The 443,624-nt window shown below is 37.6% G+C and overlaps 5 protein-coding genes, 1 long non-coding RNA gene, 1 other non-coding gene and 1 pseudogene across 19 annotated transcripts; 4 read left to right on the top strand and 4 right to left on the bottom strand.

Annotated features, from left to right (window-relative positions):
* Nucleotides 1–81,610: 81,610 nt before the first annotated feature.
* On the bottom strand, nt 81,611–84,848 carry LOC133245322 (uncharacterized). Its single transcript, XR_009735637.1, has 3 exons — nt 84,085–84,848; nt 83,790–83,838; nt 81,611–82,379 (listed from the first exon to the last, which is right to left on the bottom strand). It is a non-coding gene; the product is annotated as an uncharacterized LOC133245322 (long non-coding RNA).
* A 5,414-nt stretch (nt 84,849–90,262) lies between these two features.
* On the top strand, nt 90,263–163,906 carry MTF2 (metal response element binding transcription factor 2). 5 transcript variants are annotated; one of them, XM_061411172.1, is made up of 16 exons: nt 90,263–90,523; nt 132,118–132,141; nt 137,376–137,574; nt 137,694–137,775; nt 141,584–141,679; nt 141,916–142,016; nt 142,405–142,553; nt 144,923–145,018; nt 145,959–146,027; nt 146,828–146,951; nt 153,892–153,959; nt 155,438–155,608; nt 159,626–159,731; nt 159,851–159,903; nt 160,020–160,124; nt 161,499–163,906. In XM_061411172.1, exons 1-16 carry the CDS (start codon nt 90,519–90,521, stop codon nt 161,854–161,856), a joined length of 1,806 nt encoding a protein of 601 aa, XP_061267156.1. In that variant the 5' UTR covers nt 90,263–90,518; the 3' UTR covers nt 161,857–163,906. The 5 variants fall into 5 exon arrangements, with proteins under 5 accessions (XP_061267156.1, XP_061267157.1, XP_061267158.1 ...); XM_061411174.1 differs by lacking the exons at nt 90,263–90,523; nt 132,118–132,141; nt 161,499–163,906 and adding exons at nt 90,594–90,621; nt 91,660–91,687; nt 161,329–161,492; XM_061411173.1 differs by lacking the exon at nt 132,118–132,141.
* Nucleotides 163,907–183,325: 19,419 nt separating this feature from the next.
* On the bottom strand, nt 183,326–203,597 carry TMED5 (transmembrane p24 trafficking protein 5). 2 transcript variants are annotated; one of them, XM_061411179.1, is made up of 5 exons: nt 203,121–203,597; nt 194,746–194,843; nt 188,484–188,678; nt 186,516–186,565; nt 183,326–186,139 (listed from the first exon to the last, which is right to left on the bottom strand). In XM_061411179.1, the coding sequence occupies exons 1-5, from the start codon at nt 203,298–203,300 to the stop codon at nt 186,078–186,080; spliced, it is 585 nt and encodes a 194-aa protein (XP_061267163.1). In that variant the 5' UTR covers nt 203,301–203,597; the 3' UTR covers nt 183,326–186,077. The 2 variants fall into 2 exon arrangements, with proteins under 2 accessions (XP_061267163.1, XP_061267162.1); XM_061411178.1 differs by lacking the exon at nt 186,516–186,565 and having other exon boundaries at nt 188,495–188,678.
* Nucleotides 203,598–203,749: 152 nt separating this feature from the next.
* Nucleotides 203,750–385,432, top strand: CCDC18 (coiled-coil domain containing 18). Of its 8 annotated transcripts, XR_009735354.1 has the most exons (31): nt 203,751–203,969; nt 206,082–206,217; nt 206,721–206,895; nt 215,876–216,037; nt 220,055–220,161; nt 222,051–222,179; nt 235,374–235,470; nt 236,967–237,088; nt 238,525–238,816; nt 241,857–241,981; nt 245,690–245,847; nt 256,220–256,440; nt 257,537–257,647; nt 261,062–261,193; nt 266,140–266,274; nt 266,445–266,522; nt 269,437–269,553; nt 276,865–277,032; nt 279,203–279,345; nt 282,084–282,247; nt 282,463–282,676; nt 286,372–286,471; nt 289,949–290,065; nt 290,748–290,891; nt 292,727–292,930; nt 294,666–294,803; nt 301,485–301,685; nt 312,894–313,361; nt 317,098–317,152; nt 374,173–374,262; nt 376,983–385,432. XR_009735354.1 is itself a non-coding variant. In XM_061411166.1 (30 exons), the coding sequence occupies exons 2-29, from the start codon at nt 206,084–206,086 to the stop codon at nt 317,110–317,112; spliced, it is 4,371 nt and encodes a 1,456-aa protein (XP_061267150.1). In that variant the 5' UTR covers nt 203,751–203,969; nt 206,082–206,083; the 3' UTR covers nt 317,113–317,152; nt 374,173–385,432. The 8 variants fall into 8 exon arrangements, 7 of the variants coding, with proteins under 7 accessions (XP_061267154.1, XP_061267150.1, XP_061267151.1 ...); XM_061411166.1 differs by having other exon boundaries at nt 374,173–385,432; XM_061411167.1 differs by lacking the exons at nt 374,173–374,262; nt 376,983–385,432 and adding an exon at nt 328,182–328,348.
* LOC133244274 (myosin regulatory light polypeptide 9-like) lies at nt 335,190–371,709 on the top strand (annotated as a pseudogene).
* On the bottom strand, nt 382,465–386,982 carry LOC133244273 (uncharacterized). The gene is made up of 2 exons (XM_061411180.1): nt 386,448–386,982; nt 382,465–383,681 (listed from the first exon to the last, which is right to left on the bottom strand). The coding sequence occupies exons 1-2, from the start codon at nt 386,980–386,982 to the stop codon at nt 383,608–383,610; spliced, it is 609 nt and encodes a 202-aa protein (XP_061267164.1). The 3' UTR covers nt 382,465–383,607.
* Nucleotides 386,574–409,351, top strand: DR1 (down-regulator of transcription 1). The gene is made up of 3 exons (XM_061411181.1): nt 386,574–387,679; nt 398,352–398,515; nt 405,749–409,351. The coding sequence occupies exons 1-3, from the start codon at nt 387,460–387,462 to the stop codon at nt 405,893–405,895; spliced, it is 531 nt and encodes a 176-aa protein (XP_061267165.1). The 5' UTR covers nt 386,574–387,459; the 3' UTR covers nt 405,896–409,351.
* Nucleotides 409,352–422,503: 13,152 nt separating this feature from the next.
* Nucleotides 422,504–422,638, bottom strand: LOC133245443 (small nucleolar RNA SNORA16B/SNORA16A family). The gene has a single exon (XR_009735700.1). It is a non-coding gene; the product is annotated as a small nucleolar RNA SNORA16B/SNORA16A family (small nucleolar RNA).
* Nucleotides 422,639–443,624: the final 20,986 nt, after the last annotated feature.

Here is a 443,624-nt window from a genome sequence, read left to right as displayed (position 1 = left end):
GACAATATACAGCCTTGATGTACTCCTTTTCCTGTTTGGAACCAGTCTGTTGTTCCATGTCCAGTTCTAACTGTTGCTTCCTGACCTGCATACAGGTTTCTCAAGAGGCAGGTCAGGTGGTCTGGTATTCCCATCTCTTTCAGAATTTTCCACAGTTTGTTGTGATCCACACAGTCAAAGGCTTTGGCATAGTCAATAAAGCAGAAATAGATGTTTTTCTGGAACTCTCTTGCTTTTTCAGTGATCCAGCGGACTCCCAAAAGAATTTTGAAAAATTCTTCTATCTTTTCCTCATTTTTATACCAACATCCAAATCTTTTTCTCATAAAATCAAGCAATTGTAAAGGAAGTTATTTCCAGCATTATGTTGTAAATATTGGCATTTGAAAGTAAAATAGTTACACAACTTTAAGTATGTCCAGTTGAATTTAAATACCATCTCTATTTAATACAATTGAAAGAGTATCATTCATTTGATGAATAAATGAAACACTGTTTCTTTAGCTATCAGAAATGTAACACTGTTCCCTTTTCTTCTTGAACTTTAATAATTGCATTCCCTTATAACATTTTTTCCTGTTACATACTTTTACACATTTTAATCTATTTTTCAACCGGCCATACTTCTCTGCAATAGACATTTTAATGCCTTTTACTTTCATTGAAAACTTTAATTTTTGAATATGTATACACACTCTTGCCTTTCTACCTTGTCCATACCCACATAGAATTTTTATTGCATTCTTCCAGTGTCAGTGTTCCTTTACAGAGATCAAAATCAAATGTATTTTTAAACTTCAATATAATTTCATCCCCTTTTCTTACATAAAGATGGATTACTTAATTATATTTTTTAAAAACTGCAGCGTGACAATCTACTAATTAGTATTAATGAAAATACACTGATTAAACCAATATCAAATCATACTCTTGATAAGAAGTTTTTCTTCCCCTTTCCTCTTGATAATGGGGTTGGATCACAGAACTCGACTTATATTCTTCAAGGATTTTTTGGAAACCTAGGTGCTTTTAGTTCTTTGAACTCAGCACCAGTGAGAGCAGAGGTTGCAAATTGCAGCCCTGGGCAGATGTGTTTTGTTTGACAGATCCAACATGAACAGAATAAGACACTTTACATAAATGTCCAGATTTTTTACTTTTCTAAAAAATCAGATGATCAACTAGCCAAGTCTTTCATTCACTCAGCAACAATGAGCTGGCACTGAGTACCTCCTCCTTCTTTGAGGGGGCCAAGGCTCTGCAGTTTGCCACAGGTCCCTCACTCCTTAATTCTCCTGCCCTAGCCCCCCACATTTATTTATTTTTCCAGTCTGGTCCTTGTAGGCATTTGACATTATGACCTCTGAGTTAACCTCACAGTGATTTGGGCAAGTAGACCCAATCAGGAGCTTCTTTGAAGCTTCAAAATGGGAAGCAGGAAAGGGAACTAGTAAAGAGTACAGAAGGGAGGAGATTAGGCTCTGAATGAATACTGCAGTTAAAAAAGAACCCACGTTTTACCAGAACTTCCCTAGAGAAAAGAATAGACAAATTATCTATTTACACTGTTTAACCTGTATCCACTAGATGGCTTAGGGTATTGGTTAGCCAAGGTGGAGACTAAATTTGTACTCCAGAAAAAATGAGTCTGTTGTGTTTTAGGCATGAGATCATAGACTAAAAGGAGAGATAGGGCTCTCTTTTATCTTCTATGAAAAGGCAAATTGGATATTGAAGCAAAAAAAAAAAAAATACAATGGTTCTCTGATTTTCCACTAACACCACCACCTAATACTATGAACCTTTTACGTCCAAAATATTATAAAATGATGTTAAGAGTATGGAATACATAAACCTTATACGAAGAAGGGTAAGAATTTTGTGTATCTGGTTTTAAATGGAATGCTTCACAATAGAAAAAAGAGAATAATCAGAATTCTAGTTCATTGTTATGTTTCTAATACCTAGCACAGTACCTGGCATACATAGGGTAATTCACAAATATTTGCTGAAAGAATAAAATAAATAAATGAGGCTGTCAGGAGAATTAAAGGTATAAAAATAGAATAGATGTTAAAGATGTTTTTAACTTGAAAGCATCATTCAGAATCTGAAACAGAATCATTTATTCTATTCCTTAATATTATCAGTACATTCACTGAAGACATTTTTGGGGGAATAATTCCTCAAGAAAAGGAAAGGCCAATAATAATTTGATACTAGGATTTTTGTCTGACTTGAGGCATAATACTAAAACTCTGGATATTGAAATTCCCCTAATGAAAAGATTGCAATAAAAGACTTGTATGGAGAATTCACAAGGCTGTAACAAGTGTGACAGAGATGATCATATAAAACCTGTCACATGGGAATTATTGAAGGGATTACCTTTTTACTGTGAGTTATGGTCTTCAGCAGGATATGAACTTGTCCTGAGACAGAGTATTTTCAGTCTCTGGAACAGTCTTAAGGTTTCATATAGACAAACTGTTAAATTCATAGTGTTCAAACAGCATTCCACAATTGAGTTTAACTATCCTCTTAATTTTGTTTATTCTTTGGCATTGCCTTTCTTTGGGGTCACAAGGAGTCGGACAGGACTGAGCGACTGAACTGAACTGAATTTTGTTTATAGTGGCTCAGATGATAAAGAATCACCTGCAATGCAGGAGATTTTGATCCCTGGGTCAGAAAGATTCCCTGGAAAAGGAAATGGCAACTGACTCCAGTATTCTTGCCTGGAGAATCCCATGGACAGAGGAGTCTAGTAGGCTACAGTCCATGAAATCACAAAGAATCGAACAAGTCTGAGTGACTCAGCAGATAATTTGGTTTTTAAGGTATGCCATGCTGTTTATCAAAGAGGAAAATTGAGTAGAGACAAGAATAAGCAAGAGATGACCTGGTAGCACTGCCAGAGCACTATTCATTGGCTGATTTGTCGTGTTTCTTTTCTTCTGAAGGCCAGTCCTAGGTATTTCCCAGTTGTCCTGAACGCAAGAACAACCATCTTAATCCAGGAAACAGCTGATTCACTCAGATGATTGCGGAGGACCCATCTGTTTCCTTGCTGATTACCCCAAGTAAAATCCAATTACAAGAACCAATTCAGAAATGTCTTAAGAGGTCCAAATGTTGGGTGGAGGATAATCCTTATCTTTTCCTGAGCTTTTCCTCCCCCCTTATTCTTTATCTCTCTCTTTCTTTCTCTCTCTCCTTTTGTTGATTGTTTCTTGTTCCCATGTAATGATTAGGAACTATCTGGAGAGAGTTCAGTTGTTTGTCTGGTTCTGCCACTTTAAAGCAGAGAGACTTTAAGTAACTTGCCTGGAGTCACACAGCTAGAAAGCAACAGAACCAGACAAACAATTGAACTCTCTCCAGTTCAGTTCAGTTCAGTCTTTCAGTCGTGTCCAACTCTTTGCGACCCCATGAACCGTAGCATGCCAGGCCTCCCTGTCCATCACCAACTCCCAGAGTCCACCCAAACCCATGTCCATCAAGTCAGTGATGCCATCCAACCATCTCATCCTCTGTTGTCCCCTTCTCCTCCTGCCCCCAATCCCTCCCAGCATCAGGGTCTTTTCCATTGAGTTAGCTCTTCACATCAGGTGGCCAAAATACTGGAGTTTCAGCTTCAACATCAGTCCTTCCAATGAACACCCAAGACTGATCTTCTTTAGGATGGACTGGTTGGATCTCCTTGCTGTCCAAGGGATTCTCAGGAGTCTTCTCCAACACCACAGTTCAAAACCATCAATTCTTCGGCGCTCAGCTTTCTTTATAGTCCAACTCTCACATCCATACATGACTACTGGAAAAACCATAGCCTTGACTAGTCAGACCTTTGTTGACAAAGTAGTGTCTTTACTTTTTAATATGCTGTCTAGGTTGGTCATAAGTTTCCTTCCAAGGAGTAAGTGTCTTTTAATTTCATGGCTGCAATCACCATCTGCAGTGATTTTGGAGCCCCCAAAAATAAAGTCTGACACTGTTTCCACTGTTTCCCCATCTATTTCCCATGAAGTGATGGGACCGGATGCCATGATCTTCGTTTCCTGAATGTTGAGCTTTAAGCCAACTTTTTCACTCTCCTCTTTCACTTTCATCAAGAGGCTTTTTAGTTCCTCTTCACTTTCTGCCAAAAGGGTGGTGTCATCTGCATATCAGAGGTTATTGATATTTCTCCCAGCAATCTTGATTCCAGCTTGTGCTTCATCCAGCCCAGCATTTCTCATGATGTACTCTGCATATAAATTAAATAAGCAGGGTGACAATATACAGCCTTGATGTACTCCTTTTCCTATTTGGAACCAGTCTATTGTTCCATGTCCAGTTCTAACTGTTGCTTCCTGACCTGCATACAGGTTTCTCAAGAGGCAGGTCAGGTGGTCTGGTATTCCCGGCTCTTTCAGAATTTTCCATAATTTGTTGTGATCTACACAATCAAAGGCATAGTCAATAAGGCAGAAATAGATGTTCTTCTGGAACTCTCTTGCTTTTTCCATGATCCAGTGGATGTTGGCAATTTGATCTCTGGTTCCTCTGCCTTTTCTAAAACTAGCTTGAACATCAGGAAGTTCACAGTTCACATATTGCTGAAGCCTGACTTGGAGAATTTTGAGCATTACTTTACTAGCATGTGAGATGAGTGCAATTGTGCAGTAGTTTAAGCATTCTTTGACATTGCCTTTCTTTGGAAACTCTTTCCAGATAGCTCCTAATCATTACATGGGAACAAGAAACACTGAAAAGGAAAAAAAAAAGAGAGAGAGAGAGAAAGAAAGAAAAGGGGAGAAAGTTCAGGAGAAGATAAGAATTATGCTCCACATGAAGTACGGAAAATGCCCTAAGGGTTCCAGACTTCATGTTATGAGCTTTTAGCATGATACCTAGCATAGAGATGCACACATAGAGATGTCTAAAATACCATGCTGCTGGAAATTCCAGCTGTTAGGACTCAGCACTTTCACTGCAGGTTCAATCCCTGGTTGGGGAACTAAGATCCCACAAAGCATGTGGCAAGGCCAAAAATAAATAAAATAAAATTCTAGAAGGCCATTATTATTTTCTTGATGAAAAGAAACAATGAAAGGATTTTTTTTAATTCAAAGGTGTAACTGAATAGATTTATCATTCTTGTGTAATTTTTTATTGAACAACCTGAGTCAGCATCTTCAACAAACTTTCCCAAAAAGCTTTAGGTAAAAATTCATTTTTGAGTTTTAAGGGAATGAACTTTTCCATACAAATAAATTTTATTAGAAAACAAAACTCGTCTCTTTAAGTACCATCTCTCATAAAACTTTTGACCATTGTTACATTAATAGAGGTTGTTTTGAACTATGTCACCTAAATCCCTGTCTTATTAAACAAATTATAATGGACACAATTTAACAACTTCATGCTGTAGAACCGTGCAATACAGAATCACGCATCGGGCATATTACAAGTAGGCAGGGTATGACCCTGTAATACCGGAGAGGAGATCCAGTCTTGAACATAACCACTGGAAAAGAATTAGAAGCCAGACAGTGTTCAAAATATTTCTCGGTACCAGACATAGTTCACAAAAGCAGTTGTCAGTGAGAGGCCCAAGGCAGCAGTTGATCACTGAATCAAGTTGACAGAAAATCAAGCAGCTCAGGGAAAGACAGTACTCTGCAATTCAGAATAGCAGGTTGGAAATGATCTCTCTAAGCTTGTCAGGGTCTATATCCACCATCTTTGTGAAGGGGAGGGCTCTAAATTTTAGCAACTGTGCAGACAAGAAGCTGGGACATAAATTTTGGAAGAGAAGTCAAGGCAAAGTTTTAACTATTAGGATAGAGACACATGGAGAGATGTAAAGTTTAGAATCTTATCTAGATTAAACCAGTAGGATGACTTGAGTCCAGGTCATAGATTGTGAAGGTGGAATTGATTTTTTTTTTTTTAATCTTTCTCAAGTGAAGACACACTGAATAATCTGCCCTGGTCTTACTGAGAGGCTACACAGCTGGACTTGTATCACAGGCTGTTTGACTCCCAACATATTTCTTTTTTTTTTCCCCTAAATATTTCTGCTGTTTTTCTTTATTCCCTTTAAACTAAAACAAAGGAAAACATAGGCAAAACACTCTCCAACATAAATCACAGCAGAATCTCTATGACCCACCTCCCAGAGTATTGGAAATAAAAGCAAAAATAAAGAAATGGGACCTAATAAAACTTAAAAACTTTTGCACAACAAAGGAAAGTATAAGCAAGGTGAAAAGACAGCCTTCAGAATGGGAGAAAATACTAGCAAATGAAGCAACTGACAAAGAATTAATCTCAAAAATATGCAAGCAGCTCCTGCAGCTCAATTCCAGAAAAATAAACGACCCAATCAAAAATGGGCCAAAGAACTAAACAGACATTTCTCCAAAGAAGACATACAGATGGCTAACAAACACATGAAAAGATGCTCAACATCACTCATTATCAGAGAAATGCAAATCAAAACCACAATGAGGTACCATTTCATGCCAGTCAGAATGGTTGCTATCCAAAGTCTACAAGCAATAAATGCTGGAGAGGGTGTGGAAAAAAGGGAACCCTCTTACACTGTTGGTGGGAATGCAAACTAGTACAGCCACTACAGAGAACAGCATGGAGATTCCTTAAAAAACTGGAAATAGAACTGCCATATGACCCAGCAATCCCACTGCTGGGCATACACACCAAGGAAACCATAATTGAAAGAGACACGTGTACCCCAGTGTTCATCGCAGCACTGTTTACAATAGCCAGGACATGAAAGCAATCTAGATGTCCATCAGCAGATGAATGGATAAGAAAGCTGTGGTACGTATACACAATGGAACACTACTCAGCCATTAAAAAGAATACATTTGAATCAGTTCTAATGAGGTGGATGAGACTGGAGCCTATTATACAGAGTGAAGTAAGCCAGAAAGAAAAACACCAATTCAGTATACTAACGCATATATATGGAATCTAGAAAGATGGTAACGATAACCCTATATGTGAGATAGCAAAAGAGACACAGATGTAGTGAACAGTCTTTTGGACTCTGTGGGAGAGGGCGAGGGTGGGATGATTTGGGAGAATGGCATTGAAACATGTATATTATCATATGTGAAATGGATCACTAGTCCAGGTTTGATGCATGGGACAGGATGCTCGGGGCTGGTACACTGGGATGACCCAGAAGGATGGGATGGGGAGGGAGGTGGGAGGGGGGTTCAGGATGGGGAACACATGTACACCTGTGGTGGATCTATGTCAATGTATGGCAAAACCACTACAATATTGTAAAGTAATTAGCCTCCAATTAAAATAAATTTATATTAAAAAATATAAAACAGAGGTTATACAACTCTGGAAAATACAAAAATAACTGGATTTGGTTTTCTGATTCCAAGGAAAATTGCAACTGTACAATTCTAGAGTCGTGTCATTTATAAATTTTGAAGGGACAAGAGTGAATTGTGTATTTATAAGAAATATGTATTGTTGGTAAGGAATAGCTTGCTATGTATGTACCTTAAGAATTAACTCTCATAAATTCCTGCATTCTAAAAGTAAATCTTTCCATCTTCCTTGGTAGCTTAGTGGTAAAGAATCCACCTGACAGTGCAGGAGATGTGGGTTCAGTCCATGATCTGGGAAGATGCCACAGGCTGCAGAGCAACTAAGCCCCTGTGCCACAACCGTGAGCCACTGCTCTAGAGCCCAGGAGCCACAACTGTTGAGCCCATGTGCCACAACCCCTAGAACCTGTGCTCCACAGCAGGAGAAGCCACCACGATGAGAAGCCCTTGTCCCACAACCAGAGAGCAGCCCTTGCTCACCGACAACTGGAGAAAAGCCCACACAGCACTGAAGACCTGGCACAACCAAAAAATAAATTAAAAACATTTTTTTAAAGATTGCTAAAAAAAAGAATAAAAGTAAATCTTTCAAAAGGAGCCAGTGTATCCCTATGAAGATAGCACAATTCAGTTTTACCCATTTAAAAGAAATCTAAATTCTAAGAATTCTAAGTCTAAAAGAATCTAAATTCACATGTGCAAAATTTCATAATAAGCTAAAAGTATATAGTTCAAAGGAACAAAATTGTCTTGACATGAAAATAGAATATTATTAGAATCAATGATCTACCTGGTTCTTACTCTAAATTATTCTTAGATATTATTACATTATTACCAACAATAAATTCCTTTCTATTAGAATTCATTTTTTTTTAACTTTACAGTCTCTATTATTATTGCCTTTTGAGATTCAGATCTAAAGAAGACTGAACAAGAGGTATTTCCACTTGATTGTTTCACCTCAGGCTCTAAAAACGTCAGTTCTGGGGTTGTGAATAAAGATGGTGCTTTGCAAAAAAAGGTTAAGAAAATCAAACGGGTAAGGAAAGCTGAAAGTGGATGTTTGCTAGGCAGTGGGCCAGCAGGCATGAAAAAATAGTTTAAAAGTATGCAAGAACCATACATCAACATGAATCCGCCACAGGTATACACGTGTTCCCCATCCTGAACCCCCCTCCCACCTCCCTCCCCATACCATCCCTCTGGGTTGTCCCAGTGCACCAGCCTCAAGCATCCAGTATCATGCATCGAACCTGGACTGGCGATCGTTTCATATATGATACTATACATGTTTCAATGCCATTCTCCCAAAGGACCAAAAAAATAAAAAATAAAAATCAGTGATCCAGAAATGAAAGGCAGGCAAAATTTAGAGTGTGCTGGAAATTAGGCAAGCAGATAGCAACTAAGTTGAATAGAAATCCCAAAGGAATGCTTTAGGAGACCAAGAATACCCAAAGCCAGGCCCATGGTTAGGAACCCAGTAAGCAAAAAAGAGGCAAGAGTTCTGGACAGCAGAAGTCAAGCACCCAGGTAAAGATGTCTACAAAGGAAACTTGATTCTCAGGCCAAACTGGGTCCAGCTTGGAACCGTCAGGAGAAATGGAAACCCAGTGCCCAGGGAATATGGAATTGGTCCAACCAGAGGAGGTCCTCCTTTTTCCTTGTTAACAAAAGATTTGACTCTATGACTAGATAGGCCTTATTTCTATATCTTTCACTTTTGGACACTTTTATCCAGATAAGAGTTCACAGCACTTTGTAGCTGTCTTCCAAGGTAATGTGACATTCTTAATCATTTTCCACAGATGCTGCTCTGATTCAACTTGGCAAGAGGCTTATAGTCTCTCAGGACAAAGTCAAAAACTGAAAATAGATCCTACCCATTGATTCAGCAGGATTGGAGAGCTTGCTTCTTAATAATCCCACACCAAGTTAGTATTTGTTGTGTCTAGGAAATCCTATTCTATCCCAGCATGGGTCTGATTTTGTTCCAAAGGTGGTTTTCTTATTAAAACAGAAGTATCAACAGCTGGTACCATGTTATTTTCTCCCTCTTTACGGAATGCTAACAAAAGTTCTACAGATATGAGTCTGGTGACATTTCCCTTCTCTTTATAGAGCATAGGTCTCACACAACCCACCCCCTGTCGAGGCCATCTGGAGAAATAGAATCTTTTATCTCTATAGGCAGAGGGTTTATCTGTTTCACTTCCTTCTTTTAAGCTGGGAACCATCTCATGTAGTTACATACAGTTGGCCCTCCATATCTGTGGTTTCTGCATCCAATGATTGAACCAACAGCAGATCAAACATATATGAAAAAATTTCAGAAAGTCCCAAAAAGCAAAACTTATAGTCTGCAGACAACTATTTATATAACACTCACATTGTATTATGTATTCTAAATAACCTAGAGATTATTTAAGGTATATGGGAGGATGTGAGTAGCTTGTATGCAAATACTATGCCATTTTATATAAGGGACTTGAACTTCTGTGAATTTTGGTATCCTCGGGAGTCCTGGAATCACCCTGGCAGATATCAAGGGTCAACAATATGTAGATAAATGACTCTCTGCTCCTGCCTTACCTGACTAGGTTGATAGCAGAAGTTATCTTCCTTAGAAGATAAAATTCCTTTTATATTCAGTTCATGGAATGAGGACCATGGATTCAGTTTTCCCTTTCCCCCTCAATTTCAAGGTAACTACAAGTTCTGACAGGGAATTTCACCCACATTCATTCTTCTGTAGACCCCTACTATGACTGTTATTGATATGGATTTGGATTAGACCACCTGAGTTTGAGTCTCAGCTCTATTATTTTCTAGCAATATGACCTTGGGCAAGTTACCTGATTTCTCTGGTGTCTAGTTCTCTCATCACTGTAAGATTAAAAATGATGCTTAAGTCACAGACTTGTTGTGTGAATTAAACAAACTATTCAGAAGTGTTTTGTATATTGCAGGCTTTCTGTGGAGAGTAACATAAGGATTAGGTAAACAGCCTTTGTGGCTGAAGGTGAGAGGGCAGACACTGGCCCTAGTAGGCTATCCATTCATCCAGACCTATTTACATTTGAGGCTGTTCTTTCATGGTGCATAATTTTATTAAAAAAAAAAATCCCCAAAGACTTTTTTTCCTATAGATGGCCTTCTTTTTAACTGGATGGAAATTTCCAGTGTGCTGGTCCTGAGAAAAAGTTTAGCTTCAGTCCCCTTAGTCACTTTAACAGTGGCTGAATTGGTAACTCAACGTTACCATTCTCTTAAGGAGCATTTATCATAGCTCGGTCGTTATTTAAAATGCTTCAGTGGCTTCCCACCTGCCTGCTGGCATAGCTTCAGCTAGCACCACCGTCCCTCAGATGTCTGTGTTTCACCACAGGCCTCCTCTTTCAGTTCCCCTATTGCACTGTGCTTCCTCCTGCCATGTGGCTCTTGCACACACTTTTCCTACTTCCCAAAATGCTTCTTGCCTTTTCTTATCCTTGCTCCAAACTTCTGGGTATATCCTGCAGATCTCAATTCAAAGAAGTCTTCCCTAACTCCCAAGACAAGTCTGATTCCACATCATATGTTCCCAAAGCCTACTTATGGCCTGTAGTTACATTTGTGGGATCATTTGATTATTTGACTTCTAGGTTATAAACTCTATGAGGGCACAGGCCATGTCTATTTTTGCTTTACCACTGTATGTGCAGAACCTGTGTGCCCAGTCCATAGTAAACAAATATTTAAATAAATGAATTAACCTACTGGATCTAGAGTTCAAATCTTACGGCATTTTTCACTAACTCAAAACACAATAGCTTGCTCCGGACAGTATTGATTTAATAAGGTTCTGAGATTCTCAAGGTCATTCTAGAATTGTGACAATAGGGTCTGATGTTAATATTGAGGACACTAGGATTAATATGGTATAATCAGAACCACCATACAAGACTTTGAAATCTTGGTTTGAATCATGTGAGTTTTAGCAAATTATACACTACAAAAGTAAAGTGAATCCCTTAGTATATTTCATTTTTTAAAAGAAAAAAAAAGGATTTGGAGTCATTTATAATAAAATGTAACAATAAAAGTCTACTAACATAAATGAGGACAGGGAGCAAAGGGAAAGTAAAAAGGTATAAAAATATAATACCTAGAGTTGAAAATATAATATTCAGGCACTAAAAATTCATCCATGAACTTCTACATAGATACCGAGAAAAACTCAAATTTGGCTCAGTTTCCTAATGCCCAAGGGAAAGCAAAGCTATTAAAAGATTCACAGTATCCATAAGATAAAAGAAGACCAAATGCTCGGGGAAAATTTTTGCTTTTCCTATATATTGTGATGACCAGAAAATGTTCTTAATAACAATTCTACAGTATTATACCATGCTGACTATAGTGTGTGTGTTAGTCACTCAGTCATATCCGACTCTTTGTGGCTGTTTCTTAAAACAGCTCTCAGTGTAGATTCAAAGCAAAATGCAAAAATGTAGGTCAGAAAGGGCCATGTCACGAGGGAGAGAGGTGTTGAGTCAATGGCCCAAGAAATCTCTTTCAGGATTTGTCCCCAGCCTGACAGAATTTAGAATGACTAGAGAATTTTTGAGTCTGTTCCCATCAGGCTGTTCTCCTTGCATATAATTTTCACAACTAAACTTTTGTTAATAATTCAACACTAGAAATTTTAAAGTTGTCTTTTCCGAGAAGAGCCTAAAGTATAGAAGTTCTATGACATAATCAAGCATAATCAGCCTAGAATTGATACCCTTTATTAAAGAAAAGCATCTAACCAGTATGTATACTTAAATTGAGAGTGATTCAAGTTTTTCATGAAGGTGAACAGGAAAATTCAGGACAAGCTTTTCCTCAGATTATTTTTTGGGGGGTCCTTTTTTTTTGGCCACGGAGTCTTACCCATTGGACTGCCAGGGAAATCCCTTGTGCAGGGTAGGGGGTGGGGGACACACATTTTCACACGCACACACACACAGCAGGCATACAGCATGAATTCCTAGCAGGAAAGAAAAGAGTTTGACTACAAAGTAATGAACACTTGGGACTTCCTTGGGGGTCCAGTGGTTAAGACTGAGCTTCCAGTGCAGGGGGCACAGGTTCAGTCCCTTATTGGGGAATAAAGATCCCACATGCTGTGTGGGGTAGCCAAAAAACAAAGCAATAAACACTTGTGAGAATTCCATGGACAGAGGAGCCTGACAGGCTATAGTCCATGGGATCACAAAGAATCAGACACAACTGAGGGACTAACACAAAATATTCAGACCGCACAGAAAGCCTTCTTACTGCTGTCTTCTCACTGCCTCTGGCTACCCACTGGAGCTTCCCCAGTGGCTCAGTGGTAAAGAATTTGCCTGCAATGCAGGAGCTGCCGGAGATGTAAGAGACTCGTGTTTGGTCCCTGGATAGGGAAAATCTCCTGGAAGAGGCCATGGCAACCCATTCCAGTATTCTTGCCTGGAGAATCCCATGGGCAGAGGAGACTGGAGAGCTACAGTCCACAGTTATTACAAAGAGTTAGATATGCTGAAGGTAGCACGCGTGCACACTGGGTACCCATTAGGAGTGGTTTCTTGTGTTTCCTTCCAGACCTTTATCTACATGCTACCTTAAGGAAATCCCTGAGGAGGGGGGTCCTGATGCCCCTAACAGTATTATGATTTTCTCTTTCATGGAGAGCAGATGAGATGAACAGGCTGTAATTATAGTCTGTTATTCTTAAGCAAGGTACACCAAGACTATGTGATCCTTCCAAATTTGCAATAAAGGAGCATTTATGGAGCATCCATAAGTACCCTGCTTTACACTTCTTAATACAGAAAGTATTGCTTGTTTTTTATGTGTTTCTACAAAAGACTCAGGAGAAGCCTGTCGGTCTCTCCAGGCCTCGAGAAAGGGGTCAAGTTGGCCATCACCATTGGCTCACAATTTGTGCTCTGAGGAAAGTACTAGAAGGTATCAGAACATCTTCCTGCTTTGGAATATTTGCTCTCCTGGTTTGGAAAATGTTTGGCAGAGGAGGACATCTGTTTTGCTGTTGACGTTCGTTGCCTGGTGAGCAGACACAACTCTGGGGCCCAGGCCCATTCAGATCATTGAGCAAGCTCACCTTCAGGCAGAAGGGCAGGGGTAGTGTGATGGTATCGGGACACGCCTGGCCAGACTGGAGCTCAACATGCGCACACACCTCCCACAATAAAACAAAACAAACCTATTTTACAACCCTCTCTTGCTATTCTCTGATTTTTGTCTCACTGTAATTCTTTTTTAAAAAATGAAAATAAGGCTCTAGTAAGAGAGATAAGGAATCTCAAATTTTGACACACTCTCTATATATGTATTTTTAAAGTAAATGAGATTATATATTATATACTGTTGTGTAACTTGCTCTTTCCATTTAACAGTATATCACCTACATGCATGTGTGCATGCTAAGTCACTTCAGTTGTTGCAGCTCTTTGCGACCCTATGGATGGACTGTAGCTTCTCTGTCCCTGGGAGTCTCCAGGCAAGAATACTGGAGTTGGGTGCCATGCTCTCCCTCAGGGGATCTTCCTGACCAGGGATCAAACCTGTGTCTCTTATGTCTCCTGCACTGGCCCGCAGGTTCTTTGTCACTAGCACCACCTGGGAAGTTCATATCACCCTCTACCAATAGTTTTACACATATACCATAGGGCAAAGTTGTAAACAGCCTGGTTATAAATTGTTTAAAAATGTACCATCATATGAATGTACCATAATTTACTGAAACTGTGTTTATTAATAAATGTTTTACTTTGACTCCAACTTTCACCTGTTTAAATAACGCTGCAGTGAATATCCTTATGCATAGTTTTCTGGAGTGAAGTTTCCTAAAAGTAAATTTCTGATCAAAAGACACATTCATTTTAAATCATGGTCAGTACTAAAATTTTCTCAACAAATGTGGTAATAACTTACATTCTCATTATAGTATATTAAAATCTCTTATTTCCTCATTAAAAGGAATTGAATGTTATCCAGTTTGTGAAACTTTGTCAATCTGCTAAGCAAACAAAAAAGTATCCTTTTTGTTCTGATAATTATTTCCCTAACTAGAAGTGAATATTGTGCATTGTTTTATGTTTACTAGCCATTTATATTTCTTCTTATATGAACTGCCTCAAAGGTAGTGTTAATTCTTTAGTGAAACTGGCACCTTAGGAGGCTGCTCAAGAGAAAAAACTGTTCCCTTTGTGTTCTCTTTGGTTAACAATTGAGCTGTAGAAGGTATATCATCTTGGGTAACATAAACAAGGGTTGAGTAATGTAGTCAAGCAAGCCTCAAGTGTAGAGCAGAATTTGAACACCTTCAGGACTATTCTTTCAGTCTTCACTGCCCTCTGCACATTGACTTTCCTGAGAATGATCCCTTGACTTCCAAGGGCTCCCAAGTTTCCATCTCCCATCTTTATCACTCCCATTAGCCCAGCTTAGGTCATGCACCCATCTCAGTGACCAATGAGATATTAAGATGATTGGCAGACAGCCCTTACTAGAACCACATATAATACTTTGTAAGAGAGGAGGACACAAACATGGAGAATAAATGTATGGACACCAAGAGGGGAAAGGAGAATAACGATTTGGGAGACTGGGACTGACATATATACACTACTGATGATACATATAACATAAATAACTAATGAGAATCTACTGTGTAGCACAGGGAACTCTACTCAATGCTCTCTTCCTGAATGGGAAGGAAATCTAAAAAAGAGAGGTATGTGTATATGTATGGTGGATTCGCTTTGCTGTACAGTAGAAATTAACAACATTGTAAAGCAATTATACTCCAATAAAAATTAATTTAAATCTTGTTTAACTTAAAATTAATTTAAATCTTATTTAAAAATAAAAGAAAAGGAGTTGTCTTCAAAAAAGAAGAGGATATGGCAAAGACTGATTAAATGTCTCTTAATATCCTTATTCTCCCTTTTCCTCTTTGATCTGTGCACATTGTGGCTCAGAAGTTTCCTAGTTCTCCTTGCCTGCATGTGGTCATATGACAAAGTTCTAACCAATAGCAATAGTAAGCAGAAGAGCATATACACAGCTTCTAAGAAGTATCCTAATAGGAGGGGCATGCTTCCTTTCTCCTTCCTACTACCTGGAAGAGAAATGTTTTGGCTGGACCTGGAGTAGCTAGGATCAGAAAATGGAAGCCATAGCAACAAATTTAGGAGGAATCTGTGTCCCTGATCATCATGGAAACACACCAGCCCTGAAATGCCTAGATTTAGGAAAGAAAAATAAATTTCTAGCTTTTTTAGCTACTACCTTTCAAAATTTACCTTCACTTGCAGCCCAAACTAACCCTAACTGATGCAAAAGATAATATTATACTAGAAGGAAAAGCTACTGGCTTAAAAAGAAATGAATGTTTACTGCAAATATTTGGTTAATATATTTTTTTAATCTCTCATTAGTTATCCACAAGACTAACTTCCTTCCCTCAAGTCTTTGCTTAACTATCATTTTATTACAATTTTTAAATGTTGATTAAAGTATAATTTTAAAAGTTTTATTTATGTACGCATTTATTTGTTGCTGTGCTTGGTCTTCACTGCTCACATGGGCTCTTCTCTAGTTGCAGTGCCCAGGCTTCTTGTTGCAGTGGCTTCCCCTGCTGTGGAGGACAAGCTCTAGGGTGCGGGCTCAGCAGTTGCAGTGTGCGGGCTCAGTAGCCGTAGCACATGGGCTTACTTGCTCCACATCATATGGAATCTTTCTGGATCTGGATGGAACACATGTCCGCTGCATTGACAAGTAAACTCTTTACCACTGAGCCACTAGGGAAGCCCTGAAGTATAACTGTGTACAGTAAGCTGCATATATTTAAAGTATACAATTTCATAAGTTTTTATATATATATATACACACACCTGTGAAACAATCACCATAATCAAGGTAGGAAACATATTCATCACCCTCACAAGTTTTCATGTATCCCCGTACCCTCTCCTTAGTCACTCTCTACCCAGCTAAACACTGAACCATTTTCTGTCACTATAGTTTGATTTTCTAGAGTTTTATATAAATGGAACAATACAGTATGCACTTTTATTAGGGGATCTCAATTCTTCCAATCAGCATTATTATGTTGAGATATATTTGTATTATTGTGTGTATCAATAGTTTATTGACTAAAAGGAATCAAACACAGATATAGAGAACAAATTAGTGGATGCTAGTGGGGAAAAGGAAGAGGGGAGGGGTATGTAGAGGTGGAAGATTAAGAGGTATAAACTATCATGCATAAAATAAGCTACAAGGATATATTGTACAACACAAGGAAGGTAGCCATTATTTTATAACAATTATAAATGGAACATAACCTTTAAAATTGTGAATCTCTATATCGTACACCTATAACATATAATTTTGTTCATCAACTATTATTCAGTGGGAAATTTTTAAAAATACCATTGTTGGAACCCGAAGGACATAGCACTCCTGAAGCAGAACAGAACGCCCCAGGCTGATAAGAAGCCTTTCCAGATTCCAAGTTGCCCCCAAAGGATACAGTGGTTTGCACATTAAAAGGGTCATCTGTAACTCTAAGCCACTCAGGACTATTAATTACTGCTGGGGTAATTTATGAAAATTGAGATTTGATGACTTGAACAAATAAAGATATCCACAAATGCCTGATGTACTCTACTCGTGCATAAAAAAAAAAATCATAATTTTTTTATTCTGAGTAGCATGCCGTTGTAGACTTCCCTACTGACTCAGACGGTAAAGCGTCTGCCTACAATGCAGGAGACCCGGGTTCGATCCCTGGGTCAGGAGGATCTCCTGGAGAAGGAAATGGCAATCCATTCCAGTATTCTTGCCTGGAAAATCACATGGACGGAGGAGCCTGGTTGGCTACTGTCCATGGGGTCGCAAAGAGTCGGACACAACTGAGCGACTTCACTATCTATGCTCTTATATGGCTGTATCATAATTTGTTTATCTATTCACCCATCAGTAGACATTTGAGTTGCTTCTAGTTTTGGACTATTACAATTAAATCTGCTATGAACATTCATGTACAAGTATTTGTATAAACATATGCTTACTTTTCTTCTAAGGAAATGCTAGAGTTGATTAGATCATGGGATAGATGTATATTTACCTTTTTAAAAGATTTCCAACCTGATTGATATCATTTTAAATGCTTACCAGCAGTGTATGAAATTCGTTTCTCCATATGCTTGCCAAAACTTTATATTATCTGTTTTCTATTATGGTGCCTGCAGAGCAGTGTCTCACTGTGGTCTAACTTTTCATTTCCTTAGGGACTAATCATGAGCATATTTTCATGTGCTTATTTGCCATCCATATATCTTGTTTGGTGAAGATATTCAAACTTTTTGCCAATATCTTATAATAACCTATAATGAGAAGAACCTGAAAAAGAAAATACATATATACACACATACACACATACATGTATATATACACTGTGCTCAGTTGTGTCCGACTCTTTGCGACCTCATGGACTATAACCAGCCAGACTCCTCTGTCCATGGGGATTCTCCAGGTAAGAATAGAGGAATGGGTTGCCATGCCCTCCTCCAGGGGATCTTCCCAATCCAGGGATCGAATCCTGGTCTCCCTCATTGCAGGCAGATTCTTTACCAGCTGAGCTACGTGGGAAGCCCACATATACACACATATACACACATATACATATTCATATATATTCATATATATACTCATATGTATATATATTTGAATCACTTTGCTATACACCAGAAACTAACACAATATTGTAAATCAACTATACTTTCATTAAAAAAAAAAAAAAGAGAAAGAGAAATAAAGGCTCACACTTGCTGTCCCTATGACTATATGCAGGAAGTCAGCCATGGCAGGAGGTTGAGGGGTTTGAGGTGCACAAGCTTTAGGAGTACCCATGGGCCATTAGAGAGCAATTATCAGGTGAGTTGTTCCGAGGGGAACATGGGCAGATTTCCTGATGAAGTCCATAGAGTGGTTAGTAGGATCCATGCTCCTGTGAGGAGTTCTGAGAGGTGGTTGTTTTGACCTACCTTTCCCAACCCCTCAGTCATGAAGATCACCTCAGGATTCTGGGTGAGTGAGAAACAAGTTGGCCTCATGGGTAGCATTGTGCACTACTGGGGAAGCTGTGTGTTCACTCACATTCTCTCATTTTCTCCTGAGCTGTTCATTTCTATAGCTTGTAGTTATCTCACAAAATTTTTCTTGCTTTTTATCTCCATGAGCAGGACAACCAGATTTATTTTAGAATCAAAATCTACTAACTCCAATATCAAGCTTCTGTGAGTTTGTCTCTGTTGCTCACTGTTTCACAGGGTTTAGTTATTTTGTCATATATCCCTGTTTGCCCGCGTATTTTTTAGTGTGTGCCAGAATACTGTAATGAAAAATTTTTCATAGAAAAATAAAAAGTTTGGCACCTAGGAGGATCTTTCTTCAAAGAGAATTTTCACTTGTTTCTGTCAGATAACTGGGTACAAATGGTCCAGGTTCACTTTAATCCAGTTTAAAAATTGTGTTTTTCTGAGTTACTTGTATGACACAAAGCTAAGCTGCCATCCATATGAGAACTGGTTTACTTTTGGTCCTTCTTTACTTCTAGGGTCCAGGTTCTTGGGATCAACCCAAAGTGTGGACTGATAGCTTCTGGCCCCAAATAACCATGGAAATAACTGCTCAGCCTCTCAACTACCTTTCTGCATGAACAAATATTTTTATACAAAAATCCACAGAAGATTGGCTCACTTCTGTTTTCCCCAGAAGTTTGCCTCACCTCTGAATTTCTATCTTTTTCTCATCTTGGCCAGATTCTTCATTATCTTGTTAGCTCTTTAATGCCTTCAAGTATGTTTTTAAAAATATACATTTTGTCTCACTGTTCTTGTTATCATTAGTCTTTGGGTTTAATTGAATAACCAAATTACCAGAAGTGAAACACATGTGTTTCTGTATAATAAAAGAGGAGCATCAATGCTCAAAATTTAAAAATGAAATATTATTAAAAAAAAGGAAATTCTGAATGCATGGATCATTTGATGTTCCATAGTCAAAACATTCTGCCTTTACCAAAGTAACTAGCCCTCTGTAACTTGCCATGATCTGTTTTTCAAATTATATGTAATTCTCTGCTGTGTGGTATGACCTTTCTCCAGAATCTCAGGGGCCAGCTTTGTGGGATTTTCTTTTTCTAAAATCTCAGTCAAAATAAAAGTTTATTAACATTTGGAATTTAAAACACTTTTGTTACAAAAAGTATGAGAACTTCTGATTCTACTACTCCTTCTGGGATTCTCTATAGGCTCTTTCTATAGGCTTTTTTTTTTTTTTTGCCACCCCTGACACGTCCAATACTGTAGGTCCTGCTGTATCACATGACCCAAGTGGAACACCATAAGTCCTGCTGGATCACATGACCCTAGTGGCTGATTGCTCCACATTTTGCACCTGGGGGTGTATCCTTTCCTGCTCTGAGCCCCCTTGAGGCTGATATCCCTCCATGTTACCCAATATAGGAGCAGGAGCAATGTTAAGTCTGGAATATGTTGCCTCCAGAACTCAAACAGACTTCCAGTCTCTGTGGTTCTTTCTTTATGGTAAGGGTTAAAGATGTTATAATTTGTATCTTACTTCAAAAACTTTTTATTTGGCTGTGTCAGATCTTAGCTGCAGCATGTGGGATCTCTGTTGCTTCATGCGGATCTTGCGTTGTGGTGCAGGGGATGTCTAGTTGTGGTGCACAGGGTCTGGAGCACAAGGCACATAGGATCTTTGTTCCCTAACCAGGGATCAAACCCATCCCCTGCATTGCAAGGCAGATTCTTAATCACTGGACCACCAGGGAAGTCCCTGTATTTTACTTTAATGAGATTATTTTGGCAAGCTTCTGACCACTGGACTCCTAAAAACTACACTGAATTAACTGGTCTCTGTGTCTTCATGGAGTTTCTCTCCAAACTCTGGGATGCATGTGTCTTACCAAGGCAACCAATCACCTCTACCTGACCACAGAACACCCAATATGCAGTGAGTTGCCCATCTTTACTGGCAGTTGTCTGAGCCACAGAACCATGAATTTGGTAAGCCAAGCATTCCATTATCAAGGGGAAATAGCATATATAAGATCAGATTTAAGCAACTTCCAAGAACCCAAGTAAATTGCATTAACAGGTGTCTCTCACTCACAGTATGCCTACTCTTCTCACACTCACTCCACACCTATATCCTTATGAGAAATTACCTTAATCAATTAATGGAGGAAAAAGAAATTCAAGCCTGAATTACAAATGACTGTCCATAAGCTGATGTTACTAGTCAAAACTGAACTGCTGTGTCAGTTCACCTTGAGTGTATCCTGAAAAGACCATGGAGGAATGGAAATCCTTCCAGGGGGCAGGGGCATAACTTCAACCAGTACATCTTATGGTCCATTTGCCAAGAAAGAAAGATGGACTGAAAAGTACATCTATATAAATTCAAGGACAGAGGCTATGGGTTTGGTCACAAGTTCAGAAACTGGGAAGGAGGAACAGAATACCAAATTGCTATAGGTTTAGGGAAGATACATGTGAATGAATATTTTGGAAAGATTATCAATGTGAGAATTTTTCTGTCCTTTGTGAATGCTCATCAAATAGCTTTTGCAGTAGAAAATGCTCTGAATAGTCAGGTGAACAAAATTACCCACTTTGGAATTCAGATTCTTTCTCCTTAACACTTCAGTACTTGCACAGTGAAGTAAAGAAGTGAAGTGAAGTGGCTCAGTCGTGTCCGACTATTTGCGACCTCATGGTAGCCTACCCGGCTCCTCCGTCCATGGGATTTTCCAGGCAAGAATACTGGAGTGGGGTGTTAGTCTCCAGGGGAACTTCCCGATCCAGGGATCGAACCCGGGTCTCCCTCATTGTAGGCAGACTCTTTACCGTCTGAGCCACAAGGGAAGGCCTTGCCTACTTGCACAGTAGGCTCATGGAAAGACTAATGGTGTCACGGATAGAGATTATTCATGGGTATAATATAGGGTTCTCTTCAACAAAGCTGATCTGGCTACTACCACGTTAAACAACTACTTGTAGTTGTTTAATATCAACCTGATCTTGAGCCAGCTGTCAAGTCCACCTATCTTGAGCCCTCAATTCAGTGCTTTACGCAGCAGGAAAACACTGCCACCTGGTGGCACATTGATTACATTGCCCCCCTCTATTAATAGTATTCAGTTCAGTTCAGTTCAGTCCCTCTGTCGTGTCCGACTCTGCGACCCCATGAATCGCAGCAGGCCAGGCCTCCCTGTCCATCACCATCTCCCGGAGTTCACTCAGACTCACGTCCATCGAGTCGGTGATGCCATCCAGCCATCTCATCCTCTGTCGTCCCCTTCTCCTCCTGCCCCCAATCCCTCCCAGCATCAGAGTCTTTTCCAATGAATCAACTCTTCGCATGAGGTGGCCAAAGTACTGGAGTTTCAGCTTCAGCATCATTCCCTCCAAAGAAATCCCAGGGCTGATCTCCTTCAGAATGGACTGGTTGGATCTCCTTGCAGTCCAAGGGACTCTCAAGAGTCTTCTCCAACACCACAGCTCAAAAGCATCAATTCTTCGGCGCTCAGCCTTCTTCACAGTCCAACTCTCACATCCATACGTGACCACAGGAAAAACCATAGTCTTGACTAGATGGACCTTTGTTGGCAAAGTAATGTCTCTGCTTTTGAATATGCTGTCTAAGTTGGTCATAACTTTTCTTCCAAGGAGTAAGCATCTTTTAATTTCATGGCTGCAATGACCATCTGCAGTGATTTTTGAGCCCCCAAAAATAAAGTCTGACACTGTTTCCCCATCTATTTGCCATGAAGTGATGGGACCAGATGCCATGATCTTCATTTTCTGAATGTTGAGCTTTAAGCCAACTTTTTCACTCTCCTCTTTCACTTTCAACAAGAGGCTTTTTAGTTTCTCTCCACTTTCTGCCATAAGGCTGGTGTCATCTGCGTATCTGAGGTTATTGATATTTCTCCCGGCAATCTTGATTCCAGCTTGTGCTTCTTCCAGCCCAGCGTTTCTCATGATGTACTCTGCATATAAGTTAAATAAGCAGGGTGACAATATACAGCCTTGATGTACTCCTTTTCCTATTTGGAACCAGTCTGTTGTTCCATGTCCAGTTCTAACTGTTGCTTCCTGACCTGCATACAGATTTCTCAAGAGGCAGGTCAGGTGGTCTGGTATTCCCATCTCTTTCAGAATTTTCCACAGTTTATTGTGATCCACACAGTCAAAGGCTTTGGCATAGTCAATAAAGCAGAAATAGATGTTTTTCTGGAACTCTCTTGCTTTTCCCATGATCCAGCAGATATTGGCAATTTGATCTCTGGAATGGTAATTTAGTAATTTGTCATCATTGTAATTGCTATTTATTCTGTATAATCTTTCTTGCCAACTGTATGTGTCCTCCAGTAATATTATGTATGTACGTAACTAATGCTTCATTCACCAGAATGGTATACTATACAACATTGCTTCTGATCAAAGAATTTATTTTACAATAAAAAAAAGAAGGTAAGGCTGTGATTATGATCTTCACTGGTCTTAACATTTATCCCATCCTCAGAAATTCTCAGCAGAGTAGTGTCATTCAAGGTAACCTATTCAAAGCTAATGAGGAACACTAATGAGAACAGGACCCAGCTCCTGGGAAATAAGGTTGTAGGAGTGAAGCAGGAAAGCAGGACTCTGGCTTTTAACCCGGGCTCAGAGTATAGATCTCTTCTGCAGTGACAATATAAGGATGCAAAAGCCATGAGCCCCAGCAAGAAGAGATGCAGGAGGGTATCTGGCTTCTTTTCATCAGGGGTTTCTTGAGTGAAACCCAAGATTTCAGGATTGCTCTCAGTGGGCAAACACTTAAGCTCATTTTTAAACCTTAATGGGTCCATGAGAAAGAATGATGCAACCTATGAAACCTAGATGTTTGTGAAAACAGAACCTTACTTTTTCAGGAGGAATGGAGAAGGTGTTCTTAGAGGAGAGAGGTAAGGAGCAAAGGACTTCATAGTTAAAGCAACTCTCTTCTCAACTGCCTACAGCTGTGCTTCTCCCTTTAGAATCTCTATGGCTTCACTCTGCCTCACCATTAATATTGCCCAAGAAACAAGATGACTAGGCAAACAAATCACAGAATAGGCAGGAAAGTAAGTTTCATTTGTTACTGCCATGATAATGTGATCTTCCCAGCCTTTGGTCTTCAGTATCATGACAAAGCAAATACTTTGGTGGATGGTACCCAAACCCAGCAGTAGGTTTTAGGCCAGTCCTAAGGGTACAGGCTCAAACTGAATGATCTGTGTCCTCTGCCATCATCTGGAACAGACCAACTCTTACCCCTTCCTTAACCTTGTGGTATACTGGGAGGTTAGGCTGTCTGTCTAGAGACTTACCCTGTGGTTTAAAATTAGTTCAGGTAGAATGGAAGCTTGAAACAAACCAAAATCCTTGACCCCCGTATGAATCAATCATAGTTAGACACTAACTTTGCATATCTCTTGATTCAACTGTCTCAAGAGTTGGCTAGACTCCTGTGTTTGTTATTTGGTCAGCCACTTTTCATGTCCCAGATCTTGGGCAGGGTAAAGGGTTAAGAAGAGCTCTAGGATTTCTGTGGGAGGCAGGAGGTATATCTTGGCCTAGTTATTCCAAGTCTCACTTTGGAAGGATCTAGGGCAGCACAAGGATATTAGCAAGCTTAGCCAGATTCTGTGCCTGGAATAAAATCTTTGTATAGGAGAGTAGAGACATGCCAGGCTCTCAAGGTGTCTATTTTACAACACATACTTCCCTGTTCTCCCCAGGGGCCCACCATCCAGCAGATCTAACTATATATATATTGTGGGATAATCTCCCTAGTTTAAATCTTTGAGTGTTATTCTTGAGTCAGGACTCATTTATGATGGCCAACAATTTTCTTTAATGTCAGTCATTAATAATTTTTTATTGTGTGTCTGTGTGTGTGTGCATATGTGTGCTTCATGTCTAACTCTTTGTGACCCCATGGACTGCAGGCTTCTCTGTCTATGGAATTTTCCAGGCAAAAATACTGGAGAGAATTGCCATTTCCTCCTTCTGGGGATCTTCCCAACCTAAGGATCGAATCTGTGTTTCTTGCATCACCTGCCTTGGCAGGTGGATTCTTTACCACTAAGCCATCTGGGAAGCCCACAAATCACTTTGATTATTTATTACTAAATCTTTACCTGAGTTTCTCACACTGTCGGGTTTTTACTTTATGAAATAGTTTTTCTTAACCACATTTATTCTGATTAATTAGCTATGGTTTTTCTGCCATCACCTTTATTGCTCAAAAAAATTTACTTATTTTGAGGCATGTTATACCAAACCTTTTTTGTGTGTGACTTTTTAAGAATTCTTTTTTCTTTTATTAAAGAGGATTTTTAGTGGATTGATTTTATCAGGCAGTTTTAATTCTGTTTACCATTCATAAGTATGGGAAGTGATTAATGTTCAGAGTTCTCCTTTTCTTATCCACGTTCCTTTCTAAAGATTTGAGCAGGATAGTTTGCCAAGAAAAAGAAAAAGGTCTACTGCAAAAAAAAATCACTACTGAGATTTGACTGAAATAATCCAAGGGTGTTAAAAAATGCCACTGACTCTCCAGATCCCACTTTTCTTATAACCCTTAATCTTGAAATTGAGACATTATCTGTTGCCAAGAATTATACTGTTCATGAGCCCAGGGAATCCCATTTCTCTTCTTGGTGAGATATAAAAAGAACTAAGTTCTATATTCAATATCTTGTGATAAACCATCATGGAAATGAAAGAGTATGAAAAAGAATGTATATGCATGTATAACTGAGTCACTTTGTTGTACAGCAGTAACTAACACTACATTGTAATCCAAGTATACTTTAACAAAAAATGAATGGAAAGAACTTCAGACACCCAAACACCATAGTTTCTTCCCTCACTTTTTCCCCTACTGGATGGGTTGGAAAGAAAAGAGAATGAAAAGTATCTTATCTGCCACCTATTACACTATTTGTTTTACATATGAAGTCTCGAATAATCCTCACAATGACCTCATGCCCGTATTTGACAAACGAGATAATTTAAACTCAGCATTCAGTTCAGTTCAGTTCAATTCAGTCACTCAGTCATGTCCAACTCTTTGCGACCCCATGGACTGCAGCACGCCAGGCCTCTCTGTCTATCACCAACTCCCGGAGTTTACTCAAACTCATGTCCATTGAGTTGGTGATGCCATCCAACCATCTCATCCTCTGTCATCCCCTTCTCCTCCCGCCTTCAATCTTTCCCAGCATCAGGGTCTTTTCAAATGAGTCAGTTCTTTGCATCAGGTGGCCAAAGTATTGGAGTTTCAGCTTCAGCATCAGTCCTTCCAATGAATATTCAGGACCAATTTCCTTTAGGATGGACTGGTTGGATCTCCTTGCAGTCCAAGGGACTCTCAAGAGTCTTCTCCAACACTACAGTTCAAAAACATCAGTTCTTCGACACTCAGCTTTCTTTATAGTCCAACTCTGACATCCATACATGACTACTGGAAAATCCATAGCCTTGAGGAGATGGACCTTTGTCAGCAAAGTAATGTATCTGCTTTTTAATATGCTGTCTAGGTTGGTCATAACTTTTCTTCCAAGGAGTAAGCGTCTTTTAATTTCATGGCTGCAATCACCATCTGCAGTGATTTTGGAGCCCCCAAAAATAAAGTCAGCACTGTTTCCCCATCTATTTGCTATGAAGTGATGGGACCGGATGCCCTGATCTCAGTTTTCTGAATGTTGAGCTTTACGCCAGCTTTTTCACTGTACTCTTTCACTTTCATCAAGAGGCTCTTTAGTTCTTCTTCACTTTCTGCCATAAGGGTGGTGTCATCTGCATATCTGAGGTTATTGATATTTCTCCTGGCAATCTTGATTCCAGCTTGTGTTTCATCCAGCCCAGCATTTCTCATGATGTACTCTGCATAGAAGTTAAATAAGCAGGGTGACAATATACAGCCTTGACATACTTCTTTTCCTATTTGGAACCAGTCTGTTGTTCCATGTCCAGTTCTAACTGTTGCTTCCTGACCTGCATACAGATTTCTTAAGAGGCAGGTCAGGTAGTCTTTGTTAACCAAATTCACACAGCTGGTAATTTGGCAGTACGGAATCCAAACTCAGATCTGCCTGATTTTAAGGCCTGGGCTATTCTACTAGATCCATTACTCAGCAAGAGACAAGGATCACTTTATAACCTAGGCAATGAGTCAACAATAAACATTTTATCCAGATGCCTAGAAATTAAAGGCCAGTGCAAATCAGGGAATTATAAATTACAAACCAGGCCAACAGAAGTTAGGGAGATGTAGATTTCAGAGGTTAGGGTAGAGACTGGGCAGGCTCTGGGTGTGTGGAGATAGGTTTGGCTAGAGAAGGGTGTGTGGACAGAGAATGAGGTCCTACGAGGATAAACCTGGAGAATATTTTGCTAAATGAAATAAGCCAGACAAAGGAAAACAAAAAGTGCATGATCTCACTTATATGTGGAATCTAAAAAAAAAACAAAAAGGGAAAAAACTGAACTCATAGAAGCAGAGAATAGAATGGTGGTTATCAGGGGTTAGGGGGTAGTGAGGTGGAAGGAGGAGATGCTGGCAGATGCAAATGTTCAGTTGTGTAGCATGAAAAAAATCTAAAGATCTTATGTACAGGTAGGATAGCTAATCTTAATAATCCTCTGTTGAACAGTAGAAATATGCTAAAGAGCATAGATTTCAGGTATTCATCACCCCCCTAAAAAATGGTAACTGTGTGAGGAGATTACATGTTAATTAGTTTGACTTTGTTATCATTTCACTGCATAAATGTAGATCAAATCATCATGTTATACCTTAAATTCACACATTTTTATTAAAAATAAAAAACTAAAAAATTAATCCCCAAATTCTCAAATTTGTTAAAACTGTATGGCATATTTAACAAGTCATAAATTAAAAATTTTAATGGGAAAGATGGTATTAATATATTAGCACTAACATGAACACATTGAATCTGTACTTCTCAGGAGTTTGACAATTACTGAGATCATTTCTCTATTTCTTGCTCCACCTCTTCATTCTCCTGTTTTTCTCTATCATCTGCCTTTAAATGATTATACTTTAGAACTGTATTTTAAAATTTTTATTTTTATTAAATTGAATTTTCTGTTCTCTAATCTTTACTTTCAAAACAAAAAGGCAAAATTAATTTGCCTTTAATGCTTAAGGTTTTTAATTGAAACTCTTCTGCTGTTAACATTGATTGTTAAAGTGTTCAGAAACCAGGCTTTCCCAGGTTCTTCATACAGGCTCCCGTGCCCCATCCTCTTGCTGTTATTCTCTTCTTTCTCAAGGAGAGGACTGTTTCAGGTGAGGCCTGGGTGGCAGGGACAGAGCAGATGGAGCAGAGAGAGAAGGGACAGCCTTCCACTTTCTTTGCATGCAGCTCACAACCTGCTGTTGACTTGTCTACATTACTGATCTCAGGCTGCAGTTCTGCCCCAAGACAATATTTGATAACCAACTTTCTAGAGTAGAGAAAAAAAATACTTCATTTCTTTTAACTTGGAGACAAACATTCTACTTAAGAAAACAGATCGACATTTATACTGACTTGAAAATGCTGTGACATTTTTGGGAATTGCTGGGCTCAAATAGCTTTCCAAAGTAGGAAACCAAAGAAACTGTCAGATGGCATTTTCACTCAAGGGAGAGAAGGGGTACAGAAAAGAAGAAAATTTGGATTCACAGCTGAATGTCTGGCTTATATGTTAAACCTCCCAGACTAAGAATGTGCTTTCTTGCTCCTATTTTTGGTATAATGCCAAGGGAACTGTCAGACCACAAATAATCATTGTTAATGTGCAGTGGAAACCAGAGCCATTAAGAAAAATATTGACAGCTTGTTCCAAGATCATATAATTTTAGAGGGCAAAGAAATAAGATACCTGACTAACCTGTTTTACTAAGTCATAGATGAAAAATGTGCTGACCAGATGAATTTTAAGCAAGAATGATGATTTTTCCATGATTTGTCATGGATCTTAAAAAGACAATGTGCTTAGAAAACAAATTTGCTGTAACTTGGGAAACTGGGAAAACAAAGGCAGAAAGCCTAGGTAGCTCAGGTTCATGATGCAGAGAAATAATTTTGTAATCTGGCCAGATTGCTGGTTCTGATGCATTTAAGCTCCAAGGAGTTGCCTAGGGTGCAGGAAACAGCCCAAACTTGTGCAGGATGCAAATTCCTTTGAACTTCACAGTAAAAGTCTTCATTTCTCAAACTATATTTTAGAAGATTTTGCTATCGATTCCCCCAAGGGCAAAAGCTACAGATTCCTGAAGGTTGTTTTTGTCAGATGTTACAACTAAATATTCCAAGTAACACGTAGGAAGAGATGGAGGGACTTCCTCCAACAGTTGAGAAAATTTTCCTTCTTCCATTTTTGTTTCTCAGTTAAAGTGTTTGAAATCCTGTTCCAGTGTAGGCTAAGAGGTGAGAAGTTGAATTGTCAATTTAATTGGCTGAACTCCACCATGGACTTCTTTCTGGTTGCCCTTCCAGATCCACTCTCCACCCTTCATGAACTTTCCTAGTTCTCCTGGTTTACCAAACCATTACATCATTCATCTCCCTCCATGCCCACTGATACCCTGGTAGCTCAAACCACCTCTGTCTCCCACTGTGTACTTCACAAGCTCACCCACTAATCCTTCACACTTGCTCTTGCTCCCTGATTCATTTCCCATACTGCAATCAGAGTCCTCTTTCTAAACTATGAATCTGGTCATGGAGATGATGATCATCTAAATGATGTTTAATAAATATATATTCAATGAGGAAATAAGTAACATTCCCCTTAGGCTAAAAGTCCCTCTATGGCTTCCTAGTATTTTTAGGTTAAAACATAACAGTCTTACATGGCATGTAAGGCTGAGAAGATGCTATGATACCTGACTCCTGCTGACCCCACCAGCTTCATCTCACACAATGGCTCCTCTTGTTCTCTGCTGCAGCCACATGGACCTCCTTTTAGTTCCTGAATTGAGCTGTGCTCTTCCTGACCTCAAAGCCTTCCCACCTGCATCCTCTGTTCTAGAAATTTTTCTTCTCTTCTCCCTCTTTGCTCATCCTTCCAGTCCCTGCTTAAAGTCTATTTGCTCAAAGAAACCTCACCTGACTGCTCTTCCATCCACTAGTTGAGTTGCCTCATTCAACATTTTCATGACACCTGCCTCAGTTATGGGCTTCCCTGGTGGCTCAGATGGTAAAGAATCCACTTGCAGTTCGGGAAAACCAGGTTTGATACCTGGGTCAAGGAAGATCCCCTGGAGGAGGACCTGGAAAGCCACTCCAGTATTCTTGCCTGGAGAATCCCATGGACAGAGGAGCCTGGCCCACTACAGACCACAGGGTCGCAAAGAGTTGGACATGACTGACTGAGTGAGCGCACAACTCAGTTATAATTGCTGCTGCTGAGTCGCTTCAGTCGTGTCCGACTCTGTGCGACTCCAGAGACGGCACCAGGCTCCCCGGTCCCTGGGATTCTCCAGGCAAAAACACTGGAGTGGGTTGCCATTTCCTTCTCCAATGCATGAAAAGGAAAAGTGAAAGTGAAGTCACTCAGTCATGCCCGACTCTTAGCGACCCCATGGACTGCAGCCCACCAGGCTCCTCCGTCCATGGGATTTTCCAGGCAAGAGTACTGGAGTGGGGTGCCATTGCCTTCTCCGAAGTTATAATTAATTATTTGTTTAAATAGTCACTTAATGTCTGGTTCCTCCCTTTTCTACTGCCGCCCCAGTCCCCACCATCACCATCACTTGCCTGAACTACTAAAAGAAACCCTAGCTGGTTTCCAAACTTCCTCTCTTGCCACTTCTCAATGACCATTCTCCACATAGCTACCAGAGTGATCTATAAATGGGTCATGTCGTTTCCACACACTGAAAATAAAATTCTAGATTTGAACCCTGGCCTGCTGTACCGTCCTGCCAGTGTTCATGTCCATGCACTCTCTACCTCACTCATTCTGGCCTCCCTTCTGTTCCTCCAACCTCTCTCTGCTCCTCGCCATAATCCCTAACATTTTCTCCTTTCTCATTTTAAGTTTTCTTTCTGAAAAGTCTGATGTGACTGAACAGTTTATGATGAGTTCGTGAGCTACAAGGTGGACAGCTGTCGGTTTTAATTCCCAACACCCTATCTCCTCCCTTCCTTAGTAGAACCTCTCCCAACCCGGTCCTAATTCTACCCCACTACTCCCCCAGATGTGTGGGACTCTAGTCTGATCAGCTCAGTCTCCCATTTCCTGGTGTTTTATTACATAGTTGTTAGAAACTCTCACCTGAAGAGAATGTAAACCAAATCTTAAATTAATGTATCTTAAATGCTTCAAAGCCATTTATTTATTCAACAAACATTCACTGAGCACTTTCTATGCTAACTACCTACTGTGGTAAGAACTGGGTAAACACATAGCAATGAACAAAGCAGACATAAATCCCTTCCCTGGATAATTCTGTAACTCTGACAACAACAGCCATGTGATTACTAAAATTCCAAGTGCTAAAAAGGGATGCAGAGAATTTACTGGATCCAGCAAAGACCTTTATGATCAAATAAGTCTTACCATAGGCTTTATGGATTCTAAAACTAATCTACTCTACAAAGCATATTAAAAATGCAAGATATCAATAGAAAGAGATATTAAAATTCTCTCCTTTCACAGAACTGAATCACTCTGCTGGTTAGAGATAATTTGTAACCAGTTCTGAATGTAAAATGATTCTAGGAAGCAGAGACCTGACACAAGGTCACACATCTTTCCTCTCCCCAAATTTTCAGAACATCAGCATAGTATTTAAAAGAAAATGGTTTTCAAAAAGGGATAAATCCTTGGCCTAGGAGCTGAAAGTGCAAGAATAATACGAGTTTAGTGTTGCAGAAAAAAATGGTCAAATTACTCCATCAGTTTATTTCAGGAAGAGCTTTCTTAGCCATAGTTTAATTCTTCCATTTTTATGATTAATTCTGTTTTTATATTATCTTTTATTTAGTGAGGGTGAGTTGAAAAATAAATAAGAGAATAAAGAGGAAAACAATCAGCCATATTCCAACCATTCAAAATCAACTGCTCTTAATATTTTGGCCTATTTACTTCCAGTCTTTTGTCATGTTCATAGTTACTCTTAAAAATATTTCTTTCTATCTTTCTGTGCCTATCGCTGTATCTCTGTCTTTGTATCTTCATCTCTTTCTATCTCTCTCTATTCAAAATATTTAAAAATATTAGAACATTAAAATAACGTTAAAGTCCTTCTGAATGTTATTCTTCTTAGTTCTCAGAGGTAACCAGTATTCTGAATTTGATGAATATATATCTTCCTACCTACCCATCTACCTATCTTTCTATCAAATGGATCCTCAGCCCATTTATCCAATGCCTGTCTGGGATCCTGGTGAGGTGGTTGTAGAATCCCCATGCCTAGATCAGTGTCTGAATTATAGTTTAGGCCCAGTTGAAAGCCCCACCAAAATTATAAACCTACAGCCATTTTTTTCTGTAAGAAAATTGTTTCTATTCCATAAGATGAAATTAAATACATTATTTCCCAGCATGACATCATGATTTCCCAGTATTTCACCCTGAATGAGTATGAAGATCACTGCTCTATCAAAGGGGCTGACATGAAGCAAAATTTACTTATTATCTATCACGTGACAGGTGCTGCTCCTGTCTTGGCCCTCAGGTAGCCTTAATTCTATTGAGAGACACACAGTAAGCAAAGAGACTAATAGACATCAGGTAGTGATAAATGTGAATGAAGGGAAGTAGAATCAGGTAGGAGAATAGGAATGAAAATATCTGGATGGGTCAGGGAGGTCTTTCTGAAGAGGTGACCTTGATGTGAACATAGTGAGGAAAGGAGCCAGAAAATATCAAGGATTCAGCACAAATCAGTGTGATATGATATTTGATATAATTTGCTACTTCAGGACCCTGTGGTTTATTTTACAACTTAATCCTCAAGGGAAAAAATGCTAATGGGCAGAACTGGGTGCATTTCCTTCCCCAACTACCTAAATAGCAGAAGATCAAGGTCTCTGAGGAATCCAGCTCATTGTGCACTGGGTTTGTTACATTATCAGAAGCATAAGTCAGAGATGACTTGAGGGTGATGTAGGGCTGTTAGGACTTGCAGGGCTTTGAAAAAGTTTGCAAGTGATAGGAATCTGTTGTTCTGCCCAAAGCCTTGCCAAGCCACCTGGTGTGTTCCCCTAGGGACAGCTAGCATGTGTTTTGGTCCACAAGGCTCCTTTCCTCAGAAGGGCACCCCTTTTCTTCTGGGGTATATTATTCCCAACTCTTCTGTGACCCCATGTACTGTAGCCCACGGGGCTCCTCTGTCCATGGGATTTCCCAGGAGAGAATACTGGAGTGGGTTGTCATTTTCTACTCCAGGGGATCTTCCCAACCCAGGGATCTAAAGTGTTTCCTACTTGGCAGGAGGATTCCCACTACTACCATGTAATTGGACAGGAACTGCCAAGTTGTTACAAATCCTGCCCTTTGGTTACAATTGATGGGTCTGTGGGTGCAAATATGACCCAAACAGAGCCAACCAGAGTATTTTATAAACTTGTCAAAGCTAGGTCAAATCACAAGCCAAGTTAGTTAGCTTGTTTGGGGTTTTTTTGGCTTGGAGCTCAGGGGGGAAAGGTCAGGCATCCGGAGGCAAAGCTGTGAGAGCCCAAGGAGCTATAGGGAGCTGGAAGTCCTCTCCCTGCCATGAAGCTATACCGAGAGAATGAAGCCTCGTGCTGAGAGAAGCAAAGAAGTGAGAAACACATAATTATTTTAAAAAATGAATGAGACCAAACAGCCCTAAGTTGAGTGGATAAAAGATGCATATTGTGAAGTGGTTTTTGAACTTTGAGAATGGGGTGAGGAGGTGGTTATTTCAGGCAAAGGGAAAACTTTCAAATTGTTTCTCTTTTGTCTTATTTTCATTCTAGTGCCTTAAAATAGTTGTTTAAATGGAATACAATCTATAAAAATATCGAATCACTATGTAGTACACCTGAAACTAATATAATACTGTATTTCAATTATACTTCAATTAAAAAAAAAAACTCAATCTCAAGGCAAAGCCTCCAGGGAGGCTTTTTTTAAAAATAGACTTTGTTTTTTTTTTAGAGCAATCTTAGGTACACAGCAAAATTCAGAAGGTATAGATTTCTCATATATCCCCTGCTCCCACATAGACGTAGCCTCCTCCATTATCAACACGGGGAAGCTTTTAAATTGTCCCTATTTCAGTGTGAATTGCTTTCAATACCAAATCAGATTACTTCCTCCTAGCACTTTGGAGAGGAATTTTATTTAGGAAGCAGAAGTTGATAAGCATAATTTTAGAACTTAGAGTACTGGGGGGTGGGGAGGAAGACAGTATGCATACTAACTTGGCTTGTGATTTGACTTAGGTTTGACTAGGTAATAAAATACTCTGGTTGGCTCTGTTTGGGTCCAGTTTGTACCCACAGACCCATCAATTGTGACCAAAGAACAGGATGTGTAACAACTTGCAGTTCCTTTTGAATCACATGGTAGTGGGAATCGGCCTGCCAAGCAGGAGATAAAGGTTCGATCCCTGATCCCCAACACCCATAACACTTTATGTCTCTTCCATGGCATTATTGTAAGCAGATAGAGTCGGGGTTCCCCAGAGAAAGAGAACCAGGCATGGCTTTCTTGACATAAGAGAAGCCATTTTTGGTTTAAGCCATGTTTGGCTTAAGCCATTTTGTGATCTAAGCCTGGCCACAATGCTTGCCCGTAAACAGGTCTCACTAACTAATGATCTTGAGGGAACAAAAGAATGCAGAAAAAAATGTTATCAGGCCAGAGAAGTAACAATAGCAAAGATAATATATCTATTGTAAAGACTGCAGTTTTGTTTCAGTGGCAAAGATTTCCCTAGAGTGCTCAACCACCAGAGCTACTGGAATCTAAGGGGTGAGGACATTGACCTTTTTTGACCTTCATGACTTCAGTCAACTAAAGCTTGGACTCTGTTGACCAACAACAAATGCCCTTCACAAATAGGCATATGCGTGCATGCATACTAAGTCGCTTCAGTTGTGTCTGACTCTTTGCAACCCTATGGACTGTAGCCCACCAGGCTCCTCTGTCCGTGGGATTCTCTAGCCAAGATTACTGGAGTGAGTTGCCATGCCTTCCTCCAGGGAATCTTCCAGACCCAAGGATCATACCCGCTACTCTTAACATCTCCTGCATTGGCAGGCAGGTTCTTTACCACTAGTGACACCTGGGAAGCCCTAAAACAGTTCAAATTTTGCTGTTTGAGGAGATCGTGCTTTGCGAAAGATCCCTAGTATTCTTACTTGCTGCAAGTAATAGTAAATTCTTCTGTTGCCCAGTCTTTGGCTTGGTTTTGTCTTTTGGCTCAATAGCCACAAAGAGACATAGTTTTCAGTTAATATTATGGCTTGTAACAATTTATTTGTGTGTATGTCTGCTTTCCCACTGGAATGAAAGCCTTGTGTGGGCAGGAATCACATAACACCAAGCATAGTGCTTTCTTATAAGCATCCAATTAATATTTTCTTATAATTTATTTACTTATTTATTTTTGGTTGCACTGAGCCTTTGTTGCTACATGTGGGCTTTCTCTAGCTGCAGTGAGCAGGGGTGGGGAGGACGGGCTACTCTTCGTTGTGGTGCACCGGCTTCTCATTATGATGGTTTCTTCTGTGCTCTAGAGTATGGCCTCAACAGCTGTGATGCATGGGCTTTGGTTGCTCTATGGCATGTGGAATCTTCCCAGACCAGGGATCAAACCCAGGTTCCCCGCGTTGGCATGCAGATTCTTATCCACCGTACCACCAGGGAAATCCTCAATTAGTATTGAGGGCAGTTGGGCAAAAGTTTTTTAAGAAACAAAAGTAATTACTGTGATCTAATTAATATGAGAAACAATGTATGTTACAGGAATATAATTATAATATAAATAGGACTATGTTTCCACAGTGCTGTCATCCTAGAACCAAAGGGGACAGTCTGCGGTTGAAGTGAGTTGATTTATATACCTAGTGCTTAATAACCAGAGCAGCTCAATCAACTTGCTTTTCCTCTCTCTTTCCCTCAGGCCTTCCCTCCAGCTAATGATAGTTTTGACTTCCACACTGTAAGAAAATCTGGTACCTGGAAAAGGCAGAGGTTACTTCAGTTCAACCAGCAAGCCAACTGCAGCATTGAGAATAGATTTGCCCTCTCTGCCGCGCTGGCATGGGTCCTCTGCACAAGCTCTAGCCTTGGGGATGTGGAGATGGTTCCCATATCAGGATGCGGATGACACACACCAAAGGAGAGGCTGCTTGTCAAGTTAATTTCTCTCCCTCACGTTTGGAGAATGGAAGGGAGCTTCTCCATCTGAGATCTTAGGGCCCCAGTATATGCCTGTGTTATATCCCATACTCTTTTTAAGGGCTTGTGAGTATGTCACAGTCTCAGCCTTATACTTAAGCACAAGCATCTTTGTGTTGAGGGGGGAACTCGGAGGTATAAGCTATTTAATATGCTGGGAGCAATTTGCAGGGATGCAGCTTAGCCACGAAATCTGCTTAAGGATGCTGAACATCAAAGTCTGGATGATTGTCTGTTTCCAAGCTGCTTTCCAGGCTGGCTAAATAGTCCATTTTACCTCTGGCCTGACCTCCAAGAGTAGCTGGAGTTTGGGGTCCAATCTGCACAGTTACAGCCAGCTAAACCAGGGTTTCCGAATCTCAGCACTACTGACATTTTGGGCTAGATAATTCCTCATTATAGGAGCTGGGATGTGCATGGTAGGATATTTAGCAGCATCCATGGCCTCTGTGCACTAGAGACTCCCAGCATCACTCCTCTGCCAGCCAGCTATGGCAAATAAAAATGCCCCTAGGTATTGCCAATGTCCCCTGAGGAGGAAAATCACCCCCCAAGTGAGAACCTCTGACAGCTTCATGCTCACTGTCCTCCAGGCCAGACACAGATAATCCCAAACTCCTCTCCTCTCCAGGATCCCCAACCAAGTGATGTCTTCTTTCAATGAGCCTAGGTTTTGACTATTTCTTCCTTATTTGCCTGACAAGTGCTGGTCTCTTGAATGCTCCCACTCCTCGATCAATCATTTCCCTTCGACCTTGGGATGACCTCACTGTTTTCCTGTTTCAGCCCATGAATTTCTGGATCAACAAAAATAATGTACTCCCCCCAAATTTGCAACATTTATTCAATAAATTTTCAATATTATATATTCTGCATTGATGACATTAACATATGCTAGTGATTTTAAGGTTTAACAGTTAAAATTATTATCAGTTGCTAGTTATAGCAGCTTACGTTAAAAAGGCAGAAGTATATCTCACATAGAAGTCCAGATCAGGGACTTTCCTGGTGGGCCAGTGGTTAAGAATCTGCCTGCCGGTGCAGGGGACACAGGTTCCACCTCTGGTCTGGGAAGATTCTGCATGCCTCAGGGCAATTAAACCTGTGGACCACAACTGCTGAGCCCGTGCTCTAGAGCCCATGAACCACAACTAAGAAGCCCCAAGGGCCCTAGAGCCCATGCTCTGCAGCAAGGGAAGCAACTGCATTGAGAAGCCTGTGCATTGCATCTAGGGAGTAGCCCCTGCTCACTGCAACTAGACAAAGTCCGCGTGTAGCAACAAAAACCCAGCACAGCCTAAATTAATCAATAAATTTAAAAGTCCAGATCAAAGCAGGCCAGATTGGCATGTGATTTTTGCTCCATGAAGTTTCTCTGCCAGGCCTGGCCTCACTTCTTAGATTATTTTATGGTCAAAGCTGCTCCCTTCATGGTTAGCTGCTTTCCCTCTAGCCATAAGATCTGCCATCCAGCCAGCAGGATGAAGAAAAGAGTGGGAAAGAAAGTTAAATTAAGGAAGGTTCCTGGAGACTGTTTATACTTATGCTTGCATATCATTTGTTTGAACTTAGTTACCAGGCCATACCTACTGTTAAGGTAGCCTGAGGAAATGTGGTCTGTATTCTGAGTGACCATGTAACCCACTTAAAAACTGGGGAGTGTAGTGCTGTGAATATTGAAGGACATCTGGAAGCCTGTGCTGCGTGGAAGGTTCAGGAACATTTAAAACATAGGCACACCCTCAGGATGCTTCAGTCTAGTAGTGGAATTGGTTGTATACACAATGACCCCCCAGTCTAACTTGACTAAAATAACTTTTTGCCTAAAGGGAAAGATATGATTACAATATTGATAAAATTATAAGGACTGTAAGCTAAATACTAATTAGCCAATTGTGGATAAGGACACATGTTTGTATTTATGCAACTGTGACCTTCTATAAATGCCTGGATCCTGAAATTTTATTCTACAACACTTTTGAGTTTAGTTTTTGGAAACACTTGCATCTTAGGAAGTGAATGCAGGAAACTTAATTACCAGTATTTTAAATGTTGGAAATAATAATTATGAGTCACTTGTTAGGCTCCACTTCTGTCATCTAGCAGTGGGTGTCAAATTAACTGCTATTTTATATTTAGCTATGTACACATTCCCTGAAGGTTTGCAACAGCTGAAATGCGGAAAAGATTTATAGTTTCTTATATGGTTACCAAGTCTTTGTTAAAGACTATCCCAAACTGGTAATTTGTTTCTTCGTACAAACTGGCCTGTCATCTTCCAGCCAAAAGTCATTATTATCAAACAGCGTTGGAACTAGTGCAGCTCTTACTCTTTGTTCCCATATCTCTATAGCTTTTTTCCCTAGAGAACTCTGGTACAGAACAGTGCTGTTCTGATGGCCAGTAGGGGGTGTTGGCCCTGTCTTGAGCCTTCCCACATAATATAGAGTCAACATAAGGGAGAAAAGTTCAGTTCTGAACTCTGCAGTAGGAATCAGGCAGCCTAAATATAGATCAATAGATCAGCTTTGACTTTCTTTAGGAAACTTACATGGAACAGAGTCAAGAGAACATTGACCTCATTTCACTATTTTGTTAAAAGAAGAGTTTGTTGTCCTCTAATTCTGATCCAAGTTCCTATCATCGCTCATTTCTAGAATTGTTTGGGTATAGAATGGCAATGGCACCCCACTCCAATACTCTTGCCTGGAAAATCCCATTGACGGAGGAGCCTGGTAGTCTGCAGACCATGGGGTCGAGAAGAGTCAGACACGACTGAGCGACTTCACTTTCACTTTTCACTTTCATGCACTGGAGAAGGAAATGGCAACCCAGGCCAGTGTTCTTGCCTGGAGAATCCCAGGGACGGGGGAGCCTGGTGGGCCGCCCTCTATGGGGTTGCACAGAGTCGGACACGACTGAAGCGACTTAGCAGCAGCAGAATATTAGAGGCAGAAGAAAGTGAGGTGATCTTGAGACCTGATCCCTGGATAAGACAGAGGAGGTAGCCAGTTCCATGGAATACAGCAACTGGTAAAACAGTGTTTTTCTAAAATCTGGGGGCCTTGAGATGAGGTGCTGGGGTGAGGAAGGCCTGAAAGTGGTAGTGGTGGCTAGACAGCAAAAGTCAGACTTTCCTTACACGTATCAGACGGTGCCTCTTCAGTCACCCCACACAGCTGACTAGTGATCACCTTCAATAGTTATCTGTTTCCAAGAAGAAGAACGGTAGAGTCTTTCCATATCTTTGCATGCATGTGTGTTATACACACAAGTCCAGTTCTGTGAGGGAAAAACGTGCATACAGTGCCCCGCACTGTGCCTGGCATGCGGTAGTAGGTGCTTGATAAATGAGATCCACTGTTACTGCTATTATCCAAGTGACACCAGAAAGTGTGCTGCAAAGCCCCTTCTTCCCAGCCTTAGGAAAGTGCACTTGTTATGATCTGGGACCTGAGGCTGTCTCTCTCACCTTCTTGCAATACTCCTTGGCAGGCTCACTTTAACCAGTCACCTTACTGCTCCCTTCTCACCCTCAAATGCCTACTTTTTCTTCAAGGCCCAAGATGAATGCCAGCTTTTCTCTGTACTACACTGCATCACATTCCTGCATATTAATAGATATCCACTTCCTCCTATAGGTGCCTATAGAGCCTCATTTATACATGTAATATAGCTCTTATCAGGCTATAGTTTAAATATGTGCCACCAACTCCAGTGGCAGAAACCTTCTCCAGAATAAGGATGGCTTTTTCATCTCTGCATTTTAAATTATTAAAACATTGCCTGACTGGATAAATTGAACTTTCACTCAATGGGATATTATTCATAGATAAAAAGAAACAAGCTATCAAGCCACAAAAAGACATGGAGGGATTGCAAATGAATATTGCCAAGTGAACTAAGCCAGTCTGAAATGATTACACGCTGTGTGACTCCAATTATATAACATTCTGGGGAAGGCAAGACTATAGAGACAATAAAAACAGTGGTTTCCAGAGTTTCAGGGTGGAGGGATGGAGAGGTGAAACACAGGTGACATTTAGGGAGGCAAAATTATTCTGTATAATATGTAACACTTTAATCATGGATACATGACAGTCAAAAATGATCAAAACCTATAAAACTGTACAACACAAAGAGTGAACCTTAATGCATTGAGATTAAAATCATTGAGGAGGCCAGAAAATTCCAGAAAGGAAAGCATATCATGCATGATAGGAGAATCTACATTTTTAAAAAATATATGAAACATCACTGAAGAATGTAGGAGGGAAAGGTGATGAACTTAAGGGAAATTGAGAACAAGTGGAATCTGTAGGACTGAAGGCAAAAGAAATTGCCTAGAACTCTAGTTTAAAAAGTTGATTCACTTGGGGGTATGTGTTAGCAATTCTGATACTGGTACATGTGTATACTGGAACTAAATGTAACTGAGTGAATGGGCAGCAGGTGCAGCTCTTTGTTGAAGTGAGAACTTACAGACAGGCAAGCGGAGGGAGGCTGAAATGATCCATGTCACAATGGACTGAGTTGGAGACATCAGAGATATCAGGAAGAACTCATGTTGAGCTTAATACAGATATATATGGTTACAAATAGAAATATCAATAGATGTGTATGTATATGCTGCTGCTAAGTCGTTTCAGTCGTGTCCGACTCTGTGCAACCCCATAGACGGCAGCCCACCAGGCTCCCCTGTCCCTGGGATTCTCCAGGCAAGAACACTGGCCTGGGTTGCCATTTCCTTCTCCAATGCATGAAGGTGAAAAGTGAAAGTGAAGTCGCTCAGTCGTGTCCGACTCTTTGCGACCCCATGGACTGCAGCCTACCAGGCTCCGCCATCCATGGGATTTTCCAGGCAAGAGTACTGGAGTGGGTTGCCATTGCCTTCTCCGTGTATGTATGTACTGATTTGTATAAAACATATATTTCTTTGATCTGTTAACCGATCTGTTTACTGGTCCTAAAAGAAATGACAGCACCTAGCACAAACATATGTAGCATTCAACTTGGTTTCTAATATTATTCTCCAGTGAAAGGAACTAGGGCTTTTTGGAGAAATGATTCTAGGACTAGGGCATGAAATATACCAGATAAGCCTGGAGCATGTTGCAGTGACAGAAGTGACAGAAAGTAAGGATGAGATTTCTTTTTTTTTTAGGATATGATTTCTTTAAAAATCATATCGATGCAGATATGACAAAGGGCAGAAAAGCCAACTGAAAGAGTTCCCAAAGGCCAAAGTTGGAGCAATTTGGAAAAAAATAAATAAAATTAAAATTGGATAATAACCCAAAGCATAAAATAATTATCCATGAATTAATACAGATATAAATTATTGAATAAACTAATAAACAGAGAAGAGACAAATTACCTATACTGAAGAATTTCAAATACTTTACAAGGATGCTTTGTTCTCAAGGAGAGGGAGCATACATCCCTACTCCCTAAGTGTGGGCTGCATGTAGTAGCTAAAGAGACTGGAAGGAGAGGAAACAGAATAACTGTACTGTGGAGAAACCTACAAAAGCTTACTGTGGGCAAAAACTACATCAGTCCTGTGATAAAGGTCAAATCATGATAAAGGACTGGACTTCCCTGGTGGTCCAGTGGTTAAAAATCTGCCTTTCAATTCAGGGGACAAGGGTTTGATCCCTGGTCAGGGAACTAAGATCCCACAAGCTTCGGGACTAATCCTGTACACCACAACCAGAGAGCCCGAGTGCTTGATGAAAATGGCACTTTGCCTCTGACCTTCCTCCCCAACTCCCGTAATCCCAATCTAATCTAATCATGGGAAAAACATCAAATCCCAGCTGAAGGACATTCCACAAAATACCTGACCCCTTAAAACTGTCAAGGTCATCAAAAAAAGGAAATTCTGAAAAACTGTGATAGTCAAGGGGAGCCTGTGGAGACAAAATCTAAATGGAATTTGGTATCCTGGATGGAATCCTAGAATAGCAAAAAAAAGAACATTAGGTAGATACTAAGAGAATCTGAATTAACTGTGAACTTCAGTGAATAATAAAGTATCAATATTGGTTTATCAGTTCAGTCAGTTCGGTTGCTCAATCGTGTCCGACTCTTTGTGACCCCATGAATTGCAGCACGCCAGGCCTCCCTGTCCATCACCAACTCCCGGAGTTTACTCAGACTCACGTCAGTGATGACATCCAGCCATCTCATCCTCTGTCGTCCTCTTCTCCTCCTGCCCCAAATCCCTCCCAGCATCAGAGTCTTTTCCAATGAGTCAACTCTTCACATGAGGTGGCCAAAGTACTGGAGTTTCAGCTTCAGCATTATTCCTTCCAAAGAAATCCCAGGGCTGATCTCCTTTAGAATGGACTGGTTGGATCTCCTTGCAGTCCAAGGGACTCTCAAGAGTCTTCTCCAACACCACAGTTCAAAAGCATCAACTCTTCGGTGCTCAGCTTTCTTCACAGTCCAACTCTCACATCCATACATGACCACAGGAAAAACCATAGCCTTGACTAGATGGACCTTTGTTGGCAAAGTAATGTCTCTGCTTTTGAATATGCTATCTAGGTTGGTCATAACTTTCCTTCCAAGGAGTAAGTGTCTTTTAATTTCATGTCTGCAATGACCATCTGCAGTGATTTTGGAGCCCCCCAAAATTAAAGTCTGACACTGTTTCCACTGTTTCCCCATCTATTTCCCATGAAGTGATGGGACCAGATGCCATGATCTTCGTCTTCTGAATGTTGAGCTTTAAGCCAACTTTTCACTCTCCTCTTTCACTTTCATCAAGAGGCTTTTGAGTTCCTCTTCACTTTCTGCCATAAGGGTGGTGTCATCTGCATATCTGAGGTTATTGATATTTCTCCTGGCGATCTTGATTCCAGCTTATGCTTCTTCCAGCCCAGCATTTCTCATGATGTACTCTGCATATAAGTTAAATAAGCAGGGTGACAATATACAGCCTTGACATACTCCTTTTCCTATTTGGAACCAGTCTGTTGTTCCATGTCCAGTTCTAACTGTTGCTTCCTGACCTGCATATAGGTTTCTCAAGAGGCAGGTCAGGTGGTCTGGTATTCCCATCTCTTTCAGAATTTTCCACAGTTTATTGTGATCCATACAGACAAAGGCTTTGGCATAGTCAATAAAGCAGAAATAGATGTTTTTCTGGAACTCTCTTGCTTTTTCCATGATCCAGCAGATGTTGGCAATTTGATCTCTGGTTCCTCTGCCTTTTCTAAAACCAGCTTGAACATCTGGAAGTTCACGGTTCACGTATTGCTGAAGCCTGGCTTGGAGAATTTCAAGCGTCACTTTACTAGCATGTGAGATGAGTGCAATTGTGCGGTAGTTTGAGCATTCTTTGGCATTGCCAGGCTGCGATGGCACAGGAATGGCCGAGAGGAGCAACCCCACGTCCAAGGAGCGGTGGCTGTACTGGCGCAGGAGGGCCTAGAGGAGCTATTCCACATTCAAGGTCAGGAGGGGTGGCGGTGAGGAGATACCCCTCATCCAAGATAAGGAGCAGCAGCTGCGCTTTGCTGGAGCAGCCGTGAAGAGATACCCCACATCCAAGGTAAGAGAAACCCAAGTAAGACGGTAGGTGTTGCAAGAGGGCAGACACACTGAAACCATAATCACAGAAAACTAGTCAATCTAATCACACTAGGACCACAGCCTTGTCTAACTCAGTGAAACTAAGCCATGCCCGTGGGGCAACCCAAGACGGGTGGGTCATGATGAAGAGATCTGACAGAATGTGGTCTACTGGAGAAGGGAATGGCAAACCACTTTAGCATTCTTGCCTTGAGAACCCCGTGAACAGTATGAATATTGGTTTATAGATTGTTACAAATGTACCATACTAATGTAAGATGGTGATAATAAGAAAAACTCGATGTGGGTATATGGTAATTCTATGTACCGTCTTCTCAACTTTTCTGTATATACAAAACTTCTAAAAAATAAAGTCACACCTGAACAAAGATATACAGGTGTTCCAATGTTTCACATTATATATCATCAGAGAAATGCAAAGGAAAACAACAGATATAACTATACACCTATTAGAATGGCCAAAATTCAGAATACTGTCAATAACAAATGTTAGCAAGGATGCGGAATAGGAACTTCTCCTTCCTTGCTAGTGGGAATGCAAAAGGGAAGACACTTTGGTGGCTTCTTACAAATCTAAACATACTCCTATATGATCCAGCAGTCATGGTCCTTATATATACCCAAAGGAGTTAAAGACATATGTCCACACAGAAACACACACATGGATGGTTATAGCAGCTTTGTTCATAATTGATGTGGAAGCAATCACGATATTCTTCATAAGGTGGATAGATTAACAAACTGAGGTTTATTCTGACAATGGATATTATTCAGTGCTAAGAAAAAGAGCTATTAAGCCGTGAAAAGACGTGGAACAACCTTAAATTCATATTACCAAGTGAAAGAAGGCAATCTAAAGAGGCTACCTACTGTGAGTGCCAAAGAATTGATGCTTTTGAACTGTGGTGTTGGAAAAGACTTTTGAGAGTCCCTTGGACTTCAAGGAGATCCAACCAGTCCATTCTGAGGGAGATCAGCCCTGGGTGTTCTTTGGAAGGAATGATGCTAAAGCTGAAACTCCAGTACTTTGGCCACCTCATGCAAAGAGTTGACTCATTGGAAAAGACTCTGATCCTGGGAGGGATTGGGGGCAGGAGGAGAAAGGGACGACAGAGGATGAGATGGCTGGATGGCATCACCAACTCGATGGACGTGAGTCTGAGTGAACTCCGGGAGATGGTGATGGACATGGAGGCCTGGCGTGCTACGATTCATGGGGTCGCAAAGAGTCGGACGTGACTGAGTGACTGAACTGAACTGAACTGAACTGTGTAATTCCAATCATACGACATTCTAGAAAAGGCAAAACTAGGGAGGCTATAAGAAGATCAGAGGTTGTCAGGGATTTGGGGGGAGGGAGAGATGAATAATAGATGGAGCACAGAGGATTTTTAGGGCAGTGAAAATACTCTGTATGATACCATAATGATGGATATGGGTCATTACACATTTGTCCAAACCCACAGAATGTACAACACCAAGAGTGAACTGTAATGTAAACTATGGACCTTGGGTAATAATGGTGTATCAACAGTTTCAATAGTTTTAACAAGTGTTCTATCTGGTGGAGGATGTTGATAGTGGGGGAGGCTATGCATGTTTACTGTAGGAGGTATATGGGAAAGCTCTGTACATTCCCCTCAATTTTTCTGTGAACTTAGCACTGCTCTAAAGAGAACTCTTTTTTCAGCAAGAAAACCAATTTATTTATTCATTAAAATTTCTTATTTTATATTGGGCTATAGCTGATTAGGGCTTCCCACCTGGCACTAGCAGTAAAGAACTTGCCTGCCAATGCAGGTTCGACCCCTGTGTTGGAAGGATCCCCTGGAGAAGGAAATGGCAACCCACTCCTGTATTCTTGCCTGGAGAATCTCATGGACAGAGGATTCTGGCAGGCTACAGGGTCCCAAAGAGTTGGACACGGCTGAAGTGACTTAGCACGTGCACGCACATAGCTGATTAGCAATGTTGTGATAGTTTCAGGTGAACAGTGAAGGGACTCAGTGATACATATACCTGTAGCCATTCTTCCCCAGACTCCCTTCTCATCCAGGCTGCCATCAAAGAGAACTTAATAAAATAAAGTCTATTTTTTAAAATTTCCTGACACATAATCATTTATTATTAAAGAAACTTAAGCACAGAAAAGTTAAATAATTTTTCCAAGTTTAGAAAAATTATAAATATTGTCAGTATAACCTAAATATAAGAATGAACTTTAGGACTACCCTGGTGGTCCAGTGTTTATGAATCTGCCTGCCACTGTGAGGGTCACAGGTTTGATCCCTGGTCTGGGAAGATCCTACACGTCTTGAGTCAACTAAGTCCGTGTACCATAACTACTGAAGCCCACATGCTCTAGAGCCTGTGCTCTGCAACATGAGAAGTCACGACAGTGAGAAGCCTGTGTACCCCCACAAAGAGTAGACTCCACTTGCAGCAACTAGAGAAAGTCCATGCACAGCAATGAAGAACCAGCAGGGCCGAAAATAAATAAATAAATAATGTTCCTAAAAGAATCAGTAAATAATAAAATTTTTAAAAGAATGAGATTTGTTGTGATTTTGCTCTAATTTATTTAGCAAATATATATACTATGCTTACTATGTGATAGGAACAATTCTAAATGCTTTAAAAATATTAGTTCAGTTTATTCTTGTAAAAATGTCATGAAGAGGGACTTCCCTTGTAGTCCAGTGGCTAAGACTCCATGCTCCCAATGCAGGGGGCCCAGGTTCAATCCCTGGTCAGGGAACTAGATCCCACATGCTGTAACTAAGAGTTCTCATGCTGCAACTAAAGATCTCACGTGCCACAACAAAGATCTAAGATCCTGGGTGCCACAACTAAGACCCGACACAGCCAAATAAATAGATATAAATACATATATATATATATATATATATATATATATATATATATAAAACTGTCATAAAGAGGGTACTATTATTATTCCCATTTTACAGACAGGGAACTGAGACATGGAATGATTAAGCATGACTTACCCAGACTCAAACCGCTACTAAGTGCCAAGGTTGGCGTTTGGACTGAGACAGGCTACCTCTGGAGATTGTGTGTTAGCCACTATGCTATGTAGCTTCTATTATTCAAAGAAAACTTTGAAAGTAGTTTTTTTTTTTTACTTTTAAATTTTATTTTATTTTTAAACTTTACATAATTGTATTAGTTTTAAATCAGTCTTTCCCATTGCTTTTGGCTTCAAAAGTTGTTGGAGAACTTCAAGTATGACAGACAATACTATTATAACTGACCACTAGAGGGCGTCAAAACTCTTACAAACTCGCTAAATTATTTTGAAAGGGGAAGAGGACTTGGTTTTGCCTTTGCTTTGCTTTCAGCCTGTTTTTATTAGCAAACCCAAGAATAAGCAGAAAATCACACAAGTAAAATTAGTACAGAGATGTTTAAGTCTCACAAAGTTTTTCATGTGTCTTTTTTCTTTATTATTCATGTCCTACAAATTTTCCACGTGGTACAATTTAATGCTTCATTATATACTGCTTTATTTTCAAGTTGTTTCATCTGTTTTGTCTAGTGCCCACAACTAAGATACAAGCTTCTTGTCAATAGGGAACATGACTTATATTGTACTTATTATTTTAAAAAAATTGCATAGCACCTGACACAGTGTTAGGTACAGTTGGCACTCCATAGCCTCAGGTTTCAGATCTACGCAATCAACCAACCACAGATTGAAAATATTTGGAAAAAAATTCCCAAAAAGCAAAACTTCAATTCACGCAGAGGCAATGATTTTCATATCGTTTCACTGTCTTAGGGCTTTCCAGGTGGCGCTAGAGGTAAGGAATCCGCCTGCCAATGCGGGAGACAATAGAGGTGCGAATTTGATCCCTGGGTCAGAAAGATCCTTGGAGGAGGAAATGGTAACCGGTTCCAGTATTTTTGCCTGGGAAATCCTATGGACAGAGGAGCCTGGTGGCCTACAGTCCATGGGGTTGGAAAAGAGTTGGGACATGATTTAGCGACTAAAGGACAACAACAAGGATGATTTAAAGTATACAGGAGGATGTGCATAAGTTATATGCAAATACTACACCATTTTGTGTAAGTGACTTGATTTGGTATTGGTGAATACGAAGGGACAACTATACTTTATAAACACTTGCTAATTGGTTTGGATGCACAAATACTTTAATTTACATAATAGATGTGTTCTTGAGGCTAGCATAATCAAACTTTAAAATTCAGTAGGGGAGCTGGATGTTTACAACAATCTAATAGAGAATCCTTGTAAATTAAGTCAGAAGCACTCTATGTTCATACGCGGTTTGGCTTAAAGCCGAAAGCACCTTGGTATCAGTCGTTGAAGATAACCCATTTCTGTGTCTTGTGCAAGGTTTAAAACAGGTTAACTCCCCTTCTTCTTGCTGCAGTTGACTGCAACAAACTGGGGGACAAGATAGGTCGGGTGGTCAAATGGCCAAAAGGTTGCCCATAGAGGCAATTACTCTGGTCCTGCTCTCCATCACTCATTTATCTGGGCAAATCGCTTAAACTTTATGTCTTAAGCCATAAAATGATGACATTGAATGAGACAAGCTCTTTCAAAATCAGAGTTCAATTTCCCAGCTAAAGGGGGGAGTAGACAGAAAAGCCTTCAGACACTCCCACCAGACTATAATACTGACAGCACCTTATTCTTTACCTTTGTTAGATGCCATTGACATGGGACAGTTTGTAATTATACAGTCATTGTTCACAGTGTTTTTAATATTTCCTTGATTCTCCCTGGTCATCTTGGACACTGTATGCATATAAAGGCAGGTATCATCCTTGTGTTCCAGTTTCAAAGAGAAAGGATGTTAATGAACTAGTAGGAGATTTGGCAGTCATTGAACCTAACCTCTCCTCTCTAAAATTAATTTAGAAAAAATGCTCAGATGTTATTTTTTTCTAATAAATAATTACAAACATTTAAAGAGCATAACATTATTCAGATATTTTATTTTCCTATCAAGGGACACTATGGTTCATTTAGCTTTGAATCTATCATAGGCGAAGAGATTTGAGGGCCATTGGGAGGGATTTATGAGCTGTAAATTGAGTGCTCTGAGAGCAATTAAGCATTTAAATTAGAGCGATGTGTAAATTTAACAGCTGGTAAGTGTTGTCAGTCTCGTGCTACAGACCACCTGCTTGGCATAATCTGCATACAAACTGAAGAAAATAAATTGAACAGTGGAGAGTAGAATCTGGATTTGGTAATTTGGAGAATAAATTCTGATTACACATACTGCTGGAGTGTCTTTAAAATTAATCCAGAAGTACAGCATGTCCTCTAGGAATGTTTGACTGGACAAAGATCTGCTCAGCTATTTAAAATGTGCTTAAATTACAGTTTAATTACTCTCATAGTTAATAGCTTGGGATTGTTTCAAGAAAATCTGACCTTGAAGACTGACATCTATTTATATTATAATCATTTTTTGGTGTTAAAAAGAATGGTTCTTAATGAAGACCTAGACATTTCTATTTACACACATGGTATTTATAAAATTTATGAGACTGGTTCTTACCATCATCCCAGGGTCCTCCCTCAGGACTTGCCAAGGGGAAAGAAAGGGAGTTTCTGAGACATTGGTCTACCTTTCTTTTTTTTTTTTATCTTCTTCTTCCAGTATGTTTTTAAATTTTTATTCCTTTATTTCTCATGTGTTCCCCATCCTGAACCCTCCTCCCTCCTCCCTCCCTATACCATCCCTCTGGGTCGTCCCAGTGCACCAGCCCCAAGCATCCAGCATCGTGCATTGAACCTGGACTGGCATCTCGTTTCATACATGACATTTCACATGTTTCAATGCCATTCTCCCAAGTCTTCCCACCCTCTCCCTCTAATTGACCAATTTCTCAATTAAAAATGTTTTAAATCCTCTGTAATAAAGTATTGTCAATTGTTGAAGGGAAAAACGTCATGGGATTTGAATTCATACTTGGTCTAACCTTCATTTATTACTCCTCCTTTTCATATACAAATCAACTCACCCTAGATGGATGGCTTTTTTAAGGTGGTAGGTTGGTAATTTCTGGATAAATCAGGAGACATAAATCACAGAAGGAAGCTCTGCTTTTCTATTAATTGAAAAGGGAAAAGTTTTGAAAAGTTTGAAGGGTCTTTAGAGTTTCAGTAGTTTTTTTGGTTCCTTCTTATCTTTATTTTGGAGTAGATGAGTTTCTGAAGCACATGCTCAGTCCTTAGTCCTTCATGCATTCATGAGCTTATTCAACAAATACACCTCACTACATGCCAGGCGCAGTGTCAGAAGATTAGGATACAAAGATAAATAAGGCTGTTCCTGGCCCTTTAGGAAACCCCATGTAGGAGAAGACAGAAGTAGGAGAGACAGAAACAGTTATAACCACAACACAATAATATTAATAATATGTCGATAATGAGAGCACTCACTCAATATCAGACACTTTATTAGATGATTTACATATGATATGTCAAAAATTTAATCCTACCATCAACCATAAGAGATAGGGGTATATCTCCTCATTTGCTTATAGAGGGTTGCCTTTGCTATTCTCTCACTCTCATTTGTACATTTAATTCCTCTGCCTGAAACTTTCTACCCACTTTAATTTATTAATAATAGTTCCTGTTTGTCCTTCAGAAAGCCTTCCTTGACCCTGGGAAGTGTCAATGCCTTGCCTAGTGCTCCCTGCATGTATCTCTAGCAGTGCACTTGTCTCTCTAAGTTTTAATTTACTGTCTGAATCCTCAAGTAGATTGCATTACGATTGAATTTCTTTCAGGGAGAACACAGTTTTGTCATCTTTGTATTCCTGGAACATGGCTCTGCATGTTTCATATAATTCATTCTTGATAAAAGCCACTTGATTGAATGAAACATGGCAGAGTCAGGATTTGAGGCTGTGTCTGCTTAGCTCCAAAGCTCTGGCGCCTTTTCACTCTGTTCATTTGCTTCCCGATCTCATGAAATAGGTGCAGTTGTAGAGATATATACAAAATATGGGAGCACAGAGAAGAGAAAGTCACAGCGGGGTTCACAGAGAAGGCAATATCTGAGCTGGGTTTTGGAGACTGTGCCATAATTTGTCAAGTTGAGAAAGCAGCAAAAGCAATCCCAGCTGGAGAAACAGTTCATATGATGGCATGAGAGAGCAAGGTAAATTTGATTTTGTTTATCAAGAGTGGTGGGTAAATCTGTATTGATAAAGCATAGGCTGAAAGGGGTTGAGCGGTAGTAGACAGGACAGGAAAGCTGGTCCCTTACACCAGAATGAGAGGGACCTTGTATGCCAGTCTAAGTAAAGACCACCTGGCTACTGATGGTTTTTAAATAGAGAAGGTCCTGGCTGATAGAGGGCTTCCCTGATGGCTCAGTGGTAAAGAATCTGCTTGCAATGTAAGAGGCGCAAGGGACTCGAATTAGATCCCTGGGTCCGGAAGATCCCCTGGAGGGGGAAATGGCAACCCACTCTAGTATTCATGCCTGGGAAACCCCATGGACAAAGGAGTCTGGCAGATTGCAGTACATGAGGTCTCAAAGACTGACACACACATTTGATAGAAGGAGCTGGAGTCAGAATACTTGGATTCAGGATCTAATTTTATCCCTCACTATGGAGAAGGCAATGGCAACCCACTCCAGTACTCTTGCCTGGAAAATCCCATGGACGGAGGAGCCTGGTAGGCTGCAGTCCATGGGGTCGAGAAGAGTCGGAATCAACTAAGCGACATAACTTTCACTTTTCACTTTCATGCATTGGAGAAGAAAATGGCAACCCACTCCAGTATTGTTGCCTGGAGAATCCCAGGGACGGGAGCCTGGTGGGCCGCCGTCTATGGGGTCGCACAGAGTTGGACACGACTGACATGACTTAGCAGCAGCAGCATGTGATCTTAGGGATTTCCATGTCCTCATTCTCCTGACTGAAAATTATAACATCCTACCAGCAACCTCACAGAGTTGTTATGAGATTCGATTAAGATGCATACCCAAAAGTGCTTTGTAAAGTGTAAAGCTAGCCTCTACAAATGTTAGTTTAGTTTTGGTTTTGGCTGCACTGTGTAGCTTGCAGGATCTTGGTTCTTCTGCAGGGAAAGTGTGGAGTCCTAACCACTGGACCACCAGGGAATTCCCTAAATGTTAGTTATTATTAATTTAGCATATGTATTAGTTTGTTAGGTCTGCCATAATGAATACCACAGAATTTGGAGGCTAGAAGTCTCAGATCAAGGAGCTGGCAGGGTTTATTTCATTCTGAGATCTCTCTCTTGGCATGTAGATGGCCATCTTCTTCTGTCTTCAGGGTCTTTTCTCTGTGCATGTCTATGTCTTAATCTCTTTTCATAAGGACACCAGTCATTTGGACTAGGGCAACCCTAATGACCTCATTTTACCTTATCTTACACTTTACCTCTTTAAAGGCCCTATCTCCAAATGCAATTACATTCTAAGGCACTGAGGGGTTAGGACTTCAATGTCTGAATTTTGCAGATGACGCTATTCAGTCCATAACAGCATATAATAGAAACAAAATGTAACAACGACACAATATCTGCTCGGGTAATACTGAATGAAAATTGGAAAACCTAAGTTATTTTCTGAACATACCATTCAGACAAGAAATGGAGTCATGAACCCATTCCCACACCTTCTTCCCTATGATTTGGATCCTATGGTCAGACATTATGTTGAGTGGGATTTCATGCCTGTGGATCAAGCTTCTCAGAAGCCCCAGAAAATGGTCCAGGCTGTGGATCTGTGAGCAGAAAAGGGAAACCCACACCTGGAATAGGTATCTATCCTTGTGAAGATGAAACACTAGCTCTTCAATGATGGAAGGGACATTGAAATTGGTTTCTTTGAGGAACGGTTCCATATGAGGACCCCAGTATTGCTGGACCCATGCTGCTGAAAGTTTGAACATTCAGAGGCAGCAATAGCTAGATTGGCCTTGGAAAGTAGCCTCCTAAGCTACATTGCCTCCCTCACTTCCACCCTAGCCGGTCTGTTCATGTGCCCATCACGCCCTGACAGTGGCAATGGCTGGCTAACATCAACTAGCTGAGACATTTTGTCTACTTTGTTCAGCACTTCTGTGGTGGATGCTTCTGGCAGGCATTAATGCTTGATACAAAAATCTTCATACTTGGTGCCTACTTTCTGTATCCTTCCACAAGCCTGTGTTCCTGGTCTCTGATCTTCTAGTCCTTTTCTTTCCACATCCCTGACCAGATGTCAGACTATTGACCACTGCCAGGAGTCTCCACATATTTGTTCCTCAGGTCATTTCTCCTTCCACACCATGGAAGGCAGTGTTAATTATCTGTTACGTAAATTTTAAAGATGGACATGCCTCTTTGGAATTTACCCTTCTAAAAAGAACACACCTTCTGGGGTGTTGCTCTAGGCTGTGGGTTTTACAGGGATGGGTCTAGCATTGCCCAGTGCTGCCTGTGAGTGTGTGGGTCTGTCTGTCCAATCTTGTTGCTAAACTACATTCTCTGAACTAGCCTGTCTCAGTAATGAAGGTGATACTTTGATGTCCAGCTGCCTGACTCCCGCATCTTTCTCAGGAATAGTTCCCAGCTCTGGAAATATTACTGATTATGCAACTGAAACCCCAATGGAAAGAGCAGTGCTTCCCTACTCTAAAATTTCTCCAGAGAGGCAGGCACTTCCCTGGGCCTGGGGAATTATAAGAATATTTGAGGTTATGGTGGACCTAGGAGCTGAAGCAGCTTGAAAGAACATTATCCCTTGATGGAAAGTTAGAGATGATAGACGGACCCACATGACACAGAGGCAGGTGCAGTCTTGTCACTTCATCTCCGTGGCACTCTGCAGGGTTGCTTTGTAGGAGGCTGATGTAATGAGACCCAAGGCCAGGCTCCTGCAGCAACCCAAATTCTTTGAACTCATAGATCTTTTGGACTATATCATGGAGAGAACTTTGAAAGAATTATAGTGAAAATACTTTTTCTAATTCTCTCTTTTTTTAAGATTTTTTTTACATGGACCATTTTTTTTAATATAGCATTTAAAAAAATTATTTTTAATTGGAGGATAATTGCTTTACAATGTTGTTTTGGTTTCTGCTGTAAAATGTGAATCAGCTGTAAGTACACATATAATACCCTCCCCCTTGAGCCTCCCCACTATCCTACCCCTCTAGGTCATCACAGAGCATGGAGCTGAGCTTCCTGTGTTATACAGCACGTTCTGTGGACCATTTATAAAGTCTTTATTGAAGTTTTTAAAGTATTGCTTCTGTTTTATGTTTTGGTTTTTTGGCTGCGAGGCATGTGGGATTTTAGCTCCCCAACCAGGAATTGAACCCATATCCCCCACATTGGAAGGTGAAGTCTTAACCACTGGACTGTCAGGGAAATCCCTCTAATTCTCTTTCAAAGACTAAATATTTTGATGTGCGTTTTTGTTGATCATTATAGTCTTTCTATACATTCTGCTACTGCTGCTAAGTTGCTTCAGTTGTGTCCAACTCTGTGTGACCCCATAGACGGTAGCCCACCAGGCTCCCCTGGCCCTGGGATTCAATTCTATACAAATATTAACTTCCTACTGCATTTGTGGTGTTTACTATCTTGTATATTCATACATATATATTTATAAATGATATGAGATGGAAAAAAAGCAGTTGAGCTTCTCACATTTCTTACAAGTATTTCTTTAGTGACTACATGACAATATTAACAACTTTTTCTTTTCAAAGCAATGTTAAAATACTTTGCCTCAAGCTAGTGGATTATTAGGAACGAAGTTCACATATAAATGTGGAATCTAGAGCACTCAATTTCACCTCAAAATGTTTCTCGGGTTTTTGTGTAAAAAAACAGAATGCATTTGATGTTTACTCTTTTAATTTTCACAGTACCAACAGTTGCCCCCCCATCTGGCATTTTGGTGGCCACACCTGGGTCATCACAAAACTGAAAACAGATGTGTGGGCTCCTGGAAAGCGGAAGTACCTGTCAGATTCAATCAGAGAAGCAATGGGAACATTATAGGGTGAAGCCTGTGTTTAACCACAAGGTGCCAAATTTGATTGGGGTTGACACAAAGAGAAGCCACAGATGAGTAGCTGGGAAAGGAAGAGAGGCAGAAAGAGAAAGGAGATAAAGATAAGACATGGGAAGGCAGATGCGGATCCATCCAGTGTGTGTGTTGGGGTTTGGGGTGCTTTGAATGAGCTCAGCATACTATCATTCATCTCAGCTCCCTGCACTGTCCAGCAGTTGGCACCTGTAACAGGCACATTTTCGCAGAAGGCCAAATAACGTGACAGTTAAGAGCCTGGGCTTTGGAGTCAGGAAATCTGGTCCCCTTGCCCACTGTGTACCACTGTGCAATCATTAATTAACTAAATAATGAACAGCTCTGATTTTTAATTTCTTTTTCTGTAAAATGGAGTCAATAAGGAATTCTTCCTCATGGAAAGGTGTGGTGATGATTATATGAGGTAATATAGAGTTTGTAACACAATGTCTGGCACTCAGGGAGTCCCAATGAAAGTTAGCTAGTTTTATTAACCTGGGTCAATAGTACTCTGAGCTCTGGAAAGACCTAGAGGTGTGTGGACATCTTTGCTTATTCCCCACTTCACCAAAGCCATACCGCTGTTATCTATTTTATATATGTGTCTTCTGTGAAGATTAAACTTGAGTCAAGTTTTGCTTTTTAAAAACCCTTCAAAACCATGATATAAATCACCAGTATAAATCCTGAATTGGCAGGCCCAAGAATGCTGCAGTCTGTGGGGTCACAGAGTCAGACACAACTTAGCAACTGAACAACAGCAACAATAAGAACTTACCCAGGACACTTTACTAGAAAGTTCTCTCCAGACTGTTAGGGAATACCCTTTGGCTTACAATGTCCCGTCAACTATGAAGACACTTGTAATGCCTTTATCCTGCCTATATGTCAATATTTAAAGGAAACGATGAAAACTTTTTGCTAACTGACCTGCTTTAATCTGGAAACCTTGCAGCCATAGCATTTCCTCAATCTGTCAGTCTGGTTGATTAAAAAAGAAGCAATATTGTTCCTCTTTGACTTCACTGTTTCCAGTGCAGCTTCACAGTTCACAGATGATAACTACTGGCAAAGATCATTATAGGTTCTCTGATGAAGCTTTTCCCCAGATACAGAGTCCAATACCACGGGAATTCATTTAAGTCCAATAAAGGGACTGGGAGAGTAGGCATAGGAAAAGCTTTCTATGACAAAACCAATACAATATTGTAAAGTAATTAGCCTCCAATTAAAATAAATAAATTTAAATTTTAAAAAAAGGAACTTTAAATGAGAATGAAGTTTCAAAAATTCCTTTCTGGCATTAGTTATATACTTAGCTTTCTTTAAAAAGTAAACAAAGCTAGATGTATCATCATTTTAAAAAGTTAAGTTGATGCATCTTTTCATGCACTAACTACTCATAACATATTGGGCTGGCCAAGAAATTCATTCAGGGTTTTCTGTAACAGTGTATGTTAAAACTCAAGTTAACTCTTTGGCCAACTCAATAGCAGAAGTTCCAAGGTGGTCTCTCTGTTCTACGGCTGAACCATGTTTTGAAAATTAGTCTGCGATTGTATTTCCCATGCCTCCACCTCCCTTTACCAAAATGAAGCATATCAACCAGCTGCACAGGGATAAAATTTACACTTTATTCATGCAGTTTTTAAGAGTATATTGTTTTAATAGAAGGGCTGACACAAGAAGGCAACAAAAGTGTATTTTATGACTTTAAAGGGCAAGGGTTAGGAAAATAAATAAATCATTACATTTGGTGATAATGAAAACACTTTTTTAAAAAGGCAGAAATATGTTTTTTGCTGCTATAGAGAGAGGATTGTAAATCTTACTCTAAAAACTAAATAAATAAAATCTTTACTATAAGTAGAGTACATTTGGTCAGAAAATAGGATATATTGATAATCAAACACCACAGGCACACTATAATGTTCTGGAAAAATTGAATGTAATGTCACCATTTAAAATTTTTGAATTACTACATGGGTTCCAGGGTCAAACATTTGTTGTTGTTCAGTCACTCAGTCGTGTCCTATTCCTTGTGACCCCTTGGATTGAAGCACTCCAGGCCTTCACCATCTCCCGGAGTTTGCTCAAACTCATGTCCATCAAGTCAGTGATGCCATCCAACTGTCTCATCCTCTGTCATCCCCTTCTCCTCCTGCCTTCAATCTTTCCCAGCATCAGAGTCTTTTCCAATGAGTTGGCCCTACACATCAGGTGGCCAGAGTATTAGAGCTTCAGCTTCAGCATTAGTCCTTCCAATGAATATTCAGGATTGATTTCTTTTAGGACTGACTGGTTTGATCTTCTTGCTGTCCAAGGGACTCTCAAGAGTCTTCTCTAGCACCACAGTTCAAAGGCATCAATCTCCGGTATTCAGCCTTTTTTATTGCCAGCTCTCACATCCATACATGACTAATGGAAAAGCCATAGCTTTGACTAGACGGATCTTTGTAGCCTCTGCTTTTTAATACACTAAGTTTGTCATAGCTTTTCTTCCAAGAAGCATCTTCTAATTTCATGGCTGCAGTCACAATCTGCAGTGATTTTGGGACAGCCAAAAATAAAGTCTGCCACTGTTTCCATTGTTTTTCCATCTATTTGCCATGAAGTGATGGGACCAGATGCCATGATCTCTGTGTTTTGAATGTTGAGTTTTTAAGCCAGTTTTTTTCACTCTCCTCTTTCACTTTCATCAGGAGGCTCTTCGGTTCTTCTTTGCTTTCTGCCATAAGGATGGTGTCACCTACATATCTGAGGTTATTGATATTTCTCCCAGCAATCTTGATTCCAGCTTGTGCTTCATCCAGCCCAGCATTTAGCATGATGTACTCTGCATATAAGTTAAAAAAGCAGGGTGACAATATAAAGCCTTGATGTACTCCTTTCCCAATTTTGAACCAGTCCATTGTTCCATTTCCCAGTATGAAAAGGCAGAGGGTCATACATGAAACCCTGTAATCAATATGTTGTTGTTATTTAGTTGCTAAGTCGTGTCCGACTCTTGCCAACCCATAGACTGTAGCCTGCCAGCTCCTCTGCCCATGGGATTTCCCAAGCAAGAATACTGGAGTGGGTTGCCATTTCCTTCTCCAGAGGAGCTTGCTGACCCAGGGATGGAACCTGAGTGTCCTGCATTGGCAGGCGGATTCTTTACCACTGAGTCATCAGGGAAGCCCTCATAATCATTACGTAGTACTGGGTTAAAAAGACAAGTGTCAGTTAACACTGGTGTTTCTCACTAAGAATAAATGATAGTAAAATTTCTGCATTCAACAGCATTTAGTGGCCCATTGCCTCAGCTTAAAAAGTTTTCTTTTTTTAACTAGATTCTTTCATCTAATTCTATATTCAATAAGGATTTTTGAGCTCATAATATTAGAAGTGCTATGTGCTTTTAGCTACATAAACCCTTATTGAATATTTCTCTTAAGCAATCAGCTTAGAAGACCTTTATTTATTAAGGCTGTAAATTGTGCTTGTGTGCTCAGTCATGTCCCACTCTTAGTGACACAATGGACTGCAGCCTGTCAGGCGCCTCTGTCCATGAAATTTTCCAGGCAAGAATACTAGAGTGGGTTGCCATTTCCTACTCCAGGGGATCTTACTGACCTTGGGATCGAACTCTTGTCTCCTGCCTTGGCAGGCAGAATCTTCACCACTGTGCCATCTTGGGAAGCCCAAGGCCATAAATTAATTGCAGGTAAAAGCTGCAGTCCATGGGGTAGCTAAGAGTCGGACACGACTGAGTGACTTCACTTTCACTTTCCACTTTCATGCACTGGAGGAGGAAATGGCAACCCAATCCAGTGTTCTTGTCTGGAGAATCCCAGGGATGGGGGAGCCTGGTGGGCTGCCGTCTACAGAGTCACACAGAGTCGGACATGACTGGAGCGATTTAGCAGCAAAAAGCTATTAAATATTATTATTGAGCACCTACAATTTTAATTTTCAAACACCTTTCTACTCATTTGCTCTGGGGAGGGCTGGGAGGCTGATGAGCTTTTTTCAGACCCCTCCTAGCTTATGACCAGATGCATGCCCCAACTAACCACAACCATGCTCCCCACATTATCCACTGCTCAACCCCTTCCTATTCCCTCAGTCAACCACAGACCCTCTTGGGGTTAAAATCTCTTATTCAGGGCAATCTGTATTGCCCACTTAGACTCATTCTTATATATCCAAGTGATCATGGCATATATTTTCACTGAACTTTTCTTTGAACCTGAAAGAGTTAAGAAAAATGACTCAATAATTCACTCTTCTAGGTTTTTAGGTCAGGACAGTATAGGATTAAATGCACCAACCAAAAGACAAAGACTGAGCAAATGAAACATGGGCATGTATGCACTTCCACTTACCACATCATTCTGCTTGACCCCCCCAATTATATGTAATTATTTTATATTGTCAGGTTAACCATGTTCCACTATGGTTTGCAACTGTAATTTATTTTTTGTCTGGCTATTGATTGTGAAAATTGATAAACATCTTTTACTATTGTGATTATGTTACTCAGTACATTGTATATCATGATTGGTCAATAGATCAGGACAGTATAATGGAGAGATGAAATCATCCAATTAGATTTTAAGAGCCTTCAGAATAGAACATCACTTGCTCAAAGTCACTCAGTTAGAAAAACATTAAACTCAGAAACATTTATGCCCTCAGATCCATTGATCCAAAACTATATCTAAAATCATTTAGAAATCAAATATTTTCACTGTGTTGGTTTCATGAGCATGCAACCTATGCAATTCACACAGGATCCTTATTCAAAAGTGCCTGACACTTGGCCTAATGTTCTACTGTTTTCATCTTGAAATTCTTAATAATTTAGTCTTTGAACTTAAATATTGCAAGTGAAGTCTGATGGGACAATGTGGCCTGTGCAAGAACAGAAGAGATAAAATTGCTGTGGAAATTGCATGTAACTTTTTAGATTTGCCCCATGAATGCAGAATTTTGGTAGAGATCCACAATGCCTGAGTGTTCAGCAAAATTCATAACAAGTTCAAGGTAGGCATGTCATGTCCAAAACTAAGTGGGGCCCTGACAGAACTTGCTTTTTGATTTCCTAACACAAATGACTGAAAAATAGTATCATATCCTTTCTTACTTGTGTTACTTCCTTATATTAACCAACCATTTACACTAAAAATGACACAGAAGGAAAGGGAAAGATAATGACGCATAGTTCTTTTCTTTCAGTTCTTCCTTACTCATCAGCAAGCTGAAGATAGTTCTTGTAGGATATATATGTATCAAGAAGTGAAATAAAAACAGTTGAGTTACTTCTGTGCAGTGTTTCCACTGTTCTGATACGGACAAAATATATTAATATGTGCATATATGAGCTACAGTATATGAACTCTGTAATTTTGGTAATTCTGAATGAACCGCATGCTTTTATATTTGCGCTTAAAACTGGCATTGCACAATACAAATATGAACATTGAAATTCATGCTAATAATTTAAAATTTTACTTTTCTCTTTATTTAGAATGACATTAAATATCAAATAAAAAAACACTATTGAGGGACTTCCTGGGTGGTTCAGCGGTTAAGAATCTGCCTTCTAATGCAGAGGACTTAGGTTTGATCCCTAGTCTGGCAACTAAGATCCCATGTGCCACAGGGTAACTAAGCCCATGTGCTGCAACTAAGACCCAATACCGCCAAAAAAAAAAAAACCCACCATTACAAATCCAGAAACAGACCTTAGAATAAAGAAAAAACTTTATATTTGAGTACCTTTAAAACGAAACAAAACAGCTTTTACTAAGATATAGTTCACAAAAGTGAGATCTTGCCGTTTGTGACAACATGGATGATTCTGGAGGATATTACAGTAAAGTGAAATAAGACTGAGAAAGATAAACAGCAACTTTTTGTGACCACACGGACTGCAGCCTGCCAGGCTCCTCTGTCCATGGAATTTTCCAGGCAAGAATACTGGAGTGGATTGCTATTTCCTTCTCCAACTTGGATTATTAACTTGAAATAAATCATAATATTTTAAAATGTGCTTAATATCAAAACATTTCAATACATAGAGTACAGTTAGATCTGGACAGGGACTTCTCTATGGAAGTGTGCTCCAACTTCTGGGATCAGCATGGTCAATTTCATGAGCATACTGGCTCCCTGAGGGCTGTTAAACAGACAGCCTTTTCCCTAAATTAAGCAGGCCAAAGCAGACATGCTGATAAGGATTAGGGAAACCCAGCCTCTGAAGCTGCCAGGTGCCTCTGCCCACTGATGATAGGAGAGAAGGGATTTGATATTTGGTAAAAGCCAGTATAGTTACTTTATTTGATTTTGTCTTTCTGTTGTGACTAATGTTTGCCATTAAAATAAATCACAGTTGACTGATGAATCACTCAGATGAAAAGAGGGCTAGGACACCAGTCTGAATCAAAAAGTACCTCCATGACTTAAGAGTGGGACAAGCCAGAAGGTGCCTGTAATACTCCAGAACTGAATAAACTGGGTAGGGACAGAGGAAGGATGATCTTTAGGACACCCTTGAATAAGATTCCTGGGTTCTCTGCCATATAGAAGTGGGAAGGGAAAAAAAATCTTATGAGAAAGAAAAATATAATGCAAACATGTGAAACAATCCACATTGGGATTTTGTTTTTACTCTTCTATGGGTATATGTAGACTAATTAGTTAGCATAGGCAAAAAAGAAACGCTGTTTAAAAAATGAGAAAAAGGAATGCTATTCACTAAATTGTTGATTCATCACCTATTTATATTGTGAACCTGCTCCATGGTAGAATATATAGAGAAAATACATAGTTCTTTCTTTCAAAGAGCCCAGACTAAAAGGAGGAAACTTTCAGAAATTATTTATATATAAGTAAATTATAAATTATACAGTGAGCAACTGAAACATAGAAATATGAAATATGGAAGGAGCTTTCAATTCTGGCACTAATGGGACTAATATCTAGAACATCTGAATTGGTCTTTGAAGGATGAAGAGGAGCTCAGTATGTAAAAAACCAAGTTCCTTCTAGCAGGGCAGAAGAACCAGAGCTCTGAGAGAGCATATTCTGTTTGGGGAATGTGACTGTACTAATGGGCTAGAGAGTGGGGTGTATATCAGGGAGATGAAGAAAAGGAAGGTTCTGACCTCAAGCTGGTCACTCCTGTGGAATTAAGAGTATTTTAAGAACTGGAATGATATGATAAGATGCATATTTTAGGTGGACAAATCTGGGCTTCAAGAGAGGAAGAATCTTTGAAGGGAGAAGAAAATGGAGGCTCAGAGATTGGTTAAGAGACAAAAGGAAGAAATGATGTGTGTGTGGTAGCACTAGCAATGGAAGGGGAAAAAAGAAAAGAAAGATCTGCAGAGAATTTCAAGGAAGAATCAAAAAAATTAAGGGACCAGCTGAATGTTTAAGTCAAGCGCAAGCTGAAAGCTATATTGTAGAGCCTACGCAAAAGTCCTCATCCATAAGAAGTTTACAAGCAAGTTGAGAATGCAAGACAATTGCATGCACACACACATGTGACCCCCCACACACACACATATCTACAATTCAGAAACAAACAAGAGCCTAAGCAGTAAATGACAAGAGTCGTTTGGAATGAATGAGTGAGAAGTATAGTCAACAGTCGCTATGAGAATCACAGGAGCACAATAGTAGACCATTAGACACAATGTTTAAGAGTACAGGCTTTGGAATCAGGCCTTTTTTCAAATTTCCATTAAACCATTTAGCATAAGGAAAACTTGGGAAAGTCATTTAATCTTTTTACGCTTCATTTACCTCATTGGTAAAGTAAGACATAATCATCACGCACACAAAGGGTTGATGTGAAAATAAGGTATTGCATGTATAGGGCCTAGTACATGGGATATGATCAGTAAATGATAAATATCACATTTGTGATGTCTTGGAGATGGTCCAGGAAGATTTCTCCAAGGAGGTGGAATTTCGTAGAACCTAAACTGAATTGTATGGAAAAGGTAGATTTTACACAGGCAATGAGTGAGCAAGGCAATTGCTACAGTCATGAGGAATGAAATAAGCATTATATGAGTTTCATTCTAAACAAGGCAAAACCACAAACCAGTTCCTTTGTGCTTTTTCTTCATACTCCCATTCTGTACACACGGTGTTTTTAGGTCTGACTCCTTCACTCCTTAAAAGCAAGAAACGTGTCATTTATGACTGTCACTATATTCTCATTACCTAACGTAACGTCTGGTGCACAGTAGGCACTCAAACATGATGTTCAATGAGTGGAGAAATACATAAGTCTCCATGGAGCTGCAAGATTAACCAGGGATAGATTTCGTGGAACAATGTCACTGATATACATCTTATCTACAGGCTATTTTTTTCTTCTATGCCATAGCTATTTTTATTTGAGTCACACCTGGAGGATGGTTTTACATCCTTGGTAGCATAAAGGCAGCAGCTTGCTTTTTTTCTGGCTTAGAACTTTAAAGAATAAAGCACCTTTAAAAGGAAGTTAAAGTCTGTTGGAAAAATATAACTGTACAACTTCCATCACTAGATTTGTTCAGTAGATTCTTGAACAAATCTCTAAGCAATTCCTTGTAGTAGCACAATATCCTAAGTTAAAAGCAAGTGCAATCAACCTTCTAACAGTTTCTTTTCATATCTTTTTAAAACACTTTTTGTAAATGAGAAATATTGTTATAACTTATAAAATGATATTTTTCTCTGTAGCCTCACTATTTATCTTGAACACAGTCAATAAAAATTATAGCCTTACTTTTCATGGAAATAACATTTAAGTTATCCAAAATAAACTTTAAAAAAAGTATTATGGATAATGGAGATACATGCTCCCCTCTGTCTCTCCTTGGCACACCCTGTAGTAATCAAAATAGCAACTTCCTTTTTTCTTTTGTTTCTATTTTTTTTTTATTATCCAATCAGTTTTCTATATAGTACATTGAGCTCTCCTCATTATTATTACAGCTGCATAGTATTCCATTTATGGATATACCACTGTTTATTTAACCAGGTTTTATAGATCAGTGGTTTTCATCAGAAGAATGGGAAAGATCTGTCCCCAGGAGACACATGGCAATGTCTGCAGTCATTTCGGTTTGAACGGATGAATGCTACTGGTGTCTAGTGGGTAGAAGGCAGGGATACTGCTAAACATCCTACAGTGCAGAGGACAGTCCCCACAACAAAGAATTTATCTGGTCCAAAAATATCAATTAGTACTGAGGTTGAGAAACCATGATACAGATGGACACTTGGGCTCTTTCCAATCTTGGCTAGTACAAAATTATTCAACAAACCACTTTGTAAACATCTTGCTTTATATAAATGCAAATATATTTTTAGGATAAACTTCCAGAAGTGAAATTGTTGGGTCAAAGAATAAATGCAACTGAAATGCCTTCCATGTGCCCTCTATGGGGTCCTGGATTTTATACTCCCAACAGCACTTTATTTATTTCCATAACCTTGTCAGCAAAATGTGTAGTTACACTTTGCTTTTTAACAGTCTGAAAGGTGCAAAACGTTATTTCAGTTAGTTTTAATTTGCAGTTATGATAGTATCTTTTTATATGTTTAAGAGCCATTTTTTGGTTGTTCATTTGTTTTGGCTGTGCTGCACAGCTTGCAGAATCTTAGCTTTCTAACCAGGGATTGAACCCAGGCCCCAGCAATGAAAGTGCTGAGTCTTAACCACTAGACTGCTAGAGAATTCCAAGGGTGATTTGAATTTTGTTTCCTGTCGCTTGAGTGTGAGATTCAGACAGTTGTCTATGGGATGGAGTTTTCAGAAGAAGGGACTTGGACAATAACTCCCTCTACACTTCGCAGGTAGCGCTAATGCTAAGGAACCTGCCTGCCAGTGCAGGAGACATAACAGACGTGGGCTCCATCTCTGGGTTGGGGAAATTCCCCTGGAGAAGGAAATGGCAACCCACTTGAGTATTCTTGCCTGGGAAATCCCATGAACAGACGAGCCTGGTGGGCTACAGTCCATGAGGTTGCAAGGAGTTGAACATGACTGAGCACATGAATATCACACCGTCTCAGTGTCCTGCAAGAAACCACCACAAATAGAGGGTAGAGCCGGAGACCTTTGCTCTCTTATCTGGGCAAGAGTCAAACTTCTATTTTACTTGATCAAGATGGGATAATCACCAAAGACTGATGACTTAGGACACTTCCAGTTGTTGGGTTATTGCATCTAAAGACCTACTCATTGATAATAGAATTTCTGGAAAGTCAGTTCCATGAGAATGCAAAATTCCATAAAGATGGGGTATCCAATGTTTTTGTTCATTAATGTATCTCCAGAATCTAGAATAGTGCTTAGTGAATAGTTGGCTCAATAAATAGTTGCTGGAACGAATGGATACTCTGCAAATTGTATTATAGGGATATTAGAATGGAAAGAAAAGGCTAAGAAAGAGGCCTTACAAAAAAAGAAATTTGTTGATTGGGACTGGGGTGTCAAGGGTAAGGAAGGAGTTAAGAGGACTTAAAGGATTAGCCAGCTGGTGACTTTGGGAATTGTAGCCCCTCTGACATAAGCAGGCAGTTAGAGGAGTTAGTTTGTGGTCATACTGAGTCAGAGGAAATGATAAGATATTTGAGTGGAAATACTCAAAAGGCAGAGAAGGGAGAGAGTTAAAGGTATTGATTTGGAAGACATTTGTTAAGAGGGTTGATATTTCAATGGTGCCTGACTTATTTGAAGGACAGAATATTGAAATAAACATTTTCAAGGAAAAAATATTATTTTAAAAACTTTTTTGAGAAATAGATGAACTCAACTAATCAATAAAATAAGCCCATGCTCTTTCAGCTATCCTTCCTTCCTTGTATTTTCAAGTTCTCTCTCTCAAATGGCAACTTTCTCTAATCAATAAATGTGCTCAAATTTCTAAGTATCTCTGGTACTAATAATGTTCTCCCTCACTCCTCTGGTGACCTACCTATCTCCTTTTGAAGCCCACAGGATCTCACCTTTCCAAAGTGATTAAAGGTTTTCCCAGACGAAGAGGAGTTTAGATGCTATTTAACCTTTTAAGCAAAACTGCAAATATTTACAAATGTAGAATAGAATAAAGAATTCCTGTCACCAGATTAAATAATTACCAACTCATGGGCAATGTTGTTCAATCTGTTAGCCCTCTTGCCCTCATTAGTTCATAGGAGCAAATCCCAGGCTTTACATGGCTTCATCTATAAATATCTCAATGTGTATTTCTAAAAGTTATGGACACTTTTTTGCTGTTCACCTGAAACTACCACAACACTGTTAATCGGCTATACTCCAATACAAAATAAAAAGTTAAAAAAAAAAGTTATGGACTCTAAACAAAGTAATCACAAAACTGTTGTCACATCTAAAATATGAACAGTTTCTTAATATCATCAAATATTCAGTGTTCAAATACCCTTGATTGTCTCACAAAATTTGTTTTTTACAGTATTAGTTTGAATCAGGATACAAATAATGTCCATACATTGTAATTGGTTGTTATGTCTTTTAAACCTTTTTTAATCTATAGATTCCCCTGCATGCTGCACCCCTTAACTTGAAATTTGTTGAAAAAACCATGTTTTTTGTCCTATACTGTTTCCACAGTACATATATGCTGAATTATCCCCAATGATATTTTTTTACTATATTCCTCTGTTCTTTGTATTTCCTATAAATTGATAGTTTAGATCTAAACAAGATTTGCTTAGATTTTTGCTAGTTTGGGGGTGCAGGACTACTTCATATGTTGAATCAGACACTTAACAAAAGGCACACAGTGTCTGATTATCTTTTTTTAATGTTAGCTAACGTGCTGCGATTCATGGGGTCGCAAAGAGTCGGACACGACTGAGCAACTGAACTGAACTGAACTGAACATAATTAATCAGAGAAGGCAATGGCACCCCACTCCAGTACTCTTGCCTGGAAAACCCCACGGACGGAGGAGCCTGGTAGGCTGCAGTCCATGGGGTCGCTAAGAGTCGGATACAACTGAGCGACTTCCCTTTCACTTTTCACTTTCATGCATTGGAGAAGGAAATGGCAACCCAGGCCAGTGTTCTTGCCTGGAGAATCCCAGGGACGGAGGAGCCTGGTGGGCTGCCGTCTATAGGGTCACACAGAGTCAGACACGACTGAAGCGACTTAGCAGCAGCAGCAGCAACATAATTAATGCATGTATTAATTCAATAGAAGTTGTAAAAAGGTGATATTCTAATTACATAAGGCCTGCATTTTTAACTAGAATACTTCTATAATGAGAAATTTTTTCTCATGAACTATTTGGTTATTTGGTAGAGTTCACATAGGAAAGGTAGAATAAAGATTTGCTTTTTTTTTTCCTTTCCTTACTGGTTTTCAAGATACAATGTTGGTTCCTCCTGCTGCTGCTGCTGCTGCTGCTGCTAAGTCGCTTCAGTCGTGTCCGACTCTGTGCGACCCCATAGACGGCAGCCCACCAGGCTGCCCCGTCCCTGGGATTCTCCAGGCAAGAGTACTGGCGTGGGTTGCCATTTCCTTCTCCAATGTTGGTTCCTAGAACCTTCTAAATGTGACTAATTAGTTTCTCCTAATCACTACAAATTCATGGACTTAAATAAGATTTATGTTTTTAAACCCGTTGAAATTATTTTCTCTTTTTAATAACTTAATACTCAAATTATCCTATCTTAGGTCAGTTGGCTTCTGAGTTCTTTGATTTGCCAATGGTCTTTGATTTGCCTTCTTGCTTTGAGGTATTACAAAATATTCCAACCTTTTCTCTTATATTTTCTGCCCTAGACAGAGTCAGCCATTTCTCCTAGGATCCTTGATTTTTCTTTTAGAACAAAATGCTACATACAACCTACAAACTGGGCATCAGGGTTGCTCATTACTTCTGGTTTGTCATTGTTTTTAGACCATTTTTGTGGGCAGAGATAGGAAATGCATACTATATATTTAAAGATAAAAGACACTATGAGATCATATTGATGTTTTCAGTTCAAATTCAGGTTCCCTCCCCCCTTATTCTCTTTTGCATTTATATCTTTTTTGTCACATGGCAAAAATACAAGTTCTTGATGGTACCAATATTAATTGCTAATTCGCTTTATACAACACACAGTTATCTCAGGACAGCACCAACACTTCCATCAACAATATGAATACTGCAACTGAAAACAGTTGAACAGTCTTTTTTTTTGTTTGTTTTCTTTTGTTTTTGCAATTCTTTTTTTCTTAAGGTATATTCCAATAGGAACCTACAGTCAAATTACTGAGTTTTAAAGTCACTTGGAGGACTTCCCTTGTGGTCCAGTGGTTAAGAATCTGCCTGTCAATGCAGGGGACACGGGGTGGTTAAGAATCTGCCTGTCAATGCAGGGGACACGGGTTCGATTCCATGGTTGGGAAGATCCCACAAGCCTCGAGGGAGCTATGCCTGTGTGCTGCAACTACTGAGCCCTTGTTCTAGTGCGTGAGAGCCGCAACTATTGAGCCCATGCACCGCAACTACATAAGCTCCAGTGACCTAGAGCCTGCGCTCTGCAATAAGAGAAGCCACCACAATGAGAAGCCTGTGCATCACAACTAGAGAGTGGCCCCCACTCTCCTCAACTAGGGAAAGCCCTCTTGTAGCAACAAAGACCAATGCGGCCAATAAATAAATTTTAAAAAGCCATTTGGAATAGTCCCTCTCTGTGTAGTTATGCCACCAACTGGATACGTGGTTAAGTTGAATTGGATCTTTGCTTTAAATTTTTTTAAATTTAATTTTGTTTTATAACTGTATTAAATATTTACATCGTTCCAGAGTCTAAACTGAAAGAAGATGTGATTAAACACATATATTTTCTATCCTTGTTCCCTCAAGTCTATCCTTCTTTCTCCCATAGGTAACTGTTTTTAAAATTGTGTGATTTATCATTCTGCTTAACGACATATAAAGGCAAATGTATGTATACATTCAGTTTTCTCTACCTATGCATAAATCATAGCATAGGAAAACACTTTTGTCTACCTTGCTTTTTTCACTTAATCCTGATGATCATGCCATTTTAATATATAAAGATGTTTCTCATTTTTTTTTACAATTTTATATTTCTACCATGTGTAAATGTGTCACAATTTAGTCAATGTTTCCCTTTTTAATGAACTATTGGGTTGTTTCTAGTATTTCAATAATACAAAGAATGTAGTTGTGAATAGTCCCATACAAACTTTTTTCTTACTTGTGCCAGTAAATGTTTGTAATAGATTCTTGGAAGTAGGATTTCTGGGTCAAATGCACAGGTAATTTTGCCAGATACTGCCAAATTTTCTGCCATTAGCAGTTGTCATGTTTTGTACTCTCATGAGCATACAGGAAAGTATACATGTGCCAAACAGCTTCACTAAAAGAGTATTGTCAAACTTTGGAATGTTTGCCAATCTTATAGGTGAGAAATGATATTGTAGTACTGATTTGTATTATTTTTCTTATGAATGAGATTGAAATCTTTTCATATAGTTGACAGACAGCATTACTTTTTTTGTGATATCTCAAATCCACTTGATATATTGGATTTTGGTCTTTTGTATTTTATAAGCTTTTTATATTCCAGATATAGTAATCTTTTCTCTATGATAAATATTGCAAAATTTTTCCCAATTAGGGATTTTTTTATTTTCTTCATTGTAATTTTTAAAATGTTTTTGTTTACTTTATTTTGGGGATATGCTGGATCATTGTTGCTGCATGTGAGCTTTTTTCTAGTTGCAGCAAATGCAGGCTACCCTCTAGATGTCATGCTCAGCTTCTCATTGTGGTGGCTTCTCTTATCAGAGCTGGGCTGTAGGGTGTGTGGGTTTCAGGAGTTGCCACACATGGGCTCAGCAGCTGTGGTTCCTAGGCTCTGGAGCACTGGCTCAATAGTTGTGGTGCAGGGGCTTAATTTCTCTGCTGCATGAGGAATCTTTCTGCAACAGGGTTCAAACCCATGTCTCCTGTATTAGCACTGTATTACCACTGAGCCACCAGGGAAGCCTTTATTGTAATTTTTATCACGTAATTTAAAATTTGTTGTTGTTGTTCGGTCACTAAACCTTGTTTGACTCTCTGTGACCACCTGGACTATAGCCCACTAGACTTCTCTGTTCATGAGATTTTCCAGGCAAGAATACTGGAGTGGGTTGCCACAGCCTTCCCCAGGAGATCTTCCTGATCCAGGGATCAAACCAGTGTCTCCTGTATTGGCAGGCAGATTCTTTACCACTGAGCCACCAGAGAAGCCCATTTTGAAATTACTTTGTGAAATATTTATTAATCTTTTTCTTATGTTTCTGAATAGGAAGTTTTCTCTACTCCCATGAAGAAATTAATTATTTTCCTCTTTTTACATTAAAACTGTTATCCTATTAGAATGTCTCTGGTATACCTTGTATATGGTATGAGGGTTGAGTTCAGTTGTGTCTTTTACCATATGATTATCTTCTTCTAGTCTAAATTAATAAATATACATGGCTGATTATCAGTGTAGCACCTTCAGTTTTATTTGCGTGTGTGTAAACGACCAGAAACTTAGAGTATGATAAAGTCCTGCTGTGGAAACAATAAAAACAAAAACCAAGATATGATATCCCTCTTTCATGTTTTTTGTGAATATTTGATGTTTCATGTAAGACTATGCTCTCATGCCAAATGAAATACTCATATTGTGGAAACTTCCCTGGTGATCCAGTGGCTGAGACTCTACACTCCGAAGGCAGGCGGCCCAGGTTTACCCCTGGTCAGGGAACTAGATCCCACAAGCTACAACTAAGAGACTGCATGCTGCAACTAAAGATCCTGTAAGCCACATTTAAGACCCAGTGCAAGCAAATAAATAAATAAAAATTAAAAAAAAAGAAATACTCATATTGAGTTATCTAGGTACCCTTCCCTTGAAAAGTTCTAGAGAAACACTAAGGAAATTATAGTTACCAACTTTACTTTTTCTGGGTTATTTGAGATTCAATTTCTTTTGGTAGTATTTTAAAAAATTTTATTACCAGTCTTTCTTCACTTCAATAGACTTTATTAATTCTTTATTCTAGAAATTATTTTTATTATATTTTAAATTGAATGCTTGTTAATGACTTAGCATCAATATTACTCTCACCACTAAATGCCTACAAACACTAAATTGTAGAATTTAATATTTCAGGAATGTTTCAAGAACCTACCCCATCAAAATTTCCACTTAGTTCAAAAGTTATCTTATGAAAGCAGAGTAATAAATTAGAGTTTTGCTCAAAGACTGATTATCATGAATCAAAATACTTATTATCTTTTATGCTTATGGTACCGTATTTGGCAACAGGGCAATGTAAAGTGTAGCAATATATTTTCTACCTCCTAGGATGTCAAAGATTAGTGAAGGAGGTAAGCAAACCATAAAACTAATTACAATATAAATCAGATTGTGTGGTGTTTTTTTTCTCTTTTTTAAAGCCCTAATTGTGGTTATTGTTGTTGTTCAGTCCCTCAGTTGTGTCCAACTCTTTGCAACCCCATGGACTGCAGCATGCCAGTCTTCCCTGTCCTTCACCATCTCCCAAAGCTTGCTCAAACTCATGTTCATTGAGTTGGTGATGCCATGCAACATGGCTTGCTTATATTGTGGTTATAAGCAGTTGCAAAATTAATATAAGGGTTGAATCAGGAGTGGTTTCACAAAACTAGTAACATTTGTTCTAGGCATTAAAAGATGAATACAATACAGGAAGATGAGATGGAGGGCAAGGGCATTCCAGGCAGGGGGCACAGGATGAAAAAAGGCAGAGAAATAAGTGTAAACGTAGCACAAGTGGAAGTGGGATAGAAAGTGGTAGATGTATAGCCAAAAGAGGAACACAGGGATAGTGGATGTTTTTAGTGGAAGATGGGGAGGAAATAAATGATACGTAACAAGTGACAGTTGAATATGGAAGTGGATCAACTGGTTTATGAAATGTAGACTAGAGAATAAAAATGCAAAGGACTGAGGAAGAGGTATCATAGTTATTATTTAAGGGCTAAGCAGAAGAAGAATAATTAACAAACAGTTAGAAAATCCATTGGGAAAGTATTGAGTTTTGAAGACTCACATTATTTTAATTTGCTTATTTCTTTAACTTAAAAATTGCTGGACTTCATTGTTGAGTAATTTTAGGCTTACAGAAAAATTGAGAAGCCAATACAAAGTTCCCATATACTCCCTTCCCTAATCCTTCAGTTTCCCCTCTTATGTATTAGAATCTTGCATTGGTGGGGTATGTTAGTTAAAATTGATGAACCAGTATCAATACATTAGTATTTACTAAAGTCCATAGTTTATAATAAGGTTCAGTCTTTGTGCGTATTACTCTGGTTTTTTTTTAAATTTATTTATTTACATATTTACTTTTTGTGCTGGGTCTTCATTGCTTTGATCAGCTTCCTCTAGTTGCAGTTAACAGGGGCTACTCTTTCTTATGGTGTAAAAGAAATGTGGCGGCTTTCTCAATGTGGTGGCTTCTATTGTGGAACACAGGCTTCAGGTGCTCCGGTTTCAGTAGCTGCAGTGCGTGGGCTCTAGTGTGTGGGCTTCGGTAGCTGTGGCGCATGGACTTTAGTTGCTCAAGGCATATGGAATCTTCCCAGACCAGGGGTCAAACCTGTGTCCCCTGCATTGACAGGCAGATTCTTATCCACCATACCGGGGATGTCCTCTGTATTCCTTTTTTATTGTATTCTTGATGTTCTTTCTCACTTTAGACATATATCTTGATAATGAGTTTATTCATCTCTTGCTCTTCCTTATGGTGATATTCTATGTCATATTTTAAAATAAATTTTGAAATTAATATATCTTTTCTTGAGAATGGGAATTACAAATCTGTCTCCTCTGTCTTCACTTCTGGTTTCATGGAGCTATTCATCATTCGTCCTCAGTAGGTATCAAAAAAGGGAATATTCACAAATATTTCTAATCACACTTCTAGTATTTTCTACTTCCAATTTATTTATTTATTTTTTTACTTCCAATTTAAATAAACTATGAGTGTCACATTTTTTTCTTCCTTTGAAAAGAAGTATTTTATATGGGACACAGACACCAAATGTTAATAGTGTTCATTTCCATGTAGATTATGAGTAGTTTTTATTTTATGCTTTAAACTTTTCTGTATTTTTCCAGAAATAACATCAACATTTTATAATTGGAAAAATATGTGTTAGAGATAATTATTGGTTTGTACAAACATTTTGTTTGCTTTATTTTTAAATTTTTTTGTGGTAAGAACACTTAACATGAAACCCACTCTAAGATATTTTTGTTTACAATATATTATCTTGACTACAGGTACAATGTTGTACAGTAGAACTGATTCATTTTGTTTGAAAATTTATGATCATTCTTTGATTCTATGAATCTATTTTAGAAACTTCATATTAAGTGTACTCATGGCAATACTTTTCTTTCTGTGACTGACTTATTTCACTTAGCATAATGCTTTCAAGGTTCATTCATGTTGTTGCACATGAGGCAGTTTGTTCCACAGAAGTTTGTGGCAATAGGTTTGCAGGATATAAGAAACATATCTGACACAGATCGAAAAATTTTTTGCTTTTGTGAAAATATGGAGGAAAAATCTAACGTTATATTACAATGAAAATACATTATATGTTAACAAAGGAATCTTTTTATGGAAGCCCTTAGAAATAAAAGGAAAATTAAGGCCAAAGCAAAAGTCATATCATGACTTAAGAGCACTTAACTTCTATAGATACAAAATCTATTAACTTAAACAATGGGACTTCTGTCCATAAGAGTATGAAATATTCTGAATGGGTAGAAGACTCCAACTGTAAACTGATGGACTTATGTGGTCTAAGAGCAGTTGAGAGTTTCTACCCTTAAGAAAAGAGTTCTCATGTTACAGCAATTGAGGCTGTGAAAAATGTATAGAACAGATTGTGTTTCACTGTTTTTATGAGGGAAACAGACTGTATGACTTGTTGAAGGTGGGTTAATACTGTTGGAATTCCATTCACAACTCTGAATATGTACTTATGATATTTATACATCTAGAGCTTAAGTGTCACCATCTGTATATGGATAATTTTTACCTATGAATTACTGGTTTTAATGTATTGTTTTGACATTGTACACTATAATTGACTTAAACAGAAATAAATACCACAACAGTTGGTGCACCAAAAAAAAATTCAGCCCAATAATTTCCATATTATTGTGAAATCTAGTATATTCATCACCCAACTTAGTTCGCTACATAGTCAAAGTAAAACCTTGGGAAAGTAAGAATGAAATCTATTTAGACAGTATCATCACTCACTTGACAGAAATCCTAAGTAAAATCAATTGATACTCTGGAGTTTAAGAAAGCTACATAGACCTAGAATGCCCAAAATTCATCAAGTATGGTTGCTGGATCATATTTATGACCTCCCTTTGCATTTCTATTCTACTCTTTTCTTCTAACCATGGTACAGCATAACTTGTTTAAAATTTTTTCAAGAACTGAAGATTCAAGAAAAAAAAAAAGAACTGAAGATTCAAATTAAAAGCAAAACTTCTTGGGATTATAAATGCAATCTAAAAAATATAAGCATAAGATATGGGAAATTTTTTATAATTTTTTAGACATTTTACTAGCAATCAAGAATAATAGGTACCAAATAATCAAATTCCAGCTGCAAAGGACTGTTCGACCCAGAGGGATGGTATGGGGAGGGAGGAGGGAGGAGGGTTCAGGATGGGGAACACATGTATACCTGGCGGATTCATTTTGATATTTGGCAAAACTAATACAATTATGTAAAGTTTAAAAATAAAATAAAATTAAAAAAAAATAAAATGCAAGTGTGAAAAAAAATCAAGTTTGTTTTTATTCGCACCATGAAATTTCTTAAGGATTAAATCGATTTTGATTCACCAAAAAAAAAAAAAAAGTTTTATAAACAGCTTCTCATAATCTTAACACTTTCCACCAGTTAAAAAAAGGAGAGAGGGATATACAAACAGCTCATGCAGCTCAATATCAAAAAACAAAAAACCCAATAAAAAATAGGAGGAAGCTCTAAATAGACATTTCTCCAAAGAAGATACACAGATGGCCAAAAAGTACATTAAAATGATCAACATCACTAATTATTAGAGAAACGCAAATCAAAATTACAATGAGGTATCACTTCACACCGGTCAGAAGGGCCATAATAAAAAAAAGTCTACAAACAATAGACGGATGATGAAGAGGGTGTGGAGAAAAGGGAACCTTCATACACTTGGTTGGAGTGTAAGTTTGTATAGCTACTATGGAGTACATATGGAAGTTCCTTAAAAAATTAAAAATAGAACAACCATGTGACCCAGCAGTCTCATTCCTGGACAAACACCTGGAGAAAACCATAATTCAAAAAGATACAAGCACCCCAGTGTTCACTGCAACACTATTTACAATAGCCAGGACATGGAAGCAGGAATGGATAAAGCCTATGTGGTACATATATACAATAGAATATTACTCAGCCTTAAAGGAAAGCAAAATAATGCCATTCGCAGCAACAAGGATAGACCTAGAGATCGTCATACTGAGTGAAGCAAGTCAGACACAGAAAGACAAATATCATATGATATCTCTTACATATTGCATCCAAAAAAAGAGTACAAACGAACCTACTTACAAAACAGAAATAGAATCACAGATGTAGAAAACAAATTTATGGCTACCAAGGGATAAGGGAAGGGATAATGAAAAAGAGAGATAAATTGGGAGATTGAAACTGACATATACACACTACTATATATAAAATAGATAACCAATAAGAACCTACTGTATAGCACAAGGAACTCTACTCGATACTCTGTATTGCTCTAAATGGGAAAAGAATCTTAAAAGGAGTGAATATGTGTATTTATTGTTGTTGCTTAGTCACTAAATCATTTCTGACTCTTTTGGGACCCCATGGACTGTAGCCGGCCAGACTCCTCTGTCCGCAGGATTTCTCAGGCAAAAATACTGGAGCGGGCTGCCATTTCCTACTCCAGAGGATCTTTCTGACTCAGAGATCAAACCTGCATCTCCTGCTTGTGAGATGGATTCTTTACTGCTGAGTTACCTGGGGAGCCCCAGATATATGTCTATGTATATGTATAACTGATTCACTTTGTTATACACCTGAAACTAACACAACACTGTAAATCAACTATATTCTAATAAAAATTTAAAAAACAAAATTAATTAAAAAAACTTTTGCCCAGTAGTGGAGAGAAAGCAGGTTAGGGTTTGCTTGTAGTGCTTGTTGTCAAAAGGCATATGCAGGGAGCTGATAGTTGTTCAGTGCCAGAATGAGATGAATATTTGGGGTTTTCTCAGTCTTTCTTTTCTGGTCAAGGTGAGGATCAAGAATTTTGACTTAATAGAATACATCTTCTGTTATCTCTGGAGGGTTTATTTTCCCATGGAGGAGGCTGATTTTCATGTTGAGGGTTTCCCTTTTTTATCTTCCCCCCCTGCCTCCCAGCAATTGTGCATTAGGATATGCAGCTCCACGTCTTTATATGATGAAACTCATTAAAATATGATGATGAAAGTGGAAAAAGGGGTGAGGGAAAGCTTATGCATTATATGAGAGGATTATTTTTCGACATAATTGATGTTGTTTATTTACAAGTTCTGGCACCCCACTCCAGTACTCTTGCCTGGAGAATCCCATGGATGGAGGAGCCTGGTGGGCTACAGTCCGTGGGGTCGCTGGGAGTCGGACACAACTGAGCGACTTCACTTTCACTTTTCACTTTTCGCTTTCATGCATTGGAGAAGGAAATGGCAACCCACTCCAGTGTTCTTGCCTTGAGAATCCTGGGGATGGGGGAGCCTGGTGGGCTGCCATCTATGGGGTTGCACAGAGTCGGACACGACTGAAGTGACTTAGCAATAGCAGCAGCATTTACAAGTTCAGTTTATATTTCTAAATATCAGTATAATTGAGTCTGGAGACTTTGGTTGTCTCAACTCCATGTGTGGATATACCTAGTGTGGAGATGCCAAGGATGCTGCTGAACTTCCTATAATGCACAGTACAGCCCCCCACAGCAAAGAATTACCCACCTCAAAATATCAATAGTTCCAAGGTTGAGAAACACTGCTATCTTTTCTTCACCAAATAGCCAGAGACCTTTTTCAATTATAGTCTTGTCAACACTCAGCTGAAAATCTTTGAAGGTCTTCCTACTGATTTTAGGTTAAGAATGTAAATCCTTTTTTCTGGCCCATAGGGTCCTCTGTAGGGTCGCCCCTACCAACCTCTATCTTCAGCTTGTGCACTTACCTCTTTGCTTTCTGTGCTCTAGCCACATGGGCCTTCCTTCTGTGCTGTATATACTGTGTCTCACTACGGGACCTTACCCTCCCTCTGTCAGAATGCTCTCCTTCCTAACAACCCCCACGCTGACCCCAATTCTAACAGAAGAACAAGTGTAAGTGTTGGGGGGAGCTGGCAGCTGGGAGAGATACAGAGGCCCCATATTGATGATTCTGGAGTACTGAATGAGGCCGCTAAATATACCTGTCTGCTCTCCATTCATTATACAGAATCTTTAAAAAAAAAAAAAAGGCATGATGGGACCCAGTAGGGAGGGGTGCAGCTGAATGTAGCAATGAGGTCAGAGCCTGGCTTTGCTGCCCTGAGGGATGCACTGACCACTGAAGGCCCTGGTGTCTCCCAGGCTTCTGGGGCTCCCTGCATGGGAAAATAGTGATTTTGTCAGAAGGAGATTCCTGGGATCTTTGTTAACATTACCCGGCCTTCCAACCCTAGGCCTGGCTGCCTAAAAAGGAAGAGTATGACCCTTAACTGGGTTGTTGAGGACTTTACCTCAGAAGTGGTGAGAGATGGGCCAGTAGAGGCGGTGGCTGTCTGAATTCTCCTGGCTGTAGTAAGCTTGGGTGGCGCCTGCTGCTTGGTGCAGTTGGTGGGCATGTTCATGTTCTGAGTCCTGTTTGGTGATGGGGTCCTGGTATCTTTAATGTGATCATCAAAACAGCCTGCAAGCAGAGACCTGTCCAGAAGTCCAGTGGTTAAGACTGTGCCTCCTCAGCAGAGGACATAGGTTCAATTCCTGCTTAGGGAACTAAGATCCCACATGTTGTGTAGTGTGGCCAAAAAGGAGACATTTTCATTAAAAAGAAAAGTTGGGGGTATGACAGGGCTGGGGAGGGCCAGCCAGCATGCCTAGTGACTCCCCAAACATGTCACTAAAGAAGTCAGACCCCAAACATCAAAAATAATGCAGCAAGTAAAGGGGTGTTGGCCAGTTTCTTCAGTAGTCTGTTGAGTTAAAAAAAAAAAAAAAAGCAGGCTCTCCTGGATATCCTTGGTGCTGGTGGGGTGCAGAGCACAGCCAAGAAGTCAGAACAAAAGACTGTGTTGACAAATATTCAGGAAGAACTGGATAGAATGACTCAAAAGCCAGATTCCATGGTAACAAACTCTTCAACAGAAAATGAAGCTTAATTCTTCTTAAGAAGTGCATATGTAAAATGACCAAATAACTATGGATATTAATTTTCTCTTAGACCAAAATTTTTCTAAGAAAATAAATAAAAGGGATAAACCCCTGTGCTGTGAACAAAAACAAGCAAAATCACAAATCTAATTAACTCCTATTAATCCATTTTAAAAATTTTATTGATTTACCTATTTGGGTGTGCTGTGTCTTAGCTGTGGCACATGGGATCTTTGATCTTTGTTGTGGCATGGGAGATCTTTCTAGTTGTGGCAGGCAAACTCTTAGTTGCAATGTGTGGAATCTAGTTCCCTGACCAGGGATCAAACCCAGGACCTGCCTTTGGAGTGCTGAATCTTAGCCACTGCACCATCAGGGAAGTCCCTCTTATTCATCTTTGAGATCTCAGTTCTAACATCTCTTCCTTAGAGAAGACTTCTCTAGACCTCCAGACTAGGTAAAAAGTTCTCATAGTCCTATGAAACTTTCATTCATAGTAGTGTGTAAATACATACTAGTGTCAATATTTCAATAGTATCTGTCTTCTTATACCCAACATGCCACATTGAAATGTGAAGAAGGTCAATAATCCCAGTTTCGCGTGCAATGGCTGACTTATAGTAGACATTAGATAATACTTTTAATAATGGACTTCAAATTTTAGAAGTTTTAGGTTTACAAAATAAATGAGCAGATAGTACAGAGTTAGCATATAATACCCTCTCCCCTGGGCCTCCCAGGTGTCACAGTGGTACAGAATCTGCCTGCCAGTGCAGGAGACGTGAGAGGTGTGGGTTCGATCCCTGTGTCAGGAAGATTCCAAGGAGGAGGGATGGCAACCTGCTCCAGCATTCTTGTCTGGAAAATTCCCTGGATAGAGGAGCCTGGTGGGCTACAATCCATGGGGTCACAAAGAGTCGGATATGACTGAGCAACTGAGTGTACACACACACACACACACACACACTCCCTTATCCCAATTTCCTATATTATGTCTTTAGTGTGGTACATTTGTTATAATTAATGAAACAATATTGAACCATTGACTGAACTCCATAGGTGACATAAAGGTTTATTCTTTGTATTGTATAATTCTATGAGTTTTGACAACTACACAATGTCATGATCCACCATTATAGTATAATACATAATACTTTCATGACACTAAAGATTCTCTGTGCTCTTCCTATTCATTCCTCTCTCTCTTGCCTCCCTAACCTCTGGCAACTATTGATCTTTTTACTATCTCTATAGTTTTGCCTTTTCTGGAATATCATAGTGTTGAACTCATACTCATAATTTTCAGACTGACTTCTTTCACTTAGCAATATGCATTTATCCTCCATATCTGGCTTCTTAGCTCATTTCTTTTTATCACTGAATAATATTCCACTGTATAGATGTGCCATAGTTTGTCCATTCACCAGTTGAAGCAATGTTGGTTAATTATAGTTTTGCAACAAACATCTGTAAACATTCATGTGCAAGTTTTTGTGTGGACATATTTATATTTCTTTGGGTAAATACCTAAGATTGTGTTCCTAGATCATATGGTAAGACTATATCTAGTTTTGTAAGAAACTTCCAAACTGTCTTCCGAAGTGCCTATTTCATTCTCCAGCAATGAAAAGAGTTCCTGTTGCTCTACATATTCATCAGCACTCAATGTTGAATCTATTCAATACTATCAATTATTTTACCAATACTATTCTGATAGTAGTATCTCATTATTTTAATTCACAATTCCCTAGTGACATATGATGCTGAGCATCTTTTCATATGCTTTATTTGTCATCTGTATATTTTCTTTGGTAAGTTGTCTGTTTAGGTTTTTTGCCCATTTTTAATTGGGTTCTTTGTATTTTTTGGATGTGTTTTTTACTGGATATGTGTTTTGCAAATATATTCTCCCAATCCTTAATTTCCTTTTCATTCTTTTAAAGGGTGTCTTTTGCAGAGTGAAATTAATTTTCATAAAGTTAAACTTCTCAGTTTTTAAATTCATGGATTATGGTTTTGGTGTCAAACCACATAGATTCGCTCCTATATTATCTTCCTGAAGTTTTATAGTTTTGCACTTTACATTTCTGTTTACAGTCAAGAGTATTTGTTAGACAAATTAAGGAAGGTTAATGGCAACCTAAATGGAAGAGATGAGTTTGTGTGGGAAGAAAGTTACTGGTTTTATAGATTCTGGAGGCATCAGCAAGAAATTAACAGCTAAAACCTGTTGGAAACTGATCCAGAGAACTAAGTTGCTAGTTAAGACATAGTTGAGACAGCCAGTTGATCAGAGGGTAGGATTCAGGGTAGAGCAATGACAAGTAAGTCAGAAGAGACATAAAGGTCTGGCTCACTGATCAGAATTTCAAGGGAGGCAGTCCAGTACCCTGGAGAGCTCCCCAAAGAGCTCCTGTTTTGAGAGCCTGGGAGTTTCAAATACTCATAGCTGACTGCATCTACATAGTCTCATGGGTTACAAGACCTGAAACTTATATCACGGCATTGTATGTGTTTTAAATACACTTTTAAATATTACAAGAGTGGAAAAATTAGGAAATAGAGAGGAACTTAAAGAGAAACAATCTTATCACAGAGATGATGACTAACTAATAATAATGGTGAAGCAAGATCCACAAATAGACCCTATTTATTAATATTCATGCCTGTTTTCTTTTGTTAGCAACTCTTCAAATATTCCAGTTTAATGTGTACATTTTGTGAAATTAAATTTGAATACCTAAGATTATGTAATTAAATATATTCTGATTCAGTTACTATTTTTGCCAAACCCTTGTTCCTGTATTAGAAGAGACAGGGAAGAATGCTAGGGAGCAAACTGGATTGGAGTACCACGGCTTGATTAAGTGTGCAGTTTCCCAGGTGGTATCAGCCTTCTCCTTTATTGAGCTCCAGATGCACTTCCTGCTGCATACTTGACATCTCATTTTAATATCCCTTGGGCACCTTAAACTCAACTTGTTCAGAACTTAATTAGTTTTTCCCTCAAATTATTCCATATCTTTTATTATCTATCTTTGTTAATTTTAACATCAACCACCTTATCCAATCTTCGCAAAAATGAAGATGGGAAAAAGAAAGGGAAGAGGGAAGAAGAAACAAACAAAAAGTCATCCTCTCTCCTCTCACTCAAGCCACAAACCTCAAAGATTATCATGAAATCAATTCATTCTTTCACCTATCTCTTCCAGTGACTGCCAAGTTTTGTTAGTATCTCTTTCTGTCTTTTCTATCTCTTCTTTCCTCTCTATTCAGATCTTCAGCCATCACTCACTTATACAGTTGCAGTGGCCTCTTAATTTGGAGTATTTCCTGCATTGAATCCAATTTCCACACTACTACCAGAGAGATATTTCTAAAGGATCTATTTATTTAATATCCTCTGATGATCCTCCTATTTCTGTATAGGAGAGTGATGAAAGAGATGCAAGAGACTCAGGTTCAATCCCTGGGTGGGGAAGATCCCCTGAAGTAGGAAATGGCAATCCATTCCAACATTCTTGCCTGGAAAATTCCATGGACAGAGGAGCCTGGTGGGCTACAGTCCTTGGGGTTGTAAAGAGTTGGACACAACTGAGCACACACACACACACACACACGCACACACACACACACACACATACACTCCACCTACAGAGTGTCATACTGAGTGAAGTCAGACAGAGAAGAAAAATATCGTATGACATCCCGTATATGTGGAATCTAAAAAGAAATGATACATACGAACTTACTTACAAAACAGAAAGAGACTCACAGAAAATTAACTTACGGCTGCCAGGGGAAAGGGACAGTTAGGAGATATTGGAAAGGTCATGTACACACTGCTATATTTAAAATGGATAACCAACAAGGACTTATAGTATAGCACATGGAACTCTGCTCAATGTTATGTGCCAGCCTGGATGGGAAGGGTTTCTGGGGGAGAATTGATGTATGCATGTATATGGCTGAGTCCCTTCGCTGTTTACCTGAAACTGCCACAACATTGTTAATTGGCTATACACCAATACAAAATAAAAACTTTAAAGTTTGAAAAAAACAGAAAAAAGTAAAGAGTGGTCTCCGGAGTCAAACAAAACTGGATTCAGGGATTTCCCCGGTGTTTCATTGTGGTGGCCCTGGTTCAATCGCTGGTGTGAGAACTAAGATTCTGCAAATGGTGTGGTGTGGCCAAAAAAAAAAAAAAAGAGAGAGAGAAAAGAATTCAAATCTTCACTTACTATTGTACAACCCTGGACAATTTGCTTATCTTCTCTGTACTTCAGTTGCTTCATCTATAAAATAGGAATTGATAATAACTGCTTCATAGGGTTGTTGAGAATATTAAACAAAATAGCATACGTAAAGTACTTTTTCACATGTCTTAGCAGAGGGTAAACATTCAATAATTATTATTATTACTATTATTATAATAATGGAAGTTCAAACTTCATTGCATGTTAGTAGATTCAAAATATTTTGATAGCTCAAAATAGCAACTTCTCTTTGGGAAAACATCTTATCTCCCAGGCCAATTATCTGCCTTTTGTGATGGCAGCTAATAAGACTACACTTTTTTGGCTACAGGGATGGGCACTGATCCAATTTATGTTGAATATCTCATCTTCTTGCCTATGACACACCGTTGAGATTGGGCATGTGACCCAAGACTAGTCCAACAGAATCCTTCCCTGGGATTTTTATGGCTGGAACTCTAAAGGTGGGGAGTAGGAGTGGGGAAAGGAGGCAGAAGGAGAAAATTCCCTTTTCTTAACTGGTTGCTACAGAAAATGTAACCTTCCTAAAAGACCTCTTTCCCACTAAACAGTGAAGGCCATTTGTAGAAGCAAATGAAACATCATTTAGAGAGGAGAAGAAAGGAGAGAGAGAGATAGCAGGGGTGGGGTGGGGTGGGGGGATTGAGAGAGATAGTCTGAGAGAGACACTGAGAGAGAGGTAGAGATTCCTTCTATCTTTTTAGTTTCTGTTTCCAGACAATACCAAGGCAAGGGTTTCCACCCTTCCAAGGCTTATCCTGGTTACAATTGTGACCCTTGCAATCAAAAAAGTCTTGACTGATATTACTTGTCATATGAGGTCTCTCACAATAAGACCCAATCATCTTTCAATCTTTCACACTGCTGCTGCTGCTAAGTTGCTTGAGTCGTGTCCGACTCTGTGCGACCCCATAGACAGCAGCCCAACAGGCTCCCCCGTCCCTGGGATTCTCCAGGCAAGAACACTGGAGTGGGTTGCCATCTCCTTCTCCAATGCTTGAAAGTGAAAAGTGAAAGTGAAATTGCTCAGTCGTGTCTGACTCCTAGCAACCCCATGGACTGTAGCCCACCAGGCTCCTCCATCCATGGGATTTTCCAGGCAAGAGTACTGGAGTGGGGTGCCATTGCCTTCTGGTTTCACTAAATTTGTTCTCATTCCTAGCGTACATCACACCCTTTCACACTTTTGTACATTTGTATTGTATCTCAATTGCTTATTAATGGCACTACCTCCAGATTCTAAGCCCTCCAGCTTTGTAGGTATATATTATCAATGCTTGACCCTGTCCTGAACACTGTATGGCATAGTTTTTCTATTATTTATTGTTAAATAAATAACCATTTATAATTTTATTTATATAAAGATAGATCTATGGTCCAGATGTATTTCCAGGGATAGGAATATAAAGAATAGTAATGCCTGCCTACCCTCAAGAAGCTCGCAGTTGAATCAGGGGAGTCAGACATGTAATAATTGCTGTAAGAGAAAAAAATAAAATACTTTTACACATATTTTCATTTAATCCAAATGATAAAGCTTTAATGTTGATAGTCTTATCCTCCCCATTGAACAGACAAAGAAGCTCAGGTTGTGAGAATTTAGGAACCTGGCCCAAGATCATTCAGCTAATAAAGTGAGAAGCTAGCCAGTGACTGAGGTCCTTTGTCTTCCAGGGTTCTCGCTTTTGTTATTCCACCTTTCACATTATGCTTTCTCTCTTACCTTGTCCACATTTTTGAACACTCAGTGGAAAAGTAGCAGAGCAAAGCAGATAAAGACAGATAATTCTTTCTCTCTCTCTCTCTTATCCCCTTCCTCCTAGCTTTCAGTGATTTCATTTTCAGAAGCTTGTGTCATAACCAAGGTGTGTCACAAGCATGAGTTGGAACCTAGTTCTTATGACTCTTTTTTTGGGGGGGCGGGGCAGGGTGCTATACCATGCAGCATATATGACCTTAGTTCCCCTAGGAATCCAGTCCATGCCCGCAGCAACAGAAGCGTGGAGTCTGAACCACTGGTCTATCTGTGGTTCCCTTATGACTCTGAATTGAGTGATTTGTTTTGACTGCACACACAGTTTTCACTTACCTTAAATTTTGATTGCCAGGACAGCACAAGTATCACTTTAAAGAAGCACAATAAATTCTTCTGGGATTAGGGTAGGGGAATGAGTGAGTGAAGGTTGGTCAGTTGTGTTCGACTCTTTGTGACCCTATGGACTATACAGTACATGGAATCCTCTAGGCCAGAATACTGGAGTGGGTAGCCTTTCTCTTCTCCAGGGGATCTTCCCAACCCAGGGATGGAACCAAGGTCTCCCGCATTGCAGGTGGATTCTTTACCAGTTGAGCCACAAAGAAAGCCCAAGAATACTGGAGTGGGTAGCCTATCCCTTCTCCAGTGGATCGTCCCAACCCAGGAATCGAACCAGGGTCTCCTGTATTGCAGGTGGATTCTTTACCAATTGAGCTATAAGGGTAGGGGAAAGGTAATTTGAAAAGCTTGAGGAAGGTGCATGTGCTGCTGGTGAGGGAAAAATATTTAAAGGATCCACACCCATTTTCACAAAGCATGTAATAAAGGGTGAATTTTGAAATGGTAGGCAATAAACTGATAAGGGGCACACTATATTTTAAGATGTATTATATGAAGGATCTAAATTTTCTATATATACTGTTACAACAGATAAATGAGTTTAAAAGTAATGTTTACATTATATTCATCATCGTTTAAGTGTTAGTTGCTCAGTCGTGTCTGACTCTTTGTGATCCCATGGACTATAGCCCATCAGGCTCCTCCTTGGAGTGAGTTGCCATGTTTAAGCTTTGGATAAGAAGGAAGGGAATTTTAACACATCTTTTTTTATATGATTATTATGAAAACATTCTTTTTTTATGTATTCAGTATATATAAAGACTTCTTATAACTTAATAAAAGAAGACTAATAGTACAGTTTCAGATCCATTTTGCTTTTCAGATCAGTGAAAGCAAACTCTATAAGGGTATGTTTCTTTGTCTTCTCTGGTTATTTGCATTTCTATCTCTGCACAATGAACAATGCAAAAGGTCTTCTAGCTTTTCCCCACAAAGAGTAATAGCTAATAATTGACAGCTCTTAAGTTTATACATTCCTTGTGATTTTTCAATTATAAATTTTTACAAAATTTGAGAATTACCTCATATTTTAATTTTTGCATTTTTCATTTTTGGCTTTGAATACAGTAGAGAGCTAAATGCTATTATTGAGTTGTGTTACATATTAAGATATCTGGACTGTTTCAGTCAGAGTAAACTAAAATATTCTGGGTGGCAAACAATTCCAAATTACAGTGGCTTAATATAACAATAGTTTATATCTCTAAATATCTACATGCAAAAAGATGAATACAGGCCTATATCTCACAGTGTACACAAAAATTAACTCAGATGGGTCACAGATTTAAACATAAGAACTAAACCTATACAATTTTCAGAATAGAAGATCTTTGTGATCTTGGGTCAGGCAAAGAGTTCTTATAAATAACATCAAAAGCATACGGCATGGAATATTACTCATCCATAATAAGGAATGCATTTGAGTCAGTTTTAATGAGGTGAATGAATCCAGAGCCTATTATACAGAGTGAAGTAAGTCAGAAAGGGAAAGATAAATATCATATACTATGCATATATATGGAATCCAGAAAGATGGTACTAATGAAATTTTCTTCAGGGCAACAATAGAGACACAAACACATAAAACAGACTTATGGACATGGGGGCGGGAAGGAGGATGTAGAGGTGAGATGTATGGAGAGAATAACATGGAAACTTATATTACCCTATGTAAAACAGATAGCCAATGGGAATTTGCTGTATGATTCAGAGAATTCAAACAGAGGCTCTGTAACAACCTAGATGGGTGGGATGGAGAGGAAGATGGGAGGGAGGTTCAAGATGGGGTGGGCATATTTATACCTATGGCTGATTTATGTTGATGTTTGGCAGAAACCAACAAAATTCTGTAAAGCAATTATACTTCAACTAAAGAAATAAATAAAAAATTTAAAGAAAGCATATGGCACCGAAAAAAGGTACACTGGACTTCATCAAAATTAAGAAACTTTAGTGCTTCAAAAGATACCACTAAGAAAATGAAAAGACAAACCATAGACTGGGAAAAAATTTGCTAATCACGTATCTGATAAAGGATTTGTATTCAGGATACATAGAGACTTTTTATAACTTGAAAAAAGACAAACAATACAGTTAAAAAGTGGGTAAAAGATTTGAATACATGCTTCACCAAAAAAGATGTAAGAAGGGCTAATAAGCACATGAAAAGATGCTCAACATCATTAGCCATTAGGGAAAATCAGATTGAAATCATGAGAAACTACTTCATTCCCACTGGAAGAGTAAAATAAAAAAGATAAACAATAACAAATACTGGTGAGGATGTGAAGAAATCAGAACCCTCCCACATACTTCTCCTGTTCACATTTTGGAAAACAGTTTGGCAGCATCTTAAAAGGTTTAATATAAACTGACTATACAATGCAGCAATTCCACTTGTAGGAATCTATCAAAGAAAAACAAAAACAAGTATCTACACAAGAGTTGTACACAAATATTCATAGCAGATTATTCATAGTAGCCACAAACTGGTGAATGGATAACAAAATAGAATACACTGATACAGCGGAGTACTATTCAACAATAGAAAGGAAAGAACTAGGGACGCATGGTACAATGTGAATGAACCTCAAAAACATTGTGCTGAGTGAAAGAGGTCAGACCAAAAGACTACACATTGTATGAGTCCATTCATATGAAATGGCCAGAAAAGGCAAATCTACAGCAACAGATAACAGATTGCCTGGGGTTAGGAGTCGGAGAAGGCAATGGCACCCCACTCCAGTACTCTTGCTTGGAAAATCCCATGGATGGAGGAGCCTGGTGGGCTGCAGTCCATGGGGTCGCTAAGAGTCGGACACGACTGGGCGACTTCACTTTCACTTTTCACTTTTATGCATTGGAGAAGGAAATGCCAACCCACTCCAGTGTTCTTGCCTGGAGAATCCCAGGGGTGGCAGACCCTGGTGGGCTGCCGTCTCTGGGGTTGCACAGAGTCGGACACGACTCAAGTGACTTAGCAGCAGCAGCAGTAGCAGCAGGAGTTGGAACAAGGATCGATTATAAATGTGCATAATGACTTTTTTTAAGGTGGTGAAAATCTTCTAAAACTGGATTGTGGTGATGGTTGCACAATGTTAGTCTCTGCTGTTTTCATTTAGGGACCCAAAATGAAAGATATTCCATCATAACACATGCTTCCAGGATCAACACAGCAAGCAGAAGAGGGGCTGTGCAATTGCCTCTTAAAGATTTTCCTAGAAACTGATTGATTTTCTCTTCCATTTTATTGGCAAAAATGAGTTACACAGCCATACCTAACTCTAGGTGCAATAAAATGCAATTTTACTCTGTGTCTGGAAGAAAGGAGAATCAGAATTTTTGTGAGCAACCCGTATGACCATCAGAGAAATACATAACAATAAAGAGTACAGTTTTACTTGGATTGGAGTTGTGTTTTGCTTTGTACATCTGAGAGGTTCCACATTTGTTTCTTCAAAATCACTGCAGATGGTGACTGCAGCCATGAAATTAAAAGACGCTTACTCCTTGGAAGGAAAGTTATGACCAACCTAGATAGCATATTCAAAAGCAGAGACATTACTTTGCCAACAAAGGTCCATCTGATCAAGGCTATGGTTTTTCCAGTGGTCATGTATGGATGTGAGAGTTGGACTGTGAAGAAGGCTGAGCGCCGAAGAATTGATGCTTTTGAACTGTGGTGTTGGAGAAGACTCTTGAGAGTCCCTTGGACTGCAAGGAGATCCAACCAGTCCATTCTGAAGGAGATCAGCCCTGGGATTTCTTTGGAAGGAATGATGCTGAAGCTGAAACTCCAGTAGTTTGGCCACCTCATGCGAAGAGTTGACTCATTGGAAAAGACTCTGATGCTGGGAGGGATTGGGGGCAGGAGGAGAAGGGGATGACAGAGGATGAGATGGCTGGATGGCATTACTGACTCGATGGACTTGAGTCTGGGTGAACTCCCGGAGTCGGTGATGGACAGGGAGGCCTGGCGTGCTGCGTGCGATTCATGGGGTCGCAAAGAGTCGGACCAGAGAAGGCAATGGCACCCCACTCCAGTACTCTTGCCTGGAAAATCCATGGACGGAGGAGCCTGGTAGGCTGCAGTCCATGGGGTCGCTAGGAGTCAGACACGACTGAGCAAGTTCACTTTCACTTTTCACTTTAATGCATTGGAGAAGGAAATGGCAACCCACTCCAGTGTTCTTGCCTGGAGAATCTCAGGGACCGGGGGAGCCTGGTGGGCTGCCGTCGATGGGGTCGCACAGAGTCGGACACGATTGAAGCGACTAAGCAGCAGCAAAGAGTCGGACGCGACTGAGCGACTGAACTAAAGTTCTAATCCATGGCACATTGCTTACTTAGCAGTAATTTCTGAGACCACAGTTACAGAAATTCTTTGCATTTTACTGTGACTCCCTCACTGCCCTCGATTCCCTGAGCACCTGGCTTCCTAAAATGAAATGATTGCACTTCTGTACTCATATGTTTACATAGGGAAAAAGTAAACTTTTTTTTCCCCCAAAGACAGGCATCATTGACTTCTCTAATGTATAAAAGATCAGAACACTTTTGTGTGGCTAAAGAAGCTAAAAGTTAGACCAGTAAGTGGAAATTACAGGAAGGCAGATTGTACATTTATAAAAGGTCGGACTTTCTAATTAATAGCGTTTGTGAAATCGGCAAGACTGCCTCCAAGGTACCGAACCACTAAAGATGTTGAAGCTGAGGCTTGATGACCACTTGAGAGAATTGTTGAGGGGAATTTAGACCAAATGTTCTCTAAAACTGATGTTCTGTGATTAGGTTTAGCTGCACAGCAAGTATACCTTTTTAAAAATAAGTTAAACTCTACTCAACCAAAAGTGTGAAGGGGATTGAAGACAAATTTATGAGAAAATAGGTTATTATAAAAGTGAAACTTGAAAGGTAGCAGATTGAGGCTGTCTTCTTAGACGGGAAAACATAGTACTAATTATACCTGTGAAGTAATGAGACAAAAATTAAAAATTATTTTTAGAGTATTTTGACAGGTATAAACAAAGGTACCATATGTGGCTATTAAGAGGAGTTGGGTTTTATCTAAGTAGAAGTCACAGAGACAAGCATTCACTCTCTGTCACTTAGGCCATCTGCAGCAGAATATTCGTAGGCTAAGGGTCTGCTCTAGTACAAAAAAGTTTTATATTCCCAAAATAAACCACTTAGGACGAAATTATTCTCAGATTTCATCACAATTAGTAAGGATCTGCAAAGCAGATAAGCACAGAAATCTTTCATCGTCAGGGAAAAAAGTGAGAAAATCTCCTGATAGGAAGGAATTTGGAGCTGGACAATAATCGCCGAACAAAATGTGATTCTGACGTCCCGGGCCTCTTCCCCGCTGAATGAAATTCGAACAGGCCTCAGGATGAAGGTAAGAGATTTTCTCCATAGAAAGAAAATTGGCAGGGCAAGACGTAAGGGTTACCGTCCCATTTGTCAGGAAAAGAACATGCAACATGAAAGTTAAACACAAGCCTTCCTCTGTAACAGAAACAGCCGCAGGACAGCAGATAGACCAGAGAACACGATTCACTATTGTGTTAGCGCCGGCGGCGGAAGGACTTAGTCTACCACAAAGTCAAAGAGTCCTTCTTTGTTCAGCTTTAGCCGCGGACGCAGAGCGCGGTGTTCTTCCGCGCTAGCTCCGCAGTCCCCGCCCCCTCGCGGCTCTGGAGAGCTGCCATTCGGCACCGGAGGCGCTCCGCTTTCCCAGAATGCACCGGCAGTCCGCGGGAAACCAAAATGGCGAAGGGTTGTAGCGAAGTGGGCTGTGTTTGAGGCCGGTGTAAGAACGCTCACTCTACCCCTCCCCAACCCTCGTCCCCACGACCTCGGTTTGTGCGTGTGTCTGTGCCGGGTGCCCGGTGGGGCGGGTGCCTAGTAAGTGCTCGGACTCGCAAGGGAAGCGCCCACGGGGTCGTGATTGGTTGTTTTTTCCTGTATGAAGCGGTTGGCACCACTGAAGTGACCGAATGAGGTGAGAGACCTTGGCCTGGGAACCAGGCTCTTCCGGAGGAGGTGGAGGGGGTGGGGAGAAGGAAGAAAGGAAGCAAAAGGGAAAGATGGAGGCTCAAGGTGGGGGTGGGGGCTCCAGTATGTGTATGGGGGTGCCTTGAAAAGAATGGATGGAAAGGAGTAGTCAGTTGGGTACTGCAGAAAATAGGGACTAAAGGAGCGAGCAGGGCATTGGGGGATGTCGGTTGCAGGAACAAGATGAAACGTTGAGACGGGGAAGCTGTGTTTGGAGGGGCAGGAAGGAACCTGGGGGCGGGAGACGGTTGGAGGGGCAGGATGAACCTGGTGATGAGGGGGTGGGGAACCGAGGGGAGGAGCCGTTAGGAAATGGGGACTGAGGGAGATGTGGGGACCTGAGTGAAGGGGTTGTCTGGGACCTTAGAGGGCGCAAAGGGAAGTAGCCGCTTGAAACGGGAGGGTGGTGAAATTGCATGGAATTGGAGTATGGGGATAGAGTAGAAGGACAGGATGTGTGAGGTCAAGGGGAACACTAAGTAGAGCCTGAGAGCAAACCCTGCAAACTTAAAGGGAAGAAGTGGAAGGAAAAGTGTGAGATGGGCGAGAGGTACCTTATATTCGGAGCCCACCAAAAATCTGAGGCAATTCTTCTGTTTAATTAAGTCTAACTGTTAATGCCTGCTCGGATGTAGATTTGTATTATTGTATTCACTTTACAACTGAGGTAATTACGGCTTAAGAGATTTTAACTAATTTGCCAAGATTTCTTAACATGTTTTAGTAGTGCCAGAACTCTTAACTGTGTGTTTTACAATCTGGCGTCCTTGGTTGTTAGAATTTTTCTTGGGAAGCAACTAGAGGGAACAGATGAGATGGATTTATCGGGGTGATTTGACGAACTGTAAGGGTTCGAGAACAATGGGAAAAGGGGTATGAAATGCTATTCTATTCTTTAAAACATTTAACTTTGGTTGAAGATAGAGTCCATTTACTAATTCAAATATATAAACCTAGGTAGGCCTGTGTATAATGTAGGAAAGCACCATGTGAGGTCAGTATAGAACTAGAAGTATGTATATAGGGCTGATTTGACTCCAGATGCTCCGGTAGTAGTAACTTTCTCCTTCGGATTGATTCCAGGTGACCCTTCTGTACACCCTGGCTGTAGGTTGGTTTCAGTTTCATGTTTTCATTCTCGAGAATTTCTTTGGCAGTGGATTGCAAAGACAGTGCATTTAAAAGTATTTAGTGTGGATAAAATACAGTGTGCGTCAATTAATGAGTGACCTTTTCGGACGTTTGAAATGCTTTAAATGGAACTGATTTGACTAAGCTTTAAGTGCCCAGTAGTTTTAGCAAGGAAAGAGCTGATTTTAAATTTCTGTTATATTCTTGGGGCTTCCCTGGGAGCTCAGCTGGTAAAGAATCCGCCTGCAATGCGGGAGCCCCAGGTTCGATCCCTTGATATTTGGAATGTTGTTCACCCTCCAAGCAAACGTTTGAAGTGATAACTTGGGATGGGAATATGAGGTGAAGCTTTTTGTTTCTGTTTTTTTAGGTTTCCAAATATAAAAATCTATTTGAATTCACATTTTAAATTTGTTCACCTCCATTTTTTTTTAAGTGCTAAAAATATTTTAAAATATTTGAATTAAGAGTGCACCTGTTTCCTGATACTGCACATTCATGTCAGAGGGCATTAACGAAATCTATACCTACCGGGAAGAAGCGCACTCACAGTTTTAGAAGTAGAAGTATAGAAATCATCTGGCTAAACATTATATCTAGGCAAAACAATGTATTTAATTATGCTTTTAATTATGCCTGTTACCTCAGAACTCAATTAGGAAATTAATTTTATTCTGTGTATTTTGCTATGGGTCATAAACTCTTTGATGTCATGGATTATAAATAGACCTTTTCATTACATCTTTGACTGAAAGGATACTTTGCTTTATATTTCAGCATAATCTTTACATCTGACTTTAGGAAACTGGCAGTATAGTGAAATCTAGTTTAACAGATGGGGAAATTTGCCTCTGAGCATTTGCCAAGGCCAACATCTGTAGCTTAGTCGTTCTGAAAGTAAAATTTAACTCTAGCTTTAGTCAGTCTAAACTTCCATGAATGATATTTCTTTGTAGATATATTATGCTTTGTTTTCCCTGTTCTTCAAGATTTGTTTCTTGTAGCAAAATACAGTATATGTATGTGTGTGTTAAGTTGTTTCAGTCCTGTCCTAATCTTTGCAACCATATGGACTGGAGCCTGCCAGGCTCCTCTGTCCATGGGATTCTCCAGGCAAGAGTACTGGAGTGAATTGCCACGTTCTTCCTGACCCAGGAATCTGACCCAGGGATCTAACCCGCGTGTTTTACATCTTCTGCATTGGCAGGCGGGTTCTTTACCACTAGTGCCACCTGGGAAGCCCAAAATACAGTATAACAACCCTGAATTGGACTATGATGGTTTCTCTGTGGATGTTTTTTAATGTGTTCGAGTAGTGTTCTCCAATGGAACTTTCTGCAGTGATGGCAGCTGTCTATATCTGCTGTACCCAGTATGGTAGCCATAGGCCCATGTGGTGTTAAACACTAGAAATGTAACTAGTGAGGCTGATAATTGAATTTATAATTTAATATACTTCATTTAAACTAAAATTAAAATGGCCATATGTGACTGCTGTATGGGACAGCACAGTATTGCATCCATTTATTAGGAATTGTCAAACCCATTAACCATGGAAACCACACGAACCCGAGGGTAAGGAACTATCTTTGAACTGAAGGGATTCACATTCTCTTTGTACCTTTTTAAGGTGAAGTAATCTTCATTTTTGCACACACCATGTCTTCTGTCATGTATCTGTTTTCACATAACATTGCAAAAGAATAATGAAGGTAGCAATGTCTCTTGTTTTTTTTTAAGATACAAGATTCTTTTTCTTTCGTCAAAAACAACAGAAATGGATTTTAAGAAAATTAGTTTACTTTGCTATTTAAAATAATTTGTTATTTTTACACATAAAATTTCAACACATACAAAATGAACAGAAAGAAGTATCAAGAGCTTTTTGATGGAAAATTTATACATATTGAAATGCAGATATTAACTCTACACTTTAATAGCTTGAGATATAATGCATGTTTTATATTTATATATACATATACTTGGAAGCTTCCCAGGTCGGGTAGCAGTAGAGAACCCGCTTACTCATGTAGGAGACATAAGAGACATGGGTTCATCCCTGGGTTGGGAAGATTACCTGGAGGAGGGCACGGCAACAAGAATCCATGGGATTCTGCCTGGAGAATCCCATGGACAGAGAGACCTGCCGGGCTACAGTCTATAGAGTTGCAAAGAATCTGATATGACTGAAGCATCTTAGCGGGCAGGCACACAGTCATAAGGGAGAGGCAGCATTTTGGGCTTCTCTGGTGGCTCGGTGGTAAAAAGTCCACCTGCAGTGCAGGAACCTCAGGAGATGCAGGTTCGATACTTGGGTTGGAAAGATCCCCTGGAGGAAGAAAAGGCAACCCACTTCAGTATTCTTGCCTGGGAAATCCCATGGACAGAGGAGCTTGGGGGGGACTACGTCCATGGGGTTGCAAAGAGTTGGACACGACTGAAGTGACTTAGCATGCATACATACATAATTCACATGTATGTACCCTTTTAATTTACAATTCAGTGATTTTTAGTATATTCAGAGTTGTGCAGCCATCATCATTATCTAATTTCAGAACATTTTCTTTACCCCAAAACGAAAGTCTGTATTCATTAGTCAGATCAGATCAGATCAGTCGCTCAGTCGTGTCCAACTCTTTGCGACCCCATGAATCACAGCACGCCAGGCCTCCCTGTCCATCACCAACTCCCGGAGTTCACTCAGACTCACGTCCATCGAGTCAGTAATGTCATACAGCCATCTCATCCTCTGTCGTCCCCTTCTCCTCCTGCCCCCAATCCCTCCCAGCATCAGAGTCTTTTCCAGTGAGTCAACTCTTCACATGAGGTGGCCAAAGTACTGGAGTTTCAGCCTTAGCATCATTCCGTCCAAAGAAATCCCAGGGCTGATCTCCTTCAGAATGGACTGGTTGGATCTCCTTGCAGTCCAAGGGACTCTCAAGAGTCTTCTCTAACACCACAGTTCAAAAGCATCAATTCTTCGGTGCTCAGCCTTCTTCACAGTCCAACTCTCACATCCATACATGACCACAGGAAAAACCATAGCCTTGACTAGACGAACCTTTGTTGGCAAAGTAATGTCTCTGCTTTTGAATATGCTATCTAGGTTGGTCATAACTTTCCTTCCAAGGAGTAAGCGTCTTTTAATTTCATGGCTGCACTCTTTATTCTTCCCTACCCCTACCCTGGACAACCACTAATCTACTTTCTATGTTTGTATTTTGCCTATCTTGAACATTTCATACGAATGGAATCATACATTTTTGAGGCCTTTTGTGTTCGGCTACTTTAACCTGTTGTAATGTTTTCAAGGTACATCCATGTTGTAGCACTTGTAGTAAGTACTTCCTTTTTATGGTTAAAATATATTTCATTGTATGGACATACTACAGTTTGTTTATTCATTCATCAGTTCATTGACGTTTTATCCCCACTTTTTGGCTATTAATGAATAATGCTACTGTACACATACATATGCAGGGTTTGTATGGACATGTACTGCCATTTCTTTTAGTTACATAGCTATGAGTGGAATTACTGGGTCAGATGATACCTCTGTATTTAAAGTTTTGAGGAGCTGCCAAACCATTTTCCAAAGGCCCTGGACCCTTTTATAGCCTCACCAGCAACTACAGGGGTTCCATTTTCTCCATATTCTTGCTTATGCTGCTGCTAAGTCGCTTCAGTCTTGTCTGACTCTGTGCGACCCCCATAGATGGCAGCCACCAGGCTCCCCCGTGCCTGGGATTCTCCAGGCAAGAACACTGGAGCGGGTTGCCATTTCCTTCTTCAGTGCATGAAAGTGAAAAGTGAAAGTGAAGTCGCTGAGTCGTGTCCGACTCTTAGCGACCCCATGGACTGCAGCCTTCCAGGCTCCTGCGTCCACGGGATTTTCCAGGCAAGAGTACTGGAGTGGGTTGCCATTGCCTTCTCCAAATCCTTGCTTATACTTGTCTTTTTGATTATAACCATCCTACTGGATGTGCAGTGGTATCTCATTGTGGTTTTGATTTGCATTACCCTGATGGCTAATGCTGTTACGTGTTTTAAACCCTGTGGTTATTTGGGTTGTGGTATATCTTGTTTGAATAACTGCCTATTCAGGTCCTTTGCCTCTTTAAAAAAATTGGATTCTCTTTTTAGTGAGAGTTGTAAGCATTTTTGTGTATTTTGAATCCAAGTCCCTTATCAAATGTATGATGTACAGTTATCACCTGTGGGTTGTCTTTTCACTTAATGATGTCCATTGAAACACAGAAGTTTTCAATTTTGAAGATGTTTGATTTATCCCCTTTTTCTTTTTTGCTTGTGGTTTTTTTTGTATTTACTATCATTTTTCAGCTGTGCCGAGTCTTCATTGTTGCTGAGGCTTTTCTCTAGATAGGTGTATCAGTTTCTCATTGCGGTGGCCTCTCTTGTGGAGCATAGGCTCTAGGGCGCCTGGGCTTCAGTAGTTGCAGCATGTGGGCTAGGTATGTAAGGTACTTGGCCTCTGGAGTGCTGGCTCAGTAGCTGTGGAGCTTGGGCTTAGTTGCTCCGCAGCATGTGGAATCTTCCGGGATGGGGGATCGAACGCATGCCTCCTGCATTGTATTCTTGACCACTGAGCTATCAGGGAAATCCCTTGCTTGTGCGTTTGATGTCATACCTAAGAAACCATTCCCTAATTCCAGTACAGTTTTGACAAATGGATATAATTATATATATTCTATCATGGTATCATAGAATATTTTTTTCTTCCTAGGAAGCTCACATGTAGCTTTTCTCAGGCTCCTCCGTCTCCCTAATTACAATTCACTTTAATTTATATAATTCACCTAATATAAATACTGGAATCTTGGCAGTATGCATATCTGTTAAATTTTTTGTTTCATAAAATTGTAACTGCAGTCTTAGCTTGAAAAATTCTATTCTACAGGGGATATTATAGTAGTGGCTTAAGAATCTTAACATTATGTGGTGACAGTCCTAACCAACACTTTAAGGGTGTAACATAAAGGTTTTTTTAATGGCTTGTGAAGTCAGTTCTGTTACTTTGAATGGATAAAACCGAGTAGGGACTTAATGAGTTGTTGTTCAGTCACTCAGTCTTTGTGGCCCTGTGAACTCTAGCACGTTTACTTCCAAATGTTCCCTAAGATGAGGATATAAAAATTAGGGGAACAAGGTAATGTGAGGGATTCTTGTGATGATGGAAATATTAGTATCTTGACTGTATTGATGTTAATATTTTTGCTTGTGATATTATTATGCAGTTTTCAAAGATGCTACCATTGGATAAGAGTTACACAGAATCTATTATTTCTTACAGCTGCTTATAAAATACAATTATCTCAAACTAAAATGTTTGATTAAAAAATAAAAATTAGGGGGACAAAAATGGACCAAAGCAGGCATAGCAAGACGAGGGCAAATTTGGTTTGGTTTCAGTTGGTCAGGTTCTAAAAATAGTCAACTTTTGTTTTTCTCTACTCTTACTAATGAAGTTTATATTGCAGATAAAGCTCCCACAATTTTTTTAGGTTGTAGTGGGGGGTTGAAGTGGAAAGACACAGTTATCTACTGGAAAGTACTGAATGTTCACTCAGAAGATTTGGGTTTTTGTTTAATCTACTAACTCTGCAGCAGTTTTAGTTTCTTTACTTATGAAACAGGGATGTTACCCACATATGTTATTCACAGGATTGCTGGGAGGGTCAAGAAGGAAAATAAAGGAGAAAGCGCTTTAAAAACTCTAGGTCCAATGTAATTGTTTAGTATTATTTTCCAAAATCTTTTTCCTGAAGAGTTGTATAGAACAAGAGAAGTACCTATGATGAAACCTATACATTAAAAACACCCTCTGCAACTTCCCTCTCCAGATGACGAGTAGGTCAAATAATGAATAATTTATTTTTCCCTATTCATAAGTATGACTTCAGACATGTTAGCTAAATTGCCATGTATCCTGTTGAGTATACTATTTTTAGAAGTGTTACTGAACTGCATGTTGAATTTTTAAAAACCATATTAAAATTTGAAAAATACCAGCTCTTGGTATTTTGGGTTGACCAGTGCTGCTAACTCACCTTAGATAAGCACCCGTAGAACTGAAAAACCAAACCAAAACAAAGACCAGTTTCCTAGAACTCACACCCTAGAGATTCTGATTTGAGAAATTTGGTGCAAGCTTTTGTATATTTTTGTGTTTAAAAATTCTTCCCAGTTGATTTTGTTTCGCAGCCAGGGTTAAGAAGTACTGAATTTTGTTCTGGGATCAAGTTTAGGAACTTAGCAGTTCTTACTAAAACATTACTAAGAGCTTACAAAAGGAAGACTAATAATAGACATGTTTTTCATACTTGAAAATTATTTTAGTACTGTTTTCATCATACTCATTTAAAATACTTTAAATAAGAGGTTAATAAAGGAGTTAATGGAACTTTGTAGACTGGGGACTTTGCGAACTGTTAAAGGTTTTGTAAAATTGAATTTGCTGCTGCTGAGCTGCTGCTGAGTCACTTCAGTCATGTCCGACTCTGTGCGACCCCATAGACGGCAGCCCACCAGGCTCCCCCGTCCCTGGGATTCTCCAGGCAAGAACACTGGAGTGGGTTGCCATTTCCTTCTCCAATGCATGGAAGTGAAAAGTGAAAGTGAAGTCGTTCAGTCATGTCCGACCCTCAGCGACCCCACGGACTGCAGCCTTCCAGGTTCCTCCATCCATGGGATTTTCCAGGCAAGAGTACTGGAGTGGGCTGCCATTGCATTTAGGAGCTATGAATTAGAGAATTCTCTTTTCAGGGAAACATTTAAACAGAGGCTAGATCATCGACTTATTTAGGGATATTATAAGGAGGGTTTTTTTTTTTTTTTCTTTCATTAGCTAGGAAGTTCTTAATTAAGGTTCTAGATTATAATGAAAACAGTGGGCACTGGCTTTCCTTTAGGTTGATGGGAATTGTCAAGGGGAATTGAATTATTCCCCAAATCAAGTTTTTCCTGAGTGTCCTCTTTTATGTTTTTTCTAGGTCTTACAGTATTTTCCACTTCATGTCTAAATCTGTCTCTTAGATTTTTCTTTTTCAAAAACAGGCTTCAGAATATAATCTTTTTCCTTTTTTTTATTTCAAGAGTTTTTGCTATTCATTTAGAGAGGAACAAACAAAAGTGGTCATTTGCAAAGATTAAAAATTTAGAATATTCTTGTAGTATTCACTGGTGCAGTGATTCTCAAATTTTTTGGTCTCAGGAACCCTTTACAATACCCCCCGCCTTTAAAAAATATTTGTTTGTTTTTGGCAGCATGGGATCTAAGTTGAGGCATGGCTCAGGGGCTCTCTAGTTGCAGTGCGTGGGCTTAGTTGCCCTCAGTCATGTGGAATCCTAGCTCCCCAACCGGGGATGGAACCCGAGTTCCTGCATTGGAAGGTGGATTCTTGACCACGGAACCACCAGGGAAATGTCCCTGCTTTACACTCTTAATTATTGAGAATCACAAAAAATTTTTCAAGAGTCATCTCTTAATATTTACTGATTATAAATTAAAACTAAGAAAATTAAAAAATGAGAATACTTATGTATATACCCCATTAATCTTAAGAGTGAAATCATCACATAGCATTTGGCCTCTGGAAAATTCCACCCTACAGTTGTGAGAGAATGAATGAAAAAGGCAGATATGTCTTAATATTTAGAAACTAGCTATGACTTTGTAGACCCTGTAGATCCCTAGGGACCATACCTTGAGACTTTCTGCTCCAGTCTCCTGTTTCTTTAGGGAGTTAGGGTGGTTTTATGCATTGCATGGTGATTAACATTCCTAACCACCTCTCCTTAGGCAGATTTTTGTCAATTCCTGGAAAAAACTTGAGGCTCTCAAACATGACCTCCTTCAACTTCTGCCTTTCATATCTACCAGCTTAACTGTAGGTGTACCCATCCTCACATCAGAAGAAATGTATCTTTTTTGATTCAAGGCTATTCTTTCCCTTAAAGATTCAATTTCTCTGACTTGTGTTTTCAGTTATCTTCTAGTATCTTCCTTTCATATTAGAAAAATGGTCAAGACTCTTCATACTTAAATACAGAAAAAGGCATTCAGCTTAACCTTGTATCCTCATGCAGATGTTTGTAGGCTTCTCTTTTCTATGTAGTCAAGCTCTTTGAAAACATAGTTTCAACTTCAGCTCTCATTTAGTTTTATTATTAGATATTTTATATATATATATCTCCTTGTAGAAAATTTAAATATGAAAAAACTTTAAAAATTAATCTGTCACCCTGACAGCTACCAAAAATGCTTTTTTAAGTCTCATTGCCTTATTTCTAAGTTTATTTTTCATTTATGCTAAACACTTTAAAATTTCCTTTAGTTGGGTAATGCATGTAGTTGACTAAAAGTATCAGAGTACAGAAACAGAAGGATTTAAAATCAAAAGCTACAGTCTTCAGGCCTTCTGAGTCCTGTTTTGTGAGGGAATTGCTTTCTTTTTAAGTGTTACATTTCTTTGTTCTGCTCATTATTTCCATAATGCTAAATGATACTTTTTATACTATTTGATTTTTCACTTTAGACATTTTGCTGGATAAAGACATTCCTGTTGTGGTAAAGATTCAGTTCACTTAGGCCCTACATCTCTTTTCTCCTTTCCAGTTTTGGGTTTTCTGTTGGTTAGTTCTTTAAACTTAAACCTTCTTTCATATTCTGTCAGCTTTAGACTTTATTCCTCTACTGTAAGGCAAGTTAAAAAGTCCCTTCCTTTGCTTTGATTTCTCTTCCTCCTTCCACTGCTTAATTTTTATCTTTACATTCCTTTTCAGTCTTAATTTTTTTTTTCCTTTTTGTAATCCAGACTGGTTGCTCTCTAGATTTTTTTCATGGCTGCCATTATGGGAATTCTCTATGTTGCTCTCTTGGGTTGGGTGTTGTATTTCTTGCATCCCATGATTTTTCTTTCTTGGAGGATATTTCCTCACTTTACTAGAGCCAAATCCTCAAATCTTGGTTTAAGATCTTAACATTTATTTTATATACCTTCAGTTTTTCAAATTTAGTTTGGTTGATTGGGATTCTAGTTTGAACATTATTTTTCTGCACAATTTTGAGGCAATCCATTGTCTTAGAGAATCTAGTGTTTCTCTTAAGTCTAATTCTGATTCTCATTCTTTTGTAAGTAACTTGATTTTTCTCTTCGGAAGTTTATTGAGTCTCCTGTTTTCATTGTTATGCAGTTTCATGTGAATTTAGGGTTTTTGAAAATCAGTACCTTGAAGTCTTATCATTTTGAAGATTTCTGTTGTCTTTCCACCTTGGGAAATTTCCTTTCGGTTCAATTCAGTCTCAGTCGTGTTCGACTCTTTTCGACCCCATGGACTGCAGCATGCCAGGCCTTCCTGTCCCTCACCAACTCCCGGAGTTTACCCAAACTCGTGTCCATTGAGTCGGTGATGCGATCCATCCTCTGTCATCCCCTTCTCCTGCCTTCAATCTTTCCCAGCATCAGGGTCTTTTCAGATTTCCTTTTATTATTATTTAAAAAATAATCCCTCACATCTGTTAGATTGACTGTTACCAAAAAGGCGAATAACAAGTATTGGTGAGGGTGTAGAGAAAGGGAATCCTTGTGCACTGTTGGTGGGAATGTAAATTGGTGCAGCCACTACGAAAAACAGTATGAAAGTTCCTCAAAAAATTAAAAACAGAACTACCGTATGATCTAGCAATCCCATTTCTGGGTATTTATTTCAAGAAAATGGGAGCAGGAACTCGAAATGGTACACAGTTGACCTAAAAGGACACAGGTTTGAAGTGTGTGGATTCCACCTAATGTGGATTTTTTTCAATAAGAGTACCTGTATTTTCACTTCATAGATCTTTAAATTAACTAAGCGTTGGGGGAAAGTTTGTTTGATTAGAGATCACAAAATGTGGAACCAAATGAACTAGAATTTGATTATAATTCTATCCAAGACTATTTCAGCTTATTGACTTTGAGTTATCAGTTCCTTTGTTTTTGAGTCAGAAATAGGAGCACTCAGCTTTTTGACTGTGCATTGGTGTGGGGGTTGATTGGTGGCTCTAACCTCCAGCTTGTTCAGGGGTCAACTGCATATACTTCCTATGTTCATTGCAGCATTGTGTTTATAATAGCAAAGATTTGGAAACAACCTGAGTGCCTATCAATGGATGAATGGATAAAGAAAATGAGGTAGGGTTTTGTAGGTGTGTGTATAATGAAATATTCAGCCATTAAAAAGAATGAGATCTTGCAATTTGTGGCAACATAATGTTTGGATCTTGAGGGCATTATGCTTAGTGAAATGAGTCAGAGAAAGATATTGTATGATCTAAAACAACAATAGCAACCAAAAAACCTAAGCTCATAGATACAGAGAACAGATTGGTGATTGCCAGAGTTGTGGGCTATGGGTGTGGGTTGGACAAAATGGGTGAAGGAGGTCAAAAGGTACAAACTTCCAGTTTGTAAATAAAATAACAAAATTATATCCCCAAAATAAGGTTTGGGGATATAATGTACAGCATGCTGCTGCTGCTGCTAAGTCACTTCAGTGATGTCCAACTCTGTGTGACCCCAGAGACAGCAGCCCATTAGGCTCCGTCGTCCCTGGGATTCTCCAGGCAAGAACACTGGAGTGGGTTGGCATTTCCTTCTCCAGTGCATGAAAGTGGAAAGTGAAAGTGAAGTCGCTCAGTCGTGTCCCACTCTTAGCGACCCCATAGACTTCAGCCTACCAGGCTCCTCCGTCCATGGGATTTTCCAGGCAACAGTACTGGAGTGGGGTGCCATTGCCTTCTCCAATGTACAGCATAGTGACCTATAATTAATATGCTGTATTGCATATTTGAAAGTTGCTAAGAGAGTAGAACTTAAAAGTTCTCATACAAGAAAAAAGATTGTGACTGATGTTAACTAGATTATTGCTAACTGATGTTAAACTAAACTTTTATTGTCATTTCAAAATATATACAAATATCAAATCATATTGTATACCTGAAACTAGTATAGCATATGTCAGTTGTATCTCAATGAAAGAAATGTTAACTAACAAAAATAAATTAAGTGCTGTGGAAATGTATTTCTAGATAGGAAAAGGTGTTTCAAACTACTGTTAAATGTCTTTTTTTAAAGGCTTATTACAGAGCAGTATATAGAGGAGACCTGATTTTTGGGGTGGAGGGCTATGTAATTCTTAAAATTTACTGACTTTAATTGGAGGATAATTACTTTATAATATTGTGATGGTTTTTGCTCTACATCGACATGAAAGTAGAACATATTTTTAGAGATGATAATATATATCCACATGGGTCAAAAAAATTTTTTTTTGTCCTGTGCTATCTCTTGGTTGATGGCCTCTTTTCTTTTATATTGTCCATTTTCTTGATGATTTACTCTGTTCCCCACCCTCACTCCCCAATATTCCGGGATATTGACTTATTTTTCCTGTTCAATTAAACTTTTTCTTAAATCTTATTTTTAATTTCTAGGGGCTTGTTTGTGGATTCTGATTGTTCCTTTTTTACATCGTCATGTTTTCAGTTTTTGGATGCAACATATTTTTTATTTTTTTCTATGTGTATTTTTAGACTCTATTTATTTGCTAGCTAGCTGCACTGAGTCTTAGTTGCCACACATGGAATCTTTGATCTTTGTTGCAGCTTGTGGGATCTTTAGTTGTGGCATGCAAACACTTAGTTGTGGCTAGTTTCCTGACCAGGAATCAGTCCGGGGTCCCCTGCATCAGAAGTGCAGAGTCTTAGGCAGTGGACCACCAGGGAAGTCCCTGGACATTGTCCCCCCCCACCCCACTTTTTGGCTATTACGAATAATGCTACTATAAACATACATATGCAGGGTTTGTATGGACACGTGCTTCCATTTCTCTTTTAGGTATGTAGCTATGAGTGGAATTATTGGGTCAGATGATACCTCTGTTTAAAGTTTTGAGGAACTGCCAAACCATTTTCCAAAGGCCCTGCACCTTTATAGCCTCAGCAGCAACAATGAGGGTTCAGTTTCTCCACATCCTTGCTTGTACTTGTCTGTCTTCTTGACTATAACCATCCTTGTGGGGAACTTACCTGTTGGTCCGGTGGTTAAGAATCCTCCCTCCATTGCAGGGGACGTGGGTTCAATCCTTGGTCTAGGAATTAAGATCCCACATGCTGTGGAGCAACTAAAGCTGCACACCACAACCATAGTCCCCATGTGCTATAAATACTGAGCCTGTGCTCTGCAACTGGCCAGTCCCATGCACTGCAACAAGAGAAGCCTGAGCACCACGACTAGAGAGCCCAAGTGCTGCAGCTGCTGAGTCTGCGAGCTCTAGAGCCCTTGCTCAGCAGCTAGAGAAAGTGTGCGTTCTGCAACAGACCCAGCACAGCCAAAAAATACAAAAAACCAAACCATGCTAGTGGATGTGCAGTGGTATCTCTTTGTGGTTTTGATTTGCATTACCCTGATGGTTGATGTTGTTGAGCATGTTTTAAACCTTATAGTTATTGGCCTGTTGTATACCTTCTTTGAAGAACTGTCTATTTAGGGCCTTTGCCTATTTGAAAAATTGGATTCTTTCTTTTTTTTTCCACTGAGAGTTGCAAACATTCTTTGTGCATTTGGGGTACAAGTCCCCTATCAAATGTATGATGGGTAATTATTTTCTTCTGTGGGTTGTCTTTTCACTTGATGGTGTCCTTTGAAGCACAAAAGTTTTTGATTTTTGATGAAGTTTAATTTATCCCTTTTTCCTTTTTCACTTGTGCTTTTGATGTTATCTGAGAAACTGTTTTCTAACACAGAGTCACAAAAGATTTACATTCTTTTTTTCTAAGAATAGTTTTAGGTCTTATATTTGATCTGTGATCCATTTTGTGTCAATTTTTGTGTACCGTGTGAAGTAAGTATCCAGCTTTATTCTTTTTTTTTTTTTAAATTTTATTATTTGTCAGCTCTGCTGGGTCTTTGTAGCTGTGTGGGCTTTTCTTTAGTTGTGGGAAGCAGAGGCTATCTACTTGCCATCCACAGGCTTCTTATCGCAGTGGCTTCTCTTGCTGCTGAGCTTAGGCTCTAGGGATTTGGGCTTCAGTAGTTATGGTGCACAAGCTCAATAGTTGTGGTGCACGGGCTTAGTTGCTCCGTGGCATATGGGATCTTCCTGAATCAGGGATCAAACTCCTGTTCCCCCCATTGGCAGACGTTTCTTTGTCACTGAGCCACAAGGGAAGCCCCGGCTTTATTCTTTTTACATTTACCTATTCCCTAGAACCGTTTGTTAAAAAAAATTCTTCTTTCTCCATGAAATTGTTTTGGCAGTCTTTTCAAAGATCAATTGATCATAAATGTAATAGTTTGTTTCTGGATTCTTAATTTCATCCCACTCATTTACTTTTGTGTGCTTATGCCTGTATCATAATGTCTTCATTACCATTGTTTTTAAGTTCTGAAATTGGGAAGTACTCACGGTAGTTTTGTCATTCTTTTTCAAGGTTATTTGGGTATTCTTTGTTCCTCGCTTCATGTGAATTTTAGGATCTGTCAGTTTCTGCAAAAAAAAAGGCAGCTGGGATATTCATTAGGTACTGCTTCAGATCAGTTTGGGAAATATTGCCATCTTAACAGTGTTAACATCTGTGAACTTAAATGAGTTGACTTTCCATTCATGTAGGTCTTATTTAATTCCTGTCTCTGTTGTTGTGTAGTTGCCATTGTACAAGCTTTCCACTTTTTGGTTAGATTTATTCCATAAATATTTTGTCCTTTATGGTGCTATTGCAAATTAAATTTTTTCTTAATTTCATTTTCTGATTGTTCATTGCTAGTTTATAGAAACAGTTGATTTTTGTATGTTAATCTTGTATTCTGCAACCTTGCTGAACTGATTTATTAGTTTTAGTAGTTTGTGTATGTGTATATGTGTGTGTATTCTGAATCACTACTTGAGTTTTATAGCATACTTTTCTCTCATAGAATCAGTTTTGGTGACATCATGAATATTGATGACATTATTTCTTAGAGCTAATCTATGAAATAATTAAAATAATTATATAAAGGTTATATACACACACACACACACACACACCCCTGAATGGCCTAGTGGTTTCCCTACTTTTTTCAGTTTAAGTCTGAATTTGGCAATAAGTGGTTCATGATCTGAGCCACAGTCAGCTCCTGGTCTTGTTTTTGCTGACTGTATAGAGCTTTTCCCATCTTTGGCTGCAAAGAAAATAATCAGTCTGATTTTGGCATTGACCATCTGGTGATGTCCGTGTGTAGAGTCATCGCACGTGTTGTTGGAAGAAGGTATTTGTTATGACCAGTGCGTTCTTTTGGCAAAACTCTGTTAGCCTTTGCCCTTCTTCATTTTGTACTCCAAAGCCAGGCTTGCCTGTTACTCCAGGTATCTCTTGACTTCTGCCTTTTGCATTCCAATCCCCTATGATGAAAAGGACATCTGTTTTTGGTGTTAGTTCTAGAAGGTCTTGTAGGTCTTAATAGAACCATTCTACTTCAGCTTCTTTGGCATTTGTGGTTGGGCATAGACTTGGATTACTGTGATATTGACTGGTTTGCCTTGGAAACAAACAGAGATCATTCTGTCATTTTTGAATTTGCACCCAAGTACTGCATTTAGGACTCTTCTGTTGACTGTGAGGGCTACTTTGTTTCTTCTAAGGGATTCTTGCTGACAGTAGTAGATATAATGGTCATTGGAATTAAATTCGCCCATTCTAGTCCATTTTAGTTCACTGATTCCAAAACATTGATGTTCAGTTTTGCCATCTCCTGTTTGACCACTCCCAATTCCCGTTTGACCTAACATTCTAGGTTCCTATACAATATTGTTCTTTACAGCTTTGGACTTTACTTCCATCACCGGTCACATCCACAGCTGGGTGTTATTTTTGCTTTGGCTCCGTCTCGTCATTCTTTCTGGAGTTATTTCTCCACTCTTCTTCAGTAGCATATTGGGCACCTCCCGACCTGGGGAGTTCATCTTTCAGTGTCGTATCTTTTTGCCTTTTCGTACTGTTCATGGGGTTCTCAAGGCAAGAATACTGAAGTGGTTTGCTATTCTCTTCTCCAGTGGACCACATTTTGTCAGAACTCCCCTCCATGACCTGAAAGTTCTAGGATCCACAACAGATTTCCCAACCTGGGGATCTGGCAAAGGGACTGAAAATCCCCAGGGAATTTGCCTTTGAAGTTACTAATAGACATCAAAAAAAAGAATTTTCAGCTTTTTGAGGAGTGTCTGGCACAAATACCACTTTACTATTGCTAGGTGAGGTTTTTTTTTTCTTTTTTAGAATTATAGTTTTATACTATTAAGATGTTTTAAACATATAGAAACAAAATAAACCAGTTTTCAACAAGAGAGATGATAATTTCCTTCTCACAGTTTAAGGTTTCCTTACGGATACTTGAACCTCTCTACTGACAGTCTAAGGACTTTTCTATAGCAGTTCATGAATTCTATTAGACAGAAGAGTGGTTTATGCAGCTCTGGTTAAGTGTACTTATCTATTACTAAAAATGTATTTATACTGAATTTCAGAGCATTCTCATGTAGTTTTGGGTTCTAATGACATTACCTTTTTTTTCCCTGTTTTTTTAAATTTGTGAATTTCTTTTATTGAAGTGTAGTTGATTTACAGTGTTGTATTTGTTTCAAGTGTACAGCAAAGTGATTGTTACATATTTTTTTTGCAGATTCTTTTGCCTTGTAGTTACTATAAAATATTGAGTATAGTTCCCTGTGCTGTACAGTAGGTCCTTGCTGGTTATCTGTTTTTATACATAGTGTGTTTATGTTAGTTCCAAACTCCTCTAATTTCTCCCTCTCCCCTCTTTTCCCCCTTGATAACCCACAAGTTTGTTTTCTTGTTCATTTTTATTTTTCAAGATTACACGTAAAGCGATATCTAATATTTGTTTCTCTCTATCTGGCTTACTTCACTTAGCAGGATAATCTCTTGGTCCATCCATATTGCTGCAGATGGCATTGTTTCTTTTTTTATGGCTGAGTTATTTTGCATTTTGGGCTCCTCAGGTGGCTCAGTGGTAAAGAATCTGCCTGTCAGTGCGGGAAATGGGGTTCAATCCCCAGGTCAAGAGAAGGAAATGGAAACCCACTCCAGTATGCTTCCCTGGGAAATCCCATGGACAGAGGACCTGGCATGCTATTCAGTCCTTGGTTTCACAAAAGAGTTGGACACGCCTTAGCAGTTAAACAACAACATTAGCGTTGTCGGTTTTGTTGTTTTAAATCTGTGGTTACCTGCTATCTACTGAATGCAGTATAGCTAATTATTGCATGTAAGATAACTGTTCATCTCATAACTAATATATCATCAGGGATATGCAAACTGATATTACTAGCTAAATAATAAAATGTCACTGTGGAGACATTCTGTTTTCTATTTGCACAGTTTAGATGACTGGATATTATGATGAAAAGGCACCAACTATCCTTTTAAAAAATCCAATATAGTCTTGAAATGTTATACTGTCTCTAATTTGGTATTTCTTTGCCATTCAAAAAACACTTATGTTATATTTAAGTGTCATTTACAAATTTTAAAAAGGTAGTGATCTTTTATTAATAGTTTATAAAAATCTTTTTGTGATCACAAAATATTATACTTGTTGCAAAAGCCTGAACATATGAAAGTGTTCTATAGAACTGATATTTTTTCCTAAATATGAAGGTTTTAAAGTATAATTTCACGAAGAGAGCCAAAGCCACACTCAACTGAATTGTAAACACCTCTGTCATTGCCTGACCTGTTAGGTGGCTAAGCTATTTTTAATTCTAGAGGATATAGGCTGAAACTGAGATTGGGGTGGAGAATTGCCTTTCTGCTTTTGGTTTCAGTCTTCAAGTGAGGTGAAATTAAGGCAATTTAAAAGTTTTTGGCTTTTTCTATAGTAAAATATGTGCATTCATAGGATAGTGATATTTGCTTGATAGGTGAATTTTTTTTTTTTACTTATATATGTGTATTGGTGAATATAAGCTTTGATTAATTTTTTAGGAGATTATTATTAAGTACCTGTTGTTTTCTGCCAGACACTATGTAAAGTTTTAGAGAACAATATATTTCCTTTCACTTGTAATTTGAAATGCAAATTCCATTTGTTAGAAGTTGTTAGGTGATACATTCCTAGAAAATTCTTTGATTATGTTTTTAATATATGTTTTACACAGAAGATTTAGACTTAATCATCAGTTTATGAAAGAGTAGGTTTGTTAGACTATTAATATTTATGGTTAGTAAATAACCTAGTTTCAACAATCTCTTCATTCTTTAACCAGTAACTTGTATTAATGGTTAGGTTTGCCCATCCCAAAACATCTTTTGATCTCTGAGGAGCTTAGAAAGTGTAAGCTAAACTCAGCCTGTTTGTCTTTACTTTTAAGCCCCATGTAGTCTGGCATTGGCACCCCACTCAATACTCTTGCCTGGAAAATCCCAAGGACGGAGGAGCCTGGTAGGCTTCAGTCCATGGGGTTGCTAAGAGTTGGGCACAACTGAGCGACTTCACTTTGACTTTTCACTTTCATGCATTGGAGAAGGAAATGGCAACCCACTCCAGTGTTCTTGCCTGGAGAATCCCAGGGATGGGGGAGCCTAGTGGGCTGCCGTCTATGGGGTCACACAGAGTCCGACACGACTAAAGTGACTTAGCAGCAGTAGCAGCAGTCTGGCATTTAATTAAGCCCAGTGATCATAGGTGACTTTGGAATGGTTAACTTCAATAAACAGTTTTTATTGCTTATTTTCCCTAACCTACTTTATTAGGTACATCTGATACGTTACTATCTCCTTTTTCTCAGTTGTCTTTTTTTTTTTTTAATGCTATTTCTCTCTCTGGGTTATCTTTCCATTTCTGTGGTGACTCTTTTCCTTAGAGGATTGTTTTGATCATCTTTTAAAAGAGTTTTCATGAGATTCCCAGATTTGACTTCATAAACTTTTCGCTTTTCTTAGTAGGCTGGAGGTAGGTGCTGACATAAGGTTGTCAGCTTTTTATTTTGGAAAGTAAAAATGTTTAAAAAAACTGCCACTTATCACCATTATTTTGTAAAAGAAGATATATTTCAGCTCCAAGAACGTGAAAAGGATATGCCCTCAAAATACAGAATGGTCTATAAGGTGATTAACTTAAAGCTCAGTATAATTTTAACTTGATTAAAGCTCAGTATATCCTTGCTTTTCTTACTTTGTTATATATAGATTGACCCTGGTCTGTGGACTTAATTACATTTGATAACTGCTGACTTAAAACAGTAAGATTTTTGAGCTGAAATCAAGGGGAAGAGAGTGTGGGTAGTTCTGTGAAAAAACTGTGAAGTATATCTTAACATATGAAGGGCTTCAGAATAAACCTTCATGAAAAAGCCCCCTACTTTTACTTCATATGACTTTTCATATAGCGGCTCTTAATGTTCTGTAGAACTGTTATTCCAGAACTGTTACTTCCTTTGGGAAACACTGCTGTGGATGTTGATGTTACCAAGAGTATTTCTTAACTTTAATAATTTTCTAATATTCATAAAATATTACTTGCTGAGAGTATAAAACATCAAATAGTTGTAAAATTAAAAAATTTTTAACGAAAATACGCAGTTTGTCTGTTCCCACTACCCTTCTTAGAGGCAACTGTTTTTAACTTTTAGCTATTTCTTCTTTTTATTCTTTTCCCTAAAGGTACAGTTTATTAGTTTCAACAGGAGAACAAAAATAAAGTCACAGAGCAAACCGGACAGACAGGGTGAGGTAGGTTTTTAATGTGGATTAGATGGCAGGTTCCTTGCTCTCATCAGGGCACAGGTGTTACAGGTCTCCATTTTTGATGGAAGGTTTGAAACAGGATAGACAAATGGTCACATCTGCCTTTGCACAGACAAGTTTAGGAAAACTAGTAAGAGCAGCTAGTTTTAAAGTTTAATAATTATCTGCCAAGGTGGAAGTGTCTAGTTTAACTCAAATTCTTTTCGCACTATATAGTAGACTTTTCGGCAATGTGGGCTTTCCGGGTGATGCTGGTAGTAAAGAACCTGTCTGCCAGTGCAGGAGACATGGTTTCATCCCTGGGTAGCGAAGATCCCCTGGAATAGGAAATGGCAGGCTGCCCCAGGAGCGACTGAGCACAAACACATCTGCAGTAAAGAGATACGTTTTTTAATTTTCATCCTAAATTTAACAATCAACCTCCATGCATTCAAAACTGATAAACAGAGTTTTTTGATGTGAGAATTATTCAGAAGCGTCATTATCTGAACCTCTCGATGTATTTTCTCCAGATGGCTTGAATCTAATCATGTTTTGTCAATTATTTTTATTGCAACCTGTGTTTTGGTGACTCGATGCCCAACTAGCTTCACCACCAAGAAATTGCCCTTGCCTAGGGTCCGCTGATGTTGTAGAAACCCACCTGGAAGGGCTTCTGCTGGCCTTGGCCCCAAGCCCGTGGGGTCTGTGCCTCACCTCCATTACGGCTCTGGGCCATACTAATGGTGGTGGCTGGGATACCTCTCGCCCCATGACCCGCCTCTGCTGCCCGCATGCTGCTTGTTAGCTCTCCTGTTTCTTCTTTATATTGCTAAAGAAAACATATCATCAGTTTGAAGTATTTTCTTCCTGTGATGTTAAATGAGAAATTTTCCTCATTTAGTCTCTTCCAACATTCTTTCAATATGGTTATACAAAAAATTTCAAACTCCATTTTCCTTTGTAGGATTTTATAAAAATAGTTTACATATGACCCACATAGAGTATGATGTTGGAAAGTAATCATGAGGCTTCAGTCAGTTAATACATGCATAGATCTTAGAACAATGTCAGAAATTTGTTAGATATTTTTAGCTTTTATCTCTAGAATTCTTTTCTTAAACAACTGTATTTCAAAGTTGTCTCACTAAAAATTAAAATTTGCTTAGTTTTCTTTGAACATTGAAATATTCACTCATCTTTCCACAGTTTGTAAAAGGTCTTGGAGTATACTTTTTGACATCTGTTTTATAACTTAATCAGTCAGTTTATTTTTCTTGAAATACTCTTCTGGAGCTCTTCTGGAGTTCTTCTCTAATCTGTACTCGTAGCTCTCTAAAAGATGTCTTGGGGCTTGCCTGCACCATCATTCCTTTGCCTGTCTGCTGTGTTGACTCCCTTGTCTCCTAGGTCTGCCTTTTATTTGGTTTACTCCCACTCTTTGGGATCTTCTGTAAGGGTCAGAGAAAGTGTGTTTGGAGATAAGTCTTTACAGATTTCATAGGCCTGAAAATACTCTTGCACTACCTTCATTCTTTTTTTGGTTGAAGACAAGAGGCAACCAGGGATTCAGCCCACAGGCCCTGCAGTGGAAGGGCAGAGTCTTAATCACTACACCACCAGGGAAGTCTGACCTTCACTCTTGATCCATAATTTGGCTCGTTATAAAGTTGATTTTCACCCTATTTATTTTTCACTTAGAATTTTAAATGAGTACTTTCACTGTCTTTTAGTGTTTCATGTTGCTCTAATGATACCCAGGTGGCTCAGTGGTTAAGAATCCAACTGCCAGTGATAGTTTTATTTTTTGTTTTTTTTAAGAAACCTACATTCTGTTTTCCGTAGTAGTAGTTATCAATTTACATTCCCACCAGTAGTGCAAGAGGGTTCTCTTTTCTCCATACCCTCTCCAGCATTTATTGTTTGTAGAGTTTTTGATGATGGCCATTCTGACAAGTGTGAGGTAATGTCTCATTGTAGTTTTTATTTGCATTTCTGTAATAATGATTGATGTTGAGTATCTTCTCACATGTTTGTTGGTAATCTGTATGTCATCTTTGGAAGAACGTTAGGTCTTTCACCTGTTTTTTGCGTGTATTGTTTGTTTTTTGATACTGAGCCTGCTTGAGCTGCTTGTGTATTTTGAAAATTGACCCTTTATTAGTTGCTTCATTTGCATGTATATTCTCCCATTCTGAGTGTTGTCTTTTCATCTTATTTATGATTTCCTTTGCTGTGTAAAAGCTTTTAAGTTTAATTAGGTCCCATTTGTTTATTTTTGTTTTATTTTCATTACTCTGAGAAGTGGGTCAAAGAGGTTAGCGTTTGTCAGATGCTTTTTCTGCATCTGTTGAAGTGATCATGTGGTTTTTATTCTTCATTTTGTTAATGTTGTATATCAGATTGACTGACTTAGGATCTTGCATCTCTGGATGATCCCACTTGATTATGGTGTGTGATTTTTTAATATTTTGTTGAATTCAGTTTGCTACTATTTTGTTGAGTATTTTTTGCATCTGTGTTTATCAGGGATATTGATTTGTGGTTTTCTTTTCTTGTGAATCTTTGGTTTTGGTCTCAGGCTAATGCTGGTTTCATAAAATGAATTTGGAATTGTTCTCTTGCCTCCTGTTTTTTTGAAGGAGTTGGAGATGGATTGGTATTAATTCTTCATCGAATGTTCTGTAGAATTTAGCAATGAAGCCATTTGATTCTGGATTTTTGTTTGTTAGGAGTTTGTTTAAAAATTAATGGTTCCATCTCCTTACTTCAGTCTGTTCAGATTTTCTCTTTCTTCATCATTCATTCTTGGGAGATTGTATGTTTCTAGGAATTTATTTGTTTTCTTCTGTGTTGTCCTTGTTGGTGTATAATTGTTCATTGTAGTCTCATGATTCTTTGTGTTTCTGTTTTATCAGTTGTTAACATCTCCACTTTCATTTCTGATCTTATTGATTTCTCTTTTTCTTGGTAACTAGCTAAAGATTTGTCTATTTTGTTTATCTTTTCAAAGAACCATGTCTTAGGTTTCATAGACCATATCTATTGTCTTTTAGTCTCTATTTTATTTATTTCTGCTCTGATCTTTGTTATTTCCTTCTTTCCGCTAACTCTGGCCCTTGTTCTTCTTTTTCTAGTTCCTTGGGGTGTAAAGTTAGGTTGTTTACTATAGATTTTTCTTGTTTCCTGACATAGAGCTGTATTACTATGGAATTCCTTCTTAGAATTGCTTTTGCTCCATCCTGTATGTTTTGGTATGTTCTTTTTCCATCTTTATTTGTCTTAAGATATTTTTTAATATCTCTTTTGATTTTTCTTTGAATTGTTGGTTGTTCAGTAGTATGTTGTTTAATTACGTATTTGTGAATTTTTCAGTTTTTTTCCTTAGAATCTGTTTCTATTTTCATACCATTGTAGTGGGGAAAGACTGTAATAAAAGACACAAAAGGGCATTACATAACGGTAAAGGGGTCAATACAACAAGAGGATTTAATATTTGTAAATACTTATGCACCCAAATAGGATCACTTAAATGTTTAAAAAATACTAACAGACCCAAAGGGAGAAATACACAGCAGTACAATAATAATAGGGGACTTTAATACTCCCTTTTTATCAGTGGGTAGATCATGCTACAGAACCTCAAAAAGGAAACATTGACCTTAAATGATCCAAGTGGATTTTCACAGATATATACAGAACATTCCATTCAAAAGGAACAGAATTATACTTTCTTCTGTTCCATCATGTGTTTCATGTGTACATGGAATATTCTCCAAGATACATTATATGTTAGGCTACAAAATAAGTCTTAACGTTTTTCTTTTCTATTATAGATATTTTAAAAAATGACTTATCTAAGTACTGCATTAGCCAAATCTGAAAAGTTTTAATATATGATATTTTTATAATTGTTCAACTCAAAATACTTGATGATTTCCATTATGGTTGCTTCTTTGGCCCGTGGGTTATTTTAGAAGTATATGACTAAGTTTTTAAAATTTTAATTTACATTCTTACTGCCTTTTAGTTTTATACCATTGCAGTCAGAGAACATAAGCCATATGATTTTTATGGCTTGACATTTGTTGAGGCTTGTTTTATGTCTTAGTATGTGGTCAGTGTTTATAAATATTTTGTCTAATAGACAGCTGTTCTTTGATGAAACAGATAGTTTAACATTGCTGCTGTTTTCCTCCTAATTTCCCTTGCTTCCCTGGTATTATCCTCCCATTCTCTCAAGTTGAAAACCTGGGAATTATTCTGAATTTCTTGTTTGCTTTTAATACCACATGGAGTTAATTCTTGATATCTGTCCAGTATACTTTTAAAATTATTTAATATCATTACTAAAATAAAAACCTTGGAAAGCCTAAAGTATATAAACTAAGTTACTCAAAGCCCTGCTATACATGACTCTAATTCATGTTGTTATTTTCTTGTTCATAGATTATTGTGGATTTATTACAGTTCCCATCTTTTCTCTCCTTTGATAGCATATATTTATTTGTATGTTTATTCATTCAGCCAGTATTGAGAACCTATTTTGTGCTAGATACCGGGTATATGTAGGCTTCCCAAGTGGCTCAGTGGTAAAGAATCCACCTACCAATACAGGAGACATAGGTTCAATTCCTGCGTCAGGAAGATTCCCTGGAGAAGGAAATGGCAACCCATTCCAGTATTCTTGCTTGAAAAATCCCATTGACAGAGGAGCCTGGCAGGTTACTGTCCATGGGGTTGCAAAGAGTCCAACATGACTGAGCACACACACATGCCTTATATGTATTTTTCATTTGGCCAGTGTTATTTTTTGCGACTTTTTCTCTGAAGTTTTGTACCTAAAAAAGTGTGTATTGTTGTGGAACTTTATGCCTTTGCATATGTTCTCTAGGCTTACAAAGCCCTTTCTAAAGTTCATCTGGGAAACTACTGCTCATGTTTCAGGTTAATTAGCTGAGTGTTGATGAAGTCTTGACTGACCTTGTCTTGCTCCTTGATAGATTAGAAATTCTTTTTGAGTGTGTTCATTATAGGAAATGTTTTTTCATGCTCTTTTGTTTCCCCATTTAGTCTGTGGTTCCTTGGTATTATGTTATATATTTGTTTCTCTTACCACCTAGCATAGTACCTGGGATGTAGCAGATATTTAACAGGTAGAATCATCATATTTGCCTTAACTTCCATTTGGCCTCTTCTTCATAATGGTTTGGGGAATGGTTTGTTGCTTAAATTGTCTGGTTAATTAAAAAGTATATTTGTTCTGAGATACCAGTTTTCAGCTATTAATAGCTTAAGAGACAAAAGTGTATGAGTTAGTTGTTTATAGTAAAGGTGTATTCTGGGACTACACTGGCATTCAAATGGTTAAGACTCTATGCTTCCAATGTAGGAAGTGCAGGTTTGATCCTTGGTCGGGGAACTAAGATCTCATATGCCGTGCAGTGTGCCTCCTCCCCACTAAAGAAAGCCATATACATATTTAATATGTAAAATATGTATTATTTTATACATAATCCACTGTGAATGGGAATTAGGATTCCAAGTTGCCTAGTCTATAATTTGTCATTTAACTTATTTGCAGTGTTCCTAATACTTACTATCCACTGTAATGGTTTCAAAATTTAAACCTGTGCTCTAATTGAGTGTGTTTCTTCTCAGCATTACCCAGCTGTAGGACTGAGGTATCTGCTGATTCTGAGCCTCTAGTAGTAACCCTGACCAGGTGTCCCAGCAAAGGGAGGGTTGAGAGGATACCATCTACAGTTATTAGAAGTAAGAGGTTCGTATCTTAAACAGGTGGACACTGCCCCCCCACCCACACCCAGTTGTCTGGCTCTTCAGGTAAATAATGTGGAGAGGGGTTTTGAAGAAAGACCTTCACTCATACTTTGGCTTTTCAACCTAAGTTTTGCCTTCCCAGCTAATAACTCTTTAAGTTCTGTATCAGAAGGAAAAATTCACATGCAAATTCTTATAACCTCAGTCTTAAATATCAGTGAACAAGGAAAAGTTCACTGAAAGCCTGTTGCATGAAAGGAGAGCCGAAGATAAACAGAAGAAATGACTCCTGAATAAGAAGATAATAGAAAGGGTTTACTGAGAAGTCAGCAAGTATGATGAAAAGAAGAGCCTCCATCTAGACACATCCTTATGAATTTTGAAGACATCAATGATAAAGGAAGATCCTAAAAACTTCCTGAGGGGAAAAAAGCACTAGCCTACCAGGGAGGAAAAACCAGAGTGGCATCAGTCTGATTTTCATTGTCAGTGCTGAGTGCTGAATGTAGTTTAGGAGTTCTATCAGACTTCTGAGAGAATTATTTTCAACATAAAATTCTGTATCTAGGACTGAATAGTTTTAGATATATAAAGATTCAGAAAATGTACATGCACACATCCTTTTATTGCAAGCCACTGGTTCAACAAAAGAATATGTGATCCAGAAAATAGTGATAAGGGAAACTTCAAAGATGATGGGGCCTAGAAGATTATTAATGCAGATTGGTTCAGGAATGAGGAGAATTCTAGTAGTAAGACTTACATGTGGGGAAAAAAAAAAATTGACAGTCTGACAATTTGAAATAAGGAGACATTAAACTAGCATATTAATAAGCAATTTTAGGAAAAATAAAAAGTGAATAAGAAAGGATATGTAATAAATGTATGCCATTTAGCTTTATACCATTTTAATTAAGTAAAACACTTCATTGATTTCTTGAAAATATTCTAGTAAGATTTGTAGAGGAAGGGGTTTGGTGATTATTGTTTTTATAATAGTTAAGATCTGAAATTGATCAATTAAAAAAGAGAAATATAAGCACATTATTTAGAAATATGGTGACATCTCCCAAGAGAAATGGCTGAAAGCATCAGCCTCTGGAGAGCAGGACTGAAATATGGGAAGGGATTGGCGGGGAACTACTGCATTTCATTTTAATCCTTTCTGTAATACTTGATTTTTAAAATGTAATCATTATTTTGTCTTCATTGTTTCTAAAACTAAGCACTTGAGTAGAGCAGCCATAAAGCTGCCTGCTTATGTTGTCTGTCCTCTAGGTCCAAACCTGGTTCCCTTAGATGTTTGACATTCAGTGAAACCATAGCCAGTCAGAAGGCAGCCAACCTCAAGCTTCATTTTACTATATTTGCCTCAAAAGAGAATTTCTTCCCTGTTGCTTTAATGCAGGGTGAAGGTTCTGTAGATTGTCTTCTACTTCCCTTTTATCTGGGCTCTGCTTTGGCCCTGCTTGACCTCATGAATTTGACTGTATCTTTGTGAAAGGTCCCATCAAAAGTGGTATCGTTGTTAGGTTACATTATATTCTTCACATGTGATTATATCCCAAACACATGCTACTTTTCGCAGGGAAGGGAAGAAATTGTAGGAAAGAGCCTGGGCAAGATGGCAACTTTTACTCTTTAAGATGAGATGGGATTGATCGGGACCTGAGATGCTTGGGGTTTAGGTAGCAGCAGAATAGGTTTTTTTCTTCCCTTTCTCCTTTAGCAGTGCTAGTCATTTCTTGCTGTTGCATACCCTTTTGAGTTTCTGGATTGAGGTGAGTAAGAGGTGGTATGTGCTCCAGTGGGAGGTCGCAGTAGTGAATTGGGACTAGGTTTTTCTTCCCTGCTTTCTTTGCTGTCAAATGATACTTCACAGGTTGAAGGTTAGTGGCAGGGGTACTTGAGACATGGTTGTAATGAATTTGTCTTGGCTTATTGGGTTTATTACAGAAGAGTAGGGAAACCTTAAGCAGCACAGTAGAGGGACAGAAGTTCCTACTAGCGAGGTGAGTCTTTTGTTTGGCTCTTAGACTGTTTTTAATTAAATTAACAGTTCCTGCTGATAATTAATTGATTACTGTGTTTTTACTGCATTCTGAGCACTGTGCTGTGTACCTGGGAAGTAATGGTAAACAAAACTGAGACAGTCTTTTGCCCTCTCAGAGAAGGGTTGAGAAGTAAAGGCAAATTAAGTGCTCTCCTGTGCAAATGGAGCACAGTGTGGAAAGTACAGTGATTGGAGAGCTATATATAGTATACTAAGAAAGGATGTAACCTGAACCTCTTCCAGCAACACAAGAGAAGAATCTACATGTGGACATCACCAGATGGTCAACACTGAAATGAGATTGATTATATTCTTTGCAGCCAAAGATGGAGAATCTCTATACAGTCAGCACAAACAAGACCGGGAGCTGACTGTGGCTCAGATCATGAGCTCCTTATGCCAAATTCAGACTTAAATTGAAGAAAGTAGGGAAAACCACTAGACCATTCAGGTATGACCTAAATCAAATCCCTTATGCTTATACAGTGGAAGTGTGACCTAAATCAAATCCCTTATGCTTATACAGTGGAAGTATGACCTAAATCAAATCCCTTATGCTTATACAGTGGAAGTGAGAAATAGATTTAAGGGACAAGATCTGATAGATAGAGTGCCTGATGAACTATGGACAGAGGTTCATGACATTGTACAGGAGACAGGGATCAAGACCATCCCCATGGAAAAGAAATGCAAAAAAGCAAAATGGCTGTCTGGGGAGGCCTTACAAATAGCTGTGAAAAGAAGACAAGCGAAAAGCAAAGGAGAAAAGGAAAGATATAAACATCTGAATGCAGAGTTCCAAAGAATAGCAAGGAGAGATAAAAAAGCCTTCCTCAGCGATCAGTGCAAAGAAATAGAGGAAAACAACAGACTGGGAAAGACTAGAGATCTCTTCAAGAAAATTAGAGATACCAAGGGAACATTTCCTGCAAAGATGGGCTCGATAAAGGACAGAAATGGTATGGACCTAACAGAAGCAAAAGATATTAAGAAGAGGTAGCAAGAATACACAGAAGAACTGTACAAAAAAGATCTTCATGACCAAGATAATCATGATGCTATGATCACTCACCTAGAGCCAGACATCCTGGAATGTGAAGTCAAGTGGGCTTTAGAAAGCGTCACTATGAACAAAGCTGGTGGAGGTGATGGAATTCCAGTTGAGCTCTTTGAAATCTTGAAAGATGATGCTGTGAAAGTGCTGCACTCAATATGCCAGCAAATTTGGAAAACTCAGCAGTGGCCACAGGACTGGAAAAGGTCAGTTTTCGTTCCAGTCCCAAAGAAAGGCAGTGCCAAAGAATGCTCACACTACTGCATCCAGGCTTCAGCAATACATGAACCATGAACTTCCAGATGTTCAAGCTGGTTTTAGAAAAGGCAGAGGCACCAGAGATCAAATTGCCAACATCCGCTGGATCATCGAAAAAGCAAGAGAGTTGCAGAAAAACATCTATTTCTGCTTTATTGACTATGCCAAAGCCTTTGACTGTGTGGATCTCAATAAACTGGAAAATTCTGAAAGAGATGGGAACACCAGACCACCTGACCTGCCTCTTGAGAAACCTATATGCAGGTCAGGAAGCAACAGTTAGAACTGGACATGGAACAACAGACTGGTTCCAAATAGGAAAAGGAGTACGTCAAGGCTGTATATTGTCACCCTGCTTATTTAACTTATATGCAGAGAACATCATGAGAAATGCTGTGCTGGAAGAAGCACAAGCTGGAATCAAGATTGCCGGGAGAAATATCAGTAACCTCAGATATGCAGGTGACACCACCCTTATGGCAGAAAGTGAAGAGGAACTCAAAAGCCTCTTGATGACAGTGAAAGAGGAGAGTGAAAAAGTTGGCTTAAAGCCCAACATTCAGAAAATGAAGATCATGGCATCTGGTTCCATCCCTTCATGGGAAATAGATGGGGAAACAGTGGAAACAGTGTCAGACTTTAATTTTTTGGGGCTCCAAAATCACTGCAGATGGTCATTGCAGACATGAAATTAAAAGACGCTTACTCCTTGGAAGAAAAGTTATGACCAACCTAGATAGCATATTCAAAAGCAGAGACATTACTTTGCCAACAAAGGTCTGTCTAGTCAAAGCTATGGTTATTCCAGTGGTCGTGTATGGATGTGAGAGTTGGACTGTGAAGAAAGCTGAGCACAGAAGAATTGATGCCTTTGAACTGTGGTGTTGGAGAAGACTCTTGAGAGTCCCTTGGACTGCAAGGAGATCCAACTAGTCCATTCTAAAGGAGATCAGCCCTGGGATTTCTCTGGAAGGAATGATGCTAAAGCTGAAACTCCAGTACTTTGGCCACCTCATGTGAAGAGTTGACTCATTGGAAAAGACTCTGATGCTGGGAGGGATTGGGCGCAGGAGGAAGAGGGGACGACAGGATGAGATGGCTGGATGGCATCACAGATTCGATGAACGTGAGTTTGAGTGACCTCCGGGAGTTGGTGATGGACAGGGAGGCCAGGTGTGCTGCAATTCATGGGGTTGCAAAGAGTCGGACACAACTGAGTGACTGAACTGAACTGAACTGAACCTGAACTTGGTGGCTGGGCTTGAATCAGCACTAAGAACTTAAGTTTTCATTCCAATCCCAAGGAAGGGCAATGCCAAAGAATGTTCAGACTGCTGCACAATTGGACTCATCTCACATGCTAGCCAAGTAGTGCTGAAAATTCTTCAAGCCAGTCTTCAACAGTCCATGAACCGTGAACTTCCAGATGTCAAGCTGGATTTAGAAAAGGCAGAGGAACCAGAGATCAAGTTGATGACATCCGTTTGATCATAGAAAAATAAGGAGAATTCCAGAAAAACATCTGCTTTATTATTGATTACGTCAAAGCCTTTGACTGTGTAGAACACAACAAACTGTGGAAAATTCTTCAAGAGATCGGAATACCAGACCTGCTTCCTGAGAAATCTGTATGCAGGTCAGGAAGCAACAGTTAGAACTGGACATGGAACAACAGACTGGTTCCAAATTGCAAAAGGAGTACGTCAAGGCTGTGTACTGTCACCTTGCTTATTTAACTTATATGCAGAGTACATCATGTGAAATGCCTGGCTGGATGAAGCACAAGCTGAAATCAAGATTGCTGGGAGAAACATCAATAACTTCAGATAGGCAGATGAGACCACCCTTATGGCAGAAAGTGAAGAGGAACTGATGAGCCTCTTGATGAAAATGAAAGAGAAGAGTGAAAAAACTGGCTTAAATCTCAACATTGAAAAAAACTAAGATCATGGCATCTGGTCCCATCACTTCATGGCACATAGATGGGGAAACAATGGAAACAGTGACCGACTTTCTTTTCTTGGGCTGGAACATCACTGCAGATGGTGACTGTAGCCATGAAATTAAAAGACGCTTGGTCCTTGAAAGAAATGGTATGACCAACCTAGACAGCATATTAAAAAGCAGAGACATTACTTTGCCAGCAAAGGTCTGTTTAGTCAAAGCTATGGTTTTTCCAGTAGTCATGTATGGATGTGAGAGTTGGACTATAAAGAAAGCTGAGTGCTGAAGAATTGATGCTTCTGAGCTGTGGTGTTGGAGAAGACTCTTGAGAGTCCCTTGGACTGCAAGGAGATCCAACCAGTCCATCCTAAAGGAAATCAGTCCTGAATATTCATTGGAAGGACTGATGCTGAAGCTGAAACTCCAAAATTTTGGCTACTTGATGTGAAGAACTGACTCATTTGAAAAACCTTAATGCTGGGAAAGATTGAAGGCAGGAGGAGAAGGAGACCACAGAGGATGAGATGCTTGAATGGCATCACCGACTGAATGGGCATGAGTTTAAGTAAGATCTGGTAGTTGCTGATGGACAGGGAAGCCTGGCATGCTGCAGTCCATGGGGTTGCAGAGTCAGACATGACTGAGTGATTGAACTGAACTGAAGAATTAAGAAGGAAGGTCTCTTTGAGTCTTTCGTACCAAGATCTTGAGCTTCAAAGATAGGAACCTTGACTGTCTTGTTCACCAGGCCTAGAATAGGTACTTATTCAATATTTATTGAAGGAAAAATAATTAACCTGAAAAGACATTGAGTTTCTAATATTTCTTCTACCATTTTTGAGAAATTATACTGTCAAGTGCATAACTCATGTATTTTGTTTTTTTTTAACTTCATTTTGTTATGGAGCATAGTTGATTGAGGGTTTCCCTAGTGGCTCAGACAGTTAAGAATCTGCCTGTAATGCGGGAGACCTAGGTTGGTTAACAATGTGTTAATTTCATGTGTACAGCAAAGTGATTCAGTTATATATATACAATAATTTTTCTTTCTTTCTTTCTTTTTATTTGGACAGCGCTGTGCATCATGTGGGATACTAGTTCCTTGACAAGGGCTTGAACTGTGCCCTCTTCTCTAGGAGTGTCTTAACCACTGGTCTCCCAGGGAAATCCCTCATGTATTTTAATATTAGCCTTGTAGTAGTCCTCAGAGATTATATCAGATGTGAAATACACTGTCTGCGATGTCGCAAGTAATATTCAGATAATTTCCTAGTTAGCTGGGGGGATAAATTGGGAAATGGGTTGGAGGGGGGCGGAGAAGACACACTTTGAATTATACATCTAGTTCTCAAGTTCTTGAGTCAAGGGTCTTATTATTGTATGAGTAGTAGTAAACCAAGAACAAAGGAGTGGGTAGAATCCTTGGCCTCCACTTGATTTCTTTTTTTTCCTGCTTGATTTCAAGGAAAGAAACTTTTTGTCAAGGCAGTTTCTTTCAAGATGGATATTAATAGTAGTGATGAAATGCTTCTCTAATAATAGTAACATTACAGGTACAGATATAGATACAGTCTTTATGTATGCATTGTCAAATAGTAAAATGTGTGTTCGTGCTCAGTCATGTCTGACTTTTTTGACACTGTGGAATGAGCCCAGTGGGATCCTCTGTCCATAGAATTTTCCATGCAAGAGTACTGGAGCAGATTGCCATTTCCTACTCCAGGGGATCTTCCCGACCCAGGGATTGAACCCATGTCTTTTGCATGTCTTGCCTTGGCAGGTGGATTCTTTACCACTGCGCCAAAAGCAAATAGGAAATAGTGATAGTCATAATGAATATTTTTGAGATATGATTTGAGTCCTGCTACTCAGTTACCTATAATGTATGTCACCAGAATACAATGTCATCCCAAGTCTATGGCCAGTATATGTCTAGTTTCCCCAATCCTCAGTCAAATCCCTGCTCTCATTTACCAATTGTCTTAACATACTCACTTGAATATAATTAATATGTTATTAAATATATTCTTATGTATGTATGTGTTCTTATGTATGGTGTTACATGTGCATTTTTAAGTTTGTATAAATGATAATTGTGCTATAAATTTTGTTCTGTTTTCATCTGTGCTTTGGCAGAATCTTTCCATGTTTTTGAATCTATGCTTCACTTCCAAGATCAAAACAGTATTCTACGTTTTCTAATTAGATTTCATGTTTTGTATTTTACCTTTTATGTCTGTGCTCCATCTGGAGTTCACCTTTTTGTGTATTGTGAACTAGGGATACAACTTTTTTTCCTTTTAAGTGAGCCAGTTTCTGTAACACATGTTTAATGAATAATATATCCTGTCTGTATGGATTTGTAGTATCATTTTTATCATTAACAGTTTCCTGTAAATAGATCTGTTTTGGAAATACCTGTTCTGTTGCATTGCTGTTATAGATTCTTACCAGTACAGAACAGTTTTCTCTGGAGTATGTCACAGTGTCTGGTAGGACAAGTCTTCCCCTCTTTGTTCTTCCTGTTGAAGGTTGATCTAGCAATTCTATTGGTTTTTCCATTAATTTTCTGAAGTATTTTACCTTTAAAAATCCTGCTGGGATTTTAACTGGAATTGCATTGAACTTAATATGCTAAAGATTAGCTGCCTAATATTGTGAAGTTTAGCCTGCATCAACTCCATTTGGGAGAAGCTGTATTCTCTACACCTTTAACATCCTGTAAAAAGGAAGGTATGGACTGGACGTTTAATGAGTGTTGAGCATTCATTACCCAGGAGCAAAGGTAGGGACTACAGAGCTTAAAGAAAGGGTAGATGGACCAGCCTCTTCTATTTGTTTTGGTTTTCTGTGTAAATTTAACTTAAATATGAGAGGCAGCCTAGCATTGATGCAAGATGAGCGATACAGCTTTGTAGTTATTGACCAGGGTCAACTGAGCATCCAGAAGTAATACTTCCTGATCAAAAAGTATTTATCAAGGCACTTTTACATGATATGAACTTGGGAAAATATTTCCAACTGTATAATAGCAAAGTATTCGAAATGTATAAGGTGCTCTTGAAAATCATTATGGGAGGGATTAACATTTCAGCTTTAAAAACAGGCTGAGAACATCAGCTGGAGTTTCAAGAAACACAAATTGTTAACAAATTTATGGGGGGAAAAAAAAGCTTCTCAGTAGTAGAAATGTAAATAGAAACTTACGCTTGTATGTGTGTGTGTGTTGTCAAATAGCAAAAGGATGATACTCCTTTTCTGAGAAGGTGTGGGCCATCAAGTAACTTCTCTGATCTGGTCAGAGTGTTGATTGGTACCATTTTGGAGATTCATTTGACAAAATAAGTATTACATTAAAATATATACATAATGCGGTTTTGGGCAAAATGGGGTGTTTAAATGAAACACCCATCACAAGATGATAATTGAAACTGGATGGTGAATATCTGATGGTTCATTGTGCTTGTTTTGTTTATTGTTGTTCAAAGAGTTATGTCCAACTCTTTGTGACTCCATGACTGCAGCATGCCAGGCTCCCCTTTCCTCCATTATCTCCTGGAGTTTGCTCAAATTCATGTCCATTGAGCCAATATTATTATTTAACCATCTCAACATCTGTTACCCCCTTCTCTTTTCTAATGAGTTGGCTCTTTGCTTAGGGGCCAAAGTATTGGAGCTTCAGCATCAGTCCTTCCAGTGAATATTCAGGGTTGATATTCTTTAGGATTGACTGGTTTGCTCTTCTTGCAGTCCAAGGGACTCTCCAGGAGTGTTTTCCAGCACCACAGTTCAAAAGCATCAATTCTTTGGCACTCAGCCTTCTTTATGGTCCAACTCTTATATCCGTACATGACTACTGGAAAAGCCATAGCTTTGACTAGATGGACCTTTGTCAGCAAAATGATGTCTCTGCTTTTTAATGTGCTTTCTAGGTTTGTTATAGCTTTCCTTTCAAGGAGCAAGCGTCATTTGATTTCATGGCTACAGTCATCGTCCGCAATGATTTTGGAGCCCAAGATAATAGAATCTGCCACTGTTTCACTTTTTCTGTTTCTGTTTGCCATGAAGTGATGGGACTGGATGCCATGATCTTAGTTTTTAGAATGTTGTATTTCAAGCCAGCTTTTTCAGTCTCCTCTTTCACCCTCATCAAGAGGTTCTTTAGTCTCTCTTCACTTTATGCCATTAGAGTGGTATCATCTGCATATCTGAGGTTGTTATTTCTCCTGGCAGTCTTTATTCCAGCTTGTAATTCATCCAGCCTGGCATTTTGTATGAGGTACACTGCATATAAGCTAAATAAGCAGAGTGACAAAATAGAGCCTTGTTGTACTCCTTCCCCAATTTTGAACCAGTCTATTGTTCCATGTGCTTTTCTTATTTTTATTTATTTTTAATGGAAGGATTATTGCTTTATAGAATTTTGTTGTTTTCTGTCAAACCTCAACATGAAACAGCCATAGGTATACGTATATCCCCACTCTTTTGGACCTCCCTCCCCATCCCATCCTTCTAGGTTGATACAGAGCACCTGTTTGAGTTTCTTGAGTCATACAGCAAATTCCCATTGGCTATCTATTTTACATATGGTAATGTAAGTTTCCATGTTACTCTTTCCATACATCTCACCCTCTTGTCCCCTCTCCACGTGTCCATAAGTCTGTTCTCTATGTCTGTTTCTCCATTGCTGCCCTGTAAATAAATTCCTCAGTACCATTTTTCTAGATTCTGTATACATGCGTTAGAATATGATATTTATCTTTCTCTTTCTGACTCACTTCACTCTGTATAATAGATTCTAGGTTCATCCACCTCATTAGAACCGACTCAAAAGTGTTCCTTTTTATGGCTGAGTAATATTCCATTGTGTATATGTACCACAACTTCTTCCATTCATCTGTCGATGGACATCTAGGTTGCTTCCATGTTCTAGCTATTGTAAATAGTGCTGCAGTGAACAATGGGATACATGTGTCTTTTTCAATTTTGGTTTCCTCAGGGTATATGCCTAGGAGTGGGATTGCTGGGTCATATGGTAGTTTTATTCCTAGTTTTTTAAGGACTCTCCATACCATCTTCCATAATGGCTGTATCAGTTTGTATTCCCCCCAACCGTGCAAGAGCATTCCCTTTTCTCCACACCCTCTCCAGCATTTATTGTTTGTAGACTTTTGATGATGGCCATTCTGACCTATGTGAGGTGATATCTCATTGTGGTTTTGATTTGCATTTCCCTAATAATGAGTGATGTTGAGCATCTTTTCATGTGTTTGTTAGCTATCTGTATTTCTTCTTTGGTGAAATGTCTGTTTAGGTCTTTTTCCCACTTTTTGATTGGGTTATTTGTTTTTCTGTTATTGAGTTGTATGAGCTGCTTGTATATTTTGGAAATTAAACCTTTGTAAGTTGTTTCATTTGCTATTATTTTCTCCCATTATGAAGGTTGTCTTTTCAGCTTGCTTATAGTTTTCTTTGCTATGCAAAAGCTTTTTAAGTTTAATCAGGTCCCACTTGTTTACTTTTGTTTTTATTTCCATTACTCTAGGATGTAGGTCATAGAGATCTTGCTTTGATTTATGTCACCCAGTGTTCTGCCTATGTTTTCCTCTAAGAGTTTTATAGTTTCTGGTCTTACCTAGTAGGTCTTTAATCCATTTTGAGTTTATCTTTGTGTATGGTGTTAAGAAGTGTTCTAATTTCATTCTTTTACATGTAGCTGTCCAGTTTTCCCAGCACCATTCATTGAGAGGCTGTCTTTGCCCCATTGTATATTCTTACCTCCTTTGTCAAAAATAAGACACCTGTAGGTGTATGGGTTTATTTCTGGGCTTTCTATCTTGTTTCATTGGTCTATATTTCTGTTTTTGTGTCAGTACCATACTGTCTTGATGACTGTAGCTTTGTAATATAACCTGAAGTCAGGAAGCTTGATTCCTCCAGTTCCATTCTTCTTTCTCAAGACTGCTTTGGCTATTCGGGGTCTTTTGTGTTTCCATATGAATTGTGAAATTTTTTGTTCTAGTTCTGTGAAAAATGCCATTGGTAATTTGATAGGGATCACATTGAATCTGTAGATTGCATTTGGTAGTATAGTCATTTTCATAATATCGATTCTTCCTACCCAGGAACATGGAATATCTGTCCATCTGTTTATGTCATTCTTTGATTTCTTTCATCAGTCTTATAATTTTCTATGTACAGTTCTTTTGTCTCCTTAGGTAAGTTTATTCCTAAATATTTTATTCTTTCTGTTGCAATGGTGAATGGGATTGATTCCTTAATTTCTTCTTCTGATTTTTCATTGGTAGTATATAGAAATGCAAATGATTTCTGTGTATTGATTTTGTATCCGGCTACTTTGCTAAATTCACTGATTAGCCCTAGTAATTTTCTGATACTGTGTTTAGGGTTTTCTATGTACAGTATCATGTCATCTGCAAACAGTGAGAGCTTTACTTCTTTTCTGATCTGGATTCCTTTTATTTCTTTTTCCTCTCTGATTGCTGTAGCTAGGACTTTCCAGAACTATGCTGAATAATACTGGTGAAAGTGGACACCCTTGTCTTGTTCCTGATCTTAGGGGGAATGCTTTCAGTTTTTCATCATTGAGAATAATGTTTGCTGTAGGCTCATCATATACGGCCTTTACTATGTTGAGGTTGGTTACTTCTGTGCCCATTTTTTTGAAGAGTTTTAATCATAAATGGGTGCTGGATTTTGTCAAAGGCTTTTTCTGCATCTGTTGAGATGATCATATGATTTTTATCTTTCAGTTTGTTAATACGGTTTATCACATTGATTGATTTGTGTGTATTGAAGAATCCTTGCATTCCTACAATAAACTCAACAGTCATGGTGTATGAGCTTTCTGATGTGTTGCTGAATTCTGTTTGCTAAAATTTTGTTGAGGATTTTTGCATCTATGTTCATCAGTGATATTGGCCTGTAGTTTTCTTTTTTTTGCATTGTCTTGGTATCAGGGTGATGGTGGCCTTGTAGAATGAGTTTGGAAGTGTTCTTCCTCTGCAATATTTTGAAAGAGTTTTAGAAGGATAGGCATTAGCTCTTTTCTAACCGTCTGATAGAATTCTCCTGTGAAGCCATCTGGTCCTGGGCTTTTGTTTTTGGGGAGATTTTTGATCACAGCTTCAATATCAGTGCTTGTAATTGGGTTGTTCATAATTTCTGTTTCTTCCTGGTTCAGTCTTGGAAGATTGAACTTTTCTAAGAATCTGTCCATTTCTTCCAGGTTATCCATTTTATTGCCATATAGTTGTTCATAATAGTCTCTTATAATCCTTTGTATTTCTGCATTGTCTGTTGTAACCTCTCCTTTTTCATTTCTAGTTTTGTTGGTTTGATTCTTCTCTTTTTTTTTTCTAGATGAGTCTTGCTAAGGGTTTGTCAATTTTGTTTATCTTTTCAAAGTACCGGTTTTTAGTTTTATTAATCTTTACTAGTGTTTCTTTCATTTCTTTTTCATTTATTTCTGCTTGGATCTTTATGATTCTTTCCTTCTGTTAATTTTGGTTTGGTGTTTTTTTGTTGTTGTTCTTCTTTTCCCAGTTTTAGGTGTAAAGTTATTCGATTGCCTCTGCGATGTTTTTCTTGTTTCTTGAGGTAGGATTGAATTGCTATAAACTTCCCTCTTAGGACTGCTTTTGCTGCATCCCATAGGTTTTGAATTGTCCTGTTTTCATTGTCATTTGTTTCTAGAAATTTTTTTATTTCTTCAGTAATCTGTTGGTTATTTAGAAACATGTTGTTTAATCTCTATGAGTTTGTGTTTCTTAGTTTTCTTCTTGTAATTGATATATAGTCTCATACCTTTGTGGTCAGAGAAGATGCTTCATGCGATTTCAGTTTTCTTAAATTTACTGAGATTTGAGTTGTGACCCAAGATGTAGTGTATCCTGGAGAATGTTCCATGTGCACTTGAGAAGAAGGTGTATTCTTCTGCATTTGGATGGAATGTCCTGAAGATAATGAGATCCATGTCATCTAATGTATCATTTAAGACTTGTGTTTCCTTACTAATTTTCTGTTTTGATGATCTGTCCATTGGCGTGAATGGGGTGTTAAAGTCTCCTACTATTATTGTATTACTGTCAGTTTCTCCTTTTATGTCTGTTAGTGTTTGTCTTATGTATTGAGGTGCTCCTATGTTGGGTGCATAGATATTTACAATTGTTCTGTCTTCCTCTTGGATTGATCCTTTGATCATTATGTAGTGTCCTTTCTTATCTCTTGTAATATTCTTTATTTTAAGGTCTGTTTTGGCTGATATGAGGATTGCTACTCCAGCGTTCTTTTGCTTCTCATTTGCATGGAATATATTTTTCCATCCTCTCACTTGCAGTCTATATGTGTCTTTAGGTCTGAAGTGGGTTTCTTGTAGACAGTGTATATATATGGGTCTTGTTTTTGTATCCATTCAGCCCATCTGTATCTTTTGGTTGGAGCATTTTATCCATTTACATTTAAACTAATTATTGATATATATGTTCCTGTTGCCCCATGTCCATTTGTTAACTGTTGCCTCTTGACTTGCATACAGGTTTCTCAGGAGACAGGTAAGGTGGTCTGATACTCCTGTCTCTTAAGAATTTTCTACAGTTATGATCCATATAGTCAAAGGCTTTAGCATAGTCAATGGAACAGAAGTAGATGTTTTTCTGGAACTCCCTTGCTTTTTCATGATCCAGCGGATGTTGGCAATTTGATCTCTGGCTCCTCTGCAGCTTTGAAACACAGCTTTTACATCTGGAAGTTCTCAGTTTCACATACTGCTGAAGCCTATCTTGAAGGATTTTCGAGCATTAACTTTGTAGAATGTGATATGAGCACAATTGTATAGTAGTTTGAAAACTCTTTGGCATTGCCCTTTTTTGGGATTGGAATGAAAACTGACCTTCTCCAGTCCTGTGGCCACTGCTATTTTGCATATTTGCTGACATAGTGAGTACAACACTTTAACAGCATTGTCTTTAGGATTTTAAATAGCTCAGCTGGAATTTTATCACCTCCTCTAGCTTTGTTCTAGTGATGCTTCCTAAGGCCCACTTGACTTCACACTTCAGGATGTCTGGTTGTATGTGAGTGATCACACACACAGATCATGGTTATCTGGGTCGTTGAGACTTTTTTTGTATAGTTCTTCTTTTTTTTTTTTTTTATTTTTTTTTATCTTAATCATGTTTATTCTTCCTTTTTTTTAAATTTTATTTTATTTTTAAACTTTACATAATTGTATTAGTTTTGCCAAATATCAAAATGAATCCATCACAGGTATACATGTGCTCCCCATCCTGAACCCTCCTCCCTCCTCCCTCCCCATACCATCCCTCTGGGTCGTCCCAGTACACTAGCCCCATGCATCCAGTATCGTGTATCAAACCTGGACTGGCATCTCGTTCCATACATGATATTTTACATGTTTCAATGCCATTCTCCCAAATCTTCCCACCCTCTCCCTCTCCCACAGAGTCCATAAGACTGTTCCATACATCAGTGTCTCTTTTGCTGTCTCGTACACAGGGTTATTGTTATCATCTTTCTAAATTCCATGTATATGCGTTAGTATACTGTATTGGTGTTTTTCCTTCTGGCTTACTTCACTCTGTATAATAGGCTCCAGTTTCATCCACCTCATTAGAACTGATTCAAATGAATTCTTTTTAATGGCTGAGTAATACTCCATTGTGTATATGTGTATTCTTGCCACTTCTTAATCTCTTCTTTTTGCATGTATTTATAATGTTCTACAATAAAAGGGGGAAAATGCATATTTTTGATACAGCAGTTCTTTTTGAATTTATGCTATGTAGTATTTGGAATGCTTTAAAATTAAAGTGTAAAGGGATGAACTTTGTATTATTGCCTGTAATAGTAATACAAAACATTGGAAAATCCTCAATGTTCCTCAGTTGTGTGGTAGTTGGAAAGGAGCTTAGCAGCTGTTGGAAAGATTATCTTACATGCTTTTATATTTATACAGATGGACATTACATTCATTTAAGATACATTGTTATGTGAGAAAAATTATAGAGCAGTGTATGCAGTATTCTAATTTTTGTTATATGTATGTAAATTATATCTACATGTAGATTGTATACATAAGAAAAATGAGATGAATAGTTTTCTTTTGTGGGAGGAAGTAGGATGGGAAGTTTTTATTTTTATTTTTTTGATTTTATATTTATTTTTTAATACAAAAAGCATTTTGTATTGGGGTATAGCCAGTTAGCAGTGTTGCAATAGTTTCAAGTGATCAGTGAAGGGAATTTTATTTTTGAGTGTATATTTTTATATTATTTACTTAATCAGCTCTGTGTTTACCTTTGTAATCAGAAAGGAAGTAATACATTCTAAAATTAGAAAAATGTTTAACTTCTAATAATGGATACATTCTGGACAGGAGGGAAGTAATCAGTGACAGTAACAGGGGGAAAGGGAAGATGTACATTGTTTATCCTAGTTATGTTTGAGTTGTGTTCAGTGTTACGGGTCATTTACCCTTTCTTTCTTTGTTTTCTCTAAAAGTTCTTTGGGAAGAAGAATTTTAAGGTAGGATAATACTTTTACAAAATATCTTTATTAAAGTAGTTTCAGATAATACATGATTTATGTTCTATGTGTTTGTATTGATAAAATATTGATGTGCATTTTCCTTAGAATGTAAATTAGAGTCTATTCTTATTCTTAGAGCAAAACTGAGATTATTTTGGCATAGATATATTTTTAGAAAAAAAATGTTACTTTATATAGCTTTTTTTTTTTTAAATTGAATTTGAACTTTATAAAGTCCATATAACCTTTCTGAGCTTTATGTACCATACTCTATAATAGAGCAATGAGGCTACAGCTGTCAGAAGAGTAACACACATTCCCTGGTTTTGGTAGAATGTTTGGGTGGGAGAGTGGTGGTGTGTGTTGCAGTTAATTTCAGACTAAATGGGGAGACGACTGTAAGAGCAGAGACAGTTAAATGTGTATAACTTTCTCCCAAAAGTTTGGCTGTGAATGGGAGGAAAGAAATAAGAGAAAGTGGTGGGAAGGGAAGGAAGGAATCAAGGGAATTTTAGTTTTTCTGTTTTCCCACCACTATCCTTACAAGTTATTAAGAGTAGTTGAATGCTACTGGGAAAGTGCCAGTAGAAAGATTGATTGAATGCTGACTCTGGTCTATAATTCTGTAACTTTGGTCAAGTTATTTAATCTGTCTTCTTAGAGTCACAGGTTTTTCATAGGTAAAAAGGGATCTGTAAAATCATTATCTGTAAAAATGTCTCCATAATATTGTTCTGAGTATTATCACTCTTCCCCTGGCACAGTAAATGGCTCATGATATGGGCTTAAAGAGTGATCTGTGAATAAATGTGCAGGTTGATGTATGGTTGAGCACACAGTAGTCACTCAAGTCACTTTTCCCCAGGAGTTTGGCTGTGAATGGAAGGGAAAAAGGTTATAGTGGAAGTGAGACATAAGGAATCAAGGGCAACTGTTACTGGATTAAGGATTGTTAATATACGATGTGCTAGAAATATTAGTAGAATTGAGGTGGAAACACTAGGAGTGGAAAAAAAATTTTAATGATTTATTTCTTATGATCTAAGGGCTTATTTTGTAGTAGGAGTAATATAGTGGAGAGTAAGATGGGGACAGACCTTGCCATCAAAGGTTAAAAAGGGAGAGAATTTGTTGAAGCAGTGGCAGAGGATATGAAACTATCTGGGAATGTTTGCAGTTGTGATTTTGTACATATTCCACTCTAGAGTTGGAAGATTCTAGGTCCTTGTAGTCACTCTGGTATTCTGATGAGGTTATTTCTCACACATAATTAATTATGTTGATCAGGCTCTAGTTTCTTTAAGGGAAGCAAAGTCTGTCTGTGACCATTGAGTTTATAGCTTTCTAGAAAGTTGCTTGCTAATAGAGTCATTTTCATACTGTGATTTGAAGATTTTGTTTCACTGTCTGGAGAGAGAAAATGCTCAGCCTGACATGGAGCTTTCCTGCTGATAAAATTTGTTATAGTGACTCATTTTCCATTTTTACTTGTATCACTCATCTTGTCAGGTTTTTAAGTCTTGTAAATCATCTAATTATAGTATTGAAGAGCTTTTTCTTCAGCTTATGCTGACCTGGCAACAGTATATGGTGATACGTATTTTTAGATCATGATTCTTAAAATGTGATCCATGGGTCTTTTCAGGTGGTCTGCAAAGTCTTAACTGTTTTCGTGATAATACTAATATGTTACTTGCTTTTCCCACTGTATTGACGTTTGTATGATTGTGTGAAACTAGTATTTGGTCAGGCTAGTGTATGCCTTAGCATGAAACAAGGCACCAGTGTATGCTAGTATTACTTACTTTTGAGCACTTACAGTTAAACAAAAACACTACACACGCACAGAAAACCCTACTGCACTTAAGAACATTCTTTTTTAAATTTTTTACTTATTTTTGGGTGTGCTAGGTCTTCGTGGCTGTGTGTGGGCTTTCTTGAGTTGCTGTGAGTGGGGGCTACTATGGTTGTCATGTACAATCTTCTCATTGTGGTGGCTTCTCTTGTTGTGAAGCATGTACTCTAGGGCTTATGGGTTCAGTAGTTGTGGCAAATGGGATTAGTTGCCCCAAGGCACATGGAATCTTCCCGGACCAGGGATCGAACCTCTGTCCCCTGCTTTGGTGGGCTGATTCTTAACCACTGTACTACCAGGGAACATTCTTGATGAAACATTATTTTCATTTAATCTTAATCTTGAGTTTAGGTTTTTAATATTATGCGTGACAGAATAGGAAATCCATGTAAGATATTTATGCCATTGTTTGAGTTGCTGGTTGAACTAGTAGCTTTTTCATGAAACATCAGTTTTTACTTGAAACAGTGACTTGCTTGGGTTATATGGTAGATACTTTCTTGACATTCTTTTCATTTATATTTACTTACCATTTTTTGTTTTCTTGCTTTGTCCTTTTGGATTGGAGCTACTATATGGTGTCATTACTTAAATACAGTTTTGTTCCCACCATCTTTTGTGCAGTTATTGTCAAATATATTACATTCTTGTATGTCATGGCCTTAAAAATTCAATTATGTACGTATTGTTCCATATGTTTGCTTTAGAATACATATGCATTTACACTGCCTTTTATGATTACTTAATTACCTTTCTTAGTGTTCTTTGTTTTTTATTTTGTGTGTGTGTACACATATGTGCATGTTTGAATTTCTACCTTGGTTTACTTATGAACTTTTTTTATTACTTGTAACTCTGCTAGCAACAAATTCTCTTAGTTTTTGTTTATCTAGAAGTATCTGTTTCACCTTCATTTTTGAAAGCACAGTTTTACTGTATATAAAATTCTTAATTGACAGTTTTCCCCCTCCCTTTCAGTTCTTTGAATATGCTATTTCACTGCCTTCTGGCCTTCATTGTTTCTGAAGAGAAGTTGGCTTTACTGGGGTTTCTTTGTATGTGAAGAATTATTTTTCTTCCTGCTTTCAAGATTTTCTTTGGGTTTTAACATTTTTACTGTGTTTTGTCTAGATGTAGATCTCTTTGAATTTATATTGCTTGGAGTTTGTTTAGCTTCTTGGTTATATAGATGAATGTTTTTTTAGCAAATGTGGAATATCAGTCACTATTCCTTTGGATATATTTAGAATGTAGTGTATCTTTGAAACTCTATGCCCTTTATTTAGTTTTTAAAATTTTTATTGGAGGATAATTGTTTTACAATATTGTGTTGGTTTCCGCCATACATCAACATGAATCAGCCACTGGTATACAAACACTAACTTCTCACACCTCCCTCCTCCACACCCCTGGAACTTAACCATTCTAGTCTCTGTTTCTATCAGTTTGACTCCTCTAATTACCTCATGTGAGTGTAATTATACATTATTTGTCTTTTTTATCTGCCTGATTTTACTTCATCGTAATGTTTTCAGGGTTTATTCATGTTGTGGTTTGTGACAGAATTTTCCAGAATTTGTGTATCCTTAGGTATTGAAAATAGGTATTCCCAATTGGAAACTTTTTTTTCTTCCCTACTTACTTCATTTTTACCTAACTTTTATACTGTTTTAGAATGATCACCTACCTAGTTTTACATATTATTGTACATTTAATTAGTTAAAAGTCTAAATTGGGAGGATGAAACCAAACAAATATTGCTTGGTTATCTTTATGAAGGCTGATGGTGGTGTGCTGTGCTGTTTATGCAGTAATTGATATATGTCACAATGTAATTTTGGAGTATATAATTTTGGGGTCTTATGCTTAAAAAATGTAAGTGATCTTACAGTTGGCTTCTCAGTTGAATATGATTTTGTAAAAATTGGTGGCTCTCAGTATTTTTTTAAACTTCTAGAAGTCAGTATACTTGAGGAACTGTGATGCATTCCCATCAGTGAACAAGGCTTCATTCAGTAGTGATACCCTGTAGGGAGGTCATGACTACCCTTCCAATGAGTTAAATATACCCAACTACCCAGAATCACTGGTTAGTGTATTTTAACTACATGCGGCATAATCTTTTTTTCAGTTGAAGTATAGTTGATTTACAGTGTTTCAGGTGTACAGCAACGTGATTCAGTTATACATGCTGCTGCTACTAAGTTGCATCAGCCATGTCCAACTCTGTGCAACCCCATAGACGGCAACCCACCAGATTTCTCTGTCCCTGGGATTCTCCAGGCAAGAATAGTGGAGTAGGTTGCCACTTCCTTCTCCAGTGCATGAAGGTGAAAAGTGAAAGTGAAGTCGCTCAGTTGTGTCCGACTCTTGGCGACCCCATGGACTGTAGCCTGCCAGGCTCCTCCGTCCATGGGATTTCCCAGGCAAGAGTACTGGAGTGGGGTGCCATTGCCTTCTCCATCAGTTATACATACATATGTGTTATATATATGACATGTGTGTATATATATGTATTCTGTGTTTTTTTTTCTTTCTTTTGGCTGGGTGGCATGTGGGATCTTAGTTCCCTGACTAGGGATCAAACCTGTGCCTCCTGAATTGGGAGTGCTGAGTCTTAACCCCTGGACAGCCAGGGCAATCCCTATATATGTATTCTTTTAAAAATTCTTGCCCATTATTGGTTCTTTCAGAATATTAAATATCATTCCCTGTGCTACATAGTGGGTCCTTGTTGTTTATCATATATGTAGTAGTGGACATAATCATTCTTATTCTTTTATTTAGTGCTTATGAAATTATGTCATGCAACTTCTTTTATTTTATCTAAAGAGAGATGAGGGACTTCCCTGGTGGTCCAGTGGCTTTAAGACTCTGCACTCCCAATACAGGGAACTGGGTTCCCTTCCTGTTCAAGGAGCTGGATCACATGCCTCAACTAGGAGTTTGCATTCTGCAACTACAGATCCCAGATCCTGTGTGCTGCAACTAAGACCTGGCGCAGCCAAATAAATAAATACATACGTACTTAAACCTAAATAGAGATTCAGGGCATCCTTTGCTCATAACCATGGCCTACCCACTTCAACTTATAGCTGTCATTTTGATTATAGCTTTCCTGAATGTGTTACCTTGGAGTGGTTGCTGAATCCTGGCCTCCCTTGGGTTGACACGGAATGAATATTGACAACTGCTATAATTTTGTTTTAAGCTTCTTTGTTTCTGGAGAGTTTTTATGATTTGAGGTACTTGTTAGTATTTTCCCTAATTATAAGGTTTTTAATGGATAAAACATTTTGATAAATACATGATTGGTATAAAATATAAGCTTTATAAGTAAATCAGTCTTATATGTGATTATTTATTTCCTAAACAGAGACTCTACAGGGGCAGGTAATTCACTGGTCCACAAGCGGTCTCCTTTACGTCGAAACCAAAAGACCCCAACATCCTTGACCAAGCTGTCTTTACAGGATGGACATAAAGTCAAAAAGCCAGCATGTAAATTTGAAGAGGGTCAGGATGTCCTAGCTAGATGGTCAGATGGCTTGTTTTATCTTGGAACTATCAAAAAGGCAAGTTACCTTAATACATCTGTTGCTGTTTTTGCAGTAAACTTTTAATAATCTTGGATTTAAATTTAAGATTGTTTTTGATTTTAAAAGAAATCACTGTAAGTTTTCCTCTTTTCCAGATAAACATATTGAAACAGAGCTGCTTCATCATATTTGAAGACAGTTCTAAATCCTGGGTTCTCTGGAAGGACATTCAAACAGGCAGGTGCTACTATTCCCCCTGGACATGATTTACACTAAAATTTTATTTTCTTCAGCTTGTCATTTTCTAGTGTTAGTCTCTTTAGTACAGTGTATTAAGATAACTTAAAAAAAAAATCAGGGCGGTATTCAGTCTTCAAGGAGTTATCTGTGTTATAGATGATAAGAAGATCAAGAATTGCTCTGTTGATAAGAGTAGATTAGAGGACGGATGCACATGTATAAATTACTGGTAGGGCCCTTCTAAGAACTTTGACGAAAAATTTTAGCCATTAATATGAGTAATACTTTGGGCTTCACCTTAACTGTTACTTGCCTGTATTAGTAAGAAGTTATATAGAGAGGTAGTATTTATTGAGAGCATACTATTTGCCAGATGTTTTGGGGGATTAGGATATATTAAATAGCTTTAGAATACTAGAAATACTTATCCTTAAGAATAGTTTAAAATTACTGCTTAGCTATGAGTTTTTATATTTAGATAACAAAACTAGGTTATATTTGGATACAAGTAGAAATGAATACAGGTATGCTTTGGTTTGGTTATAAGTATGTTTCTTGTAATGCTTTTTATTGCAAACTATAATTGTTGTATGCCCTTTAAATCTGTTCAATAAAGGCATTTTCCCAGGTATCTGTTTCATGAAAGTGCTATATTTATGAAAAATTATGAATATTAAAAGTGCAAGTACTTTGCAAACTAAAGCCCCAGTTTGGGTATCCTTGTAATTTGTTAATGGGTCTGCACTTAAGATATTTTTATATCTCCTTATTAGAAAGGAGACAAATTCTTTCAAGTATTTATCAACTGGGTTTTTAATTTGAATCTGAGGTGCGACTTTATGGTAGGTTACTGCTGTGTTCATATTCTTGATTTCACTCTTAATTTTTTTTAAAGAATAAAAAGTTTTGATAATGGAATTGGAATGTTCTAGTTGCCATTTTTATACATGGTACTTAGGAATTAGATGGAGAGTTCAATAGCTGTTAACTTTAGTAAAATGTTTTTCTAGAGAAATTTTTTTCCAGTTTTAGGACTGATCAATTTAAAGGACTAAATGATGTTTTGAATCTCAACTTGAGGAGTCAGTGAGAAAAGGAATAGGAGGAGCACAGAATGTCTCCAATAGTAGTGATACTGAATACCTCTTATTAGCCTGCATACAGAATTATCCCCCTTTTCTTAGTTTGTAAATATGGATCCTTCTGGTGGAACTGAAACATGTAATACTGATTCTGTTCCCCTTCTATTAGTATGTATCCCTTTCAACTTTTCCACCTTTTTGAGGTTCCTGTGAGTTAAATATAAAGGTCTTTCTCTTTTTTCCTTCTCTCTCATCCTTCCTTCCATAAAGGAAGAAGAAAACCAGCTGTACATAGAGGTAGAAAGATGTCGTGAAAGTGAGGGGGTTGTGTTCTGCATGTGGCATACTCAGTATGTCAGTTCAGTGGCCTGTGATTGTTTTTTCCTTGCTGGCTCCTTTTACTATTCTTAGATAGCTCTTGGGCCATTTAATTCTTTTTGACACCTAGAAAGTTGCACACATATAACTTGGAATTGCTATAGAATGAGTAAGTGAACCTGGAAATTGCATTATGGCAGATGTCAGTGTGGAGTGTAGCTTTAATAGTTTTCTTCCTGTAAGAATCCTGTATATAGTAGTTATACATCAAAATGACTTAATAAATTATAGTAGTTTAACTCATCTAATAAGATTCTTTTAGAAAGTTTACATAAATAAAAGCAATGTATGGTCATATTAGTAATCAAAGAATTGTGCATTGCAACAGATACCATGTTAAAACCATTAAATAATTTTTAAAGGATTTTGATCTTAATAACTGTTATGGTTTCTGTGAATGGTACACTGCTGGTAGCAATATTACATTTCTCTCTTGGATATTTGCAATAAATGCATAAAAATGCATTAAATGCATAAAAATGTTTTCCATGCTTTCATCTATACAGTAGATTCATTTGTAGCAGTTTACTCAAAAGAAATCATTCAGAAGTAAAAAATCCAGATGAAAAATGTTTCCTGTAGCTTTAACAACAACAAAAAATTGGGCACATCTAAGATGAAATGGCTTTATAGTCATTTGGGCTTAGAGTAAGGGAGACTAAGAAGGCTAATAAGCTATACAGAAAGTTTTTGTAAGCTTGATGGTAAAAGAGACATACTGGATATCACAACTAAAGGCAGTTCTCTGCTTCCTCAAGATTGTTTTCTTGAGGTGAACACGTAGGTCTTTTGGATCAGCACCCTCTTTTCTGAGGAACTGCCTTCCCCCACACCAGTCTACATGGTTATAATGAGAGAACAGGCACCTACTGCAATCTGGGCCTATTGCTCCTTTTCCAGGAAGTTGCAGATTTGGACTGAGAGGTTCTAGGTGCAGTCTGGTTGCTCTCCTGACTGGAGCTATAAACTGAGAAACTGTGGGAAGCCACATCCAGCTATGTGAACAGAGCCTGAGAGGAGAGGAGAGAGGACAAGAGCCAAAACAAAAATGGAAAAATGGAAAAAACAAGCAAAAAATTTGGTAACCTGCATATCTAAGAATAGTCATAAAAAAGTAAATTTGGTTATTTCTACTGGAAAGAATAGCATACAACTATTAGAAGTTAGACTTTCGAGAGACTTCCCTGGTGGTCCAATGGTTAAAAGTCCATACTTGCAACACAAGGATCCTGGGTTCGATCCACTAGAACCCACAATTAAGATCCCGCAGCCAAATTAAAACAAAAAAGTTACACTCTTTGAAACCTACAGTGTGAAAAATTCTTTTGATGGAAGAAACATTATATATAGTATTAATGAAAAGAAACAGCTCACAGTGGAGAAAATATGGTGTATCTGGGTTTAAATTCTACCCTTGATACGTGATTAAGGGTCCTTGAACTATAGTTCCTTTATCTTTCTGAGTCTTAGTTCTTCTCTATAAATAGGATATTTATCTAATAAATTGTAGAATTAAATAAAATAATATTGTCAAGAGCCTAACACAGTGCTGGCTCATAGCACAAAATTATACATTTTTATTATTGCTGGTATGTGAATAAAGTATATGTGTATTAGTATTTTATGTATATTTAAATTGAGATTATTATAATTGTGTTAAAAGTGATGAAATTCTAAATGTTGTGAAATAAAATTGTTTTCAGAATATAAATGTTTAAGGAAGAAATAACTTATTCAGGTTAAAAATTAATGGTGGAACCCCTCATTTTTGTTGCAGTGTGGTATTGTTTAGGGTACACTGACACCATGTTTCCATATTTCAGAGCTGTAGATCTGATAGTGTTCAGCCTTTCCTTTTTGTAAATTAGTGAATAAAAATAAATGTTCTGAAACTTGAGAGTAACGAGTCATTGATGGATCTTCCTTGCCCCTTTTCTTTAGTCTCATGATGTTAGGCAGTGTAGGGTGAGTGAGTACATGTACATGGGTAGGTGTATGTTCTGGAGAGTTGTTCTAGTGTTCAAAAACATTGGCTTTTCCCACCTCCCAGGATGGTGGAAACACTGGAAGTGAATGGTAAGGGATCCTGCCTGAAAGCATTTTAAATTATGCCCTTTGCCAAAAGGCAGATTAAATTGTGAAGGCAGACAGTAAGGTGTCTTCAGTTAAAGGTGAGAACAGAGGTAGGGATCAGAGAGAGAGAGAGTGTTTTGTGTATAGTACTTTGCCTTGAGAAAATGCCATTATGATCTAGGAAACGTGTTGCCAGCATGGGCTGCTCTCTGAGTCAAAAAAGTAGTTTTGTTGTATGGTACAATTCTTTATGTATATTTTAAATATTTCAGGAGCCACTGGAAGTGGGGAAATGGTCTGTACAATATGTCAAGAAGAGTATTCAGAAGCTCCCAATGAAATGGTTATATGTGATAAGTGTGGCCAAGGTAAGCATTGATTTGTTTTAATCTTGTGGAAATGTTTGTTATATACTTAATGCCCCTGTTGATGATTAATGATTAAAAATTCTTTACATTGGTAATTTGAAGCTCTTACCATAAGTTTAGTCATCAGTTATAAATATATTAATGTAGGAAAGAGAATACTAAAATGCCTTCTTTAAATTGTGTTGCAGTATTTATTAATAAAATAGAATTTGCTTTATGCTTTTTTTGATATTAAGGGTATCATCAGTTGTGTCACACACCTCATATTGATTCCAGTGTGATTGATTCAGATGAAAAATGGCTCTGTCGACAGTGTGTTTTTGCAACAACAACAAAGGTATCTTTTAAGTGTTTTGGGCTAATGCCCTAAATGGAAATTTGTAAGGCACTATCAACGTAATGATTGTGTACGTTGAAAGTTTATCTGAATGAAATGAGCAGTCAGTGCTGGGTAGAAAGAGGTACTGCTTATTGTTTGACTAATGATGCTTAAGTGACTTGCAACTATTCTTGCACTTTATTCTGATAGTGGTCTTGGAATTGGGGCAATAATTTGAAAGAAAAGACAATAAAATAAAGATTATTATTGGTCAAACAGTTTGTGATATGGTAAGAAATTGAGAATGAAAATTTCTTTGGAAGTTTCAGAAGCATTTTAAAATTAGAGAATTATATTTAAAATTTTATCCTTCACTCTTTTAAATAACTTTTTCCCTCTAATATAGAGGGGTGGTGCGCTTAAGAAAGGACCAAATGCCAAAGCATTGCAAGTCATGAAGCAGACATTACCCTATAGTGTGGCAGACCTTGAATGGGATGCAGGTCATAAAACCAATGTCCAGCAATGTTACTGCTATTGTGGAGGCCCTGGAGAGTAAGTAAATACAGATATTTAATGCCCTTAATTTTTAATTGCTTATATTGTCTACTTTATTTTTGTTACTGATTATGGTATTGGAGTGATAGTGAATTGTAAATGCATGAAAGTATCAGTAAAGAAAATTGGGGAGGATTAGAGACCATAGTTTTATTTATCTACCATTAAATGTTTGCTGAATAAGCGAGCCAGCAAACAGTTCTAAGAATGCTTAGAAATTTACCTTTAATTTCTGATCACTAGTTCTAGTTCTGCTCTTTGAAACTAAACCCATGCCTCTTACTTTTTGTAGAGGTAGCTCTTAAAATAGTTAAGTCCAGTAATCATATTTCCCATTCTCTCAGTGACATACCAGGTGTTCTCTCATCTAGGCTAAAATCTCCATTCACATCAAACATTCTTTATGAACTTTGTTTTTATTGCTCTTCAGTTTTTGAAAGTTTACTCTTGAAATATGGTGCCATGATTTCACAATGCAGTGTTTCCAGGAATAGTCTGACAATATAATGAGGCTGTTAAAAGTTCTAAGTATTATGCTTCTGTTATTGCAAGGAAAGATTGTGTTACCTCTCTTTGGTTGAATATGTCCCATCATATTCTTTTGGCTTATTCTGGGTTTGTTGGTGGTTGACTAAAACTTATAGTTCTTTTTTTTCATATAAACTGATATTAAACCAAATTGTGTACCATGTATTTGTGCTACACATAAAAAAATGTTAGTGAATAACTTTACATTTAACTATTTAAATTATAATTATTGGTTTTTTAAATCTTATTGGATTCCATGTTTCTTAAGACAGAGGTGCTCTCTAGAGGATGCAGGGACATATAAGTTGTTCAGTGCTGAAAACATGAATAAGTGAACATATAAATTATTTTTATTTCTTCATTCTACCTTGTCTCTGATCTTATGGAATTTTTATTTGTGGTTTAACATTTTTATAATATTTTTCAGTTTTTGGTCTTTTGCAGATTTGAAAAACATTATGTCTGGTTTCTTTAAATCATTTATAAAAGAGATACAGTGAAAAGAGATGGATCTTTTTCCTTTAATCATTTATACCTAGTGTTTTGAAAGTGAAAGTGAAGCCTCTCAGTCATGTCTGACTCTTTGTGACCCCATGAACTGTAGCCTACCAGGCTTCTCCATCCATGGGATTTTCCAGGCAAGAGTACCCGAGTGGGTTGCCATTTCCTTCTCCAGGGGATCTTCCCGACCCAGGGATCAAACCCAGATCTCCCACATTTCAGGCAGATGCTTTACCCTCTGAGCCATCAGGGAAGTTTATAGACATTATTTTATGGAGCAGATTATTCATTGTTCTTTAATCCCTTGACTACATGAACTATGTTTGATATTGCTAACACTTTAACACCTAACAGAGTACTTGGAAAATAGTATTCATTAGTTTTTTGCCTTACTAGTAGTTGTCTTGCCTTTGCATGTAAATGGCTTAAGATTAATGGTGGGGCTCACTTAGTGAGCAAAAGAATTTGAAGAAAAGGTATTAATTTGGTGGCAAATAAGGATATTTATATATTAAAACCATGTACTAACTAAAAAGAGACTTACCTTCAGCTGAAGATTCAGTTATAGTATGTTCAGCTATCTGAAAGAGGACAAAATCTGTCACAGAGCCTTTATACCGGTGGAATCTTAGATTAGGTTTGTTAATTATGTTAATCAAATTTATTAAATTGCTATACTCCTTTGCGTTATAATGAACAAGAATAATGGAAACACAGTGAGGAATAAAGTTGCCTATGGTCATTTGGTATATAGGACAAAATAGCTCTACATATTGGTGACCTCTGAGACTGTTGATGTGCAAAAAAAAAATCACAGACTTGTCAAAGATCCTTTACTAATTTAGGACCCATGTTTCCCAACTGGTCCAGTGGCGAAGAATCCACCTGCGAATGCAGGAGACTCAGAGACATGGGTTTCATCCTGGGATTGGGAAGATCACCTGGAGTAGGAAATAGTAACCCACTCCAGTATTCTTGCCTGGAAAATTTCCATGGACAGAGGAACCTCTCAGGCTACAGTTCATGGGGTCGCAGAGATTCAGACACTACTGAGTAACTAGTTGTGTGCATGCGTGTGTGCACACACACACTCTTGTTAACCAGAAACAGTAGACATAGCTTTCAAAAGCTTATAAATTCTCAAGAATAAAAAGAGAAGGGATGATGTAGTCAATATTAATAAACTTTTTGGGAAGGAAAAAATTTAACACAATATTAGAACTATGATGCTATAATCACAACTATATTCTGCACATCACTTTTGTCGTGGTTTTTTTTTAACCTTTACCTCATGAAAGGTAGTAATTTTAATTTTAATCTTAAATTTTTTTGTATAGCTGGTATTTAAAGATGCTACAGTGCTGCAAATGTAAACAGTGGTTTCATGAAGCTTGTGTGCAATGCCTTCAAAAGCCAATGCTATTTGGAGACAGGTGAGAGAAGGGCATTTGAGCATTACTGACTCATTTATTGTTTGTTTGGTTTTTTTTTTTAGCTTTTAGAAGTTGTGTGTCTGTTTGCCTTTTCACATTTCTAAAGGTTTTTTATTTTTTTTTTTCAAGTTTGATTTGGAAAAGGTTCAGCTTAGAGGGAACATATTGTTTAATATACTTAAATTATACATAATTTTAAAAAATGTAATTTTTGTGCTTTTGGATATTATTACAGAAAGCTTTTAAAGTATTTGACCAGTGATTATATTGGTACCTATTGCCCCACAATACTCTGTATTATTCTCATTGATACCTTTTTAAAAGAAGATCAAATAGGTCTCATGACAAGCAATTGGAAAAGGCCACAGAACCTTGATGCACAGTTTATATCTTAGATCTAAAGAATGTCAGATCTAAAGAATGTCAAAAAATGTCCTTTTTGATTAAGAGAATGTGAAATAGGGCTCTAGGAAGAAAAGTTATATGTAATATCAAAAACCCTAGGTTTAAATCCTAGTTTATGCAGTTTATTGTTTTTCTGACCTTAGCAAAGTCAGCTTGTCTTCTGGGCTTATTTTACCAGATTGTTTTGGACATGTAAAAGTAACAGTGACTATAACATAAGAGAGCAGCCATCACAATTCTCAGTACAAACAAGTCATTAGTAAGCTATACTTATATGAATCTGTATGTGAATTCTGAAGGTCTCTAATGGTTAAAAAAAAACTGATCCTGCCCCCCCCCCCATATACAAACTGTTTCATTACTTGTCATTACTAGAGAAGAAATTCTTTACAGTGTCATGATTCAGATTATATTTTGCTTTGTGTATCAGTCCTTATGTCAATTGTAGGATATGTACTTGCTGAATATTAATTTTAATTGGTAAATAATTTGTATGTACTCTTGCTTGCTCAGTTACAACTTTCTTTTTCTTTAGATTTTATACATTTATTTGCTCTGTCTGCAGTTCTGGACCAGAATACCTCAAACGTCTACCATTACAATGGTAAGTATGGACCTTTCTATTAAGGAGCAAAAGAAGAATTGTGTTTTAAATCTACAGGATGAAACTTTTCTATATACATTTACTTAGCTTAAAGAAAAATTTGTTCTTTATGCCTAGTTTTTTTTCTTTTCCTTTATTTATCCTCAAGCCTGATGTTATCTTTCCCAAAGGTTATCTAGTTTTATTGCTAACATAATAAGGCCATTCAGTTTCTAATGGCATAAAAAGTAACTTTGAAATATCTTTTAGATCTTCAAAATTCTTATTCATGTTTCTAGTTCTTTTGGGCCTTCAGAATACAGTAGAAGAGAGAAAGGTCTTATAATATGCCAGTTTCTGCTTCAGTTAAGTAATCCTTGGGCATGGGAAGTATGATGAATTTTGGAGATTTACTGAAAATGCTTATAGTAAGTACTTAGATGTTTTTGTTAAATGTTTTACATATTTTAGGAAAAGATAGGATTTAATTAATGAATCAGATAAAATCTGTTAAAGTGTGATCCATTTTATAGCTTATGTAGTAGTGAAAACATGAAATTTTAGATCATAAATTACTTTTAAACATCAGATTCTCTTTTAAGAAATCAAATATCTTAAATTTTAGTTATTACTCAGGATAAATTAATGTTTTTCATTTATTTTCATATAATGATTTATTGTGAATATGACATGATATTAACCATCTGTTCATCTAAAAACTTTGGATTTTTTTAATAGCTGGTTTTATAATAATAATGTGTGATTTAAAAATAATAACCAAAACATTATTTTCATATTATTTGATTATTTTTGGATTCCAGGGTAGATATAGCACACCTATGCCTTTACAACCTAAGTGTTATTCACAAGAAGAAATACTTTGATTCTGAACTTGAGCTTATGACATACATTAATGAAAACTGGGATAGATTGCACCCTGGAGAGGTAGGTGGTCTCAGAGCTAATATCATTAGCTACTTAATGTCTTTTTTACTTTGTTTTTGTTGAAAGCAGCTAAGGCACATGTGCAAGCCATACATCTAAAGTAGCCTTGTATTTTTAGATAGGGAGAAATAACTTTGGTGAGGCTATCAGGATCAGCCCTCATTCTCCTGTTTGTTGCCTGTTAACATGAGAAAAAATATAGGAGGAAATAAATTACTTAATTCTTCCGTTTTCTGAAGTGAGAATTGCTGTAGCTGAAGATAGAAGGGAGGGAGAAATCCTTATTACTGGGTATCCTATGGTTCCTCCTTCTTTTCTTCTAAGTTTACTATAAACTTAGAGAGGTAATCAACATTCTTCTTTTCTCTCTTTTTGGTACTGCCTTTTTTATCTTTGACTTTCAGGAATAGTGGGACCTGGTAGTAATGTTAGAAAAATAAGAGAATGAAGTTACCTGAATTGAGGATTATCCCTCTCATTCTCACATCTCATTTTTCTTTTCATTTGCAAAGTGTAACCACTCTTGCTGTTTGTGAAGAGTTTTGTTTCTTTTTATAAAAAGCAATATAAAAGTTAATGCATGTTCATTGAAGATTAAGAAGAAAGTAGAGTAACTTTAATATTTACCTTTTTAAAGATTTATTTAGCATTATTAAAATATAGATATTAAATGTTAAAATACAGATACTAAATTTTTTGTTCTATAATATGTGGAATAGATGTGTGAATTTTAGTCATGTGTTACTTTTTGAGGCAAAAACTAAACTGATATGAAATTTAGGAAGAATTTCTACATCTGTAGCTTTTAGACAGGCAGTTTATAAGGTTCACATCAAATAAAGTATCAAGTTTCTGTTGTTCTGGGGGTTTTATGAGGCATCAGGGAGTGCACAGTACACATTAATTAAAAGTAGTAGGTCAGTTGTATAAAATAAACACCTGTGAAATACTTAGATTTTAAAATCAATGATACTAAAATCAATTGAGCAAAGATTTTTGAGTGTTAGAAATTAGATTATAATATTCTCATTAAGTTTTCTGTTAAAAGCTTCTTTTAGATGACTGGAGAAAAAGTGAGTGAGTTGTAAATATGATAAATTTTAATAAACTGATTAGTAATGGGAGAAGAAAATATAAGGCACTGTTAATGTATATTGTTCTTTATAGTCATCTGAATATTTAATGTCCTTATACATTAATTTGAAATACTTTTCTTCCTAGCAGTGATTCTTTTAGCACTTGATATGCAGATATATCTATATTTCTGTTAATACACTTATGTTTTACGTGATTAAAGTCTGCATTGCTTACTTCATGTAGATAGTGGGCATGCATATAAAAACTCAAGTTGTTTATTTCAAATGCTATCATTTTTTATTATAATAAAAATATAACTTAAATTTATTGAAGAAGCTGAAAATAGAAAATAATAAAAACTACAGGCTGTTTTTAAAGAAATGAGTTCAATTTATGAATTCTAGCTGTCTCAGTTTCAGCTGAACTTCTGCTATATATCAGAAAACATTTATTTCAGCAATAGGTACATGTTTTATTTTCTGAACCCTATGAGATAATGTCTTACATGTAAGAAATTTCAATTTCTTATTCTTTGCCCCAAATGGGAAAATATATCTTTATTTAAAAATTAAGAAAAACATGATTACAATCAAATATAACTTCATAACAAATGTTTTACTTTTCTAAGGAGTGTTCCCATTTTGAGGAGCCATCAGATTTATTATTAGAAGAAGTGACTAGTCATTTCTCATTGCTCTTTTTCCACATTAAAAAAAAAGAAAACATTCAGATTTAATAGGTTAGTCATCCCATTCTCTAGTTATTTATAGGTGGAAGTTCAGGTTTTAATTTTCTGTATTAATACTTTATATCTTAATATTGTAATTAGTTTTTAGAGTGAAGTTTTAATGATAAAGAGACCATAAAATTTGTAAGTAGTATTTGTTCATTGATATTCATTTAGTTTACTTTTAAATGTTTGTGATAATAGAAGCAAAGATAATATAGACAATGTATTATTCCTAATTATTAAAGTAGTAAATCTTTGGCTAACTGAAATTGAATTGCAAATTGAGTTTTGTTACTAAAAATTAGATTAATAAAATTTTCTTTTTGTTTATATTTGTATTAAAAATCTTTTTATAAAGTAACATTAATTATAGTTATCTGAAATGATGTAATAGACTTGGCCCTTCGTATCTGGTTGATTCTCCATGGTTGGAACCGAGGGATACTGAGGGCAAACTGTACTTTCAAAACATGTGAATTACTGCATCTAAGTATATTACAGATACACCTCAGAGATACTGTGGTTTCAATTTCAGGCCATGCAACAAAACCAATACGCTATAAAGCAAATCACAAATTTTTGGTTTCCTAGTGCATATAAAAGTCATGCTTGTATCACACTGTAGTCTTTGTGTGCAATAGCATTATGTCTAAGAAAAGCAGTGTACATACCTTAATTTAAAAACTGGGACTTCCCTGGTGGTCCAGTGGTTAAGACTTCACCCTCTAATACAGGGTTGTGGATTTGATCCCTGGCTGGGGAGCTGAGATCCCATATGCCTCCTGGCCAAAAACCCAAAATATAAAGCAGGAGCAGTATTGTAACAAATTCAGTAAAGATATAAAGACTTTAAAAATGTCCACATCAGAAACATTTTTTAAAAGTAATGCTGTTGCAGGATGGTGCTGACAGTCTTGCATGAGGCAGTGTTACTACAAACCTTCATTTTGTAAAAATCGTAGGATCCGTGATGTATAGTAAAGTGAGATACAATGAAAGGAGGTATGCTTATATTGGTTATTTAAGTACCTTAGAATACTGAAGTCATTTTGAACATCAGTTCTTATTATATATGCTGTAGACTATATGAAAAGATGTTTACGCTAGAATTTTAGAGAGTCCATTTTAGAGAATACAGTTGATTGTGGAAGTACACGGAGTTGGGGTACTGACCCTCTCTGCCATCAAAAATCACATACACCTTAGAGTTGGCCTGCCCTGTCTGCAGTTCTGCACCTGTAGATTCAACTGTCTGCAGTGTAGTATTGTAGTATGTATTTAGTTGGGGGAAAAATCCATACATAAGTTGACCCATGCAGTTCAAACCCAGTTGTTCAGAGGTCAACTGTATATCCTTTCATACTGAAAGGTAAGGTTTAACATATATTATATATTTTCTTTTTTCTTGATTATTTTCAGGATTGCTATGTCAAGAGAAGCTGAAACTTTTAGAACATGTTAGAATACAGTGATAATTTCCTTATGTGATCTTGGTAAACATCTTTGAGAGTTGGTACCTTCGTAATTATCATATAGACTAAATCTAGTATTTGAGATCGAAACTACTGTGTTTTGAATTTTTTTTTTTTTGAGATAGTAAAAATATTTAGTATAATTTGACACCCCAAATAAAAGTTGCTTAAAATTTTTACATAGAATGAAGTGTTTAGAATGAGGTTATATCAGATTGCTTTTGGAAGTTACAATGAGATATTAATACTTTTTGAAATCTGCCTATTATCATTTGTCTTTACTTCCTAATATGATTTGAAATTTCAGTTTCATAAGGACAGCCCACTTTTCTGTTATCTGTGGTCTTAAGTTTTAAATACTTAAAAGGTTGATAGAGCAGTGGGTTGAGTGCTACTTGATATAGGGAGAAAAGCATAGATAAAATGAAATACTATGGCAGAAACAATGTTTTGGCTAGAGAAAAATATAGTAGAGGTGGTGTAATACTTTTAAGGGAAAATTATAAGAAGTCTGGTTAAAAGCAGTACTTGGGGTCTTGAGTTGTATATTAGCGTACAGAGTATATGTTGGTAAACAAATTACTTAAGCTGTTTGGCATACTGAAGCCTAGGTGGTGTGGAATTCACTGAGGCGTGTTTTATTGAAGGGAAGAGTTTTAACTATACGTAATAGCATGTATTGCTGTACAGAAATACATAACCCTGAAAGTGAAATCACAGTGTGAGATTAGTGTCAGTACAGGGAGGAACAAAAATGTTTCTTCTATTGAAGATCTATATTATAAACCTCATGGTCAGATGGAAGAACAGAATATGATGCTCTTCTAATACAGATTATTTGATTAACAGTGTAATATTTGCACACTCTGTTTTCAAAATACAGTGAGGGAACCTTTGAGTGCATTATGCAAGTTGAAATAAACAGTCCTATGCAAAATAATCCTGGAGTACTGAAAGAACTTACAGGTAAAATTTGAATTCTCTAGGCAAGAATATTGGAGTGGGTAGCCATTCCCTTTTCCAGGGGATCTTCCTGACCCATGGATTGAACCTGTGTCTCCTGCATTGCAGGTAGATTCTGACCCACCAGGGAGGCCCAGGAAATCATAGAGAACGGGTACCAAAAGAAAAAAAGACAGTTTGTTGTGATTTTCAAAAAGTTAAAAGGAGTAGATTTGAGAAATTCCAAACTTTTGTTGTTGAATGTCAGCAAAATTGTAGAGCAGATTTTTCTTGTGAAGAATTAAAAAGCAATCAGAAAAAATACCACTAGTTTAATAGAGTAAATTATGTTAAATTTACTGAACTGTAAATTTAAATTAAATTTAAATTTATGTTAAATTTAAATGAACTGAACTGAACTGAATGTGAAATAATCAAGTGATGGTGCTGCTAAAAACCTTAACATAATCTTAATACTTAGCCCTCTTCAGTTCAGTCATTCAGTCGTGTCCGACTCTTTGCGACCCCATGAATCGCAGCACGCCAGTCCTCCCTGTCCATCACCACCTCCCGGAGTTCATTCAGACTTACGTCCATCGAGTCAGTGATGCCATCCAGCCATCTCATCCTCTGTCATCCCCTTCTCCTCCTGCCCCCAATCTCTCCCAGCATCAGAGTCTTTTCCAATGAGTTAACTCTTCGCATGAAGTGGCCAAAGTACTGGACTTCCAGCTTTAGCATCATTCCTTCCAAAGAAATCCCAGGGCTGATCTTCAGAATGGACTGGTTGGATCTCCTTGCAGTCCAAGGGACTCTCAGGACTCTTCTCCAACACCACAGTTCAAATGCATTAATTCTTCTGCGCTCAGCCTTCTTCACAAGTCCAACTCTCACATCCATACGTGACCCCTGGAAAAACCATAGCCTTGACTAGACGAACCTTTGTTGGCAAAGTAATGTCTCTGCTTTTGAATATGCTAATCTAGGTTGGTCATAACTTTGCTTCCAAGGAGTAAGCGTCTTTTAATTTCATGGCTGCAGTCACCATCTGCAGTGATTTTGGAGCCCCAAAAAATAAAGTCTGACACTGTTTCCCCATCTGTTTCCCATGAAGTGATGGGACCAGATGCCATGATCTTTGTTTTCTGAATGTTGAGCTTTAAGCCAGCTTTTTCACTCTCCACTTTTACTTTCATCAAGAGGCTTTTGAGTTCCTTTTCACTTTCTGCCTTAAGGGTGGTGTCATCTGCATATCTGAGGTTATTGATATTTCTTCTGGCAGTCTTGATTCCAGCTTGTGCTTCTTCCAGCCCTGTCAAATACTTGAAGAACTGCCTTGTATAAAAGAGAATCCAGGAAGGAATATTTTGTTCACCCATGGAATGGGCTCCTTCATTAGGTTTCATTTGTGGTACTAGTTAAACCAGGGTTGCATTACTCTTGAGTACTATTAAAGGGATTACAGTATTAATGAAAACTTGAATTAGGTGGATATCTCAGGTCTCTTTTGGATTATAAAGTCCGAGTCCATTATTTCTCCTTTAATAGAAAATTTCTGTCATTGGACACTTTAGAAATTACAATAGGAAGATGTGGTATGGTTAAGGAGAATGAGCACCAAACTTTGCTTTTCCTCTTAAAGTACCCAATATAGGCTCACAATGGGCTCTCAGTGAATGTTGAAGGAATATACTTAATTGTCACTTGGGTTCAAATTCTACCTCTCTAGCTAACCAGCAGTGTGAATTTGGGCAATTTAGGTTTATAGCTGTTGACTAATTGCTAAAATAAAAGTAGATGACTGTGAAAGTCTCTTCTACCTACTGTGTTCTATTTGACAGATTTTTTTTTACTTGAAGGTCTGAACTTTGGGAGTTTCAGCTGCTAAATAAAATTACTGGCAGTCATTTTGAAAGTCAATGGTGATATTTTGGAAAATTTTTTGTTGTTCATTTGTTTGAATTTTTATAGCTTTAATTGGAGATGGTCTTTTATAATTTAATTTTTTTTCTGTTGGGCCCTAGTCTTTAAACTTTGAAGAAAAGGCATAAATAACTCTGAAAGAAACTTTTTTGAAAGAAAATAGAATATTTTTCAGAATTGAATGTTTATATTTTAAAATGGTGTAAGATGATAAAAACGTACTGAGTCACTTTGGATTTTAGGCTTAACCAAAGTCTGTAATTGGTATGAAAATAAAATCCCCAAATTTGTTATTTTTTCAAAGTTACAGAGGTTGTTGGTTTGTGTTAGAAGTATTGGGAAATAAAATGACATGTTTATCATTACTTTTTATATTCTTTCCTGTTAATATCTATTAGAAGCTTTATAGTTGATATTAAAGTAATTCTAATGTATTATTATTTTCCCAGGTTATAGAATCAAAGTAAATTCAATGATAAATAATAAAATCCCATTTTTATTGTATTTTACAGTTTATGGTTCTTTCAAGCATACCATTTTATCTATACAAGTATTGATAGTAGTAAAGAAACTAGTAAAAGATTTATACTCTCTTTTTTATATGTGAGAAAACAAGATTTGAGAGGCTAAATGGCCTTAAGTCACAAAGCTGGTCAGTGAGCACCTGAAATAAGAAGTTTGATCTTCTGACAACTAGTCAGTCAACTTTTCTTTTGTATCACATTGCCTCTCTCACCTGTATATTACTAATCAATGAAATTACAGTGCACTAAATTGTTTTTTTGATACTTCACAGCTGGCAGACACACCAAAATCTGAAAGATATGAGCATGTTCTGGAGGCATTAAATGATTACAAGACCATGTAAGTTATTTCATGTATCCCTATGAGGGAGATATTTGGTAAATATAAGGAATAATAGCATTAAGAATTGTGGGATTGATGTAGAGTTAATACATACCATTTTAATGTCCTCTCTCAGAGTAAACCAGTGATTCTCAAAGGTTGAAGAGGGGAGGAGCAGTTCTCTGGAAATGGTGGATGGAAGGCATATCAATATTTCAGGGGAATTTGGTCAGTTTAGTTGAAAAAGCATAATCAGTAATGACTTGTTCTTATAATTTAATCTGCTGAAAGTAAAACAGAATCATATTAGCTGGTAGGAATATGCAGAAGATAGGGGGATATATTAAAGAGAAGATAGGTTTTTAAATGATTGAGGTCTTCTATGATTTTAAGTTTAGTTAGTGCCGTCTTTAGGAATAGTAGTAGTATTAGTGATCTAAGTTTTTGATAATTAAGTGACATTGATATATTCTTATATAAATCTTTCCCTTTTTTTTTTAAAGGAGCATTTCTACATCTCTTAAAAATATTTTAAAAAGGCAATAGAAATAAAATGTATATGCTGGTTTCAACCAGCTATTGAATTATAACATTATTGTTTGTAACATGTTGCTTTTTTTGAACTTAGCAACATTTCCTCATTAAAAAATGTTATAAGTGGTCAGATCTTTAGGACAACTTAAAAAAGCCATAAAGTTACCTGAGCAGTTACTGTGCTGGTAAAAATACTTTATAGGACAATGAATTCTGTAATCCCAATTTAGTGTGCTAGAAATACCTTTGTTCCTGCTATGGTAGAAATGGGAGCTCTGGTTTCTCACACTTACATAAAAGTTGAATGGCAATCCAAGCACTTGGTAGTGGTTCTTAGGCCAGGCATCCTCTAGTAGAACTAAGAGGGTATTTTAGAGTAAGGACTCTAAGGACTTTGGGAAAGGATTAGAGAACATATATTTCAGAAACCCAAGCCCACAAGAAATGTCACCTCTGCTCCAGGTTATTTCCAATTCCAGATCTGACATGCTAGACACTCCTTTTATTTACTGGGCCTCTAGGATTGATGTACTTTTTCCAAATGCTCTTACCTATTTCTGGCCAGGGTTTCTCTCCTCACTGATTCACTCTGAAATAGAATTCTTTTTTCCCTAAACCTTTTTTGAGGTGTTTGTAACAGATAAGACTAAAAATATGGAAAAGCACATTGAGACTAAAAAAGACACCACTCTGTACTCTTCTTTCTTTAAAAAGTTAGATGCTACATTTTAAAAAGAAAAGCAGACATGTGTTCTCCCTTCTAATACTATTCCTCTCTCCTACTCCCCTGTCATATCCTACTGTGGACTGGCTCTGGGGCAGATAAGAATCCAAGAAAGCAAAGGGAAAAAAACAAAAGCAAGGGGTGGTATTGGATATACTTTCATGTGTTTTACGACTGAGGGTCTTCCATGTATATGTGTTCAGTTTTAAATTTTTAGTTAATTTTTTTTAAACTTTAGGTTTATGTCTGGGAAAGAAATAAAGAAGAAGAAGCATTTGTTTGGGTTGCGAATTCGTGTTCCTCCTGTGCCACCAAATGTGGCTTTCAAAGCAGAGAAAGAACCTGAAGGAACCTCTCATGAATTTAAAATTAAAGGCAGAAAGGCATCCAAACCTATATCTGAATCAAGGTAAAAGTTGATCTGTGGGTTAGTTTTTCTCTTTAGCTCATTTGTAACTAAAAAAATTTTTTTGTGTTACTTAGCCTCATTAGTATATTTGAAAGTACAAGTGGCAGTGACCCTGATTTGTTATCCTATTTAAAATTTCTTGCTTGAACAAGGTATAAAGAGTTAATGCTAGATGTTTATTTATTTACTATAGATCTAAGGCTTTCCAGGAATAGGCCCTATTGATTTTGTTCACAAACAGCATAAGTATCTATTTGTTTGTTCATTTCTCATTCGTTTGTTCATTCATTCTATTTATCAAGCACCTTACTAAGTGCTGGAGATATAATAAGTAAGACCTTCTTTCTGCCCTGGTGGGGTTTACATTATAATGGGGAAGAAAGGTGGTAAACAAAATAATTATAGATCATGTTAATACTGTTTAGGAAATAGCAAACAGATTTAGACTGTACTGGGATGGATAGAGATATAGCGGTCTTCTTTAAGAAGGCGACTTAAGAAAGCCTGTTTATAATAATATTGAAGCTGAAACTTTAAAGAATGAGAATGACCTAACAATGTGAAGAATAAAGGGAAGAATACTTCAGGTAGCAGAAATAACAAGTGTGAAGCTATGAGGCATGTTCTAGGAACTTACAGAAGGCTACTGAGGTGTGAACAAGGGCTGGAGAGAGTAGTATTGGGTACTGGAAAGGTTGGGTGGGGCTTGGTCATGTGTTTTGTAGACCTCATAAAGAGTTTCGGTTGTTTTCTCAGAATAATGGGAAGCTATATAAAGATGTATGCACACTGAATTATCTTTTAAAATACTTCTTTGGATCTGTTTGGAAAACAAATTCTATAGAAGGAAGAGTAGAAACAAGAAAAAATGAAGACTTTGAGTTTTCTAGGTGACAGATAATGGTGGCTTGTGCAGTTGTAGGTGATAGCAGTCAAGTAGAGAGGAAATAGATTCAAGATCTCCACTGGAGGAATAATTTGTTGGCTTTGCTAATGAATTAAATTTTTAAAGGAAGGGTGAGATAAAGTTATACAATGCCCAGATATCTGGTTTGAGCAACTAGTGATTGGTCGTGTCTGTTACCAAGAACTGGAAGAATAGATTTTGATGACGTGAATAAAGCATTCTTCTGTTTCAGACTTACTGAGTTCAAGATTCTTATGAGGAATATCTAAGTGGTAATGATGTTAGATACAGGCAATTGGGTGTGTTCAGTCAGGAGCTCAGGACCCATGGTAATAAATTTTGAAGTTGGTTTATAAAACCATGAGAATGGATGATATTACCTAGAGAGAGAAAAGAAGAGAATGTGGCCCAGAATAATGTCCTGGTATTATTTAGAGATTTGGAAGAAGTGAAATAAATGAAGATGACTAGAAAACAATCATTGAAATAGGAGGAAACTAGGAAAGTTTGATGTCATGAAAACCAAGTGAAGGAGAGTGTTTGAGAAAGATATGGGTCTATTAAACAGTACTGAATGTTGCTGAGAGGCAGGTTAAGATGAGAGAAAAATGTTTATTGGATTAGATAACATTTTGTTATTAGTGATTTTGACAAAAACTATTTTTCTTAAGTGTTAAAGGTAAAAGTCAGGTGGAAGTGGGACAGTATGATCGAGTCTCGCACTGCTCAACTTACTGTCAGAACTGGTCTTTTTCTACAATTAGGGACATGGGAAGATTCAAAATAATGATGATGACAATAATACAGGAAAAGGGAAAAAAGGAAATACTTTTTAAGAATTTTGAAAGAATGAAGAAAGTGGGAAGGGTATGTGTGGTCAATTCTCAGAAGTAGTTTCAGTGTATTGTTAAGGGAGGGAAGTAGACAAATGGAATGGAAGCTGAATCAAGTGATGGTTTTTAAAAAATAGATGTAAGACAATTGTAACCTGTTTCTGTATGTCAGTGGAGGAGAATGGTACAGAAGAAAGAGGTAACTGAAGATATTATAAAGTCTTTGAGGAGACATAAGGGACAGGATGTGGGAATCTAAATGTGGGATTGGCCTTCTAAAGCAGGACTTAACATCCTTCTGTTGAAGTGGAGAGAAAAAGAATATGAGTACAAATGCTAATTCTGTGATGACTGAAGTTACTGCCTAGTAGCTTCTGTTTTCTCAATGAAATGATGAGGCAAAGATAGCTGAGAGAGAAATTTAAGGAGCCAATACATAAGGTATAAGTTAATCATGTTGGAGAATAAGAAAAAATAATTACAGAGAGTTGTCAGTGTAATAAAGTAGATAGTACTTTTTTTTTTTAATGAAGGAAAAGAATACTATTCCTATAACTTTCAGATTTTTATTATTAATCTTTTTCTAGCTTTGCTTATATTATAAATTAGAAAAAAGATTTCCACAATCTCTCTTGTCCCTATTTTGATTTCGATAGGACATTCTGTCTGTGGTAGTTATCAGATTCTCATTTGATGTGACCAGATAATGGTCCAACTTTCTCTAAAGGCATTCTCAGTTCATTCTGGGCCCTTTGTATGAATTGGACTAAAGGGTACTTGCTTTAGTGCAGGGGTCCTTTGTAAATGTTATGTTGATCATCCTGCCAAAAAAATAAATGTACACCCCACCCCATCTTATTCTTGGATAAGATTTTGGATTATAGTTCTAGTTACACTTTCTTCCTCTGCTTCTCTACTTTCTCTTTCCTCGTACTTCCACCTTTATTTCCCCAGCCAGTTTGGTGTGGAGGAATAGCCATTTCTTGTTTTCTCCATTCACCTCTTTCTAGCTTATTATATAAATCTGTTCCTTTACCTTGTTTTTTAATTCAGTTTTTCCTGGATAATGTTATTGTAGCACTTAATCCATTTTATTATTCTGCTTGTATATATGTTTATTGTCTTCTGTCTATACTGTGAACCCCTTAGTGTGTGTGAAAGTCACTTAGTCATGTCTGACTCTTTGTGACCCCGTGGACTGTAGCCCCCGTCAGGCTCCTCTGTCCATCAAATTCTCCGGGCCAGAATACTGGAGTGGTTAGCTGCTGCCTTCTGCAGGGGGTCTTTCCAACTTAGGGATCAAACCCAGGTCTCCCACATTGCAGGCACATTCTTTACTATCTGAGCCACCAAGGAAGCCCAAGGATACTGGAGTGGGTAGCCTATCCCTTCTCCACAGGATCTTTCTGACCCAGGAACAGGGGTCTCCTGCATTGCAGGTGGAGTCTTTACCAGCTAACAGGGAAGATCTCAAACTCCTTAGTACAGGGAACATTTTTGTATTTGTATTGTTAGTATTCCCTTTATATGGAGATGTTTATTGATTAAATGAAATAGATGTTCTGTGTATTGGTATTTGTCATTCTTCCCTTCTGTTAATTAGATATGTTCTTGACCTATTTCTTTTTTTCCCTCCTTATGCTTGATTTTTTCCTTTATGTCTCCAAAATGGTTTTCTAAAACTTTCTAATTTTTTCCTTTGAATGATTCCCCTACATAATATGAAGGATTCCTTCTTTACATTCTCCAACCTCTTTCTGATTAGCATCATTCAGGAATCCACAGGATATTTCTATCTAGAGCTACTGTATAGGGACTGAACAGTTTTAACATAAATACTTCCTGACTCCATGAGGTTAACTACTGAATTCATACTACTGAATTTAGTACTAAATTCTTGGAACATCCTCCAAGTACCTACATAGTAACAACCTAAATGAAATAATTGAACTTAAAGGAGTTTTGAAATCTTCCATCCAATACAGTAGTACTTTTTTTGTTTGTTTTGTAAAAAATTTTTAGGTGATATGTATTTTTAAAAATTGTTATTAGAGAACATTTTTCCTTTAAACCTTTCATATGTAAATATCTGTTTAAGAAATATTTATTCAAATTAGAATATATTATCTCTGAACTTGACTAAACTTGTAGATTCAGCTTAACTTTGTTTTTATAATCTAATTACTACATAAGTAGAGGTTATGACAGTTTATATTGTCCATTGTCTTTTTGTTTTCTTTCTGCAGAGATTAAATACATAATGGTTTTATGTTTCAGGGAAGTAAGCAATGGCATAGAAAAAAAAGGAAAGAAAAAATCTGTAGGTCGTCCACCTGGCCCGTATACAAGAAAAATGATTCAGAAAACTGCTGAGCCACCTTTGGTAAGAGGATATATTGGTATATGTTCTCAGAGAAGAAGTCTGCTTGAAATTACTGAGAAACTAATTTCTTTTCATTACTTGTAGAAACTATTCTTTAAATTTTTGTTTTTCTTTTCCAGGATAAGGAGTCAATTTCAGAGAATCCTAGTTTGGATTTACCTTGTTCTATAGGGTAAATAGAAAGTTACTTTTGCCTATCTTAGGAATTTTCTTCTTGAGGGGGGGAGAGTTAGTATTTCTATTGTTATGTAATATAGTTGTTATACCATTTAAATTCTTTTGTCTCAGGAGAACTGAGGGAACTGCACATTCATCCAATACCTCAGATGTGGATTTCACGGGTGCTTCCAGTGCAAAAGAAACTACCTCGTCTAGTATTTCCAGGCATTATGGGTAGATATTTTATGTTCTTATTCTTAACTAATTTTCCTCTAGAGTTTTTTTCTTTGTAAAATGATGATTAAATACATTTTAAAAAATTGAAAGTGATACCAGTTTGTCTTGCAGCTTTTGAGATGTAGTCTATATCTTAGGTTGTTAATATTCATCTGAATATTTTTACTTTTCAGAGCACAGATGTTAAAATTTTCAGATTTGTCAGGAATTTTGCTATGTACACAAAGAAGAGGTATCCTGGTGTTTATAGATGTGCTCTTTTCTGTGAGACCTTTTTATACTTTTAATATACAAGTGTGAATTTTTTTTTTAATAAGTTAGAATCAAGCACACAAACCTTTTTATTAGAAAAAGGATTTTAAATTCAGGATTTTTTTTTTTTATCAATAACAGACTTTCCCTCTAGTATTTTTTTTTAACCTAACTCTTTAGAAAGGCAACTTTTTCCTGAAATCTGATGTATCAGGTAAGAAAAATTTAGTTTATTTGGGGCCAGGGCCATGAGCTTGCAGATTTTATTCTTCCCTTTGTTTAATTTTTGTTTTCACAACCAGGGATTCTGTTAAGCTTATGCACATTATCTTTTTTTTGTACATTGTCTTATTTAGTTTTTAAAACAGTCTTTTGAGTTGTTTCCATTTTATAGATAAGAAAACTGAGACTTAGAGGGTTTTTGTAACAAGCCCAAGATGGCATGTTTATTAGCAAATATACAAAACTGGGGTTTTAACTTGGGCAGTATGATTTAGACTTCTCTGGCTATGTTATATTTTGACCTTGTTTTATAATATCATAAAATCTTTGAATCTCTGAACTCAAAGCTTGTCTTGTTTAGTCCCTTCACTTAATCTCTTAAGAGAACACAGAAGATAAGAGATTTAAATTTGACCAATATCATTTGAGCTATACCAAGGGTATAGTTTAGGCTTATTTCAATTTATTATATTACTTAACAATAGGCCTACAATTGATAACCAAGAGAACCTTTATACTGGTTCTGCCATCAGTTAAAGCATATGTAAAGGTGTCTTTTATGTAATAGGTACTTATTAAATATTTCTTGCACTGAGTGAATGAATGAATGAACTTTCTTCTTTTTAATGATAAAAATGTTGACAAGATCTGACTTAAAAATCCTCTTGGTAAGTAAGAATTTGCCTTGTTGGCTTCATAAATCAAAATTTCCTCTGATTCTTTTAAGCTTAATAGTACATAGTTAAGGAAGAAAAGCTCTTCAAATGTCAGCCCCAAGAAGGTGATTGAATTTAATGAAGGCGAGTGATAATCCATTTCATATAGCATTTGTTGTTTTGATTTGGCTGATTTTTGTGTCAGCAAGGGTAGACAATTGTGGCCTTTTTTGTTCTGTAGATTATCTGACTCCAGAAAAAGAACTCGTACAGGAAGATCTTGGCCTGCTGCAATACCACATTTACGGAGGAGAAGGGGTCGTCTTCCAAGAAGAGCACTCCAGACTCAGAACTCAGAAATTGTAAAAGATGATGAAGGCAAAGAAGATTACCAATTTGATGAACTCAACACAGAGATTTTGAATAACTTAGCAGATCAGGAGTTACAACTCAATCATCTAAAAAACTCCATTACCAGTTATTTTGGTGCTGCAGGTAGAATAGCATGTGGTGAAAAATACCGAGTATTGGCTCGTCGGGTGACACTTGATGGAAAGGTGCAGTATCTTGTGGAATGGGAAGGAGCAACTGCGTCCTGACTGTAGGACTGAACATTATGTTCACTGCACTCTCATTTTCTGTAGGTACAATTCAAAACCCTAAAGGAGTCTGGCTTTTACTATCTTTAAAAAAAAAGGTTAAAAAAATCACATAAGATGATACTAGCCTTAACATGTACTTGTCAATGTTATGGATATTGTCATAAAAAGATATCTTTTAAAAATCAGAGACTTAATTTTTTAAATCTTAAGATTTGTAGAATGTTTCTAGGATAGGATATTAAAAATGATTCAAACCCATGCATGGTGTTAGATAATTTTTCTAATTATTCCATTGAGTCAGTTTTTGTGGTTAGTGGTTCTCAGAGCAAACTGATCATGTAGATAGATAGCACAAGTATTTGGAGAAACATTGTCTGTTTTGTTACCAAAATGTTGGAAAAAATTTATTTCAATACCTTTTAGAAGTGCAGTGTATATAATGCCTACTAAAAGACTGTAAAATACTGAAATTTTCTTTCAAACAAAGTGTAAAAAATATATTGAGCCTGTAAATTGCTCTGTGACTAGACTTCATTGTCGTCTTAATATATTCTTTGCATGTGCATATATATACACACATGTGTATATATATGTGTGTGATTGACTATGTGACCTATGCAATACAAATTATGGGAATGGGCAGCTTTGGAGTATATATCCCATAATTCTTTTTTCAGGAATAGTTGCAGTATTTACACAGCAGCATTTCTTCTCAGGCTTTTATTGGGTGCTGTTGCTTGCTATGTATGAAGAGAAATGTGTCAAACAAGTTTAGTGTGTTCTGAAGAAGGGTGTGAACAACAGTGTTCATGGGCTTTTTCGAATGCTTTTCATTATCAGTCCTTGTAACTCAGCTGTTCAGTACCTAAAACAAATTCAAATAGTATGAACATTATCTCCTACTAGAAGTAACGTTTTCAAATTTTCATGGCACATTATGATTGTAAATGTCTCTCAGTTTTAACAGTAAGTCTATAGGAATCCCGTGAAGATTCCTGAAATGTCTGTAGTAACTGTTAGTCATGTTGAATAAGTGTAGTATGAACAAAGTATTTTATTGCACAGGGTTAACAAACAGTGTTGCCTGCGAGGCAGCTGCTGTTTTATTACAACATTACCTCTTGTTTTTATGAAATGTACCAAGATTTAAATTGATAACTTTATTTTACATGTGTTTAAAAAAAAAAAAAAAAAAACAGTTTCTTTTATCACCAGTGTTAGAGTTGTCTTCTGTTTCTTTTTGTTTTGTTTATTTGTTTTCTTTTTTAGCCAAAGAGTAAACAGAAGAATATTCTTATTTTGGTGGCTATTCATTTTACTCTTAAAAGTGATTGGTGGATTTTAGCCTAAAAATTGGAGAGTTTGCCACCAAAATGAAAAATATGTAAAGTGTAGTGATTACAGAGCGGTTAAAAATGTGGGTTAGTGCTTATTTATTCCATTGATTGATTATTTGACTGTTTATAAGAAAGTTGCTTTATTTCTTTAAACATCTTCAAAAGATGACCTTTTCTTGTCACATTATAGCCAAAAGAAGCAGAGAACTTCGTAGTCCTGCATTTGGTTCCTGGTTGGCCAGGTATAAATGAGCTTTACAAAAGTGCAAATTAAGAACTGTCACTTCTGTTTACCTCCACCAAAACTTGATTTTCCCCTAGCTATTAATTTAAAGTTGCCTTTCCTGCAGCTGCAATATTTTGAATACACACAAGAGTTTGTGTTGATTTTGAATGTTTGTTTATATCTAGGGGTAATGGAAAATGTAAATCCGGTGTAACCTTATTCACTCCACCTGTATCATATTATTTCATTTTCCCCAAAGTCCTTTAATTCTAACTGAACACCAGCAGTATTTTTAGTAATTCTTTCTTTAGCATACTTGGAAGATGATTTATTAAGCTGAACTGTCTTTAGACGTAATTATTGTGAATGTCTGTTTTATTTTATCATGGTGGTTCACATGGCTCTGATGTTCAGTTTGTATTTTTGGAATTGCTTTACTTAGAATTAAAACAGACGAACATTAAATGTGTGTATTTTTTAAAGAGCTAATGAGTTTTGCTTCTGTATTTTGCTGAAAATACACACTAGTGCAGTAGATGGCTGCTTTCATCTAGCCAGGGAGCTAAAGAGTTTCTAGTTCTGTTGTAAATACGTTCACTTGAGTTAATCTTTATAAAACTTTACTTTCATTTTCCTCTTGTCCTCCCAATAAATACTAATAATTATTACATGCTCATATGATCCTCTGAAGAAATAAATTATGTTTAGCCAGCTTGTACACTTTATACTTGAAAGACAAGGTATCTATCTCCCTGTCCCCAAACTTCAAAAAAATTCAGCCTTTCAGCTGTTTTCTTCTTACCTATATAGAAGGTGTTAGGGTTTACATAAAAGGATTTCTTTTTTTCTTTTTCCTGAAAAGCTTTGCCCCAGGCTACAGAAAGAAAAGATGTATAAATAGTATACCTTATTCATTTTTACTCAAATATATTTTATAAATACCCTAATAGTCATGGATAAATATGGATTCTAAGGCCTTTAGGTGATCAAACAGAATAAAAGCTATCAGAGTTATTCTGTCAGTTCTAATGTAGGAGTGATGAAGTCAGATCTTATCTTGTTGGATTTATTTTGTTACTGAATGTTTAATAGAAGTGAATGTTCACTGATATGTGAGTTTGAGGGTATTTCTTCTTGTTTTATTTGCTATTGTGTTTTTTTTAGTTTCTATTGTGTATATATTAAGATTTCTGTTAGTGTTAGGGTAGAAATAATTTTTGGGCTATTTGATTGGAAGTTTTTATTAGGTACTATTAAGTTTTGGTTGGAACCTGATCTTATTTGTATAGTTATAGCAAACTTGTACTCTGGTTCTAGGGTTGTTTGAATGAGAATATAATGGCAAAGGAAGATGTCTGTGTTACGTTGGACTACCTCTATGAATATACTTCCAGAAGTCTCTTTCAGTTTCTTCTTTGGCAGTTGACTAGTCATGTTCTTTCCTCAGGGAAATAAAAACTTGATAGTTAAATGTAAAGTGAGAATTTTATCATGGAATTTGTTTATAATTAGTAGCAGTTAAGAAACTTGATACCTGTCTGATATAGATTTGGAGATGAAAGAAACTGTGAAAGCAAACTGATTGGCGCTCTAAATAACAAATAGATGGGAGCAAGTAACTTTTAAGTCATAATATCAAAATATCTTGGAGCAGTAAATAGATCAAAATGTAATACTGTATTTATATTTAAAGTTAGAAGAAGGTGGCAAATTAAGCAGTTCATTCTTTTTTTCTCCCCTTGCCTCACTTTTACTCAATAAAATCTCTTTCTGCCTTTTTTCCTTCTTTTGTCCTGTGGCATGTTGGATCTTAGTTCCGTGATTAGTGATCAAATGGGTACCCCCTACATTGGGAGAGCAGAGTATTAACCATTGGGCCACGAGCAATGTCCCACTCTGCTTTTTACCTATGTAGTTTCTCTTTGTTGGAGATGATGCTTGGATGCTTAGTAATAACTCCTCACTTTTGCAGTATCTTCAGGGAATGTGATTTCTTGTTCAAGAAAATTTTCCACTAGATTTAAGCAAGCCAACAAATGAATAAAACCTTCATAGATGATAAAATGTACTTATTGCATAAAGCAAAACTATGTCCTGTTTAAAATCATTAATTTCTATTCCTTATATTTAATGAAAGGTATTCAGTCCTTTTTTCCCTTCTACCTTACGACCTGCTTTCCCAGTTAGGGGGGAATATTTGTGCCCTAAATGGGCACAACTTGGTTTAGGGGTAGGGTTGGAGGAGCCAAAAAAATCTTAATGATTTTTAGCCCTCCAGAACTCAACTCTATCTGACAGAAATCTTTATTCCTTATTGTTTACTTTTGTTGAGTTTTCTTGAATATTACAAGAGCAGCACTGACATCGAAGTCATGGAACATATACAAGATAATTTTAAGGTCAATGCTGGCAAATGTATAGCTATATTCCAGAGAACTTTGTTTAGTCTTGAACTCACTTAGTGAGAGGTGGGTCTGCATATGCCTGTTGGCTTCCACTGACTCCCTTGTGAGTTTTATTTATGTTTGATCCTAAGTACTTGTGTGTGACTTGGGCTTGGAGAACCAAATAAAAGTAAAGCTCAAGTTTATTTAACCCATCATTAACTATGTTAGGTGCAGAAAAGAAAAAATATTGAATGTTGAATGAATGTCAAATGAATGAATGGAATATCTAGCAGCTAGTTCAAAGTAATTTGTTCATATTAAGCAAAAATTCAAAATAAGCTCACCAAAAACAGATTTTTTTAAGAAATTAAGTTTTTCTAATGTTTTACTTTTTCTGAGAAATACCACCTTTGAATAATTTTAAAATATTTAACTATATTGCTATTGTTATGTGTTTATAAAAATGGCACATGTAAATTTAGAATCAATTTTTAGAAGTAAGTAACATTGAAAGTTACTCATAATGAAACTATAATAGGAGCATCCAGTATTAATAGTATTATTGTACATACTTGGTGAGGGGATTAGAATTTTCTCTACAGAACTACTGGAATGTAAGGAAAATTTTCCTGTACAGAATTTGAGACAAAAAAGATTTTGTGAGAATTTGGACCCCCTTTGAAAACATGTGAAGCTTGCTTAGATATATCTGAAGTTAAACTTCCTTGAAGAGACCAATGAAAGTTTAAGCAGATGAAGCTTTTCAGAGAGAGTTTTGACAGGGAACGGCTATTGATTCATGAAAGATTGAGGCACACTTTTGGTTCTAGCTGTGTTTCCCTATATTGCCAAATCTCTTCTAGAACCCAAAAGCATATCTGTAAGTTCCATTGATATTTTTTTCCCCTGCCTTTGGTATTATAATTTTGTGTAACCACATACAGACTTTCTGTGTGTTTCTTACCTCTAGATATAAGTTATCCAATGAAGAATTATGTCATAATTGATACCTCTTTATAAACCATAGTTACTATTAAAGACCATAAATGTTTAAAAATGCCACTTCATTGAAGATTTTTCTAGTTATTAAGTGCTTCATGTTTCTAACAACACCATTCTTAGCATGCTAACTTTTTCCTAATTACTGAGAAATTGTGAACATTCATTTATTTTATGTTGCTGTAATATGGTGATACTTTCAGAGATCTGGATGTGGGTAGGGGACTCTAGTCCTTAATCACTTAGGCTGTGTGATGCTCTTACATTTGTCTACTTTTCACATATCTTTTGTGTTAGTCCCAAGTTAATAATACATATTTATTCACAGTGTATTGAACAGCTTTCTCCCTATTTGTTCTCTCTAGCTTCTAAACGTTACTAATTTACAGTAGACTGGGAAGAACTTTAGTGAGGTTTTCCGGAACAAATAGATAACCACTTCAGTAAAAATTTAAACCTTTTTCTACCCACAGTTCTGATTTGTTTTTAGAGATTTTTTTTGATGTAGACCATTTTTTAAAATGTCTATTCAATTTGTTACAACTGCTTCTGTTTTATGTTTTGTTTTTTGGCAGCCTGGGATCTTAGATCCCCAACCAGGGATTGAATCCACACTCTGCATTGGAAGGCAAAGCCTTAACCACTGGACCACCCAGGAGTCTCTAGATTCCTGAGTAATGAATCAAGACTGATTTCCTTTGAGAAAGAGTAAATGCTTTTTTATACTGTTCATTACTCAAAACAAGACTTTTTTTGTTTTGTTTTTTCCTATTTGACATTTTATTGATCTAAATGTTTATGATCATAAATTACATTAGATTTTCTGTTATCAAACACATAAGATAGGTTTTCAACTGTCATTGAATAATTGAATGTAGAAAATAAATATCCTTCATTTGCAGGTACTTAAGAGTTGGAAAAATTCTTCAACATTCTATATTCCATCTTGTATTATAGAAGGCTTTGTCTCTTCATCTAGGAATTTAAAGCCTTGATTGAGAAAACTAATTGGTTGGCAAAATAGTTTTACAATAAAAGCCATAGAATCCTATGTAGCTGAGGCAGTGCCCGCAATTACCATAAAGACTGAATTTCAAATTCTCTACTATTTTCTAGCTTTTCACTGCAGAAAATGCGTTTTTTGGAAGAAATTTAGACATTGGTTATACAGATTGGATCCATTTCTCTGATGCAAAAATGTAATTGCTTACTTATACATTACAGTCTTGCATTTTGCATGTGTCTCTTGAAGGTGCAAAGCAGTTTCAGAATAAAGAGGAAATGCCAAAGAAATGATGAAAATAACTTTGATCTATGATAAGAGAGACATTTTATTATGTCTTTTTCTGTTTAAGATTAAGGAAGTATCATTGTTCTTGACGTGAAGTCTTCCCCTGTCACCTTAGTCCTATTCCATTTCCTTGTTTTTGTTATCTGACTTCACAGCAGTCCCTTGATTTGAGAGGCTGTATCTCTTTCTTAAGTCCTCAGTAAGTCCGTCGAATAAAACAATTCTCAGCCTTTAGGTTGTGCACTCTTTTTCAGTCAGCATCCTTGAGTAATAAACAAGTTTTGTTTTTTTAATTTTTTATGCTTCCGATTTTATACATGAGTGGTTGATATTTTTTGAAATCTTGACTTCTGGATAAGTGAGATAAGACTATAATATAAGCCAAAGTAGGTGATTCTTCTGTGGCTCTCTAATCAATCCTAAGATAGTAAAAACTGCATAGCAAAAAAAAAAAAAAAGTCAGTGGGCTTGTTAGAGATATAGTCTTGGATTCTGGAAGAGATTTGGTGATAAAGGGTGGCAGGATTCAAAACTTTTCCTCCATAAAACTAGATGAAGTCAATAGACTTTGCCTTTCCAAAAAGATGTTAAGAGTTGGCTAATGCTGTATGTGCATTATGAAAAAGTGAAAGTGTTAGTTACCCAGTCATATCTGACTATGACTCTGCCCCATGTACTGTATGTAGCCTGCCAGCCTCCTCTGTCCCTGGAATTCTCCAGGCAAGAATACTGGAGTGAGTTGCCATTCCCTTTTCCAGGAGATCCTCCTGACCCAGGGATTGAGTCCCCTGGTCTCCCATATTGCAGGCAGATTCTTTACCATATGAGTCACCAGGGAAGCCCAGTGCATTATGGGAAAGAGAAGTAAGGTTTTGTCCAGTTTGCACTTGTCATATAATAACAAAGTTATTTTAGAGAATAGCAAATTGACATGGTGTTCATGCATATATTCAATAATCATAAAAGTAGTCTAAAGGCATAGATAGGAGGTAGTATTTCAGTCAGAGCAATAATTCCATATTCTCTTGAGTTTACAGGTTATTAAATGAATATAAGAATTGAATAGTACTTTTTAGTACTTTAAGTGCTAAAATTATGTGATTGCAATTGAACTTTAAAATGCCAAGCTTCAGAAGATCATAATTTCTAATGAAATAGTTTTACCAAATTCATGTAATTGTATATCAGTTAAATTTGGTTTATTATATTGGCTAAATAAGTCAGGAAAATGTGTAAAATAAATTACCTATGCTCTTTATTGTCTTTATGTGGAAGGTATAATTTAATATGTCTTAGTAGGGTTAAACTCTTGAGTTTTTGAAAAATTTTTAAATAAGTTTTTAAAACTTGAAAATATTTTAAAAATAGGTTTTTACTTAAAAAGTAGTACTTAAAGACTGATGTATTAAAATGTAATATGCATTTATTTGGGGCTCCTTTCTAGAGAGACTGTGTCTGTTGTTAAGCTTTGCTATAATAAAATTTTATCTAATTGAAAATGCCACTGCCATAGGGAAGTCAGGAGATATCTGGAGTAACAGGCAGGTTTGGCCTTGGAGTACAGAATGCATCAGGGCAGAGGCTTAACAGAGTTTTGCCAAGAGAATGTGCTGGTCATAGCAAACATCCTCTTGCAACAACACAAGAGGTGACTCTACACATTGACATCACCAGATGGTCAGTACCAAAGTCAGATTGATTATCTTCTTTGCAGCCAAAGATGGAGAAGCTCTCTACAGTCAGCAGAAACAAGACTGGGAGCTGACTGTGGCTCAGGACATGAACTCCTTATTGCAAAATTTAGACTTAAATTGAAGAACATAGGGAAAACCACTAGGCCATTCAGGTATGACCTAAATCAGATTGCTTATGATTTTACAGTGGAAGTGACAGAGAGATTCAGGGGAAATTAGATCTGATTGAGTGAAGAACTATGGAACAGAGGTTTGTAACACTGTATAGGAAGCAGTGATCAAAACCATGCCCAAGAAGAAATGCAAAAAGGCAAAATGGTTGTCGGAGGAAGCCCTACAAATAGCTGAGAGAAGAGAAGCAAAATGCAAAGGAGAAAAGGAAAGATAAACCCATCTGAATGCAGAGTTCCAAAGTATAGCAAGGAGAGTTAAGAAAGCCTTCTTAAATGAACACTGCAAAGAAATACAGGAAGACAATAGAATGGGAAAGACTAGAGAGATTTCTTTAAGAAAATTAGAGACACCAAGGGAACATTTAATGGAAAGATGAGCGCAATGAAGGACAGAAGCAGTATCGACCTAACAGAAGCAGAAGATATTAAGAGGCGGCAAGAATACCCAGAACTGTACAAAAAAGGTCTTAATGACCTGGATAACCACAATGGTGTGATCACTTACCTAGAGCCAGATATCCTGGAGTGTGAAGTCAAGTGAGCTTTAGGAAGCATTACTATGAACAAAGCTAGTGGATGTGGTGGAATTCCTCCTGAGCCATTTCAAATCCTAAAAGATGATGCTGTGAAAGTGCTGCACTCAGTATGCCAGCAAATTCTGAAACTCAGCAGTGGCCACAGGACTAGAAAAGGTCAGTTTTCATTCCAGTCCCAAAGAAAGGGAATGCCAAAGAATGTTCAGACTACTGCACAATTGCACTTTTACATGCCAGCAAGGGAATGCTCAAAATCCTTCAAGCTAGGCTTCAACAGTACATGAACTGAGAACTTGCCAGATGTACAAGCTGGATTTAGAAAAGGCAGAGGAAACCGAGATAAAATTGCCAACATCAGTTGGATTATAGAAAAAGCAAGGGAATTCCTGAAAAACATCTACTTCTGTTTCATTGACTATGCTAAAGCCTTTGTGTGAATCATAACAAACTGTGGAAAATTCTTAAAGAGATGGGAGTACCAGACCACCTTACCTGTCTCCTGAGAAACCTGTATGCATGTCTAATAAGCAACAGTTAGAACAGGACATGGAACAACAGACTGGTTCACAATTGGGAAAGGAGTATGTCAAGGCTGTATGTTGTCACCCTGCTTATTTAACTTATAATGCAGAATGCCAGATTGGATGAAGTACAAGCTGGAATCAAGATTGCCAGGAGAAATACCAATAAGCTCAGATATGCAGATGACACCACCCTTACGGCCGAAAGAAAAGGAACTAAAGAGCCTCTTGATGAAAGTGAAAGAGGAGAGTGGAAAAGCTGGCTTAAAACCCAACATTCCAAAAACTAAGGTCATAGCATCCAGTCCAATCACTTCATGCCAGATAGACGGAGGAAAAATGGAAACAGTGACTGACTGTATTTTCTTGGTCTCCAAAGTCACCGTGGACAGCGATGAAATTAAGACCCTTGCTCCCGGGATGAAAAGCTATGACAGACCTAAATAGAATATTAAAAAGCAGAGACACTCAGTTTGCCTACAAAGTCCGTATAGTCAAAGCCATGGTTTTCCCAGGAGTCATGTATGTTTGTACGAGTAGGACCATGAAGAAGGCTGAGTGCCAAAGAATTGATGCTTTGGAACTGTGGTGTAGGAGAAGACTCTTGAGAGTCCTTTGGACTGCAAAGGTTGCAAATTAGTCAATAATAAAGGAAGTCAACCCTGAAATTTCATTGGGAGGACTGATGCTGAAGCTGAAAATACTTTGGCCATCTGATTCAAAGAGCTTACTCACTGGAAAAGACACTGATGCTGGAAAGGATTGAGGGCAGGAGGAGAAGTGGGTGACAGAAGATGAAATGGTTGGATGGTATCACTGACTCAATGGACATGAGTTTGAGCAAACTCCAGGAGATAGTGAAGGACAGGAAAGCCTGACATGTTGCAGACCATGGGGTCGCAAAGAGTTGGACACGACTGAGCAACTGACAACAACAACAGTAGGTAAACAGATTAACAGATTATGCAATTATTTATATTTTTAATTTGAGGAATTTGGTGATGTTTTAGGATCATTGAACTTATTTTAGTGTTACTTTAAGCACAGTGAGAAAAGCAAAAGTTGGATAACTTGAAGCATGATACAAGGGTTAAAGGGTACCGCTGGGTTAAATTTTCTAAATAGTAAACAAAATATTGACCTATTCCTAATATTAAGTTACATAGAAAATTTGCACCTTCACCATTCAGAAGATAAAGATTTATATTGTAGTGAAAATAACTTCATGAAACAAAACTTATATCAAGGTCCTTAATTACATCTGCAAAGCCACGTTTCCAAATAAGTTCACATTCACTTCACACAGGTACTTGAAATTAGGACTTCTGTCTTCTGGCGGGACTCAATTCAAAGGTTTATTATAGGATTTTTATAGTATTATTACAGGATGTGTTTTGTACTCCCAGTTCTTGAAAATGGTTTTTCAAGCCATTGTATATTATTGTTTATTTAAATGCAGGAATTAGGTTTTTAAGAGAAAAATGAAATATTAGGAGTCCTGCTCTGAATTCTTAAATTATGGAGGGCACAGACATAAATAAAACTAAACTTGAGTTCAAATATGATAGGTAATATGGAATATTGGTACAGAGTTCGTAAGAACTTAGAACAAATCAAAGAAGCATTTAGGAAGGACTTACTGAATGGACTTCCATTTGATTTTGGCTTTAAGGATGATAGGACTTTTTAAATATTTGTTTAAGTATATTTACAGTGTGTTAATTTCTTCTGTATTGTAAAGTGATTAAGTTATACATATTCTTTTTCATATTCTCCATTATTGTTCATTACAGGATATAAAATATATAGTAGAATGTTATTTATCCATTATATAAATAAGATAGTTTGTATCTGCTAATCCCAGACTCCCAATCTATCCCATGGATGATAGGATTTTGATTGGCCAAAATATAGTAGTATAAGAAACAGCATAAATTCAAGGAGATTTTTGGTAGGGGGTGTGGGAGTTCAGTGGGCATACTTTAGAGAATGGTACAGTATTGGACCAGGGTTCATGTCCCTGTTTGGGCGCAGCTTTGTTTGGGCTTCCCTGGTGGCTTAGAGGGTAAAGCCTCTGCCTGCAGTGTGGAAGTCCTGGGTTCAGTCCCTGGCTTGGGAAGATCCCATGGCAAAAGAAATCGCAAGCCACTCAGTACTCTTGCCTAGAAAATTCCATGGATGGAGGAGCCTGATAAGATACAGTCCATGAGATTGCAAAGAGTTGTACACAATTGAGCAACTTCACAGTATTGGAGAGTTCAGGGTATAAAATGTGAGAATTAAGCAACATACGGAAACAACATATGACTACAGGTATCCGAATATGTGCTATATGGCTGGAGAAATGAGGTTAGTTTGGATGTAGTATTTGTTAGGTTGTACTTTAAAGGATGAATTAAATAGAGGCTTCAGGAGAGAAAAGCTAAGTTCAAAATGAGGGAGCAGGGTCAGAATAGGCCTGGAGTTGAGAATGAACATATCAATATTTGAGTGCCTAATATTTTCCAAGATACTTATTGTTGTTGAGTTGCCCAGTCGTGTCTGCCTCTTTGCAGCCCCATGGACTGCAGCATGCCAGGCCTCTCTGTCCTTCACCATCTTCTGAAGTTTGCCCAAGTTCATGTCCATTGCATTGGTGATGCTATCCAGCCATCTCATCCTCTGACACCCCCTTCTCCTGCCCTCAATCTTTCCCAGCATCAGGAACTTTTCTGAATCAGCTGTTCTCATCATATGGCCAAAATACCGGAGTTTCAGCTTCAGCATCAGTCCTTCCAACAAGTATTCAGGGTTGATTTCTCTTAAGATTGACTGGTTTGATCTCCTTGCTGTTTAAAGGACTCAGGAGTCTTATGCAGCACCACAGTTCGAAAGCATCAATTCTTCGATGCTCTGCCTACTTTATGATCTGGCTCATAATCATTCTTGACCATTGTGAAGACCATAGACTTGACTATACAGACCTTGTTGGCAGAGTAATGTCTCTGCTTTTCAACACACTGTCTAGGTTTGTCATCGCTTTCCTGCCAAAAAGCAAAACGTCTTCTGGTTTCATAGCTACAGTCACCATCCTCAGTGATTTTAGAGCCCAAGAAAAGGAAATTCGTTCCAAGACACTACCAGGAGAAAAATGTGAAGTAGGTACAGTTAACTCCTCCTCTTACTGGGAAGCTTAGAATGTGTATGTTCACAAGTGTCAGGAATGGCAAGAGCATTTAAGGAGAGAGAGAAAGAGTGATTACTGTTCGGCGGCGTGGGGCGCCTGGCTCGCCTCATCCTCCCTGCGCCCCCGGCACCCTCGCGCGAGGAGGCGGCCGGGGCCCTCCCGCCGCCGCCATTCCCGTTCCGGGGCTGCGCTCAGCGCCGCCCAAAAAAAAAAAAAAAGAGTGATTACTTTTGCCTGGGGCTTGGCTGAGGAGTACATTTGGGAAAAGAGATTATTAGGAAAGACTTCGTAAAGGAAATTTAAACTGGAGCATGAATAATCGAGATCTGTAGAGAAGAACACACTAAGGCATTCTGCAGTGCAGGCAGAATAAGCAAAAGCTTTAAACGTACATAGAAGAGGATAGTGGAGTTTGGTCAGTGTGTGGCATAGTTTAGGCTGGAAATTATCTGGATTCTGATGGGAGTGTGGTTCTAAAGTATATTTTACAATTAATTGGCACTGGGATGTAGGATGAATTAGAGGGAATTGATAAGAGGTGCAAAGCCAGGTAGGGCTAGGTAAATCTGAGGTAGGAGCAGCAGTGGGGGTTGTTAGAGAAGTTGGATTAGCTGACAGTACTTGACTTGAGCAGATCTTGGGTCTTGAAGATTTGAGAACCTGGGAGGCTAGTGATGTCATTAAATAGGAGCAGGTGTATTTGGGGAGCAGTGGAGCAGTAAGGAAGACAGGCTTGATTTAAAGAAAAGGTTGCTACTTGGAAGTAGTAGGAGAAGTGGGATAGGATGAGGTTATGGAACAAAGCTAGTTTTTGATAGCTGCTGCTTGCACCAGGCATTGACTAGAAGCTTCTGCTCTTTATTGTTAAGCATTTACTCTTCATTCTTTGAGCAATGACCTAATTTATTTGCTTCATAGGACATTCAGATTTCTTCATAGTGGTACTGTTGGCAGGTATGTACAAAATTTTCAATAAAAATGTAAGTCCTACATGTTATCACAGAATAAAAATAATAATTAGAGCAGATTTTAGGTATTGAACAAAAGAAAGCAAGTAATACATAGTGGGAAACCATTGTGTTGTTTTCTTTAAAATCTTATTCTAAAGCAAAAGCGCTTGGAAGTATTTTCAAGAGAAGACCTTCTGGGGCTTTCCAGGTGGATACTATCTATACTGGAGATTGAAAAGTCCATGCTTTTAAATAGTGTTACACAAAAAAACAGGTGGTAATAAAATCAAACCTGAAAATATTTTTTAAAAAGAATTATTAAAAAACGGGCTTCCCTGGTGGCTCAGACGGTAATGTGAAAATGTTGATAGTTTGAGTTTTAACAAGAATGAGGTAAAGACTCTTCAGGGAAGAAAACTGTCAAAAATACCTTGACTATTAATAAGTTATTCAGAGTGATGAATAAAAATGTCAGATGGTTTTGTTGGCTAACTCTGAAAAGCAGCCTTAAAATATTTCAGGTAGTTACTGAAGGCGACCTCTTTAAAGAATTGAACTTGTGTTTTGGTATTGAGAAATATAAACTTAAGTTTAAAAAATGACAAGCATTTGCTATATAGTCTAGTAGTAGTAATAATTGGAAACTAGTTAAATAGTACATTCAGCAGGCAGTTCATTCCCTTCATAAGGAATCTGCAATATTCTGCAGTTACGGATTTTCTTAAGGGCTTTCCTGGTAGCTCAGATGGTAAAGAATCTGCTTGCAATTTAGGAGACCAGGGGATCGATCCCTGGGTCGGTAAGATCCCCTGCAGAAGGGAATGGCAACCCACTCCGGTATTCTTGTCTGGAGAATCCCATGGACAGAGTCTATGGGGTTGCAAAGAGTTGGACACGACTGAGTGACTGCCACACACACAACATGGATTTTATTGTAATAGAAATTGTATCTGGGGTTAAAAATGTTCCTTCATCCAAATCTGACTTGGAGAAAATAATGCTAATTTGTTTCTCATGTATTACTTTTCTCCTTACCTTCTTGTTGTTGTGTATTAGCTGGCAACAAAAGGGAGAATTAGTGAAGTGGTCTCAAGAAATTGAAGATGTGGTTTAGATGAAAGGGGCAATAACTGGGAAGAATGGTGGTAGTAGATGAGAAAAACAGAGGAGAAAATCCTTGTTATTTTTTTTCCCTAAGTGAAAACGCTTTACAGTTTTCTAGCTATGATATAAAAACACTTGAGTGAACAATTAAGGTAACATAAAACTTAACATAGTTCTGAAACTCCTCCAGGTTCTATAATCCAGAGCTAATGGTGTATAAGCCTTATCCTTCAAGACTTTGTATCCGTTTCTGTTTTTACTGAAAGAGGATTGTGTTTTACACTTAACAAACTTTTTACTTAATCATAGTGTGCCTTATCTTTCCACTAGCAAATACTGGTTCTAGATATTGTGCTGGGTGCAGTAGATAGAAGAGATGTTCTCTGCCTTTAGAGATTATAGTCTTGTAGAGGGTTCTTATAATTCTGATACGGTATGAAGAGTGATTTGAAGGGGAAGTGTAGAGGGTTATACCATAGAGGGATACCCAATAAAGGTTACACACATAAGAGGGATACACCATGAGTTTAAGGAATTTGGCAAAACTTCTTGGAGCAATGAATGACAAAGCTGACTTGGAAAAATTAGTAGCTGATATTTCCTGAATACTAACTACTCTTCCCTCCAGGTGAACCATCAGCTCTTTAAAGGTAGATTCTTTTTTGTTGTTGTTGTTAATTATTTTTATTTTTGGTTGCACTGGGTCTTTGGTGCTATGCATGGGCTTTCTGTAGTTGCGCTGAGTGGGGGCTATTCTTCGTTGTGGTGCTCAGGCTTATCGTTGCAAAGCCTTCTGTTATTGCAGAGCACGGGCTCTAAGCCTGTGGGCTTCAGTAGTTGCCATGTACAGCTTCAGGGCTTGAGGGCTCCAGTAGTTTTGGCATGTGGGCTTAGTTGCTGCGGGGCATGTGGAGTCTTCCTGGATCAAGGATCAAACCCATGTCCCCTACATCGACAGGTGGATTCTTATCCACTGCACCACCAAGGAAGTCCTAAAGACAGATTCTTTGCTTTTCTATTCTCCAAAGTTCTAGTTATAGTAATGCTCAAATTTTTCTTATTCTAAGATACTAAACTGTCTTGGGTATACTGTGATGAGTGTAACTTGTATTAGAGGCTACGGGGCTACAAAAGTATTGTATTCTGTCTTCCCTTGGGTGTCTGAAAGGAAATATATTATCACAGGAGAGTATGGGCCATCTCCATAATGTTTTCTAGCCTTTACTGGTTCCTCATTCTAAACAAAGTGACCTTTTTCATTCTTTGCTCCTTTGCTGTTTGTCCAAGGGATAATGAAGGAGTAATTGCCAGCATTTTTATTTTTAAATTTATGTCCTTTTGGGATTTAAGAGTTTACAGTGGTTTGTGTTATAATTAATAAGTTGCTTCCTAGTTGCATATCCTGTATATGCCTTAATTCTAAGATCCTTTATAGGAAAAAAGGAGTTGTTACCTTTATAGAGGAAGGGATCAGTTATCCACTGTGTAATGCCATGATTGTCCACTGAAAAGTTAGCATTTGAAAAAGTCAAGGATAGCTTCTCTGTTGAAATGCACAGAATGATGGTTTTATAACATTGGAGAATTAGGTGTAATCTTTCCATGGCAGTATTCTAATAACCACTTCATCATGGTATAACTTCTGTTGGATGCACAAGCTGGAATTGAGATTGCTGGGAGAAAGATCAATAACCTCAGATACGCAGATGACACTACCCTTATGGCAGAAAGCGAAGAGGAACTAAAGAGCCTCTTGATGAACGTGAAAGAGGTGAGTGAAAAAGCTGGCTTAAAACTTAATGTTCAAAAAATGGAGAACATGGCATCCGGTCTCATCACTTTATGGCAGATAGATGGGGAAACAATGAAAATAGTGACAGACTTTATTTTCTTGGGCTCCAAAATCACTGCAGATGGTGACTGCAAGCCATGAAATTAAAAGACACTTAACTTCTTGGAAGAAAAGGTATGACCAATCTAGACAGCGTTTTAAAAAGCAGCAAATACTGCTTTACTTTGGCAACAAAGGTCCGTCTAGTCAAAGCTATGTTTTTTCAGCAGTCACGACTGAGCAACTTCACTTTCACTTTTCACTTTCATGCATGGGAGAAGGAAATGCCAACCCACTCCAGTATTCTTGCCTGGAGAATCCCAGGGATGGCAGAACCTGATGGGCTGCCATCTGTGGGGTTGTACAGAGTTGGACACGACTGATGCGACTTAGCAGCAGCAGCAGCATGTCTTGATGTGAGAGTTGAACCATAAAAGAAGGCTAAGTGCTGAAGAATTGATGCTTTTGAACTGTGGTGTTGGAGAAGACTCTTGAGTCCCTTGGACAAGATCAAAACAGTCAATCCTAAAAGAAATCAGTCCTGAATATTCATTGGAAGGACTGATGCTAAAGCTGAAGCTACAGTACTTTGGCCACCTGATGTGATAGAACTGACTCCTTAGAAAAGACCCTGATGCTGGGAAAGACTGAAGGCAGGAGGAGAAGGGGATGACAGGATGAGATGGTTGGATAGCATCACCGACTTGATGGACATGAGTTTGAGCAAGCTTCGACAGTTGGTGATGAATAGGGAAGCCTGGCGTGCTGCAGTTCATGGGGTCTCAGGGAGTAGGACACAACTGAGCAAAAGATGTGAATTGAACTGAACATACTGGACAGAATTTTAGAAAATGGAATTGCTCTAAAAAGGAAAAAGGTTGACTTGACTCTTCTTTCGTATTTCATGTCAAAATGATCAGGCTCAATTCCTTAAGAGCCTTGAAGAATATAGTATTTCACCTGCTGATAACTAAATTCTTTAAGAACTGCTCAGTTCAGTCGCTCAGTTGTGTCTGACTCTTTGCGACCCCATGAATCACAGCACGCCAGGCCTCCCTGTCCATCACCAATTCCCAGAGTTCACTCAAACTCATGTCCATCGAGTCGGTGATGCCATCCAGCCATCTCATCCTCCTGTCGTCCCCTTCTCCTCCTGCCCTCAATCCCTCCCAGCATCAGAACCTTTTCCAATGAGTCAACTTTTCGCATGAGGTGGCCAAAGTATTGGAGTTTCAGCTTTAGCATCAGTCCTTCCAATGAACACCCAGGACTGATCTCCTTTAGGATGGACTGGTTGGATCTCCTTGCAGTCCAAGGGACTCTCAAGAGTCTTCTCCAACACCACAGTTCAGAAGCATCAGTTCTTCGGCACTCAGCTTTCTTCACAGTCCAACTCTCACATCCATACATGACCACTGGAAAAACCATAGCCTTAACTAGACGGACCTTTGTTGGCAAAGTAACGTCTCTGCTTTTTAATATGCTGTCTAGGTTGGTCATAACTTTGCTTCCAAGTAGTAAGTGTCTTTTAATTTCCTGGCTGCAATCACCATCTGTAGTGATTTTGGAGCCCAAAAAAATAGTCTGACAGTTTCCACTGTTTCCCCATCTATTTGCCATGAAGTGATGGGACCAGATGCCACGATCTTCGTTTTCTGAATGTTGAGCTTTAAGCCAACTTTTCCACTCTCCTCTTTCACTTTCTGCTATAAGGGTGGTATCTGCATATCTGAGGTTATTGATATTTCTCCCGGCAATCTTGATTCCAGCTTGTGCTTCTTCCAGCCCAGCGTTTTCTCATGATGTACTCTGCATAGAAGTTAAATAAGCAGGGTGACAATACACAGCCTTGACGTACTCCTTTTCCTATTTGGAACCAGTCTGTTGCTTCATTCCAGTTCTAACTGTTGCTTCTTGACCGATAACTAAAATGACACTCGTGTTTTCTTTTTTATAAAATATACATATTTATTTGTCTGTGCCAGGTCTTAGTTACAGCTTGCAAACTCTTAGCTGTGTCATGTGGGATCTAGTGCCTTGACCAGGGATTGAACCTGGGCCCCCTCATTGGGAGTGTTGAAGCACTAGCTACTGGACCAGCAGGAGAGTCCTGACAATTTGATTTTTTCAGTGAGAATATTTTGGTTTTATTTAGCGTGAAGTTAAATTATTTTATTTATTCCTGGGCTCATTCAGAAATATGTATATATAGAACACAGTAATGTCTCTTGCAGTATAAAATTCACCTGCCTCATTTTTAAGTTTTTATTTTTTAATAATTATAGATTTACAAGAAATTGCAAAAAGAAAAAAAAAGGGAGTTCCTGTATACTTTTCATATATTCCAGTGGTGATATTAGCATAATAGTAGAATATTTAGTACAGAAAATTGACATTGGTACAATCCAGAGTTTATTCAGATTTCACCAGTTTTACAAACACTCATTTGTATGTGTGTATATAGCTCTGTGAATTTTATATTGTGTTAATTTGTGTTAACTGTCACTATCAAGACTGAATTGTTTCACCACAAACCTGCCAGTTTTAACTATCTCTTTCCTCCATACCGTGTGTGACCCTTTATGATTTTTCCCCCCAACCATAATTCCTTTTAAGTCTACCCATATTATTGCATGTATCGATAGTTTATTCTGTTTACTGCTGCTCAGTATTCCATAGTATGGATGTACCAACGTTAACTGTTCACTCTTTAAAAGAAAATTTGGGTTATTTCCAGTTTGGAACTATTACAAATGAAGTTGCTGTGTCTGTGTATACAGGTTTTTATTTGAGCATATGGTTTCATGTATCGGGGTGTGTCCAGGAGTATAAATGCTGGGTTGCATGGTAAGTGCATGTGTAGTTTTAAAAGAAATGGCCCAAATATTTTTGGAGTGACTCTACCATTTTATATCCCACTTAGCAGTTTAAGAGTGTGAGTTAATGTGTTTTGCATCCTTGCCCAGCATTTGGTGTTGTAACTATTTTTAAAATTTTAGCCTTTCTGGTATGGTGATACCTCATTATGTTTTTAACTGGAATTATCCTAATGGCTATTGATTTTAAAATTATTTTCATGTGCTTATTTGCCATCCATATATTTTCACTGAAATGTCCATTCATGTCATTTGCCCATTTTCTAATTGAACTGTTTTATTTTTTTAACTGTTGGACTTTGAGAATTCTTTAATATTCTAGTCTTTTGGATATGTGATTTGCTCATATTTTTCCCCTTAAGTAGCTTATTTTTTCATCCCCTTAGTAGGTCATGGAGCAAAAGTTTTACTTTTGATGAGGTCCAATTTTTCCTTTTATGGGTCATATATTAGGTGTCAGGTATGGAACCTCTTTGTCTAGCCCTAAGTCTTAAAGATTTTTCTCATATTTTTTTCCAAAAAAGCTTTCTAGTTTTAACATTTAAGTTCATGTTTTCACCTATGTTTGACCCAGTTGCTCCAGCACCTTTTGTTTAAAAGGCCGTCTTTCCCCTATTGAATTACTTTTGTACCTTCGTTAAAAATCACTTTGACTTGTTTTGGTGTATTCTAGAATGTCTGTTCTGTTGATCCACGTGCCTATCCCTCCACCAGTACCATACTATGTTGATTTAAGTATCAAAATAGGTAGACTTAATTCTTTGTCAGAACTGTCCTTTTCTTTTGCCTTTCCGTTCCGTATAAATTTAGAATATGCTTGTCCTTGTCTACAAAAAAACCTTGCTAGATTTTTATGAGAATTGTGTTAAATTTATAGATCAGTTTTGTAAGAATTGACTTTTTTATGTTGAGCCTTCTCACCTTTGAATATGGTTATGTTTCTCCATTTATTTAGGTCTTTCTTTTACCAGCCATTTGGTAACTTTTATCATACTGATCCTGTACATGTTTTGTTTCTTTAGAGTAATGATTATAAATGGTATTGTGTTTTCAATTTCTCTTCTGCTTTTTAATACCAAGCAAGAATTCAGCAAAATAGAACTCTACAATGTGTCTTTTGAAGCTCTGGCCCTTTCAGCTTTCTCCTACCACTAATATTACTTAGTGCTTTAAAAAACTGAAATAAAAACAGAATAGTTTTATTAGTCCATCTTTCCATTTTATCCCAATGTAGAAATAATCCCTTTTATGTCTAATCATTATTACCACTTGGAAACTAAGATTGGGGAGTTGTTGCTTGCTTTATTTATAAGGGAATTCATTTCACTGTTGGATAAAAGATTCTCACTGTTCACTTTGCTGTTGATTCATGGACATTGAAGACCTCTAACTTTTTCCCCTGCCCTGCATTTTCTCACCTTTTCTTCTCAATGCAGGGATCTAGCATCCATAATATAGGCTCATTCTTGGATGCCATCATCTTAGGTCTGGATTCTTTATTCTGTCATTCTCCCAGATACACATTAAGTGTATGTATACCCCGTGTCCAATGACACAAACCCAGACACCTGAAAGTGATGGTAGTGCGGAACCAGAAAGGTGCCTAAGGAATTCTACTAGTCTCCGGGGGAAAAGTGGCTTGTCTAAATGGTATGAAGGAAATCACCAATAATATATCAACCTTCACTAAGCACTAGATTCTTTTATTTGCTCTTTTAACTGAGTTTTAAGATGTAACTTAAAATACTTCTGCAAAGGAGGAAACTGGAGTTGTTTTCTTTTTTAAATATTTATTTGACTATGTTGGGTCTTAGTTGCAGCATATGAGATCTTTGATCTTGGTTATGGCATGCGAATGCTTAGTTACAGCATGTGAGATCTCAGTTCCCTGACCAAGTATTGAACCCTGGCCCCTGCACTTGGAGCAGAGTCTTAACCACTGAAGTCCTGAAACTGGAGTTTTGATTTCCCAAGTTCACCCAGTTAGCAAGTGATCCAAGGATAATATAGACACCAGAATCCCAAATTGTGTTAATTAAGATTCTGGAACTAAATTCTAATCCTAAACAATCAATTTTTGTAATAGGGTAGAAGAGTGGAACAAGCTCCCTGAGTACTTATTTAGTATTCCAGACTCTCAGAACTGAATCTTTGCCTGTTTTGAGTACCTTTGAGTACCTCTTAGTTACATGTTTGGGCAGCAGCAGAACAAGTACATATACAAACAGAACTCTACTAAAGGGTAGAACGATTCACAATAAAAAGTGCAGAGAAGTATAGGTTTTCAAATGGAAGAGAGCACACTTTTAAGATGAAATCAATGAAGGCTTTAAAGATTAGACAGTATTTATAATGACTGGTAGATAAATAAGACATTCTTTGATTGTAATTTTTATTATATATACTCAGCACAGTATTCAGTGCTCATATAATATGGCTGTGTCTGTTCATAAGTATAAAGCATTTGAGCAACACTAATTGTGCATTATTAAATTTCAACTGAAAAACCATTACATGCTGAATCAATATCTTTGAAAATTTCAGATAAAAGAATTTTCTTTGGGGAAGCATACAATTATAGGTATTCAATTTTTGTCAATTTTAGGACATAATACTTGAGAAGGATAAACATACATAAAATAAAATGACATTTCAGTTTATACTTTATTTCAATACTATTTCAACCACTTATCTTGACATTTACAGAAAACCAATCATTAAGGATCCAAATGCAAATCATAGTGAAACTCTAGGCCTTAGTTAAATATTTTAGTATTTTAGAAGTTTATATGAGTAAAAAGTAAAGATAAAATAAGCTGTCAAGTGACAGTTTACTCACTTTTAGCATAGTTTTAATGTCAAAATACTACACTAAAACCATATGATGCAGATAAACAATAAGCTTTTAGAAATATTAAAGAATTTAGTTCTTTGCATACAAATTTTACTCTATGGTTAATACAGGTAACATGCTTCTTAAATAATCTGTTTTCACTTTGTCTATAAAAATAAAATTGTCCTCAATATCCCTAAATTTTTTGTTTTCTAAATAAGGCCATTATTATATAATAGGAAGTTACTGAATCAAAGGTTTAAAAAAATCAGTGGCACAAATCAAATGTAAATGATGTAACAAATCCATTGGTAGGTAAAGAATCAGAGTACAGTAAGTACAGTGACCAGCCACACATAAGAGGTAGAGTTCTTAATCACAGTTTTATAGAAAAGATGCAGTAGTTTATATCTGTACTGTTTTATTAGCTATAGTACTTTACATTCGGTTCTCATTATTAGTTTATCAGAAGAGGAAAAAGCTCTTTATAACCAAAAATCTTACTGGCCCTTGTTTTGCATGTGTTACAGGGGCTACTCCTGTACACTTAAAAGCATTTTCTTAGCCAATTAAGGTAATCACCTAAACATGGCGTTTATCTCACTTTAAAAAAGCCTCAAAGTTGGGAAATCTAAGTTTCTATTCTTCTCCTAAGAAGAATAGAGGGAAATATATATAAGATGGAGGGAAATATCTCTCATTTTGTACCACTTGATTATAAATTATAGATGAAACCATCATTGTCTCTGGATATTATTATTGCTTATTAAGAATTCAGCAGTACTAACCAACTGTACTCAGGTTTATCAGTTCATTGTTTTTAACTCTTACATGACATAAACAATATTACAAGTTGGTATAACCTAAAAATTCTGTTTAATTCATTAAGTTAGTAGTACTTAAGACATGATGGTAAAGACTAGAGTTGTTCATATATTGAGTGTTGAAACTTCTGTAGGTTTTTGATTCTTATTTGAATGCCAATAAAGTGATCAGAAAGGTCATTTTATGAAAATTACAATAAAAACTAATAAATATTTATACTAGTAGGGCTTAACTGGAAATTAATCTCATGGTTTATATTAGGATTGAGTGATTATGATAAGCCAGTCAGATTCCAGATACTTATAGTTTAAGTAAATTTTATTTTGATAAGATATTCTCGTTTCCCTAAATTCTTTTATATTGACTTTATTGTTTTTTTTTAATGATTTTTGAGAACTCAAGATATTTACTTAACATTAGGTCCAAACTCTTTTAGCAATATTTCCATCACACTGATGGTATTAATGTATCATCCAAGTCAGTAAATACATTAAAACTAATGTAACACTATTGATAATATAAAAATAAAGTGATTTCCCCTCATTTAATTTAGAAATCCTATATCTTAGTTAACTATTAGAGAGAATGTATCCTTACAGAAATTGGGAACGATCTTTATTCACTTCAAAGAGAAAATCTGTCCTATTTTTGATAAGTATGCTTTTAGTATTTTTAAGAATTATTCAAAAAGTCAGCTTTTAGGAATGTAGGCTAGGTATATAAAACTAATACTTTTTGTTAATATTTTAATATATTTGGTTATAAAAAAATCCCACATACCTTTTTTTCACAGCTGTGTTTCTATATACATTTAGAAGATACATACGTAAAAAGAGAAAAGTTGAGTTTTTTCTAAAGATATCCATGATTAGATAATTCTCATGATTTATAACCTGATACACTGAAAAACTTCTACAATTAATTTGTAATTGCCACATTTACAAAGAAACTTCTGGGTAACAGTCTTCTAAAAACATTGTTCAGTGTTACATTTAGGCCTAAAGTTCATTTATTTAAATCACCTAATGACATTTGCAAAACTTTTGCAAACATAGGAAACTACTGTTATTAACATGGCTTCATTCATTTATACCTGCACAATATTTGCAATACACTTAAGTACAATCGGAACAATAAGATTACTTGCACAGATGAAAGTTAAGCCTTTCCTTTCATATTAAAATTATACTTATTTCACACTTAATGGTAATGCCTAAAAATGTTTTGGAAAAGACTGTTGTTAATGGTCTTGACTGTAACAGTTTATTGCATTTTTCTGCCCCTTTTTGTGAATGTTAAGTACTCTGGAATTTTAAGTTCTACTTTTCCTCTTATCTTCAAATAGACTCTTCAGCATATACACTTGAATGGCTGACACTACAACCATTACTACTAAATTAACCATAGACCAGAAATTGACTCTATCAAAGTTGCTTTCTTGTATGTTTCGGTCACGTGCTTCAAATGCTCTAAGCAGAGTTTGGATGTGACCACTTTTGCTTAGTCTGGACTTGATGCTGTTGATAGACTCCTGGAGATAAATAAAATAATTTTATTGTAAAAGAATGCTCAGTAATTTTAAGTTAATTTAAAACTGTGCTTCACTGTACTCTTACTAGTTTAATATCCAAAAACAATTTTAATTAAGGGGTAGGTACTACTTAAGATTTACCTAAAGATCTTTACTACATAAAGTTTATGTAATAGTTCTCATGATATGTTTAAGTTATTGTTTATAATTATTCTAAAAGAGAACAAAGCTACTGGGAATTGAAAATAATATGAAAATATATTTGAGTGCTACAGTGCCAGTAATTGTACATACATTATCTTGTTAGCCCTAACAACCATAAGAAATGTTTTTATTACAGAAATGTTCCAAGAGTACATTCATCAAACAAGCTTACCAAGATGCAGTCTGAGTTGCACATCTGAAAAAAATTTTTTTAGTAGGGTCCTGGTGAGAAGTGATTTAAAAACTATAAAAGGTTTACATGAATATACGGTAAAACTGAGATTAGAAATTATGTTAAAGTATTGATGGCATAAGTAAGAAAATAACAGAAACAGATTTTCCTGTATAGTCACCTTAAAATCCTCATTTAAAAGCAAAAAATATACACAAAATTTCAGAGTGCTCTGCTAAGCCTACAAAACTACAAAGTATAATATTTGTCATATATGTCTATTTGTAATGCAATGGTAATCTAGTAATGCAAATATTTTCCAGAAAAATATGAGATTGAGATCCCCAAATGAAAAGACCATGCATAGTTCTTTTCAGTATCAGATGATGACAGTCAAGTATAAAATTGTTTATTCAAGTTTGCTGCTGCGATAAAAAATTTTGATGGGGGAGTATAAGTGGAAAAACTCCTGAAAGACACTTTGTTTTTCTTTAACAAAGACTAAGTATTTTAAGCCATATTTAAATCTGAACTTTCTGTTCATTTTGTTTAATTGTGAATGAAGTCAATTTCCTGAGAATTCAGTGAAGTATTAATACTAATAAAATTTACAACTACTTGTATTTTGTACTTGTTGGCAATATAAATTTAAAATGGAAGAATATATTAATATGATTGAAATTTTAAAAATGAGTGGGAAAAAGAGACTATTTCTATCCATAGTAGTGAGACTATGGATGCATCATTTTCATTTTAAGCCAGTTCCTTATCTACAAAATGGAATAAAAGGGGAAAGGGAATTTGGAGCTGGACTAATGATAACTAAGTCTTCTTCTGAATCTCAAGTTCAACTAAATTTAGTATACATATGAGATGATGAGATCAAAATTGTCATGGTAAATATTCATGGTAATCAAGCTTAATCATTTCAGTTTGTAGTCACAGTTAACAACAATGTTAAAGGTAAGAAAACTAACACTTACTGTTTGCTAGATGCTGTTTTAAGCATTTATAGATATGCCATATCACCTTTCATCTTCACAACTCTAGAGGTGGTATCCCCAAGGGTGATAGGACACCAAGGCTTAGAAGGCTCAGAAGGAATTACACATATGATATGATCATTTAATTTTCCGACTTAGCTAACTGATCTTACAATATGTCTCTTCTTTTATAATTTGATAGTTTTCTTAAGAAACCTCAACATGATCAAAATATCACACTATTAAAAAAAACAGTTCAGGTTATGAGTATTAGAGTTATACATTACAGTTTCAAATTTGGAATAATCACATTATTTCTCCTACAGAAAGTTCTGTAACAGGTATATATGCTGTTTATAAATATCGCTGAATAAATTCTATCATTTGATTACCTCTAGTTGTGGCTGAAGGGTAATGACCTTTCTCCCCAACACTTGCAATACAATCATTAGTAAACAGGTTCATATACATGCACATTTCTTTATGCAGGTTTATGATAAATAAAGCATAAAGCAACTCAAGCAAAGAAGCTTTTACTCCTGAGGGTAGTGGTAGTTTCTGATAACTACTAGGTTTGGCTGAGTTATGTTAACAGCATTCCCCAAATTAATCAAGTGATACCAAATTTCACGTTATAAAATCTGTGTTATGGGGGAAAATTCCTGTATATTTTAAGTATTTAAAAATTACTCAATTTTGTGTGCAAGCATTCTGCAGATCATTACAATCCTCTGTTTGAACATACTAAGTTCTGTATTTAAGAGCATGTGTTCAAATTGGAGTTTCCCTCTCTGGTTCTGTGACAGAGACAATTACCAAATATCCCTAATCCTTAATTTTCCTTATTGGAAAATGGAGTGGATAATCCTCATAGAATTAAGTAAGGACTAAGAGAATGTAAATAATACCTAACTCAGTGCCTATCACATGGTAAAGTCTCTAGATGTTAGTAACTTTTTATTATTTTATTCTAAAAAAAAAAAACACTATACTGACCAGAATGTCCTCCAGTTTCATATCCAACATATCTGTGCCAGTAATGTATTTCTTCCAGTCCTCTTGTTCTTGCTCCTGTTCTCCCATATTATCCAGGATTAATTCAAAGAAAATCACCTTCTCAGAAATGGTGCTGAATGTATTGTCAAAGCAGAACATGTAATCACCAACTTCAGTCTCTATCCTGTATTAAAAAAAGAAACTGTCCTCAGTTATCTGTACTTCCATCTGGGATCAAAGAAAAAACTACTGTAAAAGAAATAACATGATTTATAATTAGCTTACTGACAGACCTCCATAGTACTGAAAGATAACTTATAATTTCTTTAAAGCAGTAACCTAAAAATAGATATTCAAGTACTTGCAATTTAAATGTGCTTGACACTGGAGCAGGATTAAAAACCTAGATAGGATACCTCAGAGTGAACCTTAATATTTATGTATTTAAAGTAATTTATAATGAGTTCAACTCATATGGAAACATCACTACAGACCTCCACTTTTGAGATTAATTTGTAAAGTGAGATTTTTTTTTTTAATTTTCAAAACCAATGGATTTTCCTAAATGCTTCATTCTAGGCCCCTTTGGATTAAGTACATAAATTATAATACAGTTTACAAAGATTAGGAATGAGTTCAGTGGTGAAGAACAAGAGCATTACTCATAGTGGCATTACCTTTACTGAATAAATGCCACTCGTAACTTAAACGATCTTGATCTTCACATTAAAGATAATTGGCCTAGGCAGAGTTAATTTAGCAAAATAGTTTTCTAATAACTTTTTGTGGAGAGAAGTTTTAACAAACTATTTACACAGGCTAATGACATTTACTACTGCTGGCCACAAAAACAACAAAGTTCAACAAATGTTTTGTTGTGACTGTTCATGAAGGTTGGTCTAAATTCGAAGTTTCCTTATCCAATATGCTGGATCACTTAAATTTGGGGGCAGATTACATCATTTTCTATAGCCTTCTGAGCAACATGTGATTCTCATCTTTTAAGCCATCTCCATCTCTCCTCCCCATCCCTTATTTCTGACCTAGGGTTTGTTTAGGCATAACATGTAAGTCCTCAGCAATGTGATTTGATTTTAACATATATCACTATTAATAAAAATAGCCAGTTCTTATATACCTCTTCATAATTTACATACTGCTTTCACACATCGTTTTTAATCTTTATCATCCTATTTGAAAGTAAGCATAATTGACCTTTTCAAGGCAAGTAAAGTAAGGTTCACACAGATACAAGTTTCTTGCCCACGATCACATAGCCTATTCTAAGCATAGATGAAGCTTGAACTTTTGACCTTCGGTTAATTGATCGTTCTACAATACTGCTAGAAGCCTTCTGTATTCTTTGCAGTGTCCTTAATTATGACATACCTTTGTCTTTGGAGATACATTTAACCTTTGAAGGAGTCTAAAGCAAACACTGGTATGGATATAGGGGAACAATATTAAAAGGAACAAAACAAAAACATTGTGATTATTATGTAATATGAGGTAGATTTGGGGCATTTTCTGAGGTAAAATTTCCACTATATTCTGATTAATGGCATCACTGATAGCATATAACCACCATATGTATTCTGAAGGGCAGCATTCTTAGTCTACATATTCTCAATGAGGAGATACTGCCCCCTAGGGGTGAAAACTCATTCAAGATGGGCCAAAAAACAAAAATTCGCTATAACAGTATTGTTTCAAAGCTCAATCCTACTGACAAAATCTTATCCCATAGTATCAGTATTTTAATTTTCTCTCATTGGGTTTTCTTGGGCATATCACAAGAAGGATGAGCTCTTGGAAGGTACACATACACAAAATGTGGAACAGTGGTACAAAATGCTAGTAAATACTTGTGATCGGAGGACTTCTGAATGATTGATTACTCGATCTAGAAGTCATTTGGCAAGAGGAGGCCTACACAGGCCAAACGATGCCATTGGCTCTTTTGTGGATGTTATACGTTTGATCTTCAATTTCTGAGGTGTCTTGCTTTATTTTCTATAGCCTTCTGTGATCTTCATCTTTTAAGCCAGTCTTGTTTCTCTTCCCCCTATTTGTGATTTACTGTGTTTAAGAATAAGAGATGACTACTCAGCAGTGTGACTGGATTTTAGTATATATACTATAAATAAAAATAGCCACTACTTGTAGACATGCGTGCTCAGTTGCTTCAGTTGTGTCCAACTCTGCGATCCCATGGACTGTAGCCCACCAGGCTCCTCTGTCCATGGGACTGTCCAGGCAAGAATACTGGAGTGGGTTGCCATTCCCTTCTCTAGTCAAAACTTGTATGTGCTCAATCAGTTGTGTCCAACTCTTTTGTGACCCCATGGACTGCAGCCCACCAGGCTCTGTCCATGGGATTTCCCAAGCAAGAATACTAGAGTGGGCTGCCATTTCCTTCTCCAATACTTATATATCCCCCTTTATAATTTACACACTTTTATACACTTTATCTCTGTTAATCTTTGAATTTTGGGGGGAGACTTAAGTTCTGGTATGAGTTAGGGTAATAACTAATTTAGCAGTCTAGAAAAATGGTACATATGACAATGCTGGACAAACAGGTATTACTTAAGCTGTTTAAGGCTCTGTCTGGAGACTTTTTTTTTTTTTTTACTAACCTTGACTTCTGGAAGGACAGTATTTGTTTAAAAGGTTTGATTTAAGAAAAAACTTTAAGCAGCATAACAGATTTTAATTGCCTTTAAAAAGTTAAGGGACTTCTCTGGTAGTCCAGTGGTTTAGAATCCACCTACTAATGTAGGGCACCTGGGCTCAATCCCTGGTCTGGGCAGATTTCACATGCCACGTAGCACCTAAGCTTGTGCGTCCCAACTACTGAGCTTGCACGCTCTAGAGCCTGTGCTTTGCAACAAGAGAAGCTATTGCAATGAGAAAGAAGCCCGAGCACAGCAATGAAGAGTAGCCCACAATTAGCAAAAGCCGGTGCATAGCAATGATGACCCAGCACAGCCAAAAATTAAGTAATTTTTTGAAAAGTTAATATAGCTAAAGATGAAATTTTCATTTTAGTTTTTAGATTTGTAAATTTGGTATAGTGATTAAGAGTGAGTTGCTGACTGGTTTTAAATCCTGGCTTTGCTGTTCATTAGCTGTGTAACCTGCAGTAATTTACTTAACTGCTCTATGCCTCAATTCCTTCATTGGTAAGATGATAGTAAGGACTATAGGGAAGAATAAAAAAAAATTAATACATAAAGTACTTAGAACAGTGACCTGACATATCAAAAGAACTCTTATAAACTCATTCTTTTTTCCCAATGGTTTAATAAGAGATAATTCTATGTAGTCACTCACCTACAGCCAGACATGCTGCAGTGTGAAGTCAAGTGGGCCCTAGGAATCATTACTACAAAGCTAGTGGAGGTGATGAAATTTCACCTGAGCTGTTTAAAATTCTAAATGATGCTGCTGTTAAAGTGCTGCACTCAATATGTCAGCAAATTTGGAAAACTCAGCAGGGGCCACATGACTGAAAAAGGTCAGTTTTTCATTCCAATTTAAAGGGCAATGCCAAACTACCATACAGTTGCACTCATTTTACATGCTAGTAAGTTTATGCTCAAAATCTTTAAGCTAGGTTTCAGCAGTATGTGAACTGAGAAATTGTAGATGTACAATCTGGGTTTCAAAGAGGCAGAGGAACCAGAGATCAAATTGCTAATATTGTTGGATCATAGAGATACCAAGAGAATTACAGAAGAACATCTGCTTCTGCTTCATTGACTACGCTAAAGCCTTTGACTGTGTGGATAACAACAAACTGGAAATTTCTTAAAGAGCTAGGAGTATCAGACCACCTTACCAGTCTCCTGAGAAACCTGTATGTGAGTCAAGAAACAATAGTTAGAACCGGACATGGAACAAGTGATGGGTTCAATATTGGGAAAGGAGTATGACAAGACTATATATTGTCACCCTGCTTATTTAACTTTTAAGCAGAGTACATCATGTGAAATGCCAGGCTGGGTGAATCACAAAGCTGGAATCAAGACTGCCAAGAGAAATATAAACCTCAGATATGCAGATGGTACCACTCTTCAGATGACAGAAAGTGAAGAGGAACTAAAGAGTCTCTTTATGAAGGTGAAAGAGGAGAGTGAAAAAGCTGGCTTAAAACTCTATATTCATAAAACTAAGATCATGGCATCCAGGCCACTACTTCATGGCAAAGAGATGGGGAAAAAGTTGGAAAGAAACAGTGATAGATTTTCACTACTTTGGCTCCAAAAGCACTGTGAATGGTGACTGCAGCCATGAAATTAAAAGATACTTGCTTCTTGGAAGGAAAGCTATGACAAACCTAGACAGCATATTAAAAAGCAGAGACATCACTTTGCTAACAAACGTTTGTATAGTCAAAGCTATGGTTTTTCCAGTAGTCATGTACAGATGTGACAGTTGGACCATAATGAAGGCTGAGTGCCAAAGAATTGATGCTTTCAAATTGTGGTGCCGGAGAAGACTCCTGAGAGTCCCCTGGATTGCAAGGAGCTCAAACCAGTCAATCCTAAAGGAAATCAACCCTGAAAATTCATTGGAAGGACTGATGCTGAAGCTCCAATACCTTGGCCACCTGATGCGAAGAGCTGACTCACTGGAAAAGACCCTGATGCTGGGAAAGATTGAAGGCAAAAGAAGGGAGTGGCAGAGGATGAGACGGTTAGATGGCATCATTGACTCAATGGCCATGAGTCTGAGCAAACTCTGGGAGGTAGTAGAGGACAGAGGAGCCTGGCCACAAAGAGTTGGACACAACTTAGGGACTGAACAACAATTCTTTCTAAGAAAGTAGTAACATACCTTTTCCCCCCTAATCTCTAAATGAAAGCAGAAAATGGGAGAGTAATTAAAATTGACAGAAATTCTATACATTTTCTATATTCTGAAATTTAAAGATGAACTTCATTTTTGGCTCTTGTTCATATACCTATCAAAGAGAAAGCATAGTTAATTCTGGTATAGCCACCTTAACTGACTTAAAATTACCACTTCTGATTTTATTTATCAGTAGTTTATGCAATTTTTTTTTTAGAACTCTACATAGGTAAAATGGCATTTTTGAAAGCACATTAAAATGAGTATCTTAGAAAACGATGGTTGAGACATTTTCCCACCTCGTTCACTCATACATGTATTCATATTTACTGAGTAACAGTTATATGCCAGGTACTTTGGTTAACAAAGACTATGTGCTAGAAATGTTCTAAGCACTGTATAGTAGAAGCAAGAATTTTGGTTCATTCTCCTTCCTCCTAATAAATGTATATGCCTGCAGTCTTATTTAACTTCTCTAAGCCTCCTTGTCTGTAAAATGGGAATTGGAGAATCAAAGAATATCTCTCACAGGGGGTTGGAATGATTAATTTGCTGCTGCTAAGTCGCTTCAGTCGTGTCCAACTCTGTGCGACCCCACAAACGGCAGCCCACCAGGCTCCCCGTCCCTGGGATTCTCCAGGCAAGAACACTGGAGTGGGTTGCCATTTCCTTCTCCAAAAGCATATAAAATGAAAAGTCTAGTTTATGGCAAATATTGGACACTCCGTATTTGATTTTCTTATTCCTATATACTCACAGTTTAAACTCAGTAACAATACTGAGTAAACAAAAGTGCTACAGTAAAATAATACAATGAAACAGAAACACTGGTGAGATGAAAAAAAGAGAAATGAGGTACAATATATGGCCTTTTATCAAATTTTAAACTCAGAATTATAAAAAGCATTTTCTATAGGGTTTCCTGTGGTCAGATCTTTTACTTTCAGGTCTTCTAATTATCTAAAAAGAGTAACATTTGAAGAAAATAAAAATTTACACACACACACATAAAGATGTATCACTGTACTGTTGTTTTAAGAAAACTACTGGCAAAAATGATAAGGCCACCAGTTCAAGTTATATACCTGGAATAGTAACTTATAACAGAAAAAGCCTGTGGTGGCCAGAAAGGCAGGTTTTAAAATGCCTTAGAAGATTGAAAGCAGTACCTGTGGTATACTCATCTCATTAACCAAAGCAAAGCAAAAACTCAGTCAAGATCAAAAGAAAATGCCTAAACAAGATGACACTTTAGTTTAAGATAGATCACTGAAAAGAACTGTTTAAAATGTTCATATGGAATCATTTTATGCTAATATTTAGTATCAAATGTGCTAAATTTCCCTGTTCCCACTGGTATTCAGTTCATGGAACCCAACTAAGAGATAACTTACGTGTGAACTCCATCTGATTTTCTTTGTTCAAAAACTAAGGTTTTTCCTTCTGGAGAAGCAAGATGGAAATCAATATCTAATCCTGCTCCATCTAAAACCTGCAGAAAGGCAAAGAAGAGAAGAGTACATTTTACAAATGCTGAAAATAAAAAGTAGATTATATGATGAAAAGATTTCATTTCTAAACCTTAACAAGGGTAAGAAGGTCAACACACTCATGTTAGAGCTAGAAAGGAAAGACCATTTTTTTCCATTCCATTCATTTTTGGAACTTGTCCCTTTCTTGCCATTTCCTGCTGCCATCACTTAAATTTAGGTCTTAGGAGTATTACTGAAATAATCTCCCTAGAACAGTACCTTCATCGAGAAGCCCTATGGATTAGAAAGAAACACAGAAAGGAGTTAAATTTGTAGACCCTTTTCCTTCAGCAATTTAGGGTTTGCTATGTAATTTTTCTGAGTTTGTTTCCTCCTCAGTATTAGCTACTTCTCAGCCTGGAACTCAAGACGTTTATGATCTGATTCCAACTGACTTTTTCAACACATCACCTATTATTTCCCAGTATGAATTGTGTATTCCAAGTAGGCTATTTACTTACTGGCCAAATAATTCAGCTTGTTTCTTTACAATTTCAAAATGTCCTGATGATGATGATGGCAGCTAACAATTATGGTTTATGCCACACATTGTTTTAAGTGCTTTATGTGGATTAATTTATTTCTCACAACAACTCTAAAACGTAGGTTCTATTATTGTTTTCATTTTAGCGAAAACAACCAAAACAAACACCCCTTTCCTCAAGAAAATTTTAAAAACCCTCAAAAAACAGGCACAGAGAAGGTTGTCTAAGGTGAGATAGTAAATAAGTGGTATGGTCACAATGTGAATTTAGCAATCTAACTTCAAAGGCTATTGTTTTTCTTAACTCCATTTTCTTTTTCTTCATGGCTTTAATGGAATAATAGATTACCTATTCTTGTGCTCTACTTACTGACCAACAGAACTGGTTTTGAGTGGCTAGCTAAATATACACAATTCTTTTTCCTCTTTAAATTTCAGTGAAATGAACAAAAGGTATCAATATAATCCATAACAATACTAGAAACCTAGGAAATCTTAAAAGAGTTTAAGAGTAAGAACTTTCTAGAGATACTCCACTGAACAATGAATACATCTAGCTACCAATATCTATTAATCTCAAAATTCTAAAAACAGAAACACCAAATATTTGCTGAAACCAATGTCTGCTTTTTCATGTTACTTGGCACCCCACTCCAGTACTCTTGCCTGGAAAATCCCATGGACGGAGGAGCCTGGTAGGCTGCAGTCCATGGGGTTGCTGGGAGTCGGACAGGACTGAGCGACTTCACTTTCACTTTTCACTTTCATGCACTGGAGAAGGAAATGGCAACCCACTCCAGTGTTCTTGCCTGGAGAATCCCAGGGACAGGGGAGCCTGGTGGGCTGCCATCTATGGGGTCGCACAGAGTCAGACACGACTGAGGTGACTTAGCAGCAGCAGCAGCAGCTTTTCTCACGGAGAAGGCGATGGCACCCCACTCCAGTACTCTTGCCTGGAAAATCCCATGGACGGAGGAGCCTGGAAGGCTGCAGTCCATGGGGTCGTGAAGAGTCGGACACGACTGAGCGACTTCACTTTCACTTTTCACTTTCATGCACTGGAGAAGGAAATGGCAACCCACTCCAGTGTTCTTGCCTGGAGAATCCCAGGGACGGGGGAGCCTGGTGGGCTGCCGTCTATGGGGTCACACAGAGTCGGACACGACTGAAGTGATTTAGCAGCAGCAGCAGCAGCTTTTCTCAGAGGATCAAATTTTGGAAAATAATGTAGACAGATTTAAAAATATGTTTCATCAGATAAATGTAATATATATCCTCAGAGAAATTTAAGAACATAAAAATCGATAAAAGATGAAGATGCTGATATGAAAAATTCTTAGAAAAACCCAAAATGTGATTGCCCAAATAAAGCCCTAATGAATAAAGCCTTAACAACAACAGAATAGACATGGATAGAGTCTAAAAATTAGAGAAAAGGAGCCAAAGAATTCTCAGAACAAAGCAAAAAAGTATAGATAAGAACAATGCAGGAAATGGTAAGACTTTATGAAGGACAGAGCTAAAGATTTCAAATAACCACCTAATAAGCCTCCTACTGACTTTTCCAAAGGATTTGAAAAGAACCACCTAGAAACTGAAGTAGTAGTAGAGAACTATAAAATAACAAGAACAGGGATGGCACCAGCATTCTTGCACATACACTAGATGTAAAAATCACAAGGGATTTTAAAACATCACATGTAGTCAATGTTCCCAAATATTATTGAAGAGAAAGCAAAAGATAAAACCATTTCCTGATATCTAAGGACTCAAAACATTCTAAAATTACTAAAGTTTCCCCTCCAAAATCCCAAAGTCATATCCATTAAATCAAAAAATAAGTGATATCACAAAATTAAGCATAGACTTCAGTAAAGCAAAAGATATTATTGGTAATGACTAGCAGGCTTAAATGGCATTTAAAAATATAGAAGCTAATTTTAAAATACATAAAATACCTATTTAAAATAAACAATACCATAAATCTAAATTAAACTTCCTAATGATTTCAATGGATCAGGATGAATGAGTCCCACTTTCCCCTGTCTGTCATAGTCTTTCAGTCCCTCAAAGGTATTCTTCAGTCTTCTGCCTCAAAGCCTTGGATTGCCACATGCTGTTCTTTTTACCTATCACCTTGTTCCACCCCCTTATCCCTAGTAAGCCTGATTCTTCACAGATCTGAACTCTACTTCTAGGATGTCTTCTTTCAATTCCCAGATAAAATCAAGTCCTTCTATTAAACATTCTTAGGCTTATGCAGTTAGCTTCATAGCAACAGAAATCAGATTCATTATATTCTTTGCAGCCAAAGATGGAGAAGCTCTAAACAGTCAGCAAAAACAAGACTGGGAGCTGACTGTGGCTCAGACTTAAATTGAAGAAAGTGGGGAAAACCACTAGACCATTCAGGTATGACCTAAATCAAATCCCTTATGATTATACAGTGGAAGTAAGAAATAGATTTAAGGGACTAGATCTGATAGACAAAGTGCCTGATGAACTATGGACAGAGGTTCCTGACATTGTACAGGAGACAGGGATCAAGACTATCCCCAAGAAAAAGAAATGCAAAAAAGCAAAATGGCTGTCTGAGGAGGCCTTACAAATAGCTGTGAAAAGACGAGAAGCGAAAAGCAAAGGAGAAAAGGAAAGATACACCTGTTTGAATGCAGAGTTCCAAAGAATAGCAAGGAGAGATAAGAAAGCCTTACTCAGCGATCAGTGCAAATAGAGGAAAACAATAGAATGGGGAAGACTAGAGATCTCTTCAAGAAAATTAAGAGATACCAAGGGAACACTTCATGCAAAGATGGGCTCAATAAAGGACAGAAATGGTATGGACCTAACAGAAGCAGAAGACATTAAGAAGAGGTGGCAAGAATACACAGAAGAACTATACAAAAAAGATCTTCACAACCCAGATAATCACAATGATGTGATCGCTCACCTAGAGCCAGACATCCTGGAATGTGAAGTCAAGTGGGCCTTAGAAAACATGACTATGAACAAAGCTAGTGGAGGTGATGGAATTCCAGTTGAGCTCTTTCAAATCCTAAAAGATGATGCTGTGAAAGTGCTGCACTCAATATGTCATCAAATTTGGAAAACTCAGCAGTGGCCACAGGACCGGAAAAGGTCAGTTTTCATTCCAATCCCAAAGAAAGGCAATGCCAAAGAATGCTCAAACTACCGCACAACTGCACTCATCTCACACGCTAGTAAAGTAATGCTCAAAAGTCTCCAAGCCACACTTCAGCAATACGTGAACTGTGAACTTCCAGATGTTCAAGCTGGTTTTAGAAAAGGCAGAGGAACCAGAGATCAAATTGCCAACATTTGCTGGATCATGGAAAAAGCAAGAGAGTTCCAGAAAAACATCTATTTCTGCTTTATAGACTATGCCAAAGCCTTTGACTCTGTGGATCACAATAAACTGTGGAAAATTCTGAAGGAGATGGGAATACCAGACCACCTGACCTGCCTCTTGAGAAACCTGTATGCAGGTCAGGAAGCAACAGAACTAGACATGGAACAACAAACTGGTTCCAAATAGGAAAAGGAGTACGTCAAAGCTGGATATTGTCACCCTGCTTATTTAACTTATATGCAGAGTACATCATGAGAAATGCTGCGCTGGAAGAAGCACAAGCTGGAATCAAGATTGCCAGGAGAAATATCAATAACCTCAGATATGCAGATACCACCACCCTTATGGCAGAAAGTGAAGAAGAACTAAAGAGCCTCTTGATGAAAATGAAAGAGGAGAATGAAAAAGTTGGCTTAAAGCTCAACATTCAGAAAACTAAGATCATGGCATCCGGTCCCAACTCTTCATGGCAAATAGATGGGGAAACAGTGGCTGATTTTATTTTTTGGGCTCCAAAATCACTGCAGATTGTGATTGCAGCCATGAAATTAAAAGACACTTATTCCTTGGAAGGAAAGTTATGACCAACCTAGACAGCATATTAAAAAGCAGAGACATTACTTTGTCAATAAAGGTCCATCTAGTCAAGGCTATGGTTTTCCAGTAGTCATGTATGGATGTGAGAGTTTGACTATAAAGAAAGCTGAGTGCCAAAGAATTGATGCTTTTGAACTGTGGTGTTGGAGAAGATTCTTGAGAGTCCCTTGGACTGCAAGGAGATCCAACCAGTCCATCCTAAAGGAGATCAGTCCTGGGTGTTCACTGGAAGGACTGATGTTGAAGCTGAAACTCCAATATTTTGGCCACCTGATGGGAAGAGCCGACTCATTTGAACAGACCCTGATGTTGGGAAAGATTGAAGACAGGAGGAGAAGGGGACGACAGAGGATGAGATGGTTGGATGGCATCACCAACTCAATGGACATGAGTTTGGGTAAACCCTGGGAGTTTGTGATGGTCAGGGAAGCCTGGTGTGCTGCGGTTCATGGGGTCGCAAAGAGTTGGACACGACTGAGCAACTGAACTGAACTGAACTGAACTTGTATTAATTTGATTAACGTCTATCCCCTTACTAGACTGCAAGAATCTAGTATTACTGTACACAGAGTATAGTATTACTCACCATTGTTTCTGCAGTACTTAACATAAAGCTTACAGAAACTAAGCACTCAATAATAAAAAATTTAAATGAATTATCTATTTTACTCATAAGATATATATGTATTGACATTTAAAAATTCCAAGAACTTAATATATAATGGGACTGGTCAGTTACCCTAAAAGTGTCCTCTTACACCTGAAAAGTGTGAAATGGTTAAAAATTTTAATATGTCACAGTAAACCAAGGGCAATGTCTAGAAAAGTTTGTTACCTGACATTTTAAAAATGAAGACAAAACCCAGTAGCTTGTAGTTATTGGAAAATTAATGACAGAGTTGGAAAATGCAAGGGGTTGAAGATTTCTACCCTACGAACCTTTGCAACATTGTCTAGGACCACAAACACCAAATGATTTTAATTCTTTCCTTAATCAAAACAGTTTAGACAGAATGCTTTAAGGGAACAGTCTTTTTGAGTGATTAAAGATGCCAAGTACTGATATAAAGCTAACCCACTATATATAAAACTCGAAAAATGTAAACATAAAAAAGCTAACATATACTGAACTTTTACTATCTGTTTGGGGTGGTACATAAACACTTATTAACTGTTTCAAATCAACTCTTACTATTATTGTCAATATTTTACAAGTGTGGGGTTAAGTAACTTGCTCAAGGTCACAGAGGTTGTAAGTGCCAGATTCAAGATTTCGACCTAGGCATTTTTTTTGTCTACAGTTGGAGCTGTTAATCCTAAGAGGTCAGTAGTTTACCTTTATTTATCTATTTTTTTAGGCCATGCTGGCATCTTAGTTCCATGACCAGGGATTGAACACAAGTCCACTGCAGTGGAAGCATGAAGTCATATCCACTGGACTGCCACAGAAGTCCCAATTTCTTTCCTAATACCTGGGTAAAGACTGATGAACAATAAAACTTGTTTCCTCATCTAGACTTTTTCTAACCCTGTAGTTGGTTTCTTTACCTCTAATTTTGCCCTCCTTAAATCCATATTCCACACTGTAAAACATTTTTGACTGTTACCACATTGCTTAACTTCAGTAGCCCTTATACAGACAAAGGTCAAAGCTACTCAGCATAGCACACAAGCTAAGATTCATGATCCAGCCTCCTGACCTCTCCAATCTCTTTTTCTTCTATTCTCACCCTAGACTTTATAGTCTTAAGAGTTCCACCCCTTAAGATCAGCAGTTGTAGTGTCCAGTATATACTGCCCACTGCTAGAACAGTAACACAGCATTTTCAGAAATGCGTATTCATTTTGTTCCTTTTCCTAGAATGCCCCTCTTCCCTGCATTCCTGTTTCACCTAAGCATGTTTCTAGGTTCCTATTTATTTTCTCCAAGAATTATTTTCTGAAAACCCAGAGAAGTCCTTCTCCAACAGCATATAACCATACTTTATTTTCCAGGCAAGAACACTGGAGTGGGTTGCCATGTCCTGCTCCAGGGGATCTTCCCGACCCAGGGATCCAACTTGCTTCTTCTGAGTCTCCTGCATTGGCAGGCAGATTCTTTACCACTCTTCTACCTGCGAAGCCCCTGTTTATAAGCCAGTAACCTTTAAATATTAAGATCCCTGAAAAGGGCTCTTTCTTTTGTTTGTTCCCTCCTCTGTGTCCTCACCGCCAGGCATTACTGGCACGTGGTAAATCTTCAGTAAATTAACTTTTGAACTGAACTGGAAATCAGGAAATGCTGAGTTCCTGCCTCAGCTTGGCTCACTAACTGTAATTTTAGATACTTTATGCTTAACCTTATGCATCTATGCTGCTGCTGCTTAGTTGCTCAGTAGTGTCTGACTCTTGGCGACCCCATGGACTGCAGCCTGCCAGGCTCCTCTGTCCAAGGGGATTCTCCAGGCAAGAATACTAGCATGAGTTGTCATGCCTTCTTCCAGGGGCTCTTCCCAACCGAGGGACGGAACCCAGGTCTCTCGCATTGCCCGCAGATTCTTTGTCATCTGAGCCACCAGGGAAGCCATATTCATCTATAAATAATCTAATCTCAAAGTTTCTGCAGATGAAGATTCTAAATAACTTTATTTTGCTCTAAATATGACAGTACCTGTTATTGAAAAAGATTCTCTACATCAACTATAAAAAATTAACATCTGATTAAAAATTAGGTAACATGAAAAAAGTTGAAAGATGAACCACATGAAGGCATTTCTCTTTTTTTGCAGTGCTACCTAGAAAAATCGAAATTTGCCATACTGGAGCTAACGATTTCTTCTAAGAAATTACCCTTTACCAGAGTGACTACATAAATTAAGGCAATTCCCTATAACATCATGCTGTTATTAAAAATAAAATAGTGATATGGGAGAAATGCTTAGAATGCTGAAGAAAAGATTACAGAGCTTTAATATACAATTAGATCTTATTTGGTTTTTAAATAATGGGTATATATATAACTCAGAGGGCTTCCCTGTTGGCTCAGTGGTAAAGAATTCGCCTGCCAAGGCAGGAGATGCCAGTTCGACCCCTGGGTCGGGAAGATCCCCTGGAGAAGGAAATGGCAACCGACTCCAGTACTCTTGCCTGGGAAATCTCACGGACAGAGAAGCCTGGCGGGCTACAGTCCATGGGGTCGCAGAGTCGGAGACAACTTAACGACTGAGCACACGCACACGCACAAACACAGACACACACATACAACTGGGAAGGAAATTCACCATTAAACACACCAATAGCCCCTTTCAAAATATTCCAAAATAGGATTTAGTGATCATCGCATGGTCACAATTCAAAAATCCTTAACTGAAGAAGTAACAGTATAGATTTATAATACCGAAATTGAGGGCTGGGGGCGGTGATTAAAGCAACTGTCATTTTGTCCAGTGATTAAACAGAATGTGTATTAGGCCTGAATTGTGAAATTTCCGGTACTGGCGCGCGTAGTGGCTAAAGACACGGACGAATCATTAAACAAAGAAAAAACCCACCGACATCACCAGAGCTGGCCTCTTTCCCACCGGAGAAAAGGGGAGAGGGCGGGTAGTCAATTCCAGATCCCGCCTAACTTCTAGTCCCCAGCCCCTGGACAACAGCGCCTCGCGAGCCGGCGCGCAGCTGCCCGGCTTCCGGGCGGCCCTCGCCTCTTTAGCAGCCGGGCGGTCCCCAAAAACTTTCTCAGCGGGTGAGAGGCGACGACGTGCAGTTAGGCTAAAGGAAGGAGGCTGGCTCAACATCTACACTTACTTGGTACTCGATCTCCAGCGAGGCTTTCAGGGGCATGGGCTGGTAGAAACACTCCTTCTGGCCCGCCGGAAGTGTGAACGTGAAGTCGCTGTCTAAGGAGGGAGTGAAGCCGGCCGCCCTAGGCAGCAGCAGAGCGGCCAAGAGGACCACGGGGAAGGGTAGCCAGGTCTTATCGCCCATCCCTGCCTGGGCGATCTCGGGCTGGGAAAGGCGTTGAGAGGCGTGGGTTATCGGCACTTATGCTCCGCTTTTCCTTCCAGGACTCCTCGTGGTTGGCAGGCAAACCTGGAGCCTGAAAAAGCTCCAGGTGAAGGCCTAGGCGGAGGGGTGTTTCTCCGAGAGGGAAACGCCTGTCTACAAAGCGTAGGGACTGAAGGCGGAACCAGCAGTCCTTTTCCACACCCTCCTAGGCCTTGGTTCCCTCAGGCACCGGGCCAGCACGGACCGCCTGACACCCAGACCTCCGCAGCTTCCCATGGCGGGCGTCACACCAATGGGCGTCTTGGTGGTAATTGTGGGAAATGTAGTTCTGGATAGGCAGGCTCGGACGCGCTCCCAGACCACAATCCCCGACAAGCCCCGCGCGTCCGGCGTAGATTCACGCTAAGGCTGCGCGGGGGGCGGGGCTGCGGTTGGGGAGGTGCGTTCCCAACGGTTCCCGCGGCGGTTCGAACTCTGCGCAACCGGGGTTCCCGTAGTGTGTTCGGCGCTTGGGGCCGGGGAGAGGGTCGGAGGTTTCCGAACGGAGAGGAGAGCTCGGCGTGCGCCGTCGTTGGTGGGTCTCTCTCACAGCTACGACTTGTGGTGAGCGACTGCCCCTGGAGGGTGGAAACTGGCCTATCTGAGGAGGTACAGGTGTTTCCCTCTCGGTTCCCTCGGACGCGTTTAATCTAGTCATCACCCTCGCTGCTCACACTGCTCTTCAGGGTCGTATTTTAGTAGAAGAAAAATCTGGAAGGAAGTTGTTCATGTTTTCTTCCACTGCTTCCAGATGAACGAAGGACCAGTTCTATCAAATTGAGCATTCTTGAAACAGAACAGTACGATATAAAGCCTTGAATGGCCTTCCAAAATGCGGAATCCTTTTCAACTACAGCCCATCTTTTTTACATACAACGAGTATAAAGTTGTTCTTTGGTGTGATGTGTGTACCTGTGTATACCTGCAAACGCATTGTAATTAAGGCCCGAAGATGTCAGGGCCTGTAAGAAGCATGACGTGCTTTTTCACGTATGTACAGGCGATGAAGCTGGACTTTTATAACTAAGTTGAAGGGAGGAGAAATACTTATTTGAGGGTATTAAATGGCCCATTAGGAAAATGAAAATATATTTGCATATCAAACGTTTTCATTGATCCTTTAGAAGGGTGAGAGAATTCTTGGGTTAAAATTTACATAAACCTGATTCAGTTGAAACAAAATGGCATGTTAGAATTTGCCCAAATTTTCTTTACCCTTCTTCCTTCACCATCCTGTAGGTAACTAGAGTTGTTGGAAAAACACAGAGTGGGGACCTGAACCTTTGACTTTTGTTTGGGAGAGTCTTCTCATTTAAGCAGAAGCAAATTTTTGGAAACAAAAGAGGAAAGAAATGTTTTCTTTACTAAGATTCCATAGTATATAATTTCGTGCCACAGTTTATTCCAGTAAGATGAAAGTTTTCTTTTTAATCTTCCTCTCTACATCTGAGAAATTTTGAGTGTGGAGTAAATTTGTTATTTTAGCTAGGTGAGGGGAAAGAAGGACAGTTTTGTAATCATCGTTTAGTCACTGAAAATATTGGGTTTCTGGAAGTGCCTTAGAGTCCTGACTATAATACACAGGACTCCTAACCTTTTGGAGCTTGAGATGTCGTCAGAATTCTAGAAGGGTGATCAAAAAGAAGCTTCAATGACAAAGGTAAATGAGATCTGAGAGAGAAATGTAATTTAAAGATTATGCAGGAAGATGGAGTAGTAGAGATTGTAAAGCTTTCATTTAAGTTGTATTATTAATATGTTTTAGTACACAATAATTATGAATATTAATTATTAGTAATAAAATGTATTTATCATGATTTTTTAATGTGCAAAGCTACTTAGTAGAGAATTTCACAACCCTTGAGATACCCATCAGTTGAAGAAACAACTTTTCTTATTTATTTTTGTGAGTTAACCTGCTAAATGTCATTTTGATTTCTGTGGTTGTTACGTGAATGTGAGTTTATGGTTTTAAATTTTATAGCCATGGTGAATAGGAGAAGGGGATAACCTTTATCTGTTAATAAATTACCTTTAGGAAAATATGAATGTTATGATACCAGTTTTGTCAGATGTTCAGAGCTTGTAACATGATCAAGTTCAAACACTTCATACTGAAATTAATTTATAATAAATAAGAAAACTACAGTGTGACATAATTAAAAGATCTTTGCGTCATGATGGCCTAGGTTCAAATCTTGGTTCCACCATTTACAGTTTGTGTGACCTTGAGTAAGTTATTTGGAGAAGGAAATGGCAGCCCACTCCAGTATTTCTTGTTTGGAAAATTACATAAACAGAGGAACCTGGCGGCCTACAGTCCATGGGGTTGGAAAGAGTCAGACGTGATTGAGCGCGCGCACACACTCAAGCAAGTTATTTGGCTCATTCTTAGTTTCTTCATCTTTAACATCAAATAAAAACAGTTTACACACTTGTTAGAAAGATTGAAGATGGCTAGGAAAGGTGAATTGTAGTCCCTGGCTTAAATGAAAAATTGATTCATTGAAATTTTGTTGAACTTTCCATTATGGGTTTACCCTGCAGAGAAATTGATTATTGCTGGCTGTTTTGCTTTGTTTAAAATTACCATGAAAGATTTCACAACATTTGAAATAGAAACATAATAACTCGAGTTAAGTTTTATTAGTGTGAGATAATTTTGACTGACATCACAGATTCTTTCAGGCAAGGTACAAGAAATTCATTTCTTTTTTTAAGAAATGGAATCTAGTTCATCAGACTTCTATAATAAAGATAATGAAGAAGAAAGTTTGCTGGCAAATGTTGCTTCCTTAAGACATGAACTGAAGATAACAGAATGGAGTTTGCAGAGTTTAGGAGAAGAGTTATCTAGGTGAGTGAGTAAACTTATGTATAGAACTCTAACTTAGGACTTTAACTGATGAATGTAAAATTTTTGAGTATCATTATTGTTTGTTGTGTTTCTCGTGTGTCCAGAATTGGGAATAATGCTCCATAATTTAAAAAATAATAATTTTGAATATAGCTTTCCGTTTAGGAAGAACAGAACTATTATAGAAGTATTTACAAATTAAGACCTTTAATATATTAGGACTCAGTATAAAATATATGTGTAGTCTTAACTAATCTTTTATTATCATGACTGTTTTTTGAATCTTAAGTAACTCTAGCATAGAGGCTCCAGAAACATAGATTGCTAGTTTTAAAACTAATTATGGTTTATTGAAAATTTAATTGAAATGTCTCAAGTTCTTTTCTGGAATCTGATTTTCAGCAATATTTCAGGTGCTTTTCTATTTTCTTAATATGTAGAAATTTAGAGTAAATACTTAAAAATATCTAAGAACTAAAATGTATTTTTTCTTTTTTTTCTAGTGTTAGTCCAAGTGAAAATTCTGATTATGCTCCTAATCTCTCAAGATCTGAAAGACTCATTTTGGAAAATCTTTCTCACCCTAGCCATCTTGGACTTTTGAATTACTCACCTCATAACAGAGTTTGTAAAATGCCCAATAGTGGTACTGATTTTCAAAAAAAGCCAAGAGATAAGGTTATCATTTTTAGACCTGCCTACCTAAAAGTAGTTTTAGACCTGTCTATTTAAAATACTTTTTCTCTGAGTTTTTTTTTTTTCAAATGCCTAATTTATGTTTTCCATAGTCTTTTACTATAGTGCTCAAGACTCTTTGAATTTAAGTGGTATATAAGAGAGTAGCTATTTTGATGTATTACTCTATTTTAAAACTTCTATATTTATTACCTTTTTGCAATTAAATGTCTTGTTTTCTCTGTAACCCCCTTGATTTTAGTACCATACCATGTACGTAATAGGTAATCATGGCTTATTAAGTGATTGAAGTATATTGCTGTTTAGCCTGGGTCAGGTGCTCCATTCATTATATCTAAATTTTGTGGATGATGTTAGACATCTGTCCTGTTCTGAAACTCACTTTCTTCCTCTTTTTTATTCACTTGTATTCTCTATCTTCCTATGTGTATTCCTCTGTCTTACTCAACCCTTTATCTCTTCTTCCTCTATCTTCCTCCCATTTTTTATTACCCCACTGCCAGCATGCGTATATGTTGTAGCCATGCGTTCCGGGAAACAAACTCACTCAGAAGGACAATGCAGATAGTGGAGTGCAGTTTATTACACCTGTGGGTCCAAGGCAGAGTCTCCTCTTAGCCAAGGACCCTGACCAGCATTTGTGAAAATCTTTTATAACCCCATGTGTATGTGTCTGAACCCACCACTCCAAATTCCTTGAGACTTACATAAACCAAGGAAAATACAATCCTAATAACCCCATCATTCACGTGCTGTGTGCTCAAACAGTCAAGCAATTAGCCAATAATCAATAAACCCGAGGTTACACTCCAATAGATACAGAAAATTTTATGGCTTGTCTGGAGGAAGGGGTGATTAATGTATGTTTCTCTGAGGCGATGAGAACCTAGATATGATCTTCAAGGTTCCCTTGTCTGGAGGGGGTCTTATCCTTCTGTTGTTGTTTTCATAGGCACTAAACACAGAGTTCAGAGTCCATTGGAAAGGTGGCTGAGCATGATCAGCATGAACAGGCCTAAGATGGAGTCCAGGCCCTATGAATTCCTTCTTCATTCCCCCCTCTTGATGCTTTTAACTCATATTATGAGCATCATTCATAGGGATATATTGCACCGTGGCTCTGCGACCGCCAATTTGGGAGAAGGACATCAACCTTCAGGTTACAAAGTTCATAATACATTGTAAAATTCAGGGTCCACAAAGCAGAACTATCAAGGCAACTATAACAGTGGTAAATTTAGTTTTCCACCAATCTCCCTTCACCCAAGATAGGACCAAAGTCCAGAAAGGAATGTTTTCATTTGACATTGCTTTTACCTGGTTTTTCATGTCATCTAAAGCAGTCGATACATTGCCAGATAAGTCAGGAATGTATACACAACATTCAACCTTAATTATAGCACAGGTCCCTCCTTGAACAGCTGTGTGTCCAAAGCCATTCTATTATGAATTACCGCTTTTCTCATTTGGATTTGCTCTTCATTTAAGGCTTGGATGGCTTTTGTTCTATCTAGGAGGGCCTGTTATGTGAAATTAGTCAAGGCCTCTAATCATGATATCTGTTGTCCCTATAGAGGATACGAATAAGGCAGCAATGTACTCATATCATTGAACCACGGATCTTGTCCACCTAGCATGTAAATAAGATAGATTTACCAGGGCTAGGGATAGATTTACAACAAGTAGGTTAGGCTTTTGTTACACTGGCATTTATATCAAATGTAACCCCATGACCCAAATCTATTGACTGTAGGTCTTACAGCAAGAGAGCAAGGAGAGGTTATGATTGACAAGAGAGAGGAAAGTCTTTTTGTCATCCCAGAAAAGAGCAGAGTGGCTTAAAATCTCCTTGGCAGAGCAGTGACACCCACCAAGGAAGTCCATCCATCACTGACAGAGGCATAGCCCTACACACCCAGCAGTTGGAAGTTTTGTGGAAGTCTGTGTAGAAATGTGCCCATGAGATGAAAACATTGTCCTGAGTTGAAATGGAAGTTAAATTCAAAATCACATTGATGAGGCCAAGCAGCAGGAGTTGATTGTGCGGCTTCATCCTGAATGAGCTTGTCCAGGATCTTCTTTTCCTTCTTCTTAAGGATGGTCTTAGTCTCTCGAGGGTCAGTGGGGTCCCTCTGTGCAGTCCACTGTGTTTTTTGGGACTGCATGGTATGTTCTCTTCACCCTCGTATGATGGATCCAAGGGACAATACCTGCAACTTTAACTGCAGTAGGGGTAGTTCGGAGAAGGCAATGGCACCCCACTCTAGTACTCTTGCCTGGAAAATCCCATGGGCGGAGGAGCCTGGTAGGCTGCAGTCCATGGGGTCTCACAGAGTCGGACACGACTGAGCGACTTCACTTTCACTTTTCACTTTCATGCATTGGAGAAGGAAATGGCAACCCACTCCAGTTTTCTTGCCTGGAGAATCCCAGGGACGGGGGAGCCTGGTGGGCTGCCATCTATGGGGTCACACAGAGTTGGACATGACTGAAGCGACTTAGCAGCAGCAGCAGCAGGGGTAGTTGGAATAACATAAGGGCCCTTTCACCAAGGGGCTAGCAAATCATGTTTCCAATCTTTGACCCATACTTGGTCACCAAGCGTAAACTCATGAATCTGTTCCCCAAGGGGGAACGGCACCCTTTCCTGTACAAACTTAGTTACCCGATTTATTACCTTACCCAGTTCCATCTGCTGTGAAATCCTGTTCCCCCTTACCTGAGGCAAGTTTGTTGACACCTGTTTTATTATGGGGGTGGGGGGCCTCCCATTCACAATTTCGTATGGAGAACAGCCTTGGGACTGTGGGGTCATCCTGAGTCTGAGCAGAGCCGTCGGAAGCAAGTCTACCAGGAGCAGTCAGTCTCTATGATCCACTTGGAGAGTCTCTTTAATGTCCAGTTGGTTCATTCCACCATCTCAGGAACTCCAGGCCTATATGCAGTGTGCAGTTTCCATTTGATATTTAAAGTTTTGCTTACTTGTTGTACTAAATCAGCTACAAAAGCCGTGTCATTGTCTGAACCAATGCTGGTAGAAAGTCCAAGTCTGGGAACTATTTCCCTAAGCAGGCACCAGGCTACTTCTGATGCTCTTTCAGTCCAGGTAGGAAAAGCTTCTACCCATCCCGAGAACGTACATACCATGACCAGCAGGTAACGGTAGTGTTGGTGAGTTTTCATTTCAGTGAAGTCCACTCCCAGGTGTTCAAAGGGTAGCGTGCCTTTCAGCTGAATACCCGGAGGTTTTTGTCTGAATACCCAAGAGGCAGCATTAACCTGTGAGGAGGCAGCATGGCCTAGGTGGGTCGCTTGTTGTGTTTGGCTTACCAGATTGTGTGCCAGCTCCTCCGGTGACAATAATTTGCCACTTGGCAATTCCTACCATCCCTTTTCAGTCTTGATGGCCCCTTCCGCTTTGGCTAACCTGACAGCCATTGTCCTTGTTTTATCAGGCTAGTGCTATCAGTATATAGGACCCAACTAGGGTCTGGAACCTTGTATCCTTCTTTAAAACAAACCCCAGGTACCTTATCTCCTCCTTGCAGATCTGTGCAAGGCGTTCTTTGACACCCGGTAACCTGCTTCCATCAGCAGCTGGAGTAGTGCTTTTGTCCCTTTCCAGCATTTTTCCCTGGTTTTGGCGGCCAGCAGCAGGTCTTCCCCATATTATAGGAGCCAACATCCATACTCTTCCGGATGGAATGAGTTCAGGTCAGAAGCCAAGGCTTCCCCAAAGATGGCTGGGGAGTTCTTAAACCCTTGTGGAGGAGTCCAGATGAGCTGTTGTTTGGTGCCCCCGACTGGATCTTCCCATTCAAAGGCAAAGATGGGCTGTGACGCTGGGGCGAGGCGTACGCAGAAGAAGGCATCCTTGAGATCTAGGCGAGTATAAACTTTAGTCCTCAGTGGGAGGAGGGCTAAGTAAGGTATAGAGGTTTGGAACAGCGGGGTGTAAAGTCACAGTAGCCTGGGTGATTAGCCTGAGATCCCGTACAGGCCTATAGTCCTGCCCTCCTTCCTTTTTAACTGACAAGATGGGTGTATTCCAAGCCGACTGGCACTCTACTAGAATAACCGCTTGTTTCAATCTATTGATGTGGGGCAGTATGCCGGCCCAGGCCTCTATCAGTAGCGGGTAGTGGAGCTTTCTAACCGGGATGGTACCTGGTTTGAGTTCTTTTATCACTGGGGCTTATGTTTAGCCAGCTGGGGCGGGGGTGGGGTAGGGGGGGTGTCTTCCGCCCAGACCTCAGGGAATAATTGAGTTAGCTCGCTCTCATGCTCTCCCGGCCCACCCGGGTCTTCCTTCAAAGGCTCATGCAACCTCCAGTCATCTTGAGGTGGTATTGAGAGAGAGAGCAAATAAGTTATAGTGTCCATCCAGGAGGGGGGGCCTCTCCTCAGGGGAGAAAGTCACTTGTGCTCCTAGTTTGGAGAGCAAGTCTCTTCCCAACAGGGGTACTGGGCACTCAGGAATGTAGAGGAATTCATGAATCACTTGGTGCCCACCCCCCATCTGACATTTTCTGGGCTGGCAAAACGATTTAATCATCTCTTCTCCTGATACCCCAGTTACAGCGGTAGTCTTTTTGGACAGTGGTGCCACAGGTTTTACTACCGACAGTTCTGTTCCTGTATCCACCGTGAAGTCAATGTTTTGGTCCCCCATTTTTAAGGTTACCATGGGCTCTTGGGGACCTGATATCTCTGAGCCCTGGCAGCCTTATTTAAATTTCAAGTCAGCAAGCCCCACAACTGCAGGAGCTTCCTCTTCCTTCCTTGCCTTAGGGCATTCATTCTTCCAGTGGCCAAAATCTCGGCACTGGGTACACTGGTTTGGCTGTAACGGGGCCCAGGGCCTCCACTGGGACCGGTTGAAGGACTGTCCTGTCCCTGGGGCAGAGGAGGTTTTTCAGGAGGGCCCGAGATGAACTTTCCCAGAGCAGCAGCTAGCATTGCAAATCTCTTGTCTGTTCTCTTTCGTTCCCTCCGGTTCTCTGGCACAGTGCAGTTTCTGCTTAATTCCAATCTTGTCACTACTCACTGGGAGAGGCGGGTATAGCTTGGGCGGTTTGGCTGGAGCCTGATCCTGGATGTGTTGGCCAGAGGCTTCTGTCATCGGGATCGGAGCCTGCCAAGGTGGCGGCTCTATGACCTTGGGGAGAGCTGGCAGAGGAGCAGCGACTGCTGCAGGACTTCACCTGGCCCTGGATTGGGCATTAAGGCGGCCTCCGGTCCTGGTGGAGCACTGGGAGGCAGGCGCGTCGTTATCCGGTATGGGGGAGGGGTCAGGTCATCCCCGTCCAAATCCTATGGAATTTACTTTTTTATCATCAGTCATTTTTTTGTGCCATTAATGTTTTTCCCTTTCCCTTCTGGATACAGAACCTTGTCCAAGTAGGAGGGTCTTGAACTAACCCTAGCCATGAGTCAGTATGTGGATATTGATCCAGGTGTCCTGGCTCTCCTGTGACTACTGTATAGACTGCTTCCACTATTATTAAGTTCATGGTGTCCTCTGGTGGCCATCCTACTCCCATAGGGGTCATTTGACCTCACAGAGTATGTGGAGGCGGTTAGGCTTCATCTTCACCCCATAGTCTCCTCCTAATCCCTTCTTAAAATTTTTAATCATGCACTCCAATACAGTTGCCTTAGATTCACTTCCTCCCATCTTGCTTACCTTCTCGGACCTTCTTCTACTTTTCCTTTTCGTTCTGTCTACGAAGTTCTCAGTACTGTATGTACTTCTGATATTTCCACTCAATGACACTTAAATTGCCATTCTGCCTCCTTCCTAATTGGACTGAGAAGAGCCTTACCTGCCAGATGCCAGAGGGAGAAGGGGGATCGGCATGCCTTCACCTGCTGGTCAGCACAACCGAACCAGAACACCACGTGGTCCAAGACTGTTTCTCCCTTAAAGTCTGTTCTGCCTTGGTGGGCTTGATCAGGTGCGGATGAAAACACAGATGGGTTAAACATCCCACGTCCCAGGCCATCTCTGGGAAGGCCAATTCATACTCACTTATGTATCCCCTTCCTTCTAGCCTAACAATTCTGAGGGGGTCAAGAATTTCACAGCAGATGGGACACCTCCTAGGGGAGCATACAAGGACCAGTTTTCTATCCTAAAAATCCCCTGGCGATCGCTGGTAAATAATTTTCCCTGAGACGGCGTGGACACACCTCCTAAATGACCTTTACAAATTTCCTTCCTAAACCGTAGCACACTTGTCGACCTGAGTACTGAGCAATTGCTGCTGCCTGCCTATTCCAGGCTCCTGTAGGTCCGTGCCCCTTCTAGTCCCTCCCAGGGGGGTGATCAGGCCCCCTCTTCCACCCTGCTGAGTGGGTTCCTCCTCATCTGAGCGCTCAGTTCCCCTTGCTGCCGTTCACTACCTGCCAAAGTGAAGAAACGGGGCATTGAAAGGCTGAATTCTTCCAGAGGGGCGAGGCGACTTCCCCCCTCTAGGAGATTCAAGCCACAAAGCCTCGGGGTGGCCTCAAATGAGACCTGTCTCCTCAAAGTGAGGAGGTTCCCGGCCCAAGCACCAAATGTTGCAGCCACGCGTTCCAGGAAACAAACTCACTCAGAAGGACAATGCAGATAGTGGAGTGCAGTTTATTACACCTGCGGGCCCAAGGCAGAGTCTCCTCTTAGCCAAGGACCCTGACCAGCATCTGTGAAAATCTTTTATACCCCGTGTGTATTATGTGTCTGAACCCACCACTCCAAATTCCTTGAGACTTACATAAACCAAGGAAAATACAATCCCAATAACCCCATCATTTCACATGCTATGTGCTCATGTGCTCAGGATGTGCTCAGTCAAGCAATTAGCCAGTAATCAATAAACCCGAGGTTACACTCCAATAGATACAGAAAATTTTATGGCCTGTCTGGAGGAAGGGGTGATTAGTGTATGTTTCTCTGAGGCGATGAGTAACCTAGATACGATCTTCAAGGTTCCCCTGTCTGGAGCGGGTCTTATCCTTCTGTTGTTGTTTTCATAGGCACTAAACACAGAGTTCAGAGTCCATTGGAAAGGTGGCTGAGCATGATCAGCATGAACAGGCCTAAGATGGAGTCCAGGCCCTTTGAATTCCTTCTTCATATATACATATGGTTACATATGTACATCATAAACTTTTTTGATAGAAATTTGCTCTTCCCACTTAAGAAAGCTAGCAATTGAGAGATTTTCTTTTAGTAAGGAAGCTGCTTGATGAAGCCATCTGAGCCTGCATTTTAGAAAATGAATTCAAATTCCTTGTCTATAAAAAGTATGTAATTTTGAGAAATTTGATGTGTATCCTAATTCAAATTGCTGACTTTTTATTGTATATATGCCTTCATTGACATCATTGTGTTTTACCCTAAGCAAAATCAAATGTTACATGACAAATTAAAAGGGGAAAACTATTGATAATGCCTAATAAAGACAAACGAAAGCTCTTTAATATATAAAGAACTAGAAATAAGGAAAAATCATCAAACCAGTGGAAATATATGCAAAAGGCATGAATGGGAAAGGAAATTAAAACAAATAAAAAGAGTTCAATCTCAGTCATAAAAAGAGAAATTCACTACCAGATTATTAAACATCCTGAGTTTGGCACTGTATTTTTGTGGGTGATATTAGGGGGAAATAGGCATTCTCATACATTGCTGGTAGAAATGCAAAGTGATATAATCTCAGTGGAGAGACATTTGGTAATATTTACTAAAACCACAAATTTGTTTACCTTTAACTTGGAAATCCTATTTCTGGAAAGCTACCTGCATAAGTATAAAATGAGGCCTTGTTTGTCATAACAAAAGACTAATAATAGCTCAGTTGTCCAGTAATAGGATATTGGTTGAATAAATATGCAATGAATACTGCAGCTAAGCGGGTAAAAAGAAAAAAGGAGTTTCTCACTGAATTGATTGTGGAGAGATTGCCAGGATGTATTGTTGAAGTGAAAAACCATATTTACTATTCTGGTTTTGCATAAGAGCTGTTGTCGGGGGTGGGTAATTTGTATTGTTTGTGTATGTATATGGAAGCACTAGAAGACTAGATTTAAGATCCTAACTTAATTAATGACTCTCCTATAGAAGGAGTTTCCTGTTTTTCTGCTGTCTAATTTGTGTTATACAAAAATTTATAAGTAAGAAACTTGTAAAAATGGTTACCTATTTACTAAACATGGGAATGATACTTCTGTATGTACTCTTTTATATATAGTTCTGACTTTTGAATTATATAAATACATTACTTATTCAAAAAATAAAATTAAGTCATGTTTTGGAAACCTCAATGAATGAAAATTAAAATACTTTATTATAAAATATATATTCAAAAAAGTATAATAGAAATATGTACAGTTAACAGTGGCTCAGTAGTAAAGAATCCACCTGTAATGCAGAAGCCGCAGGAGACATGAGTTCCATCCCTGGGTTGGGAGGATCCCTTGGAGCAGGGCATTGCAACCCACTCCAGTATTGTTGCCTGGAGAATCCCATGTACAGAAGAGCCTGGTGGGTTACAGTTCATAGGGTCGCAAAGAGTAGGACACAACTGAAGCAACTGAGCACGCAAAGAATAATTTATCCATTTTATTGTTTGTGGGCATTTCAGTTCTTCCCATTCTTATATAATCTTCAGGTACAAAAGTTTCTATCAGATTTATACCCAGGAGTAATACTGTTGAGTCTTAACATGTTCAACTTTACTGGATAATACCAAGAACTTTTCCAAAGTGTACCACTGTTTTACAAGCCAAATGTATTTACTTACTTGTTCACCATCTGCTGAGGAGAGCACTGATTGTCTCACATATCTTCCCCAACACTAAGTACCTTAACCTATTTTTCTGAGCTACTTAGTCATTTTATTGATAATTGTTCATTGTATTATATATAATACTTAGTGAAGTAATTCAAAATAGGTTGTTCTTTTTCATTTTTCAGATGTCTTTTTCATCATCTACCCCTGTGGATCAGGAAATCAAAAGTCTTCGAGAGAAACTTAATAAACTTAGGCAACAGAATGCTTGTTTAGTTTCACAGAATCATTCTTTAATGACTAAAATAGAATCTGTCCACTTTGAATTGACACAGTCAAGAGCAAAAGTATGTTTCTTGAAATGGTGACTATGCCAACAGAAAAGAATCTCTTGAGATTTGTAATTGGAAAAATATTCCTTGTATTACCTTAATGTGTTATATATAATGATTTTTATTTTGATAATATATCAACCTATTAAAGAATCAATTTTATATGAATTTAATACTTGAAAATTATTTAGAGGAACTTGTATAATATATGCATTTAGATAAGTCAGAACTTCTTAAAATTCTTAAGATCACCAATTTGTGTGGTTTTGCTTCTTGTACAAAGAAAATATATAGCTTACTTATCTTCTTTACAATAATACACCCTCATTGTTGAAAACTTCAAAAATAGAAAAAAGGGAGAAAGATAACCCAGTTTCCGTGATCTAGAAACTACTTTATTGGTTTATCATATAATTGAATATTACACATTTGAATAGTTTTGTTTTTTCCTGTGTTTTATACTTCTTATATAGTCTAAGCATTTTTTGGTGCATTTACCTAGCTCTTCCAACAACCATTTTTTATGGTAGCATTAATGTTTTCTTATGTGAGTATACCATAACTTAATAACTCCCCTGTTTAAGTGGTTTCCTTTATTTTTCTATATGATTGATATTATGCAAAAAAATTAGAAGAAATGAAAGAGTCCAGTAATAGGGGCATGGTAAATATATATATATATATATATATATATATATATATATATATATATATGCATACATATAATTAATTGCTACCAAGCTTACTTTTGTTACTTAAGGTGAAAGCATATATCAATGTATCAGTACTACAATATATTAATATATCAGAACTAAAACATATATCAATATATGAGTACTAAAATGCAAAGTTATTTGACTTTCATGGGACTTTGTAAAGTTTAGATGATATTTGTAGAGGCACTTAGAGTGGTATCTGTACAGTCAGCACTCAGAAACTTACCTGAAATATTTAGTGGCAGAAACAAACACACAGTAACTAATCTGTGTTTTTTTTTTTTTTATAAAATGAGCATATTTGTCTAAATGTTTGTGTTTTAGTACATGTATATATATACATATGATGTATATAAGGAAAGAAAGGCTATGCTATAACTCTGGTAACTATTAGAGAGTCATAGTGAGACTTTGTTTTTTAGACATAATTGTTTTAAGTAGTACAGTTATGGGAGGTATTTTATTTTTCTTTTGTTCTTTTCAAACAAAATAAAGTACACTGTTGTGCTTAAGGAGAAAAATGCTGCAGTGAACATAAAACTTTTTTGGTGTTTGGGATTTATTTCTGGGGTAGATTTCCAGAATGGTCAAATCACACAGAAAGTGTTTTTTCAGGCATTTACTGCACTCTGTCTACATTCAATGGTCTACTGATTAAACAAAACAAAACAAAACTATACTTTTAAATTTCTTTGAGGCAAAAATATCTTGTTTTTCTTGATTTCTCATGAGATTTACCTTCTCAGTGCATTTGCCATTTCTTTTGATATGTCTGTTTATTATATTTTAACTTTTTAGTCCCCTATAGATTCTTTTTAAAGTCATAGAGGCTTAATTATTTGAAGTCTTAGAGATATTAAGAGTTTTACTATTAACTACTGAACTATTAACATTTTAAGTGTTCCTTTCTTTGAGCATATAAATACACCAATGGTTATTCTAGGCAGTAAGATATTTGTATTTTATATACTTCTCTGTTTTTCTTTTTTTTAAGAACTGGGGTATTTTGGCTTATTGAGTTTTATTTTATTTCATTTTGGCTATGCTGGATCTTCACTGGGGTGTCCTTCTCTTGTTGAAGAGCATGGGCTCAGTAGTTCTGGTGCTTGGGCTCTCCAGGTGTGGCATGTGGGCTTAGTTGCCTCACAGCATGTGGAATCTTAGTTCCCCGATCAGAATTCGAACCTGTGTATCCTGCATTGGAAGGTAGATTCGTAACTACTGGACCACCAGGCAAGTCCCCTATCTCAGCATTTTCTAAATTGTTTAATAAAATATTTTTTAGGGAGGTTGCCTTTTCCAGGGCAGGTCTCAGCTTTGATGTTGTGTATGTGCCGCTTTTGGAAATCTTTTGCTCCCCTTTGTACTGGACAACATATTCATAATTGACCTTTTAGCAAAGTCTGTGTAGTAGTTACAGTTCTGGATCTTAATGTCTTGTCCTTTCTGGGCTTATTACCCTTCAGGCCTGCTGCCCAGCTGTCTTCCTGGGACTTCTCTTTGATGTTCTTCCAGGTTGTGTCTACGGTTTCCTGGGATCTCATGTTGACTTTCTTGGTTTACTCTTTCTTTAGTTGAAGCATATTTTCCAGTAGCTTCCTTGCCTGTTTGAAATGTCTTAATTTCTCCCCAACACTTGATTGAATTCTAGAATGAAAATTATTTTCCCCCAGAGTTTTTAGGACACTGCTTTTTTGTCTTATATCCTCTAGTGTGTGTCTGGAATGTTTAATTCCATTGTGAATTACATTTCCTAGCGTGTAAGATATCTTTCATTTGTTTTTCCATTTATGATAGCTTTTAGTATTTTCCTTCTTTCTATGGTGTTTTAAAATTTCATAGTGATTTATCTTTGAGTAGACCTTTGTTATTTATTGTACTGGTTACATAAAGATCTTCTGGTTGAAATCTTGGGTCCTTTGGTCCCTGAAAATTTTCTTATGTAATCTTGATTATTTTTTTCCCTTTGTTTTCTTTCTTCTGTCTTTTTTAACCTGATTGGTCCTTTAAATCTTTCAAGTTTTTGCCTGGTATTTTCTGTCTCTTTGTCTTCTTGTGATACTTTTTCAGAGATTTCCTCAACGTTGTCATCCTATTGAATCTTTTATTTTGGCTGTCATAATTTTTCATTTTCTAGAACTTTTCATGTTCTCTAATTGTTTTGTATTTGCAATATCCTCTCATTGCTCTCTCAATGATTTGTGTGTGTGTGTATGTATGTATGTATTTGCCTTGCTTCTGCCAGTTGCTTTTAACTTTTGTTTTGACCTCTCAGATGTTGGTGTTCTGGCTATTTGTATTTAAGAGAAGGCACTTAAATGCTGTTTGGAAACTCTCTGCAAAGGTGAGATTTGTTGTCCACTGAGCTTCATTTGTTGGTAATGGTTGAGGAGGTGGCTCTTTCGTAGGGAGCAATCTCCCTTCTCCCATTCAGTATCCATATGTGAGGTCTTTTACTTTGAAGTTCTTGAATTTCTGCAGCAAAGAATCCTTTGATTTCTTACCTGTGAGATAGCCCCACATGAGGTGGGATAGGAGGCTAGAAGCTGACCGTTCTGTATTAATCTCTTTGTTTTTTAACTCTACCTCATCTCTGCTCATCATTCCACAAAATGTTTCAAGAGTCCCAAATGTTTCCTGTTCAGTTTCTCCAGATTAGTAAACTGTCTCTCTCTCTTCTTAAGTGGAAGGCTGTTGATGACTCTTGACTCCTGGTGTTCTGAGCATAGGAAAAGGAGGGACTTATCAAAGAGATCTTGAACTATGTTCCAAGTTTTCTCTTCTAGACCTCATCACTGTCCTGCACTATATACCTCATGCTTCCTTTTTCTGGGAATATTTAGTGTTCTTTTCCAGACACCATTTAGGTTGTTGATTTCCATCATCTTACACTCTTCATAGTCCAAGTTGTATTTTCTAGGTTTTCTCTAGTAATCATGTTTTCTAAATTTAGGCTTTAAAAAGAGTCAGTAGTATTTTTATGTAATTTTAAATGATTTGATCTTTGAAATTTAAATTTCTGATTTATGTGAAATTAATCTTTTTAGTTAGTATCAGTAGAGATTCTCTTTTATTTTCCCTAAATAGTTAACCAGTTATCTTGTGATACTAAGTTGAGGATAATGGGAGGAGCTTACATGAGACTGGCTTGTGATGATGACATGCCCATGTAAGTTGATAGACAAGATGAGCTTCATAATTGAAGAATGATTGGGGAGTTCTATTGAATTTCCATCAGATGGTAAGAGAAACTAAGGAGCAAATAGATTAATTTATTTTGTAAAGAAAGTACTCTGAAAGTTGTTTTTTGTTTTAGGTTTCTATGCTTGAATCTGCTCAAAAACAGGCAGCCAATGTACCAATCTTAGAAGAACAGATTATAAATTTGGAAGCAGAAGTTTCAGCCCAAGATAAAGTTTTGAGGTAAGATTTACAGCTTTTTTTTTTTTTTAAACACATTTCATTGATTAGAATGTAACATCAGGTGAGTGTGTGAATCTCATCCATATTTTCACCTGGGAAATTGCTAACAATGTCTGTTTTTATCATATGAAATCTCATGTTGTTGTTTAGTCGCTAAGTCCTGTCTGACTATTCGTGACGCCATAAACTATAACCCACCAGGCTCCTCTGTCCATGGGATTTTCCAGGCAAGGGTGCTGGAGTGTGCTGCCATTTCCCAGGCAAGGGTACTGGAGTGTGTTGCCATTTCCTTCCCCAAGGGATCTTCCCACACAGGGATCAAACCTGTGTCACTTGCATTGTGGGTGGATTCTTGACCACTGAGCCACCTGAGAAGCCCATTTACGGCTTTAAAATACTTATTTTTGATATATCTTGTTAAATTTTGACCCCCACCCAGGCTTCCCTGGTGGCTTAGATGGTAAAGAGTCTGCCAGCAATGCAGGAGACCCAGGTTCAATCCCTGGATCGGGAAGATCCCTGGAGAAGGAAATGGCAACCCACTTCAGTATTCATGCCTGGAAAATCCCATGGACGGAGGAGCCTGGCAGGCTACACCCCATGGGTTTGCAAAGAGTCAGACATGAGTGAAGTGCCTTAGCATGCACACACAGATAGACTGTCTCAGAACTTGATGAATCTGTTTTCAGTTTATCATAATTCTTGGCTGCAGGATACATGCAGTTGTATGACAGCTAAAAAAGACTAAATCTAAGCTATTTATTTATATGTTTTCATTAATATGAACTAGTTTACTTATTGTCCTACGTAGTTATGCTCGCTACTTTGATGGGAATTCAAAGAAATACAAGGAATCAGGCACTTTGTAATTTGTCTTCCTTTTCTGTTTTGAATACATGAGAAATACATGCATATTAAATAGCATATTGTTCCATTTTAGTGATTCTCAAAGATTAATTCTGGGACCAGCAGTATGAGCATCATCTGGAAACATGTAAGAAATGCAAATCTCAGTTCTGGTCTCAGACTTTCTGAATCACAGACTCTGGGAGTTGGGACCCAGCAGTCTATGTTTTAACAAGTCCTACAGATGATTCTGATTTACACTAAAATCATCTCTCATGACCATCAGAATTTTGTAATTTTTTTAGTAATACATATATTATGTTTATTCCTAGGTATTTTATATTTTTGTTTGTTGTGAATTTGTTCTTGTTCTTTTTTTTTTTTTTTTTTAGCCATGTGGCCTGTGAGATCTTAGTTCCCTGACCTGGAATTGAACTCAGGCCCTTGGGAATGAGAGTGCAGAGTCCTAACCACTGAACTGCCTGGCAATTCCCAATTTGTTCTTATCCTGTTCATTGATAGAATATAGGAAGGCTGCTGCTTTTTGTATAATATAATTATTTTCTAATTGGACTATTTCTCATACCTTTAATAAATTCTGATTTTTATTTTGATTCTCCAGGGATTTTCCAGGTAGCTAATGATATTATCAGCAAAAAAAGAATTTTGTCCTTCTTTTCTGAAATTTATACTTGTTACTTTTTCATTTTTGCTTTTTGCAACTGTCAGAAAAATCATTGGATATGGTGGTGATAATAGTCATCCTTATCTAGTTTCTGAAATATACCTAATGCTTCTAGGTATCATTAAATAGGGTATCAGCTTTTGTTTCAGACACATTTATCATTTGATGGCAGCATCCTTTTATTCCTTGTTAAAACTCATAGTATACCAGTGATGTATAAGCCTTTTCTCTGCCTCATGTAAAATATTTTTTTCTCTTAACTCAGTGATTTAAAATAATAGAATCCCAGACGTTGAACTGTTCTTGCATACCTGAAATAATCTCTTCAACAGCCTTTAAAAGTATCTTTATTTTATAGAGAGGCAGAAGATAAATTAGAGCAGAGTCAGAAAATGGTAATTGAAAAAGAACAGAGTTTGCAGAAGTCCCAAGAGGAATGTATAAGGTTGAAGGTGGACTTACTTGAACAAAGTAAACAAGGAAAGAGGTATGTGTTTTTAAAGGAAATAATTGTATTTCTAGGGGAAAAACAAAGAATATATAGTACCTATTTAAAATTCTGCATAGTTTTTGAAGTAGGAAAAATTTCAGAAATTTGTCAGTGAAAAATTTAATGTTTTTCATCCTTTAATTTTTAAAAATTTTTGATTAAAATTTTCACGAGTAGACTTTATATGTTATTGGCATTTTGAATTGGGATTAATTCCTTAAAGCCTGATAATGATTATCGATGAAATGACATTTACATATTTCTTAAATAAAATATATAAGATAATGTGGTTTGGTCTTCCTTTAGGAATAGATAAGTAATGTGAAAATATCTATTTTGTATAAGCCATGTCTTTTCTTTAAAGCCATATCTTAAGATAAAGTTTTCTAGATAACTGACCACGTAATTATTAACTTTGAATGTTCATTAACTTTTAAACTAATAAAGATAAAAGCTTTTTAGTGTAATGAGATTTTACCATATAATAATGTCATTGTAACAGTTTTTATACAGGGTAAAATCATAATCTGCATTTTTATCATCTTTGGCAACAAAAATATGTTTTAAAACTTCATCCTATGATATAAGTAATGTTATGAAGAAAGTGTTTTTGAAAAGTTGTCATAAATAGATAAATATTTGTTTGCATGTGCATTTAAACTTCTAAAACCTGCTCAAATCCTGTCTATGTCATTTTTTCATTAAAATGAGTTTGGAAGAATATTTTCTCAGCAGTGTTTGGTTAGTATGGTTCAAGTTACAGTATATATTTGGTAAGCATTATTACTTAGTGGAAATGTTTAGTTTTGGACTCAAACCAGCTAGGTTTTAAAGTCTCAGTGAGTTTGTTACCTTGAAGAAACTATTTAACCTTCTTGAACCTCATTTTGTTCATATTAAGTCAAGATGATATTGTCTTGATGTGAGGGATAAATGAAAAAAGAAATGTAAGGTGCTTCATAAATAATAAACACTAACCATTGTAGCTATTGTAAATATAAACTGTGTGGTTGAATAGTCTGAAAATCAGACTTTACTTACTCAGATGAACAGATGAGATACAAAAGAACATCTTTTCTTCATGTATTATCTTGTTATTTAAAATAACAAGATAATACATGAAGTTGGAGAAGGCAATGGCACCCCACTCCAGTGCTCTTGCCTGGAAAATCCCATGGATGGAGGAGCCTGGAAGGCTGCAGTCCATGGGGTCACACAGAGTCGGACACGACTGAAGCGACTTAGCAGCAGCAGCAGCCTTATAGCTAAGAAAAAGTACAGAAAGAATAACTAGTTCTCTGCAGAACTTAGAGATGATTTTTTATGGAAGGGGATTTTTTTGTTTTGTTTTTGATTGTACTGGTTCTTCGTTGCTCACATGGGCTTTCTCCTTTTGGAGAGAGAGGGGCTGGCTACTCTCTAGTTGTGATGCATAAGCTTCTCATTGCGGTGCCTTCTCTTATTGTGGAGAACAGGCTCTGTGTGCATGGGCTTCAGTAATTGTGGCTCACAGGCCCAGGTACTCCCCGGCACATGAAATCTTCCCGGACCAGGGATCAATCATACCTGTGTCCCCCACTGGTCTACCAGGGAAGTCCAGGGGTAGGGTATTGACTTTGCTGTCATAAGGTGGATAAGCAGGGGTGCATGTGTTCTGGACAACATGTGCAAAGGCAGAGAAATACAAAAGAACATCTTTTCTGAAGAACGCTAGGAATTTTGTGTACTTATAAATGGACAGATATAGTACGACTTAAGGAAAAAGACAGGCTTGGTCCAGACTGTAAATGGCTTTTTGTTTTATGCCAAAGGATTTGTATTTTAACCCAGGAAGCATAAAACATCAATTCATATTTTTAGGTAGAGATGTGATATGAAGACTCTTGGAACTTTTTAAAGAACTAGAATGAATATTAATATTCTAAAATTGAAATATCAAAATCTTTACAAAGACTTTTTTGAGGGTAGAGATTAATCATAATGGATTAAAAAGCCAGTGTAAGTCAGAGATTGTTTAGCTTTATACAGTTTATAAGAGATATACTTAAAACATAAAGACACAGAATAAATAACAAGGTCCTGCTGTACAGGACAGGAAACTATATTGAATATCCTGTGATTAAACCATAATGGAAAAGAATATGAAAAAGAATATATATATATAACTGAGTCACTTTGCCATATAGCAGAAATTAAATGCAACATTTTATATTTTTTTAAAAAAACACATAAGGACACAGAAAAGATGAATGCAAAGGGATGAAAATTAATATTTTAGGCAGAAAACAAAATAGGTATAGTTATATTAGTATCACAGAGTAGATTTAAGTGCAAAAAGTATTACTAGAGTTAAAAAGAACTCTTGTATTTATATATATGTATATATCGGAGAAGGCACTGGCAACTCACTCCAGTAGTCTTGCCTGGAAAATCCCATGGACGGAGGAGCCTGGTAGGCTGCAGCCCATGGGGTCACAAAGAGTCGGACACGACTGAGCGACTTCACTTCACTCACTTCACACTTTATCACTGGAGAAGGAAATGGCAACCCACTCCAGTATTCTTGCCTGGAGAGTCCCATGAACAGAGGAGCCTGGCTGGCCGTGGTCCATGGGGTCATAGAGAGTTGGACACAACTGAAGTGACTAAGCACGCACGCACATGTGTATATATGTATATATGTAATGTTTAGGTAACACTTCAGCAGGAAGCTATAAAGATTCTAAACTTATATCTAATAATCTAGTCCCAAAGTACATAAATAAAATAACAAAATTTCAGGTAGAAATGAACAAATCTGTAATCATACAGGGAATACTTTTACTGATTTACTAGAATTGTTAGATTAAGCAACAAAAAAGTAAGAAGCTGAAGAGTTGAGTGACTATTAATCTAATGGATGTATATATGGAATCCTGTAGCCAACCATTTGAGAATGCACATTCTTTTAGACACTCCTAGAATATTTATACTTTGTTACCTTATTCTTCCAGAAAACATGAATTTTAACAAAAATAAATATATTTATGTCATACATAATCATCCTCTCAGACCATAGTGTAATTAAATTATATATGACAGCCCTACACCCCGCCATGGTCCTCCCTCCCTGAAAACCATGTAGTTTGAAAATGTAAAATCAGCCTTCTCGCTACTCGTGGATGATTGAAGAAATTATGATGAAAATTGGAAGACTTAGAACTGATACAAAAAATGTTTCATATTGCAGCTTGTGGGCTGTAGCCAAAGATATTCTTAGAAGAAAATTTTTAGTCTGTTCATGTATTAAAATTAGTATATGAATGAACTAAAACATTAAATTTATATAGTCAGGAAAAGGACATAAAAGAAAGAGCATCAAAAGAAAAATAGAAGTATTTAAATAATAAAGGGTGAAACGGATATATAGAAAACAATGAAACAATAGAGAATCCCCAAAACCCAGATCTGTTTTTTTTTTCCCCCACAGTGGCCAAGATAATGGGCATTACATAAGATGAATCCAGGAGAAAATTAATCCACAAAAACCAATATTGGAATTGAAAAGGGTCCCCTAAATTACAGATTTAGCTATGATTTAAGAAATAAGACCAAGTACTGTGAACCATTTTACAATAATACATTTGAAAACTTAAACTAAATAAATGATTTTCCAACAAAATAAAGTTTAACAAAACTAACTTAAGAATAAATTGAAAACCCTAGTTTTTTAACCATTAAAGATATTGAATCAATTGTTAGAAATTTCCCCACAAGAAATAAAATGATCAAAATGATGATGATGATTCCATATATATGTGTTAGAATATGGTATTTATTTTTCCCTTCCTGACTCACTTCACTCTGTATAATAGGTTCTAGGTTCATCCACCTCATTAGAACTGACTCAAATGCATTCCTTTTTATGGCTGAGTATATTCCATTGTGCATATGTACCACAACTTCTTTATCCATTCATCTGTCAATGGACATCTAGGTTGCTTACATGTTCTAGCTATTGTAAATCGTGCTGCAATGAACAATGGGATACATGTGTCTCTTTCAATTTTGGTTTCCTCAGGGTATATGCCTAGGAGTGGAATTGCTGGGTTATATGGTAGTTTTATTCCTAGTTTTTTAAGGACTCTCCATACTGTATTCCATAGCGACTGTATCAATTTACATTCCTACCAACAGTGTAAGACCATTCCCTTTTCTCCACACCCTCTCCAGCATTTATTATTTGTAGACTTTTTGTTGAGGGCCATTCTGACCGGTATAAGGTGACACCTCATTGTAGTTTTGATTTGCATTTCTCTAATAATGAGCATTGTTGAGCATCTTTTCATGTGTTTGTTAGCCATCTGTATGTCTTCTTTGAAGAAATGTTTGTTTAGGTCTTTTTCCCACTTTTTGATTGGGTTGTTTGTTTTTCTGGTATTGAGCTGTATGAGCTGCTTGTATATTTTGGAAATTAATCCTTTGTCAGCTGTTTCATTTGCTATTATTTTCTCCCATTCTGAGGGTTTTCTTTTCACCTTGCTTATAGTTTCCTTTGCTGTGCAGAAGCTTTTTTAAGTTTAATCAGGTCCCACTTGTTTACTTTTGTTTTTCTTTGCATTACTCTAGGAGGTGGGTCATAGAGGATCTTGCTTTGATTTATGTCATCGAGTGTTCTGCTTATGTTTTCCTCTAAGAGTTTTATAGTTTCTGGTCTTACATGTAGGTCTTTAACCCACTTTGAGTTTATCTTTGTGTGTGGTGTTAGGAAGTGTTTTAATTTCATTCTTTTACATGTAGCTGTCCAGTTTACCCAGCACCATTTGTTGAAGAGGCTGTCTTTGCCCCATTGTATATTCTTGCCTCCTTTGTCAAAAATAAGGTACCCATAGGTGCATGGGTTTATTTCTGGGCTTTCTATCTTGTTCCATTGCTCTATATTTCTGTTTTTGTGCCAGTACCATACTGTCTTGATGACTGTAGCTCTGTAGTATAACCTGAAGTCAGGAAGCTTGATTCCTCCAGCTCCATTCTTCCTTCTCAAGACTGCTTTTGCTGTTCAGGGTCTTCTGTGTTTCCATATAACTTGTGAAATTTTTTGTTCTAGTTCTGTGAAAAATGCCATTGGTATTTTGATAGGGATTGCATTGAATCTGTAGATTGTGTTTGGTAGTATAGTCATTTTCACAATATTGGTTCTTCCTACCAAGGATCATGGAATATCCCTCCATCTGCTTATGTCATCTTTGATTTCTTTCATTAGTGTCTTATAGTTTTCTGTGTACAATTCTTTCATCTAGAAAAATGGTACTGAAGAATTTATTTACAGGACAACAGTGGAAAAGCAGACAGAGAACAGACTTACTGACATGGGGAGAGGGGAGGAGAGGGTGAGATAAATGGAAAGAGTAACATGGAAACTTATATTACCATATGTAAAATAGATAGTCAATGGGAATTTGCTGTATGGCTCAGGAAACTCAAACATGACTTTGTATCAACCTAGAGGGGTGGGGTGGGAAGGGAGACAGGAGGGAGTTTCAAAAGGGAGGGGATATATGTATACCTATATCATATAGGCTGATTCATGTTGAGGTTTGACAGAAAACAGCAAAATTCTGTAAAGCAATTATCCTTCAATAAAAAATTAATTTAAAAAATGATGATGATTAGAAGAAACATTTCCATTATGGCTCACAGTAGCTAAAATGAAAAAGACTCACAGTATCAAGTTTTTAATGTTGTAGAGCAACTGAATTTTAATATATTTCTAGCAGGAGTATAAATTCATAGACCAGTTTGGAAAACTGTTTACCAATGTCTACTAAATTTAAATGTAAGTCACCCTATGATCCAGAATCCATTCTAACAGAAGTGAAGGCCTATATCTATCAAAAATATGTGCAAGGGTGCTCAAAGTAGCTGTATTCATAATTACTAAGTGTTCATTAATAGTAGAATCAATAAATATATTCACATTATGAAATATATGCATTAGTGAAAAATATCAACTATAGCTGTTTAACAACAGAGATAACACAGATATAATGTTAAGCAAAGGAAGCCAGATGCAAAAGAATACTGTGTATTTACTTAAGAAATCAAAAATGGGCAAAATGAATGTGATGTTAAAAGTCCAAATAGTGCTTACCATTTTGAATAAAAAGTATTGACTGAGAGGGTGCATATGGAAGCTTTTTGGGTGCTAGAAATGTTCTGTATTTGATCTGGATAGTAGTTATGTGGGTACATAGGTAAGAATTGATGCTTTTGAATTGTGAATCAATCCTAAAGAAAATCAACCTGAATATTCACTGAAAGGACTGTAGCTGAAGCTGCAGTACTTTGGCCACCTAATCCAAAGAGCCAACTCATTGGAGAAGATCCTGATGCTGGGAAAGATTGAAGGCAAAAGAAGAGGGTGGCAGAAGATGAGAGGGTTAGATAGCATCAGTGACTCATTGGACATGAATTTGAACAAACTCTGGGAGATAGTGGAAGACAGAGGAGCCTGACATGCTATAGTCCATGGGTCCCAAAGAGTTGGAGATGATTTAATACCGAAAAAACAACATTTATATACAAATTCATTCACTTAAGATGAGCACTTTTATTTTAATGAAAAATTAAAATAAAATAGAAACTATATGTTAAATGTAAAAAAATCTACAGAAGAATAGGTACAGTCTTAATGGAAGTTTAAAAATGTGCTCAATATTTGTTTTAATCAGGTATGGCAAGATACACAGACATGGAAATGGCTATCCTGAAGGAAGTTTTTATACTCAAATTACTAGAAATAGGAGACATGACATGTCATGTAGAGGGGATCATACAGGGAAGTTTAAGTATGAAGGTGTTTAGAAGACAGAGGGAGTAGGGAGAAAAACATGAACAAGAGATTTTACTGTGATTTCTGTGGGAAGAAATGGTTGAGGTTGAGTATTCAACCTTCAGATTGGCTAGTATGAATAATCTCGGTAGGCTGGCACGTAAGGCTGTCTTGAGTTGTCTGATACCTGGTCCTGGGGTGATTAGGACAGGAGACTATTGGCCTGGAGTGTGACAGCCAGATAGAGGAATGGAAGGTAGGCTCTGGGTTGCTTAGTTTGTATATGAAAGGTGCACCCCCATGTGCATAGTCTACTAACCACTGAGAATTGGCTAGTGCTGGGAGGGCCAGTGTTCATAGGGTCAGTAAGACAACAGATGTCAAAACATCAGACTAAAATGATAATACAATGGAGAAAATAATAAAACTTCTTTGAAAGTCTTAAGAGAAGATCTAACTAATGAGGTATATACCATTTTTCTGTAAGGGAACCCAACATAAAGGTATCAGTTTTCTCCCAATAATTTATATGTTCAATACAATACCAACCAGTATCCTAACAAGTTTTGATAAAAGTTAATGAACCGACCCTAAAAATTGTGTGGAAGAACCAAAGTTCAAGGACAAATAAGGCACTTTCGAAGCTGTAGGCCAAGGCAGAGAACATGTCTATAGATAAGCAAGACTTCTAAAGTTATACTAATTAAGTCAATATGATATTTGTATATGTGTGCTTGCTAAGACACTTCAGTTGTGTCCGACTCTTTGTGAACCTATGGACTATAGCCCCCCAGGCTCCATGGCTACTGTCCATGGGATTCTCCAGGCAAGAATACTAGAATGGGTTGCCATACCCTCCTCCAGGGGATCTTCCCAATCCAGGAATTGAATCCCTATCTCATTATGTTTCCTGCATTGGCAGTCAAGTTCTTTACCACTAGTGCCACCTGGGAAACTCGATATTGGTATAGGTATAAACAGAAGGTTAGTCGTACAGGACAAAGACCCTTAAGCAAAAACACATATGGTGAAATCTTGTTATGTAATAAGTGGCATTACAAATCAGGACAAAGAATGGATGAATCAATAATTTAGGTACTGGACAAACTGACATCAAGTGTTTCATTTGTGATATAGTGAGAAGGGTATAGCACCAGTTATGTGGTGTGCCTCTCAAGAATGAATAGCCTGAAACTAGTTATGAGGAAACATCAGACAAGCTCAGCTTAGTCTTCTGTAAAACAACTGTTTATTCTTGAAAAATGTCAGAGTCATGAAGGACTAAGAAAAACTGAGAAGATGTTCCAGATTAAGACTAAAGAGACATGATAACTTAAAGCAATAAGTGATCCTGGATCAGAAAAAAGAAAATTCCATAAAGAAATGATTGGAATAATTAATAATATTTATATATAGTTGGACCATAAAGAAGGCTGAGCACCGAAGAATTGATACTTTCAAATTGTGGTGCTGGAGAAGACTCTTGAGAGTCTCTTGGACAGTAAGGAGATCAAATCAATCAGTTCTAAAGGAAATCAACCCTGAATATTCATTGGAAGGACTGTTGCTTAAGCTCCAATACTCTGGCTATATGATGTGAAGAGATAACTCTTTAGAAAAGACCCTGATTCTGGGAAAGCAGGAGGAGAAGTGGGCAACAGAATATGAGATGATTGGATGGCATCACTGACTCATTGCACATAAGTTTGAGCAAACTCCAGGAGTTAGGGAGATAGGGAAAGATAGGGAAGCTAGGCATGCTTCATTTCCTGGGGTCACAAAGAGTGGGACAGACTTAGTGACTGAGTAACAACATAGTATCAATTTTAGATTTCTTAAATTTGATAGTTACTTATGGTTATATGAAACAATCTTCATGTTCTTAGAAGACATGTGCTGAAGTATTTAGGACTGAAGTTTATTAATTACTCCAGAATATATAGTTCAGTGCAAAAATATCTCTCAAATGAGAGACATAAAGCAGTGGTAGCAAATTGACAAAAATCCACATTAAGGGGTTACTGATTTAAAATTTTAAAAACAAAAACTTCAGAAAATGATGCTGGATGAATTGATTATTGATTAAAAAATTAAAATAGATTGCTCATACAATACCTGCATTAAAAAAAAATTCCAGATGTATTAAAGGCCCAATTGTGAAAAGGAGAACTATTAGAAAAAATATAAGGGAATCTTTTCTATGTTGTATCACGGTAGGGAAGGATGTTTTAAAATGAAAGCCAGAAAACATAAACATTACAGGAAGAGATTGCTGTTGTTCCGACACTAAGTCATGTCTTAGTGCAGCATGCCAGGCCTCCCTCACTATCTACTGGCGTTTGCCCAAGTTCACTTTCTTTGAATCAGTGATTCTATCCAACCGTCTCATCCTCTGCCACCCTCTTCTTCTTTTGCCTTCTATCTTTCCCAGCATCAGGGTCTTTTCCAGTGAGTCGGCTCTTCGAATCAGGTGGCCAAAGTATTGGAGCTTCAGCTTCAGTCTTTCCAATGAATGTTCAGGGTTGATTTTCTTTAGGACTGACTGGTTTGATCTCCTTGCAGTCCAAGGGATTCTTCAGAGTCTTCTCCAGCACCACAGTTCAAAAGCATAAATTCTTCAGCGCTCAGCCTATTTTATTGTCCAACTGTCACATCCCTGCATGACTGTCGGAAAGATCACAGCTTTGACTATACGGACCGTTGTCGGCAAAATGATGTCTTTGCTTTTTAAATATGGTGCCTAGGTTTGTCATAGTTTTCCTTTTAAGAAGCAAGCAGCTTCTAATTTCATGGCTGCAGTCACCATCTGCAGTGATTTTGGAGCCCGAGAAGAGGAAATCTGCCACTGCTTCTACTATTTCCCCTTCTATTTTCCATGAAGTGATTGAGCCAGGTGCCATGATCTTAGTTTTTTTTAAATGTTGAGTCTTAAGCCAGCTTTTTCACTCTTCTCTTTCACCCTCATCAAGAAGCTCTTTAGTTCCTCTTTGCTTTCTGCATAAGGGTGGTGTCATCTGCATATCTAAGGTTATTGATAGTCTCAGCAGTCTTGACTCCAGCTTGTAACTCATCTAGCCCAGCATTTCGCATGATATATTCTGCATATGTTTAATAAGCAGGATGACAATATACAGCCTTGTAATACTCCTTTCCCAATTTTAAACTGGTCAATTGTTCCATGTAAGGTTCTAACTGTTGCTTCTTGACTCGCATACAGGTTTCTCAGGAGGCAAGAGGGATGGCATGGGGTAGGGGATATACAGTAATAAAAGACAAAGATTCTGAAGAGATAAAGGATAGGAAGTTCAAATGGCTAATGAAACATGAAAGTTGCTTAACCTTACTGTCATCAAAAATGTTAATTAAAATTATAGTAAGTTTATAAAGCTACAGTCATTTCACACTGTTATTTAATTGATTGGCAAAAGTTTTAAATTTGATAGTAACTACAGTAACTTACTGAACATTTATTGTGTATAAATGCTTCTAAGTGCTTCTGGTGTGTAACTTACTTATTTCTCATACTGTCATATGAGATTGATAATACTCTGCATAAATAGATGAGGAAACTGAATTAGAAGTTAAAGTCACCCCATTAGAAAGTGGTAGAGGGAGAATTTGAACCCAAGTAACTGACTCTAGGCCCCAGGGAATTGAATACCATGCCAGATATAGTAGTGTAAAGTGGTTATTTAGAAAGATTATGGAAACAAGTTACGTTTCAAGTAATCTGTGAGATCTTGGGCAAGTTACTTAACCTCTCATTTTCTGATTTTGGGCACCTACTTTTTTTTCTTTTAATACTAAGAAGGTTTAAAAAATTATTTATATTTTTGGTTGTGCTGGATCTTCGTTGCTGCAAGGCAACTGTCTCTAGTTTGCGGAGAACAGGGTGGGGGCTATTCTAGTCGCAGTGTGTAGGCTTCTCATTGTGGTGCCTTCTCTTGTTTCTACACACAGGCTCTAGGTGCACAGTCTGTAGGTGCACAGGCTGAGTAATTGCAGACAGAGGAGCCTGACAGGCTACAGTCCATAGGGTGCAAAGAGTCGGACACAACTGAACTGACTTATCACACACGTGGGCCTCCAGTGTGCTTAGGTTTCAACAAACTCTCATACCTATTGCCAAGGAGCTACGCACCACAGATGTTCATTGCAATACTGTATTAACTGGAAACAACCTTAGTGCCTAGCAACTAAAAAAATGGATGAACAAGTTATACTATTTTTATACCACACAATAGTATATAGTAGATTTATTTAAAAATGAACTATAGTCACAGGGGTGAACATACACAGATCTTAATGATAATTAATAAAAGTAGTCTGTAGAAGGACGTATATATACATTGTGGTACCATTCATATGAAGTATTAAAAACATGGAAAAAAGCCTAGAAGGGATGGGGTGGCAGGTGGGAGGGAGATTCTGGAGGGAAGGGACATATGTATACCTATGGCTGATTCAGGTTGGTGTATGGCAGAAACCAACACAATATTATAAAACAATTATCCTCCAGATAAAAATAAATTTAAAAGAAACATGGAAAAGAAAGTACAGTCCTTCATTGAATGTAAGATTACACAGATTTTAAGGTGTACCGTTATTTTCAGTTCAGTTCTGTCGCTCAGTTGCGTCCGACTCTTTGCGACCCCATGAATTGCAGCACGCCAGGCCTCCCTGTCCATCTCCAACTCCCGGACTTCACCCAAACTCATGTCCATTGAGTCGGTTATTTTAGTAATCATTAAAAAATACCACCATGAAACTATGGTATGCCATCAGAATTAAAATAACCTACCAGTTTAAGAGGTGTTAAAAATGTGAAAACAGTGTGCCTCTTCAAATAGATAAGCTGTGATGTATTGTTTGTGGTTTTTTTGGTTAACCTATGAATATACAAAATGTATAATAATAAAAAGTTAGACTAGTGTTACCTCTGTGGTAGAAGTCAGGGTAATGGGATTTGGAGGGGAATACACAGGATTGTCAACTCTAATGTCTGTGATATTTTCTTTGCTTAAGATAAAGGCTACATTAAATAAAAACAGTGAAGAGTTTAAGATTCATAAAAGTTGGGTTGAGAATACATGGGTTTATTTATCCATTCTTTTCTGTGTGGCTGAAAATGTTAAACCCTTTTTAAAGAAATTGTTGGTAAGGAAGAGTAGTTAAGTATAAAGTGGATAAGTTTGGCTTGAAAGATGACAGAGGAAAGCACATATCTGTGAAGGTTTTTGTTTGAGAAATGCTGCAGGTATCCTTTGCTCTCTGAATTCTAGCTATATCAATGAAGGAATAGAATATATTCTCTTAGATTTTCAAATAAATGCCCCCTTTTTTTTAAATCTGAAACTTTGATCTAAGTAGATAGCTCAGATAATCTGCAGTTGCTCTCCAAATTTAAGAACCTCTTATATTCAGGAAGTAAGAGATACTTTATTTTTTCTCTCTCTTTTAGAAAACACATTTTATCTTTTAAAATATTTTTTTGGCCATGCCATGTGGCATGTGGGATCTTAGTTCCTCCAACAAGAGATCAAACTCGTGCCCTCTGGCATTGGAAACACAGAATCTTAACCATTGGGCTATCGGGAAAGTCCTGTGAGATACTTTGACTCGAATTTGTAAGCCCATAGAGAAGACTCTGAAAATATAAAAATAAAAGTTCCTGAAAGGGAGGAACTAAGATCTAGAGTATAGACAAAGGAATTCACTTTGGATAAGAGAAGAGTTGCTAACTTTAAAATAATGGGATTAAAAATAGGTTTGAATATAGAAAAAATTTTAGATATGGGTGTGAAATTGACCAAATGCCAGCCCAGTAGTCTCAGTTCAGTGTGAGAGATATGAGGAAAGGTCAGAATCAACTGAGAGGTGAGACAACGTGGTTGTCGGTGGTTGGATTTTGTTGTTAAGATTTTGTATCTTATATCAGTAGAAGTTACTGTCATTTGAAATACATTTTTAAAAATTACTTGGCCTTTGCAAAGATTACAAGATTTACTGAGTATTTTTAATATACTAGACCATGGACTGTTTCTGTAATACCTGAATTTTGAGATCTATCATACAGCCTCAGGCTACTTCCTAATCTCTCTTTTCCAGATAGGAAAAAAAATTGCCAACACATAAAAATGTTTCAAAGTTTATAAGTATTTTATGTTCTGTTTTGTTTTTCATGTAGATATCTTATATTGATGAAATTATTGTAGTCTAATCTTCATTTTTTGTTTTAAGTCTTATACTCATTTTTTTTAACAGAGAAATCTGCTTCTCTCTAATTATTCCTTATAATTAAATACAGGTTACTTTGGAACTTAAGTACACAAGTACAGAGCATTCTTTACTTTTATTAATTATCCGTTTTTTAATTTTAGAGCTGAACGACAAAGGAATGAAGCACTATATAATGCTGAAGAGCTAAGTAAAGCTTTCCAACATTATAAAGAAAAAGTGGCTGAAAAACTGGAAAAGGTAAGAGGCAATTGTGCAAATTCAGTGTTTTGTATTGTCCGTATTCTGAAAATAAAGATAGACATAGAATATCTTTATTTATAGTTAAAGCAAGGAGTAATTTTTATGATCTCACTCATAATAATTGAAATAAAGAATGTATAATGATTAGTTAATATAATATTTACAGTCTTATAATGAGCATTAACTTTCTTATCCAAAGAAGGAAAAGAATGGAGATAAGAGAACAAACAAAATATAGAGAAAGATGAGTGAATAGTTTGGAGCTATAGAAGTAAAAGCAGGAAATTTGTTCCCATTACCTCAGTGAAAATGAAGGCAGAGTAGATTATGTAGCCTTTAATTGGTCTCTCTAGGTATAACACCCTGAGAGGGGCTCCACTTCTGTCTCAGAGGAAGGTTCCTTGAACAGGTTCTACATAGTAATATAGGGTTTAATTATGTTCATTGAATATATTCAAGTAATACCACATGACAATAAACCTGTTTGGAGGGAGCCCATGTTGGACATTCAGAAAAATTCTTTATATCCTTAACTAATATTTATAAATTCTGTTCAAAGAAAGGTAGAAAGGGAAGAAATATTAACAATTAAAAGAATTAAGATTCCATTAGATTCTGAAGTTTTAAGTGTGAATTAAAACTGTTCAAAACAGTGATTTGAAAGCCTTGGAAAAGGTCCCTTTGGGAAAGAAATACCGTAGAAAGGATTTTTTTTTTTTTTGGCCACACCACATGGCTTGTGGGATCTCAGTTCCCCGACCAGAGGTTGAACCCAGGCCTCTTGGCAGAGATATCATGGACTCCTAACCACAGAACTGCCAGGGAATTTTTAATAAGGTAATCTGGAGGGGGAGGTAGAATCCTTAGTATGAAGAATATCCTCCTCGAGAGGGAGGACCAAAGAGAGGAAAATGGAAGAGATGAGTTTTTTCACATGTCTCCTCAGGATGGTTGATTTCACAACTGTTCAGCATAGCCCTAGAATCTAACAAAGGAATTGGGGCTAATCTGTCCAGTCCTCTACTCTCAATCCTCAAATCTGGCTGCTTGACTTTTTATATCTTTTAAGTTTGGGGCTGTGATTCCATTGGGAGTATTCTGTGGCTAAAATTTCAAAAATTGCTTCTCTGGAACATTTGCCTTTTGTAACTTAATGTTACTAAAGTTAGTAACATTAGCTTTTAGTAACAATGTAGCTTGCCTTGTCAAGTTGCTTTCCTTGTCCAGATAAGACCAGAACAATTCTGCTTATAGGTAATAGTGCTATTGTCCCTCTCTTGAAGTTGTTAACTATTTATGGATAGGTGTTAATATTCCCCCTCTCTGTTCTTTATTGCTAGAAGTTCACTTTCTTCCTTTCACTACAAGGCTGGGGACTTAAACTTGTGGAGTACTTACTCCATTCTCCTGTTTTTTTCTGAAATCACGCATTTGAAATGGCTAAAACTTATGACCACATTAGTATGTTGACTTAAAACAGATTATTGTTTTAGGTTCAAGCTGAAGAAGAAATATTAGAGAAAAATCTAATTAATTGTGAAAAAGAAAATAAAAGGCTACAGGAAAAGTGTGGTCTGTATAAAAATGAACTTGAAATTCTAAAAGAGAAATTAAGGTACAGTATCCTATTATAGAAAAAAGATTTTTTTGTGTGGAAGTAGAAGTAGCAGCAGAGTAAAACCTGAAACATTTGAAAATAGAATATTTTGTATTCTGTAATTATGGCTTTAAATTATCTAGAAAGATAGGCATTCATAACTAAGATTGTTTTCTACTTATAAGGTTCAGGTTATCAATGAATAAAACGTGTGTTGATGTTAACATACTTAAATAGAGTAGTATGATCAACATTTTGTCTTGCATACATATAGAAAAAATTAACAGAGACCTAATGTCTTTGGAAGGAAAGTTATGACCAACCTAGATAGCATATTAGAAAGCAGAGACATTACTTTGCCAACAAAGGTCTGTCTAGTCAAGGTTATGGTTTTTCCAGTGGTCATGTATGGATGTGAGAGTTGGACTGTGAAGAAAGCTGAGTGCTAAAGAATTGATACTTTTGAACTGTGGTGTTGGAGAAGACTCTTGAGAGTCCCATTGACTGCAAGGAGATCCAACCAGTCCATCCTAAAGGAGACCAGTCCTGGGTATTCGTTGGAAGGACTGATGCTAAAGCTGAAACTCCAATACTTTGGCGACCTCATGCGAAGAGTTGACTCATTGGAAAAGACCCTGATGCTGGGAGGGATTGGGGGCAGGAGGAGAAGGGGACGACAGAGGATGAGATGGCTGGATGGCATCACCAACCCTATGGAGATAAGTTTGAGTGAACTCCGGGAGTTGGTGGTGGACAGGGAGGCTTGGTGTGCTGATTCATGGGGTCACAAAGAGTCGGACACAACTGAGCGACTGAACTGAACTGAATGTCCTTGTAATGTGGCCACATCAGCTAGTTAGTAGAATATATATTCTTCAGATTAGGAGAAATCACCTAGTTTAACATTGTAATTTCAAGATGTAAAAAATGTGAAAAAGGGAACTGATGAAATTCAGTTACAGTTCTAAAATTAGGTTGTTCTAATGTTTGACGTGTTTATATATATTAAAAAATAATGCTGATAATAATCTTATTAATAGTTAATTAGATTTTACCTTTTAGAGTTGTGGCTAATAGTTCATGATTTTTCCTTATACTTTCTAAAACTTGATGCTGCAAAATATCGTGTTAGGACTTTAGAGTTACTCTCCTGTCGTACACTTTTTAAAAGGGAGCTGAAATGCCTCCAAAATAGTGGAGTTATTCTGTCCAATTACTGTGAAACACTGGGCAAGTTTCATTTTTCTTTGCCTCATTTTCCTTATCTTTAATCAGGGAGTAACAATAGTACCAGCCACATAAAGTTGTGAGTGCCTAACATGCAGAAGATAGGCACTCAGTAAATGTGAGTAGGTTTCAGGATTAAGCTTTAAAATATCATAAAAGTGAGATTGATTAACATGATTATTGAAAGTGAATGTTTAATTTTCATTTTTATGCTTTTTTCTTCATAGGCAGTTAAAAGAAGAAAATAATAATGGGAAAGAAAAATTAAGGATCATGGCAGTGAAAAATTCAGAAGTCATGGCACAACTAACTGAATCTAGACAAAGTATTCTGAAGCTAGAGAGTGACTTAGAGGACAAAGATGAAATACTTAGAGAAAAATTTTCTCTAATGAATGAAAACCGAGAATTAAAAGTTCGTATTGCAACACAGAACGAGAGACTGGATTTGTGTCAGCAGGAAATAGAAAGTTCGAGGGTAGAACTGAGAAGTTTGGAAAAAATTATGTCCCAGTTGCCTGTAAGTATGTGACAAGGAAAATTTTACCTAAGTGCTTTATAAGAGATCATGATTTTGTTGTTGCTTTATTACCTTCCATTGTTTTCCTTATATACCTGCTTTCAGTCATCAGTTCTTTCTATCTCATCCTTTTTTCTTTTCTGAACTTACCTTTCTACTGTTCTACCCTGTCTCAATCTCTCTTATGCCATGTATAAGAATGCCATCAAATTTTTAAAAACAGTTTTATTAAAGGAACTTTTATATACCACAATATTCACCTATTTTAAGTATACTATTCAATGATTTTAGGTAAATCTATAAGTATGGAAATAATCATCACAATCCCGTTTTCATATATTTCTATCCCCCAAAGGCCCCTTGTGCCCATTTATAATTAGTCTCAGTACTGTGATGCTGTGAAAGATTAAAGGCAGGAGGAGAAAGGGGACACAGAGGATGAGATGATTGGATGGCATCATTGACTCAATGGACAAAAGTTTGAGCAAACTCCAGGAGGTTATACCCTGGAGAAGGAAATAGCAACCCACTCCAGTATTCTTGCCTGAAAAATCCCATGGACAGAGGAGCCTGATGGACACAGTCCATGGCGTTGCACAGACATGGGGTCGGGTACAGCTTAGCATCTGAACAACAACCCATCCCCACTCCGAGGGGATCCACTCTTCTGCCTCTAGAGATTTGTCTTTTCTGGACATTTCATATAACTGAATTATACAATATGTGGTCTTTTGCATTCTTAATGTTTTTGAGGATCTTTCATTGTGATATGTATCAGTATTTCATTTCTTTCTGTTGTTTAATACTATTCCTTTGTATGGATCTGCCACATTTATTCATTCACCAATAGGAGGACGTTTGGGTTTTTTCCACTTTTGGACTGTTATAAATGATGCTGTTTTGAGCATTTGCTTACAAGTCTCCATCCACAGATTTCTCTTGAGTAGATACCTAGAAGTAGATTTGCTGAGTCATGTGGTAAATTTATGCCAAATTGTTTTCCAAAGTGGCTGCACCACTTTAATTCTCAACAGCAATATATGAGGATTTCTGTTTTTCTGCATCTTCAGTTCAGTTCAGTTCAGTCGCTCAGTCCTGTCCGACTCTTTGTGACCCCATGAATCTCAGCACACCAGGCCTCCCTGTCCATCACCAACTCCCGGAGTTCACCCAAAATCGTGCATCGAGTGGGTGATGCCATCCAGCCATCTCATCCTCTGTCGTCCCCTTCTCCTCCTGCCCCCAATCCCTCCCAGCATCAGGGTCTTTTCCAATGAGTCAACTCTTCGCATGAGGTCGCCAAAGTACTGGAGTTTCAGCTTTAGCATCAGTCCTTCCAGTGAATACCCAGGACTGATCTCCTTTAGGATGGACTGGTTGGATCTCCTTGCAGTCAATGGGACTCTCAAGAGTCTTCTCCAACACCACAGTTCAAAAGCATCAATTCTTCGGTGCTCAGCTTTCTTCATAGTCCAACTCTCACATCCATACATGACCACTGGAAAAACCATAGCCTTGACTAGACAGACCTTTGTTGGCAAAGTAATATCTCTGCTTTTGAATGTGCTATCTAGGTTGGTCATAACTTTCCTTCCAAGCAGTAAGCGTCTTTTAATTTCATGGCTGCAGTCACCATCTGCAGTGACTTTGGAGCCCCCAAAAATAAAGACTGACACTGTTTCCACTCTTTCCCCATCTATTTCCCGTGAAGTGATAGCCAACATTTATTCTTGTCTGTCTTTGATTACAGCCATATTAATGAGTATTAATTGATATCACATTGTGGTTTTAATTTTCATTTCCGTGTTGACTGTTGAACAGCTTTTCATATACCTTTTAGAATTGTTTTTATGGTAGCATGTGGCCACCTTTTCTCTGAGTTATAGATATGACCATATTTATAAATGAGGTTAGGAAGAAAAGTATACTTGTATCAGAAATTTGTTATTGATAGGTGTAAAATAAAGGTGAGATCAGAAGAAAAGGTATAGATAAATGTGTCATGGTTGGTTTTACATATGAATGGATGGTACATTTTTATCAGTTTTAAACTGTCATGGATTTAGGATGCTGAAAGATGCCTTAGTAATCATTCAATTCAATACCATCATTTTATTGGTAAAGAAATGTACCCAAGGAAATAAATAATTTATCCTGTTAGTGAGTGGCAGAATTAAAACCAGAACATAGAATTCTTGGTTTACATCCCCCTGAAATATCTACTTTCCTAGGATGCTGATTATTTGCTTAAATTTTTAATTGTACTGATTACTTGTAAAATTTCGTAATAATAAAATACAGTAGCATTCATTTTAAATTGATGCTTTCATTTGACTTAATATGAAGAATTACCTGATATGTGTTTCTGAGAGTCAAGTGGTAATACATGCTTGATATCCTATATAACATGGTTTGGAAATGTGAATTTAGAAAAATTTTTCTATTCCTAAAAAGTGTGATTTGGTTATAGTTTGAAGGTAGTAGTCATTAAGTGCTTACCTTGCCCTTTTAATAACTAATTTTTAAAATTCTCTATTCAGAACATACAGCATACATACAGAGATCAATGTAGTACATTTGCTAAATCTGGGAAATGTTTTGATATCTACTGCAGAATAAAATCTTTTAGGGAGATAAAACCTCATTATATATTTTGTTAATCCCAATTCACTTCTCTCCCCAGAGGTAGCCACTGTTCTGAAATTCACATGTATCCTTCTTGTCCATATTTTAAATATTGCCCCCTATAGATATATCCAGGAAAAAAAATAGAGTTTAGTGCATTTTTGAAAATTCTATATATGCCTCTCTTGCTTTTCATTCCATGTTATGAAATATCTCCATAATGATTTATATAATGGAGATTTAACTATTATAGTTTTCCCATTAATATTTTATAATGTGTAATAAATTTATATATTCTATTGATGACTGTTAGATTATTTCTGTGCATGAAATTTTTCAGACTTGAAGTTCTGCATAAAAAATGATTATGTCATAGGTATTATAAGTTTATATATCTTTGTTTTTAAACTTGCAGTTAAAAAGAGAAATATTTGGTTTTAAATCACCTCTTTCTAAGCACCAGATGAGCAGTTTGTCAAATAAGCAAGACAGTTACATTGGCTGCTGTGAGACAAATAAAATGGTGATTTCGGAATTGAGGTATGGTTTTCAGATCCTGAAGTTGTTGCAAATACAATGTTTTTAAAAAATTGGAATTAAGATCTTTGATTAAATTGAAAAATATGCAGAGAAAGCTAGAGAATGTTTTAACAAATATCTATATTTCCACATGAGTTTGAGCAAGCCTGGGAATTGGTGGTAGACAGGGAAGCCTGACATGCTGTAGTCCATGGGGTCGCAAAGAGTCGGACAGGACTGTTAGACTGAACTGAACTGAACTGAACTGGTATTTCCACGATGAAGGTTGATTCTTCTTAACATTTTTTGATACTTTTTTTCAAATCTGTTTCTTTAAATGAAAAGTAAAACATTACAGGATGGATAATTCCCTTAATCCTTAACACTAGACCCATTCTCCTCCTAATTATCTGCTATCATGAGTTGGGTATCTACTCTTCAGTTCATTTGTGCATGTTTACACTCATATGCATAAATATGCTGTTTTTATATTGTTTGTAATTTTGCTTTTTCACTTAGCATCATTTTAAAATTCTTCCATGTTGAGGTAGGTAGGTGGAATGATTGTTCAATGGATGGATTAGTATTGTTAGTCTAGTTTTAATAGAAGTGTAAGAGTCTATCTTATAACTTCATCACAATTTATCTGTTCCTTTATTTATATAGTTACCTTACAGTAAGTCTCCTACATACAGTCAAGTTCCATTCCAAGAGTGTGTTCTTAAGTCCAACAAAGTTAACCTAGGTACCCAACTAATACAATCTGTTATATAATATATATATTTTATATATATATAAACTATAATAGGTTTATAATACTTTTCACACAAATAATACATAAAAAAACAAACACAAAAAAGAAAAAAATTTAATCTTACAGTACAGTAACTTGAAAAGTACAGTAGCACAGTACAATAGTTGGCATACAGAGGTCGGTATCAAGTGAACAGGCAAGATGAGTCACTAACTGAAGGAGGGAGAGGTAGGAGATGGTAGAGTTGAAAGATCATCAGCAATAGAAGATGGAAGGCAAGCTGCAATTTCACTCACGTCTGACATTGATGGCACAGGTTCTTGTTCCTTGCTGGATTCAGTTCTACCTCTTGAAAAAAATGTTTCAGTGATATCTGGGTAGTAACTCTTTTTTTCTCATCATAAATGACACAGTAGCACTGGATTGCATTCTGAACAGCTGCTGCCATCTTCATGTACTGTTCTACATTTGGGTCCTGTGCCTTAAAAACTAACAGTGCCTCCCCAAATAAAATTCCCTTGCCATTTCCTGCATCGTGAATCTCTTTAGTTCTTCAGTTACTTCTTCTTCCCCTTGTATCTTGTTGTACTTTCTCTGAGCCTCCAATTCCATCAGGTCTTCAGTGAAGTTGTCCTCTTGTAGATATAGCTGTAGGTTCTTGCTGAGGTCATTAAGTTGCTGAAGACCTCTTTGGACTCCTCATCCACCTTCTCAAATCCACAAAAATTGTGAACAAACTGTGGGCAAAGGTTCTTCCAACCCCCATTCATAATAACAGCCATTAAGTCACACCAAGCAAAGTCATTGTTTTTTATGGCCTATCCAATGACTCCCAGTGTTAGTCACTCAATCGTGTTCAATTCTTTGCAGCCCCATGAACTATAGCCCGCCAGGCTCCTCTGTCCATGGAATTCTCCAAACAAGAATACTGAAGTGGGTACCCATTCCCTTCTCCAGGGGATCGTCCCAACCCAGGGATCAAACCCAGGTCTCCCATAGTGCAGGCAGATTCTCTACTATCTGAGCCTCCAGGGAAACCCTTATGACCTATAGTCACTGTTTTTTATGTTACAGTCCTTCCAAAATTGGAGCAAGGTTGTTCCTGATTTGTCATTCACCTTTACTGTTTGATGAAAAAAGTCTGACATAAATAATATTTCTTGAAAGTCTCTATAACTCCCTGGTCCTTAGGTTGGATGAGCAACATAGTGTTTGTTGGCAGATGCACTACTTTGATGTTAGGATGATAGCTGCCCATGAATGGGGAATGGCCTGGAGCATTGTTAAGCAGCAAAAGAATATTGAATGGACATCCTTCTCCAAGCAAAACCATCCTGGAAAACAGTGTGTATAACCCAGGCTTTAGGGTTAGTCTTCCACAGAACAGGAAGAGAACCCTTGGCTATGTTTTTAAGGGCTCTTGAGTTCTATGAATAATGAACTGAGAGACTTCAGCTTCATATCGCTAAAAGTGTTACCCCTAAATAATAGTTATCCTATCCTTTGCTGCTTTTATAGTTTGCCATCAACATTTCCTCCTCACTGACGTAACTTCGGTTTGGCATTCTCTTCCAGTACAGTCTTGTCTCATCCACATTAAAAACCATCTTGGGTAAATACATGCCTTCATCAATAATTTCTCAGAAGCATTTCAGGAAATTCCTGGGTAGCTACCATATCTGCATTCACTGCCTCACCACTTACTTTTACCTTGTGAAAATTGGCTCTAGCCTTGAATTGGTGAAGCCAGCCATGACTGGCTTTTAAAGATGTGCCCAATAGTGGCTCAGATGGTAAAGCGTCTGCCTACAATGTGGGAAACCTGGGTTTGATCCCTGGGTCAGAAAGATCCTCTGGAGAAGGAAATGGCAACCCACTCCAGTACTCTTGCCTGGAAAATCTCATGGATGGAGGAGCCTGGTAGGCTACAGCCCATGGGGTAGCAAGAGTCAGACACAACTTAGTGACTTCACTTTCACTTTTTTTGCTGTGTTAAAGTCTTTATAAAGGCTTTTAGCTTTTTCTTGAATCAGCATTAAACTGAGCAGGCCTTGACACTGATGCTTATCTTGGCCTCCACACACCAAGAAGTCTTTCTATCTCTTCCATCACTTTTCCATGCTTCTTTCACATTATTGTCGACATCATCAGCACAGTGGACTTCCGTTCCATAACTGTCCATTTTCTTTGGAATTGTGCCAGTGGTTGAGCGATTCATGTTACAAGAACTAGCGATGTCTCCCATCTTTTTGACTCCACTTTAAATTATTTTCACTTTTGTTTCCAACATCATCACTTGGAGCTTCTTAACACCGATATCACCACTGCTTTTACACTTGTTTCTGGACATCCTGAGCTTGAAATAAAGATAATGTACTACCATACTCTATTCAGTACTATACAGTAAAGGATACAAAAGCACAACCCCTTGTAAGAGGATGCACACACACGACAGTGCACTAGACATGTCAACTAACTTGTGATTGGACATGAGAATGCACATTCGCATCTTTGTAAGTTGGCAACTTGAGGGAGACTTACTGTATGTATAGTTTTCGTCTGTTAAAAATAATGCTGTGAGGTATATATACATGTTTCCTGTATAATATGTGAGAGTTTCCCTAGCAGATGTTTCTAAAAGTAGAATTGCTGGGTTGTAGGATGGGTACTTGCCGGGAGAATCCCAGGGATGGCGGAGCCTGGTGGGCTGCTGTCTATGGGGTTGCACAGAGTCGGACACAACTGAAGCGACTTAGCAGCAGCAGCAGCAGCAGGGTGGGTACTATCCAGTTTCTGAAGTAACTGAACCTGTTTACAATGTATTCAGTGGTTTGTAAGATTTTCTGTATCCTGGCCAATAGTTGACTAATATCAGAGTTTTAATTAAAATTTTTTTAATTTGAAAGGGAAAAATGGGATGTGATATTTTTACAGAATTTTTCTAATGCTTTTTGGTTCATTTTCTTTTGTGCCAGGATTAAACTTGCAATAAAAGAGGCAGAAATTCAGAAGCTTCAGGCAAACCTGACTGCAAATCAGTTATCTCACAATCTTACTGCTTGTAATGACTACCAAGAAGGTCGCAAATTAAACAGTTTAGAAATAGAACCTGTAAAACTAGGTAATCAAGTAGGTATGTTCAATTCTTTTAATAAATTGTAATTAGAGTTCTTTATGATGGTTTTTTTTTAATGGCTGGATCACAGTGTCATGTGTACTTTTTGTTGTTTTTGCATGTGGGGTCTGTTGGTTTCTATTATCAAACATACCTGATAATCTGTTAGTACTACTTAGTGTTGATAAGACAGTAAAAAATTGTTTCAAAATTATTAAATGTTGCATCATTCTTTAAAAATACACTTTTTTAAAGTAAGATTTCCTTACATTTTATGATGCATCCATCTAAAATATGAAATTCAGTACATTTTGTCAAAGGTTTGTTTTTTCATATGTATATACCCTTGTTACCATCACACAGTTAAGACATACAGTAGTCCCTGCCTATCCTTCCAGGATATGTTCTAAGACCTCCAGTGAATGCCTGAAACTACAGATGGTACTGACCCCTATATACTACGAAGTTTTTTCCTGTACATACAAATGATAAAGTTTAGTTTGTCAATTAGGTACAGTAAGAGGTTAACAACAATAACTAAAATAGAATAATTATAACAGTGTACTATAATAAAAGTTATAGGAATGTGGTCTCTCTGTCTTTCCCTCTATTGTACACTTTTTTTTTTTTTTTTCTTTTTTATTTTATTTTTAAACTTTACAATATTGTATTAGTTTTGCCAAATATCGAAATGAATCCACCACAGGTATACCTGTGTTCCCCATCCTGAACCCTCCTCCCTCCTATTATACACTTTTAAATGGCTTTTTCATCTTCACACGTTGTGGCTGTAACTTTTGCAGTTTGACCTATGATAGCAAAATTAGCACAAATTTCTTTTTCACAATTTCGTGGACAGAAGATTCTTACTATAGATCTTAGCACCCTCAGCATATAACTTTTTTCTTTCCTTATTAAATCTAGAACTTTCACCTTTTCACTGAAGCATATTACAGCTTCTTTTTGGAATATTTGGATTTCTAGCATTACTACTCTTGCACTTCAGGACCATTATTAAGTAAAATAAGTATTACTTGAACATATGCGCCATGATACTGCAACAGTTGATTTGATAACCTAGTTGACCACTAAGTGTCTAAAAGGCACAATACCAGGATAAAGGGATTATTATATACGTCTTTGGCAATTTGGAGCTGGATGACAAGGGACAGTGTAAGACGTTATCACACCTCTCAGAATACCACACAGTTTAAAACTTAGGAATTGTTTATTTCTGGAATTTTCCATGTATTATAGCCAAGCCTTACTTAACAGCAGGTAACTGAAACCTCAGAATGTGAAACTGAGGATAAAAGAGGACTGCTGTATAATATTTCCTTCAGGTTCCATATATTCCTTCCCAGTTACTTTGGGCTTAATATTCTCTTCTTTTCAAAATTTTCTTAAAGTGAAAGCTTAGATTATTGACTTTAAATTTTCCTTTTCAAAAGTATTTAAGGGTATAATCTTACTTTTAGGCACTACTTCAGCTGTATCTTCAGCTAATTAAAATTAGCTGTATAACTTACTTTTAGGTAATGTTTACATTTTATTCAGTTTACATTTTATTCATGTCTTATAATATCTTACATTTTATTATGTCTTATAATATCTTCTATGTGTGTTTATTTCCAAATATTTAGTCATTTTCCAGATATCTCTGTTATTAGTGGTGGACATTAGGTTGTTTTCATTAAACAAATGAATTCATGAAAGAACCTGATTTAAATTTTTTAAATGTTTTTTGAAGCTCAGTTTATTGGCCAGCATATGATCTCTCTTGATGAATATTCCTGATTCACTTGAAAAAATTCTGTATTCTGTAATTATTGGGTGAAATTTTTTTTGCAGTTCTTTTGAGATATAGTTGACATATAGCACTGTGTATAGCTGCTGCTGCTACTGCTGCTAAGTCACTTCAGTCATGTCCGACTATGTGCGACCCCATAGATGGAAGCCCACCAGTCTCCCCCGTCCCTGGGATTCTCCAGGCAAGAACGCTGGAGTAGGTTGGCATTTCCTTCTCCAATGCATGAAAGTGAAAAGTGAAAGTGAAGTCGTTCAGTCGTGTCCAACTCTTAGCGACCCCATGGACTGCAGCCTACCAGGCTCCTCCATCCATGGGATTTTTTTTCCAGGCAAGACTACCGGAATGGGGTGCCATTGCCTTCTCCTACTGTGTATAGCATAATGACTTAATTTACATATATTATGAAATGATCACAGTAAATTGGTTAACATACATCATCTTGTAAATATACCAAAAAATAAAAAGGAGAATGTCTTAAGATCTACTCTGTTAACAACTTTCTAATATACAACAGTATAACCTATTGTCATTGTATTGTACATTAGGACCAGCTTTTATTTTTAACATACTTGGTTCTTAACCAGTAATTAACATGAAGAAACCCCTGTATAGAAGAAAACTTGAAGTATTTGTAATACCATTAAGTATCCTATATACAGACCTCCAAGCTGCAAACTTTGAAAGATGCGAGCATGCATTCACATGTCCAACCACATAAATTAGTTCACATGTCTGGCATACATTGTCACATGTGTGCATCCTCTACAAGTGGCTGTGCTTTTGTGTCCTTTACATTGTAGAGTACAGTATCTTTCTTTCAAGCCCAAGATGTCCAGTTCAGTACAGTTCAGTTCAGTCGCTCAGTCATGTCCGACTCTCTGCTACCCCATGAATTGCAGCACGCCAGGGCTCCCTGTCCATCACCAACTCCCGGAGTTCACTCAGACTCACGTCCATTGAGTCAGTGATGCCATCCAACCATCTCAAACTCTGTCGTCCCCTTCTCCTCCTGCCCCCAATCCCTCCCAGCATCAGTCTTTTCCAATGAGCCAACTCTTCACATGAGGTGGCCAAAGTACTGGAGTTTCAGCTTCAGCATCATTCCTTCCAAAGAACACCCAGACTGATCTTTAGAATGGATTGGTTGGATCTCCTTGCAGTCCAAGGGACTCTCAAGAGTCTTCTCCAACACCACAGTTCAAAAGCATCAATTCTTCGGTGCTCAGCTTTCTTCACAGTCCAACTCTCACATCCATACATGACCACTGGAAAAATCATAGCCTTGACTAGACGGACCTTTGTTGGCAAAGTAATGTCTCTGCTTTCTAATATGCTATCTAGGTTGGTCATAACTTTCCTTCCAAGCAGTAAGCATCTTTTAATTTCATGGCTGTGATCACCATCTGCAGTGATTTTGGAGCCCCAAAAATAAAGTCTGACACTGTTTCCCCATCTATTTTCCATGAAATGATGGGACCAGATGCCATGATCTTAGTTTTCTGAGTGTCCAGAAGCAAGCATAAAAGCAGTGGTGATGTAGCTGGTACTGCTAACAGGTACCAGCTGTTATACTGTACCACTGTACTTTCCAAAGTACTGTACTGTGTTTTAAAATGTTTATTTACCTTTTTTTTTTTAAGTATTTGTGTGAAAAATAGCTGATCACAGCTGCCTTTGTTGGACTTATGGATGTGCTCTCAGAATGGAACTCATTTATATATAGGGGACTTACTGTAATAGCAGATCAGTTGAATTCCTTATATGTGAATATATAGATTATTAAGTAGTCTTTTTAAGACTCTCTTCATTTTATTTATTTATTTGTTGCTTTTAAAAATTTGAACATTGGCCCTTTCTTCTTTCTTCCTTCCTTTTTTTTTTTCTATCTTTATTGTAAATACAGTAAATGTAATTGACCTACAACATTATGTTAGTTCAAGCTGTAAAACATAATGATTGGACATTACAAAATCACCATGGTAAGTCTAGTTACCATTTGATGCCATACAATGTTACTAGGATATTATTGACTGTATTGTCCATACTGTACCTTTTATCTCCATGATTCATTTGTTTTGTAACCGAGTTTGTGCCTCTTAGTCTCTCTTACCTATTTCACTTATCTTCTTCCCCTTCCCCCTTCCCAACTGCAACCACCAGGTGGTTCTCTGTATGTATGAGTCTGTTTCTGTTTTGTTATGTTTGTTCATTTGTTTTGTTTTTTAGATTCCATATGTAAATTTTATATGAATGAAATAATACAATATTTGTTTTTCCTCTGTCTAGCTTATTTTACTTATCATAATACCCTCTATATCAATCCATGCTGTTGCAAATAATCAGGATTTCACTCTGTTTAATGACTAATATTCTATTTTATAAATACATTCTGTATATACACCTTCTTGATCCATTTACCAATTGATGGACACTTAGGTTGCTACTATATCTGGGCTGTTGTAAAATAGGCTGCAATGAATATAGGAGTACAGATATATTTTCTAACTAGTATTTTATTTTCTTCAGAAGCATACCCAAAAGTGTAATTACCGGGTCGTATGGTGGTTTTAAAGATTAAAAAAGGTACCCCCATACTGTTTTCAACAGTGTCGGCCAATTTATACTCTCTCTAGTAGTGCACTAAAAGTGCATTTCTCTCCACATTCTTGTTGTTCCACATTCAGTTGTTATTTGTTGTGTTTTTGATAATACCCATTCTGATAGGTTTGAGGTAGTTCATTGTGGTTTTGATTGTGTTTCCCTGATGATAAGTATTGTTGAGCATCTTTTCATGTACCTGTTGGCATCTGTATGTGTTCTTTGGAAAAATGTCTATTCATGTCCTCTGCCTGTATTTAAAATCAGGTTGTTTTAGTGATACTGAGCTGTGTGAGTTCTTTGTATATTTTGGATTATTAACCCCTTATCAAATTATATCATTTGCAAATATCTCCTCCTATTCAGTAGGATGTCTCATTTTGTTGATAATTTCATTCATTGTGCAAAAGCATTTTAGTTTGATGTAGTCCTACTTGTTTATTATTGCTCTTGTTTTCCTTGCCTGAGGAGACTAGACCCCAAAAATATTGCTAAGACTAATGTCAGAAAGCTTACTGCCTGTGTTTTCTTCTAGAAATACTATGATTTCAGATCTTATCTTTGTCTTTACTCCATTGTGAGTTTATTGTTGTATGTGGTTTAAGAAAGTAGCCCATTTAGATTCTTTTGCATATCTCTGTCCATTTATTAGAGGGGCTGTCTTTTTCCCATTGTATATTCTCTCTTCTTTGCCATAGATTAATTGAACATAAAGTGTGAATTTATTTCTGGGCTATCTACTTTGTTCCATTGAACTGTGTGTCTAGTTTTGTGCCAGTGCCATACCATTTTGATTACTATAGATCTGTAGAATAGTTTAAAATCATAGAGCATGATACTCTGAGCTTTGTTCTTCTTTCTTTAGACTGTTTTGGCTGTTTGGGATTTTTTGTGTTTCCATACAGATTTTCTTTCAGATAATATCCAGAAGTGGAATTGCTAGATCTTATGGTAGTTCTGTTTTTAATTTTTTGAGGAACTGCCATACTGTTCTTCATAGTTACTGTGCCAATTTACATTCCCACCAGCAGTATACAGGGTTCATTTTTCTCAACATCCTCACCAATAGTTGTTATATCTCATCTTTTTTATACAGCCTTTCTAACAGCTGTCAAATGATAGCTCACTGTGAGGTTTTTTTGTAATTTTTTAATTTAATTTAATCTTTTTCCCATTCTTATTCAAATTATCTATTTAGGATATTACAGAATATTGAGTAGAATTCCTTGTGCTATATAGTAGGTCCTTGTTGGCTATCTTTTTTTTTTTTAATTGAAACATAATAGTTAATTTACAATGTATCAATCTCTGCTGTAGGCAAAGTGACTCAGTTATACACAAATATACATTCTTTTTTATATTCTTTTTCATTATGGTTTATCACAAGATAAACTATACTGAATATAGTTTCCTGTACTATTCAAATTAGAATCTTTTTGTTATGTTATTGTAGTTTTGATTTCGATTTTCGTGATGCTTAGTGTTGTTTGTACCTATTGGCCATTGGTGTCTTCTCTGGAAAAATGTCTGTTCAGATTCTCTGCCTTTATTTTTGGTGTTGAGTTGTGATTTTTTAAATATGTTCAGACTATTAACCTCTTATCAGATAAATGATTTGAAAATATTTTCTCCCATTCCATAAGTTGACTTTTCATTTTGTTGATGGTTTCCTTTGCTATATAGGAACTTTTTAGTTTGATATAGTCCTGCTTATTTGGTTTTGCTTTTGATGTAAAATGCAAAAAAAAAGAAAAATCACCAAAAGACAGTCACTGCTGAGACTGATGTCTAATAGCTGACAGTCTATGTTGTTGTTTTTTTTCTAGGAATTTTATACTTCATGTCTTATGTTCACGGTTCATGTCTTTAATCCATTTTTAGGTTAATTTTTGTGTATGGTGTAAGATAGTTGTCGAGTTTCATTCTTGTTGCTGTCCAGTTTTCCTGACACTGTTTATTGAAGAGACTATCCTTTCTCTGTGAAGTATTCTTCACTCCTTTGTTGTAAATGAATTGACCATTATTTATGATCTTTCTGTTTTTGTCCCATTGATCTATGTGTCTGTTTTTATGCCAGTGTTATACTTTTTTGATTCCTATAGCTTTGTCACATAGTTTGAAACCAGCTAGTATAATGCCTTCAGTTTTGTTCTTTCTCTTTTGTAGTTCCATATAAATTTTAGGCTTGTTTATTCAATTTCTGTGAAAAATACCTTTGGAATTTTTATAGGGGTTGAATTGAATCAGTAGATCACTTATAAATATTTTCACAATGTTAATTCTTCTAATCCATGAGGATGAAATGTCTTCATTTATTTGTCTTCAGTTTCTTTCATCAGTGTCTTATAGTTTTCAGTATACAGATCTTTTACCTATTTGGTTATATTTATTCCTAACTATTTAATTCTTTTTGACTCAATTGTAAATGGGATTATTCTCTAATTTCTCTTTCTGGTTGTTGTTCACTTGCTCAGTCATGTCCAACTCTGTGACCCAGTGGACTGCAGCACACCAGACTGTCCTTCGCTATCTCCTGGGGTTTACTGAAATTCGTGTCATATTGAGTCAATGATGCCATCCAATCATCTTATCCTCCATCTTCCCCTTCTCCTCCTGCCCTCAGTTTTTCCCAGCATCAGAGTCTTTTCCAATAAGTCAGCTCTTCACATCAGGTGGCCAAAGTATTGAAGCTTGAGCATCAGTCCTTCCAGTTAATATTCAGGGTTGATTTTCTCCAGGATTGACTGGTTTGATCTCCTTGCAGTCCAAGAGACTCTCAAGAGTCTTCTCCAGCACCGCAAAGCATCAATTCTGTGGTGCTCAGCCTTCAAATAGAAGGGGAAAAGGTGGAAGTAGTGACAGATTTCCTCTTTTTGGGCTCCAAAGTCACTGTGGGTGGTGACTGCAGCCGTGAAATCAGAAGGTGATTGCCTCTTTGCTGGAAAGCAATGACAAACCTAGACAGAGCAGAGACTTGACTCTGCTGACAAAGGTCTGTGTAGTCAAGGCTATGGTCTTCCCAGTGGTCACATATGGTCATGAGAGCTGGACCATAAAGAAGGTAGAATGCCAAAGAATTGATGCCTTTGAACTGTGCTGGAGAAGACTCCTGATGAAAGTCCCTTGGACAGCAAGGAGATCAAACCAGTCAATTTTAAGGGAAATCAACCCTGAATATTCACTGAAAGGACTGATGCTGAAGCTGAAACTCCAATACTTTGGCCACCTGATGTGAAGAACCAACTGATTGGAAAAGACCCTGATGCTGGGAAAGATTGAAGGCAGCAGGAGGAAAGGGCGTCAGAGGATGAGATGGCTGGAAGGAATCACTGATGCAATGAACATGAACTTGGGCAAACTCTGGGAGATGATGAGGGATAGGGAGGCCTGGCGTATTGTAGTCCATGGGGTTGTGAAGAGTCGGTCACGACTGGGTGACTGAACAATAACAACAACAGCCTTTATGGTCCATCTCACATCTGTACATGACTACTGTGAAAACCATAGCTTTGACTATATGGACCTTTGTTGGCAAAGTGATGTCTCTGCCTTTTAATACGCTGTCTAGGTTTGCCATAGCTTTTCTTCCAAGGAGCAAGCGTCTTTTGATTTCATGTCTGCAGTCACTATCTGCAGTGATTTTGGAGACCAAGAAAATAAAGTCTATCACTGTTTCCATTGTTTCCCCATCTATTTGCCATGAAGTGATGGGACTGGTTGAAGTAGTTCGAGTGTGTTGAAGAGAAGAGAAATTACTTTGCCAACAAAGGTTCGTCTAGTCAAAGCTATGGTTTTTCCAGTAGTCATGTTTGGATGTGAGAGTTGGACTATAATGAAAGCTGAGCATTGAAGAATTGATGCTGTTGAACTGTGGTGTTGGAGAAGACTCTTGAGAGTCCCTTGGACTTCAAGATCAAACCAGTCAATTCTAAAGGAAATCAGTCCTGAATATTCATTGGAAAGACTGATGCTGAAGCTGAAACTCCAATACTTGGGCCACCTGATGTGAAGAACTGACTCATTAGAAAAGACCCTGATGCTGGGAAAGATTGAAGGCAGGAGGAGAAGGGGATAACAGAGGATGAGATGGTTGGATGGCATCACCGACTTGATGGATGTGAGTTTGAGCAAGCTTCAGGAGTTGGTGATGGACAGGGAAGCCTGGCTTGCTGCAGTCCATGGGGTTGCAAAGAGTCGGACATGACTGAGTGAACTGAATGGACCGGATGCCATGATCTTCATTTTTTGAATGTTGAGTTTTAAGCCAGCTTTTTCACTCTCCTTTATCACCTTCAATAGGCTCCTTAGTTCCTCTTCACTTTCTGCCATTAGAGAATGGTATCATCGCATATCTGAGGTTATTGATATTTCTCCTGGCAACCTTGATTCCAGCCTGAGCTTCATCCAGCCCGGCTTTTGCATCATGTACTCTGCATATAAGTTAAATAAGCAGAGTGACAACATAGAGCCTTGATGTATAGTTTGTTATAGTTCATAGTTTATTCAGAATTAAGATTTTTCCGCTTGAAGTAAAATATAGAAACTTTGTAAGACTATAGGTCTCTTTACCATTCCTATTTTATGTTGTAATTATCCAATGTATTATAGCAACATATGTTGAAAACCTCACTAGGCAATACTATTTTTTCTTTCCTCTGTTCATAATTCAATAGTTATCACTCTGGCTTTTTGTTGATTAGTGTTTGCCTGGGAAGACTTCTTCCATCCTTAAAAGGATGTATCTTTGTATATGAGTGTGTTTCTGATAAAATACATATGATTGATTCTTACTTTTGTAACTAGTCATTCTTTCACCCTTTTTGGAATGTGTTGGTTACTTATATTTGATGTTATCATTGATCTTTTTGGGTTTAAATCTACCATCTTGTTATTTGTTTGTTTTTTATTCTGTTGGGTTTTGTTCATTTTTCTTGCCTTCTTTTGAATGAATTTTAGTACTTCATTTTTTTAATGCATTCTATTAAGTAATTAATTATACCTCTTTTTTTTTTTTAGTGGTTGCCCTAGGGGTTAACATATGTATCTTTAACCTGTCATATGCCACCTTCAAATACAATGGACTGCTAGCAGAAATGATGGTAGAGAAGATTAGATATCTTAAGTGATTAGAAGGAATATAGTCGAGAATGATGGAATCAGCAGAGGGAATTCTAATTAGAGGTTGTGATAATATATGTTATATATTCTCTAATATCAAAGAAGAAGAGAGTCAATAATAGATTGTTTAGAAAGTGAATTATTAGGGATATAGAGAATTGATGGGAAATGGTATTTACGCAACCCTTGAAGGCATAGTTTCTCTACTTGTTTACACATCTGTGTATTCTCATGCAGTCATCTACATTGTGCATCTACTTTAAAGCACCCCTGAAAGCTTGTTTACCTTTCAGTCGGCAATAGTGTATAACTTTATAATGGAGAAAAGGTGTATGCCAACAACTACCTCTGATAACCCTCAGTAGTTTTAAAGAGCATTACTGAATTCTTATCATTTGGCTAGGGAATATGAAGACTTCAGTGTTGGCGTTTTCAGTTTGCATCTGTATACAGTATATCAAAATGATCAAGTTAGCCAAATAAATTTATGATAAATTTTGGTTTAAGGAGATAAGACAATGTTTTTATGTTTTGTTTTGTTTTCAAATAATGATTTATATTCAAACAGTGGGGTTTTTAAAGATGGAGAAGGGCTCTTTGTGGTACAAAAAGATAGTCCTTATGTTATGAAGTGATAATCTAGAAAAGTGAATTGAGTCAGAACTTATTCCTACTTTATATATTTAATAATAGAAAGTACCTTGCTTACCATGTTTCTTAATTATATTTTCTTTAATTTATGTTTCATCCACTTTAGTATTCTTTAGATCAGAAAGTAAATATGATTAAATCTTTCAACACTGAAATGAGATTTTATTCTTTAAGTTTTACAGAGAACAGTTTTCCTTTTATGTTTATTAACAGAAAGTTTAAAAGATCAAAATCAGCATACTATGAACAAGCAATATGAAAGAGAAAGGCAAAGACTTGCTTCTGGAATAGAAGAATTACGTGATAAGTTGATGCAAATAGAAGCTGAGAATTCTGATCTGAAGGTTAACATGGCTCACAGAACTAGTCAGTTTCAACTCATTCAAGAGGAGCTGCTAGAGAAAGCTTCAAACTCTAGCAAACTTGAAAGTGAAGTAAGCTTAAATTAGCTATATGTACTAAATTTTGAGAGAAGAAAAAAATGTTGTATGGTTTTGTAAAAATTGTTTGTTAAAGATGAGATTTATACACTTAAAAAAATGGTATCCTATAAGTTATAACTTCTTTTAAAATTATATTTGGAAACTTTTGGGTTTTAATATATGTTAAAAGTAGGAAAACAGTGGCTAAATTTGGTGAGGCTTAAACTGTACTCCTTTCTATTATTTCTTTCAAGTATAAGTTAATATGGCTAATACATATTTACAAGTAAAAAATTTGGATTATGTAATTGGAAAAAAACAGGTAGTAATAGAGGATTTCGTATTTGAGCAAATAGTAGAACCACCTGGAAAGCTTGTTAAACATGCAGGTTTTGGGTCCTATTCCAGTGATTCTGATTCAGTAGGTATGGAGTAATGCTAAGGAATCTGCATTTTTAAACAGCTGCATGTAAATTTGATGCAGGTATCTTTGGATTATATCCTGAAAAGGGGATACTGTATGTTTTAGGAATATCTGATCTTCATTTCCACTGAGGACAGAACAAGAATGCCTTAATAGGTAATTGTGTACTAGGACCACACGTGTATATGCTATAGTCACCCTTCAAATCACAGGTTGCCGGTCTTTGAGGGCACTTTTTAAATGTCTGATTTCCCTTCTTAAAGTCTATAGCCAAGACTAGGGATAAGACCTGTGGGATAGGAACTTATGTTAATTACAGAAAAGAGAGTCAGTTGATAATTACAGCCATCATCTTACTTGGAAAAGTGTCAGGTACTAAGCTTAATAACTTTTTAAATTAAAATATTAGCACAGTCTTGTTTAAAATACAGAAAGGGACAAAAAAGAAAATAAAACATTGGTAATTCTACCAGTAGAAATACTGCTGTTAACATTTTATTGTACTAATTTCAGTCTTTAACAGCTACTTTTACAAAATGGGTTGGGTGTGGTCCTGTTTGAACATAGGCATGTGAATTAATGGAATAGGATGTGTCATATTCTGCTCTTCCCCTCACTGTTTTTCTTCTGAATTGTCATTCATATTTTAAAAATAATTTTAAATTTATTTCAATGTGTTTTCAGATGACAAAGAAATGTTCTCAACTTTTAACTTTAGAGAAACAGCTAGAAGAAAAAATAGTTGCTTATTCCTCCATTGCTGCAAAAAATGCAGAACTGGAACAGGAACTTATGGTACAAATTACCTTTTTTTGCTACAAATTTACTGTGTCTTTAAGGAACTTAATTTGTAACAACATGTTTGTTTTAGTATAATTATTCTAAAATATAGCATGTAGGAAAGTATAAATTTTATCAGATTCTTTCAGTTTTTAGTTCTGTATTTTTAAGTTAATATGGAAAGTTCTTATCTAAAGTTGCTTTTTTTTTTTTCAGTAGCAACATTTTTACTGAAGTACAGTTGATTTACAATGCTGTGTTTGTTTCAGGTGTACAGCAAAGTGATTCAGCTTTATATATATATATATATATAGTTATATAGTTATATATATATAGTTATACATACATATTATTTTTCAGATTATTTTCCATTATAGATTATTACAAGGCTTTGAATATAATTGCTTGTGCTATACAGTAAGCCCTTGCTGTTAATTTATTTTATATAGAGTGGTATGTCTCTTAATTTTTTTATTTTTTATTTTATTATTATTTTTTTTTAATTTTATTTTATTTTTAAACTTTACATAATTGTATTAGTTTTGCCAAATATCAAAATGAGTCCATCACGGGTATACATGTGCTCCCCATCCTGAACCCTCCTCCCTCCTCCCTCCCCATACCATCCCTCTGGGTCATCCCAGTGCACTAGCCCCAAGCATCCAGTATCGTGCATTGAACCTGGACTGGCATCTCATTTCATACATGATGTTTTACATGTTTCAATGCCATTCTTCCAAATCTTCCCACCCTCTCCCTCTCCCACAGAGTCCATAAGACTGTTCCATACATCAGCGTCTCTTTTGCTGTCTCGTACACAGGGTTATTGTTATCATCTGTCTAAATTCCATATATATGCGTTAGTATACTGTATTGGTGTTTTTCTTTCTGGCTTACTTCACTCTGTATAATAGGCTCCAGTTTCATCCACCTCATTAGAACTGATTCAAATGAATTCTTTTTAATGGCTGAGTAATACTCCATTGTGTATATGTACCACAGCTTTCTTATCCATTCATCTGCTGATGGACATCTAGGTTGCTTCCATGTCCTGACTATTATAAACAGTGCTGCGATGAACAATGGGGTACACGTGTCTCTTTCCCTTCTGGTTTCCTCAGTGTGTATGCCCAGCAGTGGGATTGCTGGATCATAAGGCAGTTCTATTTCCAGTTTTTTAAGGAATCTCCACACTGTTCTCCATAGTGGCTGTACTAGTTTGCATTCCCACCAACAGTGTAAGAGGGTTCCCTTTCCTCCACACCCTCTCCAACATTTATTATTTGTAGACTTTTGGATCGCAGCCATTCTGACTGGTGTGAAATGGTACCTCATAGTGGTCTTGATTTGCATTTCTCTGATAATGAGTGATGTTGAGCATCTTTTCATGTGTTTGTTAGCCATCTGTATGTCTTCTTTGGAGAAATGTCTATTTAGTTCTTTGGCCAAAATTCTAGCAATCAGAATCCAACAACACATTAAAAAGATCATACACCATGACCAAGTGGGCTTTATCCCAGGGATGCAAGCATTCTTCAATATCTGCAAATCAATCAATGTAATACACCACATTAACAAATTGAAAAATAAAAACCATATGATTATCTCAATAGATGCAGAGAAAGCCTTTGACAAAATTCAACACCCATTTATGATAAAAACTCTCCAGAAAGCAGGAATAGAAGGAACATACCTCAACACAATAAAAGCTATGTATGACAAACCCACAGCAAACATTATCCTCAATGGTGAAAAATTGAAAGCATTTCCTCTAAAGTCAGGAACAAGACAAGGGTGCCCACTTTCACCATTACTATTCAACATAGTTTTGGAAGTTTTGGCCACAGCAATCAGAGCAGAAAAAGAAATAAAAGGAATCCAAATTGGAAAAGAAGAAGTAAAACTCTCACTGTTTGCAGATGACATGATCCTCTACATAGAAAACCCTAAAGATTCCACCAGAAAATTACTAGAACTAATCAATGACTATAGTAAAGTTGCAAGATATAAAATCAACACACAGAAATCCCTTGCATTCCTATACACTAATAATGAGAAAACAGAAAGAGAAATTAAGGAAACAATTCCATTCACCATTGCAACGGAAAGAATAAAATACTTAGGAATATATCTACCTAAAGAAAACTAAAGACCTATATATAGAAAACTATTAAACACTGGTGAAAGAAATCAAAGAGGACACTAATAGATGGAGAAATATACCATGTTCATGGATTGGAAGAATCAATATAGTGAAAATGAGTATACTACCCAAAGCAATTTATAGATTCAATGCAATCCCTATCAAGCTACCAACAGTATTCTTCACAGAGCTAGAACAAATAATTTCACAATTTGTATGGAAATACAAAAAACCTCGAATAGCCAAAGCGATCTTGAGAAAGAAGAATGGAACAGGAGGAATCAACCTACCTGACTTCAGGCTCTACTACAAAGCCACAGTTATCAAGACAGTATGGTACTGGCACAAAGACAGAAATATAGATCAATGGAACAAAATAGAAAGCCCAGAGATAAATCCACGCACATATGGACACCTTATCTTTGACAAAGGAGGCAAGAATATACAATGGATTAAAGACAATCTCTTTAACAAGTGGTGCTGGGAAAACTGGTCAACCACTTGTAAAAGAATGAAACTAGAACACTTTCTAACACCATACACAAAAATAAACTCAAAATGAATTAAAGATCTAAACATAAGACCAGAAACTTTAAAACTCCTAGAGGAGAACATAGGCAAAACACTCTCTGACATACATCACAGCAGGATCCTCTATGACTCACCTCCCAGAATATTGGAAATAAAAGCAAAAATAAACAAATGGGACCTAATTAACCTTAAAAGCTTCTGCACATCAAAGGAAACTATCAGCAAGGTGAAAAGACAGTCTTCAGAATGGGAGAAAATAATAGCAAATGAAGCAACTGACAAACAACTAATCTCAAAAATATACAAGCAACTCCTCCAGCTCAACTCCAGAAAAATAAATGACCCAATCAAAAAATGGGCCAAAGAACTAAATAGACATTTCTCCAAAGAAGACATACAGATGGCTAACAAACACATGAAAAGATGCTCAACATCACTCACTATTTTTAATTTAATAGAATTGAAGGAACTGGTAATAGTTCTTTGATGTTTCACAAATTTTTAAATAGTTTGATCTTATCATTTTGATACAGTTTTTAAAATAACCACTGTCTTTTTTTATAACTATTGAAATATTCTTTTTTTTTATTGTTTTTTTATTGAAATATTCTTAAAGCTTGACATTGACTATTGTGATTCTTTAAAGAATAGAGTATAATAAATTTTATGCTTTACTAATATACTTTTTTTCTAATGTACTTTTATGAAAAACTAGTTCTTAATTATGTTCTTTTAAAGTGTTTTTGTATTTCTAGGAAAAGAATGAAAAGATTAGGAGCCTGGAAACCAATATAAATACAGAGCATGAGAAAATTTGTTTAGCTTTTGAAAAGGCAAAGAAAATTCATCTTGACCAGCATAAAGAGATGGAAAAGCAGATTGAAAGAGTAAGATATTAATTATGTTTTTCTAAGTAAATGTAATGTATATTTAGAATATGAAATCTGAAAATCTTAAACATTACTAACTTAGCTTTTTTTATTTAAATATATTAGGAAACAAGACAGAAAAGTTAGTAGTAAGTACTATAATTAGAATCCATTACTTCTATATCATTTTACAATGCTTTCTCCTTTGGTACTCCTGCCATTTGTTTCAGTCATTATTTTTTGACATTATCTAATTAGAGTGATTCTGTAGCTCTTTTTCCACTAGACATATCATTTGCCTGAAGATTGGTTGAGTAGAAGCTCTCTTGATCTTAGGTTAAAAGTGAAGAGCAAAAACAAAAGTAAAGGAGCAAGTGTGAGACCAGAAGCACAAGACTAAATAAAAGAGAGTTTGGATGGGTTTAATAGCAGAATGTATTAATACTTAACACACACAAATATAAGCTTATAATATAGAGCAATAGAAATTAGTCTGAGCAACAGAGAGAAAATTTTGGAAAAAAAAGAACACAGCCTTAGAGACCTGTTGAATAATATCAGAAGGTCTAACATTTATGTCACCAGAGTACCAAAGAGGAGAAGAATGAGACTGGTACAAAAAATATTTGAAAGAATAATGATTAAAATTTTGCCAACTTGTGAAGGAAATAAATTTATAATTTCAGTAAGCTTAAAGAGGATTTTTGTTGTTGTTCAGTCACTCAGTCGTATCCAAATCTTTATGACCCCATGGATTGCAGCACACCAGGATTCCCTGTCCTTCGCTAGCTCCTGGTGTTTGCTCAGACTCACGTCCATTGAGCTGATGATGCCATCCAACCAACTCATCCTCTGTTGTCCCCTTTTCCTCCTGCTCTCAAGCTTTCCCAGCATCAGGGTCTTTTCCAGTGAGTCAACTCTTTGCATCAGGTGGCCAGAGTATTGGAGCTTCAGCTTCAGTCTTTCCAACGAATATTCAGGATTGGTTTCCTTTAGGATTAACTGGTTTGATCTCCTTGCTGTCCAATGGACTCTCAAGAGTCTTCTCCAGAACCACAGTTCACCATCAGTTCTTCAGTGCTCAATCTTCTTTATGTTATGGTCCATCTCACATCCATACATGATGACTATAAAAACCATAGCTTTTGAGTATATGGACCTTTGTTGGCAAAGTGATGTCTCTGCTTTTTAATATGCTGTCCAGGTTTGTCATAGTTTTTCTTCCAAGGAGCAAGCATCTTTTAATTTCATGGCTGTAGTCACTGTCCACAGTGATTTTGGAGCCCAAGAAAATAAAAGTCTGTTACTGTTTTCACTTTTCCCCTTCTGTTTACCATGAAGTAATGGGACTGGAAGCAAAGAAAATAACTTCAAGACACATCAAAATGGTTGCTGAAAATCTTGAAAGCAGTCAGAGATAAATAACGCATTGCATATAGAGGAACAAAGATTAAAATTACTATAGACTTCTCATCAAAAATAAAAAAACTGTGAAGGTTAGAAGACTGAAGAACATATTTTTTTGACTACTCAGAGAAAAATTGTCAACCGAGAATTTTATGTCCACCAATAATATTCTTTAGGAGCTCGAACCAGTCAATCCTAAAGTCAGTCAACCCTTAATATTCATTGGTAGGATTGATGCTGAAGCTAAAGCTCCAGTACTTTGGCTATCTGATTCGAAGAGCCAACTCCTTGAAAAAAACTGATTCTGGGAAAGATTGAAGGCAAAAGGAGAAGTGGGTGGCAGAGGATCAGATGGTTAGGTAGCATCACTAACTCAATGGACATGAATTTGAGCAAACTCTGGGAGATAATGGAGGATTGAGAAGCCTGGCTTGCTGTAATCCATGGCATCACAAAGAGTTGAATACAATTTAGCAACTGAGAAACAACAATCCTGATGAGTGTGAGGTGGCATTTCACTGTAATTTTGATTTGCATTTCCCTAATTATCAGTGATATTGAGAATCTTTTCATGTCTTTGTTAGCCAGTCATATATCTTTAGAGAAATGTGTATTCAGTTCCTATGCCCATTTTTTAAATTGGGTTGTTTTTATACTGTTATTGAGTTTTAGGACTTCTCTATATATTCTTGATATTGATCCCTTATCAGGTATATGATTTGCAAATAGTCTCCCATTCTGTCGGTTTCCTTTTTACTCTATTGAGTCTTTGGATACACAGAATATTAGAATTTTCATGAATTCTAATTTGTCTATTTTTTCTTTTGTTGCCTGCATCTTTGGTGTCATATTTAAGAAATTTTCACTAAATCCAGTGTCATGAAACTTTTGTTACAAGATTTATTCCAAGACTTCTTGTTTTTAATGTCTGACATTTATGTCTTTTGTCCATTTTGAGTTAATTCTTATGTATGGTGTTAGGTAAGGGTCTAACTTCATTCTTTTGCATGTGGATGTCCAGTTTTATCTGCACCATTTGTTGGAAGAACTGTCCTTTTCCCCCACTGAATGATCTTGGCTCCCTTGTCAAAATCATTTGACCATATGTGTGAGAATTTATTTCTGGGCTCTTGATTCTATTCCATTGGTGTATATATTTGTCTTATGCCAATTCACACTGGTTTTGTTACTGTAGCTTTGTAATATTGATAGGTTTGAAGTCAGGAAGTGAGGATACTCCAGTTTTGTTCATTTTCAAGTTTGTTTTAGCTGCTCACGGTCCCTTGAGATTTCATAAGAATTTTAAGATGGGTTTTTCTGTTTCAGCAAGAAAGGTCTTTGGGGATTTTAAAAGAGATTATATTGTATTGAGTCATACTGACATTTTAACAGTATTAAATCTTCTAATCTGTGAACATGGAATATGTTTCTATTTATGTTTTCTTTGGGGCTTCCCTGGTGGCTCAAGTGGTTAAGAATCTGTCTGTAATGTGGGAGACTCAGGTTCCATCCCTGGGGTGGGAAGATCCCATGAAGAAGGGAATAGCAACCCACTCCAATATTCTTGCCTGGGAAATTCCATGGACAGAGGATCCTGGCAGGCTACAGTCCATGGAGTCACAAAGAGTCAGACACGACTGAGCAACTAACACTTTGACTTATGTTTTCTTTAATTCCTTTCATCAGTGTTTTGTGATTTTCATTGTATAACTCTTTTACCTCCTTGGTTAATTCCTAAGTATTTTTTTCTTTTTGATACTACTATAACAGAAATTGTTTTTGTAATTTTCTTTTCAGATTGTTCATTGTTCATGTATAGACATGCCCCTGATTTCTCCGTGTTAAATTATATCCTCTGCTTTTCTGATTTCATTTATCAATTCTAGTAGATTTATTGTGTGAAATCTTTAAGTTTTTTTTTTTACAGTATATATAAGATATATCATCTGCCAACAGATAGTTTTACTTCTTCCTTTCCAATTTGTATGCCTTTTTTTTTTCTTGCTTAATTCCTATGGCTGGAACTTCCAGGACTGTTAAATAGAAGTGGTGAGAGGGGCGTCCCTTTCTTGTTCCTGAGCATAGAGGAAAAGCTTTCAGTCTTTCGTCATTGACTGTGTTAGCTGTAGGTTTTTCATCTAAGGGTTTTATTTTGTGAAGGTAGTTTCCTTCTGTTCCTAATTTGTTAAGTGTTTTTATCATGAGAGGTTATTGAATTTTGCCCTTCCTTCTGGGACTTCTGTGATGTGCACCTTGGTCTGCTTGACAGTGTCCAACAGGTCCCTTATGTTCTGTTCACTTCAGTCTTTTTTCTTTCTGTTCCTCTAATTTATGATGTGTTATTTATTTTCATTTGAGTGTTTCCATTTCACAGTTCTTTGGTTTTAATAATTTTTAGCTAACTTGTTGCTGCTCTGTTTTTATAGTGTATATGTATGCATGTGATATATATCACATATGAATGATTTTTATACATTTTATATAATATACACAAATATTCATATAAACATATCAGTTTATTCATATTTTGTCTTCACAAAACTTTTGGATGTTTGATAACAGTCTGTTAGTGGTGAAGTTGTAAAGACAAACATTTCTAATGAAAGTATTAATTTTGATACCCTTTGTAAAGAAATACCTAATGAAGTTAGAAATGTGCATATCCTACAACCAGGAAGTCCACTTCTAGGTGGAATGTTCTAAAGAAACTCTAATACATGTACATAAAGAGATACATACAAAGATTGTTACTGTAACATTATCATTGGTATTGAAAAAGAATACCAACTATTCCCAAGCAGAAGAGTGAACAAGCTGTAGTTTGTTGTTATAATGGAATATTCTGTTATTTGAACTAGGTCCGTATATGGATACACAGATAAATATTTAAAACAATATTATGCCTCCTGCATTGACAGGTGGGTTCTTTACCACTGAGCCACCAGGGAAGCCCTAAAAGAATATTAAGTGAAAGAAACTAGTTGCTGAAATAGTGTTGATATTGTCTATGTGAATTTTCAAAACAGAAAATTACATTACATTCGACGGTCTACATATGTAGTTAAAAGCATGGAAAACATGCATGAAGCTGAAACACACTAGAGAATGATACAAAACAATTTCAGTATAGTATTGGTGAGGGAGGAAAAGAATAAGACCTGGATTTGTGATTTTATTTCTTCTCTAAAAGGAGGGAAACTAAAGGAAATTTGGCAAAATGCAATCATCTATGTAATTTCAATAGTAATGTAACATGTGAGTATTTTGTGTGTACATTTGACTTTTGAACAATGTGAAAGTTTAGGGGTGCCAATTCTTGCACAGTTGAAAATCCACATATAACTTTATAGTCAGCCCTCTTATCCATGGTTCCTATCTGTGGATTCAAACAACCTCTGGTGGTATAGTACTGTAGTACACATTTATTGAAAAGAATCCATGTATAAGTGGACTCAGGCAGTTTAAACCTGCTTTGTTCAAGAACGGACTGTATTTAAAATGTTTTAGATTTTTGAAAAGTTAACATGAAAATTAATAAACCCTGTTTCTGTTTTTAGCTTGAATCTCAACTAGACAAAAAAGAACAACAATTTAAAGAACAAGAAAAGACTATGTCTATGTTGCAGCAAGATATAATATGTAAACAACATCATCTTGAATCACTAGACAGACTCTTGACAGAAAGCAAAGGGGTAAAATCATCTTTATAAAAGTGCTCTTTAAAAGTTGATTAATATTTTAAGTTTATGTATTTTTAACATTCCTTTAATTCTAATCAAATCAATTTTTTAACAACTTGTTACTAATGCTAAAATATATATACACTTAACTTATTTTTTGCTACCAATCTGTATGTTTTTAGGAGATGGAAAAGGAAAATATGAAGAAAGATGAAGCTTTGAAAGCATTACAGAACCAAGTATCTGAAGAAACGATCAAGGCTAGTATGCTAATACTTTAAAAAATTTTTTTTCCTTTAATTTTTTTTATTAATAGAAACATTCCTGTGGCTTTTTAATTTACTCTATAAATTGTAAAAATCTTTTACATAAAAATGAATAAAGTAGTAAAAATTTTACCTAAATCAGTGAACTTAGTTTCTTTAAGTAGTATATTTTTTTGTGAGAATTTTGATCTTAATTATTTGATAGTTTATAGTTTATCTATAATATTATCTGTAAGATTATCACAACCTAGTTTATAGATTATCTGAACTCCTTTCTTTTTGCCTTAAGACTTGTTTGTTTTTTTTACCAAAAGCTGTTTGTTTTTTTTTAACTGTAGGTATTTACTAACATTGCTAGTAAAAATATTAACAAAGGAAGTGAAGAGAGATGAAATTACAAACAGTAGAGTTTTGCTTCTTTTTACTAGTTCTGCTGTATGATTAAATAGGGGATAAATCCAGAATTTCTGAGTAAAATACAGTTTTGTTGCTATTAATAGTGTTTATGTCCTTATGGTTAAAGACATGGGCTTTAGGGCTAAACTAACTTGGGTTTCATTTCTGGCTTCAGTGTGCTTACTAACTGACTGTAACCTTGGCTTGGTTATTTAAACTCTCTGAACTTCAACTTCTTCATCTTTAAAATAGGAATAACAATGCACTAGAAGAGGGTGGATTTGAGGATTAATTAAAATGAGGATATAAAATGCTTAGCACACATTAAGTTACTCAGAGTTTGCTAAGTAATTACTATATATCCAATGTTTTCTCCTCATTATTATTATTTCTTTTTGACTGTGCTGCTGCTGCTGCTAAGTCGCTTCAGTCATGTCCAACTCTGTGCGACCCCATAGACGGCAGCCCATCAGGCTGCCCTGTCTCTGGGATTCTCCAGGCAAGAACACTGGAGTGGGTTGCCATTTCCTTCTCCAATGCATGAAAGTGAAAAGTGAAAGTGAAGTCGCTCAGTCGTGTCCGACTCTTAGCAACCCCATTGACTGCTGCCCACCAGGCTCCTCCGTCCATGGGATCTTCCAGGCAAGAGTACTGGAGTGGGGTGCCATTACTGTGCAGCTAATGGGATCTTAGTTCCCCCAGCAGAGATCAAACCCTGGCTCTTGGCAATGAAAGCACAGAGTCCCACCCACTGGACTTCCAGGGAATTCCCCCTTATTTAAAGTTTACTGCCAGATCTCACCATGTTCAGGGCACAATTTTTCCTTTATAATTAATAAGCAGTATGTGGGATGATTCTTGGAGGCCATGTTGAAAGCTCTGTTCCTCAACAAGCTTATAGTCAATAGTTTTTAAAATCCAGTGATGAATCTTGCCCGAATGAGTTTTTGCATTGCTAATTTTTATCAGGTGTGGTATTCTGACAGATTTCTTTTTCCTGTGTGTAGAATTTGATACAAGTACCAATGCTCATACTCATGCTTAAGAAAGAAAACTTGTAACTAGTTATACCTTCATAAAACAATTTAAAAATTATTTTTAGGGCAGCAGTTTATTAATAAAGATAATTATTCAAAATTACAAACTTTTAAGCTGTTGTTATATTCACAAGCTATAGGGACAGGCTTTGGCAACTGTGTGTCTTTCAAGATCCTCCTTTTAGAAATAAGAGTTGTAAGGGTAATTTCATGATGTAGAATATTATCTGCAAGAGGGAGCAGTTTTCTATTTTTTCTTATTTTGCTGAAATTTCTTTCACACTTTCATGACTACTTACTAAAAGGCTATTAGCATTGAGGAGAAAAAAAATCGCTCCTGAGAAACTCAGAATTACAATAATGAAAAGAAAGAATCAGAGAAGAATGAATCTCATTAACAGATGGGGGACATGGAGTATATAGGCAAATTCTTAAAGAAATTTACTGAATTTGAGTTGCTCTTTGCTCATTTGCTGTTTAAGGTTATGGTAGCATGAAGCATTTGCAGCTTTATGAACACTTGAACCAAGTTACATGGCTGCCTTTCTAAAAATGTTTTAACTAATTGAAAGGAAAAACAGCCCTCTCCTTTATTATTTTTTTTTCCTAGCTGACAAAAACACTTCATTTTCTTAGTGACTTCAGAATATTCACACCATAGTATTTTTAGTACAATACATCAGTTTGTACTCACTTTATTATTTTTCTTGATCAAGAGAATTTAAGGAATAGGTTTAAATACTGCTTACCTTTTTAGAAAATGTTTTAGGGTGTCTGGCCTACAGGTCCTTGACAGTTGGCCCCAGTCTGTTTTGCCAGTCTCATCTCTCCAATACCGATCTCTTACAAATTCATGCTTTTGGTACCCTACTGCTGCTGCTGCTGCTACAGCTAAGTCGCTTCAGTCGTGTCCGACTCTGTGTGACCCCATAGACGGTAGCCCACCAGGCTCTGCCATCCCTGGGATTCTCCAGGAAAGAACACTGGAGTGTGTTGTCATTTCCTTCTCCAATGCATGAAAGTGAAAAGTCAAAGTGAAGTCGCTCAGTCGTGTCCAACTCTTAGCGACCCCATGGACTACAGCCCACCAGGCCCTCTGTCCATGGGATTCTCCAGGCAAGAGTACTGGAGTGGGTGCCAGTGCCTTCTCCATTGATACCCTAAGCTCCTGCCAACTTCTTACTACTCATTTTCACAGTGCCTTGTCTCTGAATGTACTTCGCTGTTCCTAAATGCCCTTCCTCACTTGTTGATGGCTGTTTATTCTTTAGGACTCCAGTCTCTGGCTTCCTGGTTTGCAGTAATAATTAGTTTTCTAAATCTCTTCTTTAATAGTGCTTTATATCTTAAGTTGGACTATATGTTCATTGGTTGAAGTAGTGAGGTAACATTAGGAGATAACTGTAAAATATTGAGCATATCATAAGCATTCATTAGTATTAGTTGATTTTTCTTTTTTCCTTTTTGCTGTTTAGGTCAGACAACTAGATTCAGCATTGGAAATTTGTAAGGAAGAACTTGCCTTGCATTTGAACCAATTGGAAGGAAATAAAGAAAAGTTTGAAAAACAGCTAAAGAAGAAATCTGAGGAGGTAAGTAAATTAACATTTCATCACGTGTAGCTTCCCAGCTGGCAGTGGTAAAGAATCCGCCAGTACAGGAGACAAAGGAGACCTGGGTTCAGTCCCTGGGTCGGGAAGATTCCCTGGAGCAGGAAATGCCAATCCACTCCAGCATTCTTGCATGGAAAATTCCATGGACAGAGTAACCTGGTGGGCTACAGTCATTGGGGTCGCAAAGAGAAGAGTCAGACAGTACTGAGTGACTGAACATATACACATATAGCTAGGTTTTAGAAAATATTATTTGATTCATAGTCCATCCATTCTGTTAGTAACAGGTGATGTTATAAAGATATTTTACCAAATCAGTGGATATTCCCCAATCCATGCTAGCTGAATAAATAAATGGCCCCAGAGCATATTGATAGAAAGCCAGCTGAAAAAAGTACATTTTGATTATCTAAAACAAAAAGCTAATAAATACACCTCTGAGTTTTTGCCTCAGGCAAATATTCTTTTACAGGTTTTGAAATAAATACATTTATGATTAAAATAGTAGTGACTTTGGGGTCCCAAATTATTTTGAAAATATTTTAATTTTGTATTAGCTTGCTTTAAAAGGTGATAAAGTATGTGTTCATAGGGAATTACATTGTCAACATGATAGTAGAAAATAAACACAAAATAGATGAGAATAAGCCTAAACTATTTCTTCATAAAGCATTTATTCAGTAAAATAAATCCTTTTATTAATAAATACCTTTATTGAAGATGAACTTAAGTTTTGTGAAGTTGACATTGTGTCAGTAACTTTCCTAACTTTTATTTTTTAGTAATAATTTGCTTTTAAAGTAAAGTGGAAGTTAAAGGGTGGTAGAGTGATATGCCAATATAAATTTGATAGATATAGGTTCATTTTTGTGAATTAATATTTGGGTTTCAACTAAATATTTTCGGTACTTCAGTTCAGTTCAGTTGCTCAGTCATGTCCGACTCTTTGTGACCCCATGAACTGCAGCATGCCAGGCCTCCAAGTCCATCACCAACCCCCGGAGTTCACCCAAACCCATGTTCATCAAGTCGGTGAGGCCATCCAACCATCTCATTCTCTGTCGTCCCTTTCTCCTCCTGCCCTCAATCTTTCCCAGCATCAGGGTCTTTCCAAATGAGTCAGCTCTTCGCATCAGGTGGCCAAAGTATTGGAGTTTCAGCTTTAGCATCAGTCCTTCCAAAGAAATCCCAGGGCTGATCTCTTTCAGAATGGACTGGTTGGATCTCCTTGCAGTCCGAGGGACACTCAAGAGTCTTCTCCAATACCACAGTTCAAAAGCATCAATTCTTCGGCGCTCAGCTTTCTTTATAGTCCAACTCTCACATCCATACATGACCACTGGAAAAACCATAGCCTCGACTAGATGGACCATTGTTGTCAAAGTGATGTCTCTGCTTTTTAATATGCTGTCTAGATTGGTTATAACTTTCCTTCCAAGGAGTAAGCGTCTTTTAATTTCATGGCTGCAGTCACCATCTGCAGTGATTCTGGAGCCCAGAAAAATAAAGTCAGCTACTGTTTCCACTGTTTCCCCATCTACTTTCCATGAAGTGATGGGATCGGATGCCATGATCTTCGTTTTCTGAATGTTGAGCTTTAAGCCAACTTTTCCACTCTTCTCTTTCACTTTCATCAAGAGGCTCTTTAGTTCTTCTTCACTTTCTGCCATCAGGGTGGTGTCATCTGCATATCTGACGTTATTGATATTTCTCCCGGCAATCGAGATTCCAGCTTGTGCTTCCTCCAGCTCAGCGTTTCTCATGATGTACTCTGCATAGAAGTTAAATAAGCTGGGTGACAATATACAGCCTTGACATACTCCTTTCCCGACTGGGAACCAGTCTGTTGTTGCATGTCTAGTTCTAACTGTTGCTTCCTGACCTACATATAGGTTTCTCAAGAGGCAGGTCAGGTGGCCTGATATTCCGATCTCCTTCAGAATTTTCCACAGTTTATTGTGATCCACACAGTCAGAGGCTTTGGCATAGTCAATAAAGCAGAAATAGATGTTTTTCTGGAACTCTCTTGCTTTTTCCATGATCCAGTGGATGTTGGAAATTTGATCTCTGGTTCCTCTGCCTTTTCTAAAACCAGCTTGAACATCTGGAAGTTCTTGGTTCACGTATTGCTGAAGTGTGGCTTGGAGAATTTTGAGCATTACATTACTAGCATGTGAGATGAGTGCAATTGTGTGGTAGTTTGAGCATTCTTTGGCATTGCCTTTCTTTGGGATTGGAATGAAAACTGACCTTTTCCAGTCCTGTGGCCACTGCTGAGTTTTCCAAATTTGCTGGCATATTGAGTGCAGCACTTTCACAGTGTCATCTTTCAGGATTTGAAATAGCTCCACTGAAATTCCATTACCTCCACTAGCTTTGTTCATAGTGCTAAGGCCCACTTGACTTCACATTCCAGGATGTCTGGCTCTAGGTGAGTGATCATACCATCGTGATTATCTGGGTCGTGAAGATATTTTTGTACAGTTCTTCTGTGTATTCTTGCCACCTCTTCTTAATATCTTCTGCTTCTGTCAGGTCCCTACCATTTCTGTCCTTTATTGTGCCCATCTTTGCATGAAATGTCCCCTTGGTATCCCTAATTTTCTTAAAGAGATCTCTAGTCTTTCCCATTCTGTTGTTTTCCTCTATTTCTTTGCATTGATCACTGAGGAAGGCTTTCTTATCTCTCCTTACTATTCTTTGGAACTCTGCGTTCAAATGGATATATCTTTCCTTTTCTCCTTTGCTTTTTGCTTCTCTTCTTTTCACAGCTCTTTGTAAGGCCTCCTCAGACAGCCATTTTGCTTTTTTGCATTTCTTTTTCTTGGGGATGGTCTTGATTCCTGTCTCCTGTACAGTGTCACGAGCCTCCATCCATAGTTCATCAGGCACTCTATCTATCAGATCTAGTCCCTTAAATCTATTTCTCACTTCCACTGTATAGTCATAAGGGATTTGATTTAGGTCATACCTGAATGGTCTAGTGGTTTTCTCCACTTTCTTCAATTTCAGTCTGAATTTGGCAATAAGGAGTTCGTGATCTGAGCCATAGTCAGCTCCTGGTCTTGTTTTTGCTGACTATATAGAGCTTCTCCATCTTTGGCTGCAAAGAATATAATCAGTCTGATTTCAGTGTCAGCCATCTGGTGATGTCCATGTGTAGAGTCTTCTCCTGTGTTGTTGGAAGAGGGTGTTTGCTATGACCAGTGCGTTCTCTTGGCAGAACTCTATTAGCTTTTGCCCTGCTTCATTCTGTAGTCCAAGGCCAAATTTGCCTGTTACTCCAGGTATTTCTTAACTTCCTACTTTTGCATTCCAGTCCCCTATAATGAAAAGGACATCTTTTTTGGGTGTTAGTTCTAGAAAGTATTGTAGGTCTTCATAGAACTGTTCAGCTTCTTCAGCATTACTGGTCGGGGAATAGACTTGGATTACTGTGATATTGAATAGTTTGCCTTGGAAATGAACAGAGATCATTCTGTCATTTTTGAGATTGCATCCAAGTACTGCATTTTGGACTCTTTTGTTGACTATGATGGCTACTCCATTTCTTCTAAGGGATTCCTGCCCACAGTAGTAGATATAATGGTCATCTGAGTTAAATTCACCCATTCAAGTCCGTCTTCGTTCACTGATTCCTAGAATGTTGATGTTCACTCTTGCCATCTCTTGTTTGAACACTTCCAATTTGCCTTGATTCATGGACCTAACATTCCAGGTTCCTATGCAATATTGGTCTTTACAGCATCGAACCCTGCTTCAATCACCAGTCCCTTTCACAACTGGGTGTTGTTTTTGCCTTGGCTCCATCCCTTCATTCTTTCTGGAGTTATTTCTGCACTGATCTCCAGTAGCATATTGGGCAACTACCGACCTGGGGAGTTCCTCTTTCAGTATCCTATCATTTTGCCTTTTCATACTGTTCATGGGGTTCTCAAGGCAAGAATACTGAAGTGGTTTGCCATTCCCTTCTCCAGTGGACCACATTCTGTCAGACCTTTCCACCATGACCCGGCTGTCTTGGGTGGCCCAACATGGCATGGCTTAGTTTCATTGAGTTAGACAAGGCTGTGATCTGTGTGATCAGATAGACTAGTTGTCTGTGATTATAGTTTCAGTGTGTCTGCCCTCTGATCCCCTCTCTCAGTGCCTACTGTCTTACTTGGGTTTCTCTTACCTTGGACGTGGGGTTTCTCTTCATGGCTGCTCCAGTACTTTGGTACTTCAGTATTTTTAATTGAAATTATTTTGCTAGTGGCTATGTTACTGAAATAAAATTTTTATTTGTCCTTATGTGGTATTAGTTTCTTAGTGTTTTGGTTAGGCCTTATCTTTTTTCTAATATTTTGTCTTCTTTATTAACTGGTCCGTTTTTTTCTTTGCATAAGAAAGTAAGTATAACAGGATGTTACAGTAAAGCAAAGAATAGTGTTTAAACTTATCTTGCAGGCAAGTCAGTTCTATATAAAATAAACTACAGCAGAGGTGTGATCTGTAGTTTTGTCAGGAGCTAACAGGAAAATCAAAACAGATGTTAATGATACATATTTACACTAATTAGTTTTTTCCATACAGACAAAATTAAGATAGTTTAGCATTAAAAAGAATTATCATAATAATATTAGAAATTACATAGTTGCCCGTTAGATCTAAAGTTCTCTAATTGTAGTAAAGAGTCATCATATAATGAAGTAGTTTGAAATTTAAGAGCTTCTTGTTATAAACAAAGAATATTTGACTCAAGCTTTTAATGCTGCTGTTGAATGTTTGACTGCCAGATAATTAGAAAAAAGAACCAAATCAGAATTCTTCTCCACTGTTTCTTAGGAGTTTAAACTGCTTTCTTCTGGATTAGTATTTATTAGAAAGATTGTTTGCCTCAAAGGAAAGGGTTTATTTTCCTTCATTTAAAAAGTTATTACATAGGCAACAATAAGAAATCTGTTAAAGAAGATTTACCTACAGTTCACTCTAATACTAATACTTTTCACTTTTCTATTTGCCTGAGTGTTTTTTATGTTAATGAAATGAGGTTCTTTTTTTTCCCACCTTATTTTGTAAAATTTTATATTTGGCATTGTCCTTTAAATTAGGATTTTAAATGGTTTCATCTTTCAAAATTTGATTTATATGTCATTTATTTAAACTTTCCCCTTACTTTAGGGAACAGGTGACAAATATTATAAAAATACATATTAAGTTATGCTGTATTATTTATACAATTTTAAAATGGTTTCTTTTGGCACTTTGTAGGATTTAGATTATTGGACAAAGGGCCTTTTTGTTCCCCCTTCTTAATAGATTCTTCCAGATAACTCTAAAGGTATCAGATGTTAATGATACTTTTGCTTTAAAGCAATTTTGGGTACCAGCATGTTAAAGTCCTAAATATTTGGAATGAATGAGTTCAGTTTCTTAGATGGTTATTCCTTTATGTGTTTTTTGGAGCAAGAATATTCACGAGTGCTTTGCTGGAGTATTATTTTACAAACAGTGGCAATGATAGCAACAATAATATACTAAATATCACCTATCATTTATGCAGTGTTTTTATGGCTATTGCTTATTATCAGTTGGGATAAAAGATAACATCAGATGCAGTGTGAAGGCATCTATGGCTTCCTATGTTCTCGTCCTCGTTCTGAGAGAAGTCACATAGAATATGCTTCTTTCTATAGAAGTGAAATGCAGTAACATGTATGCAGTATGTCTGCCCAAGGAAGCCTGCTTATGACTCTTTTTACTGGGGAGCTGGTCACATAAGAACAGCCATAGGTATGAAAATTCCAAGTTCCCAGAAGGAAAGCGTGATTTGGTGTCCTAGCCAGGGAAAAGAATCTTATCACTTAGGGAGTGTTTCAAAAGCCACATTCTCAGACATCAGCCAAGAATCGACCCTATTAATAGGTTGATGAAGAAGCAATTGCAATTTCAGACTGTGAATTTTAAATCATTATAACTAGGCTCAAACACATCTTTAATAATCAATATAGAAACCATTACAATCAACACATTTTTGCCAACAAGAAATAAGTTTGTTTATTCCTATAGCATAAAAATCTGCTTCAGGATTCTGAAAACTCTAAGAAAGCATTTCCTGCCTCTTGCTGGTTATGGAAGTATTTCCCCTGCAAGAATTTGTTGAGATGCTTGAAGTGGTAGTCGATTGACGAGAGGTTAGGTGAATATGGCAGCTGAGGCAAAAGTTCATATCCCAATTCATTGGGTGTTGTCTTGCAAAAGAATTGGGTTTATTCTGTTGACCAGTGCCTGGTGCAGCTGTTGCAGTTTTTGGTGCATCTCATCGATTTGCTGAGCATACTTCTCAGATGTAACAGTTTTGCCACGATTCATAAAGCTGTATTGAATCAAAGGGCAGCAGACCACCAAACAGTAATCATGACTTTTTCTGATGCATGTTTGGCTTTGGGATATGTTTTGTCTTTTTCTTGGTCCAGTCACTGAACTGGTCGTTGCCAGTTGTGGTATAAAGTCCACTTTTGGTCACATGTCACAATTCATTCGAGAAATGGTTCATTGTTGTTGTGCAGAATAAAAGAAGATGACACTGCAAAAAGCCAATGTGTTTAAATTTTTGGTCAGCTCATGAGGCACCAATTATAGAGATTTTTCAACTTTGCAGTTTGCTTCAAATGCCAAATGACTGTAGAATGGTCAATGAATTCTTGGGCAGCTTCACGTATAGTTGTAAGAGGTTTAGCTTCAGTGATCCTCTCAATTGGTCTTTGTCAACTTCTGATGGCCAGCCACTGCATTCCTCACCTTCAAAGCTCTCGTCTCCTTTGCAAAACTTCTTCAAACATCACTGCGCTGTATGTTCATTAGCAAAATGAATTTTGATGTTGTGAGTTGTCTCTGCTGCTTTACGACCCATTTTGAACTCAAATAAGAAAATTGCTCAAATTGCTTTTTTGTCTAACATCATTTCTAGTCTAAAATAAATATAAAATACATGGCAACTAATAAGTCATTAGCAAAAATCATAAACCAAGAAATGTACATTAAAATGGTGTATAACATGACCACATTTACTTAAGAATGTATTCCAATATCAAATAGCAAATTTCAACAATGCAAAATTGTGATTACTTTTGCACCAACCCAATAACATATCTTCATCAGAAACATGAGCCCTGCCCTTCCACATAATAAATTATAGCAATGATTGCAATTATCCCATATGACAAATGAGGATAATTATCTAATGAGGTAATTGACATTGTATTGCTTTTATTTGAAATTATAATGAGAAATTTATATATTTGTTAGGTATATTGTTTACAGAAAGAGCTGAAGATTAAAAATCACAGTCTTCAAGAAACTGCTGAGCAAAATGTTATTCTGCAGCATACTCTTCAACAACAACAGCAGATGTTACAACAAGAGACAATTAGAAATGAAGAGCTAGAAGACATTCAAACTAAACTTGAAAAACAGGTATATTTTATTGGTCAAAATGGAGTTGTGTTATAGAAAGTTTTTAAATTGATAATAGATTTATTTTGCTAGTTATATAAATTGCTGTTTAAACTTCACAGATACCATATTGAGTTATTACTCCAAAGAAAGAGTCCTGGGACATTTTATAGTAGAATCTTCTTTCATTCATTCCCAAGTTCATCTGAATTATTCTGACAGATATTTTACATTTTTTGATTTGTTTTTCTCTTATCAAACTTAACAGAAGAGTATAAATTAAAAAAGGAAAAAAATAAAAAATAAAAATAAAAAAGGATAGTTCTCTGTAATCTCACTACACCTCACCTTTTTGTCCTTTGTATGACTTTTTAATCCATGTATTCTAAACTTAGCCTCTCCAGTAGCACTAAGGAATTTCCTCTCTGTATATTCAAAGAGATCAGGCAGGTATTCTATATTTTCTTCTTTAGAGACATCTGTCCTGTGGCTCTCCATCCTTTTTGCTCAAGTCTAGACCTACTGTTTGCTGTGCCTGATGCACAGCTTCATCCTGAAGCATTTCTTCATCTCATCGATGTTTGATTTCTACTTTATAAATTCCTTGTTGTTGACTCTAGTATTTATAAGATTGATTTGTAATTCTTGTTCTTTCTGAAATTGATTTTATTTCTGTAATTGTCTTATGGTTTTCTTCTGTTTTTGTTTTTTTTTTTTCCCTTAAGTGTATCAGTACATTTGTATTTTTGGTTTGATGATTTTATTTCTTCATCCTATTTAAGATATTTTTTTGTCATTTGTGATTTCTTTGAGGGTCTAAAGAAGTTTATGTCTAAAAATTCCTTCAGAACTTGGGATAAATTTTCTCGTATATATTTTTCTACTTTTTGTTCATGTTCCACTATGTACAGGTTTTGTGTTGGATGTATTCAGATTTTTACTTATCTTTAGATTTTTTCTGCAAATCAGTGTGCCATTTAATCAAGGACAGAGTGGGTAGAATTTTCCATGGTTCCCTTACCTTTTTACCTGGTTACTATTTTAATTTTATACTTGAAACTTGAGTTGGGAGGTGTGGTTATTAATGACTTATAGTCTGTACTGAGTTCTTCAGTGAGAGGTTTTTAAAGAGCAGGGAGGATATTAAAGTTGTTAGCACGATACTAATTTTTGAGATCACAATCATGTAAATATTCATTGAAAACAAAGTGGCTGAGGTTAACTAGGGAGAGAATATAGAATGAGGGGTGAGATGATTGACTTCAACAGAGCTCTGAAGGATGCAGTCATGGAAGCCAAAGTATTTCATGAAATGAGAGATAATTGGTGTCATGGGCTATTGCAATCCGTGTCAAATAGTGTCAAGTAAATTGAAGGTTGAGTAATGTCCATTGGAATTAGCTGCATGGAAACCTTTGACATAGTGTAGTTTCTGTAGAGTGGCCAGATTTCTATGGGTTGAGGAATGAATGAGAAGAAAGAAAAATACTACAAAAAGCATAGAAAAAAATCTGAGAAGTTGAGCTACGGAGAGAAGAAAAGAAGTGGTAGTTGGAGGTGGTATGGAGGAAAGGTTTTTATGATGGGAAGGTCTTAGACATGTGTAAATGCTAATATAAAGAAACCAGAAGAAAGATATTGAAGATACAGCAGAGAGTAGACATGGTCAATAGTTTGAAGTTCCTGAGAAAGTGGACAGGAATTGAATCCAGAACACCTGTGAAGTAGTTTGACTTATATAGGGGGAAGAATACTTCCTTCAGTGTAGTAACAGAAGGAAGAATGAATAGGAGCAAATGCAAGTGGCAGTGTTTGAGGGCGGATGGGAATCTAGGAATCCTTCACTGTATGAGCCAATTCGTGAAGGAGAGGAACATAGTTTGACAAGAGAATAAAGAACATTTCACATGAGAATAATGAAAAGAGGAACATTTATCATTATTTTGTCCAATTATTTTAAGTCCTATTTTAGTGTTATGATGTGGTCACATCTATAAAATATGCATAATATATCAATGAAATATCTTATTAAAAATTAAGTTTTGCTCTCATATTTCCAAAACACAATTTTTTGGTCTTTACTTTGAAATTGAATGATAAGCTAGGATACAAATTTATATAAATATTTTTCTTCTGAGGAATATTGGGCTGTGTTTGAATTTAAAATATTTACTAAAAATTGCTTTCCAAGATATCAAAACTGGAACAAGAGCTTCAGAAACAAAGGGAAAGTTCAGCTGAAAAGTTGAGGAAAATGGAGGAGAAATGTGAAGCAGCTACATATGAAGCAGATTTGAAAAGACAAAAAATTATTGAGCTTACTGGTACTACCAGGTAAAATGAACATGTTAGTTTTTGTCTTCCTTTTTTACCATCAGTCATATTTGAGTTTCAAAATAAGATAATGTTGAGTGAAGCATTTGCTTGAGAAATTAATTTCTCTATGATCTGTATTCCTATAGCATTCCTATACCTCCCTTTTATCCTTCATTATGCCTTTTTTTATTATAGTTTAATATCCTTTACCCTCCTACTATATTGTAAGTTCCTTAAGGCCAAGATAATACGTGGTTTATTTTAAGGGTCCTCCCACAACAATTAGCATGGTTCCTTATACTTCATATCCTAATCCTAATGGGGATGCTAGAGAAAAACCTGAAGGTTAAAACAGAACCACAGGGCTTTATCTGAAGCCTTTGAGGTGAAATGCATCTGAGTTCAGTTTTTCAGATTTCAGAGGGAAAATGAGGTATCAATATACATATTATGTGCGCTAAGTCACTTCAGTGTGTCCGACTATGACCCCATGGACTGTAGGCCATCAGGCTCCTCTGTCCATGTGATTCTCCAGGCAAGAAGCCTGGATTGGGTTGCCATTTCCTTCTGCAGGGGATCTTCCTGATCAGAGATTGAACCTATGTCTCTTATGTCTCCTGCATTGGCAGACAGGTTCTTTACCACTAACTCAGCAACTGTTGTATTAAATCAAATTGTGAATAATGTTAAAAGTGGCAGGGAAAGATGATAGAAAATTTTCATGGATTCTAATTGTTTATAGATTCTAATTGTTTATAGGGAGGAAATAACTTAATAAAAGAAAGTTGACTTCTATTGATTGAACATTAAAATCACCTGAGGAGCTTTAAAAAGTACTGATGCTTAGGTCCCACCTCTAAAGATCCTGATTTATTATGGCTGCACTGGGCTAAGACATCAAAAAAAAAAAAAAAGAAGGGAATTAAGAGCTGAAAGCTATACCTAGCTTCCCCAGATTGCTTCTGTTTTGTTGACAAGAGTTGACATAGTATTTTACTCTTAATTAGCCCACCATTCTACCAACAGGAGTAAGAGTTAACTTATACATTTGAACCACAACATCCTCAGACTCCCTCTCCCCCTCTGACAAAAATAAAGATAAGACCTTTATGCTTTGAGTAGCAACTCGCTTCCCCAGATATCCTCAACTCTATCAAGGGGTCAAGAAGCTATCCTGAGTTTAAGACCACAGTTCTTCAAACTTTTCTTCCATCAATAGTTATCTATCCACTAATGCAGCCTTACCAGCATTGTGTACCTTAATTCCACAAAGAGTATTCAGCCTTATAACTTTACTTTTGCTTGTTTCAGACACCACAAGAAGCAACAGATTGGCATTAGAATTACCCTCATCTCTCATACTAAGTCCCCAAAACCTCATGTGTTTTCTTTCCTTTTCTCACCCTATCTGAACTTCTGATAGATTTTCACTTCATCCTCTGGAATTCACAGTCCATCCTGAGAGACATCCCTTATATTCTCTATCTCTTCTTTTCTCTTGCTATAACAGAAGTGTGACTCTCCATTAAGGGCATTGCTTCTTCCCCTGCAGCCCTCTAAAGTAAAAACTTTCCCCCATAGTTCTTGTACCAAAGAATTGAGATGTGGAATAGTATAACATAACCATGAACCTCATGTTATCAGATCATATTCTTCACTGTTGCTGACACCAGCAGACCACCTGACTTACTAAAGCTGAATCCAACACTAGTTCTGTCTTTATTCTTGGGGATTTCAATATACATCTATCTAGCTGATCCTCATCCACTCACTCACATGATTTACAGCAGATTTTATCATTTCTGATACCTCCATTATTTCAACATAATTTGAATACTGTTCATCTACATGTATGTTATTACCTCATTCCTTTTAATACCCCATATTCAACAATTCTTTGATGTAACTAGGACCTCTGAGCCTTCAAATCTACCACTTTCTCATTCTCTAATTCCCTTTCTCCTCTCTTTACCTAGCTTAAATTCTGCTCATTAAAATCACTGATTGGCATATGGCTGTTGCCTTACCTTTGTCTTACTTTGTGGTACTCAGAACTAAAAATCCAACTCAGAATAATTCATGCTTGCATCTTTACAGAGGCTGAAGAAAAATATAACTACAGTGACCAGTCTTACTTTAAATTCATAATTTCAAAACCGTAAGCATTTTCTTAATGCTGTCTGACAGTCACAATATTACTCATTCTTATAAGGGGGACTCTCTTACACCTTTGTGTTTTCTTTCATAACTCCAACAACCTTTCCCCAGTCCTTGCTCTTACTTATGATCTTGCTTTTGTTCTTACACCCATCCTTTGATTTCTAGACAAAAACTTTTCATAATTATAGCTGAAAGGCTCATTCAATTCCTATAAGTTCTAATTACTAATAGGAAACTTATGAACTAAATGAATAAATTTCACAAGAAAGATATATTCTAGTTCCAAGACCTCTTCAGGAAGCAGGATTTTTCTCTATTCCAACTATTGGCTTCTTTCATTTCTGAAACTATAATTTATAAAACTGTTTTTCTCTCCTCAGAGCTATTAGTGTTAAAATACATCTGTTATACAGCTCCTTGGATCTGTTTTAAAATTAAATATCTCTAGATAGAAAACTAATTCATTGAGTACCTTCTGTGTGCCAGGCAATATACTAAGTAAACACATCATTTAGTTGTGTTTAGTGGTGTGTAATTGGTGCAGAATTACAGTCTATTAATTATTTGTTTTATTATTTTTGTTTGTTTCTAATTAGGCAAGTAAAACTCGAGATGGATCAATACAAAGAAGAGCTATCTAAAATGGAAAAAGAAATAATGCACCTAAAACGAGATGGAGAAAATAAAGCAATGCATCTCTCTCAGTTAGACATGATTTTAGAACAGACAAAGACAGAACTAGATAAGAAAACAAATGCTGGTAAGCAACAGGGTAGCTCAGCTTAGCTGCCTACAATTATATATTTAAAGAAATGGAATAAAGAGAATCTGAGATGAGGGAAAAGGATAATCATTGGTATCCTGTCTCTTACTCTGATAGATGAATAAAATTGGGTATTCTTAGTTATTATTTACAAAGTTCTGAGTAACAAGTAACTTATATGTAATTCTAAAATTATTCTCTGCTTTTAACAGTGAAGGATTTAGAAAAGTTACAGCACCACACTGAAACTGAGCTAACAGAAGCCTCGCAGAAACGGGAAGCACTAGAGACTGAACTGCAAAATGCTCATGGAGAATTAAAAAGTACTCTAAGACAACTCCAGGAATTGAGAGATGTTCTGCAGAAGGCTCAATTATCATTAGAGGAAAAATATACTACAATAAAGGATCTCACAGCTGAACTTAGGTGAGTTAAATTCTAAGAGAGGATATCACAATAACAGGTATTTCTCTTTATTACCTTTAGTCCTTGGGTCATATTATAGACTTTGCTGTTGAATTCTGGATGTCCAAACTTCTCAGCTGCCTTTAGCTCACTGTCGTTCATTCTAGACATTACGTCCAATGCTCCATCTCACCATACTCCATCTCACTAATTCAGCTATTGCTGTTGACTAATACTTGCATCCCTGGTCTTTGGACCATTTTACTTTGGCCCTCTTCTATATCCCATGGTGGTAAAAAATGATTGGGCCAGCATACAGCAGTGGTTAATAGCAAAGTAATATTAACATGTGCCATGGCTATGCCAAGTACTTCATATATGATCTCATTTCTTTACAACAAGCAAATATAAGTTCCACATTATCACCTTTTTACATGTGGGAAAACTGAGAAAATTAAGTAAAATGCCAAAAGTCAGATAGTGAAACACAAGTCTAAGTCTAATATAATGGTTCTTAGATTAGCAGCAATAGCATAAAGTACTGTTCCAGTACACATCTATGGTGAGTATAGGTGGAGAGCCAGACTAGTGCCCAATTGTGGGAAATAAATTCCGAAAAGGAAAACAGATCAGGGTGTAAAATGTGTAATGAACAGGATAGAGAGTAGCAAGGTGATCCACAAACTTAGATGTTGTATCCTTTGATTCAGTGCAGCACCCCTTCCCTTTTCTACTCACAAACTCATTCTTAGTAAGTTTCATGTAGCTTTAAATATCAGTACAATGTACCAGAGACTTCTAAACACGTATTATCTCTAGTAATGACCTCATCTCCAAACTCCAGACTCCTATCTAATGACTTACTTGCTATCTCCACTTAAGTATTTTAAAGAGGCATTTTAAACTTGACTAAAACAATTCATTTTTAAAATTCATAACCCTGTACTTCCTCCAACTCATTATTATGCATTGGCTTAAATCAGAAATCTATATATATAAGATTACTTTTATCTCTTTCCCTCCCCTTTTTCATCCAGTCTATTAGCAACTTGCCTGTAAAGTCGCCTCAGTTATGTCTGACTCTTTGCAACCCCATGAACTATATAGCCCACCAGGCTTCTCTATCCATGGAATTTCCCATCAAGACTACTGGAGTGAGTTCCCAGACCCTTCTCCCAGGAATCTTCCCTACCCAGGAATCAAACCCATGTTTCTTATGTCTCCTGCATTGGCAATCAAGTTCTTTACCACTAGTGCCACCTAGGAAGCCCAATTAGCAAGTTATGTCAACTTTATTTCCAAAACATATTCTGAAATCTGTTGATTTCTTGGCCTTTTTTCTGCTACTTAGCCCAGGCCATCATCATCTCCCACCTGTTCTGTTGCTGAGGCTTCCTAACTGGTCTGCCAGCTTAAATTCTTGACCTTCCTCACAATTCATTCACCACAGAATGGATTTAAGTTTATGATTTAAAACATAAGTCAGATCATATTGCTTTCCTACTTGAACTTTCTCATGACTTCCCAAAAGATTCAGAGTAATACCCAAGCTCCTTCAGAAATATAAATCAAAACCATGATGAGATACCACTTCAGAACACCCACTAAGGTGGCTGTAATAAAAACAAAACACCCAAATAGAAAATAACAGATGAGAAATTTTAAAAGTTCCAGCCTCTGTGGAAAAACAGTTTGGCAGTTCATCAGTGAGTTTAAACATAGTATTAACCTTGTAACTCAGTAATTCCACTGTTAGGTTTAAGTACCCAAAAGAATTGAAAAGAGATATTCAAACAAAAATTGTGCTCAAATGTTTGTAGCACCTCTATTCCCAATAGCCACCAAGTGGAAACGACCCAGATGGATACTGATAGCTGTGAATGGATAAACCAGTGTGGTATATCCATACAAATCAGCCATGAAAAGGAATAGAGTACTGACACGTGCTGCAATACGGATAAACCTTACAAATATGCTAAATGAAAGAAACCACGTACATGTTGCATAATTCCATTTATATGAAATATCCAGAATTGGCAAATCCACAGAGATAGAAAGCAGATTAATTGTTGTCTGGGACTGGGGGAAGGGAGAATGGAAGAAAACTGCCAATGGGTATGGGGTTTCTACTCAGAGTAATGAAAAAGTACTGGAAATAGTGATGATGGTTACATAACATTGTGAATGTATTCAGTGTAACTGCACTATATGCTTTAAAGTAGTTAAAATGGTAAATCTTATGTGTATTTTACCACAGTTGAAAAAAAAATTCCAAGCTCCTTTTCCTAGAATACAAAGTCCTGCATAACAAAGTTTCTGCCTATTTCTCTGGCCTCATTCTATATTGTTCTCCTTGCTGCTGACCTTTTTATTCTACTTAAAGCTTACAAAGTTTTTTCCCACCTTAGGACTTTTGCCATAGCTGTTTCTTTGGCCTGAAATAGCCTGAAATAATCGTTGGCCAGTTTCTTCATACCCTTCACATTACCTCAGAGGGCCCTCCTTCCCTGACCACCTATTCTGAAATAGTCTCCCAGTCACTGTCTCATCATTGTGTTTAATTCTCTGACATAGCATTTTATATTTTTCTTGTTGAATTATTATTTATAGTCCATCTCTTCTGGAGCTAGTAGAATGTAAACTCCATGTGATGAAGGACAAATATCCTGTTGACTATTAAATCCATAGTCATAGAACCTTGACATTTAGGAAACATCCAGTAAATATTTACTAAATAAATAAGGGAATGGATGGATGAGAGAAGTAAAAACAAAATCTTAAAATTCTAGCTAGTAGCTGAATTTTGGAAGCACAGCTATTCTTATAGACAGCAATTAGAGTTATCTTTAGAATTCATTTTATATTACTTTTAGAATATTAGTCTTGTATTAACTCTTCAGGCTTTTAGGGGAACAGTAAACAGCTCATTAAAGAAGTTCAGAACCTGCTTTTTAAATTCAGTATCTTTATTATATTGTTTCATATTTAAGACTAGAAAATCATTTGATGATTCAAGATCAACAACATTTTAATCCTTTGTCATATCAGAACTTAGAGTTCAGAATTAAAATTCTCTGATCACAAGCTTCAAAGTGATATAAATCTTGAAGTTATGTCATTTTAAGTTTCTTTATAATATAAAATAATTCTTAAATTAGTGTTTTAGAAGGGCTAGAATTTTTTTAAAAACATTTAAAATATTTCTGTAGTAGATTTCACTACTTCACTAAATATAAGGTGTCATTTTGAGTAAAATTCCTGTAAGAAATACAATGGTCATTTACTAAACTGTGGATATCAAGGACATCAGCCATGAGACAAATGCCTCGTTCAATTATAGTGAACTCATAGCTGTTACATATAAAAGACTTTCAAACACTCCTTTGATCTATAGATTAAAATATAGATATATTTTAAAAATTCTTATACTGATTCAATCCTATTTCTTGGGAGTGCTTTTAGCATTTAGCTTTCATTGTCTGCAGAAGTAGAATTTAAGTTAACTTGTGCCTTTTTAGAACATGATATTAAAGTAATTGTATTGATATCAATTGTTTTCTTTATGCATTATTCCTTTAATTTGAAGTCTCTCAATCTGAAATAATTGAATGTATCCTGTCCCTTAACTTGCAGGAAGAGTAAGTTTGATTTGATTTTTTAAAACTATAATATTCCTACTTACCTGCTTAGGTCTTTTTCACTTTGATAAATTTCAGGGAATGCAAGATGGAGATTGAAGACAAAAAGCAAGAACTTCTTGAAATGGATCAGGCACTTAAGGAGAGAAATTGGGAGCTAAAGCAAAGAGCAGCTCAAGTTGGTTTTCTTAACTATATTTTAATGAAATTTTCTGTTAAAATACAATCACTTGAGGTTTCAGAGGTCCCCTCATTTTGGTAAAATAGTAGTTTTTATAGCTATTTGTTTTTTCTGTGCACATATTATTTTTTAAGTTAGAAATATGTCATCTCTCTCTCTTTTTTTTTTTTTTGCTATTTTTACAGCAGGTGGATTTTCGGGAGTGAAGGTTAGCTTAGTGTCTGAACCTTTTGATCTCTTATACTACTGTATATCAGAAGAAAATGTTATTAAAGGAGTTACTTGCTCAACTAGTATTTATTGAAGGAATGGAAATATCCAGAAGGCATTTTTAGCAGCATCTTTTTAAATATAATTTTATTTATTTATTTTTGGCTGCACTGGTTCTTCATTGCTTTGCATGGGTTTTCTCTAGTTGTGGTGAACGGGGGCTACTCTCTAGTTGTGGTACACAGGTTTTCTCATTGCAGCGGTTTCTCTTGTTGCGGAGCACAGGCTCTAAGGCATGTGGGCTTGAGTAGTTGTGGCTCATGGGCTTAGTTGTCCCGCGGCATGTGGAATTGGATTGAACCTGTGTTGCCTGCATTGGTAGACTGATTCTTAACCACTGGACTACCAGGGAAGCTCTGCAGCATCTTTTTTAAAAGACTTATTTTTTAGAGCAGATTGAAGTTCACAGCAAAATTGAACAATAGGTACAGAGATTTCCCACATACCCACCCTGCCCCATAGAAGGTGCAACCTTCCCCCATTATCAACATTTCCTTCCAGAATGGTATATTTGTTAAAGCTGATGAACCTACATTGACATTTCATAATCACCCAAAATCCATAGTTTATATTATCATTCACTCTTGTGTAATTCATTCTATGAAGTTGGACAGAAATCCATCATTATGGTATCATTCAGAATATCTTCAGTGCCTTAAAAATCCTCTGTACCCCACTTACTCATCCCTCTCTCTCTTCCCCCAACCATGGTAACCAGTGATCTTTTTTCTGTCTCTAGTTTTGCCTTTTCCAGAATATTATACAGTTGTTGTTGATTGTGTTCAGTCATTAAGTAGTGTCCAGCTCCTTGTGACTCAATGTACTACAGCACGCCAGGCTTCCCTGTCCTTCACTATCTCCCAGAGGTTTTTCAAACTCATGTCCATTGAGTCATTGATGCCATCCAGCCATCTTATCCTCTGTCACTCGCTTCTTCTCCTGCCCCCCATCTTTCCCAGCATCAGGGTCTTTTCCAATGAGTGGACTCTTCTCATCAGGTGGCCAAAGTATTGGAGCTTCAGCATCAGTCCTTCCAATAAATATTCAGGGTTGATTGCCTTTTGGATTGACTGATTTGATCTCCTTGCTGTCCAAGGGACTCTCAAGAGTCTTCTCCAGCACCACAATTTGAAAGCATCAGTTCTTCAGCACTCAGCCTTCTTTATTGTCCAACACCCTCCATACATGACTACTGGAAATATAACAACTTTGACTATACACACCTTTGTCAGCAAAGTGATGTCTGTCCTTTTTAACATGCTGTCTAGGTTTGTCATAGCTTTTCCTCTAAGGAACAAATGTCTTTTAATTTTGTGGCTGCAGTCACCGTCCACAGTGATTTTGGAGCCCCCCAAAATAAAATCTTTCACCGTTTCCACTTTTTCCCCATCTTTTTGCCCTGAAGTGATATGACCAGATACCATGATCTTAGTTTTTTGATTGTTGGGTTTTAAGCCAGCTTTTTCACTCTCTTCTTTCACTTTCATCAAGAGGCTATTTAGTTGCTCTTGGCTTTTCTGCCATAAGGGTGCTCTTATCTGCATATCTGAGGTTATTGATATTTCTCCCAGCAATCTTTGATTCCAGCTTGTGCTTCATCCAGCCTGGCATTTCTTATGATGTACTATGCATATAAGTTAAATAAACAGGGTGACAATGTACACCTTGATGTACTCCTTTGCCAGTTTGGAACCAATCCATTGTTCCATGTCCAGTTCTAACTATTGCTTCTTGACCTGCATACAGGTTTCTCAGAAAATAGGTAAAGTGGTCTGGTATTCCCATCTCTTGAAGAATTTTCCACAGTTTGTGGTGATCCACACAGTCAAAGGCTTTAGTGTAGTCACTGAAGCAGAAGTAGCTTTTTTTGAAATTCCCTTGCTTTCTCTATGATCCAGTGGATGTTGGGAATTTGATCTCTGGTTCCTCTGTGATTTTTTTTTTTCTTAATGTGGTTAGTTATATTAATTAACTTTCAAATGTGGAGTATAGTTTTTTTTATACATTCTTGAGTATGATTCACTAATATTTTGTTGAGAATTTTTACATCTATGTTCATGAAAGATACTGGTCTATAGTTTTCTTTCTTTATAATGTCTCTGGTGTTGGTATTAGGGTTATGCTAGCCTTAGAGAATGAGTTAGTACTTCCTCTGTTTCTATCTTCTAAGCGAGAGTGTAAAGAATTGGCATAATTTCTTCTTTAAATGTTCAGTAGAATTTACCAATGAACCCATCTGAACCTGGGGCTTTCTGTTTTGGAAAGTTATTAATCATTGATTCAGTTTCTTTAGTGGATACAGGCTTATTCAGATTATCCATTTCTTCTTGTATGAGTTTTGGCAGATTGTGCCTTTTGAGTAACTGGCCAATTACATCTAATTTTATTAAATTCATGGACTAAGAGCTGTTTATAATATATCTGTATTATCCTATTAATGTCCTTGATATTTGTAGTAAAATCTCCTTTTTCATTTCTCATATTAGCAGTTTATATCTTCTCTCTCTTTTTTTGTTAGTCTGGCTAGAGGCTTATTGCTATTATTAATCTTCATGAAGAGCCAGTTTTTGGCTTTGTTGATTTTCTCTATTGATTCCCTAATTTTAATTGCTACTCTGGTTTTTAGCATTTTTTTTTTCTTCTGCTTAGTTTGGATTTGATTTGCTCTTGCTTTTCTAGTTTGTAAGATGGAAGCTCAACTGATTAATTTTAGATCTTTCTTCTTTTCTCATATATGCATTCAGTGCATAGATGTTCCTAAGCAGTGCTTTTGCTGCATCCCATGGTTTTCATGTTGCATTGTAGTATTTAGCATAAAATGAAGTTTGTCACTTATGTGATCATAAGTGACAAAATTTTGTCACTTATGTGAATATATGATTATATATTGGGCTCAAGATCCAGTATTATTAAGCAATGATTATTTTTCTCATTCTTTTTAATAATTGATTTGAGGTGCATTTATTCTTCAGTTATACCCACTGTGAAAGTGAAGTGAAGTCGCTCAGTCGTTTCCGACTCTTAGTGACCCCATGGACTGCAGCCCACCAGGGTCCTCCGTCCATGGGATTTTCCAGGCAAGAGTACTGGAGTGGGGTGCCATTGCCTTCTCCACTGTAAACAATTCTAAATAACATTCCAAGCATACAGTTTTTCACATTAGAATAAGATTGAACAATAGCTTAATGTTGCTTTTGTGTTTAGGTTACACATTTGGATATGACTATTCGTGGGCACAGGGGAGAAATGGAACAGAAAATAATTAAACTAGAGGGTACTGTGGAGAAATCAGAATTGGAACTTAAAGAAAGCAGCAGACAGGTAAATTATTAAAAATTATGTCTTAAATTATTTTAAAAATGACTCCTTAACTATAAACATATACTATTCACATAAAATGGCTTTTGACTAGAATACATACAGTAAAAATACTGCATTTGAACTGTGCCACACAACTTGTGGGATTTTAGGTTCCCAGTTAGGGATTGAATCTGATCCCTTAGCAATGAGAGTGTGGAGTCCTAACCAGTGGACTGCCAGGGAATTCTCAATGATGCATAATTTTAATTATCTTGTACTTGCTACGTTATATTCATTTTCTTCTCTTAAATTTTTCCCCAGCTTTATTGAGGTATAATTGAGAATAAAAAGTGCCATGTATTTTAGGTGTACAATGTCATGTTTTAATGGACATACACATTTTGAAATAATTATCAGAATTAAACTAATTAGCATATCTACCACCTCATATAGTTACTTTTTTTTTTTTTTAATGAAAACACCAAGTGTGCAACATAGTATATTTTAGTTATACATATAAGCATCTTATTAGGCACACAATTCTGATACTTATGTCAAAGTTATGTTTGTCTCAAGAAAAACACATTTTAAAATTTTGCCATTTTAGATATACAAGTTTAAAGCTTGACTTACATGGATTACAGTTATGATGGAAGAATTATTTTTCTTTATTTACATTAACATTGCTCTGTTTAAAATTCAGATAGAAAGTTTGAATGAAAAATTGCAAAATTCCAAAGAACAACTTCGAGAAAAAGAGTTTATAACACTACAAAATGAACAAGAGATAAGTCAACTGAAAAAAGAAACTGAACGGACACAACAAAAGATGAAAGAAATGGAGAGTGTAAGCAAATTATTTTCCTCCTAAGGAACAAGGTTGATACAGATCTTTGTTTTAAACTGATTGGTTTTATATGTGATTGGTATCTAATATGCACAGAAACTGGCTAATTATTTGTGCCAGATATCTATTAATTTCCTTATCTTCTTAATTACTTTATGATTGGTGAGTTACCATGTTATTTGTCTTTACATTCCCTAAAGGCATTGGCATGATATCTCTTACATAGTAAATCCATGATATATGCTCACTTGGTCGATAAATAAATATTTTAATTGAGAACCTACTATGTGATAGAACTGAAGATCAGATATTACTAGGATGCACTACTTTGTCCTTGAAGAACTCTGTTCAGAGAATGAATTAACAGATAACAGTGTATTATTGATGTCAAGTACTTCGAGTTGCCAGATGAATTTTGATAACTTCTTATTATCAGTTTGCACATGTGTTGACTTCTGAACCCATTCTACCCACTTGCCTTTTTAAAAAGTGAATTTGCTTCTAAGAGCTCTTGTAGATGTAACTTTTTCTTGTTTTTAAATACTATGCTCAGTTTTAAAACTTACTGTGTAGCTCCTTCTGGTGTTTGATTAACTGATTTTCTGTCCCTTCCAGTCATAAACTCTACAAGGGTAACTACTTTATCTCCTGTTTTCTCCTTTATCCTCAATACCTATAATAGTACATAGCACATAGTAAGCATGAATAAATATTAGTTGAATTATATATATATATATATATATATATATATAAATTAAGCAGGGTCTCTGAGAGCAAGTTTGGGTTCTAGTGAGAAAAAGAAAAAGATTGTTGACTCAGTTGTTTCATGTTCTCAAACAAGGGCTGGCTAAAAGTATTTACATGAGGTTTATACTGATACACAATGGGACCTGGGGCCCCCATTCTAGACATCAGGTTCCTTGTGCTTTGTACTGGTTTCTTTCTTTCTTATCAGTCCTAAAGTTAAGTGTCATTACCTACCATCTTATCTATGTCATCAAGCTGATTTAGAACTAATTGACTTTTTACTGAATTTTTTTTCTTCTGGAAATAGAACTTTACTAGGGATTTAACTTGGAGAAGGCAATGGCATCCCACTCCAGTACTCTTGCCTGGAAAATCCCATGGATGGAGGAGCCTGGTAGGCTGCAGTCCATGGGGTCGCTAAGAGTCGGACAAGACTGAGAGACTTCACTTTCACGAAGCATTGTAGAAGGAAATGGCAACCCACTCCAGTGTTCTTGCCTGGAAAATCCCAGGGATGGGGGAGCTTGGTGGGCTGCCATCTATGGGGTCGCACAGAGTCGGACATAACTGAAGTGACTTAGCAGCAGCAGCAGCAGCAACAGGAATTTAACTGAGGAAAGTAAAATATTTCAGAGAGAATAGCAGCAGTCCCAGTAACAAATTTCACTTTTGCAGAGAATAAGGTCGTTCTTAACCCAGCTTTGTGGATTAATGGTGGGCTTTATTTATACTAGTATTTTCTCCATCTTTGACATGGATAATCAAATATTAACTTCTTCTTCTCTTTATATGATTATGTATTCTGTCATGTTACTTCATACTGTTAAAGGATTATGCAGCTTGCATGTTGAAGGCGTGCAAAATATACCAGTGAGTCCTAGATTTATTACAGTACTTTTGTCATTTTCTTACTATTAAAAAAGTTTTCTGAATATCAGTTTCACAGTGGTTTATATTCATTGTATATTAAACTATATAGACATTTAGTTGGGAGGGAGTATGTCACTTATTAAAAGAGAAATCAGAGTAAGAAATAGGTTATCTGGGTCGTTTTATTTTGAAACCTACAAATGTCTTGTGCACTTCAGGTTATGAAAGAGCAGGAACAGTACATTGCAACTCAGTACAAGGAGGCCATAGATTTGGAGCAAGAACTGAGACTAACTCGGGAGCAGATGCAGAACTCTCATAAAGAATTGGTGGAGGCTCGTCATCAACAAGTCCAAGCACAGAGAGAAATAGAAAGGCTCTCAAGTGAACTTGAGGAAATAAAGCAACTCTCTAAAGAGAAAGTAATTCCTATTCTAATTTTATCTTATTGAAAATCTTAGTTTTTAACATTTGCTTGTTTTGACAGTAGAATATTGTTCTTATAAAAGTTGTTCCACAGCAGTATAAATGTACTTAAAAATAGTTAAGGTGATAAATTTTGTTTTATGTATATATTACTCAAAAAAAAAAAAAAAACCTGTGTTATATTTAGCCTAGCATTGTAGTGTAATCAGGAAGTCTCTCAGAACTGAATTTTAGTCAAACTGGTTAGTTTTCAATAACATAAGTTACAAAGCACTTTCAGACTTTGAACTGAATTTGAGCTACCCCTGGGACAGAAAAAGAAATCTAATGCATATTTTTAAAGTAAAACGTTTTGCATTTGTAGCCATTTATAGATGAAAACTATCTAGATTTATAACTATTAGAAACCTGCAGTCTAGAACCTTGGGGAGGAAAAGTGCTTTTAAATAGCAAGACTACTAATGTAAATTGTATTTCTCTAGTATTACATAGAAAATTAACAACTTGCCTTAAAAATATTTAGATTAATATGCTTGGCTTAATTACTTAGACTTCAAGAAAAATTATTTATTGATATTCTACAAAAGTTCTTGTGATTTTTCTGCTTTCTACTATGGTTCTATGGTTCTAATTAAGTATGGATTTTGAATAAAAGTGTTTTTACATTTAGTTTTGGTTAACCTGATGGCATTTTTATTTACATTTCTGGATGGTTAGACTAATAAAAAATATATAGGGGATTTTTATTAGACTATGTCAGGTACTTGGGAGTCTACTAGGAGAAGGGAAGCTATCTACTTTTATCTCATTTCTGTCCTTATCAGTGATATCTAAATGTAATATAATTGATTTTATCTGATAAACCAAGCTCAATTAATCAAATAACTAAATGAAAGTGGAGAATTATTAATAATGATTGTTTAAATATTATATTTTAACCCCAAACTCTAAATTTACAGTCATTTGTTAACCTTTTAATGTGGGACCAAATCTTGGCTTTTTGTATATGGGTAGGGTCACTTGATTACATTCCACCTAGTTTTTCTTGCATAAACCACACTGATATGCCATCATCTATAGCTTCCAATTTGGTTTTTTAAGAGTTAAGAGACATTCATAAATCAGTCAGAGGACAACATCTCTTATATTTTGTATGAGATTTCCCACAATATTTTACAACTAATTAGGTAGCAAACATTTGTGACTCGTTGAATTGTCTCAAAGCATATAACTTATTTTTCATATAAAAACATTCCTTTTGCATGTGCATTTCATCTGTATTCATAATGTATAATAAAATTACATAATTGTAGTCGCAAACACAGCTGTCATAGATATGTTTGATAAATGCACAACTGTAGATAAGCAAACAGCACATATGGTGAGCAAAAATACTTAGGCATGTCTGAAGAGGAGACTACTGTCTGCTAAAGCTCAGTGTTCCATGGTTATTAGTTTATTTTACAAAAAGCATTGATTAGTGAACTTATATTAATAAACAATATATAAACAATAAACAATGATACTTTCCCATTAGTACTCTCTTAAATATCTAGATTAAATTCTAGATTGTTACACTTTATAAAGTATACATTTAATAAGGTAACTGTGTATGAGTGTTCATACAGTATTACAAAAGATTGAAGTACTTCCATAAGTGTGCTGAATTGTTTAGCTACAATAACCAAATAAACAAGTAGTGTAACCTTTACTTAATATGTCATTTTCAAGGAAGCTCATGGAAAATATTTAGCTGAAGAACTGGGGGCTTCTCAAGTACGTGAAACTCAGTTAGAAGCAAGAATGCAAGCAGAAATCAAGAAATTGTCAGCAGAAGTAGAAGCTCTCAAAGAAGCATATCATCTAGAGGTAAAGAAAAATTTAATTTGTTCCATTACTCCCTGCTAAAGTGTGTTGATCTATCTGAACAAAGTATAAATCTAGCTTTTAAATGTTTATTATAGAGAAATACATTTGGTCTTTTCATTTCTGGTAGGCTGAACATATTATTTTCGCTTCATATTCCAGTGTACTAATACTCTATGGGTTAAGAGCTTGAATTCTTTAGACAGGCATACTGGTTCTAAATCTCAGTTCATTACTTGGTACTTATGTAACCTTAGGCAACTAACTTAACATCTCTGACTAAAATGGATATAATAATGCTATCTATTTCATAGAACTGTGTGGAGGATTAAGTGAATTAATGTAGTTAATGTTCTTACACCAGAGCCTGGCACATTATTATCATTGTCATAACTTTTTATAAAGTAACACTTGTCAAAACTACCTGGAGGTTTTTAATAACCAATGTAAACAGTTTCATGTGATGTCAATCTATTAATGTGTGGTAATTTTCAAGGTTTGCTCTGATCATAAGTTAGAGCAGCAATACAATAATTTGCTCTTTATCAGTATGTCCTGAGCCTTTACAGAGATGGACAGTGTTATCAATTAGAATAGCATTTCTTGTCTTTTTTAAAACTGTATTTGAAGATATTCAAATTTAAGTTTCCTTATAAAGTGTTCTAATAAAGCATTTTTGTGGATGGTGCTTGTTGCAAATGTTGTTTAGTCACTAAGACGTCCGACGCTTTGTGACCCCATGGATTGCCTCACACCAGGCTCCTCTGTCCTCCACTATCTCCTGGAATTTGCTCAGATTTATGTCCATTGAGTCAGTGATGCTATCTAACCATCTCAAAGACATTTATGTTAAACTCGTTTTGAGGAAGTTTGGTTAACATCTTTTTGAGGAATAAATTGCGTTTTTGGTTAACATGTCTCGCTTAAATGCATTTAGAGTCAAATTTCTTTGAAAACGTTGTGTCTGCCAAACAAAACACATTTGCGTGCTCAATCCAGTCCTAAGGCCAAGAGATTACAACCTTTAGTCTTTGGAGATAAAAGTGAATGCTGATGAGTTCAGCATAATTATTTGATATTAACTGGTCAACTTGGTGACCTTCAGTAATAATTGGTCCATCTCAAGTATTTGCCAGCAGCAACTCAATAAGCTTTTTTTACATGGTCTATATTTCTACTTTTATTTTAATTATCCAATTTTTTAGTTTTAGTTTTATAAGCCTCTTGAAATTATTTATAAGCAGATAGTACAAAAAATGAATTGTAAAAATTGGTTCTAGTATTGCTGTTTAATATCTGGTATTAATATTTTATATGCAGCATATGAAAATACCTAATATGGACACTTTCACAGGGGCTGCCACTGGTGGCTTTGAGGCTGTTAGGGATGAAGGCACCCAGCACAAAGCTTTTCTGGTTAGATCCCAGACATATAGGTCCAATTAACTCTCGTGGTGGTATAGAAGGTTGAAAGCTCTACATAGGAACATGATGTGAATGGAAGAGACCTGTCATTATGCAAACAGTATGGCACTCATAAGCAGACAGTAAAAACACTCATCTCAAAGAGACCAGCACTTGTGTCACAGTGTAAGTTAGATGCTTGTGGAACAGCTTTTGATAAATGAGATCTTCCAGCCAGACAGTGATTCCCTTGGACCCATTACCTTATATTCATGATCAGATTGGATCACCTCCCATCCTGAGGCTCCCCAAGACTTTTGAATAGTTTTTCAATGATCCTTACAGAAAGACACCCTCCCAGAGAAATGCAGTATTTATATACAGTGCATTGGATCTCTGCTGCTGTTGCTGCTAAGTCGCTTCAGTTGTGTCTGACTCTGTGTGACCCCATAGATGGCAGCCCACCAGGCTCCCCCGTCCCTGGGATTCTCCAGGCAAGAACACTGGAGTGGGTTGCCATTTCCTTCTCCAGTGCATAAAAGTGAAAAGTGAAAGTGAAGTCGTTCAGTCATGTCCAACTCTTTGTGACCCCATGGACTGCAGCCTACCAGGCTGTCCATCCATGGGATTTTCCAGGCAAGAGCATTGGAGTGGGGTGCCATTGCCTTCTCCGATTGGATCTCTAGGAAACACCAAAGTTATCAGTGAAGAATATGGCAAATGACTTAAAGGCTACTGTGAAGTAATTTTGTATGGCTTGATAGTAAAGCTCCTAGAACCAGTTTCTGTCTCTGCAAGGTTCCAAACATTTGGAAGAAGCTGACCAGTGCCCCGAAACCCTTTTCCCTATCCATTTACACAAGTTACAGCATGCTATTGGTTGCAACATTATTGAGGGTTACAGAGCTCTTGTGAAGTAAATTGAAAGTGAATCTGCTAACATACCTAGAGTCCCTCAAAAACATAGTCATGAGGATAATATGAATTTGCCCAAACCTGTGGGAACCTTTAAGGAATGCAGAGTGGATAATAAAATTTTCCAAAAAAGAACCTTCAAATAGGAGTAATTAAAATAAATACTTGCAGGTTAAAAAAATATATATAGGTTTGTTGTGGTTGTTCTTAAGAAAGATGTTTTTAAGAAACACAAGCTGGAATCAAGATTGCCAGAAGAAATCAATAACCTCAGATATGCAGATGACACCACCCTTATGGCAGAAAGTAAAGAACAACTAAAGAGCCTCTTGATGAAAGTGAAAGTGGAGAGTGAAAAAGTTGGCTTAAAGCTCAACATTCAGAAAACGAAGATCATGGCATCTGGTCCCATCACTTCATGGGAAATAGATGGGGAAACAGTGGAAACAGTGGCTGACTTTATTTTTCTGGGCTCGAAAATCACTGCAGATGGTGACTGCAGCCATGAAATTAAAAGACGCTTACTCCTTGGAAGGAAAGTTATGACCAACCTAGATAGCATATTCAAAAGCAGAGACATTACTTTGCCAACAAAGTTTCATCTAGTCAAGGCTATGGTTTTTCCTGTGGTCACGTATGGATGTGAGAGTTGGACTGTGAAGATGGCTGAGCGCCGAAGAATTGATGCTTTTGAACTGTGGTGTTGGAGAAGACTCTTGAGAGTCCCTTGGACTGCAAGGAGATCCAACCAGTCCATTCTGAAAGAGATCAGCCCTGGGATTTCTTGGAAGGAATGATGCTAAAGCTGAAACTCCAGTACTTTGGCTACCTCATGCGAAGAGTTGACTCATTGGAAAAGACTGATGCTGGGAGGGATTGGGGGCAAAAGGAGAAGGGGACGACAGGAGGATGAGATGGCTGGATGGCATCACTGACTCGATGGACGTGAGTCTCAGTGAACTCCGGGAGTTGGTGATGGACAGGGAGGCCTGGCGTGCTGCGATTCATGGGGTCACAAAGAGTCAGACACGACTGAGCGACTGATCTGATCTGATCTGATGTTGTTTGAATATAAAATGAAAGTATGTTATTAAATAGGAAAAGGGATTGATAATTGTTAACTAATTTTTAAAATACAGGTTTTAGAATTGTCAGGAAACTCAATTGCAAAGCTGATTTTCTCAATAAAATGAGATTTTTAAAAACTTTATTATGGAAAATTTTTAACATAATCAGAAGTAGAATGGTATAAATTTTCCTATATATTGTTATTGTTGTTCAGTTGCTCAGTCATGTCCTACTCTGCTACTCCATGGACTGTAGCACACCACGCTTCCCTGTCCTTCACCATCTCCCAGCATTTGCTCAAACCCATGTCCGTTGAGTTGGTGACGCCATCCAACCATCTCATCCTCTGTCGTCCTCTTCTCCTCCTCTGTCGTCCCCTTCTCCTCCTGCCTTCAATCTTTCCCAGCATCAGGGTCATTTCCAATGAGTGGGCTCTTTGCATCAGGTGGCCAAAGTATTGGAGTTTCTGTTTGAACATCAGTCCTTCCAATGTATATACAGGGTTGATTTCCTCCAGGATTGACTGGTTTGATCTCCTTGTTGTCCAAGGGACTCTCGAGAGTTTTCTCCAGCATCACAGTTCAAGGATATCAAATCTTTGCTGCTCAAGCCTTTTTTATTGTCCAGCTCTCACATCCATACATGACTACTGGAAAAACCAAGCTCTGACTATGCAGACCTTTGTAGGCAACAAAATGTCTCTGCTTTTTAATACTATATCTAGATTTGTCATAGCTTTTCTTCCAAAGAGCAAGTGTCTTTTAATTTAATGGCTGCAGTCACCATCAACAGTGATTTTTGAGCCCAAGAAAATAAAGTTTTTCACTCTTTCCATTGTTTCCCCATCTACTATCCATGAAGTGATGCAACCAGATGCCATGATTTTCATTTTTTGAATGTTGAGTTTTAAGCTAGCTTTCATCAAGAGGCTCTTCAATTCCTCTCTGCTTTCTGCCATAAGGGTGGTATCATCTGCATATCTAAGGTTATTGATATTTCTCCTAGCATTCTTGATTCCAACTTGTGATTCATCCAGCCCGGCATTTTGCATGATGTATTCTGCATATAAGTTAAATAAGCAGGGTGACAGTATACAGCCTTGACGTACTCTTTTCCTGATTTGGAACCAGTCCATTGTTCCATGTCTGGTTCTAACAGTTGCTTCTTGACCTGCATACAGGTTTCATAGGAGGCAGGTAAGGTGGTCTGATATTCCCATCTCTTTAAGAATTTTCCAGTTTGTTGTGATCTACATAGTCAAAGGCTTTTTCATAGTCAATGAAGCAGAAGGAAATGTTTTTCTGGAATTCCCTTGCTTTTTCTGTGATCCAATGGATATTGGCAATTTGATCTCTGATTGCCTTTTCTAAATCCAGCTTGTACATCTGGAAGTTCTTGGTGCATGTACTGTTGAAACCTAGCTTGAAGGATTTTTAGCATTACCTTGCTCTCATGTGAAATGAGCATAATTGTACAGTAGTTTGAACATTCTCTGACATTGCCTTTCTTTTGGATTGGAATGGAAACTGACCTTATTCAATATTATGGCCACTGCTGAGTTTTCCAAATTTGCTGGCATATTGAGTTCAGCACTTTCACAGCATCTCTTTTAGGTTTTGAAATAGTTTAGTGGAATTTCATCACCTCCACTAGCTTTGTTTGTCTTGATGCTTCCTGCTGCTGCTGCTGCCGCCAAGTCACTTCAGTCGTGTCCGACTCTGTGCGACCCCATAGATGGCCTCCTACCAGGCTCCTCTGTTCCTGGGATTCTCCAGGCAAGAACACTGGAGTGGGTTGCCATTTCCTTCTCCAATGCATGAAAGTGAAAAGTGAAAGTGAAGTCGCTCAGTCGTGTCCGACTCTTAGCGACCTCATGAAAACCCACTTAACTTCACTCTCCAGGATGTCTGTCTGTAGGTGAGTGATCACACTGTCGTGGTTATCTGGATCATTAAGTTCTTTTTTGTATTTGTTGTTGTTCAGTCTCTCAGTCGTGTCTGACTCTGCATCCTCATGGACTGCAGCATGCCAGACTTCCGTGTCTTCACCGTCTCCCAGAGCTTGCTCAAACTCATGTCCATTGAGTCAGTGATGCCATCCAACCATCGCGTTGTCTTATCATCTTTTTTGTATAGTTCTTCTGTATTCTTGCGTCTCTTAATATCTTCTGCTTCTGTTTAGTCCATACTGTTTCTGTCCTTTATTGTGCCTATCTTTACATGAAAAAGGTTACCTTGGTATCTCAGATTTTCTTGAAGAGATCTCTAGTCTTTCCCATTCTGTTGTTTTCCCTTATTTCTTTCCTATGTATTGCTCAGCTTCAATAATTTTCAACTCATGGCTGAGTCTTGCAACCCCATGGACTGTATGTAGCATGCCAGGCTCCTCTGTCCATGGGATTCTCCAGGCAAAAACACTGGAGTGGGTTGCCATTTCCTCCTCCAGGGGATCTTCCTGACCCAGGAGTTGAACCAGGGTGTCCTGCATTGCAGGCAGATTCTTTACCAAGAAGCCCGCTCATGGCCAATTTTACTTAATTTGTAAGAATGTTGACTATTTATTTTATATAAAAGGAAATTTGAGAATGAAGAAGAGTGCTGTTATTAATTACACCAGAATACCAGACATAAAACCTAGACGATTGTAGGTAAACTGGGAAGTATGATCACCATATCTTTAACCTCTCTCATTTCTCTTTTTTCCCTCTCTCACATATCCTGTAATTTTGAGGGATGGAAATCCAAAACATGATTGTTTCATCAATAAGCATTTCAATAAATATATCTGAAAGATAAGAACTATTTAAAAAATATAACCACAATGCCATTTTCATACTTATAATTTGATTATAATTCCTTGATATCATCAAACATGTAGTCATTGTTCAGATTTCCTTCTCCAATGCATGAAAGTGAAAAGTGAAAGTGAAGTCACTCAGTCGTGTCCGACTCTTAGCGACCTCATGAAAGCCCACTTAACTTCACTCTCCAGGATGTCTGGCTCTAGGTGAGTGATCACACTGTCGTGGTTATCTGGATTATGTCTTCCTCATAAAGGTCTTTATAGCTGATTTCTTCAAATCAGTATCCAAAAGTAGTCCATTGTACTTAGTTAACTGTTCTTAAGTAAATTTAAGACTATTTTCCCTCTAATATGTTGTTTGTTGAGAAATCATATTTGTAACTATAAACAATTTGCTTTTATTTCAAGGGGAAATGGAAAGTATTAGAATGTTATTGAAACCAACTTCATCCTATTTTCTTTCTTCCATTCCTTTTCAATTTGGGGGCTGTGTAGATGATTTCACATCAGGAAAACCATGCAAAGTGGAAGATTTCTGTTGATTCTCAAAAGACTTCTGTTCAGCAACTAAATGAACAATTAGAGAAAGCAAAACTAGAATTAGAAGAAGCTCAGGACACTGTAAGCAGTTTGCATCAGCAAGTCCAAGATAGGAATGAAGTAATTGAAGCTACAAATGAAGCATTACTTATTAAGGTAAGTGAACATATAAAATACATAAAGCAGAACTATAGTGAAGTAAATTTATGACTGATTTCCCCATAATCAGAATTCCTGGAGTTTGTAGAACACTTAATAACCAAAAATTGACCTTTGAATAAAAGGCCCTTTATTTAGAAGATACTGAATTTGGAGATTATTAATAAGGAATGTATCATATTGCCTTAAGAGAAATAATTATGATCAAACATGAACTTTAAAAAAAACTTTTTTTTGGTGAGAACATTTAAGTTCTACTTTTTCAGCAAGTTTCATTTATACACTGGTTTTATCAACTATAGTCATCATATTATACATTAAACCCTCAGTCATCTTATATCTGAAAAGCTGTACCCTTTGAGCAACCTATTTTGCTCACCTCCCAATCTCCTAGTCTCTGGCAACCACTCTCCTGCTATTTCTATGAGTTTGGATTTTTTTTTTTTTTTTGAGATTCCACATTCAAGTAATATCATGCAGTATTTGTCTTTCTCTGTTTTATTTCACTTAGTGTAATGCCCTAAAGGTCCATTGATGTTGTTCCAAAGGGCATATTGTACATTCCATTATATATAAGTATTTACCACATCTTCTTTATCCATTCATCAATGGGTACTTTTTTCCTTATCTGAGCTAATTGTGAATAATGTTGCAATGAACACAGGAGTGCATTTAATAACCTGTTTTCATTCCCTTTGAATATATACCCAGAAGTGGTGTTGCTGGGTCATATGAGACTATTTTTCATTTTCGGAAGAATCTCCACGCTGTTTCCCTTAGTGCTTGTACTAGGTAGCTTGCCTACCAACAGTAAACATGGTCTCTCTTTTCTACATACCCTTGCCAACACTCATTTCTTGTCTTTCTATTGATAGCCATTCTGGTGGGTGTAAGGTGATATCCCATTTGATGTTGATATGCATTTCCCAGAAGATTAGTGATATTGAGTACCTTTTCATGTACTTATTGGCCCTTTGTATATCTTCTTCAAAAAAGTGTATATTCAATTCCTCTACCTTTTTAAGAACTGAATGGTTTGTTTCTTTGCTATTAAATTATATGAGTTCTTTATGTAGTTTAGATATTAACTCCTTATCAGATAAATGATTGGCAAACATTTTCTCCCATTTTGTATGTTGCCTTTTTACTGGTTTCCATTGCTGTGCAAGAACTTTTTAGTTTGTATAGTCCCTCTTTTTTATTTTTGCTTTTGTTGCCTCTACTTTTGTTATCAAATCCAAAAAATCATTGCTATGCCCAATATCAAGATGCTTACTCTCTATTTTTTCTTCACTCTCAGTTTCAGTTGATTTTTGTGTATGGTGTAGGACTGGGGTCCAGTTTCATTCTTTTGCATCTGGCTGTCTGGTTTTCCCAGCATGATTCATTGAAGATAATTATTCTTTCCCGATTGTATGTTCTTAGTTCCTTTGTCATAAATTAACTGGCTATACATGCATAGGTTTATTTCTGGGCTATCTATTTTGTTCCATTTATCTGTGTGTCCATTTCTATACTACTGTGTACCATAGTGTTTTTATTATTGTTACTATAGCTTTGTAATATGGTTTGAAATCAGGAAATATGATGTTTCCAACTTTGTTATTTCTTAAAATTGCTTTAACTATTTAGGGTCTTTTGTGGTTCCATTCAAATTTTATGATAGCTTGTTCTATATCTGTGAAAAATACTGTTGAAATTTTGATAGAGCCTCCTTGTCTTGTTCCTGATGTTAAAGGAAATGCTTTCAGTTTTTCACTGTTTAGGGTTATGTTAACTGTGGACTTGTTATATATAACCTTTATTATCTTGGTGTACATTCCCCCTGTACCCACTTGTTGCATTGTGCATTTTCATCATAAATGAATATTGAATTTTGTCAAATGCTTTTCTCCATCTATTGAGATGATCATATAATTTTTATCTTCTTTTTATTAATGTGGTATCACATTAATTTGCAGATGATGAACCATTCTTACGTCCCTGGAACTAATCTCTCACGTGATCATGGTATATGATTCTTTTAATGCATTGTTGAATTCAGTTTGCTGTTACTTCTTTTAAATATTTATTTATTTTAAAATACTTTTTATTGATACTGGAATATATTGTTTTACAGTGTTTTAGTTTCTGATGTACAGCAAAGTGAATCAGTTTTGGGAGGTTTTTTAAAATTATTATTACTGATTCAGTCTCCTTACTGGTAATTGGTCTATTGAGATCTCACTTTATATTTCTTCATTATTTGGTCTTGGTGGGTTGTAAGACTTATCTGTTTTTTTCTTGGCTGACCAATTTGTTAGTGTGTAATTGTTCATAGTAGTCCCTTATGATCCCTTATCTCTTTGGTATCAAGTTGTAACATCTCTTTCATTTCTGATTTTATTTAAGTTCTCTCTCTTTTTCTCTTATTAAGCCTTGCTAATGGTTTGTCTATTGTGTTTATCTTTTTTAAGAACTCAGCTATTAGTTTCATTAATCTTTTATATTGTCTTTTTAGTCTATCTTTAATTTATTTCCACTCTGATCTTTATTTCATTCATTCACCTAACTTTGGGCTTAGTTTGTTCTTCCTTTTCTATTTCTTTAAGGTAGAAATTTAGGTTGTTTTATTGATGTCTTTCTTGTTTCTTACTATATAAATACAGTGTTTACCACTATAAATTTCCCACTTGCATCTGCTTTTGCTATGTCCCATAAGTTTTGGTTTACTATATTTCTATTTTAATTTGTCTGAAAATAATTTTTTATTTTTCTCTTGATTTATTCTTTGACACATTGGTAGTTACATCGCATGTTGTTTAATCTCCACGTAATTGTGGGTTTTCCAGTTTTATTCTTGTAATCAATTTCTGGTTTTCTACCATTGTGGTTGGAAGATGCTTTATAGGATTTTAATCTTCCTAAATTTGTTTTTGTTTTGTTAATCTTCCTAAATTTATTAAGACTTGTTTTATGACTTAACAGATGATCCATCCTGGAGAATGTTCCATATTAACTTGAGAAGAATATGTACACTCCTGCCCTGTATTGGATGAAATATTCTGTAACTGTTAAGTCCATTTGGTCTAACTTACAGTTCAAGTCCAATGTTTTCATAATGATTTTTTGTATGGATGATCTATCTATTGATGAAACTAGGGTATTGAAGTCCCCTATATGCTTATCTCTTTCTCCCTCTGGTCTGTCAATACTTACTTTATATATTTGGGTGTTCCTGTGTTTTTTAGGTGCAAAATATATACAAATGTTATTCTTTTCTTAGATTGATTCCTTTAGCATTATATAGTGACCTTCTTTGTCCCTTGTTAACCTTCTGGCATAAAGTCCAGGGAGACACTTGTAATTTGGAACAGGCTTGAGGGAGAAGGTAGAGAAAGTGTCTTCTGGCTTCCCCGGTCTTTCAGGTGCCCCTTGTTGTTTGTTGTTCAGTAACCAAGTCGGGTCTGTTTGTGACCCCATGGAGTGCAGCACACCTGGCTTCCCTGTCCCCCATCATCTCCCAGAGTTTGCCCAAGTTCATGTCCATTGAATCAGTGATGCTATCCAACTATCTCATCTTGTGTCACCCTCTTCTCCTGCCTTCACTCTTTCCCAGCATCAGGGTCTTTTTCAGTGAGTCAGCTGTTCACATCAGGTGACCAAGGTATTGGAGCTTCAGCATCAGTCCTTCCAAAGAGTATTCAAGGTTGATTTCCTTCAATATTGACTGACTTGATCTCCTTGCTTTCCAAGGAACTCTCAAGAGTCTTCTCCAGCACCACAGGTACCCCAGATGCATGCTAAAATAGAAGCCTGACCTTTGCACAGAAACTTTTAAAGTATGAAAATAGACCTATTTTGGAGAAAATCTGGGAGATGGACATTTTCTTGCTTGCTTCTTCTGTACTGAATTCTATGATGTTAACCATGGTACATCCTTGCAAGCCTGTTAAGAACTGCTTCTTTGTTTGCTATAATCTTGTGGGTCTCGGACGCAGGCCCCATTGGCTTTCACAGCTAAATGTTTTGAAAACCCATTGCTTACATGGAAGTCTTAAAAGTTGGAACACTACATGTGGGATCCAAGCCCTTTACTCTTAAGGAAGAAACTGAAAGCCAGATGTTCTTCCCATTGTATAGCCGGTTCTTGGCATGGCCTTTATGGCAAAAGTGAAGTTCAGCTTTCCTGTTAGTTTTGATGTGGACTTTCTCATTCACCCAGTGTGTAGATGTTTCTCAGCTAGTTTTTTCAAAGGGAATTGTTCCTTGTACAGTTGTAGATTTCATCATTTGTACATGGAAGGAGATATGAAAGGAGCCTATATTGCCATCTTGACCTGGCCAGTTGAATCATGATGTTTACTTTAGAGGGTTTTAAAATTTTTTTTTTAGTTATAAAAGTATGATAACTCATTTACAGGAGACTTGGAAAATACAGAACAAGATTACATATAGTTATACTATATATTACAATTTTTTAAGTAGATAAATTAAGATTTCAATATCAAACTCTCAAAAATTAATAGAATGAGTATACAGAGAAGAAGGATATAGTAGACCTGAAAAGCTCTGTGTACCAATTCAACATAATTAAGATTTATACATTTACAGGAGACTTGGAAAATACAGAACAAGATTACATATAGTTATACTATATATTACAATTTTTTAAGTAGATAAATTAAGAGTTTCAATATCAAACTCTCAAAAATTAATAGAATGAGTATACAGAGAAGAAGGATATAGTAGACCTGAAAAGCTCTGTGTACCAATTCAACATAATTAAGATTTATACATTTTCACACATGAGTAGGATACAAGTTATATTCAAGTTCCCATAGATTGTAAACTAGGAGACACTAAAACATATCCAAAGACATAAAACAAGGTTCAAAAATTTCATGGTCTAAAGGTATTGAAATCATAGAGTCAGTTCTGTTATCACTGTGATATTATGTTAGAAATCAATATCAAGAGATATTTGAAAATAACCCATATCTTTTCAAGTGCAATGTGACATTTGCCAAGAGAGAGCTTCAACTTAGCCATCAAAAGCCTCAATTGAAAAAAAAAAAAGCCTCAATAAAGTTAGACTGAAAAAAAACAGAGGGTAATTGCAGAGGAGAAAGCATTTAATGAGAAATTAATATAAAAATGAGAAATTAATGTTAAAGGTACTGTAAAAAAAAAATCCCATGTATTTGGAAGTTTAATGTCAACTTTTAAATGATGGTTGTATCTAAGAAGCCATAACAAGGAAAATTAGAAAATATTTGTAATTGAATGAAAATGAAAAGAGAATTTACCAGCATTTATTGCATGCAGCTGAAGCGCCTCGATGCAATTAAATACAATGTGGAGTCTTGAATGAGGTATGAAAACAAATAATGGGCAGCATAAAATTCTGTGAGATTTGAACATCATCTGTACTTTAGTTAATAATACTGTATCACTTGTTAATTTCCTGTGTTTTTTAAATAACATAGTATTTCTTTATATTCTCAGAATTGGATTAGAAGTTTCAAGCCTTATTCAAATTTTCTTTTTAAATCACTAAGATAATACATTTTCTGGACTTTTACCAGTAATACTAGATGCCAAAATACATGACACTATATCAAAATTTGAGTGAATATAAATTAGAACTCTAGCATTCTGTTCATACTAAGCCAAACAAGTAGAATCAAAGTGTCATAAATTTAGCTAGGCAAAAATTCACAATTTTTATAAAATACATATATTATACATACTATATATATATGTTACAAAAGCCTTTCTACTACACTTGAAATGTCTTGAGAAACAACAACAAAAAAGAGAGAAATTGGAAAACATAAGCTAAATGAAATGGGAGCATTGACTATGAAATAGAAAACATGAATCAAACTAGATAAAAGTAAAAGATCATCATATAGTTCAGTTGTTTTTAAACATGGCTGTTCACTAGAAATACATTTGGCACTTTGGAGAAGAGTAGCAATACCTGGGCATTTTTATTTTTCAAAAAATTCCAAGATAATTCTGTTGTGCATCTGAATTTTAAAAAGTGAATACATTGAACCTGGACTGGCATCTCGTTTCATACATGACATTTCACATGTTTCAATGCCATTCTCCCAAATCTTCCCACCCTCTCCCTCTCCCACAGAGTCCATAAGCCTGTTCTATACATCAGTGTCTCTTTTGCTGTCTCGTATACAGGGTTATCGTTACCATGTTTCTAAATTCCATATATATGCGTTAGTATACTGTATTGGTGTTTTTCCTTCTGGCTTACTTCACTCTGTATAATAGGCTCCAGTTTCATCCACCTCATTAGAACTGATTCAAATGTATTCTTTTTAATGGCTGAGTAATACTCCATTGTGTATATGTACCATAGCTTTCTTATCCATTCATCTGCTGATGGACATCTAGGTTGCTTCCATGTCCAAGTCCAGGTTCAATGCACGATGCTGGATGCTTGGGGCTGGTGCACTGGGACGACCCAGAGGGATGGTATGGGGAGGGAGGAGGGAAGAGGGTTCAGGATGGGGAACACATGTATACCTGTGGTGGATTCATTTTGATATTTGGCAAAATTAATACAATTATGTAAGGTTTAAAAATAAAAAATTTAAAAAAAAATAAAAATAAAATAAAGAAAGCTGAGCACCAAAAAAAAAAAAGTGAATACAGGTTTTTCTGTTAAATGGTAATTTTAGTGATATAGAATTCTGCTCTTTTCTGTTGACCAATCATGATACAATGATATTAAGAAAATAGTAATTATATAATCATAATACTGAAAGATGTTTATCAGTTTTCATAGTCAATAGCCAGACAAAAAATAAAAAATAATCACAGTTGCAAACCATAATGGAAACATAATGAACCTCACAATATGAAATAATTACATACAGTTTTGGGCATAGAGTAATACGGTAAGTGGCAGTGTATATGTGCATATGCTCTCATCTGCCCATCCAGTCTATGTCTTTTGATTGGTGCATTTAATCCATTTATAGTTAAGGTAATTATCACTATGTATGATCCTATGATCCTGTTGGGCTTCCCTGGTGGCTCAGATAAAGGATCCACCTGTAATGTAGGTGACCCAGGTTCAATCCCTGGATTGGGAAGATCCCCTGGAGGAGAGCATGGCAACCCATTCCAGTATTCTTGTCTGGAGAATCCCCATGGACAAAGGAGCCTGGCGGGCTACAGTCCATGGGGTCACAAAGAATCTGAACAACTAAGCACAGCACAGCACATGATCCTATTACCATTTTCTTTTTTTCAATTAATTTTTTTATTGAAGGATAGTTGCTTTAAAGAATTTTGTTTTCTGTCAAACCTCAACATGAATCTGCCATAGGTATAAATATGTCCCGTCCCTTTGAACCTCCTTCTTGTCTCCCTCCCCATCCCACCTCTCTAGGTTGATACAGAGTCCCTGTTTGAGTTTCCTGAGCCATACAACAAATTCCTGTTGGCTACCTATTTTACATATGGCCTATTACCATTTTCTTAATTGTTTGGGGTTTATTTTTTGTAGATCTTTTCTTTTGTGTTTCCTGCCTAGAGAAGTTCCTTTAGTATTTGTTGTAAAGTTGTTTTGGTGATGCTGAATTCTTTTAATTTTGCTTGTCTGGAAAATTTTGGATTTCTCCATCAAATCTGAATGAGAGTCTTGCTGGATAGATTATTCTCAGTTGTAGCTTCTTCCCTTTCATCGCTTTTAATGTATCATGCCATTCCCTTCTGGCTCGGAGAGTTTCTGTTGAGAAATCAGCTGATAACCTGATGGGAGTTCCCTTGAGTATTATTTGTCATTTTTCCCTTATTGCTTTTAATATTTTATCTTTGTCTTTAATTTTATCAATTATTGTGTGTCTCGGTGTGTTTCTTCTTGAGTTTATTTTGCCTGGGACTCTGCATTTCCTGGACTTGGTTGATGATTTCTTTTCCCATATTGAGGAAGTTTTCAGCTGTTATCTCCAGATATTTTCTTGGGTCCCTTCTCTGTCTTTTTCTGGGACCGCTATAATGCAAATGTTGGTGCATTAACTTAGACTGTCTACATTTTTTTTTCTTTTTTTTTTTCATTCTTTTTTTTATATTCTGTTTTGTGGCTTCTGTTTTGTGGCAATCACCATTCTGTCTTCCAGGTCACTTACCTGTTCTTCTGTCTCTTGTTGTTTCCTTCTAGTGCATTTTTCATCTCTGCTTGTTTGTCCTTAGTTCTTCTATACCTTTGGTAAACATTTCTTACATCTTCTTCATTGTTTACCTGAGATCCTGGATCATCATCACTATCATTAGAAAATGCAAGATTATATTAAAAAAATATTTTTACTGGTTTTGAGTACATATGTGATTTTTCAGATAGACTCTTGGTAGTTATTCACCCTTATTGATCATGGCAGTTTATTATTGAATTTGGAATTAATATCAGTATTGATGCATAGGAATAATTTAATATTAGTTCAAATTGCCGATATGTATGATTAACATTGTCAGCGAAGACCTTAAAAAAGACCAACCCCACTGATAGTTGTGAAGCAATAAATGATTTTATAGTAAAATGGAAGTTATTGAAAAGCAAAGAAACTCAATTATTACTATGGAAATACTTGTATTATTATGCTAAGCACTTAAATTCCTTTTATAAAATGCTTGATATTGACTTACCTGGTGGTCCAGTTGCTAAGACTCTGCACTCCCAGCGCTTAGGGCCTTGGTTCTGTCTCTGGTCAGGAAACTAGATCCCACATACCACAACTGAGTTCTCATGCTGCAACTAAAGATCCGATGTGCGGCAACTAAGACCCAGTGCAGCCAAATACATGATTTTTTGTTTTTAATGCTTGATATTCATAGTACTATAGGAAAGTTGAATAAACAGAATCCAGAATTATGTTTCAGGTGAACCCTCTATACTTTTATTGAAATAGTAATATACTTAGTGTTCTGGGGATTTATAACATTTATACAAAATTATAAAACGTCATTGCAAAAAATTCAATCTAGAAATTTTAAAGATTCTGCATAGTATATCTCTGTCACTTGTTAGTAGTAATCTCTGCTCACTTGTTAGATATTACCAATGAGATAAATACAGTGGATTGCACTTATCAATTATTCAGCAGTGTGTAAATTCAGCTACTTAGAAAGTTGTCAAAATAGTCTCAGAATAGCAGCAATTCTTAAATGAACTATAGATACATAGATCTTAGAACATGTACCATGATTAGCCAGGATAGCAGGCAAAAAGTAGAGTTTCTTTGTTTTCTTCTTTTTTTTTTCTTTGTTTTCTGACAATAGCTCTCGAAGTCAATTTTAGCTGGCTCTAAGGTCTAGTTTGGAGAGAGAAAAAAGAAAAACTAAGAAAAGAGCAGAAGCTGGCATAAATGTAACAATTAGAAGTAACTATAAATAGTGGAAAGCTATTCACTGAAAGCAGCAGTAAATGACAGAGAACAGGAACAGAAGTGAGGGAGAAGAGAAGAAAGAACACTGAGGCAACTGATCTTTTCAGTTTAATAGCCTAAAAAGTACCCTAGTATTTGAGTGTGTCTTCTGAAGGCCATAAAACATCAGTGTATTATGGCCTACTACAGTAAGGATCACAACAATGAGCTGCTTTGAGTCTTAAGAAAAAGGTGAATTATGTTTAATATATTTGGTTTACTACATTTCTTCATAAAAGTTAGGTGTTGAACTCTAAGTTAAATGGAATCCTACTTATCTGAGATACCACATTTCTTAGTGTGACTGAATAACACACAGAAGTTTAAAAGAAACTTAAACTGCACATGACCTTATATATGTGAACTTTATAGTTATTTCATTAAATAATTGTGGTTATAACAATGTGAATACAAAATTTGCTTGAAAAAATTGGCACTTATGCCACTTATAAATCAAGTTTGCCTAGAATAAAGAGGTATAAAGACAGCAGAAGTGAAATATGAATTTTGTAATGCACACTGTGGTTATGACAGTTTTAGCTATAAGCATAGTATTTTTAGAAAGAATGGAAACTATCAGTTTAAAAGTGACTGGTTTAGAAATATGCATCTTATGGATACCTGTAAGAAAAGGAGAATGTATTTGAATAGGGGACTATTATACATATTATATAACTTTTGAAATTAAAATGTCCTCCCTTTATTTTTTTGACTTGATCGCTTTTCAGTATATACAGTCTCAATTCTTGGGATCCCAGAGTTAGGTCACAGGACACAAATGACGGACATGGAAAAACAGAAATGAAAAGTTTATTTAATAAGGATTGATTTATTAAACATTATTAATTATTTAAAGGTTTTAAAAATTTACTAGTAAAGATTTCTTGTGATGATGACATATACAGCAAAGTAGCTAATATGCATTTATTTCCTATTACAAATTCTGAAGGATGTTATTTTTTGTGTGTATATATGTTAGATTGACAAATGATTGTGTACCTTTTTATACTTTTGCAAAAAAAATTTATATGTAAGTTTTCAGTCTTTAATAGAAATTTATATTGTCATCAATACTAAGAAAAATTCTATAAGGAACATACAGTTTTCATGGAGTTCCTTATATAGTTTAAACATAATGCTAATGACTAGATCAGATCAGATCAGTCGCTCAGTCATGTCCGACTCTTTTCGACCCCATGAATCGCAGCACGCCAGGCCTCCCTGTCCATCACCAACTCCCGGAGTTCAATTGTCCCAAAATGAAGGGTTTTAACATAGTTTTAACTATGTAGTTTTAACATAGTTAACAACCCACATGCTATGCTATGCTATGCTATGCTATGCTATGCTATGCTACGCTAAGTCGCTTCAGTCATGTCCGACTCTGTTCGACCCCATAGAGGGCAGCCCACCAGGCTCCGTTGTCCCTGGGATTCTCCAGGCGAGAATACTGGAGTGGGTTGCCATTTCCTTCTCCAGTGCGTGAAAAGAGAAAAGTGAAAGTGAAGTCACTCAGTCGTGTCCGACTCTCAGCAACCCCATGGACTGCAGCATACCAGGCTCCTCTGTCCATGGGATTTTCCAGGCAAGAGTACTGGAGAGGGGTGCCATTGCCTTCTCCAACAACCCACATGAGTTGTTATAAAAAGAATTCTGTACTGTACTAGAGCCAAGTTTAACTTAGATGCCTTCTAAGTCTATGATTTTCTAAGTAATTCATTTATTTAACAGATATGTAATCAGCACCTACTATGTACCAATTTTTCTATAGGAATCAGAATTAACCAGATTACAAGCCAAAATTTCTGGACATGAAAGGGCAGAAGACATCAAATTTCTACCAGCCCCATTTACATCTCCAGTAGAAATCACACCTGATATTCAAGATTCAAAATTAGCTAAGCATTCTCACACAGCTTTTTTCAAGTGTAGGAAACTACGTCGCTCTATTAGCGCCAGTGATCTTAGTTTCAGAACTCATAGTGATGAAGATCTTTCTGAAGAATTACTACAGGACTTAAAAAAAATGCAATTGGAACAACCTTCAACATTAGAAGAAAACCAGAGAGATCTACCTTATACCCAGTCAGACTCATTTAAACCTCTCACATATGACCTCAATGATGATAATTCTGAGAATAACGACTTCAGTACTCTGAGTGGAATGCTAAGATACATAAACAAAGAAGTGCGACTATTAAAAAAATCTTCTATGCAAACAGGTGCTGGTTCAACTCAGGTATGTATTTCATACATTAGAAGTTACAATAATTTGTCTCCAATGAGGATCATTTTCTTTTTTTAAGGAAAAAATGTATACATTTAAATAAAATACTCATGTCATTAGGTGATGTGCACAATTATTGAAAGTATGAAAAAACTCCTTGTAAGTTCAGAATGCTTTTACCTAGACAAGTAGAGTTGAAAATTTAGCTTTGAAAATTAATTTTTGTTAAAATAGGCTAATATTTGATTAAGTAGAATCTCCGAATACTTGATTCGGAGAAGGCAATGGCACCCCACTCCAGTACTCTTGCCTGGAAAATCCCATGGACGGAGGAGCCTGGAAGGCTGCAGTCCATGGGGTCGCTGAGGGTCAGACACGACTGAGCGACTTGACTTTCACTTTTCACTTTCATGCATTGGAGAAGGAAATGGCAACCCACTCCAGTGTTCTTGCCTGGAGAATCCCAGGGATGGGGGAGCCTGGTGGGCTGCCGTCTATGGGGTCACACAGAGTCGGACATGACTAAAGTGACTTAGCAGCAGCAGCAGCCATACTTGATTAAAGACCAACTCTACCTCATATTAGGAAAGTATTTTGAACTCCAGAGTACTGGAGAATGTTTTTTGGAGTGCTAAAATTAGTTGTGTTCCTAGACTTCCTGGAAACCATTCTAGTAAAGATTATTCAGGTAGCCTTTTGTTTTGGTCATAGGCTTCCATAGTGACTCAGAATATCGCATTCACATGATTTTTCTACTTCCATTATTTCTTGAACATACCATACTGAAGAGGCAACTTTATCGCTGCTACACATACATTACAGACTACTTGACATTGTTTATAAGCAGTTAATCTATAGTTTGCACACAGAAATAAAGATTTCTTTCAGGTAATTTCACCTTTTTTGAAATGTCCGTTTTCCTCATTTCAAACATATCAAAGTAGGTTTGGTGGCCTAAAATGTTTAAAAAGTGTTTTTTGAATGGATCCAAGACAGACTCATTTCAGTTCAGTTCAGTTGCTCAGTCGTGTCCGACTCTTTGCAACCCCATGGACCGCAGCATGCCAGGCCTCCAAGTCCATCACCTACTCCTGGAGTCCACCCAAACCCATGTCCATCGAGTCGGTGATGCCATCGAACCATCTCATCCTCTGTCATGCCATTTTCCTCCTGCCCCCAATCTTTCCCAGCATCAGGGTCTTTTCAAATGAGTCAGTTCTTCACATCAGGTGGCCAAAGTATTGGAGTTTCAGCTTCAGCATCAGTCCTTCCAGTGAATATTCAGGACTGATTTCCTTTAGGATGGACTGGTTGGATCTCCTTGCAGTCCAAGGGACTCTCAAGAGTCTTCTCCAACACCACAGTTCAAAAGCATCAATTCTTCGGCACTCAGCTTTCTTCACAGTCCAACTCTCACATCCATACATGACCACTGGAAAAACCATGGCCTTGACTAGATGGCCATTTGTTGGCAAAGTAATGTCTCTGCTTTCTATGCTTTCTGCTTTCTTTTTATATGCTGTTTCTGCTTTCTTTTTATATGCTGTCTAGGTTGGTCATAACTTTCCTTCCAAGGAGTAAGAGTCTTTTAATTTCATGGCTACAGTCACCATCTGCAGTGATTCTGGAGCCCAGAAAAATAAAGTCAGCCACTGTTTTCACTGTTTCCCCCTATTTGCCATGAAGTGATGAGACCGGATGCCATGATCTTAGTTTTCTGAATGTTGAGCTTTAAGCCAACTTTTCCACTCTCCTCTTTCACTTTCATCAAGAGGCTCTTTAGTTGTTCTTTACTTTCTGCCATAAGGGTGGTGTCATCTGCATATCTGAGGTTATTGATATTTCTCTTTGCAATCTTAATTCCAGCTTGTGCTTCTTCCAGCCCAGCGTTTGTCATGATGTACTCTACATATAAGTTAAATAAGCAGGGTGACAATATACAGCCTGGACGTCCTCCTTTTCCTATTTGGAACTAGTTTGTTTTTCCATGTCCAGTTCTAACTGTTGCTTCCTGACCTGCATACAGGTTTCTCAAGAGGCAGGTCAGGTGGTCTGGTATTCCTATCTCTTTCAGAATTTTTCACAGTTTATTGTGATCCACACAGTCAAAGGCTTTGGCATAGTCCATAAAGCAGAAATAGACGTTTTTCTGGAACTCTCTTGCTTTTTCTATGATCCAGCGGATGTTGGCAATTTGATCTCTGGTTCTTCTGCCTTTTCTAAAACCAGCTTGGAACATCTGGAAATTCACTGTTCACGTATAGCTGAATCCTGGCTTGGAGAATTTTAAGCATTATTTTACTGGCGTGTGAGATGAGTGCAATTGTGCGGTAGTTTGAGCATTCTTTGGCATTGCCTTTCTTTGGGATTGGAATGAAAACTGACCTTTTCCAGTCGTGTGGCCACTGCTGAGTTTTCCAAATTTGCTGGCATATTGAGTGTAGCACTTTCACAGCGTCATCTTTCAGGATTTGAAATAGCTCAACTGGAATGCCATCACCTCTGCTAGCTTTGTCGCAGTGTTGGATCTTTTATTCATTTCTCCACATCCTTCCTTACATGATTAAAAAGAGCTTAATTTGGAACTCCCTGTTGGCCTATAGGGCTTCCCTGGTGGCTCAGATGGTAAAGAATTTGCCTGCGATGGGGAGACATGGCTTCAATCCCTGGGTTGGGAAGATCCCCTAGAGGAGGAAATGGCAATCCCACTCCAGTATTCTTGCCTGGAGAATCCCCATGGGCAGAGGAGCCTGGTAGGTTACAGTCCATGGGGTCTCAAAGAGTCAGACATGACTGAGCGACTAAGCACAGTGGCTAGCCTAGTGGTTAGGATTCCAGGCTTTTACTGGATTTATCCCCTGGTCAAGGAACTGAGATCCCACATTGTTAGTTTCCTTTCTTGGATTTTCTTAATGGTTAATTATTTTGTCAGTTCCATTCACAATAAAGCCTCTAGCAGAGTAGTATTTTGCTTTCAGGTTTTGACAAAAGCTTCAAAAACTCACAAAAAGTTACACACACAAACAATTTTGAACACAATTTCAAGAGTTCACACAAATGTCAAGTTAAAAACTCCTGCTTTAAAGCAGTGGAAGTGTTGTGAGTTAATTAGCTGATTGACAATTTATTAGGAATTTGAAAGAAGCATTGTTTATCCATTTTGTTTTAAAAAAAAAAAAGCAGTTTTCAAAATGTGGTCTGTATACCATGCAGTAAGATAAAAAATAAGAATGAGAAAATCAGTGATTAGGTAACAATTAAAAGTGTAAGGAAAAAAAGGATGAAGTGGGAGTACAAATAAATACTTAGAGACATGATAACATTTTCAAATTCCTAGCCCAGGTAAAGATCAAGATATGACAAGAATATTTGACCTGTAGTTTTAGAATCTCCTGAGACATTTCCCTCTATTTTTCTACTTTTCTATACTGTGCTACTTCTTTGTACAAGCATTTCTGTCCTTTTTTTTTCCTGCTCTGTTTTTCTCTCTTCTCTCTTTTTTCTCTCTTCTGTTTTTCATTGACTTTATCAATTTAATTTAATCTTTCACTCCCTCCTGACCCCACCCGCAACCAGAATTATTTGCTTTTTCCATCCATGCAATCCATTACTGACTTTCTGATTCTTGTTTTTCAATTGACTAAATATTCTCCACTCTTGTTTTAAATTATGCCCCTGATTATTAAAGTGGATTTTTAATGTTAAATCATGATTTCAAATAATAATCTATTACTTTGCATTATTCCAGGGAGAAAATTTATAGTTAAAAGAAGACACTGATGTGATGAAAAGTGGAATTTTTGGTACTGTGTAGTGTTTACTTATTATATGTAGTTCCTACTTCATATAAACTGCTATTTTATTGCTTTTAAATAAATTTTATATTTTAAGATTTTTAAAGAAAGTTCTTTCTTTTAAAAGCTTACTTATACTTTTTGTGTAAATTAATTCAATTTATTCATTATTCTGGTTTGAACTTGCTATGTTCCTTTTATCTTTTACTTAGAAATCATTATTAAAATGCATAAGTACATTGAATAACTTATATTTTCAATCAGACTCCCATATTATTTGCTTATTTTTCTAGTGATACTTTATTTTTAAAAGAAGTAATATGAATTCAGAGCTCATTCTGCCACAGGTTCATAATTGTACTAATAATGGCTAACTTTTGTTAAATGTTTACCACTTATCAGGCACTATTTTAAGCTCTTCATATTTGTTGACTCATTTAATCCACATAACAATTTTGTAAAGTAGATATTACAGGCATACCTCAGAGATATTGCAGCTTCAGTTCCAGACCATTGCAATAAAGCAGTAAAGAAATTAAATCACAGTAAAGAAACATAATTTGTTATGTTTACATAACTATGTATGTTAGTCTGTATAGCATTATGTCTAAAAAAATCAATGTACATGCCTTAATTTTAAAATGCTTTTATTACTAAAAAATGCTAACTATTACCTGAGCCTTCAGCAAGTCATAGTCTTTTTTCTGCTGAAGGATCTTGCCTCTCCCTTGGTGGTTGCTGAATGTTGGGGGTGGCTGTGGCAATTTCTTGAAATAAGACAAAAATGAAGATTGTCACATTGATTGATTTGCTCTTTAACAAACAATTCTCTGTAACATACAGTGCTGTTTGATAACATTACCAACAGTAGGACTTCTTTCAGAACTGGACTCAATTCTCTCAAATCCCGCTTTATCAGCTAAGTTTATGTAATATTCTAAGTCCTTTGTTGTCATTTCAACAAGCTTTACAGCATCTTCACCAGGAGTAGGTTCTATTCCAAGAAATTACTCTCTTTGCTCATCCATAAGAAGTAACCATTCTTTCATCTTGAGATTGTGGCAGTTCCGTCAAAACTTCAGTTCGGTTAGGTTGCTCAATCGTGTCCAACTCTTTGCCACCCCATGGACTATAGCACGTCAGGCTTCTGTGTCCATCACCAGCTCCTGGAGCTTGCTCAAACTCACGTCCATAGAGTCGGTGATACCATCCAACCATTTCATCTTCTGTCGTCCCCTTCTCCCACCTTCAATCTTTCTCAGCATCAGGGTCATTTCCAAGGAGTCAGTTCTTCACATCAGGTGGCCAAAGTATTGGAGCTTCAGCTTCAGCATTAGTCCTTTCAATAAATATTCAAGACTGATTTCCTTCAGGATTGACGGGTTGGATCTCCTTGTAGTCCAAGAGACTCTCAAGAGTCTTCTCCAATACCACAGTTCAAAAGCATCAGTTCTTCAGCACTCAGCATTCTTTATAGTCCAACTCTCACATCCATACATGGAGAAGGCAATGGCACCCCACTCAAATACTCTTGCCTGGAGAATCCCAGGGACGGAGGAGCCTGGTGGGCTGCTGTCTATGGTGTGGCACAGAGTCAGACACGACTGAAGTGACTTAGCAGCAGCAGCAGCACATCCATACATGACTACTGGAAAAACCATAGCTTTGACTAGACAGACCTTTGATGGCAAAGTAATGTCTCTGCTTTTTAATATGCTTTCTAGGTTGGTCATAGCTTTTCTTCCAAGGAACAAACTTCTTTTAATTTCATGGCTTCAGTCACCATCTGCAGTGATTTTGGAGCCCAAGAAAATAAAGTCTGTCATTGTTTCCATTGTTTCCCCATCTATTTGCCATGAAATGATGGGACTGGATGCCATGATCTTCATTTTTTGAATGTTGAGTTTTAAGCCAGCTTTTTCACTCTCCTCTCACTTTCATCAAGAGGCTATTAAGTTCTTTGCTTTCTGCCATAAGGATGGTGTCGTCTGCGTATCTGAGGTTATTGATATTTCTCCCAGCAATCTTAATTCCAACTTGTGCTTTATCCAGCCTGGCATTTCATATGATGTACTCTGCATAAGTTAAATAAGCGAGGTGACAATATACAGCCTTGACATACTTCAGGCTCCACTTCTAATTCTAGTTCTCCTGCTGCTTCCCCCACTAAAGTCTTAAACACTTCCAAGTCATCCAAGAGGGTTGGGATCAACTTCTTCCAAATTCCTGTGAATGTTGATATTTTGACTCAGTAATGATATTTTGAATCAGTAATGTTCTTAATGTCATTTAGCATAGTGAATCCTTTCTGGAAGATTTTCAGTTTCCTTTGCTTAGATTCATCAGAGGAATCACTCAGCTATAGCCTTAGAAAAATTTATTTCTCAAGTAATAACTCTTTGAAAGTAGAAATTGCTCCTTGATCTGTGGGCTACAGAATGGATGTTGTGTTAAACAGCCATAAAGACAACATTAATCTGGTTATACATCTCCATCCAAGCTCTTAGTGGCCAAGTCCTTTGTAAATGAGCAGTAGTAAAGATTTTTGAAAGAAATCTTTTTTCTGAGTAGTAGGTCACAACGGTTGGATTCAGATATTCAGTAAACTGTGTTGTAGACAGATGTATTGCCATCCAGGATTTATTGTTGCATTTACAGAGCACAGGCAGAGTAAATTTAGCATAATTTTTAAGGGCTATGGGATTTTCAGAATGGAAAATGAGCATTGGCTTCAAGTCACCATCTGCTTTAGCCCCCCCCGACAGAAGGTGAACCAGTCTTTGCTGCTTTGAAGCCAGGTATTGACTTCTCCTATCTATCTATGAAATATATATGCAGATACCTGCATGGTATCTTCTTTCAATCGAAGGCTATTTGGTCTATGTTGAAAGTCTGTTGTTTAGTGTAGCCACTTTCGTTAATTATCTTAACTAGATCTTCTTAACAATGTAGGGAATTGCTACTTTTATTCTGATTGACAATGCATTTGAAAAATGATGAAAGAATTGGGCATATCAGCTTGGAGTTAGTAAAATCTAGGCCTGCTAGGCATGGTCAGAAATGTACCCTCAGGGAATTCCCTGGTGGTCCAGTGGTTAGGATGCAGGCTTTTCACTGCCATGGGCCAGGGTTTGATTCCTGATCAAGGAACTAAGATCCCACAAACCATGTGTCATGGCCTCAAAAAAAATTTTTTTTTTAAATGCACCTTCAAATTTATGAAAAAAATTTCAAAAATTAGGAGAAAAATGTGGCATCATCTTATGAATCCACAAAATGGTATAACCCAAGAGACATGGAAAGCTCTAAAAATTATGAGGATATAATAACAGTATTGTGAGACTGACTGCCAACATTTTAAAATACTTTTATTTGTCTGGAGTCAGACCTTTATAGAGTTGTTAGATACAGCATATGAACTAACATTATTACTAGAGACCCCAAATGCCTAGCTCCTCAGTTGAAGTAGAGGCTCATGAAAGCCAGGTGATAAATGGAGCCCTGACCCAAGCATACTCAGTGGGTCCAGGGATCTACAAATCCACCTTTTGATTATTTCTCTGTCCCCTGTATACACAGTTGGGATGCATATACTTAGCAGTTGACCAAAAACCACCAAGGTATGAAAGTTCAGTTAGAAACCTTTGTACCTCTTTTCCAGCCAACAGAAAATCAGAAGTGACACTGCAACCTAGGTGGAATTACTGAGATTAGTGCCAACATGAACAATTTAAAGGATGCATTATATTTTTATTCACTTCACTTGAGTGTTCCCAGGTGAGGTGTAGAAGATAGTTTTTAACTAAAGTTAAACAAATGGCGGCTATGCTAGATGTGGTATCTTTATTTAGAGATCAACATAGCCTGGCACTTCATATTCAGCTATTGATCTTCAAAACCATTCTATCAGTTCTCATAAGTAAAAGATCAAAAGCAAGTTGCTTTTATTTATTTATTTTTTGCAATTTGCTTTTAAATAGGGTCATCAATAAATTGTACCAATGTTTTCTAGGTCAGTCTCCCAAGGCAATAGAAGTAAAAGCAAATATAAATGGGACCTAATCAACTTATATGCTTTTGCACAGCAAAGGGAACCATAAACAAAATGAAAAGATAAACTACAGACTGGGAGAAAATATTTGCAAATGAAGCAGCTGACAAGGGCTTAATTTCTAAAATGTACATATGGCTCATATAACCTAATAGCAAAAAAACAAACAACCCAATCAAAAAACTGAAGACCTAAATAGACATTACTCCAAAGAAGACATACAGATGCCCAAGAGATACATGAAAAGATGCTCAACATTGCTAATTAGAGAAATTCAAATCAAAATTACAATGAGTTACCATCCCACACCAGTCAGAATGGCTATTACTAAAAAGTCTACAAATAACAAATGCTGGAGAGGATGTGGAGAAAAGAGAACCTTCGTACACTGTTGGTGGGAACGTAAATTGGTGCAGCTACTATGTTCAAGGGAGAATAGTGTGGAAGTTCCTTAAAAAACTAAAAATAGAGTTGCCATATAATCCAGCAATCCCACTCCTTGGATTTCCTGATAAAACTCTAATTTGAAAAGATATATGCACCCCAATGTTCATAGCAGTACTATTTATAATAACTGAGAAAAAAATGGAAGCAACCTAAATGTCCATCAACAGATGAATGGATAAAGAAGATGTGGTATATATACATGATGAACTACTACTGGGTCATAAAAAAACGTGAAATAATGCCATTGGCAGTATCATGGATGGACCTAGACATTATCATACTAAGTGAAGTAAGTCATAAAAAGACAAATACCTTATGATATCACTTATATATGTAATCTAAAATATGACACAAATGAATTTATTTATGAAACAGACTCACAGACTTAGAAAACAAACTTACGGTTACCAAGGGTGTAGGGTAGGATAAATTAGGAGTTTTGGATTAGCAGATATAAAATACTTTATGTAACATAGATAAACAATAAGGTCCCACTGTATAGCAGAAGGAAATATACTCAATATCCTGTAATAAACCATAATGGAAAGCAATATGGAAAAGAATATATATATTTATGTATAACTGAATCACTTTTCTGTACAGCAGAAACTAATACACCATTGTAAATCAGCTGTACTTCAGTTAAAAAAAATAATCATGTCAGCAGTACATACAAGCTGTCTTGAGTCTATATTAATGCTCCTGAAATTTGTCAAAGTAATCTGCAGGGACCTCAATTGTCTTGATAGTCCATAAAACCATTTCGCTGGTGCATGATTCTGTATATTTAGTATATAATGACATACTAGTCAGACTTAGCAAGCAGGAAATGACAAAAACTCTTGAAACTCTAGTGAGATACATACTTGCTAGAGAGTGAAAGATAAGTCTGTAAAGATTCAGACACCTGCCACATCACTGACATCTTTGAGATTCTGGTTGTCCAGGAATTGATGAAACAACCCTTCTAAGTAAAGAGCAAGTTATTATACCAGGTACTCCATACTAGGGGACACAACACTTGATGGATCCATTTGAATTTTGGAAACAGTATATACTGCTCCAAACCAGTTATTTTGAAATTTAGAAGGCTGTCAGATTTGAGTGAGGAAGATTCTACGGTAGGTCCAGGCTGCAATGCAAGTTGCCCTGCTCCTCAGATCATATAATTTGGCAGATCCCTTGGTAGTAGAGGATCCATGGTAGATAAAAACATTAAGAGGAATCTCTCACAAGCTTTAATGAGAGAGCTATAGCACAAATCCCTAGGGTTCTGGAGCAAGGTCATAATTTTTGCAGCAGAGAATTATATGCTTTTTGAAAAGCATCTCCTGACATGCTATTGAGCACATGTGCATGAGACATCAAGCAACTTTTACAAGAGCTTCCATTATGAGCTAATTTAGTAGCAATCTATTAAACAATGAAAATGATAGTTCAGAGACCAAACTTGGGGAGTTTGGAAGGTACAAATAGAGTACATGAAAAAGGGAGCTAGACCCGCATATCACTATCTCTATTACAGTAAGATGTCTCCTTTAGCTCACACCTACATGGCTTTATTGGGGGGATGGTCTATAAGATGGCTGATGGAGGAAGGAAAAGCTTAGACTTGGATTAAAGGGGAATTGACTCCAAATGTTGCATGAAACAAAATATGGAATGTTGCTAAACTATAGCAGTGTTTAGGGGAAGTCTTCTAAGTGGACAGAACTATGAGATTGACCATAACATTTTAAAGTTAGAAATACATAATAAAAAGATACATAGAAAAATCCCTGTATGTTTGAAAGTAAGAAACACATTTCTGATTAACTCATTAGTCAAAAAAGGAATAATGGAAAATAATAAATGTTTTGAAATGAAGTATAGCACAGTACTGAAGTATAGCAAGAAATGGCAGTACTTGGATGCAATCTCAAAAACAACAGAATGATCTCTGTTTGTTTCCAAGGCAAACCATTCAATATCACAGTAATCCAAGCCTATGCCCCAACCAGTAACGCTGAAGAAGCTGAAGTTGAACGGTTCTGTGAAGACCTACAAGACCTTTTAGAACTAACACCCAAAAAAGATGTCCTTTTCATTATAGGGGACTGGAATGCAAAAGTAGGAAGTCAAGACACACATGGAGTAACAGGCAAATTTGGCCTTGGAATACGGAATGAAGCAGGGCAAAGACTAATAGAGTTTTGCCAAGAAAATGCACTGATCATAGCAAACTCCTTCTTCCAACAACACAAGAGAAGACTCTACGCATGGACATCACCAGATAGTCAACACTGAAATCAGATTGATTATATTCTTTGCTGCCAAAGATGGAGAAGCTGTATACAGTCAACAAAAACAAGACCAGGAGCTGACTGTGTCTCAGATCATGAACTCCTTATTACTAAATTCAGACTTAAATTGAAGAAAGTAGGGAAAACCACTAGACCATTCAGGTATGACCTAAATCAAATCCCTTATGATTATACAGTGGAAGTGAGAAATAGATTTAAGTACCTAGATCTGATAGATAGTGCCTGATGAACTATGGACAGAGGTTCGTGACATTGTACAGTAGACAGGGATCAAGATCATCCCCATGGAAAAGAAATGCAAAAAAGCAAAATGGCTGTCTGAGGAGGCCTTACAAATAGCTGTGAAGAGAAGAGAACCAAAGAGCAAAGGAGAAAAGGAAAGATATAAGCATCTGAATGCAGAGTTCCAAAGAATAGCAAGAAGAGATAAGAAAACCTTCTTCAGCAATCAATGCAAAGAAATAGAGGAAAACAACAGACTGGGAAAGACTAGAGATCTCTTCAAGAAAATTAGATACAAGGGGACATTTCATGCGAAGATGGGCTCGATTAAGGATAGAAATGGTATGGATCTTACAGAAGCAGAAGATATTAAGAAGAGGTGGCAAGAATACATAGAAACACTGTACAAAAAAGATCTTCATGACCCAGATAATCACGATGGTGTGATCACTCACCTAGAGCCAGACATCCTGGAATGTGAAGTCAAGTGGGCCTTAGAAAGCATCACTACGAACAAAGCTAGTGGAGGTGATGGAATTCCAGTGGAGCTATTTCAAATCCTGAAAGATGATGCGGTGAAAGTGCTGCACTCAATATGCCAGCAAATTTGGAAAACTCAGCAGTGGCCACACGACTGGAAAAGGTCAGTTTTCATTCCAATCCCAAAGAAAGGCAATGCCAAAGAATGCTCAAACTACCGCACAATTGCACTCATCTCACACACTAGTAAAGTAATGCTGAAAATTCTCCAAGCCAGGCTTCAGCAATAGGTGAACCATGAACTTCCAGATGTTCAAGCTGGTTTTAGAAAAGGCAGAGGAACCAGAGATCAAATTGGCAACATCCGCTGGATCATGGAAAAAGCAAGAGAGTTCCAGAAAAACATCTATTTCTGCTTTATTGACTATGCCAAAGCCTTTGACTGTGTGGATCACAATCAACTGTGGAAAATTCTGAAAGAGATGGGAATACCAGACCACCTGACCTGCCTCTTGAGAAACCTGTATGCAGGTCAGGAAGCAACAGTTAGAACTGCACATGGAACAACAGACTGGTTCCAAATAGGAAAAGCAGTATGTCAAGGCTGTATATTGTCACTGTGCTTATTTAACTTATATGCAGAGTACATCATGAGAAATGCAGGGCTGGAGGAAGCACAAGCTGGAATCAAGATTGCTGAGAGAAATATCAGTAACCTCAGATACGCAGATCAGATCAGACCAGTCACTCAGTCGTGTCCGACTCTTTGCAACCCCATGAATCACAGCATGCCAGGCCTCCCTGTCCATCACCAGCTCTCGGAGTTCACTGAGACTCACGTCCATCAAGTCAGTGATGCTATCCAGCCATCTCATCCTCTGTCGTCCCCTTCTCCTGCCCCCAATCCCTCCCAGCATCAGTCTTTTCCAATGAGTCAGCTCTTCACGTGAGTTGGCCAAAGTACTGGAGTTTCAGCTTTAGCATCATTCCTTCCAAAGAAATGCCAGGGTTGATCTCCTTCAGAATGGACTGGTTGGATCTCCTTGCAGTCCAAGGGACTCTCAAGAGTCTTCTCCAACACCACGGTTCAAAAGCATCAGTTCTTTGGCGCTCAGCCTTCTTCCCAGTCCAGCTCTCACATCCATACATGACCACAGGAAAAACCATAGCCTTGACTAGATGGACCTCTGTTGGCAAAGTAATGTCTCTGCTTTTGAATATGCTATCTAGGTTGGTCATAACTTTCCTTCCAAACAGTAAACGTCTTTTAATTTCATGGCTGCAGTCACCATCTGCAGTGATTTTAGAGCCAAGAAAAATAAAGTCTGACACTGTTTCCACTGTTTCCCCATCTATTTCTCATGAAGTGATGGGATCGGATGCCATGATCTTCGTTTTCTGAATCTTGAGCTTTAAGCCAACTTTTTCACTCTCCTCTTTCACTTTCATCAAGAGGCTTTTTAGTTCCTCTTCACTTTCTGCCATAAGGGTGGTGTCATCTGCATATCTGAGGTTATTGATATTTCTCCTGGCAATCTTAATTCAGCTTGTGTTTCTTCCAGTCCAGTGTTTCTCATGATGTACTCTGCATATAAGTTAAATAAGCAGGGTGACAATATACAGCTTTGACGTACTCCTTTTCCTATTTGGAACCAGTCTGTTGTTCCATGTGCAGTTCTAATTGTTGCTTCCTGACCTGCATACAGGTTTCTCAAGAGGTAGATCAGGTGGTCTGGTATTCCCATCTCTTTCAGAATTTTCCACAGTTGATTGTGATCCACACAGTCAAAGGCTTTGGCATAGTCAATAAAGCAGAAATAGATGTTTTTCTGGAACTCTCTTGCTTTTTCCATGATCCAGTGGATGTTGCCAATTTGATCTCTGGTTCCTCTTCCTTCTCTAAAACCAGCTTGAACATCAGGAAGTTCACAGTTCACATATTGCTGAAGCCTGGCTTGGAGAATTTTGAGCATTACTTTACTAGTGTGTGAGATGAGTGCAATTGTGCAGTAGTTTGAGCATTCTTTGGCATTGCCTTTCTTTGGGATTGGAATGAAAACTGACCTTTTCCAGTCATGTGGCCACTGCTGAGTTTTCCAAATTTGCTGGCATATTGAGTGCAGCACTTTCACCGCATCATCTTTCAGGATTTGAAATAGCTCCACTGGAATTCCATCACCTCCACTAGCTTTGTTCGTAGTGATGCTTTCTAAGGCCCACTTGACTTTACATTCCAGGATGTCTGGCTCTAGGTGAGTGATCACACCATCGTGATTATCTGGGTCGTGAAGATCTTTTTTGTACAGTTCTGTGTATTCTTGCCATCTCGTCTTAATATCTTCTGCTTCTGTTAGGTCCATACCATTTCTGTCCTTTATCGAGCCCATCTTTGCATGAAATGTTCCTTTGGTATCTCTAATTTTCTTGAAGAGATCTCTAGTCTTTCCCAGTCTGTTGTTTTCCTCTATTTCTTTGCATTGATCGCTGAAGAAGGTTTTCTTATCTCTTCTTGCTATTCTTTGGAACTCTGAATTCAGATGTTCATATCTTTCCTTTTCTCCTTTGCTTTTCACTTCTCTTCTTTTCACAGCTATTTGTAAGGCCTCCCCAGATAGCCATTTTGCTTTTTTGCATTTCTTTTCCATGGGGATGGTCTTGATCCCTGTCTCCTGTACAATGTCACGAACCTCATTCCATAGTTCATCAGGCACTCTATCTATCAGATCTAGGCCCTTAAATCTGTTTCTCACTTTCACTGAACTGATAGCATAGTACTGTGTTTCAAAGCTTGTGTGAGTACGGCTAAAACAGTAGAGAAGTCTATTATAGCCAGCAATAGATAACATTTCTTTAAAAAGACAGACTAAAAGTGAATTAGTTAAACGTCTATCTAGAAGTTTTAAAATGAGCAAAATTAGTATAAAAAAGATGATAATGGTATGAAAATTGAATGAAATAAAAAGCAAGTATAAAATAGAATATAAAAAGCCAAAAGTTGTTTTTTCAAAAGACTAGTATAATTGAGAAATATCTGGTGAGCTGATTAAGTGAAAAAGAAGCCAGTAATTAGCAATAATTGTAATGAAAGTGGGTATGTACCTACACATGCTTCAGACATTAAAAAATTAATAGGATATTAAATCTTTGAAGAATAATTTTTAATTTGCTTTAAGCATAATCTAAAAGTAGAAATTCTTAGAAAAATAACATAAATTTATCAAAACTTCCATAAGATACCAACACTTCACAAAGAAAGTACAAGGGATATTAGAAACTAGCCTTATTCATAAACATAGATGCTTAATCCTAAAAACTAAGCAAACTGCATTTCTGCCTTGGGTCAAAATGCAATTACAAGGACTAGATGTATCCTCCTACCTGAAATAATCAAAAGACTATGAAAATACATGAAACAACAGTTTTGGGGTTTTATTTCTTTTTACTTTTATTTGCTCTTATTTTATGCTGAATGTATTTCTAGTTCATAAACTTTTGTCTCTTCGATTTATCTGGGATATATTTTTCTTCTATGCAGCCTCCTCTTCTGGTTTAGGAGCAATTTATTTTTCCACAAGAACAAATTGTGGAAAATTTGTGGCAGAGATGCTCATGCATGGGTTAATCCAATGCTAGCATTGCAGTGCGTCCTGGGGGATGTTTTTCACCTGGATGTATTCAATGACCAGAAAACCTACATCTAAACCTGTAAGTTACTGTGGTGCTAGAGAAGACTCTTGAGAGTCCCTTGGACAGCAAGGAGATCAAGCCAGTCAATCCTAAAGGACATCAACCAAGAATATTCACTGAAAGGACTAATGCCAAAGTTGAACCTGCAATACTTTGGCCACCTGATGTGAAAAGCCAACTCATTGGAAAAGCCCCTAATGCTGGGAAAGATTGAAGGCGGGAAGAGAAAGGGATGACAGAGGATGAGATGATTGGATGGCATCACCAACTCAATAGACATGAGTTTAAGCAAATTCCAGGAGATGAAGGACAGAAAATCCCGTTCTGCTGCAATCCATGGGATCACAAAGAGTCAGACTTGACTTAGCGACTGAACTGAACTGAACCATTGTAACAGAATGGCATACCTTGCTTCTGTAGTGTGGCATCTTTCAGATACTTGGTGGCTTTTTGGACATGCAGACTATTGATGACCTGAGTAATTTTGTCAGTGTTCTTAAAGTTTGGACACAAAGACTCAAGCCTCTTTATTTGCATGATTTTGTGGAGTTTTTTGGCTCCAGTAAATAGTGAACCATTTTCAGAAATCACCTTCAACTGATTAAAGGAAGAACATGAAATGACACTTTTCAAGACACTGGATTTCAGGCAACAATGAACAATGATTCCTTATAGGGGAAAAGGACCCAGCAAACCCTCCATTTCCACCAGCTTATTACCTGGAGAGAGTTTCTAGGCAGTGCACAAGGAGCCCTGGGGAAATCAAAGCAGAAGTTATCAGTTATCCTGAACTGAAGGGACAGGATAGGAATCAGGAGAGTCTTCGAAGCTAGAGTTAATGGGGCAGAGTACTAGAGAGGAGGGAGCTGCACAGAGACAACTCTTGAAATCTACAAACAATTCCCATCAAGTTTACTAGTAAGTAATGATCAGTGAATATATATGAGAAAACTACACAAATCCAAGGAAAGAACCACCTGAACTAATTGGAGAGAGCTCAGACAATTGCCTGGAAAATCCCATGGATGGAGGAGCCTGGTAGGCTGCAGTCCATGGGGTCACTTAGAGTTGAACACGACTGAGTGACTTCACTTTCACTTTTTACTTTTATGAATTGGAGAAGGAAATGGCAACCCACTCCAGTGTTCTTGCCTGGAGAATCCCAGGGACGGGGGATCCTGGTCGGCTGCCGTGTATGGGGTTGCACAGAGTCGGACACGACTGAAGCGACTTAGCAGCTGCAGTAGCAGCAGACAAATCTAAGAATAATTTCTCTTCCCACCAGTGAGGGTGGAAAAATCTCATCATTTTCAGGGCATCAGGTGGAATTGTCAAAAGTTTTGCCTCAGTAGTGGAGAAGTAAATCATAAACTAAATGCTACCCTGGTACCACACAGATACTAAAATTGAGACCTGAAAGAATAAAAATTGTTTCTGAATAGCTTAATCATGTTAAAAAACAAATATCAAGAATAAAGAGTATTTATAGGAATAAACAATAATCATCATTCAATAAGGTTTACTTGAATTTGACTTGTCATCTTGGACCCAATTGATTTTAATTGGTTTACATTATACCCTGGTGGCTCAGATGATAAAAGTGTCTGTCTGCAATGCAGGAGACCTGGGTTCGATCCCTGGGTTGGGAAGATCACCTGGAGAAGGAAATGGCAGCCCACTCCAGTATTCTTGCCTGAAAAATCCCATGGACAGCGGAGTCTGGTGGGCTACTGTCCATGGGGTCGCAAAGAGTCGGACACGACTGGACGACTTCACTTCATTTCATCATTCAATAAAGTAAAAAAGAAGTAAACAGAACTGGACCTGAAAAATACAATGTTAGAACTGAAAATTTTAATAGCTTCAAAAACAGATCAGCAAACTCCTTTGAAATTAGCTAGTTACAAGAAGAAAGTAAAGGTTGCTCAGTCATGTCTGATTCTTTGCAACCCCATGGACTGTACAGTTCGTGGAATTCTCTAGGCTGGAATACTGGAGTAGCCTTTCCCTTCTCCCAGGGGTCTTCCCAACCCAGGGAACAAGAAGAAAGAGTGAGGTAAAAAAGAGTGAAGAAAGCCTGCGTGAATTATGTGATAATCTCAAGCAAATGAAAATAAACATCATTGAATTTCAGAAGGAGAAGAGAGCCAGAAAGAGGCATAAAGTTTATTCAAAATCTAGTGGCTGAAAACTTCCCGAATTTTGAGAAAGATCTAGACAGCCAGGTACATGAAGCTTAAAGGACCAAAAGCAAGATCAACTCAAAGAAGATTACCCTGAAACACATTATAATAAAGTTGTTAAAATTCAAAGACAAGAGAATTTTGAAAGCAGTATGAGAAAACCAACTCCTTATATTCTAGGGAACTTCCATAAGGATATCAGCAGATGTCTCCACAGAAACCTAGCAGACCAGAAGGGAAAAGGATGATATATTCAGAGTACTGAAAGAAAAAAAAAAAGCCAACTAACACTATACTCGGCAAAACTGTCCTTCAGAAGACATATAGATGGCCAATAGACACATGAAAAAAAATGTTCAGCATTGCTCATTATTAGAAAAATGGAAATCAAAACTACAATGAGGTATTACCTCACACCAGTCAGAATAGCCATCATAATAAAATTTACAAACAATAAATGCTGGAGAGGATGTGGAGAAAAGGGAACACTCTTGCACAACAATACAACTTCAAAGTTGGTAGGAATGTAAATTGATACATCTACTTTGGAGAACAGTATGGAGACTTCTTTAAAAACTGGGAATAAAACCACCATGTGACCCAGCTATTTCACTACTGGGCATCTACCCTGAGAAAGCCCTAATTCAAAGTGACACATGCACCCAAATATTCATGGCAGCACTATTTACAATAATTAGGACATGGAAGCAATGTAGATGTCCATCAACAGATGAATGGATAAAGAAGTTGTGGTATAGATGTACAATGGAATATTACTCAGCCATAAAAGGAACAGATTTAAGTCAGTTCTAGTGAGATGGATGAACCTAGAGCCTGTTACAGGGAGTGAAGTAAGTCAGAAAGAGAAAAAACAAATGTCATATATTAATGCAGATATATAGAATCTAGAAAAATGGTACTAATGAACCTGTTTGCAGGGTAGCAATAGAGACACAGACATTGAGAACAGAATTGTGAACACAGTGGGAAAGGAGAAGGTGGGACGAATTGACAGTAGCATTGAAATATATACATTACCATATGTAAAATAGATAGTGGGGATTTGCTATATGATGCAGGGAGCTCAACCCGGTGCTCTCTGACAACCTAGACGGGTGGGATGGGTTGGGGAATGGGAAAGGAGAATAAGAGGGAGGGGACATATGTATAGCCATGGCTGATTCATGTTGATGTGTATAGCAGGGACCAATACAACATTGTAAAGCAATTATCCTCCAATTAAAAAACAAAAACAAAAAACTGTTCTTCAGAAAAGGAGACAAAGATTTTCCCAGACAAAATCTGAGTTCTTCACCACTGCCTTATAAGAAATGTTGAAGGAAGTTCTTCAAGTTGAAACAAAAGACAACTAATTAGTAACGTGAAAACTTACTAAAAGGAAAAGTAAATAGTCAAATTCAGAATAATACTGTAGTGATGGTGCTTTTAACTTTAGGTATAAAAGTTAAAAGACAATAGTATTAAAAAGAACTATAGCTGCAATAACTTGTTAATGGATTACTATATAAACTAAAGTATGGCATCAATGGCATAAAATATGAGAGGAGAAGTAAAAGTGTAGAGTTTTTGTATATGACTAAGTTGTTATTGCCTCACAATAGACTGTTCTAACTATAAGATGTTTTATGTAACCCTTGTGGTAACCACAAAGAAAAATCTCTAGTAGGCTCACAAAAGATAAAGAGAAAAAACTTAAAGTATACCACTATTTTTTTTGCTATTAAAAAAAAAAAATAGCAAAGGAAGACCAGAGGGCAACAAAGGAAGCAATTAACAAAAGGGTAATATTTCTTGCCTTTGCTTTTGTTGTCAAATCCAAATAATCATTGCCAAGACCAGTATCAAGAAGCATTTCTCTATGTTGTCTTCCAGGAATTTTATGATTTCAAGACTTTTAAATCTTATCCATTATGAGTTAATATTTGTGTATGGTGTAAGATGGGGGTCCAGTTTAATTCTTTTTCATGTGAATATCTGGATTTCCCAAAACTATTTTTTGAGGATAACTGTCTTTTCCTCATTGTGTATTCTTAGTGCCTTTGTTGAAAACTAATTGACCATATATGAATGAGTTTCTATCTGGGCTCATTATTCTGTTCCAGAATTATGTGTCTATTTTTAGGCCAGTCCTGTACTGTTTTGATTTCTATAGCTTTATAATGTAGTTTGAAATCAGGCGAGGTGCTTTCAGCTTTGTTCTCCCTGCTTAAGATTACTTTGGCTCTTTGGAATCTTTTGTGGGTCCATTTAAATTTGGGGGTTGTTTTTTATATTTCTGCAAAGGTGCAATTGGAATTTTAATAGGGATTGCATTGAATCTGTAGATCACTTTGGTCAGTAAGGACATTTTCACAGTACTAATTTTTCCAATCACAAGCTAGAATATCTTTCCTTTTATTTGTGCCTTTTTCAATTGCTTTCATCAGTGTTTTGCAGTTTTCAGTGTATAGATCTTTCACTTTCCTGGTTAAATTTATCCTTAAGCATTTTATTCTTTTTGATGCTATTATAAATAAGTTCCCTTAATTTCTTTTTCAGAGAGTTTCTCATATTACCTGCCTCTTCAGCTTCTCAGGTTAGGCTAATTAGAAGCCTGATCTTCAGGCTGCAGCTGGGAAAGTCAGGATTTTAGATATGCAGTTTAGGTTCTTTCAGGGCAAAATCAGGAGCTGGTTGTTTTTGCCTAACCAATCTGTGATGAGCCAGAGGGAATATCCCCTAGAAGTTCTTGTGAACCCATATAGAACTACCTCTTTGTTCTCTGTGATCCTAGAGAACTTGTGATGCTAAACACCATCATGTCCCACAGGCAGGTGATTTAGGAGCCATTTCCTCAGCTGGCAGACATGGAAGGTAGACTGCTAGGTATTTTTCCAGATTCTGTTAAGGAGAAGCTACAGACTTGGTTTCATTGCTGGGCTTAATGGATTTGGGGTGGGGAGGTGCCTGAAGTTCCCACACACCCTTTCAGTCTCGCAGATGACTCCTAAGTGCAAGCCCCATTAGCTCCCAGGTGCAAGCTTATCCGAAGCCTAACCCTCAACCCTTGGAAAGCAATTGGGAAAGTATGCAGTCAAAGCTCTTCCAGGGAGAAATTATTTTTGCCTGTTTCCTCTGTGCTGAGCCTAGGGGTAATAACTATGAGAAATGCTTGCATTTCTGTATAAAACTGCCTATTAGTTTAATGTAGTCCCATGATACTTGTGAATGCTGAGCCCTTTTGGCTCTCAGAGCTAACTGATTTGGGAGCCAGTTCTTCAGGTGGCAACTATAAATGTTGGGATGTTAGATATGTGGACAAGCTCCTTCCAGGGAATAGCTGGGGACTTGGTTTTGCTCTTGGAGTAAGCTAGGGGCAGAAGGAAGGAGATGTTCCCTAAAGGTCTTTCAGGCTCCTGAGAATTTCCCACCCAGATGCAGTCTGATTAAAAGTGAGACCATTGGACAGCAGCTGGGAAAGATGAAATTTAACCCTTCTAGAGAAAGACTAGGTGCTGGGTGTTTTGCCTGCTCCCTCTGAACTGAGCCCAGGGGACAGTTGTGGCAATGAGGATTATTCTTGAGTCCTAAGGTCTAAATGAATTTGTCTTCATAGATTTAAGACTTTCTTGGGACCTGTGACATTTTTCTTTTTTCCAGTTTCTCCTTTTTGGAATGGGAACGTTTATCCTATGCCTGTCCCACTATTGTATTTTAGAACCACCTAACTTGTCTGGTGTCATAAGTGCTGCTAGATGGGAATTATGCTTTAGGATGTATCATAGTTTAAGATTCCTATTTATCTGATTTAGATGTTAGTTAGATGAGACTTTGATGATGGAGTTGGTAATGGAATGGGTTGAGGCTTTTGAGGCTGTTGATATGGGGTGAATGTATTTTGATTTCAAGAAGGAAATTAATTTTGGGGGGCAATGGCAGAGAGCAGAATATTATGCACTGAATTGTATTCTCCCAAAATTCATAGGTTAATGCTCTAACTCCAATATAACTGTATTTGGAGATAGGGCCTTTAAGGAGCCTAAGACGCTCATCCAGTAGGACTAGTGTGTCCTTGCAAGAAGATGAAGAGATACCAGGAGTGCACACAGATAGAAAAAAGGCCATCTGAGGATACCACACAATGATGGCCATCTGGATTTCCAGCCTCCAGAATTGTGAGAAAATAAATTTCTGTTGTTTAAGCCACCAACTCTGTGGTTTTTTGTTATGACAGTTAATTAATATGGTAGCTGATTAATACAGATGGAAATGGGAGTGACTACTATTAGATACAGGGTTTCTTTTTGGAAAAATGAAATGTTCTAAAAGTGATTGTGATAATGGTTCTATTATATACACTCTTAAAAACAGGTGATATGAATTATGTCTCAACAAAGCATTTTTAAAAGTAAAATTCATCATATTAACAAAGTAAAAAATTTAAAAATATCATCAACAGACACAAAAAGCTTTTGACAAAATCTAACCTCCATTTCTAACTAGAAAAAAGTTAGGAAAAAGTCTAGGAGAAAGTATTTTCAAATCATATATTTAACAAGAGATTAATGTGCAGCATATAGGAAGAACTTTAAAAATTCACAGCAACAACAACTATGATAATCATGAAATTTAAAAATGGGCAAAGGGGAGTTGGTAGCAGCAGCCGGGGCAGCGAGGAGGTTCCTGAAGCTCTAGGATTCTCGTGGCTGAGTTAGGGATTTAACTGCCACCATGTTAAGCAAAAGAGCAAAGACCAAGACCACCAAGAAGCTCCCCCAGTGCTCGACCTCCAACGTGTTTGCTGTGTTTGACCAGTCCCAGATTCAGGAGTTCAAGGAGGCATTCAACATGATTGACCAGAATAGGATGGGTTCATCGACAAGGAAGACTTACATGACATGCTTGCTTCCCTGGGAAAAAATCCGACTGAAGAATATCTGGTTGCCATGATGAATGAGGCTCCAGGTCCCATAAATTTTACCATGTTTCTCACAATGTTTGGTGAAAAGTTAAATGGCACAGATCCAGAAGATGTCATCAGAAATGCTTTTGCTTGCTTTGATGAAGAAGCAACTGGCACCATTCAGGAGGATTACCTGAGAGAACTGCTGACCACAATGGGAGACCAGTTTACAGATGAGAAAGTGGACGAGCTGTAAAGAGAAGCACCTATTGACAAAAAGGGGAATTTCAATTACATCAAGTTCATGTATTTTTATTTTTTATTTTATTTTTACAATTACATACGCATCCTTAAGCATAGAGCAAAAGACAAAGACAACTAAAAAGAACTTCAAACTCCAGCCAAACGTTCCTTGTTGCCACTCTGGGTATTTCTGAGACTTTCTCTTAGAGCCTGTTGCATGTCCTTAGCTTTACAGCTTCTGCCTTTCTTGTTGTATTTATTCTCAGCCACTTGGGGCACATGCATCTCTATAATCAGACTGGATGTGGGACTTTTTGTCATTTTAAGAATAGAAAATAGGGTAATTTAACTTACCAGCTGCCATCTACCCTCCCCGCCCCTAGTAACTGCAGTCTACAGAGTCAATATATTTTTTCAGAGAAGGTTATTCACTCAATTTTTTCTGAACCATAATTAAACTTTATGATAAAAATAAAATAAAAATAAATAAAAATGAGCAAAGGACTTGTGAGTAGATATTTCTCCAGAAAAGATATAAAAATGGTGAACAAGCACATGAAAAGATGCTAACTAATCATTAGAATAATGCAGATCAAAACCCCAGAGATACCAATTCACATCCATTAGGATGGCTATTATTTAAACAATAGAAAATAACAAGTGTTAGTGAAGATGTAAAGAAGTTAGAAACCTTGTGTGTGAATGAAGTGAATGTAAAATGGAATGGAAAATAGTATGGCAGTTCCTCAGAAAATTAAAGCTAGAGTTACTCTGTTATCCTGGAGAAGGCAATGGCACCCCACTCCAGTACTCTTGCCTGGAATATCCCATGGATGGAGGAGCCTGGTGGGCTGCAGTCCATGGGGTCGCTATGAGTCAGACACGACTGAGCAACTTCACTTTCATTTTTCACTTTCATGCATTGGAGAAGGATATGGCAACCCACTCCAGTGTTCTTGCCTGGAGAATCCCAGGGATGGGAGAGCCTGGTGGGCTGCCATCTATGGGGTCACACAGAGTGGGACACGACTGAAGTGACTTAGCAGCAGCAGCACTCTCTTATCCAGCAATTCCACTTCTGAGTATATATCAAAAAGAATTGAAAGTAGAGATTTGAAGAGTTATTTGTACACCAGTGTTCCTAACAGCATTATTCATAATAGCCAAAAGATGGAAACAGCCCAAGTGTCCATTGATGGATAAATGGATAAAGAAAATGTAATATATGCATACAAAAATGGAATAATATTGAGTCTTAATAAGGGAGGAAATTCTGGTTTATGCTACAGTTGAATGAACCTAGAAATCTTTATGCTAAGTGAAATAAGCCAGATACAAAAGGAAAATATTGTATGGTTTCATTTATATGTGTTACTTAGAATAGGCAAATTCATGGAAATGATGATTCTTGTGACCTGGAAGAAGGGAATGGAGATTTATTGTTTAATAGCCACAGGGTTTTAGTTTAGGATGATGAAAAATTCTGGAGATGGATAGTGGCCGTGGTTGCACAACAATGTGAATATACCTAATGCCACTAAACTATATACTTCAAATGGTGAACTGTATACTTCAAAATGGCTAAAATGGGGAAGATTTTTTGTTATGTATATCTTACTACAATAAAAAAGAAACTTTCAGCAGTCTAAGAATAGAAGATTAACTTAATCTGACAAAGCACATCTATGAGAAACCTATAACTGAAACCAAACTTAATGGCAGAAGACTGAATGATATCCTCCTAAGATTATAAATAAGGTAAAGATCTCCACTCTCACCATTTCTTTTCCACTGTCTTTGTTTGTTTTTGTATTTATTTATTTACTTGGCTGCATCGGGTCTTAGTTGCAGCACATGGGATCTTTGTTGCATCGTGTTTTGTTGTGGTGCTCATGCTTCATGGTTGCAGTGCATGGACTTCAGAGTGCATGGGGTAAAGTACTTGCAACATGCAGGACTCGTCACAGCATGTGGGATCCTAGTTCCCCAGTCGGGGATCTAATCCACCGGACCACCAAGGAAGTCCCTCTTTTCAACTTTTAATGGGGGTTTCAGTTAGTGCAATATGGAGCAGAAATAAAGGCTTCCAGAGTTGAAGGGATGACAATCCCAATCAAAATCACAGCAGGAGTTTTTTTTTTTTTTAAGAAATTAACAAACTTTATGTTCGAAACAAGGGAAGCTAAAAATGTGTTGTTTAGGTAAGCATCAGTTCAGTTCAGTTCAGTCGCTCAGTCGTGTCCGACTCTTCGTGACCCCATGAATCGCAGCACGCCAGGCCTCCTTGTCCATCACCAACCCCCGGAGTTCACTCAGGCTCACGTCCATCAAGTCAGTGATGCCATCCAGCCATCTCATCCTCTGTCGTCCCCTTCTCCTCCTGCCCCCAATCCCTCCCAGCCTCAGAGTCTTTTCCAATGAGTCAACTCTTTGCATGAGGTGGCCAAAGTACTGGAGTTTCAGCTTTAGCATCATTCCTTCCAAAGAAATCCCAGGGTTGATCTCCTTCAGAATAGACTGGTTGGATCTCCTTGCAGTCCAAGGGACTCTCAAGAGTCTTCTCCAATACCACAGTTCAAAAGCATCAATTCTTTGGCGCTCAGCTTTCTTCACAGTCCAACTCTCACATTCATACATGACCACTGGAAAAACCATAGCCTTAACTAGACAGACCTTTGTTGGCAAAGTAATGTCTCTGCTTTTGAATATGCTCTCTAGGTTGGTCATAACTTTCCTTCCAAGGAGTAAGCGTCTTTTAATTTCATGGCTGCAATCACCATCTGCAGTGATTTGGGAGCTCCAAAAACTGAAGTGTGACACTGTTTCCACTGTTTCCCCATATATTTCCCATGAAGTGATGGGACCAGATGCCATGATCTTCGTTTTCTGAATGTTGAGCTTTAAACCAACTTTTTCACTCTCCTCTTTCACTTTCATCAAGAGGCTTTTTAGTTCCTCTTCACTTTCTTCCATAAGAGTGGTGTCATCTGCATATCTGCGGTTATTGATATTTCTTCGCCAATAGCTATAAAGAAAAGCAAGAGAATGTTTAACACAAAAATGAGGATAGTGGTTATCTTTGGAAGTAGTGAGGGAATTTAACTAGGGAGGAGCATGCAGAGAATTTGGGGGATATAGGATGACCTCGGAGAAGGCAATGGCACCCCACTCCAGTACTCTTCCCTGGAAAATCCCATGGATGGAGGAGCCTGGTAGGCTGCAGTCCATGGGGTCGCTAGGAGTCGGACATGACTGAGCGACTTCACTTTCACTTTTCACTTGCACGCACTGGAGAAGGAAATGGCAACCCACTCCAGTGATCTTGCCTGGAGAATCCTAGGGATGGGGGAGCCTGATGGGCTGCCATCTATGGGGTCGCACAGAGTCGGACACGACTGAAGTGACTCAGCATAGCATAGGATGACCTGAATAGTGGGTAGATACATTAGTCACTTTATTATTATTTAAACTACACATGAAAATTTCCATATAATTTTACATTACACTGTGTATCCTAGCCTATTTTTAAAAAGTCACATTCCTCAAAAGTCTTCAAATTAAAGGAATATAAGTCGGACACGACTGAAGCGACTTAGCAGCAGCAGCAAACAGGATTTAAAGAGGCTTCAGATAGGGCTTCCCAGTGGCTCAGATGGTAAAGAATTTGCCTGCAACATGGGAAACCCAGGTTTGGTCCCTGGGTTGGAAAGTTCTCCTGGAGAAGGGAATGGCAACCCACTCCAGTATTCTTGCCTGGAGAATCCCTTTGACAGATGAGCTTGGTGAGCTGTAGTCCATACATACATGTAGTTGTGTACATAGAGTTGTACACATCTGAGTGACTAACACACACACACACACATAAGATAGGGACTCATTAACATACAACTAGGGAATTCAGAGGAAAAGGAAGAGAGATCAAGGATCTCTTGGAGAAAACAGAAATGAGAAATTCAAATTGAAATGAGAAATTCCAAAATCAAATCCTCTGTCCAAATAATATGGCATCTGATTTGAAAAGACAGTGAAAAGGAAGACTTCTAGGTAGCATTGCACAACTGAGTGAATTGGAACAATGCTCAGGTCTGCACCAGGCTTGTAGATTTAAATTCTAGCTTCTTTCCCCAAAGAGAAATGTTTGTGAAATAAGGGGCACCATTGTGAATTTGATTGTATATAGGACCCAATGTTAAGATCCTACATAGCAAATGGACTTGAGTTTGAGCAAACTCCGGAGATAGTGAAGGACAGGGAAGCCTGGTGTGCTGCGCTTCATGGTGTTGCAAAGAGTTGGACACAACTTAGCGACCAAACAACAGCAACATAGTAAAAAAATCATGTTTATTTGATTTTTGCATTACTTTCCTATTGCCCCAGATTTAGAGGCTTAAAACAATGTCCATTTATCATCTCATATTTCTGCAGATAAGGTTCTCTGCTCAGAACCTGATGGTCAAAATTCAAGTGTTGATAGGACTTGTGACCCTTTGTGGAGGCTTTGGGGAGGAATTTACTTCCCAGGCTTCTTCAGGTTGTCAGAATTTAGTTCCTTGTGGGTCTAGGACTAAATCTGTTTTCTTGATCTGTGTCTCTCTTTATCTCCAAGCCAGCAACTGGGAGTCAAATCCTCCTGATGCTTCAAAGTGACATCCTCTTCTACCTTTTTTCCCTGCAGCATCTGGAGAATATTTTTGCCTTTAATAGTTTGTGTGATTAGGTTGGATCTGCCTAGGTAATTGTGGATACTTTTTGTAAGGTCACCCTTTTGTAAGGTCAACTAATAACCTTAATTGCATCTGCAAAGTCCCTTCTCTGCAGTACTTAGAGTAGTGTTTGATTGAATAACCAGGGGCAGGAATCTTACAGTAAGGGGGACATCTTTAGAATCCTGCCTATCACAGTTATCATCTATGGCAAGAAACATTTCAGTAATTGAGCATTACTATTCTTATGGCACTGTGCTGGGACATGAAGATTTTAAATGTACAGTCAACTTACTTCAAGGTATATATAATCTAGTTGTGTGGCCATTAATATAAAGGAAATGTTTGTATGGAATGTGGTTTTGTGGAGAATTTGTCTTAAAATACTTTTTCAATTGTATCATCTTGAGTTCAGCCAATTCTTCAAAATTATTCCATTCACTTTCATTTTTAAAAATAAACCCAGTACACTGACTGGGTTTATTCACTTGTCCATATTAACAGTTAAATCATAATTTAACAGTTAAAAAAGAACTTTTTAGTAAGTCAAATTATTCTTCTCTTGTTTTATGGTGTCAATAATTTGGGAGGAAGGGGATGAAAACCTAAAAAACAAAACTTACCTGAGATCTAAAACCTGAACCAAATCTTAGATGCCAAGTATTATTGCAATGGAAGCATTTCAGTAGCTTCCTGTACAACATGCTAGTTCTCTTCTTTAAACGGACTAAATAGAAGTGGTACAGCAGTAGGATCATTTTAACTGAATAACCAAATCAGGGAAATGTTCAGTGCTTTAAATATATTTCTCAATAATAATTTTGTAGTCTAGTCATATTTACCTCATTAAATTTGGATATCCTCATGTATTATGATTCATTTGAGAAGTTAATAGCGTGAGCATTTTACAACAGACACTGTCTAAAGTAGTTAGGAGAAGACAGAAAGCTTTTAGTTCATTTCCCCTTGACTAGAGAGCTTAATAAGCCATTTCCTCATGTTGAAATAAAAGCTGTTTAATGAGAATCCAGATCAAATTCTTTTACCGGAAAAGTGTGTGTATGTGTGTGTGTGTGTGTGTGTGTAATGAGGGCATGCAAAGAGTATTTGATATATCTAAATTCTAGTAAGATAAACGAAAGATTGACACACTTTAAAGTTTCATTTTAGCTATATTGTATTACCCTGATCAGTATTGCTTACCTATTTTGAATGGTACTTATTTTAACCTTTGAGTTCACTGCACAATGGCTGTTCATTTTTCTGTCACCCAAAGATCACATTTAGTGTGTTGTTTTATATCCTTCTAGCCTTCTTTTCTGAGCATAGACATTTTAAATAATTATTAATGAAATATAGTTGATGTACAATATCATGTTATTTTCAGGTGTCAAATCACTATGACACTTGCGTACATTATGGAATGATCACCACAGTAAATCTAGTAACCATCTGTCCCCATACAAAGTTATTGCAATATTATGACCATATTCCGTATGCTGCATATTACATCCCTGTGGCTTATTTACTTTATACCTGGAGGTTTATAACTCACCAGTATTCTCCCACATACCCGCCTTTGCCCTACCACCCATTATGTTCTGTATCTATGAGTCTGTTTTCACTTTGTTTGCTTTGTTTTTTTATATTCTCACATACTTATGAGAATGTAAGGTATTTGTCTTTCTCTGACTTATTTCACTTAGCATAGTACTCTCTAGATCCATCATGTTGTCAAAAATGGCAAGATTTCATTCTTTTTTTGGTTTGGCTGAGTAATATTTCATTGTACATAAGAGATACATATATATGTAATATTATATATACAACATATTCTTATGCATTCATCTATCGGTGGACATTTATGTTGTTTAAATATGTTGGCTATTGTAAAAACTGTTGCAATGAATATTGGGGTACATGTGTCTTTTCTAATTAGTGTTTTCTATTTCTTTTGATAAAAATACAGATGTGAAATTCCTGGGTCATATGGAAATTCTGTTTTTATATTTTTAAGAAACTTCTATACTGTTTTCCATATCAGTTGCACTAATTTACAATCTCACTAACAGTACACAGGTTCTCTTTTCCCACATCATCACTCAGTTCAGTCAGTTCAGTCGCTCAGTTGTGTCTGACTCTTTGTGACCCCTTGGACTGCAGCACACCAGGCTTCCCTGTCTGTCACCAACTCCCGGAGCCTACTCAAACTCATCGTGTCCATTGTGTCGGTGATACCATACAACCATCTCATCGTTTGTCATCTCCTTCTCCTCCCACCTTCAGTCTTTCCCAGCATCAGGGTCTTTTCCAATGAGTCTGTTCTTTGCATCAGGTGGCCAAACATCATCCCTAACACTTGTTATTTGTTGTCTTTTTGATGATAGCTATTCTGACCGGTATGAGGTGATATCTCACTGTTTTGATTTGCATTTCTCTGACGATTAGTGATGTTGGCATCTTTTTATGTTGGCCACCTTCTTTGGAAAAATGTCTATTCAGGTCCTCTGCCTATTTTTAAATCAGGTTATTTGTTTTTTCTTTGATGTTGAGTTGTATGAGTTCTTTGTATGCTTTCAATATTAACCCCTATCAGATAGTGTTTGCAAATATCCTTTTGCTTTGTTCATAGTTTCTTTTGCTATGCAAAAGATTTTTAGTTTTATTTAGTTCCATTTGCTTATTTTTGCTCATTTCTCTTTCCTGGTTTTCAAAGCCAGACATTCTGAGGCCTTATCTTCTCAGTACTTGACCTCCATGATAGGGATCCTGAAGTGGGGCTTAGACTTATTTCTCCTTGGGGAGGACCTCTATGATTGTGAAATTCCTTCCAATTGGGGTGTTGTTGACTTGGAGGTGTGGTCCTGAATATACTACATCTCTACCTCTCCTACCCATCTCATTGTAGTTCCTTCTTAATATCTTTAGTTGTACTCATCTTTTCTGGCAGTCTTCATGTTGTTCTCATAGATAGTTGCTCTGTAAGTAGTTGTGATTTTGGTTTGCCCCGGGGAGGAGGTGATTTCAGGGTCTTTCTACTCTGTTATTTTGCCCACAGTCCCCACAATAGCTAGTTTTTTTTTTTTTTCTTTCCATTTAACACTGTCCACTACCATGGCTTGATGGTCTCTTGTCTCTGATCTTTTCCAATACCATTGTCTAAGGACGTCCTGTTTCTTTGATAATTAATTTTGGGTTCCCTCACGGCTTAGATGTTGTGATTTCCTTGGACCTATTCTTTATGATATGCTTATCTGAATGCCTCATCCATTCTCATGACTTCATTTATAGATGTGTAGAAACCCTCCCTGGAAATGACTAATTGCTATTGTTTTGTTCACTGCTATTTTATTTTTGTCAAAGCCTTAGACTATTTTAAATAATTTAATTGTTTTACAGAAAAATATTGTATCTTCCTCAATTTTAGTTTTGCTGTCAGAGCACCTTCAAAAAATTCTATGTTAAGACATTAAAACAAAGTGTTTTTGTTTTTTCCTAAAATTTTTAGTTGTTTTCCTTTAGTCTTTTCCTGATAAGTGCTTTTTAGGATCCACATACAGGGAATCTCAGCAGCCACTAGAGGGAGCCAGCCACTTACACAATGACTGAGAAATGGGTCTTCATTCCCTGTTCTAATCAATTTCTAAGTCAGAAAAGTCAAGTCTTCTTGGTAAAGGTCTTAGTTAATGTGTTTATATTATCTGTCCTTTGTGATTTGTGCTGATGTATAAACATGACGGCAGAGACGGTTATGGCACGCTTATATTTCTCCCCATTTCTCTATGTCCCTCACTACTGGGCAAAATGACCAGTTCAGAGTTGGATTTCTTTCTCAACTTTTCTTTTTCTCCCCCTCTGCCATGATTTTCCCCCTCAGCTGTAAAGTTTATCGTATTATTGTGTTGCTCAACTGAATGGCTGTAATTATAATAACTGACTTTAAAGTGGTCCGGTTTCTTTCCCCCCTTTCTGTATCTACCTTTCCTCTCCTTCCCTCATATATGCCCAGTTCTATTTTCCTGTTTATGTTTAATTTTTTGAATACCTTACCCCTGAAAGCAATGTTACAAGAAATGGGGAAGTTGTGCTGTGCAACACTCCAGGAGTAAGAACAGTCTAACACGGGGGTGAAGTGGAGCCACATTCTGCCTGATTGGCGGAACTGCCTCTGGGCCTGGTCTTCCATAGCAGGTGTGGGTGACTGTGGTACTCCATCATCCAGACAGAAAAGAAATCTCTCCAGGTCTTTCTAGAGAGGAAGAGTAAGCAAGATGGGTGGCTCTGAAGCATCTGGGAATATGGTTCACAACAGTGCACAATGTTAGCTAAATAAGACAATATCCATTCCCATTACAGAGAAAAGATCAAAGAGCCTATAAACTCAAGCAAATATAAGAGTTACCACACTGATGAGACCAAAAATCCATTTAGATCAGTTTTTATTTTTGAAATAATGTCACAAAGAAAGTTTTGTGGGAAAGTATATTGCATATTGAGGCTCTCTCAAAATATCCCTGAAACATCCATTTGTTTTTATAATCCACTACGACTTTTCATCCCTAAAGTATTTAAATTCTTTTGGGTAGTCTTCCATTTCAGATTACAAATCCTCTTGGAATTAGAAGCTCCTGTGTTAGTAGTCATTTATTTATTTTTTAAAAATATTATTGTGTACTTCACGCCAGGCACTGTTTTATATATGTCCTGAGAATACAAAGATGAAAAGACAGAATCCCTTCACCCTTGAAAAGATTAGCATAGTGAGAAATATTTCTAATGAATAAAGTGTAAAGTAGTAATCTTATCCTAAATCACTTTTTAAAACGATGCTTTCTTCTTCTAATTTATAGATTTATAGAATACACTCAAGCAGACTATACCATTTGTAAGTGAAAGTACTCTACAAAAACATCACTTTTATTATTGAGATGTAGGTTTTTAATGCATATAATAGTTCTTCCTTTCTTTTCTGATTCTGACTTCAGTTACTTTTCAATATGCCTACAGTGTCCCAGGCACTATGCTAGGAATCAAATATGAATATGACATTGCCTCCGACTCTCCAAGTTGTTTATTTTACATCTCCTCTCTCCTTAAACCTCCTACACTTCATCTTCCCCCTCAGCTGGTGATTTCATTTTACACTTCACTGAAGGAACAGAAGTTATCAGGCAATAATTAACTTCATCTTCTCACCACCAGACACTTGCACTCCCTCCTTTTACAATGAAGAAGCATACCCTGCCGTCTCTAGGGTGCTGGATTGCATGCTTGCCTAGTTGAAGATTAACTCCTGCCATGGTCTGTTTTACTTCATGCTTTAGTAATCTCAAGTAAACTCTCCCTAGAACCATGTCCTCACCAACTTATGCCCTTTTTTTCACAGTGAGACTTATGAAAAGTTGCTTATACTTGCCGTCTTCACTTCTTCAATTCTCTTTCTCTGTTCAACCCATTCCAATCAAATGCTCGTTGCATTTTTGGAAATGACCATTGCCAAATCTGTCACCAGTGACTTTACCTTGCCAATTTCAGTGTTAGTCCTCAGTCCTCTCTAATTTGACCTCTCTGCTGGATTTGGCAGATACAACCATTTCCTCCTATTTGACACAGAGTTTACTGTTAGCTTCAACCACATGCTCTCAGTTTTCTTTCTATATCACTGGAGTTGTTTCTGGGTCACCTCTTCCTTTACTAACCTCCAAAATTAAAGTGCCCTGGGTCTCTATTCTAGGGCCTCTTTTCTTCTGGACTTAAACTCACTCCATAAGTATATATATATAGTCTCATTGCTTTAAATACAGTCTTTATGCTGATGAATTAGAATTACATGTCCGACTCTGTTCTCTCCTTAGATCTCCATACCTGAATATCTAGCTGCCTTCTCACATCTCCACTTGTGTCTCTTAGCACATCTGAACTATAAGAAGACCAAAACAGAATTGTTAATCTCCCTCTAGAGTTTTGTTCTATCACAATCTTCTCCTTCTTGGATAAAACATCCCCAGTCACCCAGTGCTTCTTCTTACCACCCCATCCAATCCATCAGCAATTCTTTTTAGTCTTATCTGCAAAGTGGAACCTGACTCAAAATTCTCACCACCATGACTGCTTCCACCTTGATCCAAGCCACCCTCATCTCTTGCCTAGATGATTGCAATGGCCATCTATTCTTCCTCCGAGTTTACCTTATTGCCCACCACTAGAGAAGCCAGAGAGGCTTTAAAAGTTAATCACATCCCTGGCCTTCTCACCACCAAACACTTGTACCTCCTCCCTACATTTCACTGTGGAAAAAAAAGGGCATAAGCTGGTGAAGATGTGGGTTCTAGGGAGAGTTTACTTGAGGATAATACTAAGGCATGGAGTAGAACAGACCGTGGCAGGAGTTAATCTTCAACTAGACAGGCATGCAATCCAGAGCCCTAGAGGTGGCAGGGTATGCTTCTTCGTTGTGAAAGGAGGGAGTACAAGTGTCTGGTGGTGAGAAGATGAAGTGAGAGAAAACCCTCTGATAACTTCCCATTACCATTAGAATAAACTGAAGTTCTTTCCAAGGTCTCTGAGACCTGCAAAAACTTCTGGACTCCTCTGCTCCCACTCTTACCTTGTTCATGCACTCTGACCACATGGGCCTGCTTTATAGCCCTTGTTTAATGCTAAATGTATTTCTGTCTCAAGCTTTAGCTCTTGCTGTTCCCTATGCCTGGAACACTCTCCCACAGCTCTCTTACCGTGACTGACTCGCTTTCATTAGTCACTTCCTAGAGTTGTCAGTGCAGATGTTGTCTCCTCATATCTTTTCACTACTCTATCCAAAGTATTCTGCCTACCGACTGCCTATCCCCAAAGTAATTCTATACCTATCACCATTTTATTTTTTCACAAGACTTACCATAACCTGAAAGTATTTATTTGTCCACATTGTTTTGGTTTCTCTTCTCACCAGAATGTAAGACAGAATGTAAGGACTCTCAAGTGTTTTACTCACCCTACATCCCCAGTGTCTGGCATATAGAGATGCTTAATAAACAATTACTAAATGAATCAATAAATGAATGGGAAGACACGCAAGCCAGCATATGATAACCTTCAGTGATATGAACTGTGACAGAGATGATGAACCAAGGAAATGATCCATGAAGATAAGTAGCTACCTAAGTGCTGGATACTTTCTGTATACCTTGAAAATGTTAGATTGCATTTTTATTATTCAGATCTTTTTTTAAGCTCCTTTTTATTGAAGGAAAGATTATTTTAAGTTCTATAGTGCTTTACAATTTTCAAAGGTTTCACAAACATGATTTCATGTAATCCCATAGTAACTCTCTTTTTAAGTCCCCTGCCCCTATACTGTCTCTCCCCCTACCCCCTCCCCACTGGTAAACATCTAATTTGTTCTCTGTATCTGCTAATCTGCTTCTTTTTTGTTTTATTCACTGGTTTGTTATATTTTTAGATTCCACATATAAGTGATATATGGTATTTGTCTTTCTCTGTCTGACTTATTTCACTTAGTATAATGCCCTCCAAGTTCATTCATGTTGTTGCAAGTGAAAAAACTTCATTCTTCTTTATGGCTGGGTAATATTCCATTGTGTGTGTGTATGTGTGCATAAATATAATGGGACAGTCTCAGCTCAGCTCAGCTCAGCTCATGAGCACTTCCTACAAGCATGGCATTGGGATGTATCAATGGTGCGTGTGTGTGCTCAGTCACACAGTCCTGTTCAACTCCTTGCAACCCCATGGACTATAGCCCAACAGGCTCTTCTGTCCATGGAATTTTCCAGGCAAGACTACTGGAGTGGGTTGCCATTTCCTATTCCAGAGGATCTTCCCAACTAAGGGATCAAGCACTGAGCCACCTGGGAAGCATTATTCCATCATAAAAATGAAATAATGCCATTTGCCGCAACATGGATGGGCCTAGAGATTATCATGCTAAGTGAAGTAAGCCAGACAGAGGGAAACAAATATTGTATGATATCACTTATATATGGAATCTTAAAAAAATGATATAAATGGACAAGAAAATAAACTTCTGGTTACCAAGGAGGAAAGAAAGAAGATCATTTTTTCATTCTTCCTTCTGTGGCTCAACTAAACCGCAATTAATGGTATTTACTGTATTTCACAGTTGAACTAATCTAAAGAATTGATGAATAACCTAAAAGTATCCTAGATCTATGCCAATTTATGATATTTCATCTCAGATGGAAAATTATTGACAGTTTCTGTAAAGTGCTTAAAACATTTCTTATTAATAGAATCACAGATGTAGAAAACAACTTATGGTTACCAAGGAGAATGGGGGAGCAGATAAATTGAGACATACACACACTGCTATATATAAAATAGATAACTGATAAGGATCTACTGTATAGCACAGGGAACTTTACTCAACATTCTTTAGTGACCTATATGGGAAAAGAATCTAAAAAATGTGGATTTATGTATATGTGTAACTGATTCACTTTTCTATATAGCAGAAACAAACACAAGACATAAATCAACCATACTCCAATAAAATTTCTTTTTTAAATAGCATTTCTTATCCCCAAAAGGTAATGCACTCAATTTGTGCCCTATCCTCAGAGATTTCCCCACCACCAATTCCATATTCCAGGGAGAGGGAATCTGCTGGGCCCAGTTTAGGGCAGGACCAGTCAGTAACAGCAGAGGTGAGGTGATAGTTAAGGGCTGGCACAATCTAGTGACAATAATCAGGAGCTCTGGATAGAGTGGCCATTTAAAACTATGTGAAGAAACACAACTATGTGAAGTTGTGGTGAGAAGGAAGCCCTTGTACACTGTCAGTAGGAATGTACATTGGTGCAGCCACTGTGGAAAACAGTATGGAGGTTTCTCAGAAAACTAAAATTAGAACTGTGAAAGTGAAAGTTGCACAGTCGTGTCCGACTCTTTGTGACCCCATGGACTATACAGTCCTTTGAATTCTCCAGGCCAGAATACTGGAGTGGGTAGCCTTTCCCTTCTCCAGGGGGTCTTCCCAACCCAGGAATCAAACCCAGGTCTCCTGCATTGCAGGCGGATTCTTTACCAGCTGAACCACCAAGGAAGCCCTACTATATGACCCAGTAATTCCAGTCCTGGAGATATATATAATATATATATATATAAAACCCCAGAACATAATTTGAAAAGATATATGCACACCAAGATTCATTTTTGTTGTTGTTCAGTTGCAACCCTATGGACTGCAGCACTCCAGGCTTCCCTGTCCTTCACTATCTCCCCGAGTTTGCTCAAACTCATGTCCATTGATTTGGTGATGCCATCCAACCATCTCATCCTCTGTTGCCCCCTTCTTCTGCCTTCAATCTTTCCCAACATCAAGGTCTTTTCCTATGAGTCGGCCAAGGTTCATAGCAGCATTATTTACAATTGCCAAGATATGGAAGTAGCCTAAATGTCCATCAACAGATAAATGGATGAAGATAATGTTATATATACATACAATGGAATACTACTTGGCTACAAAAAAGGAATGAAAATTTGCCATTTCCAGGAACATGAGTGGACTTGGAGGGTATTATGCTTGGTGTAGTAAGTCAGACAAAGAAAGACAGATACTGTAGGTTATCACCAATATGTGGAATATAAAAATTATAACAAACTAGTGAATATAACCAGAGAAGGCAATGGCACCCCACTTCCATACTCTTGCCTGGAAAATCCCATGGACAGGGGAGCCTGGTAGGCTGCAGTCCATGGGGTCGCGGGGAGTCGGACACGACTAAGCGACTTCACTTTCACTTTTCACTTTTATGCATTGGAGAAGGAAATGGCAACCCACTCCAGTATTCTTGCCTGGAGAATCCCAGGGACGGGGAAGCCTGGTGGGGTGCCGTCTATGGGGTCGCACAGAGTCAGACACGACTGAAGCGACTTAGCAGCAGCAGCAGCAGTGAATATAACAAAAAAGAAGCAGACTTCCAGATATAGAGGATAAACCAGTGGTTACCAGTGGGCAGAGGGAAGCAGGGAGGGACAAGATAAAGGTATGGGTGAAAGTGTTAGTCACTCAGTCACGTCTGACTCTTCTGCGATCCCATGGACTAAAGCCGGCCAGGTTCCTCTGTCAATGGAATTCTCCAGGCAAGAATACTGGAGTGGGTAGCCATTCCCTTCTCCAGGGGATGTTCCTGACCCATGTATCGAACCCAAGTCTCCTCCACTGCAGGCAGATTCTTTACCATCTGAGCCATTGGGCAACCCCCTAAAGGTAAGAGATTAAGAGTTAAAAAACTATTATGTATAAAATAGGGGCTTCCCTGGTAGCTCACTGTAAAGAATCCACCTGCAATTCAGGAGCCACAGGAGATACAGGTTTGATCACTGGGTTGGGAAGATCCCCTGGAGAGGGAAATGGCAACCCACTCCAGTAATTTTCCTCCTGGAGAATCCCATGGACAGAGGAGCCTGGCAGGCTACAGTCCATAGGGTTGCAGAGTTGGACATGACTGAAGCAACTTTGCATGCACATATGCATGTATCAAATAAGCTTCAAGGATATATTGTACAACATGGGGAATATAGCCAATGTTGATTAATAACTATAGATGGAGCATAACCTTTAAAAAATGTGACTCACTATATTGTATACCTATGACTTAATATTGTGCATTGACTATACTTTGATTTTTTTTAATGGAAAAAGGCTCCAAAACTATGTCTCCTAAATTTAGCAACTGAGTAACTTTCTTCTCAATATTCTTTGAGGATACCATGATGATGTGTCAAAATTTGGTCATTGGTCCAGTTGTTAGTATCATCCCAATATAGAAACTTCTGAGGCTAAAAGCAGAGAAGGCAATGGCACCCCACTCCAGTACTCTTCCCTGGAAAATCCCATGGACGGAGGAGCCTGGTAGGCTGCAGTCCATGGGGTCGTGAAGAGTTGGACACGACTGAGCAACTTCACTTTCACTTTTCACTTTCATGCATTGGAGAAGGAAATGGCAACCCACTCCAGTATTCTTGCCTGGAGAATCCCAGGGACCGGGGAGCCAGGTGGGCTGCCATCTATGGGGTGACACAGAGTCAGACACGACTGAAGAGACTTAGCAGCAGCAGCAGCAGAGGTTAAAAGAGATTATCCTGCACTTGATTTAACCCTCTATCAAGAGCAGGAGTGATTGGGACTTGTACAGATTCTCTGGTCCCACCTAGTTCTACAGGGGCAGGTCTGAGCATCTCTAAATAAAAGGCCTGGAGTCTGAGCAGCAAGACCCACTGGGAGCTAACTCTGGAGCTCTGAGGCCCAAATGTAGACCTCACCTGGACTATAACCTCTGCCCATAAATTTCGCCAACTAAGGCTTACCCCAACTTTCCATTGATTAGGTCTTAAATTCTTCTGAAAAGATGTTTCAGCCTTACCATTCCCATCTGACCAAGCTCTTGGCCGTTTTGCCTCATCTGTGTCTTTCAAATGACCAGGCATTGAGCAGGTTACAGACGATATGTTGGGAGGATGAAATAGACATAGCCTCTCTTCTGATAGGGCTCTCAGTCTTTATTTTTGACCAAGACTGTCATAAGCACTACTGGTTTTGTTCTCTACCTCAATACTCACTCATGGGAACTTGTTTCTTGTTGAAGTGCTTGCTGAATTAGTCCTCAACCACTCGGTGAAGACTGGGTCAAGGGGGAAAGGAAGAATTACTCTGTGTCTCTTCTGTATAAAGAAATATTTTTCCTGCTTATCAAAGATACAACAAATAAACAAACATACGTTGGATCAGCTGAAACACATATCAAGCTTTTTTCATTTTATTTTTCCTGTAGGAGGGCACTAGATTGTCTTATATACAGAATTCTCTTCTTTAACCTACTAATTATCTCCCTCAATTCTTAATCTTTTTAGCCAGGGTCTAATAAGACTGAAACACTATAGGAATTCAGGCTTCAGTAGTTGTGGTTCAGTTCAGTTCAGTCACTCAGTCATGTCTGACTCTTTGCGACCCCATGGACTGTAGCACACAAGGCTTCCCTGTCCATCACCAACTCCCAGAGCTTGCTCAAACTCATGTCCATTGAGTCATGAGACAGTCATCCTCTGTCATCCCCTTGTCCTCCTGCCTTCAATCTTTTGCAACATGAGGCTTTTTTCCAGTGAGTCAGTTCTTTGCACCAGGTGGCTAAAGTATTGGAGCAAACTCAAAAGCTTCAGCATCAGTCCTTCCAATGAATATTCAGGACTGATTTCCTTTAGGATTGATTGGTTTGATCTCCTTGCAGTGGTTGTGGTACACGGGCCTAGTTGCCCTGTGACATACAGAATCTTCCCGGACCAGAGATTGAACCAGCGTTCCCAATATTGGCAGGTGGAGTCTTAACCACTGGGCCAGGAAGTCTACTCACATGGTTTTTAGACCCATCCATGTTGTTGCATGTATAAGTAGTTTGTTCTTTTTTATTGCCAAGTATTTCACTGTGTGAAAATACTGCAGTTGTTTCCTCACTGTGTTGATGGAGTAGGTTATTTTGGGCTACTATAAATAAATCTACTGTTAACATTTGCCTTTTTGATAACATTCTTTTCCTTGGGGTGTCTGGAAAGGGAATTACTGGGTCATAAGGTAGATGTATGTTTAACTTTATAAAAAAAAACCTGCCAAACAGTTTTCCAAAGCAGTTGAATCACTGCACACTCCCAGCAGAATGGTACTCTAGTTCCAGCTATTCCACATTCTCGCCACAACATATTAATGGAGCAGGCTGGGCCTCCCTCCTGCTCCACCAGCTTGTCTCCTCAGACTCCCTGTGAGCTACTGTGCTGAAAGGTTGGACAACTTTCAGAGACAGTGGTGGAGCCAGTCTTTTATGTATTAGTCATTCTGGTGGGTGTATAGTGGTATCTCATTGTGGTTTTAACTTTAATTTTTCTGATGACAAATGATATTGAGCAAGTACATTTTCAGAGTATATAGCCATTTGAATATCTTCTTTATGAAATAATGGTTTAAAACTTTGCCTATATTTATAGTTTTGTTTAATTTATTATTGTTGAATTGTAGAATTCTGAATATGACTCCTTTGTAAGATTTATGTGAAAGTGAAAGTTTTAGCTGCTCTGTCCTGTCTGACTCTTTGTGACCCCATGAACTGTTGCTGTCCAGGCTCCTCTGTCCATGGGATTCTCCAGGCAAGAATACTGGAGTGGGTTGCCATTCTCTTCTCCAGGGGATCTTCCCAACCCAGGGATTGAACCCAGGTCTGTTGTGTTGCAAGCGGATTCTTTACCGCCTGAGCCACTAGGGAGGCCCAAGATATATGTACTATGAATATTTTCTCCTGGTTTATAGCTTCCTTTTTTACTTTCCTCATGACATATTTTAATGAACTAAAATCTTAAATTTTGATAAAGTAATACATCAGATTTCTCATTTAGGATTAGTTGCTTACGTGTCCTGCCTAAGAAAGCTTTAACTATGCCAAGGCACTTAATTTTTCCCATTTTCTCTGAGGACATCTACAGTTTTCGTATTTAGTCTCGTATTTAGTTTCACAATGCTGACTCAGAAGACCTTGGATTTCCACAGCTGCCGCTGAACTTGTGTCCTTAATTCCATCCTCACTCTCCCTACTGTCCCTTCTCACAGTAGTTACAGTGACCTTTAAAAACACAATTCAGCTCAGTCATTTCTCTGATTGAGAACTCTGGCAACTCTCTGTTTCATTCACAATAAAAGCTAAATTCTTCTCACTGGTCCACTTCCCTGATTTTCTCCCCTGCTCCCTTGCTGGCTCTCTCTGCTTCAGTCTCACTGGGCTTCTTGCTGTTCATAGATAGTGAACATGCCAGGTACAATTGCACATGTTTTCTTGGCCTCAAATGCTGTTTTCAGATATACATAGAACAACTCCCTCCCATCCCTCAAGTCTTTTTTTCAGTTGTCTCCTTTTCCATAATGCTGACCTTGGCCGCCATGTTTCAAACTGTACTTGCTCCCCATCTTCCTAAGCCTGTTCTTCCTTTCCATGGTACTTTGCACCTCTTATTTATTTTGTTTAGTATTTCTTTTCTGTCTCCTTCTGCTACAGTGTAAGCTCCTTAAGGGCAGTGATTTTGGTCTGTTCTATTTGCTGATGTTCACAAGCCCATAAGACAGAGCCTAGAATATAGAAGACAATTAATACATTTGATGTTTATTTGTTTTACTTTTTACTAGCAAGCCTTTCAAACATTAGAAAAGCAGAGAAGACAGTATAATAAACCAACACATCAGTTATTTGTATTTAACCATTATTAATATTTTTCCATATTTGTTCTATATTTTTTGCTAAAACATTTTAAGTAAATTATAGATATCATGACAGTAAACCCTTAATATTTCAGTATATATCTGTAAAAAAAAAGATAGCCTTCTACATAATTCTAGTGCCATTATATACCTAATAAAATTGATAATTCTCTCTCTCTCTCTTCACATCTGATTAGATCCCAAATCTGTCTCAATTTTTTAAGCCTCTTATTCCCATGTATATTATTTCTGTCTCCATTATCACTTAGACTACTGCAATAATAACTATTATTTTGATTTATTATATTAATAGTAACACAGTATCATTCTTTATATTAACTCATTTAATCATAACTGGTCTTGGCTGCTGGGAAACTCACAGCCCAACTTGTAGTTCACCTATAAAAAGTGAACATGCTTTGTGGTGTGCATATTTTTTCCTAACTTTACACATTCCTGCTCCCAACATCCCTAACTTTGTCTTGTTTTTTCCTTCCTTTATTTTCCCTGTAATCTGTTATATTACAGCTTGTTAGTGAATGGCATCTTTCACTGTTCACACACCTGTATAGTCCCTATCCCTTAGATCTGAACTAAGCCTGTGACTTGCTTCAACCAACAGCATGTAGCAAAAGTGATACCGTGTTAGGCAGCCCCAGGCCTTAACTTTGAGGAGGTTGAGGGCCTTTCATTTTGTGCTATTGGGAATCTTGAATCACCCTGTTAAGAAGTCTGGCTATTCTGCTGTAGAGACTACATGGAAAGAAGCCATGTAAAGAGGCCATATAGCCATATTTAAGATAGACAACCAAAAAAGACCTACTATATAGCACAGGGAACTTGGCTCAATATTAGGTAATAACCTAAATGGGAAAAGAATTTTCAAAAGAGCATATACTTGTACAGGTATAACCGAATCACTTTACTGTACACATAAAACTAACACATAATTGTTAATCAACTATACTCCACTATAAAATTTAAAAAAATAATAAAGAATCCATGTAGGGAGAAAGAGGCCCTGAAACTACATGGATAGAGAAACTCCACTCAAGTGTCCCAGTGGCCCAGCTGAACCAAGCATTGATTATGCAATTATGAGAAATTAATGAGTTAACTATGTAAAGAATAACCAAATGGCTTCATCCTGGAACACCCAAGCTAAGACATTCCTCTCCACCTGTATCAGAATGGCACTGGATGCTTATTTGAAATGTAAAATTTGGGTCTAAAACCAGAGTCTCTTGGGCAAGGAAGGGGAATCTGCCTCTTAAATGAGACTTCCCTAGTTGATTGATAAGCACTTTAAAGTTTAAGAATCTGCTTAAGGACTTTTTATTGCTTATTCTCCACCCTCCTTTTTAACGATCTACTGCTCTTCTCTGAGGAGTTTGATCCTGCTCATTGTCCAGAATGCTGAACCAAAGTTCTAAATCAAATAATTTCTCATTGTTGGTATTTTCCTTTCACTTACCCAACTCTGTTCTACCTGGTTCATTCTTTCTGGATCCATTTTGTCTCCAGGAGCTCTCCTGGTTTTGAGGTGCCTCTCATATTTCAGCAGAAGAAACTCATGCCTTTAATATCCTGAGGTTGTTGGCTGTACAGACTAGTTCTGATTCTCACCTTATTTCAGCTCAGCCACATCCACTATCCTCATCCTTAAAAAATCATAATGAGAGACTGAAAACTAGATATAGTAGTTCAATTTGAGGTAAGAAAAATATATTCATACAATGGCTTTGTCAATTAGGAGTTGATTTTGTTGAATTCAATGAGATCAGTTTCATTGATCTTATTCAGGGGTATGCTGAACACAAAAGCCAGGTTTTGCAGTATGTTGATGAATGGGAGCTGAAAGTTAGAGATTTTTACCACAATGGGAAACACTGAGCATACTTACAGGTGGAAGAAAAAAATCAGTAAGGAAGGGAAAGTTTTAACAAAATAATGTGTGCGAGAGAAAGTCAGTTCAGTTCAGTTCAGTTGCTCAGTCGTGTCCGATTCTTTGTGACCCTATGGACTGTAGCACGCCAGGCTTCCCTGTCCATCACCAACTCCCAGAGCTTGCTCAAACTCATGTCCATTGCGTTGATGATGCCATCCAACCATCTCATCCTCTGTCATCTCCTTCTCCTCCCTCCTTCAATCTTTTATAGCATCAGGGTCTTTTCTAGTGAATCAGTTCTTTGCATCAGGTGGACAAAGTATTGGAGCTTCAGCTTTAGCATCAGTCCTTTCAATGAATATTCAGGACTGATTTCCTTTAGGATTGACTGGTTTGATCTCCTTGCAGTCCAAGGGACTCTCAAGCGACTTCTCCAACATCACAGTTGGAAAGCATAAATTCTTTAGCGATCAGCTTTCTCTGTGGTCCAACTCTCACATCCATACATGAGTAATGGAAAAACCATAGCTCTGACTATATGGACCTTTGTTGGCAAAGTAATGTCTCTGCTTTTTAATATGCTGTCTAGGTTGGTAATAACTTTTCTTCCAAGGAGCAAGCGTCTTTTAATTTCATGGCTGCAGTCACCATCTACAGTGATTTGGGAGCCCCCCAAAATAAATTCTGTCACTGTTTCCATTGTTTCCCCATCTATTTCCCATGAAGTGATGGGACCAGATGCCATGATTTAGTTTTCTGAATGTTGAGTTTTAAGCCAACTTTTTCACTCTCCTCTTTCACTTTCATCAAGTAGCTCTTTAGTTCTTTGCTTTCTGCCATAAGGGTGGTGTCATCTGCATATCTGAGGTTATTGATATTTCTCCCAGCAATCTTGACTCCAACTTGTGCTTCATCCAGTCCAGCGTTTCTCATGATGTACTCTGCATATAAGTTAAAAAAGCCGTCACAGTAAATTCTGTCACTGTTTCCATTGTTTCCCCATCTATTTGCTATGAAGTGATGGGACTGGATGCCATGATCTTTTTTTGAATGTTGAGTTTTAAGCCAGCTTTTTCACTCACTTTCATCAAGAGGCTCTTCAGTCCCTCTTTGCTTTCTGCCATACAGTTGGTGTCATCTGCATATGTGAGGTTATTGATATTTCTCCCGGCAATCTTGATTCCACCTTATGCTTCATCCAGCCCTGAGAGAAGATAGGATGATCTGAAAGTGATGAGAATTGATTACAAAAAAGGACACAGAGGAAGAAAGAAGGTGTTACAGTTTTCTACTGCTGCATAACAAATTATCCCAAACTTAGCAACTCTTTTTATTGTAGCTCATGATTTTAGCATCAGCAATTTGGGCAGAGTTAAGCTGGGCGATTCTTCTGCCCCATGTGATATCATATGAAGTCACTTGCCGGATCAATCAGTGAATGGATGGGTTAATCTGGAAAGTACGAGATTGCTTCATCCATACTTCTGATGCCTTGGAAGTGTGACTAGAAGGTTGGGCTGAGGTGAAAATGCAACCAGAGGTTCTACAGGTAGCCTTTCCCAGGCCAGTCTCAGGATGACAGTCCTTCTTACATCATGGCTCAGTCTTCCAAAGAGAATATCCCAAATATCCTGGAAAGAAGTTGCAAGACCTAGTCTTAGGTCCCAGAATGTCTCTTCTGATGACTTCTGTTGGTCAAATAAGTCACTGACTTTAGTGACAGCCCAGATTCAAGGGGAAGGTACTTAGACTCCACCTCCTAGTGAGAGGAACGTCAGAGAATTTACAGTCACTTTAAATCTGCTGGTGCAGAAGGGATAGGTTGGGTCAAATCAGAGAACATATAAAAAAATTGCCTTGGATGTGAAGGGAGACCACCTGTCCTGAACTTCTAAATGTCGGAGTATCCAGAGTTCTGTTCTTAGATCTCTATGTACTATCTCCTTAGGGGATCCCATCAAGTCCTGTTGCTTCAAAGACCTTCATATGCTGATGACTTTCAAGTTCATATATCTAACCTCCAAATTCTCACCTGACTTCCAGACTTATATATCCAACCCACTACTGAACATATCCACTAAGATGTCTAATAAGCATCTCAAATGTAACATGGCCAAAACAAAGTCTTTGATTTCCAGCCTCCCCATCCTAGTAAGTAATAAACATATACACTAAATTGCCCAAGACACATGCCTAGGAGCCCTATTGGCTCTTTTCTTTTCCTCACATAGCACTTTCAGCTCATCAATAAATTTGTACTTCACATTCATCGATATTGGCTCCAACTTCCAAATATCCTGAACCCAACCACTTCTCTCCTTCTCTACACTTCTTATCTATGTCAATGCCATCGTCACCTTCCATTGGTCTTCTTGTTGCTCTCCTGGCCCCTTATTGCTCTTCTTCTATTCATATAACAGCCAGAGTAATCTCTGCAAAGTACAAATCAAAGAATATAATTTTCTAAAGACTATTGCAATGAGAACAACCTACAAACTTCTCACCAGGGTCTATGAGGCCCTCCAAATCTTGCTCCATCTGCCTTTTGTTCTCATCTCCCTCCACTCTTCCCCTTGTTCATTGAGTTCTAACCACTGTGATTTTTCTGTCCCATGAATACTGGAAGCTTGTTCCTGCCTCAAGCCATCCCACCTATCACTTATTCTGCTTGGAGAGCTCCTCTAGATCTTCATGTGCTTTTTTTTAATCATTTCAGTTCAGTCGCTCAGTCGTGTCGCAACCCCATGAATTGCAGCACGCCAGGCCTCCCTGTCCATCACCAACTCCTGGAGTTCACTCAAACTCACGTCCAAAGAGTTGGTGATGCCATCCAGCTGTCTCATCCTCTGTCGTCCCCTTCTCCTCCTGCCCCAATCCCTCCCAGCATCAGAGTCTTTTCCAATGAGTCAACTCTTCGCATGAGGTGGCCAAAGTACTGGAGTTTCAGCTTTAGCATCATTCCTTCCAAAGAGCACCCAGGACTGATCTCCTTTAGAATGGACTGGTTGGATCTCCTTGCAGTCATTTAGATGGTTAAAAAAAAAAGACTCAAATGTCACTTTCTCAGAGAGGCCATCCTTGACCACTGTAGCTAAAGTAGTACTACATCTCCTTAGCCACCTTCATCCGTATCCTATTATAGCTCCTTCATAATCTGTATCAGTACCTGAAGTTCTTATTCATTTATTTTTTAATATGTTTATTGCTTGCCCTCCTTCACTAGAACATAAACTTCTTGGGGGCATTATTACTGTCTGTCTTATTTATGGCTGTTTTCTAGTACTTAGAACAATCAGTTCAGTTCAGTTCAGTTGCTCAGTCGTGTCCGACTCTTTGCGACCCCATGAATCACAGCACGCCAGTGTCCATCACCAACTCCCGGAGTTCACTCAGACTCACGTCCATTGAGTCAGTGATGCCATCCAGCCATCTCATCCTCTGTCGTCCCCTTCTCCTCCTGCCCCCAAGCCCTCCCAGCATCAGAGTCTTTTCCAATGAGTCAACTCTTTGCATGAGGTGGCCAAAGTACTGGAGTTTCAGCTTTAGCATCATTCCTTCCAAAGAAATCCCAGGGCTGATCTCCTTCAGAATGGACTGGTTGGATCTCCTTGCAGTCCAAGGGACTCTCAAGAGTCTTCTCCAACACCACAGTTCAAAAGCATCAGTTCTTCAGTGTTCAGCCTTCTTCACAGTCCAACTCTCACATCCATACATGACCACAGGAAAAACCATAGCCTTGACTAGACGGACCTTTGTTGGCAAAGTAATGTCTCTGCTTTTGAATATGCTATCTAGGTTGGTCATAACTTTCCTTCCAAACAGTAAACATCTTTTAATTTCATGGCTGCAATCACCATCTGCGGTGATTTTGGAGCCCCCAAAATAAAGTCTGACACTGTTTCCACTGTTTCCCCTTCTATTTCCCATGAAGTGATGGGACCGGATGCCATGATCTTCGTTTTCTGAATGTTGAGCTTTAAGCCAACTTTTTCACTCTCCACTTTCACTTTCATCAAGAGGCTTTTTAGTTCCTCTTCACTTTCTTCCATAAGAGTGGTGTCATCTGCATATCTGAGGTTATTGAGATTTCTCCTGGCAACCTTGATTCTAGCTTGTGCTTCTTCCAGTCCAGCATTTCTCATGATGTACTCTGCATATAAGTTAAATAAGCAGGGTGACAATATACAGCCTTGACATACTGCTTTTCCTATTTGGAACAAGTCTGTTGTTCCATGTCCAGTTCTAACTGTTGCTTCCTGACCTGCATACAAATTTCTCAAGAGGCAGGTCAGGTGGTCTGGTATTCCCATCTCTTTCAGAATTTTCCACAGTTGATTGTGATCCACACAGTCAAAGGCTTTGGCATAGTCAATAAAGCAGAAATAGATGTTTCTGGAACTCTCTTGCTTTTTCCATGATCCAGCAGATGTTGGCAATTTGGTCTCTGGTTCCTCTGCCTTTTCTAAATCCAGCTTCAACATCAGGAAGTTCACGGTTCACGTATTGCTGAAGCCTGGCTTGGAGAATTTTGAGCATTACTTTACTAGCGTGTGAGATGAGTGCAATTGTGCGGTAGTTTGAGCATTCTTTGGCATTGCCTTTCTTTGGGATTGGAATGAAAACTGACCTTTTCCAGTCCTGTGGCCACTGCTGAGTTTTCCAAATTTGCTGGCATATTGAGTGCAGCACTTTCACAGCATCATCTTTCAGGATTTGAAATAGCTCCACTGGAATTCCATCACCTCCACTAGCTTTGTTCGTAGTGATGCTTTCTAAGGCCCACTTGACTTCACATTCCAGGATGTCTGGCTCTAGGTGAGTGATCACACCATCGTGATTATCTGGGTCATGAAGATCTTTTTTGTACAGTTCTATGTATTCTTGCCACCTCTCTTAATATCTTCTGCTTCTGTTAGGTCCATACCATTTCTGTCCTTAATCAAGCCCATCTTTGCATGAAATGTCCCCTTGGTATCTCTAATTTTCTTGAAGAGATCTCTGGTCTTTCCCATTCTGTTGTTTTCCTCTATTTCTTTGCATTGATCGCTGAAGAAGGCTTTCTTATCTCTTCTTGCTATTCTTAGAACAATATAGGCTACTAAATAGGTACACAATAAATATTCATTTAAAATGACTATTTCTTTATTCTGCAAGTAGGTTGAGAGAAGATGGGAGAAGGGAAATCCTCTTTTCTATGTAATATGGGACATAAAGTGTTTGGCTTATAGAAATGGGTTGGGCAGGAATTTCAGAAAGGTAATGAACCATTCTAGATTAGATTCTTCTCTCATTGTTCAAATTGTGTGTTTTTTCCGAAGAAAAAAATCAATAGCTGAGTTATTGTTTTGACCTCTGATTGTTTCCTGAAAAGAAATTTGATTTTTTTATCCTTTTAGATACCATGGGCTTTCAAAAACACTAATCTCACATCATTTAAAATTCTGGCCTAGAATTAATTTCCTTTGATTTATTTGTTGTGTTCTGTTTTTGTTTCCCTCCCTCTCTTTAAAGGATCTGCTGTATCTAGCCCTGACAGCACAGGACCAAACTAAGTGAAGTATGAACATCAATGCTTTCTTTCCCTATGGCCTTTCATTATAACCTTAAGTGAATCCTTGCATGTGCCCACATCCACACAACTATCTCTGCTTCCCATCACTAGAGTCTCAGTGTTTCACAAGAATTAAATTCGTACCTTAGTATCCATGCTTCTTTCTCTCTTTCCCATCAACGATCTATATCTTTTGTAAGAATTATATAGGCATTTTTTTCTTATATGTGTTTGTCATTTTTTACATTTGAACAAAAAGTTCTATTCAAGGTATGTCTGGGCTGCAAAATTTATTTTCTTAATCAACTTTTTTTGTCTATATTTTCTTAAAATGACTCATAATATTTTTTTCATTACTTCATTTTTATTGGCTCACATATACCACTCCTCCAGGATGTTGCTGTGAACTGAATGTGAATTTATGAAGGTGATAAAAGAGTAATTAAACAAAGAACATTTCTGACAGATGAAAGCATTGTTAATTATTTTTCCTTAGAGAAATGCCCTTATGTACACAGGTTTTGAAAGCTAGATCAATGGGCTGGACATGCTCAACCAGTTCTAATCTATTCTGAAAGCAAAAAGCAACATTTGCAATTCATTTCTGAGACATTTCAGAAAGTCAAATATGTTTCTGTGTGATATCACACATTAAGAGCTTCATGCAAGCTTTTAACTTGCCTTTTTGCAAAAACCTATATGCTGTTTAGGCTTCCCTGGTGGCTCAGTGATAAAGAATCTACCTACTAATGCAGGAGATGTGGGTTTGATCCCTGGGTAAGGAAGATCCCCTGGAGAAGGAAATGGAAACCCCCTCCAGTATTCTTGCTTGGGAAATCCCATGGACAGAGAAGCTTGGCAGGCTACAATCCATGGGGTCGCAAAGAGTCAGACTCTTAGCAACTAAACAACAACATATGCTGTTTACAAGTGTGACTAAAGAACCAGATTGGACATGAACACACAACCATAACTGATCAGCAGTCAGATACACTTCTATAGGGCCATCATACCTGGCTCGAACAAGGGCTTTTAAGATTAAGCCTCTACTATATATATGTCTATGGAGCAAAGGGTTCTAAGTTAGACATTGCTCAATCTCTTTTAGCCTGTGCCTGATATGGAATCTTGATTAGGGAGCCTACTTTTTGAGTAGTGCACACTGGGTCAACCACATGTGTAGGAGTAAAGAACACAATATCACTCTGAATGTGTCTGTGATTGTTCTCTTTTTTTCTGAACACCTGTTAGGGTGCTAGGCATTTCCCTGATCTATTTTCTCACCTCCAAGCAGATGTGGATATAAACTATTCCTAGACTATGTATTGGTTTAATTTATTCTTGTGAATTTCCAAAGATTCCACAGCTTACTTTAGGATTCAGCAGTACTTATTCCAACCCACCAACTGTAATCTTCATTTTCCCACGAGGACAAAATTAGAGGTATTTGGCTCTAAGTTCCCACTCTGGCTTCCTTATAAGGACATTCAACTTCCTAACTTGTTCTCATTTTCATTGGCCCTGCGTGGTCTCTCAAGTTTTAGGAACTTTCTTTCTTCCTGCTCAAAATCAGCCTTCTGTCAGAACTCCAGCCAGGACTCTGCAGCAGTCTTTCCCTACTCCTGCTGGGGCTCTGCTCAAAATTGATGGAGGAGCAGGTAGGGATTCCCAAGCCCTCCATTCTGGTGAACAATACAGATCTCTGTTGTAAACCAGCCCTTGGGCTAATGGGCTAACACAGTTTAAGCCTCCAAGTGTCAGTTGTTGTTGGTTTTTTGTTTGTTTTTTTTTTTCATTTTCACTGTTCTTTGTTAAGAATTTAAAACAATTTCTTCAATGACTGGGACAGACAAGCATTAATCTATGTCATAATAAACAGTTCCTTACAGACAGAAGGTTGCCTTTCTTGATTTTCTGCCACCTTAAAATGAGTCTCCTCCCTTCCCAGGCAGCCACATCCTTCCCGCCCCCCCCCCCCCGCCCCCACCACCAGAATTGTTAGAAAAAGTCTCCTGTTGGGTTTAGGAAATATAATCATTGTATTCTAGGGGACTAACCATCAAATTCTTATGTTGTTTTCTCCAGGAGGTTTTGAGGCTTTGAGACCGTCATGTAAATAATATCCTCTTACTCTGATATCTTAGACTTTTCCAAGTGAATTTGATGATTATACATCTTTTCCTCCCGTATTTGACCAAGGTGCGCCTTGTATATACAGCATCTTTAACACTTCCTGAGCTTGATGGAATTCCCAGGGAGCTATAGTACGTGCATCTGCCTTATTCTGCATGCACCTTGGCATCCATGTCTGCTTTCCAGTAGTCTCAACTTCTGTCCTTCCACCCTCCAACCAACTCCTACACAGCCATGGTTACAAAGCAGCTCTGGGATATTAAAAACAGCCACCACTGCCGGACCCCACCCCATCCCACCCCACCCTTGAGCATGCATGTGTGAGTGCATGCTCACACACATACAGATATACACAGAAGTTTAGAGCCTTTGGATTTAAGCTCTTAAGCAAAGATGGAGAAATATTTGCTTTGCAGGCAAAATAAGCAACACTTTCAAATAAGCAGAACTACTGTCATATTGTCTATTAACTGCAAGCAAAACAGGACTTTAGAGTTCACCACCACCATAATCAAGCCCTGTCATCTCTTGCCAGGACTCCTAAAACAATTTCCCTACTTCGAACACATTATCCACACCATATCCACTGTTCTTTTAAAATCATATCATGTCCCTTCTTTGCTGAAGTCCTTTTGATGGCTGCCCATTAACACAGAATAGAATCTGAACTCCATACGCTTCCCTTCAAGGCCCTTATCTTCTCACTTATCCAAACTCATTTCATGCACTCTCTGCCTGCTCACTTGGCTCAGTAATGTCAGCCCTATGTCAGTTGCTAGGACCTAACAAGCTCTTTCCAGAATTAGGGCCTTTGTACTTGCTATTCCACTGCCTAGAAAGGCTGTTCTTCTGGGCCCGTCCACAGCTGGCTCCTCCTCATTCTTCAGGTTTCAGATTAAATGTCACCTTCCCAGATGGGCCTTCCCTGACCATGATAAAGGTAATTATCAGATTGCTGTTACTTCTGCAGTAATGGTACTTGTGTGTTGCTTCAGTCATGTCTGACTCTTTGCAACCCTATGGACTATAGCCTGCCAAGCTCCTCTGTTCATGGGATTCTCCAGGCAAGAATACTGGAGTGGGTAGCCATGCCCTCCTCCAGGGGATCTTCCCGACCCAGGGATCAAATCCAAGTCTCCTGCAGCTCCTGCGTTGCAGGCGAATTCTTGACTGCTGAGCCCCCAGGGAAGAAGTAGTATAATTAATAATAATAGGGAAGAATAGTTGTTGTTTAATCACTCAGTCATGTCCGACTCTTTGCAAGCCCATGGACTGTAGCCTGCCAGACTCCTCTGTCCATGGGATTTCCCAGACAAGAATACTGGAGCAGGTTGCCATTTCCTCCTTCAAAGGATCTTCCCAACCCAGGTATCAAACCTGTATCAATCTTCTGCATTGGCAGGCAGATTCTTTACCACTGAGCCACCTGGGAAGCCCCAGATAAGAATAGTAGGTCATTTCTATTATTCGCTATCATTTATCTTTCTTATTTTCTTTGGAACTTAGCTGTATCCTCTCTATTTATTTATTTATTCTCTGTCTCTTTAGCTTGAGTGTTAGCTTCTCCACAGTATCAGCATTGTGTGTCTTGTTCACTGCTGGGCCCTTGTCTCCTGGTATAGTGCCTGGCATCCATACCATGCAATTAGTAAATACTTGTTGAAGGAATAAAATTTTAGGATTAGAAAGTAATTTAGAAGTCACCTAATCTGTCTAGTCCCGTACCCCAATCCAGGGCTTTATTTTCAGTAATATAGAGCCTACTTGAATAGTGGTGTTTATGCTAATGGGGAACCAAAAAGAACAATAAGAAGGAGCTGATTCCCTTTCTTGAATTGATTTTACCTTATTTGTTCTGAAATCAGCTTTGCTTTTTACAACATAGACACAAAGTAAAATGAGCCATTTATTCTTAGCAAACCAGCTAATTACGTGGCCATTCCATTGAAGGTGGTGATAGCTGAGTGAGTTCTAAATTAATGTTCATGTATTTGTTCACTAAATCTTAAAGATTTTGTCTATTAACCCAAGTATCCCTTATTGAATTATTTTCCAAACCATGGGCTTCGACTCAGTGAGTAATGAATCTATCTATTATATTACAATGAGCATTTAAAAAATAGATTAGAAAATATGAGTGCATTGCATTGAAAAGATTAGTAAAGATTATTGAAAAGATAAGTGCTATCTGGTGAAAGTTTGGTCTCAGTCATATATGTGACTGTGCTTATGTGTGGGTACTATGGCCCTGTAAAATATATTTCTTATTGTAGGATGTAAACAACAACAAAAAGTCTGAAAGCAACTGTCTAAATGAAAAAATTCAGTGTTTTACAATAGAAAAGAGGCTCTCTGGTAGTCCTAGGATGAATTTGAGTTTACTTTCTGAGGCTGTCTGGATTGAGGAGGATGAGGGTGGTAATTCTACCATATTTCAGATGAAAGCACTATCTGCCTTGTGGCCTGAAAACACTATTAGAAAAATCTCCTAGAAGCATGAGAATTACATCACATATTTGAATATTAAAAGTAAACTACAAACACATCATATAGATAATGATTTTCATTATTCTTCATTACCTTTCTTCTCTATTTCTACATTAGAATAACATTATAGCCCAACAGATTAGGGCCAAAATGATCAGGAGTATGGTAAGAGTCTAGGTGGAGGGGAAATGAGTGAAGTGCCTCAACAGAACATTTCGAGTTCTCCTTTTTGTGTCAGTTTCTTCTGTACAAGGCTTTTCCTTTTACAGTGAAACAGGAAGCAAGATCACCTACTGAGAAGGAGGATGGGGAGATGTTGGAGTTTTGAGGAGAGGAGAAGCAGTTATAGGAGACTGAATGGATTAAGGGAATGACGTGTCACTGTGGGCAGCACTAAGAGATGTTTATTAAAGTGGGACCAGTTGGCGTGCTGTGTATTCAGCTGGGGATGCAAGCATGCAGTAGTCAGAGAGTTGAATTTAACCACAGTTGAAAGGAAAGTTCTATTGAGGGAGAGTGAACAGTATAAACAAAGTTCGAGTGCTTGGAATTACATGATGTGTAACAAGAAGAATGTTCAAACTACTGCACAGTGGCACTCATTTCACACACTAGCAAAGTAATGCTCAAAATTCTCCAAGCCAGGTTTCAACAGTACATGACTGTGAAATTCCAGATGTTCAAGCTGGATTTAGAAAAGGCAGAGGAACCAGAGATCAAATTGCCAGCATTGTTGGATCATTGAAAAAGCAAGAGAGTTCCAGAAAAACATCTATTTCTGCTTCATTGACCACGCCAAAGCCTTTGACTGTGTGGATCACAACAAACTGTGGAAAATTCTGAAAGAGATGGGAATACCAGACCACCTGACTTGCCTCTTGAGAAATCTGTATGCAGGTCAAGAAGCAACAGAACCAGCCAAGGAACAACGGACTGGTTCCAAATCAGGAAAGGAGTATGTCAAGGCTGTATATTGTCACCCTGCTTATTTAACTTATATGCAGAGTGCATCATGAGAAACACTGGGCTGGATGAAGCACAAGCTGGAATCAAGATTTCCGGGAAAAATATCAATAACCTCAGATAAGCAGGTGACACCACCATTATGGCAGAAAGTGAGGAACTAAAGAACCTCTTAATGAAAGTGAAAGAGGAGAGTGAAAAAGTTTGCTTAAAATTCAACATTCAGAAAACTAAGATCATGGCATCTGGTCCTATCACTTCATGGCAAATAGATGTGGAAACAGTGAGAGACTTTATTTTTGGGGGCTCCAAAATCACTGCAGACGATGAATACAGCCATGAAATTAAATGACACTTGCTCCTTGGAAGAAAAGTTATGACCCACCTAGTTCAGTTCGGTTCAGTCGCTCAGTCGTGTCTGACTCTTCGCGACCCCATGAATCGCAGCACGCCAGGCCTCCCTGTCCATCACCAACTCCCAGAGTTCACTCAGACTCACGTCCATTGAGTCACTGATGCTATCCAGCCATCTCATCCTCTGTCGTCCCCTTCTCCTCCTGCCCCTAATCCCTCCCAGCATCAGAGTCTTTTCCAATGAGTCAACTCTTCGCATGAGGTGGCCAAAGTACTGGAGTTTCAGCCTCAGCATCATTCCCTCCAAAGAAATCCCAGGGCTGATCTCCTTCAGAATGGACTGGTTGGATCTCCTTGCAGTCCAAGGGACTCTCAAGAGTCTTCTCCAACACCACACTTCAAAAGCATCAATTCTTCGGCGCTCAGCCTTCACAGTCCAACTCTCACATCCATACATGACCACAGGAAAAACCATAGCCTTGACTAGATGGACCTTTGTCAGCAAAGTAATGTCTCTGCTTTTGAATATGCTATCTAGGTTGGTCATAACTTTCCTTCCAAGGAGCAAGCATCTTTTAATTTCATGGCTGCAGTCACCATCTGCAGTGATTTTTGAGCCCCCCAAAATAAAGTCTGACACTGTTTCCACTGTTTCCCCTTCTATTTCCCATGAAGTGATGGGACCGGATGCCATGATCTTTGTTTTCTGAATGTTGAGCTTTAAGCCTTCTTTTTCACTCTCCACTTTCACTTTCATCAAGAGGCTTTTTAGTTCCTCTTCACTTTCTTCCATAAGAGTGGTGTCATCTGCATATCTGAGGTTATTGAGATTTCTCCCGGCAACCTTGATTCCAGTTTGTGTTTCTTCCAGTCCAGCATTTCTCATGATGTACTCTGCATAGAAGTTAAATAAACAGGGTGACAATATACAGCCTTGACGTACTCCTTTTCCTATTTGGAACAAGTCTGTTGTTCCATGTCCAGTTCTAACTGTTGCTTCCTGACCTGCATACAAATTTCTCAAGAGGCAGGTCAGGTGGTCTGGTATTCCCATCTCTTTCAGAATTTTCCACAGTTGATTGTGATCCACACAGTCAAAGGCTTTGGCATAGTCAATAAAACAGAAATAGATGTTTTTCTGGAACTCTCTTGCTTTTTCCATGACCCAGAGGATGTTGGCAATTTGATCTCTGGTTCTTCTGCCTCTTCTAAAACCAGCTTGAACATCTGGAAGTTCACAGTTCATGTATTGCTGAAGCCTGGCTTGGAGAATTTTGAGCATTACTTTACTAGCATGTGAGATGAGTGCAATTGTGTGGTAGTTTGAGCATTCTTTGGCATTGCCTTTCTTTGGGATTGGAATGAAAAATGACCTTTTCCAGTCATGTGGCCACTGCTGAGTTTTCCAAATGTGCTGGCATATTGAGTGCAGCACTTTCACAGCATCATCTTTCAGGATTTGAAATAGCTCCACTGGAATTCCATCACCTCCACTAGCTTTGTTCGTAGTGATGCTTTCTAAGGCCCACTTGACTTCACATTCCAGGATGTCTGGCTCTAGGTGAGTGATCACACCATCGTGATTATCTGGGTCATGAAGATTTTTTTTGTACAGTTCTTCTGTGTATTCTTGCCACCTCTTCTTAATATCTTCTGCTTCTGTTAGGTCCATACAATTTCTGTCCTTTATCGAGCCCATCTTTGCATGAAATGTCCCCTTGGTATCTCTAATTTTCTTGAAGAGATCTCTAGTCTTTCCCATTCTGTTGTTTTCCTCTATTTCTTTGCATTGATCCCTGAGGAAGGCTTTTTTATCTCTTCTTGCCATTCTTTGGAACTCTGCATTCAGATGCTTATATCTTTCCTTTTCTCCTTTACTACAGCATATTAAAAAGCAGAGACATTACTTTGCCAACAAATGTCCATCCAGTTAAAGCTATGGTTTTTTCAGTAGTCATGTATGGATATCAGAATTGGACTGTAAAGAAAGTGGAGTGCTGAAGAATTGATGCTTTTGAAGTATGGTATTGGAGAAGACTCTTGAGAGTCCCTTGGACTGCAAGGGGATCCAACCAGTCAATCCTAAAGGAAATCAGTCCTGAATATTCATTGGGAGGACTAATGCCGAAGCTGAAACTCTAATTCTTTGGCCACCTGAAGCGAAGAACTGATTCATTTGAAAAGATCCTGATGCTGGGAAAGATTGAAGGTGGGAGGATAAGGGGATGACAGGATGAGATGGTTGGATGGCATCACTGACTCAATGGACATTAGTTTGAGTAAACTCCAGGAGTTGGTGATGGACAGGGAGGCCTAGCGTGCTGCAGTCCATTGTGTCCCAAAGAGTTGGACGTGACTGAGCAACTGAACTGAAATCCATTAAGTTGACCCTTGAGTTCATCCACTTACATGGGAATTTTTTCAATAAATATTTTGGAACATTTTTTGGAGATTTTTGACAACTTGAAAAACTCACAGATGAACTGTGTATAAAGGTCTGTTTAGTCAAAGCTATGGTTTTTCCAGTAGTCATGTATGGATGTGGAATTTGGACCATAAAGAAGGCTGAGTGCCAAAGAATTGATGCTTGTGAATTGTGGTGCTGGAGAATACTCTTGAGAATCCCTCAGACAGCAAGAAGATCAAACCTGTCAATCCTAAAGGAAATCAGTCCTGAATATTCACTGGAAGAACTGATGCTGAAGCTGAAGCTCCAATACTTTGACCACCTGAATCAAAGAGCCTCCTCATTGGAAAAGCCCCTGATGCTGGGCAAGATTGAAGGCAGGAGGAGAAAGGGACGACACAGATTGAGATGGTTGGATGCATCACCGACTCAATGGACATGAGTTTGAGTAAGCTCTGGGAGATGGTGAAGGACAGAGAAGCCTGGTTTGCGGCAGTCCACGAGGTTGCAAAGGGTCAGACCCAACTGACGGACTGAACAACAATAAAATATATGCAGACACTAGTCTATCCTTACATAAGCATAAGATGAGTGATATTTATTATAAAATTAATAATATGTTAGTTTTCTTGCTGCTTTATAATTTTGCTTTTAAAGAATGCATTGCCATAGTGTATGCTTCTCTCTCTCATAATTGGAGAAAGTACATATCAGCCTATCATCACAGGTAAGTGTTTTCTGTTTTAAAATGTACCAATGTTTCCAATACTGTATTATGAAAATTATTGTAATACTGTATACCAAAAGATTTTATAAAGATCCCTTCATTGGTGCATCAGCTAGGCCACAGTGAAGCAGTCGCACCGATTACACTGAGAGTCTCTTGGACTGCAAGGAGATCCAACCAGTCCATCCTAAAGGAAATCAGTCCTGAATATTCACTGGAAGGACTGATGCTGAAGGTGAAACTCTAATACTTTGGCCAGCTGATGGGAAGAACTGACTCATTTGAAAAGACCCTGATGCTGGGAAAGATTGAAGGCGGAAGGAGAAGGGGACGACAGAGGATGAGATAGTTGGATGGCATCCCTGACTCAGTGGACATAAGTTTGTGTAAACTCTGGGAGTTTGTGATGGACAGGGAGGCCTGGTGTTCTGCAGTCCATGGGGTCGCAGAGTTGGACATGACTGGACAATTGAACTGAACTGAACCAGAAAGCTATATTGCTGTTTCTTCATTATCAATGCATGTATTATTACATCTGTAAATAAATGTGAATTTCTTTTCACATTATCTTTTCATTTTTTATATCTAGTGTTAGGAATACATTTAACATTTACAGTGTTTTGTACCGTATAAGACAATATTGAGGTAGGTACTGGCAGACAGTTCATTTTGTAGACACAGAACATAATTTTACTGTATTGATAAATACAGTATAATACTGTAAATGTGTTTTCTCTTCCTTATGAATTTCTTAATACATTTTCTTTTATCTAACTTACTTCATTTTAAGAATACAGTATATGGTACATATAACATACAAAATATATGTTAATTGATGGGGTTATTGGTAAGACTTTAGGTCTGCAGTAAACTATTAGATTCTCTAAGAATCTTTTCAGGATCACTTTCAGTTTCTACTCACTCACTAACTAGCTGTCTGTATCTGTTATTGGAACTGTTAAAGAGACCATCTGACTGCTACCCTGTCCCTCTCTGGCTGAAACTTTTTGAACCAAAGCTTTTTTCTTTGTCATGGTAGGAAAAGCACGTGAAAAGGGTACATGGGTCGGTCCCTTGATGCAGAATATAGCCACCCAGGACTTCTCATTCACCAGTGGCCATGGTCAGAGTTCTGCTAGAAGGAACAATGGGTATGCCAGTCACTAAGACTGACATCTATCTCTCCTTCTAAATGTGAGCTTTTGAGGGTAGACGTATGTTTTAGGTATTTTTTAATGCTTAAAGCCCTGAATTATTGGCACATAGTAGGTTCTCAATATATTTTATTGAACAAATGAATGAATTGATGGATGGCTATCTGGACTCCTCAAGTAGATTGTTAGCTCCCTTAACTGGCCCCCAAATTTGACTGGCCCCAAAGTTTAACACAAATCCTTAAAATTAACAAATTACAGGACTATCTTGGAGGTTATTTTAGGAAATGCTGTTTTTAAAGAAACAATTGAAGTATTACTAGAAGTGTTTTGTAATTTTGCTTTAATGATTTTTGTTAGTATCCATATCAATTTTTAGTCTGTTACATAATAGTCCTGGAATGACCTGAGTTAAGAATTTGTCCTCTCATGCATCTTAAACACTCACCAATTAGAAAAATTTTAAATAGTAATTTAGATTGGTTTTCCTTATTTGTTTAAATAGTATCTTACAGCACTTCTCTGGGTAATGAAAATCACTTTTTACAGGTAGTAGGTATGTACTTCAGTATTTGTTGACTCCCCTGTGAGCTAGTGAGTCATTGACCAAGAAGCTGGAGTGGGGTGGGATATACCTTGGAGAACGTAATCATCCCCATGGTAACCCAGAGCCTTCTTGCCTACTACCCCTTCCCACATCTTTGTTATATTCAAAGGAGGAAGTTATTATTTACTTTAGATTTTATATTTCAATACGTTTTTCAGGGCACAAATTCCTAACTTCTGCCATTCTTGTGTATAAAACATTGCCATAGGAACAATAAAAACTAGTGATTATGATACTTTATGAAATGAAAAATAATCTACCAATTCTATAACATTTTAAGATTCAAAAATGTTTTTCCCTCAATTTTGCGTTATGATTATTGAGCTGTTGAAATGAAAACATTCTGAACCAAATGGTTAACTGATGATTTTTACCTATTTTGAAAAGGCAACCACTAAGTAACATTACATATTTCATTTTAAAATGTTTTCATTTATCAAAAAAAAAAATAATAACTCCTGTTCATTGTAGCTAACTTTAAAAATAATGAGGCAACAGAAGAATATTTAACAATCCAGTAATCCTTCTTCCCCACAGTTTATATTTTTCCAGTACCTTTCCAGTAATTGTATTATATGTTGGTGTTGTGTTGGTGGTGAGGGAGAGACCGAGAGAGAGAGAGAGAGAGACAGAGAGAGGAAGAGAGGAGACGCTTTCCCAATATATTTTGTTCTATATCCCATTTTTGTAAAAACTTGTTATATTGTGAACATTTTCCAAATATTTTACTATGGTGTTATTTTTACTGGTAATAATGTAGATGTTTTATTAAATAAATTTACCATATTTTATTTAACCAGCTCCCTTTTTGTTGGACATTTTAATTTTTTCAAACTTTCACCAATACCAAGCATAAAACAAAAAAGAAAAAGGGGATAGAAAGAGAGAGAGGAGGGAGTAGGGTAGAAGGAAGGAGCAAGGAAGGAAACTGCAAAAATATTTTGTGACACACATACATTTCCTTAGGATACATTTTCTTATCATTACACCAGTGTTGAATTTCTAGTTAAAAGGTATGTGCTTTTCAGACATTTTGTCAAAAAGCAGTTGAGAACTGCTCTAGAACCCTCTCTAACACTGATGTTGTCTTTTAAAATAATCCTTATCAATTCAACAGGCAAAAAAGACACTTTAATATTGTTTTAATTTGCATTTTATTACAGATGAATACAATTCATCTTTATTGGACCCCCCTCTCTTTTTTTTTTAATTTACTTATTCATTTGGCAGTTCTGGGTCTTAGTTGTGACATGTGACCTCTTAGTTGCAGGATGTGAGATCTCGTTCCCTCACCAGAGGAGGAACCCCAGTTCTCTGCGTTGGGAAAGAGGAGTCTTAGCCACTGGACTAGCAGGTGAGTCCCCTGTTGACCCTATCTATTTCTTCTTTTCTGACTTACTTGCCCATTTTTCTATTTGGCTATTTATCCTTTTCTTACTGATTTGTAAGACTTCTTAACCTTCATCCATTTTTCTCCCTTCTAGTTTGGCATCAGCCCTTTAATTTTTTGTTGATTTTTTTTCTTTCCAGTTCGGTATGTGCCCTTTAATTTTTTGGTGATCTCTGGAACACTTTCCACTTTTTTATGTGTTTTAAAAATAAGTCTTTGCTTTATATTTCATGTGCTATAAATTCCATTTCCAAGATTATTCATAAGTATTTTTTATATTTTAGTAATTTAATGATTTCACTTTTATATTAAAATCTTTAATCCACCAAGAATTTAATTTAGCCCATGTCATATACATATGGACATCAGCAGATGGTCAATACCGAAATCAGATTGATTATATTATTTACAGTCAAAGATGGAGAAGCTCTATACAGTCAGCAAAAACAAGACCAGGAGCTGACTATGGCTCAGATCATGAACTCCTTATTGCCAAATTCAGACCTAAATTGAAGAAAGTAGGGAAAACCAACAGACCATCCAGGTATGACCCAAATCAAATCTCTTATGATTATACAGTGGAAGTGACAAATAGATTCAAGGGATGAGATCTGATAGACAGAGTGCCTGAAGAACTATGGTTGGAGGTTCGTGACATTGTAAAGGAGGCAGTGATCAAGACCATCTGCAAGAAAAAGAAATGAAAAAAGGCAAAATGGTTGTCTGGGGAGGCCTTACAAATAGCTGAGAAAAGAAGAGAAGCTAAAGGCAAAAGAGAAAAGGAAAGATATACCCATTTGAATGCACAGTTCCAAAGAATAGAAAGGAGAGATAAGAAAGCCTTCCTCAGTGATCAGTGCAAACAAATAGAGGAAAACAACAGAATGGGAAAGACTAGAGATCTCTTCAAGAAAATTAGAGATACCAAGGGAACATTTCATGCAAGATTGGCTCAATAAAGGACAGAAACGATATGGACCTAACAGAAGCAGAAGATATTAAGAAGAGGTGGCAAGAATACAGAGAAGAACTGTACAAGAAAAGATCTTCATGACCCAGATAATCACGATGGTGTGATCACTCACCTAGAGTCAGACATCTTGGAATGTGAAGTCAAGTGGGCCTTAGGAAGCATCACTATGAACAAAGCTAGTGAAAGTGATGGAATTCCAGTTGAGCTATTTCAAATCCTAAAAGATGATGCTGTGAATGGGCTGTACTCAATATCCCAGCAAATTTGGAAAACTCAGAAGTGACCACAGGACTGGAAAAGGTCAGTTTTCATTCCAATCCCAAAGAAAGGCAATGCCAAAGAATGCTCAAACTACCACACAGTTGTACTCATCTCACACGCTAGTAAAGTAATGCTCAAAATTCTCCAAGCCAGGCTTCAACAGTACACGACTGTGAATTTCCAGATGTTCAAGCTGGATTTAGAAAAGGCAGAGGAACCAGAGATCAAATTGCTAACATCCATTGGATTATCAAAAAAGCAAGAGAATTCCAGAAAAACATCTACTTCTGCTTTATTGACTATGCCAAAGCCTTTGATTGTGTGGATCAGAAGACATAGAACAACAGACTGGTTCCAAATCAGGAAAGGAGTACATCAAGGCTGTATATTGTCACCCTGCTTACTTAACTTATCTGCAGAGTGCATCATGCAAAATGCTGGGCTGGATGAAGCACAAGCTGGAATCAAGATTGCCAGGAGAAATATCAATAACCTCAGATATGCAGATGACACTACCTTTATGGCAGAAAACGAAGAACTAAAGAGCCTCTCGATGAGTGTGAAAGAGGAGAGTGAAAAAGTTGGCTTAAAACTCAACATTCAGAAAACTGATATCATGGTGTCCAGTCCTATCACTTCATGCAAATAGATGGGGAAACAGTGACAGACTTTAATTTTGGGGGCTCTAAAATCACTGCAGATGATGACTACAGCCATGAAATTAAACAACGCTTGCTCCTTGGAAGAAAAGATATGACCCACCTAGACAGCATACTAAAAAGCAGAGACATTACTTTGCCAACAAATGTCCATCTAGTCAAAGCTATGGTTTTTCCAGTAGTCATGTATGGATGTGAGAGTTGGGACTATAAAGAAAGCTGAGTGCCGAAGAATTGATGCTTTTGAACTGTGGTGTTGGAGAAGACTCTTGAGAATCTCTTGAACTGCAAGGAGATCCAACCAGTCCATCCTAAAGGAAATCAGTCCTGAATATTCAATGGGAGGACTGATGCTGAAGCTGAAACTCCAATACTTTGGCCACCTGATGTGAAGAATTGACTCATTTGAAAAGACCCTGATGCTGGGCAAGATTGAAGGCAGGAGGAGAAGGGCACGACAGAGGATGAGATGGTTGGATGGCGTCACTGACTCGATGGACATGAGGTTGATTATGCTCCAGGAGTTGGTGATGGACAGGGAAGCCTGGCATGCTGCAATCTATAGGGTGGCAAAGAGTCGGAGATGACTGAGGGACTAAACTGACTGACTGTGGTGTGTTTTCCTCTAAACAGTTGGCCAGTGGCTCCTTCACTTATTGTATAATTTATACTTTTCTTGCTGATTAGCAATGCCTCTGTTATTATTTCTCTCCTTGGGTCTCTGTAACGTTGATGTTAACGTGAAGCTTTAAAGCCATTTGACAAATCTAACCATTTTCCTTCTCGGTTAGCAACTATGTGGAAGATGAAGAGATGTCAGTTCAAATGCCAGAAAGATACTAAATGAATTGTTGGCTTTAAAAAAAAAAATCAAGAATGCTGTAAGTGTTTTCTAACATAATTATTGCTTATATAGATTTGTGTTGTTAGGTATTTAAATTTTTTTATTGCTGTGTATCTGGGCTGAAATGATATATGATTTTATAATCATATTTTTCTCAACAAGCCAGTAATCTTAATGTATTATGTATAATAGGTGCATAAATGTATGTATTACCATTATTCAGGAGCTAAATATTATTTATGAATTTATGAAATGCTGAACAAATTTCATAAACATGGGTAACTTCTTGTAACCAGTTTATAAATTTAAATGTATTGGTTCATGTTTTCCCAATACAATCAACATAATTACAAAACAGAAATTGACGTTAACTTTGCTATCCTTTATTTTTTTTTTTTTAAAAAAAGGGGGAGCTCCCTTGCCCTGTTTTTTTAAAAATTTGCTTTTTTATTTATTTTTTGGCTGCTCTGTGGCTTTGTTGCTATGATCAGGCTTTCTCTAGTTGGGTTGAGCATGGGCTCTAGGGTGCTTCAGTAGTTGTGCATGGGCTTAGTTGCTCTGCAGCATGTGGGATCTTCCCGGACCAGGGATCAAACCCATGTCCACTGCACTGGCAGGAGGCTTCTAACCACCAGACCACCAGGGAAGTCCAACTTTACTATCCTTTATATTGAAGCTGCAAACATAGAAAGGCATCTGTACAAAATATAGGCTTATCTTTGTGCTTTAGATGTCCTTGTTACCTAAACAAACAGTCACAAAAATACGTGTTTCTAATCAAAACAATAATCTTTACTTCTAGTAAAGATGAACATTCTGATGGTGAACACTGTAAACTGGGATTTACTTGGGAACTATGACTTTCTCACCTACTTTGCCTATAATTTAGCCACAAATTAAGCCACTTACCATGAGGTGCTTCTGAAAATACTATATTTGGTCAGTTAATCCATTTCCTGTCTCATTGTGATGAATGCTGGCCTTAACTCTGACAATAATTTAGGTCAAATTACATAACCACAACCATAACGGTAAATGTGTGGAATTTTATGTTAGGTCATTCCAAGGATTAATATATGTAATTCACTTATCTTCCTCCATGTAATTCCTTAGGCACTTTTAGAATTATTTTGGTACATTGATAATTGTTAAAGATACTTGCTATCAAAAACCAAGATTCAATCCTGTGTGTGAGCCTGACTGAAAAAAGAGCTACAATAGTTATTACCAAGAAAATGTTCTGTGAATTGATTGGGCAGAATCTCTAAAGCCTGTTCTTTTCCCAGTGCTCATTTACAGTTAAGAAAACAAACCCAGGTGGCAAGGGAATTTAGCCTGAAAAAAGGCTTATCTCCCTACCCACCATGAGAGACAAACTCAGTTTTATCTCTTGGCTCATATTACAAAGCATGGCTGTTCTCCGAATCAAGAGGATAATTTTTTTTAATGTTTCTCATTTCCTTCTCTTTAATCATGCTTTCTACAGTGTATAGAGAATATCCATCACTTCATTTCTACAGTTTCTCACAAATCATTTCACCTATTCCAATTTCCTGTTCTATGACAAGAACCTCTTGGACAATTCTGCCCACTTTTCTTGAAAAATCCTGATTTACAAGCTAGAAAACCAGGCAGTATTCTTTCTCTTGGGAGTTTTCTTGATTTCATGTCAGATTCTTGTCTTGCTTCTTTTACTCTTGATTGTTTCAGGCTTATTTCCTTTCCTCATCAGTCCTTTTCTGCTCACAATCATCATTATGGTCCCATATGTCAATCTCCATGTTCATAATCCAGGGCAAGGGAGCAATCATATGGACTACACATCCTTATTTTCATTTTATGGCTTGGTTTAGATACTATTAATTGGAATATCCATGAGCACAGGAATTATGTCCATCTTGTGCAGCACTGTACACACAGTGCCTGCCATAGAATGCTCAGTAGATTTTTATTAAATTAATAATAGCCACCATTTAATAAATCTACTTATCAAATGATAGGTATTGTGCCATGCACTAAGGTATGTCCATTTTATAAATGAAAAGACTGAAACTTAGATAAATTAAATAACTTGTTCTTGGTCACAATGGCTAGTTTAGGCTTAAGAACTAAAACCTGACCTAATCCGAGCTATGGACGTCTCAGTGCCCACATGAAATCTCTACAGTAACAGTGCAGAGGCAGGATAACATAACCATGAGGAAAGCTTGACTTTAAATCTTGACTCTGAGGCTGAAGAGTTAATAAACACTCTGTGCTTCAGTTTCATTATTAACTAGACACTATTTATTGAAAAAACATTCATTGGTTTCCAGTTACTCCACCTTAGAGTTGTTCTGTAATCTGCTACATTGCCTTATTTAGTTTAACACAATTGGCACTGAAGATCAACAAAGGCTTCAGTTCAGTTCAGTTCAGTCGCTCAGTCGTGTCCGACTCTTTGTGACCCCATGAATTGCAGCACGCCAGGCCTCCCTGCCCATCACCATCTCCCGGAGTTCACTCAGACTCACGTCCATCGAGTCAGTGATGCCATCCAGCCATCTCATCCTCTGTCGTCCCCTTCTCCTCCTGCCCACAATCCCTCCCAGCATCAGAGTCTTTTCCAATGAGTCAACTCTTCGCATGAGGTAGCCAAAGTACTGGAGTTTCAGCTTTAGCATCATTCCTTCCAAAGAAATCCCAGGACTGATCTCCTTTAGAATGGACTGGTTGGATCTCCTTGCAGTCCAAGGGACTCCCAAGAGTCTTCTCCAACACCACAGTTCAAAAGCATCAATTCTTTGGCGCTCACCTTTCTTCACAGTCCAACTCTCACATCCATACATGACTACTGGAAAAACCATAGCCTTGACTAGACGGACCTTTGTTGGCAAAGTAATGTCTCTGCTTTTGAATATGCTATCTAGGTTGGTCATAACTTTGCTTCCAAGGAGTAAGCTTCTTAGACCCCTACAAATGACGGCTTAAATTACCCTAGTAGGCAACGTTCTCAGTCAGTTGAGATATTAGCTGCAAACAAGGAAGTGTTTAATGGATTGTCATACCCACCAGTTACAACTTCAACGGTAGCAAATATATGGATGGAAGGTCTGAAGACTGAAAAATTACCCAATTTTTTTCCCTTTTAAAATAACTGCCAGTGTTTTCTTCTCTTTCTTTCTATAGCAACCATTGAGGCTCCTGAATCCCCATATTATTTATAGAGTGTACTGGTAGTGACTGTACTTACCATTTAGTCCTTAGATTGCAAGACCATGAGGAATCACAGGTAGATGAGAACTAGAATAGGCACTTTACATCCAGAGGTCAGGACTAAGTGAACAATAACATCCCACCCGCTGGATTGGATGTACCTTTGGTCCTGAAAGAGGGCAAGAGCAGGGGCTGTTGTAATAGAATGACTGGATCAAGTAGGCAGGCTGAAGACATTTTTGTCATCATACATGTGGGGAAAAGCAACTAAATAGTAAAATACAATGGATACCTCCCTCTTAGCTCAAACACAGGGCTCACAGTGATGTCTCCCTCCCCAGCACAGGGACGGAACAGCAGCACCATTCAACACATGTAACTTGTAGTCTAAACTGCATGGCTGAGTGACGCAGGTGTGGATATCTGACCCAAACTGGACAAACAGACTTGCTCTCCTTGGCAACTGGAATTTTGAACTGAGATGCAAAAAGATGGGGAGTTGTTTTTAGTCCATGAGGAGGACAGTTTATGGATTCCTATTACTGAGTTTCCCTGATTATCCAGCAATTACCAACATTCTGTGAGATATGCCAGTATCCTTCTGGTAAAGTCAACTTAACTGGCTAGAGTTGTTATTTACTCTAAATACGTGGAAGAACCTTAAATACTACACTTCCCTGGAGCACTTTCTCTCAAGCTACTCCTTCATGGTCCTTTCCCTATACCCGCCACCAAAGTATCACAGCTCACCGAGAATTCCATAATGTTCTATATCACTGAGATTTTGTTATTCCCCTGCATGAAATTCCCTTCCTTTTCTTCCTGAAAACTTTTTCAAGGATTATCTCCTCTATAACACTTTCAATCATCACCCCATATTTACCTGTTGATTTGCAAGATCCTCCACTATTCATGAGTTTCCCTTGTGGCTCAGCTGGTAAAGAATCCTGCAATATGGGAGACCTGGGTTCAATCCCTCCCTGGAAAAGGGAAAGGCTACCAACTCCAGTATTCTGGCCTGGAGAATTCCAAGGATGGTATAATTAATCAGTCCATGGGGTTGCAAAGAGTCGGACAGAAATTGAATAAACCCAGCCAATTCCAGAACAACTGCCCAACTAACATAGAGACTCCTAAGAAATAATAACTGGTTAGTGTTTTAATCCACTGACCTTTGGGGTAACTTGCTAGGCAACATTTTGTTGTGGGAATAAATAATTGGTACAATATCTGTGGGTTAGATTTCACATGGGGATCACCAGTTTAAGAGCTTTTCTAGCTAAACAAAAGATTTAAAATCCAAGGACTGCTTTTTCAAGCCCCACTGTGTATGTGAAGAATGGATACATTTACAAATCAACAGAAAAAGAAATTTCTCACTACTTGCTAATATAAAACATTTAAAAACTAGAAAAAGATTTTTTTAAAACTTTAAAGAAAAATCAAAAGTAAAATCACCAATAATTTCTCTATTTCAACATAAATATGTTAGTTTTCAATGTTTCTATTCAGCTATTTACATATGTATTTTCATATAATTCTAATAACAATACTGCTATTTTGCTGCTGCTAAGTCACTTCAGTCGTGTCCGACTCTGTGCGACCCCATAGATGGCAACCCACCAGGCTCCCCTGTCCCTGGGATTCTCAAGGCAAGAACACTGGAGTGGGTTGCCATTTCCTTCTCCAGCGTAGGAAAATGAAAAGTGAAAGTGAAGTCGAGCAGTCATGTCCGACTCTTCGGGACCCAATGGACCGCAGCCCACCAGGCTCCTCCGCCCATGGGATTCTCCAGGCAAGAGTACTGGAGTGGGGTGCCATTGCCTTCTCCAATATTTTGCTTTAATATTAAAGGAAAAATTTAATACCCATACCCAGTAATTTTAATCACTCTATAAAAATTCTTCAAACAGGTATACTATATTATTTCTGTATTATTTTAGATTCCCTTTTTTCCCCTATTACCAAGAAGTGACAAAATATAGCTCTTTTCTTTCTTTGGTATTAGTGCTTTAAATATGGAGGCTGGGATGGGGTCTTTCTTACCTACTGCCATTGTCCCAAGTACCTAGCAAAGTATATGGTAGACACCCAATAAACATGAATGTTTATTCATTTATGCAAGCAAGAATGAACAATTGGATTTACATAAGGAAAGGCTTCCTAATTCCATCTGCTTCAAATGATTTTAAACTAGCACAATCAAAAAGTCATTATCATTTGAAAGAAAAACATATTTGCATCACATCTTGAATTTATTACCTACAGATAAAGGAATCCTTTATTTACCTTAAAATTCAGTTACAAAGTTGACCCATAAAATAGATGAAAGAATTCCAAGGTTTTTATTCATGAACTGCTTCTATAAATATCACTAGATGAACACCATCTCTTCTCAGTTCTTATTCCCTTCTCTGCAACTCTTGACATTTTTGGCTACTTCTTAAACTCCATCATGAATCAGTTTCTGCAATCACTGTTTATAATCACTCACTTATAGTCTTGTCTTCAGGGTTGACTGGTTCAAGATGGCAGGGTACAAGGACATGTGCCCATCTCCTGTGAGAGCACCAACTAGCTTTTGAACAACCATGGACAGGAGGATGCTGGAACCCACCAAAAAAAGATATCCCACATCTAAAGACAAAGGAGAAGCTACAACGAGATGGTGGGGGGAGGGCACAATCACGATAAAGTTAAATCCCATACCCGCCTAGCAGGCAACCCACAAACTGGAGAACACTAATATCAAAGAAGTTCTCCCACTCTTGTGATGGTTCTGAGTGTCCTAGCCTGGGGATCCAGCAAAGGGACTAGGAATCCCCAGGGATTCTGACTGTGAAGGCCAACAGGATTTGATTGCAGGACTTCCATAGGACTGAGAGAAATAGAGACTTCACACTTGGAGGGCACAAACAAAATCTTGTGTGTGCCAGGACTGAGAGGAAAGGAGCAGTGACCCCACAGGAGACTGAACCAGACCAACCATCTAGTGTTCGATGAACTCCTGCGGAGTCGTGGGTCAGCAGTGGCTCGCTGCAGGGATGGGGGCACTAGCAGCAGCAGTCCCAGGAAGTGCCCCTTAGTGTGAGCCCTCTTGGAGGTCACCATTGTTTTTCAGTCGCTAAGCTGTATCTGACTACTTGCAATTCTATGAACTGCAGTATGCCAGGCTTCCCTGTCCTTCACCATCTCCTGGAGTTTCTCAAACTCATGTCCATTGAGTTGGTGATGCCATCCAACTATCTCATCTTCTGTCACCCCCTTTCCCTCCTGCCCTTAATCTTTCCTAGCATCAAGGTCTTTTCCAATGAGTAAGCTCTTCACATCAGGTGGCCAAAATATTGGAGCTTCAGCATAGTCCTTCCAGTTAATATTCACGGTTGATTTCCTTTAGGATTGACTGGTTTGATCTTGCTGTCCAAGGGACTCTCAAGGGTCTTCTCCAGCACTACAATTTGAAAGCAGCAGACAATTGGATTAAAGTTTTACTGAGAACAGCCCTGCCCACTAGAGCAAGATCCAGTTCTCACTGCCAGTCCCTCCCATCTGGAAGCTTGCACAAGCTGCTTATCCTCATCTACCAGAGGGCAGATAGAAGAAACAACTATAATTCTGCAGCCTCAAGAAGGAAAACCACAATCACAGAAAGTAAATAAAAATGAAAATACAGAGGACTAAATCCCAGATGAAAGAAAAAGATAAAACCCTAGAAAAATAACTAAATGAAGAGGAGATAGGCAACCTTCCAGAAAAAGAACTCAGGATGATAGTGAAGATGATCCAGGGTTTCGGAAAAAGAATGGAGAAGATCCAAGAAATGTTTACCAAAGAACCTAGAAGAACTAAAGAACAAACAAGAGATGAACACTGTACTAGATGGAATAATCTTGTCTTCAGTCTGTTTTATGAAACATGCCCAGATCTGTATATCTAATCCTGATCATTCTATTTGGACCTTTCAATCTCATCCACCTCCATTTCCTTAAAGTCTTACTTTGCTTGTATTGTCAATCTACACCTCTTTTCCTTTGAACTACATGTATGTGTCTCCTAGCCATTGCAATTTTTTCTTGACCCTGCTTCTTCCTCAAGTGTCATTCCATTGCCCCTTTCCCTTCACCAGCCAGACTTTCCTGGTGGCTCAGACGGTAAAACCACCGTCTGTCTACAATGCAAGAGACCAGGGTTCGATCCCTGTGTCGGGAAGATCCCCTGGAGAAGGAAATGGCAATCCACTCCAGTACTATTGCCTGGGAAATCCCATGGACAGAGGAGCCTGGTAGGCTACAGTCCATGGGGTTGCAAAGAGTTGGACACGACTAAGCGACTTCACTTTCACTTTCTTCACCACCCAACTTTTGAAAAGTGTGTTCTGTACTCCTTGCTCTTTTCCGCATTCCTCTCCTTAACTGTTTGCATGTTGACTTCTGCTTTCTCCTGTTGACCTTTTACTTCAGTGATTGTTTGATCCCCTTCCAACAATGCTTCTCTGTAGCATCTCACACCCTTCCAACTTAAGCCTGCACACCTACAGAAACCAACAAGGAAAACCACAATGATAAACCCACACAGCAACTAGAGAGTAACCCCCACTCTGGGCAACTAAAGAAAGCCCACCAGCAACAAAGACCCAAGGCTGCCAAAAATAAAGAGCACAGCAACCCACGCCAGTATTCTTGCCTGGAGAATCCCAAAGACAGAGGAGAGTGGCAGGTAGCAGTCCATAGGGTTGCAGAGTCGGACTTGACTGAAGTGACTTAGCACACGTGTGCACAAACATGAACAAAAAAACTCCCCTCATGGCTTCCTTTGCACTACACCTTCTTGGTTTCTAACAAGTATCCCCTGACATACTTTCTTCTTTTTGTCCTTGGACTTCTTTTTTACTCTACTATCCTTAAAGGTCCTCATTCACCTCCAGAGATAACAAATATTTACCAAGTGCCTATTATGTAGCAGGATCTGTTCAGGCCCCAGGGATACAGGGATGAACAAACCAGAAGCTCACTGTGTCTGTAGTACTTCCTTTTCTAATTTTTTAAAATTATTATTTATTTTTGCCTATGCTGGGTCTTCCAGGGAGTGGACTTTCTCTAGTTGTGGTGGTGGCGGGGGTATTCTTCATTGCAAGCTGGACCCTTTTGAGTTGTGAAGAACAAAAATTGGATTTCCAGAAGAATATTATGATGTAGGAAACAAGCAAGCATGTAGAAAGGAAAACAAGATACATAGGAAGCAAACTTTCATAGAGGCCTACATCTGAGCCAACAGTTTCACATTCCTATTTTGAATAAAAAGTTTAAAATATCATTTTATCAAAGACATTTTGACTAAACTTAATAATGCTAAGAAACAAATGTCTACATTGCAGAAGTTAAAGAACCTGCAAATGTACTGGAGAAAACGCTAAATGAAAAAAAAAAGGAACAAGTATGATTTCCTCAAGATGCGACATCTAGGGTTGTACACCAAAAGACAAAACTTTAAGAAAACATTTCAAACAACTCAGTTGCTGCCAGTGTACAACAACTGTATATGATTAAGTAAAGTGCCTAAACTGATTTAAATTTTATCTCTTTTACTTTTGAGAAATTGCAACACTCTATTTATAACAGCCTCTTCTTCAAAAAGACGTTGTGGCAAACTTACTTTAAAAAAAAAATGCAATTTTTGTAAAGAACTTGCCACACGTTTGCTTCCCTGGAAAGAAGAGAAAACCAGTTTCTTAACATACTTTAACCCACTTTCCCCCACCTTAGCAGAACCAATACATCACGGAAAACGTCTAAGTGGGAACATTGTAATTTGGCTCATTGTACACTACGCCTCTCCACTACGTTGGATCTTATTTTTAGTTTCCAGCTTAGTTGTCAATTAGTAGTGGCTGTCACTTCTCTGTTTCATTTCCCATAAACCCAGAAAAATGGGTGGAGGACCATAGAGAGCTTTGGTCCAGATAGTCTATTAGATATCAACAGTTTTTTCCTCAGGACGATGCAGCCCCAGGAAAACGGAGTTTTCCTTTTCCTACATCCCATTCTGGAACCTGGACTTCGTTCCTCTTCCTTTCAATCTCAATTCGGGCTCTTTAACGTTAGCAAAGCAAGTTCTTTGAACGAAATCCAGCGCTCCTTTGTCTCCAAACGTGGCTAAGAAGGCCTCAGCTGGCCGAGAGAAAGTAGTGGCAGCGATCCACCCTAGCCAGTACACCCACCCATCACAACCCGCTTCTGGTGCCGAAGCCCCGGCCCGTGCTCAGATGTCTTCGGTACCGCGAGGCGCGCGCTCGCCCGGTCACTATCCCTGGGAAGGGGCGGGACCCCAGAGCGCTTGCCGGTACTGCGGCAGGCGGAAGCTGCTGGCGGAGAAGACGGGCGGTTCCCGCCGGCGACGGTGGGGGAAGGGCGGCTGACACACCCGGAAGTTGGTCTGGAAGTGGGCTTGCGGGGGGGCGGGGGGAGTGGGTAACGTGTGGGGGTGAGGCTTCCGGTAGCGCAAAGGGTATCGGGAGAGGCTTCCAGTAAACCTTCTCTGGCCTCTGGAGGGACCACCGTTGCGGCGGCTTCGGCTTCCACGATCTGCGTTCGGGCTAAACGGTCACAGCAGACGCCGCTGCCGGTCCCCTTGTGCCTGGTTCTGTCCTTATTCGTTCCCAGGAGACCGCCCCGGTTCCAGCAGCGGCTGCGGCCGACATGTTGTGAGGCGGCGGCGCGGGTGTCTGAAGGATGGTTTGGCCGAGGCGGCGGCATCGGCTGCTGGCGGCGGCGGCGGGGGCGGCAGCGGGGGCTCCGGTTCTGTAGAGCCTTGCCGGCTGAGTATCCGCCCTGTTCCGCGGCCAGACCAGTGCCCCCGGACCTTGCCTCTGCTCCGCGCCGTTGGGGAACGGTTAGACGACAGCGCACGCCCCTCTGAGGAGACACGAAGGGGGTTTTCTAGTGCTCAGATTCCGGACCACCTTGCCTTCCCCTCCGACCTGGGCAGTGCTGTCCCCAGAATCCTCAACAACCCCCCTCCCGCCCACCTCCAACTTTGCTCCCAACCTCGCCTTAAATCTTTCACACACACGGGTGTTCCCCTCTCTCTCCAGCCACCCCTGGCCCCTTAATTTTCTGCACGCTCATCTCAGAGGGACTCCTGGATCGCTCTCCGAGGGCGGCCTTTTGAAAAATCGTCGTGGACCAGAGTTGAGGAGTTTTTAAAAGTCGGGGCGCGAGAGAGAAGGTGCGATGGCTTCCTCATCTGGCAACGATGATGATCTCACTATACCCAGAGCTGCTATCAATAAGATGATCAAAGAGACTCTCCCCAATGTCCGGGTGGCCAACGATGCCCGGGAGCTGGTGGTGAACTGCTGCACTGAATTCATTCACCTTATATCTTCTGAAGCCAATGAGATTTGCAACAAATCGGAAAAGAAAACCATCTCGCCAGAGCACGTCATACAAGGTAAGTGGTATTTGTGGGATTTTGTTTTAAAGAGGGGCTGGGGACAGCCTACTGGTCGCGTGACGCGTTCATGTCAAAGCCTTCAGTTCTGTCCCCTGGTTAGTATTGGTAACTGAAAAGCCATTGCGGGCATGGAGGCAGCCGGTGCCTTCAGACCTCTGTAGTATTCTCGTGGTCCTTTTCAAACACCAAATGCAGGTGAGAGCTGCAGGCGATTAAGTCGGCTAACATTCCCCCTAAGAAAGTAGTAGTAGCGGTCTCAGCTTACAGCTAGGTAAACCTAAGCAACAAGAACTTTGCCTGCCTAAAGTGAAACCTGGATCATGACAACTGAGAGAGGAAGCCAGAAGTTCTTGGAGAATTAGAATTCAGACAGGAAGTTCAAGCTTGAGTGGAGAGGGCACCCGTTTCCCACCCGACCTTTTTCACCAGTGTAGAAGAAAAGATCAATTTTCAGAACATGAATAAAAATATTCTTAACGTGAATGTTCACAATTGTAAAGTTTATTAGTATTGACTATAGTATATTTTCCGCTTTAAAAATGGTTTCATGGTCCCTACCGTTCATCAACAAGTTGCTAAAGTACTCCAGTTCTATTCTGTAAGAAAGAAGCAGTCAGTATTCTTTAACCTTCCTTCCTTCCTTCCATAGCTTGCATTGTTCCATAGAGTAGATTTTTAAAGCTTGGGTTTAAAGACTGTGAGATTTTTTTTCGTGGAACATTCCCTTTTGTTTCCTGCTGTCCTCTCCGTTTAGCTGTATAGGCTTAAGCGTTTATTGAACACTTCTGAAAGTTTAACCATTTCTCCTCTTGCATCTTGGAAAGGATTTAGTTCAGTTAATAGGGCTTTGGAGGACCATATTCTGATGGTTTGTTTGTTTCAGCATTACTAGTCATAATGTTTTGGGAAGCACTTTTCTGTAACTGGTATATATAATCTTATGGGAAGGTTGTGGTCAATTTTGAAGTGATAGCTTGCCTTTTATAATAACCCAATTAAAATTCTAACAATTTCTGGATCGCTTTTGAAGTCAGAAAAAAAAGATTCATTGTTAATTTAATTTTGGTAGGCAGGCAGTTATCTACCATTTTATTGTTATTAACTTTTTAAAAGGTGACTTTCCTGTTATACTGAAGTAGAGGACACATCTGCTCATATTCACCATGTACAGTATTTTACGGTAATTATTGACAGAAGTATTTTGTCATTTCATTTTTGATTCTTACTGATATATAAAACATACTCTGACATTTCCATTTCAGTACATAAGGAGAAAAAGAAATCCCTAGGAAAAGGTATATTTGACTTTAAAGCTAGTCTTCTACTTGTTTAGAGTACTCTGGCAAGTAAAATGAAAGCCAAGTTGTCTATTTTTCCTCTTGTGTTTTTATTTTTACATTATATGTGCAATTGTCACAAATCTTTCACAAGATTGTCCAACACAAATAGCTGTAATTTCCTTTTATAATTCATAAAAGAGAAAACAGATCTTTTATCAACATTGCCTTTCTAATGAAAATTGCAAAAGATTTCAAAAGGATCTGCTTAAACATTTGTTTATACCACAGAAGTGGGGATCTTTCCAAAAATCTAATAACGCCTTACAATCTGTCTTCTTGGGTAGAGTTTATTCTTTTCTAGGATATATTTAGATTTCTGATTGACATGATGGAAGAAAAGTGCAGCTGTAGCTAGCAGTATGCTAGCTAAATAGCTCAACTTTGGAATATGCTAAATTCAGTTTAATGTATGAGTCAGAAAGTTCCAGTGAAAGCATTTTCCTTATGTACTGAGGATGATTTATTAATTAAAAAAATAATGTATTGAGCTGTTACAGCTTTATAAAATTACTTTTGTTTTCTTGTAACATTGCTGTTCTTAAGTGTTAGATAAGGATGTACATTTTAACCCCAAATTCTCCCCAGTTAGAGGGATAGACTTTATATATTTATAATCTCATATTGCGTAATAATTTAAAGAAATTTTTGTCTTGAGTGATTAAAATTTTTTAAAAGAAATCCTTAAGGTGTGTTTTTTTTTTAGGTGTTTAAGGTGTAATTTTATAGACTGACTGGAAAGCTGATTATGACATTTTTTAATACTGTTCTGTCAATTTGATTATTTAGGAATGTAAGATATATCCATGTAGAATAGTGTACATTTTAAAGTGGTTTGATTCTCACATATTTAAGTTTGGATTTTTTTAGTAATAAGTTTAATGAACTAGACTTTGCTTCAGGACATTTCGCTTGCCACTTTGCCTTCTCAGAGCAAATTTTGAGGCAGTTTTGTAAAATGCAAGCTAAAGTTGAACAAATTTTATTGCCAGTAAATCTGAAATTATATAACCTAGTTAAAATATTAAAAAATTTAATACAAATATTTTGCTTATTTTAAGAACATGGACTTGGCATTGAAGATAACATACACACAAATAGAGGGAGTTCTACACTTAAAAGATGTTTTTATTTTGTTTCTGGGTTTCTGTGATCACATTCTTAAATGAGTTCTAACATGTTCTGTTGTATTATGGAAAGAACTGACATTGAGTGTTAAGAACTGCAAAGTATACTGTGAAGGGTTTGGCCTTAGGCAAATATGTTAACTTAGGTTTCCCCAGTTATGTATAAATAATACTTAATGGTATCAGGTATAATTAGCAATTACTGTTAGAATTGAGAAACTTATATGAAATAATGCTACAATGTAAAAACTTTATATGATACTGATTAAAATGTAAAGCTGAAGGTCTGTTATGTTTAACCTTATGTCATGATGCCATTTGTAAAGAGAAAGTGTAAGTAGGAATATTTTAAATGATATTTTTATTTCTGCATTTTAAGTCTGTTGCTACCTTTTCTTTCTTACTTTTTTGAGAATAGTAACTGCAAGTTAGTGAAAGTTTGAAAAAGTCTCTGAGGATTCACTTCAGCAGTTGTATTGCTCCAATCCCTCTCACGCTGGTACTTGGTAAAATACAATAAAAATGAGTCACTAGAAAAACAAAATGAAAAATTTTGATATTGCACTCAATAGAAATAAAATTACTGTCAAATTGCTATGAAGTTTCTTTTTTTCCCCAGCTTTTTGAACTATAATTGACATATAACATTGTGTAAGTGTAAAGTTTACAACCTAATGATTTGGTGTGTGTATATATTATAAATTAATTATCACAATAAAATTAGTTAACACAGCCATCACTTCACATAGCTGCAGTTTTGCTGTGAAGGCTCTTAAAATGCTTAGTTTGAGTTACAGTACTTAACTCATTGCAGACAATTACATGATGAAACAGTTATGATACAAATCCACAGACCATACTTTAAGTATCCTTGTTCTAAAGCTTCAACCACAGTCTGTTTTGGAAAGTGGATTTGAAGTAGTTTTGCAATCAGGGGATCTGAGTGATTGCAAAGAAGTTGTATTGTAATAATAGTAATAATAATGAGAATAGTATTGTGTTGCCTAGATAAGCATCCATACTGATACTTTTTTTCCTGAAGGGACACATGTAATTTACATTGAACAATTTATCGCACACAGGTACTTTTTAAGTTAGGACTTTACTATCTTCTTTAAAATCAATATGTTTTTTGTTTTTGTTTTTCTTCTGCCACCCAACAGTTAACTTTTGAATTGGCACTGTCCTAGATACTGCTAAGGATATAAAGATGAATGATATTTGATTTTTGCTCTGCCATCCATCTCTCATTGTTGTCCCGGATTCCAAGGAGTGGTGATACCATAGAGATGGGATCCCCAAACCCTGGTTAGAACTGGGCCACACAGCAGGAGGGTGAGCAGTGGATGAGCAGGAAGCTTTATCTGCCACTCACCATCACTTGCATTACCACCATGGAAAAATTGTCTTCCACAAAACTGGTCCCTGAGGCCAAAAAGTTTGGGGACCGCTGCCATAGATGACATGATTCTTAAGGGTCTTTGTTAGGCCATTAAACCAAGAAATCACTTTGGCCTACCTTCTTTTAATGTATTTTAAGTGAACTACAGCACCGCCCTCCCCTAACGTACAAACAAAAGAAAGGAGAGAAATTAGAGAATGCCATTTTTTGTATTTTAGTTTCTTTAAATGAAAAGCATGCACTATGCATTTGAAGGATAAAATAATTCACACAAATTCATGTTATAACAAAACTTTTGGGGAGTACATCATTACTGTAAAATATAAGATATGCCTATGTTAAAATTGTTGTTGGGTGTACATTTTTACCTTTTTTTTTTTTTTTTAAGTAGTCATAACTGTCTTTCAAATTGAAAAAATATTGTTAAGGGATTTTCCCCCCTAATATGCTGTGTGCTTTTCTGAATACAGTTTTAAGGTAGATATCAGCATACCTCTGAGAAACAAGTGATATGTGTTTTATCCACAAATTTAAAAATAGATGTACTATTATTCATTTTATTTATTTTTATTGTTTTAGCTTTTACTCTGAGATCCTTAGGGCCAGGGCCATCAGCAGTCCATAAAATCCCTTTGTACCAATTGGAAAAAAATACTTCTTCCTTGAAAACCTTTATTACCATCTGACAGAAAAAGTGCCATAGTAAGAGTTTAAATCTATGATGTTTACAGTATGAATGGCTTTCCCAGGTACATTGCTGTTGTACACTGAACAACCTGCACAGCTAAGATGGTCCTGTTTAGGAGACATTTTCCTTATCCTTTTTTTTTTTTTTAATTTTATTTTATTTTTAAACTTTACATAATTGTATTAGTTTTGCCAAATATCAAAATGAATCCGCCACAGGTATACATGTGTTCCCCTTATCCTTTAAGATTCTCCTTTATGTAAAATGGGGATATTACTACTGCATGATAACAGATGTAAAATATCCCTGTTTCAGTTCAGTTTAGTTCAGTCGCTCAGTCGTGTCGACTCTTCGCGACCCCGTGAATCGCAGCACGCCAGGCCTCCCTGTCCATCACCAACACCCTGAGTTCACTCAGACTCACGTCCATCGAGTCAGTGATGCCATCCAGCCATCTCATCCTCTGTCGTCCCCTTCTCCTCCTGCCCACAATCCCTCCCAGCATCAGAGTCTTTTCCAGTGAGTCAACTCTTCGCATGAGGTGGCCAAAGTACTGGAGTTTCAGCTTCAGCATCACTCCTTCCAAAGAAATCCCAGGGCTGATCTCCTTCAGAATGGACTGGTTGGATCTCCTTGCAGTCCCAGGGACTCTCAAGAGTCTTCTCCAACACCACAGTTCAAAAGCATCAATTCTTCGGCGCTCAGCCTTCTTCACAGTCCAACTCTCACATCCATACATGACCACAGGAAAAACCATAGCCTTGACTAGACGGACCTTTGTTGGCAAAGTAATGTCTCTGCTTTTGAACATGCTATCTAGGTTGGTCATAACTTTCCTTCCAAGGAGTAAACGCCTTTTAATTTCATGGCTGCATCACCATCTGCAGTGATTTTGGAGCCCCCCAAAATAAAGTCTGACACTGTTTCCACTGTTTCCCCATCTATTTCCCATAAAGTGATGGGACCGGATGCCATGATCTTCGTTTTCTGAATGTTGAGCTTTAAGCCAACTTTTTCCCTCTCCACTTTCACTTTCATCAAGAGGCTTTTGAGTTCCTCTTCACTTTCTGCCATAAGGGTGGTGTCATCTGCATATCTGAGGTTATTGAGATTTCTCCCAGCAATCTTGATTCCAGCTTGTGTTTCTTCCAGTCCAGCGTTTCTCATGATGTTCTCTGCATAGAAGTTAAATAAGCAGGGTGATAATATACAGCCTTGACATACTCCTTTTCCTATTTGGAACCAGTCTGTTGTTCCATGTCCAGTTCTAACTGGTGCTTCCTGACCTGCATACAGATTTCTCAAGAGGCAGGTCAGGTGGTCTGGTATTCCCATCTCTTTCAGAATTTTCCACAGTTTATTGTGATCCACACAGTCAAAGGCTTTGGCATAGTCAATAAAGCAGAAATAGATGTTTTTCTGGAACTCTCTTGCTTTTTCCATGATCCAGCAGATGTTGGCAATTTGATCTCTGGTTCCTCTGCCTTTTCTAAAACCAGCTTAAACATCAGGAAGTTCACAGTTCACGTATTGCTGAAGCCTGGCTTGGAGAATTTTGAGCATTACTTTACTGGCATGTGAGATGAGTACAATTGTGCTGTAGTTTGAGCATTCTTTGGCATTGCCTTTCTTTGGGATGCTGTATCCAGTTAATCATATTTGTTAGCCAAAATGTGTTTAAAATTAGGATTAGTCAGTACAGTTTTGAGATTAAATTTATGGCTGCTCTTGTTGAACCATTTTTTTTGAGAGTACAGTGTGCTCAGTGTTGAGAGCACAGCTTTTTCAATAATATTTAATGTTAATCTTGGATTTACTTGCAATTTTCTTTTGAAAGCAGTGTTCTCAACCTTAATGATTTTTTAATATAAATTTATTTATTTTAATTGGAGGCTAATTACTTTGCAATATTGTATTGGTTTTGCCATACATCAACATGAATCCACCACAGGTGTACACGTGTTCCCCAATCTGAACCCCCTTCCACCTCCCTCCCCATACCATCCTTCTGGGTCATCCCAGTGCACCAGCCCCAAGCATCCTGATTCATGCATCGAACCTGGACTGGTGATTCGTTTCACATATGATATTATACATGTTTCAATGCCATTCTCCCAAATCATCCCACCCTCACCCTCTCCCACAGAGTCCATAAGACTGTTCTATACATCTGTGTCTCTTTTGCTGTCTTGCATACAGGGTCAACCTTAATGATTTTAATAGCGATTCTTTTTTCTTTTTTTTAACCTAGGCCCTCCATGGTTTAAGGTAGATTGGATTGAAGTTTTTAATATGTAATTTTGAACTCATGACATTTTGAAGAGTTGTCTCTCTATTGCATTTATTTGTTAATTTTGTGAATTTAATATACTTGTTTAGCTAGAATTTAATGGGGTGGTAGTAGCTGTGTGGCTTCCCTGTTGGCTCAGTGGTAAAGAACCTTCCTGCCAGTGCAAAAAGTGCAGGTTTGATCCCTGGGTTGGGAAGATCCCCTGGAGTAGGAAATGGCAACCCACTCCATTATATCTTGTCTAGAGAATCCCACGGACAGAGAAGCCTGGCGGGCTTTAGTGCATGGGTTCACAAGGAGTTGGACACATCTGAGTGACTAAACAACAACAGCAACAGTGCATAGCCGTACATTTATTTGGGTCCTGTACACTTACTAGCGTACGCTTTAAAATGTAAGAGAAAAAATAAATAAATTTAAAAACTGAACATGAATAATACATAGTCCAAGTTAGGTAAGGAACTCCTCCGTGTTGGACATTGTGTGAAATGCCTTCAGTTAATTACTTGTTGATTCCTCCAACCCTTAAAGTAATAAAGTACGATAATATAATAATGAATGCTTTATTTTGCTCCTTCTGTGGGCTAAACTCTGTTCTTAGCTCTTTGTTTATATTAATTCATTTACTTTTCATAACAACATGATCTGATGAAATGTAGCTACTGTTGTTCTTGTTTTCTAAGAACAGGGGTGAAGAACTTAAGTCACACAGCTAATCTAAGAGCTGGAAGTCAATTCCTGGCAGCCTTAAGGGCTGCATGCTTAACCATTATAGTGCTTCTGATTGTAGGAAGATATTATGAAATAGACACTGTTCTCATTTTAGAGATGGAAAATTGAAGCATAGATATTAAGCAACATATCCAAGGTTATACAAATACAGTGAGAACCAAGTTTCATATTCTCTTTTCAAAAAGGGGAGATTACTTCTGTATTAAAGCAAGAGAATTCCAGAAAAACTTCTATTTCTGCTACATTAAAGCCTTTGACTGTGTGGATCACAATAAACTGTGGAAAATTCTGAAAGAGATGGAATTACCAGACCACCTGACCTGCCTCCTGAGAAGTCTGTATGCAGGTCAAGAAGCAACAGTTAGAACCAGACATGGAGCAACGGACTGGTTCCAAATCAGGAAAGGAGTATGTCAAGGCTGTATGTTGTCACCCTGCTTATTTAACTTCTATGCAGAGTACATCATGCACAATGCTGGGCTGGATGAAGCACAAGCTGGAATCAAGATTGCCGGGAGAAATATCAATAACCTCAGATACGCAGATGATACCACCCTTATGGCAGAAAGCGAAGAACTAAAGAGCCTCTTAATGAAAGTGAAAGAGGAGAGTGAAAAAGTTGGCTTAAACTCAACATTCAAAGAACTAAGATCATGGCATCTGGTCCCATCTCTTCATGGCAAATAGATGGGGAAACAGTGGAAGCAGTGAGAGACTTTATTTTGGGGGGCTCCAAAATCACTGCAGATGGTGACTGAAGCCATGAAATTAAAAGACGCTTGCTCCTTAGAAGAAAAGTTATGACCCACCTAGACAGCATATTAAAAAGCAGAGACATTACTTTGCTAACAAACATCCATCTAGTCAAAGCTATGGTTTTTCCAGTTGTCATGTGTGAACGTGAGAGTTGGACTGTAAAGAAAGCTGAGTCCCAAAGAATTGATGCTTTTGAACTGTGGTGTTGGGGAAGACTCTTCAGAGTCCCTTGGACTGCAAGGAGATCCAACCAGTCCATTCTGAAGGAAATCAACTCTGGATATTCAATAGAAGGACTGATGCTGAAGCTGAAACTCCCAATACTTTGGCCACCTGATGTGAAGGACTGACTCATTTGAGAAGACCCTGATGATGGGAAAGATTGAAGGCAGGAGGAGAAGGGGACAACAGAGGATGAGATGGTTGGATGGCATCACGGACTCAATGGACATGAGTTTGAGCAAGCTGCACGAGTTGGTGATGGACAGGGAAGCCTGGTGTGCTACAGTCCATGGGGTCACAAAGAGTTGGACACTACTGAGCCACTGAACTGAACTGATTTCTGTCTAGAAGGATCAGGCAAGCTTAATTTGAAGACAGAGTTTGATCTGGATTGTGAATGAACTACTGTCAGCATGAATGTGCGAAACCAGTGCCTATTGGGAAACACTTAGTGGTCAGGTTTAGCAAAGTATTCAGGGATTTAATGGCAGAAATAAAGCTGGAAAGGTAGCTGGGGCTAGATCCTGGAGGATCTTGTTGTAGGGCTAAGGAAATAAAACTTTTCTTTAGATTGTAGTGGGATACCATAAGTCATTTACTAGCTTCTTTTGATATTATTTCCAGCCAGTATTATTGAAAATATACTGCTATGCTCGTGCCTTTAAAAAGAGAAAATACAAATGAAAAACTTTGGCTTCTAGCATTAACACTTAAAAAATAATGTCTATCAATTCAAGTAAAAAATTTAGGCTGCCTAGTTTTCACTTAATTTCCTACTATACCCCCAAGCTCCTTGAGGCCAGGAATTAGGTGGTAGTTAATTTGGTAATTTGGTAAATAGAACTCAGAATAATGTCTTATTGAAATTTGGGAAGGGTCAAAAGATGGGATCTCTTAAGTTAAAATTCAGGTAGTAGCAGTCTACTTCTTGACATCAGGTTATTTCTAAAGATGGTTGATGAAAACAGCTTAACATACAAAATAATTTAAAACTGTAAAATCACTCAAAATGCCTTTAAAAACCTCAGCTTACATGGGAATGTACATTTTAAAGGTATATTTGGTATTCTCCATGAAAAGCAAATTCAGTGAGAACTTAGGGCATCTTTACTGAGGGAGCCTGGTTCATCATAACTGTTGAAAGTCTGTAAAAGTAATTTAAGTTCATTTACTATGTTTTTTATCACCTGTATTTCATTGTTGGTTCAGAAAGCAAAATATGACTTTGGGGCATTAGTCAACATACAGAAAACTATATAATTTTAAATACTGTGAGCCAAAAGGAAATTTTATGCTTTGTCTTTCTAGATTACAGAAGGCTTTATTTTCTTATAAATTTTTCTTTCTAAATGTGAAAAAATAGAATATTTTGTTGATGTTTCTTTTATCCTTATAGTCTTCCCTTATCTCAGTTTTTTTGCCACATCACTTTAAATATTTTTGCAGTATTTCTTGTAAGTTTGATTTTTCAGGGTCTTTGAATAAATTCCGAATTTCATAAGTTATTTCCAGCAGTATTTCTTAAACTTGGCAGGTTGAGTGTCTTTGCTAAAAATAGTTTCCTGTTGGTATATTAGACAAAAGAACTTAACTATTCTTTCCCCCGTCCTACTGTAAGTTAGATAAAGCTTATGTTACCAGCCTACTTTTTCTAAGCCGTTTTATTAACAAGTATATTCCAAATATTTCCTTTTTTTGTATTCTTTAAGAATATGACAGACTTAATGATTTATTTACTATAAGTGGTATAGGAAAAAATATTTTCTTAGTAAAACCACATGTTCTTACATTGGGCCTTTTTTTTCTTTCCTCACAGGAAATGCTTTAGTTTTTAAAAAACTAAAAAGAAAAGGAAAAGTGAAGGCCTGTGCCTTGATATGTTCCTTAAGTTTTAACTAATTTGCAATCTGATATTAAGAAAGCTGATAAAATATTTTGTCTTAGCCATATGGATGATTATTGTGCACTGTAAAATAGGTAAAATTATTAGAAGACAATAGTCTTCCCCTCCAAATACCTCCCCCCACCCCCCACCCCCATTGGCAAGCTTCACAATGGTGAAGAAAAAGTAGTGTTTTATCACTTTCTGATGTTTTCATATTTTCATTTTCCCAGCACTAGAAAGTTTAGGCTTTGGCTCTTATATCAGTGAAGTAAAAGAAGTCTTACAAGAATGCAAGACAGTAGCATTAAAAAGAAGAAAGGCCAGTTCTCGTTTGGAAAATCTTGGCATTCCTGAAGAAGAATTATTGAGACAGCAACAGGAATTATTTGCAAAAGTAAGTAACACATATTAAATTAATTTCATGTGAATCTGACCCTTTTTGAACACCAAAATCATAGTTTTCTAAAATCATTTCCCAAGTCAATCTGCATGTCCAAAGAATTTTGTTTTTGTGGCTGATTGTTTAATCATAGAGTCTGATGTTAGATCTGGCCAATTTGACTCTATTTGGCCAGCTGTTTACTTTACATAAAAGTAAATATTTGCAGCAACCTGTTTTCTGAGGAGAACAACTCCAAATGACTACTGAGACTTTACTTTGATGTTTTTTTCAGGCAGAATGACCATTTAAAAGCATGAAAAGTATACCTAAACATTCGTAAGATTTAAACTGATGGACTGGTGAGAAAATATTTTATCAAATTTTTAGACGAATGGCATATTAAAAAAACCTGACTCACATTTACTTTTTAGTTAACTTAGGTCTTTACTACACCTTTAAAACACTCTGATCTTTAAAACTTTGAAGGGTCAGTGGAACAGAGAAAGGCAGAAAACTTTTCTCCTTTTTTGCTTTTTTTATTGTCCAGTCTGTGGAGGATTAGCAACAAGAACTATTTGTTATTTCCCTCTGTTTTTTAAAAAAGGAGACCACCGGGAGCTGGAATTGAGTGGAGTTTGTGACTGCTGCTGCTGCTGCTAAGTCGCTTCAGTCATGTCCGACTCTGTGCGACCCCATAGACGGCAGCCCACCAGTCTTCCCCGTCCCTGGGATTCTCCAGGCAAGAATACTGGAGTGGGTTGCCATTTCCTCCTCCAAGAGTTTGTGACTAGCCTCTCAGAATTTCTCCAGTGTTACTGCTCTGCCATCTTCTTGGCCTGCCTTAGCCCATTGTCAGAATCCTGGATACCTTCTTCATTCCCTTCCAGGTCCCTTGGTGACAGTAGAAACAAGCTCTGTAATGTATTTTGGATCATCCTTCTGTGGAAGATCATATTTTCCAAAGATGACTGCTATAGTGTCTCTTACCCTTCATCTCCATGGCTCACTGTGCCTTTGTATTATAGCAGAGGCAACAAAGGCTGGCAGCATTCATTATCTGATAAAAATACCTAGGGATGAGGATTAGGAGATGAAGAATCCCATGCAGCATGCAACACAGCTTCCGCGTGGAGTAACACAACAACCAATATGCACATATACCCCGTGCTGATGCAAAGAAAAAGCTTTCCATCAATCCTTTCCATTCAGGCATGGGATGCACTGGGCCTGGTCCAGAATACACACAGGCAAGAACAAGAAATTCAGAGGGAAAAATTGTCCTTCCCTCCTTCTCTGCCAGGTTCCTTGAAGCTGGGGAGAAGGTAGTTACAGTGTACAGTGATTCTTTTCTTTTTTTAAAAAAAATTATTTATGTTTGGCTGTGCTGGGTCTTCATTGGTATGTGAACTTTTCTGTAGTTGCAGTTAGCAGGAACTACTCTGTAGTTGCAGTGCTAGAGCTTCTCCTTGCGAAGGAGTCTCTTGTCATGGAGCTCGGGCTCCAGGGTGCACGGGCTTCAGTCGTTGCAGCTCCTGGGCGCTACAGCACAGGCTCAGTAGTTGTGATACACAGGCTTAACTGTTCCATGGCATGTGGGATCTTTCCGGGTCAAGGATTGAACCCGTGTCTCCTGCATTGGCAGGTGAATTACCACTGAGCCACGAGGGAAACCCTACAGTGATCCTTGAATGACTGAATATTCACTCCATGTAAGACTGAGAGCTTAATAACCTCGTCATTAAGAATGCAGATCACTGTCCAAGGCTAAATTTATCATCAGGGACTGAGATATCTTAATGGTATTTTCACTTGCTCTTCTCTGTACCTCCTTCCTACTTACCCTGCAAAGGCAGGAGCAAGGAATTACGAACTTGAAGATTTACAAGAACAGCTTAAAAAATAGTCCATTCCATTTCTGGGTACTACTGAAATGCTCAGATTGCTCAAGCAAACTGTCTGTAAGTACATACTTTTTTGAAATAAAGCATTGAGCTCACTTTCCAGTGGGAAGATCTTGAAATTTAGACCTAAATCACTGGGTCAGAGGTGATTCTGTGGTAAAGAGGATGTAAAATAGTGTTTCAGTTCCATAGAGATACATATTTCATCATAGGAATAGTGCTTTGTGGTCCTTTTTAATTGTCTGTCCCTGCCATTAGTTTGTAAGCTCCCTGACGGCTGGACCTGTTATTAATTGTATCTCTAGCACCCATCTAACATGGAAACTAGCACAATATTTGTTGAATAAATGACTGAGTTAAATTGATGAGTCAGGGAAGCACAGAACTGTAGGGGTGGAACAGACTTTTGAAATCATTTATTTCAGCCTTGATCTTCCAAATTATGATTCTGAAGTTTGAGGAGGTTCAAGAATCTATTCACCATTATGAAAAAAAAAAGGGGAGGGGGAGAAGTGGGGCTGTTTTTCCCCTACAAAGTTCTGGCTTCTCATTTGAAAATGAAAGACAGGTTTGGTTTGAATAGAAGAGGTGAGAATTGCTACAAGTTACTATAATTACTATTAGAACTAGGAAATACCATTTCAGGTCTTTTCCAGATTAGCTCATTAACTACCAGTTTGGTTTATATTAAAAAGTATTTAAACAGTCTTATGGACTCTGTGGGAGAGGGAGAGGGTGGGAAGATTTGGGAGAATGGCATTGAAACATGTAAAATATCATATATGAAACGAGTTGCCAGTCCAGGTTCAATGCATGGTACTGGATGCTTGGGGCTAGTGCACTGGGATGACCCAGAGGGATGGTATGGGGAGGGAGGAGGGAGGAGGGTTCAGGATGGGGAACACATGTATACCTGTGGCGGATTCATTTTGATATTTGGCAAAACTAATACAATTTTGTAAAGTTTAAAAAAAAGAAAAAAAAGAAAATTCTTATCAAACATCAAAAAAAAAAAAAGTATTTAAATTTTAAGTTATCAAGCACTAGACACCAGATAGCATTTAAACTGATAAGGAAGATAAAGCTTACCAATGTTTATTGAGTTCTAACCATGTGTTAATCATGTGCCAAGTGATTTACCAGTATTATTTAATCCTGACAACAACATAGAAAATAGGTGCTAAAGTAGAAAAGCCTTTGAGGCGGGCACGACCACATGCAAACAGTGTTGTAATCCATATGAATATGAGATACCAATGGAGGATTGAAAGTTTTTTAAAAAAGCTATTGGCTATTATTTATTGAGTCTCTACTATGGTAGATCACCTACAGGGTGCCAAAGTAAATATTTGATGAAGGGAAAGATGCTCTGCTAAATACTTTATACACTTTGCAGAGTTTTTAATGAACAATACAAATTTTATTGTACCCATTTACACTTTAAGAAACAGACTCAGAGATGGAGAGACTTGCATGAGATCATTTGTTCTACAAATATTTATTAATAAGTCTTCACTATTTACCAGATATAGTGCTAGTTGCTAATCTTATAATAGTGTAAAAAAAGACGGGGTTATGTCTTTATGAAGCTTAGTTTATTGGAAAGGATCGACTTAGACAAAGGAAATGGGTAAATATCTTCTGACTTCAAAACCTGTGCTCTTTCTACAATACTGTGCTAATACTCTAGCCACCATTTTGTTTACTTAAATTTTATTTTGGAACTTTTAAGTAGAATGAATGTACTTTATCATTTCTATGACAAAAAGTTGAATGAAGGAAATAATCTACTGGTTGCAAATTCTGTCTTCACTTTTCTACCCTTGTCATCTCTTTGTTTGTTTTTTTTTTTTCTCCCTTATCTCCTTTCTGTCTTGCCCTGACCTATGGATAAAAAATACCCTAGTATTTCTTTGCTCTTGTGAGAAAAATCAGAAGAGAAGTAAAATTATTGTACCTGCTTAGTACTTTTCCTAGAACACATAGTATTAGTACTTTAGTCTTAAATATGAATGGAACTGATAAATTATTATACCATCTTTTTCATAACTTTCATTTCACTTAATCATTTAGACTTTATTTTACATACTAACAAAAAGCAGCCTCTTTTGAGGCTGTCTTTCAGTGCTAGCAGCAAATGTTTGAAAAGGAAGTACCAGTAATATGTTGAGGTTCGTTAACTGTAAATTGTAAATGAATCGTATTAGTATGTGGGAGGGGGAGTCTTAAAACATAATGAGAATTTCCAGAAGAAGTGGGTTAGCAAGTAATGCCTATTTACTTCCCTTTCACTCTTCCATTTTAGAAGGAAAATACTTTGGATGGATTGGGTAAGAAGCAAAACGGAAGGAAAGAAATTAGAATAAATACCACTGAAATTTTTAATTTATGGACATGAATACAAATAATATTTATCAATCAGTATTGATTTTAAAGGTATCAGAGTGCTTTTTGTTCAGTGAGGAAAGTATGGGTGCTGATATGGGGCAATGGTACCTAAAAAAGTCAGTTAAATTTTAAGTATAACCAGTACATGTCTTTGCAGATTATTGAACAAACTACAATATAATGAACAAACTGAGATAAAGCAGCTTTGCAAATAAAACCTGTGTAGAGACTTGAGATTATTTGAAATTTTTTTGTGCCACAAAATTATACCTATTTATAGTTGATTAGGCCACAGAGTAGGTATTCTTAAGTTGATTAAATTGATATATTTGGTTTGCCGTACGATTTTCAAGTATTTTCTGTGAAGCATTCTTAGTCTGTTTTGAACTCTGGGTATTCCTGCCATAATAGTAAATATGCCTGTGTATTATGGAAATATTTTCCATATTTCTTTATAAAAATAGGTAGAAGTAGTTACTAGAATACCTAAATTTTATTTTAGGTATTTTAATTTCCTAATTTAATCTTTAATTTCCTAAACAAACACAAAAAACATTTTTGTCTCAGAGGGGAGGTGTAATATAGATACCTTAACATCTGTTATATGAGATTGACTTCTCATGAGGAAGACATAAAGAGATCCCCAAGTACAGATTTTAATGTAGAAGTGTGCCAGTTACTAAGCAATTGTTTCAGCATGAAACCCCCTTCCTGTGCTAGCTTTGAGAATGGGCCCAGTAGTCTGCAAACAGTGTTTCTGCTTTTCTAGCTGACTTCCCTAGACTCTGCTGCTAGTGGGGGGCTCTGAAGGGAGATTACATGGCTGGGTGGAAGAAGGCACTTGTTCCTTTCTTTTACTTCCAGTTGGCTTCAGGTTCCTTTGAGCAATGCAGCAATGCTTCACCCTGGCTGCATCAGTTTTTTCCTGTAGCAGCAACTGAATCTGGTTTGCAGTTTCTCTTAATACTTACAGAACCAACCCGAACATGCATCCCCTTCCTCAGGTATGTGGGTCTCAAACCTTGGGGCCCTCTTCTAAACTTAGAGATGGTAGTACCAGCCAAATATACTCCTTCAGAAGTCTGAGTTTCAGGTCTGTGGTTTGCTCCTCAAACCTTGTAAGTTATAAAAATTTCAGCCTCTTCCCTTGTTTCAATTTTAAGGTTGATGGCTGCTTCCTGTAGTTGCCATGCACAAATCTTAGTATTTGTTTCTTGCCTCTTCGATTACCTAGTTATCACCTTTATACTTGATTACTGATCTTTTATATTTACATTCTTTCTGTTTCCCTATCTAGTGTGACTTCTATCTCCTTATTAGACCCCAAATAATACTGGAAGGAGTCAGGAACAAACTTACTGATGAAATAGTATTTCAGGAGTACTTAAAGGAAGAGAGGAATTACAGTAGGTGAAAATCAGATTTCAAAAAGATTGACTATCAGCATGAGTAAAGTAGCAAAAATGGGAGAGTATGAAGTATAATTGGAAAACATTTTATGTTATAGGTGGGGGTTTTTTTTGTTTGTTTTTAGCACAAGGGAAATGCTTTGAAAGAAGATTAGAGAAAATATAGTAGAGCAGACTGTAATTTGGAGGGTCTAAATTCTAGGCTGAGAAATTTGGACTTAATTGGTAACAATTAAATGATTTTTTTATATATTAGAATTACCCCAGGGAATGTTTGGATAATAAATTCATAACATTATTAAGAAAAGTTAGAAATGTACATGGTAAAAAATCTTAAGGTTATGCTGAGCATTATTGTTTTCCCACAAAACATTCATTCATTCAGAAATCCTTGGGGCCTGTATGTTGGGAAAGCAACAATGAATATGGAAACGTTTTCTATTCTCAAGTCTAGAGGAGAAAAAAGATAATATACTCAGGTAACTAGAGAACAAAACAGATAAGTATGGGAATGCATACAGAATTATAGACTATGAAATAGAGCGGAGAATGTGACCTAGAAAGATCAAGAAAACTGATGTGTGTTTTAAATACTGGCAAGCAATTGGCCATTCCTAAATGAGGGAATGAGCCAGGCTAAAAGATTAATTCTGAAAAAAGGCAGAAATGGAGAAACAGCATTGTTTTGGTAAACTCTTAATGGGAAATTATGTGATTTTTTTTCAAGAACAGATTCATTTTTCCCTTCTTGGTATGGTTTTTCTGCTAATAGATGAAATTAAATTGGGAAGGAACCATGTAATGCATGTGGATGTACCTTGGTTTCTCCGATCTAGTGGTGGTTTTTATAGAAGTTATTTCAAATGAATGGGTTTTAACTATCCTACTTAAATTCAGTACTGGATAAGTATTTTCACTAGTTTGTATGTGGGAAGGGTATGTTCTGTGTGTATGTGTGTGCGCATACATATGTGTGCATTTATAAAGAGGGGAAAGGGACAGAGGAAGAAAGAAATGTATCTATAGGGTAGGAAACTATGATAGAAACTTAAAAGAAATATCAAGATAGCTATTGCATTCATGTTCAGTACTTTTCTGTAACAGAGGTACTGTACTAGTGAAATTCTAAACCACAGATACAATTTTTAGATTGTAAGTATTTATGTCAAAATTATAAGTTGAGAGGGCGGAAGAGTCAAGTGAAACAAAAGAGAGGCAAACACAGGGAAAAGAAAACCAAAGAGAGAATGTTGTGATTTTTCTGTGAACTTTTTTAGGCTGTCTTCAGTTGAACCATTATGTGACATAAAAGGAAACTTTTATAGAAAACTTTTATGGAAACTTTTGAAAACTCTTCTTAAGAGAATTGAGAAGAAGCAGTCTCTCATTATATTTTCTTACAGAGTTCATGTTGTCCTGATGTACAGCAACTACAGTGGTTGGAAAATACCCAGTTTAATAATGACTAAGTTTATGGTTGGCTTAATATACAAAGTGTGCATGTTACAGGTTTAAAAAAAATTTTTTTTTATGTTTTTTGTGTTTAGGCTAGACAGCAACAAGCAGAATTGGCCCAACAGGAATGGCTTCAAATGCAGCAAGCTGCCCAACAAGCACAGCTTGCTGCTGCATCAGCAAGTGCATCCAACCAGGCAGGATCTTCTCAGGATGAAGAAGATGATGATGATATCTGAAATTCACCAGCTGAGTTTCTATTTCCTTTAAAATGATTTTCCCTGCACAAGAAAACAGTGAAAAAAATGCTTATCTGTAATTTTGCATCTTGGTGGACTTGCCATTGGTATTCTAGGGATATCTGCTGTTAAGTTTCATCTGTTGTGTGCTATTCATGTAAAATCTGTCTCTTTGAACTGTTGAAAATTTAAGGTTCAGTATAATATCAATTTTGAATTTTTAATGGTGTTTATGAAATTTTAGATAGCAGTGAGTGTTTGATCAATAAACAGTGTTACAGAAAACTTCAAGTTTATAAAAATACAGTGAAATTTATACAGAAGCTCTAAATCTTCATTTGCATTTCCTCTGCCCTTTTAACTAAACTAAAAATTGGGAATTTTAAATTATTGGGGGGAGGTGCTGTGTGATATAGTAGACATTAGATCAGGTTGGTGAAAAAGCTCAGTTTTGCAGTATCTGGATTTTGTCTTTTAAAATGAGTATATGTATACAGGCAATAAACATACATGCTCAGATAAATATACTTGTTTAAAAAGATCTCAAAACAAGGCATTCAAAAATTAGAAAGGAGTATGTTCAATAGTAGTTGTAAAATTTGGTAGGTTATGTTTTCAGTTTGTTTTTATTTTATGTAGAGCTAAAAACTTGTTTTATTATAGCATAATTCATCTTTAGCTACACTATTACATTTCAAAGACTGCCCAGTTCTGAGGACTGTCATGATTCTTAGTATTTCACTCCAGTAATCATTAATAATATTACTTGCTTAGTCCATCTTGTGAAACAGTTGCTTAGGTTGCATTGGTTGGTTCACGAATATTAAGACCTTTCCTAGGGGAAAGAAATGACAGTTAATGAGCATGCTTGTTATAAGAGGGGATTCTTTTTGTAGTTTAACTTGTAGTTATAGTTTCCTTGTTGTTTGTTTTTAGCATTCCTTTTACAGTTTCTTGACTAGATGGCCTAGAATGTCTAATACTTCCTTTGAAATGGCATCATTATCTCCATCATAATTGAGTGATAGCTTTAAAAAATGTTTTGTTTAAGAAAATGTGTCATAATTGATTAGCCCTATATGAAACATAAATAATTTTAACCTGCTTATTAAAAGGGAAAAGCTTTAATTTGGTTCTAATAAGTAAAGTATGATAGTGATTTTTATAGGAATCCAGTGTTTTGAAGAACTGGCCTATTGTGTTTATATTTTGAAAACAAAATGGAAAAGCCACTTAAAATAGTATGAAGTAATCTAAATTACTATGTCAGTTGCCAAATCATTTAAATTTGTGTATTCACCAGGTCTAAAGATAGATTGTGGCTGCTAGAATTCCAGTTTTAATTGAAGAGCTAAATAAGTCAAATGTACAAGTATTAGATTTCTTAATGATCATATTTTGCAGTTTTAGAAAAAGTGAAATATTGTTACACATTTATTAAATACACTTCTTCCATGCCACAAATAGGTTAATCCTGCTGAATGTTTTGAGTTAAAGTTGATACTGTATCCATGAGTGCGTTTGAACAAGATAGAAGGGATTGTTTTTTTAAAAGTTTAAGTACCAAAGGTAGTCTAGTCTAAGAAATAATAAGTTAATAAGTGTTGGCTTTTCTAATTTGTACTGTAACATCATTATACTTTTTATTTTAAGTATATCTGTTTCTTAGGAAAAAACGTAGATATTTTCCAGACCTTTTTTTTTTGATGCAGAGTTCAGGTTAATATTTTACTGCATCTGATAATGTATTATATGTTCAAATCCTAGTGACTTTCATTTTGACATTCTTGTGATTTTCATATGCTGTATTCTTCAAGCAATAAAATCTGATGTGTTTTATAAATTGTTTTTATATTTAATGATCTGTACAGGTTGATGGCATGAGATTTCTGTTATTACCATTTTTACTAGTTTCAAGAATCTTAGGCCCCCCAAAACAATTCTGATCTTTAGGTATATAGTACTAGACTTTCTCCTTTGTTTACTGGTTTTTCAGAAAATGTGGTTTTACTTGTATTTTTGTAATTTATAGTCTTAGGATGCAGGCATAATAGAGCTAATTCAGCAGTGTTTTAGTTTATTTTTTAGCAGTGAACTATTATATTGTGTCTTTTGTTGAGATTTTTAAAATCTTTTGGAGAGAGAAACAAAATTTTTAGTATTCTTGAGAAATAAAGTTATTGTTTGGTAAGTATTTCCCCACCTCCTTGAATATGTCTGTCTTTTTCAGCAGCAAAGGCATCAGAAAAGGCATCAGCTTTTAAAATTATATATACCATACATGTAGGAAAGTACATAAATAAGGGTTTTCACAAATTAAATATAATTTTGCCACCTTCAGATTAAGAAACAGTATTATGAACATCCCAGAAGCTCTCCTCTTGCCCCTGTCTCCGCACCTTCTTCCTCCCCAGAAGTAACTACTATTCTGACTTCTAAAATCAGTTTGCCTGTCTTTTATTTTATGTAAATGCAGTTATACATAATACATTTTTTTTTGCTCATTGTTTTATTTTTGAGTGTATTGATTTCCTGATGCCACTGTAACAAAATACCACAAATCTAAGGGATTTAAAACAACCCAAATGTATTCTCTTGTAGTTCTGAAGATCAGAAATTCAAAATCAGTTTTATTAGGTCAGAGGCAAGATTGGTTCCTAAATCTGGAAATTGTAAGTGGAGAATCCATTTCCTTATCTTTTTTCAGTTTCCAGTGTCTGCCTATAATCTTTGGCTTGTGCCTTCTTCCTCTGTTCAAAGCTTCTGCTTTTATCATCACATCATCTTTCTTCTGTAGTCAAATGTTCCTCTGCATCTACACTTAGGGCCCACCTGGATAATCCAGGATAATCCCCTGTGTCAAGATCATTAATTTAATCATATCCACAAGATCACTTTTGCCATATTAGATAACATTTACAGGTTTCAGGGCTTCAATCCTAGGTATTTTAGGAGGTAGTTACTTAACCTGCCCAAGTGAGGTTCATTCATATTGTTGCATGTATTTGTAGTTCATTCATTCTTATTGCTGAATAGTATTTCATTAGTTTATTTTTATTATATGCAGAATTTATCCGTTCTGTCATTGGTGGGCATTTGCGTAGTTCCTAGTTCTGGACTAGTATGAATAATTCTGTGGAGAACATTCTTACACCTGTCATTTCGTGAGTATATACATGCGTCTGTGTTGAATCTATACCTGAAAGTGAAATTGTTGGGTTAAAGGATGTGTATATATTTGGTATTTAGTATGTACTGTCAGTTTCCCAAAGTGTTTGTAAAAATGCACCATTTTAATGTGTACTATGATAATGAATTACTATAATGGTCTAGTGACCCATGATGTTCAGTAGTTTCTTGAAATTTCTAAATTATACCAAATGAGTTATACTTGCTACAGCAGGTCTGATATTTAGTATGATACAAGAGAAAAATAAAAGCATAAGTATTTGAGTATCTTGTTATTGACACAGTAGTATTACGCATTCATTAGTTTATTGCTCCTCAGAAGAAATGTAAGTTTTAGGTAATTATAAACATTATGTTGAGTTTAAAAGTAGTATCTTGTAGAAAGTCCATGATTTAGGTTTTAATTGAATTAAAAATTTTTTGTTATAACTTTATTCGGATTCATAGATACTTCCTCTTATCCAGTGGCCACTGGAAAGGATTAGCCAGTCCACATGGGATAGGCACTGCCTTGCACTGGCTTCACTTGGATTTTTTTTTCCCATTCTTCTCTGTCTGTAACACCTTGTCCCTTCTATTTTTCATCTTGTCCCATGGCATAGAGTATCATGGTAGGACTGGCCGGGGTAAGGAGAATGGTAGCGTAAATAGCCTCTCACCTACCCCCACTTATCATAAACATAACCACTGATCCTTGTCCTGTAAACTCAAAATAAAAGACCTACCCTTAGCATATGTGCTGAAACTAGCTTTTTCCTATAAAAGATGTAAATGAAAAGAGAAAGTAGGGAATCAAAGGAGGTAACTTCCATTTTAATCAGTTTCTACCAGAAATCAAGCAACTTAGTAAAACCTTAGAATAAGATCTTAGAAGAGAGTTCCCAACCCAACACTATAGGCATTTTGGGCCAGTTAATTTCTTGTTGTGAGAGACTATCCTGTGTCTCATGGGAAGGTTAGCACCATCCCTGGCCTATCTACTGGATGCAAGTAGCAACTCCTGCCCCCCAGCCCCATTGAAACAACTTAGAAATGTCTCCAGACATTGTCAAAGGTCTCCTGGGGTGCAAAATCACCCTTGTTGAGAAGCATCACCTTAGAACATCCAGGTTTTTACTTTCAGGATAGAGTACTAGGAGAAAGACTGAAACTGAACCTCTGTTGGAAGAAAAACATGCTGTCAGAAAAAGACCAAAAGAAACAGGATGATATGGAGAGAATAGGCCCAGGGTTAAAATGTATTTCTAAAAAAGTCAAATCTTAAAGGTGGCTCTTAACTTCACATTTGCAGATCCTTTTGCCCCCTAGAACCCTAAGTCCAGTTCTTTGAAATCTACTTCCTTGCTGTTTTTAACTTGGAGATCCTAGTCACACCCAGTTTAAGACAGATCAGGTATACCATCTCATTACTATATATATATATCTTTTAACAATCATGATTTTATTGTAAACACCCGAGTGCTGTTTGTGTATTTTTTAAATTTATTTATTTGGCTGCACCAGGTTTTAGTTGCAGCATCTGGAATCTAGTTCCCTGACCAGGGATTGAACCTGGGCCCCCTGCATTGGGCGGGCACAGTATTAGCCACTGGACCATCAGGGAAGTCCCCAGTCATGAATTTTTTAAAAAATGTTTTTATTGTGGTTAAATATACATATAAAATTTATCATTTTAAGCATTTTTAAGTGTCCAGTTCATTGGCATTAAGCACTTTGTTATTGTTGTCTAACAATCACCACTGTCTCCAGAACTTTTTCATTATCCCAAACTGAAAACACTGTACCCACTAAGCTCCATTCTTCTCTCCTCCAGCCCCTGATAAGTATTCTACTTTCTCTAGATACTTCATAGAAGTGGAGTCATACAGTGCTTGTCCTTTTGTGCCTGGCTTATTTCACTTAGCATAATACTTTCAAAGTTCATCCATGTTGTAGCATGTATCAAAATTTCATTCCTTATTAAGGCTGAATAATATTCCATTGTATGTATATGCCATATTTATCTATTAATCTGTGAATGGGTTGCTTCCACCTTTTTGCTACTATGATTAATGCTGCTATGGGCATTTGTAACCATTACAAATACCTATTTGGTCCCTAAAATGTTTGAGTGTATGGATGTGTATACTGAGAACCGAAAGAAGGAAGGCAGTGTAATATGAATGCACATATGAAGACAATTTCAGTTCAGTCGTTCAGCCGTGTCCGACTCTTTGTGACCCCATGAACCGCAGCACGCCAGGCCTCCCTGTCCATCACCAACTCCCGGAGCCCCCCAAACCCATGTCCTTTGATTCGGTGATGCCATCCAATCATCTCATTCTCTGTCGTGCCCTTCTCCTCCTGCCCTCAATCTTTCCCAGCATCAGGGTTCTTTTCAAATGAGTCAGCTCTTCTCATCAAGTGGCCAAAGTATTAGAGTTTTAGCTTCAACATCAGTCCTTCCAGTGAACACCCAGGACTGATTATAACATGATAAATGTGACATGAAAAAATGGGACCAACATTTTTCTTTTAGATATTTGCATATATTACTTTGTTTTCTCATCATCTCTGTGACAACAGGTAGCGATAGTTCATAGTGGCAAACTGGTAACACCGCTAAACCATTATATAAAGTAGACTTAAAAGATGCAATATTTTATTTTATTTGTGAAACTTCATATCTTAGAATGCGCCTGCTGCCTGCTCAGTCACTTCAGTCGTGTCCAAACTCTTTGTGACCCTATAGACTGTAGTCCATCAGGCATCTCTGTCCATGGGATTTTCCAGGCAAGAATACTGGAGTGGGTTGCCATGCCTTCCGCCAGGGGATCTTCCCAACCCAGGGATTGAACCCGCCTCTCCTGCATTGCAGGCAGATTCTTTACCCACTGAGCCACCTGGGAAGCCCGTGCATAATATAGTGAGTGTGAAAATAGTCCATGGCTGTTTCCTTTCAATTTCATCTTAGCTAGTTAAGTTTCTTGCTTGTTATATTTTTATATGAATAGCATTTGTCATGGACAGGGAATTAGTAGTGAAGCTAGAAGATGATTTGTCAAAAAAATTTTCATGTGATTGAGAGTTTTTTATTGGGAATTGAGGGTGGAAGGAGATAATCGATTATACCTCATGATGGAGGAAAAATCTGTGTGTGCTGTTCACGCAGCTAAGGCTCCTCTGGCTGCTCAGGGAAAATGTGACAAAATCAAAATGTCTGGTTGTGAAATTATCTTCCAGTAAGTTTGTTGCCTTTATTGTGCCTATAAAAAATACCATTCATATTTATGTCATTAATAAACTTCTGGGGGGGTAGTAGTATATAGTATAGTTAAGATAAAAAAAGACAACTGGTATTTTTTTGAGAATTGTTTGTTTGGTATATTACTAGAGTATGTTTTATAAGTGTAATAGTATTAGGTTTATATATGCAGTTGAATCATGCATATACTTGCAGCACCTATGAAATTTGATCTGTCTTTATTATAAACATTATATAAATAAACAAAGTTTAAAAGAAATTAAATAATACAATAACATCTAGCAAGTGGAGACATCAGAATTTGAACCCCAATCTAAGTAGTTCTGAGGATTATGTTTTTTCTGTTGAATCATTCTGCTTTCCCCCCAGAAGCATTCTGGGGACACTGGGGTAAATCTTTATACCTTTATTTAAAGGTCATTTTAAAAATTATAAGTCTGCCTGAGGGTAGCAAACTTGTGTGCTATTGTGAGATAATTGTTGAGACCATTCTAAGGAAGCCAAGGTAATGTCTAGTAATATTTTTAGCATCTTTTTTCTGCACACTGTTGTCCAAATGATTCACTTTGTGTTATACAGAATAGGAAACATTGTTACAGAAGCTATTTTAAGCTGATTTATGGTATAGGCTTATATAGAACTTTTCCTTTGGTCAGAATACTTGGAAGCCTATAGGAATATGTGACCTGCACCAGGTTTCTACAATTCCATCTTCACCAAATACTGCAAATTTTTGAATTTTTTTGGAGTAAGCTCTAAAAAACCAAGTCCAAATTAAAAATTTTAATTGCAAATCCCCTATTCATATCCCAGTAACAAGCTTGTGCATGCTCAGTGGTGTCTGTGACCCCATGGACTGTATAGCCCGCCAGGCTCTTCTGTCCATGGGATTTCCCTGGCAAGAATACTGGAGTGGGTTGCCGTTTCCTCCTCCAGGGGATCTTCCCGACCCAGGGATTGAACCTGAATCTCCTGCATCACCAGAGAAGGCAACCCCACTCCAGTACTTCTGCCTGGAAAATCCCATGGACGGAGAAGCCTGGTAGGCTGCAGTCCATGGGATGGCTAAGACTGAGTGACTTCACTTTCACTTTTCAGTTTCATGCACTGGAGAAGGAATTGGCAGCCCACTCCAGTGTTCTTGCCTGGAGAACCCCAGGGATGGGGGAGCCTAGTGGGCTGCCGTCTATGGGGTCGCACAGAGTGGGACACGATTGAGGCAACTTAGCAGCAGCAGCAGCTCCTGCATCTCCTGCATTGGCAGGCAGATTCTTTACTACTGAGCCACCTGGGAAGCCATAACATTATACAAATAGGAAACAGTTATGTGATCAAAAATATCCAGGCATTGTCAGGAGTAATCTTGATTGTTCCTTTGATCAAAATCCTTCAGTTGCTTCCAAACAGGTTTTGAGATCATGTCACTTTATTTCAGTATATATAGGCTCTTCATCTAGCTTCTACCTCTCACTAGCTTACCTGCCCTCCTTATACCCACACAGCTCCTTGATTCTAGGTTCATTAAAATGTTTGTAGTTCCACAAGGGTGTGGTAGTAATTTCCAGTCATCACTGCCTTTCTGCATGCTCTTTATGTAAAACACCATTATCCACTCCTGCGTTTTCTCTGTTTAATTGTTTCTCAGAAACTCAACTCCAGGCTTGGCTTTCAAGATGCTGCAATCTATTCTATTCCCCCACTGCCCCGTGCACATATCTCTAATGTAGTATTGGTCTTGCTGTCCTGGAATTACAGATGTATTTATCTTTTTATTCCATTCATCCATCCTCCTTGAGGATGTGGACTATGTCTTGATCTTGGACTCCCATTTCTATCACAGTACCCAATGTATAGCAGATGTTATAAAATATTGATTGAAGGAAGTGATGTAAATCAGTAGATGAAACAGTTGGTGAGTTTTATTAGTGATCTTCAGGAAACATTTAGGAATTGTAGCAGATGCTATTAGTTGCTACTGAACAGCCATCCCTTCATTTTTTTTTTTTTTTTTTGGTTATCAAAACTCAAGTTTCTGTGTGGCAGTGTACTGCAGGGCATGTATCTTCATAGCTGTAAGGCAGTCATGGCATCCTCTTGTCCCCTCTGCCAGTGATCCATCTGGGTTGGACATGCTGGGACATAGGGGGAAGCTGTGGAAGTTTCAGGGAGAGGCTTTCTTCCCTTAAAGGAAACACATTTTTCCCCCTCTTCTCTCTTCCTGCAGTGTTTACAGTTCTCTAAGGGATGTAAAGCCTGGAGCTGTCCTGTAACTGTTAATGTAAGGTGGCAAAGTTATAAATAATATTCTGAGAATTGTGGAAGGGGAAAGATGGAGAGTCAAGATCTTTGAAGAGATCATTGAGCCACATCAATCCTAAATTGGCTGTTACAAGCAGACTTCTTTTATATAGCATGATTTAAGTGGCTTTGTTGATTGAGCCACTATGTAGTTGAATGGTGGCCCTAATAAAAAGATATATCTATGTCAGAACCCCCAGAATGTGTGCATGTGACCTTCCTTGGAAAAAAGGATCTTTGCGGATGTAATTAGTTAAGGAACTTAAGCTGAGATCATCCTAGATTATATGGGTAGGCCCTAAATCCCATGACAAGTATCCTGTAAGAGGTACTTAACGCAGAGGAGAAGAGAAATGGACACTGAGAAGACAATGTGAATCAGATACAGGATTAGAATTCTGCAGTGACAATCCAAGGAACATCTGGAGCCACCTGAAGCTGGAAGAGGCAAGGAGGGGTTCTCTGTTGCCTCCAGAGGAAGAACGGCCCTGCTGACACCTTGCTTCTGACATCCAGAACTGTGAGAAAATTTCCGTTATTTTAAGCCATGTAGTTTGTGGTAATTAGTTAACAGCAACTTCAGGAAGTAATACAAACGATAAGTCAATTCTTCTGTTCAGGTCAGATCAGATCAGATCAGTCGCTCAGTCATGTCCGACTCTTTGTGACCCCATGAATTGCAGCACGCCAGGCCTCCCTGTCCATCACCAACTCCCGGAGTTCACTCAGACTCACGTCCATCGAGTCAGTGATGCCATCCAGCCATCTCATCCTCTGTCGTCCCCTTCTCCTCCTGCCCACAATCCCTCCCAGCATCAGAGTCTTTTCCAATGAGTCAACTCTTCGCATGAGGTGGCCAAAGTACTGGAGTTTCAGCTTTAGCATCATTCCTTCCAAAGAAATCCCAGGGCTGATCTCCTTCAGAATGGACTGGTTGGATCTCCTTGCAGTCCCAGGGACTCTCAAGAGTCTTCTCCAACACCACAGTTCAAAAGCATCAATTCTTCGGCGCTCAGCCTTCTTCACAGTCCAACTCACATCCATACATGACCACAGGAAAAACCATAGCCTTAACTAGACGGACCTTTGTTGGCAAAGTAATGTCTGCTTTTGAATATGCTATCCAGGTTGGTCATAACTTTCCTTCCAAGGAGTAAGCGTCTTTTAATTTCATGGCTGCAGTCACCATCTGCAGTGATTTTGGAGCCCCCAAAATAAAGTCTGACACTGTTTCCACTGTTTCCCCATCTATTTCCTATGAAGTGATGGGACCGGATGCCATGATCTTCGTTTTCTGAATCTTGAGCTTTAAGCCAACTTTTTCAGTCTCCACTTTCACCTTCATCAAGAGGCTTTTTAGTTCCTCTTCACTTTATGCCATAAGGGTGGTGTCATCTGCCTATCTGAGGTTATTAAGATTTCTCCCGGCAATCTTGATTCCAGCTTGTTTTTCTTCCAGCCCAGCGTTTCTCATGATGTACTCTGCATAGAAGTTAAATAAACAGGGTGACAATATACAGCCTTGATGTACTCCTTTTCCTATTTGGAAGCAGTCTGTTGTTCTATGTCCAGTTCTAACTGTTGCTTCCTGACCTGCATGCACATTTCTCAAGAGGCAGGTCAGGTGGTCTGGTATTCCCATCTCTTTCAGAATTTTCCACAGTTTATTGTGATCCACACAGTCAAAGGCTTTGGCATAGTCAATAAAGCAGAAATAGAAGTTTTTCTGGAACTCTCTTGCTTTTTCCATGATCCAGTGGATGTTCGCAATTTGATCTCTGGTTCCTCTGCTTTTTCTAAAACCAGCTTGAACATCAGGAAGTTCATGGTTCACATATTGCTGAAGCCTGGCTTGGAGATTTTGAGCGTTACTTTACTAGCGTGTGAAATGAGTGCAATTGTGCAGTAGTTTGAGCATTCTTTGGCATTGCCTTTCTTTGGGATTGGAATGAAAACTGACCTTTTCCAGTCGTGTGGCCACTGCTGAGTTTTCCAAGTTTGCTGGCATATTGAGTGCAGCACTTTCACAGCATCATCTTTCAGGATTTGGAATAGCTCAACTGGAATTCCATCACCTCCACTAGCTTTGTTCGTAGTGATGGTTTCTAAGGCCCACTTGACCTAAGTATAAGGATTTTTAGAAAAATTTTCAAACTAAACATATGAAATGATTGATAATAATTGGTAATAATTAAGGAAGAGATCCTAGAATCCCTGAAAATTCTTTCTGTAAGACTTAAAAACTAAGATTGATACAACGTTCAGGTACCCTGGGGGTGGGGTAATAATACACTCTCTGCACCTTTACATAAAACCTGGGGCATACCTATTGAAACCAACTAAAACAGGGTAATTCCTCTAGGATTCCATTCCAAAAAAATACCCAAGTGCCCAAGGATAGACATAGATAGATGTAGATACAGTTGCTGCAGGAAACGTCTGTATAACAAAAATTTGGTGACTGCACTATTTTTAGTAGATGTTCTCTTATTTATATTAGTAGGAAACTGGATAAACAGTGATACTCTGTACCACAAAGTACTATGTGATCTTTTGTTTTCCAGCTTCATTCAGATATTATTGACATAACAACATATATAAACTTCAGGTGTACAACATGATGATTTGATCATGTATGTATTGTGAAATGATTATCACATTGAGGTTAGTTAACACCTCTGTCCTCACATAATTACCTTTTGTGTGTGTGTGTGTGTGTGTGTGTGTGTGTGTGTGTGAAGATAACTTTTAAGATCTACTTTCTTAACTTCCAAGTATATGATGCAGTATTGTTAATTATAATCACCATGCTATACATTATTAGACTCCAGAACTTCCTTATCTTGTGCTGGAAGATTATACCCTTTGACCAGCATCTATTTTCTCCCACTCCTAGCCCCGGGCAGCCATCGTTCTACATGCTATTTCTTTGAGTTCCCCTTTTTCAGGTTTCACATATAGGTGAGAACATACAGCATCTGTCTTCCTCAGCCTGGTTTACTTCACTAGCGTAACTCCCTCAAAGTCCGTCCTTATTACTGCTGAAGGCAAGATTTTTTTTCTTTTTTATGGCTGAATAATATTCCTGTGTGTGTATCTTGCATTTTTGAATCCCTTTATCCATCAGTGGACACTTAGCTTGTTTCCATGTTTAGTTCTATGTGATCTTTTAAAAGTGGAAAATCAGTGCTGAATTATCTATAATTTATTTTTGAGAGAAAAAGCAAGATGCAGTATAGAACTTATACCATGACCTTCTATGTATAAAAACAAACCTAACATTTGTATATGCACAGGATGAAAAGTCAAGAAGGCCTAAAAATGTTAACATTTCTAGAAAGTGGGAGTGCAAAGGAAGACACTTGCCTTTCTACACTTTTGTATTTGCACTTTGCTTTTTTTTAGGTATGGGGAGGGAGGAGGGAGGAGGGTTCAGGATGGGGAACACATGAGAAATAAAAAAAAATAATAATAAAAAAATAAATAAAATAAAAAGTTGACCCATTTAAAAAAAAAAAAAAAACATTGTCTTTAAGTAAAACCATTGAGTATCAACACCTGGAACAGTGTGAGTGATCTCCGATTTAGGAAGGACTCCAGGGAATATCTGTAAAATTAAAGCTTGGAGAAGAGTAGTTAGAACAACAATAAGGCAAGAAAAACAGCTTCACAATGAACAGCCTGAGGACCTTCTTCAACCAGGACAGATGTGAACCCAGTCTCAAAGTTATGAACATTATGATAGTAAATATCAAACTTAATAAAGGCCAGAATACTGGAATAAGAGGAATGCTTTTTGAGGGAAAATACAATATGGGTTCTGTTTGGGAAGTACTACTTGGCACAATGAAAAATTACCTTATATAATTAATTTAGATCTGGTTGACAACAAATAGACTCAATCAAAATTTTAGCAAATTGACAGATGACAGATCCTTCAATAGCAACCAAGAAAGAATGCCATATGCCTAATATATGCTGATGATTATAAGCGGTAACTATGTGCTGGATACTTATTTATTTGGACATTTTATATATTACTTATGTATTCTTCATAATTCCCTGTAAAGTAGATGTTATCACCACTTAAGAGGAAAGTGGTTAAGCTCATTAAGTAACTTGTCCCAGGTCATACTGGTAGGAAGTGGCACATGTGGAATTTAAGGCTACCTCTACCTGACTTCACTTTCCCAACAGCATCTTCAAGGAGTAATGGCAGATAGCAAAATTATGCCTTCCATTAAGACCATTATTGATAATGATATCCAAGGTCAAGCTCATTATGGGAATTTTTTGTTCCTGTTTTTAAATATAGTCAAAAGTGATTGGGATTTGAGATAGCTTCAGAAATATATATACTTAGAACAGAAAAATATATAAAAATTTAAATATCTGAAAAAGAATGAAAAGAAAATCAAGACCAGTAAGAATTTCAGAATGAAGATATGGAAATTATCAGATCTTACATAATTAAAGTTGCAAAATTGAAATTATTAGGGGCCAATGCAAAAGATGGATCACAACAAACTGGAAAATTCTTAAAGAGATGGGAATATCAGACCACCTTACCTGCCTTCTGAGAAACCCTTATGTAGGGCAAGAAGCAACCGTTAGAACCAGACATGAAACAACAGACTGGTTCAAAATTGGGAAAGAAGTACATCAAAGCTGTATATTGTCACCCTGCTTATTTAACTTTTTTGCAGAGTACATCATGCAAAATGCTGGGCTGGATGAAGCACACACTGGAATCAAGATTGCCAAGAGAAATATCAATAACCTCAGATATGCAGATGACACCAGCCTTACGGCAGAAAGCAAAGAGGAAAGAGGAACTAAAGAGCCTCTTGTCGAAGGTGAAAGAGGAGAGTGAAAAGGCTGGCTTAAAACTCAGCTTTCAAAAAACTAAGATCATGGCATCCAGTCCCATCACTTCATGGCAAATAGACGGGAAAACAGTGCAAACAGTGACAAGACTTTATTTTCTTGGGCTCCAAAATCACTGCAGATGGTGACTGCAGCCATGAAATTAAAAGATGCTTGCTCCTTGGAAGAAAAGCATATTTTCTTTTCTTTTCAAAAGAAAAACCCACCTAGACAGCATATTAAAAAGCAGAGACATCACTGAGCAACCAAACAACAAATAGGTGTTGATTGTGTTTCCAGGCAAATAGACAATTAAAAAAAATCTTTTAAAGATGTTATTTTTAGATTTCCCTTTTTTAAAATATCTTGCCTTTTTTTTCAGTTGAAGACAGGCTGTTTCCTGTTTATCTATTATGTCTGTTTATTTCTGAGTTAATCAGAAGAGACTAGATTTTGCTTCAGTAGCATCCTCAAAATTAGTGGCTTAGAACAGTAGTGTACTCCTCATTCATGCTGTTGTCTGTGAGCTCTGCTCCGTGTTGTTCTCACTAAAAGATGCCAGTTGGCAGAGGCTTCACTCTCTGAAACATCACAGAACTACAACCAGGGGAGGGAGAAGGTCAAACTATGCAACAGCTCTTAAAGGTTTCCTCCTGGAAGTGACACTCTTCAATTCTATTCAGTTTTATTGACCAAAACAAATCACATGGCCACTACTAGCTTCAAGCGGGCAAGCAAGTGGAGTCCTACTGTGTACCTGGAAGAAAGAAAATTAGAAATACTAGGGAATAGCAATATTTGCTTCCACTCTTCCAGTCGTTAAATATTCATTTAGTTCTCCTTCTTGTTTGCAAAATACATCTATCTCCTTCCCAGGGTAGACATACCAAAAACATCATCTAGTCAGGACGCCTAGTTCAAAACCCAGAATCAGAGTTACATGTAGTGATCTCTACAATAGGTGCAGATGTGCCTCCTTTTGATCTAAGTGATCTCTGCATTAGGTACAGATGTGCCTCCTCTTGTGCTTAGATCAAACAATCAATACCTATTTGTTGTTGTTTGGTCGCTCAGTGATGTCTCTGCTTTTTAATATGCTGTCTAGGTGGGTCATAGCTTTTCTTCCAAGGAGCAAGCATCTTTTAATTTCATGGCTGCAGTCACCATCTGCAGCCAGAAGACAAGCGAGAAGACCCATGCCAGAAGACAAGTTATCTGTCCCTATGGATGAGATAGTCACAGCAAAGATTCCTGTTTGAAAGGAATAACAGAAGTAGAGGCTCATCTGTGGTAGTTGTGAAATCCTGTGGGCGGCTGTTGTGAGGACCCTTTATCACTCTGGGGAATGGGGAATGTGCCTTCATTAAGCCCTGGCTCTGCTCCCTGTAAGTGGCTCCTTTATTCACTGTTCTCCACTATTCATGATTCTTTCTGTGACTGATTCTTCCTTTTCTGTTATCCTTTGTGGCTACTTCTGGAATAGGTTTTGGGGGGTAATATGTCCTCCTTAGGGGCTGAGCAGCTTTCTTAGTCTGCTTTGTGCACATAGATGGAGTTCTAAAGGTGAAAAGACATTTAGGCTAGTGGTTATTTTGGAAGTACAACTCTCAGAAACATAACCAGGAGGGGGAAAAAGTCCAAACTAGTCATTTTCATCAGCTCCATACTTCCTTCAAGATGTAATTCTCATTTGGTATGTATTTGTTTTCTAGCCCCAGTTTATCCTCCTATCTCTCCCTCTCCCTCTCTTCTTCCCATCTCCCTCTCACAGTGATTACATAGGTTTACCAAACTTTGATAAAATAGTTACTTTCCCTTAGTCTCTTTTTCCCTAAACCATTGTGTCCAAACTACTTTTGTTGATTGGATCTTTGATCTAGGACCTATTAGTCCACTCATTAAAAGATTTTTAAAAATGGGTGAAAAAGCCAATCTTTTAATTTGATGCATTGCCTCCAGGCTGAGCTTTAGTTGTCCTTTATCATTCCAAACATTTCTCAATTGTATCTTGAACTGTTTGGGGTTGAGAAGTAGTTACCTACTTCAACTCTACAAGTTCTCAAATTGGAGTCTGTTCCTTTCATTCTTGGTTACAAACTGGTCAGCTCTTTTCCCACTACATCTCTTTTTTGTAATATCTTGCCAAATGCAGCCAACAGCGATGAACACACAGCATTTTGTTTTCCAATCTTGCCCTTAAGCTATAGATTTATTACATGACCTGTCTTCCAAGTTAGCTGTGAGCAACAGTTCTATGAAATGTTTCGCCACTGTAGATCATAAATTGCTCTCTCTCCATCCTCTGAAAATGGTTTCCTTCCTGCTTGCCATCTCTCTTAATTATTTTAGGTTCTTGTTATGGTAGCACCTCACTTTAGATAACAGTTTCTACCTTAAATGAAGATGATGTAGATTTTGCTGCAGTAACACCTGAAATTCTCAGTGGCTCAAAACAATAAAAATGTATTTATCACTCATGCTACTTGTCTTCACAATATGGAACAGAACTCTTCAACTACCCTAAATAGACAGGGAACCTCTCTACCAGTGTTCCCAAAGACAAAATGCTTACCCTGGGGGATACTCCAGACTCTTAGGGTTCACAGGAAGGATAATTTTTAAGGACTCAATATCTGGGTCCTCACTTAACATATACACTTTATCTTTTTTTTTCTTCTTTTGTCCTGAATGACCTACTCGTTCCATTCATCTGGTTTTCAGAACCAAGGTTTTTGACTCGCCTTTGGGCTGATGCCTTAAGCTTTTCAGGGCAAAGACCCAAAGCATGGCCACAATCTGCACCACTTGCCCCTGGATTTCCCCAGCACAGGTATCTAACCCACCCATATCTGCATTTGCATACTGGTTCTTGGCCTCTGCAAGCCACTTCTCAAAAGCCTTATTCTTGCATGTAAGACCCCATCAATGGAATATTTCTGGTGGCCTCTGAAAACGTTGTCAGTTTTAATAAAGGTCTCTGGTTGTACCTGAGAAATGGCAAGTACAATGGGAACTGTCTTTTCCTGAAATGTTGCAGATCAGTTACAGCAAACAGAACGGCGACCGTCAAGGAAAACTGTCACTTTGGGCTCCTTTTTGACCGCAGCAGCTATATGGAAGCAGCTGCAGCTTCGATAAGGGCCATAACATACACATTTTTAAAAAATTGATCTGCCTTATTTTTTAAATTAATTTTTGAATCTCAATGGCTGAAATAGAACTTTCCGATTCGTATAGAAGTCTAATAGCTGGTAGGGAGATAGGTGCTTAGATACTCAACATCTAACTGAAAGAGGGAGGAAGAGAGCAGCTTGCAGATCATGCATTGGTAACTGTTACAGACCAGACTGGGAAGCAACATAAATCGCTTCCATTCACATTCTGTTGTCCAGAATTCAGTTTACATGGCCACGTCTAACTTCAAGAGGTGCTTTGTGCCTATGAAGGAGAGTAGGTAGGTAGGTTGGGTAAACAGCTAATCAGTCTTTTGATATAATGGTGGATATCAAATTATTAAACTATTCAGTTTCATTTTTTGCATATGTAAAAGAGAAGAGTCACAGTCTGTTTTTAAAGGCAGTATTTAAAATGCCATGGAAAATGTCTTTTACAACTATTTTAACTTATGATGAAAAATTTTATATTTCCTTCAAAAGGAGCAAGAACCAGTAGCAATAAGAACTGCCAACACCCAATCTTCATTTCTAAGTACTGTTCTCTGGATCCTTGTATATGTATGCCTGAGTCCCTTCACTGTTCACCAGAAATTATCACAATATTGTTAATTGCCTATACCTCTATACAAAATGTTTTTGGAATTAAATAAGCAAATACCATTCTCTAACACACATTCTCTACTAAAATGAATCAGGACTCCTAGGAGAAATGGCTGATTCTTGATTGGGGCAGGGAAACACAAGATGAGCTTACAGCATCTTGTAGTACCAGGAAGTCTGAAAGTGCTAAAAAATTAATAATAATTGAGCATGTCAAAGAGACACAAGCATCAAACTGAAGGAACTCTCAATGGCCAAAGCTGGAACAATTTGAGCAACAAAATAATGTGGTATTAGGTTATAACCCAAAGTATAAAGCACATGTCCACAAGGCCATGGTGGTATAGATAAATGATTGAAATAAATGGGGGAGAAAACGTTCCTTACAGAAGAATTCCACATAAGTTATGTAGATATTGCCCCCTCCTAAAGTGGACCTTAGTAACCACCTCTCTTGCTTTGGAACTAAGGTGGACTTAGTGACTGATTTCTAAAGAACAGAGTGTAGAATGGGAAAAATGGTAACTTCACAGTGGAGAAACCTGCAGGTACCATCTTAACCAAGTGACTAAGGTTAACATTACTGGTGGTGTCATGTAGATATCATGTATACCCTAATATGGTATAATAAGAAAGGGGTTTCAATTCTGTGGCATTCTTCCCCAAAACCCATAATCCTAGTTTAATCATGAGAAATATCTCAGACAAGTATAAGTTGAGAGACATTCTACAGAAATATCTGACCCCAGAATTGCCAAGGTCATTAAAAACAAGGAACATCTGAAAAACTCACAGACTAGAGAAGACCAAGAGGAAATGGCAGCTAAATGCAATGTGGTATTCTAGATAGGATGATGGAATAGAAAAATGTTGTTTAAAAAAGCTAATGAAATCTGAATAAAACATGTAGTACAGTTAATAGTCATGTCCCAGTGTTGGATTCTTCGTTTTGACAAATGAGCCCAATGATGTAATATTAAGGGAAACTGCAACTGAGTATAAGAGGACTCTCTACTGTCCTTGCCCTTTTCTTGAAATCTAAAATAGCATCAAACAACTGTTTAGTCTTCAAGATTTGTTTGGAAAGCATCTCCTCGTTCTCTCCACCAATCTTAATCTATTATGTCGTGAACTTGTCCACTCTGAACAATGTCCGCTTGTCCACTCATGAACTTTGCACTCCCACAGTCAAAAGACCAACCTTAAACATGACTTCCCCAAACCTTCTATATATCCTGTCTTTGCCCCCCCTCCTCTGAAATGCACTTAAAACTTGATCTTGGAAATGGTGATTTTTTTTTTTTTCTTTAACCACAGTATGTAATAACCTCTGCTTTGCTTTCTCCATAGGTTCTTTTGATAGCTCTTCAGTAGGAGCCATTGTTTTAAAAGAGCAAACGTTAAAGACATCTCTTGTGGAAATTGTATGAATCAGAAATTAGATGATATCATAAATTTCTTAATAATTTTCTTTGGTGTGGTAGGGAGGTTATGTATATAAATATCCTTTCTCCTAGAACATGCTTGCTGAATTATTTAGGGGTAAAATGTCTATTTAGCAGTAAACTCTTTAGGGGTAGAGTGTCATGGCACCTGCAATTTATTTTTAAGTGGTTTAGGAAAAAAATACACAAAAAGTATGACAAAGTGTTGACAAATATTAAGTCTATTCTAGGGAGAAGGTAATGGAGGGTGTTCAAGTTTTTTTTCATTTTTCTATACATGTGGAATTTTTCCTGGTAAAATGTTAATAAAAATGATAAATACATATAAATTTCAAATTAAAGGCCATGTAGATCTGTTTAATAGTTGTCTTCAGATTAAACAACACAATAGTTATGACAGTGGCAATTGCATGCTGTTTGAATGGTAGGTAGTTCCACTATACATATTAAAATAATACTGGGATGCACATGTCTGGAATACAGAAAACCCAATCTTGGTTGAGCTGGTACAGTAATGGAAAGAATGCTAGGCTGGGAGTAGGGAGCATAGAGTTTTCTAATCTTGGGTCTGTTCCTATTTAGTAATGAGACCTTGAAGAAATCACTTATCTTTTCTTGATCCTAGTTTCCCTAGTATGAAAAGAGAGAATTAGGTAAGTGCATAGTATTGGATGTTCTAGCCAGAGTCATTAGGCAAGAAGAAGTAAAAAGCATCCAAATTGGAAAGGAAGAAGTAAAATGATCTCTTTTGAAGATGATATGATCTATAGGTAGAAATCCCAAAAGATTCCACAAAAAAATACTGTTAGAACTAGTAAATTCAGCAAAGTAGCAGGATATAAGGGCTTTCCAGATGGTACAGTGGTAAAGCATCTGCCTGCCAATGCAGGAGATGCAAGAGACATGGGTTTGATCCCTATAGTTTTGTAGTGTTGTCTGAAGTCTGGTAGGGTTGTATCTTCAGCTTTGTTCTTTTTTCTCAGGATTACTTTGGCAATTCTGGGTCCTTTATGATTCCATGTAAATTTTAGGATTGGCACTCTTGTAAAAAAAAAAACAAAAACAAAACACTTGACCACATTCGTGAGGGCTTATTTCTTGATTCTCTGTTCCATTGGTCTATATGTATGTCTTTATGCTGTTACTACGCTGTTTTGATTATTGTAGCTTTGTAATAAGCTTGAAAATCAGAAAATATGAGTCATCCATTTTTGTTCTTCTTTTTCAAGATTGTTTTGGCTATTTTGGTCCCCTTGTCATTCCATATGAATTTTAGGAGAGGTTTTCTATTTCTGCAAAAATGTCGTTGAGATTTTGGTAGGGATTGCATTGAATCTGTAGATCACTTTGGGTGGTATTGACAGCTTAACAACATTAAGTCTTCCAGTCCATTAAAAAGGGATGTGTTTTCATTTATGTATATCATCTTTAAATTCTTTCAGCAATGATTTATAGTTTCCATTATACAAGTCTTTAAACTCCTTGCTAAGTTAATTTGTATTTTGTTCTCACTGATGCTATTGTAAATGAAACAGTTTCCTTAATTTTCTCTTCAGATTGTTGTTAGTATACAGAAATTTACCTGATTTTTGTATATTAACTTTATATCCCACCGTGTGCATGCTCAGTCACTCAGTCATGTGTGATTCTTTATGACCCCATGGACTGTAGCCCACCAGACTCCTCTGTCCATGGAATTTTCCAGGCAAGAATACTGGAGCAGGTGGCCATTTCCTACTCCAGGATCTTCCCGACTCAAGGATCAAACCCCCATCTTCTGGGGCTCCTGCACTAGCAAGAAGATTCTTCACCACTAACGCCACCTGGGAAGCCCCAGTAGAAGATCACTCAGCCATAAAAAGAATGCAAGAATGAAATAATGCCATCTGAAGCAACATGGATGGACCTAGATGTTATCATAGTAAGTGAAGTAAGTCAGACAAAGACAAATATCATATGCCATCACTTATATGTGGAATCTAAAAAAGATACAAATGAACTTATTTACAGAATAGAAACAGATTCACAGACATAGAAAACAAATTTATGGTTACCAAAGGGGAAACAAGGGGAGGGATAAGTTAGGAGTTTGGGATTAACAGATACAAATGACTGTATCTAAAATAAACAATGAGGTCCTACTGTATGGCACGGGAATTATATTCAATATCTTATAATAAACTTTAATGGAAAAGAATCTGAAGAGAATATATATATATGTTTATATATATATCTCCACTAAAAAACGGGTAAAAGACTTGAATAGACATTTCTCCAAAGAAGATATTCAGTTCAGTTCAGTCACTCAGTCATGTCCAACTCTTTGTGACCTCATGGACTGCAGCACACCAGGCTTCCCTGTCCATCACCAACTCCCAGAGTTTACCCAAACTCATATCCATTGAGTCGGTGATGCCATCCAACCATCTCATCCTCTGTTGTCCCCTTCTCCTCCCACCTTCAGTTTTTCCCAGCATCAGGGTCTTTTCCAACTAGTCGGTTCTTCGCATCAGGTGGCCAAAGTATTGGAGTTTCAGCTTCAGCATCAGTCCTTCCAATGAATATTCAGGACTGATTTCCTTTAGGATTGACTGGTTTGATCTCTTTGCAGTCCAAGGGACTCTCAAGAGTCTTCTCCAATACCACAGTTCAAAAGCATCAATTCTTCGGCACTCGGCTTTCTTTATAGTCCAACTCTCACATTCATACATGACTACTGGAAAAACCATAGCTTTAACTAGACAGACGTTTGTTGGCAAAGTAATGTCTCTGCTTTTTAATATGCTGTCTAGCTTGGTCATAGCTTTTCTTCCAAGGAGCATGCATCTTTTAATTTCATGGCTTCAGTCACCATCTGCAGTGATTTTGGAGCCCAAGAAAATAAAGTCTCTCACTGTTTCATTGTTTCCCCATCTGTTTGCCGTGAAGTGATGGGACCGGATGCCATGATCTTCATTTTCTGAATGTTGAGTTTTAAGCCAACTTTTTCACTCTCCTCTTTCACTTTCATCAAGAGGCTCTTTAGTTCTTTGCTTTCTGCCATAAGTGTGGGTGTCATCTGCATACCTGAGGTTATCGATATTACTCCCAGCAACTTTGTTTCCAGCTTGTGTTTCATAAAGGCCAATAAGCACATGAAAAGACATTTAACATCAAGAATCATAATGGAAATGCAAATCAAAACTACACTGAGATACCACTTCATACCGTTAGACTGGCAATCATCACAAAAACAAAATAGCAAGGAGAGGATGTGGAGGAATTAGAATATTTGATCACTGTTGATGGCTTGTAAAATGGTCCAACTGCTGTGGAAAACAGTTATAGTGGTTCCTTAGGAAACTAAACATAGAATTAACATATGATCCAGCAATTCCACTTCTGAATATATACCTAAAATAACTAAAAGCAGGGGTCATGATTAGCTATTTGTATACCCACAGTCATAGCAGCATTTTTCACAATAGCTAAAATATAGGTGCAGTCCAAGTGCCAATCTACAGATAAAGGGAAAGGTAAAATATGGTGTATATATATATACAATGCAATATTCAGCTTCCTTCGTACCGTCAGGACATTATGCTAAGTGAAATAAGCCCATCACAAAAAGACAAATACTATATAATCCCACTTACATAAGTTACTTGGAGTAATGAAAATCGTAGAGACAGAAAGCAGATTGAAACGGGAGTTGTTTAATGGATACAGAATTTCAGTCTTTCAGGATAGAAAGAGTTATAGAAACGGATTGTCTTGGTTTCACAACATTATCAACGTATTTTTGACAATTCCTCATTTTCTCAATGTATTTAATACTACTTAACTGTACACTTAAAATCGTTAAGATGGTAAATTTTTTAGGTTTATTTTACCAGAATAAAAAAAAAAACCAGAAAAGAAAATTGTCCACAGGGAAACTCCGAACTAACAGAATATTTTCACGTATTGACTCTACCTATCTTATTTAGGGTGAGAGGAGGTGGTTCTTTCTCCCAAGATGGGTAAAAGATTGACTTGTGTAACTAAATTATGGGTCCAGGGAGACAAAACCTCAACTCAGTAACCAATATAAATGTTTTAATTATTATTCTTCCTGTTTGTCTTCTTTAAAGTCATCCCATAGATAAAACAAAAATGCTTACTTCCCCGCACCGCCCCCCCTCCCAGATGTAACAAAAAAACTTCTGGGTCAGGAATGTTTTGACTACATGCTTGCTTTATACATTACAATTCTATTTGTTATATGTGTGCTTTAATACACAGTGAAGCTGAATATTCTGATAGTTTCATGCTCAGTTTTCTATTCTGGTTTTATATTTTTGGCTTCTCTTTGTTACCTTAGGGTTTTTCCTTATATACAAGTCCCTCAACACATTTCAGTTTATCTGACCTTTGAGGAAGAGTTTTTACACATACTCAGTTTCTACCCGATTGGAATTGTTAGCTTGGATGAAAACAAAACAAAAACAAAACTGAGGGGGACTTTTGCTTCATGCCAGGATGTGGTAAAGAGACTGAATTCACACTGTCATGTTAAACAAACAAAAATAGACAAAATGTATGAGAAAAAAGGTGTATCCTTTTTATGCTGTAACAGACTACCGCAAACTTTGTGGCTTAAAGTAACGCCAACTTATTTTGCATTTCTGACAGTCAGAGTCTGAAATGGATCTCACTGGGCTGAAACTGAAGTGTTTGCAGGAAGATTTAGGGAAGAATCTGTTTCCTTGATTTTTCTAGATTGTGAGCCTGGAAAAGTGGCTTATGCGTTCATTAATATAGCTCCCTTCCATCTTCAGACGGCTCTGCTGCTGTCTTTACATCTCCTTCTCTGACTCTTAACCCTCCTGCATCTTATTTCACTTATAAGGATGCTTGTTATGACCTTGTTAAATCAATATTTCCTAATCATAGCAGAAGGTGTGCTGTGGTGAGCCACAGTTCAGCAACAGGCTACCAGAGAAGTTGAAATAGATTTATTACTTCTCTAGAAAGTACACGACACCCCTTGAGAAGCTACACGTTGAAGTCGAAGTGAAGGTGGGGAAGGAAGGCTATAGGGCCCGGGGCACATGCCTTGGTTTTAGGATCTGTGGGTGGAATGCTTTGGGCTTTCTGGCTTAGAACAGAGTGGTCAATTCAAACCAAAAGAAGCTGAGTTCTCGTAATTTTTTCAGAGGTCTTATCTAAAGGGCATTCGAGACGGCCATGAGAGGTGGGGGAGAGGTTGGGGAAACTCATATCAAGGACTCACATTTGTTTGTGACTCTGCAGGGTCTTAAACTGATATTAGCCCCCCTCATGCAAGTGCAGGCCCTGGATAACAGCCTGCAGCAGATATATTACATAGAGAAGAAGAAAGATGGAAAAACCTAAGAGATTTCTTGTTGGAAATTATACAAAGTAGAATGTGGTGAAGTACTATATGTGAAACACTAAAAGAAAAAAAAATCCTGTCAACCTCACCTTCTAAACTCATTGAAAATATCTTTCAAAAAGGAAGGCAAGATACTTTGCTATATATACAAAGCTGAAAGAATTTAATGCCTGCAAAATTGTGCTGCAAGAAATACTAAAATAAATCCCCCAAGGAGAAGGAGACCGATAACAAGATGAAAACCTAAAACTACATAAAGGAATGAAGAGCACTGGAAATGGTGAAAATGTGGGTAAATATAAAATATTCTTTTCTTCCTATTTAAGATATTAAAAAATATATAATTGGCTGGCCAGTCTCAAGAGACTACTTATTATATGAGTCTATTTATCTGAAATGGCCAGAAGAGGTATGTCTGGAGAGACAGAAAGTAGATTAGTGGTTGTCAGGCACTGGTTGGGGGAGGGCAGGGGATAGGGAGAAAATGGAGAGTGACTGCTAATGGGTATGGGGTTTCTTTTTAGGGTGATGAAAATGTTCTAAAGTTGACAGTGATAAAAATTGCACAACTCTATAAATATACTAAAGACCACATATATTGTGCTGCTGCCTGATATTTGCTGTACTAAGTGGGCTGTAGTATGTAAGAACTCTAAAGTATGGCCAAGAGAAAGAGTAAAAATTATATAGGGTGTTAACTTCTTACACAAAGAAATGGAAAATTCTGTTATATGTCAGACAACACTCCTAAATGAATGTCATATTTACCTCATGTCCTGATATATACATATACTAATACTACACTTAATATTTACATCAAATGCAAACGTTTATCTAATATTTGCTGATGATAAATTGTACAGAAGAGCAGCCCTGCAAATTGTAGCCAAGACCAACGTTCTTTTGCTCCCTGATTGTTCGCTTCTGTGTAGTGCAGCATTCTTGCCATTAGGTGGCAGTCGAAATCAAGACAATGATTAAACTGTTCCCTTGTGGCTCAGCTGGTAAAGAATCCGCCTGCAACGCGGGAGACCTGGGTTCGATCCCTGGGTTGGGAACATCCCCTGGAGAAGGGAAAGGCTACCCACTCCAGTATTCTGGCCTGGAGAATTCCATGGACTATACAGTTCATGGGATCATAAAGAGTCTGACACGACTGATTGACTTTCACTTTCACCTTAACGTGTACTGCTGCTGCTGCTGCTGTTGCTAAGTCGCTTCAGTCGTGTCCGACTCTGTGCGACCCCATAGACTGCAGCCCACCAGGCTCCCCCATCCCTGGGATTCTCCAGGCAAGAACACTGGAGTGGGTTGCCATTTCCTTCTCCAATGATTTATAATTTATATTATTCAGTGGACATGTTTCTGAGAAGTCTTGTGAAAATTGTAAGATTCTAAATAATCCAACGTTTTTTTAAACCAGAGTTATTTGACAAGGCAAATCAGCACCCATAAGAGATAAGTTCTTTTTTTTTTAAAGAAAGAAGCTTTCTAAAAACTGAAGTATCATATACACAAAATGCACAAAGTTAAGTGCTGCCAATTGGAAGTATCACTATAAAGTGAAAACACTTATATAAGCATCACCCAGATAAAGTGAAAGAACACTACCAGCATCTCAGAGGACCCCCTTGAGTTCCCTCCCAATCATTACCCTCTTCTCTCCAGAGTTAAACATTATCTAGACCTCTAACATTATATTTAGTTTTTCTTGCTTTGAGAAAATATACAAATGTAACTGTGTATTATATATTCTTTGTGTCTGGCTTCTTTCATTCAATATTTTTGTTACTTGTTGATGTATTTCATTCTTTTTTTTGGTAATTTATTTTATTATATTAATGTACTTCTATTTATCCATTCCATTACTGAAGGAAATTTGGGTTGTTTCTGGTTAGCTATTAGAAATAATTGCTGCTATGTACATACTTGTAGATGCCTTTTGTTGCACATATGAATGAATTATTTTGAGTAGATATCTAGAAGTAGAATTATTGGGTCATATAGCATGTGATAGCCCATTGTTCCACATTTTTACCAACATTTGGTATTATCAACCTTTTGAATTTTAACCATTCTGATATACATGTAGCAATCTTTCATTGCGGGGTTTAATATCCATGTCTCTGGTGTCTAGTAATATTAAACACTTTTTAATGTATTTATAGACTATTTGAATATTTTCTTAAGTGAAGTGCTGATTCAGGTATTTTGCCATTTTTTTATTGTGTGGTCTATTTTATTGTTTTATAGTTCCTTACATAGTCTAGATATGAGTCTTTTGTTGGGCATATATATTGCTAATATATTCCTTCATTCTAGGCTTTTCATTGTCTTAGAAGAACTTTTTGATAAATTTTAATGTAATTTATCATTTTTTTCCTTTATGGTTAGTGCTTTTTGTATCCTATTTAAAAAATTTCCACCTATACTGTCATGAAGATGATCTATGGTATGTTCTAGAAGTTTCATTGTATTAATTTTCACAGATCAAAAGTCTACCTGGAATTGGATTTTGTGTATATCATATGAAGTAGGGGTAAGATTTATTTTTTTTTCCATGTGGTTATTTAGGTGATGCAGCACCATTTGTGAAAGAGGCTGTAGCTTTTCTACTCTGCAGTGCTAACTTGGATGTTTTATGTTCAGATTTTTTAAAGCTGTATCAAATTTATGTAAAATAATGTTCATCTTTTACAAAGTTCATCATTTGGTAGAGCTTTCTGGGGGAAAATGTCATGAAAATCCTTTAATATGTAGACAGTTGTACAACTTTGACAAAACCTGAGCACATTTGATTATAACACGGTATAGTTTCATCATTATCCAAAATGTATTGCATTTTCTGGGGAGTTTAAAACTCTCCTTTCTTGGGGGAATTTAAAGTAAAGGATAAACAATTTTCTTGAAGTGAAGCAGATTATATAGACTTAGAGATGAACCTGTTGACACTTTAAAATCAATTAATCAACCTCAAAGCTTGCATTAAACTTTCTTGTTAACTGATCTGATACAAATCTTCGAAGATTTTAGTTACCATGCAGTTGGGGAAGTATGAACAGATTCAACCGTTAGAAAACAAACATAATAATGTAAATAATATATATTAAAAATAATATAAACAAATGTTTTCACTCCTACCTCTTCATAGTAGGCTTGGTAAAGAATGAAGAAAACAAACCATGAATTCTGTCCCCAGATGTTTAAAAAACAAGACTGTGTCGTTTTAAACAAGAGGTATTATATTCTAAAATTATTTCTGTACTTTATATCTTTTATTCTTTTTTTTAAATTTTATTTTATTTTTAAACTTTACAGTATTGTATTGGTTTTGCCAAATATCGAAATGAATCCGCCACAGGTATACATGTGTTCCCCATCCTGAACCCTCCTCGCTCCTCCCTCCCCATACCATCCCTCTGGGTTGTCCCAGTGCACCAGCCCCAAGCATCCAGTATTGTGCACCGAACCTGGACTGGCGACTCATTCCATATATGATATTATATGTATTTCAATGCCATTCTCCCAAATCATCCCACCCTCTCCCTCTCCCACAGAGTCCAAAAGACTGTCATTATACAGAGTGAAGTAAGCCAGAAAGAAAAACACCAATACAGTATACTAACACATATATATGGAATTTAGAAAGATGGTAATAATAACTCTGTATACGAGACAGCAAAAGAGACACAGATGTATAGAACAGTCTTTTGGACTCTTTTATTCTTTAATGTAGATTAACTCATTTACTATTTCTTGAAATTTATGATTATAAATTTTCATAGATGGCCTTATCTGGCTGTCTTTCTATTTAAGCCTTGCCAAATCATCTCTTGTACTTAAATACATTAAAATATATATCTGCAAATATACTTCCTTAGAAAAGCAGCAATGGAAAAGATAACATGTTTAGATTAGAAATTTGGGAGTCATAGTTGAATTGACTTTCTCTACACTTAAAAATAATCAACCTTAAGGTTGCTTCATTTTTTTTTTTGTTTGTTTGTTTTCTTCATGGTTAATAAGCACTTAACTCACCTCTGCTGAACTTTTGCCAGGAATGTGGAAGTCATTGTTGCTTTCATGGTCTTTCTGAATTCTTTTGATTAATTTTTAAACACTTTCTTTTAATCTGGATTTCTGAACAGGTTTTAAAATGGTAACAAACTGATGTCATTTTCACATGCCATTTAAAAAAACTTTCAAGTTTGAGGGAATTTATTTATTTTTTAAAAATCTACAAACATTTCTGTGAATTTCACAAATTTAAAATAATTAGCTCTTACCAGTTCTTTTCCTGTACAGAAAAGAAAAGTTATTATTTCATAAGTAACTTTCACTTTAAGATTTCTTTTAAATGATATTTTAATTCCAGTTTATTGATAATTTGAAAGCAAACTAAGAATGAGATAACAGGTATTTGACATAAAATAATCTAAAAATCAATGCTGGAAATATGACTTACCTATATCTACAGGCAACTTTAAAGCTTATTCTTTAAATAATGATGGATTCTCGTTTAATTTAATCCATTATTTAACTTAATCTTATTATTTAATCCATTATTATCTGGAACCTTTCATATCCATTTATTAATGTTAATTGAGTACCTATTCTGCGCCGAGAATAAATCTGTCCTCAAAGAAGACAGATACGTTAGAACACTGAGTTGTAATCTGCTTAGAGGACAGTAAGAACATACAAAGAAGCATCAACTTCAACGTCAGGAGAGTAAAAGAAGAGGGCAAGGGAGATTCACAGAAGACTTCTCAGGGTCATCACACGTGAGATTTTGCACTTTAGATCTTGTAAGAGTTAACCAGATGGAGAGGGACACACGCACAGAGCCTTGATAGGGTACCCAGGCAGTTGTGCAACTACCCACAGCTGGGATGGCTGGAGTTTAGGAACAAGGGCCAAGGAAAGAAGGAGATGGGCAGAGGGGTAGTTAGAGGCCATATATATCATGCAGTTTCTTGAATATTATCATTCTAGAGAAAGTACAAAATTCACAGTTCTGTAAATTTTTTTTTCTTAAAAATGTGAACTTAAGGGTTTTAGTGTGACTATCCTTCCTGTGTCTTTAACCAACAAAATATTTAGGATCCATCATGGGAAAATGTGGATCACTATCTTCCAAAGAATAAAGGAAATGCTACCCATAATGACCTCAGAAAATTAAATATGAAAGCTGAAGGAGAATTTGTAAGAATGCCCAGGACTACCGTCAATAGAAGAATACCAGACACTATTTTCTAAGGCACAGGTTCATAATAAGGTCCAGAGTTGTTTTTGTAAATGAGTCAAATGCATTGCATACATTGTGGTACAGTCATGTAATTTATGGCATTCCTTTCCACTGGGCATAGTGGACCAGAAGTAGAACGCTAAGAAAAGGGAATAAAAATTATTTTTTTTCCTCAGCATTTGTGTTTGCTAATTTTGCTGAAATGGAGAGAGAGCAGGGGTAAAGAAGAGACACCATTTTTTAAGGCTGGTTTCAGAAGAATGACCCAAGTACTGCTCCAGCACACTCACCTGGGGGCAGTTTTCTCTTTGCAGATTTAATCCTGAAAACTGAAGTTGTTCCTTCAATATTAAAGAACATCTGCTGTGTAGTGGGTAGGAGGTTGTCAAAGGTTGAGAAATAACCAAAGGAAAACCCAGGAATCACTGAAGTAGTAATGAGTAAAAGGTTATTGTGCACATACCAAAAAGAACAGCCTGCAAACTGGGAGCGCTCAAACCAAAACATGGAATGAGGCTCAGGGGTATGTTATCATAAAGTAGCTTACATAGTGAGAAAACAGGACCATTTACTCTTCACAGTGGTTGGTTATCATATTAATTTTCAGTGGTTACATCATATCAACCTTGGATAACAGTACAAATTCTGTTTATGATTTCCAGAGTAAGCAGGGAAAAGACTAATAGAGTTTTGCCAAGAAAATGCACTGGTCATAACAAACACCCTCTTCCAACAACACAAGAGAAGACTCTATACATGGACATCACCAGATGGTCAACACCGAAATCAGATTGATTATATTCTTTGCAGCCAAAGATGGAGAAGCTCTGTACAGTCAGCAAAAACAAGACCAGGAGCTGACTGTGTCTCAGATCATGAACTCCTTATTGCCAAATTCAGACTTAAATTGAAGAAAGTAGGGAAAACCACTAGACCATTCAGGTATGACCTAAATCAAATCCCTTATGATTATACAGTGGAAGTGAGAAATAGATTTAAGGGCCAAGGCCTGATGAACTATGGAATGAGGTTTGTGACATTGTACAGGAGATAGGTATCAAGACCATCCCCATGGAAAAGAAATGCAAAAAAGCAAAATGGCTGTCTGGGGAGGCCTTACAAATAGCTGTGAAAAGAAGAGAAGCAAAAAGCAAAGGAGAAAAGGAAAGATATAAACATCTGAATGCAGAGTTCCAAAGAATAGCAAGAAGAGGTAAGAAAGCCTTCTTCAGAGATCAATGCAAAGAAATAGAGGAAAACAACAGAATGGGAAAGACTAGAGAGCTCTTCAAGAAAATCAGAGATACCAAAGGAACATTTTATGCAAAGATGGGCTCGATAAAGGACAGAAATGGTATGGACCTAACAGAAGCAGAAGATATTAAGAAGAGATGGTGAGAATACACAGAAGAACTGTACAAAAAAGATTTTCACGATCCAGATAATCACGATGGTGTGATCACTGACCTAGAGCCAGACATCCTGAAATGTGAAGTCAAGTGGGCCTTAGAAAGCATCACTATGAACAAAGCTAGTGGAGATGATGGAATTCCAGTAGAGCTATTCCAAATCCTGAAAGATGATGCTGTGAAAGTGCTGCACTCAATATGCCAGCAAATTTGGAAAACTCAGCAGTGGCCACAGGACTGGAAAAGGTCAGTTTTTATTCCAATCCCAAAAAAGGAAATGCCAAAGAATGCTCAAACTACCGCACAATTGTACTCATCTCACACGCTAGTAAAGTAATGCTCAAAATTCTCCGAGCCAGGCTTCAGCAATATGTGAACCGTGAACTTCCTGATGTTCAAGCTGGTTTTAGAAAAAGCAGAGGAACCAGAGATCAAACTGCCAACATCCTCTGGATCATGGAAAAAGCAAGAGAGTTCCAGAAAAACATCTATTTCTGCTTTATTGACTATGCCAAAGCCTTTGACTGTGTAGATCACAATAAACTGTGGAAAATTCTGAAAGAGATGGGAATACCAGACCACCTGACCTGCCTCTTGAGAAATGTGTATGTAGGTCAGGAAGCAACAGTTAGAACTGGATATGGAACAACAGACTTGTTCCAAATAGGAAAAGGAGTATTGTCAAGGCTGTATATTGTCACCCTGTTTATTTAACTTATATGCAGAGTACATCATGAGAAACAGTGGACTGGAAGAAACACAAGCTGGAATCAAGATTGCTGGGAGAAATCTCAATAACCTCAGATATGCAGATGACACCACCCTTATGGCAGAAAGTGAAGAGGAACTCAAAAGCCTCTTGATGAAAGTGAAAGTGGAGAGGGAAAAAGTTGGCTTAAAGCTCAACATTCAGAAAACGAAGATCATGGCATCTGGTCCCATCACTTCATGGGAAATAGATGGGTAAACAGTGGAAACAGTGAGAGATTGTATTTTGGGGGGCTCCAAAATCACTGCAGATGGTGACTGCAGCCATGAAATTAAAAGACGCTTACTCCTTGGAAGGAAAGTTATGACCAACCTAGATAGCGTATTCAAAAGCAGAGACATTTCTTTGCCAACAAGGTTCGTCTAGTCAAGGCTATGGTTTTTCCAGTGGTCATGTATGGATGTGAGAGTTGGACTGTGAAGAAGGCTGAGTGCCGAAGAATTGATGCTTTTGAACTGTGGTGTTGGAGAAGACTCTTGAGAGTCCCTGGGACTGCAAGGAGATCCAACCAGTCCATTCTAAAGGAGATCGGTCCTGGGTGTTCTTTAGAAGGAATGATGCTAAAGCTGAAACTCCAGTACTTTGGCCTCCTCATGTGAAGAGTTGACTCATTGGAAAAGACTCTGATGCTGGGAGGGATTGGGGGCAAGAGGAGAAGGGGATGCCAGGGGATGAGATGGCTGGATGGCATCACTGACTCGATGGACGTGAGTCTGGGTGTACTCCGGGAGTTGGTGATGGACACGGAGGCCTGGCGTGCTGCGATTCATGGGTTCACAAAGAGTCGGACACGACTGAGCAACTGAACTGAACTGAACTGAACTGAAGAAAGAAATGATCCAGGTCAGGTAAGTCTCCCCCAAACAAGCTAAATTAAGCTTTATTTCTTTGTCAAAGGGATTTCGTGCTCGGAATTTTCAAGGTCGATCTCCCTTTGTATTTAACAAGATAAATTGTGAACAGGTGGGCTGTTTTCTGATGCAGGTTCCTGACATAGAGAATTCCTATGATTCCAGAACACTAGCAAGGGTTTCAGGAATGGCAGATTTTGCTAATCCTGGCCACAGCCACTAGAACTGAAGAAAAGGCAAGTTACTTAACAGAGGGGTAAGCAACTCCTCAATTACTCCATGTACTCTAGTAGCCCAAAACATTAATTCAGAGTCTTAAATATTGAGCTGTTTCCTGTCTCACCATCCAGAGTGTGGACAGATTTGACTCACCTGTCAGTTCTACACAGGTACCCTTCAGCATAGCTAAAGTGAGTCATTCATTTTGGGGGGTTTTTCCTGGGAAATACAGGGGATGGTATGTGTGTGAGAGTGGAGTGTGTGTATTTGCATTTGTTGTTTTTAGCAAATGCCATAGTTGGAAGCAATGATGCTAAAGTATGAAACTCCAGTACTTTGGCCACCTCATGCGAAGAGTTGACTCATTGGAAAAGACTCTGATGCTGGGAGGGATTGGGGGCAGGAAGAGAAGGGGACGACAGAGCATGAGATGGCTGGATGGCATCACTAACTCGATGGACGTGAGTCTGAGTGAACTCTGGGAGTTGGTGAGGTACAGGGAGGCCTGGCGTGCTGCGATTTATGGGGTCACAAAGAGTTGGACACGACTGAGCGACTGATCTGATAAATAGTGTGTGTGTGTGTGTGTGTGTGTGTGTGTGTGTGTGTTCGCGTGCGCACACATGTGATTTCAATGTATAATCAAAATACATTGGGGAGTTAAAAAAAGAACCACAGACGAACATTATGGCTCAACTGCTGGAAATTTAGAAATTCTGACAATAGGCCTAGTGTGAAGCCTTGGCACTGTTATTTTTGCAATTTTAGGTAGATAACGTGGATAAAACAGTAAAATTAAATAGTACAAAAAAGTAATAATGAAAAATAAAACATCTTTTCACCTGAGTCTCCAAGTTCCCCTCTCCTTCAGTTTCTTGTGTGTCTTTCCAGAGGTATTCTCTGCATATAAATACATATTTTTTAAAGTTCCTCCCTTGAAACAAAAATGATAGCATCCTCTTACCGATGCTCTCAACCTTGTCAAGCACAAATTTTTAAATAAAATCTCCAAGAGATTTTGAAACAAATTCTTCATTAAGAGCCACTGAAAAAAGCTATGCTTTTGTTCCTCAGAAAAAGCTATAGGCAGTTATTTAAAATTTTTTATGTCCCATTTCAAGTGTTTACCAACTCCCTCAAACCCATGGTCCAAATTCATCTGGTTGAGAGTCCCTGACCTAGGGTGTTTAGGATCAGCCTGCATACTTAGTAATGCCACCAGATAAAAAAGAGGATGTCCAGTTAACCTTGAATTTCAGATAGACAACAAATAATTTTTTTTTTACTGTAACTGTGTTCCATGTAATAATTGCAATATCTGAAACAAATTTAACGGGGAGTCCTATATTTTTGCTACATATGGCAGCTCTACAGAACATTTTGACCTACTGGTAGCTATTTCAACTAATTCTCTGTAGATTGTTCTGTATTAGAGATGACCTCTTATAACTATAGGACCAGCCTCTTCAGGCTAAAGCCAATCCTCGGAATTTAACCAGAAATTGGATTGCTGTTGGCTTATTTTGAAATATGTGGCTTTAACTTGTTGTTTTTTCTAATGAGATAAAACTGTATTATAAATTTAAATATATAAATTTATATAGTATAAAACTATGATAAATTTATAATATATAAATTTATATATTATAAAACTGTATTATAATTATAGTGACCAACAAAGTGGTCACTAAAATTAAAAAATTCTAGAGTTTATATATAGTAGATCATTTTTCTTTCAAAGAATTTAAAATATCTAAAGTCTGAGATATTTTGGTATTTAAAATAAGCATTAAAATCTTAGCTAATTGGGTTTGGACAAGGAGGAAGAGAACCAGCCTAAAGGTGTTTTTTTAAAGTGTAACTGACAACGTTAGTTTCAGGTATACAGCCTAATGATTTGCATTTGTATACATCCTGAAATGATTACTACTGTAAGTCTACTGAGAAGTAACTTTTATTGATTAATTAAATAATCTTTATTATGAAAAGAAGTAATATTAAGTCAGTGCTTAATATTATTTGATTAAGCATAAGTTTGAGCATTCTTTGGCATTGCCTTTCTTTGGGATTGGAATAAAAACTGACCTTTTCCAGCCCTGTGGCCGCTGCTGAGTTTTCCAAATTTGCTGGCATGTTGAGTGCAGCACTTTCACAGCATCATCTTTCAGGATTTGGATTCAACTGGAATTCCATCATCTCCACTAGCTTTGTTTATAGTGATGCTTTCTAAGGCCCACGTGACTTCACAGTCCAGGATGTCTGGCTCTAGGTGAGTGATCACACCATCGTGATTATCTTGGTCGTGAAGATCATTTTTGTACAGTTCTTCTGTGTTCTGTGTTAGAGTATTTGTCCGTGTATTCTTGCCATCTCTTCTTAATATCTTCTGCTTCTGTTAGGTCCATACCATTTCTGTCCTTTATTGAGCCCATCTTTGTATGAAATGTTCCCTTGGTATCTCTAATTTTCTTGAAGAGATCTCTAGTCTTTCCCATTCTGTTGTTTTCCTCTATTTCTCTGCACAGATCGCTGAGGAAGGCTTTCTTATCTCTTCTTGCTATTCTTTGGAACTCTGCATTCAGATGCTTATATCTTTCCTTTTCTCCATTGCTTTTTGCTTCTCTTCCTTTATAGCTATTTGTAAGGCCTCCCCAGACAGCCATTTTGCTTTTTGCATTTCTTTTCCATGGGGATGGTCTTGATACCTGTCTCCTGTACAATGTCACAAACCTCCATCCATAGTTCATCAGGCACTCTATCAGATCTAGTCCCTTAAATCTATTTCTCACTTCCACTGTATAATCATAAGGGATTTGATTTAGGTCATACCTGAATGGTCTAGTGGTTTTCCCTTCTTTCTTCAGTTTAAGTCTGAATTTGGCAATAAGGAGTTCATGATCTGAGACACAGTCAGCTTCCGGTCTCGTTTTTGCTGACTGTATAGAGCTTCTCCATCTTTGGCTGCAAAGAATATAATCAATCTGATTTCAGTGTTGACCATCTGGTGACTTGTGTTTTTGGAAGAGGGTGTTTGCTATGACCAGTGTGTTCTCTTGGGAAAACTCTATTAGCCTTTGCCCTGCTTCATTCCATATTCCAAGGCCAAATTTGCCTGTTACTCCAGGTGTTTTTAGAAAAGGCAGAGGAACCAGAGATCAAATTGCCAACATCCACTGGATCATGGAAAAAGCAAGAGGGTTCCACAAAAACATCTATTTCTGCTTTATTGACTATGCCAAAGCCTTTGACTGTGTGGATCACAATAAACTGTGGAAAATTATGAAAGAGATGGGAATACCAAACCACCTGACCTGCCTCTTGAGAAACCTAAATACAGGTCAGGAAGCAACAGTTAGAACTGGACATGGAACAACAGACTGGTTCCAAATAGGAAAAGGAGTATGTCAAGGCTGTATATTGTCACCCTGCTTATTTAACTTATATGCAGACTACATCATGAGAAATGCTGGGCTGGAAGAAGCACAAGCTGGAATCAAGATTGTTGGGAGAAATATCAATAATGTCAGATATGCAGATGACACCACCCTTATGGCAGAAAGTGAAGAGGAACTAAAAAGGCTCTTGATGAAAGTGAAAGAGAAGAGTGAAAAAGTTGGCTTAAAGCTCAAGATTCAGAAAACGAAGATCATGGCATCCGGTCCCATCACTTCATGGGAAATAGATGGGGAAACAGTGGAAACAGTGTCAGATTTTATTTTTCTGGGCTCCAAAATCACTGCAGATGGTGATTGCAGCCATGAAATTAAAAGACACTTACTCCTTGGAAGGAAAGTTATGACCAACCTAGATAGCATATTGAAAAGCAGAGACATTACTTTGCCAACAAAGGTTCGACTAGTCAAGGCTATGGTTTTTCCTGTGGTCATATATGGATGTGAGAGTTGGACTATGAAGAAAGCTAAACGCCGAAGAATTGATGCTTTTGAAGTGTGGTGTTGGAGAAGACTCTTGAGAGTCCCTCGGACTGCAAGAAGATCCAGCCAGTCCATACTAAAGGAGATCAGTCCTGGGTGTTCTTTGGAAGGACTGATGCTAAAGCTGAAACTCCAGTACTTTGGCCACCTCATGTGAAGAGTTGACTCATTGGAAAAGACTCTGATGCTGGGAGGGATTGGGGGCAGGAGGAGAAGGGGACGACAGAGGATGAGATGGCTGGATGGCATTGCCGACTCGATGGACCTGAGTCTGAGTGAACTCCAGGAGTTGGTGATGGACAGGGAGGCCTGGCGTGCTGAAATTCATGGGGTCACAAAGAGTCAGACACGACTGAACGACTTAACTGAACTGAACTGAAGCATAAGTAGTATAAAATCCTGAAAAGGAAGATGAAAAATTGTGAGTTATAACTTCTAAAATGTATCAATAACATAATAATAATAAATATCAAATGAAAAAGACTTACAAATTTTAGAATCCTAATATGCAACAACAGAAACAAGGGTTACCATAGTGGGTATGATTCTGTTACATAGGAAATGAAGAAAAAATTATGATCTGGTTATATCCTGTGTATTCCAAATACATTTGAATTGGACTCAATAAAATTAAAATTTATTATTCCACTTAGTAGCTAATACTTTATTTTCATTTCCTTCACTGATAATACGCATTGGGTTAAACAGTGGTGTGCTGAGGTTTAGTAATTAGTTCTCCAAGGGAAAAAAAAAACCCTGATTTATAATATTTGCCAATTTCTGTGGCATGAACACTCTCACCATGACAGATGCTAATCTAACATTTTAAACAACCTGTTTGCAAAATTCCTGAGAACTTAACAAGTGTCCCTTATGAGCATATAAAAGCTGGTTTTATTTCTATTAGTGCATATGATACATCTGATTGGATTTTATAAAAAGAAAATAGAGAACTAAGTGTTCTTTTTGTTAACTGATGTGTATATCTTGAAATTTTGTCGACCGGCCCCCTCCCAAAAGAATCCTACTACAACAGCAAAAAGGGAATACTTTAAACATTTAATTAGTGGAAATTTTGAATGGGCTTGCAAAGGTTTAATAAA

Source organism: Bos javanicus, chromosome 3, assembly GCF_032452875.1.
Source record: "Bos javanicus breed banteng chromosome 3, ARS-OSU_banteng_1.0, whole genome shotgun sequence".
Classification (NCBI taxonomy): Eukaryota; Metazoa; Chordata; class Mammalia; order Artiodactyla; family Bovidae; genus Bos; species Bos javanicus.
The sequence above is the reverse complement of the archived record's forward strand: the minus strand, read 5'-3'. Positions and strand labels throughout refer to the sequence as shown.

Bases quoted from the DNA above. Each gene is read 5' to 3' on its own strand.
- MTF2 (XM_061411172.1), top strand. The intron at 141,680-141,915 runs GTAAGCATTGAT...TTTGATATTAAG, and splicing joins ATGTGATAAGTGTGGCCAAG to GGTATCATCAGTTGTGTCAC. The intron at 142,017-142,404 runs GTATCTTTTAAG...CCTCTAATATAG, and splicing joins TTTTTGCAACAACAACAAAG to AGGGGTGGTGCGCTTAAGAA.
- TMED5 (XM_061411178.1), bottom strand. From the start codon at position 203,300: ATGGGCGATAAGACCTGGCTACCCTTCCCCGTGGTCCTCTTGGCCGCT. The intron at 194,844-203,120 runs GTAAGTGTAGAT...GCCTTTCTGCAG, and splicing joins CGCTGGAGATCGAGTACCAA to GTTTTAGATGGAGCAGGATT. The intron at 188,679-194,745 runs GTAAGTTATCTC...TTTTTAATACAG, and splicing joins AAATCAGATGGAGTTCACAC to GATAGAGACTGAAGTTGGTG.
- CCDC18 (XM_061411166.1), top strand. From the start codon at position 206,084: ATGGAATCTAGTTCATCAGACTTCTATAATAAAGATAATGAAGAAGAA. The intron at 237,089-238,524 runs GTACAGTATCCT...TTTTCTTCATAG, and splicing joins ATTCTAAAAGAGAAATTAAG to GCAGTTAAAAGAAGAAAATA. The intron at 282,677-286,371 runs GTGAGTTAAATT...GATAAATTTCAG, and splicing joins GATCTCACAGCTGAACTTAG to GGAATGCAAGATGGAGATTG.
- DR1 (XM_061411181.1), top strand. From the start codon at position 387,460: ATGGCTTCCTCATCTGGCAACGATGATGATCTCACTATACCCAGAGCT. The intron at 387,680-398,351 runs GTAAGTGGTATT...TCATTTTCCCAG, and splicing joins GCCAGAGCACGTCATACAAG to CACTAGAAAGTTTAGGCTTT. The intron at 398,516-405,748 runs GTAAGTAACACA...TTTTGTGTTTAG, and splicing joins AACAGGAATTATTTGCAAAA to GCTAGACAGCAACAAGCAGA.
- LOC133244273 (XM_061411180.1), bottom strand. From the start codon at position 386,982: ATGCCGCCGCCTCGGCCAAACCATCCTTCAGACACCCGCGCCGCCGCC. The intron at 383,682-386,447 runs GTGGGTGTACTG...TTCAAATTGTAG, and splicing joins CCAGAAGCGGGTTGTGATGG to TGCTGGAGAAGACCCTTGAG.